The following is a 487,587-nucleotide window of genomic DNA, read 5'->3' on the forward strand; positions in this document are numbered from 1 at the left end:
ACGCCCAGCTAATTTTTGCATTTTTAGTAGAGACAGGATTTCACCATGTTTGTCAGGCTGGTCTCCATCTCCTGACCTTGTGATCCACCTGCCTCAGCCTCCCAAAGTGCTAGGATTACAGGCGTGAGCCACCGTGCCTGGAGCAAAATATTTTTAAGCTGGTGATATTTAGCGTTGGTACAGATATACAGCATCGGGAAGCCTCCCACCCTGATGATGGCAGTGTAAATTGATACAATCACTCTAGAAAACAGAATGGTAGCATTGTATAAGTTTGAAGATAAATATACTTGATCAGACAGCAATTTCTCTCCCAACAATATAACCCAGAGCAGGGTTTGTCAAGCTCAGCACTATTGACTTTATAGGTGTGTTAATTCTTTGCCATGGGTGGCTGTCCTGTGCATTGTAGATTGTTTAGCAGGACTCCAGGTTCCACCTACTAGATGCCAGTAGCACTTGCCAGTTGTTACAATAAAAAAGTCTCAAAACGTTGACCAATGTCTCCTAGGAAGCAAAATCTCCTTAGTTGAGAACCAGTCTCCTGTAGCATCATTTCTAATTGCTGATATCACAAAACAATCCAAGTGCTAATCAAAAATGAAATAAATTATTACAGTGTAGAACATACAAGCTCTAGTTACTTATATAGCAATTAAAATTTTTTAAATTAGATTCATTAACAATATAGGCCTTACAAACATTATATTGAGTGAAAAAACACCTGTGTTTTTACACAAAAGAATATACATTATTATCCCATATATATTATATATAAGAAAAAAAAAACTAAACTGTATGTTTTAGGGATCTTTACATGGGCAGGAAGTAATGGAAAGCAGGGAAATGACTACCATTAAGGTAAATCTTCCTACAGGGGTAGGCACACTTTGGGAAAAACAGGACGTTCGTATTTTCTTGGTGTTGAAATGTTCTATTCTTGATTCAGCTAGCAGTGAGATGAGTAGTATCTTTATAACTATTTTAAAACTATATATGTAAGTGTAGTACTCTTTTCAGTATGTATATTTTGAAATTTTATAAGAAATGTTTAAATAGAAATCCTGTCTTGACTCATTTCTCCAAATAGCATATCCATGCCTTTCCTCACCTTTACAGCCCTTTATTGAAAAACTCCTTCAAAAACTTGTTGAAATTCACTGTCTGTCTTCCTTCTTTTCATTCTCTTTTGAACACACTTTAATCTATAACCACTATTGCTCCATTGGAAATATTGCTATAAGATTGCTTCTCAGCAGCATTTAACACAAATGATCACTTCCTCCTTCCTGAAATATTTTCTCCACTTGGCTATCAAGACACCTCATTGTCTCGATTTTCTCCCAACCTCACTGGCTGCTCATCCTTAGACTACTTTGCTTGTCCCTCCTTATCTTTAAGAGCTTTTGTTTGTATGCTTAATAATTTTTTTGTAAAATTTATAGACAGTGATATAGTGAAATGCACAATTCTTATGTGTCCAATATGATGAAAAATGTATATAAGCATATGTCCTGTACACTTATCAACATAGACATTTCCATCACCCCTAAGAGCTCCAAAGTCCAAGACCTTTTAAAGTTAGAGTGTCCCAGAGCTCAAGTCTTGGGACCTCTTCTCTTTTCTATCTTACACTCATTTACTCATTGATGCCATCCTGGCTCTTGGCTTTAAATACTATCTATGTGCCTATGACTTCTACAGTTATATATGCATCCTGTATTTCCTCTTATTTCCTTCCCAATATTTCCTCTTAGATGTCTAACAGGCATGGCAAATCTCAAACATATCTAAACTAGGTTCCTCAGCTTCCCTCCAAACCTGCTCCTTCCACAGTTTTCTCCAAATCAATTACTGACAACTCTACTCTTCCAGTCTGTCAAGCCATAGATTCATCTCTAACTTCCCTCCTTTTCACATCCCACCCCCCAACATCTAATTTACATGCAAATTCCTTTGGCTCTTTTTTCTGTATGAATCCAGAATCTAATCGCATCTCCTAACCTTCATTGCTCCCAGCCTGGGCCAAGTCTCCATTACCTCTCACCTAGATTGCTGCCTTCTTGCTTCCAACCTCACTTTTTTTTTTTAAATTATACTTTTAAGTTCTAGGGTACATGTGCACAATGTGCAGGTTTGTTAGATATGTATACATGTGCCATGTTGGTGTGCTGCACCCATTAACTCGTCATTTACATTAGGTATATCTCCTAATGCTTTCCTTCCCCACTTCTCCCACCCCACAAGAGGCCCTGGTGTGTAATGTTCCCCTTCCTGTGTCCAAATGTTCTCATTGTTCAATTCCCACCTATGAGTGAGAACATGCAGTATTTGTTTTGTTCTTGTGATAGTTTGCTGAGAATGATGGTTTCCAGCTTCATCCATGCCCCTAAAAGGACATGAACTCATCCTTTTTTATGGCTGAGCTTCTGCACAGCAAAAGAAACTATCATCAGAGTGAACAGGCAACCTACAGAATGGGAGAAAATTTTTGCAATCTACTCATCTGACAAAGGCCTCACTCCTCTTTTTGTCTATTCTCAGTATAACCAGAGGGATTCTATGAAAGCCTAAGTCAGACCATGCCACTCTTCTGTTCAAAACCTGCCAATGACTTTGCAACTCATTCAGAATAAATCCAACCTTCTTATGGAGACACCCAGGGCCCTGTAGGGTCTGGCTCCCATTACTTTTACCTCTTCTCCTTCTAATCTAGTTCACTCTGCTCCACATATAATGACCACTGTTCCCCATTCACATCTGGCCAGCTCCCTTCTCAGGACCTTTCCATTTGCAGAGACTTCTACCTGAAATGCCCCTCCTGTGAAACCTAGGTGACTGTCTCCCTTATCTCTAATCTTTACTAGAACATCATCTTCTCAGTAAAAGCTTCCCCAATGAAAACTGTCATCCCCTCCCAACACAGTGATTTGTTTTTCTCCATTAACTTTATCATCTTCTAACATATTATATATTTTTGTTGACTTTGCTTTTTTAATTTGCTTCTTCCTACTAGAATGTGGGCTCCATGAGGGTGAAGATTTTCTTCTTCTTCTTTTTTTTTTTTTTTTTTTTTTTTTTTTGCCAGGTATTGTTCTATGAACTAACAGCAGTTGGCAGAAAACCCAACAAATATTTGCTGGATGCTGTTGAATGCAAAGTGATTAAAAACAAAAACTTAAAATACTAGGGAATAAGTTTAACAAGAAGGGATAAGACCAATAAGATATTTCATATACACAAAATATTTCACAACTTTTAAAAACCGTAACATTTATTGAAGGACAAAATAAAAGATCTGAAATAAGTTAAAAAAAAAAACCCCCACATTCTTGGATGTAAAGATGTAATGCCATTAAAACTTCAATTATTTTGATTGATACATTTATATGAAAGAGAAAATATCCCCTCAAAACCCTCCCCAAAACAGTGTTAAAACAGGATAATGTGGGAAGATTTGTTTTAATAGATATCAAAATATACTATTAAGTGATTTTAATCAAATCAATATTATATTGGTAAGGGAATGAACAAGTAGATCATTGAGAACAAAGATTCATGAAATAGATTTCAGAATATGTGAAATTTTTAATACGAGACAAGGGCATCAGCTCGATTGAGGAGGAAAACAATGACTTGTTTACTAAATGATGCTAGCTCAAGTGGTCATTCATTTGGAATTAAATTAGATTGTATTTCTATCTCATACCATATACAAAATAAATGTCAAAATAATTAAAAGGTAGAAACAAAATCTATAATACTAAAAGTGCAATCTAAGTGTAGGAAGAATCTACTCAAACAAGACAATAAGCTGGACGCTATGCAAGAAAATACACATACATTTGTATAAAAATAAAATATTGTTGGTTGATTCATTAATTTCATCAAGATTATTGAGTTTCTACCTCTGTGTTAGTTCTAGACATTAAATCAGTTACAATTTAAAGCAGGATGCTGAGCAAAGGCCTTACTAAAAAGATAGATGATCCAAAGCAAGATTTGAAGGAGGTAAGAGAGCAGGCCATGTGGAACTCACCAAGCAGAGAAGACAGTAAGTGCAAAGGCCCTGAAGTGGGAATAGGCTTAGCACATTTGAAGAACAAACAGAAGGCCAGTGTGGCAAGAGGTGAATAAGCAAGTGGGAAAGTGAAAGGGCATGAAGTTGGAGAGTAGCCAGAGGCTAGACTTCATGACTTTTTATAAGCCATGATGACACTGGATTTTACTCTGGGTAAGATGGGAACCAATGTACCTCTTAGGTTGCTTTTATCAAAAAAAGTGTTATATTAGCAAAGTTTTATTGAAATTAGCAATTTTTTTTATCCCAAACCTGTATTTTGAGAATAGACTGGTAGGCAGGAGGGTGGCAGCCAAGGAAGGCAACAGGGAGATAAGTTGTAGGCTATTGTGACTCTCCAGGCTAGAGATGATGGTGGCCTTCACCAGGATGGAAGCAACAGAGATGGCAAAAAGTAGTCAGATTCTGGCATTTTTTTGAAAGTATAATTATCAGAATTTGCTGGCAGATTGGATATGGATTGAGAGAGAACAATAACAGTGAATATTGATTCCAAGAGTTTCAGCCTAACTTAATTGGAAGGATGGAGATGCCAATAACTGAGATGGGGGTACTGCTGATGGAGGCAATGTAGGGGGAAGATCAGGAATTCCATTTTTGCCCATAGTAGCTCTGAGATTCGTATTAGACATGTAAGTGAAGATGCTGAGTTTTAAACTGGGATTTTAAAAAATCAGCTATAGACTTTCAGCTTTCATATTTTTTCCTTCCTAAAAGTGATCTACCTGGAAAACTAACTGACCCATTCATTCTGAAGCTCATATAGTTAGTCCTTTCTTTCCTCCCCTTTTACAAATATCCTCTCCACTTTACAATGCTCAGAGGACTGAACTACCACAGCAAACCACTCCAGGTATCTTTTCTCTTTGCCAAGATAAATGACAACATCCTGGATGGAAGTAACTGTATCAGTCTGGTTTCCAGAGTGGGGATAAAGTACAGCAGAGTGCCCAGGTAATCCAAGATGGCATGCTGAATGAGAAATAATTAAGCCTTGCTACTTTAAGTCACTGAAATTTGAGGATTGTTTGTTACTGCAGCACAAATTACCTATCCTGACTGATACAGAGACATGCTTCTAACCATTCTAAACTTTATTATACCATGATGCCGCTGGTATAAAAACCTCAGGGCCACCAAACAAAGAAGCAATTAGAAATATTGGTTTTTCCTTTAGTAACTGGCCAATGCACTATAACCCGAAATTCTTTTCTGTCTTGTACATATTTCTTTTAAGATAGAGACACAAGGTGCTAGGAACAGAATATTTTGGCCCACGTTGGGTTGTTGTGAATAGAAATACATTGTGCTGTGGGAAGATAGGAGAGATAACATTCATTTAGTGACCTTACCTCTTCAATCTCTCTCTTATTATCAAACAATACTTCTGGAGGAGGGGTCCCATAAGCGCAGTGCAAGGAGAAGGTTAGTAGGAAATAATTCCAAAAGGGCCTTTTCACATATATAATTGCAATAAACTCTTATCAGCCAGTCTCAAAATCCTAAAACATGCTCTTATCTAAAAAAAAAAAGAGTCTTTGAACAACTGAAACAGGACAAGTTAGTAATGCTGATTCATTTCAAAAAAATTGAAATGAATTGTGCTGAAAAAAAGATTTTCAGAAATATCTGATATTTTTAATGAACTGGATAAAATTTAAGGATGAAAATTTTATGGCTATCTTTCAGATTCAATGTATGCTATTTGGTATAAACTTAGAGTGTGCCTCTCACTACCTATGTCGGTATTTAAGATAACTCCCTGTGCCTCAGCTATAAAATAGGTTAGAGTAGCTCCCTCACAGACTTGTTATAAGAAATAGATCAGTTAATATTTGCAGAGTTTTGGGAGCACAGTAAATGCTATTTTTATTAAATAATAAATACATTAGTAAAATATTCCATGAAATACTTAAAGCACATTTATCAAATTATGAGTTATTTATAACAAATACATAATCATATAATAATAACAAATATACAAGATTATATAAGATGATCTGATACCACCTTATAATATGTTTAATTTTTTTCATTTCCCGTTAGATTGTGGTCCAATGTATTTACAGCAAATATGCCCTTTTTTTTATTAAATGGATAATGTTTGATTACAATGTCTATTAAAATTACTGAAGCTATTTCTAATTTTTATATGATTATTAATCATTTCCAAAAGTTAAACTGGAATTCAATACACACTCAAACACACACACACACACAGGGTCACACTTTCTTACCAAAAGAAATCCCATGTCCTTGCTTACCCCTTGTTCCACAAAAAGAATGTAATTTGGGGTACATAATACATTGTGTTATTTCAGATTAAGTAATGAAAAACACCATTACAGTCCTACTTTATGACTTTATAAAATGAATAATTTATATTAGAGCTATGTCGCATTTTCATCTTAACAGCTTTTATTAGTCTATTTTACAAGATATATTTTTATTTCTCATAGGATTTCTTAATATACCTTGAAATATGTATTAACACATTTATTTGAATTAAAAAATAGTTACTTTTTTTGACAGAAAGTGTAATTTGGCTGATAAGCCTGACAATGAGGACTAACTATATAAATTAAATTTCAAGTTGCCAGTTTCGATGAATCAAATTAGATAAATCTGTAGTTTTAAGATTTTAATGAAAATATCTTTACATGAGATTACACAATTTTATCAAAAATTACTTTGTTAGCAAAGCTGTACTGAAATTAAAAACATATTTATTTTCCCAAAACTTTCTGATTATATTCAGTTAAACAAGGTGCCTTTAAATAAAAGAGCAATAGGTGTAATTAACATTTTTTCCATTAAACTGCTAAACATTTTTTGGTATATTTCTAAGAAACTGGGAAAGTATCTACACTGTCTGTATAACAAAATATTTTGCAAGTCATGTCCAAATCTTTGTTACCAATATAATTGAAAGCAGACCTAATTGAGTTGTCAGCTGACAGATCATTAACATAATTTTAATGGTAATTACATTAATTTTTAACAATATAACTCATCATGAGTTCATATAATTGACATAGTTTAGCAAAATAATTCCAACCCCATCCACTTATTTATGTGAACAAGATTTCTTAGCAGCTTTGGCTACACCAATAACAAGCAGAAATAGAATTTATTTTGAACTTTCATGACTACACAACCTACAAGCATACCTTGTTTTACCACACCTTGCTTTATTGCACTTTGCAGGTATTGCATTTTTTACAAATTGAAGGTTTGTGGCAACCTTGCATCAAGTAAATCTATTGACACCATTTTTCCAGCAGCATATGTGCACTGCATCTCTGCATCATATTTTGGTAATTCTTACAATACTTCAAACTCTTTCATTGTTCTTACATCTTTTATGGTGATCTGTGATCTTTGATGTTATTGTTGTAATTGTTTTGGGGTGCCACGTGACAGCAAACTTAATCAATACACATTGTGTGTGTTCTGACTGCTTCACAAACTGGCTATTCCCTCACCTCTCTCCCTCTCCTTGGGCTTTCCTATTCCCTGAGACACAACAGTATTAAAATGAGGCCAACTAATAACCCTAAAATGGCCTCTAAGTGTTCAAGTGAAAAGAAGGCACCCATCTCTCACTTTCAAAAAAGCTAGAAATGATTAAGCTTAGTGAGGAAGACTTGTCAAAAGCCCTTTTGCACCAGTTAGCCAAGTTGTAAATGCAACAGAAAAGTTCTTGAAGGAAATTAAAAGTGCTACACCAGTGCACACATGAATGATAAGCAAACGAAACAGCCTTATTGCTGATATGGAAAAAATTTGAGTGGTCCAGATAAAAGATCAAACCAGCCACAACATTCCCTTAAACCAAATCCTAATCCAGAGCAAGGGCCTAACTCTCTTCAATTCTATGAAGGCTGAGAAGTGAGGCAGCTGCAGAAGAAGTGATTCATGAGGTTTAAGGAAACAAGCTATCTCCATAACATGAAAGTGCAAGGTGAAGCAGCAAGTGCTGCTTTAGAAGCTGCAGCAAGTAAACTGGAAGATCTTCCTAAGATAACTGACGAAGGTGGCCACACTGAACAACAGATTTTCAATGTAGATGAAACAGCTTTCAAAAAGTCCATCCCTGGCTTCGAAACTTCAAAAAACAGGCTGACTTTCTTGTTAGGGTGTGATGCAGCTAGTCACTTGAAGTTGCAACCAACGCTCATTTACCATTCCAACAACCCTAGAGCCCTTAAGAATTGTACTATATCTACTCTGTCTGGGCTTCATAAATTGAACAGCAAAGCCTGAATGGCTGCACATCTGTTTATAGCATGGTTTACTGAATAATTTTAAGCCTACTGTTGAAACCTACTGCTCAGAATGCAAAATTTCTTTCAAAATGTTACTGCTTATTGACAATGCACCTAGCCACCCAAGAGCTCTGATGGAGATATGCAAGGAGATTAATGCTATTTTCATGCCTAACACAACAGTCAGTCTGCAGCCCAGAGATTAAGGATTAATTTTGACTTTCAAGTCACATTATTTAAGAAATATATTTTGTAGGGCTATAACAGTCATAGATAGTGATTCCTCTAATGGAGCTGGGCAAAGTGATTTGAAACCTTCTGGGAAGAATTCCCATTCTAGATGCCACTAAGAAATAATATATGTGATTCATGGGAGGACGCTGAAATACCAGCATTAACAGGAGTTTGGAAGAAGTTGATTCCAACCCTCATAGATGACTGAGGGGCTCAAAACTTCAGTGGAGGAAGTAACTGCAGATGGGGTGGAAACAGCAAGAAAACTAGATTTAGAAGTGGAGCCTGAAGATGTAACTGAATTGCTATAATCTTAACAGTTGAGGAGTTACTTCTTATAGATGAGCCAAAAAGTGGTTTCTTGAGATAGAATCTACTCCTGGTGAAGATGCTGTGAACATTGTCGAAATAACAGCAAAGGATTTAGAATATTATTATACATAAAGTTAGTTGATAAAACAGCAGCAGGTTTAAAACAATTGACCCAAATTTTGAAAGAAGTTCTACTGTGGGTAAAATGCTATCAAAGAGCATTGCAAGACAGAGAAATTTTTCATAAAAGGAATAGTCAATGGATGTAGCAAACTTCATTATCCTATTTTAACAAATTGCTACAGCCACCCCATCCTTCAACAGCCACCACCCTGAAGAGTCAGCAGCCACCAACATCAAGGCAAGACCCTCTACCAGTAAAATGATTACAATTCACTGAAGATTCAGATGGTTGCTGGCATTGTTTAGCAATAAAGTATTTTAATTTAAGTATATACATTGGTTTTTAGACAGAATGCCACTGTCTAAACCTGCACTACCTCTGAGGTATGCCTGTAATTGAAAAAGAAGCTCAAACATATTTCATCAAAATATGTTTTTAATATTTAAAGTTTTAATATTTATGCTTAATACTTATCAAAATAATTATTGTCTTGCTTTGACTAATTTTATACTACTAATAATAGTGCTAATAACTCAATACAGAATAAAATGTTTTACTTCTCAGTCTTTTAATCACAGAGAAAAAATGTTTTTTAAAATTTTGATTTATAGTCTATTATGGAAAAATATGAAGATGATTGAGAAAATATTTTCATACATTAAAGGAATGCATTGGGATAAAACTCTGTGGAGTGAAATGGAAATGTGAGTGTAAGGAGAAAAAGGAACAATGTAAAGTTTGACTACTCCAATAGAGCATCTTCATGTTTCTTTATACTGATGGTGGTGCTGCCTCAATATTTGAACCATTGTATTTTAAAATATTAATATTTTAATAAACCAAAAACCATATCATTTTCTACTATTGAAATTTAAAATAAAAAATTTTTAATGTTATCTTGAAAATGTTCAAGGAGGCCAGGCACAGTGGCTCACACTTGTAATCTCAGCACTTTGGGAGGCTGAGGCAGGAGGATCAACTGACCTCACAGGAGGTCAGGAGTTCAAGACCAGCCTGGGCAACATAGCAAGACCCCATCTCTACAAAAAATGTTTTTAAAAATTAGCTGGGTGTGATGGCATGCAGCTGTAGTCCTAGCTACTTGGGAGGCTCAGGTGGGAGGATCACTTGAACCCAGGAGTTTGAGGTTGCAGTGAGCTGTGATCACACCACTGCACTCCAACCTGGGCAACATAGCAAGACCCTGTCTCTAAAATAAAATGTTTAAGGAATTACATAGTTTTTCAAGATTATTTTAGGAGATGCATAAGCAAATGAGTCACTTTACAGAAATTCTCACATATGTGTACATGAAGAAATGTAAAATAACATCATTCTAACATTGCTTGATAAAAGGAAAACTTGAGGAAAATACTCAATGTCCATCAACAGGAGAATAAGTTGGAAAAAATGTACATATATAAATGTAATATTACTATACAGGTATTAAAATGATCAGCCAGAAGTAGATGAATCAACATGAATGAATATCAGAAATATGTTAATGCAGCAGATATATTATTTGTATAAACATTTTTTTAATTTAAAACTGCTGAAATATATTGTTTAATTAGAAAACACAGAATAAAACCTTAAACCATGTGTGGAATTAATAACCATCAAACTGATGAGAAAGATGAACTCTGGAGACAGAGGGAAATAGAATTGAGAAGAAATATACAGTCTTCAACTAAATCTGTAATGTTTTCTCCTTTTAAAAAATCTGAAGCACTTATAGCAGAAAGTTAGGTTTATTAAAACTTCATAAAGCTAAGGTGCAGGCACATAAGTCATCATGTACTCATTTGTATATTTGAACTATTTCATAATAAAAATAGTATGGGATAAAATATAAAAGAAAACAGTGATACAATATATCCTAAAATGACAAAAGAAAGAATTTTAAAAATCAATCCAACAGATTATAGGGGAAAAATACAAAGAAAAAAACGGTGAATTAAAAACACAAAATAAGGTGGTGGAATATATCAATGATTAATTAGAATTAGATCTGAGTTTAAATGTTGCCTCAGACAATGGCAGTAACACATAGAATCCATTAGATGGCAGTGTTACTTTATATTTATTCTCATTTTTCAGCACAGTGGGTTCAAGACTCAATGGCATTCAACGAATTAGATTTCAGACTCAATTAGATGCCGTTTTAGGTTTGACTCAAAATCCAATAATGAGTAAATAATCATACCTATAGTAACATTTTTAATGTGCAATACAAATATAAATTTTTATTGCACAATAGTTTTTAAAATCTCTTTCTGCATATTTTCCATTAATTATTCTTTAACTTGCTAAAGCAATTTTGTGTTATTCTATAGGCCCTTCAGGAGGCAGGCAAGAACAGAAAGCATTTCCTATTGCTTTAGGAAAAAAAATAGGGTCTCTAAATTGTCTCTATACACATTTGCAATAAAGTTTGTGGCTCTTAGAAATACAGCCCTGTTACGTAAGCAATACATGGAATTAAAAGAGATCTTGAAAAACCATCTATTCTAACCCCCAGCATCTTGAAAATTGACAAATGGGGAACTAGTCTATTTTTAAAGACTTCAAGGAAGGAAATCATCAGTCAGAAAGTTCTTCTTCCCATCTAACCTAAATCCCTCCTGATGAAGTGTAATCCCATTTCCTGTAGTGTGGACTTTTCCAGTGAGGTTAAAGGACATCTGCTGTCCACAATCCTCATCTAAAGAATAACCCTTCACATCCCAGAATACATGCATATTAGGCTCTTATGAACTATAAAATGGATCTCAACAAGGCAGGTAGCTGTGAGCAACTGTCAGTAAATTACTAATAGCCCAAATGTTATCATTAAGAGACTATCTCACAAAAGCCTGTTGTAAAGAGATCCAACCTTGAAACAAACAGTTATGGAGTTATGACCTTGAAGTAAAGAGAGATGGGTTCTTATCTCCAGTAGCATTTTAGGCTACTTTAGGGGGTCCCATTAAATATAATCATGATTAAACACCTACTATGAGCAGGGTGCTTTCATTAATTCTTTTTTTTTTTTTCTTAGGTAGGATCTCACTCTGTCACCCAGGCTGGAGTGCCACTGCACAATCATGGCTCACTGCAGCCTCAACCTCCTGGACTCAAGCCATCCTCCTGCCTCAGCTTCTGGAGTAGCTGGGAACACAAGCATGCGCCGCCACACCCAGGTTGGTTTGTTTGTTTGTTTTGTACAGACGGGGTCACATTATGTTGCCCAGGCTGATCTCAAACTCCTGGGTTCAAGGGATCCTTCCACCCCACCCTCCCAAAGTGCTGGGATAACAGGGGTGAACCTGGCCAATTAATTCTTTATAATACTCAAAGTCCTGGCCAATTAATTATTTGTAATCCTCACAAAAGGCCTGCAAGTCAGGAGTTGTTATTATCATCATTACTATTATGATTGTATTTTCCAAATAAGGAAATTGAGGCTCAAGAAAGTTAATTAGTTTGCCCAAAGCAAACAGCTGGTAGGAGGCAGAGCTGGCTTTCATTCTTGCCTGACTCCAAGGCTGTACAGGTACAGTACACCACTGTTCTTCAAGTTCTTCTGGCTTTAAAGTGATAGGATAAATATATATATATATATATATATATAAAATACATATATATATTTATTTATTTATGGGGTGGTGGTGGGGGAGTTTCGTCCTCCAAGTCATTGTTCCTCCTTTAACATTAACGAGATTAACTGAAAGTTAACATTGTGTGTGATGATATGTGATGATCAGTGATTCCGTTTCTAGCCTGGGGACAGAAGTACTCAGATATAAGAAATTAATAACCTGAAGATAAAGATCAGTATACATAAAAATGTTACCAAGGGAAGTTGTGGAATTGACTACTCTGTCTTTAAAAATAAGAAATATTCACTACCTTCTCAAGGTGCAGAGATCAAATCTATGGTCCATAGACTAGAGGGATCATTCTGCCAAGCCCTGAGCAATTCAGAACATTGACGATTAGATTGTCTTTGCGTCTGCATTTCAGAGACCTGCGGTCTCCCTTCCTGTTTCCATCCTCTCCTTCCCCTCCCAGCTCTTCCTTTCCTTCCTCTCCCCTCCCCTCTCTTTCCTTCCTCCCTTCTGTTTTTTCTTCTTCCTTCCTTTTTCTTCCTTCCTTCACTTTCCTTTTCCTTCATTTCCTTTTGTCTTTTTCTTCTTTTATTTTCTTTCTTTCCTTTCTTTCTTTCTTTCTTTTTTAAAGACAGGGTCTCACTCTGTCACCTAGGCTAGAGTACGGTGGTGAGATCCCGTCTGCAGTCTCCACCTCCTTGGTTCAGGCGATCCTCCAATCTCAGCCTTCGAAGAAGTAGCTGGGACTACAGGTGCAAGCCACTCTTTTCTTTTTTAAATTACAAAACAACCACACATCCATTGAGAAGACAAATCAAACAATATAGGCATATAGAAAGCAAAAAAAAAATGAAAGTTCTCACCACCTCTCCACACCCTCTCTCCAGGTGGTAACCACTGATAAAAGTTTAATGTGTATCCTTCGGGTCATTTTCTATGCATTCACAAAGAAAAAGGAAGGAGAAAAGCAGAGAAAAAGAAGAGAGAATGGAGGAAGTTATTTCAAAACAGATAATATTGTGTGCATTTTGTTCTGCAGCCTGCTTCTTTCACACAAGACTGTCTTATAGACATCTAATATTTATATTTTCTTTTAACAGCTGCACAGTATTTGTTAGCATAGATGTTCCTTAGTTTGTTAACTCTTCCCCTGTCAGTAGACATTTAGCAGTCTCTAGTTTGCTCCTGTTCCAAGATATGCTACAGTGGAAATTTTGTCCACATTATCTTTATACATTTAATGTGAATATTTCTGTGGAACAGGTGTCAACAAGAGGGGTTGCTGGGTCAAAGGTAAGAGCAATTTGAGTTTTCACAGGCATTGCTAAATTGTCTTCCTAAGTGTCTAGGGAGTTATGCTTCTACCAGTTTTTAGTTTAGCTTTCTTTTAAACCTTTTACATAAATAGAAACTATTATTATTTTCACGAAACAGACAAATGGGAGCAATGACTAGAAAGTATACAAAGGCTTCAGGATCTTCATTTAAGAATACTTTTCACTCCCTTTTATCAATGTTTTGTGACATTGTTGCTTTTTCTCAAGGGGAAATAGTAGCATTCATGAGGTTTGTTTCTTGGCTTTGTGGGGAGGGAGGTGCTAAAATTAACATACAGTGAAGGTCACAAATCTTAAGTATACATACAAGTCAATGAGTTTTGGTAAATGTAATAGAGGATATTTCTATCACCTCAGAAAATTCCCATATACTCTCTTCAATAAATCCCAGTTTCCATGAATACCCTCCTGCACATATTTTTGTGGACATATTTTCTGTTCCTTTGGCTAAGTTTATAGGAGTAGAAATGCTGAGTGATAAGGTTGTTCTATGTTTAACTTCATAAGAAATTACCAAACAGTACCATTTTGTATATTTATCAGCACTGTACAAAATTTCTAGGGGTTCCACAGTCTCACCAACATTTGATATAAAATGATATATTATTATAGTTTTAATTTTTATGTCCCTGATGATTAATGATATTTGAGCATTTATTCTTGTACATATCTTTTGGGAAGTATCTGTCCAAGCATTTTGTCTATCTATTACACTTCTTATTTGTTTTTCCAATTGTTGACTTGTAAGAGTTATTTATGTATTCTCTATATAAATCCTTTGTAGGATATGGGTATTATAAATATTTTCTCGCAGTCTATGGCTTACTGTTTTTAATTAATGGGTCCAATATTGTCCTATGTTTTCTTTTAGTAACTTTCAAGTTTTAGGTTTTAGGTTCAGATCTGTAATAATCCGTCTGATTAATTTCTGTGTATTATGTGAGGTAGAAGATGAGGATCATTTTTACTATACGTTTACCCAATTTTTCCAGTACTGTCATAAAGACATAAGTCACCCTTATTTTATTATTTTAATGTCTATAGCAGGGGTCCCCAATCCCCAGGCCACAGACAGGTACTGGTGCTTGGCCTCTTAGAACCTGGGCCACACAGCAGAATGTGTGCAGTGAGCGAGCAAGCATTACTGCCTGAGCTCTGCCTCCTGTCAGATCAGCGGTGGTATTAAATTCTCATAGGAGCACTAACCCTATTGTGAACTGTGCATGCAAGCGATCTAGGTTGTACGCCCCTTATCGGAATTGAATACCTGATGATCTGAGGTGGAAGAGTTTCATCCCGAAACCACCCACTCCCCAGTCATTTCATGGAAAAATTGTCTTCCACAAAACTGGTCCCTGGTGCCAAAAAGGTTGGAGACTGCTGGTCTATAGGCTCTATAGTTTTATTTTATTCCTGATATTAGTAATTTCTGCTTCCATTTTTTTTCTTGAATCAGCTTTTCTGGAAGTTTATAAATTTTATTACTCTTTCCAAAGAAACAACTTGTCAGCAAACTTTCGCAAGGACAAAAAACCAAACACCACATGTTCTCACTCATAGGTGGGAATTGAACAATGAGAACACATGGACACAGGAAGGGGAACATCACACACCAGGGCCTGTTGTGGGGTGAGGGAAGCAGGGAGGGAAAGCATTAGGAGATATACCTAATGTTAAACGACGAGTTAACGGGTGCAGCACACCAACATGGCACATGTATACATACGTAACTAACCTGCACGTTGTGCACATGTACCCTAGAACTTAAAGTGTAATAAAAAAATAAAATAAAATAATAAAAAAGATATATAAGATAATATCACAAAAAAAGAAACAACTTGTGTCTTTTGTTAATTTTCTTTATTCTTTTCTATTGCATTGATTTCTACTTTTACATTTATTATTTCTATTATTTACATATATATGGTTTAACTGAGTTTGATTTGTTCTTTTTGTAGTGGCTTGAAGTGAAAATTTACATCATTGATTTTACTTGAACTAAAATAAAATTGATTTTTCTTGAACTAAAATACCAGCGGGAGTGCAGTGGTCTGGCTCTGTCTCCCAGGCTGGAGTGCAGTGGTGCGATCTGGGCTCACTGAAACCTCCACTCCCCCAGCTCAAGCAATTCTTCTGCCTCAGCCTCCTGAGCAGCTGGGATTACAGGCATGTGCCACCACACCCAAAAATAAAGTTTTGTATTTTTAGTAGAGACAGGGTTTTGCTATGTTGGCCAGGCTGGTCTCAAACTCCTGACCTCAAATGATCTGCCCACTTCAGCCTCCCAAAGTGCTGGGATTACAGGAGTGAGCCATCACGCTCCCAGCCTAACTAAAATATAAACATTTCAAAGTGTATTTCTTCTAATAACTGATGTACCTGCATTCCACAAATTTTGATATGTTATATGTTCATTATCATTCATTTTGAAAGTTTCTCATTTTTCTTGTGATTTCTTCTTTAACCTACAGTTCATTTAGCAGTCTTCAAGAGATCTTATTGTAATTAATTTCTGATTTAACTCCTCTATGGTAAGAAAATATATTTGTAAAATTCCAATCCTTTGAAATTTGAGTCTTGTTTTATGGCCCAGCATATGGTCTATCTTGATGAATGCTCTTTATGTACTTAAAAAGAACATATCTTCTGAAGTTACTGGTTACAGCATTCTGTGAATGTCAGTTAGATCAAGATGGTTCTTAGTACCAATATCTCCCATATTAATTTTTTTTTTTTTTTTTTTGAGATGAAGTCTCGCTCTGTCGCCCGGCTGCAGTGAAGTGGCGCGATCTCAGCTCACTGCAAGCTCCGCCTCCTGGGTTCACGCCATTTTCCTGCCTCAGGCTCCCTAGCTGGGACTACAGGCGCCAGCCACTACGCCCGGCTAATTTTTTTTTTTTTTTTTTTTTTTTTTTTTAGTAGAGACGGGGTTTCACCGTATTAGCCAGGATGGTCTCGATCTCCCCCTCGTGATTTGCCCGCATCGACCTCCCAAAGTGCTGGGATTACAGGAGTGAGCCACCGCTGCCAGCCTAATTTTTCACCTAGTTATTCTTTCAGTTACTGGGAGGGTGATGTTAGGTCTTTATAATTGTGGATTTGTTTGGTCCCCTCTTTAGTTCTGTCAGTTTTTGCTCCTTATATGTTGAAGTTTTATTATTAACTGCATATACATTTATAATTATTATGTCTTTCTGATGAATTGATCTTTTATCATTATGAAATGCTTCTAAGTTCTACTAATATTCCTTTGCTTGAAGTCTGCATTTCTCTAGGGTTAACACAGTCACATCACGTTTCTCTTGCTCACAGTTTGCATGGTATATATTTTTACTTTTATTTCCAACCTATCTGTATCTTTATATTTAAGGTGCATATCTGATAGACTGTTTATGGTGGAATCTTGCTTTTTTATATTATTTGGCAATATTTGTCTTTAGTGTTTAATCCATTTATGTTTAGTGCAAGTATTGATACAGTTGGATTTAGGTTTACCATTTTGTTATTTATTGTCTATTTACCCCTTCATTTTCCTTTGTTTCTCCTTTCCTACATTATTTTTGCTTACTCACATTTTTATAGTATTCATTTTAGTTTTCCCATGGATTTAACTACACATTTTTGTATTTTTAAAGTAATTACTCTAGGTATTATAACACGCATTATTGACTTACCGCAGCCTACTTAGAGTGAATATTTGACCCTCTTGAGTAAAATGTAAAAGCCCAGAAACAGTAACATTCCATTAATTCCCAGTCACATGCTATATATCAGCATATATTATAATGCCACAATGCAGTGTTTTAAATGTTGCTTTAAACAATGAGCTACGTTTTTAAAAAATGAAGAAAAAATATTGTATATTTACCTACTTTTGAGAAAACATTTTTGGTGTTCTTTATTTCTTCTGTTGATCTGAGTTGGTACTTAGTATTATTTCCTTTGGTCTGAAAATGTTCCTTTAATATACCTTTAGCAGGTCAGCCTTTATCTTCATTTTTGAAGGATATTTTAGCTGGATGTAGAACTCCAGATGGACAGGTTTTATCTTGAAGCACTTTAAAGATGTTGTTACATTGTATCTGTCTCATTGTTTCTGTTGAAAAGTAGGTGATTAATTATATCATTGATCCCTGTATGTCATATCTTTTTCCTGTGACAACTTTGGCTAAACTGTGCCTAGATGTTTGTTTTATTTTGTCGTACTTGCCTTGCTTGGGGTTTGCTGAGTTTTGTGGATTTATAATTTGATTTTTTTCCATTATTCATCTATTATTTTTTAAATGTTTTCCTTTTCCCTGTCTTCTTTTTCTGGGAAGCCAATTTCACACATATTGGATTATTTGATACTTTCCCACTGGACCTTAAAGCTCTCTTCACACACTTTTTCACGTAATTTTTCTTCTCTCTGTTCTTCAGACTGGATAGTTTTTATGGATGTCTTCTAATTCCCTAATACTTTGCTCTTAAATTCATCCAGTAAATGTTATTTCAAACATTGTACTTTTTAGCTTGAAAATTTATATTTCATTCTTTTTTAGTTTCCATTTTTCTGCTGAAATATTCCATCTGTCCACTTATTATGACTATCTTATTCTTTAATTCCTTAAACAAATATATAATAGCTAATTTTAAGTCTTTGTAACATCTGAGTCATCTTGGGTCATTTACTGTTTGGTCACGTTTCCCCATTTCTTCATATGTATGTCTAGTACTTTTTTAGTGTATACTGGACATCATAAAGAATACATTATAAACTCTAGTTTCTGTTTTTTCCCCTCAACAGTACCGAATTTTGTGGTCCATGGCATTTAAATTACTGGCAACTCACCAATGAACTTTTAGAGGCTTGATTTTATGCTTTGATGGGGTCTGTTTCCATTGTGTTATTAGTCCTAAAGCAAATCTCTGGAATCTGATAACTAGTCTTTATAACTAAAGCATGACTTTTCTAGAGTTTAAGTGGAAATCTTGAAAAACTACCAAGCCCCTCAAACTTGGCAGGACTCAAACTCTAAACTCTGTCTTGGTGCAGTGAACAAGAGCTTAAAAATTTCTGTTCTGTTCTTTCAGTCTCTCAGCTACAGTTTTTCACTGGTCACCTTGGAGTTTCCCCTTCACATGTACAGTTCAGGGTCACCAAAGATTAGAGAGGAAATTATGATCAGATTTGGGGCCTACCTAGCCCGTCTGTGATCTTTCTCTCTGGGATTTTCACCCCTCAATTTCCAGATGTTGTGATAGCTCCAGACACTATCCTTTGACTCCTCAGGTCAATAAAACTGTAGCTTTCTGCTTCAGTTGTAGCTGTCCTGCACCAAGTGGAGTATAGAGCACCTTTGGAAAAATCAATAAATACATTGATTTTATCTAATGTGGTTCCTTATTTCAAGGATCAAATTCTCTCTGGTTTTGGGCTGCTTTCTTGTCTCCCCAGTATGTTTAAATTGTTTTCTTTTTGTATTTTGTCCAGAGTTCACAATTGTTATCTGTAGGAAGGGCAGTCTGATACAAACTACTGCAGCATGACCAGAACCAGAACATATGCAGGCAACTTTTTCATTCTATTTCACTTAAATAAAAAGTTTTCCACAGGTAGCATAAATTACAGCAAATTTGAAATTTTAGGTGAATCTTTTATTTTTGAATCACAAGTTTCCATTTCTAGATCATCATTGCTTTACTAAAAGGTAGATGCTCCAAAGAGAGAAATAAATGCTTGCCTTCCTTGAGACAATCTCAAAGGAAATGCCATGTCTGTTTTTGTTTAATTTAGTATTTGTAATATAAAGAGGCTTAAAACCTCAGCCTTCTGAAAGTTTTCAACCTGAAAGATGTGAGTTTATTATTATCCATGTGGCCTCAGTTTTGCAGATAATCCCTTGAAAACCTCCCTATGGCTGACTGTTTATGTAAATAAGAGATAACTCTGTTTTAATTCATTTCACTGGGTATAGTGTACAAATTAAGGGAAGGAGAGCCAGGTATAAGAATCTAGTGAGCTGGGAAATATGGGATGTTTATTTTGTAGGATGTGGTTTAGAGATTCCTGGTTGGAATGGCCCATACCATAAGAGTTCCGGGTGGGTGCCATGCCACACAGGAAACAATTGTAGCCTGCCCCTGGGAGTAAGCCAGAGAGCTAACAAATTCAGTGTGCATTGTAATGCTTCATCAACACGCCTTCTGCAGGGCCTGCCCTCTCTGCTGGGTCACTGACCTTTATAAGTGCACAGTCATGGCCACCGCCTGACAGGCATGAAAAGGAGACAGACAATGGATGAGAAGGAGACATGCACAGAGCGGGAAAATGCACTCATTCAAGGGATTTACTAGTCAGGGATGTCATGTCCTATGTCCAGTTCCAGAATGCATGTGGTGGTTTAAGCCATGCATATTGAGCTACATAAATATAAGGAATGATTATCATCAACATATGAACATAAAAATATCCCTGAGAATCATGATTGATTTTTGTGGCAGCACAGAACAATGTAGAAAGTAGTTTTGTGCTATAAAATTTTTCACCAATTTATAAAAGCTTTAGATCATTAAAATTGATTAGAGTGTCATACAGCCTGATTTCAAAGGCATTCCAGACTCCAGAGGTGGCATCAGATAGTGATCTGCAAGCTGGGGAAAAAAACATTGAATTTGGGTCCTGAATTTGTCCTAAAGGAGCTGTGCAACCTTTGGCCATTTGTTGCAATCAGGCTCCCATTTCTTCATCTGTATACGAGTAGGTGCCATCTCAGTACAATGATACCATTTCCCCTATATTTTAGGATTTCTGTGTTTGTTACTATTCCTTTGCATCCTCAGATGATTCATATAGTTTCTTTTTCAGGAAATTTAGGAAACATGTTAACACAGTGATTTTCAAAATGAACTTCTGGAACCCTATGTATTTCCCCTGTTCGGTAAGACATACTGGTATTATTTTACATATTGGAATGCCATGTAGACTTTTATTTCTTTTTATTCCATTTTTAAAAGGAGTCTATTTCAAGTCAAAAAAAGCATTTGAAAACCAATTCTGAAGGATGTTCCTTTTACCTCTGATGGTGTATGATTCTTGTAATGAAAAGGGGATGCATAAATTTGTATCTTTTATTAATAAGCATTTTTCAAAGGCTCTTAACAGTGATATTAAATTAAATGTCTCTCCTATTGATTCTTGATCAAAATAGTGTTCTCATAGAAAAACTATGTATAGCAGATGCATCTGGAAAGGGACATGTGTTCTGAGAACCCCACTCTAGAATGGAAGCACTGTTCTAGAGTACATACACAGCCTCTACCACTACAGAGATTGTCACACAGAGTGGTATTATCACACTGGGTTTGTCAGCATTTCATGGTCTCTAATGGTCTCCTGTGCTTAAAGAGCCCAAGGGCATCTCAAAAATGGCATCTTGGCTGGCATTCCACCTCAAAGTGCCTAACAACCCATCTTGCTTCTTGAAGAACTTCTGCTGATTATCAGTGGTTCAGGAAATATAATCTAATTTTTAACACTAATCAAACCCAAACATAATTACATGCTAAATATGTAGAAAGAACAAGCATATGATGCAGTTCAAAGCCAAATAAACATGATTTCTATTTTTGATCATTGAAAAGTAATCTTTCTCACCACTGCCTTCTGTAAATACAAGGTAACGGGTGTAAGCCACATGCAAGTGGGTTCCTAAATCCCACTGTATATCTAATATTTATAGTAACTTTCACTCGAGAATCTACTCCCGTATGTGCTAGCAATCATTTTTCCATTTTGAAAGCGTGAAGAAATTATTCCCATTTTGCAAAAGTAAATAAATTTAGTCCTGGAGAGGATAACATTACAGTTCATTTTCATGTATAAATGTCCTTCCCTGCTAGAGACTGAGCATCTCTATGGGAAAAGAGTGGTGTCTGATTAAGTGTTACGGTGAAAAGTCCAGTTCATCTTCTGGAAGAAAAGAATGATATATCCTTGTTCATCCCTAAGCCTTCCGGGTTGGAATAATGATAACTGGGATTTCATGAGAACCTAGAAGAGTGATCTTGTTTAATGTATTCACTCCCAAAATACAAAGTTTCTGGACTACCCTCTAGACACTTTTATTCTGTTGTATACAAACTCATTATCATTCATACAGCCTAAAATTTCAGATAATCATTTGCTGAACACTTTGCAGTTACGCTTTTTAGATATATTTTTAGTTTGTTCTTGATTTCCCTATTTGTGTTTTTTCTTAGTTTTTTTTTCTTGCTGGGGGAGAGGGTGAGACACATTGAAATTTAATAGAGATGATTGTTCGACAGAATTTTGAAGGAAGTGAGTGTACTCACCCCACCCACTTCATCAGGAGATGCTTCCTCTGTGAGGTGGGATTTGAGTCATATTAATTTGTCCCAGACCACACCAAAATTAAGCTGTTCACGTCTGAAACATTCCATGAATTCAGTTGCGAGGGGGAATTTGTTCAGCCATGTTATGGATTCATATTTCTCTCCTCTCCCAAGAAGGTCTGGGTGTCCTTATAAGGGAGAACGCCTCTGTTTCCCACAGTGTGGAGAGCGAAATAAATACTCTCTCACAGTCAATGCAGAGGTAACTTTTTTTTAATGGATTAAAAAAAAAAAAAAAAGCAGTTCTGAGAGTCCATCACTGTTTCAGCATCCCCATTCAGAGAGGGGGCTTTTGTCTCTCTCTCAGTGGGAGCTGCCATTTTAATGGGGCCTCCAGCAGGGCCTGGTTTGATGATGTGAAGTAGGCCTGGAAGAATCGTGGAATTTTTTTTTAATTTAGATTTTGGTTAATTTAACCATACTGGCTTTCAAATGAACTGAAATGTAAAAGTGAATCCACGGTAAATGTCCCTCAGAAGCTGCTACCAGATAATTTCAGCGATTTCTCATTTCTGAAGCTCTCTCATGTGAAAACCAATCCCTTGAAGTTCTAATAGGCATTACCGGCCGTCTACCCCCAACCCCCAATCTATTTGCAAAGATGAAAATCGGGAGAATTCATTCTTAAAAATATGCATACGCATACACAGACACAGACGTGCACTCCTAAATGCTAAATGAAAACATTGCTTTTAGCTGACTGGTGATGCCAAGCCAGGATTGGGATGGCTTTGTGGTAATTCTGGGGTTTCCCTTTTGCCTGAGTCATGAACACCACGGTACATGGAATGCTCCCGACCCCAGAGCCTTGGGAGTGCCAAAGCTACTCCCCAAGCCCTCGCCCCAGAGGAGGATTCCAAAATCCCCCACAGCACACTTTCTAGATAAAACTGTTGCTCTCAGTAATGAGGCCACGGCCTGCAGAGCCAAACTGGCCCGCAGGCCGCTTTCTGCAGGCCTGGCGCCGGACCTGCTCTGCTCCCGCCCGCCCCGCAGCCCCCGCGGCCACACAGTGGCTGCGCCTGGCAGCTGCGCGCCCAGATGCCAACCGCTGGAATGTGTTTTATGTTCCCGCGTCTCTGCCTGGCTGGCCTCGGGGGAAGGCTCTTCCCTGGCCTCTCCGGCTCCGGCGCTGGGCTGCGGCAGCTGGGGAACCGATGTGCGATCATTTTACACATGAGCTAGCTGTTCACCCTTCCAGGAACTGTTTGCCTGCACTAATTCCGCGCAAGATGCACACACTGAGCCCTTTTGTAGGGCTGAAGGATGACTGTCTCTCCGGCCTAGATGGGTTTAGTAAATGACTGCATGGGCCTGAGTACCTGGGTATTCGTGTGTGTGTGTGTGTGTGTGTGTGTGTGTGTGTTGACTTAAAGGCACTCCCTCTTCGCAGAAATAAATGAATTAATGAATTTTTAAAAAGAAGGTAGAACTAACGCATTTTCGAAAAAAGCAAACATCAGGGATTGTACAGTTTGTTACAACATATCTATCCATGATTCCATTTTGGGGAAATTTATATGAAGATATCCCACAATCGGGCAATCGCCAAACAAGAAAGCATCCTTAATTGAGTTGAAACTGGGGGTAAGGGGACAGAAAAATCGCCCCCAGAAAATAATTTCAAATTCAGCCTTGTGTTTCCCAGTAATTGGGCTGTCCGAGGATGAGACTGGGAGTGGAAAAATCCAAGTCAGTCTTAGAGCTGCACTTCTCAAAAGTGACTGCAAAGGCTTTGAGGTGGTCAGTGATTTGTGTTTATTTACAACAATGCTTTAATTAATCATATTTAATAAGATTTGATATCACTTCATCGGTGGCTAAGCAAAATATTAATTATGATTTAGTTTGTTGACTTCTCACTACCAAGAACTTGGATGATGATTTTTTTTAAATCATTTTATCTCTCTATGCCTTTTCTATGCTTCAGAAGTGACAATGGCAGGTTTAAGAGTCTAGGAAACATTTGAGCCTGGGATGAAAAGTCAGATACTGAAGACCCAGTTGTACACATAATGCATTTTTAGAGAAGATACATAAAAATGGACATCCAGCCAGGTGTAGTGGATCATGCCTGTAATCTTACCACTTTGGGAGGCCAAGACAGGAGCACTGCTTGAGGGCAGGAATTTTAGACCAGCCTGGGCAGCATAGCAAGACTCCATCTCTACAAAAAAAAAAAGAGAGAGAGAAAGAGAAAAAAAATGGACATCACTTATAAAGTACACTCTCAATAGCAGATATGCTCTATCTTTAAAAAAAGTTTTGAATTATTAACGTATCGCCTTCTTGTTAAACAATACCGAAATGTTTACAATTAAAAGTAAAAATTACCTCCATTCCCACTCCCCTGGAATAATCACTTACAAATCCAACAAGTATCTTTCCAGTCTTTTTAAACACACAAACACATACACTGTGTAATATATGTATGTGTATAAAATATATGTGTGTATTGCATATTCTTGTATATATGCAATATACATTTAATGTACCTATAGAGAGAGGATCGCTTCTTTTTAATGGGATCTTGTTAAACATATTGTTCTATAACTTCCTTCTTTTTACTCAGAAATATAATCATGAATAGCCTTTAATACCAGTATCATATTATTTGTAGTGGCTCCATAATATTCCAGAATATCAGTGTATGGTGTTTTATTTAGTCTTTCCCATATTTATGGTCATTAAAGTTATCCCAAATTCATCAGTAATATCAATAATGCTGCCATAAACATCCTTGCATATATATCATAAATTTTAAATGTATATTTAAATGCAGCTGTTTTTGTTGTTTTGTTTTTTGTTTTTGTTTTTGTTTTTTGCCTCTGTGGAAACTGGAACTGTCAACTGAGAAGGGAAAGGCAGCACGAAATGAAGTATAAGTGTTGCATAAAGATTAAAGGCTCAAGTTGCAAAGCAGTGAGTTGGAGTTGGCTTATAGGAACAGAAAGCAGACTCATTAAAAATTGCATTTTGATGTATAATATATTTTTTTTCAAAGTCATGAGGCTCTATGTTCTCACAATGTCTTCTTTCAGATAACATACCTGTAGGTATGCACAACTCTGTCTCCAACTTTGTAACTGAACTGGGCATGGAGTTGGGTTCACTTTGTAACTTTGAAATGTTGATGAGCAGCACAGGAGCAGTCATGGCTTCTCTGTAGCTAAGAAGACTGCAGTAGTTGCTACAACAGTAGCTATATTTGGCTCTATTTCTCAAGCACTGAAATTGAAAATAAAGAAGTATTTTTCCTTCACTTTGATCTCCTTTCTATCTTGCTTTCTTTTATTGTATATTCTTTTTGAAAGTCACCTCACATTCTTACTGATTGGGTCTAGAGTCATTCCTTTATCCATTCACTTATTGATGTACGTTGATATACTTACTGAAATACCTCAAGTAGAGCTCATTTACCTTCATTATACCAGGAAAAAAAATCACCATTTACCATCTGGGGCCAATAAACCCTTTTAATTTTTTTAAATATTTTTTTTTTTTTTTTTTTTTTTTTTCCAACTTCCCTGAGATTTTATTTTGATACTATTAAATGGATAATTTGAGATAGCTATTTAATCAGATAAAAATGAATGTCATCCTTTCATTTATCATCTAGGTATTTAAGATTAGAATTTATTTATTGTGTAATTTCTTTTTTTTTTTTTTTTTTCTTTTATTGTAATTATTATTATTATTATTATTATTATACTTTAGGTTTTATGGTACATGTGCCCAATGTGCAGTAAGTTACATATGTATACATGTGCCATGCTGGTGCACTGCACCCACCAACTTGTCATCTAGCATTAGGTATATCTCCCAATGTTATCCCTCCCCCCTCCCCCCAACCCACAACAGTCCCTGAAGTGTGATGTTCCCCTTCCTGTGTCCATGTGTTCTCATTGTTCAATTCCCACCTATGAGTGAGAATATGCGGTGTTTGGTTTTTTGTTCTTGCGATAGTTTACTGAGAATGATGATTTCCAATTTAAATATTTTTAAAAATATTTTTAAGTCATTTTGCAAATAATTGATAGAAGTAAGAATAAGGGATAGTAAAAAAAATGTTAGAAATGTTAATAAGAATTTAAGCATAGCAAATTTAAATTTTCCATATTTTCCTGCTTTTGAAGGTATGTATACCCAAAATGGACGATGTCTTTAAAATTCAACTAACTGCCATACCTATCATGCGGGAGCCTGCAGCATATCCATAGTGTAAATATTGATTCCTGATTTCAAATAACTCTTTAATAGGTTTTAGCATATTCATGGTTCTGCTCTGTTTGGCCTTATCAAAATGTGACACATTTGAAATTTTTAACAAATCAGAATTGTGTTGGCATTGTCACAGGATTCTTAGGGTGTTGCTTCGCCAGCTGGAAATCTCTGTGGCCGGTGGTGCCTTTGCCTAAGTTTTGCTTGGGCCTGCTGGGCCCACTCGGCCTGGCAGGCTGCACTCAACTCGTGCTACTGGCCTGGATCCCATGCCTGCCAAGGGTGAGCAGAGCGGTGAGGGGTGTGTGGGTAAGTGTGGTGTCCGGCCACTGCGCACAGCCAGGCATGCTGGCAGCAGTGGGGGCAGGGAACGCCAGGAGCCAGCACAGGTGTCAGCTCCCTGCAAGGCTGCAGCTGGACCAGGCATACTGCAAGCAGCTTCCACGGCTGGCACCGAGGAATGCACTGGTGCCCAAAAACTTGGAGACAGCAGGAATTGCCGAGCCCCAAAGAAGGTGTCACAGCCCTGGCTTGGGGAGCTCCCAGGTCTGAGCTCCCCAAAGGGTCGCATTTCTTCTCTCCTTCTCTCTGCTGTCCTTCTTGTTGCCTACAATGTGGCGAGCAAGGGGCATATTTCAGCCCTGTGTTAGAGCTCTGTTAACCCTGCCATTTGGTGGGTCCCGAGTTCTTGTCTTGCATCCAGGAAGAATGAGGTACATGGACAAAGGAGGGTGAGCAAGGCAAAGCAGGTGCTTTATTGAGTGATAAAACAGCTCAGAGGAGACCCACAGTGGATAGCTCCTCTCCACAGCCAGGGTGTCCTGATGAGTGTTCAGCTGTCAGCAGAGAGGAAAGCCTAGGGTGGGTAGTTCCTCTCTGCAGCTGGTCATCCTGTCATCTTTTTTGAGTCTGGCTGAATCTGGGGGTTTTACGGACTTCAGAGGAGAGGAAGTATGTGCTGATTGGTCCATGGGTGGCCCAGAAAAAGCACTGTAAGCTCCTACCCTGGTCTGTGGGACTGGCAGCCAGGCCCCCAGGCTTCAGGCTTTCTCTGTTGAAAGTTAGGTTCCACTGGGGACCCGCCCCTTTCAGCCCAGGAGCCTGTCTGCCTCCTACTGCTGTTCATGGCGCCCAGACTGTTCATGCCGAGGGGCACCTGCACGCCAGTGCAGAGCTGCCCTCAGCAACCCCTTTGGCCTCCCTCTTGTGTTTGTTGGTGCCCAAGGTCTGGTGGGGGCCAAGGCAGCAGGGGGCTGGCATGTCAGCACTGCCCTGAGCTTATGCACACCCAGCCAGGTTGCCACAGCGCCCAGGCTGGGCCTCAACTTTGCTGCAAGATCAGACCGGCTGCCAGCAGTGGGGAGAGGCCAGGGAGCAGGAGCCTGTGGGGGAAGAGGGGCTTCCCGGGACCCTGAAAGCACAGAGATGCCAAGATCTGCAGCCATGGCTTGGGCAGCTGCAGCAGCACCTGGGAGGGTGGGGCTCCTGCCTGCTCCCAGCCCCCAAGGACACAGGGATGCCTGGGTCCACAGCCGCAGCTGCACTGCTCCCCCACTGCAGCTGGCATCATGGCAGTGGCTGTTCCAGACAGGCCACCACTGCCATCAGCATGAAGACTGACATTTTCTTTGCTCCATAAGTGCCAAAAAAATCTATTTCTGGATTTATGAACACCAGTTAAAATAATCAATCCAATTAATTTTTTATTTCTATATCTTGTATTTTCTTCCAGTAACCTTTGTAAACACACCTGCCTTCAGAACTCATTTGCTAATAAACCACATGGAATAAATTTTGAAACAATTTGAAACAATAAAAGATACTCAACATCTTTTCAGCAAAACAGAATGGTTTAAGTTCTTATTGCAAAATGTTTCCTGTTGAATGACTAACTGGATGAGAATATCATATTTTCTTTATTGAGAAATGAATTGTTCATTCATTGATTCTTAAGTATGGGAGAAAAAATTATACCCAGAATATTGTCATCTGAGGACTCATACCTGAGATTTCACTTCTCTGACCAATTTACTACCATCATTATGGCCTAGGAAGCTGATACCTGTCTCTTTGCATTCTTTTTCTGTTTCATCGAATAATACTTTCCTCTATCAACTCATTTTTCTTTGCCATTATGGGAAGAAAATGGAAATTTTTAAATCCTCAACTGTGTTTAGTCTTTAAAAAGACTGCAAAAATGTACCTCCATACTTCTCTTATTCCCTACTTTTTAAAAATGCAATACTTTGCACAACCCAAAAAGAAAACTAAAGCTTGATGCCACCATGATGATTTATTTATTTCCTTCCAGGAGGTTTCATTATTCTTCCATTTTCTTATTATTTTAATCTTTTTGGAAAAAGCAGAGTTGAAAACAATTAAACAGCAATGCTAAAATCATTCCTAGCAAGTTGAAATAGCAAAATGGAAAAAATAGGCTCATGAAGATTTCTACCATCCTATCTTGTAATTACCATGCAGCTCCATTGGATCCTGTATAAAGCTTTATACAGGCAAAACCCTGTCTCTACAAAATATTTTTTAAAAATTAGCCGGGCATGGTGGCACACACTTGTAGTCTCAGCTACTTGAGGGGCTGAAGTGGGAGATTCACTTGAGCCCTAGAGGCAGAGGTTGCAGTGAACCGAGACAGCCCACTGCACTCCAGCCTGGGCAACAGATTGAGACTCTGTTTCAAAAAAGAAAAATAAGTAAATTTTTCCTCAGTTCTTTGGAAGAATGAAAGACATCAAATATCTTTAAAAATAATTACAAATAAAAACTCAAAAATAAAACGAGATGCAACAGGTCCTGATGATATTCTGAAGGTTAAGGTAGGAGGTATTGTATGGATCACATCATAGCCTCCTTTCCAGGTCATGCAGATTCAAGGTGAGGCAACTGACTAATGAGGAAGGTACTGAACCAATGCTTCACTTCAGACTCTTAAAGAAGGAACACTAGCTAAAGATGGAAATAGTGATATTAACAATAGGTGTTCAGAAATAATTTTGAAATTTCATGTTGAATTTAATCCTCTGTATTTCAATAACCATTTAACACAAGAGAAACTGCTACGAAAGTTAAATAGCTTACCTAAGGTCAATTAAATGAAATATCCTGATCCTCAAAGCTAGGGACACTGCATGGGTTCATTCAGTAAACATTTACTGACTGTCTACAATATGAAAGAGACTGTTTCTGGATAGCATATGTAGATACCTTTCAAAATGGGTTAAATCGAAGTGAAAGTATTCCAAGAATGTACTACTTGAGAACAATGTCAGTTTTCCAAACTTTAGGTCTCTAACTTTAAAAATGGCCTTTAGAAAATTTCTCACTCACCAAAATTGTTAATTGAGCACAACTTTCACTTTCCTTGCTGATTTTACCCTTACCACCTTTTCTTTAGTCCTCACACAGTATAAGGTATAAATATATGCATTTCCCCCCTGGATTGGTAGACTTATAACTTGCTTTGTTCCATAAAGATTTCAGGGGTCATACAATAAATGCATTTATATAGCAACATAAATCAAACTAAAACAAAAAAGAAAAAGTGGTAAAGATTTGTGCAGAAACCTAACTTAAACCAACATAAGCAAAATAATAATAATAGGTGTTTTAATTTGGAGTAATCACATGACACATTGGAAAGGGCAGAGATGCAGGTCAGCCTTAAGGACAACTGTAACCAGGGCTTTAAGTAACACCCGCATCTTGCTGCAGTCTCTGTTTTGCTCTGCTTGTCAGTTTCATTCTTGTTCACCCAGACTGATTCTTTCCACGTGGCAGGAAACACAGCTATTCACAGCAACCGGGTTTTTATATCTCATTGCTTCAGCTCAACTCTCTGGGTTTCTATCTGCCTATTCCAGGAAAGGCTCTAACTGTCCTAGCTAGAGTCAGTCAGTCACCAATCTCTGATGCAAATATTAACACCTGTAGTCTCAGTCAAAGCCAGAAAAAAAGAGACTATGATTGATCCAGTTTGGATTATGTACCTGCCCATGTAGTCAAGTGCTTATCCATCTACCAATTAAATATAGCCAAGGAGCAGGATTATGTTATACAAAATGGCCATTCCCACAAAAGCCAATCAAGGCGGAATTTACCAGATAAAGTGATTGTGCTAGGAACACAATTTTGAAGCTATCTACTACAATAAAGTAGGATAAATTCATGGCAACAATGCAATTAAAGCCAGGAGTTAAGGTGGGGCACTTGCTTCACACACACAACATTTCACTAATTCAACCTGCTGTTCAAAGTGGGGATAGGGAAGAAAATTAATACAGAGAAGACTCACCTCTACACTACTTTCAACGCCTCCATGGTGGTTATGACACTAGCAACGTTGAAGGCAGAACTTCAGGACAGGCCTTCAATGGGCCTCATGTAAAACTGAGAAAAGTCAGTAATATCCACATCACTATAGAGCCAATAGATGAGCTGCCTCAGCAAAATAGATGAGTTGAATCTCTCTGACTCATACTGACCCCAAGCACTCTAAATCAGTCACTCAGCCTATAAGGCCAGCAGAGGGCTGGGATCCTTGCCCAGGTCCCATCAGCTTTCCCCAGGAAGAGCTCTCTGCAGTCACATCTGAAGCCCAAAGAAAGATCAAGGAACCTGCTTTAGCCCGTCTGTCACTCAGCCTTGCCTGTGGCTATCTCTAGATTATGATAGTTTTTGTAGTCGACTAAATTTGCTTTTTTTTTTTTTTTGAGTATTGTATATTTTATTTTCATGAAAAATTTATAATAAACCACCATGTTACTCCCTGCCTCTGTGGCTGGGCCTGCCCTGGACATTTCATAGAAATGGGATCACACACGGCATGTCCTCTGTGTCTGGCGTGTGTCATTGAGCCTGGCGTGTCACATTGAGCCTGGCGTCCTCAAGGTGCGTCCACGCCGTGGCCTCAGTCAGAGCTTCTTCCTTTTCGTGGCTGGGTTGTGTTCCAGTGCATGGAGGGCCGCACTACGTCTCCTCCTCTGCTGACGGCCATCTGGGCTGTAGCCACCGTCCGGCTGCTGGAGTCCGCGGCTGTGTTTGCGCATGGGCTTCTGCGTGGCCGTGGGTTTCCACTCCACCTGGGTACGTAGTTGGGAGTGGTCTTGCTGGGTCGGATGGGAGCTCTGTGTGTGTCTTTGAGGAGCCGCCAGGCCGTCTCCACAGTGGCTGCGCCGAGTCATCCTCCACCTGCCGCTCCCAGGGGTCTGACTCTTACACACCCACCCCAGCGCTTCTGTGAGCTTTTGTTTTTGTTTTGAGACAGGGTCTGGCTCTGTCGCCCAGGCTGGAGCACAGTGGTACGATCTCAGCTCACTGTGACTTGTCTCCCAGGCTCAAGCAATCCTCTTGCCTCAGCCTCCCGAGTAGCTGGGACCACAGGCATGGACACCCATGTCTGGCTAATTTTTTTTTTTTGTAGAGATGGGATCTTGCTATGTTGCCTAGGCTGGTCTCAAACTCCTGGGCTCAAACAATCCTCCCTCCTCGACCTCCCAAAGTGCTGGAATTATAGGTGTGAGCTGTGGTGACCCCACTTCTGTGTTTCTGGGCACAGCCATGCTGGGGGTGTGCTTTTTTTGTTGTTGTTGTTGTTGACAGAGTCTCGCTCTTTTGCCCAGGCTGGAGTGCAGTGGCACGATCTCGGCTCGCTGCAACCTCTGCCTCCCAGGTTCGTGCAATTCTCTGTTTCAGCCTCCCGAGTAGCTGGGACTACAGGCAGCCGCCACCACATCTGGCTAATTTTTGTATTTTTAGCAGACACGGGGTTTCACCATCTTGGCCAGGATGGTCTTGAACTCCTGACCCCAGGTGATCCGCCTGCCTCGGCCTCCCAAAGTGCTGGGATTACAGGTGTGGGCCACTGCACCTGGCCGGGGTGTGCTTTTAATTCGCATTTTTTGGCTGACTCCTGGTTTATTTTTGGATGCAAGTTTTCTCCACTGGACTGGGTCAGGGGTGCAGTGCCGTGTTGATGCTGGACACCAGGGAGGTGGCCGGAGACACTGATGTGGCCGAGTGGCCGTGGCTGAAGAAGGGATGGCAGTCGGTGCCCCTCACCCCTGCTTAGCGGCCAGCGGATTTCTTGAGCTACCGACACTCCTTACTGCCCAAACATCCAGAAACACCCACGCATGGCTAACCTAGTTTCTCTAAACCAGACCCATATTAAAATTTAACTCCCTTCCTGGGCGTTTTGGGGGAGGAATTTCCTCATGTGCCCTGGGAGAGGGATCTGTGAGACGTAGTCCTCCACCCCCCACCGCAGCTCATCTCTCTTCCAGCACAGGAACTGGGCGCCGTGCCACTTCGGGGGCACCCCCTACTTCCAGACAGCACCTCCATGCCTCAACACTGGGGCCCCTCCCAGGCTCCACTGTCCTGGGATCCCCCACTGAGGCCCCGCTCCTGGGACCACCCACTAGCAGGGCCTTCTGGAGAAACGGACAGCAATCGCCTGGAGTATAGGCTGCTGGGCCCTGCCTGCGAGGCTCCTTAGCATGGGCTGGAGACTCGGGGTGACGTGCGCACCCCAGCCAGGAGGGATACCTGAGGTAGCTCCACCCAACGCCTCTGTGTAGGGGAACAAGCAGCAGGTCTGACCGCTGAGCCGGGCTCAAGTCCTCCACCCGCCACGGCCAGGTTCTGGCCACAGGGACCACCCCATCCACGCCCCTCCACAGCCACGAGAGCCATGGGAACAGCCCCCTGACAGCGAGAATGCCACACCGCGACGGCCAGGGCTGGGGTCACACTGGGCTGTCCCGGTCACAGCCCGTCCATCCATCTGTCCTTCCACTGCGGCTGCCAACGGGACGGATAGGGGGACTTCCGCAGAGAACCACCATGGGGGGGTGACACATCCACAGGAGAGAAAACTGGAGCCCGGCGCCTCTCCTCTGCCCACGCCCCGCCGCACACCGGCCCACACCTGGATGAGCCACCAGCATGGGAACATTCTCCTTCTTCTGGAAACCCTCTCAGCATCCACAGGAAGGGGGCGCTGAAATGTCCGTGCCTGCATTTTGTTTTGTTTTGTTTTGTTTTGTTTTGTTTTGTGACAGAGTCTCGCTCTGTCGCCCAGGCTGGAGTGTAGTGGCGTGTAAATTTGCTTCTAAAATATGAGTATTAAGGGTGATAAACCCACATTTGGTCAAAATCCAAACAACCAGAAAGTTCAGATAATCAGAATTGGTCTTGTTGATTGTCTAAAAATGATTGACATCGCAAATTAATCTTTATTTGAAATTATCTAAGTAATATTATATTTTAAGAACATTAATTATGTGTAATTTTATATATTATAATTACTTTTATATTGAATCTATATTATTTCTTCATATATGTTACATATATTTATATATCTTTTTATATATATATGTTTTTAACTTTTAGGTTCAGGGGTACATGTGCAGGTTATATAGATAAACTAGTGTCATGAGGGTTTATTGTATAGATTATTTTGTCACCCCAGCACTAAGCCTAATACCCAATATTTATTTTTTCTGCTCTTCTCCTTCCTCTCACCCTCTACCCTCCACCCTCAAGTAGGCCCCAGTGTCTGTTGTTCCTCTCTTTGTATCCACGTGTTCTCATTATTTAACTCCCACTTATAAGTGCAAACATGTGGTATATGCTTTTCTGATCCTGCATTAGTTTGCTAAGGATACTGGCCTCCAGCTCCATCCATGTTCCTGTAAAGGACATGATCTAATCCTTTTTTATGGCCGCATATTATTCCATGGTGTATATATACACCACATTTTCATTACCCAGACTACCATTGATGGGCAATTAGGTTGATTCCATGACTTTGCTATCAAAAATAGTGCTGCAATGAGCATATACATGCATGTGTCTTTATGATAGAGCAATTTATATTCCCTTGGGTATATACCCAGTAATGGGATTGGTGGGTTGAATGGTAGTTCTTTTTTTTAGCTCTTTGAGGGATTGCCACACTGCTTTCCACAATTATTGTAAATAAATACTCCCACCAAAAGTGTAGAAGCATTCCCTTTCCCCTGCAACCTCGCCAGCATCTGTTATTTTTTGACTTTTTAGTAATAGCCATTCTGACTGGTGTGAGATGGTATCTCATTGTGGTTTTGATTTGCATTTCTCTAATGATCAGTGATATTGAGCTTTTTTTCATGTGCTTGTCGGCTGCATGTATGTCATCTTTTGGAAAGTGTCTGTTCATGTCCTCTGCCCACTTTTTAATGGTTTTTTCTTTAAGTTCCTTACAGATGCTGAATATTAGACTTTTGTCAGATCATACTTTGCAAAAATTTCCTCCCATTCTGTAGGTTGTTTACTCTGTTGATAGATCCTTTTACTCTACAGAAGCTCTTTAGTTTTCTTAGAACCTTCTTACCAATTTTTGCTTTTGTTACGATTGCTCTTGGCATCTTCGTCATGAAATCTTCGCCCATTCCTATGTCCAGAATGATGTTGCTTATGTTGTCTTCCAGGGATTTTACAGTTTTGGGTTTTACATTTAAGTCTTTAGCCCATCTTGAGATGATTTTTGTATATGGTATAAGGAAGGGGTCCAGTTTCCAGTTTGTCTTCTGGATATGGCTAGCCAGTTATCCTAGCACCATTTTTTGAATAGTGAATCCTTTCCCCATTGCTTGTTTTTGTCAGCTTTGTCAAAGATCAGATGTTTGTAGGTTTGTGGCCTTATTTCTGGGCTCTCTATTCTGTTCCATCAGTCTATGTGTCTGTTTTTTACCAGTACCATGTTGTTTCTGATCACTGTAGCCCTATAGTATAGTTTGAAGTTGGGTAGCATGATCCCTCCTGCTATTTCCTTAGGATTGCTTAGAATTTCCTTGACTATTTGGGCTCTTTCCATATGAATTTTAAAATAGTTTTTTCTGGTTCTGTGAAAAATGTCATTGGGAGTTTGATAGGAATAGCATTGAATCTGTAAATTGCTTTGGACAGTATGGTTATTTTAATGATATTGATTCTTCCTATCCATGAGCATGGGATGTTTTTCCATTTGTTTGTGTAATCTCTGATTTCTTTGAGCAGTGTTTCATAATTCTCATTGTAGAGATCTTTCAGCTCCCTGGTTAGCTGTATTCGTAGGTATTTTATTCTTTTTGTGGCAATTGTGAATGGGAAAACATTCCTGATTTGGCTTTTGTCTTGTCTGTTGTTGGTATATAAGAGTGCTAGTGATTTCTGTACTTGATTCTGTATCCTGAGACCTTGCTGAAGTTGTTTATCAGCTGAAGGAGGTTTTAGGCTAAGACTCTGGGATTTTCTAGATATAAAATCCTGTCATCAGCAAACAAAAATAGTTTGACTTCCTCTCTTCCTATTTGGATGCCCTTTATTTCTTTCTCTTGCCTGATTGCCCTGGCCAAAACTTCTAATACTATGTTGAAGAAGAGTGGTGAAAGAGGGCATCATTGTCTTCTGCCAGTTTTCAAAGGGAATGCTTCCTGATTTTGCTCATTCAGTGTGATATTGGCTAAGGGTTTGTCATAGATGGCTCTTATTATTTTGAGGTATGTTATTTTAATACCTAGTTTATTGAGAGTTTTTAACATGAGATTTTACTTTTGTTGAAAGCCTTTTCTGCATCTATTGAGATGACCATGTGGTGTTTTTCTTTATTTCTGTTTATGTGATAAATCATGTTTACTGATTTCCATATGTTGAATCAACCTTGCATTCCAGGGATAAAGCCGACTTGACCATGATGGATTACCTTTTTGATGTGCTGCTGGATTCAGTTTGCAAGTAGTTTGCTGAGGATTTTTGCTTCAGTGTTCATAAAGGATATTGGCCTGAAGTTTTGTTTTTTTGTTGTTGTGTCTCTACCAGGTTTTGGTATCAGAATAATGCTTCATAGAATGAGCTGGGGAGGAGTTCCTCCTTCTCAGTTTTTTGGAATAATTTCAGTAGGAATCGTACCAACATTTCTTTGTACATCTGGCAGAATTTGGCTGTGAATTCACCTGGTCCTGTGCCTTTTTTGTTAATAGGCTACTTATTACTGTTTCAATTTCAGTATTGGTCTGTTCAGGGATTCGATTTCTTCCTGCTTCAGCCTTGGGAGAGTGTATGTGTCCAGGAATTTATCTATTTCTTCTAGATTTTCTAGCTTATGTGCATAGAGGTGTTCATAGTAGTCTCTGATGATTATTTGTATTTCTGTGGAGTCAGTGGTAATATTCCCTTTGTTATTTCTAAGTATGTTTATTTGGATCTTCTCTTTTTTCTTCTTTATTAGTCTAGCTAGTAGTCTATCTTATTAATTTAAAAAAAACAGCTTCTGGACTCATTGATCTTTAGAATTTTTTTGTGTGTCTCAATCTCATTCAGTTCAGCTCTGAATTTGGTTATTTCTTGTCTTCTGCTAGTTTGGGGTTGGTTAGCTCTTGCTTCTCTAGTTATTTTAGTTGTGATGTTAGGTTATTAATTTAAGATATTTCTAACTTTTGATGTGGGCATTTAGTACTATAAGTTTTCTTCTTAACACTGCCTTAGCTGTGTCCTGGATATTCTAGTATGTTGTATCTTTGGTCTCGTTAGTTTCAAAAAAACTTCTTGATTTTTGCCTTAATTTCATTATTTATCCAAAAGTCATTCAGGAGCAGGTTGTTAAATTTCCATGTAATTGTATGGTCTTGAGCAATTTTCTTATTCTTAATTTCTAGTTTTATTGTGCCATTGTCCAAGAGGGTAGTTAGTATAATTTCAGTTCCTTTGCATTTGCTGAGGACTGTTTTATGTCCAATTGTGTGGTCAATTTTAGAGTATGTGCCATGTGGCAAGGAGAAGAATGTATATTCTCTTGTTTTTTGAGTACAGAGTTCTGTAGATTTCTATCAAGTCTATTTGGTCCAGTGTTGAGTTCAGGTCCTGAATATCTTTGGTAATTTTCTGCTTCTATGATCTAATACTGTCAGTAGGGTATTGAAGTCTCCCACTATTATTGTGTGGGAATCTAAGTCTCTTTGAAGGTCTCTAAGAATTTGCTTTATGAATCTGGGTGCTCCTGTGTTGGGTGCAGATATATTTAGGATAGTTAGCTTTTCTTGTTGGATTTAACCCTTTACCATTATACAATGATCTTGTCTTTTTTAAAAACTTTTTTGGTTTTAAATCCATATTTCTTCTGAAATTAAGATTGCAACCCCTGCTTTTTTCTGTTTTCCATTTGCTGTGTAGATTTTTCTTCATCCCTTGATTTTGAGCCTATGGATGTCATTGCATATGAGATGGGTTTCTTGAAGACAGCATACTATTGGGTCTTGCTTCTTTATCCAGTTTACCATGCTGTGCCTTTTAATTGGGGCATTTAGCCTGATTACATTCAAGGTTAATATTGATATGTGTGAATTTGATTCTGTCATCATGGTGTTAGGTGGTTATCCTGCCAACTTGTTTGTGTGGTTGCTTTAAAATGTCACTGGTCTGTGTAGTTAAGTGTGTTTTGGTAGTGCCTGATAATAGTCTTTCCTTTCCATTAGTGCTTCTTTGAGAAGCTCTCGTAAGGAAGATCTGGTAGTAACAAATTCCCTCAGCATTTGCTAGTCTGAAAAGGATCTTATTTCTCCTTTGCTTATGAAGCTTAGTTTAGCCAGATATGAAATTCTTGGTTGGGATGTGAATCATGAGGTCAGGAGATCGAGACCATGCTGGCTAATACGGTGAAACCCCCGTCTCTACTAAAAATACAAAAAATTAGCTGGGCGTGGTGGTGGGTACCTGTAGTTCCAGCTACTCAGGAGGCTGAGGCAGGAGAATGGCATGAACCCAGGAGGCAGAGCTTGCAGTGCGCCAAGATGGCGCCACTGCACTCCAGCCTGGGTGACAGAGCGAGACTCCATCTCACAAAAAAAAAAAAAAAAGAATCTTGAATAAAGGCACTCAATTTCTTCTGGCTTGTAAGATTTCTGCTGAGAGGTCCATTGTTAGTCTGATGGGCATCCCTTTATAAGTGACCTGCCCTTTCTCTCTAGCTGTCTTTAACATTTTTTTCTTTCATGTGACGTTGGAGAGTCTGATGATTATGTGTCTGGGGGATGCTTCTTGTGAAGTATTTTGCAACAGTTCTCTGCATTTCCTGAATTTAAATGTTGGCCTCTCAAGCTAGGTTGGAGAAGTTCTCATAAATGATATCCTAAAATATGTTTTTCAAGTTGCTTCCATTTTCTGCATCTCTTTCAGGAACACCAGTGAGTCGCAGATTTGGTCTCTTTACATAATCCCACATTTCTCAGAGGTTTTGTTCATTCCTCTTCATTCTTTTTTATTTTATCTTGTCTGACTGTTTTATTTCAGAAAGCCATTCTTCAAGTTCTGAGATTCTTTCCTCAGCTTGGTCTGTACTGCTGTTAATACTTGCAATTGCATTATGAAATTCTTGCAGTGTGTTTTTCGGCTCCATCAGGTCATTTACATTCTTTTCTATACTGACTATTTTGTCTGTCAGCTCCTGTATCATTTTATTGAGAGTCTTATCTTCCTTAGAATAGGTTTAAACGTTTTCCTTTATTTCAAATTATCTTCATTCCTTACCATATTCTAAATTCCATTTCTGTCATTTCAGCCATCTCAACCTGGTTAAGAACACTTGCTGAAGAATTAATGTGGTCATTAGAAGGAAGGAAGACACTCTGGCTTTTTGATTTGTCAGAATTCTCGTGCTGGTTATTTCTCATATTTGTGGGCTCATGTTTCTTCAATCTTTGAAGTTGCTGACCTTTAGATGGTTTTTTTTATTTTCTTTTACTTCATGACCTTGGAGGTTTGATTGTAGGTTCAGTTGACTGGCTTCATTTCTGGAAGATTTTAGGGGGGCAAGGCTCAGCAGGTGACTACTGGACTACCTGCTCTAATTCTGGGGGACTTATATAGAGCCCTGGCTTTGTTCTCTGGCTCCTGGAGGTTAGAAGCCTGCTGTACTGGAGGGCCTGAGGTATTCACAGACCACTGGGCACAACACTGCAATGAATGGTGTCAGCCAAAGCACTTCATAGGGCAGTGGCAGTGGGATTTGTCCTCATTCGTAAATAACAGCAGCAGTGGCAATGGCAGTGTGGTGAGGTACACATATATCAGCTGCAGCAGGGTGCTAGCAGGCACTGGGGTGCCAGCCTCTTTGCAGGTGTTCACAGCAACAGTGGAAGCAGTACAGCTTGGGGGGACAGGGCATCCCTTCTGGCAACTGTGCACACTTTTGCACTGGTTGTGGTGTTAGCAGGGAGGCAGGGTGCTGGTGGGAATAGGACTGTGTGTGCCCTCTGTGCATTCATGCTGGTGGTGATGGATACTCAGGTTGGGGGCAAGTCTGCTGTTTTTGTGCCTAGTTTCATGCCAGGAGCAGTGTCGGTGCAGGGATGGGGCACAGGTGGGGCTGGCAGGCTCTGTGTCTGTCAATGCTCCAATGACAATGACAGGAAGGTGATGTGTTAGTCAGGGTTCTCTAAAGAGAGAGAGAGACAGAGAGGGAGGGAGACAGACAGACAGACAGGAGTTTATTATGTATTAACTCACATGATCACAAGGTCCCACAATAGGCCATTTGCAGGCTGAGAAGCAAGGAGAGCCAGTCTGAGTGCCAAACCTGAAGAGCTTGCAGTTCAATGTTCAAGGGCAGGAAGTGTCCAGCATGGGAGAAAGATGTAGGCTGGGAGGCTAGGCCAGTCCCTTTTCTCACATTTTTCTGCCTACTTATGTTCTAGCCATGCCGGTAGCTGATTAGATGGTGCCCATCCAGATTATGGGTGGGTCTGCCTTTCCCAGCTCACTGACTCAAATGTTAATTTCCTTTGGCAACACCCTCACAGACACACCCAGGATCAATACTTTGTATCCTTCAATCCAATCAAGTTGACACTCAGTATTAACCATCCCAGGTGGGTTGAATGGGGACAGGGCACACTCACACCAGCAGCAGTGACACAGCAGGGTGCACATGGACATGTACTGGTAGAGAAGGGAAGGCAAGGTCCACCCAGGCACGCATGTGCCGGCAAAGCAATGGTGGTGGCTGGCCGTGGGTGAACGTGTTCAGGCAAAGCACCATGGGGAAGTGTGGTGGGGGTGGGCACAGGCGGGCTGGTGTGTGTCCAGTGGGCACAGCTCTGCTGGAGTACTCTGCTGGTCATGGGTGGTCCTCCAGTGCAACAGCTATGACACGGGCCCCCAGGGGGTGCCTGGGGGCTCCAATTCAAGCAGACACAGCCAAGCTTCTGGGCCCCGAAAAGGCCAGCAGGCCGAGGGGTGCTCAGGTTGGACTGGCCCCATCTCATGGGCAAGACCACCCTGTAGAATTCAGGTCCAACAGTTATCCTAAGGGCTAAAGTCTCCTATGGGAGCCAGTAGAACTGAGGGGCATGGGCATCCCTGGCTGTGCTCCACTATAGACACTCCCACACCAAACCCTCTGGGCTCTGCACTGGCTGGAGTTCTGGCCCTACCACTTCTCAAAGCAGATCTCCCCACCACCCCTTGTGGTCATCAAGAGGTCTCCTCCTGCCGGGATTCCAGAGGCCTGTGGAGAGGGCGGGTTGCTCCTTGCCTGTTCAACTCACCCTTTTGGCAGGAATCACTGGGGGCCAGGAATGACGGCCAATGCATGGTAGCCCCGTGCAGCATTTCCAGCTTCCTCCTGCTTCAGCCCAACATTTGTGTCTTCCCTCTGTCCACTCTCGATGCCTTCCCTCTGAAGATCTGCTAGGAGTGTGCCAGTCTTCCCAATGTTCTGGTCCCTCTGTGGGAGATGTTCCTCCTGGCTGCATCTAGTTGGCCATCTTAGAGCAGGAACGAGCCTTTCTTTTGACCTAATATATGTATAATACATATATTATAAAAATATATTATATATATTATTAAAATATATATATATATATTTTTTTTTTTGAGATGGAGTTTCGCTTTTGTCACCCAGGCTGGAGTGCAGTGGCGTGATCTCGGCTCACTGCAAACTCCACCTCCTGGGTTCAAGCAATTTTCTGCCTCAGCCTCCCAAGTAGCTGGGATACAGGCGCCCGCCATCACACCCAACTAATTTTTGTATTTTTAGTAGAGATGGGGTTTCACCATGTTGGCCAGGCTGATCTTGAATTTCTGACCTCATGATCCACCTGCCTCAACCTCCCAAAGTGCTGGGATGACAAGCGTGAGCCACCACGCCCAGCCGACTTAATATACGTTTTTACTACACGTTCACTTATTATAAGATTTCTGTTCTCTGATAGACTCCTTGAGGATAGAAACTATGTTTATCTTACTGATTCCTTTAGGGTAAGCTTCTAGCAAAGTGCCTGGCACATAGTAGGTGCTCAATAAGTATTAATATTAGTTTGACAGATAATTCCTTTGCAAAACCAATCATAGAATTAGTGTGTAACCAAATGTGGTCAAAGTCCACAGACATACACAATAAATTTTAAATTCATTATTAATCAATTTTTAAATTGTTTGAATTTTTGCTAAAGTGTGTATTAATTATATTTACGTAATAGAAACATTTTTTAAACTTTTTACCATTCTCTGTGTTATAAAAGTAGTTAAAAAATGAGAGTACAATAAATCCTTGGTTATATTAGGGCACTGCTTTAAAAATGTGCTCTGCTAGATATGTTAAGGTACAAAGTGACTATTTAGAAAACCTGATTATTAGAAACAATTTCTAATAGAAAGCAAAAGAGATAATGCTTCTTTGCATATAAAAACATATGCTTTCTGCCCTTTCACTCCAGATTCGTAATGATATACAGTCTCTCTCCTCCTGGTGGGTCTGCTTTCAGAAAGAGCTTGAACTCTCTTCTTCACATGCCACCTTGGTGCACCTAAAGGGCCGGGAACATCTTCAATCAGAATTCAAAAGGCTGGAGGAATTGCACAATAAATGTACAAACAAAACCCCGGCGAGCCTAGATTTGTTACAGTCTCCGCATTTCCTCCACCCCACGTAAAATTTTGTGGTTCTTGTAGACAAGCTGCCTCACCTCAACTCACTTTGTTCTTAAGCCTCCCTTATCTATCCCTCTTCCCTTTACCCACCCACACCCACATAGACACACACACTCGCACAACTTCTGATTCCCAGAAATATCAGAAACTGTTCTGCTTTGTAAGCGGTTCTTTAATGCCTGGTTCCAGCCTCATGAATAGAACTAATAGCTAAATTTCCTAAATCTTTCTACCAGGAGCCAGATCCCTTTCTAGAGACTCAGTCCCTGAAACCTCCTCCAAGAGGCAACCCCCACCAATTCCAGCTTTAGAATTGCCTCATGAACAGGACATGAGCCCTCTCATTATGGAATTGTGGTTAGGAGGCTTTCAACCTATATATTTCCTTAGATTTTCTGACCTAAATTACAGAGAAGAAATAATTTCTTTTCTTAAACTCCTGAGTGACAAGATACATTTTGTATTAGGAGATTAATCGATATTCATTTAAGAATTAATTAGCCTATAACAGCTAACATTTCTTAAAAGCTTACTGTGTACTGAATGGCTTATAAAAATTGTCATATATAACCCCCACTACATGCCTGTGTATTACTATTATCCCTATTTAGCACATTATTATTTAACAAACCTTGGCATAGGGTGATTAAGTAACTCGCCCAAGGTCACACAGCTAAGAATTGGCAAAGTTGGGATTCAAACCCAGACCTTTGGACTCTAGGGCCCATGACCCTAACCACATCCAAAAGAATGAATGAAAAGTACATTTAGCCACACTGTCCCATACTTGGATCCTCATTTCTATGACAACCTGGATTGACCTCCCATCCTCCAGAAAGATCACCTCAACTCAGCAAAGAAGTCTTTTGTGATGGAGTGTACATCCCACGTTTCTAATCCAAGGTCTAGAACTTATATCAAAGGTGAAACTGGCCTCTAACATTGTTTTCTGCGTTGGACAGAAGTGGAAAATAACAGATGACTGTCAGCATATACTTGAAAGCAAATGCCATATACTTCCAGGAAACATCCAAAAATCTTACAATGTTTAGTTGTTTTCGTCTGTGTGTGAGTCTGAATAAAAAGTATTATATTTCAGTGAGCCTCTTGCTATAGGATGTACCTGATCTCTAATGCCCACTCTCTTCCCAGCATAAATAGTCCTGATACCATCCTAATAGCATTCCTAGCATAAAAGTCCATGGACCCTGTGGGAGCCTACAATAGGCAGGTAACCAGGTCCTGAACACCCAGGCATGAGTGTCCCTCATTCATGTGGGACTTTCTCATGGGAATCCACCTCTTACTCTCTTCTCTGCACCAAAGCCTGATTATTCTTCCCTTTCCCTGTTGCCTTTTGCCCACCCTTCCTCTCCTTTTTTCTTGCAATCTAAGGGTCAGATTATTATGAGGTTTTATAGTTTTGTCATAAAAATGTGATTCAAATTTGCTTCAAGAGCTGGCTAATTGTTTTCATAAAATAACTTAATCCACATCCTTTTCAGATTCTACATCAGAAAATAAATCATAAGCCATTTTCAGATAAAAGGCAAAATCTAAGCTGCCAGGACTGTCACCCATAGAGATTTGTGTGCCGCCACTTGGTTTACTGGGAAAAGCTCAGGGCTGGAAATTCAAATACTGGTTCTCCTGCCTGCCAGTAAATGACATTAACCTTTCTAAGCCTCAGTTTCCTATGAGTAAAATGAGCATAAAAGCTACATCACAGAGTGATGTCAAGGATTAAATGGGACTGAAAGAAAAAAATCTCTTTAAGTGCTCCTATCACACAGTGCCACATAAGTACCACAGGAGAAGGTGCTGTTAGTACTTATGTGTTCTAAATTCTTTTAAAAAATTATCAGATTTGGAGAATAGTTAAACTACATATTGTACGAGATTTAGTAGCCCTTCAAAAGTTTCAAAGATTTTGTTTAATTTATAATAAAATTTTGTTTTTATATAATCTCTTCTTAGGATTTCATTTTAGGTGAAATGTGGTAGTCTCATGCAAAGCACCTAGTAAAGGTTTAAATAATTTTGTAAGCTTTTTTGTAATTATATTAGCTTTTTGTATTTTCTAACTTATTAATAGAGGGAAATAGAAGTACATTCTTTTGATTGCTGAAGAAGAGAACTTTTTTCAATAAAATTATTAAGAAAATAGCCAATTTCCTCTTTTCTAGGATATCCATTTTTATGGAATGATCCCAGTGCTTAGTCAAGCCATAAATGGATATTTTACTGAATTTGAGCCTCAGCTGCTTTAGGGAGCTAGTCTGCAATCTCGAATCTCAACCAAGAGGTCATTTGATCTTACAGCTGCTTGTGTGTGATTATTTTCAACCTATTAGAATGCTCTTTTACTTAGAAATTAAATTATCTTTTTTTATGTTTTAATCCATATTCACCATCATTCCTCCCAATCTCCTAGTTCCCCTAAAACTCTCTTATCCCCCATTCCCACCAAACTATAAAATGGAATGTAGTAATTTGTGAACATGAAGATGCCTAACGTTTACTTTCCCATCCTACACGGTTGCCAGTATTTAACATTCCACTATTAGCCTTTTTTTAATTTGTAAGATTCAAAGTTCCGAGAGTGCAGAGACAATATCAGCTTCTAATGCTACTGTACATATATGGCATGCCTACCACAGTGCTTCACACTCAGTAGGTGCTCAGTGAAGGTTTGTTGAATGAAGGGAAAGCTTTTAGCCTTCTTTCATTTAATCACACAAATACCTTCAGAAAAATAGAGGCTGCAGATCCATCACATGTACCTTAACTGACTCAAAGTATTTAAATGCCACCATGTACCACAACTGTGCTAGCTCCTTCCCATAATGCACTTAGCAACTACGATGAAATTTGTTTTTCTGATGCTTTTCTGATAGCAGGTTTCACATGCAGGGAGGGAGAGGATGTGTGTGGGACATGGGACATCTTGGGAGGGAGAACCATACAAGGGAAAACCAAGAATAAGAACAGCTTTCTTTTACCAAGTCTTAACTAGGTGGCAGAACTATCTCATTTGACATTCATGCCAGCATTTTGAGGTTATTTCCATTTGTCAGATAAGGAAACTGAGGCTTATGGATGTTAAGGAACCCTCAAGGTCATACAGCTAATAGGTGGCAAGGCTATACTTTGAAATGGTTTTCTGACCCCAGATCCTTGTCTCTGGCCACAGTGCTTCTGGCCTTTACTTCCCCCAAGGGACAAAGGGCTCCCTAGACAAGGTGAGGTGGGGGTAGAAGCACGGAAGAGTGTGAACTGCTGGTGCCATGAGACCAGAACCTCATCCACCGCATAACGCTGTTCAGAGCAGCCTCTGTTCAGGCAGAGAGGTAATTAATAGTCACAGAGTTTACTTATCCAGTTTCACTCTTTCTAACTAAAAGTCATTTGGGATCTACTGAGGATATCAGACAACATGTTCACTCTTAGGGGCTCATAACTGAACTGTGGAATTCATGCAGGAAATATCACAGGTCCTGAGATTTAGAACTATTTTGGCAAATACATATTAGCTATAATATGAGAACTATGTGACCCCCACCTTTGACGTTAACTCCGCTGCTTACTTCAGTGGTTTCCTAGTCTTCTAAGAAAGCAATGGACAAATGCTGGAATGCTATCTGTATATAGGGTAGCATGCACAAGATGTCCCATGCTGTCCACATAGGTGCTGAGGCTTTAAACCAGGCCAAAAAATGACTGCATTAAGCAGTGGACCCCAGAAGCAGAGCAGCCTTTCTGCCTAGTGAGAGGCAGACATACTGAGAGGTGAAGCCAGCTGGGCTTCTGGGTCGGGTGGGGACTTGGAGAACTTTTCTTTCTAGCTAGAGGATTGTAAACACACCAACCAGCACTCTGTGCTTGCTAAAGGTTTGTAAATGCACCAATCAGCACTCTGTAAAAATGCACCAATCAGTGCTCTGTGTCTAGCTAAAGGTTTGTAAACGCACCAATCAGCACTTCGTAAAAACGGACCAATCAGCACTCCGTAAAATGGACCAATCAGCACTCTATAAAATGGACCAATCAGCAGGATGTGGGTGGGGCCAGATAAGGGACTATACACTGGCCACCCAAGCCAACCGCGGAAACCCAGTTGGGTCCCATTCTACCTGTGGAGGCTTTGTTCTTTCGCTCTTCACAATAATTCTTGCTGCTGCTCACTCTTTGGGTCCACACTACCTTTATGAGCTGTAACACTCACTGCAAGGGTCTGAGGCTTCATTCCTGAAGTCAGCGAGACCACGAACCCACCGAGAGGAACAAACAACTCTGGACACGCCACCTTTAAGAGCCGTTAACACTCACTGCGAAGGTCTGCGGCTTCACTCCTGAAGTCAGCGAGACCACGAACCCACTGGAAGGAAGAAACTCCAGACACGTCTGAACATGTGAAGGAAAACACTCCGGACACAGCATCTTTTTTTTTTTTTTTTTTTTTCTTTTATTGTTATTATTATTATTATTATTATTATTATTATTATACTTTAGGTTTTATGGTACATGTGCCCAATGTGCAGGTAAGTTACATATGTATACATGTGCCATGCTGGTGCGCTGCACCCACCAACTCGTCATCTAGCATTAGGTATATCTCCCAATGCTATCCCTCCCCCCTCCCCCCAACCCACAACAGTCCCCGAAGTGTGATGTTCCCCTTCCTGTGTCCATGTGTTCCCATTGTTCAATTCCAACCTATGAGTGAGAATATGCGGTGTTTGGTTTTTTGTTCTTGCGATAGTTTACTGAGAATGATGATTTCCAATTTCATCCATGTCCCTACAAAGGACATGAACTCATCATTTTTTATGGCTGCATAGTATTCCATGGTGTATATGTGCCACATTTTCTTAATCCAGTCTATCATTGTTGGACATTTGGGTTGGTTCCAAGTCTTTGCTATTGTGAATAATGCGGCAATAAACATACGTGTGCATGTGTCTTTATAGCAGCATGATTTATAGTCCTTTGGGTATATACCCAGTAATGGGATGGCTGGGTCGAATGGAATTTCTAGTTCTAGATCCCTGAGGAATCGCCACACTGACTTCCACAAGGGTTGAACTAGTTTACAGTCCCACCAACAGTGTAAAAGTGTTCCTATTTCTCCACATCCTCTCCAGCACCTGTTGTTTCCTGACTTTTTAATGATCGCCATTCTAACTGGTGTGAGATGGTATCTCATTGTGGTTTTGATTTGCATTTCTCTGATGGCCAGTGATGGTGAGCATTTTTTCATGTGTTTTTTGGCTGCATAAATGTCTTCTTTTGAGAAGTGTCTGTTCATGTCCTTCGCCCACTTTTTGATGGGGTTGTTTGTTTTTTTCTTGTAAATTTGTTGGAGTTCATTGTAGATTCTGGATATTAGCCCTTTGTCAGATGAGTAGGTTGCGAAAATTTTCTCCCATTTTGTAGGTTGCCTGTTCACTCTGATGGTAGTTTCCTTTGCTGTGCAGAAGCTCTTTAGTTTAATTAGATCCCATTTGTCAATTTTGGCTTTTGTTGCCATTGCTTTTGGTGTTTTAGACATGAAGTCCTTGCCCATGCCTATGTCCTGAATGGTATTGCCTAGGTTTTCTTCTAGGGTTTTTATGGTTTCAGGTCTAACATTTAAGTCTTTAATCCATCTTGAATTAATTTTTTATAAGGTGTAAGGAAGGGATCCAGTTTCAGCTTTCTCCATATGGCTAGCCAGTTTTCCCAGCACCATTTATTAAATAGGGAATCCTTTCCCCATTTCTTGTTTTTCTCAGGTTTGTCAAAGATCAGATGGTTGTAGATATGTGGCATTATTTCTGACGGCTCTGTTCTGTTCCATTGATCTATATCTCTGTTTTGGTACCAGTACCATGCTGTTTTGGTTACTGTAGCCTTGTAGTATAGTTTGAAGTCAGGTAGCGTGATGCCTCCAGCTTTGTTCTTTTGGCTTAGGATTGACTTGGCGATGCGGGCTCTTTTTTGGTTCCATATGAACTTTAAAGTAGTTTTTTCCAATTCTGGACACAGCATCTTTAAGAACTGTAACACACACATCAAGGGTCCGTGGCTTCATTCTTGAAGTCAGCGAGACCAAGAACCCACCAGAAAGAATAAATTCCAGACACAATACCAGGCATGGTTAATGCACCAGTGGAGCTCATCCCAGGAGTTGGTTTGCATGAAGGTTTGAGTCTGAAAAACCAGAAAAAGGGAGTAGGCTTTTAGAGGAAGAGAAATAGACAGAATAACATGGTATGTGCCATGGGTTCTAGTTCTTCATCTCAGCCCCATGGATTCATTTCTGAGCTCTGTAGAGAAAGGCAGAAAGAAAGAGTTTTCCTGAGGAACTCTGTGAGACAGGAGCCACACTGGGGCCTAGAGACAAAGTGTGACAGCCAGCTGGGAGGAAGAACTGGTCTCCCCGTGTCAGGTTGGACACAGCAGCATTCTCACTTTGAGGGCTCTAGGGAAAGCCACTCTGCCCTCGCCCCCTGACGACTGGCTGCTTGAAGGGCCTTGAGGGGGCTCCATCCCAGGCAAGGGTATCGTGCCCACAGGTGGGCAGTGGCATTGGGATGATGGTACTATTCAATGCCTTCAAAGGTGGCTGAAATAAACAGAAGCTGTAACAAAATCATATGAGGCTATAGGGCATGGAGTGAGCTCCTTTTAGATCCCTTAAGACCCTCCGCAAATAAATAGGTGAGACTCCAGTGTTACTACAGATCCTGTGTTTGGAGGTAGTTGAAAGAGTTAGACACCTTGAATGATTACTCAAAATGTGAGTCACAAAGGCTTGTATTGTCAGGAAAATGAAATTTTATGCTACCAAAAATGAAATTTAAGAGTCATGAACCCATTCATGAAAAATAGTCTAGATTCTATTGCTTCTTTTTCACCTCTCTTATCAGTTCCCACTGCTTTTGTGTGGGCCTTTCTCCTTCTCTTTTTCCTGACTATCCACACTTCAGCTTTCTTTGATGATTGACGTATTGGACTTCTGCTGGTTTGACCTTTCCCTTTCTAACACAGTTGACCGTGCACTAGCCCACCCCATCTCAAGGTAAGCACCTCTCAGAAGTAGCCTCATTGCTCCACCCAGCTTTGCCTGCCTCTCAACACGTGGAGTCAGAGAGAGGAAAGCTCTCCTTGCACACAGAGGTTTAGTGAAAGCAGACAGTGAGTAACTAGACCCTCCGCATAAATATAAAAAATAGACATCTGTAGTTTACGTGATACATACTTCTAGGTTAAAGGACAGTATATTATAAACATAAATGGCACTTTTAGAGCAGCATATTGAAAATATTATAATTCCTAACATTGTAAAACAAGACTGTTCGAAGTCTCCTAAAGGGAGAACCATCTGTGGGCTTATGACATGAAGCAGATAGAACAGCATCTGAGAAGGGCTTTAAAGTTTCTCTTCCTGATATTGTCATCAATTCAATCATCACTTGAATAGTCTAAGAAGAGAAGGGTGTCTTCAAATCCTAAGGTGACCCAGCATTTAGGAGGCACCATAGAAATGATGGGGTCCCTCAAAATTCACTCCAGTGACTGACAGTCAGTTATGTTCCAGGCATGTACATCATCTCATGGGTTGTCAGATGTAACTTTATATCCCACTTAGGGTACAGTGGTTACGAGAACCAAGGTTTTTCCCTCCTACTTTCTTCCTGATGTCACTATTCCCATTACTGTTCAGTACAATATTGTTTTAAAGTATTTGTATAGTCTTCAAATGGAAAGAAATAAAATAAGCGAACAATCTCGCCCTTTTATCAAAAGAAACTTCAGCTCTGTAAAACTTAGATTGTGTGTTTTAAAGCACAACAGCCCAGTGGAACAGAACAGAGCCCTCAGAAATAATACCACACATCTACAACCATCTGATCTTTGACAAACCTGACAAAAACAAGAAATGGGGAAACGATTCCCTATTTAATAAATGGTGCTGGGAAAACTGGCTAGCCATACGTAGAAAGCTGAAACTGGATCCCTTTCTTACACCTTATACAAAAATTAATTCAAGATTGATTAAAGACTTAAATGTTAGACCTAAAACCATAAAAACCCTAGAAGAAATCCTAGGCAATACCATTCAGGACACAGGCATGGGCAAGGACTTCATGACTAAAACACTAAAAGCAATGGCAACAAAAGCCAAAATTGACAAATGAGACCTAATTAAACTAAAGAGCTTCTGCACAGCAAAAGAAACTATCATCAGAGTGAACAGGCAACCTACAGAATGGGAGAACATTTTTACAATCTACCCATCTGACAAAGGGCTAATATCCACAATCTACAAAGAACTTAAACAAATTTACAAGAAAAAAAATCAAACAACCCCAACCAAAAGTGGGTGAAGGATAGGAACAGACCCTTCTTAAAAGAAGACATTTATGCAGCCAACAGACACGTGAAAAAATGCTCATCATCACTGGCCATCAGAGAACTGTAAATCAAAACCACAGTGAGATACCGTCTCACACCAGTTAGAATGGCGATCATTAAAAAGTCAGGAAACAACAGGCGCTGGAAAGGATGTGGAGAAATAGGAACACTTTTACACTGTTGGTGGGACTATAAACTAGTACAACCATTGTGGAAGACAGTGTGGCAATTCCTCAAGGATCTAGAACTAGAAATACCATTTGACCCAGCCATCCCATTACTGGGTATATACCCAAAGGATTATAAATCATGCTGCTATAAAAACACATGCACACGTATGTTTATTGTGGCACTATTCACAATAGCAAAGACTTGGAACCAACCCAAATGTCCATCAATGATAGACTGGATTAAGAAACTGTGGCACATATAAACCATGGAATACTATGCAGCCATAAAAAAGAATGAGTTCATGTCTTTGTAGGGACATGGATGAAGCTGGAAACCATCATTCTGAGCAAACTATCACAAGGACAGAAAACCAAACACCGCGTGTTCTCATTCATAGGTGGGAATTGAACAATGAAAACACTTGGACACAGGTTGGGGAACATCACACACCGGGGCCTGTCGTGGGGTGGAGGGAGGAGGGAGGGATAGCATTAGGAGATATACCTAATGCAAATGACCAGTTAATGGGTGCAGCACACCAACATGGCACATGTATACATGTGTAACAAACCTGCATGTTGTGCACATGTACCTTAGAACTTAAAGTATTAAAAAAAAAAAAGCACAATAGCTACTAACAGCAGCATGGGCCCCTGAATGAGTCCAGAGGGGCCTTGGTATTTGCATTTTAACACACTCCACAAGTGATTCTTATCACACTGAAATTCAAGAACTGCCCCAGAATATTCTAATTTACTATTAAAATATGAGAAAATGCTCCACAAACACGATTATTATGTTCCTTGTATAATCTTGGAGGTTAAAATGAACAAATCAGGGCATTTGTTTTTTGTTTCTGGGGTTTTGTTTTTTTGTTTTACCTTGTTTTTGAAAAAGAGTGAAAGATGTGTAAATAATTCAAGAAGAAATCATATATGATAAAGATCTAAAGAAATGAGCTATACATTTTTTCCCAATTGGGGATTAATATGATAGGACTCACACATTTTCACAACTGGATTAGGCCTATTCTGTGGCATCATCCAATTAAAATGTGTGAGGGAAGGATTACTTTGTTGGAAAATCAAACCAAAACAGCTTCCAAATATATGTACTTGCCGTCAGACATAATGCACAAAACACTATTTAGGCAAATTCACCAATGGACACTGTGTACTACAACTTTTTTTTCAGTAAAGCCTCTTTGGACTAGATCAGCTCATAGCAGTTTGAAATGGAATGCCCAAACATTGGAACAGCTGTGCTATAAGTGAAATATTCTTGTTACATTTTTGTTAACCAGCCAACTATTCAGAATGTCTTGTCAGTGTGTCACACAAACATATAAAGTCCTGTAAAACTACTCAGAATCTACTAAAATCCAATAAACAGAAGTGGATACTTCCTTAAAGATGGTTCCCATTCAATCCTGAAGCACTTCCTAACATCCTTTGCTCAGTTTTGCAGAGTAAATCAGCTCTTTGTACATTTTTTGTTTTAACACTGGGCTACAGCTAGCCTCAGAAGCCTCTTGAAGCCCCCTGTGATGGCCTGGACTGTCCCTGAGTCCTACCAGATCTCCGACCTTTCATTTTTCCTCTAGAAAACAGTCTTATTGCCCCATTTCAAGTCCAAAAGATTTAGGTTGCTCTCTTAGAAGGCTCCTAGGAAGATGTATGACTACCCAGGTAACTCAGTCTAGTCGTGAGACTTCCTGGTTAAAAGACCCTGAATGTACAGTCTATTAGTCAAGCCAGATCTAGTCCCTTCTTTTCTGTCTTGAAGTAACTGTAACGCATTGCAGAAATCCCTAACAAGGGCTTTGCAGACAGGCTTCACTGATTCCATAACATGCTTGAGATTATGTGTGAAGACTTCATACAGAAGTGTATACATGCATTTCCCTAAGGAGGTTTCTACAACTTTCTACAGTTTCTCAAAGGGGCTTTTGACATTAAAGATTATGAGATTCTCATTGAAGGGGTGAATGCAATAGATTTAGAATTTCTCCCTTGTATTTATTGGCCTCCTTCATACTTTGAACATCCACTTCTTTGTGTCATGTGTACTACCTGTGTACTGAGAAAAAAGTAAGCAGCTTCCCTTTTGTGTCGTTAGGAATTGGCTTCTCCTGCTAGTAACAGAGACCCTGTCACAGTGGCTCAAACAAATGAGGAATTTATTCTTTCTTGTAAAAGAAATCTGAGAAAAGACAATTCAGAGTCTTTATGTGGCCAAGAAGATATCATTAGAGACACAGGCTTCTATCTTTTCTGCTCCGACATCCTTAGCACTTAGCTTTGTATCTTATGATGACAAGAGAGCTGCCATCTGTCTGTTTTTCCTAAAAGGAAATTTCCTGGACTTTCCACCAAATAAATTTGACTTTACATCCTATTCACCAGAACTTAACAGCAAGGAAGGTTGAGAAATAAAAACTTCAGATAGGCAACTTATGTCCCCCACCTCACCCTCCAAAAAATCAGGCTTTTTTTACTAAAGAAGAAAGAGAAAATATATTCAGTAGGCAACTAGGAATCTTGTATTTTTTAAATGAAAACAGACGTCAATGAAGTAATTTTCTGCTTAGAATTTTTTGGGCATTCTACCTGTTGCCACACACCACTCAGTGAAGAAGGGAGGACTTCCTTCCTGCCGCTGTTCTGTTTTTCTCAGTCCTTGGGAGAAAAATGATCTAAGAACCTGTCTGTCATCAAAGAATTCCTTTGCTTTTCTTCCCTCACTGTGGCTACACTCAGTCCTTCCTTGGATTTACCTTGAGCCTTCCTGGTAAGCTGAGTTCATTTTATTGAAGCTCAGCTCAGCCTCAGCTCATAGCATGGGTGGGAATCCTGAACTCTGTATGTCTTTCCATATTCTGTCTCACTATGATTTACGTGGTGTACCAGAGGGCTGCTTTCCTGTCTTTTGTGAGAAAAACACCCAGAACCCCATTTGTCTTTCTTCCCCTTGAAGGATTCTGATTTATTACCCAGAATGAGTTCTCAAGATGACATCAGCCTGTCCTTGAGAGCACGGTACATGTGTGCTCCAGTAGTCAGATGGGGCAGGACTGTCCTAAAGCCAAATATCTCTGTGTCCTCGAGCAAATCACCCTGTTCACTAAGCCACCATTTTCCCATAAGTAAAATGACAGTGATGGTATCTACTCTAACGATAGAGAGGTGAAGCTTTTGCACCTGAAAGGTAGTATTTTCTCCTAGCAGTTAATCCTCATAACTCCTTTAGCATGAAGACAGCATTCCCATTTGAGTGCAGGCAGCCTGCTGCTGTGATATTTGCACCAGAGAGTTTGACTTGCAGTGTCTGGAAGAGAGGGAGGCTTTGGGTTTCGCAGGAGAAAATGTGAAAAGGCCAGGCCCCAATCCACTGGGTAAAGGACAGACAGCATTCTGACTTCTGCGGAGAGTCTGTTGTGTCCCCCCAGCCAAGAAGCTGATGTCTGAAGGATGCACCCTGAGGCTACATGAGAGGTACAGTCAGGGGAGGAAATGGTACCCCTGGGAGTCGATGTGAACATCCTCATGACAAACCGGGGAATGGCTTCCATCCAGAACAGTTTCCCTATTTGGTTTTCTGCCTTGAGAACTATATGTATAAAAGTCATCAACAGTGCATGAAAGAGGGCTCTTTAAAAACAATCAGGCTGAAAGTCCCTAGATGCTGCAGGCCTAACAGTCTCTCTCTTCTGCCTGCCAGAGAACACAAGTCCTGTCTGACTTCCTGTGAAGCTAGTCAGGGCAGAACATCTTTTCTCCGGATCCTCTTCTCAGCAGCAGCCACAGCAGTAAATCTTCAGAGAGGCCTCATTAAGCAAGCTCCTTTTTGAACTCCCCCCACCCTCCAGACCTCTTGCAACCACCACTGCCATCCTAGCATGTTATTATTTTTCCCTCCTAAGCTAGCATTTTCCTCACACCCGGCACCCAGGCCTCCCCACACAGCTCTCGCTTTCCTTAACAGACTCTTCAGCTGGAATCTCTCCAAAGGGTGTGTTCGTGCAATCAAAAACTTCCCTTTTTGTTTTATCACATCATTGAACATATCAGATAAGGCCCAGCAAAGGGAAGGGGGAGGGAGGGAGAGAAGAAAGGAAAAACGAAGGGAGAGAAAGCCCTTTTGGGGTCGGTTGATGGAGGATGGGGGGTAGGTAAAGGGGGCACAGGAAGGAGGAAGAAGAAATCTTCACATCAGCATTTAGGACCATGTAGGCTCAGCAAACACAGACATACAGGTATCTGGTGCAGCCTCTCCCCATCTATCCCTAGCCCCTTCTCAGGAAGCTGCAGAGCATTCAGGCCTATAGCAAATGACTGTCCACAACTAGAAAAGAACATATAAAAGAAATCAGGCACAAGATGCAATGAGACACAGGACACCAGGACATTAAATAGTTAATTTTTAGCAAAACCAGATTGCATTTCCATCATGTGCAAGCAGTCAGCTGCTATTGTAGGTCACCAAGATACAACGCATTATTTCTACAGTTTGTGGAAAACATTAGGCAGCTGTAATAAAGTCAATGGTATTTCCTTCCTTACTGAAACATGACTTCAGTAAATCCCCCATTTAAATTGTTTTCCCTTTCTAAACATTTCTCTCCATCTGCACAATAAGTCAATAAAAGAAATTAAAAGTTAAAATGCCTAATGAAATTTTATCAGGCATGAAATGGTATTTAAACCAGAGTTGCCACCTGGCTTAGATGGGTGAAAACTGACCCGAACTTGAGGGGATATAAAAAGCAGGGGGAGGGTAACAGCAAATTTCAGTGGCCTTTATGTATTGCAGCCACTGGGAAAAAAAATCATTCCAAGGAGGCATTCCATAAAACCGAGACTCTCTGAACAGTTAAGATTTTTACAGGAGGTACATCATTTCTGTAAACCTCTGCATTCTTTTAGGCCACCATTCTTTTTTCTTTCTTTACTTCTTTGCACCGACATGCTTATTTTGAGATCAGCCTTCATCTGTGTACCTTTGTCATGATCCCAGGAAAAGAGGCAGGAAGAAAGCCTGAGAAGGTTTTTAAGAAGAAGAAACAGATGGGAAAGGCAGGGGACTTAATTCTTAATCTCTCTTAGAGAAAAGCATTGGATATTCCATGCAGACTCAGACAGAGTTTTAAATCAATGGGCGTGGAGAGAAAGCAATCTAGTATAAAATTGCGTATTTTAATAATTATTTTCTGCACCATCTTTGAGTCATAATGGACATATCATTTTTAAAAGGAATCTGAAAAGGAGCCATTCAACATGTATGTGGATATTTTCCAGCCTTATCAATTTAAAATGTTAAACTTCTTTAGAAACAAGTCCCAGAGTCCTCCCTCACACAGGCCATCCATGGAAATAAAGAAGCATTATGTCTAAGAAGGGACATCAGAGTCAGACCCTCTAATTGGGGGGCATATTCAGCACTTCCAGAAAACTTTCTGGTTCCGTTTGTAACCAGACGAGTGTGTTTCAAAGTGATTGGGCTTACTGATTGTCTTGCCAAGAAGGAAGTTGTTGTCAAGCCTGCTAAGCAGGAAGAGGGCCTCTGTCGTATACTGGATCTTGTTCATTTCTAATGGCTCTGGAAATCAGCATGGGAGGGTGGTTTTCCCACAGTGTGTTCTACTCCACTGTTCATTAAAAAGTCAGCTATGGGAGTGCAGATTGCAGAAGAAAGGCTTTGCCTCCATTCAGAAACTGGCCAACAAGTATACAGGAAAGTATGTTTTTAAGTTGTGGCCAGCATCAGGGAACTACAATTGCAAACAGATCTTACTAGTGCCCACCCAACCTGATGATATTAAAATTCCCTCAATTCAGTCAAAGTGATACAATTTGCAAACATTTGCACAGCTATCAGGGCCTCTCTAGGCATTTTTACATCATTAAAGAAAGCTGGGTCTGCAAATCTAGGAAATGACATGTTTACTTTTATTTTTTTAATATGACCTTCTGTAAAACAAAACAATGTGCACTAACTTTTCCAACTTTTGCCTCTTCCCATCGTAGCCCCAGAAATCTCCTAGTGTTAGAGATTCTATGACACTCAAACAGACAACGTGCTTCCAACAATGTATTTGTTGATAATATTTGGGGGGACAGATGACTGGAAAGAAAAATATGTGTAAATATTTGAAACAGGCACACACAACTCCAGGGATGAGAGGCATTTGAGATTCGCAGATACACACCAGTCTCCCATGTTTACCAGCCCATCCACAAAACCCTAAGCAAGGCTGACCATGTCCTATCTGCACCAGACCAGATGTGTGCAGAATACCTGAGCAATGACTGACTGCTATGTGATTGAAGGAAGGATTGAAAACTTAAACTGAAATTCAAGAGAGGGATAGACAAGCCTGGCATAGGGAAATTCTGATGTAGGGAAATAGTTTTTGGACAGATGCTTCATGCATTCTGTAAGTCAACACAGTAGAGTCAGAAACAAAACCAAGCTGGATAACCATTGGAAACAAAAGGATAATGTTTAGATGTGTGCCTCTTAGAAAAAAGACTGCTGCTCACAAACCAGATATTTTGATCACAGATAGAAGCCCCACTGGATACAGCTGGACAGAGCCAGGCCTTGTGGGCTGGATACTTACATAACATTGAAGCCCTTTTTAAGAAAACATTTTAAAAAATACAAATACAAAACTATGTGCCATATGCCTATAGTTCCAGCTACTCCAGGGGCTAAAGTGGGAAGACCACTTGAGCCTAGGACTCCAAGTTCAGCCTGGGTGACATAGATAGCAAGACCCTTATGTCTTAAAAAAAATTATGTATAGATGTGAAGATTTATTTAGAAGGGGCCTGTGCAAGTGAAGCACCCTGAGGTTTAAGCTTCATTAGTTTCCCAATACATTCACCACTGGTGATAATACTTTTTCCTATAAAATGAATGCTGCATGAATACAGTTTGGGTCAGTTGTGCAATGCTTAGAGTAAAAGAAAAGCTATAGCTCTACAGTGAGAAGGCTTGTTACAGTTTTACAAAGATTCATGTCACATTAGCATTTCCATATCATAAGGTTAACTCTTCATCGTGTCTTTCCAACCTGCAGGGTGGACACTTAATCTTGAGTTTGAGCCCCAACAGATGTCATAATCTCAGGATTATCTTGATTAGAAGGGCATGTAGATTTGTGCTATTGAGTGCCAGATCAGATCCTCTGAGCATACAAAGAGATAGAGATTTTGCACAGAGGCTTTCACAAGATTCTGCTATTCTTCTGTGCTCTCCCTACCTCTAATCTTTATATTGGGATTTATAGTATGATCTAAGTATTCACGTGCTACTGGTACAACTTGCTGTCAATGAGTAACGTAAGTTGGTTCAAAATCAAAATCAACTTCAAACAATTTGGAGAACTAAACTGGTCATTTTAAGCATTAAGGTACATTAAATTATTTTTAAAAGAATGTGAATGCAAAAGCCAGTCTAATAATTATTAAAAAGGATAAATTTACAGATACCATTAGAAGTAACTGATCCTTTATTGATGTAGACCTCCAACATGATTAAACAGGATGAAAAAATTTTTGAAGCAAAGCTTTGTCAAAGCAAATATCTTACTTCATGGTAGATATAGTCCAATGTTATTAGTCCTAATTTTTAAATTTATCTCAGATGAGATCTTCGGGATTTGGATCCAATATCCCTTTCTCTATTCTCAGATGTGCTGTGTTTTACTGATTGATTCCAGGAAGGAAATATAGCTAATTGCTCTTAAACCATTAAATTCCCCTTTATCTTTGTGACTGTCAATAGCATTAGCAGCAAAAGAATGTACTCCCTCTTAATCCAATAGAAGTATGAAAATCTTGATATTTCAACTGCCTTTTGATATCAGTATTCTACACGGCATTTTATTAAGTGGAAAGCGGCAAATATGCTCTTTGTTTGTTTGTTTTTGAGAAAATTAGACTAAAGGTGTTCCAGTCCCAGAGGGGCTTTGAGCTGGATGGACACAGAAACAGTGAATCATCCTTCTGCATAAAGCTGGCTGCCTGGAAGTTTAACCCCCAAAACAAGTGTGGATGGTAGTCATAACAATGCTATCAGAATACCTTTCTCTTCCAAAAGGAATTGGGGCATTGTTCTAGGGTGGACATTACACATTTCCCACATTGGCAGCAGGAATTCTAAAATTGTTGAAGTTGCTATGGTGGTCACCAATCAAGAAATACAAAATATATACAGTTTTTAATTAATTCAAACATTTATTGAAAGTTTATATAGATACAGGCATATAGAAATGCTCTTGTGGAACTTAAAATTTATATTATGTGTATATATTCATGTACTTACTTCTCACATACTTAGCACATAGACACCACACCGGACACACACACATGCATACACGATTGGTCATTTCCAGCAACTTTGACAATCTACTACAAAGCCAAGAAATTCTGAGTCATGTAGAAGGCAAACCATGTCAGAATGTTTAATGAGAAAAAATCATGAGCTCATAGACGCCTTTGGGCCTCACACAAAACTCATGTGCTCTTACTTTTCTCACAATTCCAGCAAGCTTCGATTATCTCATATCTAACAGAGCTGTTGAATAATCTCATTAGCTCATCACAAAATAAAAGGCGTACCAACAGCAGGGGAGGGGAGCTATTAAGTGAATACAGTAAGTAAAAAGCACAATAATTAGGGACTATTTAATGCAGGGGCAAACAACACTATACCCTCAGTAGTCCCTGAGTTACTAGGTGAGATTAAATTATGTTCAGCATTATCCATCACCAAGACAAGGAACTGTTAATTCATTTTGTTAAAAAGGTTAAATTTTTAAGCTGATACTTTGTTCTATTCCTTCAATAATATTGATAACAAATGAGCTGTTATTATGCAAAGATACTTGTTACTCACCATTAAACTCATATTTATCACATTTTGCCCTTTTCTAGTTTGGGGAGAGAAAATGATAGATTGGACAATAATTATAGACTGGTAAGTGTGATATAAGGCACACTTCTTCCAGTTTGAAAATACCCTAGCAAATGAACTGTTTCTGTTCAAAATATTTCTTTGGTGATAGAAAGGAGGGTCCCTGCATCCAAAAAACAAGGATAAAGCTCTGTCTTCAGCAGAAATCTCCTTGATTTGTGACTTTATAGTTTGCATGACTAACATTCTTGATTTCTCATTTTTATAGATTGAATTGGTGAAAGTGATTTTATGTTCCCTGGAATTCCCAACACTTAAAAAGTAAGCTTTTCGCATTTTAAATGCAACCTATACAACCTGTTTTGTTTCCAAAGCCTCTGAGGTGAGAAGCCAGAGTTCCAAGCATCAGGAAACCATGGGTGAGCAAGATAACTTGACAGTCAGAAAAGTCGAGCTGTTAAATAATGCTACCACTTGCCTTCCATGGAGATCTGGGATTAGTGACTTCCATGACAAATTACACACATCATGGAAATGAAGTGATCTGTTCAAGGGGTTCATTTGCAAGAGCACATGAAAGCAAGAACTTATAATGAACTCTTGGAATACTTAAAGCTTAGTAGTAACAGATATAAATTACTGCAGGAAGCAAAGGATGCTTCCAGAATATGTACAAGTGTTCAGAGTACTTTTGTGGGAAAAAGAAATATCCCTTCCTAGTATTTCCAAATTTGAACACTCTAGGAGAGTGTACTAAACGTTAGAGGTTTTTCACCATTCAATTTTAAGATTTAGTAAAAAGCTACACTAATTAAGTCAATGTGGTGTTTGCATAAGGACAAACATAGAAGAGAATCAAAAATAGACCCACGCAGTCGATTGATTTTCAACAATGATGTCAAGGTTATTAAATGAGGAAAACAGTTGTTTCAATAAATGGTATTGGACAAATGGGTATACATATGAAAAAAATGTGAACCTTTGCCACCATATTTAAAAAATTAACTCCATATGGCTCACAGAATTAAGCGTAAGTGCTAAAATGATAAAACATGTAGAAAAAAAGAAAAGGAGAAAATCTTGGTTATCTTGAGTTAGGCAAAGATTTCTTAGGACACTGAAATGATGAATCAAAAAGAAAAAAATGGTAAATTAGACTTCATTAAATTAAAAGCTTCTGCACTTTCAAAGATCTGAAAGACAATGTTAAGAAAATTAAAAAGCAAGACACAAAATGGGAAAAATATTTACAAATCACATATCTGATAAAGGGCTTGTATCCCGGATATATAAAAGAACTCTCAAAACTCATAAGAAAGCAAACCACACAATTTTTAAAAAATAGACAAAAGGTTTGAATAGACAACTTACAAAAGAAGATACACAGATGGCAAATAAGCACATGAAAAGATGCTCAATGTCATTAGTTATTAGGGAAATGCAAGTTGAAGCCATTATATAATACTATTACACACCCATCAGAGTGGCTAATTTAAAAGAATGACAATAGCAAATGTTGATTGGGATGCAGAGCACCTGAAATTCTCATACACTGCTGGTGGAAATGTAAAATGGTACTATCACATTGGGAAAAAGTTCCCAAGTTTATCACATTGGGAAAAAGTTGTTTAAGTTACACATTAAACAAAAAATTACCACACAATGTAGCAATTCCATTTCTAGGTATTTACCCACAAAAAATGAAAACATATGTCTGCACAAAAACCTATATGAAATTTTTATCTTTTATTTCTACAGATCTATTCATAGTCACCAAAAGCTGGAAACAACCTAAATGGTCAAAAAGGATGAATAGATAAACTGTGGTACATTCATACAATAGAATACTACCCAGTAACAAAAAGTAACAAACTAATGATATGCACAACTGTGGGTTAATTTCAAGAGTATTATGCTGAAAGAAAAGAGCCTTACTCAAAAGGCTTCCTAAAATGATTTCATGCTCCTCATCTTTGCCATTTTAACCCAATTATAATTGCAGCATAACACTAAGGCATATTGTAGAATACAACGCTTTTGTGTGTATTTTCTATTTGATTAATCTCACAGGGTTTTTTTTTTCTACTTAACTGAACTACTTATCAATAGAAGTTAAAGAGTTTCTCTTGAAAGTCAGCCAGAAGCTTTTTACCAACAGATGTTCAGTGCTTGAAAGATAGTTCTCAGTGACAATTGGCCAGTTCAAACAGCCTCTCCACACTTTGAAAATGCCCTGAATTCGACTTCATTACTGAGTCTAATCCCATTGAGGAAGGAGTCTAGGGACAACAGACTGGTTTGGAAGAAAAGAATTTGAGAATTGGGAAGATATGATAGCTAGTGGCAGATTGGAAATTCATAATTAAGAGCAGAAAATCTGGTATGTTATCGGTACTTTGTCACCCCACCAAATCATCAGTGAACTAACCACGTCTAGTTAACGTGTTGTGGAATTTAACTCATTTCTATAATGCATCTATGTAGTCTTTCCTTGAAATGAGAGAAGAGAAAAAATAAAGGTTGCCTTTGAGAATTGCCATGCATTGATTTCAAGAATAGTAAAACTTGCTTCTCTGAATTATTTTGAGGATTAAATAATGTATTAAACTATCCTGTACAATACTGACCATTTAATATATGTTCAGCAAATGTTGATTTCTCCTCACTTCTTTTATGCAAAGGAGAATATTTTTAGAATTGGAAAGACCTCAGAGGTTACCTGGTCTAGTGTTTTAATTTTACAAATGAGAAAACTAGGTTCGGTGAGATTAAGGGGTTGCTCAAACTTACTCAGAGTTAGAAGTCCAACTTCCAGTTCACATGAATCCTTTCCCTAAAGCACCTTCTTTCAACTGTGGTGTCTCAAGCAGCAGAGCTGGAGGGAGAACTGAGGGACCAAATAATTTTATCCTAAATAAACCATATTTAGGGATCACGGACTCTTGCTTCTGGGCTTCTTGCTCTGTGTTTATTTTAGCTATTTTCAATTATTTTTTGCTTCCAAGAATGGGAGATAATGGGAAGCCTTTCTCTTTAAGGACTAGGATTGCTAAATTTAGCAAATAAATTACAAAGTGCACAATTAGATTTGAACCTCAGATAAAAAACACTTAATTTTTTAGTTTCATGAAGTATTTCATGTCAGCATAGGAACATACCTATGCTGACAACTTCTCTGTGTTCTCTGTTAGGGAACAATCAAATATGTGGTTCTCAACCGTGACTGTTTTTTTTTTTTTTTTTTTGCTCTAAAGCAAATAAGCAGTAGCAAAATGGTCACTACCTCCATGCATGAGTCTTGGCTGCCTGGCGGTTTCTGCCCATGACCATTTTCCCTCACCTGGGATCTGGATAACTGTAATGGACAGCCTCTGTGGCGAAGTCTGTGCCTCATGGAGACGGTGATGGGGGAGGGCAAAGTGGATGATGCACTTAAGTGGCATTGGGAGGACATGTTTTGCCAAATAGAAAGTAAACAATTCTACCATCCAGCAGACCACGGTTCAAATCCCTCTCCCTCTTTCTAGCTGTATGGCTGTATGACTTTGAGCAAGTTACTTAAACTACCCCTAAACACCCACCCATCCTCAGACTCTGCTTTTTCCTTCATAAAATAGGTCTTTATTTCCTTCACAAACCTTAAGTTTTTGTGAAGATTGAATATAATGAGAAGAAAGTGCTGGTCATTGTACCTAGAATATAACTAGAGTCTTATAAATTATCATTTCTAAAATTGTACACACGTTTTACATACTTCTCTGTGTATTTGCTGTAGTTCACAATAAAAACTGTTTAAACAAAAGAGCATGGGCAAACTTGCAAGGGTCTTGAATGGCAGAATGTGGAGTTTGAAGACTAAATTTTATCCTACAGTTATGAGGGAACTGTTGGTATCCGCACAATGTTTGAGACCCAGAGTCAGACAACTTCCTCCCAAGTTTCCCCTAAAAACTACCTGGGAAATTTTGTAGAATATCATTTCCTGAAGGATCACGACACATTCACCAACACAGGATGAACTGACCTGCCTTCTCCAGGTTTCTTCCGCTAGAACCTTGACAGAGTAGGAAAGAAGTTGTGACTCTTCCCACTGATCGACTTTGTGCTGTATGAGAAATGGATAAACATTGGACATAACCAGGTAGTAATTCCTGCTCCATCACTAAGTTATTAGTAGAATGGCCTTGTACAAATTAATCAATTTTTCTGAGACTTTATACAGTAGGGATAATACCACTAAGCCAGCAGATTCTTAGAATTGGAACAGTCTAATGCAGTGCCTGGTTATAGGAGCTGCTCGATAATCTGTGTGTTTATTTCATACCTCTTTGGAACACTACACTGAAGTTTTATGAATCATAGGTCCCTAGGGTGCTCTTTTTCACACATATGAGAAAACTGAGTTCCAGTTGTGCTGATCAGCTTTGTTTGGAAAGTGGCTTACTGAAATATCTTAGACAGTTGACACCTGAATGCCTCAGATTCTTATTCAACCTTCCCCTTCATGCTCTATATGCACGTCTTAGCTTCACCAGTCACCTTGCTTATGCCTTTAGAACTTGCAGATGTGTGTTATCTGCTCCTGCTGTTTGGTCAACTTCAAGTGCTTCTAATCTTTTTATAACTAGTTCTGTTGGCTGTTATCTAGATTCCTTGTTGCACCTTGTCTATTGTAAAGTTTTAACAGATCTCCACCCACTTCCCCGGCAATTAGAAGGGTAATACAATTATTTAACAATGTGCTAGAGCCTTCTATTGGGTATGCTTCTTAATCAGACCTTTTCGCCCTTTGCCTTGTGTGTATATGAAAAATATTACCTGAAGGTTTTTCTTAAAGTTGGATTATTATACTATTTCTTGAACCAAATACCAAGTAAGGGCCCAGTGCACTCTTCTGCCACTAACCCATCCCTCCCCAACCTTACGAGATAGCTATTGTTTCCTTCAATCTAGAAAGACGAATCTGACCTATTACTTTAGTTTTGTAAGTCTGTTTTTGTCATTTTCTCATATAATTTTACCACTCTTTCTATTCTGGTCCTTATCTGTGTGGCTCTATAGTCACCGAAATCACCAGCTCTGTATTTAATCACAGGATAATGTGGGGTATTAGAAAAAGCAATGGACTTTGAATCAAGAGAGATCAGTTTTCATCTAGGCCCTGCCACTAACCAGCTATATGACCTTATCAAGACAGTTCACTTCTCTGGGTTTCAGGTTCCTCACCTGCAAAATATCTAGAGAACACACATCCCCCTTTGGTTTTGTGATCTGAGCACCTCCACCTCTGAAACACCTGTCCTTATGTCTATGGGCTTCCCATACATTCCTGACCACCTAGCAAAGAACAGCTTTTACTTTCTCTCAATATTTCACTTTTAGTTCTTGTTAAATGACCTCTCATATGCTTTCTCACTAGCCCCAAGCAATTCAGCTTAATCCCAGCTAAAGAAACCAATCATTACTGAATATTAGATATAGGTCCACTAACCTAACTAGAGTTAGACCCAGTAACTATTGTCTATGTAATTTAAAAAATGTTAGTCATGTATTTTTTTCTTAAACCATAAAAATATAATTTATAATTTAAAAATGAAATTTTACATTTCTTGGCCAACTTGTGAAGTTGTCTGGAATATTTTTTTCTTCAGAACCCAATTCATAAAAAAGTGGGATGAAGCTACTCAGGAGGCTGAGGCAGGAGAATCACTTGAACCTGGGAGGCGGAGGTTGCAGTGAGCCAAGATCATGCCATTGCACTCCAGCATGGGCAACAGGGCAAGACTCCATCTCAAAAAAAATAAATAAATAAAAAGTGGGCTTATGAGGGGGGTAATGAGGGGGGTAAGCTATAACCCATATTTATTAGCCTCATTCCATGCAGACCATATTAAAAGGTCAATAACCAGATGTATTGCATTCTTAGAAAGGCGAAAATAAATTCCAAATGAGAACTTAAAGAATCACTCAATCTTTCTTGAGACTTGCAAAGTTCTTTTCTCCTCAGAGCCCAAGACTCTCCCTGGTTGCCACTTAAGAGTAGAGCCAATTCCCTATAGCAACAGAGCTCAGGGTTTCCAGGAAACTCCCTTAGGGTCTGAGCAGGAGCCTTAAGATAGGAGCTACCTACAACTTGGGTCCAAATCCTTGTATTATCAGACACCTACAGCCAGGGTGAGGACCAGTTAACCACCGTGACATGCAGAAAGCAGCCCAGAGAATTTTACTGACCACATGCTACACCCAGCTCTGGACTAACAGTCTCCTTCCTACAGCTATGCAGTAGGAACAAAAAAAACAACACCTTCACTTGAGGATGAACCTATGTTAAAACTGAAGAGGCTAAGTGTGTCTTTTGCGATGTTTTCCTTTGAATGTAAACTCTGTAAACTAAGAGGGTGGTGCTGTAGACGCTGCTTGTTGCACATTTGCTCTCCTCTCCAGCTCCACTTTCTTGGCTGGGTTCAAGTTCCGCATCTCACTAGACCACCCCACAGTTCTTAAGTGGCCATCCTATCTTCAGCCTCACTCTACCTGCTGTCCACCTTCCATATCATGGTCAGATTACTCTTGCCAAAACTATTCTGACTGGGATTCCCCTATAGAAAGCCTTTCAGTCACTCCTGATCATCCTCAAGATACAGTCAAAGGTCTTCACCATTTCCTGCCCAATGTCCTCCATAATCTTGACTCTTCTTGTTTACCTTTGTTAAAAGGAAAACTTCGGCCAAATTACATTCAAAGGAGTTTAATTGAGCAATGAACAATTGGCAAATCGGGCAGACCCCAGAATCACAGCAGATTCAGAGACTCCAGGGATGCCTCGTGGTCAGAACAAATTTATAGATGAAAAAAAGGAAGTGACATACTGGATTGGTTACAGGCTGACGTTTGCCTTGTTTGAGCACAGTTTGAACGCTCAGCAGTCTATAAGTGGCTGAAGTATGGCCGCTGGGATCGGCCAAGACTCAGCTATTGTTACAGGCACACACTTCTAAGTTAGGTTTTAAATCTGGTCTGTGTATTAAGGTAGGTTACAGTTTGTCCACAAGGACTCAAATATAGAAGTAGGGAGTCCTTCTCAGGCCATGTTTAGTTTGCTTTAACACCTTGCTTCACTCTACACTCTTCTCCTTCTTCTTTCATTGTAAACTCCAGCAGTGCTGAACTTTTCACATATCTCTGAGCACAATGTGCTACCTCAAGCCTCTAGAGTACCCTTCTCTCAGACCCTTACCCGTTTGTCCCCTAAGTTAATTCACACTCAACCCATCCAATAGATAAATGGGTAGATAAAACTCTTATGCCACCTTCAGAACCCAATTCATAAAAAGTTAACAGGAAAAGTAGTATTTTGTTGTCATTTGTACTTGCCACATTTTATTACTAATGATATCCAAGTTTTTTATTTGAATAACTTCTTAACCTTTAGCTATTTTTAATTTTTATATAATTTTAAATAATCGATACATAAGATGTTTGCCTAAGAAGAATCATTTGTTTGTCATATATGGAGCAAAACTTTTTCTTCAGACTTACTGTCTTTTAACACCCTGTTTCAGTGAATAGACTTCCACTTCACTGTGAAGAATTTGCCTGTAGTTAAATTCTACCAAAGTTCTATTGTTGATTTTGGATGCTTTCAATTACTGATTAAGACAGTAATTAAGAATTATTTTCTACTTTTTAATAAATTTATATTCATTCATTTAACAAGAACAACAACAACAAAACCAAATTGATAAGTCACAGCCCAGAATTTAGAGCGGGTGTTCAATAAAACATTTCCAAGTGGAATGTTGTGCACCAGAATCCAAGTGATGAAGTTACAATCTTTCTATTTTCCTTTAAGTTTCTTCTTCCTTCTGACTTTAATGGTTTCAGAGGCCTCAGATACTAGATGCAAGAAAAAACAAAAAAAAGCTAAGCAGGTAGCATTTTATCATCATTCTTAGTTTCTTTCAGAAGGTGCCTGTCCCATCATAAAGTAACCCAGGAAAACCAACCAAACCCCAAGTCTTCTCCATTCCAGAAGGACACAAAAAAGAACTATTTGGAACCTTTCCTGAGCTGGCCAGGCAAATGACAGGAACAGTTTACTTGTTCTCTTGAGTGCACTTGGTCCAGAACTCCTAAAGCATTGCCTACTAACACCTGTTCCCACACCTGCTGTGATAGATCTGGCCTCTTGAGCATAAACTGGGTTAGTCTTAGGCTAATTTAGCCAGATTTTTTAGGGCCATTTCCATCCCAAGCACTACCAAGACCTTGGTCCTGCATTGGTTCATGACTGGTGCCCTGACTGGTGTGGAGAGAAGTAAAATACTGGCCACTGGCTTCAGTTTTCTGAGAGGTAATCCATACACCCTGTAATTTACCCATGTAAAGTATATAATTCAGCAGTTTTTCGTATATTTACAGAAAGATACAACTATCACCATCAATTTTATCACCTCACTATTTCTCCATCCTCCCTTTGCTACTCACCCAAAGCCCAAGCGAATATCAATTCACTTTCTGTTTCTATAGATTTCTCCATCATGGACTTTCATATAAATGGGATCATACAATATGTGGTCTTTTGTGAATTGCTTTCACTTAGTATGTTTTTGAGGTTCATCTGTGTTGTATTACAAATATGTTCTATTATGTATGAAGGAATGAATGTTCTTCATTCCTTCTTATGGCTGAATAGTATTCATTGTATGTTTATACCATAAATATCAGTTGATGAATATTTGAGTTGCTTCTACTTTTTGGCCATTATGAATAATACTGCTATGAAAATGCAGGTACAATATTTCTTGGTCTTAGCATAGATACATTTTCTAGCAAAGCAGATTGCTTCTTATGCTAAACAAAAAATCAATTTAAGATATACACTATGGGAGAGAATTATTTTGAAATATCTTTGGTGGCTATTAAATCAGACAACAAATATTTGTTAGTTGTTACCATGTGTCAAGTAGTGTTCTAGCAGGGGAGAGAACCAGATGCAGTTCCTATACTTAGGGAATTTATAGGCTTATGTGGGAACAGATAAAAAATGTGATTATGAAAGTGTAGAGTGATAAAGCTTGGGACAGTACAGTAGCACAGAGAAGGAATACTTAGGATGGGCAACAGACGTAAAATTGGAGAGGCAGAGAAATTAAAAGGTACTTTAAGAGAATATGAGGTTTAAGTGGAGTCTTCACAGACTTGGGGAGAAAGGGAAGAAGGACATTACTAGCAGAGGTAGTCATTTATGCAAAGAATTAGAAGAGAGAACAAGAATATATAAGGGAACTCCAAGAGGATCAATAACACCAAAGAAATTTTTAGTAGAAACTTAGTGTGGTAAGTAGATAGAGGCTGGATCATGGAATGCCTTGCATGCAATGCTGACAAATTTTTATTTTATTCTGAAGACCATTTTTAATGGCCATTAAAAATGAAAAAAAAGAAACAGAACAAGATTTCAGTTTTCAAAATTCACCCTTGTGACAGCTGAAACAGATTAGAAGAGGTGAAACTGGATGCCAGAAGACTATTACAGCAGCACAAGCAAGGAATTAACAAAACCAAAACCAAGGCAATGACAATAAGGATGGAGAGAAAAACAAATATTTCACAAACATTTAGAAAACACAACTCCAAAAATGGGGAGTGCAATTAAATGTGGAGTAAGTGTAAGGAATAGAGATGGTGAGTAGGCAGGTAGATATAACTGAAGATGCCACCATTTCTGGCTTCAGAAACTGAATGGTGGAGCCATTAAACCCCGAGATGGGAAATAAAGGAAGAAGAGATAGTTTGAGAGAGTGAAAAAATCATGTATGCAGAAGCCAAACTTGAGATGTCAGTGCATCAGCCAGAGATGTCTTATCAGCCACTGAATATAGCATTTTTAATCCACAATATTTTTCCAGGTTGAAGATACATATTAAGGATTAATAGTTATACACTTGAGAAGTTGGAGTCATAAATGAAAATGCATGTATCCATGAAAATTTATCAAGATTGGTAATGGGAGGGAGGAAGTTTGAGGACAGAATTTAGTAGAACATATAGCTTCTCGGCCTTTTGGCTAAGATCAAGTGAAGAATTTAATAGAACACCAACATTGACATGGTACAAGGAGAAAGGAGACTTCAAGACGGAGACTGAGAAAGAGTGTCTATCCAGAGAGGTAGGAAAGGAAAGAGTGTCAAGAAAGGCAAATGGTCAATAGTATCACACACAGCAGACAAGGTAATGGGATAAATAGGTTGGACATCCATTTTCCTTGGCGTTTTAGAGTTGACTGAGCTAGAAAACAGTCTCATGGTGAGTTGGAGGGTGATGTCAAATAACAGTACACTAAGGAGTGGGGGAGAGAAAGTACAGGTTTTTCTTTAAGAAGGTTGGCTGAGCAGGTGTAGAGGAAAGAGGGAAGAGAGATAAAGAGTGAAATTACACCAAAGGACAGTGTCTTATTTATATATAATTTTATTTTTTCATACTGGCTTGTTATGGTAAAACAAACATACAAAGCTTTTTATAGCTTTGTATGATTACAAAATTAATACATGGCAACTGGGAAAAGGTTCAAGAGATTCAGAAAGCTATAGTAAAGAAGCCTCCTAGAATGCAGAACACAGGAGATAACTATCATTAACAATAGGAAGATAAGGTAATATGTAATTGTTTTAAATATTAATCAATGTGTTTTTCATTTCTAGGAATTCCATTTTACATTCTATGTCCACCTCTGCTCTTTCCCTATTTAAACTAATTAAAGTGTCATCCATTGTTCCAGAGGAGGGCAGTTACAGCAAAAATTCTGAGAGAAAGAAAAAGTCTACTCTCAATTTTGAGATTCAAAAATCTCAAAATCCTGAGCAGATATAAATCTTGAAATTTGGAGTCCTGAACAGAGGTAAATCTTTGAGAGAAAAGTTCTGAGTCTTAGGAGTTGAGGTTTTAAAAGACCCTAGATCTGAAGTTTGCGGTTTAGTGCACTTTTTCCTACATAAACATGTATCTGGAGCTGGGGCAAAGGCTCAGAAATAGAAGGAAGCCAGAGTGATAGAGGCGGTAAATGTCCTGAGAAGGGATTGAGAACCCTTAGCCATCCTGAGCTGAGCTATCCAGGAAAGGGATAAGGAGCAACAGAGGTTCCCACCACCATCACGACTCCCCAATTTATCTCCAAACTATTTTGCTCTCATTCTCCGCTTTGTTCATTCTGCTTGGGCCAAACGGATCTCTTTGCTCTTATTCAAGCAGGTCAAGCATGCTTCATGCTTGAATAAGAGAGCAAATGTAGCTCTTTCCTCTACCTGGAATCCTCTTCCCCCACACATCTATGGCTGCTGCCCTCACCTCCTTCTGCTCTCTGCTCAAAGGTTGCCTGATCAGGATGAGTTTGCCTGATCAGCCTTGTTAAAACAGCAACATCCCTTGCCCTAGCCTCCCTGTTCCCTTTTCTTAATTTGTATCCAAAACACTTACCCGATATACTACAAACTTTACTTATTATTTTATTGTATGTCTGTACCCAATAGAAATTAAGCTTTATGAAGTCAGGATTTTCTTGCTGCTGCTGCTGTGATTTTACTGCTTTGTTCATTGCTGTATTTCTAGAAACTTAGAACAATGATTACACAATCAAAAATTGTTGATTGACGATGTGAATGAATGAACAGGCTGGCAACTGAGTATTGATATCCCCTTTCCTGGAAACTACACAAGCTCCCCTAAAAACCAAATGCTTCTCTGCAGAGAAAGGAAAGGAGACAAGATTTATATTAACTGAGAATACTCTGAATTAGTTAAATTTAACCTGAATTGACTCAGAACAGGTTTATGTCACTAGGCAGAAAGGACATGTAAGAAATTAGGTTTAGCTATAGAAAAATAAAGAAAAAAATATATTTGATTTACACATAACTTTGTGGCATTTGAGATTTGCCTGCTAAAAAGACACTAGCATTTGTATGTGTGTATTTAATTACAGTTTATAAAAACTGAATCCGTATATGTCCCTCAACTGGCCCCTTTTGCCTAAAAGTGTGTCTCTTTCTATGTCAGTGGATACAGAGATTAATCCTATTCTTTTTTACTGGACCTGTAGCATTCTATTTGTATGAAGGCATACAAATATATTTATATTTAACAAAATCTATTTAACCAAACCTCTATTGACAAACATTTAGGTTGTTTCTTATGCTTTATTCTGTCTAGAAATACTTGAACATCTTAGAGAACATCTTAGTTTCCATGCAATAAACGCAAGATAGAACTAGTCAATGAGGAATGCAAATTTAAAATATTAAACAATATTGATACATTGTAGAAAAGGGAGATTTTTCTAAGGCAAGATTTGAGTATAGTTCTATGCTCAGGAGAAAGAGGTAACAGAGATAAAGAAGATAAAGATAAGCAGGAAGGAATCAAAAATAAACAGGAAGGAATTAAAGACAGAGCAAGTCCATGTAAATAGGGAGGGACCAGGATCCAAGTTGTCCATAGAAGAGCCAAACTCTTGCATAGAAGGACAGGGAGGCAGTTGCTTTAAGACTGAAAAGGAGAAAAAGACCAAGCAGAATCAGATAAGTCTGTAGGCAGAGAATTCCATATGATAGCTTCTTTTCCCTTTGAATAAGGAGATATGGCCAGGTTGAAATTTGAATCATGAATTTTTGCTGTGTGACTTTTTTTGCAAAAATACTCCATAGTCAGATGAAAGAGAGTGAAAAGGTAAATGGCTGGATTTATCCAGGGTTGAGTATTATTAGGGCAAGAGAAGCAAAAGACATTGGAAATGAAATGAAGTCATTGACCAGAGAGGGAGTCACTGAAAAACTGAATGATGAAATCTAGGTTAATTAAAGAAAGAAGTGAAGTGGGCATGGTGGCTTATGCTTGTAATCCCAGCACTTTGGGAGGCCGAGGCGGGCAGATCGCTTGAGCCCATGAGTTTGAGAACAGTTTGGGCAACATGGCAAAACCCCTTCTCTACAAACAAAAAAAAAAAAAAGAAAGAAAAACACAAAACAAAACAAAAAAATTAGGCGGGCGTGGTGTCTGTACCTGTGGTGCCAGCTACTTGGGAGGCTGAGATGGGAGAATCACCTGAGCTCTAGAGGTCAAGGCTGCAGTGAGCTGTTCCTGTACCACTGCACTCAAGCCTGGGTGGCAAAGCAAGACCCTGTGGAAAAGAAAGGAAGGAAGGAAGGAAGGAAAAGAGAGAGAGAGATGGAGGAAGGCAAGGAGGGAGGGAGGGAGGGAAGGAGAGAGGGAGGGAGGGAAGGAAGGAAGGAAGGAAGAGAGAGAGAAGGAGGAAGGCAAGGAGGGAGGGAAGGAGGGAGGGAGGGAGGGAGGGAGGGAAGGAAGGAGGGAAGGAAGGAAGGAAAGAAGGAAGGAAGGAAGGAAGGAAGGAAGGAAGGAAGGAAGGAAGGAAAGGGGAAAAGAGAAAAAGAAAGGGAATGAATCCAAAAAGGAGCCATAAGATTGAGAGGGAAGAAAGGCACAAGGAAATGGAGGTCTTGAGATAGAGTGGAGTGAGAAAGCGTGGGAGTTGGAAAATGGGGAGTTCGAGTTAGAGGGTGGGATACTGCTGATGAAACTTTCAGATGAGGAGTGGTCCCGGACAAAGGTCAGTCCCGGGGTGTGACATTGCTGTGCCTGCCCTGCTTGGAGTCTGGTCCCACTATCTAGAAACCCACAAAGCAAAAACTTTCCTCCGAGTCCCCGTTGCTCTGCCTCAGATGGAAATCTTCCTCTTCCTTGGGTAACTGAGGGTGAGAAAATCCATTCCTTTCAAGGGAAGCTCCACCCATATCGCAGGAGTGTGGAGTGGCCCTTTGTCTCTAGGACAAAATCAGAAAACAACAGTCCAGCATGATTGTATTTCCCAGATTCTGTGTTAATCAGCTTAAAATAAACACCAGATGCCGTACACAGTTTATGTAATGGAAAAGTTCAAGTGGAGCTTCAGCAGTCCTCGGCTGACTCCTTTGTTGATCTCTCCACCATTGTGCCCTGAAGATGAAAATCCATATTTTATCTGCCATTTCCTGCATTTTCATTCCCAATCTTCAGTGAGCAACAGAGGTTGTGCATGCACACACACACACAAGCACGCACACACCCTTCCACAAGAACAAACAACGGTTTTCAAACACAGCATGGTCTAAACCAGGGATCAGCAAACTTTTTCTGTCAAAGGTCAGATACTAAGTATTTTTAACTTTGTGGGCCACATGTCTCCATTAAAACTCTGCAATTCTGTCCTTCTACAAAAGCAGCCACAGACAATATGTCAGTGAATGTGCATGGCTGTGTTCCAATACAATTTTATTTATGAACACTAAATTGAATTTCACATAGTTTTCACATGGCGTGACATATTCTTCTTTTGATTTTTTCCCAACCATTAAAAAATATAATAAACCATGCTTAGTTTGCAGGCAGTGCAAAAACAGGTGCTAGGCCAGATTTGCCCCATGCATAGTTTGCACTGGTCTAAATTTATACAGTCATGCACCACATAAAGAGCTTTCGATCAACAAAGGATTGTGTATGTGATGGTGGCTGCATAAGATTAAAATGGAGCTGAAAAATTCCTATCGCCCAGTGATATTGTAGCCATTGTAACATCATAATGCACACATCACTCACACGTTTGTGGTGATGGGTGATGCTGGGGTAAACAAACCTGCACTGTCAGTTGTATGAAAGTATAGCACATACAACTAGCTGCAATACATAATACCTGATAATAAACAACTGTTACTGGTTTATGTCCTTAATATATTATACTTTTTGTTATTTTACAGTATATCCCTTCTACTTATTTAAAAAAAATCAAATGCAAAACAACCTCAGGCAAGTCCTTCAGGAGGCATTCCCGAAGGCATTGTTATCATAGGAGACGGCAGTTCTATGCATGTTATTGGCCCTGAGACTTTCCAGTGGGACAAGGTGTGGAGGTGGAAGACAGTGATAATCATAATCCTCAGCCTGTATAAGCCTAGGTTAATGTGTCTGCGTCTTAGTTTTTAACAAAAAAAAGTGTAAAAAGCAAAAAGAAAAAGTTAAATAGAATAAAGCTTAAGGACATAAAGGAATGTTTTTGTACAGCTACACAATGTATTTGCATTTTAAGCTGAGTGTTGTTACACAAGAAAGTGTTATTACAAAGGAAAGTAAAATATTTTTATAAATTTAGTGTAACCTAAGTGTACAGTGTTTATAAAGTCTACAGTGGTGTGCAATAATGTCCCAGGCCTTCACATTCACTCACCACTCACTGATTCACCCAGAGCAACTTCCAGTCCTGCAAGCTCCATTCATGGTAAGTGTCCTATACAGGGGTAGTTTTTATCTTTTACACTATATTTCTACTGTACCATTTCTACATTTAGATCTGTTTAAATACACAAATACCATTTTGTTACAATTGTCTACAGTATTCAGTGCAGTTACCTGCTGTACAGCTTCATAGCATGGGAGCAGTAGGCTATACCATCTAGCATAGGTGTGTAGTAGTCTGTACCATCTAGGTTTGTGTAAGAACACTCTATGATGTTTGCATGATGATAAAATAGCCTGGTGACATATTTTTCAGAGGTATCTTCATCGTTAAGTGACTTATGACTATACTTAGAAAAGACAAGTGGCTGGGCGCTGTGGCTCACACCTGTAATCCTAGCACTTTGGGAGGCTGAGGCAGGAGTATCACTTGAGCCCAGAAGTTTGAGACCAGCCTGGGCAACATGGTGAAACCCAGTCTCTACAAAAATCACAAAAATTAGCCTGGTGTGGTCGTGCATGCCTATAGTTCCAGCTACTTGGGAGGCTGAGGTGGGAGGACCACCTGAGCCTGGGAAGTCAACGCTGCTGTGAGCCGGCATCATGCCACTGCACTCCAGCCTGGGTGACACAGTGAGACCCTGCAAGAAAGAAAAAAGAAAAGAAAAGAAAAGAGAGAAAAGACAGAAGAGAGAGAGAGAAAGAGAGGGAAGGGAAGGGAAGAAGGGAATGGAAAGGATTTCAGTCTAAAGGAAACACTTTCTGTAGAGATGCAATGGTTTCCTAAATAAGAAAAGTTTCATTACCTAGTTCATGCTATCTCCTTGGAGCCAAATTGTGTCAAACTTCTTCATTTTAAAGATTGCCTTTGCACTAGTTGGGAGAGGTTTCTCCAGAATAAAGTGACATTGTGCTTAAAAGATAAAACTTAAGTCTCCACCTCTAAGATATAGAAAACTGTTTGCAGTTTACAAATGGATACTTTTTTTCATTTCTTCACACAAAGGTGCAAAAAGTTGTGGAGTCTGGTCTTACTCAAGATCAGTTATCACATAGAAAGAACTTTACATTATGGGAATGCCAGTAACACAGGCTGCTCCCTGAATGGAACTCAGATCTGATTTTATGTTCTTACTGCAAGAGCCATTTAGAATCCATTTTGCACTAGAAGGAGGGCTTAGCTAAATAAAATCTAAGGTCCCTTGCCACTCTAAGAGACTAATAATACCCTGGTATAGAAGTAAGTCTTCTCCAACGTCCATCTTTTAAAAATACAAGTTTAGAACAAGTTCACATCTTTGAGTTTTTAAATTTATGACTGTCATTCTAAGGAATAATTGAATTTTAGTGATCAAAGAGACCTTATAGATGATCTTACCTGATGGTCCCCTACACTGGCTATGCATCAGTATTTTAGAATAATATAGATCCCTGGGTCCCAACCCAGAACCAGATTCCAAGGAATTTCCATTATTTAATAATGTCTTAGTATATTCTGGTTGCTATAACAAACCACCCTAGACTGGGTGGCTTATAAACAACAGAAATGTATTTCTTCCAGTTCTGGAGGGTGGGAAGTCCAAGTTCAAGGTGCTAATAGATTTGGTGTCTGCCGAGGGCCTACTTTCTCATAGATGGCCCCTTCTTATGGTGTCCTCTCAGTGAAAGGGAAGATCAGTCTCCCTGGGGCCTCCTTTATAAGGGCACTCATGCCATTCATGACGGGTCCACCCTCATGACTTAATCACTTCCCAATGGTCCCACTTTCTGGAACCATCACATTAGAGGTTAAGATTTCAACATATTAATTTTAGTGGAACACAAACATTCAGATCATAGCATTTAATAACTAGACAAAATGTACCAGTTAGGGTCCAGTCAGGAAAACAGAAACCACATTAAGCCTTTTAGCAGACGAAATTTAACACTGGGAACTGGTTACATACATGTTGGAAAACGAAAAGAGTAAAAAAAGAACACGGAAGGCGCCCAGAGATGATACTTGCAGGAAGCAGTTGCCAGGGAATTAAAGGGAAGGAGCTGGAGCTACCAGGACCTGGAAGCTCCAAGGAGGTTCCCCAATGAGTTGATGCTCAGTCCCCTGAGAAAGAGGTACTGCTTAGCTGCTACAGAGGGGCGTGAAGTAGCAGGTTCTGAAAATGCCCAGAAGTAAGCAACTCATCCCAAATTCCAGGTAACACCGTCTCCCTCCATTTTCATCAGATAGCTCAGGCTCTGTTTCAACACCAATTGTACTGGTTCGCATCATAGTCCATCTTATAAATGACCATAAATCTTTTTAAAACTGGGCAGGAAAACATACGCCGCAAAACATTTTTACACTTCACCATGCATCATATTTTTCAAGGTCCTTTGCCAAAAAGATATTTTTGAATTTCAGAATCAATCAGAGGTTACCTCTTTTCTATTCATGTTTTAAGACCTAAACCTTGCCTTCACACTTGGGCTATTGGGTGACTGGGGTATTTTCTTTTTCTTTCCTTCCTTCTTTTCCTCTCTTCCCCTCCCTTCTTTCTTGTTCTCCTTTTATTTATGGATTTTCCTTTTTGTATTTAAATCAAAACCGTGTGTGTGTGTGTGTGTGTGTGTGTGTATGTGTGTGTGTATGTGTTGGAAATAGGAAGGGGTACACTCTGTAAGGGGGTTTTAAGTATAAACTTTATAAAAAAAAACTTTAAAGTTTTTCTCTTTTAATGAAAGCCAAATGTTAGAAATAGTAATTAAAATGTTTACATTAAAGTGGATTGCTAGATCTACACTGTAGCCAAGCCTGGCAGCTTTTGATAAATTAGAATGAGCCATACAGGCTGATCTTTTTTTGCTAAAATTCCACAGTGTCCAGAAAGCAAATCTGCTCCACACACCACTCTCGTTTCAGATCTTAGGATAAACTAAGCAAACAAAATGCCGTCCAACATAGCAAAATGCCCAGTGGATCTCAAGAAACTGGAAGTTATTATCAGTGGGAGAGGATGGCTTTGGAGAGCAGGAATGTCAGAATTTTTATGTAAAGTTTGACCTGTGGGCTCCTTCATTATGGAAAACATTACTCTGTGCCATTCAGGTGAGGATTATGACACCTTGATCAGTCCCAGGCATCATGAATACATTTCAGAAAGTAAAAATGAAGGGGCGGGGACGAAGCTTTCCTAATTTTCTCTAAAACCCCTTGTTTAAAAGTTCTCACAGACCCCAAAAAGCACTTGTTTCATACCATCCCAAATGCATAAACCTTCTCTAGTCTGGAAACGTATCATTTGGAAAGTTTCCAGACCCTCTGGTGCCACAGATGTCTGGCAAAATATCTTTGGAGTCTGCATACAATCCCTCCATGCAGTAATGTAGAGTAATGCCTTCTAAATGAAATAAAGGAATTGGCAGTGAGCAAATCTTGCTGATGTTCTCCTCTATTTAAATCAGACTTTCTGACCAAGGAATAAGTCATTCCATGGTAACCCCAGAATTTGCAATATGTTTGGAAATATAAAGATTACCTGGGAAGCTTTGAAAAACACTGATGGCTCCTATCTATACCTAGAGAACTGCAAGGGGGCTGAGCATCAGTATTCATTGAGAGCATTCACATGCACTCCCTCCCAGTAATTCTAATGGACAGAGGGTTAAGAACTGCTGGCTGTTGAGGGATGTCTGGTTTTTAGACTCTGTATTTTAATTATTAAGGGATTTTCTTTATTGTAGTCCACTGACTTTAGCATCTCACTTGGCCAAATAGCCTTCCCTTTGTACAGCAGAGTCAGATGCTTGGGATTGTCATTGTTAAGTGATCTGTAGGCCTACATGTCACTGCTGTGTCTATGGAGTGTTCTGAGTTTCTCTAAGGGTAGCCAGGATTCTTCAAAAGAAAAGGTATTTAACTTGATTGCTTTGAAAATATTCAGTAAGTCTAGGTCTTAACATACAAATAGTTCTCAAGGCCCTGTTGAGCACCTTAAAAATCTATCCTCGATGTATGACAAACAAAAATAGCCAAAGACTCATTTTCAGATATTAGAGGATTACAGGGCTTTTTGTTCTTAGAGAAATTCAAGAATAGCACAGTTTCTAGTCTGGCCAGTGTGTGTGTGTGTGTGTATGTGTGTGTGTGTGTGTGTGTGTGTGTGTGTGTGTGTGTGTGTGTGTGTGATTTACATTCTTTAAAAATGAAAATGAAAAAAATTGTATCAGCAATATCTATACTTTTATAAACATGAAAGAATAAATAGCCTTATGAAGGCTTACATACATATGGTATGTAAGATTCATACAAAAATAATCTGTGTTAATGCTTCTTCTGCAGGATTTGTGGCAGATTAGCTTAAAAAAAAAGCCTGCCGATATATTAATACTCAAACTGGGAAACAATTCTCTTCTGTTCACTCCACAGCAAAAAAAAAAATCACAATCTTTTCAAATTCTACTTAAAAAGCTATAAGAGAGCAAAAACCCTAAGGAAAGTTGAGAGAAATTAAAAAAGCAATTTTTAAAATGAAATAGAAATGTTTTTCTTGTAAGACTACTACTAAACAAGAAACCCAATCAAGTTCTTACCCCCTTGTCTGTGCATGTTTATTCCTGTGCACTAAGTAAACTGGATTGTGCAATTCCAGGATAGAAAATCTTTCAACATTAAGTGACCTTTTTTCCAGGTGAGAATTGGGTTACATAATGAACAATTTTACAATAAATGTATATATTCTCTCTTATTCTGATTCGTTTACTGTCTTCTACTTGTCCAAATGCAGACGAGCTCTGGAATTGAACATAATATGGGGCGAAATCACCTTGTAATAATAATCCAGGAGGAGTTATTTTCACTGATTTACTAACAAATCAGCAATGTGTTCCCATCAACACATTAGCCCTCAGTTACCCTGTAGTAAGAGAAAAACAAAGCATGAGTGACGTGAAGCACATTGAAGTGAAGCAGTGCCAGAGGTAGAAAAGGAAAGGCAACAGTTGGCCAAGAACTTGGGAAGTTTTCTCTATGATTAGCTTTAATTTTTAATACTCAAATGTGATTGTATCTGTTTGCCATAACAGCTGTGCTTTACCCCCATAACAGGAAGAACAGCCAACACAAAACATCAACATCCACAGTAAATCTTATAACTCATATTGAAACTCAAAGTCCAGTGTTGTAGCTCATCATGAGGTTAATAGAAAATTGTTTTAACTGTATAATGAAGACTGCTATAAGTCAATATTTAATTATGATGAAAAAGAACAAATTCTGGAGCCAGAAGGATATGGGTCAATTTTGTTTTCACAAGTAACTATCTATTTTGCTCAAGTGACTTTAAGCAAATTATTTTACCCTCACGGCCCCACTTTCCTTCCCTGTAAAATGGGGACAATGGTACCCATCTTGTAGAAATAAAATGCCCTTTGAAGGATTAGAGATAATATATGTAAACATATTTATTTGCTACTGCCTAGTCCATAATAGGTGCTCAATAAATACTAGGTGCTCAGTGAATAGTGGCTACTATTTTTTATTACTCCTGTGAAGAAAAGTAGCCTGGTGCATGGCCTATGAAAGGTACTCAATGAAATTAGTTGCTTCTAAAATATCTTTGTCTAAAATATTTACTTACATCTTTTTTTGGTCTAACATTTAGACCTAAGTTAAACTCACAATTAACTGACAGTATAAACCAGATTAAAAGAAATATAAAATCATGTAAATGTACAAAAATATACAATGAGACACACTGAAGAGAACATTAAATCTGATGAAACTGAGTTTATCTGGCAGGCCGACCTTGAAGACCAGCAAAGTAGAAGCAGACTTCCTGGGCTCTGTTTTCTCTTCCCAGCTGTTCCACTTGGTCATGACATGAGACTAGGCAAAGGCAATCACCAAAACCAACACGCAGAGAAGAACTTCAATCTGGATCTAAAAGAGCCACATGAGGGAACGGCCAAAGGCTCAGTCAAGGGGTGGCCGAGAGCTGAGAACCAGGCAGAGAAATCACAGTGATTAGAAAGATGGAGAGGTTGAGATGGGGGGAGGGGAGGTGGGGGCCAAGAGAAAGAAATAGGGAGGAGGGGGACTGACTGAGGCTGCTGAAAGGCACCTTTGTCATCCTGAAGGCCGTTTTGGGTTTTTTCTGGAGATGGAGTTTTCGCTCTTGTTGCCCAGGCTGGAGTGCAGTGGTGCGATCTCAGCTCCCTGCAACCTCCCCTCCCGGATTCAAGCGATTCTCCTGCCTCAACCTCCCGAGTAGCTGGGACTACAGCTGCGTTCCACCATGCCCAGCTAATTTTTGTATTTTTGGTAGAGACAGGGTTTCACCATGTTGGCCAGGCTGGCCTTGAACTCCTGACCTCAGCTGATCCGCCCACCTCGGCCTCCCAAAGTGCTGGGATTACAAGCGTGAGCCACCGCAGCTGGCCATCCTGGAGGCCTTTTTAAAAAAAAACTTGTCATGGTAAAATAAAACAAAAAACCCACACAAACAAATTCATACCTTAATTAGTTATAAGGTGAACACCGAATAACCACCACCCAGGTCAAGAAATAAAAGTTTGTCAGCATCCCTGAAGCACCTCCATTAGCCTCATTCCAATCTCAGTGCCCTCCCTCTTCCCAGAAATAACCACAACCTAACTAGCACGGTAATCACTTCCTTCTGTTTCTTCATAGTTTTATCACCCACAGAGGCATCTTAGACTCTCTGGTTAAGACTTGCCCTTAAAAAAAAAAAAAAGGACATGTCTCTTAAGTCACCTTTATTCTAGAGACTTCTCTATCCATGTCATTTCTTTGCAATATTTGTGTTGAAGAACTCAGGGCATTTGACCTGTAGAATTTCCCTCAGTCTGGATTTTGCTGAATGCACACTCATGCTACATTTCAACATTTCCTCTGTCCTCCTTTTTTTGCAAATTGGCAACTGGATCCAGGGAATTGATCAGACTCAAATTCAATACCTTTGGCAAGTTCATAGATGGTAGTATGTTCTCTCATTGGGAGGTATGAGATGTAGCTCTTTATGTGATGTCAGTAGCCTTTGATGCTTGATGCCTAGATCCATTAATTGATTAGGGATTAAAGAACAATTATATTCTAATTGTATCATTTCTTTTACATTTACTGCCTAGAATACTTTTAAAAAGAAATACTCCTTTCATTTACTTTCGATTACCCTCATACTATAATTCACACAGAAAAGACAGGATCATTGCTTTGTCTTTCCCTTTATTTTCCAGTTTTCAAAATAATGAATTGTTTCTCTATCATCCTCTGAAGATAACCGATCAGTTTATTTTTCCATATTACTATGAACTCATTAATGTAAACATAGTTGATGGTTCTGGCTGCTTTTATCAGACTGCTCCTGTGTGCACTGAGCTACTCCTCCAGTGTTTTAAGGACAATGACTGATACCCGATGTCAGATAAGTACTTATTTCTTACCCCTTTGTTCATATGTACCAATAGAAAGTTGGAGTTGGATAGAGTTGCTAATTCCTGATAATATTGCCTTGATAAAACAGTTTTATAAACCTGGCCTTTACATTTGTGCTAAATAAAATGGCAACATTTCCAGATACTGGAAAACATAGAATATTGCAAATTCATTCTAAGTTGATTACTCTCCAAAAAGTATGCATAATTTCCAAGTTTACTGAAAACAAGTAAATAAACCTTACAGCCTGGGAGTCATGGAAAAATAAATACAAGGTATCCAACCAGCAGAGGGAGTGCAAGTTAACTGACAAATTCCATCTCCCAAGCTCTGTTTTCCTATTGGTGAGTCACTGATAATGTTTTGGAGAGAAGGAAGATACCAGGAACAAGACAGGACATATCTGTGCTACTTTGTTGTCTGTTAGAGGCAAACTACACTGAAAGAAAAATACAACAGTAAGGGAAAAGGTATTCTTTTGAATCTCATGGGAGCCGCCTTTGCTCAGAATTCAACACATTGTTGTCCACAACCTGACTGATAATCATCTTGGAAGATTAGGAAGGAAGAAAATATAATTATCTCACTTTTTACAAATTTAAAACAGAGACATCAAACAGTGACATGAATTCCCTAAAGTCACATCAGTTGAAGGGCAGAGACTCCACTTAGTGTTAAACCTCCAAATCCCATCCTGGTTTTCCACATAGGACCTTAGTCAATGACAACTTTTTAAAAGGGAGAAGAACTTACAAATGCACTTTGTAGCTTTTCTGCTTGTCTTTACTTATAATGATCCAGTCAAGGCAAAAGCAAGAGCTCAGGAATTCAGAGCATCTGAGCACATCCTGATTTCTTTGCAAATTTTCCTCCGGGGTTGGTGCTTTAATTTTCAATCAGTCTGAGTCAATAACGTATGGTTGTCAGTGCCATTGTTGACTCTCACAATTTCTTGTCTCAACCTCACAGCTCCTAGAGCTTGAGGCCCAGGGTCAGTGGCAGGGGTTTTGATTTGGGGCTTTCTATGTTAGCATAATAGGGCAGGTCAATCTCTCGTGTATCAGTGAATTCTGGACTAAACTGATCTATCAAGTGTTATAGACAAATGAAGACCTTGAAGGATGGAAAGAGGCTCTCTGGAAGTCTCTCCTGCTTTTCCATTTCATTGAATCCACAGTCTCTTACTTGCTCCCCACAGAGATCCAAATACAGCTGAATAAGAAAGAAAAGTCACATGAGAAGAATGGAATGCTCTTACAATATTTTCAGGCTTCAGTGTATACTGAATTCCATTCACACAATTCTGCAGGAGGTTTGGCCCATCTTCACAGAGCATGCCACAACTCTTGCTTATTGCAACAGATATGTATATTTCTTAAGGACTGACAATAATTACAAGAAAAAACAAACTGAGAGCTCTTTGCATAGGATCCTTGAAGCAGGCTTTCCCTTTTTCTTTTGTTGATACTGGTTTTAGAAAAATGATGATAAACCAGTGTTAGAAAGTTCAAATCTTTCCTGATTTGATGGACTTTTAATTGTGCACCTAATTCAAACCAATTTTAGAGATCATAGGGCTACTTCTAACTTTCCAAGAAGCTAATAAAAGGACTGAGAAAAGTTTTCAAACAATCCACCATTATTTTTAAAGAAATAAAATTAATATGGAGATAAATTTTTTATGAAAATAACAACCTTCCCTGGAGACACAGGCTAAATAAATGAGAGCTTCCTGGTGGAGGCCAGAAATGAATGAGTTCTGTTCTTGCTTCCATTGAGTTTATAAAGAGTACAGGTAATCACTTGGATGTTCATTTGCCTTCATTCTGTGAACCTAATCTGTCTATCCCACAACAGACAGCAAGGCCTTCTAAAGCCTGTTCTTTCCAGGCCAGGAGCCCTCAACCCAGAGGCAAGTTTTCCAAAACATTCAGATCTACTAGGTTATTTAGCTGAGTGCAGTACGGAGTGAATGAAGTCAAGGTCATTAATTCCATCTTAATCTAATCCAGCTAATCTTGTCCTCCTGTGTGTTCACTGAATATATCCCCACCAAATGGATCCCCACTGTCATTGTAAATCCATTAGTCACTAGGAGGAAAGTGTAGGTGGATATGGATGGAGACTGACTGACTGTCCTAAAATCCTGTCTCAACCACTTCATAGCTATGTAGACATCAGTAGCTTACTAAATTTTCTTGGTGCTGCCATTGTCTCACCATAAAATAGGGATAATTATAGCAACTACCTCATAGGGTTCATGTAAAGATTTAATGAAATTACCCATACAAAATGTCTAACACAATGGTAGACACATAGCAAAAATGAATTGTCAATTTTTACTTCAATTTGTTGTTGTTGGTATTATTGCTGTTATTGTTACTCTTGCTATCGAATGACATCTCAAAGCACATGCCATCTGTGGTGCTAATTTTATATAAGTCTGTGTTGTAGCTAGGATTCCTTTAGCACTGATACATATTGGCTGTAAAACTCAGATCCACAGGTGTATAGATTCAAGAGCAGTCAATACATCTTCCTGAACATGCAGCAGAGCCAGAAAACCTATCTCAAAGTCACTTCACACATCACAAACTTAAATCAGTCATATGAGCAGCAAATAATTAATTGGTGCTCCACTGTGACTTTTCATCTGCTGAGGATATCTTCTCTTCTAGTGATGAAGCCTAAACAGATATAATAACAGAGTAGGCCAGGCGTGGTGGCTCACGCCAGTAATCCCAGCACTTTGAGAGGCCGAGGCAGGTAGATCATGAGGTCAAGAGATTGGGACCATCCAACATGGTGAAACCCCATCTCTCCTAAAAGTACAAAAATTAGCTGGGCGTGGTGGTGCGTGCCTGTAGTCCCAGCTACTCAGGAGGCTGAAGCAGGGGAATCGCTTGAACCTGGAAGGCGGAGGTTGGAGTGAGCCGAGATCATGCCACTGCACTCCAGCCTGGAGACAGAGTGAGATTCCATCTCTAAATAAATAAATAAATAAATAATAACAGAGGAGCATGGTACAATTCAAGATATGAAAAAGGTGGTCTCTTTTATTTAATAAGTCCATAGTATAGCTATTTATTGATCTTTGCCTTTTGGGAGAAGAAGAGAGTTGGACTAGAAAAGTTTTGTTTTGTTTTGTTTTTAAAATAAAACACGTTCCTGGCTTTACACTGCGGAAGTAAAAAAAAAAAAAAAAAAAGATGATAAATGGTAGTTTAAAGAAATAACAATATGGGCTGGGCATGGTGGCTCACACCTGTAATTCCGGCACTTTGGGAGGCCAAGGCAGGTGGATCACTTTAGGTCCAGAGTTCAAGACCAGCCTGGCTAATATGGTGAAACCCCGTCTCTACTGAAAATACAAAAATTAGCCGGGTGTGGTGGCACACACCTGTAATCCCAGGTACTCGGGAGGCTGAGGTGGGAGAATCACTTGAATTCGGGAAGGGGAGGTTGCAGTGAGCTGAGATCACATCACTGTACTCCAGCCTGGGTGACAGAGCAAGACTCTGTCAAAAAAAAAAAAAAAAAGAGAAGAAGTATCAACATGTATTTCAGATCATCCCCATACCAAATTTCAAGTGTTTATCTATACAATCTAAATGCAATCAATAATTATTTAGCCCTCTTTAGCTTAGATATGGAACCTAGCTAAGAAGTATATCCTAATATGAACAGAAAAATAAAAGATTCCAATTACTTCTTTACATTTTAGCAAAAGCAATAACTAAAATGGAGCAGTAATTAATCTTATTTAAACCCCTGATCTCTGGACAACTCCTCTAATGATTCTGATTCAATAAGAATGAAGTAGGGCCCAGAAATCTCAGTTTTAACTCTAATTCTGATGATTCTTATGATCTAATACATCAGAGACATTGGTCATCTTGTTTTGCTTGTCCACCATCTCTTCCCTCTTCTAGTAAGAATAACTCACAGTTTTCCTTTGAGAAACCACTTTTTCCCAACTCTCAGTCCCTGAGGGTGGGTCTGGCTGATTCTACCACCAGCTTCATGAGGAGCTGCTATGATCTGAATGTTTGTGTCCTCCCAAATTCATATGTGGCCACCTAATCTCCAGTGCAATAGTGTTAAAAGCTGGGAACCTCATGAGGTGGTTAGGTCATAAGGGCTCCACCTTCATGAATAGGATTAGTGCCCTTATAAAAGAAGCCTGAGGGAGCATGTTTGTCCCTTCTTCTGCTCAAGAATACAGCAAGAAAGAGCCATCTATGAAGCAGAGAGTAAGACCTCACCAGACACGGAGTCTGCTGGTGCCTAGATCTTGATCTTCCCAGCCTCCAAGATTGTGAGCAATTTCTGTTGCTTATAAGTTTCCCAGTCTGATGTATTTTGTTATAGCAGCCCAAATGGACTAAGACCTATTGGGGGTCTTGATGCTAGATCTGTCCAGTCATTATAATTAAGCAGTCAGTATCTCTGGTCACATCGATTGATTCAGAGGTAAAAGCAAATCTCAATCCTGAGATGATTTGAAACCATCACAAAGAGGAGCTCTCTTTCCTCTGGGTTTGGAAAAAATGTGTCCACCTGGAAAAAAAAAAAAAAAAAAAAAGACAACACAGAGGGGGAAACAAATGGAGAAACGTGGAAGAGAAAAAGCAGGAAAGAATCTATATGACCTCGTTTGGAGTCTTAGATTCAAATGATTTTTTGTTTGTTTTCAGTAAAAACACAATTCCATGGTGTCAGCAACTGAAGAAACAAAATGGAAACACAACTCAAGGTTCACAAATTCAGATGGAAATGTAAAAGACTTAATTTATATAACCCCTTAATGACTACTTTCTATGAGTTTATTAAATTGGCATAGGAAACTATGGTATTCAGATATACAATATAAGAATAAATAGCCCAGCTTTTAGAGTTAACAGACTTGAACTTTAAAATTACTGTAATATATATTGAAAAAACAGATAACAAGATGAAGAACTTCCCCATAGAACTAGAACTAATAGAAAAAATAGTATATGGAAATTACAGATTGAAAAGATACAAAAATTGAAATCAAGGACACAATAGATTTAACTGCAAATTTAGTACAGCAGAAAAGAGGACTAGTGAACTGGAAGATAATCAGAAAATGTCTAGATCAGAGGGATTTAAATAAGGAAAATAGAGAAAATTGTGTAAGAAATAAGCTGAAAAGATATAATGTATGTATAATTAAAGAAGAAAAATAAAAAAGAGAGTATGAAGCAGAAGCAATATTTTAAGATAATGGCTAAATATTTTCTAAAACTGACAAGAAACATTAAGCCACAGATTCAAGAAGCACTGTAAATCCCAAGGAGGATCAATACAAAGAAACCACACTTCCTCCTTGTACCTCTGGTAGAATTCGGCTGTGAATCCATCTGGTCCTGGACTCTTTTTGGTTGGTAAGCTATTGATTATAGCCACAATTTCAGATCCTGTTATTGGTCTATGCAGAGATTCAACTTCTTCCTGGTTTAGTCTTGGGAGAGTGTATGTGTCAAGAGGTACAAGGAGGAACTGGTACCATTCCTTTTGAATCAACAGAAAAAGAGGGAATCCTCCCGAACTCATTTTATGAGGCCAGCATCATCCTGATACCAAAGCCGGGCAGAGACACAACCAAAAAAGAGAATTTTAGACCAATATCCTTGATGAACATTGATGCAAAAATCCTGAATAAAATACTGGCAAACCGAATCCAGCAGCACATCAAAAAGCTTATCCACCATGATCAAGTGGGCTTCATCCCTGGGATGCAAGGCTGGTTCAATATATGCAAATCAATAAATGTAATCCAGCATATAAACAGAACCAAAGACAAAAACCACATGATTATCTCAATAGATGCAGAAAAGGCCTTTGACAAAACTCAACAACCCTTCATGCTAAAAACTCTCAATAAATTAGGTATTGATAGGACGTATCTGAAAATAATAAGAGCTATCTATGACAAACCCACAGCCAATATCATACTGAATGGGCAAAAACTGGAAGCATTCCCTTTGAAAACTGGCACAAGACAGGGATGCCCTCTCTCACCACTCCTATTCAACACAGTGTTGGAAGTTCTGGCCAGAGCAATCAGGCAGGAGAAGAAAATAAAGGGTATTCAATTAGGAAAAGAGGAAGTCAAATTGTCCCTGTTTGCAGACGACATGATTGTATATCTAGAAAACCCCATTGTCTCAGCCCAAAATCTCCTTAAGCTAACAAGCAACTTCAGCAAAGTCTCAGGATACAAAATCAATGTACAAAAATCACAAGCATTCTTATACACCAATAACAGACAAACAGAGAGCCAAATCATGAGTGAACCCCCATTCACAATTGCTTCAAAGAAAATAAAATACTTAGGAATCCAACTTACAAGGGACGTGAAGGACCTCTTCAAGGAGAACTACAAACCACTGCTCAATGAAATAAAAGAGGATACAAACAAATGGAAGAACATTCCATGCTCATGGGTAGGAAGAATCAATATCGTGAAAATGGCCATACTGCCCAAGGTAATTTATAGATTCAATATCATCCCCATCAAGCTACCAATGACTTTCTTCACAGAATTGGAAAAAACTACTTTAAAGTTCATATGGAACTAAAAAAAAGCCCGCATCCCCAAGTCAATCCTAAGCCAAAAGAACAAAGCTGGAGGCATCACACTACCTGACTTCAAACTATACTACAAGGCTACAGTAACCAAAACAGCATGGTACTGGTACCAAAACAGAGATGTAGACCAATAGAACAGAACAGAGCCCTCAGAAATAATGCCGCATATCTACAACTATCTGATCTTTGACAAACCTGAGAGAAACAAGCAATGGGGAAAGGATTCCCTATTTAATAAATGGTGCTGGGGAAACCGGCTAGCCATATGTAGAAAGCTGAAACTGGATCCCTTCCTTACACCTTATACAAAAATTAATTCAAGATGGATTAAAGACTTAAATGTTAGACCTAAAACCATAAAAACCCTAGAAGAAAACCTAGGCACTACCATTCAGGACATAGGCATGGGCAAGGACTTCACGTCTAAAACACCAAAAGCAATGGCAACAAAAGCCAAAATTGACAAATGGGATCTAATTAAACTAAAGAGCTTCTGCACAGCAAAAGAAACTACCATCAGAGTGAACAGGCAACCTACAAAATGGGAGAAAAGCTTTGCAATCTACTCATCTGACAAAGGGCTAATATCCAGAATCTACAATGAACTCAAAGAAATTTACAAGAAAAAAACAAACAACCCCATCAAAAAGTGGGCAAAGGATATGAACAGACATTTCTCAAAAGAAGACATTTATGCAGCCAAAAGACACATGAAAAAAATGCTCATCATCACTGGCCATCAGAGAAATGCAAATCAAAACCACAATGAGATACCATCTCACACCAGTTAGAATGGCCATCATTAAAAAGTCAGGAAACAACAGGTGCTGGAGAGGATGTGGAGAAATAGGAACACTTTTACACTGTTGGTGGGACTGTAAACTAGTTCAACCATTGTGGAAGTCAGTGTGGCGATTCCTCAGGGATCTAGAACTAGAAATACCATTTGACCCAGCCATCCCATTACTGGGTATATACCCAAAGGACTATAAATCATGCTGCTATAAAGACACATGCACACATATGTTTATTGCGGCACTATTCACAATAGCAAAGACTTGGAACCATCCCAAATGTCCAACAATGATAGACTGGATTAAGAAAATGTGGCATATATACACCATGGAATGCTATGCAGCCATAAAAAATGATGAGTTCATGTCCTTTGTAGGGACATGGATGAAACTGGAAATCATCATTCTCAGTAAACTATAGCAAGGACAAAAAACCAAACACTGCATGTTCTCACTCATAGATGGGAACTGAACAATGAGAACACATGGACACAGGAAGGGGAACATCACACTCTGGGGACTGTTGTGGGGTGGGGAGAGCGGGGAGGGATAGCATTAGGAGATATACCTAATGCTAAATGACGAGTTAATGGGTGCAGCACACCAGCATGGCACATGTATACATATGTAACTAACCTGCACATTGTGCACATGTACCCTAAAACTTAAAGTATAATAATAATAAAAAAAAAAACCACACTTAAACACCTAATAGTTAAACTGATGAAAACCATAAAAACTGAGAAAATATTAAAAGCAGCTAGAGGAAAAGGACACACTACCTTCAAAGGAACAACATAAAATAACTGACTTCTCACAGAAATTATGGAAGTCAGGAGACAAGGGAAAAATGATGCCAACAAATATAAATAAAGCAGTAATAAATGAAGAGGGGCATCAACAAGAATGGTGCAGTAATGACCTATGAAAAGATGCCCTTCCATAAAGGTAATAAAAACATTGGCAAAAGTATCCAAATCAAATTTTAAGGACTCTAGAAATTAATCAAAGTCTTGCAATAATCCAATGAGGGCTTATCCAAGGAAAAATGGTTGAATCTTTGTAAGAACAGCAATATCTGTGGCATTTTAATTTGCTTAATCCCATGCCCCTCTCCCTGATTCCACAATATCCTTAAAAACCAAAATCCCCACAATTATAGTGAAATCAGAAGGCTAGCAGCCACTGATGGTAGCAGAATAGAATCTGATCTCCCCAAAAGCACCATACTCAGAGAATTGTCATTATCTATGTTGGTCTGTTTCCTGGAAATGCCATTAGGAGGTCTTGTCTTTTTTTGACCTGAAACCTCACTTAATGTGAGCATCCTTTTCCGCAACATATTTGTCAAACAATTCAGCAACAATTATTTAATATTGCAGCTGCCTGAGGCAGTGCTAACAGTTGTGGCAAAAAAAAAAAAAGAAAGAAAAAAAGGAAAAAAAGCAGCAGCTGAGAAGGAAGATAAATATATGGCAAATAAACACTTGAAAAGATACTTAACACCATTTTATTGGGAAATTCTGTATTAAAACAATAAAATGCCACTACTCATTATTTCTTAGAATAGCTAAAATTCAATAAACTGACAATACCAAATGTTAATGAGGTTGCAGATCAACAGGAATGCTCATTCATTGCTGCTGGCAATGCAAAGAGTTGCAGCTACTTTGGAAGACAGTTGGAAGTTTCTTACATCTTACCATATGATCCAATAATAGCACTCCTAGGTATTTACCCAATGATATGAAGAATTATGTCCACACTAGAACCTGCACATGAATGTTTACATCAGCTTTATTTACAATCACAAAACACTGGAAACAACCAAGATGAATAGATAAGTGAATGGATAACCATACAATAGAATGTTATTCAGCAATAAAAAATAAGCTATCACCCATGAGAAGACATGGATATTCCTAAGTGAAAGAAACCAGTCTGAAATGTCTACGTTTGTATGATTCCAATTATACAACATTCTGGAAAAGACTCAAACATAAAGACAGTTTTAAAAGTCATGGTTTCCAGGGATTTGGGGGTGGGGTGGTAAGGGATGAATAGATTAAACACAGAGAAATTTTAGGATGGGAAAACGATTCTGTATAATACTGTAATGGTGGATACATGACATGCATTTGTCAAATCCCAAGTGACTTTACAGTACAAAGAATGAGCCTTAATATATATGAATCATTTTTAAAAATCATTTAGGAGACTGGGGGAATTCCAGGAAAAAATACAAACTGTGAATAGAGAATCTAACTGTGTTACAAATGCATGACATAACCTCACTGAAGTGAGCATGCAAAAAAGGTGCTCACCTAAGTAACTTCAGAGTCTACACAACTGAAGGTAAAAGGAACTGCACATAAGCACTGTAGTCAATTAATTACAATAAAAAAAATGAAAGAAAAAATAAGAAAGAAAAAAGAGATAGAACTGGAGAAGGAGATGGCCATTGGGTGTTTAGAAAAGCTCTGACGTATTTCTCCTAATCCAGAAGGGCACACACCTGCATAGGGTTTTGTGTGTGCCCAGGAAAGAACTGAGAAGGCCTGAAGCTCTTACATCTAGCTAACCTTGAGGTTTTACACAAGCAGAAAGTGAGGCTAAAGCAGAGTTGTAGACTTCCTGCCAACACACACGCACAGAGACCCTTGAAAAAGGATTGGAAATGAATTGATTCCAATCATTTAAGAAAATGTCTATCCAATTATTATTTGATCACTAAGTGAACTAAGCAGAGACTTCAGTGATCACATAACAAAGTATCTACACGTTAAAGATTTTTTTCAGGAAAGTCACTAGACAACAAACTGTGATGATGACAACAAACTCTAGGGCAGGGGAAATCTGATTTCCAGAGTTGTCTAATTGTATTATGTAAAGCGCTTAGTTTCCAAAAAAAAAAAAAAAAAAACCTGGGAGACATACAAAGGAAAAGGCAGCTATAGTTTATACACAGGAAAAGAAGCAGCCAACAAAAACTGTCCCTAAACAATGTTGGGACATGATGTCTAGACAGCTGTTGGACTAATTAAAGATTTAAAATCAGGTATTTTGAATACATTCAAAGAATGAGAGGAAACCACGTCTAAAGAATTAAAGGAAAGTATGTGAATTACATTGCACAGAGTAGAGAATATCAGTAAATACCAGCATATGAATAACGGGATTACAAGAAGGAGGAGAGAGAGAGAGAGAAAATATTTGAAGAAATAATAGCCCAAGCTTTTTGACTTCCCAACTTTGATGTAAAACATTAATCAACATGTCTAAGAAACCTGGCAAACTCCAAGTAGGATAAACTCAAAGACAGCCACACCTAGACACAACCAACTGTTGAAATCAACAAATAAGAAGTGACTCATCACATACAAGGGGTCCTCAATAATATCTGCCACCAATTTCTAATCAGAAACCATGGAGGCCAGAATGCAGTTGGATGAAGTATACAAATTATTAAAAGAAAAAGGACATCAAAAAATAATTCTATATCTAGCAAAACTATTCTTTATAAGTAAAGAACAAATTAAGATATTCTCACATAAACTAAAAGAGAGAACTCATCACTAGCAAACATGTCTTTCAAGAAATACTGTGAAATATGGGATTACAAGAAGGACTGTGAGTCCTTCAGGTTAAAATTAAAGGACATTAGACAGTAACTCAAATCCATGTGAAGAAATAAAGAGCATTGATAAAGGTAATTATATCAATAGTGTTATGGACTAAATTGTAGCACCCCAAAATTTATGTGTTGAAGTCCTAACACCCAGTACACCTCAGAATGTAAGTATATTTGAAGATAGGGCCTTTAAAGAAGTCATTAAGGTTAAATGATCCAATCATTATGGATGAGGGGTCACCCTCATAGCTGGTGCCCTTATAAGAAGAGAGAGAGAGACACCAGGAATGTACACACATGAAGAAAAGGCCATATGAGGACATGGAGAGAAGGTAGTCATCTGCAAGCCAAAGGGGCCTCAGGAGAAACCAAACCTGCTGACACTCTGATCTTGGATTTTAGCCTCCAGAAATATGAGAAAATAATGCCTGTTGTTTAAGCCACCCAGTCTGGAGTATTTTGTTATGGCAGCCTAGCAAATAATACAGTGGATAAATATAAAAGACAGTGTAAATGTATTTTTTTCATTTTTAACTCTGTTTTCTATCTGATTTAAAAGAAAACTGTATAAAATGACCATTACAAATCTGCATAAATGGACATATAATATATAAAGAGGTCACTTGTATGACAAAAATAGCACCAAAGAAAAAGGAGAGAACAGAGCTATGTAGAAGCCAAGTTTTTGTATACTATTGAAATTAAGTTGATATTAATATGTACTAGATTAATTATTTAAGATGTTATTTGTAATCCCCAGGGCAACCACTAAGAAATAACTCCAAAAGACAGTGAAATAAAGGACAAGAGAATTAAAATGATACACTAGAAAATATCTATTTAATGCAAAATAAGGTGTTAATAGAGAAATACGAAAACAAAAAAAAGGTATATAAAAAGCAAGAGTAAACAGCAGACACAAATACCGACATTAGAAATATATTAAATTTAATAGATTAAGCACTCCAATCAAAAAGCAGAGATTGACAGGCAGGATTTTTAAAAGACATGATCTAGCTATATATTGTCTACAAGAGCTCTGGATCCAAAATCACAAATAAGTTGAAAGCAGAAGGATGGGGGAAAATATATCATACAGGTTAACCAAAAAAAGAGCTGCAGTGACTATACTAATATCAGACAAACTACAATTTAACCCAAAATTTATTATTAGAAATAAAGAAGGACATTTTATAATGATAAATTGGTCAATCCATCAAGAGGGCAATGATAAACATATATGTACATGAATTGCACCTAATAACAGGGCTTTAAAAAAACACGAAACAAAACCAGACAGAACTAGAGAGAGAAATGGACAATTCAGTAATAGTAATTGGAGAGTTCACTGTCCCACTTCAATGATATATAGAACAACTAGATGAACAAGAAAATAGAACACTTACATAATACCATAAACTAACTAGACCTAACAGAACATTTCACACAACAGAATACACATTCTTCTCAAGTGTACATGGAACATTCTCCAGGATAGGTCACATGCTAGGCCATTAAAAAGGATTGAAATAATACAAAATATGATCTCTGACCACAATGGATTGAAATTAGAAATCAGTAAAAGAAGGATATTTGGGAATTTCACAAATATGTGGAAATTAAACAACATACTCCTAAATAATGAATGCATCAAAGAAGATACCAAAAAGACAATTGGAAAATACTTTGAGGGCCAGGCCTGGTGACTCATACCTGTAATCCCAGCACTTTGAGCGGCCGAGGCAGGAGAATTACTTGAGCCCAAGAGGTTGAGACCAGCCTGGGCCACATAAGGAGATCCCATCTCTACAAAAAAAAAAAAAAAAAAAAAAATTAGCTGGGCATGGTTGTGCATGCCTAGAGTCCCAGCTATTCGAAAGGCTGAGGTAGGAGGATCATTTGAGCCTGGGAAAAGGTTGAGGCATCAGTGAGCTGTGAGCATACCACTGAGGTCCAATCTGGGTGACAGAGCAAGACCCTGTCTCAAAAAAATAAAAACAAAATAGTTTTAGATGAATTAAAATGAAAACACAACATAACAAAACTTATGAAATGCAGCTAAAGCAATGCTTAGGGAGAAATATATAGTAGTAAATGCCTATATTTAAAAAGCAGAAAAATCTCAAACCAATAACCTAACTTTCCACTCTAAGAAACTAGAAAAAGAGAAAACCAAGCCTAAAGAAAGCAGAAAGAAGGAAATAATTATTACAGCAAAAATAAATGAGACAGTGAATAAAAAATAGATAAAAACAAAGAAAGTTGATTCTTTGAAGACAACATTAGAACTGGCAAACCTCTAGCCAAGAGAAAAGACAGAAGGCTCAAATTACTAAAATGAAGAATGAAAAGAATGGCATTACTACTGATTTTACAGAAATAAGAAAGCATATAAGGGAATACTAGGAATTATTGTATGTCAACAAATTAGATAACCTGGTTAAGAAGAAAAAATGCCTGGAAGGACACAAACTACCAAAACTGACTCAAGAAGAAATAGAAAATTTGAATAGGTCTATAACAAGTAAGAGATTGAACTAGTAAGCAAAAAATGTCTCATAAAGAAAGTCCAGTCCAATGGCTTTCACTGGTCAATTTTACCAAACTTGAAGAATTAACACCAAAATTTCATGAAATCTTCCAAAAATAAAACAGCGGGAAGACTTCTCAGGTCACTCTATGAGGCCAGTATTATTCTGCTACCAAAACCAGACAAAGACATTACAAGAGAACAAAATACCAGCAAACCAAATCTAACAACATATAAAAAGAATTATATCATCACCAAGTGCAATTTATCCAAGGAATGCAAGGATGGTTCAACATATGAAAATCAGTGAAAATAATACACCATAATAGTGGAATAAAGGACAAAACCACATGATCATTACAATTGATACAGAAAAAGTATTTGTCAAAATTCAGCACACTTTCACTATAAAATTCAACAAACTAGGAATAGTAGAAAATTTCCTCAACCTAATAAAAGGGTCTATGAAAAATCCACAACATCATATTTAATAGTGAAATAATTTTGCTGGACTTTTCTCATAGAATATATTTTAAAGGCTTCAAGCACTAGAATTTTTAAGGTCATGACTCTGGATTTTATTCTGATTCTGATGAGAAGTCATTAGAGAAGTTATTAGAGGAATTAGAGGGTCATGATTTGATATTTTTTAAAAAGCACCCTGGCTACCACATATCCACTCCACTGGAATTCCATTTGGACTAGGGGGTGGGGTGGGGAACAGGAGGGAACCCTGGTATAGTTAGAAGGTTGTGAAAATAGTCCAGGCTAGAGACTACGGCAGCTTGAACTAAAAGGGCAGTGATAGGAACTGGAAAAGGTAGGTTTCAAAACACTTTTAGAGGTAGAGTCAGCAAGACTTACCAAGGCTTTAGAGGTGAGGGTAAATGAAGAAAGCAGAGGAATCAAGGTTGACTCCTAGAATTTTGGCATCAGCAATGGGTGGATGGTGTTCCCATATACTGAGGAAAAGACCAAGCAGGATTGGAGTCAAGGGTGACAATAACATTTCTATTTTGAGCACAATACAATTGAGATAGCTATTTAGTATTCATGTGGAGCTGTCAAGGAGATCTAAATATAAAATTCAGAGCTCAGAAGAGAGATCAGAGCTAAGCATATGATTTGGAAACTTTAAGTATACAAATAGTATTTAAAGTCATGGGACTGAATGAAGCTCACTGGAAAAACTGTGTAGATAGAGAAAAGAAAGGAGACCAGGACCTGGGTTGCTCCTACCTTTAGCATTCAGGCAGAGGAGGAGAAGTGCCCACGATGCAGAATAAGAAGCAGCAGCCAATAAAATAGAAGGAAACCGAAAGAGTGTGGTACCATGGTTTCCAAGAAAAGTAACTATCAGCAGGAAGTGGTGATCAACTTTGTTAAATGCTGCTGAGAGAGCAAGCAAGAGAGAAATAATGGAATGGCCATTAGTACTAAGAATAGGGACAGTGTTAATTTTGACCAGGGCAAAGTCAACGAAGTTATCACAGTCCTGGAGGCTATAAGTTGGTTTCTGGTGAGGCCTCTCTTCCTAAATTGCAGATGGCTGCCTTCTCATTGTTTCCTCACACGACCTCTTCTCTGTGTGTGTGTGTGTGTGTGTGTGTGTGTGTGTGGATAGAGACATCATCGGGTGTTTCTTCTGCTTCTCAGAAGGACACTGGTCCTGTCAGTTAGGGCCCCATCCTTATAAGGTAAAATCATCATTTTACCTTAATTGTCTCCATAAATGCCCTATCTCCAAATACAGCCACATTGGAGATTAGAGCTTCAACCTATAAATTTTGGAAGAATATAATTCAGTCCCATAACAGCAAGCAACTCTAGATAACTCTTTGAAGACAATTATTATGAAGGGGAACAGAAAAATGGGATAGAAATTCAAAAGACATGTGGACATGAGACAGAGGGGATAACTATAGAAACAAAGTCCCTGGAAAGGATTTATAATCAATAGAGGCCTTTGACCAGGTTGTCTTTTGACCTTGGCCAAGCACAGCAACCATAGAAATGAGAAGGAAGTCAAAAAAGAGGAATAATGATGTGGGCAGGGTGGTGGCTTTCACAGAGAAATATGAAGGAGTTCCTGTCTAAATGCTCCTGCTTTCCTGATGCATGTAACACAAGCTTATAGTGAGCATGAGCATGGAAGAGAGGTTGGGTAATGTAGGAGGTTCACACAGAAGGCATGACATAGTCATTAGGACATGTAAGCTGATGAAAATATTATGAAAGTTTAGTAAGATTCTGGAGATGTTGAGTGTCCATCTGAGATTTATGTCTGTAGAACTTAAAGAGAGACCAAGCAACACAGGGGTGTGTGTGTGTGTGTGTATGTGTGTGTGTGTGTGTGTGTAGGTATTTTTTCCAGCCATTTTAACTGCTCAGACATGAGCATAGGATAAGCAGACCGATAGGTTTAACCTGGTTCATGACTCTGGAGCGAAGTCCAGTCAAGAAAAAAGTAGACAGAGAATTAAAAATTTACACAAGACAGCACTTAAATGAGAAGAGATATAGATTATAGCTCAGTAAAAAGAAAATAAATAAGTGAGAAGAGACAAAAACATTGAAAATGACAATTCCAAAAATAAATTCCCTCTCTCTCTTCTGTGATACAAAGTTTCTTAAGAAAGATAGGCTAGATACTCTTTGGCCATGTTTGCAATGGAGTATATACAATTTTGGACCCATTACCACATTAATATCAAATAATGCCACTATGATTAATAGTACATTACTTTTAAATAATGATTTATGCATTCCATGTACATTTTGCATGGAAAACTCAGATAAACTTGAGATCTGGGTAGGCAAAAATCAGGTGAGTATATATTTAAGAAACTGTTTCAGAATAAAACTTAATGGTAACTATCTTTCCTCACTCATTAGATTTTTCATTTAATTTTTTATTAATATCAAATAATGCCACTATGATTAATATCAAATAATGCCACTATGATTAATAGTACATTACTTTTAAATAATGATTTATGCATTCCATGTACATTTTGCATGGAAAACTCAGATAAACTTGAGATCTGGGTAGGCAAAAATCAGGTGAGTATATATTTAAGAAACTCTTTCAGAATAAAACTTAATGGTAACTATCTTTCCTCACTCATTAGATTTTTCATTTAATTTTTTATTCCTAATACTTTTATCTTCAGAGCTTAGTATGTTTGATCTCAGACTGGTATTAATATGCATAAAAAGAAGTAGGATTTTACAGATAAACTTTTGTCTTGGAAATTAAACTACGTTCAGTCTTTCTTCCTGTCCAAATTTTGAGCTAAAATTCTGAATATGAAAACCATTTCTAGACTCCATGAATGCCCTAATCCTAAATTCTTCTTGAGTTGTGAAGTGGAAAATTAAATCGTTTTTGTTGGAAAACTCCCTGTTCAATGGGTCCAGATCAGCACTCAGATGATGTCAGCAAATGTTACATTTTTTTCCAATTATGAAATGAATTATGGGGCGCTAGCTAACCACGGTTAGTCATTAAATAAAAGTATTTTGGCTGATACATTGTTGTTCTGCCAGGAAACACAGGTGTTTTGTTTTTAAAGAATTTTTTAAAACATTGCTTTAAGAAAAGATTGCATTGACAATCCTTCAGCACAAGCAATATAGAAGCATTAACAAGAAGGTGTTATTTGTAGAGAATTTGTGTGGCAGGAGTAGAGATTGTATTTTCTCATATGAAATAAAGAATTGCTTTATGTCTAAAGAACTGAAATATTTGGGCTATGATATATGAAGACAGTGATATATGACTGCATATTTAAACACATTTATACGTGAAGTCTTAAGAGTGGAATGAAAGGCACCTTATAAACACGAAATTTTATTATCATCAAGAACAAACTTTCTTGGACTGGGATTTTTCAGAGAATGCTAGTTCATTCTTTCTATGATGATCACCAAAGATTGCAAATGCATAGTCTCAAAATGATGACATTTACATCTTTTAACATCAAACAAGCTCTATTTGTTAACAGTAGAGCTAGTGCCATACTTTCATTTGTAGGTGGCTTCTTGAAAGATGAATGAGCATAAAATGTTTTAATTGGCCCAATAGTCATAATGACACTTTTTAATCATTTTTCACTTTCAGTAATAAACTTACACTTATCTTTTTTCCTTTTCAATCTACTGTCCTCAATTTATGTATCTCTAAATCACTCCTGAATGAAGCAGCTGCTTTCAACAGATTTATCTGAGGAATTTGATTATCTCATCCAAACTCTGACATCTTGAATCATGTATTAATGGCATGCTTATGGAGTGAGCATAATGTTTCAAAATGACTTTCTGTGTGTATAAATGTCACATGTCTATAATCCTCCATACTCAAAAATTCTTACCTAGGATACAACTATGTTTAAAAAGAACAATAACGTATTGACTAGAGTACCTTAATAAACTGTTGTTGGAATATTATATATTCCAACAATAATAAATATATTTTAGAGCTTAAATATTGAAAGTGGCATTTTTAATGTATCCCAGATATCATTCCCAAGACCTGGATTGCCTAGATCTTATTTCAGAGTCCCTAAATGCTTTTGTTGAAGACGGCACTCAGCAGTATATTTCTTAGAAAATTTCTTCCTTTCTGGCCCAGCACAGTGGCTCATGCCTGTAATCCCAGCACTTTGGGAGGCCAAGGAGGCAGGCGGATCACAAGGTCAAGAGATCGAGACCATCCTGGCCAACATGGTGAAACCCGATCTCAACTAAAAATATAAAAATTAGCTGGACATGGTGGTGTGCATCTGTAGTCCCAGATACTCGGGAGACTGAGGCAGGAGAATCGCTTGAACCTGGGAGGTAGAGGTTGCAGTTTGCTGAGAGCACACCACTACACTCCAGCCTGGTGACAAAGTGAGGCTCCGACTCAAAAAAAAAAAAAAAAAAAAAAAAGAAAGAAAGAAAATTCCTTCCCTACCAAAAAGAAATATGGATATTTCATTTTTGAATGCTGATGTACACCAGGGTCATTCTTCAAATTCTCAAGAGTGTCTGAAAAACATGTTTTAACCAACAGCATATTTAGAATTTCACTATTTATTCACAAATATATGGAATCCACTTGGGGCACAAAAACTTTTTTTAAATACCAAAAAGACTTAAATTATTTATGAAATAACTACTGCTGATGTAGTTTGTATGTTTGTCCCCAGTAAAATCGTATGTTGAATTATACGCCCCAGTGCTGGAGGTGCGGCCTGGTGGGAGGTGTTTGGATCACGGGGGTGGATCCCTCAGAGCTTGATTCTGTCTTTGCGATAGTGAGTTCTTGTGAGATCTGGTCGTTTAAAAGGGTGTGGCTCCTTCCTCCGCCACCCGCAACCTCCACCCACACCCCTAGTCTCTCCTTGCTCCTGCTTTTGAAATGTGATGTGCCTGCTACTCCTTTGCCTTCTGCCATGATTGGAAGCTTCCTGAGGCCTCCCCAGAAGCAGATGCTGCTATGCTTCCTGCACAGTCTGTAGAACCATGAGCCAATTAAACCTCTTTTATTATAAATTACCCAGTCTCAGGTATTTCTTGATAGCAGTGCAAGAATGGCCAAATACAACTGCCTATACAAAAGTCAATGATTCTGCAATAATCAGAGTGAAATATGAATTAGCTATAGTCCAGCTAAATGTTAGGGACAATTTGTGAAATGAGAGGACTCAAACCAGTGACCAGATTTTCTACTATGTTGAAAGAAAATATAACATAGAAAAGTATTTCTATGTAAAAGAAAATAGATCATGAACATATAATTCTTCCATATCCTTTCATTCTTCCACAATTGAATGTGGCGAATCCTGTTGTCAAACATGATCTGGGAATGTGTTGTTCTGCTCAAAGGTTTGGGTTAAATGATTAGTTTAACAAAAAATTGTATAGATATATAATAGATATGTAACATACATATGTAACATACACACATATATGAAAACTTTCAGAGACCTTGAATGCCCAAGTGATCCTACTAAAACTTGTTTAACCACAAATGCATTAAACTCCACCATCATAGCATTCAGCACTTAGTCTCCATGTATAACAATGTTTCTAAGTGGGGGTGAGGGAAGCATATGTAATTCTCACCTGTAATGCCTAAAACTTTGTTCCCAGATGGAGAATTCTCCTGACTCCCTGTTCCACTCACCATCCCTGGCCCTAGGCAAGCAAGAGGAACTGGATTTTCATAGTTACCACCAACGATGGTAGTCTCTATGGCCTGACCAGTTGAGGAGGTGCAAGGAGGCTGAGGGTAAAATCCAGAAGGCTGAAGAACTGTGATGGAGTGACCAGACGTCTCTCTCAAAACTCAAGGGAAATCTAGTGGGGCATGGTGGCACATGCCTGTAGTCCCAGCTACTCGGCGGGCTTAGGCGTGAGGATCGCTTGAGCCCAGGAGTTCTGAGCTGTAGTGCGCTATGCCCATCGGATGTCTGCATTAAGTTCAGCATCAAGATGGTGACCTCCCGGGAGTGGGGACAACCAGGTTGCCTAAGGAAGGGTGAACAGGCCCAGGTCTGAAACGGAACAGGTCAAAACTCCCATGCTAATCAGTAGTGGGATGGTGCCTGTGAATAGCCACTGCACTCCAGCCTGGGCAATATGGCCAGACCTCATCTCAAAACAACAACAACAACAAACCCTCTAGGGAAATCTAGATGAGAGGAATGCAGAATATTTAAGAAAAGTACCTGAAGATCTGATTTGCAAACTGATACATTCAAGGATAAGATTGTTTACATAGCAGAGGGATTACAATGGGTCCTAGGGACATGAACAAACACATTTTTCAAGGATTTGCTTATAACTTTTTAAATAATAAAAAAAGAAATGAAAAGCTAAAATGTTATAAGCCGCTGGATGATTTTCAAACATGGAAGTTTCCATTTCTACTTTATTTTTAATGTTCATGTCACTGGACAAGAACAGATCAGGCTGTAAGATACAATCCCAGCGTCCTGACAAAGCAGGACATAGAACTACCTCAGTCTCACCAATCTCTCTCCTTCATGGCCCAGCCCCCACCCTCCTGCCAAATCCCACCTTACTCAAACAGCACCCAGTCATTGTCTTTTTCACACAAGCAGAAAATCAAAATGAAAGCCTCACAGGACAAATGCCCTTCATACTCTTGGGGACAGTAAGGAAGGTACATCTTTCAGCATGTATTTATGCGGGAGAACCCTCCTGACTCTTCATCACCTTTGACTCTCACCTTCCCAGTGGAGGGTTTTCTCCTTTGCTCTAACCCCACATGTCTCACCTCGTACTTGCTTTCTTTTTTTGCAAAAAGAAAAAAGGTCACCACTGATTAGACAAAGGAGCAAGAAATCATCTGCATTTCACAGAAAAACCTACATTCAGCAACTCTCTTTTTCTGATCAGGACATCTTTGATGATCATTTCCTGCAGAACAGTGCTAGGAATGGCCCTGGGAATTTATTGCCCTTGTCTTTGACCTTGTTTTATTAAAGGACTGCAAAACATGGAGCAATAAAGGTAAGGGAACTCCTGAGGCTATATAAAACATACTTATAAGTAGGCATTTCCAGACAGCATATCACAAGCTGGCAGGCTGAAGCTGGTATAAGTCTTTCTTTCCAGCACATCCACCATTCCACATAAAATCCCTGAAAAGTATTTGCTAACATGTTGCTATCAAAAAAGCACAAGAAAAGATGCTGTGTACCTCAATTACACTGATATTTTCTAAAAATATTTGCACCAAAAGAATTCCTTCGTGTGGGCAAGAATCTTTTAGAAGGGCATTTATTGGGTTTTTGTCTGCTTGTGAAAGTAACAGAAGCTCAGTTTTAGAAAAGCCCCAAAACCATGAGAAGGAAAATAAAAATCATATGTTATTCCACCTAACAGACACAACCAATATTAACATTTTGGGGTATTTCCTTTCAGCAGTGGGAGAGAAGAGAGAGTTACCACATTTGGGATCATATTATATTATATATGTATTTTTTATATCTTGTTTTCATTTAACACTACATCATTGATTTAACTTTCAACAAATATTAATGAGCTATTATAAATCAGAACCAAGCTTGTCTCTAAATATTATGAGCATTTTCCAATGATACAGCATAGGCTTCAAAACATGATTTTTAAAAGATATACAAAGTTCAAAAAGTGTGCTGTTGTATAACATAATAAAATCATGTTCCAGTTCTTGAACATACAAGTTTTTTTGTTAGTTTTATTAAAGTATAATAAACTGCACCTATTAAAAGTGTGTAGTTTCGTAGGTTTTGACCTATGAATGTAGCTGTGAAACCATCATCACAATCAAGATAATGAACACACGCATCACCCCCAGGAGTTTTCTTGTGCTTATTGGTAATCAGCCCTGCCCTGCCCTCACCCCCATCTCTAGGCGTCTGATCTGTTTTCTGTTGCTATGGATTAGTTTGAATTTTGTAGACAATTTAACAAATGGAATAATACACTACATATTCTCTTTTGTCTGGCTTGTTTCACTCACCATAATTATTTTGAGATTCATCATGCTGCTGTGCAATCAATACTTTATTCCTTTTTATTGTTAATTAGTATTCCATTGTATGGATATACCACAATTTGTTTATCCATTCATCTGTTGATGTATGTTGTTTCAATTTTTTATTATTACAAATAAAAGTGCTATGAATATTGTGTCTTTGTATACTCATATTTCTTTTTCTCTTGGGTAAAGACTTATACACAAATGTTTATGGCATCTGAAAATAGAGTGACTGGGTTATACAGCATGCATGTGTGTGCGTGCATGTGTGTGTGTGTGTGCGTGTATTTCCAAGAAATTGTCAAACTGTTTTCCAAGATGGTTGAAACATTTTCTTCCCCATCAGCAGTGTATGAGGGTTCCAGTTGCCCCACATCCTTGCCAATACCTGATATGTTTCAGTCTTATTCATTTTAGACTTTCTAATGAATACTTGGTCATATCTTATTGTGGTTTCATTTTGCATATCCCCAATGACTAATAATGTTGAGCATCTTTTCATGTCCTTAATCTGTTGGGAAGAGTTCTCAAATTCTCAATCAAATTTAACTTAAAGGGACGGCTTTCAGTCACAGAAGAGTCCTTCAAAATGTAAATTCTTAGGCATTCTTTCTTTAATGATACACTTCTGCCATTTTGTCTCATTTTTATCCAAGGAACTGAAAGTTGCAATAGAAATAAAAGATTGATCTTATTAATAGATTAACAGATTATAATCATGATGATGATGACGAAAATGGCAGTGATTTAAAAGGCTTACCTAATCAACAGTTGGACAACTCTAAAACAAATATATTTAAAGAGGAACACCATCATTGTAAGAACCCACCACCGCTTTTTAAAGAACCAAAGACCTCATGATCATGACACTTATGATATTACTTTATGCCTTTCCTCAGAAATCTCCCCACTTCTTCATGGTCAGTCCTGATTAGCAATTCTGACGTGGGTCTCTAATCATTTCTCGTTCATTTCCCCCAACCCATTTTTTCTGCAAACCTCTTACTCCATTCTATTTAACCCCATGCCCACTCTCCCTTCTCTCAGCAAATTATCTGCATTTTATATCATCCAGAAAATAATCTATCAGGTGTGATTTCTGTTCTGTTCTTTCCCACCTTTCACAAACATATCTGCTTCTTCATTCACGGTTTCCCTCACAGCCATGTGTAAGAGAAATACATATTCCTCCCCTATCTAAGGAGGAGTAGTACAGACTCTGGACTCCTCTTCCAAATCTGTAGGCAGCTGGTATCTAGTACCTGACTCTTTCCTGTATCATCAATCTTTACCTGGCCATTGATTCCTTTTTTTCAGCATCCAAGCCTGTTTAAGACTTTTGGAGCTTATGATTAAATTCTCCCTCCATTTTGTGTTCTTTCTCCAAAGCTTCCCTTCCCTTCAGAGCCACGTTTCCAGAAAGCAGAGATTACTCCATTCTTCCTCACTTTTCATTCATACCTAAATCAACACAGTGTAGTCCCACTAAACACCTTGACCTGTTTTGCTAAGGATCTCCTAATGGTCAAAACTACTGGACACTCCTCAGCCCTGATCTTACTTGGCTTCACAGCTGTTTTGAACTTAAGTAAGTGTCCCTTTATTTGATTTCTCTTCCACATTTCTTCTCTGGTTTTCCTTCTCCCACTGTAGCCACTCAGTCTCATTTGTATGGTCCTATTGTGCCTCACGCCTCTTTACATTAGTCATCTCCAGAGTTGTTCTGCCATGAATCTTCATTTGTCCTTCTACTTGCTTTCTCCAGGAAATTTCATCCACATGCATGGCTTTTTCTTTTTTTGAGACAAGGTCTCACTCTGTTGCCCAGGTTGGGGCACAGTGGCTTGATCTCAGCTCACTGCAGCCTCAACCTCCTGGGCTCAAGTTACCCCCTCACCTCAGCCTCCCAAGTAGCTGGGACTACAGGCGTGAGCCACCACACCTGGCTAATTTCTTTTTTTTTTTTTTTTTTGTAGAGACAGATTTCGCCATGTTGCCCAGGCTGGTCTCAAACTTCTGGCCTCAGGGGATTCACCTGCCTTGGCCTCCCAAAGTGCTGGGATTACAAACATGAGCCACCATCCCAGCCTCAATCTATATTTTTACTCAGGACTTTCTCTGGAGCTTCAATCCAAAACCCCAAGTGTTCATTAGACATGTCAACCTAGTATTCCCTCTATCACTTCAAATTCTATAAAACTAAACTCTCCAACATTTCCCATTTTCAATTCTTCACTCCTGCCCTCAAAATCTGCTCTTCCTCCAATGTAATTTTTATCAAGTCTAGGTTAAATCAGAACATTGGAAATCATCCTTTATCTCACTCCTATTTCCTAATGGTCTTATGGTTTTGCCTTATAAAGACTGACTGAATTGTACCATCATCACTATGGCACCCTCCTGACTACCCTACTTCAGGCCTTCCACATCAGTTTCCTAGACTTCTGCAATAGATACTACAGCAGATGAGATAGATCAGTGGGCTCAGCATCCATCTCTCTTCTTAGTGTTCATTCCTGAACAATAGAAGATAAAAAAACTAAAGAATTTATTTCCCCAAGTTCCTTGCAGTTAGAGTTCTGGAAGTGATTTAGATTCCTCCAATCAGATACACTCTTCCAAGATTTGATTTTGCTATTGAATTAAAGGGAGAGAAGGGCAAGGCACTATGACTCCATTTTGCTAAAAAGAATCTAACAGGTACAGCCTGGTTCTGAGTTGGCTTGCTTATTTTATACACAGATCAAGGCTAAGGTATGTGTTCATGAGGCCAAGAAGCAGATAGGTCCTGAAGTGTCAATTTAAGAATCATTTCTGAAGGGCCCACCGGAAGCCTGCTGTTCCACCCCTTCCCATGGGTTTGTAAGCACCATATGCCTATATTAAAACTGCTCAAAATTGCTCAAGTGGTTTCTATTATCTGTACCTGAACTCTGAGTAATCCAGCCTCTTTCTAGATTTTATACTCCTTGCACTGCCTCCCCATGCCATGCAGTCTCACACCTCCTCTCTCTGGTTCATGGTGTCACTTCTACCTGGAATGCCTTTCCCTCCTTATGTGCCCATGTGACTTGAGTGAGATGGAAAACATTGAACAGAGGGAAGGTGCTGTCAAGGAACAATTTTATATATATATGACAATCCCTGGGTTTGTAAAGCTAAAGATTTCTTCTGTAACATTTCTCCTAAGTCTTTCTCCTGTTCCCAAGGCAATTTTTAAATATATCACCTCAAAATCAGTTCATTATACATTCACAAAACTATGGCTGATTTCTGATAGTTAACTACCATCTATTACTATCTCCTCCTTTTAAAAAACAATTTACATTTTTAGATTCTATTCTTATTTTTTGTCTCAAATATCTAGAAACAAACCAAAAATAAAAGTCTCTGAGAAAATGTACCTATTCTTATTCCCCAGGAATTCATTTTCTATGGTATTCATGGAAATGTTCCATGGTCTAAGGAGAAACAGGAATGATTACAGTTTGTTCAAAAAGCACAAGATTGATTCTTTCATCCAATTCCCCAAGATCATGAACTTGAATGTTTTCTTCCTGTAGAAGCTAGATTTCTCAAGACCATGTTATTTGTTATATGTGAAATGAAAACTGACTTTTCATTAACGAGTAGAATATTAGTACTAGAAGGAATATTAGCAAACACCCCACACCATTTACAGATAAGGAGGCAAAAACCCAGAAAAAAGAAACTACATACCTGGAATGGTCTAGCATATTTATTACAGAGTTGTGTTGTGTCCCCTAATGCCAATTAAGGTATCATTTTCGTATGCCTTTCTTTTTCGACATTTCCAGTGCTGTTTAATGATCTGTGAGACCTAGTTTTTAATTTGTTAATTTTATAGTAACTGGTAAATAGGGAGTTGTACACAATGCAAGCAAGAGCAAAGGACCATATATTCAAAACCTCTAAACCAGATTAATCTTGTCAAGTAATCACTATTCTAGGCTAGGGGAAACAGGCCCTAGAGAACTAATATATGACACAGAGCAATTCAGTTCAATCTTTTCTTATATTGCTGCTGAGACTGAAAGCCTGCCGGCTTTCCAGTTACTGCTTAGAGTCAAAGCTATCTTTCATACGTACTGACACATAAGCCTATGACTTCTCTCATTTCAAGTATTATTTTGGGCTTTCCACAAGGATTTCCAAATATGTATTCTTTCTTAACTGAGTTAACATACCCATCAGTATGTGAGGGCTCTTGCTTAACCAAGTGGAAAGTAAATCTATTTCAACCAGACCTTTTTTTTTTTTTTTTTTTTTTTTTTTTTACTATTTCCACTGCCTTATTTTGGACTTTCTAACTGCCCAGCTTTCAAGACAAGATCCATAATTATTTGCGAACCTCCACAAATTAAGAACCTGGAACAGTAGCTTGGCACTGTTCCAGATGCCCATGTGCAATCTCTCACATGTGGTCTCTTACAGGGTCAAGCCTAAGTTGTCATCAAGTGCTGGTGGGCAGGCCACCATCAGACTCTAAGTCAGATAGCAGTTTTTATAGATCTAACTACTGTTGCTCCACTGGGTGTCCATGGAGACTGAAAAATTGGTTTATTGCCTAGAGAAATGGAAATAAAACCAAGTCATTTGGTTTCTATGTGGTTTCTACGAAGCTCGGGAAATTTTTTGGCAAATGATAAAACTACAGATGGCTAAATCTACATGATTCCCTTGGTCAATTCTCGATCTTATCAAAAAAAAATAAGCTCTGTGTACATTACTTGTAAAATATGAAAATATTCAAAATGAAGGTATATCAGATTCTCAGGTTATTTGATTTTTGGTTAGATTGAAACTATTATTTAAAAGAGTGACCAATATATGCAACAAAATCTAATAGGTTAAAAAGTCCTTGGATTCATTACATATGGAAAATGTTTCTCATCCACAAATTCAACAGTGTTCCAAGCATGAAAGAAAAAGCTAGTATTTAATAAGGGTGGAGGAGACTGAAACACCTATTCATTAATCCTATGGAAATATTTGTCACTCATATGTGGTTTAGGGAATTGGGTAAAAATAGCACCTTCCTAAGAATTTGTTCATCTGGGTATGGACCTTTATCTATCTGAACAAGTAAACATGATATAATAGCAGACAGGAGACTTGTACAATGGACTCCCTGATAAATAAGGATGTAGAGGTGACAGCTTGGCACGTGTTGGCATGATTTCACAGCATCTGTTGGCCTACCATCAGATAGAAAACAATGCCTGGCAGACTCCCTTTCTCAATGAATGCACAAAACTAGTCAGGCCAAGAAAGGTGGCATACATGAGTTACAACTGAGAATTGGCCTGAGCTCAGCTGTTCAGTATTTGGGATAATTAATGCTGCTTTTTAGCTTGTCTCAGAAAACTTATGAGAAATACCCATAAAAGTTTAACTTCAGAAGTGAAAAATAAAAATTGATTTTATACATGAATGCCCATAGTGGTCAAGTAGGTATGAAAATTAATGTATGGAACTAAGCATAAGTAAAGCAAGAGACTGGTGTGATGATAAATGCTACTGACACAGCGGCTCAGAGTTGGGGAAAAACTAGTAGTGACGGCTGTGGCAAAGTATAGAACACACGTCTTCTTGAAAGGGAGTAATCACAGCTCCAGTCTACCTATTTGATGAAATGTCTTCAAATATTACAAAGGAAGCTAGGTTTGGTTTGCCCACATCGTGCTGGAGTCCCTACAATGACCTATTTATCTAAGGAAAAAATAGTAAAAGGAATGTGGACAACCAACGATAACCAACTCATTAAAATAATTTTGTACGTCACAAATTTGTATAAAAAAAGTAATTTCGTACAAATGTATACACTGCCAAAAAAAAAAAACTCATGCATAAAACAACCCCACCCCCACCCGCATGACACGCACACTAAGCTTACATGACCCAGAAATAAAGGAAAGCTGACTTGGTTAATATACAGAAAACTGAAACATGGGCTATGAATCCAGCAAGGAAGGAGGAAAATGGTGTTTTCCTATTTTGTTTCTTCCATCATTCTCCCAGACTTTCTCCTATGTGTGGTTTGGCTTTGTGTTTGGGGCTTAAGTAATCAAGAGGTTACAGTGAAGGAACATGTGGAGTGATTTCTCACTTCTCCACCCTCTGCCTATAGAAGAGTCATTTTATTATAAGCCATTCCACTTCAATCATATTGTATAATTCGAAACATTCCCTGGTTTCCCAATACTTGCCAAATAAAGTCCCAATTCCTTGGTTCAGGCCCCAACAAGCTTCCCAACATGGTTTCCACTGCCACACCCACCCTCAGCTTTCAACCAACCCTCCTCACCATCCCTCCTATCCACCACCATGTTGTCCTCTTCTACCTCTTGATAGTGCTTTTTCTCTGTTCCTCTCCATCAACCTCCTATGTATCCTTCAAGATCCACTTAAAATCTCATCTCCTGTATGAATCCCTCCTAGACCAGACAAGTTGAAGGCAATTGCTCCCTCTTCTAAATTTCACATGGAATCATAATAACGATGACAATAGCCAACATGTGCCAGGCTCTCCTAGCTTCTGATTCTCTGTGAGATAGACAGCACTATTGACCCCATTTTACAGAAGACTATGCTGGGAGCTAGACATAAAAAAGAAAAGTGTATGTCTTTCCTGATAGAAAAACAACAGGGAGAGATCTCATTGGACAACTTGAATTATTTTCTTATCCCTGAACCAATTACAGTGGCCAGGCCTTGGATCACGTACTGATACTAGGGGGGTAGGATGAGCCAAACCCCAAAGCAGGCTGACTGATGTCAGAAGGGAGGGAAAGTTCCCAGAGGAAAGCTGGGGTTGCCTAATATGAGAAAGAATGCTGAGAAGTCAAAACAAAATTTCCACTCTACTTCCTTACCTGCAAAACTGTTAACTCCATTTAGCTCCTGCTCCCAAATTAACCCAGCCCCTGCTATCCTTCTTTAAGTAAAGCAAGACTTCTAGTCCATATGACACAGGGAGTTCACACTTTTACTCCCTCTGCTTTGACCACACAAAAAGGAAAGATAATAGACAACTTTTTTAAAAACTGGGTACAAAATCAAAAGAAATATTTTTGTAGACCAAAAACAATAAAAGCAGCATAAAACTCTGAGCAGAGCAGGAATTGATAGACGTATGACCATTTTAATACTTAAAGCTAAGAATAAGGTTGGCCTCTCTCCCCACCTCCAACTCCATTCTCAGTCCTGTATATGATCAGCCCCTCTCCCCATACCTGTAAAAGAAGACTGGAGAAAACTATTACTGACCAACAACTAGGGCAGTGCCTTTAGCAATGTGAAAGCCTACAGACCAAATACAGCTTCCTGATAAAGTCTCCCACTGGCTCACTAACTGGATCTGCAATACCCCCATTGTTGCCTTGAAGGTGAGTCTGCAAAATGCTGTTGCATATTCTGCATAGAGGTACATAGTGAGCCAGCTGAAGCTACCACCACATGTTTGGGTAGGGAGACATGAACACAATAAGGGGAAGGGTCTTTTTTTTTAAATTATACTTTAAGTTCTAGGGTACATGTGCACAACGTGCAGGTTTGTTACCTATGTATGCATGTGCCATGTTGGTGTGCTGCACTCATTAACTCGTCATTTACATTAGGTATATCTCCTAATGCCATCCCTCCCCTCTTCCCCCACCCCACAACAGGCTCCGGTGTGTGATGTTCCCCATCCTGTGTTCAAGTGTTCTCATTGTTCAATTCCCACCTATGAGTGAGAACATGCAGTGTTTGGTTTTCTGTCCTTGCAATACTTGGTTCTGAGAATGATAGTTTCCAGCTTCATCCATGTCCCTACAAAGGACATGAACTCATCTTTTTATGGCTGCATAGTATTCCATGGTGTATATGTGCCACATTTTCTTAATCCAGTCTATCATTGGTGGACATTTGGGTTGGTTCCAAGTCTTTGCTATTGTGAATAGTGCCACAGTAAACATACGTGTGCGTGTATCTTTATAGCAGCAAGATTTATAATCCTTTGGGTACATACCCAGTAATGGGATGGCTGGGTCAAATGGTATTTCTAGTTCTACATCCTTGAGGAATCACCACACTGTCTTCTACAATGGTTGAACTAGTTTACAGTCCCACCAACAGTGTAAAAATGTTCCTATTTCTCCACATCCTCTCCAGCACCTGTTGTTTCCTGACTTTTTAATGATCGCCATTCTAACTGGTGTGAAATGGTAGCAGACTATGGTTTTGATTTGCATTTCTCTGATGATGAGTGATGATGAGCATTTTTTCATGTGTCTGTTGGCTGCATAAATGTCTTCTGAGAAGTATCTGTTCATTTCCTTCGCCCACTTTTTGATGGGGTTGCTTGATTTTTTCTTAAATGTGTTTCAGTTCTTTGTAGATTCTGGATATTAGCCCTTTGTCAGATGGGTAGATTGTAAAAATTTTCTCCCATTCTGTAGGTTGCCTGTTCACTCTGATGATAGTTTCTTTTGCTGTGCAGATGCTCCTTAGTTTAATTAGATCCCATTTGTCAATTTTGGCTTTTGTTGCCATTGCTTTTGGTGTTTTAGTCATGAAGTCCTTGCCCATGTCTATGTCCTAAATGGTATTGCCTAGGTTTTCTTCTAGGGTTTTTATGGTTTTAGGTCTAACATTTAAGTCTTTAATCCAGCCTGAATTAATTTTTGTATAAGGTGTAAGGAAGGGATCCAGTTTCAGCTTTTTACATATGGATAGCCAGTTTTCCCAGCATCATTTATTAAATAGGGAATCATTTCCCCATTTCTTGTTTTTGTCAGGTTTGTCAAGATCAGATGGATGTAGATATGCGGCATTATTTCTGAGGGCTCTGTTCTGTTCCATTGGTCTATATCTCTGTTTTGGTACCAGTACCATGCTGTTTTGGCTACTGTAGCCTTGTAGTATAGTTTGAAGTCAGGTAGCATGATGCCTCCAGCTTTGTTCTTTTGACTTAGGATTGTCTTGGCGATGCAGGCTCTTTTTTGGTTCCACATGAACTTTACAGTAGTTTTTCCAATTCTGTGAAGAAAGTCATTGGTAGCTTGATGGGGATGGCATTGAATCTATAAATTACCTTGGGCAGTATGGCCATTTTCACAGTATTGATTCTTCCTATCCATGAGCATGGAATGTTCTTCCATTTGTGTCCTCTTTTATTTTGTTGAGCAGTAGTTTGTAGTTCTCCATGAAGAGGTCCTCCACATCCCTTGTAAGTTGGATTCCTAGGTATTTTATTCTCTTTGAAGCAATTATGAATGGGAGTTCACTCATGATTTGGCTCTCTGTCTGTTGTATAGGAATGCTTGTGATTTTTGCACATTGATTTTATATCCTGAGACTTTGCTGAAGTTACTTATCAGCTTAAGGAGATTTTGGGCTGAGATTATGGGGTTTTCTAATTATATAATCATGTCATCTGCAAACAGGGACAATTTGACTTCCTCTTTACCTAGTTGAATACCCTTTATTTCTTTCTCCTGTCTGATTGCCCTGGCCAGAACTTCCAACACTATGTAGAATAGGAGTGGTGAGAGGGGACATCCCTGTCGTGTGCCAGTTTTCAAAGAGAATGCTTCCAGTTTTTGCCCATGCAGTATGATATTGGCTGTGGGTTTGTCATAAATAACTCTTATTTTGAGATACATCCCATCAATACCTAGTTCATTGAGAGTTTTTAGCATGAAGGTCTGAATTTTCTCAAAGGCCTTTTCTGCATCTGTTGAGATAAGCATGTGGTTTTTGTCTTTGGTTCTGTTTATGTGATGGATTACATTTATCAATTTGCATATGTTGAACCAGGCTTGCATCGCAGAGATGAAACCCACTTGATCGTGGTGGATAAGTTTTTTGATGTGCTGCTGGATTTGGTTTGCCAGTATTTTATTGAGGATTTTTGCATCGATGTTCATTAGGGATATTGGTCTAAAATTCTCTTTTTCTGTTGTGTCTCTGCCGGGCTTTGGTATCAGGATGATGCTGGCCTCATAAAATGAGTTAGGGAGGATTCCTCTTTCTCTATTGATTGGAATAGTTTCAGAAGGAATGGAACCAGCTCCTCTTTGTACCTCTGGTAGAATTCGGCTGTGAAGCCCTCTGGTCCTGGGCTTTTTTTGGTTGATACGCTATTAATTATTGCCTCAATTTCAGAGCCTGTTATTGGTCCATTCAGGGATTCACCTTCTTCCTGGTTTAGTCTTGGCAGGGTGTATGTGTCCAGGAATTTATCCATTTCTTCTAGATTTTCTAGTTTATTTGCATAGAGGTGTTTATAGTATTCTCTGATGGTAGTTTGTATTTCTGTGTGATTGGTGGTGATATCCCCTTTATCATTTTTTATTGCATCTATTTGATTCTTCTGTCTTTTCTTATTAATCTTGCTAGTGGTCTATCAATTTTGTTGATCTTTTCAAAAAACCAGCTCCTGGATTCACTGATTTTTTGAAGGGTTTTTTCTGTCTCTGTCTCCTTCAGTTCTGCTCTGATCTTAGTTATTTCTTGCCTTCTGCTAGCTTTTGAATGTGTTTGCTCTTGCTTCTCTAGTTCTTTTAATTGTGATGTTTGGGTGTCAATTTTAGATCTTTCCTGCTTTCTCTTGTGGGCATTTAGTGCTATAAATTTCCCTCTACACACTGCTTTAAATGTGGCTCAGAGATTCTGGTATGTAGTGTCTATGTTCTCATTGGTTTCAAGGAATATCTTTATTTCTGCCTTCATTTCATAATGTACCCAGTAGGTCATTCAGGAGCAGGTTGTTCAGTTTCCATGTAGTTGAGTGGTTTTGAGTAAGTTTCTTAATCCTGAGTTCTAGTTTGATTGCACTGTGGTCTGAGAGACAGTTTGTCATAATTTCTGTTCTTTTACATTTGCTGAGGAGTGCTTTACTTCCAACTATGTGGTCAATTTTGGAATAAGTGGAATGTGGTGCTGAGAAGAATGTATATTCTGTTGATTTGGGATGGAGAGTTCTGTAGAAGTCTGTTAGGTCTGCTTGGTACAGAGCTGAGTTCAAGTCCTAGATATCCTTGTTAACTTTGTCTCATTGGTCTAATGTTGACAGTTGGATGTTAAAGTCTCCCATTATTATCGTGTGGGAGTCTAAGTCTCTTTGTAGATCTCTAAGGACTTGCTTTATGAATCTGGTTGTTCCGGTATTGGGTGCATATATATTTAGGATAGTTAGCTCTTCTTGTTGAATTGATCCCTTTACCATTATGTCATGGCCTTCTTTGTCTCTTTTGATGTTTGTTGGTTTAAAGTCTGTTTTATCAGAGACTAGGATTGCAACCCCTGCTTTTTTTTTGTTTTCCATTTGCTTGGTAGGTCTTCCTCCATCCCTTTATTTTGAGCCTATGTTTGTCTCTGCATGTGAGATGGGTCTCCTGAATACAGCACACTGATGGGTCTTGACTCTTTATCCAATTTGCCAGTCTGTGTCTTTTAATTGGAGCATTTAGCCCATTTACATTTAAGGTTAATATTGTTATGTGTGAATTTGATCCTGTCATTATGATGTTAGCAGGTTATTTTGCTCGTTAGTTGATGCAGTTTCTTCCTAGCTTCAGTGGTCTTTACAATGTGACATGTTTTTGCAGTGGCTGGTACTGGTTGTTCCTTTCCCTATTTACTGCTTCCCTTCAGGAGCTCTTGTAAGGCAGGCCTGGGGGTGACAAAAATCTCTCAGCGTTTGCTTGTCTGTGAAGGATTTTATTTCTCTTTCACTTACGAAGCTTAGTTTGGCTGGATATGAAATTCTGGGTTGAAAATTATTTTAAGAATGTTGAATATTGGCCCATAACAGGGAGGGTCTTAATAAAATATATCTAACTGAAAATCAGCCTACACACTGAAATTCCAAAGTGTTTGAGAAAGTGTAATACTAAGACAGACTAAGCAAATATTTGCTCCATATGAAAATAATTTATCAAAAATAGTCTGATGAAGATTTTTAAATAAGTTGAGTGTTCAAATAAAAAACAAAGAAATGATGTCCATTTTTAAAAAAGAACAACAAATGATGCAACAAACACATGCAAACAAAATTAGCACTGAGCACAGTTTAAGAGAGTTAGAATCAAAATGGGATTCCCCTTCACACCCACTAGGGTGACTTGGAAAAAAAATCAGATAGTAACAAGTGTTGGCAAGGATGTGGAGAAACTGGAGCCGTCATACACTGCTGGTGGTAAGGTAAAATGGTGCAGCACTTTGAAAAACAGTCTTGTTCTTCCTCAAAGAATTAAACATATAATTATTTGATCAAGCAATTTCACTCTTAGATATATACTTGACAGAAATGAAAACATACATTAACATAAACTTTTACATGAATGTTTTTATCATAGTCAAAAGGTGGAAACAATCTAAACATCCATCAACTGACAAATGAACAAAAGGTGGTATGTCTATACAATGGAAGATTTAGTCATAAAAAGAAATGAAATACTGATACATGCTACAGGGTGGATGAATCTTGAAGACTTTGTGCTAAGTGAAATAAGCTAGTCACAAAAGACCACATGCTATATGGTTCCATTCATATGAAAGGCCAGAACAGAGAAATCTAAAGAGGCAGAACATAAATTAGTGATGGTTTAATACTAAGGGAGAGGAGCCAGGCATGGTACCACACACCTGTAGTCCCAGCTACTTGGGAGGCTGAGGCAGGAAGATTCCTTAAACCCAGGAATTAGAGACTGTAGTGAGCTATGATCACACCACTGCACTTCAGCCTGGGAGACAGAAAACAAAAAAAGACTGGGGAAGCTGGGTGATGGAGAATAAAGGAATAGGGGGGTGATAGATAACAGGAACAGGGTTTCTTTTTGAAGTGATTAAAATGTTTTAAAATCAACTGGTGGTGGTTGCACAACTCTGAATGAACTGTTAGGTTGGTGCAAAAGTAATTACCATTGAAATTGTAATGGTAAAATTACAATTACTTTGCACCAACCTAATAAAATCATTGAACTGTATACTTTTTTTTTTTTTTTTTGAGACAGAGTCTTGCTCTTTCGCCAGGCTGGAGTGCAGTGGCGCGATCTTGGTTCACTGCAACCTCCACCTCCCAGGTTCAAGCAATTACCCTGCTTCATCCTCCCGAGTAGCTGGGATTACAGGCGCATGCCACCACACTCAGCTAATTTGTGTACTTTTAGTAGAGATGGGGTTTCACCATGTTGGCCAGGATGGTCTCAATCTCTTCACCTTGTGATCCGCCCCCCTCAGCCTCCCAAAGTGCTGGGATTACAGGTGTGAGCCACCAGGCCCAGCCTGAACTGTACACTTTAAATGGGTGAATTGTAGAGTATGTGAACTATATCCTAATAAAGCTGTTTACAAAGTTTCTCAAAATGTCAGCCCCTGTGAAGTTACCTTAGAATGTTTTAATTTGGAATTTTCACTTCAACAAAAGTTGAAAAAAGTAGTATAGACGTTTGTTGGGATTATCTTGATGACCACCAACAGATAACATTAGTGCCCATGCTTTATTTGTGTTTACAATCTCCTTCTCACCACAGGAAAAGCCAAAAGGCCTTGGGGCAAGCTGCAGACATGAGGTTGAGAGTCATTTACGTAGAAAAAAGTGATGGGAAAACCCAGCCACCACAGAGTTCATTCCAATAAAAGAAAACTAGACTCAAATTACCCACGACAGCAGTCAGACCACCTCATACTGGGAGCCCTGGGAGTGAATGTATTGTAGGTCCTGGTTTGTACAGACCAAATTGTCCCAGCTCGTTAACAATATGGGTGATAGTATACCTGTTGTGAAGTTTGTTATAAACAACTTTTAACTGCTTTTTATTATTGTTTTTGGGGTGCATTATTCAAATGACTGCTCCATCAAAACAAAGGGCCAATGTTAAAAACAAGATAATTGCTTAAGAGAAAAATTAATGATACTGATCATGATGATTATTCAAACAAATGCTCATAGTGCTCAAAATCAAAAGAATCAAGTCAACGCAAGCCTTTTTTTCTTATATTGAGCCCAAAGCTCAAACAAAACTATCCATCACATCAATCATATATGGTTCATTTAGATTACATTGTTTTGTCATTTTATTTTATTAATTACTAAATTTGCCCTTGTTTTGTTATTTTAATAGGAGCTATAAGTATCATGAGTCTGAATCCAGTTTTATCACTGTACATACATAGAAGCATGGTATTTAAAATAATTGACCTCAGCATTAGAAGTCCACGTCAATTATTTTACTGTACATTTTTTTGAGGTGAGGATTCTGTGAGATAGGTTTGTAGAATGTTTAGGCAAAAAATGCAGATTTTAGGCTTGGACAAATAACTAATGACAAAATGTTAATGGTCTGAAACCACAAAGAAGCTAGACTTAAGTGAAAAGAGGGCATAATGAATCTCAATTAACTAGAATGTTTGAGACTTGTGTGTTTTTGAATAACCAGAAATTTATTTTTAAGCTTCAATGCTCCTTGAAACTATTTTCTAAGTGTGTTGGTATGCTTTTCTCATTAAAGAAGATAATTTAATTGTTATGACCTGGAAACTCTCAGTGCTTCAAGTTCATCTTTAGTAAGTTCTTACTGTAGCTCCACAAAACAAATAAGAAAGTACTCTTAAAACTATAAGGTATAAGCATTTTTGCACAATCTCTCCCTTTTCAACAATGGAGTACATAATATTATCTAATTAATTTAGATTTCTGAGTAACTGGAGTCCAGTTAATTGAGGTTTTATTGTGTATATATTGCTACTTGGATATAGGATGGAAATGCCTAACTGTGGGGAAAGGAGAAGAGGTGAATCACTTGTCCCTAAGTGCTTAAGAACCGGGAAATTTTATATTCAATTTTATATACTTTCATTGAATGACTGCTGTGGAAAGAAACTGGGGGAGGGATGAGGAGAGACATAAAAGGACAAATGAGATATTATCACCAACCTCTCAGAAGTCTACAGTCAACAGGGAAATCAAAACTTTGTGATCCTATTGCATCAGAGGACCTCAACACACAGCTGCAGTGATCAACACACTAAGGCTGAGAGAGCATTTGAACACTTGGGGTTCCAACAACATCCACAGTGGGGATGACAGCTCTGCCTACCAGGAAGTAATTCTGTAAATCCATCTAATTAACTGGTTAATGTCAATACAAGCACCAGTTTCAGAGGGAGTGCCACGGGCTCTGGACAGAGCCATCTTGCTAATCCTGTTTTGAAAGATGAGAATAAAAAGATTTTTTTTTGCATATTTATCAGATTTCCAGTTAAAAAAAAAATGGAAAGAACAACAAACACAGGATGAGAGAATCAGGATCCAAAAAGCTGAAACATTTGGCTGAATTTAACAAAATGATTACAATGAGGAAAATGTAAGTTTCTGTACTCTAGCCCATGTTAAAAAAAAACTACATACAAGTACAGGATGGGAGAGGCATGGAACAATATGTATGAGTGTGTGCCTGTGTGTGGGGCTGCGTGTGTGTGTGTGTGTGTATTTTTAAAGACTCAGGTTTGAACTAGCTTGAACTGACAACCATATAAAGAAATAAATAATAAAACTATATGCATTATTAATCAAAGAAATTAAAACAGTAATCCCTCAACCTATCAAATTGATAAGCTACAAAGAATTGTAATTCTCAATGCTGAAAAGGGTTTGAAGAAATAGACTTTCTCATATACATCATGTGAAAGTGTGAATTGGTAAGCCCTTCAGGAACAATTTGGCCACGTGTATTGGAAATCAAACATGCAGAGCTTTCATCCTAATAATTACACTTATAGGAATTTTCTTCATTAAATAATTAAGGATGCACATAATATTTAGCTACCAGAGGGTTAATCATAACATTGTTAATAATGGAAAAACATACACATTCACAAATATGCATACAAAATATCCCCAATAGGAAAGGATTATATAAACAAAATCTATAGTCTAGTTAATGGTATTATACTAATGTCAATTTTCTGGTATTGATAATGTACTATACTTATGTAAAAGGTTGTCATTGCAGGGGAGGCTAACTGAAGGGTGCACAGGACTTCTTTGGAATAATTTTTCAAATTTTTGTAAGTCTATCATAATTTTGAAATAAAAAGAATAAATTTATTAAAATAGAAAGCTTTTTATGGAAAAAGAGCTGATACCAAATCAGAAGGTATGATTCTTTTTTTGGTAAAATATCCATGTAATTTATGTAATTATGATGATAAGAGTACCACCTACTGAAATCTTGTTTTGTGGTTCACAAATAGTATCTCATTTAGATCTCACATCAGCTAAAAGGATAGATCTAATTATTCCTATTTTACCAGTGAGGAATGGGATTAGGAGAGATTATACAATTTTTCAAGTGTTACACAACTAGCCAGTATTTGAGTACAGTTCTCTTAGGCTCCAAAGTCCATGCTGTTGGCTTTCCAAAACATTCACTACAAAATATCTCTTTTTTACAGTCTGGAAAAATATATTCTAAATTTTTAACTCTAATTATCTCTGTTTAGTGATTATTGGTGGCATTGTTTTTCTTTTTGCTTATTGAATGCATATCATTTGTGTAATTAAAATAATATTTATTGGCCGGGCGCAATGGCTCACACCTGTAATCCCAGCAGTTTGGGAGGCCAAGGTGGGTGGATCACTTGAGGCCAGGAGTTCGAGACCAGCCTGGCCAACATGGTGAAACACCATCTCTACAAAAATACAAAAATTAGCCAGGCACAGTAGTGTGCACCCGTAATCCCAGCTACTCGGGAGGCTAAGGCAGGAGAATCACTTGAACCTGGGAGGCGGAGGTTGCAGTGAGCTGAGATCGTGCCACTGCACTCCGGTCTGGGCAACAGGGTGCGTCTCTCTCTCTCTCTCTCTCTCGCTCTCTCTCTCTATATATACAGAATGTATGTGTATATATGTGTGTATATATGTGTGTGTTTATATGTGTGTGTGTGTATATATATATCTATGTGTATGCGTGTTTGTGTATATATATGTATTTATTTTAGAGATATGGTCTCACCATATTGCCCAGGCAGGTCTCAAATTCCTGGACTCAAACAATCCTCCTGCCTCAGCCTCCTGAGTAGGTGGGACTACAGGTATGTCACCACACCCAGCTAAAAAAGTAATACTTCTTTTAAAATACTTCAGTGTTTTTGTCGAAAGCAGGATTAGTGTGAGTCTACAGGACTCGTGATAGTCAACATAGCTATGTTTGGCTACATAGACAGAAGAATAGTTATTTAAAATCAAAAGGCCATACTAGTTCAACTATGCAAATCTAGAATATGGAACTCCTTCCATTTTGGGAGCCACACTTTGGTAGGGACATGAATATAGAAACTGAAGGGCATTTGGAGAGGATCCAAAAGCATATCATCATAATATTGATGGTGGAGAGAAATAGGGACATATCTACCTTGGATAGAAACAAACTCAGAGGGGAATATAACTGTCTTAAAATGTGTAGAGTCATCCTCCAGAATAATAGTCATCACTATGTGCTAAGTACATGCATTATCTCAATTAATCCTCACCACAACACTATAGAAAAGTACTGATATTATCCTCCCTTTATGAATGAGGAAATAAACTCAGAGTCAGATAACTTGTACAAAAATCACACAGGCATTAATGACAGAACTAGGATTCAAACCCAGAACCTGTCTGTTGTTACCCATCCTTCAGGGCTGTCTCACAACCCTACAGAGGAAAAGGAACTGGGTTTGTGTAGAATTGGGGAAACAGAAGAGAGATTCAGAGACACAGTTATCAGCTCAATATCAGACTTATCTCTGAAAACTCAAAGCTATCCAAATATGGAATGGGTTGCCTTAGAAGATAATAAACATTTCCCATACAGTAAATAAAGTCAATGGTGCTCCACAGTGATGTCAGAAGGGAAAGTCAATCAACAGATGGATCTCAAACTTTAGTACACACCAGAATCACCTGGGAGAGTTTCTATGACACAGATTCCTGTGTTCCACCTGAGCGATTCTGATTCAGGTGTCCTGGGATGGTGAGATCCATGAATTTGCAGTTCCATCGGGCTCCCAGGTGGTGCCAAAGCTGATGGTCCCAGGATCACACACTGGGATTCCCTCAAGTCCTAAACTTCTACTACTTTTAAAAAAATAAAAGTCAAACTGTATGGATTGGACCAATTTTGTGTCCCTCCCAACCTCTCTCATGGAATGGCAGCCATAATGCCCCTGAGCTGTACAATAGGTTGGTTTGTGTGCTTGTTTGTTTCTGTCCAAATTACTATTCAGGAGAGTGTCCTACATACTTTCAACATAGCCTTTTCTAGCTAGTTGTTTAAAAATTTCAGGATTTCCTGATACATTAGAGACAGATTTTTTTAGAAATCTACCTATATTTCTGATGAAGAAAAAATGGGTAAAAGCAAACCACATTAAATTATATAATAAGAGACTGATAAATCTTAGCATGTTCAGATTATCAGAGAGGAAATGTACTCTTCTAATTATGATTTACTCTTCAACTGTCTAGCTCAATTTGGAATAAGAAGTAGAAATGCTATTGTTTTCCAAGAAGTAAGGATTGATGGCCATATGTTATGAACGATGCTTTGTTATTCTTAACAGTGGCAAACTGAGCATGAGTAGTGTTTTTTTTTTCTCCACAATTTCCAAATTCTATTTGTGTTTAGCTTAAAGGGAGCTTTGTTTGATTTTTTTTCCCCCACTTTGGAGGCAAAGATTGCCAAGTACCTTTAAAGTGGGCAAAAATACTCCAAAATCAAATATTAAGGAAAAAATAGCTCTTTGTGGACTGCACTGTTGGCCCTCTCTTCTTGGAAGGCAGCTGATACAATGCCACAGCTGCTTCTTGACACACAGGATTGTTGCTCACTACCCTGAACAGCCAACATCCCCATATAAGAACCACAAGTGGCTTTTAAGGTGATAAGAGTTTAGCTGCCATATTTTATGACATAATTCAGCCGATGTCTCTTTACAGAGTGGCCGACTTCAAACAGCCATAAACATTTGATTATATCGTAATTTAATTTAATGATTTATTTAATCTTCAAATCACAAGAGGCTATTTCCAAAACACTTTGTTGCCATGTTGATCCTCTTTTAACCTAAAGGATTAATAATTGATGTTGAAATACAGTTGGAAAAAGTTGACAATGAACTTCTTTCTAAAGGAAAAGACACCTGGATAGAACATCAGATTTATATATTGACTGCCCCAGATAACAGAACTTTCAAGTGACCAAACTTAAAATAACAAGCATTTCAGACTGAACTCTTTCCAAAATGTCATACATGCCTTCTTGCCATTTTATTTATTTATCTATTTATTTATTTATTTTGAGACGGAGTCTCACTCTGTCATCCAGATTGGAGTCAGTGGCACAATCTCGGCTCACTGCAGCTTCCGCCTCCCGAGTTCAAGCTATTCTCCCACCTCAGCCTCCCAAGTAGCTACAGCTGGGGCTACAGGCACATGCCACCATGTCCAGCTAATTTTTTTGTATTTTTAGTAGAGATAGGGTTTCACCATGTTGGCCAGGCTGGTCTCGAACTCCTGACCTTGTGATCCGCCCGCCTCACCTCCCAAAGTGCTGGGATTACAGGCGTGAGCCACCGTGCCTGGACTGCCATCTGTTTTTTTGTTTTGTTTTGTTTTTTTGTTTTAAAGACAGTCTCACTCTGTTGCCTAGGCTGGAGTGCAGTGACATGATCACAGCTCACTACAGCCTTGACTTTCTGAGCTCAATCCTCCCACCTCAGCCTCCCTAGTAGCTGGAACTACAGGAACAAACCACCACATCTGGCAACTTTTTTTATTTTTTTGTAGAGATGGGATCTTGCTATGTTGACCAGACTGGTCTCGAATCCCTGGCCTCAAGCGATCCATCCACCTCAGCCTTCCAAAGTGAGGAACCACACCCGGCCCTTTCTTGCCATCTTAAACTGAGTAATGGTACATGCTTTAATATCTTTTGGTGAGTCAAAGATAAGCCTTTTAAATAAGTATGATTCTATGGTATAACTGAATGGTATCCTCAGAGAGAATAGTTGAGATTTGGTGGACTTTTTGCCTCTAAAATGCCTTCAGAAACTTACACCATGTTAGTCCTTTGAATTTTTATAGTTTACACTTTCTCTTTTCACTTAAATGTACCTACCACTGTTAATTTTTTCTTCCCTTTTAATTTGACATTAAATTTATCATGTATAAAATATCTAGCTCACTTAATTTACTGGAAGTGTGTGTGCAAATAAGGTTTTATAAATAATGAGTTTTTCTGAGAATTGTGTGGCTTTCAGTGTAAAGTTTGGCCATAACTTCTCAAGAAGTTTGTTTTTAATAACTCCTGTTTCTTACCTGTCTATTGTCCAGTTAACCAGGTTGCCAGATATGAAACCTCTAATTAAGAAAAGCCTAACTGTGGTCACGTAATAATCATTGATCTTCACTTATTACTAGGCTGCTCTAACCATGCTAACTCTTTGCATTCAAATCTATATTTAAAGTTATAGCAGTCACAATCGTGAATGAAATCTAGATGACTTTTCTTTTCAAAGCCTAGGCATTCTCCCATGCCTTTATCCTTTAGACCTCACAAATGAAACCAGGTTAAGAGAAGAAGACATGACTTCAGATAGGAGTTTTACAATTCATCCCTTAATACTTCAAAAATGGAAGAAAACTCCAAAATTGGAGGGTTTTGTCTCCACTAATCTCAGAGATTAAAGAAGGAACAGCAGTAGGAAAACCAGGAAAAATATGCCATTTTATCCTCCTGAAAATCATGATTCTTCAAAATTCTTTTTGAGTTGTAGGCACATAGCACCATTTGGTGCTATGAGAAAAGGCTTTCATCAAGTAAAATTTCTAAATCTGGCCCTCAAAAGCCACTAAGACATGGCTCAACCCACATTTCTCATCTCATCTTCCATTGCTTTCTTTCTGCCAAACCAAATCCTCCCTGATCCCCACATCTCTTTCATCTCTCTGCCTCTGGAGTATTTATTAGGTGCTAATAAATACTCCTCGGAAGGGGAGGGGAAGCAGGATGGGGATTCCGTGGTCAAATAAATTTGGAAAATGTTGGATTAACCAGCGTAAAATAGGTTTCCTTACTGTAGTAAGTCTCAGAATCTTTTACAATTCTAATGTTCATTTAAATCTTCAAAGGTAAAATATGGTATAGAAGTGGTATAGATAACCACTCATCTCAGTTGGCCTAGAATAGTCCCAATGTTTACCTGTCATCCCAGCATAATTACCAGTGTCCCTTTTAGCTTTTAAAAATGTCTCACATTGTACAATATGGTTTTCCTAGATACAGCACTTTCTAAATTAATTTGACCACTGTTCCCATTTTTCATATAATACCTAAGTATGTGGCAGAATACAGTTTGGGTAGCATGAACTTTCCCCCCACTTTGCCAGGTGTCAATGCCTATCCAGATCTCAAATCCCATCCAGAATAGTTTACACTGGGCGAAGGCTTTCCTCGTTATTGTCCTCCTCTACAGCTGAAAGTACCTTGTCCCTCTGCTGAGGATCTAACACCTGCTTTTTACCTTTCCCTTGTGACATTTAGCATTTTCTACCCTATTTTTGGTTCGAGGTTCAAGCCTTTCCACTGTGCCATTTATGGTAAAATCCAAGTAGTGTTTCACTTTATCTCCCTGCACAATGCCAAACTCAGTAAATGCCTTTGATTGATTACACTAGGTTGCACCTGAAGCTGTCCTTGCCTCTCTCTATAAAGAGGTAGATTCTCAAAGCAGGCCAAGACAACTTCTTTTCCTGCCTTATTGGAGACCTCATTCTGCTGACTGTCCCCTCCCTTTCATATCTCCCACAACACTTAAGCATGCTCAGGACTCCCCCATCTTAAATATGCCTGGTTTCTGTCTCTACTGCTCCACTCAAACGATTCACATCAGGGTCAACAGTCACTTTTTTTTTTTTTTTTAATGAAATCCTATTAATACTCCTCATTTGGGTTTCAGCTCAGACTCTGAAATGAGTCTGCCTCTTTGATTTATACTCCCTTTACAAGTCTCCAAAGTTTCTCAAAAAGTTAACATAGAATCATCAAAAGGCCTAGCAATTCTGCTGCTAGATATATACCCAAAGGAAAGGAAAGGACAGACTCAGATACGTGTGCACCAATGTTCATAGCAGCATTATACATGATAGTCAAAAGGTGAATATGACCCAAAACTCCAGTAATGGATAAGAAATATGGGTATATTACATACAATGGAATATTATTCAGCCTTAAGAGGAAATGAAATTCTGATACAAGCTACAATATGGATGAACTTTGAAGACATGCTGAGCAAAAGAAGCCAGACACAAAAGGGTAAATATTCTGTGATTCCACTTAAATGGGATACCTAGAATAGGCAAATTCACAGAGACAGAAAGTAAAATAGAGGTTACCAAGGGATAGGGAAAGGAGAAATGGGCAATTATTGTTTAAGGGGTACAGAGTTTCTATTTGGCATGATGAAAAAGTTCTGGAAATGGTTAGTGCTGATGGTTGTTCAACACTGTGAATATATTTAATTGCCACTGAGTTGCAACACTTAAAGATGGCTAAGGTGGTTAATTTTGCATTATGTATATATTACCACAATAAGAAACAAAAGTGTGTAAAATATTAAAATTCCTGAAATATAAAAACGTTCATAATCAACAGAGAAAAATCAGCCTCATAACTCCCTTTTGTTCAACAAGAATCTCATTCTGGGAGAACACCCGAAGTGGGGAATTCCCAACCAAGGTAGGCGTCCTCATCAAGCATATTGGAAAGAGCTTTCCACTTAAACTTATCTCTAGTCCTTCGGGTTACACAGCCACACCTCATTTTACCAGTACCAATATTTCTGTAAAGTTGTAAGCTAAATCATATCTTCCCAGGTCATAACCGAGGTTATATAGGCAGAGGGGTTTTATCTAAATGAAAATTGCTCTTCAGGTGGTGGCATTGCTCCAAGTTTTCCCTTTGGGTTTATCTCATCCTTTTCTTCCCCTACCTAACACTCCTCTACAAAGAGGATAGTGATTTCTAAACAAATAGGTAAGCAAGGAGAGAGCCAGCTATTTGTAAAGTCAGAAGGGGCATCAAAGGGAAGAGGCAACATAGTCCACTCCAGTAAGCACAGATTAACTCTTTTATTGAGCATTAACTTTGTCAATGCTCTAATTCCCTGCCTGTGGTGTATTTTATACTTGTATAATATACTGTCAGTCATGAATGACCTGCTCCCTATGCCCAGATCTTCTGTAACAGCAAGGAGCCAAATCAGTGAGGGTGATTTCTCTAACTTTTCAAATACAACACATTATTTGTTAGTACTCATTGGCGACGTCCCTATTGCCTGACAAGAAAGTCCTTATCCCAAAGCCTCACAATTTCCAAATCCCAAGTAAAGCATCTTGCTCCCTCAAAGAGTTTTCTTTAAGTCTATCATAGGAGAAAGCCTCTAGTGTTTCAAATTATGAATTTTTCATGGGGGTTGGTAGTGCTTGGGAGCACCTTGTAAAATTCTCACTCACAAGATAAGTAAGATATTCAAAATTCTGCCTAGGATAATTATTACTGTTTTGTGTTTGGTGGATTTGAGGGAGGATACATCAAAGCAATGAGGCTTTGCAGTATACCAAGTCACTAAGGCCTGAATGTGGGCTGTGGTAGCAGAAAAGGAATGATTCCAAAAGTATTAAAAACATGAGACAAGAGGACACTTGGTATCTAAAGCATTCATTACTCTGAGCATCTTTTCCTTAGCTTTTCTGAGTTACCTGATGGCATGGGAGCAAGTTTCCCATTAGAAAGCCTCTTTTGCTTTCTGTCCTTTTTTTTTTTTTTTTTTTTTTTGGCCACAGAGCTCTCTACTCCCATGGAATTTCATGGAGATCCCATGAAACTGTGCATGAATTGTGCCTTCTCAAGAGACACTCCCTCATGCACACGACACTGGCCCCGATTTTGTAACCGCGTTTATGACTGATTTACGGAACTTTTACTTGGCAGGCCCTGCTGTTACTGTTAGCTGGTTACTATGGCTCTTTCAACATGCCACTCTGGCATGTTGCATTAAAAATAACCTCCCAAGACTGTACAGAATACATAGAACAACGAGAGTACAGTCATAGCTGCAGACGCCAGGGTCTGTTCTGGTGCCTATGTGTTCACATGTGCTCCTAGGTGAAGTAACTACAGAAAAATCATTCAAACACCTTCTAAAACATCCACTTGCGTCACAATTTTTCTAAGCTTCCCCAAAGCAGAGGTTCTCAGAGATCAACAACATCCCAAACAACTGTGAACCCAAAGAATAACAAAACACAAATGATAAGTGTTTTTTAAGGGCACAGATCCAAAGTCACCGTGTCTGGGTTTGAATCCGGGCTTTCACACATAACTAGCCCCGGGATCTTGGCAAGTTATACCACAGTCACAGCTATCTCCTCTGCAAAACTGAGTGATAACATCAATCTCAAAGCGTTGTTCTGAGAATTAAGGGAGCTATCCAGGGAAAAGTTCTTGATTCGGTATTAACGCATAGAAGTTGCTCAATAAATAGATTATTCTCCTTTGAAGTTCTTTGAACAAGTATTTGCTTAATAAATATTTGTTGGCTGAAAGATTAACACCCAGCTATTCATGTACATGTCTGATCCCCTTTTCTAGATTACCTAGTTCTTTAGATAAGTTATATTTCATTCATCTTCGTATTTTCACAGCTCAATGATAGTTGCTGAATAAATATTTATTAAATTAAATGGAAAGATAAAGTCTGTTGTAAGGGACAACAGTTAGTATGTAAACCGGTAGCAAAAAAAAAAAAAAAAAAAAAAAAAACACAGGCTTTAAGTGCAAATAGAATCCAGTGCCAAGAAAACACTGACGTTCCCTGAAACTGAATGAATACAAGCTACACATGAATACAATATTTGTAATGCTAGATCTGGTTCAGTGACTCTGGTTCTAGCTGGGTACTGCAGAGAAGAGAAAAGCATTTATCTCTATCCCACCCCTGGCCTCAGCCCATGAGCCAGGCTTGCCCACAACTCAAGAGAAGAATTGCTCTCCCAGAGCCAGACACCACAGTCACCTCAAGCTAAGTAGTTTCCTTATGCCACTGAAAGCATCATTGGATTTGGTGACAACAACACAAGCAGAAGACTTCTGCTGAGGACACAGGGCCAGGATAGTATAGACTGTGCCCTGGGTTCCACTATTAGCGCTCAAATCAGCATGAACAGAGCTGTGCCCGTGCAGAGGGAGACAAGGCCATCTCCTCCTTTAGGAAAACCAGGGGCCACTCTGGATCCTAACTGGAGAAAACGCTAATAGGGTTCTGTGACTGTGACTCCTGTCTAACCCCCAGAGCCAAACTGAAAATAATAAATCTGTTAAGAGACAGAGTGTGTGTATGCATTTGTGTAGGACACTGTTTCCTTCTTTTCTGATAGGATATCAATACCTCCCGCCAAAGACTACTAAAAACACAACTGTAGTTGATTAAGTTAGGTTTATTATGCATTGCCGCATGGGATAACATTCATTATGGGGAAACCATGAGGCACCCAGTAAGATGGTGTTAGAAATAACCTATTATAAAATTTGGGCTTGAGTTTTTTGGGGAGGCTCTAGGGAAATGTAAATTCATTTTAGATTGGATTCTGTCAGAAAGTGGGGACAATTCTATGATTAGGTATCTCAATAAATCTTATCTATAGGAAGAGCAGAGTAAAGCAAAGATAAAGCTGTAATTGCCAAAGAAGTAACAGTCCATTACATTAGGCAGGAGAGGGAAAGGTTTGATAACTTGTGACTTTGTATTAGTCTGTTCTCACGCTGCTAATAAAGACATACATGAGACCAGGTAATTCATAAAAGAAAGAAGTTTAATTGACTCACAGCTCCACATGGCTGGGGAGACCTCACAATCATGATGGAAGGTGAAAGTCACGTCTTACATGGCAGCAGACAGGAGAGAGAACGAGAGTCAAGTGAAAGGGGTTTCCCTGTATAAAGCCATCAGATCTCGTGAGACTTATTGACTACCACAAGAACAGTCTGAGGGAAACCACCCCCATGATTCAATTATCTCCCACTGGGTCCCTCCCACAACACGTGGGAATTATGGGAGCTACAATTCAAGATGAGATTTGGGTGGGGACACAGCCAAACCATATCAGACTTGGACAACATTAATGTTTTGTCTGTGTTCAAACATGATTATAGAGTCATTGTCTTGATCCATCATGGTCACAGAGTGGGTCTTATTTGATGGGGCATGTTCTGTGAAATTGTTTACATCCAACAAGAGAAAACCAAGACCTAGTTGTGAACACCAGGCCACCTGGGAACACAAAGGCCTCACTGACTGTGCCTGGAATAAAGCAGGATGCCAAGAGCTGCCTTCTCTTTCTTGAGTGTCACTAAGGCAATAGAAAAGTGGTAGAACAAGTGGAAATGTATTTCAACAAATCTCCTGATAAAGTCTCTTGAGCTTGGTACAGCTACACATTTTAACTGACTGATGATGGTACCCAATGAGTACTGATTGAATATCAGGCTGAGGTCAACCTGCACCATCTACTGATATGCCACAGTGTCATCCTTGGTTCTGTCTTATCAATTTGCTTATCATTGAAGCCCTGTGTTCAAAATCTAAGAAGATAGTAACTATCTTAGTTGGCAGATTCTGAATCAAAAAATAATCTCGATAGGCGTTAATGATGGCCTGAATCAAATAAAATGAACTTTAATAACAATTCATGTAAAGCACTAAATTGGGGTTCAAAACAAATTAATACAAGGACAAAATGGAAGACATATGGCTGGGAAGCAACAGAAGGGAAAAAATTAATGGTTTAGCAGCTGGCAATGTTTTATTGCAGTCAACAGTGGCCACTAAGAAAAGTAGTGTAATTTTAGTTTGCATTAATGGGAGTATGGAATCTTTCATAAAGGAACTGACAATCCCATCTATTCTACACGGGTCTCACAATACCTAAAATTCTGTGTTCAGTTCTGAGCATTACATTTTTGAAGAATATAATGTCTCAAACAGAGAAAGTGACTGATTCTCCTTCACTTAGAAACTCAACATGGGTCACATCAAAACAAAAACACGAAATCATAAGAGGAGTGATTGATGAAGTGGTAGATATTTAGCCTGGAGCACAGGAGTCCCGGAGAAAATATGAAAACTGTCTTCAAGTATTTTAAGTACTATCATATGGGAGAGCAATTAGACCATTTTTGTTTGGTTTAAGGACCTAGGATCAGTTAAAGTTAAAGGGTGGCAAATTTTACTTTTAAGACATACACACACTCATACAATGACCCCAGAAATCATTTTTCAATTGAGAAAGCAAATTCCTCATGATTAGCATTCTGCAAGCAAAGGCGGAAGGACCAGAAGTGAAGATACTGTGGAAGAGATTCAGGCCTAGGATAATGGATTTCTAACCTCCTTGATTAGAGCTTTTAGATAGTAAATACTTATAGTATGATATTCTCTTAATATCTTTCCAGATTCTGAATCAGGTTGACATGTTTCCAGTAGAAGTTATTTTTTTCTAGGTGCATCCCATTCAGAACCTCATAGAATAATATGAATGTTTATCAAACATATATACCTCAGTAAAACTTAAGTTTGTCCTCAAACAATTTAACTGTTTTGAAGTTGGCTGATTTGATTCTATTCCACCTGCCTATCTGTATCTATTTGTATCTTAAGTTATTTGCTTTGTTTCTGAATATTAAATGCTCTGCATTACAAATTCTATTTGTTGTTTTGATAGCCACTCTCTTCTGTGCTACCTTCTACCCTCGTGTGACTAGATTTACCTTCGCAACAATGTGGTTTAGTTTCAGAGAACTTGAAAGTTGTAAACTTTTATTATGATCTCAACCTTCTTAAAACTCTTCATCCTCTCCTGACTTGACAGTGAAAGATTGGTAAATACAGAAAAGAATGCTTTCTGAAAGTACACCATCATCTGTTAATTTATAATAGACTAAACTTCTATTCTTCAAGTTTTCTTAATGTAAGTCTTGCATATTAGTATTTTTAAAGCTCAAGTAAGTGTGTATAATATTAATTTATTTTGCAGGAAGCCTCCTGTTAGTCTGAGTTTCCTAAAAAGCAGAGCCTGAGGCAGGTATTAAGTGCTGATGTTTTATTTGGGAACACAATCCTAGGTCAATAAGAGTGAGGGAGAAAGAAAATAAAACAGGAAAAGATGGAAAAACTTAAAAGGGGAAATATTTCCATGCTGGCCACTAATTTACAATGAGCCGTGAAGAGACACAACAGGTCTACTGACTGACCTTCCAGAGAAACTATGCCTCAAAGACGAGGAAGAAAAAGGGAATGTATCTGCCTAGTTGCATCTTGACTCCTGTTTTCCATTAGTCAAGTTTGAACCACAGGCAGTCTGTTTCCCAGCCCTTCCAGGTAGCTGCATTCAGCCCCTTTGGTATCCACTTAGATTCCACACATCACTGTGCAGCATTTCACTCAAATCAAAAAGTGGCAGAAGCAGCTATACAGCCCAGTCCACCCAGCAACTGGGTAGCAGCGGGTGCTGGAACCACTTGGGCTCTGTGGCTAAGACTAATGGTTCAGGAGATGTTGGTGCAGAGTAACCAGAGGAAGCACTCAAGCTGTTTCTGATACACTTTCTCTGACCTTCTAAACCTCCATCACTTTCTGCTTTTAGTGAACTCTTACCACTTCATCTACACTGTCTATGACACAGACTACTAATATCCACCCATATGTGAACATCCTCTTCCTCCTAGACACACAGGGGTCTAGTTCCTGACTCCTTGCAGTCAGGTGAGGTCATGTGACTGATTCTGGGTAACAGCCATGAGAAAAAGTGCTTTGTGTGCTTCTGGGCCAAACTGTTTAAGAGAGAGTATGAGTTCTCACACTCTCGCTTTCTCTGCTGTGGCAACTCTGGAAGCCAGGCTGAAATGGTGAAGTCACAAGATGGAAATAGACTGAATCCCAGAGACACATATGGAGAAAGGAGCTGTGTTTGTATTTCATCAATCAGACTTCTTGGCTGACAAATAATAGAAATCTGCTCTAGCTAACTGAGGCAAAATATCAAACGGAAGCTGAAGAAGCAGATTCAGAAAGCAGGTATCAGACTCCAAAACAAGAATCATAGTCAAAGTCAAGCCATAGGAACAATCTGGCTAAGATACTGCTGCTGGTCGCATCATCCCTGCCCCAGGGGACATGACTGCTGCTTGACTCTCTTTGCCACCATATAATAATTTCTAAACAATCTTTGTGTTTTTGGGTCACTGTTTTCAGGATAAAAGTACCAAAGGAGAAATGACCTCAGCTTACATCATACATTCATACCCTAGATACAAGAAGAGTAAGACAAAAGGGACATCTGCCCCATTCTGCTTCCATTTCACCAGAACCACACATTGGAGCATGTCCACAAGTAAAAAGGAGCTTGAATACTGAGCACCAAAAAAAAAAAAAAATCCTACAAACGTCCACTGCAGCCATATGCTACTTTATTTGTACTACAAAACCTGGCTCATTTCCTTTCTTGCAGTAATCAATTAATAAATATTTGTGATTAATGAAGAACTGCATAGTTTAACTTTACAGAAAATAAATGAGAAGCTACAGAATTTCAACACCTAAATAGATGCTAAATAGTCTTTTTCTGATTAGCACTAATTAGGATTTTAAAAGGGAATGAAAACCAGGAACAGAAGGTTCTAAGTCAATGGTGTCTATTATTATAGTTACTACTAGCCTTCCTTGTAGGCAGACCTTTATCATTTCTTTTCTATGTGTGTCTAGATATCTCCTTGCTTTTTCCTTCTGAAGGTCTATTTTCTGAGGAAATCAGAAGTCACCAGATCAGAGCATTTTTCTCTTCACTTCTTCTTTATTGAAATAAACACATGACCCCAATTATCACCTCTATTTCAAGCACCCCTAGCTTATGTGCCTTGGGTGACTGCTTCCCACTATCTGCAGAAAGCTTGAGATAAAACTGGGGATGGAAATCTATATCCTTTTATCTTTTGGTGCTCTTTCTACCCTACATATGTCACTGTCTGTCGCAAGGAGCCAACCCTGAGGAAAGAAAGCAATTCTAGATATATAGGTAATAGGTTACTAGAAAGTTACTAAAAATAATGGGTATTTTCATAACCTTTCGAGACTCCTCAAAAAATGTCCTTTGGTGCAGAAGCAAAATACCCCTATGGATGAATCCACAATCTGACTACATTAGTATGTCTTATATCTTAAATTCTTGAAAGTGATAATTCAATCTTGAACTCAGAGCTTGAGTAAGATTGTCCTGGTCATTTCTTTAGAATGAACTGAAACAAGGTGAGTTCAGGTAAGTGACCAGGATGCAGGCTGTGAAGATTAAAAAGAGAAAGCATAGGCCAGACACAGTGGCTCACACCTGTAATTCTAGCACTTTAGGAGGCCGAGGTAGGAGGATCACTTGAGGTCAGGAGTTCGAAACCAGCCTGGCCAACATAATGAAACCCCATCTCTACTAAAAAGAAAAAAAAAATACAAAAAGACAAAGCATAAATATAAGAAAATTCTAGTATCTGCTTAGCAGGGTTAGATGCCAAGAAGAAAATGGTACTATTCAAAGCAAGAGGGCTTCAGATAGACAAAATTTTCAGTTCCCATGTTGGCAATATATGGGCTCATCCCCAGGGTGAGTGCTAAGACAGTGATTGTTTTGGCCATAATCAGCAAAGCAACAGTCAAAGGCAAACCACCCCAGGGAAACAACCTGAAAGGTGTTTACTCCTCACTTACCATTCTTAAACCACAGGGAATGGTTTCAAATACCCTAATGAAAGGTAACCAGGGAAGAATTGCCTTTTTGCCTTTGATAATAACCATCATTGATTGAGTGGCTACCATATGAAATCCCTACGTGTTTGACATATACTGCTGTATACACTGCTTATAGAATTTTTACAGACGAGGGACTGAAGCTCAGAGATACTATAATTTTTCCATGATCGCATAGCAAATAAATGGCAGAGCTAGGAACTGAGCCTAAGGATGCTTGATTCCAAGATGCATCTTCTATTTACTGAACCACATGTTTCAAAACAAATATGCTGTTATTCACAATAGTCAAGATATGGAACAAACCTGTGTCCATCAATGCAAGAATAGAGTATGAATGTGTTTTTATACATATATACAATTATAAATATTATTCAGTCTTTAAAAAGAAGCAAATTCTGTCATTTACAAAAACGTGAATGAATCTGGAGGGCATTATGTTAAAATATACCAGGAACAGAAAAACATATACCACATGATTTCACTTATATATGGAATCCAAAAAAGTCAAACTCATAGAAATAAAGCTTAGAACGGTGATTACCAGAGGTGGGAGAAGGGGAAAGGAATGGAAAGAGGTTGACCAAAGGGTACAAAGTTTCAATTAGACAAGAGAACTAAGTTTTCAATATCTATTGCACAGCAAGGTGACCATAGCTAATGTGTTGTACAGTTCAAAATTGCTAAAAGAATAAATTTTACATGTTCTCACCACAAAAAATTATGTGAGGTGATTATCAATTTGATATAATCATTTCTCAATGTGTGTGTGTGTGTATATATATATATATATATATATCTCAAAGCATCACATTGTACCCCATAAATATATACAACTATTATTTGTTGTTTAAAATATGTTTAAATTTAAAAAATAAATATGCTGAAAAAGAAGGCACTTGACATACAATTTTTTTAAATGCTGCTGTGAATTACATTCATTGGTGATTAGAATGATATTTCCTTTGGTGGCATACTAACTCATCAACAACAAAGCAAAAAGCATTTTCATGGTAATATTGTCACATTTCTTAATAAATTTAGGGATCTTTTGTCAGTGGCACTGGGAAATTCTGGTTATAGCTCTTTGACAACCTGGCCATCCCTTATTAAGGAGATAACTTTATTTACTATGAACCTTCTGCTTGAAAAAAATCAGTTTAGAATATATTACTTATTGCATATTACTTATAACAAATAAAGGTTAATCAGACATAAATAGCCATAAACACTGCCTCCCTGAGAATGTGTTTGCTTTTACCTTTTGATGATGAGAATCATGTGACTTTGTGTTTATCTTTTGCCCTAGCTTCCAGAATCAAATCTGATGCTCAGCAACAGAAGTACATGTCAATCCATACACTTAGCATACTTGCTTCCTCTTCTTTCCCTTGATTCTCATTTTATCTAGTCATTGACTTATTCAATAACTATTTGAGTACTTAATACATGCCAGACACTTTAAGTAAAACTTGGTTCCCACCTTCAAGGACCTTATAGTCTATTAAGAAAACTTACATGAAACTAATTATAAGATCATATAATAAATGCTATCATAAAATTATGTACATGGAACAGTGGTAGAACAACATAGAAGCATCAGATTGACAATGAATTTTGAGTGGGGCCTTAAAATATGAATAGAAGTGTGATGGGTAGGTGGTTGAGTGGGAGTGAGGGATTGGGAAAGAGTATTTCAGGTAAATTTATAATCATTTTACTTTTATTAACCTTATTGGAGATAATTTTATCTATATTATCTAATTGAATATATATAATCATGTATATATTACAGATATATCTGTTAATACAATTTTATTAAAACTTATTTTAAATCCTTTTGGAAAAGAGGTGGGAGATTATTAGATAGATAAAGATGGATAGGTTGACAACAGAAATACACAGACAGACTGATTTCCATGCCAGTGGAACCTTGTGCAGTGGGTTGCAGGGGGAGAGACAGGCAGCCAAAACAACCTGATCACAGACTCAAGAAAGAAAGGTAGGCTGGGCATGGTGGCTTATGCCTGTAATTCCAGCACTTTGGGAGGCTGAGGCAGGTGGATCACCTGATGTCAGGAGTTTGAGACCAGCCTGGCCAACATGGTGAAACCCCGTCTCTACAAAAAATACAAAAATTAGCTGGGTGTGGTGGTGTGTGCCTGTAATCCCAGCTACTAAGGAGGCCGAGGCAGGAGAATCACTTGAACCCGAGAGACGGAGATTGCAACGAGCCGAGATTGTGCCACTGCACTCCAGCCTGAGTGTGCACTCCAACCTGGGAGACAGAACGAGACTCCATCTCAAAAAAAAGAAAAAACAAAACAATGGAAGGTATATTTAGTTGCAGATCCAGAGCTCTTAAATGTCCACTTCTTAAGGAATTTTGAAGCTAAGTCTGTCATCTTTCCTCATTGCTGGTTTCCTCCATGATAATACCATATCTTTCTACTCTCTGACTGTTCTCCTAGAACATTAGCATAACACTCAACAAATTTGTCTTGTTTAAATTTCCCAGCAATAACTGCAATTTAGTTCAGTCATTTCACCTACTAGCGGCGACTCTACTTTTTCTCACATAAGGAAATTTACCCCCTTAAATGCTGAGGTGGTTGCATTTAACGTTGCTGAAGGTATACAATTAGCCTGACTATGTCCTAACCCTCCTGCCTATTCCTTATTCCTTAATGTTCTCTTTGTCTGGAGGGGAGCATAGAGTAAAAAGCATGGACTTTGGAGTCATATCTAAGTTTGAATTCATGCTTATTCACTTCCCAGATGTGTCACTTTGGGTAAGTTATCTAACCTCTCTGGACCTCAGTTTCCACAAATATAAAGTAATGACACTAAAATCAGCCTTTTAGAACTGGTGAAACAATGTATACAAGGAGTCTAGCACAGATGCACTGCATCATTGCCTGGCATATGGTAGCTTCAATACCCTACAGCTGCTGCTAACATAATAATGCTTCTGCTACTAATCTTGCTATTGTCACAATCAGATTCATTTGTCTTAACCTTTTTCCCTACCCTCAAAAACTTTATTTTATTTTTTTAAGTTCTGGGATACATGTGCAGAACATGCAGGTTTGTTACATAGGTTTACATGTGCCATGGTGGTTTGCTGCACCCATCAACCTGTCATCTAGGTTTTAAGTCCCACATCCATTAGGTGTTTGTCCTAATGCTCTCCCTCCCCTTAACCCCCATCCTCAAAAACCTTTTTTAAGAACATTATACTAGGCTGGGCACAGTGGCTCATGCCTGTAATCCCAGCACTTTGGGAAGCCAAGGCAGGTGGATCACTTGAGGTCAAGCATTCAAGACCAGCCTCACCAATATGGTGAAACCTCGTTTATATTAAAAAAAAAAAAAAATTAGCCAGGTGTGGTGATGGACACCTGCAATCTCAGCTACTCGGGAGGCTGAGGCAGGAGAATTGCTTGAACCTGGGAGGCAGAGGTTGCAGTGAGCTGAGATCATGCCATTGCACTCCAGCCTGAGCAAACAGAGCAAAACTCCATCTCAAAAAAAAGAAAAAAAAGCATTATACTGATTGAACACTGTGTTTACTCTTAAAGGATGTCTTTAAAAGTCCTCTATTCCTTTCACATTCCCAGTCTCACTTTTCCATAGTCTTCAGGTTCCCTTCTCTCCTACCAAGCCAGCCTCTCCCAATCTGCCAAGTCTTCAAGATCCCACCCCTTCTGTTCTGTTTGTCTGCATTAGAACATAAACTCCCCAGGGCAGGAAACTTGTCTTTCTACATATTTGTCAAGTACCGTGTACATTTAGAGAGCTAAATAAATAACAAATATTACCCAGTCAGAATGAACTTGTTCAATAAATACCTTAGGTATTATCTCTAGGCTGTAATTACACCAAATCTATGGACATGAGATATATAAACAGAGCTGGCTAAAAAAATAATAAAATTACATTTTTGGCTTCTCTATGTCAGAAACAGGCTGTCAATGTGGGTGGATAGCTAAGTGCTTCCTATCCTCCATTCCTTGAGAGCTGAATCTCAGCTACCACTCACATCAGGCATCATACTCAAAGAGCCAGCCATAGGTCAAAGACTAGCCCAATAAAGTCATCTTTCCTCTGCAACACTGACCATAGACAAGCTGCTAAAACCTCTCAAGTGAAATTTCTCTAGTAAGTTTAGGTTGTGTTACACAAATCCCTGCCTATGCATATGTTGTTTCCTAGTTATTGTATTGGCCTGGCTCTGTATTTTTAACTGATCTCTAGACTCCCAGAAAGTGCCTTTTCCTTATTTTTTTATTCCCTCACCATATTGGGAACTTAATCTGTACTCAAGAATTACTTGTTTTGACTTGAAAAGCCACCAAATTGATGGTCTCCTCCATGTAAGAATTTGGCTAATTTCTCATTTCTTTTTTAAGTGTTTTCAAAATGCTTATATAGAATGTTTTAAACATACAGAAATGAATTTAAAAATATGATACTTATGTACCCAGTGCCTGGATTAAACATGTTAATATTTTGCCATGTTTTCATCAACTTTCTTTTTTGTGTTAAATAAAAACAGAAAATCACCTCCATTCCTTATCACTTACTCCATTCATCTCTCAAGGTAAGACATATTTCAGTTGGACTATATCATTCTCATCTAAGGTTTTTAACTACTACATATGTAATTATCTGTAAACTATGTATTTTTGTTTTATGTGTTTTAAAATTTCCATCCATGGTGTTATTGTGTGTATTTTGCAGTATCTTGATTTTCTTCCTGCAAGATTCTATTTTTGAGATTTTCCATGTTAATATTTGTAGATCCAGTTCATTCATTTTAGCTCCTAACAATAGTCCATGGGTATATCCACACATTCCCTCTTCAAGTAGCAAGTTAGGCTATTCATACCTTTTTATTGTTCTAAGTAGTGTTGCAGAGAATACTCATAATCATCACTCCTGGGACCTGCATTATTACAGGCAATATTTGGTGCTCTGGAACCTAATTCCTCCAATCTAAACCCCAGCTCTACCACAACAGTATGACTTTGGGTGTGTTTTTTAGTTTCTCTGCACCTTGGTTTCCTCATTAGTAAAATTAGGATAATGATAGAACCTCCCTGAAGAGAATAAAGCAGCAAAAACGGTCTTCCTGTATTAGTTCGTTCTCATGCTGCTAATAAAGACATACAGGAGACTGGGTAATTTATAAAGGAAAGAGGTTTAATTGACTCACAGTTCAGTATGGCTGGGGAGGCCTCAGGAGACTTACAATCACGGCAGAAAGGGAAGCAAACACATCTTTCTCCACACGGCAGCAGGAAGGAAAATGAGTGAGTATCCCACAAAGGGGGGGAAAGCCCTTTATAAAACCATCAGATCTCGTGAGAACTAACTTACTATCATGAGAACAGGATGGGAGAAACCACGTCCATGATTCAATTATCTCCACCTGGTCCCTCCCACAACACGTGGAGATTATGGGAACTACAAAACAAGATGAGATTTGGGTGGGGGCACAGCCAAACCATATCACTTGCACATAGTAAGACCTCACTTGCTAGGTGTCCGCCCTAATGATAATTGTTGTAATTGATAATTACAGGTCAGGTGCTGAGCATCTTTTTAATATCTATTGCCAAACTGATCTCCAATTGGTTTTACCAGTTTACACTCTCTCCAGCACTAGCATGAGTTTCTGCTCCACCACATCATCTCCAGGACTTGTCATTAGCAGTGTGACTTCCTACTTCTTTCACTTCTCCTAATCCTAAATTGTTTCACTTTTCCTAATCCTAAACACAAGGAGACTCAAGAAAGAAATGAGTGAACAGGAAGAAAGAGAGTTGTGCTGGTAACAAGTAATCAGCAAGATCAGGTGGCTAACAGGAAGGAAAAAAATAGTGAAATATTTGGAAAAGTGTGGAAAAGAGACCCTTTTCCCTCCCTCAGCTTTATTGAGTATAACTGACAAATGAAAATTGTATATATTTAAAGATACAACATGGTTTTGAATATAAGTATATATTGCAAAATGATTATCACAATCAAGCTCATTGACATATCAATCACAGTATTACCCTTTTTTTTTTTTTTTTTTTGACTGAGTCTCGCCCTGTCACCCAGGCTGGAGTGCAATGGCACAATCTTGGTTCACTGCAATCTCTGCCTCTCAGATTCAAGCAATTCTTCTGCCTCAGCCTCCCAAGTAGCTGGGATTACAGGCGCCCACCACCAAGCCTGGCTAATTTTTGTACTTTTAGAAGAGATGGGGTTTCACCATGTTGGCCAGGCTGGTCTTGAATTCCTGACCTCAGGTGGTCCACCTGCCTCAGCCTCCCAAAGTGCTGGGATTACAGGTGTGAGCCAATGCACCCAGTCAAGATCTTCTCTCTTAAAAAATTTCAAGTAGATATTATTGTTAACTTGAGTGACCATGCTATACATTAGGTTCCGGAAATTATTCACATTATGAATGAAAGTTTTCACTCTGATTAAATCTCCCAATTTTCCCTACCTTCCAGCCCCTGATAACCACCATTCTGCTGCTTCTACAGGTTCAACTTTTTTGGATTCCACACACACATAAGATAATGCTGTATTTGTCTTTCTATGTGGAGCATATTGAAATATAATACCACAATCTATTTTTATACTACGTATCTATTGACAAGTTATTGTAGTTCTAGTTATTTTTAATATTGTTGTATTTTAACCTTTATACTAGAGTTTAAATTGATTTACGCACCATCATTACAGTATTTGAGTATTCTGAATTTGACTATATACTTATTTTATACTTTCATATATTTTTGTATTGCTAACTAGCATTCTTTCATTTCAGTTGAAGAACTCCCTTAGCATTTCTTATAAGGCAGGTCTAGTGGTGATGAACTCCCTCAGCTTTTGTTTGTCTTTATGTCTCCTTCATTTCTGAAACAGACGTGCTGGGTAAAGTAGTGTTGATTGGCAATTTTTTCTTTCAGCACTTTTAATATATTATCTACTTTTTCCTGGCCTGCAAAATTCCTGCAGAGAAGCCCACTGATAGTTTAATGGGCATTCCCTTGTATGTGATGAGTCTCTTTTGCTGCTTTCAAAAATCTCTCCTTGACTTTGATTTTTGACAGTTTGTTTATAATGTGTCATATCCCTGGGTGTCCATATCTATCCCTAGATTAGGGAAGTTTTAAGTTATTATTTCCCTAAATGAGCTTTTCTTCTATTTTCTCTCACTCTTCTTCTTTGGGAATTCCCTTAATTCATAAAATAATTCTCTTGATGGTGTCCCATAAATCCCATAGCCTTTGTTTCTTTTCATTCTTTTTTCTTCACTTACTGGATAATTTCAAATGACCTGCATTGAGTTCATGTTTTTTTCTTTTATTTATATATTTATGTATTGATTTATTTTGGCTTGATCTAGTCTGCTCTTGATGCTTTTTGTTGCATTTTTTTATTCATTCATCCTATTCTTCAATTCCAGAATTTCTGTTTGGTTCTTTTTTATAATTTCTCTTTGTTAACTTCTCATTTTGTTTACCTGATTATGTTGAGTTGTCTATCTGTGTTGAAAAGATGCTGAACACAGCTGAGTTTCCTTAAAACAATTATTTTAAATTATTTGTTGGCAATTTGTAGATCTCCATTTCTTTAGAGTCAGTTACTGGAAAAGTATTATATTCCTCTGATAGTATCGTGTTTACTTGGTTTTTCTTGCTCCTTAAAGTAAAGACACCTGAAAAAGTAATCACCTCCTCAAATCTGTACTGACTAGCTTCAGAAGAGAAATACCATCACTAGCCAGCCTGACTAGGTATTTCTGAGGCTCTCTCAGAACTTATCTATGGATTTGCCCACTCCACATCTCTTGTTTCCTCTTGAGGAGGAATACTTAAGATCGTATGTCTTCTCTCAATCACACAAGCCATGGTAGATAAAAAAAGGCTACCATTTCTTGTTCCTAGGTCAGTGCCCTGAAATGCTCAAGTTTGTATAGCTTCTTCCTATTTTTCAGAATCAGGCTGGTTGTCTGTGCAAGCTCATAAGCCATCTGCAGAGGCTTGTACTTTCTGTTCACAGGGGCATGCACAGAGCCAGCCGCAGTCAGAGGCAGGAGTGAGGTACACAGTGTCGGGGGTGCCCATGAGCCAGCTGAAGGATTCTGCAGGCAAGCTCTCCCAAGCAGCTAATGGTCAGGTTTTCTGATGAAGTCTCCAAAGCAGTTAGTAGCATCCAAGGCCTTTGGTTGAGCTCCATGCCCTGGTTGCTGTGAGTCCCCATCTCTCTTCTCTGCTTCCAGCCTCTCCCAGCCACTCAGCTGTGCTGGGTGGGGCTAAAAACAAGTGGGCCTCTTTGGCAGCACCCCATGGCTGGGTGCTCACTTACTATACTCTCACTTTTTCCTATAGGATAAATCACAGACTAAAGGAATCTCTCTTGGTATTGAGCTATGTCACCTTAGAGGAGTGACATAGGTAAATGAAACTGTTTTTCTTACCCTCTTCAATGCATCTATTCTCAAATTTTCTTCTTCAATGGTAAGCTGGAACTTGTCCACCAGATTCCCAGACTCTCTCAAAGGTACTCTCATCCATGTGTGGTTATTAAAATTGATGCTTCTGTGGGGTGATGATGATCAAATAGTGATTCCTGCTGACATCACTCTCAATAATTTTTTAGGTGGGAAATAAAAGTCATTTAGAATCAGACTCTGCAGAAACTCTGGAGAGATACAGAAAATAAGAAGGTACGGCCGGGCGCAGTGGCTCACACCTGTAATCCCAGCACTTCGTGAGGCTGAGGCAGGTGGATCACGAGGCCAGGAGATCCAGACCATCTTGGCTAACACAGCGAAACCCCGTCTCTACTAAAAATACAAAAAATTAGCTGGGCATGGTAGCGGATGCCTGTAGTCCCAGCTAAGTGGGAGGCTGAGGCAGGAGAATGGTGTGAACCCAGGAGGTGGAGCTTGCAGTGAGCCAAGATTGTGCCACTGCACTCCAGCCTGGGCGACAGAGCGAGACTCCATCTAAAAACAAATAAATAAATAAATAAATAAATAAATAAATAAGAAAGGACATTACCAACATCTCTCACAGATTCACAGAACACAGTAATTAAGGTCTGAAAGGCTTCCCAATCAAAGAATAGGAGGCGTTCACTCTGCGTTAACTATTTAGCCAGCATCCCTTGTGAAATAGAATTGCCACTGTATCTTTTTAGATTGAGCTGATTTAATTTCCTACTGTTTGCTTCTAAGTAGGAATTAGAGCTTCCATTAGGAGTTGCTAACGGTGCCCATTCTGGACTCCCTTAGCCCAGAATGGAAGATGAGGGAAGGACTAATATAGTGTGCATGTGATTTCAGATGCAGCCAGAACCTGGTCACAGGGCTAGTTCTGCAGCAGGCAGAAATAATGAAAAAATAGTGAACCCACATGGTGTTTATATGTCTAATTTTGATACTAATCATTTATATGCTCTGAGGAAGATGTTATACTTTTACAGAACCATTAAAATGTGCTTTAAACAAAAATATGTATGTAATTCCAACAGCATGCTTAAATTTCACATCTCATTTCCTAGCAGATATTCAGTCAATACATACATGCAGTGACACCTGTAACTCACATGTATTAGTTTACTTTAGTAACAGTTTATTTGCCTTTACAATAAAACAATCACTTGAACTCAAAAGAAGGAAAGATATACATTACTAAGGAAAGATGTTAACAGGTTAATAGATGAAAGCATATAAGCTGAGTGGTGAAGAAACAGTAGACAACAGAGGTCTTTTGGAAATCTGTTGGTGACTCCTCAGAGAGAGTCTGAACCCTCTTGGGTGACGTAAGTAGGGACAAAAATACTCTGTCCCAAAATGGACAAGGGAAGAAAGAGAACAGCAAAATGTGAGGATTTGTAGAGGACCTGAGGTGAGAAGATAAAGTTTCAGGGAAAGAAGTGAATTGAAAATGTTATTTTTTTCTGGAGACAGGCAGACCAAAGTCACCTACATGACACAATGTCAGCCTCTGCAGCATCTCTTTGATTTGTTTCTCCCACTCATTTGCTGTAGCCACTGCCACCCTCCAGATCCTCATTTCCTCACACCTGTGTAGCTGCAGTGGCTTAATGGTGTGCTGAACCTGACTGGTAAGGCTGGTATTTTCATCCCCAATTTGTGAATGCAAGAACTAAAGCTCAGAAAGATCCACTAGCTTGCTCAAGATTTCACATTTTTATAATGGTGAAACCAAGACTATAGCCTAGGTATTCTGTTTCAGGATTCGGGGCTCTTTGCACCAAAAAAAAAAAAAAAAGGATAAACATCTTAAAATCTTTCGTTCTTGGACTCCAAATATTAAGAGGATCCTATTTTTCTCCCAAGACAGTTACAACTCCTCTGTTTGACTTTCAAGGCCTTCTATTAGTTGGCTTTTGTCTCTCTCTCAATCCTATTTCCCATGACATTTTAGCTACACTCCCACCTCTCCCTCTGAAGCCTGTTTGGCTGCTTTCTGAGCTAACCAAGATCATTCCCACTTCTACGCCTTTGTTTATGCCATTCCCCTCTTAAAGAGCCTTTCTCCATCATCCCTCTAGACGCTGTTCAAGTCTTATATGATCTATGATGGTGTTTTCAATGTATACTCTTTGAACTGTCCAAATTGTCTGTTTAATCGTGAAATATGACTCTTTAGTGTATTATCTTGAGTTGTTCTCAGATTGTTACCCTCTGCAACAAAATGCAAAGCAAATTGCTACACGCAGTCATTTGCTTGTTTGTATTTTCTTACCAACTACTTCATTTTATATAGTGATTTTTGAATTATCCTTAGCTTAACATTAAATATATACCGGGACCTCCATAAATATTTGATAGCTAAAGAAATACAGAACCACTCTTAAGATTTTGTCAAGGCTGGCAAGATGGCCAAATAGGAAGAGCTCTGGTCTGCAGCTCCCAGCAAGATCGACGCAGAAGGTGGGTGATTTCTGCATTTCCAACTGAGGTACCCGGTTCATCTCATTGGGAATGGTTGGACAGTGGGTGCAGCCCATGGAGGATGAGCTGAAGCAGGGTAGGGTGCTGCCTCACCTGGGAAGCATAAGGCAGCAGGGAATTTTCTCCCCTAGACAAGGGAAGCCTTGAGGGACTGAGTCTGAGGAATTCCAGCACAGATACTGCACTTGTTCCACGGTTTTCGCAACACGCAAACCAGGAGATTTCCTCCAGTGCCTACTCCACTGGGGCCCTGGTTTTCAAGCATAAAACTGGGTGGCCATTTGGGCAGACACATAACTAGCTGTGGGAATTTCTTTTTTCCATACTCCAGTGGCGCCTGGAATGCCAGTGAGACAGAACAGTTCACTCCCCTGGAAAGGGGTGCTGAAGCCAGGGAACCAAGTGGTCTGTCTCAGCGGGTCCCACCCCTACGGAGCCCAGCAAACTAAGATCCACTGGCTTGAAATTCTCGCTGCCAGCACAGCAGCAGTCTGAGATTGACCTGAGACATTTGAGCTTGGTAGGGGGAGGGGCATCTGCCATTGCTGAGGCTTGAGTAGGCGATTTTCCCCTCACAGTGTAAACAAAGCCCCTGAGAATTTTGAACTGGGCGGATCCCACTGCAGCTCAGCAAGGCTGCTGTGGCCAGACTGCCAGATTTCCCTTCTCTGGACAGGGCATCTCTGAAAAAAAGGCAGAGCCCAAGTCAGGGACTTATAGATAAAACCCCCCATCTCCCTGGGACAGAGCACCTTGGGAAAGGGGTGGCTGTGAGCACAGCTTCAGCAGAATTTAAACGTCCCTGCCTGATGGCTCTGAAGAGAGCAGCGGACCTCCCAGCACAGAGTTCAAGCTCTACTAAGGGTCCAGACTGCCTCCTCAAGTGGGTCCCTGAACCCACGTGTATCCCGACAGGGAGATAACTCTCAGCAGGGGTCGACAGATACCTCATGCAGGAGAGTTCTGGCTAGCATCTGGCAGGGGCCCCTCTGGGATGAAGCTTACAGATGAAAGATCAGGCAGCAATCTTTGCTGTTCTGCGGCCTCCAGTGGTGATACCCAGGCAAACAGGATTGGGAGTGGACCTCCAGCAAAGTCCAGCAGACCAGCACCAGAGGGGCCTGACTGTCAGAGGGAAACTAACAGAAAGGAATAGCAGTTCCACTCAAAGACCCCATCCAAAGGTCACCAACATCAAGGACCAAAGTTAGATAAATCCACAAAGATGGGGAGAAACCAGTGCAAAAAGGCTGAAAATTCCAAAAACCAGAACACCTCTTCTCCTTCAAAGGATCACAACTCCTTGACAGCAAGGGAACAAAACTGGACAGAGAATGCATTTGGCGAATTGACAGAAGCAGGCTTTAGAAGGTGGATAATAACAAAACTCCTCTGAGCTAAAGGAGCATGTTCTAACCCAATGCAAGGAAGCTAAGAACCTTGAAAAAAGGTTAGACGACTTGCTAACTAGAATAACCAGTTTAGAGAAGAACATAAATGACCTGATGGAGCTGAAAATACACAGCACGAGAACTTCATGAAGCATACACAAGTTTCAATAGCCAAATCAATCAAGCGGAAGAAAGGAAATCAGTGATTGAAAATCAACTTAATGAAATAAAGAGAAAAAACAAAATTAGAGAAAGAAGAATAAAAAGGAATGAACAAAGCCTCTAGGAAATATGGGACTATGGGGAGTTCCAAGATGGCCAAATAGGAACAGCTCCAGTCTACAGCTCCTAGCATGAGGGACACAGAAGACGGGTGATTTCTGCATTTCCAACTGAGGTACAGGGTTAATCTCATTGGGACTGGTTGGATTGTGGGTGCAGCCCACAGAGTGTTAGCTGAAGCAGGGCGGGGCATTGCCTCACCTGGGAAGCGAAAGGGGTCAGGGAATTCCCTTTCCTAGCCAAGGGAAGCCATGACAGACGGTACCAAGAAAATTGGGACACTCCTGCCCTAATACTGCGCTTTTCCAATAGTCTTAGCAAACGGCACACCAGAGATTATATCCTGTGCCTGGCTCAGCGGGTCCCACACCCACGGAGCCTTTCTCACTGCTAGCACAGCAGTCCAAGATCGAACTGCGAGGTAGCAGCGAGGCTGGGGGAGGGGCGTCTGCCTTGTTGAGGCTTGACTAGGTAAACAAAGCAGCTGGGAAGCTTGAACTCGGTGGAGCCCACAGCAGCTCAAGGAGGTGCCCTGCCTCTATAGATGCCACCTCTGAGGGCAGGGCATAGCTCAACAAAAGGCAGCAGAAACTTCTGCAGACTTAAACATCCCTGTCTGACAGCTTTGAAGAGAGCAGTGGTTCTCCCAGCATGGAGTCTGATATCTGAGAACAGACAGACTGCTTCCTCAAGTGGGTCCCTGACCCTCGAGTAGCCTAACTGGGAGACACCTCACAGTAGGGGCCGACTGACACCTCATACAGCCAGGTGACCCTCTGAGACGAAGTTTCCAGGGGAAGGATCAGGCAGCAACATTTGCTGTTCTGCAATATTTGCTGTTCTACAGCCTCCACTTGTGATACCCAGGCAAACAGGGTCTGGAGTGGACCTCCAGCAAACTCCAACAGACCTGCAGCTGAGGGTCCTGTTAGAAGGAAAACTAACAAACAGAAAGGAATAGCATCAACATCAACAAAAAGGACACCCACACCAAAACCCCATTTGTAGGTCACCATCATCAAAGACCAAAGGTAGATAAAACCACAAAGATGGGGAGAGACCAGAGCAGAAAAGCTGAAAATTCTAAAAACCAGAGCGCCTCTTCTCCTCCAAAGGATCGCAGCTCCTCGCCAGCGATGGAACAAAGTTGGACGGAGAATGACTTTGACAAGTTGACAGAAGTAGGCTTCAGAAGATTGGTAATAACTAACTTCTCCAAGCTAAAGGAGAATGTTCGAACCCATCACAAAGAAGCTAAAAACCTTGAAAAAAGACTAGAAGAATGGCTAACTAGAATAAACAACATAGAGAAGACCTCAAATGACCTGATGGAGCTGAAAACCATGGCACGAGAACTATGTGACACACGCACAAGCTTCAGTAGCAGATTCGGTCAAGTAGAAGAAAGGGTATCAGTGATTGAAGGTCAAATGAATGAAATGAAGAGAGAAGAGAAGTTTAGAGAAAAAAAGAGTAAAAAGAAATGAACAAAGCCTCCAAGAAATAAGGGACTATGTGAAAAGTCCAAATCTACATTTGATTGGTGTACCTGAAAGTGACGGGGAGAATGGAACCAAGTTGGAAAACACTCTTCAAGATATTATCCAGAAGAACTTCCCCAATCTAGCAAGGCAGGCCAACATTCAAATTCAGGAAATACAGAGAACGCCACAAAGATACTCCTCGAGAACAGCAACCCCAAAACACATAATTGTCAGATTCACCAAGGTTGAAATGAAGGAAAAAATATTAAGGACAGCCAGAGAGAAAGGTCGGGTTACCCACAAAGGGAAGCCCATCAGACTAACGGCGGATCTCTCAGCAGAAACTCTACAAGCCAGAAGAGAGTGGGGGCCAATATTCAACATTCTTAAAGAAAAGAATCTTCAACCCAGAATTTCATATCCAGCCAAATTAAGCTTCATAAGTGAAGGAGAAATAAAATCCTTTACAGACAAGGAAATGCTGAGACATTTTATCACCACCAGGCCTGCCTTACAAGAGCTCCTGAAGGAAGCACTAAACACGGAAAGGAACAACTGGTACCAGACACTGCAAAAACATGCCAAATTGTAAAGACCATCAATGCTAGGAAGAAACCACATCAACCAACAAGCAAAATAACCTGCTAACATCATAATGACCGGATCAAATTCACACATAACAATATTAACCTTAAATGAAAATGGGCTAAATGCCCCAATTAAAGGACACAGACTGGCAAATTGGATAAAGAGTCAAGACCCATCAGTGTGCTGTATTCAGGAGACCCATCTCATGTGCAGAGACACACATAGGCTCAAAATAAAGGGATGGAGGAAGATCTACCAAGCAAATGGAAAACAAAAAAAGCAGGTGTTGCAATCCAATCTCTGATAAAACAGACTTTAAGCCAACAAACATCAAAAGAGACAAAGAAGGCCATTACATAATGGTAAAGGGATCAATTAAACAAGAAGAGTTAACTGTCCTAAATATATATGCACCCAATACAGGAGCACCCAGATTCATAAAGCAAGTCCTTAGAGATCTACAAAGAGACTTAGACTCCCACACAATAATAATGGGAGACTTTAACACCCCACTGTCAACATTAGACAGATCAACGAGACAGAAAGTTAACAAGGATATCAAGGACTTGAACTCAGCTCTGCACCAAGCAGACCTAATAGACATCTACAGAACTCTCCACCCCAAATCAACAGAATATACATTTTTCTCAGCACCTCATCACACATATTCCAAAATTGGAAGTAAAGCACTCCTCAGCAAATGTAAAAGAACAGAAATTATAACAAACTGTCTCTCAGACCACAGTGCAATCAAACTAGAACTCAGGATTAAGAAACTCACCCAAAACCACTCAACTACATGGCAACTGAACAACCTGCTCCTGAATGACTACTGGATAAATAATGAAATGAAGGCAGAAATACATATGTTCTTTGAAACCAATGAGAACAAAGACACAACATACCAGAATCTCTGGGACACATTTAAAGCAGTGTGTAGAGGGAAATTTACAGCACTAAATGCCCACGAGAGAGCAGGAAAGATCTACAATCAACACCCTAACATCACAATTAAAAGAACTAGAGAAGCAAAAGCAAACATTCAAAAGCTAGCAGAAGGCAAGAAATAACTAAGATCAGAGCAGAACTGAAGGAGACAGAGACACAAAACCCCTTCAAAAAATCAATGAATCCAGGAGCTGGTTTTTTGAAAAGATCAACAAAATTGATAGACCACTAGCAAGACTAATAAAGAAGAAAAGAGAGAAGAATCAAATAGATGCAATAAAAAATGATAAAGGGGATATCACCACCAATCGCACAGAAATACAAACTACCATCAGAGAATACTATAAACACCTCTATGCAAATAAACTAGAAAACCTAGAAGAAATGGATAAATTCCTGGACACATACACCCTGCCAAGACTAAACCAGGAAGAAGTTGAATCCCTGAATGGACCAATAACAGGCTCTGAAATTGAGGCAATAATTAATAGCTTACCAACCAAAAAAATTCCAGGACCAGAGGGCTTCACAGCCAAATTCTACCAGAGGTACAAAGAGGAGCTGGTACCATTCCTTCTGAAACTATTCCAATCAATAGAAAAAGAGGGAATCCTCCCTAACTCATTTTATGAGGCCAGCATCGTCCTGATACCAAAGCCTGGCAGAGACGCAACAAAAAAAGAGAATTTTAGACTAATATCCCTGATGAACATCGATGCAAAAATCCTCAGTAAAATACTGGCAAACCAAATCCAGCAGCACATCAAAAAGCTTATCCACCATGATCAAGTGGGCTTCATCCCTGGGATGCAAGGCTGGTTCAATATATGCAAATCAATAAATGTAATCCAGCATATAAACAGAACCAAAGAAAAAACCACACGATTCTCTCAACAGATGCAGAAAAGGCCTTCAAGAAAGTTCAACAGCCCTTCATGCTAAAGCTAAAAACTCTCAATAAATTAGGTATTGATGGGATATATCTCAAAATAATAAGAGCTATTTATGACAAACCCACAGCCAATATCATACTGCATGGGCAAAAGCTGGAAGCATTCCCTTTGAAAACTGGCACAAGACAGGGATGCCCTCTCTCACCACTCCTATTTAACATAGTATTGGATGTTCTGGCCAGGGCAGTCAGGCAAGAGAAAGAAATAAAGCATACTCAAATAGGAAGAGAGGAAATCAAATTATCTCTCTTTGCAGATGACGTGATTGTATATTTAGAAAACCCCATTGTCTCAGCCCAAAATCTCCTTAAGCTGATAAGCAACTTCACCAAAGTCTCAGGATTCAAAATCAATGTGAAAAAATCACAAGCATTCCTATACAACAACAGCAGACAAAAAGACAGCCAAATTATCAGTGAACTCCCATTCACAATTGCTAGTAAGAGAATAAAATACCTAGGAATACAATTTACAAGGGATGTGAAAGAACTCTTCAAGGAGAACTACAAACCACTGCTCAAGGTAATAAGAGAGGACACAAACAAATGGAAAAACATTCCATGCTCATGGATAGGAAGAATCAATATCATGAAAATAGCCATACTGCCCAAAGTAATTTATAGATTCAATGCTATCCCCATCAAGCTACGACCGACTTTCTTCACAGAATTGGAAAAAACTACTTTAAACTTTATATGGAACCAAAAAAGAGCCCGCATAACCAAGAAAATCCTGGGCAGGAAGAACAATGCTGGAAGCATCAGGCTACCTGACTTCAAACTATACTATAATGCTACAGTAACCAAAACAGCATGGTACTGGTACCAAAACAGATATATAGACCCACGGAACAGAACAAAGGCCTCAGAAATAACATCACATATCTACAACCATCTGATCTTTGACAAACCTGACACAAACAAGCAATGGGGAAAAGATTCCCTATTTAATAAATATTGTTGGGAAAATTGGCTATCCACATGCAGAAAACTGAAACTGGACTCCTTCCTTAAATCTTATGCAAAAATCAACTCAAAATAGATCAAAGGGTCCCTCCTAGGACCATAAAAATCCTAGAAGAAATCCTGGGCAATACCATTCAGGACGTAGGCATGGGCAAAGACTTCATGACACCAAAAGCAATGGCAACAAAAGCCAGAATTGACAAATGGGATCTAATTAAACTAAGGAGCATCTGCACAGCAAAAGAAACTATCATCAGAGTGAACAGGCAACCTACAGAATGGGAGAAAATTTTTGCAATCTATCCATCTGACAAAGGGCTAATATCCAGAATCTACAAAGAACTTAAACAAATTTACAAGAAAAAAACAAACAACTCCATCAAAAAGTGGGCAAAGGATATGAACAGGCACTTATCAAAAGAAGACATTTATGCAGCCAACAGACATATGAAAAAAAGTTCATCATCACTGGTCATTAGGGAAATGCAAATCAAAACTACGAGATACCATCTCACACCTGTTAGAATGGCAATCATTAAAAAGTAAGGAAACAACAGATGATGGAGAGGATGTGGAGAAATAGGAATGCTTTTACACTGTGCTGTGAGTGTAAATTAGTTCAACCATTGTGAAAGACAGTGTGGCGATTCCTCAAGGATCTAGAACTAGAAATACCATTTGACCCAGCAATCCCATTACTGGGTATATACCCAGTAATGGTATAAATCATTCTACTATAAAGACACATGCACATATATGTTTATTATCGCACCATTCACAATAGCAAAGACTTGGAACCAACCCAAATGCCCACCAATGATAGACTGGATAAAGAAAATGTGGCACATATACACCATGGAATACTATGCAGCCATAAAAAAGAATGAGTTCATGTCCTTTGTAGGGACATGGATGAAGCTGCAAACCATCATTCTTAGCAAACTATCACAAGAACAGAAAACCAAACACCACGTGTTCTCACTCATAAGCGGGAGTTGAACAATGAGAATACATAGACATAGGGAGGGGAACATCACATACCAGGGCCTGTCAGGGGGTGGGGGGCTAGGAGAGGGATAGCATTAGGAGCAATACCTCAAGTAGTGGATGGATTAGCGGGTGCAGCAAACCACCATGGCACATGCATACCTATGTAACAAAACTGCACGTTCTGCACATGCACCCCAGAACTTAATCACAATTAATAGGAAATATGAAGTATGAAGACTTAGAAGTTATAAAATTGATGATCAAGATAAAAGTCTATTAGGTGTGATGGAAAATTTTAACGACAAACTTGTAAGACAAACTAGTTAAAAAGGGGCAGAAACAGAGTTGACCAACAGACTGAGCCATAGCTTTTTCTGTGTTTCCTTTTATCATGGCTGTGGCTTTCTGACACTCCACAAAACAAGGCAAATGACTTATTATGATTGCTTAACAGACTAACCCAAGCTCAGAAATTATCAGTATTATTTGTAAATGATGATCACATATGCGCTCATGCATCCAGAGTTGTAGCTGGCATTTTACGAAATGATACAAAAGATTCTGTGCATCTTCAATTTTCCAGATTTAATGAGTGTCTTTTCAGAACAGAGGACTGTTACAAGAATAGTGGAGAGATATCAGGAAGGTCATTCCCCTTTCTCCTGGGGAGTTTTAAGCATGTATAGTTAGGAGGAATCACTTATATCCATGCACAATTAAATAGGTCTGTTGCAGAGCAACCTGTGAACAAATGCGGGTTAAAATATCAGTATGTATATCCATGTTGAAGTGATGCTGATAAACAGGAATAAAAAGAATCAGGTGGAAGGTTTTCAAAACAGTATCAGTAAAAATGATGAACTTAATTTCATGGGGAGGAAAGGGAAAAATATTCTAGCATATGCAAAGTTATGGAAGTAGAAGCAAATGCTTCATCACAGTGTACCTCATCACAGTGGAATAGTATGTTTTATTATTATAATTGTTATTAGTATTCCTATTTGAGAATGGGAGATGGCTGAATATGTAAATTAACCTGCCCCAAGTCATATAGTGAGTTACCGGTGCAGCTAAAATAAGTGATATTTTAGGAACAGTTTACATCGTGAAACACTGAAGCTGTATATTTTTTCAATAAATGATAGTACTCTAGGTAGTTCTTAGACAACAATGAGTAGAAACTAAACTATATTTTTAAAGGGCTTACTTAAAAAATATTGCAAAAGATAGGGCAAAGAGCTTTCTTATTCCCCTAGTAAAGAAAGCCAAGGTATTTTTTTAAAGGAAGAAGAATCATTAACAGTATTTCCTGAAGGAGAATAAAGCCTTCCAGCCTGCATCAGAATTCCACATTACTACCCGAATTCTAAGATTAAGGGTGTGTTTTACCCACACCCTAGATTTTTGGGAACACAGGCTCAGCATTATGTAAGGTCTGCTGAAGAGGATAATGTGACCCTTCTCTTTATGGGAAAGCCCTCATCCTGATCTCATATATATATATATATATGATTCTATCTATCTATATAGCAATATATACATATATATTTCTATATATATAAATATATAAATTATATATATGTATATATTTCTTTTTTAAATGCACTTTATCCTTTAGCCAAATTGCCAGATCACTCAGATTGGCACACATCTATTTATCTCTACTGTCAGCTCCTGTAAATGGTAGCATTTACCCAGGACAGAAAAATCTCTTGGAATAACCAGTATACTTGTTTCAATAATCTGCAGAGCCATAAATGAGAATGATTCAGAATAGAAGAGTAGCTGGCTTCAAATACTATTTCATTTTCCTCCCAGCCCACTACTAGAGCCTAGTACACTACTGTATAGTGTGGGCCTTTGTGGAGGCTTCTATTTCCCACCTGTATTTCTTTTTCTTTTTCCAGCAACAGTCTGCCTTTGTGCCAACTCCTAAATAACCATAAATTTTGTTCTTATAAACCTTAATGAATGCTTGGCCAAGATGCTGTAACTATTGGCTTCTATATTGGAGCATAAATGGAAAGGGGGGAAAAAAGTGCACTGTGAAAAACTGGATAAAATGGAAAAAAGATCACAGCAAACCCAAAGTCGCAATTTGCCTTTAATGTGAAGGAGGCCTTGTTTTCACGGTGTGGCAGCTTTCAGGGGTTTTAATCTCAAAGTGGCTGATCAATTTAAGGTAAGTGGCAGGCATTTGGCCTGGTTCCCAGGCTTTGCTTTGCTGCTCTGAGAAAAGAAAGGATTCAGTCAGACACACAGACAACAGGCATCATCAGCGGCTCCCACATTCCAAGCATTTTAACACAGATTAGGTTGGCATGATTCTACTGTTTACTGAAATCTCCTAGGTGTTGCATTTTTCCTTTTCCTTGCTGTGGTTATCCAAGATGGTTTTCTCAGGTCAAGACCTTCATATGCCAAATAGCTTGCAGTGCTGTGAAGGGAAAAGAAGAGCAGAGGTCAAGACTTCTGATTAAAATGCTATTTCACTTGCTTGCTGCAAAATATGAGACTTCAGACAGCAGGTAATTGAGCACTGAACTTTTTGCCTAAGGCATACATTGAGACAGGAACTGTTTTACATGCATGCCTGAGGGGGAAAAAAACAAAGATAATTTCTTTAACAAGGACAAACTTAATTCAACTAGGAATGCCCAAAGGATTAACAGGGTGATCTGTAGTTATTTTTGCTTCAGATTTTATAAGCATGAGGCTTACAGATAATGTTGAACAAGATTACAACCAATATAGTCCATTTTTAAATTAATATTTTTACACCATATACTCTTTATTTTTTCAAACAGTAATATTAAATGAGTTCAAGAGACCCCTTACCACTGTCTCATCTTAGCAAAAGTTAATTTTTTAATCCGTTTGACCTATAACATAGGTTAAATAAAATATGCATTCCATCAATTAAGCCAAAAAACAAATAAATTGTCTCTCATATATTTTGGCTATATTATACCGTACAGAAAATTTGTATTTTAAAATACATTTTCACAGTTTTTAAAGATACTTTGCCTTACTTTAATATAATCAAGAACACCTTCCCATTAGTCATCTTCATGGTAGATCTCCTCATGTTTTATTTCTCTCTAAGAATTTTATCAAAATAAGAAACTACTATAGATTTTTAAAAGTAATTTTTCTAGCTATTATACTTTTCAAAAGCAATGTTGAATTATTACACTTACTATACCTAGAAATGCCTTCCTAACATTTCATACATTTACATTGACTTATTTCTTCCAAAATTAACACACTGCTGCACTTGAGTAACTTATATTAAGAATAAGTATTCTCCAAAAAAATTAGCTGGGCATGGTGGCAGGCACCTGTAGTCCCAGCTACTCAGGAGGCTGAGGCAGGAGAATGGCGTGAACCCGGGAGGCAGAGCTTGCAGTGAGCTGAGATCACGCCACTGTACTCCAGCCTGGATGACAGAGCGAGACTCCATCTCAAAAAAAAAAAGAATAAGTATTCTTGTTTGTAAGGGTTAGCTTAGAAACTAATGCAACAACTATAACCAGTTACCTTAACTTCAGTTGTTATATATGCAAGTGTGGCTTTTAAAAAATAATATATGACTTTTCATTGATTAAAGAAAAAAATAGAGCCAGAAAAGAAGCAGCTAGCAACCGTCCTTCTGCTGTTGCCACATATGTCTTATCAATCTGTGATACTTGTCAACATGTGATACTTGGAACTGCAGCAGCCATCTTGCAAACATGAAAAGAGCCAGCCTAAGAGGCTTAGCTGAAGTGCTGAGGATGGCAGACAGGAAAGATGGAAAAAGTATGGTTTTAAATTATGTCATTGAGCCATTGAACCAACAATCCTGGGTCCACTCACCTTGAGATTAATTCTTGTGTAAGATAATAGATTCCCTTTCATTCATGCAATCATATTTGTTGAGCATCTACCATGTCTCAGACCCTATTCTAGGTGTCTGAAGTAGCTCAGTGAACAAAACACAAGATCCCTACCCTTGTGGAACTCACATTCTAGCCAAGAGAGATATTATAATAAACTAAAAACGTAAGTAAGAAAATTCTATAGTATGTTAGGAGATAGTAAGCAGAAAAAAATTGATCAGAGGAGCATGGCAAAAAGAATCAAGAATGCTGGGATCAAAGGGACAGGTTTTGATGTTGAATAAAGTGAGAATTGGTTGGCTTCACTGAAGAAGTGAGATTTGAACAAACACTTGAAGGAAATGAAGGACTTATTTCTTAAGCCAGTGGAAGATAGGTTGTATTTTTCTTATTGTTGACAATCCTCTAAGTGAGAGGGAGATATGGGAAGAGAGAGAAAGACAGAGAGATTTGGGATAGTGTCTGATTCCAGCTCCTCTTTGATTCTTCTTAGTTCCAGTCAACCAAACGATTTTTTTCTTTGCTTAAGTTTCAGCTGGGTTTCTGTCACTAGTCACTTAAAGAAGATAGATTAGTAAGTTTTCTGTTGGTCACAAATAAACTATCTCTGGTTCCAGGAACAGCAAGCCCAAATAGATACTGAGCCATAATTCCATCCTCTGTATAAAGAGCTTTATTGCTCACACTGGGGGGTGTCCAGGCATCCGTAAAACATGGCCTGTGAGGTTTTCAGCTTCCCAAGTGGAGTGAGAAGATGCTCAGGACTGGGGTGGAGCTAAAAAGAGAAGCTCTATTTTGGGACTGGTAGTAAAAATTGATGGGCGTATTCTAAAAGGGTAAGTCTGCAGGAAGAAAGATAAAATAAATAAAAGGGAAAAAGAGGTGAATAACTAAAAAATGTCGACTGTATCTAGGAGATAGGAACAGAGAACACTAGCTAGAAGCAACATCTCCCACTTTTTTGTAAAATGGGTTCAATGAGAATACCTACCTCATAAGACTCTCACAGGGTTATTGTGATTAAATGACATAATGCATGTAACCACAGGGCTATGATTTGGTAACTGTTCCATAAAAATTGGCCATATACCTTTACTATATCTATTTGTATTTGGTTCTTTTTGGGAGGCATACTACTCAAGTTTATTTCAAAACATTGCTGTTGGATAAGAGATTTATGGATTCTGTGTGATTACGGATATTAACTAGAGAATCTGTGTGTGTTGTTATATATTTGGGAGTGTCTTAGTCCATTCAGACTGCTATAACAAAATACCTTACACTGGGTGCTCAAAAATACCAATAAATAAATTGCAATGCAGTGAGAGATTGTTTTTTAATGTGATGACAGTGCATAATTTCAATAGGGTCAGAGAAAACTGGATGCTCATATTGGAGGCTGACTTACAGACTTACAAAAATACACATTTATTTCTCACAGTCCCAGAGGTTGGGAAGTGCAAGATCAAGGCACCAGCAGATTCAGTGTCTGGTGAGGAATCTCTGCTTTATAGATGACACCTTGTTGCTTCATCTTCACATGGCAGTATGGGCAAGGCAGCTCCCTTCAACCTCTTTTATAAGAAGCACTAATCCCATTCATGAAGACAGAGCCCTCATAACTTTATTCCCAAAAGACTCTCACTTCTTAATACTATCATACTGGGTGCTAGATTCCAACGTATGAATTTGAGGGAGATGCCAACATTCAGACCATAACAGGGAGGATGGGGCATTGTGTATGTGTGTGTGTGTGCATGTATATATATGCATGCTAGTGCATGTTCACTTCTTGACTTCTCATGGTATTATTATGCTCTCAATTATCTTGCTTCCCCCCTCATCTTTCTTCCATGTCCAATCTGTCAATGACTCCAAGAGAGGTAGTTGAGGTATATTTAAAAATCAAAACTGGCCTTGGAATTAGAACCCCACATTAAATCTGTTATTAGTTCTGTGACACTAAGCAAATCACTTAGTCTCTCAGAGCCTCAGTTTGTCAACTTCAAATCAATGAGAAAACCACACAGGCTCCTAGCATGACACCTATCCCATGGTAGATACTCAGGATACTTTGTTGAGCCTGCATCTTCTTTCATGATGTCTCTGAAATCTATGCTTTTCTTTTGTTACCTTTGCCACCCTGGAGCAGGCCTTTATCCCCTCTCATCCAAGCCTCAGCCTCCAATCTGAACATCTAGTTTTCTCTGACCCAATTGAAGTCATGCACTGTCATCAGATTAAAAAATAATCTCTCACTGCATTGCAATTTATTTATTGTTATTTTTGAAGCAAACCACCAAAAATATCAAACTCTGATATTTTCCTTTCATACTTTTAGGTACATATGTTGTCAATATTGCCATTCTCTAGGCCTAAGAAGACCCTTACTTGCTTAACTATTCCTAAATATTCTTTGTTAACTCACTTTCTCTGTGCTGTGTGACAACTCTCTCTTCTGAAGACTATATACTACTCTAAGCCCTGTAAGATACTAAGATAAATGAGTCCAAAAAATCTTGGCTCTACCACTCACCTGCAATAATATTAATAAAAACCACTATGTATCATGCCCTTACATGGAAATATGCTACGATTTTATATGTGTTATCTCATATAATCCTCACAACAACCCTATAAGGTATTCTTATTATTATTTTATGAGAAAACTGTAGCTTGGGAATATTAAATCCATTTCCCATTATATAGATAGAAAGTGATAGGGCACAGATTTGAATCCAGATCAAAGCCTGAACTCTTAAGCTCTCAGCTACTCTGCCTGTGTTATATTCTTGGAGAAATACTAGAAATGACTGTACCATCAGACTGATTACAAAAGAGTTAACTACAACTTGCAAGTGGCATTAACTACTTATAACTACTTACAAATTACCTACTTATACATTCCTCAGAAATTTTTGCAACTCATTGTAGATATCTTAGTTAACATCTCCTAGCTTAAACTATAAAATATCAGTGATATCACCTAGTTTATAGAGTTGATAGCAGTATTATTTGAATTAGTACCTTAATGTGGTTAAAGGGCTAGTATAGCTTCTGATATAGACACCCAATATATATTAGTTCCCTTCATGTCCTATGCTCCTTCTAATCAATTTAAATATTTGCTGAAACATTTGGATTTTCATTTAATGCTCTCCATGGATAACCTCCTCACTGTCATTGATTAAAAAGCCAAAAGAACAGAGCAGGTCTTGTGAAGAAAGGAGTGCTCATTCTACAGCTGACTCAAGTGAGGCTTGATGATTTTCATCAAGTAACTGAAGGATTTTAGAGTCACTGATCATTATGTTCTCCATAAACTCAAAAGAGTGAAAAAGAAGAACAAAATAAGATAAATGTAATTCCAGAGGTATTTTGATGAGACACTAGGAAGAATTTAATGATGTCAAAAAAGGAAAAAAATGTTGGAATAAGACAGAAAAAAAAGTCTCAGAAGATCTTTGAAAGTTAAGCTATGGCCTAGGTAATTTATAAACACACCCATCTAAAGCAACAGACTGAGCCAAGTAATTGATCAACATTTCCTCTAATTCTGTTGGTCTAGAGATTTATTTTTTCTTAATTGAAGCTAAGGAAAAATACCTTTCTGTGTATCGTGGTATGTTTCTACTGTCAAAGGAGCCCAATTGTGGTCCTTGTGTTTATGAGACTATTAGGTTACTTTCTAATTTCTCCTAACTATAATTATACCTTTCATCAACCCAGCCTACCTGTAAAACTTTTGAATAGAACAGAATGAAATGTAAGAACCATCACTTGTCCCCTCTTTTTGACTCTCTCAATGTTAATATTGAGTAAAAATATTATGTGTGTGTATACACACACATAAAGATATACAGATATATAGTTGTATACACACCCATCCAGATATACAGTTGACCCTTGAACAATGCAGAGGTCGGGGTGCCAACCCCTCACACATATATGTTTTGATTCTCCAAAAACTTAACTATTAATAGCCTACCATAGTAGGCTAACAGTAGATTAACACATATTTTGTATGTTATGTATATTATATATTGTATTCTTACAATAAAATAAGCTAGAAAAAAGGAAAATGTTATTAAGAAAATAATAAGGAAGAGAAAATACATTTGCAGTACTATATTGTATTTATCAATACCATAAATTTACATGGTCTGTTTACAGGATGAATCATCTGCCTGAAAGTCAACTTTTTCTTGTAATATCATGACTATTCTATGCTTCTTGGGAGCACTTCCAGCATCACTAGTGGCACTTTGTATGGGTCCCATAATGTTATTCAAGATTTACAGTATGGCACTAAGCATAATGAAAAATACGCAAGAATCACAAGAGACCACTTTTTACTGCTATACGCAATTTACTGGAGAGGCAAACTGCTCACCCGGAGATGATTAGCATCACATAGCATTTTAAGCAGATACAATGCTTGAGCTCACTACAATAGCAACAGGAGGTGGCTATAAAATTATTATGGTACTATAATATGTACTACAATTAGTTTCGTGCAGTTCTTGTTTAAAATTGCATCTTTATGTTTGTTTACATTTCTCTCCACCACAAGTGGTGCCATATTTGGTCTATAAGTGTGTATGTAAATTTTGATAAAATTTAACTTTTTATGATAGAGTCGTGCATATTTTATGATAGTAAACAGTAAAACAGATTATTGTCTACATGTATTATGTGCATTCATAACATATCTAACTTTTTCTTAATTCACACAGTTCATCTGTTTTTTCTTTTTTTTTTTTATTATTATTATTATTATTATTATACTTTAGGTTTTATGGTACATGTGCGCAATGTGCAGGTAAGTTACATATGTATACATGTGCCATGCTGGTGCGCTGCACCCACCAACTCGTCATCTAGCATTAGGTATATCTTCCAATGCTATCCCTCCCCCCTCCCCCCACCCCACAACAGTCCCCAGAGTGTGATGTTCCCCTTCCTGTGTCCGTGTGTTCTCATTGTTCAATTCCCACCTATGAGTGAGAATATGCGGTGTTTGGTTTTTTGTTCTTGCGATAGTTTACTGAAAATGATGATTTCCAATTTCATCCATGTCCCTACAAAGGACGTGAACTCATCATTTTTTATGGCTGCATAGTATTCCATGGTGTATATGTGCCACATTTTCTTAATCCAGTCTATCATTGTTGGACATTTGGGTTGGTTCCAAGTCTTTGCTATTGTGAATAATGCCGCAATAAACATACGTGTGCATGTGTCTTTATAGCAGCATGATTTATAGTCCTTTGGGTATATACCCAGTAATGGGATGGCTGGGTCGAATGGAATTTCTAGTTCTAGATCCCTGAGGAATCGCCACACTGACTTCCACAAGGGCTGAACTAGTTTACAGTCCCACCAACAGTGTAAAAGTGTTCCTGTTTCTCCACATCCTCTCCAGCACCTGTTGTTTCCTGACTTTTTAATGATTGCCATTCTAACTGGTGTGAGATGGTATCTCATTGTGGTTTTGATTTGCATTTCTCTGATGGCCAGTGATGGTGAGCATTTTTTCATGTGTTTTTTGGCTGCATAAATGTCTTCTTTTGAGAAGTGTCTGTTCATGTCCTTCGCCCACTTTTTGATGGGGTTGTTTGTTTTTTTCTTGTAAATTTGTTGGAGTTCATTGTAGATTCTGGATATTAGCCCTTTGTCAGATGAGTAGGTTGCGAAAATTTTCTCCCATTTTGTAGGTTGCCTGTTCACTCTGATGGTAGTTTCTTTTGCTGTGCAGAAGCTCTTGAGTTTAATTAGATCCCATTTGTCAATTTTGGCTTTTGTTGCCATTGCTTTTGGTGTTTTAGACATGAAGTCCTTGCCCATGCCTATGTCCTGAATGGTAATGCCTAGGTTTTCTTCTAGGGTTTTTATGGTTTTAGGTCTAACATTTAAGTCTTTAATCCATCTTGAATTGATTTTTGTATAAGGTGTAAGGAAGGGATCCAGTTTCAGCTTTCTACATATGGCTAGCCAGTTTTCCCAGCACCATTTATTAAATAGGGAATCCTTTCCCCATTTCTTGTTTTTGTCAGGTTTGTCAAAGATCAGATACTTGTAGATATGTGGCATTATTTCTGACGGCTCTGTTCTGTTCCATTGATCTATATCTCTGTTTTGGTACCAGTACCATGCTGTTTTGGTTACTGTAGCCTTGTAGTATAGTTTGAAGTCAGGTAGTGTGATGCCTCCAGCTTTGTTCTTTTGGCTTAGGATTGACTTGGCGATGCGGGCTTTTTTTTGGTTCCATATGAACTTTAAAGTAGTTTTTTCCAATTCTGTGAAGAAAGTCATTGGTAGCTTGATGGGGATGGCATTGAATCTGTAAATTACCTTGGGAAGGATGGCCATTTTCACGATATTGATTCTTCCTACCCATGAGCATGGAATGTTCTTCCATTTGTTTGTATCCTCTTTTATTTCCTTGAGCAGTGGTTTGTAGTTCTCCTTGAAGAGGTCTTTCACATCCCTTGTAAGTTGGATTCCTAGGTATTTTATTCTCTTTGAAGCAATTGTGAATGGGAGTTCACTCATGATTTGGCTCTCTGTTTGTCTGTTATTGATGTATAAGAATGCTTGTGATTTTTGCACATTGATTTTGTATCCTGAGACTTTGCTGAAGTTGCTTATCAGCTTAAGGAGATTTTGGGCTGAGACAATGGGGTTTTCTAGATATACTATCATGTCATCTGCAAACAGGGACAATTTGACTTCCTCTTTTCCTAATTGAATACCCTTGATTTCCTTCTCCTGCCTAATTGCCCTGGCCAGAACTTCCAACACTATGTTGAATAGAAGTGGTGAGAGAGGGCATCCCTGTCTTGTGCCAGTTTTCAAAGGGAATGCTTCCAGTTTTTGCCCATTCAGTATGATATTGGCTGTGGGTTTGTCATAAATAGCTCTTATTATTTTGAGATACGTCCCATCAATTCCTAATTTATTGAGAGTTTTTAGCATGAAGGGTTGTTGAATTTTGTCAAAGGCCTTTTCTGCATCTATTGAGATAATCATGTGGTTTTTGTCTTTCGTTCTGTTTATATGCTGGATTACATTTATTGATTTGCATATATTGAACCAGCCTTGCATCCCAGGGATGAAGCCCACTTGATCATGGTGGATAAGCTTTTTGATGTGTTGCTGGATTCTGTTTGCCAGTATTTTATTGAGGATTTTTGCATCAATGTTCATCAAGGATATTGGTCTAAAATTCTCTTTTTTTGTTGTGTCTCTGCCAGGCTTTGGTATCAGGATGATGCTGGCCTCATAAAATGAGTTAGGGAGGATTCCCTCTTTTTCTATTGATTGGAATAGTTTCAGAAGGAATGGTACCAGCTCCTCCTTGTACCTCTGGTAGAATTCGGCTGTGAATCCATCTGGACCTGGACTTTTTTTGGTTGGTAAGCTATTGATTATTGCCACAATTTCAGCTCCTGTTATTGGTCTATTCAGAGATTCAACTTCTTCCTGGTTTAGTCTTGGGAGGGTGTATGTGTTGAGGAATTTATCCATTTCTTCTAGATTTTCTAGTTTATTTGCATAGAGGTGTTTGTAATATTCTCTGATGGTAGTTTGTATTTCTGTGGGATCGGTGGTGATATCCCCTTTATCATTTTTTATTGCATCTATTTGATTCTTCTCTCTTTTTTTCTTTATTAATCTTGCTAGCGGTCTATCAATTTTGTTGATCCTTTCAAAAAACCAGCTCCTGGATTCATTTATTTTTTGAAGGGTTTTTTGTGTCTCTATTTCCTTCAGTTCTGCTCTGATTTTAGTTATTTCTTGCCTTCTGCTAGCTTTTGAATGTGTTTGCTCTTGCTTTTCTAGTTCTTTTAATTGTGATGTTAGGGTGTCAATTTTGGATCTTTCCTGCTTTCTCTTGTGGGCATTTAGTGCTATAAATTTCCCTCTACACACTGCTTTGAATGCATCCCAGAGATTCTGGTATGTTGTGTCTTGGTTCAAATCTCCAAAGCATTTTCCAAAATATATATGGAGAAAAATCTGCACAGTAAGTGAAACCTGTGCAGTTGAAGCTTGTGTTGCTCAAGGGTCAACTGTATACACAAATATATATAATTATTTAAAATTATTTTATTACCCAGTGAAGTAAGTTTATGTTATCCCCAGTTTACAGATGAGGAAACTGCCTAAGATAAGATAGATAAAGGATTAGCAAACATCTGCTTAAAGGGTCAAAGAGTAAATTTTTTAGGATTTAGGCCATGACCCAACCTCTGTTACAACTACTCAGCTCTGCCATTGTAGCATAGATGTAGCCATAAAGATGTCATAAATAAATTGGCATGTCAGTGTTCCAATAAAACTTTATTTACAAAAACATGCGACTGACCAATATGCCACATTTGCCAATCCCTTGGATAGATAACTATATTTTTTTAAGTCCTGTTGATAAAGCAGTCATCAAGCTATAGTTTACTAAGAAAAACATTTACAATTAAAAAGGATTGTTGATTTTTAAAACATTTTGATGAACCATATTAATACATTTCCTAATATTAAGACATATTTGATTTCTGCAATAAACTTTATTCTTACTTTTAATATGTTTTCTGCACACAGAAGAGAAATGAAAGCCCAGACTATAAGGATCCAGCTCCAGAAGAAAAGGGAGTTACAGAGAGAAGTAAGCCCAACATTCTGCATGCAAATTTTCCTATGAAGCATTTCCTGATTTCTAAGATGAGCACATATGGGGCAAGATGGCAGAAACTAGAGAGAAAGCAGCTGCTAAGAAGCTAAAAAGCTAAGCAGATATTTAGGCAATCTCATGGTACCAAGGAAACAAAAATTGGAATTCAGGAACCACCAAGTAAAAGAGGCACTAGTAAACACTTTAGGCTTTCAATTAGGGCCCTGAAAGGGATATACCCTAGGAGTAAGAATAATGCAGAAATAGAAAAGCCTTAACCAGATTAAAGCGTTCTGCATGTACTCTACCTGCCCTCCAGGAGAAAAAAACTAAATCTTTTCTGGAAAAGCTTACATCATTCAGAGACTCTAATTTTTTCAATAAATTTCTTGTAATCAGTAAAAAATTACTAAGTATACTAGGAAACGGGGCCAAACAAACAAAAATAAAGAGAAAAAATAGACAATTAAAAACAGAACCGTAGGTGATACAGACATTGGAGTTATAAGACACCAACTTTAAAATAACTGTAACTGATATTTTGAAAAAACATAAATAGGAAGATAAAAAAAATTCACCGGGGAATTAAAACCCATTTTTAAAGTACCAAACACTACAATTAAAATTTAAGAAACCACCACTTTTTGTGTTTCATTGTAGTATCAAAGAAGAATATTCACCATTTTCTGAAAAAGACTACGAAAACATTTCCCTTTTTAATTACATATACCTGAGCCCAGATTTTCTTTATGTACTGCAATCAAAACAACATATCACAACGGATTAAAGACAGAAGCAGTAAGAGAATCCCACCGTTTTCCATTAAACTGGGCATTTTTTAAAAATTGTAAAAACAAGCTGGGCGTGGTGGCACATGCCTGTAATCCCAGCTACTTGGGAGGCTGAGGCAAGAGAATTGCTTGAACCTGGGAGGTGGAGGTTGCAGTGAGCTGAGATTGCGTCACTGCACTCCAGCCCGGGCAACAAGAGAAAAATTCCATCCAAAAAAAAAATTGTAAAAACATAAAGCAAGGTTCTTTTCCTCATTTAATATTTTTTGTTTTAGAAAATATAGCTATTTTCACTTATTTATGTATTTTAACATGTAACGGGTTTATTGTTATTTTTAAATGATTTAATAAGTATGTTTAAATTTTCTGTTTTCCATTTCATTGTGGTAACAATTAATAGATATAACCCACATAAAGAAAAGCTCTTTAGAGTTCTCAATACTTTTTAAGATTGTAAAGGGGTTGCAAGACCAAAAGGTTTGATAACACTGATCTATAGATTCAAAACATTTACAATCAAGTTCTCAGCATGTTTTTTGTTCATCTGTCTGTGTGTGTGTGGAAATTGGCAAACTGTTTCTAAGCTTTATATGGAAATGCAAAGGATCAAGAATAGCTAAGAGAATTGTGAAGATTAGCTTACAGCTATCAAAGTTTATTTTAAAGCTACAGTAACCAAAAGAGTGATATTGGCACCAGGAAAAATAAACAGACCAAGAGGATAGAATTGAGTCCAGAAATAGTCCTTATATACAGTTACCTGATTTTCAACAACACCGTTACTATGATGGAGTGGAAAAAGGATGGTCTTTTAAATAAATTATGCTGGATTGATTGTTCCACATTCTCATCAGCATTTGGTATTTCAGTGCTTTGGATTTTAACCATTCTAATAGATGTGTGGTGTTATCTTGTTGTAATTTGAAATTCTCTAATGGCATATGATGTTGGACATCTGTTGATATGCCATTTGCCATCTGTATATCTTCTTTGGTGAGGTGTTTGTTCAGGTCTTTTGCCCACTTTGTAATTGGGTTGTTTGTTTTCTTACTGTTGAGTTTTAAGAGTTCTTTGTATATTTTGGATTCAAGACCTTTATCAGGTACGTGTTTTACAAATATTTCCCCTCAGTCTGTGACTTGTTTTTTTTACTCTCTTAAGTTAATGCTTTAAAGGAAATTGAAAACAGAATCTTCTCTTATGTTATATTCTAGAACTTTAATTGATTTATCTTTCAACCCTTCTGAAATTGATTTTTATATCTGATGTGAAGTAGGAGTCAAGTTTTACATACACACACGTATACACACACAGACACACATATACATATATACGTATATAGAATATACACACACACACACACACACACACGCACACATATCCATCCAGAACTCTTATTCGTTGCTGGTAGAATTGTAAAATGGTACAGCCACTCTGGAAGACAAATGGAATTTTATGACAATGCTAAACTTTGTCTCGCCTTATGATCCAGCAATCATACTCCTATGTATTTGCCCAAATGAGTTAAAAACTTACGTCCACACAAAAATTTAACATGAATGTTTGCAGGAACTTTATTAATAATTGCCTAAAATTGAATGCAACCAAGATGTCTTTTAATAGATAAATGAATTAACAAACTGTGGTACATCCCTACAATGTAATATTAATATTATTAAGCAATAAGAAAAAATGATCCACAAACAGATATAGAGGAACTTTAAATGCATATTGCCAAGTGAAAGACGCCAGTTTGAAAGGCTACATATGTATATCTCCAACAAATGTCATTTTGGAAAAAACAAAACTATAGAGACAGTAAAAAGATTAGTGGTTGCCAAGGTGTATTAATCAGGGCTTTCCAGACAAACAGAACCAGTAGGATATTTATAAATATATAAGAAGAGATAGACTTTATGTTAATAACAATGTATCAATATCAGTTCATCAACTGTAACAAATGTATCACATCAATGCAAGACATAAATTAATAGGGAAACTGGAAGAGCAGGGAGTATATGGGAATCTCTGTCCTTCGGCTCAATTTTTCTGTAAAACTAAAATTGCATTAAAAATAAAGTCTATTAATTAAAATAAAATGCACTAACATAATAAAATTATTGATCATTTGGACTTACTAAAATTTAAAGCTTCTACTCATCAAAAGACACCATTAAGAGAATGAAAAAGCAAGATGCAAAGTGGAAGAAGATATCTGACATATTTAAATCACACAAATAATTCATATTTAGACTATGTAAATATCTCTTATAAATTTATAAAAAACACAGGCTCAATTTTTTTCTAAATGGGAAAAAAACTTGAACAGCTTTTTACAAGAGATATCCAAATGACCGATGAACATGAATAGGTACTCAACATTACTAGTTATCCAGAAAATGCAAATTGAAAACAAAATAGGATATCTCTACACACACCCCAGAATGGCTAAAATTAAAAAGATTGACACTACCAAGTACTGATGAGGATATGGAGCAACAGAAACTCATAGGATGCTTTGAGGGTGTAAATTGGTAAAAACTACTTTGGAAATTTTGTTACCAGTAAAGCTGAACATATGTGCACCGTATGATTCAGAAATTCAATCTGCAGGTATAAACCTAACTGAAATGCATACATATGTGCACAAAACGATAGTTATGAGAATGAGAATACTCCTAGCACATTATTCTCCATAGCACCAAACTAGAAGCAACCCAAATGCCCATTGTATTAATCCATTCTCACTCTGCTACAAAGACATACCTGCGACTGGGTAATTTATAAAGAAAACAGATTTAATTAGCTTTCAGTTCTGCAGGATGTATAGGCTTCTGCTCCTGGGGAGACCTCAGGAAACTTACAATCATGGTGGAAGACAAAGAGGAAGCAGGCACAGTCTTCACATGGCCAGGAGGAGAGAGAGGGAGTGAAGTGGCAGGTGCTACACACTTTCAAACAACCAGATCTTGTGAGAAATCCATCACAAGAGCAGCAAGAGGAAAGTCCGTCCCCAAGATTCAATCACCTTCCACAAGGCCCCTCCTCCAACACTGGGGATACAATTTGACATGAAATTTTGGTAGGGACACAGAGCCAAACTATATTACCCATTAACAATAGAATAGATAAATTGTGGTATATATGTATAATGGAATACAATTTAACAATGAAGAAAATTATATCTATCTATAAAAACATTAATGAATCTCAAAGGTATAACATTTAGCAACAAAAGAGTACATACTATGTAATCTCATTCAAATAAAATTCAAAAACAGGCAACATTAATTTATAGTAATAGGAATCTGTGCCGTGGTTACCTTTGGAGGAAGTAACAACAGGGACAGGAGCACGAAGTAGGCCTCGGTGGTGTTGTTAATGTTCAGTATCTTGCTTTGTGTCAAAATCAAGCTGTAAAATTAAATTTATGCCCTTACAAGTCCATAAATTAAATTTAAATTTAATAAGTGAAACAAAAGCTATATTGTTGCCTAAATCAACCAACCATAAAGTCATGAGTCATAAAAATTCCCAAATTACTTTTAATCCTATCATTCCTAACCCTAAAACAGTGAGGCCTTCCTGATAACAAGATGCACTCTCATTACAGACAGTCCAATGCTCTTCCTGTGCCCAGCACATTATTAATAATTAATAACTAATATTTTAGTGCCAGACACCACACTGACTATTTGCATGCATTAATATATTGAAATCACCCAATAACCCTTAGAGATGGCTATTATTAAGCTACTTTATAGAAGAGAAAGTAAATTTTCACAAGGTGACTATGTCAGTCAATATCTTTCGTTACATTTAAAAGAGACCAACTTTCGTTTAGGCAAGAGGGAATGTGCTTAAAAGGGCATTGCAGAACTCCCAGAGTTGCCAGGACAGCCAATGTGAGGACCCTGTAGCCATGAACAATACCCCAAATCAAGTAATGGAGCTGGTCCAATGTGAAAACGCTGTTTTATTGCCCAGCACTGGTGAGTGTGGCCCACTCTGCCACACTGCCAGACCTGGAGCCCAGACACGGGCACTGGCAAATCTGCCACTGCTCTGTGGGAGCTTGCCATAACTTGTGCCACCAGCACCACCAGCAAGAATGACTCTCAGTTCCCACTGCAGCAACCAAGTCCTGAGCACATGTTTCATGCCCTAAGGCAAAAAGGAATATATGCACTTATAAAATCCCAGGTTTGGAAGGTGGCAAGTGGGAATTTGAACCCAGCTGACTTGGTTCCAAAATCAGGGCCTCAAATTTTTGCGAGGCTGTCTACAAACGGGTGATGTTACTTTACCATTTTAAGGACCAAATGAGGCAAGCAAATCCAACAACAAGCAAACCCAACACCACCTCATGTCGCTGTGTCACTATCAGAAAGATTCAAAAATGGATTGCTTGACTAATTTATAGACAGAACAAAACTATTTATATGACAAATAGGGCTGCTGGAAATCACCAAGTGCTTTAATGAAGGCAGACAGGGAGGACCCCGTGTGACAGCTCATCCGAGAGCCAGAACTGCACCATGTGGGGCCGTGTGGCTACATGCTGACTCAGAAGAGGGGTGGGGAAGGAGGGCCGCTTCTGATTCACCAAGACCACATCCTGCCCCTCCCTCATTCTTTCCCCTGGAAGCTGCACATCAATCTTTTAGTGAAATCTCCCCGAAGCATGGGGCTCAGGTATTTTCAGCAAATGTCTGTGAATCTAAGAGTCCCATTTTCCAGGAACATTTGGCCCTGCTTCTTTTCAATGGCATTTAGGTGTGAAGTTGACTATGACTAAGCGTGAAGCTGATAGCCTGCACATGAATACTCAGGGCTTGATTTGGGTTATTTAGTTTTCACTGTGTTTTCTTGGGCACAAACCAATATCTAACATCTTATATATATATATGTCCGTTAAAAAACTGGTTTCAGCTGGTTTAAATCAGAAAGAAAATTCTTAAACACACAATACCAGTTAGGTAACAACTTGGGAGAAATGTGTTCTTTCTGACAATCGTGTAAACACATATTCATTATCATCAAAGACTAAGCAAGCATGTCATCCTGCTCTGATTCATCTTAGGAAAACATGTGGTAGGCAATTGAAAATCCTTCAAATAAAGAATAAAAAGAGGCAAGGTCAAGTTTTTTGTTAAAGGAAATTTAGTAAAATTAGTGTCTTTGTGGACTTTTTAATTTTGTTTGCAGTTTTGAAGGTCGGGGTTTTTTGGGGTTTTTTACATTTGTTTTGGGCTATCATTATTATTATTGGTTTCTACTGAAGGCAGTAGTGGGAGTTAGGATTAGAAAGGTTGTAGTAGTCAATATATGGAGGACTTTGAAAGGTTAGGGGTCTGATCTTTATTATGTAGGGAGGAAGTAATTCATAAAGGTTTTTTATCTACTTTATTTTTACAAATTTTTAGCCAAATAGAACAAAGAGAAAAGTGTGGAAATTTTAAGTAAATTTAATTTTTTAAATCACACATTATGCAATCACCATTCATGTCAAGAAATAGAAACCTACCAGCACCTCAAGAAGTTCCCTTGTGGTATTTTTAAATTTAAAAAATTATTAACTATAACCAAATAAAGTGAAAATGTAAAACATGTATCTTCTGTTTAACATGTCATTGCCATCAAGGTCAAGAAGTCTAAGATCAAAAGCACCCCAGAAATCTCCTGAGTTTAACTCCCAAATCACAACTTTCTCCCTCCGCATCTGCCATTCCCAAACCATAAGGTAATTGCTAACCAAATATTTGGAATAACCATTTCTTTGTTTTTCTTTATGTTTTTACCACCTAGGTATGCATTGCTAAATAAGATAGTTTAGTTTTGCCGTTTTTGAACTTTGTTCAGATACAATCATGCTTGATGTTTTCTTTGTTGTTTTGCTTCTTTACTCAACAGTATTTTTGAGGAGTCATCCATGCTGATTCTTGTAGTTCATAGTCACTTTCTTTATTATAAACCATCTGTTGCATGAATATATCACAAGTTATTTATCCATGCTATAGTTGTTAGACAGTTAGTGGTTTCCAGGCTGAGGCTATTCCAAATAATGTTAAGGCATTGTCTGTGTGTATGTAAGAGAAAAAGAGAGAGAAATAAGATGTATCCAGTAGTACCATGCAAGCTGAACTCAGGGAGAAGAGAATCAGGGAATTTAATTGGGAGACTCAACCATAACAATCAAACATATGAACTTAGTGATTAAAAAAGAGAGTAAGAAAGGACAGATTCCTAGCAGGAGTTCCCATTAATCTGCATTTTTGCCTGCTTTTGATGCTGTCCATAATTTTAAATGTTTGCTAAAATAATAAGGAAAAATTAGCTATTGCTTTACATTTCAGTTCCCTAATTAGTAGTGAGTTTGAGCATTCTCTTGTATTTTTTCATCAGACTATGAAAATTTGTGTGTAAATTGCCTATGTATATCCTTTGCCCATTTTTCTATCAACTGATTCTTGTCTTTCTTGCTGATTTGGGGGAACTCAGTAAGTTCTGAATATTAATCCTTTGTCTATTACCTATATTGTATAGATATTTTATTTGCATGTTGCTTATCTCTGTTCACAGTGTCTTTTGCTGCATGTAAATTTTTAATTTGTACATATGATGACTTTTTTGAGGTGTTACCTTGGCTAGGCTACAATATCTAACTATTCAATTAAACATCTAGTCTTAGTTTTCTTGTGAAGGTAGTTTGCAGATATAATTAAAGCCCTTACTCAGGTGACCTTAAATAAGGGAGATTATCTTAAATAATCTGAGTAAACCCGATTAAATCAGTTGAAAAGACTTAAAAGTGGGACTGAGGCTTCTTGCAAAGGAATATGAAGTTTCACACTATGATATTCCCTTTCTAAAGACCTTCTCTACTGATTTCAGACTTTCTTAGTAAGCCCCAACAATCACACAAGCCAATCCATATGTGTGTGTGTGTCTTTATGTGTACATACACATCTCTATCTTTCTATATATGTATCTATCTATCTGCATCTATATCTGTCTATATATATGTGTGTGTGTGTGTGTGTGTGTGTGTGTATTTAAATTTGAATTTGTATTTATAATTATTCTCCCTGCTGGTTCTGCTTCTCTGGTTGAACCCTGACTGATACAGTATAATATTTTTACATAGTCAATCTATCAATATTCTCATTTATAGCTGCTGGGTTTTGTGTCTTGCTGACGTAGTCTTCATATAAATATGTTTGTAAGTCATGATTATACAGAATTGGTAGTAATGGCTAAAGATTGAAAAGCCCCTTCACTCCTCTCTACTATTTCTTCCCCATCTAGAAGTAGCCATTGTTAATAAGTTGGACTATATTTGTCAAGCCTATTTTTTATATAAAAAAAATAGCCCGTGTGTTTGTGTGTATGTGTGTAAAAGTCTACAAAGTGAGCTGGAAGAGCACATCCCAACTTAATGACAATGATTACATGTAAGTGAGAAAAAAGTGGTAGACAGAAGTGAAAAGGGACTTTCAGCATTTTGTACTTTTGATTGTCTAAATCTTACATAATGAGAATCTATTTGTATTTAAGTGATTTTTATAATAAAAAATCTTTATAAAAATTATTAATAATGGTTCCATGATTCCAATATTTCAAATTTGGGTAAGCCAAGAGATAATGGTTCCATTGAGATAAATTAAAATGCCAAAAACAAGATGTTTACTGCAAGCATTACAAACTCCAAAGCCATGCTTAAATGCATAATAAAAGACAATAGGAAGATTGAATGTGGTGTCTAGCTAGGAGCACATGCTTGGCCTAACTTTCAAAAGTCTATGGACAAATAAAACATATCTACAGGCCAAATTTGGCTTGTGGGCCATAGCTGTGTAACCCTTCCAACCATATAGGAAAAGAAGAGGTTGATTTCAAACCAAGAACAATAGAATTTGAGCCTTAGATATGTTTTTAAAATAGTAAAAGCTAAGACTCCAGTAAAAACAACAGCATAATTTGGTAAGAATTTGTTCTTTTTGAAAGGTGTATTATAGATACACATTCATGTTGTTCAAGAATTTCATCCTATTCTGATTTAATTTTGGCTGAAGGGCTGGAGCAATACAAAATTCTCTTCATCTACTTTCAGATAAATAGGAAGAGACACATTTCTCATAAAGACAATTTAGTAAGAGCTCTATTAAGTTTAGAAAACTGAGAAATGGCAAATTTTGAATTTTACAGTGTGACATTTAATAGAAGATTCCATTAGAAATACCATACTTAATATCAAATGGTTTTTTTAAAAATGAGGGATAGCAACATGGCCAGGATTCAGCATTTATCTCACACTTGTCAAGGTATAACTGTTGAGCAGACACTGTAATGGATAACAGCCCACAAATGTTTAAGGACCAAAAACTAATCAATGTAATACATCATATCAATGCAATAAAGAACAAAACTCACATGATCATCTCAATAGAAAAGGGAAACATTTCACACAATGCAAGACTAAAATATTGTTTATAAAAAACTAGGAATGGAAGGGAACTTTCTCAACTTGACAAAGTGCATATATGAAAAACCCACAGTTAATACATGTTGAGCATCCCAAATCTGAAAGTCCAAAATCCAAAATGCCCTAAAATCCAAAGCTTTTTGAGTGCTGACATCATGCCCAAAGGAAATGTTCACTGGATCATTTCAAATTTTTGATTTTTTTATTTGGGATATTCAACTGGTAAGTACAATGCAAATATACCAAAATCCAAAAAAACAACCACCAAATCCAGAACACTTCTGGTCCCAACTAGTTCAGATAAGGTATATACAACCTGTGTAATATATAAGGGTGAAGAACTGAATGTTTTTCCCCTAAGATCAGGAACAAGACAAGAGTGATTATTCTCACTACTTCCATTTAACATTATAAAAGGTGAGCCAGTTAGGGGAGAAAATGAAATGAAAGGCAATAAAATTTGAAAGAAAGAAGTAAAATATATGTATACATGACATGATTAAGTCATCATGATTCAGAAAATCCTAGATAATCTAGCAAAAACTATTCAAACTAATAAGTTTTGCAATGTTGCAGGATACAAAATCATTATACAAAAATCAATTGTATTTCCACACACTTGCACTGAACAATCCAATGAAATAAAGAAAATAATTTCATTTCTTACAACATCAAAAATAATAAAATATTTACAAATATATTTAACAAAGGAAGTGAAAAACTTGTGTTCTGGAAAGTATAAAATATTATTGAAAGAAATTAAAGACAACCTAAATAAATGGAAAGACATACAATTTTCATAGATTAGATACCATGAATACACCCATGTTCATGGGCAATATTTCCCAAACTGATCTACAGATTCAACTCAACTATTCAAACCATTCAATGGACAAAGAACAGACGTTGTAGCAAATGGTGCTGAACCCTTGCCTCACACTATGTAGAAAACTTCACACAAAATAGATCAAAGACCTCACTGTAAGAACTACTATAGTTTCATAAAACTAGTTTACAAAATGAAAACGATAAAACTCTTAAAAGAACATATCAGCTTAAACCTTTACAACCCTGAGTAAGAGAAAAGTTTCATAGATATGACACTAAAAGTACAAGCAACAAAGAAACAGATGGATAAATTGGATTACATCAAAATTTAAAATTCTTGTGCTACAAAAGTTATCATCAAGAAAGTGAAGAGACAACCCACGAAATGGGAGAAAATATTTGCAAATCATATTTCTGATGAGAGACTTATACCTAGAATATGTATAGAAATCTTATGATTCAGAGGTGGCTGGCAAGATGGCCAAATAGGAACAGCTCCAGTATGAAGCTCCCAGTGAGATCAACACAGAAAGCAGGTGATTTCTGCATTTTCAACTGAAACAGTGGGAGCAGCCCATGGAGGGCAAGCCGAAGCATGGTGGGGTGTCACCTCCCCCAGGAAGCACAAGGGGTCAGGGAACTCCCTCACCTAGCCAAGGGAAGCCACGAGGGACCGTGCCATGAGGCATGGTGCATTCTGGCCCAGATACTACACTTTTCCCACAGTCTTCACAACCCGCAGACCAGGAGATTTCCTCAGGTGCATACACCACCAAGGCCCTGGGTTTCAAGCACAAAACTGGGTGGCCATTTGGGCAGAACTCAAGCTAGCTGCAGGAGTTTTTTTTTGTTTGTTTTTGTTTTTTTCATATCCCAGTAGTGCCTGGAACACCACCGAGACAGAACTGTTCACTCCCCTGGAAAAAGGGATGAAGCCAGGGAGCCAAGCGGTCTAGCTCAGCAGATCCCACCCACACGGAGCTCAGCAAGCTAAGATCCACTGGCTTGAAATTGTTGCTGCCAACACAGCAGTCTGAAGTCAACCTGGGATGCTGGACCTTGGTGGGGGGTGGGGCATCCACCATTACTGAGGCTTGAGTAGGAGGTTTTCCCCTCACAGTGCAGACAAAGCTGCAGGGAGTTTGAACTAGGCAGAGCCCACTGCAGCTCGGCAAAGCCGCTGTAGCCAGACTGCCTCTCTAGACTCCTACTCTCTGGGTAGGGCATCTATGAAAGAAAGGCAGCAGCCCCAGTCAGGGCCTTACAGATAAAACTCCCATCTCCCTGGGACACAACACCTGGGTGAAGGGCTGTGGGCACAGCTTCCGCAGACTTAAACATTCCTGCCTGCCAGCTCTGAAGAGAGCAGCAGATCTCCCAGCACTGTTCTTGAGCTCTGCTAAATAGCAAACTGCCACCTTAAGTGGGTCCCTTACTCCCATGCCTCCTAACTGGAATAGACCTCCCAGCAGGGGTCAACAGACATCTCATACAGGATAACTCTGGCTGGCGTCTGGCAGGGACCCCTCTGGAATGAAGCTTCCAGAGGAAGGAACAGGCAGAAATCTTTGTTGTTCTGCAGCCTCCACTGGTGATACCCAGGCAAACAGGGTCTGGAGTGGACCTCCAGCAAACTCCAGCAGACCTGCAGCAGAGGCTCCTGAAATTTAGAAGGAGAACTAACAAACAGAAAGGAATAGCATCAACATCAACAAAAAGGATGTCCACACAAAAACCCCATTGGAAGGCCACCAGCATCAAAGACAAAAGGTAGATAAATCCACAAAGATGAGAAAAAAACAGTGCAAAAAGGCTGAGAATTCCAAAAACCAGAATGCCTCTTCTCCTCCAAAGGATCACAACTCCTTGACAGCAAGGGAACAAAACTGGATGGAGAATGAGTTTGATGAATTGACAGAAGTAGGCTTTAGAAGGTGGATAATAACAAACTCCTCCGTGCTAAAGGAGCATGTTCTAACCCAATGCAAGGAAGCTAAGAACGTTGAAAAAAGGTTAGATGAACTGCTGACTAGAATAACCAGTTTAGAGAAGAACATAAATGACCTGATGGAGCTGAAAAACATAGCACAAGAACTTTATGAAGCATACACAAGTTTCAATAGTCGAATTGATCAAGCAGAAGAAAGGATATCAAAAAAAGGAAGGAGATCAGAGATTGAAGAGCAACTTGTGCAATAAAGAGAGAAGACAAGATTAGACAAAAAAGAATAAAAAGGAATGAACAAAGCCTCCAAGAAATATGAGACTATGTGAAAAGACCAAATATACGATTGATTGGTGTACCTAAAAGTGATGAGGAGAATGGAACCAAGTTGGAAAACACTCTGCAGGATATTATCCAGGAGGACTTCCCCAACCTAGCAAGACAGACCAACATTCAAATTCAAGACATAGAGAGAACACCACAAAGATACTCCTTGAGAAGAGCAACCCCAAGACACATAATCGTCAGATTCACCAAAGTTGAAATGAAGGAAAAAATGTTAACGGGAAGCCAGAGAGAAAGGTCAGGTTACCCACAAAGGGAAGCCCATCAGAATAACAGCAGATATCTCTGCAGAAACACTATAGGCCCAAAGAGAGTGGGGGCCAATATTCAACATTCTTAAAGAAAAGAATTTTCAACCCAGAATTTTATATCCAGTCAAACTAAGCTTCATAAGCAAAGGAGAAATAAAATCCTTTATATACAAGCAAATGCTGAGAGATTTTGTAACCACCAGGCCAGCCTTACAAGAGCTCCTGATGGAAGCACTAAATATGGAAAGAACAACTGGTACCAGCCACTGCAAAAACACACGAAATTTGCAAAGACCATCGACACTATGAAGAAACTGCATCAGCTAACAGGCAGAATAACCAGCTAGCATCATGACAACAGGATCAAATTCACACATAATAATATTAACCTTAAATGTAAACAGGCTAAATGCCCCAATTAAAATACACGCACTGGCAAATTGGATAAAGAGTCAAGACCCATCAGTCTGTGGTATTCAGGAGACCCATCTTACATGCAAAGACACACATAGGCTCAAAATAAAGGGATGGAGGAATATTTACCAAACAAATGGTAAGCAAAAAAAAAAAAAAAAAAAAAAAAAAAAGCAGGGGTTGCAATCCTGGACTCCAACAAAGCGGACTTTAAACCAACACTGATCAAAAGAGACAAAGAAGGGCATGACATAATGGTAAAGGGATCAATGCAGCAAGAAGAGCTAACTATCCTAAATATATATGCACCCAATACAGGAGCACTCAGATTCATAAAGCAAGTTCTTAGAGACCTACCAAGAGACTTAGACTCCGACACACTCTCTTTGGGCTTGTAGTGTTTCTTTAACACCCTACTGTCAATATTAGACAGATCAATGATACAGAAAATTAACAAAGATATTCAGGACTTGAACTCAAATCTGGACCAAGTGGACCTAATAGACATCTACAGAACTCTCCACCCCAAATCAACAGAATATACAGTCTCCTTGGAATCACATTACACTTATTCTAAAATGGACCACATAATTGGAAGTAAAACACTCCTCAGCAAATGCAAAAGAATGGAAATCATAACAAACAGTCTCTCAGACCACAGTGCAATCAAATTGGAACTCAGGATTTAGAAAATCACTCAAAACTGCACAACTACAAGGCAGCTGAACAACCTGCTCCGGAATGACTACTAGGTAAATAACAAAACTAAGGCAGAAATAAAGATGTTCTTTGAAACCGATGAGAACAAAAATACAATGTACCAGAATCTCTGGGACACAGTGAAAGCAGTGTTTAGAGGGAAATTTATAGCACTAAATGCTCACAGGAGAAAGCAGGAAAGATCTAAAAATCAACACCCTAACATCACAATTAAAAGAACTAGAGAAGCAATAGCAGACAAACTCAAAAGCTGGCAGAAGACAATAATTAAGATCAGAGCAGAACTGAAGGAGATAGCGACAAAAAAAAAAAAAAAAAAAAACCTTCAAAAAACCAATGAATCCAGGAGCTGGTGTTTTGAAAAGATTAACAAAATAGATTGACCACTAGCAAGACGAATAAAGATGAAAAGAGAGAAGAATCAAATAGATACAGTAATAAATAATAAAGGGGAGATCACCACTGATCCCACAGAAATACACACTACCATCAGAGAATACTATAAACACCTCTACACAAATAAACTAGAAAATCTAGAAGAAATGGATAAATTCCTGGACACATACACCCTCCCAAGACTAAACCAGGCAGAAGTCGAATCCCTGAATAGACCAATAACAAGTTCTGAAATTGAGGCAGTAATTAATAGCCTACCAACCAAAAACAATCCCAGGACCAGACAGATTCACAGCTGAATTATACCAGAGGTACAAAGAGTAGCTGCTACCATTCCTTCTGAAACTATTCCAATCAATAGAAAAAGAGGGACTGCTCCCTAACTCATTTTATGAGGCCAGCATCATCCTGATACAAAAACCTGGCAGAGACACAACTAAAAAAATAAAATTTCAGACCAATATCCCTGACGAATGTCAATGCGAAAATTCTCAATAAAATACTGGCAAACCAAATCCAGCAGGACATCAAAAAGCTTATCCACCACAATCAAGTCAGCTTCATCCCTGGGATGCAAGGCTGGTTCAACATACACAAATCAATAAACGTAATCCATCACATGAACACAACCAATGACAAAAAACACATGATTATCTAAATAGATGCAGAAAAGGACTTTGGTAAAATTCAACACCCCTTCATGCTAAAAACTCTTAATAAACTAGGTATTGATGGAACATATCTCAAAATAATAAGAGCCATTTATGACAAATCCACAGCCAATATCATACTGAATGGGCAAAAGCTGGAAGCATTCCCTTTGAAAACCAGCACAAGACAAGGATGCCCTCTCTCACCACTCCTATTCAACGTAGTATTGGAAATTCTGGCCAGGGCATTCAGGCAAGAGAAAGAAATGTATTCAAATAGGAAGAGAGGAAGTCAAATTGTCTATGATGCAGATGACATGATTCTATATTTAGAAAAACCCATCGTCTCAGCCTAAAATCTCCTTAAGCTGATAAGAAACTTCAGCAAAGTCTCAGGATACAGAATCAGTGTGCAAAAATCACAAGCATTCCTATACACCAATAATAGACAAACAGAGAGCAAAATCATGAGTAAACTCCCATTCGCAATTGCTACAAAGAGAATAAAATACCTAGGAATACAACTTACAAGGGATGTGAAGGACCTCGTCAACAAGAACTGCAAACCACTGCTCAATGAAATAAAAGAGGACACAAACAAATGGAAAAACATTCCATGCTCATGGATAGGAAGAATCAATATCATGAAAATGGCCATACTTCCCAAAGTAATTTATAGATTCAGTCCTATCCCCATCAAGCTACCATTGACTTTCTTCACAGAACTAGAAAAAAACTACTTTAAATTTAATATGGAACCAAAAAAGATCCCGTATAGCCAAGACAATCCTGGGCAAGAAGAGCAAAGCTGGAGGCTTCATGCTACCTGACTTCAAACTATACTACAAGGCTACAGTAACCAAAATAGCATGGTACTGGTACCAAAACAGATATATAGACCAGTGGAACAGAACAGACGCCTCAGAAATAACACCACACATCTGCAACCATCTGATCTTTGACAAACTTGACAGAAACAAGCAATGGGGAAAGGATTCTCTGCTTAATAAATGGTGCTGGGAAAACTGGCTAGCCATATGTAGAAAGTTGAAACTGGATCCCTTCCTTACACCTTATACAAAAATTAACTCCAGATGGATTAAAGACTTAAATGTAAGACCTAAAACAATAAAACCCCAGAAGAAAACCTAGGCAATACCATTCAGGACATAGACATGGGCAAAACTCCATAACTAAAACACCAAAAGCAATGGCAACAAAAGTCAAAATTGATAAATGGGATCTAATCCAACTAAAGAGTTTCTGCACAGCAAGAGAAACTACCATCAGAATGAACAGGCAACCTACAGAATGGGAGAAAAATTTTGCAATCTACTCATCTGACAAAGGGCTAATATCCAAAATCTACAAGGAACTTAAACAAATTTACAAGAAAAAAACAAACAACCCCATCAAAAAGTGGACAAAGGATATGAACAGACATTTCTCAAAAGAAGATCCTTTATGCAGCCAACAGACATATGAAAAAAAGCTCATTATCACCGGTCATTAGAGAAATGCAAATCAAAACTACAATGAGATACCACCTCATGCCAGTTAGAATGGCGATCATTAAAAAGTCAGGAAACAACAGATGCTGGAGAGGATGTGGAGAAATAGGAATGCTTTCACACTGTTGGTGGAAATGTAAATTAGTTCAGCCGTGTGGAAGACAGTGTGGTGATTCCTCAAGGATCTAGAACCAGAAATACCATTTGACCCAGCAATCCCATTGCTGGGTATATACCCAAAGGATTATAAATCATTCTACTATAAAGACACAAGCACACGTATATTTATTGCAACACTGTTCACAATAGCAAAGATTGGAACCAACCCAAATGCCCATCAATGATATACTGGGTAAAGGAAATGTGGCATGTATACACCATAGAATACTATGCAGCCATAAAAAAAGGATGTGTTCATGTCCTTTGCAGGGACATGGATGAAGCTGGAAACCATCATTCTCAGCAAACTAACATGGCAACAGAAAACCAAACACTGCCTACTCTCACTCATAAGTGGGAGTTGAACAATGAGAACACATGGACACAGGGAGGGGAACATCACACACAGTTTCCTTTTGGCAGGTGGCAGGGGCACTAGGGGAGGAATAGCATTAAGAAAAATACCTAATGTAGATGACGGGTTGATGGGTGCAGCAAACCATCATGGCATGTGTATACCTATGTAACAAACCTGCACGTTCTACACATGTATCCCAGAACTTAAGGTATAATAATTTTTTTAAAAGATTTGATAATAAAAGGACAAATATCATAGTTTTTAAATGAGCAAAGGATCTGAATAGATATTTCTGTGAAAAAGTGCATGAAAAAATGTTCAACATCATTAGACATCATGGAGTATAAATCAAAACTACAATGAGCTACCACTTTACACATACTGGGTGGCTATAATTTAAAAAAACAGATAATTACAAGTATTCATGAGAATGTAGAGATATTGGAAGCCTTATACACTGCTGATGAAGATATAAAAAGTCAATGGCAGTTTCTCAAAAAGTCCAACATAAATTTACCATGTGATCCAGCAATTCCACTGCTAGGTTTTCAGCCACAAGAAATTAAAGTATATGTCCTCACAAAAGCTTGTACAGGAAGGTTCATCACCACATTACTAATAACAGCCAACATTTGGAAAATAAACAAATGTCCATTCAACTGAGAAATAATATGTGGTATGTACATATGATGGGATGTATCAATAAAAAGAATAAAGAACTGATACATGCTTCAACACAGATGACCTTTGAAAACATAACAAATGAAAGAAGCCAATCATTAAAAAACCATGTATTATATAATTTCACTGATATTAAATGTCCAGAATAGGTAAATCTATAGAAATAGAAGGTAAATTTGTGGTTGCCTATGACTGAGGATAGGGATTGGGGAGAAATGGAGAATGACTAATGCTGGGTACAGAGTTTTTGGGGGGAATGATGAAAATGTTCTGGAATTAGTGGTATTGGTTGTCTAATGCTATGAATATAGTGAAAACCACTGAATTGTACACTTCAAATACATGGCTTGCATGAATGTGAGTTCTATCTCAATACTTCTTTTTTAATGCAATAAAATTAAGTTAAACTAAAAACTGATGACAGAAAGACAGCCCACCCATACTCCTACAGTGAATGTTATGGGGTAACTAAAATGGTGCATTCGTGTTTGATATATGGAAACTGATTAAGCCTTACATTCAAGTCTTTTCTTTTCTTCAGATTTTTATTTTTAATTGACAAATAAGTCTATAAATGCATGGAGTTCATGATGTTTTGATACATTAATACATTGTGGAATGATTATATCAAGGTAATTAACATGTCCATCACTCCATATACCCATCATTTTCTTGTAGTGAGAATATTTAAAATCTATCCTGTCAGCAATTTTGAAATATACAATACTTCATTATTAACTATGGTCACCTTGCTGTTCATTAGATATTGAAAAATTATTCCTCCTGTCTAACTTGAACTTTTGTACCCTTTGGTTACCTTCCCCCCATTTTCCATCCTCCCACAACCCCCAGCCTCTGGTAACTACCATTCTACTCTCTAGTTCTGTAAGTTTGAGTTTTTCAGATTTCACATATGAGTGAAACCATGCCATGTTTGTCTTTTTGCGACTGGCTTATTACACTTAGCATAATGTCTTCCAGGCTATTTCTTGGTGCTACAATAAAAGAATTTTATTATTTCTTAAGGAACATAACAAATACTATTCCACTGTGTGTACACCACATTCTCTTTATTTATTCATCTGCTGATGGACACTTAGGTCCAGGTCTAGGATAACTTAGGTTGATTCCACATCTTTGCTATTGTGAATAGTGCTGCAATAAACCTGGGGATGCAGGTATCGTTTTGTTATACTAATTTCCTTTCTTTTGGATAAATACCCAGTAGCAAGATTGGTGGATCATATGATAGTTCTATTTTTAGTTTTTTGAGGAATCTCCATCTTGTTTTCCATATTTGCTGCACCAATATATATTTCCATCAACAGTGTATAAGGATTCCCTTTTCTCTGCATCTTTGCCAGCATCTGTTATATTTTTTTTAATACTAGCCATTCCAACTGGGGTAAGATTATAATATCTCATTGTGGTTTTGATTTGCATTTCCCTGATGATTAGTGATGTTGAGCATTTTTATTTACTTTTTGGCCATTTGTATGTCTTCTTTTAAGTAATGTCTATTCATGTCCTTTGCCTACTTTTTCACGGGATTATTTGGCATTTTTACTGAAGAATGGCTTGAATTCTTAATGTTTTGTAGATACTAGTACCTTGTTGTATGAACAGTTTGCAAGTATTTTCCCACATTGAACAAGTCTCTTTGCTCTGTTAATTGCTTCCTTTGATGTGCAGAAGCTTTTTTGATTAATATAGACTTTTTGTCTACTTTTGTTTTACTTGTGTCTGCTTTTGGGTCTTAGCCATAAAACCTTTGCCTACACCAATGTCCTGAAGTGTTTTCCCTATGTTTCCTATTTATTAGTTTCAGGCCTTAAGTTTAAGTCATTAATACATGTTAAGTTGGTTTTTGTATGTGGTGAGAAGTAGGGGTCCAGTTTCATTCTTCTGCATGTGGGTAGACAGTTTTCCTGGCGCCATTTATTGAAGAGTGTCCTTTCCCCAATGTATGTTCTTGGCACTTTTGCTGAAAATCAGTTGGCAATAAATTTGTGGATTTATACCTGGATTCCCTAGTCTTTTCCACTGGACTCTGTGTTTTCTTTTAAACCAATACCATGCTGTTTTGGTTACCATAGCCTCATAATATACTCTGAAGTGAGGAAATGTGATGCTTCTAGCTTTGTTCTTTTTGCTCAGGATTGCTTTGACTATTTGGGCTCTTTCTTGGTTTCATATAAATTTTAGGAATGTTTTTATATTTCTGTGAAAATGACATTTGTATTTTGATAGGAATTACACTGAATCTGTAGATTGCTTTGACAATGTGGTCATTTTAATAATATTAATTTTGATCCATGATCATGGGATGTTTTTTCCATTTGTTTGTGCCCCCTTCAATTTCTTTCATCAGCATTTTGTAGTAATTCTTGTAAAGATCTTTAACCTTCTTGGTTAAATTTATACCTGCTGGGGGAGCAGCCAAGATGGCCGAATAGAAACAGCTCTGCTCTGTGGCTCCCACCAAGAAGGATGAAAATGGTGAGTGAATTCTGAATCTTCAACTTAGGTACCAAGGTTCTCTCACTGGGTCTGAGTAGGTGGTTGGTCCAACCCACGGAGAGCAAGGAAAAGCAGGGTGGAGAAAGGCCCCACCCCGGAGCTACACAGAGCCAAGGGAGGTGGTGAGGGATTATGCTACCCTTCCCTGAAAACCATGCTTTTCCCACAGATCTTTGCAACACACTGATCAGGAGGTCCCCTTGTGAGCCCATACCACCAGGGCTTTGGGTCCCAAGCATAGAGCTGTGAAGACTCACAGCTGCTGCTCAGGTGGGCACACATTTGAGCAGGCACTGAGACACAGGAGTATTTGCATACTCTAGCTCTGGGAACTCCCACGAGGCAGGAGATTCATCCACTCCCATGGGAAGGGGGGTGAAGCCAGGGAGTCAAGTGGCCTCACTCCCATGCAGCCCCACAAGCTAAAACCCACTGGCTTGGAATCCCTGCCAGCCAGCACAGCAAGCCGGAGACTGCCTAAAAAGAATGAGTTCCCAGTGGGGAGGAGCGGCCACCATCACTGCGGCTCCAATTGACCATATTCCCCCGTCACCTGTGCCAGCAAGACTGCGCAGTCTGGACCAAGACCAATTTTCTATAGTGAAGCACAGCAGCTGGATCAGTTCATGGCCAGACTGCTTCGTTGAGTAGGAACCTGGTCCACTCCTCACCAGGCAGGGCCTCCCTGTGGGAATTTCAGCATCTCGAGCCAGGGGCTTATGGACAGAATTCTGCTATCCCTGAGAGGAGCCCCTAGGAGGAGTGGTGGCTGAGGTATTGTGAATCATGGTCTTAGTATTTTCTGCCTGCTGGCTCAAGAGAGTCAGGGCAGCCCAGACTAGGGGGACTCCCCCCAGCACAGCACACCCACTCCACCAAGGGGCAGCCAGACTGCTTATTTGAGCAAGTCCCTGATCCCACTTCTCCTCACTGGGTGACACCTCCCAACAGGAGTCTCCAGACACCTCATACATAAGTTTTCTTGCTGGCATCATGTTGGTGCCCCTCTGAGACACAGCTCCCAGAGGAAGGAGTAGGCTGCCATCTTTGCTGGTCTGCAGCCTCCACTTGTGATACCTCCAAGAGCAGGAAGGACCCAGGCAAATCAGGTCTGGAGTGGACCCCCAGCAAACCTCAGCAGCCATATAAAAGAGGAACCTGATTGCTAAAAGAAAAACAAACACAGAGCAACAACAACAACAACATCAACAAAAAAGAACTCACACAAACCCAATCCAAAGGTCAGCAGCCTCAAAGATCAAAGGTAGATAAACCCATGAAGATGAGAAAGAATCAACACAAAAATGCTGAAAACTCAAAAAGCCAGAGTGCCTCTTCTCCTCCAAATGATAGCAACATGTCTCCAGCAAGGGCACAGACTGGGCTGAGACTGAGTTGGATGATTTGACAGAGGTAGGCTTCAGAAGACATGTAATAATGAACTTTGCTGAGCTAAAGGATTATGTTCTAACTCATTGCAAAGAAGCTAAGAACCATGATAAAACATTACAGGAGCTGTTAACCAGAATAACCATTTTAGAGAGGAAAATAAATGACTGAATGAAGCTGAAAAACACAACACAAGAAACTTCACAATGCAAACAAAAGTATCAACAGCTGAATCGACCAAGTGGATTGAAGTCTATCTTGATATCTTCAAGTCTATCTTGATATCTTCAAGTCAGCTTGAAGACTATCTTGCTGAAATGAGGCAGGCAGACAAGATTAGAGAAAAATGAATGAAAAAGAACCAACAAAACCTCCAAGAACTATGGAACTATATTAAAAGACCAAACCTACAATTGATAGGGGTACCTGAAAGAGATGAGTAGAATGGAACTAAGCTGGAAAACACACTTCAGGATATCATCCAGGAGAAAGTCCCCAACCTAGCCAACAGGCCATTATAAAAATTAAGGAAATCCAGAGAGAACCCCAGTAAGATAATCCATGAGAAGATCAACCCCAAGACACATAAGCATAAGATTCTCCAAGGTCACAATGAGGGAAAAAATGTTAAGGGCAGCCAGAGAGAAAGGCCAGGTCACCAACAAAGGAAAGCCCATCAGACTAACAGCAGACCTCTCAGTGGAAACCCTACAAAGAAGAAACTGGGGGACAATATTCAACATTCTTAAAAAAAGAATTACCAACTTAGAATTTCACATCTGGCCAAACTAAGCATTATAAGCAAAGGAGAATTAAAATATTTTTCAGACAAGCAAATGCTGAGGGAATTCATCACCACTAAGCCTGCCTTGGAAGAGCTCCTGAATATAGCACTAAATATGGAAAGGAAAACCTGTTACAAGCCACTACAAAAACACACTGAAGTACACAGACCAGTGACACTACAAAGCAACTACATAAACAAGTCTGCAAAATAACCAGCTAGCATCATGATGACAGGATCAAATTCACACATAAAAATATTAGCCTCAAATGTAAATAGGCTAAATGCCCCAATTAAAAGATACAGAATGGTAAGCTGGATAAAGAGTCAAGATCCATTAGTGTGCTGTATTCAAGAGCCCTATCTCACATGCAACATACACATAGACTCAAAATAAAAGGATGGAGAAAAATTTACCAAGCAAATAGAAAACAGAAAAAAGCAGGGGTTGCAATCCTAGTTTCTGACACAATACACTTTAAACCAACAAAGATTAAAAAAAAGACAAAGAAGGGCATTACATAATGGTAAACAAGTCAATTCAACAAGAAGAGCTAATTGTCCTAAATATATATGCACCCAATATAGGAGCAGGAAAAAGTTGAATCCCTGAATAGACCAAAAACAAGGTCTGAAATTGAGACTGTAATAAATAGCCTATCAACCAAAAAAAGCCCAGGACCAGATGGATTTAAAGCTGAATTCTACCAGAGATACAAAGAGGAGCTGATATCCTTTCTTCTGAAATTATTCCAAACAATTAAAAAAGTGGGACTCCTCCCTAATTCATTCTGAGGCCAGCATCTTCCTAGTACCAAAACCTGGCAGAGACAGAACCAAAAAAGAAAAACTTCATGCCAATATCCCTGATGAACATTGATGCAAAAAGTTTCAGTAAAATACTGGCAAACTGAATACAGCAGCACATCAAAAAGCTTATACACCATGATCAAGTTGGCTTCATCCCTGGGATGCAAGGCTGGTTCAACATAGGCAAATCAATAAATGTAATTCATCACATAAACAGATCTAGAGACAAAAACTACATGACTGTCTCAAGAGATGCAGAAAAGGACTTTGGTAAAATTCAACATCCCTTCATGTTAAAAACTCTCAATAAACTAGGTATTGAAGAAACTCAAAATAGTAAGAGCCATTTATGACAAACCCACAGCCAATATCATACTGAACAGGCAGAAGCTGGAAGCATTCCCCTTGAAAACCAGCACAAGACAAGGATGCCCTCTCTCACCACTCCTATTCAACATAGTATTGGAAGTTCTGGCCAGGGCAATCAGGCAGGAGAAAGAAATAAAGGGTATACAAGTAGGAAGGAGGAAGTCAGATTATCTTTGTTTGCAGATGACATGATCCTGTATCTAGAAAACCTTACTGTGTCTGCCCAAAAGCTTCTTAAGCTGATAAGCAACTTCAGCAAAGTCTCAGGTACAAAATCAATGGGCAAAAGTCACAAGCATTCCTATACACCAACAACAGACAAGCAGAGAGCCAAATCATGAATAAACTCCCAATCACAATTGCTACAAAAAGGATAAAATACCTAGGAATATAGCTAACAAGGGAAGTGAAGGGCCTCTTCAAGGAGTACTACAAACCGCTGCTCAAGAAAATCAGAGAGGACACAAACAAATGGAAAAACATTCCATGCTCATGGATATGAAGAATCAATATTGTGAAAATGGCCATACTGCCTGAAGTAATTTATAGATTCAATTAAACCACCATTGACATTCTTCACTGAATTAGAAGAAACTATTTTAAAATTCATATGGAACCAAAAAAGGGCTCATATAGCCAAGACAATCCTAAGCAAAAAGAACAAAGCTGAAGGCATCACACTACCAAACTTCAAACTATAGTCTACAATAACCAAAACACCATGGTACAGGTACAATAACAGACACATAAACCAATGGAACAGAATAGAGAACTCAGAAATAAGACCGCACATCTATAAAGATCTGATCTTTGACAAACCTTACAAAAACAATCAATGGGGAAAGGATTCCCTATTTAATAAATGGTGCTGGGAGAACTAGCTAGCCATATGTAGAAAATTGAAACTGGACCCCTTCCTTACAACTTATACAAAAATTAACTCGAGATAGATTAAAGACTTAAATATAAAGCCCAAAACTATAAAAACCCTAAAAGAAAATCCAGGCAATACCATTCGGGACATAGGCATGGGCAAAGATTTCATGATGAAATTGACAAAAGTAATTGCAACCAAAGCAAAGATTGACAGATGGGGTCTAATTAAAGAGTTTCTGCGGAGCAAAAGAAACTACCATCAGAGTGAACAGACAACCTACAAAGCGGGAGAAAATTTTTGCAATCTATCCATCTGACAAAGGTCTAATATCCAGAATCTACAAGGAACTTAGAATTTACAAAAAAAAACTATTAAAAAGTGGGCAAAGAAAATGAACAGACACTTCTCAAAAGAAGATATTCATGTGGCCAACAAACATGTGAAAAATAGCTCAACAACACTGATTATTAGAGAAATGCAAATCAAAACCACAGTGAGATATCATCTCACCCCAGTCACAATAGCAATTATTAAAAACTCCAGAAACAACAGATGCTGGTGAGGTTGTGGAGAAGTAGGAATACTTTTACACTATTGGTGGGAATGTAAATTAGTTCAACCATCATGGAAGATGGTGTGACAATTCCTCAAAGATCTAGAACGAGAAATACCACTTGACCCTGCAATCCCATTACTGAGTATATACCCAAAGGAATACAAATCATTGTATTACAAACATACATGCAGCTATGTATGCATGTATGTTCATCGCAGCTATTTTTGTCCTTCATTTTGTTGATTTGATGTATCACATTGACTGATTTGTATACATTAAACCATTGTTGCACCCTTGCGATAAATCCCACTTGATCACACTATCGTGTGTGTGTGTGTGTGTGTGTGCACGCATGTGATGTGCTGTTGAATTCAGTTTGCTAGAATTTTTTTGAGTATCTTCACATCGGTGTTCATCAGGGATATTGTCCTGTAGCTTGTAGTCCTTGTCTGGTTTTTGTATCAGAGTAATGTTAATCTCAGAATGAGTTAAAAGGAATTCCCACTTCTTCAATTTCTTGTAATTGTTTGAAGATAATTTAGTATTAATTCTTCTTTGAAAGTTTGATAGAATTCAGCAGTGGAGTCATCTGATTCTGGACTTCTCTTTTTTGGGAGACTTTTTATTACTGATTAAATCTCATTATTCATTATTGGTCTGTTCAGGCTTTCTATTTATTTCTGACTCATTCTTGGGAGGTTGTATGAGTCCAGGAATTTATCCATTTCTTATAGGTTTTCTAGTTTGTTAGTGTGTAGTTGTTCATAATAGTCTCTGGTGATATTTTGTATTTCTATAGTATCAGTTGTAATGTCTCCTTTTTCAATTGTGATTTGGTTATATAAAATCAGAAGAGTCTTCTCTCTTTTTTTCTTGGTTAGTAGAGCTAGCAGTTTATCAATTTCATTTATCTTCTCAAAGAACAAACTTTTCATTTCATTGATCCTTTGTATTGTTTTTTAAGTCTCTATTTCATTTATTTCACTTCTGATATTTATTATTTCTTTTCTTCTACCAATTTGGGGCTTGGTTTGTTCTTGCTTTTTTTTATTATTATTATTATACTTTAGGTTTTATGGTACATGTGCGCAATGTGCAGGTTAGTTACATATGTATACATGTGCCATGCTGGTGCACTGCACCCACTAACTCGTCATCTAGCATTAGGTATATCTCCCAATGCTATCCCTCCCCCCTCCCCCCACCCCACAACAGTCCCCGAAGTGTGATGTTCCCCTTCCTGTGTCCATGTGTTCTCATTGTTCAATTCCCACCTATGAGTGAGAATATGCGGTGTTGGGTTTTTTGTTCTTGCAATAGTTTACTGAAAATGATGATTTCCAATTTCATCCATGTCCCTACAAAGGACATGAACTCATCATTTTTTATGGCTGCATAGTATTCCATGGTGTATATGTGCCACATTTTCTTAATCCAGTCTATCATTGTTGGACATTTGGGTTGGTTCCAAGTCTTTGCTATTGTGAATAATGCCTCAGTAAACATACGTGTGCATGTGTCTTTATAGCAGCATGATTTATAGTCCTTTGGGTATATACCCAGTAATGGGATGGCTGGGTCAAATGGAATTTCTAGTTCTAGATCCCTGAGGAATCGCCACACTGACTTCCACAAGGGCTGAACTAGTTTACAGTCCCACTAACAGTGTAAAAGTGTTCCTATTTCTCCACATCCTCTCCTGCACCTGTTGTTTCCTGACTTTTTAATGATTGCCATTCTAACTGGTGTGAGATGGTATCTCATTGTGGTTTTGATTTGCATTTCTCTGATGGCCAGTGATGGTGAGCATTTTTTCATGTGTTTTTTGGCTGCATAAATGTCTTCTTTTGAGAAGTGTCTGTTCATGTCCTTTGCCCACTTTTTGATGGGGTTGTTTGTTTTTTTCTTGTAAATTTGTTGGAGTTCATTGTAGATTCTGGATATTAGCCCTTTGTCAGATGAGTAGGTTGCGAAAATTTTCTCCCATTTTGTAGGTTGCCTGTTCGCTCTGATGGTAGTTTCTTTTGCTGTGCAGAAGCTCTTTAGTTTAATTAGATCCCATTTGTCAATTTTGGCTGTTGTTGCCATTGCTTTTGGTGTTTTAGACATGAAGTCCTTGCCCATGCCTATGTCCTGAATGGTAATGCCTAGGTTTTCTTCTAGGGTTTTTATGGTTTTAGGTCTAATGTTTAAGTCTTTAATCCATCTTGAATTGATTTTTGTATAAGGTGTAAGGAAGGGATCCAGTTTCAGGTTTCTCCATATGGCTAGCCAGTTTTCCCAGCACCATTTATTAAATAGGGAATCCTTTCCCCATTTCTTGTTTTTCTCAGCTTTGTCAAAGATCAGATAGTTGTAGATATGTGGCGTTATTTCTGAGGGCTCTGTTCTGTTCCATTGATCTATATGTCTGTTTTGGTACCAGTACCATGCTGTTTTTGTTACTGTAGCCTTGTAGTATAGTTTGAAGTCAGGTAGTGTGATGCCTCCAGCTTTGTTCTTTTGGCTTAGGATTGACTTGGGGATACGGGCTCTTTTTTGTTTCCATATGAACTTTAAAGTAGTTTTTTCCAATTCTGTGAAGAAAGTCATTGGTAGCTTGATGGGGATGGTATTGAATCTGTAAATTACCTTAGGCAGTATGGCCATTTTCACCATATTGATTCTTCCTACCCATGAGCATGGAATGTTCTTCCATTTGTTTGTATCCTCTTTTATTTCCTTGAGCAGTGGTTTGTAGTTCTCCTTGAAGAGGTCCTTCACATCCCTTGTAAGTTGGATTCCTAGGTATTTTATTCTCTTTGAAGCAATTGTGAATGGGAGTTCACTCATGATTTGGCTCTCTGTTTGTCTCTTATTGGTGTATAAGAATCCTTGTGATTTTTGTACATTGATGTTGTATCCTGAGAATTTGCTGAAGTTGCTTATCAGCTTAAGGAGATTTTGGGCTGAGACAATGGGGTTTTCTAGATATACAATCATGTCATCTGCAAACAGGGACAATTTGACTTCCTCCTTTCCTAATTGAATACCCTTTATTTCCTTCTCCTGCCTAATTGCCCTGGCCAGAACTTCCAACACTATGTTGAATAGAAGTGGTGAGAGAGGGCATCCCTGTCTTGTGCCAGTTTTCAAAGGGAATGCTTCCAGTTTTTGCCCATTCAGTATGATATTGGCTGTGGGTTTGTCATAGACAGCTCTTATTATTTTGAGATACGTCCCATCAATACCTAATTTATTGAGAGTTTTTAGCATGAAGCGTTGTTGAATTTTGTCAAAGGCCTTTTCTGCATCTATTGAGATAATCATGTGGTTTTTGTCTTTGGTTCTGTTTATATGCTGGATTACATTTATTGATTTGCGTATATTGAACCAGGCTTGCATCCCAGGGATGAAGCCCACTTGATCATGGTGGATAAGCTTTTTGATGTGCTGCTGGATTTGGTTTGCCAGTATTTTATTGAGGATTTTTGCATCAATGTTCATCAAGGATATTGGTCTAAAATTCTCTTTTTTGGTTGTGTCTCTGCCCGGCTTTGGTATCAGGATGATGCTGGCCTCATAAAATGAGTTAGGGAGGATCCCCTCTTTCTCTATTGATTGGAATAGTTTCAGAAGGAATGGTACCAGCTCCTCCTTGTACCTCTGGTAGAATTCGGCTGTGAACCCATCTGGACCTGGACTTTTTTTGGTTGGTAAGCTATTGATTATTGCCACAATTTCAGCTCCTGTTATTGGTCTATTCAGAGATTCAATTTCTTCCTGGTTTAGTCTTGGGATGGTGTATGTGTTGAGGAATTTATCCATTTCTTCTAGATTTTCTAGTTTATTTGCGTAGAGGTGTTTGTAGTATTCTCTGATGGTAGTTTGTATTTCTGTGGGATCGGTGGTGATATCCCCTTTATCATTTTTTATTGCATCTATTTGATTCTTCTCTCTTTTTGTCTTTATTAATCTTGCTAGTGGTCTATCAATTTTGTTGATCTTTTCAAAAAACCAGCTCCTGGATTCATTAATTTTTTGAAGGGTTTTTTGTGTCTCTATTTCCTTCAGTTCTGCTCTGATTTTAGTTATTTCTTGCCTTCTGCTAGCTTTTGAATGTGTTTGCTCTTGCTTTTCTAGTTCTTTTAATTGTGATGTTAGGGTGTTAATTTTGGATCTTTCCTGCTTTCTCTTGTGGGCATTTAGTGCTATAAATTTCCCTCTACGCACTGCTTTGAATGCATCCCAGAGATTTTGGTATGTTGTATCTTGGTTCTCGTTGGTTTCAAAGAACATCTTTATTTCTGCCTTCATTTTGTTATGTACCCAGTAGTCATTCAGGAGCAGGTTGTTCAGTTTCCATGTAGTTGAGTGGTTTTGAGTGAGATTCTTAATCCTGAGTTCTAGCTTGATTGTACTGTGATCTGAGAGATAGTTTGTTATAATTTCTGTTCTTTTACATTTACTGAGGAGAGCTTTACTTCCAAGTATGTGGTCAATTTTGGAATAGGTGTGGTGTGGTGCTGAAAAAAATGTATATTCTGTTGATTTGGGGTGGAGAGTTCTGTAGATCTCTATTAGGTCCGCTTGGTGCAGAGCTGAGTTCAATTCCTGGGTATCCTTGTTGACTTTCTGTCTCATTGATCTGTCTAATGTTGACAGTGGGGTATTAAAGTCTCCCATTATTAATGTGTTGGAGTCTAAGTCTCTTTGTAGGTCACTCAGGACTTGCTTTATGAATCTGGGTGCTCCTGTATTGGGTGCATATATATTTAGGATAGTTAGCTCTTCTTGTTGAATTAATCCCTTTACCATTATGTAATGGCCTTCTTTGTCTCTTTTGATCTTTGTTGGTTTAAAGTCTGTTTTATCAGAGACTAGGATTGCAACCCCTGCCTTTTTTTGTTTTCCACTGGCTTGGTAGATCTTCCTCCATCCTTTTATTTTGAGCCTATGTGTGTCTCTGCACGTGAGATGGGTTTCCTGAATACAGCACACTGATGGGTCTTGACTCTTTATCCAATTTGCCAGTCTGTGTCTTTTAATTGGAGCATTTAGTCCATTTACATTTAAAGTTAATATTGTTATGTGTGAATTTGATCCTGTCATTATGATGTTAGCTGGTTATTTTGCTCGTTAGTTGATGCAGTCTCTTCCTAGTCTCGATGGTCTTTACATTTTGGCATGATTTTGCAGTGGCTGGTACTGGTTGTGCCTTTCCATGTTTAGCGCTTCCTTCAGGAGCTCTTTTAGGGCAGGCCTGGTGGTGACAAAATCTCTCAGCATTTGCTTGTCTGTAAAGTATTTTATTTCTCCTTCACTTATGAAGCTTAGTTTGGCTGGATATGAAATTCTTGGTTGAAAATTCTTTTCTTTAAGAATGTTGAATATTGGCCCCCACTCTCTTCTGGCTTGTAGGGTTTCTGCCGAGAGATCCGCTGTTAGTCTGATGGGCTTCCCTTTGAAGGTAACCCGACCTTTCTCTCTGGCTGCCCTTAACATTTTTTCCTTCATTTCAACTTTGGTGAATCTGACAATTATGTGTCTTGGAGTGGCTCTTCTCGAGGAGTATCTTTGTGGCATTCTCTGTATTTCCTGAATCTGAATGTTGGCCTGCCTTGCTAGATTGGGGAAGTTCTCCTGGATAATATCCTGCAGAGTGTTTTCCAACTTGGTTCCATTCTCCCCATCACTTTCAGGTACACCAATCAGACGTAGATTTGGTCTTTTCACATAGTCCCACATTTCTTGGAGGCTTTGCTCATTTCTTTTTATTCTTTTTTCTCTAAACTTCCCTTCTCGCTTCATTTCATTCATTTCAACTTCCATGGCTGATACACTTTCTTCCATTTGATCGCATCAGCTCCTGAGGCTTCTGCATTCTTCACGTAGTTCTCGAGCCTTGGTTTTCAGCTCCATCAGCTCCTTTAAGCACTTCTCTGTATTGGTTACTCTAGTTATACATTCTTCTAAATGTTTTTCAAAGTTTTCAACTTCTTTGCCTTTGGTTTGAATATCCTCCCGTAGCTCGGAGTAATTTGATCGTCTGAAGCCTTCTTCTCTCAGCTCGTCAAAGTCATTCTCCATCCAGCTTTGTTCCGTTGCTGGTGAGGAACTGCGTTCCTTTGGAGGAGGAGAGGTGCTCTGCTTTTTAGAGTTTCCAGTTTTTCTGCTCTGTTTTTTCCCCATCTTTGTGGTTTTATCTACTTTTGGTCTTTGATGATGGTGATGTACAGATGGGTTTTTGGTGTGGATGTCCTTTCTGTTAGTTTTCGTTCTAACAGACAGGACCCTCAGCTGCAGGTCTGTTGGAGTACCCGGCCGGCCGTGTGAGGTGTCAGTCTGCCCCTGCTAGGGGGTGCCTCCCAGTTAGGCTGCTCAGGGGTCAGGGGTCAGGGACCCACTTGAGGAGGCAGTCTGCCCGTTCTCAGATCTCCAGCTGTGTGCTGGGAGAATCACTGCTCTCCTCAAAGCTGTCAGACAGGGACATTTAAGTCTGCAGAGGTTACTGCTGTCTTTTTGTTTTCTGTGCCCTGCCCCCAGAGGTGGAGCCTATAGAGGCAGGCCTCCTTGAGCTGTGGTGGGCTCCACCCAGTTTAAGCTTCCCGGCTGCTTTGTTTACCTAAGCGAGCCTGGGCAATGGCGGGTGCCCCCCCACCAGCCTCGCTGCCACCTTGCTGTTTGATCTCAGACTGCTGTGCTAGCAATCAGCGAGACTCCGTGGGCGTAGGACCCTCTGAGCCAGGTGCGGGCTACAATCTCCTGGTGCACCGTTTCCTAAGCCCATCGGAAAAGCACAGTATTCGGGTGGGAGTGGCCCGATTTTCCAGGTGCCGTCTGTCACCCCTGGAAAGGGAACTCCCTGACCCCTTGCACTTCCCGAGTGAGGCAGTGCCTCGCCCCTGCTTCGGCTGGCGCACGGTGCGCTCACCCACTGACCTGCGCCCACTGTCTGGCACTCCCTAGTGAGATGAACACAGTACCTCAGATGGAAATACAGAAATCACCCGTCTTCTGCGTCGCTCACGCTGGGAGCTGTAGACCAGAGCTGTTCCTATTCGGCCATCTTGGTTCCTCCCCTGTTCTTGCTTTTTTAGTTTTTTGAGGTTCATTATTAGAGTGTGCACTTGAAACTTTTCTACTTTTTTGATGTACACATTTATTGCTAGAAACTTCACTGTTAGCACTGCTTTTGCTGTATTCCATAGGTTTTGGTATGCTATACATCGCTTTTCATTTGTTTTTGTTTTGTTTTGGTTTGGTTTTTGTTTTGTTTATTTGAGATGGAATCTCACTCTGTCACCCAGGCTGGAGTGCAGTGGTGTGATCTCAGCTAACTGCAACCCCCACCTCCCCAGTTGAAGTGATTCTCCTGCCTCAGCCTTTCAAGTAGCTGGGATTACAGGCACCTAACACCACACCTGGCTAATTTTTGTAATTTTGGTTGTGATGGGGTTTCACCACACTGGACAGGCTGGTCTCAAACTCCTGACCTCAAGTGATCCACCTGCCTCGGCCCCCCAAAGTGCTGGGGTTACAGGCATGAGCCACTACACCCAGCCTCATTTATTTCAATACACTTTTTTCATTTCCTCTTTAATTTCTTCCTTGATTCAGTGGTATTCAGGAGCATGTTGTTTAATTTCTATGTATTTGTACAGTTTCCAAAGTTCCTCTTTTTATTAATTTCTAGTTTTAGGCCATTTTGTTCTAAAAAGATACTAGGCAGGATTTCAATTTTTTAAAATTTGTTCACACTTATTTTGTGTCCAAACATCTATCTGGTCTATCCTGAAGAATATTCCATGTGCTGATGAAAGAAATGTGTATTCTGTAGCTGTTCGACCCAATGTTCTGTAAATGTCTGTTAGGTATATTTAGTCTAATGTACAGTTTAAATCCAATGTTCCTTTGTTAATTTTTTGCCTAGATGTCTGTCTGATGCTGAGAATGGGGTGTTAATGTCTCCAGCTATTGTTGTGTTGGAGTCTATCGCTCCCTTTAGATCTAATAATATTTGCTTTATATAATATATCAAGTGTTCCCATGTTCCTTCTTGTTTTGAGTTTCCAATTGCATAGAATATTTTTTCCACCTTTTGCTTTCAAGACGTGTATCTTTACAACTGAGATGAGTTTCTTGTAAGCAGCATATAGTTGGTTCATGTTTTCTTTTTTGTTGTTGTTTTTTTTTTCTAATCCATTCAACCAGTCTACATCTTTCAAGTGGAAAATTTAATCCATTTACATTCAAAGTTATTATTGATATGTGAGGACTTATTCCTGTCATTTTATTGGTTGACTTATGGTTGTTTTACATATCCTTGCTCCTTTCTTTCTTATTGTTCATCATTGTGGTCTGGTAGTATTCTGTAGTGGTAACATTTGAGTTTTTATCTGTATTTGCTTTAACAGTGTTGTTTTTTTTTAATCTTTTCATGTATTTTCATGATGGTAGTTATTGTTCTTTCCCTTCTAGGTATAGAATTCCCTTAAGTATTTCTTGTATGGCTGATCTAGTGGGGATGAATTCCCTGAGCTTTGGCTTGTCTGGGAAAGACTTTTATTTCTCCTTCATTTATGAAGGATAGCTTTGTGGGCATAATGTCCTTGGCAGCAAGTTTTTTTCTTCTGCACCTTGGAGATATTATCCCATTCTCTCCTGGCCTGTAAGGTTTCTGCCAAGATGTCTGTTGTTAGTCTGATGAGGTTCTTCTATGATACTAGACACTGTTCTCTTGCTATTTTTAGAATTTTCTTTTTCTTTGACTTTTAATAGTTTGACTATAATGTGCCATGGAGAAGACTTTGTGAAACCTATCTATTTGGGGATCTTTGAACCTCCTGTATCTGTACATCTAAATCTTTTGCTAAACTTGGGAAATTTCCATCTATTATTTTGTTAAATAGGTTTCCTAACCATTTAGTTTTCACTTAACCTTCTGGGACGTGAAGAATTTGAATATTTGTTTGTTTTATGGTGTTCCATATGTCAGATAGGCTTTGCTCAGTCTTTTTGATTATTTTTATTTTTGTCTGACTGGGTTATTTCAAAAGACCTGTCTTTAAGTTCTGAAATCTTTCTTCTCTTTGATCTAGCCTGTTATTGAAGCTTTTGAATTTTGTATTTCATTCAACCCAGTCTTCATTTCCTGAATATCTTTTTAGTTCTTTTTTACGATATCTAACTCTTTGGTAAATGTCTCATTCATATCCTGGTTTGTTTTTTCTAATCATTTCGTATTGCTTTTCAGTATTCTCTTGTATCTCATTGTGCTCCTTTAATATCATTGAATTCATTGTCCTTAATTTCATAAATTTCCTTTTGGTTGGGATATGTTGCTGGAGAATTATTGTGTTCCTTTAGAGGTGTTTTATTTTCTTGCTTTTTTATGCTTCCTGTGTCATTACATTGATATCTCCTCATCTGGTGTAACGGTTGTTTCTAATTGTTTTAATTTGCTTTCATAGGGGAGGACTTTTCATGAAGATGTATCTATGAAGTTGGTTGGGTAAGGCACTTTGGTTTTGATTCTGGATGCATGTAGTAGTGTTATTGCTGTATGATTTCTTTGGCTGTAAACAGCATCAGTTGTGTCTGTGATTTCCTCAGTGGTTTAGGATGTGGTTGTTAGTGGAGGCTTGTGGTGAAGTTTTGCTCGGACAAGGATACCAGGTAGGCTAGTCTTCAGGCCCCAGGGGTGGCAGTAGTGGGCTGAGTTTGCTAGCCTTGGGCCCCAGAGTGACGTATGCTGGCACTGGTGTTAGCATGTACAGGCCAGCCAACTCATGGGCCTATAAGTGGCCTGCTTGGGTGCCTGGAATGGCAGCAGTGGCTGGGCAGATAGGTGGGTTCTCCAGCCCCTGGGTGGTGGGCATGGCATGAGCAATGGAAGGACCAGTGGTGGGAAAACTCTCTGGGAATCAAGCAGTTCACATTGGTGTTGGTTGTGAAGGGCTGTGCAGGCCAGACCTCAGACCTGCAAGTGGCACATACAGCTGGGTGCCAGCTACAGTGGCAGAGGCAGGTTGAGTGGGCCCAACCTCATATCCTGGGAGGAATGCTGAGGTGCCAATGGTGGTGAACTGGGTTGGGCAATCCCCAGGCCCCTGGATGGCATGCTTGGGTACTGGAAGTATGCAGCTGGGTCAGGCAGACCTGCCCTCAGGACCCCCAGTGGTGCCTGCAGGTGCTAGCTGTTATAAGCAGTGGCAAGGTGATCCCAGGCCACTGACAGAATGGTCAGGTGGGGGCAGCTGTGGCTGCATTGCAGCTCTGCAATGGTCAGTGGGGGCAGCCGTAGGCAGGTAGCAGGGGGAGCGACAGCGCATACTTCACTTGTGCCTTGCTCTACAGCAGCCCCTAGTGATGGCAGTTGTGGGCAGTGGAATGTCAGTGGGACTCCAAGGATGTAGAGATGCTGGGACTGTTGAGCCCCAGGGCAGGACACAGTCTGGTAAAAGTCAGGCTCCCAAAATGCACCATGCTGCAGCTTCTTAGGACTTGGGGGTTTGTGGGACCAAGCATGAGCTCTTTCTCTGGAGTAATGCCTCACAGTCCTCAGGAAGCTCCCTATATGAAGGGGCTCTCCCATGGCTAGAATTGTAGGTGTCCATGGCAGGAAAGTAGACCACTAGGGGTCACTCACTTACCCTTTACCCACATTCGGTAGCCTCTCCAGACTCCTAGCCAATGCTAGTTGAACAGGCTGCTTCACTTCCTTCTCCCTTCTTGCTTTCAGTGCCTCCCATCACTTCTCTGTTGAATGTCAGTGAGGCACCAAGGATGTAGAGATGCAGAAACTGTTGAGCCCCAGGGCAAGACACAGTCTGGTAGAAGCCGGGCTCTCAAAATGTGCCCTGCTGCAACTGCTTAGGACTTGGGGGTTTGTGGCACCCAGCATGAGTGCTCCCTCTCTCTCTCTTTCTCTCTGTCTCTCTCTCTCTCTTTCAGTGTTCTCATTTAGATAATCTATTCAAAGTGTGATTATCTACTCATTATTTTGGTTCCTCTCCATAGAAGAAGTGAATACCAGATACATCTAATAATCCATCTTGAAGCCCCTCCTCTTTAATCAATGTTTTATTGTTTTCAGTATAGCGATTTTTCATCTCCATGGTTAAATTTATCCCTAAGTGTTTTAATTTTTGTTGTTATTGCAATGGGATTGGTTTCTTAATTTCTTTCCTGGATAGTTTATTGTTAGTGTATTGGAACACTACTGATTTTTGCACGTTGATTTTTTGTCGTGCAACTTTATTCACTTATCAGTTCTAACAGTTTTTTAGTGTAGTCTAGGATTTTCTACATATCGTGTCATTAGCAAACAATTCCAATCCTTTTTTTCCTATTAGGATGCCCTTTATTTATTTTTCTTGCCTAATAGCTCTGACTAGGACTTCCAGTAATATGTTGGAAAGACGTAGTGAGAAAGGACATGTTTGTGTTACTCCTGATCTTAGAGGAAAAGCTTTTAACTTTTCACCATTAAGTATGATGTTAACTGCAGGCTTGTCATATATGATCTTTATTGAGGTATATTCCTTCTACGCCTAATTTATTGAGAGTTTTTATCATGAAAGAGTGTTGAATTTTGTCAAATTCTTTGTCTGCATCTATTGAGATGACCATATAATTTTTGTCCTTTCTTCTGTCTATATGGCGTATCACTTTTATTGATTTGTATGTTGAATCATTCCTGAATCCAAAGAATGAATAACATTTGATCATACTAAATGATCCTTTCCAATGTGCTATTGAATTTGGTATGCTTGTATGTTGTTGAAAAATTTTGCATCTGTGTTTCTCAGGGATACAGGCCTGTAATTTTCCGTTCTTATAGTGTCCTTGTTTGGCTTTGGGATCAGGGTAACACTGGCCTCATAAAATGAGTTTGGAAGTACTCCTTCCACTTCGATTTTGTGAAAGAGTTTTGCAAGGGTTGTTATTCTTTAAATGTTTGGTAGAATTCAGGTGTAAAGCCATTAGGTCCTGGGCTTTTCTTTGATAAGAGCCTTTTTATTATTGATTCAATCTCCTTGCTTGTTATTAGTTATTTAGATTTTCTATTTCTTCATGATTCAGTCTTGATAGGTTATATGTTTCTAGGAATTTGTCCATTTCTTCTAGGTTATCCAATTTGTTGACATATAATTGTTTCTAGTAGTTTCTTGTGATCCTTTGTATTTCTGTGGTATAAGTTGGGATGTCCTCTCTTTCATTTCTGTTCTATTTATTTGAATCTTCTCTTTTTTTTGTCTAGTTAAGAGTTTGTTGATTTTGTTGATCTTTCCAAAAACCAACTCTTGGTGGTATTAATTTTTTCTATTGCTTTTATAGTCTATATGTCATTTATTTGTGCTCTGATGTTTGTTATTTCTTTCCTTTTGCTAACTTTGGGTTTAGTTTTTCTTCTTTTTCTAGTTTCTTGAGGTATAATTTTAGGTCGTTTATTTGTAATCCTTCTTATTTTTCAATATTGGTATTCATTGCTATAATTTCCTTCTTAGAACTGCTTTTGTTGTAGCTCAGAAGTTTTAATAGGTTGTGTTTCCATTTTCATTTGTCTTGAGATCATTTTTATTTCTTTTTTAATTTCTTTTACTCACAAATTGTTCTGGAGCTTGTTAATTTCCACATTTTTGTGAATTTTCCAAGATTTCTCTTATTTTCTAGTTTTATACCATTGTGTTTAGAAAGATAATTAATATCATTTCAGTCCTGTTAAATTTGTTAAGGCTGGCTTGATGGCCTAACATATGATCTACCCTGGAAACTGTTTCATGTGCACTTGAGAAGAATGTGTATTCTGCTGCTGTTGGATGGAATCTGTGTATTTGTCTGGTGGGTCCATTTGTTCTAATGTGCAATGCAAGTCCAGTGTTTTCTTATTGATTTTCGTCTGACTGATGTGTCCATTGTTGAAAGTGGGATTAGTAAAGTCCACTACCATTATCATATTACAATCTCTCTCTCCCTTCTGATCATTTAATTTTTTATTTATATATTTAGGTTCTCCAAAGTTGGGTTATGTATTTATAATTGTTATATCCTCTTGATGAACTAACTCCTTTCTCTATATATTGACCTTCTTTGTCTTATTTTACAGTTTTTGACTTAAATTCCACTTTGTCTGATTTAAGTATAGCTACTCCTGCTATCTTTTGGTTTCCATTTGCATGGAATATCTTTTTACATCCCTTTACTTTCAGTGTATGTGTGTCCTTAAGAATGAAGTAAGTCTGTTACATGCAGCATATCATTGTGTCCTTTTTTATCTATTCAGCCACTCTATATCTTTTGATTGAATAATTTAATTCATTTACATTCAAAGTAATTATTGATAGGTAAAGACTTACCACTCCAATTTTGCAATTTGTTTAAGGTTCTTTTGTAGATCCCTTGTTCCTTTCTTCCTCTCTTGCTGTTTTGCCTTGTGGTTTGATGGTTTTCTGTAGTGGTATGCTTTGAATCCTTTTTATGTTTTGTGCAGGTACTACAGGCTTTTGCTTTGTGGTTATAATGAGGCTTACATAACAATTCTTACATTTATAATGGGCTTTTACAGAGTGGTAACAACTTAACCCTGATCATATTTTAAAACTATACATTTTTACTCCTCCTCCCCTACATTTCATGATTTTGGTGTCAAAATTTACATTTTTTTTTTTTTTTGTAACTTACATCTCTTAACAAATTATTGTAGTTACAGCTGTTTTTGATAGTTTTGCCTTTTAACCCATATACTAGAGATAAAATTACGTTACACACCACTATTAAAATACTAGAGTGTTCTGAATATGACTACATATTACTTATACCATTGGGTTTTGTCACTTCATATGTTTTATTTTATTAGTTAGCAGCCTTTATTTCAGCTTAAAGAACTCCCTGTAGCAGGCCTTGTGATAAACTCCCTTAGCTTTTGTGTGTCTGGGAAAGTTTTTATTTCTTCCTCATTTTTGAAGAATAGCTTTGCTAGGTGACGTTTTCTTAGCTGGCAATTTTTTTTCCTCAGCACTTTTAATATATCATCCCACTCTTTCCTGGTCTGCAAAGTTTCTGCTAAGAAATCTGCTGATAACTGCATTGGGACTCCCTCTTATGTGATGAGTCTCCTTTCTCTCACTGCTTTCAGAATTCTTTTTTTGTCTTTTTCTTTTTGGTCTTTGATTTTTAATAATCTGGTTAGGATGTATCTTGGTGAACTCCTCTTTGGGTTGAATTTTATTGGAGTTCTCTGGGCTTGGCATCCTTCCCCAGATTTGGGAAGTTTTCAGTTGTTATTTCTTAAAATATGCTTCCTGGCCTTCTTTCTCTTCTCCTTCTGGTATTTTTGTTATGCAAAAGTCAGTTCTCTTGATAGTACTCCACAATTCCTGTAGACTTTCTTCATTCTTTCTCATTTATTTCTTTATGATTCTCTTACTATAAAATTTAAAATGTTCTGTCTTTGAGCTCACTGATTCTTTCTTCTGCTTGATTGAGTCTGCTGTTGAAGCCTTCTATTGAATTATTCTATTAAGCAATTGTCTTTTTCATTTCTATGTTTTCTATTTGGTTTTTGTTTATTTGTTTTTATTTTTGTGAAACTTTTCATTTTTTTCATGTATTGGCTTCCAAATTTTATTTAATTTTCTATCCTTATTTTTTTAAACAGGACACTGAACTTCTTTAACAGATTTATTCTGAATTCTTTGTCATTTTATAGATCTCTGTTTCTTTAGGTTCCATTGCCTTTGCTGTGAGGTTGGGTGGTACTACATTTGGGGGTTGCTGTCCAGTGAGACCATTCACTGGACTCTGCAGTCTGGCTGACCTATTGGCCAGGCACTGTGATTACCTCTAATCCAGCAGAGTCACAGGCTGTATTCCCTGGCTGTGCAGTACTACTATTTGGATTCTAGAGTTGGACAAGCCTGTGGACTGGGCTTTAAGCTTAGGCAGAGTCATTGCTTGGAATTTTCAAGACTAGAGGCTATGCTCCACAGGAATACATAGTTGAGGCTTGCCTCCTTGCCTGGGCAGAGTCTTGCGTGGGCTCTGTGACTAGGCTGAGTCACTGTTTCAACTCCCAGGTTGGGCAGGGCCAGCCCCTATGCTGTACAAAAACAAAACAAAACAAAAAAAAAACAGTGGCAGGCATTTCCCTGCTAGAGCACAATCTTGAGGTAAGCTCTGAAGTAGGGCCAAGTCACTGTTTGGGCTCCCAGGTCAGGCAGGTCCAGCCCCTATGGTCTGCAGAAATACATGGTGGCATACATTTCCCTGCCTGGGTGAACCACTGTGGTAGGCTGTGAGGTTGGTTGGAGTGGCTGGCTAGGGACTCAAGCCAGGTAGAACTTCCCACTGTATTTCTGGGAGCAATCAGCTCAGCTTTGCGGGTAGGCTATAACATTGGCCTGGTATCTTTGATCAGGTGCCACCATTGGCAGGAATACACAGCTACCACCAAGATCTGTATAGTGGTTACTATGAACCCTTCCCCCTTTTTTTGTTATTATCTGACTCCAAACACTCTAGTCCCACCATTACCCATAGTATTCCCCATAAGGCAAGATAGGAGTGGGTGTCCCATGATGCTGGGGAAGCTGGATGTCCAACCAGGCTCACTTTTCCTACTGTAGAAACCATAGGCCTGGGGAATTTCCTCTGTGTGGTACTGTGCTGACATGATTAAAGTGAGATAGTTCCTCTTACCCTTCTAATATAGTTTTTCATTTCTGTGGTCCATGTATGTATCTCAGTCTCATTTCCAAGTTTTGCAGTTTTCACAAAGGTGTTCTTGTCTGAAGAGTTGCTAGTTGGACTTTCTGTGTGGTGGACTGAAGCCTAAGACCTCCTATTCTGCCATCTTGCTGATATTACTCCCATCCCAGTGTTTATATAAAGCCCAAACATTTCCAATTTTTTCTCCTATAGCCTCCTAACCTCAAGTTGAATTCAACATAACAAATCTAATATAACCAAAGCTTTGAACCATTCTTTGGGAGATTTGAAAGACTAGAAAATGAACCAGACCATGCTGAATTTTTTAACAGAGTCATCAGACAAGCTAATGGCAAAAATGAAGTCTCAAGGGGCTTCAACTTCTGAATTGCAGCTGTATATCTGCAAGCTAAACATGGTTTCTACATTCACTTACCATAAATTTTGTTGTCCCATAGTAATTATTACATGCCTACTATATGCCATGTACTGTGCTAGATGATAAAGACATAATGACTAATGTAAGGTCTCTGTTTCTGAAGAATTTCCAGATTAAAGGGAAGCAAATAATCACACTAAAGTAATAGATAAAAATGCTATACAGTGGTCTGGACTAAGTGCTGTGGGAACAGAAGGAAACAACTGACTGTATGAGTAAAGCTGAGAAAGCTTCCTGTGAAGGTGACCTCTCAACTGGGTCTTGGAGAATGAATAGAAAATGCCTGTAATGCCCTCTAGAAATTTTTCAACACATGCAAAATTTTTGTTGTGCTATTAATCTAGTGTTTTATATGCCCCTATCTGAAAACAAAGCAGAATCAAGTAAATACCAAAAAGGCACTAAATTTGCTATAAAGCTATTTAGAAAATAATGGACATGAGTATGCAGTGTGAGAAATTTATGGGCATTCTTTATCCTGCATTTTTGACCAAAAAAAAAGATAATTAAGAAAATATTATATTGTTGACCCTAATTGATCTAGAAATAGTTATAATCTTTCTGTTATATGTTGCTCTATCAAACAACAGACTCATTCCTTCATAAATGTTGGGCTAAGCTATAAAATTATTTAATTATAGAGATATAAATTGTCCCCAATATATAGTTTGTGCATGTTGATGTTAGCCCCGGCTGGGTTTAATCACTCCTGGCTTAAAATTTTTCTTTTTTTTAAATGGTTTAGAAAGAGTTCCCACAACTTCCTTTGGTAATCTGTCTTTTGTCATCCATGGTCTTAGATGTCATCTGTTAAGCGAAGCAAAGTGGTATTTTAATGTGCAATTACTAGTAAAAACAAACTGGAAACCCAGAAGACTAGGGTAGGATTTCTTAAAAGCTTGAATTCCTCTGAAACAGCAGCTTATCAGCAAATGGCCTGTGAACCAGCTTTGGATCCCACATATTTTACTCCATCTCTGAATGAGCAAAGAGCTTTTATCTCAGCATGATTTATCAAGTGATTACAAAGACACTTATTACTTGATTTCCAGGCTGACCATAACCTGCTGTGATAAATTGAAACTTCTTCTGTCAGTTTAGTGGGAAATGGACAGAACCAAAATAACAGGAATAAAATTTCTATTTCAGGAATAAACAAGACATTCACAGAAGACAGCTTTCTACCCTTCTATCCTTGGACTTTATTGCTAGTCTTTTAGGAATCGACAAACACATTTTCCTACCTTCTACACCTGCTTACACACCAAATTAGCCAAATAGATTTATTGCTTATATTTATGGGTTCTCTGTGCTTTTGTAGAATTAACAGTGTTATATGATTTTGTTAAAATTACATTCGCTGTTCAAGAAATATTACTTTAATTTCAATTTCTCTCTATTGAGTTTCTTGATATTTAATTCTTGCTTTAATTCCTTTAAATTAGATGTTCCAATCTCCCCTCCCCCAATAGGATTGGCTTTGGTATGCTAAAAACAAAACAAAACAAAAAACACCACATATCATTAAATGCAGGATAAACTTTGAAGGTATCCAGAGGTACTTGCAAATGCTTTTTCCAGTGTAATTTGGCCACAAAAGAGGAGCAGAACCATATTGAGCTTAAATTAGTACTGAAAGTTTCCAAATCTTCTACTAGTTGCTTAGTTATCACCAGTTCACTGGACTCTCAGAGTGGCATAAAATAATTATTTTACTGGAACCAACTAAGTCACTGGTTTTATGTAAGCACTTTCCAAAGAGGCACAAAGTCAAAATCTTATTTCTTCTCATATGAAAGGTTAATTACATATGAAAGCCCAGGAATTGAGCAGAGATTTAGGATGGTGGCCCATGATAACTGACATTAGGGATTAGCAGGCCTCTGGCCCCCACTGTCTCCAACATTTGCCAGCTATAGCCTAACCACTTCCTGGGAGCCTTTGTGCCAAGAGTCTTGAAACCAGAGCCTTTCCCTGGGTCCCAGAGCATTTCCCAAAATAAATCCAGACCAAGAAATAAGTTCATCCTGGCCAACTCCTTCTAGAGAGGATAGAGGTAAACTCTTTCCTCCAAGTTTATGGTTCCTTAGAAGTGTGACAAATCCATACTTTGGTAACTCTTTTTCAACGAGAGTTCATCTGGGGCTGCTACTATTTCCAAAGCCTGTGAAAAGTTCAGAGTCTTGTGATGTCATCAAACCTGAGAAACACACCAATACAAGTCAGTTGGACCCTTACTGGGTAGTCTAAATGCACTTCCATCTATCATTCATTATTTTGGCAAATTTACAGGTAGCCAATCCCACTATGCAGAGGTGAAAATGAGCTTCAGCAGATCATGCTGGCTATAAGAAGCCCATCAGAGAGCAGCACAGCCGTGTAGCCAAGGGCTAGAGCTCTGGACCCAACTGTATGAACCTGGGCATGACATAACCTCTCTGTACCTCAGTACCTTCATCCATAAAATGGTGATAATAATAGTACTTACTTCACAGGTGGTTTTGAAGAATGAATGTGTTAATACCTGTAAAGTGCTTAGAATGCTGCCTGAAACATTGTCAGTGCCACATAAATATTTGCTACTGTTATTTTTGAGCATAGCCAACAGACTGGGGCATCTAAAACTTCCTGCAAGGGCCAGGCATGATGGCTTACGCCTATGAATCCCAGGACTTTAGGAGGCTGAGGCAGGAGAATTGCTTGAGACCATGAGTTCAGGACCAGCCTAGGCAACATAAAGAGACCCCCCAGACTCTACAGAAAAAAGAAAACAAAAACCCCTCTGTATGATATAATTAAAAACAAATAAAATTGCACCTGAATAGGCTTCAGCTTTGATTGGATTTCCTTAGGTATCTCGCTATAATATTACAGCATATCACTACACATTTCACATTTGGTTATTGTTCAAAAGCAACTATTTGAACACTTCTCAAACTGGTCTTAACAGAAGACTATTCCAGGAGTTAACTATGTGTTCCAGCAAAGATTTTTTTCCCCTGGCTTAATTGGCTTTTTGGTTTTTTTTTGACAGATTCTCATTCTGTCACCCAGGTTGGAATGCAGTGGCATGATCTCAGCTCACTGCAACCTCCACTCTCTCGGTTCAAGCGATTCTCCTGCCTTGGCTTCCTGAGTAGCTAGGATTACGGGCACGTGCCACCAGGCCCAGCTACTTTTTGTATTTTTAGTAGAGATGGGGTTTCACCATATTGGCCAGGCTGGTCTCAAACTCCTGACCTCAGGTGAATCCACCCAGCCTCAGCCTCCCAAAGTGCTGGGATTACAGGCATGAGCCGCCATGCCCAGTCTTAATTGGTTTCTTGACTCCAGGACTTACAGAGTTTTGAGCAAGAGGCAAAAATCTGAGATTTATCAGCAAATAGATAAATAAGTCCTTAACTCCAAGACTTATCTAATTACTGATAAATCTCAGATTTTTACCTCTTGCTCAAAACTCCCTTATGGCCTTCAGGCCTGTTTACCCTACTACTCACCTTCCACCTGCACATCTCACAGGTTCCTCAAACTCAACATATTCATAACGTTACTCTTCTTCTCCCCAAACCTGTGTTTTCTATTTCAGAAAATGCACCATCATCCATCCACCCAATGCTGAAATATAAGGGACTATAGCTCTTCTTTTTATTTTACCTTCCACAATGCCCAGAGCCAAAATCCCAATTTTCCTCGAGATCAGTCAAATTTACTTTCTAAACATCTCTAAAAACCTACCATTTTCTCTTTTCCTGGGCTAGTCTCTGCTCTTGTGCAAGACACCATCATCTTTTGCCTGCATAACTAGAACTCCAGGCTTGCCCCGTTGGTATTTTCTCCACTCTGCAGAGGGATCTTTCTAAAACTCAAATCTGATTACAACATCCCCAGGCCGAAAACCCTCCGGTGGCTTCCGGTACCCAACTCTTCATCATGACAGCGAGGTCCTCCACGATCTGGTGCCTGCCAGGTTCTGCAGATGGTGCTTTCACCCCTCTATACCCAACAACTCTCAGGGTCATAAAGAAGCCACACTCCCTTAAAACATGTTACTCGCTTGTCTGAAACACCTCTCCCCACCACACACATATACCATTTACCCCACACACACTTTTGCCTTGCTCATTTTTTCTCCTACTTCGGGTCTCAGCTTAGAAATCTCTTCATCTGGGAAGTTTTCCCAGATGCCTAACCTTAATAATACTGGGTTAGAAGCACCTTCTTTTTTTTTTTTTTTTTTTTTTTTTTTTGTATTTTTAGTAGAGATAGGGTTTTCCCATGTTGCCTGGACTGGTCTCAAACTCCTGGGCTCAAGCAATCCACCCACCTCATCCCTCCCAAAGTGCTGGGATTACAGGCATGAGCCACCACACCCGGCCTCCTTTTTTTTTTTTTTTGGGGGGGGGTAGGGGGGAATAAATCTTTTCTTTCTCTTTTTCTCTTTTTGGAATAAATCTTTTCTTCTCTTTTTCTCTCTTTTTTTTTTTCTTTGAGATGGAGTTTTGCTCTTGTTGCCAAGGCTGGAGTGCAATGGCACAATCTCGGCTTACCGCGACCTCTGCCTCCTGGGTTCAAGCAATTCTCCTGCCTCAGCCTCCTGAATAGCTGGGATTACAGGCACGTGCCACCATGCCCAGCTAATTTTGTGGGATTTTTTTGTTTTTTTTTTTTTTAGTAGAGACAGAGTTTCTCCATGTTGGTCAGGCTGGTCTTGAACTCCCGACCTCAGCTGATCCACCCATCTCAGCCTCCCAAAGTCTGGGATTACAGGCGTGAGCCGCTGCATTCGGCTCTCTTTTTCTCACACATGCTGTCTTTCCTCATCATAAAATTTCCCCCACAAAACAATAATTGTTTAATTGTCTGCATCTTCCACCAAATAGTAAGCTCAAGAATACATGAACTATGCTCTTAAATTAACCATTATATCCCTTGAGCCTATCACTTGGCAAGCTCATAAAAGGCACCCAACAGTATTTTGAATAAATGAATTAATGTATATGATGATTGCCTTAGATTTTAAGTATGCATAATTAGTGGATATATCTATCGACTCCCAAGAGGAAAGAGCATACTCAAAATAGGATAATTCAAGGATAGTTGACTTACAAAGAGATTATATACAAATGTGGAGTGTAAGAGAACTACTAATAATGGGATAGTAACTTAAACTGTTATCACCCTTAGGCTGGAAATATTTACAGGAAAAGGAAGGATAAAGAGTCAGGTAGAGTCAGCCACTTCAGAGGAACATTGGCCTTTGGTTAAAAGACACAGCCAGCTCAAGACCACTGTATCAGTCAAGGCTCAAACAGAAAAACAGAACTAGTAAGAGCTATATATGGCGAGATTTGTTGCAAATAATTGGCTTATGTGATTGTGGGGGCTGACAAAGCAATTCCAAAATCTGCATGGCAGGCCATCGTAAGAAAGGGCAGACTAGAACACTCAGGCACAGGGTGAAGCAACAGTCCACAGGCAGAATTAGTTCTTCTTCTTGGAAGCTTCAGTTATCTCTTACGGCCTTTCAACCAATTGAGTCAGACCCACCAGATTCAGATAATCTCTCTCCCTTACTTACAGTCAATTGGCTATGGACTTTAATCACATCTACTAAATACTTTCACAGCAATACCCAGATTTGTGTTTAACTGAATAACTGGGGACTACTGTCTAGTCATGTTGACACATAAAAATTAACCATCTCTGATATCTTGAAAAGAGGGATCCAGGGAATACACATCCTGACCTCACTCTTCTTCCTCTTTGCCTCCCTCTTATCCACTTCCAGGGCTCTCCATCAGCTGAGCCCAACCACTAGTTAGAAGGTGGAGAATTCATTGATGGAGTCCTTACAGGTTACTGGATTCCACAGATTGCCTGGAGTGTGGGGGAGGAAGCTAGAACCAAGCTCCAGACCACAGTCTGTGGGTTGGGGGGCAGAACTCTCAAAAAGGTGAATCCCCCAGTATGAGGATTCATACTGTGCCATTTTGAAGAAAGAAGCCCCTTAAAGAGGAGAGAAGCCCCAAAATTAGAAAGGAAGGTTAGAAACAGGGGTGTGTCCACCAATGCCTCCCCTATACAAAGTTTGTCTTTCATGTGTGTGTGCTTTTCTTTTGGGCATGGGAACAGATCCATGCAGGGTAGACTTTCAAATGTTGCCCCACTAAGTCAGAAATCTCATTAATCACGCCAAGAGTTCCTGATCATTTGGATTCACCTCTATGCACATGTGTGGTGTGGCATGTGGCATGTGGCATGCAGAGCCAGAGCAGTATCTAGGGATGTGGCATAGCCCACATCCTCCTTCCTGTGGATATCCACATGGGGAAGCTGCAGCCTAGTGAATCAGGGCCAGCCAAGTCACAAAGTGGGAGAAATGGCCATCAGTTAGACAACTCAGGTACTGTGGGGTAAGTTCACCTGTCAGGCTTTCCCAAGTGCAAAATAATAGAGTGACAATGGAAAAGGGTAGAGTGTCTCCTGGGTGATATCTATTTTTCGTCGTTAAGAGTTCAGACTCTGGAGTTAGACTGTTAAGGTCAAAATCCCTGCTTCAATGCTTGCAGGCTGCAGAATCTTAAACAAGTTTCTTAACCTATAAACACAGAATTAGGGTTAGTGGGAGATTAAATGAATTAATAAAGATTTCACAACAGTACTTAGCATAGAGTAAAGAAATGTCCAATCAATGCTGTCAAGCTTAATATTATTATTATTGAAAGCAAAGTGATGTTTTCAATTTCCTAAATATAACAAACAGCAAGCAGGGCCAAATCCAGTCTGTCACCTGTTTTGTAAATAAAGTTTTACTGGAACATAGGCACATCCAACCATTTACATATTGTCTGTGGCTACTTTCACTCTGCAGAGTTGAACAGCTGCCACAAAGACAGTGTGACCCACAAAAATTAAAATACATATTCCCTTAATAGAGAAAGTGTACTGACCCTTAATTTAGAAAATGGAAGTGATAATTTGAAAGATATTAAATAAAACAGCTTTATATTCACAAGAATAAATGTCTAATCACAATGAGTAAAACTTGATTTTTACCAAAGAAATCTTGTCACTTATTACCAGTATTCAGAAACAAATATATTTTCATTCATAGTCCTTTACCTGCCTTTATTTATTTATTGCCTTGACTAAAAAGTCTGGATTGACTTGAATAAAAATATTTCAAAGCTGGACTTTAAAGATGAAGAGTCAGAAAATACCCTTTCCTTAAGTTGCATATGCATAACTTTGATCCCACTCTGTCTACGGCAAATTAGTTCAATAGGTTAGAGAAGGGTGCAACTAAAGCCAAAGTCAACACTCCAACCCCTAACTGGTTTTGTTCTGTATCATGACCTTGAATACAGACCAACAGCTAATTCCAGTCAGCTCTTCCACCAAGGGATGCAGGTGCTCACAGTGATATCCCAAGAGAGACTTTGGGCTCTTCAGAATTGATCATCACTACAGGTATAATCATTCCAGAAACATAAACTTACGTGGTGGTTCAGAAACATATACTTACATGGTGGTTCAGAAACATCCTGTTAACTTATGATAGATCACTTATTTTCATGGAACGCACTACAACGTGTAATCACGGAACATGGTTTGACCAAATGGGAGTTCAACTGATAGGTGGGGTCAGTTAGAGATAAAAGAATTATTAAGCTACTTAAAACCTCTCACTAATCTACCTATCCTTCATTACAATGTTTCTCCTACCTTCCCCTAGTTTACTGATTACTACATGTTCTGACCTTGACTTGACAAGTCTGCCTTGTTTTCTAAGTCCTGACTTAAACATGGCAACCTGCTTCTGATCTCCATCTTTCCTACATTATACCCTCCATGCTTTTATACAAATTGGTAACTTGACCCTAAATCTCTGTTACTTGATAAGTACCTCCCACACACATAAAGCATCCTCCAATGAAAACAGCCTATAGCATAAATGGGATCCAATATGAAGAAGGTCAGATATTAAGTATTATATTTCCTGACTTCATATTGTAGTCAGTACCATATTTATGATTAATCTGTAATAAAATCTTAACATGAATTACATTGATAAAATGTGGACATTTGGGGAAATTCTTTATTTCTAAAACACAATGTCCTGTCTCTTAGCCAAGCACACTTATTTCACAGAGCTGGTATGCAATTAATGTATTTGGAACACATGACTGATTAAAAATAGCAGCACTGTTCAGTTCTAACTTTGTCTTTTGCCAGTTTTGAAGGTTCATGAGAGCAAAGGATTGAACAATCATAGTAACTAGATAAAACCAATGCTTAGGTATGTTTATCTGCTTTGTCTCATTGAACATGTCCACATCTATATATGTAATTCAAATCAGGTACTGCTATAGGCATACGCTCTCATTTCAGTAGATCATTTATGACACTTAACATCATCACTTAAGATTTTCTATTAATAACATATTTGACATATTAGGTTACTTTATCAAATGTGCTTATTTTAATGGAACTTGACTTGATAATAACAATAAAGCATAATCCAGAGAGTTGGTCAACAAAGTGAACCTTTATTTTTTATGGTTACTATAACTTAAAACTTATCCTTCCCAAAATTCCTTTTGAATTTTATTCTCTAGGACAGGTTTCTTTCAAGGAAAAAAAAAATCGTGATCCAGGAAAAAATATAATTTATTTTATTTGTTTGGGTTGTTTGCCTAATCTTATAAGCTATTTCTGCCTTGCCAATTCCCCAAACCAAATGTAACAAAATATTTATCTCCTTTGCTTCTAAGCTCCTATAATAGTTAAATTAAATTAAATAACTGTATTGATCGATTTAATTACAAATTTGTTGGGGACTTCATACTTGACCAAATATGGTTCAACTATCTGTAGTCAGCTCCCAGTTATTCTCCATGCCTACATTCTTTGGCTGAACTGATGATTAAACCTCCTGCTTCAGAAAAAAAATATGCTTCACTTTGCCTCCAACCAACTCTAGACCTCCATAATACCAGTTATTCTCTCTCTTCTGTTTAAATTCTCCCTCTTCACTCTCTCCCCTCAAGCTATAAACAGGCTTAAGTTTCTCTGATCCTAAAAGTTTTTTAAATGAATACATAAAATTAAAATAAAAAGTGAACCTTATTTTCTCTGTGCACTCTCTCTCAACCTACATCCCATTCTCACACTTTTTGACTGGCATGCATCTTAAAAGCATAGTCTATGGAGATTATCTCTACTGTCTACTTCAGGGAATTCTTTACTTCTGATTTCTTCTCCACCATTCTGCAGAAATTATTTTGGGTACTTTGCCTAGTTTATCTTCCTGTGGTATTTGACTCGACTGAACATTCCCCAATGTTGGGGATGAGGCACTTCCATTTTTTCTGGCTATGTATTTTCATGTGGAACAAGGATCCCTAAAGTAGCACTTTCTTTGCCCTCCACAGGGAAAGAATAAATTTTCTGATTAGTTTGAGAGAAGGAGCAGAGCTTTGCTTCTCAGTCTCTTCCTTACAGGGAAGATGCATTCTTCCTTGCTTCTGCTTGCTATAAGGCGACTTGTGGCAAATACATCAGAGACCACCCTTATAAAACTGTCTTGTTTTGTTTGCAAACCAGCTTAGCTAACAAACATAAAGGTATATGCTTTAATCTTATTAATATATAACAGAGATTGGTTTAGGGGTAGGAAGTTTCTTTAGAGTAATGCATTTTTATCTTTATTTTTTTACTTTTAAAAACATTATCAGTTTGGGAGACCGAGGCGGGTGGACCGCTTGAGGTCAGGAGTACGAGACCACCCTGGCCAGCATGGTGAAACCCCGTCTCTGCTAAAAATACAAAAATTAGCTGGGCATGGTGATGCACACCTGTAGTCCCAGCTACTCAGGAGGCTGAGGCAAGAGAATTGCTTGAACCTCAGAGTTGGAGGTTGCAGTAAGCCAAGATCACGCCACTGCACTCCAGCCTGGGCAACAGAGCAAGACTCCAACTAGAAAAAAAAAATTATTAGTTTTAATTGACAAATCATAGTTGTATACATTTATAAAGTACAGCGTAATGTTTTGATACATGTATACAAAGTGGAATGATTAAGTCAAGCTAATTAAGATATTAATCACCTCACTTACCATTTTTTGTGGCAAGACATTTGAAATTTACTCACCCATTTGTTTGAAAATACATAATACATTATTATTGTCTATAGTTACCCTGCTTTACAATAGACCTCAACATTTATTTTTCTTGTCTAATTGAAACTTGTATCCTTTGATTAACAACTCCTCATTCTTCTCCTCTTCCCTCGTGATATGGTTTGGTGGTGTCTCCACCAAATCTCATCTTGAATTGTAACTCCCACAATTCCCACACATCGTGGGAGGAAGCCAGTGGGAGGTGATTGAATTATGGGGGCGGGTCTTTCCTGTGCTGTTCTCATGATAGTGAATGAGTCTCACAGGTTTTAAAAAGGGGAGTTTCCCTGCACAAGCTCTCTTCTCGTCTGTCACCATGTGAGACATGCCTTTCACCTACCATGGTTGTGAGGCCTCCCCAGCCACGTAAAACTGTAAATCTGATAAACCTCTTTCTTTTGGCAATTTCCCAGTCTCTGGTATGTCTTTATCAACAGCATGAAAATGGACTAATTCAGTAAATTGGTACCAGTAAAGGGCGTGTTGCTGAAAAGATACCCAAAAATGGGGTGGGCATGGCGGCTCATGCCTGTAATCCCAGCACTTTGGGAGGCCGAGGTGGGTGGATCACTTGAGGTCAGGAGTTCAAGACCAGCCTGGCCAACATGGTGAAACCCTGTCTCTACTAAAAATACAAAAAAATTAGCTGGGCATGGTGGCAGGTGCCTGTAATCCCAGCTACTTCAGGAGGCTGAGGCAGGAGAATCACTTGAACCTGGGACACAGAGGTTACAGTGAGCCGAGGTTGTGCCATTGCACTCCAGCCTAGCGACAAGAGCAAAACAGTCTCAAAAAAAAAAAAAAAAGATACCCAAAAATATGGAAGCAACATTGGAACTGGGTAACAGGCAGAGGTTGGAAGAGTTTGGAGGGCTCAGAAGAAGATAGTAAAATGTGGGAAAGTTTGGAACCTCCTAGAGACTTGTTTAATGGCTTTGACAAAAATGCTGATAGTGATATGGACAATGAAATCCAGGCTGAGGTGGTCTCTGACGGAGATGAGGAAGGGAACTGGAGCAAAGGTGACTCGTTATGTTTTAGCAAAGAGACTGGCAGCATTTTGCCCCTGCCCTAGAGATTTGTGGAACTTTGAACTTGAGAGAGATGATTTAGGGTATCTGGTGGAAGAAATTTCTAAGCAGCATAGCATTCAAAAGGTGACTTGGGTGCTGTTAAAGGCATTCAGTTTTAAAAGGGAAACAGAGCATAAAAGTTTGGAAAATTTGTAGCCTGACAATGTGATAGAAAAGAAAATAACTTTTTCTGAGGTGAAATTCAAGCTGGCTGCAAAAATTTGCACAAGTAACAAGGAGCCAAATGTTAATCCCCAAGACAATGGGAAAATGTCTTCAGGACATGTCAGAGGTCTTCAAGGCAGCCCCTCCCATCACAGGCCCAGAGGCCTAGGAGGAAAACGTGGTTTTGTGGGCCAGGCCCAGGGTCCCCGTACTATGTGCAGCCTAGGGACTCAGTGCCCTGCGTCCTAGCCAGTCTAGCCATGGCTGAAAGGGGCAAACATAGAGCTCAGGCCATGGCTTAACAGGGTGCAAGCCCAAAACCTTGGCAGCTTCCACGTGGTGTTGAGCCTGTGAGTGCACAGAAGTCAAGAATTGGGGTTTGGGAACCTCCAATAGATTGCAGAAGATGTATGGCAATGCCTGGATGCCCAGGCAGAAGTTTGCTGCAGGGGCGGGGCTCTCATGGAGAACCTCTGTTAGGGCATTGTGGAAGGGAAAAGTGGGGTCAGAGCTCCCACACAGAGTACCTACTGGGGCACCACCTAGTGGAGCTGTGAGAAGAGGGCCACTGTCCTCCAGACCCTAGAATGATAGATCCACCAATAGCTTGCACCATGTGCCCGGAAAAGCCACAGACACTCAACACCAGCCCATGAAAGCAGTCAGGAGGGAGGCTGCACCCTGCAGAGCCACAAGAGCAGAGCTGCCCAAGACTGTGGGAACCCACCTCTTGCATCAGCATGACCCAGTATTTGACATGGAGTCAAAGGAGATCATTTTGGAGCTTTAAGATCTGACTGCCCTGCTGGATTTCAAACTTGCATGGAGCCTATAGCCCTTTTGTTTTGGCCAATTTCTTCCATTTGGAACAACTGTATTTATGTAATGTCAGTACCCCCACTGTATCTAGGAAGCAACTAACTTGCTTTTGATTTTACAGGCTCAGAGGGGAAGGGACTTGCCGTGTCTCAGATGACATGTTGGACTTGGACTTTTGAGTTAATGCTGAAATGAGTTAAGACTTTGGAGGACTGTTGGGAAGGCATGATTGGTTTTGAAATGTGAGGACATGAGATTTGGAGGGGCCAGGGACAGAAAGATAAGGTTTGGTTGTGTCCCTACTGAAATCTCATCTTGAATTGCAACTCCCACAATTCCCACATGTCATGGGAGGAACCTGGTGGGAAGTGATTGAATTATGGGGGTGAGTTTCCTGCACTGCTCTTGTGACAGTGAATGAGTTTCATGAGATCTGATGGTTTTAGAAAAAGGAGTTTCCCTGCACAAGCTCTCTTTCTCTTGTCTGCCGCCATGTGAGACATGCCTTTTACCTTCTACCATGATTGTGAAGCCTCTTCAGCCACATGGGACTGTAAGTCCAATAAACCTCTTTCTTTTGTAAATATCCCAATCACAGGTATGTCTTTATCAGCAGGGTGAAAATGGACTAATACACCTTGTAACCACCATTCCACTGTCTACTTCCACTAGTTGGACTCTTTTAGATTCTACATACAAGTGACAGTATGCAGTATTTGTCCTGGTAACAGTGATCAGTTGATCTTTATTTGCCCCTCTCTCAGCTGGTGCCAAAGTCCATGGGGTAGAGAGGTTTTCTTAATTGATCCCTCCTCCCAAAACTCTAAAATCCACCTCTTCAAACTCTTCCTATGTCTGTCTTCTCCTGTGTCACAGGACTGTAGGTACTATATTGTAGTACAAATTGCATTGCATTTTATGAATTTTTCTAATTATAAAACAATTCTTCTTACAGAAAACTTTTAAAATAAAATAAGTATAAATATAAATATAAAAATTTGTAAACTTAGAGCCAATCCAAAGATATACACCTTTAACATTTTGAAGGCTTTCTTAGTAATTTTTTTCCTAAGAGCATAATAAAAATTATATATACATACACACATTTTTTTCAACATTAGAATCAAACTTTACATAGTTTTAAAAAATCAAACTGTTTATTGTTGCTTTTTACCATTTGGTAGCAATTTACACACAGGCTTCAATTATCAGAATACCCTAGAGTCAGTAGAAAAACCTTTTATAAATAGTTTTATATAATAGAAACTTCCCTGTAGCCAAAAATCAGGCTGTTAAAAAACAAAAAAGCAAAATATACTTTTCTGAAAACACTTAACTTCGAACAAAGCACTGAAACACCAAAGGAGAATGAAACTATCATTTCAACTCCACAAAAAGTAGTCATGATAAAAGGTGTAAAAGTCACCTAACTTCAAAGGCCCTGCTCCCTTTTTAAACATGAGTACAAACACTAACTTGGAAAGATCTCCAAAATATATATAATGTAAAAACAGATAATTTCACAATCATATGTATATGTAGAAATATCCTATCTAGACAATAAAAGAAAAAATCACTTATGTTGGTAAATACATGTACTTATATGAGAAAAGATCAGGAGAGATATACATCAATTCTCAACAGAGGTTGCACTTATTCATGTCAAGAAATGGGTAAAGTGATACATTCACTTATTACCTTGTACTCCTAGAGAAAACCACCATTAATTTGGCTCTATTCTTCCCAACCTTTTCTACGTATATATTACTCAAATATCACCAAGCTTCACAGTTCTATGGCTTTCATTAGCTGTGAAAAACTGTGAGAAAATGTAAGAACATGGAAACAAGTTACCCTTGTGCTACCCTTTTTACTGCTAGAGTCACTCATCTTTGCAAAGTTCTGCTTAAACCTCAGGAGCCCATAACATAATCATGGCCTCAAGTTTGAGCCACAGCCCAGTGTTTCAATCAGACCACTATCTCCACCCCAATTTCATCTCTTTGGCTATGTTTAGACCACTACTCATCCTTTCTGCAAAAGTAGACAAAAACATGGCTCTTCTTCCTGGGTTGGACTATCTTAAGGAGTCCCTGTAACAGAGTGGCTTCAGCCCTAACATGTTATAGCTTTTTAGCTTTATAGAAACACATCCTTTCTTCCACCAGCGTACATCCCCATAGGGTTGTATGCTGTATCCCCAAAGGATAATCAGGTGAGTTCTTTCAAAAAACAAAAGCCACTAAAGACTCAGAATTACTTATGGAAAAATGTATTGTGCAGATATTCATGCACAGGTGAGAAATGACTTTTGTGCAAAGTTATTTATTGTAGCATTGTTTGTAAGAGCCAAAGACTGGAAACAACTAAATGTCTATCAATAGGATCTAGTTCAATAAACAATGATGTATCTATACATAGGACATTGGGAAGCTATAAAAAAAATGAGGAATCTTTCTTTATACTGATAGGAAAGAAGATATATATATTTAGATATATAATAAATCTATAATAATATATCTATACAGATATAGATATATAAACATATATTTAAAGCAAGGTGCAGAACAGTATATGCAATATACTACCTTTGTAAACAAATGAAAAATAAGAATCAATACTTGTTTTTGCTTGTATATGTTTGAATAAACTATGAAAATTTGCATAAGATATTAAGTACAGTATTTACCAATGGAAGAAGCTGCGTCAGAACAGATCAGAGGAGGACAAGGATGGTAGGGAAACTTTTATCGTATATCTTTCTGTTTTTTAAACCATATTTATGTTTTACTTATTCAACCCCTCAGATCTTCAGATTTTCTTTTTTCAAAGTCAAGTCCTTTTAATGGGCCCATGCAAGTGAAATCCTTGCAAGTTAGCCTCCTGACTCAGATACTTGGTATGGTATTTTTTCCCCCAGAAAGTTCCCCTGGGCCTTTTCATATTCAGTCAAATGAGTATGAGATGGACAGAGGACTCTTTTATATCTGATCTCTCCTTGTCTGGGATATACTCTATTTTACAAGCCCACACAGACATATGCACACATGATGACATATATCATGTTTATATAAATAAATATTCTTCAGGTTACAACTCAAACTGTTATAATGATCAGTTATTTCTCATGGACACCAAGGGCAAAAAAACACTTGAACCTCTGGAACAAACCAGAAGCAGAGGTTATTAAGCTATCAGAACTGTCTCTACTATGTACCTATTTTATTCTTCTCTCTTTGTATAGATGGCTTCCTGTACTTCTCTAATCCATATTGTGGTTTTAAAAAAAAGTTGCCAATAGCTCCTGGTGTGTGTGTGTGTGTGTGTGTGTGTGTGTGTTCTTGATACAGCCACACACACAGCGCCTGGTGTTTTTCTCCTTCTTGTACAAAGGATGGTTTCTATTCTTGCTCTTGCTATTTTCCTTCTTTTTTTTTTGGACAGAGTCTTGCTCTGTCACCAGGCTGGAGTGCAGTGGCGCGATCTCAGCTCACTGCAACCTCCACCTCCTGGGTTCAAGCAATTCCCCTGCCTCAGCCTCCCAAGTAGCTGGGACTACAGGCGCGCGCCACCACGCCCAGCTAATTTTTTTGTATTTTAGTAGAGACAGGGTTTCACCATGTTGGCCAGGATGGTCTTGATCTCCTGACCTCGTGATCTGCCCGCCTCAGCCTCCCAAGCTCTTGCTATTTTCTAAATTTCCTGGGCAATGCCATCAATTAGACCAATCAGTTGTACTTTACTAGAAAGTTACATAACAGCCCCAACTCAATTAAGTGGAAAGAGGTGGGTGAAGGGGCAATTCTGAGAAAACTTATTTGGCCAATTTGAGGTAGGTAAATGTCCATTATAATACTACAGAAGGTATTTAACCTGGGCTTCTCCTAATTTTGTTGTGATAAAAGACTTTGTAAATACATTCCTGCACATTTAGCAGATTATTTCCTTTGGTCAAACTTGTTTAAGGATTTTGACTCATGAGTAAAAAATGATTTTCCAGAATGATGGCAAGACACCACCAGCAGCAGGATGTAAGCTTGCCTATGTCACTGCTCTTTACCATGTCATACTTGACATCATAACTTTTCATTTTTTTCTAATTTGATTGTATATTTAGTTCTAACTTTAGTTATTTTGTAATTTGGGAGCTTCTTCCTTGCTGGCTCCCTGATGTCTTCAAAGTCCAATATAATTATATTATTATTAGTAAGATCCCTAAATTCTAAGTCTCTGTAATTTACAAAACGCTTCTCTGATCAAGCACTTTTGGGCTTTATGAAGCATCCTTTATATTCTTTGAAGTACAATATATACTTAGTCCTTACTCTATGACTTTCGGCTCAAGCATGTGTTTTAATCACCTCTGAATTCTTTGAAACACTTTATTCAAAGATTTTCATGTAATACATGCTCAATAAATATTTGTTGAGTATAATGTGACTATGTCTTTGTTTTGTGCTGCTACCACAGAATACCTGAAACTGGATAATTTATAAAGAGCAGAAATTTATTTCTCGTAGTTCTGGAGGCTGGACAGTTCAAGATCAAGGTGCCAGCATGTTTGGTATGAGGGCCCAGTCTCTGCTTCCAAGATGGTGCCTTGAATGCAGCATCCTTCAGGGGTAAGGAATGCTGTTCCTCACATGGCATAAGAGCTCAAGAACAAAGGAGTAAAAGGGGCCAAACCCTCTCTTTTATAAAGGCATCAATCCCACTGATGAGGGTGGAGTTCTTTTGGCCAAATAACCTCTTAAATGTCTCATCATTGCCTGTGACAATAACAGTTAAATTTCAACATGAGTTGTGGAGGAGACAAACATTCAAAGCACAGCAGATTTTAAGGAATAGAAAAATTCTGAAACCTGTTTCTAAGGTTCATTATTCTCCAAGGCCATTTCTGTAATAGCAAAGAAAGGTAAGGTGGTTTGCCAAAATCTGTGTAGTCTCTCTAATATAAACATTCCCACCAGTGTAGACAGTGCCATGTCTTCATATTATTGCTAAGTTGCAACCACTCTTTCTTTGAAATATCTCTAGTATGTATCTTTTTTTTTTTTAACACTACTCTTATTGCCATTATCCCAGTCCAGGTTCTCCTGATAACACTTGTCTTCACATAAGAAGGCAGAAAAAATTATATACCTATACATGTTACACATAAATTATATATAATATATAAAATCATAAATGTTGTAGAGTTATTTATATTAATATATGTTGTACAATTATATTTATATGTTATATATTTTTATATTTTAATATATGTGGAGGAATTACATATGGAGATATTAACCAAGTTTTTTGCTGTTGTCTTGGTGATCACTATCTCCAGAGCAAATAGTATTCACAGCCTCTGGGGAACATTTATTTGTCCCAGAGAAAGCAGGACACAAGTTATCATGGGGAAAAACAAAGAAGGCAATAGGCTTTTAAAAAATTTACAACAGAGGACTCAGTCTTGAAAGCCAATGAGCTTTTGATTTGCGATAGCCCAGTTTTTTGAAAAAGAAGTGTTTTGAGCACGAAAAGTTTGGCACTGAATACAAAAAGCCAAAACCCTGAAGAAGTTGGTCCATAAAGTTTATACCATAGAGATAAGAGTAGTATCTAACAATAAAAGGGTGAGTTTTTCTGCCTACAAGGAGAGGTCTTGGTTGCTATACCACGGGCAGATAAGAAGAGAACTAGGAAGGAGCCTTACTCCACTTCTCCCCAGGGTTCAAACCAGAATGAAGTTCCAGGGGCTAAGTGAGGTGGAGTTTAGGAATAGCCTCAAGCACCCCCAGTGTGATACCAGAGAACAACTGACAGCCACTGTACCCCAAAGAGAAGTGTATATGTGACTGAAAGGAGGCCATCAGACCCCAGAATCCTGATGGTTGGAAAAAGGAGGAGGTAGTTTATAGTCTTCATAATCAGGAATTCTGTGAGGTTGTGGTCTCCTAACATAGGCCAAAGGGATAGGGGCAGACAACCAAAAACCATATGGAATTTCTCTCTCAGCAGATGCCAGTGGAGGATCAAGGACAAATGAAGAGCAAATATCCCCTTCCTGGTTATTGCGTAATTTTAGCACAAACCTCCAGAAACTCAGATGTAACTTAAGGAAAAGTGCGCAGAAATAAATCCTGATTGAGGATTTTAAAATAAAATTGTAAAAACTAAGCTCCCTTAAAATCAACAAGATTAATTTTTTCACCATTATGTAGAATAAAGACTTAAAATAGAGGGTAAAATGAGAGGAAAGGGATACTAATTTCTATATTTATGTATAATATATAATATACTTAAGCATATAATATATTATTACATAGTATAATTATTATATAATTACTTATTATTACATAATATATTATATACATAATGCATATTATGTATAAATATAAAATATTTAAGTATATGCTTACTATATTATATACATAATGCATATTATGTTTCTAGTTATATGTAAAATATCTAAGTATATACTTACTATATTATATATATAATATGCATGTTGGGTATATACTGCCCCACATACATAATATGCATTATGTATATAATATAGTAAGTATATACTTAAATATTTTATATATTTTAATATTTGAAAATTTCCATATGTATGAAAAAATTAAGACATACATGTTCTCAATACCAAAAATTATAATTTGAGACCAAGAGACTAAATATAGTGTGATATATCTATAACACACACACACACATATGCACACACACATACTGTTGGTAGTGATTCACTTTATCCTGGGAAGATAATATTAAATAGATGGTACAGCTTACACTTGACAGTATCTTAGAATCAAGAAGCCATGGTAGTATTTTTTATCAAACTCACTGATGTGTAGACATCCTTGGAGAGGCAGAATGGCATATGATGCAGGGGTGAGACTTGAGAATCCCAACTTCACCAGTTTTGAGCTATCTAGGGCAAGTTTTGTAACCTTTCTGGAACCAATAATAAAATTCCAAACTTCTAGGGCTGATGAAAAGAGTAAATAAATTAATGCCCATAAAGAACTTAGTTATGCAACTACCTCATAGTAAGCAGAAAATAAACATTGTTATTATTATCATTTGTGAACATTTTAAAGCATAATGTTTGCTTTTCTGTGTCACGCTTCTGAATGTTATTTATAAATGTGCATGATCTAACTATTATACAACAAAGAAACTCTTGGATTTTAAAGTTAGTCTTTAATTTACACACAATCATCTCTGTGGGGTAGAAAAAATTCTAAAACAAACTCTAAACTCATTCTTAATTTTAAAATGGTTAAATACACTTAATTCAAACTGCCACGTGTAATTGAGACCAAGAGTCTGTGAAAAAGCCAAGCCAGAGAAAATAGGAGATTCCAAATGGTGCTTGATAAACATTCATTCAGTACCATAAATACTTATACAGGGGAAAAGATGAATTATTTAATTGGGCAGCAGTTATTGTTAAAGGAAAATAAAGTGGAAAAAACTGAAATATTTAGGTACCTATCAAGAAGTGATGAAAGCCAGCTGTGGAAAAATATTCTGTAAGAGAGTTTCTGTATTACAAAGGAAATAGCTGTACAATGTCAAGAAGGGAACTGGCGAGATGGAAAGCAAGGAAACCCACAACAATAGTCATAGTCACAAAAGCAGTGTCCACATATAAACTCAGCATCTTCTTACTGTGCTGTGGTTTGAAGATTTTGTTTCATCACTGTTATCACCTCTGCGAGATCAGCAGGTGGAAGCAGAAACCAGCTAGGGGTGGACTGCAAAGAGAATAGAACTAATGATTAGAATAAGTCATGTAAATGTCTTTCTTAAGAATCTGATGATGGAGAAATGTAAGGCATTAACCTAGTAAGAAAAGAAGCTGGGCTAAATAAAGAATGGTTGTTTGGATCACTTGTTTTAACTTCTGTAATGTCTTGAGCACACATACAGCCAGAAGAAAAAGGATGGGTCAAAAGCACGAGAGCAGGGGATGGCGGAGGAAGCCAGAATGTGTGGGCACAGATTGAAGGCTGAGACTTGGAAAAGGATAGAAATGTTGCCTCTGGGATAATAGGAAGTAGACAAAAATAGGTTTAAGCCTAGAAGTCTGATGATGGCAAGGGAGCTAAACTCAGGGAGTTTGTGCCTAACAATCCTTTCTTAGAGAAGCAACTGGCTAGAAAATCTCTGAAAGTGAAATGAGAGGAAATATGCTGAAAGAAAATGTTGTTAATAAATACCAGTGTTTTGTTTGCTCTTTGAAAACACTGCTTCACTTTCTGTAATGAGATAATTAAAGTCTTATCTCAAGAAATGTGGTTAAATATGACTGTGGAAAACTCATGCTATAAAAACTCAGGCTTCTAGGTAGAGTCTACCTATAGCAGGACTGATACCCTGCTTACATAGCTTTGTCTGGGGCTCAACAATTGCTTTTGATAACATTTTCTTTAAGAAACTTGGGAGTTAATAGTGGGTATTGCATTTATAATTTATTTGGAATAAAATATTCTGGTACTTCATGAATGTCCTTAAAAAAATCTAAGAAACAAGAAAATATTAGGGCCTTTCCCTAGTACGAAAAAAAAAATGTTAAGCCTAGGAAGGAATTGATGTGTCCCTCCAGCTTTATTAGAAACCCAAACCACTGATTATCAGGTCCGGTGTGTGCTGCTTGGTTGCACTGAACAAATGAGCCACGGACACAATTATAAAAGAAAGACATCAGACTAGGCAAACTATCATTTCGAAAGAATTAAGACAGCCATATTGTATGTTAACTATCAGCTCATCTACCTCCTCCCTGGTGTCACTTCTCTTCAGAGGCTACTTAATCTCATTGAGATAAGACAGCCTGCCTAATTGATACAGAAAATGAACGCTTTTTGACCTTATATCAAACAAGAGTTAGACTAAGAGAAGGATACAGCAGGCAAGATGACTGTCTTCCAAAGGAGAATTAACACTGCAGGAAGGAAAGTAGGAAAGCAGTAATATCTTACTTTGGAATTCCATAAACTAGGTTTACTTAAATAAGGATTGAAAAGTAATAAGTTCATCCCACTGAAAGGGTTTGTTTGTTCTTAGTAATAAAGCACAAAGAATACTGCAGCTGTGAAATCTTTCAAAATTATCGATTTTCAGATAAGTGTTACATTAGTGATGGAAAGCACAATAGAAGTATAATAAATGTAAGAACACCTGCCTTTTAGCACTTAACTGTAAAGGACAGGGGTTTGTCAACATCAACCTTTACTGCTGCCATACACTTCCCCTACTAAATAATTTTCTAGGAAGAGAAGAAATTTCTTGGAAGAGACTTGTGATTTAAATAGCATTCACTATGCTTTGTATAGAAATTACTTAGCTACAGGGGTGAGGAACCAGCTTTGCAACGACCAGAGTATCTGTGAATATACTAGTGTGTCTGTGAAGTTATCAGGCCATTATTTATACATCAAGAAAATCATGGAAAGGTATGTTCTCTATTCTAATGCAAAAGGTAATTTAATAATTATATCTGTTACAGTTTACATAGTTAATATAAGGGCAGTTTGGAGAACTAGTCCAAGAGTATGATTACATGAGTGAGATTAAATAAATGTTGGTATTCAGGGAGAAAATATTAGGAAGAATACAGTGTTTTCTTTTTAGATACAGATGATTTGAAAAATAACATGCTCTCTAGTTTAGTGGTTCTACCAACTGGATCACAGTCTTGATATATATGAGATATATATGAAAAACTTAGGATATCTGGTATTTGGAAAAGTATATCCTCCCACTAACTGACATTTTTTAAGGCTGGGAACTATGAAGAAATACTACAAAACAGTGCCAGAAAGGAATGAAGGCAGAATAAAATAACATCTTTTTCTTACCAGAGACAGTATCTATAATGATGAATAACCAAATCAACAACAACTAATATTGATTTAAATGAGTCTGGTAAAAAAAAAATATGGTTGTCTAGGTGCCGGAGAGGATGTGGAGAAATAGGAACACTTTTACACTCTTGGTGGGACTGTAAACTAGTTCAACTATTGTGGAAGTCAGTGTGGCGATTCCTCAGGGATCTAGAACTAGAAATACCATTGTCCCAGCCATCCCATTACTGGGTATATACCCAAAAGATTATAAATCATGCTGCTATAAAGACACATGCACACGTATGTTTATTGCGGCACTATTCACAGTAGCAAAGACTTGGAACCAACCCAAATGTCCAACAACGATAGACTGGATTAAGAAAATGTGGCACATATACACCATGGAATACTATGCAGCCATAAAAAATGATGAGTTCATGTCCTTTGTAGGGACATGGATGAAACTGGAAACCATCATTCTCAGCAAACTATCTCAAGGACAAAAAACCAAACACTGCATGTTCTCACTCATAGGTGGGAATTGAACAATGAGAACACATGGACACAGGAAGGGGAACATCACACTCCAGGGACTGTTGTGGGGTGGGGGAAGGGGGGAGGGATAGCATTAGGGGATATACCTAATGCTAAATGACGAGTTAATGGGTGCAGCACACCAACATGGCACATGTATACATATGTAACAAACCTGCACATTGTGCACATGTACCCTAAAACTTAAAGTATAATAATAATAAAATTAAAAAATATATATATGGTTGTCTGATTAGAATAGAGTATATGAGTGTCTTCAAAATAAATTCTGGCCCTCTTGGGATTTTTCTTCCAGTTATTCACAAGTCCACACTTTAAACCTTTAAACTACTCACTACCCAATTGTCCATTTCTTTCTTCTCATTTAAAATTTACACTGGTTCTTTGTTCTACCATCTTAAAGGCACCATGGCTGCTGTTTACTGATCTCCTATGAGACCCACTTCCACTTTCTAAATTAATGCAGCACCTGGCTTTTGATTTTCCTCCACACTGTCATTCTTTATCGTCACCTCTGACAACTTCAAAATTCATGCTAGGGACCCATGAGATACCTCAACTATATAATCCCATAATCTTGCTACCTGTAATCCTCCAACCCCACCCAACCTGAGTCATGCACCAGCAAGAACATTCGCTGAATTTAATTATTACCAGTGCTAAGAATATTCATTCTCCACACACAACCACGGTTCTACCACTGTACCTCTCCACCTTCCCATCTCCCTGTTTTCTGCTCACAAGTTCAATAAACACTAAAACCCTCATAGTTTAATGCATCCATTAACTTTCTATAAAATGGAAGATTCTTCTAGTTTCTTCTTTTCAGCCCTTTTTATCATCCTTTCTAACACCGAGTCTCCAGTTCTCATTACCCACCATGTCAGTGGACAAACTTACATCATACGCACTCTCTAATTTTTCTGTTTTTGCTGATGAGCATTGCTGGAGAAAACCTGGGACTGCCCTGGCTCACTATAACGTACTGACGCTAGGTTCCACTGTGCTGGAAACGCCAACAACAATCCTCCGATTCATTGCTGGGAACATTCTCCCTAACAGCTCTACAAACATCATTCTTACTCACTTACCCAAAGCCTTTTGTATCCTCCCTGTACCATTCATGCAATGACTTTGTGAAGCAATCAACTACAAACTGGTCTCATCTACCCTCCCCTCCTCTTCACCTTAATATACAGATGTCTCTTCACTTAACTCTCTCCATTTCCATATGCCTTAAAGGCACTATTACCACCATTTACCTAACCCCCAATTCTATATTTTTAGCCTTGAGATCTCTCCTGAAGTCCAATGCCACATTAAAAGTTTCTTATAACATGTCCCAGTGCTTAGTCTAGAGCTGGCACAGGGTTGATACCCAGTAGATATTTATCGAATGAATGAATAAATGAATCTATACCTGAATGTGCTGCTTTCAATACCATTCTAAAAAAAAAAAAGTAGAGTTACTGGAAAAGAAAGAAAAAGAATCATCAAAGAGAAAGAATGTTTTATTTTGGGGTGGAAAGCCGCTTTCTGCTCCTTCTACTCCAGCTGCTACTATTATCTTCAAATCTAGTATTGAAGCATTCCAGTGATTTTTTTTTAACTGAGGTTTTTAGGGTTGTTTGGAATATGGAATTGGGCATACATAAGATTAATCTAGCTGAAATAAAAACAATCTGATTGGATATGCAATATTTTAAAGGGCAATAGTTAAATACATATTACTTAAATACACAGTATATCTAACGTTATATCCTTATAAAAGCAGAAGGTGCATAAAATCACCCCCAAACCATTCTGATCATGAGCATTCTTTTTGCTACCTTTGGATTCTTATAGTCTGGTAACCACTGTGCTTTCTACATTCTTCAAATATATAGGATGTTTATGATAATGTAAAAAATGGTCACTTACCACATTGTTCTATATGCTTCCCCACATGCTGTTTCTATTATGTATACTATTTTAAATTTCTTATGATCTTGTTTAAAATATGTGTTTATACATTTAAAATTCTGTTTTTCTGATTTCTTCATCTATGATTTTTTGCCCCTCAAATGTGGATGAATTCCAGGAAGCCAAGATCTGAGCAGGGGAAGGAGAAGAATGGCAAATAAACATCTTCCAGTGTTGGGTTAGGAAGATATTTGATCTTTCAATGTGTTCAACAAATGGGTTTAATAATGCACATTTCAGTATAAGACAGTTCACAACAGAAATATTTGCTACTCAGCCCATTTATCCTGGGAATTACACAATATGGACCATTTTCAATAATTCTTTCCGTTATAATGATTTCCTCCTGCTCAAGCAAGAGAGATGTACAAACCAGTTTTGTCTAGAAATGTAATATGTTGAGATACAAATGGATTGAAGAAAAATTAAAACACAAACATTTTCATCACTTTGGTTTGGTGTTATAGTCTTTTTCAAAGTAATTTAACCTTCCTAAAACTTTCCAACAGAATATAAAGTTGCTTTTTATTCAGAATCTATACAACTAGAAAAGCAGATTTATTTTAAAGGCATAGTAAAGTACTGGTAGACCAAAACAAAAGATGAAGATATATTTTTAGGAGACCTGTTGGTTTCTTTTAATTTTGTAGCTTAAAGATCTTGAAGTGCCTTTTGAACAACAAAAAATAATACTATGTTTAATATAATTTTATATTCACTTAATTTTATAGCCTAATATAATAACCCACATAGATTCTATAGATATTAACTTTTACTTATTAAAACCATTTAATTATGTAGACTTCTTCAAACATTCTGAATGAATATAAGTATAACATCATTCATTTAATCATTCATTCATTTATTCAGCAAACAGGTATAGAATGTGTGGAGTAAATTATGAGTTAATTCTCCAAGGAGTTTTTCAAGTGATAGAAAGAATTAATATATTTACATTTCACCATAACTTATAATAATAATTGTCACAAAAGAGATGTTATAAAAATGGATAAGACTATAGAGATCTGTGATCATTATTTCATTAGTGTGACAATTCAGTGCATCGAATTGCGTGTTTTACAAGGCTGCCCAAATGAAAATCACACAAAGCACTGCCCTTATTCATGGTTTTAGGATTTGAGTTCTCAGAATTTTTTTTTCATGTTTGCCTAATTCTTGGGAAGCAAAAATTCAAGGCACATTTACTTACTGAGCATGTATTGTAAGGCACTAAGCTGGGCACTAGTCACATATATTAAAAATAAATAGAGCATGCATGGTCTCTTCACTTGAGGAATTCCTAATTTAATAGAAGAAAGAAAAAAAAAGTGTTTCCACTGAACATGTCTTTCATTCCTTCCTACATTCTCACCATCATTGGAGTTGAACTTTATTAGGCACCAAAGCAACCACATTATTTTATCAATGCCCCTTAGGAGCAGCAAGCAAGACAATTGGTTATGGTTGATTTTACGGTTAGCCCGTGATTGTTGATAAGACGAGTCAGTGTTTTCTAAAGAAACAGACATTGCTGGTACAACCCACACACGGGTTAAAAGTGCTGAGATGGCATTTCTGATCAACTTGAACAACGAGGAGTCTTTGTTAAAGAGTCTCTGAGCTCTAAAAGCAGGGGCTGCTTGAAAGAGCAAAATTCTATCTAGGAAGTGAGAACTGTGAAAGATTTGCCTATGAGGACTCTTCCTGGTGACATGACAGGTCTTTCCCCTGCAGAACTCTAACTCTGTGAATGAGAGCAGAAACAGCAGAAGGAAGAGAGAAGATAGAGAGCTAATGTAGAGCAGACTGTAGTGTATGAAAGAGGATGTATAGAAAAAAGTAAGGAAAGGCAGAACTTATGAGTGGGAGGGAGGGAGAGAAGGAAAAGAAGAAAAGGGAAAAAAGGGTGAACGGAAGGAAGGAAAAGACTACACATATAACACTAGCAGCAAGGGCTCAAAGGGTGTGGTGACTGTAACCCATTGGACTCAGAGCAATGCAGTAAATCCTGTGCCAGGTGCACAGGAACAAGGACAGTAAAACTCTAAGGAGTGACAGCTGTTTTTTCAGAAGGAATATTAGTAATAATCATAGCTAACACATACTTCCTATGTACCAATCCTGTAAATGCTTACATGGATTAACTCAATAAATCCTCAGTACATAGCTACTCCAGAGGCTGAGGAAGGAGGATTGCTTGAGCCCAGAAGTTCGAGGCTGCAGTGAACTATGATTGCACCACTGCATTCCAGCCTAGGTGACAGAACAAGACCCTGTCAAAAAAAGACAAAAAAAAAAAAAAAAAAAAAAAACACAGGAAGTCTTATCAATTATCAACTATCTTATCAACCCAGATAAAGAAACTGAGATAAAGTTAAGCAACTTACCCAAGGTCACAAAGCTAACAAGTGACAGAGCCTGGATTTGAACCAACATAGTCTGGCCCCAGTATCCCCAGTCTTAGGCACTATGCTAAGCCTCTCATCAAGCATGCAAGAAGCTGAAGCGATAAGCTGATGGATTGAGACTTGAATCTGGCCACCTCTGGCTTTCAAACTGTTTCTCACTCTCTATGAGGAAAGACAAACGTTTTAAACAAAACTCTTATCTGTTACACACACATTCCAGTGTAGGAGATAATTTCAATTACAATTAATGGAATATACTTACTCTATAGTCTTAGTAATTTTATATTTAATTTTGTCTTTGTTGTGTGAGACAAATTATCCTTAAGTAATACCTTTAAAAATCCCAGCTGAAGGCTGCTAGTAGGAAATTGGTTGAATATAAAATACCTAAATTTAAGAAGATTATACTAAGGTATATATTATAGACAGTTATTCTCAACTAGTAAACTGTAACCCAGCCAAGGACAGGCCAGTTGCAAGCCTAGGTATAAAAGGGGAGTTCATTTATTCATTCAAATATTTATTTAGTGCCCACTATATGCCAAATGCATGTTTTAGCGATACAAGAGCATATATAGCAAAGTTCTTGCTCTCCTGTAGAAAACATTCTGGTGGGTATGGTGGAGGCTGACACTAAACAAATAAATAAATAACCCTATAATGTGTCAGATGGTGACAACTGCTGAGAACAAAAAATAAAGTGAAGTTAAGATGGAGAAAGGGAAAGACTGGGGTGAATGCAATTTAGGTAGGGTGGTCAGAGAATGCCCCTCTGGTGACTTTTGAGTGAGCCCTGAAGGAAGTGAGGAAGACAGACCTGTGGGTGAAGAGTTTTCAGCCATAGGGAACAAACTGCAAAGGCTCAGAGGTGTGATGTGCTTGGTGAGTTCAGGAACGGCAAGAGAGCCAGTCTGGATGCCATAGAGAAAGCAAGAGGGAGAGTGACGAGAAGAATCAGAGTAGTGGTGGAGTAGAGTCAGATTGTGTAAGGACTTACAAACCATGGAAGGGACTTAGATTTTACTCTGAGAGAAATGAGATGTCACTGAAGGGTCTGAATACTGAAGAGGACTGATATGATCTGGCTTTGGTTTTAAAAGGATCACTTTGACTGTTGTGTGCAGAAGGCAGAGGGCCAAGGACAGAAACAGGGTGATCAGTTGGGAGCCTACTGCAACACATGCAACAGGCCAGGTGAAAGATGAAGGTGGCTGCACCAGTAGTCGAGCTGTGTCTATAAGGCTAGCAGGATTTGCTGATGGATTGCCTATAGCGTATGCAAAAAAGACAGCAGTCAAACTTGGTTGGTAAATTTTTGACTAAGTGGCCAAAGAATGCATTTCTTAATTTACTATGATGAAAAAAAATGTGGGTGAAGGAATTTGGGGAGGTCAGTTTTGGATTTGTAAGTTTCAGATGTCTGTTAGACATTTATGCAGAAACATCCAGTAGGCAGATGGATATACATTTCTGGAATTCAAAGAGGATATCCGAATGGAGATATAAATTTTGGAGTGTCAGTATGCAAACAATACATAAAGTCATGGAACTAGATGAGGTCACCCAGAGTGAGAGTGGAGAGGGGAAGATGAAGTCTGAGCACCAAGCCCCAGAATATAGCAATCTAGAGGTCAGGAAGAGGAAGATGTAACCAACAAGGGAGTGAGTAGGAGAGGCTGTGAGGGAGGAGAAGAAGCAAGAGAGTGAAGTCCTGGGGACACTGAAGGCAGCAGTTCAAGAAGGGTGAGCTTGAGAGTGCATGGGACTTTTCCCTTGATGTCTTTTATTTTCTCATTGAAATAAAAAGCAAAGGCATCATGACAATGAGGCCAGGAAGAAGGTGCTGGAGATTTGGGAAGATAGGAGAAGAAATGAAATAATCTCTGGAAAGCAGGATAGAGAATTGACTAGGGAAATACAGTAGCATTGCCTACAAGTGGTGTGCTATTAAAGAAAGCTGCTCTTTTAGCAAACACAGAAGAGGGTGGATTGGAGGCCAGGTGCGATAGCTCATGCCTGTAATCCCAGCACTGTGGGAGGCCTAGGTGGGTGGATAGCTTGAGCTCAGGAGTTTGAGACCAGCTTGGGCAACATGGTGATACCCTGTCTCTACAAAAAATACAAAAGAAAAAACAAAAATTAGCCAAGTGTAGTAATGGCATGCATGTGGTCCCAGCTACTTGGAAGACTGAGGTGGGAAGATCACTTGAGCCAAGGAGGCAGAGGTTGCAGTGAGCGGAGATCATCCCACTGTACTCCAGTCTGGGTGACAGAGCAAGACTCTGTTTCAAAAAAAAAGAAAAAAGAAAAAAGAAATGAAAAGATGGTGGGTGGGTTGGGTGGCTCTGATTTGCAAAATTCAATGTCAGACTTGCTCAGCTTCAGTGTCAGACAGAAGATTTGAAGAAGTTGTGGTGAGAACCCTAACAGAGTTAAGGCCAACCCCATGGAAGCATTGGCCTCTAGTGCCTGGTCAGAACAGGACTGTATTAGATAAAGTATTTTCCAGGGTGGCCTAAAACAACTGAATCAGAGAATGCCTGACACTCACTGGTGGTTGACTAGAAAAGCCAAAGGTGAAGGCTAACAGTGAGAAGAGGCCATAAGTTTGAAAAGAGTTATTAAGTCAGCAAGTAGGAAGCAGTGTAGGCAGGCAGGGAAAAGGAGATTGAAACAGGTCGGGTTTATGGTTAGGGTTGAGGCAATGAATACTAGAAGGCTGATGGAAACCCATTTTTATGTGCACAGCACAGGGGAAGGCTTGATAACTTCAATGGGAGTAAATGAGTTTGTAGAGGAACAATTCAACTGCTGATTGTTAAGTCTTAGAAGATACCTCCAGATGTCAGGCAGGACCAGGAGGAAAAGCTGGCAATGCAAGAAAAAAGAACACTGAATCAAGAAATGGCAGAAGTCGTGTGTCATGACAGCTAAGAGAGAAGAGAATTTTGAGAAAAGATTGAAAACCAGTGTTAGAATTGCAGAGCCTAACAACTAAGAAAACCTGCATCTGAGTGCATCAGTGATGGTGCTGGAAAGAACAATTTCATGAGAGTTGAAGGAGCAAACATCCCTTGAAGGTGAAGGAGGCTGGAAGTGTAAAATGAATGCCCACATCTGGAATGTCCACCCCAGACCTTCCACCGGGTAGGTAGCACTGGCTACATAATCTGCATGGTCCAGTCCAAAATAAAAATGTGGGACACCTAATTCAAAAATTATTAAGATGGCAAAGCAGAAATTATACCAAGTCTAGGACCTGTGCTACACTGAAGGACGCATGAAGCTGGCCCCACAGATAGGAAAGAAGAAAAGTAGAATGTCGTCTGGAAACAGCAGTGGGTTTCTCTAGGATGGTAGGTCTGGGTGTTATTTTAAGGCAGAGCTAGGCAAAGGTGAAAAGCTCTCTATTCCCTGTGCCACTAGATATTTTTATTTGTCATCTCAAATTCAAAACCTTCATCAAGTCATCTTCTTTTGCTGTCTTTCTTTTATCTCTTGTGAGCTGCACCATTTTTTTTAATACCTCAAACCCAAAACCTAATAAGGAGTTTGGTCCTCTGCTTCAGTTTCATTGTCTGCAAAATGGAGATAATTGGGTTTAAATAGGCAAATTATGTAAAGTGTTTAGAGCTATCCTGGCAGGATTCTTCTCATTATTCTGTTTGTCTTATTAACCAAATCCTGTCAAATGTTTACTTTGAATTATTTCCGGTAGACATTCTTTTTTTCCCCTCTTTCCTAGACTATCACCCGGGGTCTTTTCACCACTTGTAGGATCCTGAAGATTGGCTTCTCTGACTCCCACATCCTGCGCCTGCGACTGCCAAGTCATCTTTCTTGTGCGGCTTTTGTCCTATCACTGCTCCAAGAACTACCTTTTCTGCTGGCAGATCTTAAATCAATTGTGTTTTCTGCCTAATAATCAGGTTTAAGCTTCCCTGCCTGGAAGCTTTTTGACGTAGCTTGGACTCTTTTTGACGTAGCGTGGACCTGGGTGGGTCAGATTGATTTAGCTTCCTGAGCTTCCCATCCACCATTCTATATGCTCCTGTTGAGGGAAGCCATGATGGTGCAGTCCCAAGATGGAGACTGAGGGTGTCGGAACAATAAAAATGAAGACCTTTACCAGCCCTGCCTAAGAGTTCATCCTCAAAGGAGATAATATGGAATCCATTATAAGAAAACAGGTAAGTAAGATGTGGCCTAGAAGTGTGTACCAGGTGACTTCTGAGGTGGAAAATTATCTGATGACACCTGGACCCCTGTGTTTCTTGTGATATATCTTTCATTCAACCTGTACTTACTGTCTGAGGATGCTGGACTAGGACTCAGATATAAAGAAAGTCCTCAGTCCCTCCCACCTTTGAGTCCATCATCCTTTACAGTCCTGTGCATATAGTCCTATATACATTTTTATAGCCTCTCTTAGTAGGAGTCAGTGGAGAAGAAAAGTACAGGAACTATGTCGTCAAGGTACCAGATGGCCTATGGATAGGGATAAGAAAACTGTAAGAAAAAATGGCTGACAAGGTAACATATGCATATCGAAGGCTAAGAAGCCAAGGAACTGTGGAAATATTCATAGGAGGTTAAAAAAAGGTGAGGGGCAAGTGTGGTAGCTCCCCTTGAGTGTTTTTAGGGAGAGAGTGTGGGGTAGGAAATGCGAAGTCATGCTAAGCCAAGAAGATAAGGCAAGTGGTAGGGAAGAGATTGACAAGGTGACTGTATTAGTCCATTTTCACATTACTACAAAGATACTACCCAAGACTGGACAATTTATAAACAAAGGAATTTAACTGGCTCACAGTTCTGCATGGCTGGGAAGGCCTCAGGAAACTTACAATTACGGCGGAAGGGGAAAGAGGCACCTTCGTCGAAAGGCAGCAGGAGAGACAGCAAGCAAGAGCAGGGAAAATTGCCTTATAAAACCATCAAATCTCATGAGAACTCACTGTCACAAGAACAGCATGGGGGAAACCACCCCCAAGACCCAATCACCTCCCTCCCTTGACACATGGGGATTACAGTTTAAGATTTGGGTGGGGACACAGAGCCAAACCATATCAGTGACAAACAGGGGGACACTCAGCACTTCAACAGAAATGGGAGGGGACATAGTGACTATGGAAGAGTAACCAATGAGGGACCTTTTGCAGTTAGGCAGCAAATTATGGGGTTTTAAAGACAAATGCCAGCAAATATACGGGGTATAGATTTAAGGGACATAATGGGGTGGTCCTTGGGCCACACCAAAGCAGTAAGAAAAGGAAGAACAGAACTACATGGAACGAAAAGGGTAAGAAAAACAGCAAGGAACAGACTAAGGAGATTCAGCAGTACTGGGATAAGATCTGAAGAAGAAGGAGAGGTCTCCAATGAGAAAATCCACCCTCTCCTCCATTCCTCACATACCTAGAGTCAGCTGTGGTTTTTGTCAAGGCCCAAGATAATCTTGGGTATGTTGTTTCTTGGGTTGCTTTTCCTGCAATGAGTGGATGTTTCATTACAGTTAAAAAGAAAGACATGTCCATTAAAGGATTAGTTATCCCCCGAAAGAGAAAAAAAATGGAAAATGTGATTTTGTGAAAGGGATATTGACTGCACACAAATATTTATTAAATGTCCATTAATTCCAAAATGCATACAGCAAGCACTTATTTAATTCTCACACCAGCCTAATGTGGCAGATTATAGTATCCCTACTTTATTGATAAGGGAAATTGGTGATCTGAAAGCTTAAGAACCTAGCCCAAGGTTACACAATAAAGCCAGACTTTCAATCCATGACTATCTGGTCCTAACTACCTATATTTCCCTTCCCTGAACATCTAGAGAGGATCTTCAAACAATGCACATTGTCTGATGTGGTGGAAAATAAGAACACAGAGAGAACAGCTGTTCCTCTACTCAAATTTTAATAATGGCTTTTAATCAATAGCTCCAGAAATATGCTGGAACCTCTCAAATTCACAGTATATTGCCTTTGACCCTCCCACCCCCACCTTCCCACTTTCTCACTGGAGTCCAACTGGCACTGATGTTTTTAATAGTTTACAGATAAGCTTCATGACACCTTTGAAGAATTTCTGTGATAACCCAAGATTTCTAATCTTGGATATCCTGGTTCTATGTATACTATTGTAATTTATTTATCACATTTTTGTTAATGAGGGTTGATTAATTTATCACTTTTAGTTTTGGCCAAATAATTAAGCCTAGCTCCTCCTTCCCCATCTCTAATGAAAACACTAGTGAATTTCCCTAATGTTTTTCTAGAAGTCGTCATTTCTATTCAGTCTTAAAAACCTACAGGGTTAAGTTAGAGATAACTCAATATAATTCACATTTGAAATCCAGAAACCTCTCTAGGTTGCAGACATCAGAGTCATATCCTCTGATATTACTCTTGTTTAGGGGGTTTATAAAAACAGATCTATAATGATGGCACCTGGCATATCACGCTGCTCAGAACTACAGCATTTTCAAGCTGCAGCAGCTATAGAAATCATCCAGTCCAATCATCTCATTTATTGATGAGGACCTTAAAGCCCAGGGGTTTAGTGTGTTGCCCAAGGTCATACAGGTAGTTTGTGGCCAACTCCAGTTTAAATTTCAGGTCTTTCAATACCCAGAACAGCAACCTCCATTATATCTCCATATTTTCTCTTGTGAAGATAAAATTATTTGTTGTCTCTCTCCAGACTATTTTATAATGTCTTTCTGAATGATTAGAAAACCTGTTTAATAGGCATAGACACTGAAGGTCAGAAGAATTAAATGACTGGTCACCGAGGATGCAATGAATAGTAAGTACCGAGAGAGGAAGAACTGGGAATGAAAACACAACTCTTCTGACTTAGAAATAAAGGATTCTATCTTTTAGGACACAGTCACATAGATATTAAGGATATTGGCAAATAAAATGAGCAATCTTTCCAAACTCTGGGCTATATAGTATCTAGTTTACCTCAAAGTCTAGTATTTGCTCTTTTAAAATAAAATTTATTTAATTGGATTTTTGAGGAAACAGAGACATTTATCTAAACACATTTTCTTTCAGCCAAGATTTCAGGAATTTGCCTTTCAAACAAATGTAGAAATGTACCTAAACACATTTTCTTTCAGACAAAAATGCTTTAAATGACTAATACTGGCAACACAAGAAAAAACATACCAAATTTACCCCAAGTAGCAGGATGACCTGGCTCTTTCCTGCTTAAGCAACATGGAACACTGGTCCTCAACTTTCAAATATTATTCTAGTTATGTCACGGTGTACCAGTCTGTTCTGTGGCCGCTTGACTCAGTAACACTCCTAGAAGAGGATAAGAACCATTACTGCATTTATTGACCGCTTACTAGGGCCAGAGGACACAACAAGGAGTTGGAGGATTGTTAAAGGGAACTAAGCATGCTGGATGCTCTGGGGGGGACTCAGGGTGGCTTAGTAAGGTAGAAAGCGAATTGCCTCAAGGAGTTAGAGCAAAGGGGAATGTCTTCCAGCTGAGGGAATCTCAAAGGTTTTATGGAAGAGCTGAGCGTGCAAGGATGATAGGACTTAGAGAAGAGGGCTAAAAAGGAAAAGAACTGTAGGTAGAGAAAACACATTCCTGAGGTCCTGAAATCAGCACATAGATCCTTAAACTTTATTAAGCAGTTCCAAAGAAGAGGGTCTAAAGGATGCGAAGTCAACTTTTCTGTTGACATACATTTATTGGACATAAAATGCTTGCCAGTTACTGTGCTAGGTACTGGGGATGCAAAGATATGAGTAATTTTGAACAAATTTATAACAAGGTTTAGAAATCAAACTCTCGCTTCAATTTATGGTAAAATGTTTGATCCACAGAAATATGCTATGATATATTTTCTTCCAGGCATTCAAAGAATTCTGCAAAGAATTCCATTCTATGTTATTTTCGGGAAAAATCCAGAATAAGACAACATAAAATAGATTTACATGTGAATATGGAGTCATACAGTATACAACCTCATTTAATAAGACAGATTTAATTGCATAATAGGATAGACACAGAAGGCCATTCATCCTGAAAGAATCGGGTTGCCTGGCTACGCCATACCTATAAGCACTGAGGCTGCATCTCTCAGCCCCACGACCTCAGCATGTGCTTCCTTCACTTGTCCCTGCTGCCAGGCCATTCACAGAAGTTTCTCCCCGGGTGCCTTCTTTGTCCCTCCTCCTACCTCTGAGATCCCAGTTTATCATCGTTCACTCCCACTGTGTTATACCTCCACTGCTCCAACTGAATGGTCTATCTAAAGCATGTAAACACCTTTTAGCTCAACCAAAAGCAGCTATGGCAACACAATGTTTAGGCCATGTGTGCAGCTGAGATGCAAGTATTATCTCAGAAAAGAAATGTTAGAAACCAGTGAAAATTACAGGTCACTGTAAATAGAAAATATAGGTATTTTAACGTGATTATCACCATCTTTTGTAAGTATATTTCCATAGTTATTTTTCTGATTACCCAGAATTCTAATATAGATGATGAAAGGATCTTAAGAACATGTTTCAAACATGTCATAACAATATGCCAAGAACATACAGGTATTCACACACACACACACACACAAAGGAAAAAGAAGATATGGGTGTCTATCAAAAGGGAAAAATTTAAAAAGATGATGGCAATTATACAAATATGAACATAGTACTGACATGTTGCACAAAGAAAAATATAGAGTAGTAGAACCAATGGAAGCAGAATGTTCCAAAAGATAGTAATGTTCGTTTTTTTCCTCCTTAAATGTTATAAGCTACTACTTTATATCTATTTTTTCCCTCATGGCAGATATCAAAATCATTTCAAGTTACACTGCTCAAATGCAATGCAATAGATCACATGCAACAGTAAAAACAGAAAAACCCAGGTCATTTCCAAATTGACAGAAAGAATTTATTTAGAAGACTGAACTTTAAAAATCATTTAAAGCTCAGAATTTTACAATGAAAAAAGTTGATAATACAATTGACTTTTCCTAAGATATTTAGCAAACTTTCAATAATATAGTTCAGGGGAAAACCCAAGAAAATATCTTGGAAATGTCTGAGAAGGGAAAGAAGAATGCATTAAAATGTACTGCATTTATATTATGCTATTTCTGTTAAAATTATAGTTTCTAATGATTATTACTCAATAAAGACAACATGTACACAAACACATAAATCAGGTTAAAAAGTAGGGTAACTTGTTTCAAAGTTAAACTAGAAGTGTGTTTTAAAATAATTGTGTAGTACATTATAGTAAAATCTCATTTCTGAGTTTCTGGAAAATATATTTTATAAACTCAAATAGCCAATATAAATCAGAAATGAATTAGATTTAGGTGTACATTATATAATTATTATTTGTAACTAAATTACACATTTCCTTAACAAGTTAAAAAATATAGACCAGAATTTAAAATTTTATGTTTATTTCAGTGAAAACAAAATTGTACAGGTATTTGATATATAAATGTTCACACATGAAATACATTCCTTATGTGACATTAAGAAGTCTTTCAGTGTAAGTTACACCACCATATTTGGAAATAAGTCCATGAAATGTAATTTTTAAATACCTGTAAGATGATTTGCAGCTTTAGAATATCTGGTAGGTAGTGTGAAAATACTGGTTGGAGTCATTATTCTTGAGTTCTATATATTAATTCTCAAAAGACTCCTAAACAAAGAAGTTGGAATTTGGTTCACAGTTTAAAAACTTTGAACAAATTTTCTTATGATAACCTGTTACCCACAGCAGAAGTTATCCATAAACAAAAATAATCTGGTATTTACTAATTTTATACAATCAATTGTAAAACTGCCTTGGGTCTGAAGCTTTCACCAACTGGGATTTAATGTGAACTATAACCAGGGAGAGTGAACAATGATAAATTAACATAAAAGATAGCAGTATCAGGAAAAGAAGAGGACAGAGAGTTAACACTCAGTATTAACATATACAATTAAATAAAGTTTCATTGTTTTTTACATTGTCCAAATGATCTAGTAACCTAAATAATGGAATTTCTGATCTAGCAATGGTTGTTGTCAAATTCAGTAACTAAAAATTCAACCCAGTGTAGAAAAGACACTTCTCTGTTAATTTAATATTTGTAGCTTACTATTTTTTTAATAAATGATTTATTCAAATAAATTCTAGCCATGATGTGCTGGTTCCTATTTGCTGGCAATTATTTCTGGATTATAGAAACATGTTAATTACCAGCAAGTAAATCTTGTTTTAAAAGGCAAATGATAAGTGTGAACAATTATCAAAATGGAGGATTCCCACTTGTGTCTCTGGCTTAAAGTCTAATTAGTAACTTGTAGTGATCCAATATTTTATGTAAATATAAAATCTAATGATTTGCCTTCTTAAATTTATAAGGTCTATGAGATTATAGCTTTACAAATACAAATTTTGTTCAGAAAACTGGATCTTATTTTAGAAGACATGCTTTTAACACAAATGTATTTTATGAATTATCTTAAGCTTAAAGACATACAATTATTCACTTTTATTTTTAAAGAAAAAAGTATTATAATGCATTGCAAAATATGTGCTACTGGAAATGCACCAATTTTTATTTCCCTAGCCTTACCTCACACTATAATATAAAATCAATTTTATAGAGGCAAAAATTTGATTTACTGTGAGATTAGTAACATGGTTTTAAAGTCAAAAGATTTATAGAAGTAGTATTTCCAATTCAAACAGAATTTTGCCGGGTTTTAATTTTTCTACAAAGCACTGAGTAAATAATTTTGTGAAAAGTTTTGCTTTAAGATGTTTTAAAGGGTTTCAAGTATTCTACAGATAGAGATTTTGGGGAGAACACCAAATTCTTTCCAAAAAGACAGCTATTTCAAGTTCTCTTTTACTCCATTGTAGAAAGCTTTAAAGACTTTTTTCCTCCAAAATCTCATTTTCACCTGAAATAACTGTATTCAAGGGTTTCTCAGCAGGTAAAGTATACACTCTTACAAGGTTTCAAATTTCAGATTTCCAATAATGCATTTAAACTGAGCACTCCTCTTTTTGTGTATGTATCTACTATCTGCAGTTCTATTATTTACACTAAATTTTAGCCTTTTTAGCTCCTCTGAAATACGTTAGTGAACCCTCAGCAGTTACTAACCACTTAATAATTGTGAACCCGCCAGCCCCTTCAAGTAGATCGTTAACCATAAGAGTGCCTGACAATTTCCAAACCATATCCTCTGTCTAAAAGGAAAAGATAGGGCTTTGTGAGGCAGAAAGGAAGCGAAGGAAAACAAAACAAATGTAGCTCATGCTGAAAGTGAAAAGTGCTTGGACAGATTAGTATTTTCTTTTCTGCAAGGATCCTGCCAAACTTTTTCTTTATTTTTTTAAGAGAAGAGTTATTTTTTGGTCTGATTTTTCAGTTTCTTGGAAAGTATTGGTATTTACCACCCCCATCGGCCCCTCATAATTATTGTTGGTTGTTTTGTGTTTTTCCCATCCGTCCACGTCACACAGTGGGATACCCCCCGCTTCACCCTGTCAAAACCCCAACTCTGGGTGACCCTGGGTTTGGAAACTCCGCCGACTCCCGACGACACGTCCCACTCTCTCCCACTAATGCCGCTTATTTTAGTCGCAGGATCCCCCTACTACAGTTCCAGTGAAAGCCGGAAATTTTCATTTAACTCCCCCCCCACCCCCACCCCCAGCCCCACCCCCCCGGCGCCTTTCTAGCCCCCGACTCGTAGAAGGGAGCTAGGGAGCCCGGAGCTCGGAGCACTGCCGGGACTCGGCCGCCTCCTTTCTCTCCGGAAGGCTTTAATTTGCACACTTTCTTGCCACTGCGCCACGAGCCCCCCAGCCCCGCCGCGGGGTGGGTCTCCGACAGAGTTGGCTTCGCGGGTCCCTGCCCCCACCCCGCACGGTCGCCCCCACTGCCTCCCCGGCTGGGGCCCCCAGCGCCGGCCGGAGCCCCGCGGCCCCCGTCCGCCCCCAGCGAGCGGCGCGGGCGGCGCCCTCCGCCGTCCCTCCGCCCTCCGCCGCTGTGCCCACCCCCTCGCCGGAGAGAGTGCTGGTAACTCCTTCCCCAGAGTCTGATTACCTGCTCCGCGAGGCCGCGGACACGTGCGGAGAGCCGACTGACACTCGCAGCCCCCTAGGGAGGCCCGACGCGACTGGGCCCCTCAGGTGAGGAGCTGTGCGCTCGGGTGGGTGGGCTGCGGGGTGGGGGGTCCCGGGGGAGATCTGGGGGATTGGCCGGGGTCCGAGGCAGAACTGTGGGTGGGGTAAGGGAGGGTGGCGGGGGGTGGGGGGACCTGTGTTTCCTTGGAATCGGCTTTGGTTAACCCCTTACGAACTGAGACGGGATTGGTTATGGGGGCCAGTTTTGGGGAGCTAGAGGATTCTCCTTATCTGACGAGAGGGGGAGATCCCATTCTAGGGACACCCACGACACCGAGATCCTGCTTCCACGTATCCGTGCGCACACACACCCACACGGAACACTCCTCATCCAGTTTCTCCAAACGGAACTGGAACTCTACTCGGACACTCACATAATAATTCACATTTAGGGTTTAAAATGCACTGCCTCTAGGGACTCCATGCTGGAGAATGTGCTTGCATTTCCCCCTCGAAAACTCCCTCTCCAGCTCGCTGAGGTGTGGGTGTGGGCTCCACCTTCCCCTCCACGAGATAAATGTTAACGCAGGCTTCCTGCGGGCGTGTTATACACAGAAAAGTGCACGCAGCCGGCCAGTGCCCAGGCTTGGAGCCCCGCGAAGACGCACGTTTGCTTTAGTTTCCAAGTTTACTTTTATAATTTAAAATATTGGAGTTAAACACACGCCCCGCAGTGAGCAGCACTGGTCCCCGCAGCGCGCCCGTCCGTGTGCATATGGGCGCATCTGCGTGTGCGCACACGCGGGAGTCGCGGTCCCCGGTGTGGCCTCTTGTCGCTGTGCTGGTGGCGACCCTTGTGGTGCTTGGCAGGCTTCGGGAGAGGCGCATGAAGGATTTCATTGAGTGTGAAGACAGAGAGCAGAGACAGAAAGCAGAAGGAGGCGGCTGCAGCCTTTGTAGTCGCGGAGGAATGCGGAAATGTTGAAGCACTATGTCAAACTTTTTTTGAAATGGGGTCAAGTCACATTCAGCCAGCGTGGGAAAGCAACAACAACAACAAAAAAGAGTGGAGGAGAGGGGGGGAAAAGGCATTGCTGCTCCCGTTTCTCTCCGCCGAAGCCGACCGTCTGGGGGGCGAGTGGGGGGAGAGCCAGGGCAGTGCGGGGCCCGGCGGGGGCAGCAGGCGCAGTTCCCTGCGGGGGTGGGACGTCCCCGACGCTTCCTTCGCTGCGGAGCCCGGGGCTAGACTCGAGCGGGAGGGGGTTGGGGGGACGCAGGACAGGCGGTTTGGGCGGCCGGCGGTGGCTCCCCGGCTACCTGTGTGGCCCTCGACCTGGCTCAGACCCCCAGGCAGTGCCTGGGGGCTCTTTCCTCGGCTTTTAAGGAAAGTTCTGAATGGAGTGAGTGCCAGAAGCTCTGCTCTCGCCGCGGTCCGCTCCACCCGCTCATCGTGGGGGTCGCGCCGTTTGTTTAATTCCTGGCAAAAGGCGAGCGGGCCAGCGGTTGCGAGGCAGGTAATTCCGAGGTGCCCCAGGAATTCCGGACACGCGGCCGTCGTGGTGAAAGTCCTGCCGAGGACGCGGCGGCCGTGGAGGAGGGAGGCCCCCTAGGTCCCAGATAGCTGCTGAATGGGGAGGGAAAGTTAGGGTACCCTTCTCCGGCGCTTTGTTGTGCAGAGGGCTCCGGGGGCGTCCGGCTGCAGACTGGACCGGGCCTTTAGCCGGAGGGGGAATGGGGTAGCCACCTCTGCTACCTACAGCGGGGAGGTCCTGGGAATGGGAAAAGGTTCGCGAGTCCGGGCCCCGAGGGCAGAGACCTTCTCTCTCACCCCTGGAGGCGCAGGATTTAACCCCCCACCCCCCACCGTTTGAAAGGGAGGTTGAGTTTTGCTCAGGTCGAAATCAGTTTAAAACTTAAGGACGAGGCGCGATTATGCTATCCCCTTCCTGAAGTTATTCTTTAAGGAGACGACAAGCGAAATTGTAGCGAACACCCCTTTCTCCCACCCTTAGGATCCCGTGGGGGACGGTGTCTCCCCTCCCCCAGGACCTCTCGCTCGCCCATCCCCGATTAGCCCCAACCCTCCCCGACCAGATGGCTGGTCTTCCCAAGGTTTCCACCAGGGAGGTCCTCCCAGTCAGAGAGAGAATTCCATTTCCAACCGAGACTCCTTTACCCCAAAAAGACCATTTGTGTATGCGAGTCGTTTTTAAATGTCTCCTCGTAGAAAAACTGAAAGTAGAAAGAAAGGAAGCAATTTCTGAGCAGATGTCTGACCACCCCTTCTCCCACACTCCCAGCATCGGGTTACAGGGTCCTGGGAGCCCCCACCCACATTCTGCGGCCCCACACGGATGGACCCACAGTCCTTCCGCTCCAGCTTGTGCGCGACCCCTGAACGCCCTCCGGCACCCCTGGACTCCGTCTCCCTGCACGTCCGGGCCTCAGGAGGCGGGGAGGGTCTAGCGGCGCAACACAATGATATAGGGATAAATATTAAGCCGTGACATTGACGTGCCCGGCGCCTCCCCTCCCCCGCGCTCCCGGCACACTCTGGGCTGCTCGGCACGCCCCCTCCCGTTCCACTGCGTCCCGCGCCGCTCGCTCATCCCCGAGGGGCCCCTGCAACCTCTCCGCGCGAAGACGGCTTCAGCCCTGCAGGGAAAGAAAAGTAACTTCGCTTTTCTCGGAGGAACCAGGAAGGATTAAGCGGCTTGGGAGAGGGCAGGAGCGCGCGGAGGGTAGCGATGGAGGCTTCGTAAAGGAGGAGGAGGGGAGTCTGGAGGAACCCCGAGGAAGGCTTCTGGGCTGTCTGATTGCACTTTCTTCTTATCCTCCCGTCTCCTCCTTTAGGTGCAATGATTCTGGACTGAGACGCGCTTGGGCAGAGGCTATGTAATCGTGTCTGTCTGTGTTGAGGACTTCGCTTCGGGGAGGGAAGAGGAGGGATCGGCTCGCTCCTCCAGCGGCGGCGGCGGCGACTCTGCAGGCGGAGTTTCGCGGCGGCGGCACCAGGGTTACGCCAGCCCCGCGGGGAGGTCTCTCCATCCAGCCTGTGCAGCGGCGAAAGCCCCAGCGCCCGAGCGCCTGAGCCGGCGGGGAGCAAGTAAAGCTAGACCGATCTCCGGGGAGCCCCGGAGTAGGCGAGCGGCGGCCGCCAGCTAGTTGAGCGAACCCCCCGCCCGCCCCAGCGGCGCCGCGCCGGGCGGCGTCCAGGCGGCATGGAGAAGGACGGCCTGTGCCGCGCTGACCAGCAGTACGAATGCGTGGCGGAGATCGGGGAGGGCGCCTATGGAAAGGTGTTCAAGGCCCGCGACTTGAAGAACGGAGGCCGTTTCGTGGCGTTGAAGCGTGTGCGGGTGCAGACGGGCGAGGAGGGCATGCCGCTCTCCACCATCCGCGAGGTGGCGGTGCTGAGGCACCTGGAGACCTTCGAGCACCCCAACGTGGTCAGGTGAGCCAGGGAGCTGCGCCCTCGCCATCTGGGGCCGCGCGCGCGCGCGCGGGGAGGGTCGAGCCGGGAATCAGGCCCAGAAAGGTGCGGGGCAGAGGGCGACTGGGGAGGTCCTGCGCGACCTGTTGGTCTTACAGAGTGAGAATTAAGTTTTGTCGACAGAGCCGCGAGCCAGAGCCGGTGACCTTGCCAGACAGCGAGCCGAAAGACAAGTCAAAAAAACATGACCTGCGCAGGCTTCCCTGCAGCTGTGCAACTTAGAAGCGTTTTCTCCCTGCCCGCCCTGAAGGAGGGTCCGGGGGAGGTGGGTGCGTTTTAGGGATAGGATAAGCCAACCTGAGACATGCCCCGCTAGTCCCCGCATATTTTTCCTGGCCATGCCGCTGGGGAATTTTTGAAAGACAGAGTAGGTAAGACTGGAGAATGAGGATGCTGTGTGATAATCAGTGGGAACTTTATGGGTGGAGCCTAGTGTAAATCAGGTTAAGAAGATGCAGAAACATCATAATATTTTTGCCAGTCATACTCTCAGTTTCTCTTTATTACAGTTGCGTAATAAGAATGACTCCTGGTGGTCTGAGGAGTTTGAGTGCTGATGCCCAATCTCAAACAGCGTCATAAAAATTTCTTCCAAAACTGTTATCCCTGTGTCTGTTTTACTTTATATCTCTGGGCGGACATACTCTTTAGACTAATTCTCCAAAGGGTTAAATGTGAGTCCAAGATGTGGTATGGTTAGATCATAAATGTTCTGCCCATGCTTTTCCCAGATGGGTTGTGCGAGTGGGTGGGGAGACAGCAGTTCTTACTCTCTCCTGTGTGGTAACCAGTATTAAATGAAAATGTGTGACTTAGGATAATGGTGTTTTCTTAGTGATCCTGGAACTTCCCCATTGTGTGGTTGACATTGTTTGGTTGTGTCATCCTTTTCCTTTTTAAACAGAGATGCATAGCTTTACATTGAAAAGGAATGCCTAGAAACTTCTACAAATTGGATTGTGATTTTACCTTTCTCGATCTTAAGAAAATGTGTAGCAGAAATATCTTTTTTGTCATCCATTTAGGGCTTGTGTTCAACAAATACATGCCTACTGTGTGCGCTGAGGATGAAATGATGTAAATAAGCACAGCTAAATATTTTTGTAAAAAGTCAAACAATTTAGCATTAGTCATCAAAGTGGAGAGACCCAAGACTGACCTTTGAAATACCAAACTCTCTACAGACTCAGAGAGACCAAGTATCTACAGAATCTTCCTGGGAGGTTTTAACTTGTCTCCTCTTATACCAGGCTGGTGATTTGTGCGGTGCTTTGTTCCCAACGCAGTTTAGACTCTAGCTAGAAGGCATCAAAGAATCATAAATATATAAATAAGGCAGTAAATGGTTATAAAGTTAGGACCGCATTATACCTCTGCTTTAGCTAGTGAAGGAGAATGAGTGTTTTGGAAGATGAGATTATATATAAAAAGCTATAGATGACTTTTTTCGTGTGTATTTTCTTTGTTAAAAATAACAAAATCCCTTTTGGGGGCTCTTTGTGATATTGGAGGGAAAAGGGGAGGGTATATTTAGCCCCCTGTAACTCAGCTGTTGTCCTATAGGCATCACCTAATACATCCCGAAGGATGAATTCCACCACTACAGTTTTAAGACGGAAGTTCTTGTTTTATTTTGTCTGTTACCTATGGAGTATCCAGTTAAGGGTGATTATCATGTATATGAATGAATAATGTCCTTCCAAACGTAGAGGTACTACAAAGGCACCCCTGTATAACGCTATTGTTTACAAAGCTCACGCCATTCTTATACCAGAGGCACGCTTTCTGCCATTGTGCTTGTAGATTTTGTCTGATCCATCCTGTTCTCTTGATTTATCCTCCTGAGATTGATGTGTTTCTAGACGTTTCTAACTGACCCATGACTTGGATTCTGTACTGTGAATTTCAGGAGGATATACTTATGAACTGAAGACAAAGGCATTGTTTTCTAAAATTATTTTTACGTGTTAAGTGGTGATGATGGCACCTACCTGTTAAAGTCTTGAGAATAAAATGAGATGGTGTATGTGAAAGCACTTTGTAAATTTGAAAGTACTTCACATATCTAAAGGATTGTTTGCATTTCAGCAGATTCATGGTCTCTTGCCATGGAGCAGCTTCACAGGGAGGGGTCAATTCACCTAACCTTTTTTGTAGAACAAATCATATTCAAACCAGACATTACAGGCTCTAGAACCAAGAAGATACTTGAGGATAATTAGCCTGTAGGATGTCAGAAAAGACTCTCAGTCACAAGTCATGAAATTCAGTGATACTTGAGGAAATTATTGATAATGTCACCCTCATGAGCTACAGATCTTCATTCCCTTTTTGTTTCCTTCCTGTTTCTTCTCTTCTGCCTCTGCCTTGAAACAACCATTGGTCCCCATGACTTGCTTGGCCAGACTAAGAATTCTGGATTTTAGAGGTTGCGAATATTTGCTCAGACAGGGTCAGGAAATAAGGACAGGTGACAGCAATTCTTTTCTTTCCAAGGGAGAGTTGTCAAAGTTGAGTCCCCAAACTGTGATTTATTATTGCCCCTAGGATTAGTTTTACAGTCTTAAGCCTGGTTCTTTAATGGTTTCTTAAAAGGGCAGATGCTTTTATAAGTACCTTCAAGTCATAAGTAATTGATCATAATTATAGGCCCTCCCCACAGATAGTTAAGCTTCTAAGCTAACAGGAGCATAATAAACATATTAGATTTTCAAAAGTTTAAGATTTAATTTTGATGGATTTGCCAGAAAAGCTGACTTGTTATTGCTGGCACTGGTACTGCCTGCATGCACAGGGATAATGACTTGAAATTCTTGCTTACCTGCATTTGATGTATCCCAGGCCCTCGCTTGATCAGCCAGTCAGTGTCTGGGAAGTAAATTTACTGTTTTTTTACATTTGGTAATCCCAAATCCTGGAACCTTTGCCAGAATAGGACTTCACTGTGAACCTCTATTGGAGTTTCTGCACTGCACAAATGGATCCTGTTTTAACAGCCTGAACTAAAAACAATAGAGATAAAATTATAGCATGTTTTGTCAGCAGTCTGTTCGTTCACCAAATATTTACTGAGGGTCCACTATGTGCCAGACTCTTCTAGAAGTAGGGGATATAGCAATGAACAAGCCTGGAAAAGTCTCCGCACTTGTAGAACTTGCCTTGTAATGAGATGAGCAGTTCTTTCTTCTTTTTAAAAATTTACTCATCTTTATTTTAATTGCCTTGTTTTATTATACTTAACCTAACCAGTTTTATAGAACAACTGATATTTCTGATAATTCGGTTACCAGGAATTTCCTGATTGAGTAGGCAACATAACCAAAAGGCTAATCAGAATCAAGTGCTTTCTGAAGATTAAATTTTACCTTAGGGACATAGGGATTGATCTATATGAGATACTGACACATAGCTAATGTAAGTGAACATTTGAGCTCCATTTATTCAAAAAGGATTTAGGAAGGGCATGTGCTTTAAAAACCATGGGGCTAGGTGCTGGGAAAGATACCTGGGTAAATCATACCTGGCTACTCTCCTGAAGCTGTTCTTCCCATGTTTGAAGGAATAAGATGATCACCATAACCCTGATACATGATAGGATCATGTGCTGTAAGAAAGATACAAGCAAGTGCTTACCTGTATTGTCTCTAGGGATTATATTTATTAGTGTAACAGTAAAAGCAATTCAAATTCAAGTATTGGCTCTGGAAACTAAAAGTCATTACATATCAGTGAATAAATTTGTGATGTTTAAATATTATAATTAGAATAGTCACTGCTTTAAAAACAAAACAAAAAACCCAAAGAAAATGCTGTAAAGCTTAATGATTATTCAAGGAGAGTTTTCTAATTTTCTCTCTTTTTTAAAGATCTTAGTAATATATTGCATAAAAGGTGAGTGAAAATGTGATTTTTCTCTGGAAAACCTAATTGTTAACAGGGTAAAAGAAACATGACATATTTGATTCTGTAAAGCCAGGTCTTCAACTGGATTAGTTCATGAGAATCCTTCTGAGTAAAATTGCTATTTGTGTGGTTGAATAATACATTTACTAGGGCTTTTTTCAATAAAAGCAGGAAAAGCAGGAGTTTAATTCTCCTTTTAAATATCAGTATGTTAAAAGTATGTTTGTTCTTTCTGTCTCTGAGAGTTCCTTGAAAAGTTTCTAATTTATCAAGGTTGTTTAGTAAATAAAACATTTTCACAATGGTATTCTGCTTATTTTTCATTCCTACAGAAGAACTTGATAATGCTGAATTTTTGACATTGCAGTTATATCCCTTTTGTACAACTATTATCAACATAGAATTATTAGAATCTCTCTATGGAATCAAGGACAAAAAAGGTCTATAAGAGAAAAACTTGTATAAACTTGAATATCTTTGGGGATATTTTCCTATGTTTAAGACGTGGGTAAATGAATATCTATGCAAATAGGTTCCTATTAAAAATAAATTATTTCTTTTTTAAAAAAACAAATGCCTCACTATTAATGATTTCTTAGGAAAGTTTTTTAAGAAGGAAACACAGCATACATGCAGCCTATCATTGTAAAACCATGGATATTAGGGTTGGAAGACACTCTGGAGGTCAAGCTACTTGTCTGTCATGCCATTTTAAAGTTATTGACTTGTTCTTAAAACTAAGTAGCAATTTTTGTTTGTTTGTTTGATGGAAGCAGTTAAATCGGGTGAGTACATTTCTAGTTTGGAAAAAATGAACCGTATGTAGACAAAAGTGACAGTTTGCCAGGAATGAATGACATAACAATAAATGAATAACAATTCAGTAAATTCCTGGATTCTGCAGTATGCCATACTGAAGTATGTCTCTACAAGAGTATTATTCCAGTAAATTCTTCTTTTAAGGAAGTTGTGCTATAATTATGATAATTTAAATTAATTATAATAATTTAAAATAGCTATAGTTAAATGATGATACAGGTAAATTATATAGGTAATTCATTAATAATATTGAATTCATTTTAGACAAAGAGGAATAGACAAAAGTACATTCAGTACTTGTCTGATGAATGAAATATTACATAATGTGGCTCTGGCACATTATGTAACATTCTGGTTAATGAAATAAACATCATAATACTTAAAAATTAGATGGCATAACAACCATCAGACACATAAGCAAATATGTGTTTTCCATGCCTTCTGAGGAACTAATAACACTATTGTTCTTTCTCATGAGGTTCAGATGAGTTGCTCTGTCTTCATAGGAAGTAAATTAATTGTGAGCTTCTTGATGTAACAGAACACAGCAGAGATGAAATCTGGGTGTCAGTGAATTGTTAACAGGAGAAGTTAGTGTGTATGATGTTGGGCTTTGTCCAAGATCCAGGAGGCAGCACTGAAAACGCACCAGTGGTTGATAACAAGCATACTTACATGAAGGTCACCATTTGAGTGATGATCCATAAATGCTAGGTTTGGTGGAGCAGGCAAGCCAGCAATCAGAGAGAAGATTTTTCCAAGAGCTGCTGGGTAGTTGTCTTGAATATCACCAGTTTGCTGCCATACCTGATTTTTATTTTACCAGCTGCGCATGTAGCTGCTCTTGCCTGAGAGGTGAACCAGAGGGACTGCAAGGCATGTGGCAGGAATCTATGCAAGTGTACATTTGTAGTCTGGAAGTCCATTTGAGTCAGGATTATTATGAAACATTTTTGACCATCTCCTTTGTCTATAGTAGTTTGCCGAAATTTGGACATCTACTGGCTTTGTAATTTAAGTAGCCATTTAAATTATTCCTATTCTCTGGCCTTCCTAAAGGATTTAGTTCAGTAGAATTAGAATCACAGCATAAGGATTTTTTTAATTGGAAGAAGTCTTAGATTTAACCTAGTGCAACCCCCTTTGATCTGTTTTATAATAATAAAATTTAAGTTGTTTTATGAATGCAAAAAATTATCACTGTTAGTGAACAGTTTTATTCTGTGATTATATGCATTGTAGATATAAACTGATTGAGGATGGCTAAGATTCAGACAGAGGTTTATATTAAACATTAGCAAGACAGGATGACTGATAGTCATTGCATATACCAGAAAAAAATCTCTTGAGATGTAAAAGTATTTTCAGTTTAGTGACTTTATGTTTGCTGACTTGAGGACCAGGATTGTGTATTTTATATCCATAAATAACATGGTGTCCGTAACCATTGGTTAACCCATATATGTTTCCTGGTTGATTGAAATTTTAAACCCCTTAGATAAGCACTTTTCATCCTTTTAGAGTTGTATACCGCATTAGCAAGTATCTCTTGGACTATTGACATTGGGAGATCTGTGGGTATTAACTGTAAGGCATACACATGTGAAGACTATTTAGTAAGAGTCTTCAAATACTTATTCATATTTAAACTTTTCCTGACTATCCATTTTTTATCTTCAATATTGTACTTGCTTTGGCTTTGACAGGATATTCTCATGTTCTTCCTCTGTATTTGTTAATGTGTATCCTACAGACAAATGGACTACTCCATTTGCCCTAATGGATTTCTTGCCATCCACCTCTGTTACTTTAATTTGAACAGATCTCTGAATGTGCACTTGGTATCTCTCCTGCACCACTCTCCACCTGTTGAAATTCTACTTAGCCTTCAGGGCCAACCTCAAATGTCACTTTCTTTGTTCTGCGTTCCTTCATACCTCAATTTGGATAACATTTTTGCTTCCTTTGAGCCCTGGTAACTTTGGACCTCCTTTATGGCACTTAGCTTGGGTCTGTCCCCTTATATTATTTCTGTTATGTAAGATGGAATGTTAACTCCCATGACAGCCCTCTTCTGACTCTCTACTCTTTCACACCCTATTTGTAAGCTCTTTAAGGCAGAGAGTGTCTTGTGATCACGTTCGTTTATATCCTATATTCATTGGATATAAGGTGAATATGTAACAAGTGAGTGAAATCATTGAAAAGGGGTCCAGTTATAAAGGAAGACACCATATGAATTATTTCTATCATGTGAAATAATGTTAATACTAAGGAGTGTCAAGGAGGGAGAATGGATCTGTATATTGGATTATACTTATTGGGATTCCTGGGAAATAATTTAGGAAATACTGAAAAAAGGAAGTTTCATTTTTGTCTTACTCCAATCTACATAGTTTATATGAAAGTGAATTTTAAAGTTTAAGTATAATTCATTCGTATAGTTAACTGTGCAACCTTGGACTTAATTTATATACTGCAAAGAAGACATTAACATTAGGAAATGGGCATACATTCAGCAAAAGCTGAAAATGATTTGAACATTTCAAATGTAAGAAAGTAAGGTATTATAAATACATTTTGATCAATTGCTTGAATTCTTTTATTTTTCCCATTAATTTTAATTTCTTTGGCTTTCAATAGTGGAAAACCTGTTAGAGCAGAATTAGGTAAAACCTTCCTAATAATTTCTATAAAAGATGATGATTCTGAATTTCATTTGAGCCTTGTCTTCTACTCCTCTTCATAATTTGTATACAGAGAATTTGGATTCCATCTTAACAAACTGGTAGGTTTAATTAAGAAGTATTCTTCCAGTTTGAACTCATTCCAGTTTCTTAAGATACATATGGTTGGGGTGTGTGTGTGTGTGTGTGTGTGTGTGTGTGTGCACGCATGTGCATGCAGAACAGTGGAGTACAAGATTCTTGAAAGAAGGGACTGTGTTGTCTTGTTCCTTGCAGTATCCCAAGCATTTAGCATGATATCTGGTGTCTTGTAACCCTGAATAAGTATTTCTAAATGACAGAATATGCGCCATTTAGAAATTCAGAATTTAATTTTTTTTAGTTAGAAATGAGTAATCATGTCTGAAAATACAGGTGAGGTCTCTGGCATTCAGCAAGTATTTATGAGCATCTGTTATATTCAACGCTTTGATAAATGGGATTAAGGCAGTAGTCACAAAAAGTGCATATTGAAATGTTTACCCAAAAAATGGTATGTGGTCTGGAATTTGTTTCAAAATGGGGTAGAGATGCAATAAGAATGGACTATGAGTTGATCACTGTTGAAACTGTGGAGTTTTATTTTAGTAGTCTCTCTGCATTTATATATGTTTGAAATTTTCCATAATAATAAGTTTTTTAAATGTTCCTGCTCGTGGGCTAGGAGTCAGAAAACTGATTCTTATCCTGATTCCTCTACTTATTATTTAATAGTTGAGTGACCTAGGGTAAATTCCTCATGTCTCTTGGCTGCCATATCCCCACAATAAAATAGAAATTACTGCTGCTCTTTAGACCTTAGTGATTTACTCTGATCAAATGAAATTATGTATACAAAGATCCAATATTATACAAATATAAGGTATTATTAACAAAATGAATTCCTGCTCTCAAGTAGTTTATAATTTCCTGGAAGAAACTGACATGTACACAGATATCTGTATTACCGATTGGTAGCACTTTTCATTCCACCTCACATTGTGAAAGTATGAATGGAGCTAGGTACTTCTGAAAAGATGTGTATTGAGTTTATAGTAATTAAAGTAAAATATAATCTTTCATTTGGGTATTGGATATTGGTATCGTGTTTACCCAGTGCTCTTTCGTGTTTATTAATGGGTTTATTGTGAGAGTATCCGTGGACCAAATGCTCCTGAGAACACATTGTCAAAATTGATGGGAGCTTGATGATTTCTTCTGTATTTCACTATTCAAATTAACCCAAAGAGGAGTTGGATTCTTTGCTTGTTCTTTCTTTCTTTTATTTTTTAATTTCAAAATCTCAAACAGAATTATTCATTTTTGTCATACTTTGGAATTTCTGCTTGTTTATTTTCTGAGGCTGTTCCTATGGCATAACTGACTTATGACATTTAAAATTTTGTTCTGTGTCCTCTGTTTAAATCATTAAGAGTTCTATTCACAGCAGTGAAGCAGTTCTTTTTTAGGGGCACTAATCTTTAGTGAATTTGCTTTTTTTTTTCTTTGCTTCCTTTTATTGCAAAGTAATCTCATAATTTCAGTGGTAGGTGTTCCTAATGATCAGAAAAAAACATTCATTTATCCTAAAATACTTTTATTTTTAGAAGGTTCAAAGTATAAAGTTAGGAACATTAACTCTCACACCTCTCCAGCAGCAGAACAAGAAAAACAAAAGAAGGCCAGGCACAGTGGCTCACACCTGTAATTCTAGCACTTTGGGAGTCTAGAGCGGGAAGATTGCTTGAGCCTAGAAGTTAGAGACCAGCCTGGGCAACATAGGGAGACCCTGTCTCTACAAATAATAAAAACTTTTTCTGGAAAAAGACATCTTCGCATTTCAAGGGTAGACTTTTAAACTTTAGTTTAAAAGTTTAGTTTACTCAGACATTTTAAAGTGTCTGAGTTTACCCAGTAGATTTTAAAACTTTTTAGAAGAACCCAAGAGACTGTCTGAGTCGTTTCAAGTTGGGAGTTTTAGCTGATATAGTATACATTTCAACCATGTAGAATCACTTTAAAAAGTTATTAAATAATCTTGGGTTAAAATGGGATATTTTCTTGTTGAACCATGAGAAACCAAGAGACAGATTTGGAGATTGGGCTAGAAGGGACTCCCAGTGCTGATCATGAATGAAATACATTCAAATCATGTAAGTTCCCTTGACCTGGGAGAACATAGCTTCTTTGAAATGACACATTTTTTTTAACATATTAAGACTCAAAAGAAGAGTGGTAACATTCTGCTAATTCTTACAAATTATTTTAAGCCCATGAAACTTAATCAGTGGCTATTTAACTTCTAGCTGATTAGATGAGAACTGATGCCACTTGGGTTCTCAGCTAAAGTTTTGTGAAGGGAAGAAGTCTGTTTCACAGACATTACTCCTCAAGTATTGACTGACTCAAAGTGATGGAACTCATTTCAAGGAGAGCTGTGTGAATGTGACTGACTCGGTGGTACCAATACAATCCTAGAAAAACTAGACTTTTGAGATGAGTCAAGAGAAACAGCTTTGTTTAGGAAAGATGGTATAGGTTTGTTGTCGTTTTTTTCACTTTAGTTGATAAAAGTAAGAGGTGAATCCATCATTAGGCAAATAGAAAATGGTTTGGAGATGTATTTATGTATCTGAAAGGAAAACATGCTCATTAAAAGAAGGGAAGAAGGTGGTAGAAGATAAGCTAAGTTAAGGTAGCAGTGAGAGAGAAAATAGAAAAAACAGTAAGAGAACTTGGGATAGTGAGTAGATCTGAAGTTTCTTGATAAACTTCAAACTCTGAAACCTGGTGATCTGAAAGTAGATGAAAATTCTGCCATATTTAGAAAGCCCTCAGACCAGTGCTTATGGAACGAGTAAACTCAGATTATCATTCTTACAATTCTGCAAAAATAAAATGGCATTGCTGTCTGCTTTTTCTTGGGCACCTTATTTTAATCATTTTTGCATTGCCCAGTGTGCCTAGCACTCAATTATCTGTTGAATAGTTGTATGAATTAATGTTGAATGTCAGCTTCCCATTAGAATATAAGCTCCCTGAGGGCAAAAATTTTTGTTTTGCTCACTGCATTATCTCCAGCATCCAGAACAGTGCCTGGTAAATATCAATTGAGTAAATGACTGAGTGAATAAATAGTTAAGCCATGACTAAAGATTACTGTTTTCACAGCAACTTTATTGACAGTAAAAATGTAAATTAACACTACAATTTATTAGATATTTTATTTTTCTATTCACTCAGTATTGCATTTAAAACTCTTCAAAATTGTGTAGTCTCTAATAGGTAGTAAATTGGATTCTGACCTAGGAATTAGGAATTATTTAATAATGTAATGATTGGCAAGTAGATTGCGCACTGAGATATACCCTTTCTAAGCTAATTCTTTCACTACTGTTTTCATTAAATTATGAACATAATTTTATGCCAATAGTATTGATATTTTAGTGATATATTAAATCATCATATCAGTTTTTGCAGATTGAGTTTACATGTTTTGATGGAAATTTGTGAACATGGTTTAAGATTCTCTGGGTTTGTGATTTTTGTTTTACTGTAAAATTAGTTATATTAAAATATGACTTCTAAAGAGTCATATTTTATATTTCCCTAAAGAGCCTTATATTAATGGCCATAGCTGTCCTTACAAGTAGGGATGTCCATGTAATATGTATGTCATATTAAAATATTGACATACATTCCCCTAAAGAGCCTTGTATAAATGGCTATCGTTGCCTTTACAAGCAGTGAAGCCCAAGTGGCCAGTCCCATTATGAACCTTGTCCCACTACTCCTGTTTAGGGCTACCATTCCAAGTACCTTCCTCCTCTGCTTAGAACAGCTGATTGTGATCACATAATGGGTTGTGACATCACTGATAATACTAATATATTTTTACATAGCAATAAACTAATTATATATATAACAATTTATATAATATATATAGTAATAAAAGAATTAAGGAAAAGAAAGGGAAAGAAGGAAGGAAGAGAGGGAGCGAGTAATAGAATAGAAAAGAAAAAAAAATTGTGGTGTTCCCAGTCAATTGTCAGATATGTTGCAAGGAAGTTGTTAATAGAGTACCAAAGTTTGCAGGTGAGGAGAGTTATTTGCAGCTTTTTGTTTAAAATAATTACATTTTTCTATTAAAGCAATTTTTCTGGTTAATATTGCTATGTAGTAAATTACTCCAACATGTAGGGGCTTAAAACAACCATTATCTTATATTCATGAATTTAGCAGGTGGGGAATTCAGACAGAGCACAGTGAGAATGGCATATCTCTGTTCCAAGATGTCTGGGACATCAGCTGGAAATTACTCAAAAACTGGTAGTTTGATTATTCTAGGCGTCTTCACTTTCAAGCCTGGTGGTTCATGCAAGTAGGTGGGCGAAGGCTGGGATCTGAGCTCGGGTTTTTGAGCAGAGCACCTACACTGACCTACACCAGGTGGCCTGGGCTTCCCTTTCAGCATCAAAGCTTCAGAGTAGTTGAATGTACATGTTGGCTCATGGCTTTAAAAGTTGGTGTCCCTGAGAACAAGCAGTGTTAATTATGCCACGTTTTGTTGTTTATATTTGAGTTCAAAGCCCCAGAGATTCAAGAGGTAGAGACATACACTACCTCTTAATGGAAGGAATGTTAAAGAATTTCCACTCCCCCACCCCCAGCTTTTTTGTAATCGTGACGTTAATACTAATACTAAATAGTACAAAAGGGCTTATGATAAAAAAGGCAAAGCTCCTGCCCCAGTTATTCCTATTCCCAGTACTCAGATACAGCTTCTTTTCACTGTCTGTTTTTGGTGCTTCTGTTTATGGGCTCCATAAATTTAGATAATATGGTGTTGCTCTAGTTCTTGATATTTAAACTTCAGTAATATCTATTGACTTTCTACTCTGAAAAATGAGGACTTAGCTTGTTAATACTACTGTGTATTTCCTTCACCTTCTGTGAGATAGGGATATTTTTATTTCATATAATTTTAAATAATATCCCTAAACTTCAATTTTTTGTACTTTCACTTTGGGCAGTATCTCTTGATTCTCCATTTAGTAAGAGGAGAATATTTTATCCCCCTAACCTTTCTTCCACTTATGTTCTCCCTTTAACATCACAATTTCTATCAGCTACTTTGCTAAAATTGTTTATTTGCATTCTGTTCCGCACTGCAACAGAGGCTTCCCTGCTTTTCTAAAGGTTGACCCTTGCAAGTTGAACAGTGGTAAACAGTGCTTACATTCTTCTAACTATATAGAGAGAGTTCAGTGCTAGGCCAAATACTCAGCCTTTATGTTTCCTTCTCTCCAGGTTCAACATTATAACCCTATGATGCTGATGGAGTCCTTCTTTCTTAAAAACAGACATCTGGATTCTCTTTCCTTATTCTGCATCACTTGTTTAAAATATGCCCTATTTTCGTGTACTTTTTATTCAGGCCATGACTTTCTTGTATCATTTTGTTTTTCCTGGAGTTTCTAATTGCCTTTTTATTTTTTCTTGCCATGTTTGCCTTTATCACAATCTGTGTTCTCCAGAAATATTATGTGTTTACATATGATGGGTTTCCCACCACCATTTAATTTGCTGGGCATTCTGTGGAATCTTTCTAAGTGCAGATTTGCTTCGTTTTATTTTTTTTTTTTAATGGCTTCTTCTTCATCATTTGTTCTATTCTCTTTACAAGGTTCTTCTGTTAGTCAGATATTTGATCTTGCAGTTGGGATCTCTGTGTCTCTTAATCTGTTTTCTAATTCATCTCTTTCCTCTGGTTTTTGCTTTGTATTCTAAAGAAACCTATATTATTTTCCAAATGTCTACTGAATTTACTCTCGGTAATTAATATTTTTAACTTCAAAACATCATTTTTTGTTCTCCACTTGTTGTTGGTTTTTAAAGCATCCTCCTCTGGTTTTCTGTAATATTTCTTTGAATTACTGTGAATTTTTTTAAAGTCCTCCACATTATCTCTGTTTCTGTCAGTGTTTAGTTTTTTTGGTTAACTTTTTTGTTTTTCCTGTGGCTGGATTTTTAAAATGCCTGGTGATCTTTGACTATCCTTTGGCTTTTTTAAAGTCAAAAAAAGCTAAAGGTATAATTTTTATACAGTAAAATACACCCATTTTAAGTGTGTGCTTTTTATGAGTTTTGACAAATTTATTCACCTACTAACCACCACCACAATCAATATCTAAAATATCCCCATTATCCCATAGGGCCCTTCGCAGTAAATCTCCTCCCTCTACCAGGACCCCTGCCAACCTAATCTTCTTTCTGTCATTATAAATTTGTCCTTTCTAGAGTTTCATATACACAGTATCAAAGAGTATTATGTTCTATTATATCTGGCTTTCATTGATAGTGTTTTTGAGATTCATTTATGTTGTTGACTGTGTAGTTCATTTTCCATCATATGGATTTACCACAATTTGTTTATTCATTCACCTGCTGATGATCATTTCTGTTGTTTCCAGTTTAGGGCTGTTAGGAATAATGCTCTTGTGAATATTTGTGTACAGGTCTTTGTATTGATATGACATATGCTTCATTTGTATGGTAAATACCTACAGGTAGATTGCTAACTGGTATGGCAATTGTGTATTTAATTTTTAAGAAATTGTCAAACTTCTCCAAACTGGTTGTTCCATTTCCAGTGCTAGTGTATAAAGGTTCCATTTGATTTGCACCCTCTGAACACTTGGTACTGTCAATCTTTTTATTTTTAGTCATTCCATAGTGAGTGTGAACTAATAACACATTGTGATTTTAATTTGCATTTACTTGATGACTGATGTTGTTGAATATCTTTTCATTTGGCTATTGACCATTCTGATAACTTCTGTTGGGAAGTTTCTGTTCAAATTGACCATTTTTTAAAATTGAGTTATCTTATTGTAAGAGTTCTTGAGCAGTCTTTTGTCAGCTACATGGATTGCAAATATTTTCTTCAGGTCTTTGGCTTACCTTTTCATTTCCTTAATGCTTTTTGTCAAACAGAATATTTTAATTTAACCTAAGTCCAATTTATCATTTTTTTTCTTTGATAGCTTATGCTTTTTTATATCCTACCTAATAAATATTTGTTTACCTCCAGGACATATAGGATTTTTCCTATGTTTTCTTCTAGAATTTTATAGTTTTTGCTTTTATTTTAGATTTGTGATGCATTAAAGTCAAGTCTTTGTGTGTGGCTTGAACTAAGAGTTCAGGTTCATTTCTCCTGTTTGGATATCCAGCTATTTCCGCACCATTTATTGAAAATACTTTGCTTTCTTCATTTTGAATTACCTTGGCAGCTTTGCTAAACATTAGTTGAGCATATACATTTGGGCCTATTTTTAGACTCTTTGTTCTTTTCCATTGATCTATATATCTATCCTTTTGCCAATGTCATACTTTGATTACTATAATGTATAGGTCTTAATCAGGTAGTATACATTTTCCAACTTTGTTCTTGTTTTTCAAAATTGTTGTTGCTCTTCTTCTTTTGTATTTTCATATAAATTTTAGAGTCAGCTTGTTAGTTAACACAAAAATTCTCCTATTGGGATAGCATTTAATCTCTATTAATTAGGGCGAAGGCATAGATATTGACACTGACTTCTGATCACGAACATGGTATATCTCTTCATTTATTTAAGTCTTTAATTTCTCTCATCAGAGTTTTGTAGCTTTTAGTGTAATGCCCTTGCTTGCATTTTATTAAATTTATCTCTTTGCATTTAATGTTTTTGGATGTTATTGTAAAAGACATTGTTTTTTCTTTTTAAATGTTTATCATTGAGAGCTATAGTCTTTTTTGTATAGTGACCTTGTGTCTTGTGATCTGAAAAACTCCCTTATTAGTCTGGTAGTTTCTTTGTAAATTTTAGTTTTTTTACATACACAGACACATCATCTGAGAATAGACAGTGGTACTTTCCCCCTATATATATATGTCTTTTATTTCTTTTCCTTTCTTTTTTTTTTTTTTTGCCCTGGCTAGAACCTCTAGTATAATGTCAAATAAAAGTGGTGAGAGCAGATGTTTTTGGCTTGTTCCCAATAATAAGGAGAAAACTATTCAGACTTTTGCCCTAAAGTGTGATGTTAGCTGTAAGTTTTCCTAGGTGTCCTTTATCAGATTGATGAAGTTCCCTTATATTCCTAGTTTGCTTAGAGAGTTTTTCATGATTGGGTACTGAATTTTGTCAGTGTTTTTTCTGAAGAATTGAATTGATTATATGTTTTTTTAAAACTCTGTTATTGTGCTGTGAATTATACTGATTGAATTTTGAAAGTTAAACCAAGCTCACATTCCTGGGATAAACCCTACTTGGTCATGATGTAGCCTTTTTATATATTGCTAAAATTTTGTTAAGCATATTCATGAATGATATTGGTCTATAATTTTTTTTATAATAACTCTGATTTTTGTTTTGAGGTAATGCTGGCTTCATAAAATGAGTTGAGAAGTGTTTCTTCCTCTTCTATTTTCTGAAAAATTTTGTGTAGGATTGGCATTCTTTCTTTCTTAAACATTTAACAGAATTTACTAATGAAGCCATCTGGGCCTAGCATTTATTTTTGAGTAGGTTGTTAACTACAAATTATATCTTAATAGATATGAGACCTTATAGGTTAGATCACCTTTTATAATTTTGTATTTTTCAAGGGATTTGTTTATTCTAGGTTTTTTGTGGGGGGGTGGGTAGTTTATTGGTATAGATTCTTTATCTCCTTATCTTTTTTAATGTCTGTAGAATATGTAGTGATGTCCACTCTTTTATTCCTGATATTGGTAATTTGCATTTTCCTCTTTTTATCTTGACATACAGATAGAGTTTTGTCAGTTTTATTGATGATAACCCAGTTTTTTGTTTCATTAACTTTCACTTCTGTTTGTCTGTGGTCTCTTGATATTTATTTTGTTTTTATCTTCTTTTCCTACTTACATTGGGTTTAATTTGTTCTTAGTTTTAGCTTCTTAAAATAGAAGCTTGGATCTTCAAATATATGCATCTTCCCACAAATTTGAATATGTTGTGGCTTAATTTTCATTCAATTTGGGTTATTTTAAACCATTTTTAGTTATATATTCTTTAATCCATGGATTCTTAAATTTCCAAACATGTAAGGGATTTTTCTAATTTCTTTCTGTCTAATTCTGTTGTGATCAGAGAACAATTCTGTATGATTCTAATATTTTTTAAAGATAGTAAGACTTGCTTTGGTCCAACATATAGCTTATCTTGGTACTTGTTCCATTTGATTTTTTATTTATAGATTTCCAATTTTCTCCTCACTGTGTCCATGTTTTCCTTTAAGGCCTTGGGCATTTTTGTAGTGTTTAAAATAGTTTATTTAATTTCTTTGTCTGTTATTCCATAAGTTCTGTCATTTCTGAGTCTATTTCTATTGACTGATTTTTCTCCTGCTTATGGGTCGTGTTCTGTATGGCTGCATGTCTAATAATGTGTTACTGGATGCCAAACATTGTGAATATGACATTGTCAACTGCTGGATTTTGTTCTGTTCCTTTAAAGAGAATTGGATTTTGTTCTGGCAGGCAGTAAAGTTACGTGTGGTTCAGTTTTATACTTCCAAGGCTTATTTTTAGTTTGTCTCTTTTGTTGTTGTTGGGGAGAGGATCTAGTGTATGTAGGCTTTGCTTCCAGGCTAGTTTAGCCCTACTAAGACATTACTCTTTTGTAGTCTCTCCTCTTTGGCTGGTAAGGAGTTTGGAACATTTTCTGCCCTCTGTGAGCTCTGGAATCATTCATCTTACAACTCCTTGGTGATCTTTTCTCAGAAGCTGACCTTTCTTGACTTCATGCAGTTCCACATGTGTAGCTTAATATTCAGCCAGGGACTCAATAGACCCCATGTAGATTTCTGGAGCTCTTCTTCAGTATTGTGTCTTCCAAATTTTAGCCACTTTGGCCTCCTTGTCTTCTCAACTGTGATCTCTGCCTACCCAGCTGGGCAAGACTACGGAATTTACAGAACTCTGTTTGAGGTTCCTCCTTCCTGTGCCTGTGGTCTGGAAATTGCCTCCAAACAGAAAGCTAGGGCAATCTAGGGCTCACCTCATTTGTTTCCCCTCTCTCAGGGATCACAGTCCTCTACTACCTATAGTCCAGTATGTAAAAGCAGTTGTTTCATATGTTTATCTAGTTTCTAGTTGTTTCTGGCAGGTAAGAAGTCTGGACCTTCTTGCTCCCTTACTGCCTTGTATGTCCGTTAGTTTTTATAAAGACTGGTTAGCTAGTAAGACTATGAAATAGGATCTTTTCCTCCCTGCTAGCTCTCATTTCTGAGTAAAATTTTTGGGAGACTTGTTTGGCATAGGAATCTTGGGATGGGAGTATGCCTCACAGGCTTTACTTTTGGGTGGCTGGGAAAAATGGCCGTCAGGATGTGGAAAAACTCTCAAATGTCACAATAAGAAAGGGTTTACTCCAAGATCTTAGGTACAGGGATGGCAATGGGAATGCTAACTGGTGCAGTTATCCTATATACGGACGTTTAGTTGACTCCCCTGAATGTGGGAAGAAAATGGCTGCCCTTCTTCCTCCCTTTTTCCATTGCACCTGTTGACTCGTAGTCCAGCTTCTGCTTCCTCCACAGTGCCCTCATGGCTTGTTCTAGGGCAGTGGCCTCCCTTCTAGTAAAAATATTTGAGCATGTCACTGATATTCACTGAATTATAAAAATTATGTACATATACAGATATATTATTATATATTTAATAAAAATAATGATTTTGAAATGAAGGGGTACAAAATACCTAAAAATAGAAGATATTTTCTTAATACATCTCCTGATTATATGTTCTTCACTTTGGAGACCACTGTCTCTTTGGTGACTTCTTCCATCACCTCATTTCTGTTTATTTTCAGTCACCCAGCAAATTTACTAAATGCTCTCCTTTTTGTGTATGTGGGACGCCCTTTTGTAATTATGGGTTTCTTTCTTTTACTGAGAAAGAATGGAGGCAAATATTTGTGATAGGTCCACCATTTTGAACTGGAAGTCTGATTACACTTCTTAAAATAAATTTTTGAATAATCAAAATTTTTTTTTTTTTTTTTTTTTTGCAATTCAGTTTGCTTTCCTGGTTGGGAGCAGAAGGGTTGCAGCCCAAAAATTGCTTATTACCTGCAGGAAGTTTTTGTTACGCAGCAGTTCTTAAATTTGGGTAATGTCAAAGGGCATGTGAACCAAGGAAGTTGTCTGCTAATTTCACCAGAAGCAAAAAAGTTTCAGAACAGCTGCTCTGGAGAAATATTGGGATCACATGAGATATACTTTTCCCATATTTATTCCACATTCCTTAATTTAGAGGACAATATAACCATCTGGAGAGGATCCATAATTGAAGAAAGAACATTGTTTCATTCTTCTGTTGCTGATTGCACCTGGCTGTATAAATTCATTGTCATCTTCTAGGTTTTCATACTGTTGATATACCATCCCTGAAACCAACAGCTGATATAAATTGTAACATAGAAAAGCTAATTTGACATCATATTGGGAATGTTAGCCGATTGAGTTTTCTTAAGGGAAACAAACTGAAAAAATAAGCCCACTATGAATTAATTCTTTGCAGGAAATTCCCATGTCTGATTATTTAAAAGAATAAATTCTGCATGCAAATGAATCATTACAAGCTTAATTGAAGCTTGCGGGATACTCAAGTTTACTCACTGTGGTGTGTTTTTGATGGAGACAGGAAGTGAAAAAGCAAGGTCTATGAGACTTTTTTTTCCTGTGAAGTCTCAGCCAGTCTTTTAATGTTTCTCATTGAGAAGCTTTGGTTGGGAGGGTAAATGACTCAAGGTATCTATTGCTGCTTAGCCCTTTTTAAGGGGGCATTTCCCCCCACGTTCTTCCCCTCCCCAAAATAGCTAATTATGTACTGGAAGTTTCAATACATTGTTCACAGTTTGTGAAGTCAGCATATTTCTGGAAGCTCACTGTGAATGTAATTCTTAACTGTACAAATCCTTTTGTTTCTCCATCTCTGCAGCTAGCTCTGTACTGTAAGGACACAATTCTATCGCTATTTTTTCCCTCACATTTGATGTGGTAGTTTGCATACAGCTGCAGAGTAGACAGTTACCTTTGAAAGGAACATTTGGCTGCTCTAATTTGATTAAAGAAAACCACCTCAATCATTTCTAGACTGAGAACGTTTTCATTTTAACTTGGCAGTAGGAGTTGGGAATGTACTCATTGCACTTAGATATGTGGGGGACCAGTTAGGAAACAAAACCAACTGCTTGAATGAAGAAAGCTTTGGTGCATTTTTTTTTTAAAGCAGGCAGTATGATTCCCTTTCTGTTTCCCTCTCAAATTTTCTACAACCTTGATTTTCACCTCCATCTTCTTTTCACGGTTGTTTACTTTGTAATTCCAGTAAACGAATTCTGGCAGGAATAGACTGCTACCCTAAAGTGATTTGTGATTTAAAGGACTTTGGGGTCCTTAAAAATTATCCCATTTTACATAGAAATAAAATCCCAAATCATGAATTACTATGAATTGCATATGTTTTCTTGGCCACTGTTGGGAAAGGCAAAAAAAGTTGTTAGATCATGGGTGTACAGACCAAGGTTGGGAATTTAGTTGTGACTTACTTAGAAGAAAATTGCTCCTTGTCAGAAGGCTGCAGTCAACTCACATATATGCCCTTTGTTTCTGACATAGAAGAGGGTCTGGTCACCCAGTTAGTATGACAATTAAAAATAAATTCTGGTGATTGTGAATTGGCATCAACTTTATATATGTTATTAGAAATGATTGAGCAGTGGTTAATGTCTGTAGGGTAAACCATGAACAAATTTTTGAACCATAACTCAGTAATTCAATATATGATATTCTTGTGAAAGGTACTGTGCTGTCATCTTAAAAAGTTTGAGTGTGGGCCAGGCACAGTGGCTCATGTGTGTAATCCCAGCACCTTGGGAGGCTGAGGTGGGAGGATTGCTTGAGGCCAGGTATTTGAGACCAGCCTGGGCAACACAGTGAGACCTCGTTTCTACAAAAAATATTTCCTAAAATTTAGCCAGGTATAGTGGCACTCACCTGTGGTCCCAGCTACTCTGGAGGCTGAGGTGGGAAGATCAAGGCTTGAGCCTAGGAGTTTGAGGCTGCAGTGAGCCATGATCACACCACTTGACTCCAACCTGGGAGACAGAGCAAGACCCTGTCTCAAAAAAAAAAAAAAAAAATTGAATGAGAAAATTTAAATTAAAAGTCTGAGGCTACACATGGGCCTCAGAAATAACAAACACTATTACTTATTGATTATTGGATATTATTGATTACCTAAGAGAGGAGGTCAAATGTGGGTTCACATTCCAGTTCTACCACATGACTATGTGTCTTAACCCCATTATGTTTCCTACCTCTAAGCTTCAATTTCTTCATTTGTAAAATTAGGATACATATTAAGTGATGTCTCTGAAGTTAGGTACCTTTTAAGTGTTTTGTTTTGTTTTGTTTTGTTTTGTTTTGTTTTTTTGAGTTGGAGTCTCACTCTGTTGCTCAGGCCAGAGTGCAATGGCACCATCTTGGCTGATTGCAATCTCCACCTCCCGAGTTCAAGCAATTCTCCTGCCTCAGCCTCCTGAGTAGCTGGCATTACAGGCACGTGCCGCCATGAACAGCTAATTTTTGTATTTTTAGTAGAGACAGGGTTTCACCATGTTGGTCAGGCTGATCTCGAACTCCTGACCTCATGATCCTCCAGCCTTAGCCTCCCAAAGTGCTGGGATTACAGACATGAGCCGCTGCGCCTGGCCCTTTTAAGTGTTTGATACTTGTCAAGTACTTAGTTGCCTTACTTCTTCCTCTCCTTTAGAATATTTTGAAGGGGGCTGGTTTTGTTAATAGGGTTGGTGGCAGAACTTGACAAAATCCTCTTCAAATTCTAATATTATGTGCATCTCTCATTCTCTTGGACAAAATGATTAAGTCCATTAGGAATCTCTCAAGTCTGCCTACTTTTTCTCTGGATAAGTGTGACATTATATCAGGTAGTAGTTGCAAGGGCAAGGCATAGATACTATGGACATAGGAGCTGTTCAACAAATGGTTGCTATTAGATGGAGTTACACTGTCATCTTGAATGCCACCTTCTGCCATCTTCAAGTGCTAGAATTATTTCCACATTTAATCTCAAGACTGTTCACTTGAAGCCACCCCAGTTTGTTCTTCCTTCTGAGAGTCAAAGGCCAAGAAAGAATCTTTTCATTTTGTTTTTACACACAGTAGGGAGGGCGTAAATATTTTCAGCCACGTGTCTCAGTGTACAAGGATGGTGAAGGGACTAAAACGATGTTTGCCTAAAGTACCCTGCTACATTGGGGTTTGAGCACTCAGGATTTCTAGTAGATAACAACATTGTAACTGTAGTTGAATCCAGGCTCATTCACGATGCTTATTTATATAGCTGAAGAATGTCCAATTAGTAAAATACTGCAGAAAGCAATGCTGGAGACCTGTGGAAATTCTATGAGAAAATGCTGGGTACTGATTATTTATGTTACTTCAAATTTTCTTTCTCTCAATAAAGTATTATTTTGATATTTCTCCTATATAATTGCCTTTTTTTTTTTTTTTTTTTTTTTTTTGGCACTCTGGGGAGTCTCACTCTGTCGCCCAGGCTGGTTTGCAGTGGCGCGATCTCGGCTCACTGCAACCTCCGCCTCCTGGGTTCAAGCAATTCTCCTGCCTCAGCCTCCTGAGTAGCTGAGATTACAGGCACGCACCACCACGCCCAGCTAATTGTTGTATTTTTAGACGGGGTTTTGCCATGTTGGCTAGGATGGTCTCAATCTCTTGACCTCGTGATCTGTCCACCTCAGCCTCCCAAAGTGCTGGGATTACAGGCATGAGCCACTGCACCCAGCCTATAATTGCCTTTTTTGAAGTATATTTATATAGCCCTGTACTATTGAATTCTGCCTATCTACTTACTATTGCTGTTTATCTTCTTATGTCACTTCCAACCTGGGTGACAACTTAAACATTCAAATCCAGTAAAATTATTGTATGTTTCTAATAAAATGCATAGAAGCTAGCCTGAGACTGAAGTTTTGTTTTTTAAAAAATATGCAATGAATTCATCACTTCTTTTGTCATGACAGTTGTCTACTTCTTAAGCGCTGTTAATATAATTACGCTCACAGCAGCAGTGAGGGAGATAGGGGAGGATTGTTATTCCCGTCTTACAGATAAAGAAACAGACAACTTGCTCAAGGTCAACTGTCTGCTGGCAGAGTCAGGACTAGACCACAAGCCTTTTGACTCCAGGGTGTTATTTCCCCTATTATATAGTTTTTCTGCCTAATACTACAAGTGTTTCAGTCATGCAAAGGTCATTTGGATTTGACTGTTTTAGTAAGACCTGCTTGGCAAATTAAATGCACATAAACTGCATGCTGACAAAGGCATGCTGATTATTTGAAGAGGAAACTATCTTGGCTTACTGGAAACTAGAGGTATAATGGCTTAATTCTGACAGATAGTAAATGATATACATATACACACACATACACATGCATATATATTTTTAAACAACCTATTTTCATAGCCATATCTAGAGACCAGCATATAGAATTGACAGTGTTAAGTAGTGTTATTTGTTAGAGTTCATGCTGCTTCTCAACTTGGTGGCAGTTAGCTTTCCATGACCTACCCTGTGTTACTGAGAAAAGGATGGAAGAGTAGCAGATCAAAGGAAGTACGCATACCTTTGAATCTGGCACCAGAAGTGCTGACGAGGATGTTGCATATGCTCACGATGACTCAGCACTTCCTGGTTTCTCTTCAGCCACACTCTGGCTAATGATATCGAATGACCTTGGTTCAAACTGAGAGTTTCAGGGAACCTTTGGTTTCTTCATCATCAAAAATTTGTAGTCATTCCTTCCTTTCTGTTTTTAATTAGTTAATGGTACTAGGTATGAACCATTATATTTCACACTGGATTAGATACTTTTTGTTCTTAAGATGTTCACAATCTAAGGAAGTAGCTTTGACCCTGGACTATAAATAAATATACCCTTACCTCTCAAGTAAGAGCAGTCCTGCTATAATTCATTTGGTCTTTTATTGTTTCTGTGTAACCTAATAAGTAGGGCAGGAGTGGAAGGAAATGGAGTTCAAGCTTCAGTTGCACTGTGTTTGCAGCTTTGGTTTTAGGAAAGGCTTAGTGACCAGTGAGGCCAAGTAAGGGAAGGTAATTGTGGATCTGCCCCTTGGGTCCCTCATCACTTTCTGAATGGTCCAGAATAGGTCTACCATGAGTGAAACCAGATTGTCATTGTCAATTAGTTTTATATGTAGGATCAGCCACAATTTTTAGACTCTAAAATTATTAACATTGAGCACATTTGGAGATGAAAATTTTCAGAAAACATTGAAAGTTCCAGGAAATCTTGAAACTTTTTAAGCCTGAGTTTTCCTGGGCTATTGAGAGTTTCTCCATGTTGACAACCAATTTGTTTTACAATTTATGAAACAATTTAAAAACCATTTTATAGATTATCTAGATATATTTCTTTAGAAATATATCTTCATTATTAAAGGAAATCTTAAACCAGTGGTTTGCAGTGAAGGAAATAGCTATAGTATAGCAAAAATATGCTTATATTTAAAATACAAATATTTATTGTTAAATGTGTTTATGTGTTTTCATCTTTACAGAGGCCCCTAAATAGCCAGGATTTCTGGCCCTTTAACTGCTTCCAAATAAGCAAAAGTAAAAATTCCTACAGAAAACATAGCCCTGACCTTTTTGCACATGTAATCCAAACAAAAAGTTAGCTTTGAAGTGGAGTCTTGTTACATAATCATACTGAAAATATGCAGTAATATGTATTCCTTTGAATGTCTTTCATTCAGAAACATATTTTTGTTTATTTGACTATCCTCCCAGCTGAAAATGGGTTATGTTCTGGTTGTTCATCTAACCACCCTACCTCAAAATACTTGAGAAATCACATGAAGAATTTCATTCCAAAGCATACAATTTTCAGAAGGGCTCAGGACATTGGAAAATTGAACATTGGATTTAACTCCATTGATGATTTAAATAAATAGCAAATAATGCAAGAAGATAGATAAACAATATACAAACACAGTTTTTACTAGGCAGAATACCTGTCCAATTAATAGTGAATTATTTAAGCAGCATTTACTTTATAGAAGGCACTTTAAGTGAATCGTTTGTTTCAGACCTGTCTGTAACATTTCTACCAAACTATTTGGCCAACTATACCTTATGGTATCAAGCATTCTAAATGTGAGAATACTGGCCAATATAGGCAAAAGCAAAGAAATCTCCCTCTTTTCTTGTGTGTTCTCTCAGATGCTGCTATAGAAATCTGAGAATTGGGAGCATATGCTTGAGACTGCAGGCTTCTGATGCTGCCCCACAGCAACACAGTAACTGGCATTTTGGTTCATTTTGCATTTTACTCATCTGCTGATTTAATGAGCATTCTGTGTATTGAGCAATGGCAGGAGTTCTATTTAACTATCACTAAACATAAGGAAGAAAAATACCATATGAGGTTTCCAGTTTTTTTATTTTCTTTTTAATTTACAGGGGAGTCATCTGTTAACTTGTGTAATTGAGGAATAGAGCAGTCCAGTTAATAAGAAAGCTTAGTTATTAGAAAGTTGCTGTCTCTTCTGAGTCCCCTTTTCAAAGGGTTAGAATGTGATAAAATATACTTAACACTAAAACTCATAATTTAATCTTTGTTGAGCATTGAGAAGATACTTCAAGATATATCCTTTATTGTACCCTAATAAAATGGTAGTTATGATGAATGATGCCTATGCTTGCTACTAGAGAATTATAGTTAATAAAATTTTCACTTGGTTATATCGTTTGGCTATTCATCATGATAGATAAGAGAAGGCCTTGTGTCATGTCCAATGGAAACACAGAGTCAATTGCTGAATTATGCTTGGTTAGGTATAAAGTTTCACTTTTTAAATTTATTTATGGAGGGAAAGGTTGAGATAGTACTAGTGAAGGGGAAGCAGGAAGTTTAGGTGGAGAATAAAATAATGAGAAACCAGAAGAAAAATAATATGTATTTATATCTATACCTATTATATATATTGATATATATCTATATAGAGAGATACAGAGTTAAATACATTTTATTTTTAGATAGATATAAACTTACATATAATTATATAGATATATTTATAAGTAGATGTGTATCTATATCTAGATAAAGAGATGTATATCTGTATCTATATCTAGATATAGATACAGAAATTGAGAGATAGAGATAGACATCTCTCTATCTAGATATAGATATCTCTAGATATAGATATACATGTCTCCATATAGATACAGATCTACTCTCAGAAAGTAGAGTAAAAGATGACCAAATTAGAAGAGATCAAATTAAGAAAACAAATGATTTCTTAAAGTTTTAAAAATATCATGGAAGGGTAAAAATTCATATGGCAAAAACTTCTGGATCTAGAGGCTCTCAAGATTAGGTAGAAAGAAGAAATGAGGTTAAGGGGAACAGAGGACAGGTGGTGAACAAACCAAAAAGTTCAAGGGAGTGATACAGAATTAAAACTAGTTTAGCTCCAAAATTGGTATAAGCTACAACTTCAGTATGGCTTATCTTAAATTGTAGACCTCTTGCCCAAAACCTAAATAAATGTGTATTTGTTTGTCCTCTTCGTATTATGTCTCTTGTGGGAAACACAAAGTAAATTTTTCTTGCATTCATCTAGCTTATGGTCTTACAGTAGAAAAATATGGATAAAACAGTTGTTATCCAAACGAAGAAACGCAATGAAGCTCAGGTAAAGGCTCACAGCCTTTCTGTCTAGTGCTCTGAATGTCAAAGTGAACAAAGGAGTTGTTATACTAGGCATGCTAACAAGAGATGTCGGTCTGTTCCACATGTTGCAAAATTTCTATTGGTTTTTATTGTTGTCATTAATATACTCGATATCCTGTGCCCATCATCTGGTTACGCAGACATTTTTGTCACGTTATAACATGAACTGACTGCTTTAAATGTATAGGTAAGTAGTAATCAATTTACAAAATTAGGTTCTTCATCCCTCCCTGACATCCTCCACTCCTTCCCACCAGGGTCTGCCTCTTTGCATGTGGTCATGTGCATATCCATTTTGCACTTTATTACATCGTTTTATAAAGATACTAATAAAGTGGTAAGTAGTGTTAAAAGTAAAGGGATGGTGGGGGGAATCACTGACAAAACAAAAGATCACTTCAGAATCTACAATTGTATATGTTTTAACAGGGGCGTTTTTGATATTCCTGGATACAGGCTCAGAACACTTTACTGAATTTTGGGAGAGTTGGGAACATAATTTTATATATATTCATAAGTATAGGGAGAAAAGCCCCAACTATCTAGGTTTACCTCACGTTGAGAATTAGAAGCTTCTGTAGACGGTGTATTTCAATCATGCTTTTTTCAAGAAGATAGATTTTTTAAAAACTTATTTTATTGTGGTAAAATATACATAACATACAATTTACAGTTTTAGTCATTTTTAAATGTATAATGCGGTGACATTAAGTACATTCACATTGTTGTGCAACCATCACTGCTATCTCCAGAACATTTTCATCATCCCAAACTGAAATTTTGTACTCACTAAACAATGACTCTTCATTCCCCTTCCCCCACAAGAAGATACATTTTTAAATAACATTTTAAAATCAGAAGAGAACCATAGCCAGTAACCTTAGGGTTCAGATTTGGAAATAATAGAGACCCACTGAAACTAGCTCAAGAAAGAGGGATTGTATTGTAAGGGGGGAACAAGGTTCATGAGAATCATTACACTTCTGCTCTCCTGGAACAGGGGTTCTGGATACCAGGAGCCTCTGTGGAGTGCTTTAGGATAATTCTCAAATTGTTTCGAAGTTTTACTAAGCCTTTTGAAGCCATGTAGGTGTTACTAGACCGGTATAAAACTGCATGCCAAGACTTCACGGTAGTTTTTTTTTTTTTTGGTCATAACATCCTTTCCAATTTCAACTATAGCACATCGTCATTACACTGAGGGAGTTTATGAAGAGTAGGTTTCATGGATGAACATTATCAGTCTTGGCCATAGTGACATCTTGAGCTCACTCATTTTGGTGGGAAAATCATGCTTTCAGAGTGAAAAGTTGGAACAGCATGACGGAAAATGGATTTTTATTTTAAACCATTGAGAGGAAATGCTGTATGACTTTATGATGGCGAGGAGATACCTTACATATAATTACCTCACAAGCTGATGCTTTTACCAGCTAACCCCCAAAGCAGCATCTCTTTGATCCTGAGTGACTTGAGCCAAGGGAAGTGGCAACGTGATGGTGGTGAAGGGTGTGGAGTGGGCAGATTACATGATTCAGTCTCCGACTCATCCCAAGTCTAGCCATGCCCCTCTTAGTATGCCTACTTTAAGGGCATAGGCTATGTGGCCAATTTTCCTTCGTCAAGATTTCAAGCTCTTTGAATCAAGAGAGAAGGCAATATGTTTATTTAGAGGTTAAGAAATTATAGGCTTTCAGAGTTAATAGGTTATCTGATTTTTCTACTCATTTGTTCAGTCTTTGAACCTAGAATTATACAAACAGTACATGACCAGTATTTGTCCCCCAAGATCACATTACAGCAGTGGTCTTGAACCAGGGGTGAATTTGTCCCCCAGGGGATTTGACAGTCTTTGGACACATTTTGTTTATCACAACTGGGGCGGTAGAGGTTATAGATGTTACTAGTGCTGCGACTACTGCCGCTAGCATCTAATAGGTAAAGGTTATTGATGTTGTTAAGTATCCCGCAACACACAGGATGGCTCCCCACAACAAACAAATTTCAAAATGCTGATAGTCCTGAGATTCAGAGCTCTGCATTTCAAAAAGCACTAGTTAACAACAGTTTGTAGAAGGCAAAAAATTATAAAGGTCTGCAGCATAAATTGGAAAAAACACGTAAGTCCAACCATCTAACATTAACAAGCTCACATTCATATAATTAGCACTCCTAATATTAGTATTTTTCATTACCATCAATAGGCAAGAAGAAGAAAACCAAGAGTAAGGATAGTCTTTTCCCACAATTGTTTGATTGGGAGCAAGGTGAGATGGCTGAAATCGACGGAGTTAAAGACAACTGGAAAATGTGAGATTTCCTTAAGAGTGTGGCTCAGAACTAGAATCCACGGTGAAGGTTAAGAGGCAAAAGGTTGTTGAAATTTTTGTTGATTTGTTTTCGTTGGCTAAATTTGTGAATTAGTTGTATTTGGACCCTGCTAGGGAATCAGGGGTTTAAAAAAGGAAGCTAACTAGAATGAGGCCTAAGGAATGGGTTAGCTCAGTGACTGAGTCTTATAAGAGGGGATACATACCCTCAAGTGAAAGGGTCTAGGTAATTCCAGGCAACCAAGACCTCAAATCAGAGCTCCCTCTAAATTATGAATGCATTGCCTCATCTTTGCTCTCAGTTGTCCTAATGTATATGGTTGATATATTATGTTTTATATTTTTCTTTTCATGCCTCCATTTATAAAATGTCACTAATCTATATGAGGTGATTAAATGAAACAAACCAGTGGAGAAGTGACCCTTAAGATTAATTAAGGTAGGTAATATTGAGATCTATGAATACGGTAGATGGCTTATATAGGTTGAGGCTTTACTTCTTTTTCTACTCATCCAGACTTGAACCTTGAAGATTAATTTCTCCTACTTGTTATAGTTTGATATTAACCAAGTCTGATAGATTTTCCCTTTAAAACATTTCCTGGTGCCCATTTTTTTCCCCTTTTCATACTGTCCTGGGAGTCAATCAATATAAACCTGTATGAGTAACTTTTTTCTCTCTCTCGTTTGGATTATCTTCCAGTTCATATGATGCCTTCTTCCCACATCACACATGTGCCCCAAAATGGTATTGAATGTCTACCATCTCAAACCCAGACTTTTTGATTTGTGGTCCAAAGCTCTTCGTGAGCTGTATCCGTCTTACACGTTCATGCCCCACACTGTCCTCTAAATGGGGACTCTGCCCTCGTGGCTCTTGAACGGAGCCTGCTTGCTCTCTCCAACCAGCCTGGTTCATGTGGCTGCCCTCCATGGCTTACTTGCTCTTCTCCTTGTTACCTATGTGATATGCACTCATCTTCAAAGGTTGCACCTGGCTGTCATCAGCTCCATGGGAGCATTTCTGAAAACTTTAGTACTAACGTTCATTCCTCTGTTGTGAAGTTTATATCACCTGGTTTAGCGTTGTGTTATATCTTGTCCTACAGTGTCCTTAGTTATTCACATGTGCATGTCTTCTTTCCTCATCTATAGGGAAAGCTCCTTGTAAGCAAAACCTATGACTTATTGAAGGTTCACACACTGCTAACCATATTGCAAGTACTTAATAAGTGCTTATTATGTGGTCGATTGTGCAAGATAGCCTATTTTTTTAAAAAGTCATTGAAATGATATGTACAAATACAGTAACTATTATACAAGAAGTACTTGAAAAGATTAATTACTGCCAGTCATCTTAATATTGGGTGTACATGGGAAGGGCATACTTGAAAAACTGTAAGAACGCAGAGTGATGAATTGGCCCTCTATAGTAGTAGTTCTCAACTGAAGGCAGTTTTGCTCCTAGGGGACATTTGGCAACATTTCCAGATATTTTTGGTTGTCACAAATGGAGGGATATGATTAGTATTTAGTGAGTAGAGGCGAGGGAAGCTGCTAAACATTCTACAGTGCACAAGACACTACCCCCATAACAGTGTTATCCAGCCTCAGATATCAATAGTTCCATGGTTGAAAAACCCTAATTTACAGCATTGAGTGGGCACCATCATTAACATACTTTACCACCTAAAGGAATGAAAGCATGCAAAAAGTAGTGCATTTTTATATAGAGGAAATGATCATACATTGTAAACTCCTAAACGGTGGGAACTGCAGCTGTGTACATAAAGCAGAACAGTCGGATAGTTAAAAAGACATGTGATAGCTGCTTGTACCATAAACGAGCACTTTATGTCTTTGGCCTGGACTTTGAGAGGAGAGAATGATTGTTAAGTAGACAGAATTCTCTTAATACTGAATGCACATAGCCCATAATTTTAGAAAACTAGAGGCATTTGCTAACCCAGAAGGATGTATTGGAATTTCAGGTCAAATTTTTAATAAACTGGAATTCCTTTGCAAGGATTGATAGTTATATTAGAATATTGAATGAAATCTCCCTCCTTCCATTTTTTCAAATATTTTAGAAGCTTCCTTGAAGAATACTTGATAGTTTTTAAGGTGTAAGAATAATATTATTTCCCTAAATAATGTGTACACATGGAAGCAGAGTGTAGAATGATGGACAATGGAGACTCAGAGGTGGAGACTGGCAGAGGTCTGGATGGAGGGGTGGATGATCAGAGGTTGTTTGATGGGTGCAATATAAGTTGCATCAGTGATGGATGCACTGAAGACCCTGACTTCACCACAATGCAGTATATCAGTGTAGCAAAATTGCACTTGTTCCCCATGAATATATACAAATAAAGAGAGGAAAGGAAGGAAGGAAGGAAAGGAGGGAGGGAGGGAGGAAGGGAGGGGAAGGAAAGGAGAAGGGAAGGGGAGAGAATGGGAGGTGAGGGAAGGAGAGAAGAGGAGAAGAAAAGAGAGGAGGGGTGGCGCGGTGGCTCACACCTGTAATCTCAGCACTTTTGGAAGGCTGAGGTGGGTGGATCACTTGTGGTCAGGAGTTTGAGACCAGTCTGGGCAACATGGCAAAACCCCATCTCTACCAAATATACAAAAATTAGCCAGGCATGATGGCGCACGCCTGTGGGCCCAGCTACTCAGGAGGCTGAGGTGGGAGGATTGTTTGAGCCTGGGAAGTGGGAGTGACAGTGAGCCGATATCACACCACTGCACTCCAAAAGAAAGAAAGAGAGAAAGAGAGAAGAGAGGGAAGAAAGGGAAGAAGGAGGGAAAGAGAATATTCTTTCTCTCTTGAAATTAATTTTGGGAGGTGCTTATGTGGCCAAGAGTGATATGGTGGAGGGAGCAGTTCAGAGAGATCCTGGGCAGGACACCTTAACCATTCCCTGCCTGTTTCCTCATTTTCAAAAAGAAGGGCTAAGGCTTGATGACCTCTAGCTTTAAAATTCTATGTCCCTGTAATTTCAGATAGAGAGAGAGAGCGCGCGCGCATGTATATACAGTTATTTAAGAAAGGAACTTTGAAGGCAATTTTTCCAGTTCGTTTCTTAGAAATTTCAGAAATATTCCATTCTCTAAAAGCTTAATTCCAGTGTTTAAAGAAAGGAATTCCTGTTATAAATAAAAGTTGTTCTCTGCTCCCAAACAAAATAAAAAGAGTGAAATAAAATTTACAATTGATTCAAAAGTGTCATTATTAGCTAATTTTGAAATTTTTATCTATTTTATTTGTTTATATTTAAATATAAAGAAAATATTTTAATAATACTAACTTTTCTCGCACAATTCATGTTAGAATTTCTTGGATGGTTCCACATCTAAGAAATTTCTTGCTTGTAAAGGTAAAACACATTTGGAAGCTTTATAATGATTTTAAATCCATCATTTCGGAAGTTACTGGATATTGGACAGAATGATAAAGTGTTATTTTCTGGATGGAAAATTAAGTAGAGCCTTGATATTCACCACGCTGAGGATACATCCCAAGAAATGAGGCTTGCTTCTATGGTGTCTCTGTTCTTACGTTTCCTCAGAGTCCATTCTAGAACTTGGATAATGAGATTGCCTGAATCGAAGATGTTTTTGGGATGGGCCCAGAGATGCAAAGGATATCCAGCTACATATTAGATCTTATTCCCAGAATTAATGTTGCTACAGGGAATAGCAGTACGTGGCATAGAACATGTTCATAAATACTGCCTTAGATGACTTTTGGTTTAACAGAGGTTAATTGAGCCCCCCCTGAATGCAAGGCACCTACTATAGGGACTGCACAGAGGGTCAGATTGTGTATTCCTTAATCTCTGCTTTAAGTGAGTTTATAACCTAGTGGGGAGAGAGAAAGTGTGTATGTACCTGTGCCAATTACTGTAATACAAAGAATAAAGCTATCATGACCATTCAGAGATACAGACACAATTCTAGGCCAGTTCAGAAGACAAAATTAAGTTTAATTTGCAGGAGCAAGAAAATGAGGCTCCAAACAAGAGATTAACGATGTGAAAAGAAACAGACACATCATATACATGGAGATGAATGACATGACGTATGGCAGACGAACCTAAGGTGCTGAGTTAACCACAGTGTGAGGAGAAGAGGAGGAATGGAGATAATGCCCAATCGATAGGGTCAGAATCATAGCAGAGGGTAAACCAGCTTGAAATGGAATCTAGAGACAGGTGAACTGGTTAGAAGATTGACCATTCCTTGGAGAGAGAAAAAATAATGGTGGCCTAAATTAGGGTAGTGCCCTTGAAATGAGAGGAAAGTCTGCATCTGAGAGATAGTTAAGTCCTAGAATTGGCCAATGTGAGTAGCTAGTTAGATGTGTAGGTGAACAGAGCTGTAGGGTCAACAAGATGAGTTGTGGTTTTATTCTTGAGTGAGAGGATAGTGATGGTGATGTTACTGTTAGAAATAGCATTCACAGCAGAAGGAGCAGGTTTGGAGGGACAATGATGAATTCAGTTTTGAACATGTTGAGTTACATGTGTTTTCAGGAAATAGCCAAGGCAGAGCTATAGTCAAAGTTCCGGAAATTGAGAGCTCCATCCAGAGAGGAATCCGGAAAACCTGTGACATTCTTAAAGGGGAAGTATAGAGATCTTTTTTGAGCCCCACGTTTGGAATATCACTTTTGCATATAGTTTGTCCCACAATAAGGAGAAAATCACGAATGCCCCAGTGTGGATACTGAGCACATGACTAGGCTGTCACCAGCTAAGGGACTTGTTCACCCATGCCAACCTTCACAGCACAGGCGGTTCAAAAATGCCTCAGACACAGTTGCTGTCTGTAGTAGATCTTCAGGGTCACTGGCAAATAGGACCCTGCATATTAAATAGATGAATGAGCAAGAAATCCTGTATTTTAAGTGAAAAAAAAAAAGACTATGGAAACTTGAGACTCTGCATTTAGGATTGAAGGAGAAAAAAGGGGGCAGAGAGAAAAGCAGACACAAGAGAAGTAGAGGGAGAAGTAAAAGAAAACTCTCAGGGAAGCCATGGGAGGGGAGAGTTTCGGGGAGGAGTAGGCATCTCATTCTGGTATCTGAGGTGCGTCCAAGAGGTGGGCGAGCCTAAAGACTGCATCCAGTAGTGGGGAATTACTGCTATCCATTTGAGAGACAGAGCTCGCTGGAAGAGAAAGAGGGGAAACCTGGTAATAGATAACTAAGGAGTGAGAAAGTGTAGCACAAAGTGTAGAAACTGTAGCACAAAGTGTAGATTGTCATTCAGTAAATTGGGGGACATGAAATGTGGCTGGCAGAATGACAATCTGATAGAGATAGGCACAGTTAAACATTTTTGTTGTTATGAGGAAATAGGGAAGTGTATTAGAAGGAGCCAGGAGGGGAACACTTAAAGGGGAATTGAATGAAAGGGAATAAAAGCTGATGAATTGTGGATTTAGCACATTGTGGAGAGGCACGTTTCAGGAGGAATAGGGTTCGTCTTGAAGAGGAGGACACTTTCCTGTGAATCATGAGGGACAGAAGATCCATATAGAAGAGGACAATAGCTTTGATTTTCTATTACAAGAAAAGGACATTTGTATGGAGCAGGGAGGAATTGGGAGCCCTAAGTAAAGGCTGAGGAAGTGTCTGGAGTTAGGGAGAGAGGGCAGGAGAAGGAAGAGCTAGATGTTGAAGAGGAGGAAGCAGAGGGATTGGCTGTCCTAAGAGGGACCCAAGCCTGTGGAAGACTTTAAAGTGGTCAGCACACTTGGGTTCCCTTAGCCACGAGAGACTCTCCCTCATTCATCAATAAGAGTGGATTTATTCACTGATATGTAGACATTAAAAAATTTTTAGGGTGACATTTTATAAAAAGTAAGAACTCTCTTATGTAGCAGATCTATAAAAATTAGTGTGCTAACTGGGCTTAGCAAAAGTTGGGCAAATCCTTCCTAAAACACAGTTAATATTTGTTGAATTCCTTTTTCATCAAAATGTTAACTTAGAGTTGAAATGCAAAAGAAGAGATTTGATAAAGCATTTTGACATTTGGCATTTTAAAGTAATTTCATTAGATCATCAAGCTATGAATTATTAAACATTATTCTACTGTAAACAGTTTTTTTCCATTATCTTTCTTTGAATTAGAAACAAGTTGCATGCCATTTGCCTAGAAGAAGATAAATGTATTATGCACTAAAATATACAAAGATTTTGGCACTGTGTTTTTTCTGCTTTTTATTCATGAATGCCTTTGTTTAGTCTTACATCAGATGAATTGAACAAATTTGGGCTTTGTATGGCTAAAGCCAGGAACAAAATTCTCTAACAGTGTTGACAAAATTCACTTGAAAAGTCAAGTCATCATTCAGGACGAGTCATTTTCAATTTAATTTCCACCCTAGCACACTTGAGAAAAGAAGTAGAGTCATCTGTTATAGTGGCTCCCAGGATAGTGATTCCAGTAACTTCCAGAGGGGACAGTTTTGTTCACTGGACCACCTCCAGTGTTAACACATCAAAGGTGTCCAAGATCCCATTGTTGTCTGGCTGATTTTCCGTGGAGGGTGAGGAGGTGTTTGACAAGGCCCTGCAGGGGATTTCCCATCCCATGAGGTAATTCATAACCAAAACAATTCAGTATAAACCAATCTAAGAATTAGCCTTTTCAAAAGTGCTCATCTGTGCTGCCCAAAGAGATGATTTCTTTAGAAGTTCTTCTAACAAACCAGGGTAGTCCTGATCTTTATTCTTATAAGTTAAAAGTTGTAGGAGTTAAAGTCAAAATGCAGAAACATTATGCTACAGTGTGAAGAAAAGGTATGTCTGAGGGCCAGGGCCTTTTTAAGAGGCAGTCAGAACGATGGCTGGCTGCCCAAACATAGGGAGCCAATTCTGTGATGTGGTTGCCACGTTCCAGTATCCACCTGGCACGAAATGCCTAGAAGCCCAGTTTCATTAGTATATATAGAGGGTTTGGGAGTCCAGGGTTGACAGACTCATCCCGACCTCACAAGAAAACTGAGGTTTGAACAAAAATGTTAATGCATTCTTTTCCAGTAAAAACTGTACGTGTTAAGTATACTTGCATCTGCCAACCAAATCATTGTCTCCCTTGCATGCTTGTCTGTGGGAAAGCCAGGTTATAGTAGGATAGTTGCATTGTGGACATGGAACCTGGAGAGGGGAGTTAGCTGATGATCTTAATGTCTGATAGCCTCAAGCTCTGGTGCCAGTTGCATCCATTTTGGCTATAGGAGAGGAAGTTTCATTCACAAACTCTCACCTATGACAGGGTTGAGCCTTGCTGCCAGTTGTGTCTTTCCAGAGTTTGCTTTTCTATAGATAACATACATACTTTTTGTAAAAGTACCGTTTAGTTGTCATCACAGCCTAGTCTGTTTGATTTGGGGTGGTCGTAGTCTCTTGGGCCTTTTCTATTGGTAGCTCATCCTCATCCCCACATTTTGGTTTTCCCTGTTTTCCATCTTAGAGTTTGTCCATCAGTTTGGTTCAGGGACTACCATGTTACCCATCTCATGTCCTGCTTATGGATACTTTTCTGTCTGTTTATTGATATAACTTCTCTGACTAAAAACTAACCTCCTGGAGATAAATTTTTGGCACATGACTTGATAGTGGTATTTGAAAAAAAAGTTTAACTGGTATAAGTGGAATATTTTAAAGTGCCCTGTTATTTTATTTACCTCTATGATTAAACAGTTACTAAAATATAAATTGTACACTTTGAGGGGCTTTTTTTTTGAATTTTGATACAGAGATCATTTTCTTTTGAATAAAAAATAATATGTTTACAGTTAAGGGGAAAATATCCTACTCTTACCAACTCAGTTTTCCCTTTCAATTGTAAAAGGGAAATAGACTGTATATCTTTACAATGTAGAAAAGAGATGTGGAATATCCAAGACTGAAGAAACAATGTTTAGGATAAATAAACAATATTTATGCACGTAGCAACTTGTAAAATATTATTTTCTCTCAAATTATTCTATGAGAATTATTTAAAAGACTAAGAAGAGTCTGTCTAAACTATCTGATTTGTTATCATTTTTGTATCTTGAAACAAGTCAGTAAAAACTATGATCTCATAGAGCTACTTGTTATCTGCTAATTTGTCAATTTTGCTTTTTGCTTTTACTTGAAACAAAGAAATGCAAGCCAAGAGGGTAGTGATTAAATATCCATATGTCTATAACTTTTAAAAAATTGTATAAATATATATTTATTCCTAGGGTTATATTTTTCAAAAAATCCGTTGCTCATTACAGAAAAAAAAACTGATGCATGCTAAGTGAAATTTTTTTTTGGATGAGTTTTTTTTTGTTTTTTTCAAGTTAATTTCAGCTGCTGGTGGTGTTACCTTTGTCCTCCATTTAGATAGCATTGCCCTGTGTTTACAACTTTCCATCTTAGTTTCAGTGGATGTTCTTCAGAGAGTGATCTTATACTCAAATAACACTTAAACGTGTAGGACAAGAAGGTGGCTTTAGTAGAATGACCTCCTAGTAACAGCTAAGAAACACTAGTAAATGATGTTAACAGAGATGTACTTAATAAGCTAATGCTTAGATCAAACCTTTGTATAAACTGATTCAAAATGCATAATGTAAAAATCTATAAAATTCTGACACAAGAAAAACTGGTTAAATTAAACTATCTGGATATTAAAATCTTTGAAGGACATTTAAACACAGATAGGCTTATTGATTTAGACTTGGAAGATTTAGACTTGGAAGAAATAGCATGACTGAATGTGTGCTGTGGCACAGTTAGTTCTCTTCTATTGTTTTAATGGTGCCCTTAATCCGTATTGGGGCAGGGCTTATCTATAGGATGTGATTTAAGGTATGAAGTTACTTCTTTCAGGAAGCTTTCTTTTTTGTAATTCCTTGGAAATTTCTCAAAATGTTGGAAGAGTGAAACACATTGTCATTGTAAAACATTTTGTGACCTGGTTTTGGTCTGAGTATACTTTTTTACTGGCAAGATACCCAGAGGATTTAGACTTTACTCTGACAGCTAAATGAACTCAAATGTATACTGAATGTAAATTGCTTTGAAGGCTGTGGATCACAATTTAATAGATTCTGGACCTTGTTTTCCCTTTCATGAGCCAAACATTCCTTGGATTTAAGGGTAGGTTTAAATTAAAGAGTAGCAAATTGCTTCCCTCTTTGGAAATAAGCAAAATCACCCTTCTGATAATAAAATATTTCTTGAACATGTCAAGACAGTTACTGAAGAAAGAAAGCATGAGGGGAAAAATGACAATAACTTTTCAGAGACTTGCTCTTTAGGAAATGGAATATGTTTAATAAAAGGATAATTGCCTTATCCCATGTGACTTGAAAATAATGAGACAAAGAGAAAATGAAAACACTCCATACAAGAACTTATATGACCAAATAAATCTGGTCCCATGGGAAGCAGTCCAGTTTTTCTAGCCCTACTTTAATTGAGCTAAACAATTTCAGACTCTTTTGGAATTATCTTCAGAATTGTTTTATGGGCCAAACCAAAGAATCAACATCTTTACTTTATTATCACACCTCTTTTTGGACCCAAAAGAATATTACTCAGCCTGATCCCCCACTTAATTTATCAGACTTGGTTCAGGCTTCTTCCAAAAATACAGTACACTCTCTTATAGGACAATTGAATATTTTTATTAATTCTTATTATATATCCATTCAGCAATCATGGCTGAGCACCCCCAGTGAGTCAGGTATGTTGTGGTAGCACAGAGGAGTCCTGGCTGTGGGAGAGGCAGTGGAAGGGGAGACAGTAAGGATCATGGAGAATGTGTGAGCAGAATCTTTGAAGATGAGTAGGGAGGTCACCAGATGGACAGAGAAAAAGAGAGCTTTCTAGGCAGCAGTAACAGCTTGTGTTGAGGCACAGCACAAAAACCACGCACATTCTAGCAACTGTAAGTATTTTTAGGATCCAGTAAAAGATGAGGATGGAGTGGTGAGTGGGGCAAGATCACGAGTGACCTAATAAGCTATGGGATGGGGGTATGCAGTGGTTAAGAGTGAGGGTTCTCTTGCTTGGTTATCTGAGTACAAATCCTGGCTCTCTCATTTACAGTCTTTAGGATGCTGGGAAATTTACTAAACTTCTATACCTTAATTCTTCTCGTCTGTAAAAGAGATGAGGGTACCTATATTATAGGGTAAAGAGATTTAAATACATAAAACAAATAAAATTATTAGCATTGTGTCTGACACACAGTAAGCACTCAATAAATGTTAGCTATTTCTTCTGCTACTTTGTCCAGTGGATAAAAGACAATAGAAGGATTTTAAAGAGCAGAACACACTTCTTTATGTTATATACACCATTGACCACTTCTTCTTGAAACTGACTCTTGCCTTGATTTTTTTAAACAGCTCTATTGAGACATACTTGATATGCAAAGCAATTCACCCATTTAAAGTGCTTGATTCAGTGTTTTTACTATATTTACAGGGTTGTGCAACCATTGTTAAACAGTCTGATTTTAGAACCTTTTCATTCCCCCTCAAAGAAACCCCATATCCATTAGCAGCCATTCCCCACTTTTCGCCAACCCCCACACCCCTGGTCTTAGGCAGCCACTAATCTACCTTCTGTTCCTATAGATTTGCCTACTCTGGCCATTTCTTACAAATGAATGTACATTTTTAATTTTGATGAATCCGTAGTGATCTGTTCTTTCTAATATTGCTTATGTTTTTGGTGTTATAGTTAAGATATTGCCTAACCCAGGGTCACAAAGATTTACTCCTATTTTTTTTCTAAGAGTTTTATAGTTTTAGCTCTTACATTTAGGTTTGTGATCCATTTTAAGTTAATTTCTGTGTATATTGTGAGGTTAGGATCCAATTTCATTCTTTTGCATGTAGATATCCAGTTATCCCAGCATCATTTGTTGAAAAGATTATTCTTTCCTGAGTGAATGGTCTTGGCACATTTGTTGAAAATTCATTTAGCATAAACATGAAAGTTAATTTCTGCACCGTAAATTATATTTCATTGATCTGTTTATTTATCTTTATGCCAGTACCATACTGTCTTAAGTACTACAGCTCATGGTAAGTTTTGAAATTGAGAAGTGTGAGTCTTCGAACATTGTTTTTCTTTTTCAAGATTGTTTTTTGCTATTCTGGGTTCCTTGCATTTTCATATGAAGTTTAGGATCAGCTTGTCAATTTTTACTAAAAAGCCAGCTGGGATTTTGATATGGATTGCATTGAAGCTCTAGATCAATTTGGGAGTATTGCCTCTTAACAATATCAAGTCTTCCTGATCCATGAATACGGGTGTCCTTCCATTTATTTAGCTCCTTTATTTCTTGCAATATTGTTTTGTAGTTTTCACTGTACAGTGAACTCTTGTTAAATTTATACATATTTTGTTGTTTTTGATGATGCCATACACTGAATTTTTTTTAAGTCCCTTAATGTTTTATGATATCATTTTCTTCATCTATTTTCTTGCTCACCTCTTTAATTCATCTAGGGATGCTATTCTGCTTGTTTCATGTTTTGCCTCCAAGATTCCGTCCCATTTGGAGGCTGATAACTTCCCAGACTATTGCTTGACTTGTGTCTGGAGCTCTGAGAAGTATGTGTTTACAGTTGTTTATTGGACTTTACCACCTGAATGTCACAGACATCTCAAATTAATCTCTTCCAGACTGAGCTCATTAATTACTTCCCTCATCTTATTTTCATCTCTTCTTATGGCCTTTGGAAATAATACTATCATCTACTTTGTCTAAACCAAAATCTGAAAGTCATTTCAAACTTCTCTTTCAACTTGTACATTCTGGTAGGTTACCAGATCTTCTGGATTCCACCTCCTAGATATCACTATGGGAGTATAAATTGGTACAATCTTCTGTCAGGTGGTTTGGATCAAGAACTTTCAAAAAATGTATATATTTTGATTCAGAAAAAGTATATACCATTTTATTTTTAAAATGCCACTTCTAGGAATTTAACATAAGATAATAATGAGCCAATGTTACAAGAACAGGAAAATGGTCTAATCAATTACATATAGAATATAATTTAGTGCAACCTAAAAATGGAGATAGATTTGTGAAAGTGGTTGGTACGCTTAAACTTTTTTAATTGCAAAACATGATTCAACTTTGTTTAACAACAGTAGAAAATAAGTTCTAAGAGAGCAGGGATCTTGCCTGATGATCCTGATAGACAGCTGAAGAGTATAATGTGCTCAGTCAATATTTGTTAGTTGTATTGGTCTCTCTCTGCTGCTACTATTTCTGTAACCAATCTGTCTATATTTTTTACCTGGGCTTTTGCAGACACTTCCTACTTGTTTTCCTCACCTCCAGTTTTATTCTCCTATAATCCAACTTCCATTCTGCAACCAGAGCAGTATTTCCAAGTTTCACATCCTGCCATAGCTTTGTTCATTGTAAAAGTCCTTTGCTTTTTTCCCAGTGCCCATAAGATAATTTCCAGACTTCTTAGCCTGGATTACTAAACTCTCATAATTTCACTTCTGTGTACTTTTCCAGCTCTTCTCTTGCCATTTTCCAAGATAATCACCAAATCATGCCAGACTATCCACAATTCCCCAAATATGAATTTTTCTGTGTACCTACATACCTTTGGACATGCTGTTCCTTCTGCCAGGACCATGCCAAACTTCCTTTGTTTACCTGGCAAATTCCAGACTGTCCTATGAGACTCAGCTCCCCAGCCACTTCCCCTCGAGGTATGTTGAATGCCTCTTCTTCAGGGCCTCCAACACCATTTGAACTTTTTTACAATTCTTAATATATATACATTCCTCTAAGGCTGGAGAGTTAGCCAGGGCAAGCCTGTCTATTCCTCTGACTTCAACTCATCATCTTACTGCTGCACTGACTTCTCCTATATTCTACCTCAGGGCTTTGCGGTGTTGGTCTGAGGCCTGGTACCAATTTTCCATCATCTGTGATGCAATTAGAAAAATAGGGCCCTGTGGTAAATTTTTCAGAAAGCTAAATCTATTCACATTTGGGATATTAAAATATGCTTTATTTATGAAATGATATTGATAGTAGATAGTAGAGTATATTAATGTCTTTAGTTGGCAATGTTCTGTCAGAGCTGTAAAGTTGCTGGAAAGTTTCCAGGCCTCTGAAAACCAAAGATCTGGGAACACTGCTGTATCTCATGAGGGTGGCCCCAAGTCCCCAAAGTCAAAAGCATGTGAGTCATCCTTGGCTTCTCTTTCCCCATCCCTCCACCCCCGCCACATTTAGACACTTAGCAAGTCCTGCCAACTCAACCTCCTAAATATTTCTGGAATCTGTACTCTCCTCTCCATCCTTGCTGCCAATTCCTTAGAACAGGCCTTCTTTACTTTCCCTGTACTACTGCAGCAACAGTCTCCTTACAGGTGGTCTTACCGCACTTCCCCTTACCCATGCCATCAGATTGGGCTCTTTGAAGACCATAAAAAATAGTTGCCCACTTTCCAGGGGAACAAAGTTCTTTATAGCATACAAAGTTTCTCTCCAATGGGACTTCTTGCTGTGCTCCTGCTCACACTTTCTTTGGTTTCAAGTGCCCTTTCTTTGCCACTTGCTTGGGTAACTCTTGATACTCTGACAGTTAAATTGTCATTTCTTCTACAAAGTTTTCCTCCACATATGGATGGGTTGCTTCTTTTTATCGTTTCTTAAAATTCCATAGGTACATACATAAGAGACAGAAAGATGTGTGTGTGTGTATGTGCATGTGCGGATTTGAATAAGTATATGTGTATACACTTATGTGTATCTGTGTATACCACACACATACATACCTCAGCATTTACAGAATAGTTGACACTTTGACTACTTTTCCCACTAGACTCTGAATAACTTAAGAAATTTTATTTTACCCTTTGATTTTTCTATCCCTAGCACCTAATCTAATGCTTAGAAAATAACAAATATTTAATAAATGTTTGCTGGTTAAATGCATTTGTTCAATGCTATCGATCAGATTTTTACTGTGGAAGGCTCATTGACCAGAGTAAGGGATGAGTACAAAGAGTCTCAGGGCATTTGGGAAACAGGATAAAGGCCCTTTATAGAAAACTAGCCAAGAGTGTTGAGTGCCTGAGCCCAGGGAAGTGGCAGTGGATGAAGAAATATTTAGGTGGTGGAATTGGTGGTTGATTGAACATGTGGGGAAATGAAACAATCTACGATTATTTGAAGGTTTCTGGGTTTAGAAAATTATTTGGATGGGGGTGTGATTCACCAAGGGGAATGAACTGTGTTCTAGACATTTTGAAATTGAGATGTTCAGAGTATTGGTTGAAGTTGTCCAAGAGATAACTGGGTATGGAGTTTGGAGAAAGTACTATTTTGGAGAGACAAGTTGGAGATTTACCAACCTCTAGGTACTCTTTGAAGCTGTGACCATAAAGGAGATAACTGTCATCTGTTGCTGATTAGATTGTCATAGTGGTGGTGGTACATTGGGTAAGAAGAGAATAGGTCCAGGAGATCTTGATATTGAAGGTCCAGATCAAGAAGGAGACAGGCCTGTGAAGGTTTCTAATTTAAATCTTGGTTCTGCCTCTTGTCTCTGTTCTGTCATGCTTGAACAAATTATTCTATGAATCTTAGCTTCTTTATCTGTAAAATGAGAGTAATAGTATATACTTTATAAGGATATTGAAAGGATTCAATAAGTTTCCATATATTAAATCCCTGCCACAGTCCCAGGCTCACTGTAGGGGCTCTTAAGTGGTAAATTCAAGAAAATGTTCCTCAAGATATGAGCAGTTTCAAAACAAAGAATTTTTTAGTGATTACCCCAGAGATTACAGTTAACATCTTCAACTAATAACAATCCAGTTTGAGTTGATACTATTTCAGCTTTAATAGTATATAAAACTTTTTTCTGTACAGTTCTGTCCTTTCTCCTTCATGTTGTTATTGTCACAAATTACATGTTCATACATTGTGTGGCCATTAACGTAGACTTATAATTACTGTCATATGCATTTGTTTTTTAAATCATATTGTAAAAGTTACAAACCACTTACCTATGTAGTTAGTTACCTTTGCCAGTGTTCTTTGTTTCTTCATACGGCTCCATGTTACTGTCTAATGTCATTTTATTTCGGCCTGAAGGACTCCCTTTAGCATTTCCTGTAGGGCAGATCTATTGGCAAAAAACTCCCTCAGCTTTTGTTTATCTGAGAATGTCTTAATTTTGCCTTCATCTTTGAAGGATGATTCTGCCAGATATAGAATTCTTGGTTAACAGGTTTCTTTTTTCTTCCAGCACTTCTTTATTTATTTATTAGAAACAGAGTGTCACTCTTACATCCAGGCTAGAGTGCAGTGGTGCAGTCATAGTTCACTGTAGCCTCAAACTTCTGGGCTCAAATGATCTTTCTGTCTCAGCCTCCTGACTAGCTAGGACTACAAGCATGTGCCACCATGATCAGTTAATTTAAAAAAAAAAATCTTTTGTAGAGATGAGGGGGTTCTTTGTGTTACCCAGGCAGGTCTCAAACTCCTAGACTCAAGTGGTCCTCTTGCCTAGGCCTCCCAAAGTGTTGAGATTACGCTCATGAGCCACCATGCCTGGCTGCTTCCAGCACTTTCAAGTTGCCATCCCACTGCCTTCTGCCCTCCATAGTTGCTGATGAGAAGTAGTTGTTCATCTTATTGCAGATCCCTTGTGTGTGATGAGTTGCTTCTCTCTTGCTGCTTTCAAGATTCTCTCTTTGTCTTTGGTTTTCATAGTTTAATTACAATGTGCCTCATTGTGGATCTTTTGGTCTCATCTGCATGTACTTAGTAAACACTCAAATAAGTGATCATAATAATGGTGCAGAATTAAATGATTATAATTTAATGGTAACAGTAATGACCATGAATCATCTACCAGTTAAACGTAATATTGTGCTTAAAAAGTCAAGAAAATGTTCAATGCATGTTACCAAGAATTCCACTAAAACTTTAATTTTAAAAAATAGTTTAGGGAATTAAGATGGGTAAGAATCAATTATCTAAAATATTCACTTACATGGGACAACCAGATGACTAATAGATTATTAGTATATGAGGTGTTCCTGTGGTTCTTTGCAAAAGAAAACGTCTGCCTTGAAATAGATAAACTTGCAGTTACATTTACACATTATCTCCCACAGTTTTCATTACCATTAACACCATGAAACGTTTTCCTTATTATCTGAGATACTTCTAGAACAAAGATCAAACTCTAAAATAAAATGGACTTATAGAAATATAGCAAATCATAATTTAATTTTTATAAGTGTTTGCACCTGAACAAAACAACCCAATTTTAGATCCTTAAGTTTAGAGGTTGGTAGAAATACCAGTTCTTCCAGCTTCTCCAACTGCAGTGTGTTTTCTAATATTTTAATATAGTTTGCCATTGGTGATCTTAAAATATATTTCTAAAATTTTTCTTAGTTCTCAACACAGTGATTCCCAGAAATTTTGCTGGAATAGATCTAATTTAAAAATATAAGAAGTTATATTTTAATTTTTATAAGGATCTTTATTTTTGACCAAGCTTTATTTTGGTTGCTTGCACCTTGTTGCATTACAAAGGGTACTGAATTCTACCATGCAGGATTTTTTTTCTTGGCTTATTTAAGAAACATCAGAGTAATCTGAAGACTTTGTGAGCCATCATTGTTTCTCTTTTGTTTTGTGGTAGTCTGTAACTTTGACCTTTTTCACCAAGTATCAGAAAAATAATTTTTTCTCATATTCTTTTTTGTAGAGTCACTCCATATTGGGAGGGGATTGAAAAGCACATACTTTAATGAGGCAGTAATGCATACACATTATTTTTTCTCTTAGAACAACATTTTAAGATTTGTAGAGATTTCAGGATTCTAAGAGAACAAAACATAAACAAAAAATTTATGTTCTAAGAGGACAAACATAAACAGTTCTAAATACAAAAGAATGTGTGTTTTTTACATGTTTGATTTTTAAAACTGCATTTCAGGATTGATGATTAGGATTTCCTCATTAATTCAGAGGAACAGATTGAAGAAAAGTACATGAGTGGTAGGAGAAAAAAATCTGAATTGAAAAATAGGTTTTTATGATTATTTTTTAAATAATGTTTTTTCTTATTAAAAATTAATAGGTTCTCACAGTAGAAAGTTTAGATGAGCAAATAGCAGAAAACCACCATTCCAAAATCTCATCACCCAGAAATAACCACTGGCTACATCTTTTTTTTTTTTTTTTTTTGTGATGGAGTCTCACTTACTCTGTTGCCCAGGTTGGAGTGCGGTGGCGCAACCTCTGCTCACTGCAACCTCCGCCTCCCAGGTTCAAGTGATTCTCCTGCCTCAGCCTCCTGAGTAGCTGAGATTACAGACATAAGCCACCACACCCGGCTAATTTTTGTATTTTTTGTGGAGACAGTGTTTCACCATGTTGGCCAGCCTGGTCTTGAACTCTTGACCTCAAGTGATCCACCCCCCACTCAGCCTCCCAGAGTGCTGGGATTACAGGGGTGAGCCACTGCCCCCAGCCACGTCTTGATTTATCTTTCTACCATTATGTTTACATATGTGGAATCATACTGTACACACTTTTGAAACTTGCATTTTTAAAAATAATATATTGTGAATGTCTTTCCATTTTCAATAAAGATGTATCAGTACCATTATCTTAAGAGCCACATTATATATATATATGTATACATTATATATCATATATAATGTGTATGTGTGTGTATATATACAATATACACACACAGAGCCAGATTATTTATATATATATATATATATATATATATACACACACACACAGCCAGATTATTCTTCAGAAAGGTTTTTATCAGTTTGTGTTGCCACAGTGATGTGGGCTCATTTTTATAAACAAGTGTTGTGCAGTTTTGTCATTAAACAAGTTTGTTTTTAACCCAGTTTGAAAGGTTTAGTGTTTCACTGAGGTTTTCATTTGTGTTTCTTTAAGTTACTGAGGTTTAACATTTTCTCCTATGTTTATGATCAAAAGTTTCCTTAAAAGGAACTAACTTCAGTGGTTGTTTTATTAGATCAGTACCTAATCATAAGTACCTGAGTGAATTAGTGCTGGGATGAATTTACTCACCTATTAAGGATGTGATTATGAAAGGTTTTTGGCTTACAGTGTAGGTAAAGCTTGGTTGGCTTTCTTCTAAGACACAGCAGACAGTCTTCATTACAGGCGGCTGCCTAGTTTTGGCTGCTTAGTCATTTTTCCTCAAGAGAGGCCCAAAGCTGGAGAACAGGGCTTTCACAGGTCAGAAATGGACAGAGAACTAAATGTTGAAAGTTGTCCAGAACGTTCCACACTCTATCTGACTTAAGCCAGAGCTGTTCGCTTTGCTTTTAAAAATACACTTAACTCACTTATTTCTGAGATCAGAATCTCTTTTTCAAGCTCTGTTGGGTGAATTGAAGTGTGCCATTTTTCTAACTAGTCAAGGGAAGAATGTAAGAGGGTTTGGGATATCAGCAGTCTTCGCTTTTTGAAATTTTTCCTGTGAATTTTCTGAACTTCTTTTTTTCAGCTCACCATGTAAAGTATGTATTGGGATCTCTAAATTTACCAAAAACATTTTGGCTTTGGCATTCCCACAATGCCTGTCAGCAGGGCGTCTCATTTGTCACAGAGTCTCCCCATCACTGACCCCTGCTTTACTGCAGCTCCAAATGGTGTGCTGCATTCAGAGGCAGAATAACAGAGTGGTTAGAAAATCAGATTCTGGAGCCAGACAGTCTGATTTCAAAGCCCATCTCCACCACTTACTGTCTTTGTACTTTAGGCAAAGTATTAAACCTCTCTACCACTGTTGCTTTCCGTTTTTTGTTTTTAAGCAGCTTTATTGAGATGTAATTTACATACCATAAAATGCACCTGTGTAAGACTTCAGGTCAGTATACTTACTGAGTTGCACAACTATCACCATGATCTAAATTTAGGAAATTTTCATCACTCCCAGAAGAAACCCAGTACACGTTATCAGTCTCCATTCCTCCACACTCTCCCACCGCTCATTGTCCCAGGCAACCACAAATCCACTTTCGATTTCTATAGATCTACCTGCTCTGAATATTTCATATAAATGAAATAATGGAATACATAGCCTTTTGTGACTGGCTTCTTTCTCTTAGCATAATCTCTTTAAGGTTTATCCATGTCGTAGCCTGTATTTGTTCTTCATTTCTTTCTATTACTAAATAGTATTCCATTGTATGGATATACCACACCTTGTTTATGCATTCATCAGTTGATGGACATTTGGGTTATTTACAGTTTTGGGCTATCATGAATGATGCCGCAGTGAATATTTGTTTACCTTCACTGCATCATCATTCAGTGAACACTTATGTCTATTTCTTCGTCTCTAAAATGAGTACCATCTCATACAGTTGTTAAGATTTTTTAATTAACTAGTAAATACAATATTTTAGTGTTTGAGTCTTCATTTAACAGCAGTTACAAAATCTGGCTTACTCAGAATGCCACGCTTTCCTAATGACATCTTGAAGTATCCTCACTTTTACTTTATTTTACTTTGACTTTTTCCTAAGTTATAATTTAGAAAAATTTCATTTATTCAATAAATATTTATTGAACACCTATGTATCAGACATGGCTGTGGGTGCCATTGAGAATTGAAAGAAAAGAATAAGCAAAACACAAAGAGGCACCACTAGTTTAAGGCTATCTTTAGTTTACTACTGTGTCATCTCTGACCTGCCAGTAGGGCTTGGGACTTGAGTTCCCCTCACCCCATCCTCTCACCAAAAGCCACAGGTTTTGGGGTCTCTCAGTCCATTCACTCTTGTTAGGCCCTTATTTTGTCCATCATATTTATGTTTTTGGAGTGGCTGATTGAAGGTAACTGTTAAGGAAAGACTAAGAGTTCATCATGTCTAGGTGGAGACCTCAAGAGGTAAACAGTGCCCCATTCCTGGCCTATAGCTGAGGTTGGTGAATTGTTCTTTATACTAATCTAGACCTAATAGTTCCTAATTTTCTCCATTGGCAGGTTTCTTCTTTTTGTAGAGTTGGCTGTGTTCTCTTTGAACTTCCAAAACTATTTTGTATTGGAACTTGACTCATCAAAGTATCAACTGATTATTGTTTAGCTGCCTACAGAAAACAGCTATTGTTTAGCTGTTTTCTTTCTCTTGTCTTTGGGGAGATAATGATCCACATGGTTAGTGACTTGGAGTTCACTTAACCAAGGATTTTGCTCCTGCTACAATTCTCTTCCCTGCAAGACAACAAATCGCATTTTATGATATGCCTTCTTTGTGGCAGCTCTAAAGCAATATTTTTCTTTTTCCCATAATAGCATGTAGTTAGCATAACAGAGTGATGCTGCAGCCTTACTCTTCTCTCTGACTTTCATTCAGATGAAATGCATTAGCAGTTTGAAGAATTGTGTTTGATGACATAGAAGTGCCTGTAGTGCTTGCTGTAGGACTATGGAAAAAGTTTGAATTCTATTATTTAATGTCCAGTTCAGGAATTGTTCTGGAATGAGAAGAGGGGTACATAGGCATCCCATATACCCATTAAGCCATCCTAAATAGCTTGTTTCAGGCCCAGCTAGTAGTACATCAGTTCTGTTGCTGATCGTGTGGTAGAAATGTGTTTCCATATACATAGTTTTACTGTTTGCACTATTTTCAAATTTTACTGTAGTGCAAGAGTCACATCTTGTAAACTTGCCCAGTTTAGGGGATTCCCATTCCACATGTAAAACATTTTTTGGTTAACAGATTCAGAAGATATTAACTCATAGAGCCACAGGGCTAGGTCTATATAGATAGAAGCTGAAACTAGATTAATAGCAACTCTAAAGATGGAAAGAAGATAAACAATGAAACTTTCTTATGAATACTCTCTTAAAGGCTATAGGAATAAAATGATTTAGTAAATAAGCGATGTTAACTTTGCCTTCCCTTGTCGGATAATAGCAGCCATAAACTTAACAGTTTAAATACAAAGGATTTCTGTGCTTTAGAGTTGGTTTGACATCCCTGTCCTTTTCCACTTTTCAGCAACAGCTAGTGGGAAAGGGGTTGTTTAATTGAAGGCTTCAGGAGAACACACCTTGCACACTGGATTCAACCTTTAAATTAATTGAACCCTGTATCTTCGTATTATTTTTAAGTTCTTTTTTCTCCTTGCTTCCTCTTACCATTGAGTTCTTTTCTACTCTAAGTTTTATATTCCTATTTATGATAAACTTGTCCGTCTGTCTTCTTCCTTCTGTGCTTTCCTCCATCCAGTGTCTCTATGGTCAGACCAGGAACCTCAAGTAGGGTCTGAGAGGAAGCTGCCTGGCTCCTTGGGAAGGATGAATTGATCTGGTTCTCTGCTGTCGACTACTTTTGCCCAGTGGACATGCGAATGGAGAAGCCATTTAAGGTGAATAGATTCCCAGCCAAGTCAGAGAACTGGGACAGTCACTTTGAGGACACTGCTACTTCTTTTGTGCTTGAGCTTCACTCATTGTGTCTACTCTGTAAGACGTATTTGAGGCCAGATATTGACGTTTTTAAGTCATTTAATCATTTCAAAATATTTATAGATGTCTTAGGACAATTTTTTGTTGCAAGTAATAAAAACCCAACTCAAGCTGGATAAGCAAAACACTGACTTTAGTGACTCACATAATTAATAAATCCAGGGGTAGATCAAACACAGTGGGCCCAGGTGTGGAAATAATGTCTTCCGGAATCTCTTGCCCACTGTCCCTTGTTCTGGCCCTCTTCTGCGTCCCATAGTAGGTTCACTAAAATGGTGGCAAAGACAGCCATCAGTAGCTGCAGGCTGAGACTTTGCCAGTTTGATAATCCCAATATAGAGTTTTACTCTCCCAGAAGTTCTAGCAAAATTTCTGAGACTGATTATTATGCTCCTGTCCACCTCTGAGTCATTCATCGTCACTCAGTCCAGGGTTGTTCACATGCCATCCGTGGGCCCCTGCCGTTAAAACCAGATTGCCAGATTCTAGGACAGGAGTAGTTCCTCAACAGAAAATAAGGGTGTGGCTTCCAGGAGAGGTAAATGGATGGAAAGGCAGAGACCATCTGTGGTTTACTTAATAGGATGTAGAATGAATTTACTTTGATGTGATATATAAAGTTGTACACAGTGTTTATAGAATTTATTTGGTACTAATACATAGCCATACATCATTACCTGCATTTTTATTTGTAAGTCTTCTTTCCCACAACTAGATAGTAAAGCTTTTAAAAACAATACCTGTCATATCTATTGGAAACTCTAAAACTGAGTATAGTTTTAGAGCTGCACTGAATGGAGCTATACCATTCAGTGCTGGTTGAGAATAAGTGCACACAGAGTCCATATTTAATGAGCAAAAAAGAGAATACAGTGGCCCATATCCAGTAGTGTAGAGCTAGTGAGATGTGTGAACATAAATTTGGTGCATACAAGCCATAGCCGCAGAATATGCTTCATGCACTTAAGAGGAGGAGATTAGATATTTAAAAAAATTCTTCTCGATTCCAAATACTGGCTCTAGTTCAAGCAGAATTTTGTTGTGGCCCTTAGGTAGCTGTGCCAGACATCTCTCAGCTCTTGAACTATTTGATGTCCAAACATTGAAGAGAATGGGGGGGAAAAAAAGTGACCGGAAAAAAATCCTCATAGAACTTCCTGTGAACGGTTCAAAGTTTAATCACAGCAAATAATACAGATTTCCCTTTTATTGTAACCACAATAGAAAGGCAGGGCTTGTGTTTACAAAGCATGTTGTTTGGGAGACCTTTGTAAATTGTAATCTTTGGAAATCCCAAACCTATTGGATGTAATCCCATCCATTAGATGAAGGCAACTTGCCTTTGCAATAGTTCCAGAAGAGCAAGTTAAATTGAGAACATGAACAGGAAGTAGTCATTAAGAATTACAATGGGTAGGATGCAGAGTTAATTCACAGAGATATTTTGTTATTAGATAATTACATCACTAGGACAGCTGGAAAGCTGAGTGCTGTGCTGGACTGCAAGCCTTGTTCTCTGCCCTGCAGCTGGCGGGTCAGGACAATAGAGACAGCAAGAGAACTTACTTTGTGGGAGAGTTAGGGGCTTGGCCAACTTAATTGTGAAATGATAACGACCTATCTGCCTTTTTTGGATTGCATTTTGCACAGCTAAACTGAAGGCATAGCCTTAGTTAATGCCGATAACCCGTTTGCACTTTGACTTTTTGAACATTCACTTGGATCACATTACGTTAAGCTCTAATGGATAAATATTTAATGGTAATTTTCCTTTCCTTTAAAAGTCATCTGAGATATTTTGTTCATATTCAATACATTGTGATTACATTTTTCTTATGGAACTGCTGTCATGTAATTCTTGAAATGGTATTTTTATCAGGTTACAGATTAGCAAAAATTTTTAAAAAAAGGTTTTAGAAAGTCTTAAAATGTTGGTCAATATAAGGAATCATGCAGTTGAAGCTATTTTCCAGTTTTTTGTTTGTTTTTGTTTTTTTGTTTTTGTTGTTGTTGTTGTTGTTTGTTGTTTTTTGGTTTTTTTTTTTTTTTGAGATGGAGTCTCGCTCATTGCCCAGGCTGGAGTGCAGTGGCACGATCTCAGCTCACTGCAAGCTCCACCTCCCAGGTTCACACTATTCTCCTGCGTCAGCCTCCCAGGTAGCTGGGACTACAGGCGCCTGCCACCACGCCTGGCTAATTTTTTTGTATTTTTAATAGAGACGGGGTTTCACCGTGTTAGCCAGGTTGGTCTCAATCTCCTGACCTCGTGATCCGCCTTCCTCGGGCTCCCAAAGTGCTAGGATTACAGGCGTGAGCCACTGTGCCCAGCCTATTTTACAGTTTTTACATTCAAGTGTTCAGACCTGTCTGGCTCTTTTGTTTTGCAAGTGTAAGGGTTCTAGGTAGCCTAGCCACATTCCTTATTGATTTATATAAATATATTACAGATAGTTTACCTCTAGCCAAATACCAGGGATTTTAATTCATGCTTAGCTCAGTTGTTTTATATGAAACTCATTTGTTATATTAAAGTTTCTGGTGGGGCACAGTGGCTCACGCCTGTAATCCCAGCACTTTGGGAGGCCAAGGCAGGCGGATCACTTGAGGTCAGGAGTTCGAGGCCAGCCTGGCCAACATGGTGAAACCCATCCTTACTAAAAATACAAAAATTAGCCAGGCATGGTGGTGCATGCCTGTAGTCCCAGCTACTCAGGAGGCTGAGGCAGGAGAATCACTTGAACCCAGGAGGTTGCAGTGAGCCAAGATTGCACCACTGCACTCCAGCCTGGACGACAGAGTGAGACTCCATCTTAAAAAAAATAATAAGAATAAAAATAAAGTTTCTGTTTTCTCTTTATTGCCCACCAAAGTGACTATTATTTGATTTGGGGCAATTCCAGAGGGAGTCATTGTAGACAAAAAAAGCATCATAAATATTATATTCTAACATTTCTAAGATTAATGTTTACAACTGTTGATTCAAAATGCATTTCCTACCCATTGTGACTAATATAACTGTTAATTTTTACTACAATGTTTACTAACCGTTAATCAGACATAATTTAAGTCAGACAACATTTCATAGTTTTGTGAAGAGCGATATTTCCCCAGATGTCTTCCATGGAGTACTAGGTCTGTAGGATGTGGATGGCTAGCCAGCACTGGAGCCAAAAAAGAGAGTATCCTACAGGCACCCTTAGGACTTTGATGTCCCTTGATGCCATTTGTGAGTGTCTGAGGAGTCTCTAATATGCTCCATTTCCCGAATGAAGTTAATAATAATGGCACCTTAAAAATTAAAAAGGATTATTTCCTTGAACCTGGAGGAGTCACTTCTACCTAATACCATTTTTTAAGAATATGCAAGTATATATATTAAAATTTATGTGAAAATGTTCTGCTCTATGGACTATTACACATCTCTTTAAAATTCCATGTTTTAAAAACTACCGATTGAAATGAGTCCTTTTTCTCCAAGGTTTATCATTTCGGACAATTAGTAGTGGCTTCAGTGAGCTCACCTTTCCTATCTTGAGCATCCATTGAAACTGAGGCCTGGAGTCCAGTTGCTGCAGGTGGCATCAGTGAGTCTTAATATTTTGAAGAGAGCAGTATAACTCTGAGGAAAGCAACTTGGGTGGGTTAGATGTTATTTTTAAATTGTGTCATGCAAAGAGTGCTTGAAAACGGTTTCAGTGAGATGAAGCAACAGGGCATACGGCCAGGGTTGTTAGGTAACTTCTAAGACAACGGTCCAGGGGGCAGATGACTTTTTGTTTCAGCAATATTTTAGGATCACTTTATTCTCCAGTTATGCCCCCGTCAGAATTTTTTCTTTTGGAAATTACTATAATATCTTTTATATATATATATATATATATATATATATATATACACACACACATATATGATAAACTATAAATGCAGTAAGAACTGGAGTTACTAAAATTACTATTGATTCCAGGTAGTGGTAAGCAATGTAATTTTTTCACTAAATATATTAATTATAATGGGAAATATTTTTAAAGTAATGTTTCAGAAACACAATTGAAATGGTCATAGTATGAAACAGCTCTGTGTTTGTATTTGACTTTAGGGACATACCATTTTTGGTTCACTGCTCTTTTATTTTATTACAAAAATACAAGCAACAGATATAAAGAAAGTTGGGGATTGTGGAACTCCATTTTCTTTTTCAATAGGAAGAAAAGAATGAAGTTGTCCAAGTATGTGGATTTAATAGCAATAAGCTGGCTTAAAAAAGCCTGTGAATAATTGTAGTTATCTTGAATTATCAAGCCAAAAGAACTGTTTTGATAAATTTCCCACATATTAAATCCATGCCTGATAGCAATCATATTTTTAGAGTGTGGGACTTAATATGATTTATAGTACTATCTTTAATAAATCTGTTAGAAGTTTTTACTTTATTGGAATAATTTTCCAGAATAAGTGACATTAGGGGAAAATATTAAGTTTAGGAATGGCTATTAAAACTTAAAAACCAGAATGTTTAGAAGTAGATAAATGTGAGGAAAAAATTTTCAATGGATTCTGGTTAATTTTAATGGAGTTGTATAATTCACCCCAAACTGCCCATAATTAAAAAGAAGCTTGGATCTGGCTATGAAGCATGTGTAGTTGTTGGTGTTCTGTTTTTTGACCTGCCAGATTTAACCTAATTATAGTGGTGGGGTTTTCTTGTTATGTGTTTTTTGTTTTTGTTTTTGTTTTCGTTTCCTTTAAAATTTAGTATAGATTCACAGAGAAGTACCAAATGTGGGTTCCGTAAAGCCCAGAAATGCAGAAGGATGACATGGTGAACCAGCAAGGCATTAAAAGTTTAACAGAGGTCCTAGGAATACAACCTAAAAGGGATGTGAAGGACCTCTTTAAGGAGAACCACAAACCAGTGCTCAAGGAAATAAGAGAGGACATAAACAAATGGAAAAACATTCCATGCTCATGGACACGAAGAATCAATATTGTGAAAATGGCCATACTGCCTAAAGTAATTTATATATTCAATGCTATCCCCATCAAGCTACCATTGACTTTCTTCACAGAATTAGGAAAAAACTACTTTAAATTTCATATGGAACCAAAAAAGAGTCTGTATAGCCAAGACAATCCTAAGCAAAAAGAACAAAGCTGGAGGCATCATGCTATCTGACTTTAAACTATACTACAAGGCTACAGTAACCAAAACAGCATGGTACTGGTACCAAAACAAATATATAGACAAATGGAACAGAACAGAAGCCTCAGAAATAATGCCACATGGCTGGGCACGGTGGCTCACACCTGTAATCCCAACACTTTAGGAGGCCGAGGTGAGGAGATCACCTAAGGTCGGGAGTTTGAGACCAGTCTGACCAACATGGAGTAACCCCGTCTCTACTAAAAATATAAAATTAGCCAGGCGTGGTGACCCATGCCTGTAATCCCAGCCACTCGGGTGGGAGTAGCACTCAGCTGAGGCAGGAAAATCACTTGAACCCGGGAGGCGGAGGTTGTGGTGAGCCGAGATGTGCCATTGCACTCCAGCCTGGGCAACAAGAGCGAAACTCCTTCACAAAAAGGAAAAAAAAAAAAAAACAAGAAAGAATGACACCTATCTACAACCATCTGATCTTTGACAAACCTGACAAAAACAAGAAATGGGGAAATGATACCCTATTTAATAAATGATGTTGGAAAAACTGGCTAGCCATATGCAGAAAACTGAAACTGGACCCCTTCCTTATACCTTACACAAAAATTAATTCAAGATGGATTAAAGACTTAAACGTTAAGACCTAAAACCATAAAAACCCTAGAAGAAAACCTAGGCAGTACCATTCAGGACACAAGCATGGGCAAAGACTTCATGACTAAAACACCAAAAGCAATGGCAACAAAAGCCAAAATTGACAAATGGGATATAATTAAACTAAAGAGCTTCTGCACAGCAAAAGAAACTGTCATCAGTGAACAGGCAACCTACAGAATGGGAGAAAATTTTTGCAATCTGTCCATCTGACAAAGGGCTAATATCCAGAATCTACAGGGAACTTAAAACGAAATTACAAGAAAAAAACAACCCCATCAAAAAGTGGACAAAGGATATGAACAGACATTTCTCAAAAGAAGACATTTATGTGGCCAACAAACATGAAAAAAAAGCTCATCATCACTGTTCGTTAGATAAATGCAAATCAAAACCACGATGAGATGCCATCTCACACCAGTTAGAATGGCAATCATTAAAAAGTCAGGAAACAACAGATGCTGGAGAGGATGTGGAGAAACAAGAATGCTTTTACACTGTTGGTGGGAGTGTAAATTAGTTCAACCATTGTGGAAGACAGTGTGGCAATTCCTTAAGGATCTAGAACCAGAAATACCATTTGATCCAGTGATCCCATTACTGAGTATATACCCAAAGGATTATAAATCATTCTACTGTACACATATGTTTATTGCAGCACTGTCCACAATAGCAAAGACTTGGAACCAACCCAAATGCCCATCAGTGATAGACTGGATAAAGAAAACGTGGCACATATACACCGTGGAATACTATGCACTCATAAAAAAGGATGAGTTCATGTCCTTTGCAAGGACATGGATGAAGCTGGAAGCCATCATTCTCAGCAAACTAACACAGGAACAGAAAACCAATCACTCATGTTCTCACTCATAAGCGGGAGTTGAACAATGAGAACACATGGACACAGAGAGGGGAACATCACACACTAGGGCCTGTCGGGGGGTGGGGGGGTTAGGGGAGGGATAGCATTAGGAGAAATACCTAATGTAGATGATGGGTTGAAGGGTGCAGCAAACCACCATAGCACGTGTATACCTATGTAACAAACCTGCACATTCTGCACATATATCCCAGAACTTAAAATATAATTTAAAAAAATTAATGGAGGTAATATGTAAGCAGGATAATTGATAGTCAACCCTGTGCATTAGTTATTGGACTCTATGCACATTTATAGTTTCTTTGAAGAAGGCATTTATTCAATTTTTTTAAAAAATTAAAGTAATATGAATAGTATTTTATTCGCTTTTTCTTAGTATTTATATTACATTCTTGTTAAGAAATGTACTTACAGCTTGTTTATGGGTAGTTTAATTCTTCAAACATTTGGTGAGAATCTGTTGTGCTAAATAGTGTGCTGTGGTTGAAACTGAAGGAAATTTTGTCCTTTGGCTTGAATATTCTTTTGACTCCTGAAGGCTTAGTTTTTAAAACTTAAATTTTGTCTTATTTTAAGATTTTTATGGAAGAAACTGGATTCACCCATCCAAAACATTTGTTAATCTGTTGCTTTATTATTTAAGGGCAATACAGTTTACCAATGCAGGTCCCCCTACCCCTGAAAAAAAAATGTTTAAATTTTACAATGTTGATTAACATGGTATTGGAATTTTAAAAACTAAGAATGTATGCCCTTTTCAGGGAATGATTTGACTCAGCAGGATGAGGGCTGTCTTAGAAATAAACTAAATTTCTCCATATTCCATCATATTTGTTTTCACAGACATGGTTGTGACACCTTAAATTCCAGGAAAATCTTGATTACAACATTCAGCATCTCCAAAGGATGCTCAATTTATCTCTAGTAATTCTCAAACTGTGAGCTAAGAAGAAACATATTTTGCCTAGACATCAAGTTTTTGAAATTATCCCCATTGGCAAGTTTTATCTAAGGTCCTAACTAAGGAAACTCTCCAAGCATTCTTGTGCTCCAAGCGCGTTGCTTTCTCATTGTTACTATAGATGTTCTCATGCTTAACCGCACACTCTGAGTGCCCCTCTCCTGAACTTCATGTTATTACTAAAGTATCAGATCTCATTTGATATCTTTACATATGATCACAAGAAATGATCAACACTGGCCTTTTTTTTCTATTATGAGACCAAATTGAGCGATATGTATAAAACATACAGGTTACTTCTTTGCTTATTGCCACCTATTTAACCTCTTTGTTTTTTCTTCTAGGTTGTTTGATGTGTGCACAGTGTCACGAACAGACAGAGAAACCAAACTAACTTTAGTGTTTGAACATGTCGATCAAGACTTGACCACTTACTTGGATAAAGTTCCAGAGCCTGGAGTGCCCACTGAAACCATAAAGGTATCAAGAATCATCTTCATGTCTTATCAGGCAGTCGACTATTATAGTCTGTTAAGCAATGGCTTTCTTTCCTTATGAAAATTGCCAGAATTACAACTTTTAGAATTCGGTATATAGTTAAAAAAATCAAAGAAAATGTTCAAAGATTGGGATATATTCCAGTTCATCAACTAAGTGAGATGTTCAAAGTACAGACATATGTATTCTAGTTCATTAATTTTAGAACTAAGTAGGAAAAAAAACTTTAGTTCTAATGCATATTAAAATTATTGAAAAATACCTGGTTGTACATTGTCTTAGACCTTAGGAAACAGTTTAGTAAGTATAGCTCAGTCTTTTTCTGATGGTTCATTGTCTATGAGGGACATAATTTGAACATTATTCATGAGCACATTGTATATTATGATTGTATAATAACTCCAGGACAACCTATGCTATGTGAATCTGAAATACTACTTGTTAGGCCCTCCTTCTTTCTTCATTTTTCTTATTCATAAAATGTTTATAGGGAAGCCTAAGTAACCAGATACTATGCCAAATTCCTGGGATTCAAATATGATTGAGACATGCTTTTTACCCTTAGAGGTCAGTAAACTAGATGCAGTATATTGACTGGAAGTTCTTCCTACCTTTAAGTCTAATGGAAAATGCTGCTGATAAAGTTTTGTTGTTATTTGCATTCTGCTTAACTGAACTTCCCGGTAGATCTTTTAGATTTATACACATCTTGTGTGGGTCTTCATGAAAACCTTTTTGTCTGTGTGAATTAGGTAGCTTAAACAGACTCCTGCTTTATCATTCATTGTTTAGAAATGAGTTATAGAATTCACCATCATTCTAGATAGAAGTTAATAGCTAAAAATAGTTTATCTTCTCAACAGACTAAGAAATGTCTTTAGTGATAGCTAAATGACGTTCTCAGATACTGACTGATACATTTAGAATTTGACATATTGAATGATTTATTCCTTTTGTTTTAGATTAATATTATGTTTTTTCCCATCTGACTCTGATTAAAGAATCTGGTGCTTAACAATAGTCCCATTTCTTCCTGAGCAGTTTCAAGGACATTAAGGCCCTCCAAATGTAGGTATGCCTGATAGTTACCTGTTCTTGGCCATCTTCTGTCTGTGCACCCCGCTTTCCCTCTGGCATTCTATTCCACCCCTGAAGCTTTAGTTCTCTCCTTTATGAGTTTGTCAGAAACCCCGTGTTCAGCATGCAGAGCAGGGCATAGTCCTTTTTCTTATACAGTTTTCTAGCCAAATTGGACTGCTCATCATTCTCTTAGTATGATCTGTGATTTTCCACCTTGGTAGGCTTCCTTCTCATGCCATTTCTTTTGTTCCTTCTCACCAAGCTATCTACTTAAATTTTTCAAGTGCCGTCTCAAATGCCATTTGATCAACTCTTATAGCTGGATGTAATCTCGCATGCCTTATAACACTTGTTCTACATATCTCTACCTCTTTATCTTGTTTTCTACCTTTAATTGGGATTTTTTAATGTACATATCTCATGTATTCAATCATCCTCATGTCCTGACAGTGTCTTACACAGTGATTTATACACATAGGTACTAAGTAAATAAGACACATTGTCAAGCTTTCTTTAGATATAAGTATTTTCAAAATTATTTTTAAAATGACTTTCAAAGGCTTTAAACAGACTATCAAAAAATCATTGACATTTTCTGATACATTTCTAAGTTCAAAGTTATTTGGGGGGTATCTTTTTTTTTTAAAAAACAGACAGATGAGGCAACCATATATTTTATATCTTACATTACCACCTACATAGATCTTTTGAGCATTACATTAAATTATCCTAGTATATTGGAGGCTACATTTGCAAAGGCATCTATGCAGTTAAAATGTTGATAAGCCAGAGTGCTTTACTAGACTCAGGTTTGATCAGGCAGGAGTAGAAATGAAGTGGAATGGGGGGAATCTCAAGGGTGAGGGTGGAGGGGCAAGCAGGATAGGAAAAGGAACAGGCAGAAGGGTAGTCACCAAAGTAAGAAAGGGGAGGAGAAGACAGGGGGCAGTGGCTGAGCCAGGATGGAGCTAGAGGCATGCTAGAAGGGGGTGATTGTTGCCAGAAGCTCTTGAACAAGGTGACATTAAAAGTTAATTTTTTTTTTTTTGAGCTTTTTGTCTATCTCCAGGAAAGGGAATGTCACTTCATTCCGTGTTGAACAGGGATTGTCCTGGAGGCTGTTAAATTTCTTCAGCCATTAGGATCAGCACCCCTTGATCCAAATTGTCAGATAAGAGGTGGAGTTGGGGGCAAGGGGCTCTAGTTATTGAAGGTTTGTGGCTAGTGGTGTATTGATGTTTTCACAGTAAAATAAACCATAGTCAAATGAAATATTTCAGGCAGTTAACTTATATGTTAGTGGTTAATCGAACGTTTTTTGCTAACTTAAAAGCTAATTAGAAGACTCTTTTATCTTCATTCTTAATTTAAAAAAAAAAATCTGAACTATACTAACCTACTTTCCTTCCTTATTAAATATAAGGTTTTTTAAAAAATAATTTGAGTGTTTGTGATGCTTTAAGGTCATTGTTGAAAACTTGAATAATCATTTAAAAGCATAATAAAACCATCAAATGGATAATTTTAGGCTGAATATATAATTGATACAAAATTATTTTTAATCAACACTTGTATCTTTTGTTTCTGTGATTGACTTGTTTTTAAGAATTGGAATGCAGAATAAACAGCTGCTAAGTAGGAGAATCTGAATTCTGGTTAATTGAAATTTTAAAGCACACAACCAGAGAACAGAAATATTTTGTTGTTATATAGGCTCATTTATGGGAAGCCTTAATAACTAGATCAAGCAAATATTGTTATTCTGAACAACCTATTGGGAACACAGAAATTGATTCTTTATATAGAATGCTCTGTTGCAGTAAGAGCCTCTCTGACTATACTCGTACAGATATTTATTGAATATTCACTCTGTGCAGGGAGGATTCTGTGCTAGGCAGTTCAGGGACACAAAATTGAATTAGGCATGAGAAAGAGAGGACCTGCTCTGAAGGACCTTTAGAGTATAAGAGAAGAGATAAAATGCAAACACAAGCCTGTGGTACACATTCTGTATGGTTATTTAAGTAGTTTAGGCATATTTTCAAGTAAAGAACAGACTACTTATGTATAAGTAAGCACAATCTATATTGTGCCAAACTATTTTTTAAAATACTTAAATTTAAATTACTTTTCAAAGGATCCAAATCATAGGTATTAATATTGACATTGTCTTGCATAGATTAAAACATATCATGTTGTTAAATAATTATACATATCTAAGATATTTTTATTTTTATTTTTTGAGATGGAGTCACATATCTAAGATTTTTTTTTATTTTTTTTATTTTTTTTTTGAGACAGAGTCACATATCTAAGAGATTTTATTTTTATTTATTTATTTATTTATTTATTTTGAGACGGAGTCACCAGGCTGGAGTGCAGTGGTGCGATCTCAACTCACTGCAACCTCCGCCTCCCGGGTTCAAGCGATTCTCCTGCCTCAGCCTCCTGAGTAGCTGGGATTACAGGCATGGGCCACCAGGCCTGGCTGATTTTGTATTTTTAGTAGAGACCGGGTTTCACCATGTTGGTCAGGCTGGTCTCGAACTACTGACCTCAAGATCCGCCCACCTCTTGGCCTCCCAAAGTGCTGGGATTACAGGCATGAGCTACCATGCCTGGCCAGATATTTTAACATGAAATATATATAAAATAGAAAATCAAAACAAGACCTCATCTAAGATCATTTAAGCTCAGGGGATTTTCCTCTACCCACTTTCCTCTACCCAGTGTTGTGTTTTCTGTGGCACTGTTTACCAGTTAACAGGCCACTGAAACTCAGGATATTCTAATGCACATTCAGGACATAAATTGCATTAGTTGGGCAGTACTTGGATAAAACTAGGATGCTCCATGGTGTCTTACTAGATATCATAGGAGTAACATCATTTTGCTTATCATTTCATCAACACGTTTGTTAGAAAAGAGCCCATGATGATCTTATTTTTCTAGCTTACTTATATCACCTAACAATTTTTGAAGTGCATTTAAATGCCATTTGTTTTCGAAAAATAAAAAAGACATTAAGCCACACCATAAGCCATAAGTACTCATAAAGGTTGATAGTTGGGTAAATTTATTGGGGAAACTCTAATTATTGCACGGTGCTCATGTGGGACTTTAATAAAGTACATTAAGAGTATAGGCCTGAACTGAAAATTTTCATTGAGAAGTTCATGAGAATAAAATAAAATCATAGGTGATTCTTTCCAACATCATTAAATATGCCTTATTCTAAAAAAAAAAAGCATACATAGAAATCACATTCATACTTCATCTTGGGGTTTTCATCACATTATTTAACCTCTTTTCTTGATGTCCTTTAGGTGCGTCCATTCTTGGTTGACAATGACATTTGCATAAAGCAGCCTGTTGGCTGCTGTCCTGTGAAGTCAACAGATATTCTAATTTTCCCTCATAGACTTATTGTTGACATATCTGGCTTTCCTCTTTCTAATTCAGAATATTATCTTTGGGTGTGTTTACTTGTGGAGGAGTTCAGTGCCATCTTTATTAAATTTTTATTGGCTCATTTGAGATTTAATATTGCCTTCCTGGGTTTCCATGCTGAGATTTATGAGGCAATAATTGACACCTTAATGATTGTGTTATTTTTTCTTTTAGGGTACATGATAAATTCAGAGTATCTATGCTTATATAGCACCTTCCATTTATGGAGCTTTAAAAAAAAAAACAGCTCTCAGATTTTTATTTTTCTCTTTCATGCTTTCATCTGCCATCCTATAAGGGAGGGTCAGAAAGAACTGTAAAGAAATTTCCTCACCATTTTTCTTAGTCATTTGTAACTGCCGCCCAGAAAAAGAACTGTACACTGCAAGATATAGATGGAGAGAGACTCTTACGTAAAATATTCTCCTGTACAGGCTTTTCCAAATGTAATGCCCTCTTTTACTAAATCATTCATTTGGTATTTAGACTTGTCTGTATAATACATTAATCTTTCCTAGGATATGACCTGGCTTCTCAACTATTTTATAAACTCTTTGAAAACCTAGAATTATTCTGTGGACATTCTGTGCATGAAACATGTTTGATTAAAAAAAAGTTTGATGCAATTGTCAATATAGTTTCACAAGTTTGAGGCACTGAAAGGTCACACAAAAGAACAGCAGCCTCTAAAATAGGACAGGGTTCTTTGAGCTCAAGACCATATGGCCTCTTTTGATGATTCAATCTTGGAATAAAATTTTTTTTATTAATGTATCTTTATGATAAATGAATTCTATAGAGCTTGAGAGGGCCAGAAAAGCTCCGGGTTCATGTCTGTGTGGGTCGTTTTCTCTGTGAATTAGATTTCATTTTATCTTCAATTGAATGTTTCTTAGAGTTTTCTATTGGTTGTAATATTTTCAGTAAGAGATAACACACACTATTAGGTTTATTTTACAAAACCCAGACTTCAGAAACTGACACACACTGTTAATAGCACCTGTTTTTTGCCTCTGGGAAATATCTGTTTTCATGAATAATATCTGCTTGCAGTAAACAGTGGCTCTGATGTCAGTATGGGATGTCCAGGGCTGATTCATCTTTCTCAATTTGACATAATGCAAAGTGACTAACTGGTCCCTGTACTGCAGATGAGGAAAGTCTCTCAGATCTTCTTCTCTTCTCACTCCTAAAGGAATCAAGCCATGGCCCCTCTCAGCTCCTGGTGGTCTCCATTTTGCCTGAATTACGAGCAGGTGATTTGTCTCATCTTTGCAGGACACAGAGCAAATTAACATGAAAATATCGCTTCCCAGAAAACAAGGCAGGCTTGAATGCCCTGTCGCTGCTGGTCATTAGCCATCTGCCACCGACACTCATACTCTGTTTATCACATTTGAAATTCAGAGCAGATGTTGCATAATAAGGTGATCCCAAAAACAAGGCAAGAAATTCAAAGAACAAATACTCTACCATAATGATAAAGATCTTGGAAGGAAATTTTTTTCAATCTAATATCATAGCTGCACTAATTGAATAGACCATGTTTTTAAAAACACACACACATCTCTCCTGGTATTTGATGCAAACTACTTTTCACAGTAACAGGAAATAATTTTAAAAAGAAAGTACATTTGTGAAAGATACCTGAGAAGACTGTTCAATAAAATCTCTTTAAAGAAGCAAAGTCGAATGTTGGAATAACATAGTTCTGGTGTAAAAGACGTCATAGATCAGTGATGCCATCTTTTACTGTAAGATGGGCCTTAACCTACAGCAATTTGACGTAAAATTGTTCACTCCTCACAGTATAGTAGATCTTTCAAGGCTTTTAACTTGCCAACATGATTTCCCAGTTTGTTTTCTTTTTGGCACTCAGGACCCTGTGTTTTCTATATCCTTTCTTTTCACTGTTTACCCCTCTACAAACTCCCACCACCGCTATCAGCCTCCCACCTTTAGCATCCCTTGACTCTCCAGAACTCTGCCCCAGCTTACCCTGGCCTTAGGCTCTCTCCAACCTGAGTCCCAAGATTCTTTCATTTTTAGTTCTTCTGCCCTTCTCCATTAATGTGGCTTTTTACAGGATTGGTTATTATAATGTTTTACCTAGTTGATTTATGCACATTGTAGACCCTTATTATGCCTTATTCAAAGTATATCACTTATAGTATATTAACTATGGTGTTTAGAGACATTCTGTTTTTTAAAAAACAGGCATCCAAACTTTTACCAGGAATGTGACCTATATTCTGTGGAAGACGAGCTTTTAATATAGTCTTTTGACTCCAAAGAAATATTTTCTCCACAGAAACCACAACTTTACTGCCCCTCCCCACTCTGCACCCCTCTGCCCCCACACATACTGAGAGTTTTGAGATTTGGGATTTTTTTAAAAAGACTATACTGCTAAGCAAAAATTAAGCAGCCAGCCTGAGAGTAGACAGGGGGATAAATCAAAGCAGTGCCAGCAGCTGACCACTGAGTGGAATAGGAGAGATGATTTGAAGGACGGAAGAATAGTGAGTCAATACTGAGTATATTCCAAATTCAGGGAGAAATGTAGAGTGAGTGAGCTCTAACAACTGTGGGAGTTTATACTACTAAACTCAGAAGCCCAGATCTAAAGTGTAGGAGAAATAAAATCTTCAGTGTAACCTTTCTAATTAGTAAGATTTCAGTGTAATCTTACTAATAATTTCCATTTGTTTCCCCCTGCTCCAATCAGAAACATACATATTGTGCTTTCAAGTATCTTTCATTCCAAGGGAAAACTCAGTTAACTCAAGCAACTTCTTAAAGGAGAACATTTTTATGCAGTCTAGATTCTGAAGACTCTCAGAAACAAATCCTTTTGCAAATTCCTAACCCTTATAGTAGCTGAAAATATCAGAAGAGAAAGAGGACAGAATTATGCATGTATATGTATCCTAACAAAAAATATAACAGCTATTTAGTAGGTTTTTTAAAATCTCCAATCCTATAAAAAGCTACATTAATGTAAAAGAGCAGCAGAACTAAAAATGAAAGAATCTTGGGACTTAGGTTGGAGACAGCCTAAAGCCAGGGACTAAAAGGAAGCTGGGGCAGAGCTATGCAGAGCCAAGGGAACCTTTGGTGGGGTACAGGGGGTTGATAGTGGTGGTAGGGGGATAGGAAATATGGGTTTAAGAAAAGCTAGTTTCTTTCTAAAGGTACTGTAAGACTGACTCACTAAATAAATAATGACTCACTAAATAGGCAAATGACACTTAGATTCAGCTAATAACAGATAAGTTAGAATCTCTTTAGAAAATGCTTCCTCACCCTAGGCATTGAATCTGTTTACAAAGTCCATTAAAACTTGCAGGTAGTATATACCCATTTATATCACCATGGCAACAGATAGCAGAGTGCTCTTCTGCGTAGAAGGAAGGATATTTCTTATCTAAATTTAGCCTGTGTTAAACTCCTTGGTTGCAGTCTCTTTTTTTGGCTCTTCTTCCTCTAAACATTGGAATATCCAAGGCTTCACTGTCAGCCTTCTTCTTTTCCTTGGCTACACTTTCTAATCAAGTGATGTCATTTAGTCCAGAATCTTCAAATACCTATTCTCCAGCCTTACCTCTCCCACATGCTCTTGGTACAGATAGTCAGCTAACTATGTAAAACATTGACCAAGAATCCTCTGCCCAACTCAAGCCTTCCCTGTCTGCCAGTTGTTTGAGCCCCACGTTTAGGCATAATTCTTGATTTTTTGCTTTCCTTCACAGTCTTCATCCAATCCATCAGTAAGTGCTTTTGGTGTTATCCCCAAAAGATATCCCCAATCTGACTACTTCTCAATATCTTCATTGCTGTAGCTCTAGTTTAACCCATCAACCAGCTTCCTAACTCAACACACCACTTCTGCTCCTGCCCCTTTATGGACCATCCTCTGTATAACAACCAGAGGGACCTTATTAAAGCAGAAATAAAATTCTCTAACTCCCCTACTGAAAACTTGCTCCAGTGGTTTCTCATGACCTGTAGAATAAAATCAGAAGTCCTACATGATCTAGTGCTCCCCACCCCCCCTGCCTTTCTGATTTGCCTCCACCCTTCCTTGGGCCCACGGTTCTCCAGCCACAGTGGCCTTCTTTCTGTTCCTCCAGCTTGCTTCTAGCTCGGCATGTGTCTGTGCTGATTTTTCATCTGTTTGGAATGCTCCACACCCTCTAGCTCATGTCATGTCTTCATCATTCCTTCTCTGACCCTCTCAGCTACAACTCCACATCTAGTTATAGTTTATCACATTATACCACATTATCCTATTTTATCTTCTTCTTCATAGCACTTAGCTGAAATTATCTCATTTATTTTTTATGTTTGTTTTTTAATCTTTCCCAACTAAGTGAGACTTTAAGTCAAGACTCTAGTCCATTGCGCTAGCTCCAGGGCCAGCATACTGCCTGGAACATAGGGGATCCTCAGTAAACACGTGTTTGTAACTGTACTAGGTGTTTATCTTCTAATTAACTCAGAAATGTAGGCATCAATACCACCACTGTACAAGCCAGGAAATGGTACTTTTTCAAGGATAAAATTTTTAAATATTTATATTACAGAAAAATAAGCTGAAGGTATGTCGTATCTTGGCACATTCACTTTGCACTTGCGCATTCAGTTCTCTGTGGTGGGCCGGGATTCTGGGATTATCTATGTTGTAGCTAAGAATTTGGCTTGGTTTAGAAATAGTCTAAAACCAATAACTGATCCTACCAAAACTATAAGGTATTTTCTCCTTAAAGTAGTACTGACTAATTCCAAAAATACTAACTGAATTCCAGAAATTGTTCTTCCCCAAGGTGGGACGCTTAAATATGTTTTATACCAAGGATGGGGAACTAAGCTCAATGAAGAGACTGATGGATGTCATGAATTTTAGACCCTATTCTTGTATCTCAGGAGTATATATCTAAAAAATAATTTTGTAGTGATACATGTTTCTCATTTTAAAATTACTTTCCATATATCCCAATTGTATGCTGTCTTCCCCATTCCCATCACGAGAACTAGAAGCTTCAAAGGAATAAGTTATTTTTTTAAATCTTTAAAGTACTATACTATATTTATTCATTTGGATTTTATCATTCTTACCCAGAAATTTCAGATGCCCATATGTATTAAGTTGAAAAAAAGGACCATTCTACTAGAGCAATTGCCAACAATTTGCAATATTATCATTACGAAATTTTAAATTAGTGAAAGGCATACAAAGTAGGTATCCATCAGTTATCTGAGATAGTATCTTATTCCTCATTCCTAAGTAAGGTGGAAAAAATTAAACAATCCTTTCATTGCAGTTAAGTAAGTAATCACTGGTTCTAGTAAATATTTGTTGAATGAATATGTGCTTTCACAAGAAGTTGTATAATGAAGCCTTGCAGACCCCATAGTGCCAGTTATGAGAATCTAGTGTCTTCAGCATGTAGAATAATGTTGTAGTTACTGTCATTCTGTTCTTCCTCTTCCTCATCATCACCCTCTAAAAGCAAAATTGTCCTGAAAGATTGATTCTTACGGTAAATCAAATGAGGAGGAGAGGTTGGCCTGAATATGGATTCATATATTTAATTAAGGACTTAGCATCTGGGCACTGTGACACTTGGAGTTTAGGGAGTAAAAGAGAATTCCTTGAATGTCAGAAATGACAAAGTGGGCTGGGCGCGGTGGTGCACACCTGTTATCCCAACACTCTAGGAGACCAAGGAGGACGCATTACTTGAGCCCAGGAGTTCAACAATATGGCAAAACATGGAGAAACCCTGTCTTGACAAAAAATACAAAAATTAGCCAGGTGTTGTGGTGCATACCTATAGTCTCAGCTGCTCAGGAGACTGAGGTGGGAGGATTGCTTGGGCCTGGGAGATTCAGGTTGCAGTGAACCATGATCACACCCCTGCACAGCAGCCTGGGTGACAGAGCACAAGACCTTGCCTCAAAAAAAAAAAAAAAAAAAAAAGACAAATAAACCTTGGCTACTACCATGTAATGATTAGATTAATTGGGATGCCTGGAAAATGGACTAAACCCAACAGTTTTTTTTTAAAACACAACAGATTTTGCAAAAATGAGTAACCATCTAATAAAGGGTTGATAAAGGCTTTGTAAACACTATGCTCTGTTTCTCCAAGTGTGATCAGTGAATCACCCACCTGGGGTGCTCACTTAAAATGACAATCCTGCCCTAACTGATTCCTCATTGTCAAACATAGTCTCAGGAGAGAGTTTCTAATAAGTACCCTCTGGTGACACCAGACACTGCAGCTTAAGACATATTCCCCCCGCAGTATGTCATATGACACAAGTGGGAAATGGAAAACATCTCCCTTATATTCTGAGATGACTCAGACCTCTGGAATATTTGCTTGCCTGTGCATTGGTAACCCCAGCCAATCAGTAGGTTTAGGCAATCTAAGCCCGGGTAAAGTCAGGTGTGGTGCTTTCACTAACGTCATTGATATGTACGAAATTTGTTTAAAGGCACTGAAGTTTTATTCCTTAAAATGTTCTATTGAAAAATACTTACTCATTAATAGGAGATATAAATTAAAGGGCTGCTTAGGAATAGGAGAATTCCAACTAAAAATTTTTAAGCCACACAGAAATCTTTCCTTTAAAATGTTCATCACTCATTCATGATTTGACCTTTCAAAGTTGCTATTTGTTTCATATACACTAATGATTTCACAGTTCTCTAGGGTCTTAAATTAGTAAACCATTACCAGACTTGCAAGTGTAATGGGTCAGAATTCCTACTCCTGTTTTATTGGTAGGGAACCAAAACTATATGAAATTTAAATATATCATAGTCATAGGTTTTTAGTGCTGACAACAATGTGGCTAAACCTATAGTACTCTGAGGCTCATATATTGAAAGCCATGAGTGCTCAGAATCTAATTTTCTTCTAATTGTCATTCTAAGCCTTTAGCAAATTTAAGCTAGCAGTTTTGCTGATTTTTACATTACCGGTGTTCGCTGTTGTCACTGGCCATACTTGTTAATTTTTTCTTTCTTGGCCAAAACCAAAGAAAATATTTATCATTCTACTGTAGTATAGTCACACCACTTTTAGATTAGAATGTTAACCAAATGTAGCAAAGATTGGGGACTGCAAGGCATAAAAATAATGTTTAGGAACTGCAACATTAAAAGATAAGTTTACTATTAAGCAATCAGATTTAGATCAATCTGGAAATAGCTATCCTCAATTTAAGATGTTCTAGGCCGGGTATGGTGGCTCACGCCTGTAATCCCAGCACTTTGGGAGATTGAGGTGGGTGGATCACAAGGTCAAGAGTTCGAGACCAGCTTGGCCAGTATGATGAAACCTCGTCTCTACTAAAAATACAAAAAAAAAGTTAGCCGGGCATGGTGGCACATGCCTGTAATCTCAGCTGCTTGGGAGGCTGAGGCAGGAGAATTGCTTGAATCCGGGAGGCAGAGGTTGCAATGAGCCGAGATTGCACCACTGCACTATAGCCTGGGTGACAGAGCAAGATTCCGTCTCCAAAAAAAAAAAAAAAAAAGATGTTCTATGAATATGGTTAGTATGGAATAAACACTTGTTAAAATTTTAATTTCACTAATATATCATATGTTAATATTTAAGTACTCATAGCTGAAGACTTGAAATGTTTGTTGAGACTAAGATGGTATAAAAGCTATGAGTGAGGGCCCTGCTTCCCTCTGCTTCCTTTCTCTACCAAAATGTATTCCGGGTCGGGAGGATGGGGTTCAAGAATAGGGAAGAAATAGGTTGGTGATCACAGGAAGAGGATTGGTTGAATGAGTCACAAAAAAGAAGGAGAGATTTATTTACCATAAATAAACCAAAAAAAAAGTGCTTTTTTAAAAAGCATGTGATTATGCTAAGTGTAAGTGCCTGAAACATTACATTGCTAATTCTTGTCCCCCCCATTATGATTATTACTCTGATCATAGCAATTGATCTTGTAAACCTCAAGTCCTTTAGTATTTCAACCAGAAACTAAAGATGAGTTGACTTATATCTTTAGTACAAAACTATGTAAATCGAAATAAACACCACAGAAGGACATAAATATCAGTTTTGTCTTTGACATCATCTTTTCTTAATGTTGCCACTATACTAACAGCCCATGATATGCGTCTTATCTTTGCTGTAAAATCCTAATAAAAACACTTGGGAACTTGGAAGGAAGTAAAACACAAATTACATTAGAGTGAATTAAGAAAAAGAGTTGCATTTTGGTATCCTCCCAAGTGGGGAGATTTATGAGAGCATCACACATCAAGAGAAAGGACTTCTTTTCTATTTCAACTCCACCATCACTTTCTCCACAGTTTCACTGGACTTCTTACTTTATTTATCACCAAGTTCTATAATTAACATATGGTTCATGTTATTGATTTCTCAGGTTTCAAAGTAAAATAAATTGAGCTTTCTTCCACATTTAGAATATACAGTTTTTTTAAGGAACTCTAAACAAAGACACGCATTATTTGTAAGTTGGAGAGCAGCTGCCAGAAAACAGAAAATTAGGAATGGAGTCATGAGTGAAATAATGGAGATACTGTTCAGAGGTAACCCTTTGTACAGCAGGAAATTTTCCTTAGAAAAGAAGACAGCTGAGTTTGCTTGTAAATTTTGCTAGAAGCAGGCCTGATTTAGTAACATTTAGTGCTGGTTAGGAGGCTGAAGACAACACTTTCAGCTTTGGATACCACACGAGTGGCCTGTTTTATATTTTGTACACAGTCTAAATACTTTATAGTTTCAAAAGATATGTGTGTAGGAGAGAGCTATTATTAATTTTTTAAATGATATAATAATATGTAAACAAATATTTATCAGATCTGGGAGTAGAGTTTTCTAAGTGCAAAACAGTAGAAAATATCACAAAGGAAATGATTCATGCATTAGACTATAAAAATTTTAAACTGAAAATATTATAAATAAAACTAAAAAGCAAATGATAAAATATTTGCAAAAACTATGGCAAAGGTTTAATATCCTTAATATACAAAAAGCTCTTACAAACCACTAAGAAAAAGGAGATTACCCAATTTAGATATGGATAAGAACATGAACAAATTTGCAAAGATGTACATATATACAGAATGCTGGTAGACATGGGAAATGCTCAACCTCCCAAATAATTAGAGAAATGAACAATAAAAAAATGTACCATAGGGGATGATTAAATACATTATGAAAATTTATCTAACAAAATGAATACATCTCATAGGATGATTTTTCAAAAAATCTCATATTATTGAAGAATAATTGCCTAAAGAAATACATATATACAATATGATCCCATTTTGGGAATATATTTCAAATACATATATTAAAAAACTAGCATGAAATTACTAACAGTATATATCTCTGTCAAGGTATTATGGGTTCCTTATAATTTACTGTTTAAAATGGGCTAGTGCCATACAACATTAAAACGCTTTGACATTCCCAATAATTGACTGGTTTTGCCCTACAAAAATGACAGTTTCATATAATCCAACCCAATATTTTTATAATCCAACAGAAGGGTGTTTTAGCATACATCTTATTGGGGAATGCCCTCTATTACAGAAAAGTTGAAGTTCTCACATCTGAATCTTTATAGTCCAACATAAGAATTAACAACATAGTATCACTTCCTTTGCTCTTAGGCAACACAAGGGGACAGGTTTTGTAAAATAATCAGTGTGTATACATTAAAAACATTCAGTACATGTTTACTGATGATGATGATATTGATAAAATAGCAAACATTGAAGGACTAGGAAAAATGATAAGTTTTCTTATGAGATTTATTGACACCATTGTTATCTCCTTTAATCTTACAAACATTTTACCATTAAATAGTATAATTGGGCTATGGAGAAATTTCACTTGATTGTAAATGGAAGCAATTGCTGATGAGTAGTAAATTTTTAAATTAATGTCTGTGTATAGAATACAGTAAAGTTGCAAGCCTATTTTTACTACAATGACAGGTACTGATACAGGGATTTCTGTAACAATCTCTAGGCTTTCAATACTTTTAAAATCCTGCATTGGCAGGTACAGGGAGATTGTCCATGAATAGATAAGAGATTATGAATGCAGAATTGGTTTAATGAAGCAGTGTTAGATGTCTTTCCATTTTCAGTTTTTCTTGAAGCAAGAGACTTGAAGTGCTAACAGCAATCTTCATTGTATGTGCATGGCCATACAGCAACATGTTTGTATATAACTCCACTGTCCACTCAAGGGCAATATACATTTCTTTCAAATTAAATGGGATAAAAGGGGAAAGTGACGCCAAACAAAGGGAATTTGTGTGTATGTTTATTTTTTTTAAGCTTTCTGTTTTCTTTTTTTTTTTTTTTTTTTTTTTGCCTTAAAGTCTGTTGTTCCATCCTACTGTGGCCTTTTGAAAGTATGACGGTGAAAATAGACCAGTATGGATAACAGTAAATGAAAACTGCTGAGAACACATCACTAGCAGAAAGATAAATACCCATAGTTTTGGTAATGCCCCTGTTGGATTTAGAAAACTGGCACCACCAAACACATTTTTAAAAAAAATAGCTTTTATCCCAGACCAAATCATTTCTATAGTAGCTAAAATTGCTGTGTTCCAGACTCGTCCTGTGAGCCTATATGCCATCAAAGCAGATACACTTAAGGTGGAGGCAGCAAGCCCTGATGCTGATCTGAAACACAGGTTAAAGGAGAGTCCCATTTCACTAAGACAGAAACCACTAACCTTTTTTGCCTTCAGCCAAAATAACAAAGTGCTAGCCTTTGGTGATTGATGAGCATGTTGCCAGGGGAAATGGACTGGAAAATCATCGCCTTGTCTTTTACTTGCCACAGGAAAGCCATAACAGAGATCTCTATTCTTCTTGTTCTGATAGGAGACCTAAGGAAGCATGAAGAAGGGCTAAGAAGCCTGGGCCGTGTGTTATATTCAGCTGTTTGCTGGATTGCCTTTTAAAATATAATTCGTATTTCCCTAACTCACAAATAGAACATGTGGATAGTTGGCTAGCCTTTGACAAGCCATGCAGCTTTTTAACCACAACTTCAGCAAAGTTTTGGGATATAAAATCAGTGTACCAAAATCGTTAGCATTCCTATACACCACCAACAGCCAAGCCAAGAGCCAAATCAGGAAGGCCAGATCCCATTCACGATTGCCACAAAAAGAATAAAATACCTAGGAATACAGCTAACCAGGGAGGTGAAAAATCTCTACAATAAAAATTACAAAACACTGCTCAAAGAAATCAGAGATGACACAAACAAATGGAAAAACATCCCATGCTCATGGATAGGAAGAATCGATATCATTAAAATGGACATACTGCCCAAAACAATTTACAGAATCAGTGCTATTCCTATTAAACTACCAAAGATGTTCTTCACAGAACTAGGAGAAAAACTATTTTCAAATTCTTATGGAATCAAAACAGAGCCTGAATAGCCAAGGCAATCCTAAGCAAAAAGAACAAAGCTGGAGGCATCATGCTACTGAACTTCAACTGATACTACAGGGCTGCAGTAACCAAAGCAGCATGGTGCTGGTACAAAAACAGACACATAGACCAATGGAACAGAATAGAGAGCCCAGAAATGAGGCCACACACATATGACCATCTGCCCTTCCACAAACCTGACAAAAACAAGCAATGGGGAAAGGATTCCCTATTCAGTAAAGGATGCTGGAATAACTGGCTAGCCATATACAGAAGATTGAAACTATACCCCTTCTTTACATCATATACAAAAATCAACTCAAGAGGGATTAAAGACTTACATATAAAACCCAAAACCACAAAAACCCTGGAAGACAACCTAGGCAATACCATCCTTGACATAGGAATGGGCAAAGATTTCATGTCAAAGACACCAAAAGCAAAAATTGACAAGTGAAATCTAATTAAGTTTATGAGTTCTGCACAGCAAAAGAAACTATCAGCAGAGTAAACAGACAACACCCTACAGAATGGGAGAAAATATTTGCAAACTGTGCATCTGACAAAGGTGTAATATCCAGCATCTATAAGGAAATTAAACAAATTTATAAGATAAAAAAATTAAAAAGTGGGCAAAGGATATGAACGACACTTTTTCAAAAGATGACATACATGTGGTCAGCAAGCATATTTTAAAAAAGCTTAATATCACTGATCGTTAGAGAAATGCAGACCAAACCCACAATGAGATACCATCTCACACCAGTCAGAATGGCTGTTATTAAAAAGTCACAAAATAGCAGATGCTGGCAAGGTTGTAGAGAAAAGGGAACACTATACACTGTTGGTGGGAGTGTAAATTAGTTCAACCATTGTGGAAATCAGTGTGGCACTTCCTCAAAGAGCTAAAAGCAGAACTACCATTCGACCCAGCAATCCCTTTACTGGGTATATACCCAGAGGAATAATGAATCACATGCATGTGAATGTTCATTGCAGCACTATTCATAATAACAAAGACATGGAATCAACCTAAATGCCCATCAGTGACAGACTAGATAAAGAAAATGTGGTACATATACACCATGGAATACTATGCAGCCATAAAAATGAACAAGATCATGTATTTTGCAGGAACATGGATAGAGCTAGAGGCCATTATCCTTAGCAAACTAATGAAGGAACAGAAAACCAAATACTGCACGTCCTCACTTGTAAGTGGGAGCTAAATGGTGAGAACTTATGAACACAAAGAAGGGAACAACAGAAACTAGAGTCTACTTGAGGGTGGAAGGTAGGAGGACGGAGAGGAGCAGAAAAGATAACTGTTCAGTACTGGGCTTAATACCTTGGTGATGAAATAATCTGTACAACAAACTCCTGTGACACAAGTTTACCTATATAAAAAATCTTCACATGTACTCCCAAACCTAAAATAAAAGTTAAAAATCAATATTACAGTACTTTGTTATCAGAAAGCACAGATCCTTAAAGACTATACTGGCAGTGAACATTTTTAAAAGGCTCGGGTTGCATTATATAGTATATTTTGGAAATTTATTTGTTTAAGAGATTAGCATTTCCAATTCCATGACTTCTTCCTTTGTGTTTTTTTCCAGGACTGTGTTTCAGTTCTGGGTTAGAAACATTTTAAACCTTTCCTAAATTCAGTAGCTCTCTCACAAATTATATTTAGTGAAATAACAGCCCCACCAAAGTTATTCCCAGATCCCTTATCCAGTGGAAGTGGGTATGCATACTCCGTTTCTTCCCCCTCTGGTCTTGCGCTTCTTGCCCTATTGAAATGGAGAATTTTGTTAATTCCATTTGTTATTGGAAAGATAGACTGCCTGTCCCTTTAACAGGATAGCCAAAGAATGACCATCCTGAGCCCACCACTCTAATGTTGCATTGGAAGAGTTCCCCTGGAAGTAGAAGCGTACATCTTCCTTCTATTAATACCAACAGTGAACCTGATACAACTCTTTAAGTTATTGCAATCTCTTCTCTTTTATTCTCCAACAAATGAGAGCCCTGTCTAACCTAGATCGAAACCTACATTGTTCATTGACTGAATTCCGTGGCTTCTGTGAGGGTTCCTTATTTTCCCAGAAACTGGGTAAAGCCGATTCACATCAACTGATACACGTTAAAACTTTGAATGGAAGAAAAAGTGAATTAAATAGATTCTTGTTTTTATGAGCTTCTCCACTATTTCAGAGCAGCAAAATTTCACTACATGCCATGCCCAGCCACAAAATTGAGGAGCCTGTTCGTTGTGCCTTTTTGAAATGGCCTTAGGGCTTCCCAAATTTGTTGTAAAAATCTTACCAATGTAATTTTCCCATTACACCTTTCCCCCTTTTCTCCTTAAACTTGACTTTTGAGTTGTACACAAGATCATAGTTAGGTGAGTTTTTTGCTGGGTCTTTTTTTTTTTTTTTTTTACAATTTTACATGCCTCTATTCACTCATCTGTGCCTAAATCAGCAGGGCCTAATCTATAACAGAGCCACCTTTTTAAGTGACCACCAGCTGAGTTTGATCCCTTATTATATTAAAGGGAGAAAGTGGACTTTGCCAAGGTTGGGGCAGATTCTCCAACCTTGCAAAACGTTGTGGGCAATTAATGGGCTTGAACATGAGGTTCTTTTGTGTGTGTGTTTGTATGTGCACTTGTATGTGCAAGAAAGAGTGAAAGAGATATGCATGCATAGAATTTTTAAACCGGGCAGCTCTGTGGTAGTTAGCTAGAGGCAAGAGATACCCTGTTGGCTCCCAGACCTTCCTGGAAGCTGACTGTTGGAAAAGACTCCTTGGAGATAAATCTCATGTGGTTCCCTTTTGCCTGAATGGTATCCGCACCCCAACTTATACCTTAGGAGGCTTTGAAAGAGGAATACTTTTTATATCTAATGCACTTTGGAGATTGGAGTCCTGCAGCAATTTGCCACTCAGGAAAATAAACTAGCATATGAACTCCCAGCAAATGCCACCTCCTTGGTTTGAAGCGGTTTGTAAAGCATTTTCTTCCTGGTTTGTGCACACCACATTGTTTCAGCTCCTCTCATCACTGACCAGCTGGCTTGTTGGTGAATAGAGCTGTGGGCCTCTCGCCATGTTTCATGTGAGGTCTTGGCTGGGTGGCAAACAGGCAGCCTGTAGCCAGTGTCAGCAATTCAGGAGGAATTGGCACAGCAGTGTCCCCATTAATTTCTGCTTGTCACATACTGTCATGCAAGTTACACCAGAGAGGAAATGACCGTTAAAAAAAAAAGGTACCCTTGTGGCACTGGGTCCCCTCCAGACGTTCCCCGAGGTTAAACAAGTGGATACAATTAGCCCTACACAGACAGCTGCGGGGAAAGGAAAGCCTAGAAGTGGGCCCCACAGCAATGTGTCTTTCCTGTTAGCAAGGAGTGTCGGCTATCAACATCTGCCATATTTTAACCCTTCAAAGGGACCAGTAAATTAAGGGGAGCTATTATCCCACGCTCTGTTGATCATTATCAATCATAATGCCTTGGGAAATTACCACAGTGCTGCTGCCTTGGTGGCAGGTTTTGTCCTTTGGGGGATCGTTTTTATGTTTTTGCCGAGAGCAGAGAAGAGTGGTAGGGCCAAGAGGGTGAAAGGAAATGGACTCTCTTAATTGTTGGTAATTTACTGCCACAGGGAAGGGGACTAGAGCGGCAATAAACTCCTCCTCAGCTCAAACTGAAGTAGTTAAAATTGGTGGGCTCCAGACGGCTTCCATTTCCAGAAAGATCCATCTTGCTGACTGTCAACCCTTCTTTACCACAAGCTATGGTGACTTTTAGGGAGCACAAACAAGAAGAGACTTTGGGAAATGAGAACCAGTTATAGAGGAGAAAGGCAATCCAAGATGAGAAAAGAAACTCTAAAATACAGGCTTCCAAAAACTGTTGTTTTATTTTTTAAAGATTGGAATGATTAAGCTGCTGTTATCCAAATAGAGTCCTGACTAACCTTTGTAAGCACATACTGTGCTTTGGAGTGGCTTTGTCTAGTGAAAGTCTGATTGCCAGCACAGAGGGATGGGTGACTGAGATGGTCCTGTGTGAAATTATGTTTGTTCCAACTTACTCAATTGAACTAATCATTAAAACTGTTTACAGAAAGAATGGGGGAAAAGAATGGTTTCTTACCATGTTTTAACTTCAGCGGGTTTTGGGTTCATTTTGTGGACCTGGAACTTTCTCCTCTGAAAAGAGACCGTTTTGCTTTGGGGGCATAAAAATGACAGGAGTTCTGAAAATGATCAATACTGATGAGTACAGGAAAATGAGCTGATGTTCATCTAAATGATTGCACCAAAGACAACGCAGTGCAGGGAATAATCATTTTCTGATTTTACTGAGATGCTTCCTGAATGTTACTGAGGAAGATGCTGGCATCATTTAAAATATTTAAGTGAGGGATAGAAGCAACCATTAGGATAATTGAGTGGAAGTAACAGTGTTACTGTGTTTATTGAGACTTCATCTCTTCCTGTGTGGAAGAAGTGACAGGATCACCAAGGAGAGCCTGGAGAGATTGTCAGTGATGAATGTTAGGGCTGTTCCCATCCTATGACATTATCTAGTCTGAGACCCTCATTGTATATGTTAGAAAACAGAAATCAGAGGTTAGAGACTTGTCTATGATCTCACAGTGAAGCAGAGGTGAAACGCAAGGTTTCCATTCCCAGGTGAACTGTTTATATCATTCCATGAGCTGACTCAGCACAGGAGTTATGACCAACACTAGCAGCAACAAAGGGGTCCCCCTACCTCATTGACAGCAGGGAGTAGGAACGAACCACAAATCTGAGGTAGAGACAGCTTTCTTCAATACTTCTGCCATGATGTCAGGCAGGAAACTTGAGGCACCAGTTTTAGTTGGCCCTCTTAGAGCAAGAGATGCCAATTTCAAAAGATAGTCTTCTTACTAGCTGGGCATGGTGGTGTGCACCTGTAATCCCAGCTACTCGGGAGGCTGAGGCAGGAGAATCGCTTGAACCCAGGAGGCAGAGGTTGCAGTGAGCCGAGATTGCACCACTGCACTCCAGCCTGGGCGACAGAGCAAGACTCCATCTTAAAAATAAATAAATAAATAAGATAATCTTCTTATGCAATTTTAAGTATATCTAAATATTGAGAAATAAAAGTATTTCTCAAAATAATGTGTAGATTCTGAGAAATTTGCCTCATTCGGAATTTATAATTTTTCAAATGTTAGATCACAAAGGAAAATCAGTAAGGTACATATAAATGCGAGCCCTCATGAGAATAGGCTCAATCACTAATTATGGGATCTCTTGTCTTATAGATGGGTAGACTGTAAATGATTTTTCATCTACTCTTGTTGCTGATCTCTGATTTTAGGGGATCATCAGTAATTGAATTCTATTTGAGATTAAATCCACTTTTGAACATCAAATTGTGACATTTATTAAGTTAGTAAATCATATGCTTCAGTATTCACAGGTGAAGCATATAATTTAATAACTTAATAAGGTCACAATTTGATGTTCAGAAGTAGATTTAATCACCATAAAGTAGGTTGTTTCTTTGGTTAAATATGAAAATATAAAGAAAGTAAATAAATTAGGCTTACTTCATGTTTAAAAAGCATTATTATTTCAAAATTGTTTCTTTGGCCTAATTTCAGGATCTGTCGTATAATGTCAGGCTTCAGTTGAAGCAGTTACCTGAAGATTGTGTAGACTCTAGAGGAATACCAGAGGATTGGAAATAGGAATAGCAGAGAAAATACCAATTTAGTGAACAATGATGAGCCAGTTAGACAAAAAAACATTGGCTTGAACTTCATGGGAAGGCACCGAATCATTACTAACTCCTGTGGTATTCAGAATAATAACATCAATCATGATGAACTGCTTTGGTAGTCATGTGTCTGTATGTAATTCCATAAAAATTCTCTTAGTTTTGGCATTAATTAATAGTGACTGTATTTTATAAAATGGCATATTTCATTGAAAACACTCATGTTTAAACATGTCATCTAAGAACTTGACAATCTTTCCTAACATGCATTAAAATGATAATTACTGAGTTCTCATGGGAAAAAGTAGTTTCTCATTTTAGGTCCTAAGGTTTCAACAGCATTTGGTATAGCATTTCATTTCACTTGTGGTCCTAATGACTCACTGCATTCTTTTCATCAGAACCTATCCCGTTTACCCTCAGAGTTCTCTCTCATGTAGATACAAGCCTAGTAGTGAATCAATAACATGACTATTTTCATGAACAGTGGAATAGTTCAACCTCTGCGATGCCATTGGAAGACATTGTCTAGTCTGCAAGTTTAAGGAAACTTAACATTTCCTATACCTTTATATCTTGATTGGGTTTGGCTTTTTTTAAAAGATTAAACTCTGAGGGAAACTTCTCAAAGCTGAGCCTAGGACATTCTCATGTAGTTGGGAAGCAGCACTGTCCTTATTTTACAGATGGAGGCAGCTGGCATAAATAGCTACTTAATGATTTGCCCAAGTTCACACAAGTATAGAGCCAGGAGCTAGATTTGTGACTCTTGCACAACCCATTAGACTGTTTTCATTTCATCTAAGTCACCATAGTAGAATTAAATATAATTTTTATATCTTTGTCAGTGCTCTTTAATGAGTTAACTCCTACTTAACATAAATGTTTTAGCATTTCCATGCCCTCTGGGCCATTAAGGTAATTTATTTTTATAATTTTAATTATTATAATCCTCTTAAGTGTATAAAATAAATTCAGAAATGAAATGAAGACATATATTTAATTGTATTATTATTAAACCACATGGTATCAGTGATGGGATTCAGAAATAAAAGTTTTTCATTAGATTTTGGCCATTCATAAAATATATTGTTTTTTGCTTAACATCCCTAAAATTATTTTCAGAGTTAAGAAGAATATACTCTTATCACTGCATATTTACTTTACAACCATTGAGGAATACATACTGTGTGCTTTACAAAGATACAGCGTAATTTCTTTGCAAAAAGTTAATAAAACTGCCTATGTGATAACAATTTTTATGCTGTTTCCTCACAGATCTCTGTTAATTGTTACCTGTTTATGGTTACTTTTGCTGTGTTGTTATCATTGAGTTAGGATAGTCTCCAGTTAAATTATCTTCTCGCCAATGAAAAAATCCTGCTTAAAAAAAATCTGAGGGCATGATGTACAACTTTAACACATGATACACGAACTTTAACACAATTGTGAATTAGAGCCCAACTTAGTTCAAGACAAAAATGTATCTCAAACACTTCTTTTCTTCTTAAAATATCAGCAATAATCTAGTATCCAAAGTAGGAGACTCATCATCACCTTAAGACTTCTTAGCAGTTTTTCTTGTGTGACAAAATATTTTACACCTTTATATGAGAACAAAGGAAGATTATGAGAGACCACTAGAAATGGAATTTTAGCATTTCGAAGGAATTTTGGAATTTTTATATGACATTGTTCCTCTCGGCAATTCAGAAGGCACTCCAGGAATTTGTCTAGTTAGTGTTTTGTATATATTAGAATCTGTGTCTATTTCCTTTGTAAAAAAATAGGAAGACCTCCCAAGTCATAATTTTTATTATCAATTCTTGTAATGATCAAATATGACGTCTGTACAGGAAATAAATCTTGTAGTAGTTTAGCTGGTAATCCATGTTCTGCCTCAAAACCTAGGAATGAATGGCTTATTAGCTGTTGAAAACTCTGTCATTAAGTATCATTAAATCCTTCTTTTAAAAACTTCCTTTATGCCAGGTAAATTTTTATATTGCGAAAACTGAATTATGCCAAAGAAGGGCTTGCAAAAACCAATTCAAATCACACTGTGAATATAACAAGACATTTTCAAAACCAGCATTCCAGTTGTTCTGTCAGGTCATTCCATCAGGTCTCAAAAGGTGACTAGGATGCTGAAAAAGGTTTGCCTTCCACATTGTGACATAAATTCATTTATTTGTGTTACTTTTGTTTAGAAATGGCTTGTTACAATAAGGTTTTATCACTGTGACTCGTAGATCATGTAAAGTCAGCCCATTCCCGTTTTACTCTTTCTTGTAATTTTCAAAATATGGCATAGTGGCAACCCAAATTGAAATCTTGAGAAGCTGACAAGGTTGATCAAAGTGGGATCCACAAATTAAGATTGTAAGCAAAACTGGAGGAATCATTTTCAACCTACTCAGGAGGCCATTTTAGAGTCCTGAAGGTATCACTTATACACAAATCAATGAAATTATAACATTTTTAGAGTTGGAAAATTCCTTGGAATTTATGTAGCCCAGCCTCTCCCCACTTTATGTTTAAGGAAGTGGGTCCCAAAGAGGGTGGTGAGTTGCCCGAAGTCATGCAGTTAGTACTGTGCTAGGACTGTAACCAAGTTCCTACTATTCTAGTTCGGTGGAGTTTCCAAAAGCCATATAAATGTGTTTTTCTCACTCATGTAGAATTATTTCCTAGAATAAAGACCTATACTTAAAACATCTTATTACTGGTTTGAATGAGTTACTATACTTGCTTGTACATTGCTCTAAAAACAATGTTAGTTTGAACTTTGCCCTCATTTTGACTGACCTACCCCAGAATCAGTAATGCTCTCTTCACTAGAACTTTCATTCTTAACATTTTATTCTCCTCAACTAGAGCCTCATTCCAAGTACAGTATATATTTTTTCTCCATGAAGAATTGTAATCATTTATGTCTCCGCATTTCATTTCAGTAGTGCTCACTATGCACTATCAAAGTTATTATCCTATTTCCCTGGTAATCACTTGCGTATTTGTCAAATAAGGGTGTATGTTGAATAAACACATGGTTTTTATTCAGTTTGGTAAACATTTATTGCACACCCTCACAGGACTAAAGAAGGCTACAAATCAGTATAGCAGAGTGCCTTCAAAAACTTACAGGACACACGCACCAAGTGCTGCAGAGCAGTCAGAAGTTCCCTATGAGATATAAGTGGAAAAGAGGTTCAAAGGATCAAAAATGTACATGTGATTATAGGAATGAGAATTTGATATGAATACCCTGAAGAATTTCAGGTTTGGTTTTGGACATTGGCATCTGTTTTTTCTCAGTTGATCTTTTGTTTGTTTGGTTTTGGTTTTCAGTTTGTTTTTGTTTTTGTCAGACAGAGACATTTCCATTACTCAGGCTAGAATGCAATGGTGAGATCATAGCTCACTGCAGCCTTGAACTCCTGGGCTGAAGCAATCCTCCCAAGTAGCTGAAACTACAGGTGCACACTACCACACCAAGCTAACTTTTTAATTTTTTTGTAGAGACAGGGTCTTGCTATGTTGCCCAGGCTAATCTCAAACTCCTGGGCCTAAGCAGTTCTCCTGGCTCAGCCTCCCAAAGTGCTGGGATTTCTTTTTTTTTGAGGCAGAGTCTCGCTCTGTTGCCCACGCTGGAGTGCAGTGGTGTGATCTCAGCTCACCACAACCTGCACCTCCCGGGTTCAAGCAATTCTCCTGCCTCAGCCTCCCGAGTAGCTGGGATTACAGGCATGCGCCACCATGCCTGGCTAAGTTTTGTATTTTTAGTAGAGATAGTGTTTCACCATGTTGGTCAGGCTGGTCTCAAACTCCTGACCTTGGGATACACCCACCTCAGCCTCCCACATGCTGGGATTACAGGCGTGAGCCACCGCGCCCAGCCGTGTTGGGATTTCAGGCATGTGCCACCACCCCTGGCTCACTTGATCTTAAGTTGCAAAATCACATTCATGAATTCCATAGGTGTGGATGGGGAATGGGAGTGGGATATGCATAGTCATATATTTGCCTTCCATGGGGCCTCAGGAAGCAGTGCCTCAACTAGATTTAAGGAAGTACTGTAGTACTGAGAGGTCTTAAGGCCAAGAGACACCATCTGCTTATTTCATTTTATTTATTCGATGTTATGAAAGAGAGTCCCTAGCAACAAGACACCTGGTTACCAGCCATGTGACTTGAGCAAGTCACTTGACTTTTCTGAGCCCTAGTTTTCTTATCCATAAAACAAGGATTAAAATATGCAAGTCAAATGAGTTAAAATGTAGAAAGTATTTTGTAGACAGTTCAGCATTCTATGATATAAAGGATGGAGATTCTTGTCTTGTGTATTTTCTAGTTACGTCCATGTACTTTTCAACTGGTCATAGAACTATACCAAGGGTCTGACCAGTAATAATACTGCCATATCAAAATTGCCTAAAGTGATGTCAGCTAGATTTTGCATGGAGCCTTTAATGGCCTGCCAAAATCACTTGATCTACTTGGTGTCCCTAAAGGCCTTTCTTCCTTCTGGTTTGGTCCTTTGTTGACTATAAAATGCCTTTTTTGCATTTCCTTCTCTTTCTTGCTGATGATGTAATAGTTGCTTCTTGAAATACTATTGAAAATCTTCAGATTCTCTGGAAAGCCAAATTCTGTAACCTGTTACCTGTAAAAGTTCTGAGTATAGAACATGCAGTATGCTATTAGAACACACAATAAGTTTAGAGTGTTAATTTTAAGAATTTTCCATTGTTTATTGAAACACTTAAGAAGTAAAAGCCCTGGGAATAATATAGTGTATTACCATCTGTGCATTTTCCCTCAATTCTTTCCTGATGGTAGCTGATGAAATTGAAATGGTAATTTTTAAAATGTTCTAATATTTGATGTATTTAAAATACATCACCTTTTATTGGCCTGCTTTATATGGGAACAAGAAAGCCTACCTAGCAAAGAAATACAACCTAGTTTTATATCTTATTTATTCTGCAAGTCCTTGTGCAGCAGAATGTTAATGTGGGCACACAGCTTGTAGATAATTTAAAATCTAGAAAGGGAGAATGAGATACATAGAGAAATAGCCACCACATAAGGCAGTTTATGACAAATACAGTGTAAGTGTTACAAATGACAAAAGCCACAGGAATTCAGAGGAGGGAAAAATAAGGACTGGCTTCCTAAAGAAAGTGGCAATTTTTTTAGAATCTTGAAGCTGTTACTCTGAGGCATGAGTGACACAAGCCAGCAGAAGCCAGGGATTTGAAGTCTTGCTCAAGATTTGCTGGTTTCCACTTGAGGAAAGACACCATTAGGCTGGGTACGTCTGGAGAGATGAGTGCAAGAAGCCAGTTAAGCAGGAGAGAAGTGGACTTGATTGTGGAGGCACTGTGTTTCAAACTCAAATTAGGCAGCTCTTGGGTGGGTGGCTGATACCATCGTTGTGTTTTCAGCTGATTAATCTGGTAGCAGTGTGCTCGTTTAGGAGAAATTACAACAGGATATCAGTCAAAGAGAATGGTCCTGTGGTTTGGGAATGAAATAATCAGGGCCTATACCTGGAGTGGGGCAATGATGATTAATTGGAAGGAAATGAGAAATTGAGAAGACTTGACAGGACTTGGTTACTCATTGTCCGGAGTAAAGGAAAAGCAGAAGTATGTAAGTTAATTATCAGTTTGGGGAAGGTGATTATATAGTTTAGTCTTGTTGAATTTGGCCTGGAATAGGAAGTTATATCTCAGGACACTGCAATAACTTGTGGCTGCAACTTCTGAGCCCCACGTAACCTTTGAGGAGTCGTGGAATCTAGGAGAGGTGCCAAAATACTAGAAGTGAGAAATATTCTGTGTTTTTTTAAAGATAGGAAAAAGATGGATTCTACAAAATACAATCCAGCAAAATTGATACTGATTTTAGGTTATTAAAGTAATAAGTTGTGAGCATATAGAAAAATAACTGGTTAAGAAGTATGAAAAAATGCCCAAATCTCACTACAATAAGAGAAATGAAAAGTAAAATGATAGTAAATATTTCCCCCATCAAATTGAGACAAGCAATAAAATAAAAAGTTTTATAATGTCAGGTGTTGGTGAGACTGTTAAGAAATGGATAGTCTCATACACCAACTGTTGGGATTATAAACTGGAACAGATTGAGTATCTCTTATCTGCAATGCTTAGGACCAGAACTGTGTTTTGGATTTTGTATTTTTTCAGATTTTGGAATATTTGCATATATATAATGAGACATCTTTGGGATAGGTCTCAAGTCTAAACATAAAATTATTTTTCATTTATGCTTTATACACATAGCCTGAAGGTAATTTTATACAATATTTATACTTCTGTGCATGAAACAAAGTTTGTGTTAAGTACTTATATGTGGAATTTTCCACTTGTGACATCATGTTGGCATTCAAGAGGTTTTAGATTTTGGAGCATTTTGGATTTTGGATTTTCAGATTAGGGATGCATTGCCTTTAAAGCATTTTGGAGGTAATCTGGAAGTATCTTTCAATATTTAAAATACGTATGTTCAGTGACTGAGCCTTCTCACTTCTCAGAGAAATCCTGGTACAAGGGCAAAAGGAGGCATGAATAAGAAAATTTGCTGTAGCATTAATTATAATGGAAATAATCTAAGTTCATTAGTAGAGGGATGGCTGAATAGACTGCTATGTATAGAATACTATGTGACAATTAAAAAGAATGACATAGATCTATAAGAAATTATCTTTAAGGCACAGTGTTGAGTGGGGGGAATGCCATTTTTAGGACTGTACTGTAGGTACAGTCTGGTTGGTTCCATTTATCTGAAGTACATGTATATCTCATATAATTCACAGAACCAAACCTGGAAGAATATACAACAAACTGATAATAGGGACTACCTCTTTGGAAGAGACTAAGATTAGGGTAGGTGATAAGTTTGCCAGATTTAGCAAATAAAAATAGATAGTGCCTAGTTAAATTTTCATTCTTTTGCTGTATATTCAGTGTTTATTGGATGGCTGGATTGATAAATATAGTATGAAGCAGATTTGGGGCCCAAAGTGAAAAAGCAGCAGACTTATCAGCAACACAGGTTCCTGGAAATAGTGGCTACATTTAAATTTTTTTCATGGAAAGTTATTTTCGAACTCAAATACTCTACCCTCAACCTTATCTAATTTAATCTTTATCATATCCTGTGAAGATAAATATTATTTTATTAAAGAGGTTCAAAGAGCGAAGTACCACATTTGATCAGTTCTAAGATGCCCATTTTTTCACAAATGGGCCTTTGAAAACAGAACACATTTTGAAGTCACTGTTCGCAGGCATCAGTCCTGGTCCAGTGGTGATTGCCTGCACACGTGCCTGAAACTTGCAGAGTTACTCAATGGCAGGCATGAAAATCCTAGAGGTCATAGTAGAGTTCTACTGCTCTGTCATCAGTGCCCTTCATGGGACAGAAGACAAAATTGTGTGGAAAACACAGACATCTAACAACTCTGAGTAGAAAAGGATGTGAAAGAGCAGGACGCTGAATGTGAAGAAATTCTTGGAATACCTTCATCAAATTATTTCACTTCTAATTTAAGTTTTAATGTATGTTCAAGAATGATATAGATAAAATCCAAATATGAAGAAGTCTGCAAGAGCCCCTTTAATGGGTATAATTAAAACTTCTAAATGATAAGAAATTGTGTCATGTCATAGTTTGACAGTCATTTGTCTTTCTTAGTAGTACATTAAGATTTAGATTCAATAAAATGGACATGTTAATTAGCTTGATTTAATCATTCCACAATTTATACATTTATCAAAACATCACATTGCACCCATGAATATATATATAGTTATTATTTGTCAATTAAAAATAAAATACACAAAATTACCCAAGGTTGGCCAGCAAGAAAGGTAAGTTAGGACCATAAAGCCTATACCTTGAGTCTCTTGCAGTGTACTATAGAGTGAAAGGAAGAGGACTATACACTTTTTATCTTACTTACAAACTTTCCACTTTTCGTGTTTCAAGAAATTGAGAACTGTCCAGGGAGTTGGCAGTGATAAAAATGTTACATATTTAACATTACTTGGAGAAATTTGGATTCTTCCAAATGCTGTAAAATAGTAATATGTACATTCATATAATAGTTTTACTTTTCAAAGCAGTTACACATATGCATATTACCTGATTAATAGTGTATGCGAGAAACGTAGTATCCTCCCATTTACCAATGAGGAAACTGATATAAGTGGAAATTAGGTAAAGTACTACTAAGAAGCAGCAGCAGATCCCAAAGGAAAACTGAGGTCTCTGATATGGTTTGGCTATGTCCCCACCCAAATCTCACCTTGAATTGTAGCTCCTATAATTCCCATGTGTTGTGAGAAAGACCTGTTTGGAGTTAAGTGAATCATGGGGGCAGTTTCCCTCATAACTGTTCTAGTGGTAATGAGTAAGTCTCACGAGATCTGATGATTTTATAAGGGGAAGCCCCTTTTGCTTGGCTCTCATTCTCTCTTCCCTGCTGCCATGTAACATGTGACTTTGCTCCTCCTTTGCCTTCCGCCATGATTGTGAGGCCTCCCCAGCCATGTGGAGCTGTGAGTCCATTAAACCTCTTACTCTTTGTAAGTTACCCAGTCTCTGATATGTCTTTATTAGCAGTGTGAGAACAGACTAATACAGTCTCTGTGCCAGTCCATGAAACATCTAATGATTAGCCTGCCAGGGAGGTCCTGAATAGCATACCTGTACTGAAATAACTTCCCAGATTTGGACAAATATTGGAAAGACAAGGATTTTTTTGTTGTTGTTGTTAGTTGCAGAATAAGAGATGTAGAATAAAGTGAGTGCACTAATCTCAAGCATACAGCTTGATGATGTTTTACTAGTGTAACCATCCAGATCAAGATACAGAACATTCCAGTCTTCCTCATGCCTTCCCCAGTCTATAACTCCCTCCCCCAGATGTAATCACTACACTGACTTATTTCATATAAAAAGTATGTGCTTTTTGTGTATAGCTTCTTTTACTGAACATCTTATCTGTGAGATGAATTTTTGTTCCTCTCTCTGCCAAAATGTTTCCCAAGTGGATAGACCATTTGTGTTTCACCATCAGTGTATGTGACTGCTCTCCATCTTTGTCAACTCTTGATATAGTCAGTTTAAACCATTGTAATGGTATCTTATTGTGTTTTTAATTTTCAATTCACTGATGATTAATGAGGTTAACCTTTTTACAAGCTACTGGACTTTGGGTTTCCCCTTTTGTGAAGTGCCTGTTCACATCTTTAGCTCATTTTTAAACATTGGATTGTGTGTCTTTTTCTAATTGAGTTGATGGAGTTCTTTCTTTTTTGAGACAGAATTTTGCTCTTGTGTGTCTTTTTCTAATTGAGTTGCTGGAGTTCTTTTTTTATTATTATTATTTTTATTTTTATTTTATTTATTTTTTTTTTTTTGAGACAGAATTTCACTTTTGTCACCCAGGCTGGAGTGCAATGCCGCGATCTTGGCTCATGGCAACCTCTGCCTCCCTGGTTCAAGCGATTCTCCTGCCTCAGCCTCTTGAGTAACTGAGATTACAGGCACCTGCCACCACGCCCAGCTAATTTTTGTATTTTTAGTAGAGATGGGGTTTCACCATGTTGGCCAGGCTGGTCTCGAACTCAGAGTAGCAGGAGTTCTTTATATATTGTGAATATAAGTCCTTTGGCAGATACATGCAGTGCAAAAATCTCCCAGGATGTAGAGATTTGAATGGGATCCTTCCCCTCTCTCTTCACCTAGATAGAGCAGCAAACTAATGGTCTTATCACTTGGACCTCTCTTCTATCTGAGCACTTAAAAAAATAGAGAGAGACAAAATGTTTCCCTACTGCCTTTTAGCCTATTTTAGTAATTCATAATATGGAATGCAAACATCCCATACTTGTACATTTTAAGTCTCCAGTAAAATATTTTTAACTGCAAACTAAATATATGTTACAGATAATGAAGCCTCATAGCTAGGCTTTTAAATATTGAACACTTTCAATTTCCAGCATGCATTTTATCTTCCAAAAAAATACAAAAAGGATGTGTGTGTGTGTGTGTGTGTGTGTGTATAAATTTTATACATATAAAATTTTAACTAGTAAATTCAGAAAAAAAACAGTTTACAAACTTTAAAGAAGAAGAACAATTTGTTTAGCCTACCATTGTACTACTTTGTGAATGAAGAGTCTAACTTTGTGTGTAGAGGTTGTGTGTGTATGTGTATTTTGGGATGAGTGTAAACACTGTATTCCTCTTAGATATATAGTTAAAGTACAAAATAAAAACAAACTACATTCAAATACAAGTGTTAAAGAAACACCAGATAGCACTGGTGAGCCTGATACCTCTTGGCAAACCAGCAAGTGTCCTGTCTGACACTCTGAGATGACCCCAAAATCTGTGCTAAAAAGTTGCCTGCTTACAGCCTTAGCAGATAAAAACCTTCAGAAAACATTTTTGAAAGGTGCTGTGTGCTGATTCTGACAAACATAACAGAAGAACAGAAGCAGAGATTGGAAATATTCAAGGAAAGAAAGTACAATTTCTGTTTCAAAAGAAACTTCTTACTTAGGGTATTTACCTTGGTTATTTTGCCTTTAAACTTTTGATTAAGCTTTTCACTCTTAACCTAAGGAAAGTTCAAGTTGTTCTGAGAGGATATTATTGATTTAGTTTTCATTCTAAAATATTTTAAACAAACTGAAATAAATATTAAAAACAACCCAGTACTTATTTGTATCATTGTTTGTCTCTAAAATGGTTCATTTTATTGTCTGTCAGCACCACTTCTAGCTTTTACTTTTCCAATAATTTTATGCTTTAAATATTAAAAGCATAAAACTTATTGAGCACCGATTCTTCCCTAGAATCTGTCAGGAAGTGGCAGTTAAGAAAAACAAAACAAAAAAAATCCCTGAATAACTTGTGCTTACTATCTTCAAGTAGCTATAGTCTGTTGAGGACATAAAACAGTACTGTTTAACTATAATTTAGAAAGTTATACGCCATTACTTAGAAAACTCTGAAGTGCTATGCCGTCTGTTTCTGTGGAATATTTTTTTAATGGTCCTTAGAGGATTTATTTCACAAATTTTACCAGAGACTTACTACATTTTTTTTAAATTGATTTCTGATTACAACTAGAACTTTCCATGATTACTTGACTTAATGCCGCTTGTTGAACCTTAGACAGCAGTAATGAGAAAAATGATAAAAGTTGTTGAGAACATAAGAGATGATGCATTTAACACTCGATCTCAGTTTCTTCCTTGGGCTTGTTTCTAACACCCCCCAATGGATTGAGATTTATATCTATGGAGTAAAAATTTTACATTATTAGGCCATTATTAGTGCCATTTATAAAGGTGCATATGCTTGAGTATTGTCTGCCCTCCATATCCATAACCACAGATTGAAAATATTTTTAAAAACATACAAATTTCAAAATATAATATAACAACTATTTACATAGCATTTACATTGTGTTAGGTATTGTAAGTAATCTAGAGATGGCCTAAAGTATACGGAGGGATGTGAGTAGGTATATACAAATACTACGCTATTTTATTTCATTTTATTTTTTATTATTATTATTATTATACTTTAAGTTTTAGGGTACATGTGCACAATGTGCAAGTTAGTTACATATGTATACATGTGCCATGCTGGTGTGCTGCACCCATTAACTCGCCATTTAGCATTAGGTATATCTCCTAATGTTATCCCTCCCCCCTCCCCCCACCCCACAACAGTCCCCAGAGTGTGATGTTCCCCTTCCTGTGTCCATGTGTTCTCATTGTTCAATTCCCACCTATGAGTGAGAACATGCAGTGTTTGGTTTTTTGTCCTTGCGATAGTATACTGAGAATGATGATTTCCAATTTCATCCATGTCCCTACAAAGGACATGAACTCATCATTTTTTATGGCTGCATAGTATTCCATGGTGTATGTGTGCCACATTTTCTTAATCCATTCTATCATTGTTGGACATTTGGGTTGGTTCCAAGTCTTTGCTATTGTGAATAGTGCCGCAATAAACATACGTGTGCATGTGTCTTTATAGCAGCATGATTTATAGTCCTTTGGGTATATACCCAGTAATGGGATGGCTGGGTCAAATGGTATTTCTAGGTCTAGATCCCTGAGGAATCGCCACACTGCCTTCCACAATGGTTGAACTAGTTTACAGTCCCACCAACAGTGTAAAAGTGTTCCTATTTCTCCACATCCTCTCCAGCACCTGTTGTTTCCTGACTTTTTAATGATTGCCATTCTAACTGGTGTGAGATGGTATCTCATTGTGGTTTTGATTTGCATATCTCTGATGGCCAGTGATGATGAGCATTTTTTCATGTGTCTTTTGGCTGCATAAATGTCTTCTTTTGAGAAGTGTCTGTTCATATCCTTTGCCCACTTTTTGATGGGGTTGTTTGTTTTTTTTCTTGTAAATTTGTTTGAGTTCTTTGTAGATTCTTGATATTAGCCCTTTGTCAGATGAGTAGGTTGCAAAAATTTTCTCCCATTTTGTAGGTTGCCTGTTCACTCTGATGGTAGTAAAATACATTTTTTTATTTTCTAAAGACTGCTGGCTACTAACTTAAAAAGTAGGGTTGATTAAAAGAAACATTAATATATATGTATAATTTTAACTGGTAAATTCAGGAGAATCCAAAAACTAAATATCACCCATAATCCTACCATTTTCAACACCTGACAGAGGTAACAATCTTTAACTGTAGCTATATCTCTTTCCAAACATTTTTATATATATTCAGACTAAAGTTGCCAGATTTAGCAAATAAAATAAGGACATTCAGTTAAATTTGAATTTCGAAGAAACAACAAATGATTTTTTATTTAAATATGTCCCACATATTGCATGGGACACACTTAAACTAAAAAAGTATTTGTTGTTTATCAGAAATGCAAATTTACCTTAGTGTCCTATGTTTTATCTGGCCATCCTAATGCAAACATAGCCACACATACATAAACATGTACATATATCTCTTGTTTTGTCAGAATAGAATCAAGCTGTATATATCACTCTAAGCCTTACTCCTTTCTCTGTCGATTTATCTAGTTTACATGTTAGAATTACCCATGTTCTTTCTAATTGCTGCTTGATATGATACAGAGAGACACATCATCATTTATTTAACTATTCCTCTAATTGTGGATATTTTAGCTGTCTTCATTTTTTTACTCTTTCAAACAAAATAGCACTGAATGTCTTTGTATTAACTCATTGTAAACTTGTTGGTTTTGTAGACTGAATTCCTAGAAGTTGAATTACAAGGTTGTAGCATATTTTTAAAGCAGCATTTGGTCATTCCTTTCATACCTAGTGCCTGAGGCTGGAGACTTGAGGAATTGCAGAGGGGCCAGGTGTACCTGGGCACAAGGTGAGGAGGAGCTTAGGCTTCTGATGATATGGGCCTTGTGTGTGTTAGGCACCTTTCTGGCTTCTCAAATTCAGTTTCCCACCTTCACTGTTCGCTCCATGAGACGAGGCATCCTTATTCTCCAGCCTGCCACACAAGTTGGCTCATGATACAAATGTAGAATGAGTGAATGAATATGAATTTATTCAAGGGGTTGCTGAGAAAAATAAATGAAATAATATATGCAGAGTACCTGGGAAAAAAATAATGTATGTGAAGTGCCTAGGATGCTCCTTTATTTTTCTCATCCCACCCCCATTTCCAGTTACTTTCTTAGCATCAAGAGGCTGTAATCTAGGGAGGGTGACATTACAGTTAGAGTAAAGTAGAATAAGTTCTGTGCCAGAACTATGCTCAGAGCGTTGTGGGATTATACGAGGCGGGCACATAACCTGTGCCTGTAAGGAGAATTGCCCAGGACGTGGCCAAAAGTTACTTAAAGTAAGCCTTGAAAGACAGGTTGAAAGGAGCCAGACAGACAAGATGTGTATGTTGGAAGATGTGTGTATATCAGGGGACAGGACAATGGAGCAAGCATTCCAGGAAAAGGGAATAGCATTGCAACAGAACAAAGATATAATAGAGCATGTTACCCTCAGAGCATAGTAACAGGGATGTAGGAACAGCTGGAAATTAATCCAGAGATAGTTAGGAAGCAGACATTAAAGTGCTTTAGGTAACAATCTAAGTTTTATCTTTGTCTTATAGTGAACAGTGGGGGACCTCTACATGACTCAGATTTACCTTTTAGGAATATCACTTAGGGCTAGGCATGTTGGCTCACACCTCTAATCCCAGTGCTGTGGGAGGCCAAGACAGGAGAGTTACTTGAGCCCAGGTGTTTAGACCAGCCTGGGCAACATAGCAAGACTCTGTCTCTACAAAAATAAAAATAAAACATTAGCTGAGCATAGTGGCATGTGCCTATAGTCCAAGCTACTCAGGAGGCTGAGGAAGGAGCATTGCTTGTGCCCAGGAGTTTGAAGCTGCAGTGAGCTTCACCACTGCACTCCATCCGGCCTGGGCAACAGAGTGAGATCCTGTCTCAAAAAAATAAATAAATAAATACCACTTAGTGCAGTGGAGGAAAGATTAAAGATGCAAAAATCTAAAGACAGGAGTTCTTTGTGTCGGAACACCATTGTAGTAATCCAGGCAACAGATACTGACTACTTGGCAAGGGCCATGGAGATGGGAGAGAAGGGCTTATTTGAAAGGTAATGTAGGAACTATAATTACCATGACTTCGTGACTCATTAGATATGTGTTTGGGAGGAGAGAAAGAATCTAAAATGTCTGTCAGATTTCTGAATTGATCATTTGGGTGGATGGTGGTACCATTATACCAGATAAGAAATACAGATGGAAGGACAGGTTTTGATGGGAGTAAAGAAACCGTATTATTATTTTGGAACAGATGGAGATTACAGTTACCATGGACTATTCTAAAAAACATAGGAAGCATGTGTACATTTGCACATGCAGAAGTTTGCACATCTGGAGCTTGGGAGAGCAGCTCCAGCTGCCTTATGACTTGGGATGCCTCAGAATGTGACTAAATGAATGGGAGGTGAGGGGGTGGAGGCAGAATTGAAAATTTAAGATACTCTTGAGAAGTATAATTGCAAAGGTAATTATGGAAACACAAACAAATGGTGAATGTTTTTGGTAGCCATTACAGACAATAGCAAAGGGAGCTCACTAGAGACCCAGAGAAGGCAGTACCGAAAGCCCAGATGAAGTTAGAGACCATGATGTGTAACCACTTCAGACTTGTTATGAACATTTTCTCTCAGCAGTCTTAATTGTAAAGATGTGCAAATTGTTCTGAGATTAGGCCTTAGAGGACCAGTATAAGAAAAAGTGGAAGCCAATTTTTGGTGCCTGGAAAAAGAATAATACCAAAAGCTGACTGGGGGTTTTAGGTGGGCCAGGAAAAGTTTGAAGGCAAGAGGTGCATGTTTAAGAAAACAACTAGTTCAAGAAGTTACAGAACCCTGCATTTTAGACAGGGGTATCCCTAAACCAGAGTAGCACTGAATGCATAAATTGCATTTGCAATGCAAAAACTTGGATACCTGTACTCTATTATGCTGAACACTAAGAGTTTCCCATCTATAAGGATGCCTATGTTTCCCTGGGCAATTCCTATTGTAATACCAATTTTTTTTTTCGGAGATGGAGTTTTGCCCGTTGCCCAGGCTGGAGTGCAGTGGCACAGTCTTGGCTCACTGCAACCTCCACCTCCAGGGTTCAAGCGATTCTCCTGCCTCAGCCTCCCCAGTAGCTGGGATTACAGGCATGCACCACCACGCCCAGCTAATTTTGTGTTTTTAGTAGAGACAGGATTTTACCATGTTGGTCAGGCTAGTCTCAAACTCCTGATCTCAGATGATCTGCCTGCCACAGCCTCCCAAAGTGCTGGGATTACAGGCGTGAGCCACTGTGCTGGCCTGTGATACCAATTTTAACATTAGCTGGATAAATTCTTCTTTGTAAGAGTCATTAGATCGTTAACCCAGTTCTCAATTTTGCCTTGGTGGGTAGCTCTTCAGTTCCATTTGGCCTGAAGATCCCCCTTCCTCTGCGCCTCCATGCTTTTCCTGACTAGTTGTGACCACCCAGATCCTCTTCCTCCAGCAGATTGAAGAAGTTGTTAGTGAGGAGTACATGGTCCTCCTTCCACTGGAGATACATTGGCTACCTCTATCGTAACTGACTTCAGTTTAAAAAGTCAGTCCTTGCAACAACACAAAATAAAAAATGTTGAAGTCCCACCTCTATGGAGTCCCCATAAGCAGCTGTGCATGCAGCTCTACCCAAAACAGATAATATGCACAGATGTGTTTATGGGAAGGAAGCACAAGGACTTTCAGTGTGTTGTTTTCAGTTTCTCACCACTGCAAGGGTTTCTTTTCTTTTTCAAGGAGGTACATTGTGGTAAGCAGTGTTTTATGACCCATAATAAAAACCCTTGTAAAGACCATTTTTTGACCAAATGAAGCTAAGTGTTCTTTTCAGAGTTCTTGTTTGCTCGTCTCCCCCTCTCTGTATTGGAATGCCCACAGTTCAGCATTAATGGGTAACATAAGGAAATAATGTCACAAATTCTAGTTCTTATTTGTTAAGTTGAGAAAGCAACCAGAGTTAACTATGTAAGAAAGTTCATTTGTAATGTTTTTCCCTTTTTGGTAGTAGCTTCAGAATATATATGTTGATTAAGTAAAATGGTATATTTCATGCTTATAGTATACAGTTATTATCCTATAAAAGCACCTAAGGACAGTTTCGGGAAATCTCAATAGTCAGAGAGGCCTACAGGAAAATCTGTCCAGGTATAGGGAAAAAGCAACTTAAAACCATTTTAGCAAGTTGGATCATTTACAAAATGAAACATGTAATGCATTCAATGAATAATAACAGATGATTTCTAAGGACCTAGACTTTCAAAATTAAGAACAGACCACATAACATTTGATTTAATTAAAACAATAGATATTTTAAGGATTATAAGTTGTGTTTGTTGATCTTAATAGAGTGTTAGGGAAGGTAGAAGGCTATCCACATACTAACTGGGGAAAATTCAGTGGATCTGAACTTATAGTATTACCACAGCCTCATCTTCATTTAGTGGCACCAGTGCTGAACCCATTTCCCAAACTGGGAGGTTTACACATTGTTTACCCAAACTGGGAGGTTTACACATTATTTTTAGTTCTTGTAGCCACCCTACAAGAAAGTGTTGTCCCCATTTTACAGATGAAGAAATGAAGGTTAGATGCTAGCGGAGGGAAGATTAAATAACAGACCCAAGATCACACAGTGTGCAACCTGGAAATGTAGCAGAGCTCTCCAAAGATGGGCCATTAAAATTGAACTGTGAGAACAAATATTAACATATCACATTTGTCTCTTGAATTGCTTTTCCCCTTGCTTTTTGTTTCAATATTCTAATTTAGACCTTCTCTATCATATGTTCAGAATAGTATCATAGCCTCCTTACACCACCTCCCATCCATTATGTATGCTAAAATGTCAATAATAACATGCCATTGTTTTACACATTTTTACTGCTTACCCACTGAATATAAGATCAAACACTATAGACTCCCTGTGTCCACCAGCAATAAATCCCTTTGCAGTGTGGTCCCATTTAGCAGTGTGCCCTCTTTAGGACCCTGCCTGCTGGAGCTATAGCTGGTGTACAAACACGTAAGCACTTCCTCCTCTACTCCTCTACTAGTGTCCTCCATGACAGATGCTTCCCCACACCAAAACTAATACCAGCCTTCCTCCCAGATTGGCTTAGATGCTGCTGCCTCCTTGGTGCTTACTCAGTGCCTAGCGCTCTTGTGCCATTTGTGGTCCTTGGCACATACTGACATGAAGTATGTAGGTACATATTCTTTTCTCCCTGCTAAAGTAAGAGCTCCTTGGAACACTCTATTCAGGTGCTTCTGTGTAACATCACCTGACACAATGCCTTACACATAGTAGGGGCTTCATAGTTCTTTTGAATAAGTGGTAGCAATTTATTATGTGTATGAACTTTACAATAAATAAAGTGCTTAAGCATAATATCCTATGTCATATATATAACCATAATACGCATAATTATATATAAATATATATTACATAATCCATAATATGATATCTTGTTTAAATCTTTTTGTGGGGTCATTTTCTCAAAAATAGATGTGAAAAGCAAGGCCCACAAAAGTTGCAAGTGACTTGTCTTAGATTATCTAACTTGCAAATACAAATTTGGATCCAAAGCTTTTAGCTCAAAACCCAGTGCTCTTTCTTTTAAATCATACTGCCTTCAAAAATGGAAATTTACATCTCATGTGTAAGTGACTCACTTAGGTTTATACGTACCCAAAAGAAACTTTTTTTATACTTTTATGCCTCCACTTGGCAAGCAGTCAGTAAATTCTTAGTGAATAACCAGTAAGCCACAATGCAGGATTATGGCCTTTTTGCTAAAGAAAGACTCAGGAATCAGTTTAATCGGTGATAATGTTCTATAACTCCTGTACACAAAGCCAAGAGCAAAGGTCACTATAATTCATCTTCATGCGTATCTATAGACTATTGGGTGATTCATCCAATCAAGTAAAACCAAAAGATTTCTGTGTATAATGTGCCTTGTTGGATTCTTGGAGAATATAAAGATGCATTGCATTCCTGTTCCTCAAGGAATTTGCAATCTAGCTGAATAGCGCTTGGCAGTTTAAAAAACAAATCAAATATGTAATATAAAATAATCAAATGTCTAGGTTCTCTCCACAGTTCTATGATAGAGGCAGGGCAGGATTTATTCTGGTTTTTATAAATGAAACACTGAGGCTCCAAAACGTTGGGACTTCATAGACACTGGAGACTACTAGAGGAGTGAGGAAGAGCTGAAAAACTACCTATTGGATTCCATGCTCACTACCTGGGTGATGGAATCATTTACACCCTTAGACATACAAACGTATGAAATATACCTTTGTAACAAACCTGCGCATATACCCCGTGATTCTAAAATAAAAGTTGACAAAAGTAAAAAATGAAATAAAAAATCTGTACTATCACATAAAAAAAATAAGAAGGAAGGTGGAACTTGCTTAATCAACTGACTAGTAGCTGAGTTGAATGGAACTTAGTAACGCTGGAGTAAGAGACTGTACTTTGAGAAACTCTGATACGATCACACGAAATTAAAGTAGTATTAGGGGATTTGGCCAATAGTCCAATTCTGCATCCAAGTGAAGACTCAGGCAAAGTGATTTGATCCATGGAATACTTCTCTTAGAGATGGGAGAGGATAAGGTACTTAAGCTAGTCCTACCCCGAGCTGTGGAACAATGTGCTGAAATCCATGTCTCTTGACCCCTGGGCAAGTTGCCTCTGAAAGAGATGGTAAGATAGGAAACATCCTTCATTGTTTTTTGTTCAATGCGTCAGTGTTCATTATAGGCATGGGAGTTTTATATTTCTAAAATAATGAGCCCAAAGTCTCAACACATATGAACATGTTTTAATGGCTAGTAGGTACGAATACTGATTTATATGCCATGCCTCTTTTGTCCCTATCCCGTAATCCAAACCTGCTCTTTCTGATTCCCCTGGAGTTTTATCGCATTCCTCCTAAGAGGAGTCAGTGAGTTCTTTTTAAGCTAATGGCCTTTATAGATTTCATGGTCATTTTTAGTTTTGTTTGGGCCCTCACTTCTTTATGAAAACTCATTGAGCATTTATTGACACCCATTAGTACAATGTGGTGGGAGGCCAATAAATCTAGAGGAAGAGCGATTTAAGCAGCACCCTCCCAGGATTTGGGGCCATGGGGCAGTAAATGAGTAAAAATGGCAGAAGTCCACAGAGTACCAGGAGGCAGGGCCAGAGAGCTAGGTGGGCTTTGGCTGAGGGGGATGAAGCAGGAGAATTATCTGATAGGATGAGGTTTACACTTTTAAGGGTTCAGTCTAGACAGAGAGTACAAGATGGATTTGAGGACTGAGATCAGTGGGGAAAGGCTAGGTAATGGTACATGTGAGGAAGGAGAAGGCGGACCAGACCCGCTATAGTGGGAGCCTCAGAGGTGTAGGAATTGTATTTAAAAAGACACGACTTTACTGAGGAGCCCAGAACAAGACTTGAGTAAATGAAGAAAAGGAAAGACTCAATATTGTAAAGGTATCTGTTATCCCCAAATCCATTTATCAATTTTTTAAAATCATTGAAAATACTAAAAGGATTTTTGGAAGGTGTGGGCACTCAATAAAATGATTCTGATGTCAGTTCATAATCATAACATATAAGAATATCCAAGAATGCCAGACACGATGGTGCACACCTATAGTCCCAGCTACTTGGCAGGCTGAGGTGGGAAAATAACTTGAGGCCAGGAATTTGAGGCCAACCTGGGTAACATAGACCAGCCTCTAAAAATAAATAAATACATATTTTTATTTTCAAAAAATATTCAGGAATATTTTATAAAGAGTGGAAAGAGAAAACTTTCCCTGCAGATATTAAAATTTACTCTAAATATTTAATAATTAAAGGAGAGAGGTACTCTAAACAGAGCCAGAAACAAAAGAGCAAAAGTCCAGAAAATAACTTCAAGTAATTTAGAACATGAGAAATAGTGGCATTTAAAATTGGTGGATAATTTAATGACTGCTTAAACCCTTTTACTAATCATAGAATATAAATAAAAATAGAATAATATAGAACCATTAAAAATTAAGCTGTAGATCCACATTGCCAGTAGATCTACATGCAGATGAGTTCAGTATACAGCGTGATGTGAAAGACAGTTACAAAATTGTATGCATTCGCATTCCATTTATAAAACAGAGACTAGCCATCTGCATGAGTATTATATAGATGGCAAAAATGGGATGAGGTTAAAGAAGTCAAAGTTCTGAAGCTAATATTAGCTGGGCATCCTAGTGATGTTGGAGTCCTGCAGGAAGACGTTGAGTGTGGGGCAGACAGGATGAGCCATAGTTCCTGGGGAATATAGAGAGTTGACAGTAAATGATAGTGATGGCAAAGGCAATACTATAAACATTAATGGAAGGAGGTACACACCTCAAAGAGAAAAGGATAACCACCTGAAAGGGATAATTGCCAACAAGAAAAGAATGTTGGTACAGGCCCCATTGGGTCTGTACCTCACCCTGGGGTGAATCATGGTGGCTATAAATGAAAGATAATGTTCATAACATATTTAAGTTAATATAATTTTAATTAAGTTAGATTTGTTAGAATAATTTTCAGCTGCAAATTACAGAACACTCAATGAAAAGCGGATCCAGATAAGGGATTATTATATGCATAACTACAAGGCTGGAGGCAGGCAGCCCTAAAGTTGATGCAGCTATTCGTTGATGTCATCAAAGACCCAGACTCTTTCCCTGTTTACACTCTGGCCTTTTATGTGTACAGATGATGTTTCAAGACGGTTGCTACAGCTTGGTAGCATTCAGTATAAGACGTGGATGAGGAATGGGAGATGAGTAAGTACAGCAGAGAGCATTCTACTGTGCACCTCTTATCAAGGAGGAAAATGCTTCCTGAAACTCTCTAGCCAATTTGCCCACACAGGACTGGGTGTCATGTTCATCCCTGGATCAATTCCTAGCAAAAGGAAATGTAATTGCCTTCATTGGTCTTAACCAGGTCTTCATGGCTGACAACCAACAGTGTCTTCTATATCAGGCAAATAATTATCTGTTCTACTCTTGTGGAAAACCAGCTTCTCTAAGCATTACCTCATTTGAAGAGGAAGGAAGTACAGAGTGAGGGGAAAATTCTCAAAAGAGGGAATTGAGAGGAAGAATGTGGAAAGATAAGAAAGTATTTTGTCCAATTGCAGCTATTAGAAAGCTTATTAAAATTTCTTCTGTTTTTGAGAGCTGTCGCCCAGGCTGGGGTGTAGTGGTACAATCACGGCTCACTGCAGCCTCAACCTCCCAGGCTCAAGTGATCTTCCCACCTAGGCCTCCCGAGTAGCTGGGGCCACAGGCATGAGCCACCATGCCCAACTAATTTTTTGCTTTTTGTAGAGATAGGGTCTCCCTGTGTTGCCCAGGCTGGTCTCAAACTCCTGGGCTCAAGTGATCCTCCCACCTCAGCCACCCAAAGTGCTAGGATTACAGGTGTGGGCCACCACACCTGGCCTAGAATTTCATTATAGAAAAGTATGTGTTGAAATGGGGAAATATTCACAGCATGGTGTAAAATGTTTTTAAAAGCCTCACAAAACAATGTGTATAGAATGATAGCCTCTCGGGTCATTACCCAACAACCTAGGAACTTGGGCTTCATGTTTTCTTACTTCTTTACCCAGTGCTGATTTTTATCTCCTGCTCTGAAGAAATTATGTTTAGTATTGCATATTTGCAGTTTCAGTTCCTGATGATTTTCCACAGTGGGTTAAAAATAGCCATTATGATGAGGTAATGATTTATTCTTTCATATTGTTCATTTAAGTCATTACATTGTTCCTCAAACACCAACATTTTCAGGCTTGGTGGAAATGACTTATTATCTTTTTTTTTTTTTATTTCCAGTTAGTTGAGACTGATTCTTTACCTTCTCAGCATTATCATCACTTCCAGGAATGAATAAAAAGCGGGTTCTATTCTCATTTCAGAATACATATTTGATTATTAAAATTTACATGCAATGCCACTTTATTACACTTTTATCCAGTTGCCTAGAAGCAGTAAAAATTAGAAGCCAGTGTTTCCATTTAGGGCCCATGCCTTTGTTTCTCCTGAGGGGCCTCGAGGTGATGTGTGCCTAACTCATCATGCACAGTGGCAAAGAGACGGGCACTATGGCACTGCTGGACTGTGCTTTACTGTGGAACAAAGCTCATGTGTGACTCTTTTAGCTTGCCAGTTAATGGCTTGCTTTGAATTCACCCATTACAACTTTCCAGGTGATCTGGAAGTTTTAAGGAATCCTCTTGAACCCTCCCCTTGCTTTCTCAGAATTTGTCTTGTTCTTTGTGATTTTGAATGAAGCATTCTTTGGGTCCTCCTGAGGACCACAGTGAGAAGTAGGGGAGACCTGTTTAGAAACAGCCTTTGAAGCTCATTGTTCATTGCTCATTGCGAATTGATCAATGAAAGCACACAGGAACCCTGTCAGGTTTTGAAATAAAGTAGAAGATGTATACACACAGCAAGCTTGATGTGGGGACCTGCAGTGTAGATTCTCCCGGAATGCAGACAAAAGTGCGTGGAATCTCCAAGGAGTGAATGAAGCCACTTGGCTAACCCTCTGGGACCTTAACACGATGCTGTTAGTCACTATTTCATTGCTTAGGTAGCAATATTATACCACATTTTATGGGAGAACTATGGTTTTAAAACATTCTGGGAATAGATCCAGCAATTCCACTTCTGAGTATATATCCAAAAAAATTGAAAGCAGAGTCACAAAGAGATCATTCTACACCTGTGTTCATAGCAGCAATATTCACAGCAGCCAAAAAGTGGAAACTACTGAGGCGCCCATCTATGGATCACCAGATAAACAAAATGTCATATATACATACAGTGGAATATTATTTAGCCTTAAAGAGGAAGGAAATTATGATACACACCACAACATGAATGAACCTTAAAGGACTTATGTTAACCGAGGCGAGCCAGTCACAAAAAGACAAATCCAGTGTGATTCCACATGTATGAGGTATGTAGAGTTGTCAGATTCATAGAAACAGAAAATAGAATGGTGGCTGTCAGGGACTGAGGGGAGGGGTACATGGGGAGACATGCGAGAGAAGAAGTTATATGCAGGCTCAGGTCACCTTTCCCTCTGTTGCTATAATCATAACCCTCACCTTAATTCAACATGTTCTTATTGGTTTAGTGTTAAACCTTTGTTATATGTGATACATTTTAAGCTGTGGCCTCCTCTAACACCCTTCATAGGAAACAGACAAACCACTATGGAGAGATTTCTGTGAAAACTTGAATAACAAATTTGAAAAGACTGAGGTTTACAGAGTATAAGGAGAAAAATAGATTATCTTTGCCTACAAGTTGGATATGTCCTGTTTTTAATTTTTAAATAAACTGATGATTGTACATTTTTGGTGCTAAAACTTTAAGGATGTGAATGTATCACTAGATATATCCCTATATCCAGAATTGTCTATTTAAAGTTTGTCATTCTGTGACTTATTTTATGATGTGACTTGGGTGTTTTTAGTATCTTTTGGAAATAATCATACTTTCTTGTAATGAGAAAATAAGGCCCAGGCCAGGTGCAGTGGCTCACACCTGTAATCGCAGCACTTTGGGAGGCCAAGGCGGAAGGATTGATGGCTCAAGGCCAGGAATTCAAGACCAGCCTAGGCGAGACGTAGCAAGACCCTGTCTCTACAGAAAGTTTAAGAAGTAGCCAGGCATGCTAACACACACCTGTAGTCCCAGCTACTCAGGAGTATTGTTTGAACGTAGGAATTACAGGTTGCAGTGAGCTATGATGGCACCACTGCTCTCCAGCCTGGGTGGCAGAGCGAGACCCTGCCTCTAAAAAGAAAAGAAAAAGAAAAGAAGGCCCCATGATCAACCTTTTCCCATTAGAAAAGCCTGAAGTCATTTTTTAGTTTGCTTGTTTGTCTTGATTTTAAATAAGAAGATTAGAGCTCTGGAACACCTAAGAGAAACAATGACAAGACTTCAAGGATTTCTTGTATTCAGAAAGGTCCAGAGTCTTTTTAGGGGCATTGCCAAGATAAAGCCCTACCTAAGATCTCTCAGAGCCAGACTTCATTCCACAATGGTGTCCTGTTGAAACATGCTTGCAAGTCACATGTTTTAAAAAGATTGAGTGAGGGTTCCTAGTGACTGTTTATCGTAGGTATGATTAAATGTTCAAACTTTTTATACCAGACTGTGCCGTATAACATAAAAAGGGAAACTTTTAAACCTGCATTTAACTGAAAGAGCCTTAATTGGTAGTATCTGTAGTTTCATTGCATTGCATCACTAGGGTTACTGTGAAATATTTGAGTCATATATGGGACAGAATAATTTAGATTAAAATCTTGAGGAGCTAATTTAAGAGTATGCCTCACAATACTATAAATTGAGATTTGTAGAGAGTCCTTTGAAATGTCTTTGATCAAAACACTTCTTGTGATTCTGTAGGAAAGGTGTTTTTTCTTACCTCATTTAATGTTGTAATTTGTTTATTTATATCATCCTCTGGAATTGGGACTATATCTTATGATTATTTGGGACCAGAGTTCCTGACATAGCTGAATGTATTTCACCTTTGAAATTAGGTATTGCAATAAAGGTTGGCTAAAGACTGAGAGGGGTTCCCCAGTCATGCTTATTACAGGTTCATAATGCCCAGCAACCTAATTCGTGGTTGAATTACTGAGGGTCATGAGATGTTTGGCAAGATTTTGTGTTTTAAGTCATTAACTCTGTTCGTTGGTTCAGAATTCCAATTGTGTCTAGATATTGGAGATTTAAAAGAAAAGCCATTTGCTAAACAAAAAAAAATTTAAGTAGCCTAATAAAATCTAAAGAATGGTCATTCTTTTGTAGAACCAACTTACATCTATAAGCATCATACACATGGAATCAACATTAGTGCAGTCATGTGTATTCATACTGCCTAACCCTTGCTTTGGTATGATATTAACAAGCCCTTTTAATCTACTCTACCTTTAAACAAAGGAGAACTAGACCTGTAGTATAAGTGCCAAAGTAACACAACTAAAACTGAATAATAATAATTATGGCATATCCCAGGGTGAAAAACCATGCAGCCATTAAAAATCTCATTGTATAAAAAAAGTCATATTGCAGAATTTTATTAGTGGCAAAACGTTGATAATGAATTGTTACATGTTTTTAAAAGAGCTACAAAATGATGTGTACAGAATAATAACCACTTTTACTTAAATATACTTATACATCCAAATATAATAAAATACGTAATTTTTAAAAGACAGACTAAAAAGACACAAAAAAAGTGATATTAACCGTGAAGTTTTCTCTGTTCTCCAAGTAGTGGAATTTTGTAGTGATTTTTCTTCTTCTCTGGATTCTTAAAACATTTTATTCATTTCTGCATTAAGCATGCATGTATATATCTTAGCAATTTTATAATTAAGAAAAACATAGTATGTGTTATAACACAAATAAAAGCGATGTACATGTTTTTAAATTTGTATACTGCTAATTGGCTGCTAAAGTTGTTTGAACACTGCAGCATGAACCAAACAGATTTATTCTTTATGCTGTTTTAAATGAGTGACACTTAACTGTATGGAGGCTAAAGATGATGAGCCAACATGACATTACTTTAGGTTAGTCATGCTTTTTTAAAATTCAGTGCTTACAAGTTGTGTGCATGTGTTTCCAATAAAGACTGATTTGCCAAAATGTTCCTTGAACATTTTGTGCTAGATTTTCACACTCCTGTTTATTCATTGCAACTTATTGGACCTGCAGTGTTTCTCAAGTCTTGAAGGGCTTTTCCTCCTCAATGCAGTCTTCTCCAGGGTTTTGGGAAGCTTAGAAGGTCACCCCTGCCAGTTCAGAATATTCACTCAGGGGGATCTCAAAAATGATTCTAGATCACTGCATACCCCCTCTAAGTGCTTTGTTCACACCGACCTTGTAGCAGTGGTCATGTTTTCTTTTAGTTGTTTGTGAATCAGTCTCCCCCAGAAATCAGGACACTTATCTTGGCAATAATCATCCTAATAATGCCTGTTTGTCAAATGCTTACCATATGCCAGAAACTGCACAAGCACTTGGCATACATTACTTCATTTAGCCCCCTCAACAGTAGGAAAAGTAATCGCTACTTTCTCCACTTTATAAAAGGAAAAACTAAGGCTTTGGTTTTGAACAAGCTAAAATATAAAGACAGAACTCCGAACTCTAAAGGAAGAACCAAAACCATAAACCAGTAACCAAATATACTGTTCTCGATGGAAGGATTCAGTGGTCCGGCCAATGATAAGTGTATCCTCACAGCCCCTTCCAGCTCTGAAATCCATGATGGTGCCCAGTCATTTTTCTAACCCTTGTAATTAACAAAACAGCTCCATCCTCCTTTGTATACACCATTCTTATGATGTTTGGGTCAGCGGAGTAGGTCACTCTTAATTTCCACACATTTCAGAGGATTATGACATCATGGCCAATGTCTTAGTTCCTACTTTCAGACACTTCCTGAGTATTAAATCTTGTATATATTTGTATCGGTCCTAAAATTAGAAAAAGATCTGATATTGGTTTATATCCTGAATGATCCCCTCCTCCATACTGGTTAATAATAACAGTAATAAGGGCTGCCATTTACTGAATATTAACTATGGTGCTAAGTGCTTTACAATGATCCTATGATAAAGTGGGCTTTGTTAGTGTCCCATTTTACAGACAGGGAAACTAAGGCTTAGAGAAGTTAAATGGCTTGCCTTATTTTACATATTCATTTGTTCATTGATTTGATAAAGGAATACATTGGAGATTTGAATCGAGATTTTCCAGACCCTAGTTTAAATCAAGACTCTGTTAATATTCTAAAAGAGTTGATTAAGACTGGGCATGGTGGCTCACACCTGTAATCCCAGCACTTTGGGAGGCTGAGGCAGGAGAATAGCTTGAGCCCAAGAGTTTGAGACCAGCCTGGGCAACATAGTGAAACTGCGTCTCTACAAAAACTGAAAACATTAGCCTAGCATGGTGGCGTGCACCTGTGGTCCCAGCTACTTGGGAGGCTGAGGCAGGAGGATCTCTTGAGCCAAGGAAGTCAAGGCTGCAGGGAGTCGTGATCACAGCACTGCACTCCAGCCTGGGCAACAGAGCAAGATCCTGTCTAAAAAAAACAAACAGTTAATCAGCACTCTCTTGCTAGTATGACTTTGGGCTAATTAGTAGCCTACACCTGTGTATCAGTTTCTTGACCTGTAAAATGGTGTAATGATATTATTTACCTAAATGTTGTGATGTGGATTAAATTATTTACTAAGTGGACAACGCTTAGAATAGTGCTTGATATATAGTGAGTGTTTGGTACTAGGTGCTATAAAATAATAATCACCATTAAGAACAATATTATTATTCACTGGATTTTAATTGTTGAAATGATGCATTAAACAATAGAGAAGCAAAAAGTGTCCCCTCACGACCCCCTCCTTCCTCTCCCCAGCATGAGCCACTGAAACCAGTTTGGCAGGTATCCTTCCAGAACGTTTCCTGTTCCATCAAAAACTATTTTAAAATTGTCCTTTCATTAATAAAATACAGGTTGACAGTGAAATTTTTTGCAGTGTTCTTGAAAGTGTGGGAGTGGAAAGGCAGGAAGGGAGACAATTCACTCATTCAGCCAATACCTATCAAATGCCTGCTGCATGCCAAGCAGCCACAAAATGCTAAGGATTCGGCGTCCAGCATAGCAAATGCTCAACTTCCGTTTTGAGTGTTTATTGATTTTCTTTTTTTAATTTTATTAGGATATGATGTTTCAGCTTCTCCGAGGTCTGGACTTTCTTCATTCACACCGAGTAGTGCATCGCGATCTAAAACCACAGAACATTCTGGTGACCAGCAGCGGACAAATAAAACTCGCTGACTTCGGCCTTGCCCGCATCTATAGTTTCCAGATGGCTCTAACCTCAGTGGTGAGTGAGAGAGTGCTGTCCTTTTATTAAACTTATTTTTCCTCTTTTGAATGACAGTCTGTCCCCCTTCCATGTCTCTAATGTTACTGCTGCCCATGGCTAGTTGGTGGATAGAATGTCTTTGCCCTTTTTTATATGGCAGTGGGTAGGCAGAAAGCATTCTGCTTACAGCTACAGTCACATCCAGCCTGGGCTTGTTGTGGATAGGATCCATTGCAGAAATAGCCTGTTGCATCTTAGCCACTGGACAGGAATCAGTTACAAGTTTCCAAATGCTTTCTGCCATAACTACTGTTTTCAGAGCTGTATGCACAATGCCTAGGGAACACACAGCTCAAGGTCAGGGAAGAAAGAGCACGAGCAACGTTGACCTGTCTGCAGCATTATGGTTTGAGAAACAGAGTGCCTACAAAGATGTGTTAACGCACCCATCTGAAGCTATGGTGCCAGCTGTAAAGAAGAAATCAAATTCACAGTGAACTTGGATGATGCATGAACGTAGAGCACCGCCATGCCAGGTGAAGGCTCATATAACCCTGAATAGAAAGAGCGAACCCCAATGGCCCTGTTTTGGCAAAAAATGACAGTTATGATACCCTGTTTCTTTTTGCCATTCAGATGCAAAACCATAATAGCTATTGACATTGGTTAGCTTCTATTTCTCCATATAGTTCATTATTTCTCAGATGGATTTTTGTGAAATTCTGCACCCCAAATACAAAAAGAGCAGCCTGGAAATAGGTATTAATACCCTTCTCTTTGAAAGACCTGTTTTGCATACAGTAAATTCATGCCTTACATACAGTAAATTAAATAAATGATATATAGCAAATTAAGTCTTAAGAAAAAGAATTTTAAAAAAGAAAATATCTTTGTATATTCAAAGAAATTAAAAAGAAAAAGAATCCATATTGTCCATCTTTAGCCTCAAAGTGGTTCTCACATCAGGGACAGCATGGCCCTGTTGTTAAGGAATGATTGGCAGCATCTTTGGTCATTCTGCACAGCAAAAAATTGTTTCCCTAAATTTCAGTAATACTACAGCTGATAAGTAGAAATTCAAGAGAGGAGTTGGAAATTCTCTGAGACAGATAACTTGCCTTAGGAAAAAATCCAATTTATAAAAGTGTTCCCCACCCCCTTCCCCCAATCAAAATGGGGGTGCTACCACCTAGACACGTAAGACCAGTTACTTTTCAAACATTATAGACTTTTCCTAGGGCATCAGAACTTTTGGTGCAGAGGATTCCTTGGAAAATGTTGCCATTGTTAGAAGATAAATCCTACTCATTTCCTCTTTGCCCAGCATACACCATTGCTTTAGAGGAGAAATGGCACAAGTTGATGTTTCAAAGATAGGCCTCAGCTTTGAGCAGGGTCAGGCAAGCCCTTGTATTCTTACATAATCACACCAGAAAGGGCTGAGTCTGTGTATTTCCCCAGTGGGAAGGGTGAGGTAGGCTTCGAGTTTCCCTAGGAAGTTGTTGCGCATGTTGTTTTGGGGCCCTGGGGAGAAGCTTGAATAGGCTTTGTGATCCAGAGAGTCATCAGGGGAGTAGATGGAAGGAACTTGTCTCCTTGGGTACATTAATTGAAGGAAGGATAAGCTGTAACTGAGATGGACGCTTTTATTTTAATCCCCCCAAATGGGCACTAATAACCATAAATAAAAACAGGAAACCCAGTTGGTTTATGTTTGATTTTTTTTTCTTTTTTTTTTTTTTTTTTTTGCTTATTAAATTTGAGCTTGTGTGTAACATCAATTAACATTCCATTCTTGCTGAAAGTTGATATGTTCAAACAGGAAAATGTAGACAAATTATTTCATAGAGGAAAAGGAGAAAGGCAGTCATAAATACACAGTTTTTCAGTATCTAGTTTATACTGCATGCTTTTTATTTCCTATAGTGACATAAGTAAAACATGCTAGCAGCTGAGAAGGACACTAAAACAAATTCAGACTTTATTTGAAAGAGTGACAGTTGGAATTTAATGGCAATAATAAAGGGTACTGCATTTTAAAATTACCTCACTCTTTTGTATTTTTCTGTTTAAAGGAAATACTCATTTAATATAGTACTGCGTCGATTTATATACACATGGCGACATATAAAAACTTGGAATCATAGTTTTTTAGACTGAACTGGTATGTATTTTTAGTGTCTCTTGAAGAGAAAAAGACTACACTCCTCTTCCTGGAAATACACATTTTTTAGTGGGTTATGTCATACAGGAACTGAGAATCAACTTAATTTGTGGAATGTTAAAGGAATTACAAGTTAACTGATTCGAAACTGACATCTTAAAACTATGAGAAATGCTAGTATTTTAACTTATCTTGCAAAGCGTGACTCCAGGGGTACCCTTTCTAGTATCTCTTTCAGAAATTAATTTCTTTTTCCTCTCTGTTTCCAGAGTAATATTTTGGGTTTTTTTGTTTGTTTTTGTTTTTGAGACAGAGTTTCACTCTGTTGCCCAGGCTGGAGTGCAGTGGCCCTATCTCGGCTCACTGCAACCTCTGCCCGCCGGGTTCAAGCGATTCTCGTGTCTCAGCCTCCCAAGTAGCTGGGATTACAGGCCACCCCAGGCTAATTTTTGTATTTTTAGTAGAGGCAGGGTTTTGCCATGTTGGCCAGGCTGGTTTCGAACTCCTGACTTCAAGTAATCCATCCGCCTCAGCCTCCCGAAGTGCTGGGATTACAGGCATGAGCCACCATGCCCGGCCTATAATACTGTTTTCTGTCTTGTTTTTAGTTATTTGGGAATTTTATTTTTCAGGCCATAAGTTCCTCGAAGGCAGATGCTCATCTTATTCAGCCCTAACACACAGTGCCTTGTTTATTTTGATAGGCACTCGAAATCTTTTTCAGTGAATAAATCGACAAATGCTGACTTGCAGATATAAGCAGTTGAGTCATAACAAGAATAGAGAAGGAGCTATGTTATACATTTAATGGTCTCATTTGATGTGTGTCAATATTCCTCATAGTTACCTGGTAATATTAAGCTGAAGGACTTACTCCATATACCTTAAAATGGCTGAGTCCATTTTGCACCCTAGTCCTGATTGATTTATTGGCAGCACATATCTGTGTTCAAAATCGTGAAAGCTATTAATACATGCTGTAGCTGAATCTCAAGTTAGGGGTGAAAAGTTGACGCAAACCCAAGTTCACAGTCTGTGTGTTGTTTTTATCATAATCCTTTCTACTGCCTCATGAACAAATTACGTGTATGAATTGAACTTCCTGTCCTGAACAGAAAGCTGTAGAGATAGAGGAATGTAGCATTATTGTAATTCTACTTATTTGAAGACTTTCTTTAGCCCCTTGTGTTTTGTTATTAAAGCAAGTTTTAGAAGAGGAGTCGTATTCTTCTAAGATAATTAACATCCTCTAAATGAAAGAATGGGTGAATTACTAGACAACTTTTACTATCTATGTTAATATATATATATTTACATAATAAATGATATTTCTATTTGAACAATTATAAAAGCTTGTATTATTAGCTTCTTTCTGAAAACTTCAAAATGTTCTTACATATAGAACTTTGAGGGAGCAGTTAACAATATTTATTTTCATTTTAAGTTCATGTTCACCTGACAGATCCTGAAGTACTACTTCTCCTTAATTTCTGAGCCAGTATGCTCTATGCCAGTATTCAAGACAAGGCATCTTTGGATTAATTGAGAAATTAGTTTTTCTAGACAGGTAAGCTTTCCAGGCATCTTAAGGTATAACCCTTATATTGTGATCTTTATTATTTAATTTTTCTAGTGAAAACAAGTTTCTTGTTAAGAAACACGAGTTTCATAAGTAGAATATACTTCATATGTTGACCTTTGGTAGAAATTAATTTAGGACAGTAGCCTGGACCATAGTTGTAGGTGGTATGCAACATTGAGCCAAATGACTTATCTTGTCCTCATCTGATAAATTGAGGACTAATCAAAGAGTTAAATGTCCTTTGCCTAACTGTGCCAGGCTGCCTCCAACATGACATTCAGGTGTCTTTATGGGGTATTGGGTTCTTGCTGCTCAATATAGTGTCTTGTATGCACATGTACCCATACAGAGTATTATACCTTTTTCTTTAAAGGTGGTAGAATTAAGATGTGGATGGTAACAGTGTTTGCCTTGGTCCTAGGCAAGAGAGGCCCCTGACCTGGATCTCACGCTTTAGAGAAGCCTACACTGGCCCTACTCCAGCCTTGTCTCCCTTCATGGAGCACACAACTCAGGGTGCCAAGGAAGCATGTCCCTTGAGACCTCCACCCCCACTCCATACCGCACACAGGACATTGCAGTTCCCTGACTAAATGGGAATGGCATGGGCTCATCCTTCCTCCTAATAGGGATTTTGCCACTTGTGTGTTCACTCCTAAGCCTAGGGGCAGCTGTTTGCAGCATATGGGCAGAGCTTGGACTTGCAGACTGGAGTGTCCATAAGCATGTGTATGAGGCCCCTTGTGGTTCAAAGAAGGAGTTGGAAATGTGAAGAGAAGTGGGGCCTGTTATACTTAACACCTGGCATGGGTTATTTTTATCAGAAAAGTTTCTCTGAAACCATGAAAAATTAACTTCTCTGACCTCTATTGAACTATTACATTTGTTCTCATTGGAAAACCAACAAGAACAGGTTACAGGGAAGTTCTTTCCGTTGTACATAGCTGATAGGTAAAAATCATGACGTGAAGTTATGTAATGTCTGTGGCAAAAGTGTTTCAAGAATATACACATATTCGGTACAATGACTGTTGTGACTAGCTGAAATTATATGTAGAGTCACTCTGAAGTCAACATTTCTAAGTCCTTCTCATGTGAAATGTAGTGCATGGTGCAACTTATTTTTGTGAAGATAAGGGAAATAGAGACCAGCCGCTCAGCCAGCAATTTCAGTCCTACCTCACTGTGCACCCGGGTCTCACATGTCTTAGAGCAGAGCCAGGAACATCACCAGCAGCCCTGGTGAGGGCTCTGACAGTCATGAAGCACTGTGACCAGCAAGCTCAGGAAGGGAGCAGTCTTGTCTTCCCATTTATGATGCAAAATCTTTAATTTTTTTTCTAAACCTAATCATACAGCTTGGAGGGTGATATTGTTGCCATTGGATTTGGTGTTCTTGGAACTCTTTATCAACCATTTCATGTTGAAAAGTGGGGAAACTGCCATTCAAACAGACAGTGTGACCAGCTTAAGTCTGAATTTACCAAATAGATTGTAAATGGCTTGGAGAATTCTAATGTTTATATTCTGGCTCTGGCCCACTATCCTCACTCCTCTTTTCTCCATACCAAAAATTCAGTACCCGAGAGGGTATCAAACTGTGTTCTGTGGAACTCTCAGATTCTACAAAGGGTATTTAGAGGTTCCACAAATGTTTAGGAGTCCATTTTTTAAAAATATATTTTAAGTCTTGTTAAAATAATAAAACCAAAAACAGACAACTAGCTCATGCCACATTTTGACACAGTGAGAAACACTGGGTCATGAACTGGTGCCTCCTGGTTTTCTTTTTTTATGTAGACCTCAATAAAACTTTTGCCACGTTGTGTACCTGAATGTCTTATAAAAGTATCATTGCTTAGGAAAAATGAAGCATTCTCCTGATTCAGTCTTATCTGTGTCCTCTCCCTTAAAATCACCCAAGTCCATAATTGCAACAGCACATTCATTCTGCTGCTCTCACTGTACGTGGGAATACTGTAAGGACCACCCAAGGCGATGCCAGTATTGATGTTTTTATACCACAGGTGATTGCCAACACCCAGGCAGTTAGAGCCAGCCACTCCCCAGGACAGCTATCATAAAGCCATCCATGGGTAGAGAGAAGTGTACCCTAAAATGAGGTCATTCTTTTTGGTACCGCAGTATCTTCACCTCCTGAGATGAAGTCCAAAATTGACCTGCCTTCAATCAATTTCTTCTTTGCACTGAACAGTCTTAGAGTGGCCTGTCATTGTATTTTGGGGGCCTTTATACAATCATTTAATGCTATTCGTAAAGTTAGCATTTTTCCTTCAAATGCCTGTGCCAAACACACCCGTACAGTTTAGAGAAAAATTCCTCTTTGTACCATAATGGAAGAGTGGGAGTATGTCCCCATCTTTTTGGTGACTTAATAAAATTCTCACTAAGTGAATTATATTCTTTCTCCAAGAATCTTTTTTTTCCATATTACCTTCACTAATAAAAGATATACATGTTCTGAAAACACCCTTTATTCCATAGAAATTACAAAAAGACAACAAGTAAATGTTAAACATGAGAAGACTTTTATTCGACAGCTGTACAAAGTACAAAACTTAATTTTGGAAATTTTTTTTAAATCTGTAACTGATAAGATTCCCAATTTTTCTTTATTTGAGATCATTAACTTATTTAATACCACAACTATTACAAAAATTGCCAGGGAAAGCATCAGGAAGAATAGCTAATGAATACTGGACTTGATAACCAGGTGATGGGATGATCTGTGTAGCTGACCACCATGGCACACTTTTACCTTTGTAACAAACCTGTACATCCTGCACATGTACCCTGGAACTTAAAGTTGAAGAAAAAAAAATTACTTACATCCCCTTCTTATGCCTCTGATGATATTCCTTCCTTACTCTGACCTCAGTGTTGATAGCATTTAGTAACACTAACGGAACCTCGTGGATTCAGAAACTTATTGATAAGCCTAGGGGAGAAAATCAATGAAATGGAGTTGTGGCTTTCAGTCAACAAATAATTACTGATCACTTTCTATGTGCAGACACTGTCAGTGAAGCTGAGAGATGATGGTGAATGAAAATGGACAAGGTCGGAGAGCTTACAAGCAAGATGGAGAGATAGATCTGAATCAGATAGTCACACAAAGAAATGTCTAGTTAGAAACAGAGATAAATGCAATAAAGGAAAGGGATATGGTTTTATGAGGCCATATGATAAGGCTCAAGAACCTGCCTAGGCTAAGGGCCAGGGAAGCCCTCCCTCCTTACCCAGGTCAAAATGTGGGATGCTTAAAGAGGTCACCAGCATCCTCCTCTTGAACGCGCCTGGATGTGGGCCCTGTGAATGTGCGCGTCATGCAATTCGTGCTTGGGGTGTGTGTGTGTGTTTGGAATAACTCATTCCACGGCACCCAGTTGGCACCACCAAGTGACAAAGTGAAGCAGGACCAGAGATCGGAGAACAATGTCATCTTTTACAGGAGAAAATAAATTGTTTATGCTTGTTTCCTCTTCGTGCGTGTTGTATTTACTATGGAGACCTGGCAGGGTTTGTGCCTCGGCTTGGGCAGCCGAGTAACTCCCACAGAAGCCTCCAAAAGCTGCCAGTGCATACTGAATAAATCAAACCAAGAACATTACATGAGTATAATGGAAAAAACCCAAAGCCCCGTCGCCTCGGCACCTCAGCGAAAGTGCAGGACACACCTCTGAAGCAGGAAGGGCTCCTGTGACTCCTTCCCCGCTCAACATCTTGCCATGACACAACCAGGTCTGTTTTGTTAAAACATCCAGTTGCCAGTACATATTTCATAGCTAACAATGGAGTGTTTGTGCTGGTTTCGTTTTCACTTTCACCAGTGAGGGAAGTGGAACACAATGGGGGCAGTGCACAGAGCTGGGAACAGGACACGTTTTCTTTAGGATTCCCAGGGCTGGGTACATGGAAAATGCCAGAGCCAAAACAAACATGAAAACCCATCCAGATTCTCCACTGCGCGTTCTCAGTGGTAATAAAACACGTTTGAGTTACCATCTGATAGGTTAGCTCTGCCTCCACGGTGAAGGCAAATATCGATGACCACTGTGAGAATTTCTGCCATGTAGAAAGAGAATGTATTCCATACTGCACAGAAAGCTGCTGTTGGTGCGTGCGCATGCATGTGGCTATCTAATTGCACCAAGTGGATTTGCGAAGTGAATCAAATGACTGATTCCCTTGTTTATAAAAGATAGTTATTCATTTGACTCACCTAATTCTAGCTCCTTCGTAAGTGGTCACTGTTGCGAATTAGTTCTGGACAAAAACAGCCCAACTGCAATGCTACTGCCTGGAGGATGTTTTACTCGGAGAAAGAGCCAGAAGTTCCTTGCTTTTTTCCTACATTTGTTCAGCCAGCATCTACCAGGGTATGATACAGAGAGAGTCTGGTTGTCTTTCTTTCTTTCTTTCTTTTCTTTCTTCCTTTCCTTTCTTTCTTTTCTTTTCTTTCTTTTCTTTCTTTCTTTCTTTTTGTTTCTTTCTTCTTTCCTTTCCCTTCCTTCCTTCCCTCCCTCCCTCCCTTCCTTCCTTTTTCCTTTCCTTTCCCCTTCTCCTTCCCCTTTTGCTTTACTTTCCCCTTTCCTTTCCTTGACCAGGTCTTGCTGTGTTGTCCAGGCTAGAGTGCAATGGCACAGTTGTAGCTTACTGCAGCCTCCAACTCTTGGGCTCAAGTCATCCTCCTGCCTCAGCCTCCCAAGTAGTAGGACTACAAGTTCACACCACCATGCCCAGCTACGTTCTTTTTTTTTTTTAGAGATGGGGGTCTCATTATGTTGCCCAGGCTGATCTCAAACTCCTCAAGCAATCCTCTTGTCTCAGCCTCCCAAAGTGCTGAGATTACAGACATGAGCTACCATGCCTGGGCCTGTTTTTCATATGGACACCCTATATGATGCCATTCAAAATCTCAAAAGCCTGAGGCCAAATTGGATACAAAGACTAAGCATTGTCTTAAGATTAATGAGACCATATGCTTCAGAAAGCTTTTGCAAGTAAAGGGCTTCTCAGGGATCCAGAAGATGAAAAAACATTTTGCCTCCTACATTTAACATTTTTGGGAATATGCCTCTGTGCTAGTTTAGGGGCTTATCTGAAGAGTTCTATTTAATGAGATAATTCCATCTCCCCTAAATTTGCTTAACTCAACGCAAGTGTTATATTCATACTCAAAGGAGTATGAGACATGGTCCTTGGAATTGAATATAAAGCAACATTTCAATAACTTGGATTTTTGTGTCCTCTTTAATTCTTTGGACATGTGAGCTGCTTGTATTTTAGAGCTGTCACTGCTTCCTTGTAAGGAAAGGAGAGGTGACAATATCTTTATTTTGCTTAGGCTTTGATAATATCATAGTGTAAGTTTCTGAGTCAAGATAATATTTCTCAAATTCTATAACATTGGCCATATCCATTTTTATTCACTCAGTCCAAATAATATATTATGTATTTTAGCATTTCCCACGGTGCCTTCTTTGCATGAGGTGGGCACTTGAGTACATGGTGAATGAATGAATGAATCCTTACGATTCTCCAGTGCCTAGAGAATGAATTGAAACTCTACAGCATGGCATACACAGTTTTTTGCAGTTCATCTCCAACCTACCTTTCTGTCCTTCCAGCACTTCTACCCAAAGTGGTAAGCACATAGCATAAGCACATATTCTTTATCAGTTTTTCACTATTCTTTGAACTTAATTGCTTTCACAACTCCCTGCTTTTACAAATGAATCAATGAATTGATTTTCTACTCTGCATTCTCCATGTTGCTGCTTGTGTCATTGCATCATCAATTATAAGCATCCAAAAAAAATTTTTTTAATTTGTTTTAGACACAACTTTCAGCTAATCTTCCCAATTGCCTGCGTCACTCCTTGATAATAACTTGAGCTCTGAGGGAGTAACATTTACACTTTGAATGTGTGTCTGGGCAGCCATTCATAACCTTCAGATAATTATTGTGCTTCATCCCTCTTTATTCGAGATCACAAACCTTGCCAGATCTCCTGACTTGTGCACTTAGATGTTCTGTATGTTATGCTTTTATTTTAAAACTAAGATCCCTTGGGATCTTTGAAGAAACCATAGTGTCCCAAGAAGGGATTGAAAATGTCTGCATTGTAGTTTCCCTTAGTCATTTTATCTAGTCCATTTGGGTCCTTGAGAAGATTACATTTATGTTCCTGTTATCTGTATAGGTCTCTCCAAAAGTTGAGCTCAGACTTTTATATGATTACTTTGTAGTGCCGGATTTTCTGATGCATTTATTGACTTTATTGCTAATCTTCCCAATGCATTTCTAAATGATAGTCTTTGGCTGCTGAACCATTCCTCTTATTGCTCCTGCTTTCTGCTTTCCTCCTTTGTAGGAATTGAAACCCAGGGTGAGTGACATTGTTGCACCCAGCATCTATCTACAAGGATACTGATGATTTTTAAATCCTTCATAAATCTGAATGTTGAACTTTACTGTTGGCTGTGGAGGAATAATGTACCTTCAAATCTCAGGGAAACATCCCAAAGAGAAAAGGGGAAAGCGTAGGAGAATTTACTTTAGCGCTGCTCATATATTTATTTTGAAGGCTGGCAGAATCTAAAAATGGGGCTGTAAATTTAACAGTTCAACCATAAAAACCCCAAAATAAGGGAGAAAAAGCTCTACTACTTCAGGTTTGGATACTGATATTAAGTTACAAGATTTATTTTCCTCTTCTGTCTTAAATTCTTTTTAAAAAATTTCTAGCGCTCTCCTTCCCTTTCTTTTTTCCCATTTCTATTTTTAATAATTACTTTTTTAAATGTTACCAATGCTTTGAAATGTATGGAAGTGTTTTATAAATACATGGCTGGCATATTTCAGTTGATAGATTTCATGGTGACGTTAAATACTCTCTGCACCTTATGTAACGCTGGATGATTTCAGTGAGGTAGGGACTGCACATGGTATCAGTTCTTGTGGGAAAATATGCTTCAGTGGCTTACTGGCACTGGTTTTGGAATGTGGCATTTAAAAGTACCTTTTTACAGTGGGAAAGAATTCTGTCAAGAATAAACAGTCTGACCTTGTTAAATGGGCCAAAGTCTCTCTGTAACCTAGTTCCAGAAAACTAGCTTTTACTAGTTTAGAAAAAGCAGATTAGAAAAAGAAAAAAAAACTGTAGAACTTTTATAAAGTAAAGCATTTAAAAGTTACTATCAAGAATGTGAAATAAATTCCTAAAATGATGGTCTTCACATATATTCATGAGAATGTCCTTACCTGTCTATAAAATCCCATTTTTGCAGAATGGATGAAAGATCAAGACTACAGTTAGTCAGAAAAGGAGATTTTCTTTTTCCTGGAAAGACAAGACTGGCATGTAGAAGGGAGCTGTGGGAACAGCGATACAACATGGACCACTGTGGGAAACAAGCCCGCTTGGGGAGGTGAAGGAGTAAAAATTCCCAGTGACTCCCCATTGCCCACACACTCAAGTCTGTATACTCTGAGCTCCGGAATGCAGCAGTCAACTGTTCCTAACCTTTCTCTCCATTCTTGCTTTCCCACCCACACCAAACCCATCTCCACACACCCTATGATCTTGCCATCCAGACCTTTTTGCTCCTTCTTGAAAAATCATGCCATTAGATTTTATGCTTCCATGTCATTAAACATTCTCTCTGCTTAGATTGCCTTTCCCATTCCCAGCCTAACAATCTACTCATTCTTCAAGACTCAGATGCCACCTCTGAAGTCTGCCCAACTCCCCAGGATAAAGTTAAGTACCTACCCTCCCATGCACTTTTGATTTGCCTGTAATATAGTAGTTCTTATATGGTAGTATCCACATTTGTTTGACTTCTGTCTTCTATTTTTAAAAGATTAACATTGCAAAATAGCCATTTCAGCACTTTAGGTAACAACACACAGGCACATGGTAGCTGCTCAGTGAGTGTTTATAGAGTATATGTGGGTGGTAAAATAGAAGGTTTCTGAGTAGAGAAGGTAGAGGAGGACTGAGGTTGGGAAGAGATGCTGTTCTTTAAATATTGACTTCCCTGAAAGGTGCCATTGTGGCTTGTATCTGCATCCATCTTGAAATTTAAACACCAAGAATTAAACTTATTTTGTTAGTCACTTTCATTGCTAAAATCTTGTGTTTATATTTAGAAGATATTCTGGAAAACCAAAGTTACTGCATTTTACACAAATGCATGACTAGTCAGCTGGTTGGATGTTGTCAAGAGTGCACAAGATCTCAGTGATACTAGTTCTTTTTTTTTTTTTTTTTTTTACTTTTTTTAAATTTTGAGGACTTAAAACAAATTGACTTGGTATTTAAAGTTATATTTCTTCAGCTTTCAATACAGAGAAAAAGAGTAAATGGAAGCTTAATCAGTGATACTCGTTCTAATCATAACCACTTTTAATATTAAATGACCAATTTATCAATATTAATTTAAGTCAGGGAACATTTTTAATGGAGTTGTAATAGAAACCAAATCTTGGGTTCAAAAAACCAATATAGCTTTAATAAAACTGCATAAATGTTTTAAAAAATCAAATATGTAAAATCAAGTAATTTGTGTATGAGCTTTGGCAAAGTTTTTCAAAAGCTGCCTGTGCATTTAAAATATGATTTACTAGATTAAGATGCATTTTAAAAGACTTTACACGTTTATGTATATTATGTAAAACTACTTACACTGTCTGGCCACTGTAGTTTTTACTTGATATACATTCAAAAATATTGTATTAGGAAAAGCCACAGATTGTCCATTGTGAATTGTAAAATGTTCATGTCAACCAGGCGCAGTGGCTCACACTGTAATCCTAGCACTTTGGGAGGCTGAAGCAGGCAGATCATGAGGTCAGGAGTTCCAGAGCAGCCTGGCCAATATGGTGAAACCCCGTCTCTACTGAAAAAATACAAAAATTAGCCAGGCGTGGTCACGCATTCCTGTAGTCCCAGCTACAGGCTGGGGCAGGGAGGCTGAGGCAGGAGAATCGCTTGAACCCAGGAGGCGGAGGTTGCAGTGAGCCAAGATCACACCGCTGCACTCCAGCCTGGGCTACAGAGTGAGACTCTGTCTCAAATAAATAAATAAATAGGATTAATGTCTAGAGAAAAGAGAAACTCACATGTTCTTATACCCAAACTGTCCACTGTCATACATTTTACTGGCAAGTAGATGTTAAAAATGTAGCACAATATTTAAGATTTTGACAAGATTGAATAGTCCATTTAAAGTAAGAAAAGCTTTCAAGAGTGACCTCAGCAATTTTACACAAATTGAAATAAAATCTTGTCTTTATATTTTCTTTGTATTTATTGTTCTATCTTTATTTCTATAAGGACTTCTTGGTTTTAGGATGCGGGGCTGAAAAACTGCATTTAAAGGTCATGTTGCTGCTACTATATGCACAGTACAATTTGTATTTTCCATCAGCTTCTTTATCATTTGTAATTTTTGTACTCCTGTTTTTAAAGGCATCAAATTTTTTCAATAGTTGATTATAGTTCTCAAGTATTGTTAGTCCCATAATATTTTAGAAAAATAAGATATTCATCAATTGCTTTATTTTTAATTCACATGCATTTACTCGGTAATTTTGTTTTTAGAAATTTGGTCTCAGGAGACAATTTTTTAGACAGAAATGGCCCCATTTATAAGATAGAGTTAACCAAATCCAGTGACATTTTTTGCAGGTTCTTCCACATTCCCTTTGTAGCATTTGTATATGCGAGTCCCCACTCCCTTAAACTCTCACGGTTCTTTTTTGAGATGGAGTCTTGCTCTTTTGCCCAGGCCGGACTGCAGTGGTGCTATCTTGGCTCACTGAAAGCTCTGCCTCCCAGGTTCACGCCATTCTCCTGCGTCAGCCTCCCCAGTAGCTGGGACTACAGGCGCCCGCCACCACACCCAGCTAATTTTTTGTATTTTTAGTAGAGACGGGGTTTCACCATCTTAGCCAAGATGGTCTCGATCTCCTGACCTCGTGATCTGCCCTCCTCGGCCTCCCAAAGTGTCACAGTTCTTTCTTCAGTTTTTTTATCTGCATTCTTTGTTCATTGCTAAAATTATTTTAAAATTTGAACATTCCACCAGTGTGGTGGTTAACTCATGTAATTCCACCACTTTGAGAGGCTGAGGCGGGCGGATTGCTTGCACCCAGGAGTTTGAGACCAACCTGGGCAACATGATAAAACCTTGTCTCTACAAAAAATAAAAAAATTAGCCAGGCATGGTGGCATGTGCCTGTAGTCCCAGCTACTTGGGAGGCTGAGGTGGGAAGATTGCTTGAGCCCAGGAGGTAGAGGTTGCAGTGAGCTGAGAGATCACGCCACTGCACTCCAGCCTGGGTGACAGATAGACACTCTATCTTAAAAAAAAAAAAAAAAAAATTGAACATTCCAGGTAGGTAAAAAAATGAAAAGGGAAAATCCTCAATGATCCTTCCTTCCAGAAAAAAAGCCACTATTAACAGTTTGTTAAATGAACTTTTATACTTTTTCTACTTGTATACAACCCTCAGTATGGGTGTGCATGAGGGTGGATGTGCCTATAATAGTATACATACAGGTTTTCTGTTTGTTTGGGATTTCTTATTTACTTGTTTCCATTTATCCTAGGCATTTTGTCCATATCTAACATATATTAGCCTGTTATTCTTTTCCTTACTTTCACTGTGTAAATTTACATAATATTTTTACCCAGTCTCCCAGGATGAACACTTGGGTGGTTTCTCATTTTTTGGCTACAGTGAACATCTTTGGGCTTATGTTTTTTCACTGAAATACTAATTTTTTTTAGGATAATTATTTAAGAAATGGTACTACCAGGACAAAGGACAAAGAATGCACATTCAAAAATTTGATAATGCCAAATTGTTCTCCAAAAGGGTTTCAGCTCCCACTCCTGCACTCCTTAACTGAATGTGAGAGAGCTCACTGCTTTGTCTCCTCTGAGTGCCTCTGGCCATTGCCTTTGCTGGCGCTTTCTGCTCTTCCTGTCCTCTAATAAAGCATCCAGCATGTTCTGATTTCAGCCCTTTCTGTGTCTGACTCAGGTCCATGGCTGTAACTTTCATCTCCGTGCAGAAGTGTCCAAGTCATCCGTCTGCCCAGGTCTCCTCTGAGTATCAGCCCTCATCTGTACTTTTCCCCACCTCTCCATCTGGTGTTCCACGGCAATAGAAACAGATCATAACAAAAAGATCACTCATCAGCTTCTCCTTTCCTAGGCAATTCTGCTTTGGTCTCCTTTGTTTAACTTCATTACTGGTAATCACCAAAGCTAGAATCTTCAGATTTTCTTCTGGACCCATTTATAGCATCATATATTTAGTTACAAGTACAAAATATCCAATCAAAGTGTCTTGAATAATAATAATGTTTAAATCTGATATAAGAAGTCTGGAGATAGATAATTCTGCAATTGGTGCTGTTGCTTGATGGTCTCATCTTGGTTCCGATAACCAAATATTGGGAAAATTCCATTCCTTCTTCTTTGGTTAGTTGATTGTGTCATCCCTCAGGGCCTCAAGATGGCTGCCACAACTTCAAAAGCATTATATCACATACAACAGTATTCTAAGCAGTAGTTAAGGAAGCAGGGGCCAAAAAGGGTTTTATTGTCTCTTTAATCGGGGAAGACAATCTTTTCCAAAAGCTCTTTTCAAACTTCCACTTTAGGTTTCATCACTCATAATTGAATCCCATAGCTACCCATCGACCAATCAGTCTGTAGATAAGCATATTGCTACCCAAAAGAAAATCAGGTTATGCTAGCTAGGAAAGCAGGGGATGACTGTTGGGTGAACAACGAATGTACAGGCCCTTCATTAATCTAGAGATACACCCCCACCAAGGCAGCAGTGCCGCTGTATAGGTAGGAACATCTGCTGTTGGTTTCCTTCAGAGGCACACTGATATATTCACCAATCCCTAATAAAATGTTTTATAAAGCACAGTGCTTTTTTCCTTACGTGCTCCACGTATTTTGAAAGCAGAAAGCTTTAGAGTTTCATGGAAATGTTGATTAGACTAAGAATGATTGCTCACCACACCCACCGGGACTATGATTCCTTAGATTCCTTAATAATAACAATCAGTAAACACTTTTTGAGTATGAGCCATCTACCAGCAATCAGCAGGTAACGTTCTTCTCACGCAAATTCAGGAAGCTAAGGATTGCTTTTAAAAACAGTGAGGCAGTAAGAAAAATTATGTTAAACTAAGAACTTTTAAAAAGATGTGAATTTCATTAATATTATTTATGTAATTTATATTACTTAAATAGTATGTTTGTTCATTATTAATATATTCATATAATTAAAAGTAATGTTCAGTATTTGGATGCATAAATAAAATACATATATGTATATATGTGTATGTTCTTTTAGTTACATATATGTATATGTAAATCTGAAGTTGCCTCTACAACTCTTACCTAGTCGGATAAACCCTGGTGAATCTAGGAGACAAACATTGTTAGATCTAGGAGAGTCAGGGAAGGCTTCTCAGGGGAGCTAGTTTTTGAGGCAGGCTTACAAGTGAGGAGGAGTTTGCCTGGCAAAGCACAGGGAAAGGTGTGTTCTAGGTATGGGGTTGAGAAACATCAGCTCATGTTTACACACACAACGGCAAAGCAGCAAGAAGTATGTGGGTTGTTGAGCAGGATGCTTTAAAACCTTTTTTACCCTAAAGAAAACAGTCTACTACAATGTGATGAATGGATTGGTAGGGAGGATTTGGTGTGAATTAAGAAATTGATGGCAGGGAAACCAGCGTGGAGGCTGTTTTAAGAAAGATATGTGACGAGGGACTACGTGAGAGCAAGAATGAGATGGGACAGAAACTGGAGGCTGTTAAATGTAGATCCGGGGAAAACATGTTCATGTCAAAATCTGATATGAAATTTACTTTATGAGATAAATAAGAAGTAAAAATATATTTATTTAAATCAAATAAGTATCTCTGGTCATAATTGCCTTCATACTGTACTGTTGTGGATGTGTCCTGACACATGCTCAGAACATAGTAGCCACTACTGATGTAATCACTACTATTTTTACTGGCAGTGGTATTAAATATGTATAGTAATTTCTCCTGGTATGATTAACATTTTCATTCAAAACGGAACAAATTGTATAATGAAGAATCTCTATACGACATCTCACTAGTAGTTGTATAAATCAGAAATTTTCTAGTGGTTTAATGTTTATCCCAATTGTAATTCAGATGAATCTATCATAAAATGACTTTTTGTTTTCTTTTACAGACAGAGCCTTTTAAAAAATATATTTCTTTTTATCAGGACTTAAATGATAGATGTTTTACTTTATTGGGCCTAAAGTGCCAGTGACATGGTTATGTTCTAATTAATTAGCCACCTATCTTTCTGTTTCTCCTTTTTCCTCCACATAATTCAGATTTTGCTAAAGTTGGAAAATTGTATACCTCACTTGTGGTCATTATATGACTAAACCCTAATGAGGGTTATGTAATGTAAACAGCCACAAAATACCATAATTTACTCTTTTCCTTAGACAACAAGCACCTTGAGGGAAGAAACGGGCATCACATAGATTATGCTCACCAAATAGCAATTGGTAATGATGATGCACTTTGAAGCTGTTTATGTCTATTATAAAAGTAATATATACTCATTATAGTCAAATTTGTGTGGTCTTGGTTTATCTCCATTCTCCATTCTTGGTTCACCTCATCCATTCATTTCTCAAAAATGGTAACACAGATTAGTTTCTCAATTTCAAAAGTCAGATAATCAAACTGGGGTTTCAAAGAAAGCTGTGAATTAGTAAAGAAAAGCGTCAAATTTTTTTTCAGCCGTTTTTAGATTTTTCTCTCCTTGGGGCTAATTACCTTCATTCACCTGTCTTCACTCACTATTCCTAAAGAATAACAAGTTTAGAAATTAGATATTGGATATAATCCAGTAAGAGTCTGTTCAGTTTGAGGATTTTTTAAACAACTAAATATGCCTAAAAATTTCATCATCACCACTGTGTGTCTTCCTCCATCTGCTCTTCTGCTGCTCATAATATCATACACTTGATAATGGCTTTTTCTCTTAAGAGAATAGTGTCATGTTCTTGAGGCCAGAGATTGTTAAGTTGGAAGAGTCTGGGAAGACAGCAGAATTTAAAACATTATATACCTAGCATTCTTTCTAATACTACACTTATTTATCTTGTGAGAGAGAAAGAGACTGTGAGTGTGTGTGTGTGCGCATGCACGCACGTTTTCTATATCTCATCAGGTATTTGTGAATAAATAGTTCACACCCTTCCAAGAGAATAAGTCCTTTCTTTTCTTTAAACAGTGACTCCATTGATCTTGTTTTAGAATTTCTTCCCTTGTTTCTCACTTCCTTCTTGGCAACATTGTTTTTGACGTCTTGAATTGATTCAAGTGTTCCTGGAATATTACTTTTTCTCTCCTACCATTTTCAAATATAGGCAAAGAGATAATTTTTTTGAAAAACATTGCTTCCTTCAAAAAGCAGTATAACAGCTATTATACACAGTATAATACCACAGTACATGGTTAAAGGGACATATTCTGGAACCAGATCTTTTGTACAAAGTTATTTTGCAACTTAACAAGATGTGTGACCTTAAATAAATTCTTTAGCCTCTCTGTATCCTGGGTTTCTTCTCTGCTAAAATAGAGAAAATGACAGTACCTATCTTAATAGGATTGTTGTGGGAATTAAATGTGTTAATACGTGAAAAAGTGAAGTCCTATAATTAAATTATGTAATAGTAATACTCATCTTTGAACCTGAATATGAAGACAGGTAAAGAAATGAATATAAACAAATGAAACCATTTTATTACTGTATCAGTTACTTAGAAATCACTTTTACTAAAGTTTAGATTACTAACATCTTAGGGAGACCATTCTCTCTTTTTTCATTATTATTTCTCAAAAGAGAGAGTGTTTCTGGTATTCCTGAAATGAGTATGTTGAAGAAATCTTTCCATTATCAGTTATTTAAACAATGTTGAAATCTGGGGAAAAATAAAATATATTTTTTCCAAGGCTACACACGTATCTATTCTTCGAATACAGGAAATTGAATGCACAAATCCAGACAGTTGCAGAATTTTCACTGAGAGTCTAAGAATGAATCAGTGTGTTATTGTGAATGGACTGTATAGGCAGTATTAATTGCTTTGCTTTCAGGCACCATATCTCAGTGTGAGATCTCAGAGTCCCAGAAATCCAGTGCTGTTTCTTCAGTCTTTGTTCCTTGCTTACTTTCAACCAGTAGGCAAGTAGTTGAGGATGGCACAGAAAAATTGAGTTGTGGCCCTGGAGCACAGACCTTCATGGTTGTGCTTTTCTTCTTTACCACCCACAGGACAAATTCTACAAAGACAAGAAAATTGTTTTTCATGAAGGACATTTTGTGTATTTAATCTCTATAGAGTGGAAGGTAGATGACTGGAAAGTAACAGCTCATTAATTATGAAAGTAAATTTCTTTCCCTACTGTAGTCAAAATTAGCTTTTTTAAAAAGACAGGGTCTCACTGTTTTGTCCAAGCTGGAATGCAGTGGTACAAACACAGCTCACTGTGCAGTCTCAGCCTCCTGGGCTCAAGGCCATCCTCCCACTTTGGCCTCCCAAAGTTCTGGGATTACAGGTGTGAGCCACTACTCTGGCCAAAATGAGCATTTTAATGTTATTTCTGTACTGAGCCATTTTGTATTCCACTGATCACTTTCTCTTGGGAATAGGTGGTAGTTAATATTCAGAAAGGTTCATTTCCCAAATAGGTTAGGTTATTCTCCAGTGAATAAGTGACTCATTGTACTATGGATTAGGAATTAATGTCACAGATAACATACACTTCTTTCACATAGTCTACTTAAGATGTGTCATATAAGAACTCTTTCAGCTATTAACCTTTCAAAAAAGTTAAAAGAAATTCCTGAGGCTTTCAGCCCAGCCCTTGTATAACCTGCACTGTCTTGTTTTGTTTTACAAAGCCATGCAGGAATGCCCCCCATTCAGAAAAGGAGTTGGTACCTAGACTAATAACTGAGTAGCACATTCAACCTGCAATTCTGGAATTTTGTATTTAGCATTTCATACAATTGCTTATTCTCTAATTTAGTCTTTAAGAACATTTGTCTTAATATTGCTCTTTTCTGTCTAGTGCCCAATTCAGGATTCAGTTAAGCCACAGTACCATCTCCAAAGAAAACGTACCCCGGCTTTTTTCAGATTCAAGGTAAAGGTGTGGTTTGGCCACATAAGTAGTGTTGTGTAGAGACGTAATTCAGGAGCTTCTGCAACATGACCTGACTGGGATCCACCTTTCTTTGGATGCTTCCTGCTCTGAATGCCCACAGCACTTCTTAAGCCACCCAGTTCATCCTTTACATGAAACCTTCACTCTCTACTTAGGTTTCATGTGATTTCCAAGTTTTTTTAATGCTTCTCAAAGCTCTTTGAGACCAGGAACAATGATTTGTGTTTGCTACGCATGCCTTAGCGTGGACCCAAAACGTAGGAGAAGGTTGGTTGCTTGGTGAACAACTACTTGTTATATGCTTCCTCTCTTGGTGCCTGAAGCACATCGTAGTAAAAATACTTTGGATATTCTGGATATTTTGTTACTATTTTGTGTATATATGGAATTCTAAGTACACAGTGTACTAATGAGGTAAAGAAATTTTCATAGAAGCAAAAACCAAGAGAGTTTACCACTACCAAGAATTTTCTAAAGGATGTACTTCAAAAAGAAAGAAAATAATCTCAAAAGGAATGCCTGAGATGCAAGAAAGAATGTCGAGTACATAGATTGGTAAAAATGTCCAAATAGATTCTTAATCACAGTAAATGTAAATGGACAAAACTCACCAGTTCGATGGCAAAGAATGTTAGATTAGATTTTTAAAATCTTTCTCTAAAACCAAGTCTTTGCTTTTTCAAGAAACACCTAAAACTGATCCTCTGTTGAAGGGAACATAAAATGATACTCTACTTTAGAAAATAATTTGGTATTAACTATACAGTTTAACATGCTTATACCATGAAACCCTGCAATTCCATGCCTTAAGTTACATGCCTTAGAGAAATTCTTGCACATGTGTACCAAGAGTCATATTCAGGAATACTCTGCAGCATTGTTTGTAATACCAACACTCCAAACAACCCAAATGTTCATATACAAAAGAATGATTAAATTGACGCTGGTATATTCCCACAGTAGAATTATACAGCAGTGAAAATAAAAAAATGAATGAGCTATAGCTACAGGCAATAACGTGGATGAATATTAGCAACAATACTGAGGGGAATAAAACAAAATGAAGAAAGTTATAAAGCACATGGAATATGTATAAAGCAAAACTAAATATTATTTAGGTAGATTTATAGATAAATCTAACATTTTTTAAGGAAGGAAATGAAAAACATGAGACTTAGGATAGTGGTTGCCTGTGGGGGTAAAGAGAAGTAAAGAAGCAAGGGAATAGAATTAGAAATACAGAAGAACAAAAGAGAGAGGAGGGCTCTGAGCACCCAAGTAGCTATCACATCATTAAAGCCTTACATCTACCTCTTGAGTTCTTATTTAGATCCATACTCTTATATAAAATTTCTTCAAGTTTTGCTGTAGTTTCTGCTGGCCAGGCACTGAGCTGAGAGTGCAGAAATTAATGAGATATATAAAATCTCCCCTCATTCTTGTCAGGAAGGTGTATGATAAACAAATTAATATATTAGATAAAATCTCTGGGGCCCAGCAGTGCAATAGAGTGTGATACACCGGGAATCTATTTTAGAGGGGGAGGGTGGTCAAAGAAGGTCTTTTGTGCAGGAGATGAAGGACAGAGCATGCTAAGATTCAGGAGAGCATTCTAGTCACAGGGAGCAGTAAATTCAGAGGCCCCAAGGTAGGAGGGAGTTTGGTCTGTCCAAGGAAAGCAAGAAGGTCAGTGCAGCTGAGGCAGAGTAAGCAGGAAGGACAGAGGTCAGGGCTGAGATCAGGGAGGTAGTCTGAGGCCCCTCTATGGGGGACCTGATAAATGTGTTTGAATTCATTTTGAAGTGTAATAGGTCCATATTAGAAGCAAAAACTAGAAAAGGAGTTAGGCTGATAAACATAGGGATCATAACAGCAGGAAAAAGGCAACTGATAATAAGACATAAGCAAGAAAAAATTCAAGTGATTAAAATAATACACTTGCAGAGCTTACAGAGAGAAATGTAAGTAATCCGGGAAATCTAGTTACATCTAAGTCTTCATTCATCTTACAAGATAAGTGAAATGTTAAAATTTTAGTTGCTTGCATACATAACACACAGATATTCTTTTTATAACACGTTCATGTCATAAAACATGTGATGATTATCGAGAGAATTGAGAATACTTGTTTTGTGCTTTGATTACTTAACCGTAGGTCATATTATAATGATTAATGAGGTCATTTGAAATGTATTTTTACCCATCTTGAGATTTGCAGTATGTGTATGAAACATGTCATGTCATTAGTTATGCAGTATAAAAAGAATTTTTAAAAATATGTCATTGCTTATGACTAAAATTATGATCAGAAGTGGATTTATCTGTGTCTAATGAGTTTTAAGCTTCAGAACTCCTCACTTTCAGCCCCCATCACATACCAAGGTTATGGGAGAGGCTCTAGCAATATGGTCATCTGGTCTTTTTTTTTTTTAATTGTGGAGGTGAGCTATTTTAAATGCAGCTGATTAACCTTCTACCTCACCCATCACAGTTCTCGTGTCAGGTGGCAATGGAGTGACCATGGGCATTTTTGAGATCTGGCTAAGGGGATGTTGAGTTCATTTGGGTTTTAGAAGCTCTATATGGGGTTCACTGGTTACATATATATCAATGGTTCTCGATTAGGGATGATTTTATCCCCCAGAGGACACTCATTGATGCTTGGAGACATTTTGGGTTGTTACAATATGGGGGAGAGGGATGTTGCTACTGGCATCCAGTGGATGGAAGCCTAGGGATACCATTAAACATCCTGCAATACACAGGACAGCCCCTTGCAGTAGAGAATTACCCAGCTCCAAATGCCAAAAGTGCCCAGATTGAGAAACCCCCTAACATAGTTATGCCTAGCTACACCAGTGTAGAAATGGCCTCCAGGAATTCACTTCCACCAGTACTGTACTGACTTACCTGGGATTCAGAGGTCATTTCACAATATGACCATGTCCTATGGTCTCTGGCACCAAAGTCTGTGGGTAGTGGAGGAGAAACAAGGTTTGAAACATACTGAGCCAAAGGCTAGTCTGAGGAGAATTCTTCAAGGCAACAGACATGTACCTTGAAAGCAAATGTTTCTATTCTCATCAATGCCTAGTTAAGATGGAAGTTTTTTCATAATAAGAAAATATATTTGAGGCTGACCATGGTAGCTCATGCCTGTAATCCTAGCACATTAGGGGGCCAAGGCAGGTGGATCATCTGAGGTCAGGAGTTCAAGGCCAGCCTGGCCAACATGGCGAAATCCCGTCTCTACCAAAAATACAAAAATTAGCCGGGCATGGTGGTGCACACCTGTAATCCCAGCTACTCGGGAGGCTAAGACAGGACAATCACTTGAACCCAGGAGGCGGAGGTTGAAGTGAGCCGAGATCATGCCACTGCACTCCAGCCTGGGCGACAGAGTGAGACTCTGTCTCAAAAAAAAAAAAAAAAAAGAATATACTTGATAATGCAACATATTTAATGATAGAAATAACCATGCAATTTTTCTTCTATAAGAATCAGCCTTATAAGAATCAGCCAAAATAAATTTTATCAATATTCTATTTGATGATGGCTAAAACCTGTAGCACTACCACCAACAGTGAGCACATGTGAAGTGACATGTTTTCTGCATCACAGCTGTCAATAAAAATAATCTTTGATCAACCATGTTATCTTCCTATAGAAAATATTTCAAAAATTGCTGTCAGATGAAAGACAGTCAACTAGTATGTGCCCAAAAATAACACAGGGCAAGTGAGTTTCCTAGTGGAGGTGTCCGTTTATTAATCAAAATATTGTGATTTTATTTCTGCATTTTGTGGTATTTGTCGGCTTTTTAAAAGTGTATAAGGTGCTCGCTTCGGCAGCACATGTACTAAAATTGGAACGATACAGAGAAGATTAGCATGGCCCCTGCGCAAGGATGACACACAAATTCGTGAAGCATTCCATATTTTTTTTGGCCGGGCGTAGTGGCTCATACCTGTAATCCCAGCACTTTGGGAGGCCCAGGCAGGCGGATCACGAGGTTAGGAGATCGAGACTGTCTGGCTAACACGGTGAAATCCTGTCTCTACTAAAAATACAAAAAATTAGCCGGGTGTGGTTGCAGGCGCCTGTAGTCCCAGCTACTCGGGAGGCTGAGGCAGGAGAATGGCGTGAACCCGGGAGGTGGAGCTTGCAGTGAGTGGAGATCGCGCCACTACACTCCAGCCTAGGCGACAGGGTGAGACTCCGTCTCAAAAAAAAAAAAAAAGTGTGTAAGCTTTAGGCTTCACAAACCAGAGATTGCCCCTGTTAATGATAATATTAGGTTTGTATTTTAATCAAGTGAATAAACCTTTGAATGTGAATTCCATCAGTGCATCTCTACAACATATACTTGCAAATTAATCTATGTTTTTCTGTGCTCATCTTCACTTCTGAGTCTGTAGCCTTGGAGTCAGTGGTCTTCTAATCTCACTACCTGGGCACTTGATTCCATCCACTTTGATCCTCTCCAGATCCTGGTTCCATCATGTCTCTGCTGCCCCCATGCCTTCAAGCACAATCTGTACCCGCTGTTTTCCAAAGAAGCCTTAAAGGGGCCAGAGGTTCTGGGCAGAGTTAGAGGCAAGTGGGAAAGGCATGGTAGGCAGAGAGAGCAGCTTCAGTTGGCTCTGTCGTCTGTCTCTTTTCTTCTGTAACTAAGGACTTCACTCTGGATGTCATTAACCCTTCAATTTTGTGCAGGCAGCCTTCTGCTCCCATCATGTTACCGCAGTGGATATTCTAAAGACCTCACCTTGTTTGGCATCTTCGGTACATGTATGCTTCTCTATTAGTTATTTCATGTAAATATCCACCTTGACTTCTGTGACATCGTAGTATCCTGCTTTTCCTTCCACGTCTCTCACTCCTCTCCGCTGATTGCCCACCTCTGCCTTCCTCAAAGGTTCTGCCCTATGGCACATAGCCTGTACATGCTATCTCCTTCAACAGTCTCCTCCGCTGTGGAGGTAATCCTGGAGGCAGGGAACTCATCTGTGTCCAACTCGGTCCACTCCCTTGAGCCCCAGACCCAAATATCTTTCTGAATATCATCCTAAGTAGCAAGCCTTCCAGTCATTCCCTTCTGGGTCCCTATTCAGGCTGATGGCCTCACCATCTACCTGGCCACCCAGGCCAGAAACCTGGGACTTATCCTAGATTCAGTTAATCTTTCTTTCTCCCTCATTTGACTCATTTAAAGTTATTCTTCCTGCCTTGCCTCTCCTACTGCTGTGGTTTTATACATCTTCCTCCCAGAGCATCTGGATCATTGCAGCCTTTTCATTGAGATCCCTGCCTTCAGGATCATCTCCAATTTCAATCCTACACAGTTATCAGAATGCAAATGTAGAATAATGCATATATGACATACGTGCCCTGCATAAAACCCTTTAGTACCTCCCCTTCTCCTCAGGATAAAGTCCTAGCTCTGTCAAGTAACACTCGGGGTCCTGTTATCTGGTCCATGCAGTTTCATACTCCTCAACTTTTGCTCATGTTGCTCTCTGTACCAGTCATGCCCTTGCGCCTCCTCGCTGAAGCCTCTAACACTAGATACCCCTGTCCTGCAACCCGCCTCACCCCTGTGGAGTTGATGTGTATATAACATTTGCTGATAGCTAAAGTTTATAGAGCCAGGCACCTGCAGAGTACTTTATGTACCTTATCCATATAATTCTCCAGTTGCCCTATTAAGCAGGTACTATGATTCTCCATCTTGCAGGTGAGGAAACAGAGGCATGGAGAGGTTAAGCTATTTAGCCAAGGTGATGTAGCTCATAAAAGAGGAGACAGGATTTGAACCCAGGCTTTTAAATTATATACGTCTACCTCACACAGAGCTCATGCAATTGGTCAGTTACATGTCTGCCTCCTCTGCTCAACTGTGAGCTTTTGAGAACAGATATGATGACTTCATCATCTATGTGTCATCTTTGCAACTGAGATCCAATGCTTGTCACCTAGTAGGCACATTTGTATATGTATGAATGAATTAATTAATTGTTGATGTGACATTGTAAATGTCTCATAAATCTCGTGAGAAGTGCTAATAAGAATATGTGAGAGTAGTACAGATATATCTGTATTTCACCCACCATGTGTATTGTCCATGAGGACATGAAAGAAGTAAAAATGATGTTACTGCCTTTGAGGAGAATTTGGTTTAGTAGAAAAATTTAAATAGTTGAAAGAACTTAAATATGGAGCTTTTAAAAGCCATTCTGATTCCTGTTACCAAGGGGCATTATTAGTATTTATAGAAATCAACTTATCTTTTTAAAGGTTCATCATGTGCTAATAGCTAACAGCATCAGCAGTTTAATTATTGACTTAATCGAGGTCTAGAGTAGAAGACTTCCTAGTACTTTGGGAACTCCTGGCCACTTTTCATGTCAGCCTTGCTTTAAAAGGGATCCTAAAATGTGAAAGCTTTCTGTCTCTGATAGTGAACTAATTTATCAGTTAAAATTTATCAGCCCAGTTGAAGTTTGCAACAAGATGATTCATCTTACATAAATCAAATTCATACAAAAGAAAGATATGTTACTATTTTAAATGCAAAAATAATATGCTTAAAATATAGGTATGGGCATACTGTGGTTTCTGGAATTGTCCTCCTGGAGAATCACTGAGACATGGTCTCTGATGTTCTTTATAATAGTAGCATGCTTATTTCATAAGCCAGAGCCCATATAGGAAAAAGCCTTTTTTCTACCATGCAAAGGCTTATAACTGAATGAGAAAAAAATAAATTAATTACATGAATATTAAGAGGTTACTTATCTATTATAACATTGGGCCACAAGTTGACTAATTAAAAGGAATGCAGGTTGGAAAGCTGCCACAAATCTGCTCCTTTCATTTAGAGGGCCACAGGCTGAAGCCAGTGATTGTGCGTGACAGACTCTGGGAACAATGGTGCAGTGCACAGACCGTCCAGATGAAGCATGCTCGTCTGAATTACACCGACGACAGGGTGGCCTACAGGCAAACAAAATGGTTAAACAATACATAATCAAGTTTTTATTTGGTATTTCCTGCGAGGCTGTACCAGTTGCCAGGGAGCGTACTGTATTTTTTTCTTCGGCTGTATTAATTGTTGACCATAGCTGGCAGAGCCCCAAACAGGGACAGATAAGGGGGAAAATGGCATCTGGACATTAAAGCCTCAAGTGTACTGGGGGAAAAAAAAGCACAAAAAATTACAGCATATATCAGGAATTTTCCAACTAACGATGTGCGGATGTGGTAGCGCGAGGGAAAAAGAGCCAAACTGAGCTTGCTTTGTTCGCTAAGAGAGGCCCCCCTGTAACATTCCTTTTAGCTGTGCATATTTTGGCTTCATTTGTACAGTTTTAACTTTATACTGTGTGTGGAGGAGTTCAGTTGTAACTGGTGGTGCCTAATAATTCTATTGCAATAATTAAAGTTCATGGAGAGCTGTTAGGTTATTAGTTCATAGAAGCTGCTTCAAAAAACGGAGTCTAAGCTGAAAACTTTTTAAGTGACATGTCATTACTGTAAAAGATGGCAACAATTATTTTCTTTGATTTCACAGCAGTTTTTTTTTTTAAGACAAGATTCATTTATGGAGACAAATAAGAAACAACATCTTAAAAGCTTTGGGTAGAAGTGAGGGGCCCAGACTGGAAATGATGAGAATATGGATCCTGTAGCCTGTGAATAAAACATTTTCCAACTGGCTTGTAAAACATGAAAATTTGTGATAGCATAATTTCATCTGCTACTTTTAGATTCCATTTAAAATGTGAAATTAATACATAAATGTTAGTAAATCTATTGCAGAAACCAAGTATTACAGCTTCTCAACCTCTGATAGAAGTCATATGTGACTTTTAATTCAGTAATACGATGAAAAATCTCCAACTGAACACAGCTTCCTTCTTAAAAGATTGACATGCCTTGGAGTCCCCAATAAAATAGTAATTGCAATGTACACCAATTGGTTAGAGCTGTGAAATATGTTTCCCGGGGGCTTCTCTGCAGTGGTAGAGGGCTGTCTGCCTGCATGGTTGTCATACTCAGTGGTTACTTGCAGACTCTGGAGTTAGACCTGGGTTTGGATTGTATCTCTGACAAGTGGCTAGTTGTTGGACTACTGTAGTTATTAACATGTTTGAATATCAGTATCTTACCTAAAATATGGGTAAAAAATTATGTGCCTATCTCACAAGTTTTTATGTTTAAATAACATAAAATGTGTGAAATCTTTAGTGAAGTGCCAGGCATATGGAAGACCCTTGATAAACTTCGGCTGTTTTTCTTTGGCTGTGTCTTCTCTGTTGTGCAGCTCTGGGGTTTCTTTGAGCTTCTCAAAACATTCCTTCTAGTCAGTTTCTGCATTAGAGTAAAATATATTTACTTAATCACCATTGACTTCCACAATAGATAACAAGGAACAGGTTGTTTGGTCTGTAATGAAAGCCAGGCCGATAGTTATGATTACTATTAAGCATTCTTCGAGAAGCTGAAATGTTATTAACTGTTTTCAGAAGCACTTATTAAGAGCCAATTATTAGTCCTGAAAAACAGTTCTCTCAAATATTCCTAAGATGACTTCCAGCTACAGTATACATGTACTTTATGACATTATAGATGGCTGCCTGGTAACGTAGAGGCCAGGCTTCATCTCCAAATGTGAAGAGAAAATTCTCTCTCTCAATGCTGTCTCATATTTGATTGGATGATTTTAGTAAGACTTAATGACTTTTTTGCAAATCGGTTAAATTTTCTGGTGTGTGTTGCTTTTCATTTTCTTCTCCAGAAATCTTAACCCTCTTGAAGACAGGAAATGTGTTAGGAATTCATAGACTCTGAATATTAGAATTGCACAATTCATGACCCCAGGGTTCCATATGCCGTCCATTCAATAAAGGGGTGACAATGTCAATGATGATCAATGTTTAGATGAAAACATCTTTAAATCCACAAAATTTCTCATAGACCAAAGTGTTTGTTCTAGTCCCTGACATATCGAACCAGTTTTTTCAAAGTAAATCATTTGTTCTGGTCCCTGACATATCGAACCAGTTTTTTCAAAGTAAATCTTGTGTACTGAAAACATTTTGAGGCCTTAAATAATACCACTCTTGAATATCATCATTTGAGTAACTTAGTAAAGACTATTAAAAAAATACACATATATGGTAAGATTTTGTAGGATCTTCTTAGCATTAAGAATAAAAGATTATTAATTCTTTCCCCGTGAAACAACAACATATAATAATAAGCTAAATGTGGTCAGCTTTGATTTCATAACACGAAAACTCCCTTTTCATTTCTACAACTGGTGTTTTCTCTTCAGCTGCTTTTTAAGTTGGCCTGTTAGCAATTTAGCCTGTCTTTAATTTTAAGCACCATTCTTCTAGTCAGGAGATCCCAATAGGAAGCCCACTCTTGTAGCCTCGCCTCTCATTGGCTAGCTGGGAAAAGAGCATTTCTGCATAAATTGGATGCTTCCTTCTCCCCTGGAGACCAAATATGCTCATGTTTCACAATCCCCTGGTTTATAACCTTGAGTCCATTGCCTAAAGCTGGAAACTTTCACTTTGTAGAACAGAGCACACTCCGAAACCCAGATCCAATACCACTGACATGCCCATGGGTCTGACAGCAGATTGAATACATGCTTCTTTCTTAATCCAGTGTTTCTGAGCTGCTGCAGCTGAAATCAGAAACCGATGTGCGTGAGAGAGGTGTCCTTCAAAGAAAGGTATTTCCTTTGTGCAGCTCCAGTGCACACAGAATCCAAGGGGTTAACGTGAGAGCTGCTTTGAAAACAGAGGCGAAGGTCACTGGCGGCAACAGCAAAGACTTTTAAAGCCTGCCGTCCTGAGCCTTTCAGCCTGCCTTCCCCACCCAGGGGATTGTAAACATTGGCTCCCGGCCACCTCGTCCCAAAGCACAAAACTTCTCTGTGCTTTCAGCATACACATTTATGCTTTTTTATGGAAGTTGAAGCAGAGGCGCATTATTGCTGTGAGCCCAGAGAACATGTCTCTGTTCAATGAAAGGGGAGGAATCCTGTCCTGCCAGAATGTGAAAGCATGCAGATACGCTTATTTAGCGGGGCTTCACATGGAACTTAGCCGCTGCTCTTAGTCTGACTTTCTCAAGTCAAAAGAATGTGTAGAATGCTGTCACTTAATCAGAACCCAGAAGAGCTCTTTTATCTGCCATTTGTTCGTAACTTGCAATATTGTCCTTATCTCTTTGTCCTTTAGCTTGATCCAGTGCCCTCAGATATGAGAACTGGAAACATGAAAGCACTTATTACCTTGAGCATTGCTTCTTGATTTTTGTTGGGTTTTTTTTCTTCTTTTTTTTTTTTTACCTCAGAGTCCCTTAATCACCAACAAAGAAGCTATGAGGCTTTTTTCCCCTAATTTCTGCCTTCGTCCTAGGATCATATTTGTTTGGTAATGTTTAAAAGAAACCAAGATGATTTGTATATTTACACTGCCATTTATACCTGGTTCTTTAAAAGTCTATTATTGACATAACTTTGTATCATTATAACTTTCACTGATCATTTGCATGAAACAGAATGGAATTTCCAGAAGTATCATGTGTAGCTTAAATTTCTCCCTCCCAAACTTTTTAATATGTTGTAGGAGGTTAATATCCTTCTGTCTACAAGTAATTTCAGTCATTTGAGATCATCTTTTTCTCTTTGGTAATTTCTAAAGACACAAACCAGAGATATATTTCAATGGGTAGGAACAGAAAAATTATATCCCATGTCATTCCCTTTTGCTGTGGTCTTTTATATATATATATAATTGTCTATTTCAGAGACAGACATGTCTTCTGAAATGGCCACTCTGAGCATATTTTGTAATAAATTTGGATGCTTACCTAATGAAGCACAATCACTACACATTTCTGTTTGAACAATGATGCTTGATTCCGAAAAGAACACGAGACAGACAACAGCCTCTCCCATGTTACATGACATGCAGACATGATTGTTCTCTAGCCTGTAGCTACACTGATAAGTGATATGTGGTTTTGCCTTTTGCCACTCAGGCTAAATAACTCTTAAAGCTTCTTCACAGGCTCTTCTGGAATTCCAATTTTGCTTTATGGAATCACAAATTTTATTGGGTAATTATTAATGTTCTTTCAGTTTTCCTCTTGGTTAAAGTTTGATTCTGTAAATGTCAAGTTTCTGTGAACAGCATCACTGACCTGGATGTATTGGTACACAGTGCAATGTTCAGATGGTGACACTGAGCATGTAGAATTTATTTATTCTCAATTATAGGATTCTGGAGTTGGAAAGACTTTAGAAATAATCAAATGTGACTTCTTGATTTTGTAGTTGAGAAACTAGGGCCTAGCAATATAAAATTACTTTTTTGCAATGTAATAAATATACAAAGGTTATTTATAACTAATATCCAGAGGTATATCTGGATATAAATATTTATTTATAACTAATATCCAGAGTATATCTGGAACAAAAGCTCAGGTTTCAAAATCTCAGTCAGGGACTCTTTCCCTTAGTCCATCTAGTCACATACCCACTATACTGTATGGTGTTTACAGACGACTAAAGATGAGACTAATAAATGGCTGATATTTAGATCATCTTCAGCAAGTAGATGACCACATAAATGATTATGAACAGACGTTTTGTACACTGAGCAGGAGGCAACTTGGAGTCTTGGTCTTTACTTATTCCCAAGGGTACCTGGTAACTGACATTTCAGCCATTCAGCTTATCAACTTGCCATTCCCCAATTTCACTATAAACTTCTCACAATCTGTAAAATCCCCCTTTTCTCTTGCCTATTTAATGTGTAACAGTGACTTCACATGACAACAGTGAACTCTACATGAAAGCTGACAATATGACCAAAGCTATTCACAGAGGCTAATTCATAGCACTAACTGCTTTTATGACTGGAAAAGAAAGATTGACTGTAAATGTAAAAGCCTTCAATCCAAGTAGCACAAAAGAAAAAGAATTATTTTCAACAAGCATCGATTGTATTTACATATTACTCATTATGAAAAATTAAAACATGTTAAAGTATATAATGATGAATTAATTAGAATATACCTATATAAACTAGGATGCAGGAAAAGTTTAAAGCATAAATGAATAAATTAGAAAACAGATAATAAAATGGAAAAATAAACCTACCAGTTGGTCCTGAGAGTCACCTTCTAGATCACGCCAGCCCACTTTGCTACTAGGTAATAGAGCTTTTGAAAGAACTTGTGGCATATGAGACAGGATCACATAGGGCTGGGAGGGAGTGCCGATCAGGGTTTCTCTGTGAACTCAGCCCATATCCAGTTATTCTCAAGCCTAGGCACCCCCATTTCTTTCTCTACTTGTATCTCTTTCTCTTAACCCAGGTAAGAAAAACAAATACCTCCTATTTATACATGTTATAGGTTCACAGGTAAGCAAAAGACAGGGAAAATAGTATCCTGCAAAAAAGAGAGTTTGGGCCTGTGCAAAACAGACATTCCTATTAATAATTTTCCACTATGCAGATTATGTTTTAGTTTGTTTGGTAGGTGAACCAAATATGGTAAAAATACCAACTGAGAAGGGTACGAGAAGTACCCTGTGAAGAGCAAAGATGAAAAAATATTGTGGATGTACCAGAGATGAAAGTGAGTAAAAATGCTTGGTTTTCATTCAGAAAATTTTTCTCTCTCAATTTTTTCTTCCACACGAGGAAAATCAAAGAAAGGCTTAGTCCTGTGTAGTTCGGTTAAAAATTGAATTTATTGTAATATTCACAAGGAATTTGTGTTCCTAAGGTAGTTGTTTTTGTTTTTTGTTTTTTATTTTTGAGACACAGTCTTACTCCATAACTCAGGCTGGAGTGCAGTGGCATGATGATCACGGCTCACTACAGCCTTGACTTCACAGGCTCAGGTGATTTTCCCACCTCAGCCTCCAGAGTAGCTGGGACCACAGGCACGCACCACCACACCCAGCTAATTTTTTGTACTTTTAGTAGAGGCAGGGTTTTGCCATGTTGCCCAGGCTGGTATGGAACTCCTGGGCTCAAGCAGTCTGCCCACCTCGGCCTCCCAAAGTGCTGGATTATAGGCATGAGCCGCTGTGCCCAGCACAAGATAATTTTCATTCTCTTCATAGGTAACAGTTTCATAGCCTTAGAAATTCAGGCAGAAATGTACTGTGATTGGTGTATATGGACTTATCTTTGGAGTAAAACAGGTACTCATCAGATAGTAGCTCTTGCTAATTAGCAAATGGACTATTGAAATTCCTTCCTGTTAATGCCAATCAGTCAGATTTTGCTACGAACACGTTTTACAGAACTTTTTTTTTTTTTTTTTTTTGAGACGGACTTTCACTCTTGTTTAGGCTGGAGCGCAATGGTGCGATCTCGACTCATCACAACCTCTGCCTCCTGGGTTCAAGCAATTCTCCTGCCTCAGCCTCCCAAATAACTGGGATTACAGGCATGTGCCACCACGCCTGGCTAATTTTGTATTTTAATAGAGATGGAGTTTCCCCATGTTGGTCAGGCTGGTTTTGAACTCCTGACTTCAGATGATCCGCCCACCTCGGCCTCCCAAAGTGCTGGGATTACCAGCGTGAGCCACCGCGCCCAGCCTACAGAGCTTTCTTATTGTCACGACTTTCATATGGGAAAGTTAATACTTTTCAATCCTGTAGGTCTCATTAAAGCAGTAAGACGGCATCCTTCAGTTTACTCAGTGGTTGCTCTTGCTTTTACGCTTACATTTAATGAGTTTTAAAAGTACAGTTAAAGTACTTCCCTATATTTGACATCTGTGTCTCAGTACTCAAATTTTCTTTTTTATCAAAGGCATTCTTTACATCTGAAGTCTTACATTTCTCCATATATACTTCAGTCTTTTCTTTGAAGAGGTTTACTCCCTCTGCTGGCTCTAACTGTGAAATGAAAGCACGTGAAATCTATATAGTTCTGATTACCAATCCGAGGGATTGCTTGCATATGACGGTATTGCCTTAGACTGTTTTCTAAAATGTAAAATTAAACTTTTGTTTGGCTCCCTCTGATTCTGAATAATAAAATTGCCCAAAAATCTAAGAAATATTTTATATTCCTTTTGAGAACAATATGAAATTCTATGAAACTAATAGTGATTTGATAATTAAGAAATTCTGGCATGCACATTTACAATATATAATAGGTGCTCAATAAATATTAGTTTCTTGATTGCAGTCATATTTTTATTGTACATAGACATTGTGTGTACTTTATTGTAGGAGCAATAAATCACCCATTCTGTTTAATGAAGTCATCTGTGTTTCTGTAGCACTTTCTCAATGCCTTATTATACTTCCAGCCACACAGTATTACAGTTATTTCTTTTTACATTTGCCTAGCTTGACTATGAACTCTTCCAGGACAGACATGATATGTTATTTGTCTTCATAGTCTCAGCTTCTGTCTTGATAGGTTGATTGCCCAGTAATTATTGATGAACTTCAACATTATACTACAATAAATGTCTTCTCATTTGCTGTACAGACAGCCAGAAAGTATAAGTAATTAGAATTTGTTCTGCACTCTACTTTTATCATGAAGAAGTAATTGAAAGTAAATAAGATATTTATTCAGAAAAGCCACTACCTGAATGTGGCATATCTGAACTAATAGAAATAGTATAGTTAATACAGATATATAGCAAGATGTCCTCACCATCTACATCTGTAATAATATATAGTGGTAATTGACTCCCATAATGGTTATACCAAAGCCCTGAAGGGTTCTTAACTTTTACTTTCATTTTTAATGCAAAACCAGGTTTTCATATATTTTGCTTGCTTAAAGCAATATATACTAGCTCTTATTTTTCTTACTAAATTATGTGCATACATACATTTCAAATTTTATTTTAGATTATTTGTGCTCAATCCCATACGTTGTCATAGAGTAGTGCTTTTCAACTCGTTTTCCAAGGATCACTAATTCTGTAGAATGTTAATAGATGTTATATGAGGGGGAGAAAGTCATTCAGCTTGGTAAATGCTGAATTAAATATTTCTTTTTGAACAAAGCTGGAGGCATCATGCTACCCAACTTTAAACTATACTACAGGGCTACGGTAACCAAAACATCATGGCACTGGTACAAAAACAGACACATAGACCAATGGAACAGAATAGAGAGCCCAGAAATAAAACTGCACACCTACAACTGTCTGATTTTTAACAAACCTAACAAAAACAAACAATAAGGAAAGGATTCCCTATTCAGTGAACAGTGCTGGGATAACTGGCTAGCCATATGCAGAAGATTGAAACTGGACTCCTTCCTTATATACAAAAATTATCTCAAAGTGAATTAAAGACTTAAATGTAAAACCCAAAACTATAAAAACCCACGAAGACAACCTAGGCAATACCCTTCAGGACATAGGCACAGGCAAAGATTTCATGACAAAGACACCAAAAGCAATTGCAACAGAAGCAAAAATTGACAAACGGAAGTTAACTAAACTAAAGAGCTTCTGCACAGCAAAAGAAACTATCATGTTTCTTTTGAGTAAACAGCCTACAGAATGGGAGAAAATTTTTGCAAACTGTGCATCCAACAAAAGTCTAATATGGAGCATCTATAAGAAACATACAAATTTACAAGAAAAAAACCATAAAAAAGTGGGCAAATGACATGAACAGACACTTTTCAAAAGAAGACATACATGCAGCCAACAATCAGGAAAAAAATCTCAACATCACTGATCATTAGAGAAATGCAAATCAAAACCATAAGAGATATTATCTCACACTGTCAGATTGCTATTATTAAAAAGTCAAAAATAACAGATGCTGGTGAGGTTGTGGAGAAAAAGGAATGCTCATACATTGTTGGTGGGAGTGTAAATTAGTTCAGCCTTTGTAGAAGACAGTGTGGCAATTCCTCAAAGACCTAAAGACAGAGGTACCATTCAACCCAGCAATCCCATTACTGGGTATATACCCAAAGGAATATAAATCATTCTATTATAAAGATACATGCACGTGTATGTTCATTGCAGCACTATTCACAATAGCAAAGAATCATTTTCTTTATCATTCATGTATTTCTTTATGGGTATTTGGAATCAACCCAAATGACCATCAGTGATAGACTGGATAAAGAAAATATGGTACGTATACACCATGGAATACTATGCAGCTATAAAAGAAATGAGATCATGTCCTTTGCAGGGACATGGCTGGAGCTGGAGGCCATTACCCTTAGCAAACTAACACAGGAAAAGAAAACCAAATACTGCATGTTCTCACTTACAAGTAGGAGCTAAACAATGAGAACATGTGGACACATAGAAGGGAACAACATACACTGGGACCTATTGGAGGGTGGAGGGTGTGAAGAAGGAGAGGATCAGGAAAAATAATGGATATTAAGCTTAACACCTGAGTGATGAAATAATCAGTACAACGAACCCCTGTGATGCATGTTTACCTGTAAAGCCTGTGAGCCTTGTAAGGGCAAGAACCATACCCTAGAGTTCACTGGCACTGAGTGTTGGCCACCAAGTAGCACTCTGCAAATGTTTGTTGACTTAAAAAAAAAATTCCTACGCTAATTCAGAGTTTCTAAACTACAAGGAAAAAACGACACCATGTGTACACTGATTATTGTCCTTCAGCCTCCCTCCCCCAAAATAGTTGCTGTGGTTCCCCATTTTTAAATTCTATGCGTGGGTGAATGGGAAGACTCACAACAAATGGAAATGTGACTGCATGACCTCTTTAGAGGGAATGTGGTTTGCCCCTTAACTAAGCTACAGGGCTATAAACTGACAAATATGGTTGTATGTTTAGTGTATAATGATGTTTCAGAATTATATCCATAGAAGAAATCTAGTAAAAACTACTATCCAACAGCTTCTAAAATGTTTACATTATTAATGTTCAAACAAACATTTCAGAATACTAAGTTCAATTCTTTTTCAATGCCTAAATTGATTGTCTAAGAACTGTGTGTGTGTGTGTGTGTGTGTGTGTGTGTGTGTGTAATGTATATATAGTCTATACACCTCAAGAGGAGGACAAACAGATGCTTAAAGAGTTGGGAGTTTGCTAAGTCAGACATAGAAGGGACAAAAGTGAGAAAAAAGCCTAATATTTTACAGTTGTCTTGAACTACTGAGTCACACAATAGTTTAAGACAATTTAAAATGTTAGTCACAAATGACAGATACTATTTATTCTATCATTACCAAGAAAGTCTAGTTAGTGCTTTAATAAATCCAGATTATATTATCCTTTTAGAATACAAATTATTCAGTCAAAAGTACAGAAAGTACCACTACACACTAATTCGAATGGTTGGGAATATCAACTGTTGGCCAAGATATGGAGAAACTGTAACTCTCATACATTTCTGGTGGGAGTGTAAAATGGTTCAACCACTTGGAAAACTGGTAGTATCTACTAAACGTTTGCCTACTCTCTATATATACCCAAGAGAAATGCATGCCTGTATCCAACAAGAGACATGTACAAAAATGTTCAAAGCAGAATGTTAATTTTACTGTATCCAAAAACTAGAAATAACCATCAACAGAAAAAATCGCTAAACAAACTCTGGCATAATGATGCAATGGAATACTACACAGCAATGAAAGAGAGAAAACTATATACTGGTAACTACAACAGCATACACAGTTTTTACATATTATCTTGAGCAAAAGAAGCAAAACACATGATTCTTTTATATGAAATTCAAGAACCAGCAACATTAATCTATGGTTATATAAATAGGGGTGCAGGAATGGTATTGCTAGGAAAAATACAAGAGGACCTTCTGTGGTGATGTAAGTATTCTATATGTTGGTCTGAGTGGTGTTTATATAGGTGTGTACATGTGTAAATATACATCGAACATGTTAAGATTTGTGTACACCTCAGTATAAATAGATAAATAAATGCCTTAGGCAATTATACATGTATATGAGCCAATGCCAACAAGAGGCCAAAATTATTCTTTACAAGAAATCTTGTTTAAGCTATTATGTATAAATTTTATTCTATTGCCATAATTATTAATCTAGAACACTTTTCATACCTTCAGAATCACACAAACACATGGATTTTTTCCTCGTTTTGATTTGCTGCTTTGGGCAGAGTTCATTTTTTGGAGTTTGGGGGCAAATTTGGAAGAACTTCTTTATCAGAAAAGATACTTTTCTTGGTCATACATTTAACAAATAGTCATTGAATGCTTGCCATATGTCAGATATTGCACTAAGCATTGGGGATCCAAAGATTAGCTAGTAAACCCCAGTCCCTGCCACTGTAGCATTCAATTTTGTGGGGGTAACAGAGATGGAAGCAGATTCTTCTGGTCACACCAGATGTCAGCAAGGGCTGTAAGAGAGGTGTACTGCAGGAGTGTGGAGTAGGAATCTGCTTCCTCTCTCAGAATATTCTGGAAGGCTTTCACAGAGGGTGTCACGAGGCCCTGCTTCTATTTTTGCCATATGTCAGAGTTCTCTTTTAAGTAGCTACAATAGTGATTTAAAAGTACTTTTCTTCACAATCTATACTTCCAACAAAGGACTAATATCCAGAATCTACAAGGAACTCAAACAAAATCAGCAAGAAAAAAAACACAAACATTCCTTTGAAAAAGTGGGCTAAGGACATGAATAGACAATTCTCCAAAGAAGATATACAAATGGCCAACAAATATATGAAAAAATGTCCAACATCACTAATTATCAGGGAAATGCAAATCAAAACCACAATGCAATACTGCCTTACTCCTGCAAGAATGGCCATAATAAAAAAAAAAATAGATGTTGACACAGGTGTGGTGAAAAGGGAACACTTTTACACTGTTGGTGGGAATGTAAACTAGTACATCACTATAGAAAACAGTGTGGAGATTCCTTAAAGAACTAAAAGTAGCTCTATCATTGGATCTAGCAATCCCATTCCTGGGTGTCTACCCAAAGGAAAATAAGTTGTACGAAAAAAATACTTGCACACGCATGTTATAGCAGCACAGTTCACAGTTGCAAAAATATGGAACCAGCCCAGATGCCCATCAGTCAACAAGTGGATAAAGAAAATGTGGTGTGTATATATATATATATATAAAATGAAATACTACTCAGCCATAAAAAGAGCAAAATAGTGGCATTTGCAGCAACCTGGATGGAATTGGAGACCATTATTCTAAGTGAAGTAACTCACGAATGTTAAACCAAACATGGTATGTTCTCACTCATAAGCGATGAGGATGCAAAGGCATAAGAATGATACAGTGAACTTTGGGGACTCAGGGAAAGGGCGGGAGGTGGGTGAGAGATAAAAGACTACACATTGGGTACAGTGTACACTACTCAAGTGATGGGTGCACCAAAATCAGAAATCACCGCTAAAGAACTTACTCACGTACAAAAATAAATAAATACGTAAATGAGAAAAAAGTACTTTCAGTTACTAAAAGATAGTTAAAATATGTAATATATGTTTTTCTTAGATATCATTGTAATCACTTCTGTGATTCCAACAAATTTAGTTTAAAGATCTCAGTTGGCTTTATTGCAATTCTAGAAATGGACAACGCCACATTCTGTAAAATAGAATAAGTGTTCCAATTAGTCAAACAAAGGAGACTGGCTTTATAGACAGAAAAGGGGCAGAAGAAAGCAGAAACAAAAGAACAGAAAGCAGCTTGGTCATTTCAAAGTTATGTCCATGTAAGGGACAGGGAGACAGAACAATAGATAACTGCTTAACATCAGGTTACTTCAAGTTACTCTGTTGTAAAGATTAAAACAGAGGGAACTTCATTGTCATGCTGATTTAAGATAGAAACTGGCCTGTTTGGGAAATTAGGCTGTCTTTCTCTTTTGACTTCTCTGTCTCTCCTGATTTACCCAGTTTTGGTTTGGTGAGCATGAGTGACTCCATTTTAACTTTTAGTCCAGTCTGTTGGGGCCTAGTGCAGGAGTTTAGTGCAAAATGATGGTACACTATAATTTTTGTGGAATATTTCTTAGGCCATTTGAAAGCCCTAACAGTTTCCAGGATAAAAGAAGCTACCTGCCACAGGTTTCTAGAAAGCAGTAACATTCTTTGAAATGTTTATAAATGGAAATGTAGCGTTTCTTTGAATTAGTTCTGAGTTAGAAGCCAAGTTTTACTCAAACTCAGAGGGTTACTTTTCCTTTCAAGTAGTGTTTGCATGCAGCAACCACACTGCCCCCAACACGCGTGCAGCGTGAGTCCCAGAGTCTAGGTGAGAAGCCTTCCGCTGGTTTTTATGTTCACACATGTATCTCTCCTGACAGCGGATGTACCTAGAAATACTCTGTAAGTCCTTGGTATTAGTGTGGTTCTTCCTAGAAACTGAGACAATTTTAAGAAAAGCATTGTGGCTCATTAAGAGCAAATGAATGTATATATTCTGTAATTATTTAATCAACAGAACTATATTCCCTTTCAATGATCCTTTCTTTCATCTCTGCTCATAGAAGAGATATGAAATGAATTTTAGATTTTGAAGACATTTAAAATTCAGTAAGTACAGCAAAACTGTGTTATAAAAGAAAGAGGAAATTAAATAAAGGGCTAGGACACATATTACATATTAGACCTTTTTTTTAGCAACTTTGAAATCAGATGGTAAAATCTAGATAATGTCGTCGAGTCCATACAATTGCACTGTGTTCAAACCCAAAGAATTCTTATGTCAAGTAATATGATTTTTTTTTAATGTTGCTTAGTGACTGTGTTAGCAAATGGTGGGTGATAGTATTTAGGTTCCCTAAATTGTGTATTTTCCTTCTCTCCTATTTCCACAGCTCTAGTCTTCTGTGCATTTTGGTTTTTTGTAAACAAGAAGGCACCCTTTTTACACTACATCTGCATAAATGGGTGAGGGGTGATTTTGAGGAAGAGTCTGACATGGGCAGCTGGTGAGATGGTGATCTCATTTGCAGAGATAGAATACAAAAGGAGAAAATGTTAGGAAGGGTGATGCTTGGTCTTCAGGGAAGCGATCTAGGGAACAGCATAAACATGCCTGTGCACACAGTGCCCGACTTCTGGCTCCTGTGGAGAACATTGTGGGTAGGCAAACCTTCCCTACCCTCTATCCAGGACCCAGTCATTTGCACATCCATGACCCTGATCCCTCAACTGGCAGCCATCTTGGTGAAATCCCTTGGGGTCCCATTATCTTAGAAAAACAACTTCTTTTGTTTTTGTCAGCTTTTCTGGTAAACTGCATTACTATGGAAATGTTGACTGTTCTGGAAATACAGACTTTTTTATTGTAATTAGGCTTAAGACCAAAAAAGAAAAGACCTGAGGTCATTTAGACTCCACAGTGAGGAGAATGAACCTGAGTTCAATAAGACCTGCTTCAGATCCTGGTTCTGCCATTGGCTCTTAACTTCTGTGAGTCTCAGCTTCCTTATCTGTAAAAATAGTCATTGACACTCACCTCACACCATTAAACTGAAGATTATATAAGAGAACAGATAAAGTTAATTCAGCGCAGTGCATTACATATTCTGTGCTTTACAAATGTTTCCTTTCTCTCCTTCCGTAGCCCCCTACTTATTTATACTCAAAATAAAAATGAAAAGTTTTAGAGAAGAGAAAACATTACAAGGCCCCACAGTAATCCATTCTGATATTTAACAGTTCTTATTGTCAGAAAATACTTCCTTCTGTCTAACACAAATTCCTAATGCTGCAATCTAAGTCCTTCTCTCAGATGTGTCCTCCTTTTCTGTTTGCAGTTTTAATCTTGCTAAATGAACAGCATGAAACACCCTAATCTTCAGAAGCATATTTTCTTTATGTCTTTCCTTTAATAGCTTAAAGCACAAAATATAGTGGGACCCACCCCCCACCCCCGACAGTCCTCTGTAGACTTTAAATTCATTTCTGGTAGCCTGGATTACTGGGAAATGTTGTGGCTGGTTTTATTTTCCTGCGTGCATCTCGATGACCCATTTTAGATGAGGGTGTTTTAGGAGGAGAGCGTACTGTAGAATGAGCTGAATGAGCTATACCTTCATGACTGCTTCCACCTGACAATCTGCAAATCCTCCCCATTTAAGGAAGGCAGTGCTCATGGAATTTTAAAATGTTGAAGAATGTGTGTGCCTGAACTTGGATTTTAAAACTATGCTTCCATTTCCCTCGTCACTTGCACTAACCATATAACCTGCTAGTACTCGTTTAGTAGGTTTGCTTACAACCTGTGTCAAAAGAAGCACAGTAACCAATGAGAAAGAAGGCATGGACCTTAGAGGCATTTGACTGTTTCCATAGCAAGGAAAAACCCAATTTTTAAATTCTTTTACAAATCTGAGTAATTATGTGGCCTCGCATAGCAAGGAAAAAAAACCCAATTTTTAAATTATTTTACAAATCTGAGTAATTATGTGGCCTCTCAAAGCAAATAGATTTCCTTAAGAGTTAAAACAACTTCTAAGAGGAAATAATGAGCCCTGCAGCCTGCCATATCCTGTGTTCAGAATAATTTTCATTTCTACTTATCTGTGAAGGTTGAAGGAATGTCTACAAATATTTGCTTGGTTTCTATGGTGAAAGCAGAGGGAGATCAAATGTATGATTGTTTAGTGTCAAAATCAAAACTATACTATACTGTACTTCTACAAAGAGAATGAGTTTGTTACTTGAAACATAATAGACATTTAATAAGTGGTAACTATTTTAAGTTTCACGAGTTCAAGAGGAAATTTAAACAGTGCAGCCTGAAGGAAAACATGGGCCCTTCAGGCATTTTAAAACTTCATTTTACAAAAATAAAATGGTCCTTGCACTTTATTAAAAAGTCATCTGTTGACTAAAGATCGTGTTGGTGGACTCTCAGAATGCCTGGTGTGGACATGGGGACACAACTATGGCCTATAAAATTTATACTATAATAGAAACACTCTGTCCTGCCCTGTGTTATCCCTCCTTATCCTGTAACTCTCCATTCTGCTGTCTTCTGGCTACCCATACATTTGTTGGAACATATGTTTATTTTATGCTTGCTTTATACAACACTCTGCGAGGGACTGGGATTAAAAGTCCACTTAGAAATACTCTCTACCCTCAAAGGGCTGGCTTTGGGCCTAGTAGACCGTAAGGATACAATGATTGAGATGCAATGTGGTAAGTGCTGCAATCATTTATGCTTGGGGAGGACTAGGCAGGGCAAGGTTCACAGGAATTAAGAATGGGGTTGTGAAGAGGACATTCCAGAGAAGGGCCTATGGGAAGACCACATGAGGTATGACATAGCACACATGTTTGAAGAACCTCACAGTCTCTGACAAGTTAAAGAAAACCTTCATCTGAAGGGGGAGCCGACAATGAAGGCAGAGAGTGGGTGGGAACCAGATTATGAGAGCATTGGAGGTAAACTAGAGTTGAGCTTGACCCTGAAATCTCCAGAGAATGGATGAAGGATTTTAAGCAGGAGAGTGGTGAGCACAACTTCAGATGCAGTAAAGAAGACAGAGTGGCAGGGGGCATGTTGGCAGGAAAAGACTACAGAGGAAGCTATTTGGACCATCCAGGAGAGGACATGCTCTCGATGGAATTGTCAGGATCTGATGGTGGCTTCATTGAAAGTCAAGAGAAGTAGGGAAACTGGGTAGGTGGTGATTTTGCTTACAGAGAGAGGAAATATAGGAAAAGCAAGTTTCAGAGGAAAGACAATGCATGCATTTTGAATTTGAGATACTGGTAGCAGCACTAAGTGGTGATGTCCAGGAGAAAGTTGGATTTGTGGGTCACAGACTGCAGAGTTCTCAATACAGCATGGATTGGAGCAGGGGTGGGGACAGGCACATGGAGTGTTCCGCAAGGATTGTGCTTCATGTAAGAAAAGTGACTGCCTGAGGATGTCGCTTTAGATTAAGCAATAATTTAAAAGAGACAAAGGCAGGAGGAACACTAGGACAGGACCGTAGCATTCTGCACTTAAATTGCTACACAGACACCACCCCTCCCTCCAACCCAGTTGTACTTCAGCCAACTCATTTAACTCATTGCTTTCCTAATTTGTGACCACACTGTCCAGGACTAACGTAGTACCTCATAGAGTAGACATTCACATGATGAATTGACTGGAAGCTTACTTTGACCTAAAGGCTTGCTGTCTAGGCCTTTTTTAGGTAGATCTGCTTAGACATAGATAAAATGGGGGAGAGGTGTACGACTCAGTAAGAAATGGCAAGTGCCACTGATATCACAAAAGGTCAGAAACCTGGATCCCTGATTCTACCTTTGCTGGTCCTTCAGTGAGTCATTTTCATCCCTCCCCTGACACAAGTACACAGCCCCCCTGTTTACTGAGTGGCTCTCTTCCCCCAGGATGCCTTTCATCTCTACTTGGAGGGAACACCCATTCAGCTCATTTTCCCTGTGCCTTTCATTGCCCTGTGAGTCTTCTTACACATTCTCTGAATCTAATCAGGTTCAGCTCTTCCCTCCACAGGATCATTTCCTCTGTTAAAGGTACATGATTACTCAAAGATATTAAGTTATTATGGGACAGTATTGTCCTCATATTCTGCAGTCTAGGGGATTGCCTCTATCCATCTTTAGCACTGCCACTGGGAGTTTCCTGTGGTTCATTCATGTATCTAGCTATCAGATAATTACTGAGCACCTTCCATGCATGACACTATAAATGCATTGTGGCCAAGAAATGGAAAAGCTATAATGCAAGATAGAAAGGGTCAAGTACTATAGAAGTGCAGTGGAAGCTCAGAGAAGAGCCATTACTTCCAGCTGGGAGATCAGGAAAGGCTTTGTGGATGAAGCAATATGTGAGTGAGGCCTGAAAGATGGGTAGGATCTGGACCTGCAGAGACTCGGAGAAAGAGAATCCCAGAGAGAGAATCAGAGAACCACACCAGCAATAGCAGGTGATGGGACATCCACATATCTAAAGGGAGCCAGTGGCCCCATGTGAGCCAAGGTAGCTCTAGGTGTGAGGAAATACAGCCCTCCTGCTGGTAATGGATGCATCAGAGCAGAGGTGAGGACAAAGTTATTGGCACAGCGCTCCATGCTGTGAGACTCTCATCTTTGTATTGACCTCAGACATTTTTTTGCCATATGTCGAAACATCTCCTTCTAGCCCTTAGATTACAAATGGGTGAATTTGAGATGACTCCATTATTATTTTATGGGTATTTAATGCTTTTTTTTTTTTTTTTTTTTTTTTTGAGATGGAGTTTCACTCTTGTTGGCCCCGGCTGGAGTGCAGTGGTGTGATCTCGGCTCACTGCAACCTCCACCTCCTGAGTTCCAGCGATTCTCCTGCCTCAGCCTCCTGAATAGCTGGGATTACAGGCATGCACCACCATGCCCGACTAATTTTGTATTTTTATTAGAGACGGGGTTTCACCATTTGATCAGGCTGGTCTCGAACTCCCGACCTCAGGTCATCCGCCCTCCTCAGCCTCCCAAACTGCTGGGATTACAGCTGTGAGCCACCGCACCTGGCCAGTATTTAATTCTTAATAGTTTCCATAACCAGTTAAGGTGTTATAATGAGAAGACTGTGCTTGGCAGAATTAGAATTCCAATTCTTTATAATATTCTTCATTTAAGTATGTAATTTTAAAGAACTAAATTATGGCTGGGCACAATGGCTCACACCTGTAATCCCAGCACTTTAGGAGGCCAAGGTGGGCGGATCACTTGAAGTCAGGAGTTCGAGACCAGTCTGGGCAACATGGTGAAACCCTGTCTCTAAAAATACAAAAAATTAGCCGGGCATGGTGGCGCACGCCTGTAATCCCAAGCACTGGGGAATATGAGGCAGGAGAATCACTTGAACCCGGGAGACCGAGGTTGCTGTGAGCCGAGATCACACCACTGCACTCCAGCCTGGGCTATAGAGTGAGACTCTGTCTCGAAAAAAAAAAAGAAGTAAATTTTGCAACTCTGTGAAAAGTCGGTGAAATTATCACTAGTTTTGATTTTCACTTCACAAAACCATACTAGTTTTCTATAGGGAGAAAAACATATGTATTAGAAAGTTTTCTATTGCTCTGATGCAAATAAACAGATTAGAGCACAGTTTAGAAAACCTTCACTTTGACAAAATAAAGATTCTGAAGTATTTCAAAGATTACATTTATATTCCTTATAAACCATTATCTATGTTTGCATTTGAGGTATGTTGTTGAAGTGGGCCCGAGAAGGAGAATATCACCACACTGGAACACTCCATAAGTAATTACTAAACCAAAGGACGGCAAAGATATTTAACGATAACGTTCTTGGGTCCATAAAGTATATATGTTTTTTTAAATCTTCATTGCCATTGCTATATCATTTAGGGAGTCTTAAAATGTTAACAGAGGACACCTTATAGACTACCCAGTCCAAACATCTTCTTTAACAGATGAGAAAACTGAAACTCGGAGAAGTTGCCACCCATGCTAGTTTCTTCATCTATAAACAGGATGTATCAGCCAGGGTCCCAACAGGAAATAGATGGCACACTCAAACTCAAGTAGTTCAAGGATTTCTTGACACAGGCATGATTTACAGAGATGTGGGTTTAGGGGAACTCGGGGGATGGTGCTGTGACCTGAGTCTTACTCGCAGTCAGTTGGTTACCATTCCCAGGCCCTAGAAGAAGAGGGGAAGCAGTTACTGGAATCCAGGGGGAAGAAAGCAAGTAGAGCAGGCTTCCTGAGATGGACATTGACTTTGTGGTGGCAACACAGTCAGTTCTAGACAGCTTTGCTGGGAGGAAAATCAAAGAGTTGAGGATCCTGACCTCATGCTTCTTCTCTCTGAATTCCTGCCGAGGCTTCCCACTGGCCAAAGCCAATAAGAAACTGGAGGCATATGGCAGATATAGGTCCATTTCTAGGGCAGAGACTATCTGGGGCAACAAAAAGAAGACATCCAGCACAGTGTTCATACCATGCTTTTCTGCCATTGTGGCCATATAATGAGGATGAATCAGATAACATCTAAATTTTTCAAGACCTTGGTGAAAGGGTACATGATAAAAGATTGTTAAATATAACATCAAGTGAGAGCGGTTTACTCAGAAATGTATTTTAAGTCAGAGTTGGCCTTGGCTGTACTTTTTCTTATACTATTATTGAACAGGTTCAAAAAAATGTGAATAGAGATCAAAGCAGTTTAAACAGATACATCCACTTGTGTAAATATCCTTGAACTCCCCCCTGCCTTCCGCTCCCTGTCCTGTTGCCACATCCATTCAGCACCTCTAGAGGCTGTTAATACATGTAATGATTGTAATAAACATCGTATTTGCTTTGGTTCCAGCTGGCTCCAATCACCAAACTCTGTCCATAATTCCTATTGTCTTTGCTTACTAGACAACTGCGTTGTTACTATTAGTAGCGACTTTTGTTATGGATTTCTAAATGATGATCTTTATATATTGCACTCATTGTTTTCCTCAACATGTTTTAAAATTTAAATTTACCATTATATTTTCTTTTTAAGGATATTTAGAGTTATTAAACAGAGAGAACTTCTGGTAGAATTGATTATATTGTTGAGAACTTTCATGCGCTAAAACCTTGAAACAATTTTATTGATATTATTCATTCTTTATAAAGCTTTCAAATAAAAATAAGCATCTGCTCATGCATGACTTAAACTGGTTTTAAGTTCAGCAGTCTTCCATCAGACGTTTTTAGAGGCACAGAAGTATAATAATGTCTAAGCAAAGGGAATTTATATTTTACTGTCAGGAAAATTTGTTGCAATTTGTTCTCAAAAACTTGGATCCAGATTTAGTTGCAGTAGATATTTTAAATCCTATGAAATTACAGAAGTTGTCATAATTTGAGATAATTAAAATTACAGTGACTTAATGTAGGGACTGAAAGACTGTGGTTCAGAGATTATAGAACAGCCAAGTAAATTAACAAATTAAAACGGGGGATGCTCTCTTGATATATAGAATAATATTACATAAACCAGGAAACAACGATTAGAAAATGCTATTCTTTTATATCTATTGCAAAATATAGTAGTTCGTTTTCTTTTTTTTTTGAGACAGTCTTGCTTTTCACCCAAACTAAAGGGATACAATCTCACTGCAACCTCCACCTCCCAGGTTCAAGCAATTCTCCTGCCTCAGCCTCCCTATTAGCAGGGATTACAGGCGTGTGCCACCACACCTGGCTAATTTTTTTTTATTTTTAGTAGAGACAGGGTTTCACTATGCTGCCCAAGCTGGTCTCAAACTCCTGACCTCAAGTGATCCGCCTGCCTCAGCCTCCCAAAGTGCTGGGATTACAGGCATGAGCCACCACGCCCGGCCCAGTAGTTTGTTGTTTTTAAATGTAGGCCCAGGTCATTGATGGGGTTATTTTGTTAGAGAATTAACTAGAAATGTAAGTCTTGAACAATTTATACTTTCTTTTGGAATTGAATTCCTCAAAGATTGAACCAAAAATGATATCTCTTTAGACAGATGTTGATGGTTTAAAATAGAGTGTAATCATAAAGTTAGTCTAATTTCACTCTCACTTGGTTACAATGATTTACACAGACTAGAGCAAAATCTTATGGATAAAAATGAGATATTTAAATTTTAGCTTTCATTGAAGTTATTAAATGTGAAGTGATGAGTAGATATCATATAGAGAACTGGAAAGTAATGGAAACGCTTTTTTTTTTTTTCTTTTTTTTTTGTGACGGAGTCTCTCTGTCGCCCAGGCTCTGGAGTGCAGTGGCGCGATCTCAGCTCACTGCAAGCTCCGCCTCCCGGGTTCACCCCATTCTCCTGCCTCAGGCTCCCCAGTAGCTGGGACTACAAGCGCCCACCACCAGGCGTGGCTAATTTTTTTATATTTTTAGTAGAGACGGGGTTTCACCGTGTTAGCCAGAATGGTCTCAATCGCCTGACCTTGTGATCTGCCCGCCTTGGCCTCCCAAAGTGCTGGGATTACAGGCGTGAGCTAACGCACCCTGCCAGAAACCCTTTTTTTAAACAATGTTTAGGGAAAGCACTTAACCCTCAAGGACAGCTGAGCTTTTGAGATTTGTAAGCTGTTATAAATTTTTACATTAAGATATTTCAAATAAATTTAAAATTGTTTCCTGTTGTTTTTTTAATTACAACCTGTATCTTTGCTCCTTATTTTGTGGATGTTTGGAGTGCTGAGTTGAAGGTGCTATGTTGCAAATTGAAGAAGGGGCACAGGGTTGAAATCAGACAGTCCTGTTAAGAATCCCAGTTCTTCCAAATCTCAGCTAATGACTCTGCCCAGATTACTCAGCCTCTCTGAAATTCAATTTTCTCAGCTGTAACATATGCTTACTGACAGCAACTGACTAACTCGTGACCCTGAAATAACCATCCAGCATCTCTTTTCTTTTCCATTTTCCACCCTCCATGCTGCCATGTTTTTGTGGCAATTATCCATTTAAAGTTTGATGTCTGTGTGTCTTTACAGGCATTTTTCTATTTTCATTTTTCATACATATAATCTACCCACACAAAACCTTTTAACAGAAATTGGAATATATTTCACACAGTTCTGAAACTTATTTATTAACTTAATTTCTGTATCATGGACATCTTTTCTGTGTGAACAGGAATGAGCAAGATGGGAACTATCTTATTCTTTTTGATGACTGAATAATATTCCCCTTTGGGTAATTATTGTGGAGTAAACATCCTTGTGAATATCTTTTTGTGTACTAGTATGAATATTTCTATAAGATAAATTTCCATAAGTGGAACTCTGGGTTGGGGGTGTGTGCACTATTAATTTTATAGATACTGTCTATAAAAAGCCTTCTAAAAAGGCTGTGCCAACTTGCAGGGGTTTGGGGTTTGTTTGTGTTTTTGTTTTTTGTTAGTTTATTTACTTACTTGAGACAGAGTCTCACTCTGTTGCCCCAGCTGCAGTACAGTGGCATGATCATGGCTCACTGCGGCCTCGAACTGCCAGGCTCAAGCGATCCTCCCATGTCAGTATTGAGTAGCTGGGACTTCAGGCATGCACTACCACACTTGGCTAATTTTTAAATTTTTTTTGTAGAGACAAGGTTTTACTATGTTGCCCAGGCTGGTCTCCAACTCCTCCACTCAAGCAATTCTCCCATCTTGGCCTCCCAAGGCACTGGGATTACAGGCATGAGCCACCAAGACCAGCCTAAATTGCAATTTAAAACAGTTTTTCGATATGATGGCCAACCCTGAACAGTGTCATTCTGTTCATTCCCGCAAATCAGGCAAAAAATGATACCTCTTTATTATAATGGGTTTCTTTCTATTTCTTTCCTTCCTTCCTTTTTTATTTATTTATTTTTTGAGACGGAGTCTCACTCTGTCACCCAGGCTGGAGTGCAGTGGTGCGATCTTGGCTTACTGCAAGTTCTGCCTCCCAGGTTCACGCCATTCTCCTGCCTCAGCCTCCCGAGTAGCTGGGACTGCAGACGCCTGCCACCACGCCTGGCTAATTTTTGTATTTTTAGTAGAGACAGGGTTTCACCGTGTTAGCTAGGATGGTCTCGATCTCCTCTCGTGATCCACCCGCCTCGGCCTCCCAAAGTGCTAGGATTACAGGCGTGAGCCACCATGCCCAGCCTTCTTTCCTCCTTTCTTTAATGAGGTTATCTTTGATAGTTTTTTTCTTTGTGAATTGTCTTTTTATATCTTTCATCTATTTTTCTGTTGTATGGTTTTATTTCTTACAGATTTGTGCAAGTGCTTTGTGGAATATGGATGTTTATTCTTTGACTTTATATGTGTTTTCTCCCAGCCTTTATATATAGTGTCTTTTGCTGAAGAGGGTTTCAATTTTAAATAGCTGGATCTGTGACTCTTCATCTAAGGTTTCTAGATTTACCATCATGCTGAAAAAGTCCTTCATGTCCCAAGGTCCTCTGCTGTTTTCTTTTAGTACATTTTTCTAGTCCTACTTCATACATTTAGATGTTCCATGAATTTTTTTTATATTTTATCTGTATGAAAAAAGAAATTTTATCTACATAAAGCAGAGATCAGACTTATTGTCTTCCAAATTAATGGCCACTTGTCTTGCTTTCAATTTCAAAAAAATTTTTTTTTTTTTAGAGACAAGGGTGTCCCTATGTTGCCCAGGTTGGACTCAAACTCCTGGGCTCAAGTGATCTTATCACAGCCTCCTGAGTAGATGGGTCTAAACGCACTGGCCACCCCACCTGGCTTGCTTTCAATTATCGAAGTATATTTTTTTTTCCACTAAGCTGAAATTTGACCACCTATAAGGATTTTAAGCCCCATAAATATATCAGTCTCTTTCTGGACATTTTGTTTTCTTGATCTGTTAGCACCTACGATTTTATTTGCTACTTAACATGCCTTAGAGTATATTTTGGTATCAAAGAGACAATGCCCCTTATTCCTATTTCTCAGACTATTTTTGGCTCTTAAGCATTATCCTAACAAAGGCTCTTTATTGTCAAATTTCTCCCCAAATCATTGGACTATCCTAAATTTTTATGTTAATGCAGAGATGACTCTTATCTTTATAATATGGCCTTTTCCCATCTTAGCCATGTCTGTATCACCATTTATTTATTTTTAGTTTATGTTCTTCAACAATAGTATATCATTTTCTTAGTAGGGATCTTGTAAATTTCTTTTAATTCCTCAGTGTTTTACATTTTTTTGTTACTAGTATGAATGGGCTTCTTTTTCCATTTTATTTTGTGACTGAATTACTATGAATTGTGTATTTATTTTATGTCATATGTCTACCATAATCTCAATTTTTGTTATTTTAATAATATTTTTGTTACCGTAAATTTTATTTACCAAAAACATAAGGTCAATGTGCATAAGGCAGAAACCCTCAGAAGTACAAAGAGACACTGGGGGAGGAAAAACAGAAACTCAACTCTCTTTTAGAGATTGACAAATGAAGTATAGAAAAATGTAAGTAAGGATTTATATAAGACAAACTCTTATCAATAAAGAACTTTACAAAGAGAGTACTTCCATTACACTCCCAGAACAAAAACCAAGTATATACATCATTGTAAAGAAAACAACAATAAATCCTACCGAGTAGAAATTGTACAGATTATAGTCTCTGGTTGTAACTCAATAAAAGTAGAAATTCAACCATTCAAAGATAGCCATAAATAACCTGACCATATGGACATCTTAAAACACTTTTCTAAATTAAAGATAAATTACATAGTATTTAAAGATGAGCAAAAATGAGAAAAGTTGATCTACAAATATGTAGTTAGCATTTTATTATTAATTAAAATTGAAAAGAAATGAGCTAAATTTTAACTCAAAAAAAAAACCCAACAACAACAAAGAAATTAGGAGGAAAAATTTTAAAAGATAAAAATAGAAATCAACAAATTATAAAATAAAACAATAATCCTCCCAAAATGGAAATAAAATTATGTCAGTTTTTTTAAATAAATAATATGGCTAAACTTCTGACAAACCTGACAGATATAAAGAGAAAACAAAAACTTACAACATTAAGAAAGAGAAAATCAGTATAACCAAGGAAACAGATGAAATTAAAATGATTATGAGAAATACTATGTCAAATTTAAGTCAATACATTTTTAAATCTAGATTAAGGATGTTCGTAGGAAAATCCTTTATCATTACCAAAATTGGCTTCTAAAGAGGTTGAAAGCTGAGCAGACCAATTACCAAGAAGAAATTCAAAAGACCGTTAAGACACACTGCTAACAAAGATCCAGACAGCTCTATGAGCGAGATTGTTTGACCCTCAAGGAACTGATTATTCTTCTGTTATTTGTACTATTCCAGAATATAATAAAGATTGGAAGCTTGAATATCCCTGATAACAAAACATGAAAAATTAACTCAAAAGAGAAAACTACAGATCAGCCTCATTTATGAATATAAGTCAATATCCTAAATAGATACTAGCAAATAGAATTTCAGAGTGTCTTAAAAGAATAATACACAATCAGAAATTATTTATTCCAAGAAGGCAAGGATGCTACAATATTGAGAAATCTGTTGATGTAACTAATATGTCATTAATAAAATAAAGGCAAATGATTATATGGTCATTATTAATAGACATTTTAAAAAGCATTTGATAAAAATTCATTCTACATTTTGAGTGGTAACTAAATTTTAAAAGGAATAGAGGGAATTTCCCTAACGTATCAATATTATGATTTTGACTGTCTATACATTTATTTATCATAATAGGTATAACTGAATAAAGTATTGAAAATGAAGACAGTCAGCCTTACTAAAGTTTTTTAGGATGGGTAATCAATCAGAAACCAGTTTCTTGCTGAGCACAGTGGCTCACACCTGTAATCTCAGCATGTTGGGAGGCCGAGGTGGGCAGATCACCTGAGGCCAGGAGTTCATGACCAGCCTGGCCAACATGGTGAAACCCTATCTCTACAAAAAATACAAAAATATTAGCCAGGTGTGGTGGTGTGTGCCTGTAGTCCCAGCTACCTGGGAGGCTGAGACACAAGACTTGCTTCAGCCTGGAAGGCGGAGATTGCAGTGAGCCAAGATTGCACCACTGCATTCCAATCTGGGCAACAGAGCAAGACCCTGTCTAAAAACAAAACAGAAAGAAATAATATTTTCCTTAGAACAGCTTAAAATAAGGCTGTATTCAGATTAAACTTTTCTTTTTATGTTGCTAGACTTTATTTTGAATTGAGGTAGAAAGATAAATGTGTGCCCTCATGATATCTGTGTATTTCTGTCAACCACTCAAGTGGAACCTTACGGACAGTTTGCACCTGCAGTTTTGTTTACAGTGTGTCAGGGAAGCAAAGAAGTGTTCCTCCAGCTAGAAATATTAATAAAGCAGAAATAAGTCATGTAACTAAAACTAGACCCCAGTATTGGACACTCTTCTTAGCAAAAACAATACCTTCTCTTTTGGAAATGACAGGTCATTGAATTTTGCCCAGTTATCTTTCTAGGAAGGATTGCCTTAAAAGGATTAATTTGATAGGTGTTAAACCCTTATTGTTGTGTTTACAGTACTGTGATAGGCATTTACAGATATAAACATAGATTAAGGCAGGGCCATGTCCTCAGGAACAAACCGTATTATGAGCTATGTTACAAGGTATGATTTTCAGATAGCAGCTGGTGCTGCATCAGGGTGGTCCTGACATCTAGGCTAGGCCTTGTAGAATAGGTGAAATTTACATATGTGGAGAGGAGAAAGAAGAGTTACCCAGGCTAGGAAAATGATACAAACAAAAGCATGGAGACAAGAGCGATAGGATATGCTTGCATAATCTAGTGGTGTTCAAACATAGCCAAGGGTGAGGATTAGTTGAAGAACTTAAAACAAAAAAGAAGAAGAAAGGGCGAGGCGCAGTGGCTCACGCCTGTAATCATCACTTTGGGAGGCTGAGGCAGGCGGATTGCCTGAGCTCAGGAGTTCGAGACAAGCCTGGGCAACATGGTGAAACCCCATCTCTACTAAAATACAAAAAAAATTAGCCAGGTGTGGTGGCGTGCACCTGTAGTCCCAGCTACTCAGGAGGCTGAGGCAGGAGAATTGCTTGAACCCAGGAGGCGGAGGTTGCAGTGAGCCAAGATCGCACCACTGTACTCCAGCCTGGGCAACAGAGCAAGACTCCATCTCAAAAGGAAAAAAAAAAGGAAGGAACAAAAGAGGAAAACTCCAACCCAAAAAGTTCAGCCCACAGAAAGTCTAATTCAGTGGCACAAGATAAGACCTATACACCTAAGTTTTTCTAAAACCCCATGGGGATTTTGATAAGCAGGCAGGGTTAAAAACCAGTGGTGCAGTATAGATGTGACTAGGATATAAAGGCTATGGAAGTTCTATGGGAGGTGATGCATTGATGGAAAGTACTCTGGGAGGTGATGCATTGATAGATATGTTGGGGCCAAATGATAACTTGAGTAACATTGTTTCAATATTGTCAGTTTTGTGTTTTGTTTTGTTTTTTATTTCTATTATATCGCAACCATCCCTCCATTAGATATCAACCAGTATTACTTAAACAAAACTTGACCCATGTGTGAATTCAAAGCAAAATATGTTAGATGAGATATAGAGGGGGACCTGTCAAGAATCTTTTTCCAATTTGATGTTGCCATATAATCACCTAAAGACTTAAAATGGTCATTTTATTATCACTCATAATCTTGTCAGTTGACCGGACTCAGCTGGCAGTTCTGCTCTGTGTGACATTGTCTGGGACTGCAGTTATATGGGAGGTCAGTTGGCTTGAATGTCCAAGATGGCTCATTCTCAGGCTTTCAGCTGAGAGCTCAACTGGGGCTGTCAACCAGGGCATCTTCATGGGCTTCTCACAGCATGACAGCTGGGTTCCAAGAGGTAGCATCTCAAGAGAAAAGGCCTAGGCTCAGGCTTCTTATGACCTAACACTGGTAGTCTCAGACACTACTTCTACCATATTCTATAGGTCAAGTAAGTCACTAAGGCCAACTCAGATTCAATGGAAGATGAATAAAATCCATCCCTTGATATGAGCAACAGTGTGTGCAAATAAAGAAAGAAGGAAATTGATGGCAGCTGCCATTTATTGAGACTTGCTACTGCAGTCTTAGCACATCAAGTAATATAGCATCAAAATATATAAAGCAGAATTTTAGAAAATTTAGATAGACATCCATAGTAATACAACTAGGCAAAACAATAAGGATAAAAGGGATCTGAATAATATAAAATTCTGATATAATAGATTTATATTCTGAATTCCTTATCTGACAATAAAGAATGCGCCTCCCAGGTATCCATAGACTATCTGCACCTTCCCCCACAAAGGAATCACTTGAACCCCCCCTATGTACTCAAATCTGCAGTCTTAACATGATATGCTTTCTTCAGCCCTCAACCTGGCAGGAAAAATTGTTGTGTTTGTTTCATCTATTACTATACGCTGCTCTGTATTAAATGAGTTTCTTGTCTTTTTGGAATCCCTTCCTCTGCCTGGCTTTTTCACACATGATATGAACAATTGGGTTACACATTCTCTCTTAAGTTCTTCCCCATTTTTTACTTGTTTTCTGAAAAGAGCAGCATGGAGAGGGGTTTTACTTTGATTCCCCGAGCTGTCATGGTAAGAGCAGTTTTGACATGTCCTGGGTGTTGTGTAGACTTCAGGGACACCATCCAGCAGCTGTGGCACCATCTTCATATGTGTGTGTGTGTGTGTGTGCGTGTGTGTGTGTATATATATATATATATACAGCTTTTGGGGTACAAGTGGTTTTGGGTTACATGGATGAATGTATAGTGATGAAGTCTGAGATTTTAGTGCCCCCATCACCCAAGTAGTGTACATTTTACCCAGTATGTAGTTTTTCTCCTTCATCCCTTTCTCTACCCTCCCCCTTTCTGAGTCTCCAAAGTCCAAAGTCCATTACACCACTCTGTATACCATCATCTTCTAATTTGCCAATAATGCTGGCCTGGGGATTGAGCTGTAATTGTTGCCATCACCTGTTTTACATGTATTATTTTTTAAAGGCCCTTAAAGGGGAGAAAAAAAAAAAACAGTTTCTAAGTTTAAAAAAAATTTTTTTGGTCTTTGCTTTCTGAAACTCATGTTATTATGCCATCCTAGTTAGACATAGAGTCGGAGGTAGGAACCCAGTTTGTGGGGATGATGTAATTTCCTGGCCTGTCAGTGATGAGTCCTATTTATGTATTTCTTCTATCGCAGTGTCCTTATATGATTTATAGGAGTTCTTTCCAAACTACATCTTGTCATTAAACCACCAGGTTTAGTGAGGAGTCTAAGCCAACAGCCACCTTCGTCAGTAACACTCGGATCCGCTTGCCATTGCAGGTCGTCACGCTGTGGTACAGAGCACCCGAAGTCTTGCTCCAGTCCAGCTACGCCACCCCCGTGGATCTCTGGAGTGTTGGCTGCATATTTGCAGAAATGTTTCGTAGAAAGTAAGAAATACGTTTTGTTTCACTCTGCTTTCCTTGAAAAGAGACTGTGGATCTTTGTGAATTTAAGTGGCAGCATGGCATTTCTATCATTAGGGGTCATGACGGCCAGATCCGTCTACCCCAGGCTACCACTTGCAAGCCTGTCCTGAAACCGCCTTCTCAGTGCTTACAGTGTTGTTTTATATGACTGTAGCTTGCAGCTTCTGGAAACTCTACCTGGGAAGGAACACCCCACTGTTCTTATAATTTACGTTGTTTTACTGGTGATGATAGGACATGGTGAAAATAACACATATTTTCGCATTTTTTTAGTGAAGAAATATCCTCAAAGTGGACTTTATCCATAGGAGGAGAACCAAGGCTGTTAAGTATATGAAAACTTTTTTGATGGAATTTTGATAGTGAGAATAGTTGAAAAAAACAATATTTAGTCTGAAAAAGAATAGGCAATGGGGATGTCAGTGCTACTTCAGAGCACTTTAAATGCTGCCATATACAGGAGAGATTAGATATATTCAGGTACTATAGAGGACAGAAACAAGACCCAGGATACAGAAATTACAAAAAGAAAGATTTTTGTTAAAAGGGGTAGAAATCTAATGATTAGACAGTTATCTGAAGAGTGGATTGGGGTTTGTGAGAATAGTGAGTTTTCATTGTGTGTCTAAGAAGAGGCTGGACCTCCACACATTGGTGATGTTTCAGTAGCATTCATAGGGTTGGTGTGTACGCTAGATGCCCTCTAAGTTCCCTGTGAGAAAGCATGTGATTCGTTTGTTTGATTTTCAGGTCACAAGAAATAGCCAAATAATATAATAAAGATCTGCCAGGAAAATAATCCATACCTGGGTACTAAGTTCAGCCTAGTCTAAATTAAACAGAGAACCTAATCATAATCTAATCTTTTTTTTCTTTGCTATTTTTATTTCCATGGGAAAAGGTGAGTTAGGAAACAGTATATTCCCATTGTTTCTTTAAAATGTAGCTCCATGGTAGCTCACAAGGAAAAGAAGTGGTCAGCCATTGCTTGTTTGTTGTTTGGTTGGTTTTAATCAAGCAAAGTTTTGTGCATGTAACAAATTTTTGGAACTATTGCTAGTACTCAGCAAATTCATCTGTGGCTCATAGGATGGGAGATCATCGCAAGGAGATCAGAGTAAACAGATGTTTAATGCAGCCATACCATGTGCCAAGTATAGTGTCAAACCTCTTCTTTTATGCTACCTTTCTTAGTCCTACCAATAAGAACAAACTGAGATGGAGTGGTACATTTATTTGTCTAACATTAGGCAGCTAAGAAGTAGCAGGGGTATGAGTCCAAAGGAAGTTTGCAAGTTCTATTCTGGTGTTGCTTTTTTCCCAAGGAGGGGAGGGAAAAAGTAATATTGAAATCAGCTGCAGTGTTTGCCAAACAGGCTAAATTAGTGATTTTGAAAGTGTGGTCCCTGAACCAGGAACCTCAGCATCACCAGGCACCTTGCTGGAAATGCAAATTCTCAGGCCCCACCCCAGACCTATTGGTTCAGAAGTTCTTGGCCTGGGAGCCAGCAACCTGTGTTTTAACAAGTCTTCCGATCCTAATACAGCCTCCAGGATAAGAACCCCTGGGTTGGATGACAGTATGACCAGGGATGGGCAGTCTTTAAAAGTCTGGCTCCCAGGCCTCTCCCTTGAGATTCTGATTCATTACTGGGCTGGGGCCAGGAATTCTTATTTTTGAAAGTACCTTCAGCAATTCTTTTCATCCAACAAGTGTGGAAGACATTGGGTTAAAGGCTTATGGTTAGAACCAAGAATAATTTACTGTCAATAGAGCAGAGTAGGAGTTAAGACAGTCATTCTACTTCATCGCAGAAATAACTCGGTACAGCCAAGAGTTGATTACAGAAATGCTTATTGGAATTATCTTTATGTGCCTAGAATAGTCTCAACTGTAAAGACAGAGTCCTTCAACAATTACAGACTTGAATACTAGTCATGATTGATGCTAAAAGTCAATTTTTTTAAGATGTTAAAAGAAAGATAAAATTTAATATATGTAGAATTAAGTATTCACTACTAAGGAATTCGCTGTATAGGCAATCTCCATTTGTGGAACAAATTTTGTTTTAAAGCGCTAAAAGCATTTTCCACTGAAGTGATAAGTGGTCATTGGATTCCAAGCCTAGTTTGCAGAATCCTCTACTACCTGGAACATATACAAAACACCCATTGTGCTAATTCATCAAAATTTTTTCTTCTGTGGGAAAATTCATTCTATGTTCCAATCCAAGACAAGAGGAATACTTATCTCTCCATCTCAGCATTGGGACTGAGAAGTAGGACTCAAATATTGGAGGCTCAGGGGAGGGTTCTTTTGATGATAGTGGCAACAGTCTGCTTCAGTTTGCTGGAAAAGTGAGACATTGGGTAGAGATCCTTTGGCACTTCAGATGTGCACATAAGAAAGTACCCTTTCTCCAGAAGCCTTGCACAAAAATAGTAAGTTGAGAAATAATTGCTTGAAGGAGGAAGCAGTATCAGAAACCAGGTCCATATGCCTTTAAGGCTGAAAGGAGAGTGAATCCAGGCCAATCATACCATCCCTCCTAGGGTGGGTACCCTGTGTCCTTGGTATTTCCTATGATACCCCCCAGATATCCATGTGTCATGCTTCTTACTTATGCCAGATGAGTTCTGGGGTCCATCACCAGCTTGACCTGGTTCTGACTTGACTCCTGATTCAGTATTGACCCAGTTGAGACTTCACAAGCCATAGGCTCTTAAAGCAGACTCATTCATTGCTTTAGGCTAATCCTAAATCAGGGAATCCTAGCATTTTTTATTTTTTGTAGAGATGGGGTTCTCACTGTGCTGCCCTGGTTGTCTTGAACTTCTAAACTCTGGGTACCCACTTGATGCTAAGGCAGTAGTTACCAAATTTTGTCCTTTCTTTATCACCTTCGTTGTTTTTGCCATATTCTTATGAGACTGGTACTATTATTTACTTAGGTTTTTTTTACTACTCTCTATCAGTTTACTTTTTTATTTAGCCTCATCCTAAACAAAAGTACAGTCATGTGTTGCTTAACGACGGGGTTATGTTCTGAGAAATGCATTGTTAGACAGTTTTGTCATTTTGCGAACATTGTAGAATGTGCTTACAGAAACCTAGATGGTGTAGCCTACTACACACCTAGGTTATATGGTATAGCTTATTGCTCTTAGGCTGCCAATCTGTATGACATATTATCGTACTGACTACCGTAGGCAATTGTAACACAATGGTAAGTATTTGTGTATCTAAACATAGAAAAGATACAGTAGAAATATGGTATAAAAATAAAAAATGATATACCTATATAGAATGCTTATGATGAATAAGGCTTGCAGGACTGGAAATTGCTCTGGGTGAGTCAGTGAGTGAGTGGTGAGTGAATTGAAGGCCTAGGATGTTACTGTACACTACTGTAGACTTTATAAACACTGTACACTTAGGCTACACTAAATTTATCTAAAAATATTTTTCTTTCTTCAACAATAACAACCTTGGCTTACTGTAACAGTTTTACTTTATAAACTTTTTAAATTTTTTGGCCGGGTGCAGTGGCTCACGCCTGTAATCCCAGCACTTTGGGAGGCTGAAGCAGGTGGATTGCTTGAGCTCTGGAGTTCGAGACCAGCCTGGGTAACATGGCAAAACCCTGTCTCTACAAAAAAGACAAAAATTAACCAGACATGGTGGTGCGTGCCTGTAGTTCCAGTTACTTGGAAGACTGAGTTGGGAGGATCGCTGGAGCCCAAGAGAGGCAGAGGTTTCAGTGAGCCAAGATCACACCACTGCACTCCAGCCTGGGCAACAGAAGAAGGCCCTATCTCAAAAAAAAAAAAAACTTTTTAAATTTTTTAACTTTTTGATTCTTTTGTAATAACACATCTTAAAACACAAGCAAGCCAGCTGCAGTGGCTCACTGTAACCCAACACTTTGGGAAACCAAGGCAGGAGGATCACTTGAGTTTAGAAGTTCAAGACCAACCAGGGCAGTATAGTGAGACCCCCATCTCTGCAAAAAATAAAAAATTAGCTGAGCATAGTAGCACACATCTGTAGTACTAGCTACTCAGGAGGCTGAGGTGGGAGGATCACTGGAGCCCAGGAGTTCAAGATTACAGTGAGCTAGGATCATGCCACTACACCCTAACCTAGATAACCTTGTGTCTAAAAAAAATAAATAAATAAACACAAACACATTGTACATCTATACAAAATATTTTCTTTATATCCTCATTTGATAAGCTTTTTTATTTTTAAATTTTTTATTTTTTTACTTTTTAAACTTTTTTGTTAAAAACTAAGAAACACACAGATTAGCCCAAACCTACACAGAATCAGGATGGTCAATATCACTATCTTGCCCGTCCACTTCTTGTCCCACTGGGAGGGCTTCAGGGGCAATAACATGCATGGAACTGTCATCCCCTGTGATAACAATGCCTTCTTCTAGGATACCTCGTGAAGGGCCTGGCTGAGACTGTGTACAGTTAACTCTCTTTTTATAAGTAGTAGTACACTCTTAAATAATGATAAAAATATAATATAGTAAATACATAAACCAGTAACATAGTCTTGTATTAGCAAATATTATGTACTGTATATAATTATATGTGCTATACTTCAATATGACTGGCAGTGCAATAGGTTTGTTTACACCAGCATCACCACAGACATGTGAGGTGAGTAATGCGCTGCACTACAATAACGTTAAGATGGCTAGGAGATAGCAATCATTCACCTTCATTATAATCTTTTAGGACCACCCTCACATATGTGGTTCATTCATTGTTGACCAAAACGTTATTATGAGGGTCATGGCTGTGTATAAAAATCAGAGATTTGACCAGTTATTTATTTGTCTGATACACATTAGAATAAATATATAACCATTAAAATTATTAAGAAAGTTCATGCATGTTTATCACCTAAATCATCTCACATGTCACCAACAGTAATATGTCACATGTTGGAAACCCTATAACAAGTGTTCCATTCAGTCTACAATTAACTTATGGAGTGACTGTTGTATACCAGGCCCACTTCTAGAGGGGTGACTTAAATCCTAGTAGAGAAAAAATTCATTGCCTGCACAATTAGTTAATTAACCAGAGCTGGGATAAATGCTGTGAAGAAGTGTAGAGTACTGTGAGTGGGTATAATGACAAGTCTGTTTTTGGAGAGGGAAGATTTCTCAGTGGAAGGCCAGCAGTTGAGATCAACCTTCTTTAGAGGTCACATCCTAGTTGTTCATTTATAATCTTTGAGGAATAGTCATTTATGTGTCAGCCAGGCTCACCATCCTCCATAACCTAGGGAGAAGAAAAGAAGCAAAGGGAGTTACCGTTTGTCATGTGACAGGCCCATGCCTTGGCGGTTGGGGGTTATGCACCTTCATGTGCATTATCTGCTTAAACCCCTATTCTGAAGACTTCTTTCCAGAGCTTACAGATAATGAACTAGAGCCTTCCACAGGGAGGGTGAATAACTTGCCCATGGGTATACAACAATCAAATGACAGAGCCAAGACCCCATGTCTGCCTGACTCCATTGCCTTTGATTTTTCTACTCTGCTGGGTTTCTGCCATTGCTGTTGTTTGACCTACTAGGCCATATTTTTTTCTGGAATGATTTGTGTATTACTGTGATATAGTAGCAATGATATTTTAGAGGGGTCAAGAAGCAAATCATACATGTATTTAATAGCTTTGATTTAGAATCTGTCCTGTATTGGAAAGATTGGCCAATTCTCTGTCATATTATTAAGAGGTGCATGTCTTCTATTCAAAAATGAAATACCTAGGAAATATAAACTCAGTAAAGAGAGTCATAGGGCAGATGGTTGACAAAGAGCCAGAGAGTTTAAATATCATCTGTCACTGTTATCTGGGTTTAATAACTGCCCACACTGGCCCACAGAAGTATTCTACAAAATGGGTAAGAGCTACATTTTTTTGTCTTTCTCCTTTAATTCTTCATCCAGAGTAACCCATCCTTACTCCACATTGAATTGTATTTTAATACTAAAAAAAAAAATTGTTATAAATTTGGTTAGTGGCTAATTAGTCAGCTTAACGGGTGAGATTGGATGGATGGATGGATGGATGGATGGGTGGATGGATGATTGGGTGGTTGTGATAGATTGATTTTTAACTATACAGCAAAATAAATTCACAGTATTAACTCCCCAGGTATCTATTGGTTGCCTTGTGATCCTAGTTAGAACTATTGTCTGTAGTTTGAAAGTTATGGGGTTTTCCAGGTTACAGCAAAGTCACATAAAATGCAAATTTAGAAAATAAAACATGCGGCCAGGCACGGTGACTCACGCATGTAATCCCAGCACTTTGGGAGCCCAAGGTGGGCAGATCACGAGGTCAGGAGATCAAGACCATCCTGGCTAATACAGTGAAAACCCATTTCTATTAAAAATACAAAAAATTAGCTGAGCGTGGTGGCATGCTCTTGTAGTCCCACCTACTCGGGAGGCTGAGGCAGAAGAATCGCTTGAACCCAGGAGTTGGAGGTTGCAGTGAGCTGAGATTGTGCCACTGCACTCCAGCCTGGGCGACAGAGTGAGACTCAGTCTCAAAAAAAAAAGAAAGAAAAAAGAAAAGAAAACATGATTCTTTGAATACGATTGTGGCAAGCAGATAGTAATTCTTAGAAGTTCTGAGTTGCCAGCTCTGCCAATCCCTAGCTAAGAAATGCCAAATGCCACCAGGAAGAATATAACAAATAGAGTCACTGTTAGAAGGAAACAAACAAGGTTTCATGATTGGTCATATATTGCCTGTTGTCTGGTGGCCTCTCTAGGCTTGTCGTCATTGATTTCTATGAATTAAACACCAGTAGCTGAGAAACTGACAGTGAAACTGTCCTTTGTGGGTCAGTGGTCAGTGAGCAAATGTCTTTAAAATGTCACTGACTGCCTTGCCAATTTTCCCATTGGTTACTGTGTTGGTGCCTCCCCATAGTTGAGCACCCTCCCTAGTGACATCCAGGAAATGAGGTCCTTCACAAGCTGACCTGAACACCAAGGTGCCAGAAGGCACGCCCTAGCCTGTGAGAAGAAACCCATCATTTCAGGTTAGGTCAAAACACGTGCATGGAAACCAGGGCACTTTAGACTTTCAGATTTCTTACCTTTTGTTGGATATTTTCATAGACTCTCTTTTTTTTTTTTTTTCTTCCTTTAAAGAACCAGCCAAATGGGAAGATCTCTTTTTTTTATTATTTTTTTTTTGAGACCAGAGTCTTGCTCTGTCGCCCAGGCTGGAGTGCAGTGGCGCAATCTCGGCTCACTGCAAGTTCCGCCTCCCGGGTTCACACCATTCTCCTGCCTCAGCCTCCTGAGTAGCTGGGACTACAGGCGCCCACCCCCTCACCCAGCTAATTTTTTGTATTTTTAGTAGAGACAGGGTTTCACCGTGGTCTTGATCTCCTGACCTCGTGATCCGCCCACCTCGGTCTCCCAAAGTGTTGGGATTACAGGCGTGAGCCACCGCGCCCAGCTGGGAAGATCTCTTTAAAAAGCATTTTTATGAGTGAGGAAATATCCAAGATGGTACCCAGGAAAAGGTCCAATTTTGGTTGAGTAATGCAAACAAGGTAGTTCTAAGTAAGAACAAATTAATACTTTTGTAATGTTATTAATATTAATTTTTTAAATTCTTTTTTTTTTTTTGGAGACAGAGCCTCGCTCTGTTGCCCAGGCTGAAGTGCAGTGGCGCAATCTCAGCTCACTGCAACCTCCGCCTCCTGGGTTCAAGCAATTCTCCTGCCTCAGCCCCCTGAGTAGCTGGGACTACAGGCACACGCCGCCACCCCCAGCTTATTTTTTGTATTTTAGTAGATACGGATTTTCACTGTTGTTGCCTAGGCTGGTCTCGAACTCCTGAGCTCAGGCAGTCCGCCCGCCTTGGCTTCCCGAAGTACTAAGCTTACAGGCGTGAGGCACCGTGCCTGGCCTGATGTTTTAAATTCTTGATGTGTATTTTAACATGAATTTGAAAAATATATTTGTTTTCATCACATATATTGAGAAGCCACCACCAGACCTGGCCTTTCCCTTTGGGGGCATCTCTTGGTCCTCCACCTTCCCACTCCAGGGCACCTCCATTCTCATATCCTAGGTCTGCCTGTTCTGTGGTCTTTACCACAAACCAGATTTTATCTGCTTAGTCTTCTTCTAACCGTTCTATCACATATCATATACCACTCTACCATTCTTCCCTCTTACTTCCCAAGCCATTGCTTCCCTCTTACTTACAACTGCTGGTTTATTACTTCCTCCCACGTTCCCATCCCTGTTCTTAGCCTCCAATACCTCCCCTCGCTGACTCTCTACTTCTGTTACTCCTTTCAAATCTGACTCTTGGAATCCTTGTCACATAGGAAGAAGTTGCTTTCTTCCCCAAACTTTTACTCACAATCTTCTTCAAGGTAACTAAAACCAGGCCTTTTTCTGTAGGTGCTCTATCCCCTCAAGAAGGGAATTGCAGTGTTTTTAGCTATCTGCTTCTTGGGGGCACAATTCTGCCAAAGCCTCCCAACTTCTCTTTGCAATCCTCTTATACTCCTGTCTCCCCAGTCCTAATGGCATGACCTGGAGATTTTCAGGACCCATGATTTTCAAGCAAAGAGTCACTACAGAGTAAGAGTAAATGTTACTGATGGAAGTGTTTTGCACATACGTGGAGACAGAGCAGTTTGAGGGTCTTGATTGACTCAGCAGCTGCATCACTCAGCTTGCACTCTCCCTGTCCCCCAGCCTATACACAAGCATTTAGTGACCCCCGTGAGAATTAATGTTTTCTTCTCCCTTCTCACGACACTGTACATTAGGGACTTCATCATCCAAATGTTCCACCACTGAAAAGAAAGCTCTACTTAGAGACAGAAATAAGAGCAACTAGAGCACACGTGCTTGTTTAACACTTGCATCTAGGCTTTTGGTGGGCATGTTTCCTCCCCTCCAGCTCCCCTCCTTTGGTCTGAGACCCACTTCCGTGCTAGGATTCCCTTCTCTTCCCATCCCCACCATCCTTAAGCCCCAAACTACTTCCACACCCCAACCCAACATTCAGCTCCATCTCCAGTTAATTAAGATGAATGAAGCCCTCAAAGTGAGTTCCTTTTCTCTTTCAGTTCAAAAATCTCTCTTTATCTTCACCTTCTCCTTCCTTCCCTCCAGTTTCTGAGAAGGATGCATTCTCCCTGCTTACAAGGCAAATCTCCCTCAACCCTTGCTCTTGTTCCTACGCTGCTTCTAGGTTCTCACTTCATCCATCATCCCTTTCTGACTTGCCTCGTAAGAGTCAAATCATGCCCTTGTCTCTCCATTCTGGAAAAGATTCTCATTCCTCTTTGTATTCCCCCAGTCTTTCTCCTTCCCTTCATGTCCAGACTTCTTGAAAGAATAGTGTCTCTACATGTAGCCTCCACTTCTTCACTTGCTCATTTCTTCATCCCTTCCTATCATAAAAATAATAGGTAACATTTATTGCACACTTACTGTGAGCCACGCTCTGTACAGTTGACCCTTGAACAACATAGGTTTGAACTACACAGGTCCACTTATATACAGATTATTTTCAATAAAAGTTACAGCAAGTGTGCCTGCCTCTCCTATCTCCCTTTCCACCACCTCCACCTCTTCCACCTCTGCCACCCATGAGACAACAAGACCCACCCCTCTTCTTCCCCTTTACCCTCAGCCTATTCAATGTGAAGATGAGGAAGATGAAGACCCTTATGATGATCCACTTCCACTTAATGAGTATAAAATATATTTTCTCATTCTCATGATTTTCTTAATAACATTTCCTTTCTCTGGCTTACTTTATTATAAGAATACAGGGTATAATACATACAACATACCAAATATGTGTTAATCAGCTGTTTGCTATTGGTAAGGTTTCCAGTCAATAGTAGGCCATTAGTAGTTAAGTCTTAGGGGAGTCAAAAGTTATACATGGACTTTTGACTGCACAGGGGGTCAGCACCTTTAACCCCCATGTTGTTCGAGGGTCAGCTATATTTGGTGCTTTAAAATACACAATTTCATTTTAATCTCAGAATAACTTTATAAGGGGCACTGTTGTTATCCCCATTTGACAGGTGAGAAAACTGAGGCCCAAGAAGAGGCTTTGAACCAGGATTATTTGACTTCAGAGTCCTCTTGACACTTAAGCTGCTGTATTAGAGGTTGATGGTGACCTCCTCATCATTGCTTCCAGGGGCCTCCTCTCCATTCTCATTTCACTTGATGTCTGCAGCATTTGAATCTTGTGGCCACTCACTCCATGAAAGCCTCCCTGTCCTCGCTGTTGGTAAAAAGCACACCTCTGGGTGCCTCTGCCCATATCCCCTTTGCTGGCTCTTCATCTCCCTTCTCCCAAACCTAGGTGTTTACAAAGAGTTCTATCTAGATAAGATATAGATGACCCTCAGATGGGCTCCAGGGCCAAACTACAGTTTCTTAATGGACTGACTCTTCCACCAACCACCTCACAGATACCCTTTCTTCACTGAACCCATCAAACCAGCTTCTCTTACCTTCCCTTTTTCTGTTAATGGAACCCTCATCTCACAGCCCCCCAGCTGGGTCCTCAGAGTCACCCTGTAATCATCTTCATCCTTCTGTATCCAAGTCCTGTGGATTCTGTCTGCATGGGGCCCCTCCAGTCTGGCCCATTTCCATCATGACCTGCATCTCATTAATTGAGGCTGCCTTTAACAGTCACCCAGTAACCTGCCAATCTGTCTCCCTCTTTCCTGCCCATTTGTGTATTTATGATAAATTAATATTCTTATTATCACCGTTTTTTCAAAATCTTGCTAAGACTGGTGTAGGATCCTTGGCTCTCAAGACCTTTTGAAAGAAGGCTCCAACTCTATTCTGGCCATTGCATATATTATTCTCCAAGATGTCACTATTAGTGAAAGAGACCTACCTTTTGGCCCCAAAACATGCCTCAAGGTTTTTCTCCTTAGAACCCTTGCTCTTCTCTTGTCCTGGGTGCCCAGCTGCCTCTGTCATCTTTCAAAGGGAAATCTAGAAGCTGCTTCTTTAATGAAGAGGCCTGAAACACTGTACTGTGTTTACAGTAGCCCCATAGCATTGTGTCTGTACCTATGTCAGAGCACTTTCCTGAGCCACTATCTCTCCATGCACACAAGTTGTCCACCATAGCTGCAGCAATGATGTCATGCAGAGCACGGTGTTGTTTCTTAGGAACCAGACATCTAAGAACGGGTTCCAGCCCTACCCCTACCAGCTTTGCCACTGAAGGCAAACCATCAACCTCTGGAGCTTAGCGTCTTTACCTGTAAAATGGAGAGGCTGAAATACCACATCCATGGAATTCAAACTATGCTTCAGAGTTCTTAGATCCCCTTCCTATGCATAGTCCAGAGAGTTCTCGGCCCTTCTTGTTCCCACACTCAGCTTTAATCAGAGTATCTTGCTTTCATCTTTTTTCTATATTGGGCTTCTGAGATTTAAAAGGACCCTAAAACACTGGAATGGATAATGCCCAAGATTCACTCCAACTCTGATATTCTTTGAGAAAGCCATATCTTGGTCATTTCTGAAACTCTTACTATGTCTAATATGACTAATGTTAATATGGAAGTATAAAATGTGAATATCATCTTTCCCGTACTCCCCTCCAAACTCCCAAAGATATCCCCCTGGATATACTTCCACTTCTTCCTTATTACGAATTCAAAAGTGTGTGTGTGTGTGTGTCTGTGTGTGTCATGCCTACTTCTCTACCCTGCTGTTCCTTTTTCTGAACATTTGCATTGCCATGTGGAATATCTATAAAAGTATAAACCAACTCTGTCTGGGAGAAATGTAATGAGAGCTGCAAATGTATTTTTGAATTTTCTAGTAGCTACATTTTAAGAGGTAGAAAGAAACAAGTCGAATTACTTTTAATAATATATTTTATTTACCACAGTACATCCAAAATGTTATCATTTCAATGTGTAATGAATATAAATATATGGATGAATGAGATATTTTTACATCCTTTCTTTTTACTAACTGTTCAAACTCCAATGTGTATTTTACACTTACAGCACATCTCAGTTCAGACTTCTTTCTTCAGCACATTTCAAGTGCTCAGTAGCCACATGTACTGATTGGACAATGCAGGTCTAAGTCATCAAATAAAAGGATAAATTAAAGAAGAAACAGAGACGACTTGCCATTTATTGGGAAGAGGGGAGAAAATAAGTCAGTGCCCTTCTCATTGAAGTCTCATTCTTCTGTGTCCCACATTGTCTTCTTTTCTGGTTGCGTAGGGGCTATAGACGTTGGGGCCCTTGCGTGTAAAACCAGCCAAGCTGATATTGTTGCAGCTGCCTGGCCTTCTTCTCCTGAATTAATGGTGCTTGAGCTCAAACTTGCAAGTATAAAGTGTTTATCGACACTAGTGGATCATCCTCAATATGTCCTTACTTTAAAAAATGCTTGCACCTGGGGAGCCTCATTGTCTCTGTGATCTTTCACTCCACGTGACACTTTAAGAAACAAAAATTGCTGTAAGAAGGATCAAAGTAGGAGATTTCCATGCCTGTTAGTTTTATTAATTGAAAAAAATTTAAACGAAAAAGTAAAATAACATAGTCTGGTTGTAAAAACACCTAATGTTAATAAAATGTGAAGTATAAAATGTGAACATTGTCTTTCCTGTACTCCCCTCTAAAACTCCCATCCCCTCAATATACTTCCAGATCTTCCTTGTTACAAATGACAGAGAGAGAGAGAGAGAGAAAGAGTTTATAAATGCATAAAATACATAGGTACACATGTACATCTGTAAATTTCTTTCACAGAAGTGGGCTTAACCGATACTCTTCTATACATTGCTTATTCGCTTTATTTTATTATAATATGTCAGTACCTAGAGATTTAACTCATTTTTAAACAGATTAATAACTGTCAGTTCATTTATTTCATATTTTAACTAGTTTCTTCTTGATGGACATTGAGGGTTTTTTTTGTCAAAAAATACAAACAATATTTACTGCAAACAGTGTTGCAGTAAAATCTTTGTGCTTATTTTATGGAGCATTCGTCCAGGTATTTCTGTACAGTAAATTCCAGAAGTGAAATTACAGGGTCAAATGACATGCAAATTTTTAAAATTGTGCTAGCTAAACCAAATTACCCTGCAAAAAGTTTCAGCTAAACTCTGTTTTTAGCTTGAGGGGGAGGTAGGATTGAGATTCTCAAAGATGAAGAAAGGTTATCAAGAGTAAAATGAGACAAGAACTCTTATGTAAGCCTTGCTACCTTTTCTCCCACTACATTAAAATAATATCAAGTGGAGGTTGGACATGGTGCCTTACATCTGTAATCCCAGCACTTTGGAAGGCCAAAACAGGAGAATCACTTGAGCTCAAGAGTTCGAGACCAGTCTGGGCAATGTGGTAAGACCCTGTCTGTACGAAAAATAAAATTAAAAAAATCAGCTGGGCATAGTGATGTGCTCCTGTACTCCCAACTACTCAAGAGGCTGAAGAAGGAGGATCACTTGAGCCTGGGAGATGGGGACTGCAGTGAGCTATGATTACACAACTGCACTCCAGGCTGGGCAACAGAGTGAGACTGTGTCAAAAATAATAAGTGGAAAACATAACTGAATATGGTAATTTTATAAAACTTTTGTTAAGCTTGGTTTGATGCATAAGAGACGTCTTTCAACTGTAAAATTCACTGTGGGTTTCCTTTTTATCAGTTGGGTAGCGATAGGGAAGGAATCAACCTCATTTTGTCAGTTAAAAAAAAATTATCTCAGATCACATCCCAAGCAGTTTTTCAGACCAGTTTTTTTCCAGTGCACAGGCAATTCAAAGATTATTCTACCGAATTTCATAAGTGCCTAGGCTTGAAGAATAATGTATATTGAGTTATGATATTCCTTCCAGGTAGAATTTGGGTCCTTCATGTCATTTTTCCTTCTTAGTCACCAGTGCTCATACATCATTACTTTGGATGCCTTCTAGGTCTACTCCTTGAAATAACTCTAGAAGCTTTTCCGTCAGCTGCTTACAATAGGAAAATAATCAAACTAGTAGTTTCAAATCTACCTGGTCATAAAGTCTCAGGTCTACCTGGTCACATCTTTCAGCCATCGAGTCAGATGAAAATATTCAGCTTGAGGTCCAGAAGCCACCCACTTTTGATTATAAAACACAGAGACAGTCGCTATTTTATACATTGAAAGCCAATTCTTTTTTTTTAAGAGAAAAACATACAAATTTATTTAATATGTTTTATGTGACATGGGAGCCTTCACAAATGAAGACCCAAAGAAACAGAGACAACTGTGCATTTTTATGGACAGTCATGCAGAAGTATGGCCAGAAGACCAAGGGCATGATCTAATGGTAATAAACTGGGGGAAACCTGGCAAGGCCTGCTTGTTCAGGTGCATTCTGTGTCCCCGGGTCTTCAGAGATAAGAATACTCCTTTCCTCCAGGTGTAGGGTGGGCACCTCTGGAATGAAAGTTTTATGGCCAACTCTAAAGGAAAATTAGAGAATCCTTTTGTGTCCTGGATGGAAAGTCAGTTCTTACCAGTCTAATCTTTAGTCAGTGGCAAACTTACCATCTCAGTTTTCTCATGAGCAGGAGGTACTTCATAGCCCTACAAAATAAAAAGAACCACACCTGCACAAAATTATTCTAGCTGGGGCTTGGGCCTCCAATCTGAGTTGAGTCTGGCCTTGGTAACTCCTTTAAAGTGTGGTGTAACATTTACATTTGTTTTATTGTGTTTATGCAAATTTACTAGACAATAATAAATATAGTAAATAATTTCAGGTAAATGTAGATTGCTAGGATTTTATTGTATGCCTACATAATTTCCCACCAAACACAAGCAAGGCGCTAAATTACAACAAATAGTAAGATGTATCAAAAGATTCTACTAGATCTTGTACTAAAATGATAGGTGGTAGTGACAATCCAGGTAACTCCATACGGCCCCTTGCTGTGGAGTGGTCTGTGGCAGTCTGATACCCTTGCTCTTTTGTTTTGCACTGAGCATCTACCTCCCATCTGGTGTTCCTATGGTGGCTGAAGGAGCTGGTGTCTGATAAGACCCAGCACTTGGTTTAACTGAGAAACATTGGGTGTATTCTTATGGAAATAAAAGATATTACCTAGTTTCTTTTATCCCCTCCCTTCATCTTCTTTCTCTTCTTCCCTCCCTCCACACTACTGTTCTCCTCCTTCTCTTCCTTCTCTTTCCCTCTCTCCCTCTCTCCTTCTCTTCCTTCTCTTTCCCTCTCTCCCTTTGTCCTTCTCTTCCTTCTCTTTCCCTCTCTCCCTTTGTCCTTCTCTTCCTCCCACTTTAACAGTAGGAAATATAGAGCATTCAGCATGGTCTTTCACTTTTAACCTTCTCTGGAAATACATGATAGAATTGGGTTTGTGATTTATTGCTCCAGTTTTACTTGCCAAATTAAATTTACAGGTATTGGAATTTAGTCATAGAAAGGATTGTTTAAGAGTTGGTGGCTGCTTAGGAGCGTGTGTGTATGTGCACATGCGCATACATGCACTTTTATAACAGGAAAAAGAAAGGTGTGACAGACAGCTGCAGACATATGGATTGTACTTACTTGCTAGTTGAAACATTGCAAGGGACAATTCAAGATGGCAGATTTCTAGTGGAAATTAGATTTTACTATGAACTGGACTGGATACTACCAGCTCTTCTCTTATCACTGGCACAGAGTTTGCTGGACATTCCCAGTCTAAAACTTGGGAGGAGATCCAATACTTTGAAAGTCGGGCAACAAGAGCATGCCAAATGTGTTTGCACTGTGTTGCCCAACCATTTAATTGTAATAATTTGACATGCTAATATTTCAATATTCAGAAGTAATTTAGAAGCCAATTGCTTTACCTGTTTTGCTTATCAGAGTCATATTGAATTCTCTAGGCATCAGCATGCAATAAATTTGTTTTCTAAGGCACTCTGTTAGGTGGCATACAGCCCTGATTAAAAACAGCACTGAACTTAGACAAGTTTCATTTTTTTCTCTAACCTAGTACCTTTTTTACAGATTGCATATTAACAGCTTATTTTTGCATTTACCTCTGTAAACCCTCAATCAAAATTTATTTAAAATATTGGGAGCTTTTAGTTTAAAGTGATACCTACTGGCCCCTCAAAACATCCAGCATTAAAAAACTAAGACTGGCAGTGAAATAATTATCAAAATTATAGGAAGAATTTTCATTTAGCCAGAACTGGATTGAAAAATCCATTTGGTGGCCAGGTGCAATGGCTCACACCTATAATCCCAGCACTTTGAGAGACCAAGGTGGACAGATCGCTTGAGTCCAGGAGTTTGAGACCAACCTAGACAACATAGGGAGACTCTGTCTCTACAAAAAAAAAAAAAAAAAAATGATCCAGGCATGGTGGCACGTGCCTGTAGTCCCACCTCCTTGGGAGGCTGAGGTGGGAGAATCGCTTGAGCCTGGGAGATTGAGGCTGCAGTGAGCCATGATTGTGCCATTGCAATCCAGCCTGGGTGAACAGGCTTTTTTCTGTCTCAGAAAAATATACATATATATATATCCATTTGGTGACACAGGTTTGTTATGTGCACCTGGAAATAGGTAGATCTTTATTCCCCTCCCTCAAGTCCCCTTGTTTCAGAAACACAAGGTTGACTTCAGTTCAGACAATGGCCAGCTCTTCCCACTACCCTTCCTGTTGAGAGCTCCATAGTGCTGTTGTCTTACCTACTCCACAGTATTACATCTTTTGCTCTCTCGGGTAAGAGGCTTCAAATACCAGAAAGCACATACATGCAAAAAGGAACTAGGGGTCTGGAGGTGAGAAGAATAGGATATTTAGTAAGTGGGGACAGAGACATAAGAGTAATATTAGAAGAAACATGCTAGATATTAACATCTAAGCTACTCAGAGACCATTAAATATTTACAGAATAAGTTCAAAGGAATGTCTACATTGCATTGACTACAAATTGTCTGGTTAGATTGCTCCTCTTAGAAAATGAAAAACAACTATCTAGAAGAAAAAAATGATGTAACTTTTGAAAAAATACTACTAGACAGGGTAAAGTAACATTATCCAAAAGACTCAAAAAACCAAAGATAAAAATTCTGAAAATGATTAGCTAAATCAGAAGAAAATTTCTAAAAGTCAGTAGACTAAGAAGAATGCTAGAAGACATTCTCTCTAAAACAGAAAAAAAAAAAGTCACAAGAATTGAACACTCTAAAATGTGAAAACAGCAATCTGAGATGGAAAGAGAGACGAATGATAAGTGGAATTGTAAGGAAACTGAGTACATAGCACAGTTAAAATCTGATAGGAAGCAGTAAAACGTAGAATTAATACTGTAGGAAATGGAACCATTGACATAAAGGATGATATTGGAAGTTCTCACAAAATACTGAGAAAAAAGAACAAAAGATTTATAAAATGGTGAGAAACTGACAAACATGAAGGATAAAGAATAGAAATCTGGCCTAAGAAATTGATGATCTTGAGGCCGGGTGCGGTGGCTTACACCTGTGATCCCAGCATTTTGGAGGTCAAGGCAGGGGGGTTGCTTAAGCCCAGGAGTTTGTAACCAGCCTGGACAACACAGTGAGACCCTGTCTCTAAATAAGAAAAGAGAAAGGAAATTGATGGTCTTAAAATGCAGTAATAAAAGCCATAATTAAAGAAACATGTTCCTAAACTGAGGAAAAACTTGAGTACACAAATTAAAAGATCTTGTAATATTTGGGGGAAAATCATTAAAAAGAGACATTAGTAGTTGAGATGCTCAGGGCTGTGAATACAGAAAACTCATTCTGGATCCACTAAAGAATAAAAAACTTGTTGACTCACATAAACGGTGATTCCAGAGATAGGTGAGCGTCAGGGTTGGCTTAATCCAGATGCTGCAGCTCCATTTCTCTAAGATTCCCTTGTCTGTGTCTTGGCATCTTCAAAGGCTGTTTTCACTCATGGCAAAGCGGTTACAGTAGTTCCAGGTTTCACATCTGCCCTGCAGGATACTCAGATAAAGAGTACATTCTTCTGTGTCAGGATTTCAAACAGGAGCCCTGAGATGCATTCTTAGGGCTGCTTGTGATGTGGGCCTACAGTGGAACCAGTGACTGAGACTGGAACAAAGGAATTTGCTTATCAGATAGATGGTAGATTGAAGAACATCAGTGTTGTGCTACAAGGTGAAAGGGGAGACAACCCATGGAATTCACTCCAAAGATTGACATGGAGCACATTTGGAAAAATGTTTGAATTGCAGGGAGAAAGAAAAGAGCCTACAAGGATCAAATACGTTTATTTTAAAGCTATACACAAAGGAAAGAAAATCAAGCTGGCCTCGGACTTCTCTCTTGTTGAACCGAAGCCAGAGGAGAATAGAGAAAATTCTACAGCTTTGTTGGGGGCTAAGTCTATAACCCAAGAACTTTATTTTCAGCTAAGTTGTCTTAATGTGTGAAGGCAACACAAAGTTTAGTGATGCAAGGATTCAGTTTCTATTTGTATATTTGGTAAATACCCATTGGGCATTTACCTGAGCTGAGAAGGATATCAAAATCCATACATCAAGAACAGGATGCCATACTATGAAAGGACTGGTATGAAAGGGTTGCCCTGTAGTGATACTGTCACAGAACCAACATCCAACTCTTCACAGAAGCTCTGAGAACTATGACTTCAGCAGACCTCACCTGTTTGTACTGGCCATGTTAATGACCCTATAGGAATGTGGTTGGGTTAGTATATTTTTCACAACAGCGTCTGGATGAGGTTTAAAAGCAAATAATTTCATTATGAATTATTAGTTCTTATTATGAGACTAACCCTGTAATTGGACCTCAGAAATTCCCCCCTGAAAAGCTTCAGGCAGAGTGTACCATCAGATTTAAAAGTCTAATTAAGTATGACTAAAATTATGTTTCATTTTACCCTACCTTTGACTAGAAAGAAATGGTCTCTAAAGACCTAAAAAGTAAATATATGAAAGGCTATTCAAAGTGAAAAACCAAAGATGAAATGGAAAGGGAGATGAATGAGATAAGAAAGAATTATAAAGACATAAAATGGAGTAGCTAAATTACAGTCCCCTTAAGGCAGACAGCAAATAACAAAATTGACACTTTAGGAGAATTGAGAAAGTGATGCAAAGGCAAATTGGGTTAAACTCTCAGGTGGGTGATGTGTTCCTTCTGATATCATGTCTTGCATTTTTCCCAGTTTTCTTAACACTGCATTTCTCTACTTGAAGATGATCTATATTAATGCAAAAAGTGAAATTAATCAAAATGTTCAGTATTTGTGGAACTGCTTAATAAATAACAATCTGTCAATACGTTATGAAATGTTGAAACTCAAAAGTATTTGTGCTGTAGTGTTCCTCCCTATAAGTGAGTGTGTTGACTCTCATTCATGTTATTGGATTACATTTCCAATATTTAGTATTACAAATATTACTGCATCCCTTACCCATTGTTAAAATATTGATGTGCTTCCAGACCCATTGGTAAAGAGCCCCTCCTTGGAGTGCCCCAGCTCCCTGGATGCCCCTGCCTCTCTCCAAGATCCCAGGGCCTCCCTAAGATTCCACCACTAGAGAGTTAACAGCTGACACCAGTGTTCCTCCATGTCAAAAAAAAAAAAATTTTTTTTAGTATTATTTCAGGTTATAGAAATGCATTCCTGGGAGTAGACATTTGCTGTTACTCCTGTATTCTCTTTAAGCCCCCGAAGTCACTCTGTTTCTGGCAGTGGTTTCTTCCAGCTACTACTTGCACAAATGCTGGTCTAGAGCAATTCATTATGCTCCTTATAATATCAAAGACCTTCTACTACTAGTCCCTAACTCACTTCTGATCTTCATCCTGTTTCTTAGACCTTAAAGGCTTCTGGAAATGGGTAAAATTTAGAATTTAATGTCTGTGAAGTTCTTCTTTTGGTTTTGTTGTTGTTGTTGTTTGTTGTTTTGGGGCAGATTTAGCATTATCATTCACCACTGTTAGCCATCTTGGCACAGAAATGTTCACCTGAAGTGGTACCCAGAATGGTCCCCTAATATATCTACACCCTAAACACTATGAATTTGTTACATTACATAGCAGAAGGGATTTTGCAGATGTAATTAAGGTTATGAACCTTACCATAGGGAGATTATTCTGGATTATCTGAGGGGGCCCAACCTAATCACATGAGCCCTTTAAAAACAGAGAACTGGCCCGGCACCGTGGCTTACACCTGTAATCCCAGCACTTTGGGAGGCCAAGGCGGGAGGATTCCCTGAAGTCAGGAGATCGAGACCAGCCTGGCCAACATGGTAAAACCCCATCTCTACTAAAAATACAAAAATTGGCTGGGCGTGGTGGCGCATGCCTGTAGTCCCAGCTACTCAGGAGGCTGAGGCAGGAGAATCACTTGAACCTGGGAGGCAGAGGTTGCAGTGAGCCGAGATTGCACCATTGCACTCCAGCCTGGCAACAGAGCGAGACTGTCTGAAAAAAAAAAAAAAGAGAATTTTCTCAGGCTAGAAGCAAAAGAGATGTGAGAGAGAGAGACTCCAAGTATGAGAAGGATCAAACATGCTTTGCTGGCTCTGAGACATAGCAGCCACATTAGGACCCAGAGAGAGACCTCTGAGAACCATGGGCAGCCCCTAGCTGTCAGCTGGCAAGGAGACAGGGACCTCAGTCTTACAACCACATCAGACTGAATTCAGCCAACAATCATGTATGAGATTGGAAGCAGATTTAGCCCCAGAACTTCCAGAATGGAACACAGCTCTGCCAACACCTTGATGTCAGCTTTGTAACAACTCTTAACAGAGAACCAGCTAAGCCATGCCATACTTGACCTACAGAACTGTGAGATGATACATGAGTGTTCTTTTTTTTAAGCCACTAAATTGGTGGTAATTTGTTACAACAGCAATAGAAAATTAATATACCAACATGTAAAATAACAGCAACAACAACAACAAAAAACAACAAAAGGTTGTAGAATAAACACTAAACATTGCAGAAAACACAGTTCTGAATGCCTGTTGTCGCGCTCTGGCTGAGAATGTCTACACAGTAATGAGCACCAAATCTGAAGGCCAAAAGCACTCAGTGGGAGCTTTGTTCTCTGCACTCCACTCACAACATACAAAAAGGATTGGGGTTTTAGGGGGAAACATGAGTATGTATGTATCTGTGTATCATTTTTGGTAAGAAAAATATTTTAGAGATGAACCATTTTAACAAAGTGGCCTTGTTGTAGTGCTGTAATTAAAAGAGGGTGGGTGTATTGTTTGTAGCTTCTTGTTTGTTTACTTAAAGTCAGTATTGCATATAGTAACAAATTGGTGAGAAGAAGAAACTATACAAAGGGGAGATTGTTTTGGCAATGGTACATGCTGTCCTATTTGTATTTTACTTCTTCTGGTACAATTGTAAAGCTTAGACAAGCTTTTCAAGATGTGTTAGCACAGGTCTGGGTGTTATCTAGGTAAGCTCTGAAGGCTACTTACCTGGGCTCAACCCAACTAGAAGGTAAAGTGAATTGCTTTGTGGTACGAATTACACTGGTAATGTGGAAGTTTGCTAACATATGCTGTAATTCCAAAGGTAGTTGAGCACAGGACTTGATGTTGGAACCAGACTGTCTGGGTTTAAATCCTTGCTCTTCCACTTACTAGCTGTATAGCCTTGACCAAGTGACGGAACCACCTGTGCCTCAGTTTCCTTTTCTGTGAAAATGGATAATAAAACTACCTCTCTCATGGTTTATTGTGAGAATTTTAGAATATAAAGTGCTCAAAATGGCATTGTAGCACATCAATTGGAAGCAATAAATGTTAGCTATAACTATGATTGTTATCCTTTCCTTAAACATGAAAATATTCATGAAATTGGGGCATTCGGGCTCCTTGGACACAAGAAACAATCCCAAGGATCCCCCCAAGTGAAGATGGCCCAACCACCTGTATGAGAGAAGCAAACCAGGACATCCAGTCACCTATCAGGCCCTTCTGTCCCCACTTCACTGGTGTTTTTAACTTCAAATTAGTGAGGCTTTATAGATAATGTTGGCATTATAGCAGTTCTTGCCATAAAAATCTTCATTTTTTAACAATTGACAAATGTATTTCTCAGTCTGCTGTTTCATGGAATAGTGTTTCATGAGTTAATAATGGGCATACTGTGAAATGATTGGTCAATACTAAAAATTTGGGAAACACGAGCTTAAAGGTTTCTGTGACTCAGGACTTATCAGAACCCTCATCATTAATGTAAATTTGGATTTCCAAAGATATATACATATAGTGCATAGCTCCTCAAATATATTTGACCGTGAGACCTTTTTTTTCAAGATATGCCTCTTAAAATTTCCTGAAAGTGTTCTTCACATCCAGCTTGGGAAACAACTGCCCTAAAATAGGAGCATATTTTACCATTATTATTTAACATTTATGAATTAATATTATTATGAATTGTAGCTTGTTGTAAAGGAGATTTTTATACTTACATATCCCGAATGTATACGTTTATGTATGTGTATCCATAGTAAAAACTAAAATTAGATAAAGCAGTAAAGAGTCTATTTCTCATTTTGTAGATTAAAAATGGTCCTTGTTAGGTCAAATTAATGATTTTTTCCCAGTAGTTCTTCTCTGACACAGATACTGAGATCATCTTGTAGATGGTCACTTGGCAAACACTCGGTCATCCAATATGTATTGAACTGGGCATTCTAGATTTGTCATCCATCACTTTAGTGAGGCCTTTTATAAAATAATTTGTAGTTTCAGCCAGCACCATTTATTGAGATGGTAAGTTCTATAAGGTTAGTATCCTGTATGTGAAGAAATTCCTTTCTATTGACCTAAACTTACCTCTCTCAGACGTCAGGGATTCATCCCTTCACTTGATATTCAAGACTGGTGAATACAACCAAGTTTACTTTTGTTGATTTTATATACTTCAGCCTTATCCTCCACCCCTTTGGTCTTTGTCTTTCTCAACTAAAAAGTCCCCATTTTTTGGTTTGTCACTTGACTCATGTCAAGACCTGTGAAGGATGTGAGATTTTCCCCCTATTTGCAGGTTAACAAATTAGTCTACCACAGTTTCATGAATGCTGGCAAAAGACACAAGACTCTTGGGTTAGAGACAAAGCCCAGTTTATTACTCACAGCAATAGCAGTAGCTACAGTATCAGCATTTGCACCAGATTCCCAATTCCCATAGGAAAATAAGAAGGGGGGGCAGATGACACCTGCAAGCATGCAAGAACACACACACACACACACACACACATACCCACACACACACTCGGGTTGTGTTACAAAAACGAATCCCCAACATGAATCTTTTATAATGGTCAGTAAGTCGGCCTTACCTTTGCCCCAGCAGAAGCTATTATTATGTTTAAGAGCAAACAAACCTGCTCATGCTCTAGAGGGAGACACTATCATCTTCCAAAGCAGTTTACTTGAAAATCTAATCCAGCACAAATGCAGTTAGTGTCTCTACTTGCAAGATGTGCAGAAATACAAACGGCCCATGCAGAATTGTCTCCCAACAGGGAACAGCTGTCCCCTACGTCCACTACACCACTGTTCCTTCCTCTGAGACATTTCAAGTTTCATTATACACACATCAAGGTCTGTGGCCAAACCTGCAATATTTAGATGAAAATATGTTGGTGCATTTATTTCTTACTATAGAACTTAAACTCCACAGGGCAAGGATCTTTGCTTTGTTTACTTGGATATCCCAGAGGCAGAGAACTATATCCAGCACATAGTCGGCATTCAATAAAGATTCGTTGAATGAGTATATGAATTTCCTATATTCTTCTTATTTGGATCCATAAGTTTATTGGCTTTGCTGTGCAGAAGCAGCAGTTATATCAGTGCCTTCAAGAAACTGCCTGCAGAGATTCCTGGCGTCATCTGCCTGGAGCATTGCCCACTCACCCCCTCAACTCACCTCCTGGCTGCTCCATGTCATTCTTCCAATCTCATCTTAAATGTTATTTCCTCAAAGAAACCTTTCCTGATCCAGAGTAAAATCAGTACCTTCGGGTATTCACTCTCAGAACACCTTGACTTTTTTCCTTCATAGCACTTAGCACAGTTTGCACTTACATTTATTTTAGTGTTTTCTGGCTTAAAACCTGTTTGCCCTATCACTCATGAAACTATAAACCAGACCCTCTCTATTTTACTCACCACTGTATAACTAGTACCTAACAGAGCATGGCATAAAGTGGCTACTAAGTAAATGAATAATGAATAAATGAATGAACATAGTGCAGCCTGTAGGTCAGAGCCCATCACTCTGTGAGTAGCTCTGGAATAAAATGGGCCAAATGCATTGTTTGCTCCTTGCCTTTTTCAAAACAGTTTTCCCATGTTTCTCTTCAGTCACATAGTCTCAAGATTTTTCTTCAGTAGAGTTTAGTCATTTTTTTATTTTATATTCCCAGAAAGCACTTAATTTTAAATTCAGAGGTTTTATGTCATTTTACTAATCAAAACAGTATAAACATATTAAATCAATACTGGTCCTAGCATTATTCCTTTGGTAATTCTAATGTTTACACTTATATATTTAACTCAGTTGCATAATAAGGAAATGAAACTTACAGAAGAATCCCATGGGATTCTTCTCTCAATTAATGAATGAGCAAATATTCTTTGAAAACCTACCAGGTGCTGGCCAGGCGCGGTGGCTCACGCCTGTAATCCTAGCACTTTGGGAGACCAAGGTGGGCAGATTAACTGAGATTGGGTGTTTAAGACCAGCCTGGCCAACATGGTGAAACTCTATCTCTACTAAAAACACAAAAATTTGCCAGATGTGATGGCAGGCACCTGTAATCCCAGCTACTCGGGAGGCTGAGGGAGGAGAATCGCTTGAACCTGGGAGGCAGAGGTTGCAGTGAGCCGAGATCGCGCCATTGCACTCTGGCCTGGGCGACACAGCAAGACTCCATCTCAAAAAAAAAAAGAAAAAGAAAAAGAAAAAGAAAGAAGAAAACCTACCAGGTGCTTACAATCATTCTGGGCACTGTGGAAGATAGCAAAAACCTGAAGACCGAGCCTCAAGGAGGTTATAACTTACATGAGCAAATAAAAATGTGCATGATGTGTTAGCATGTAATAATTAGCAAACAGTATCAGACCATGCATATGTAAGTGCTGAGCCACATGGTACAGATTTTTAAAACTGTTGAGAGCTTAGAAAAGTTAGATATTACCCTGAACTAGAATAATAGGGGCTTTCTGAAGTTAGTCCTGAGCTGGATTTTGGAGATGTTTGATTGGATATTTAACAAGAACTTCATTAGGCAAGCCACAAAAATAGCAGGCATTCATTCTCAGAAAAGCAAGACCTGGCTGTACTGGAAGGTATAAGTTGGGAAATAGTGTCGTGTATGCACAATCACCGTTGGACTATATGAATCACACACAGTCTTTATGACCCCTTTTCCATTCAATTCAATACCATACAGAGATAAAGCCACACCTTTGGACAAATACAGCCAGGGTGAGAGCCGCCAAAAGATGGAGCCTTGCTAAGGAGTATCCATGAAGTAAATAAACTCTGAAGGAAAGACTTGGAAGGTCATCCAACATACTCATAAATTCCAGCTATTACTAAAGATGAAAGGGAAGTGAGAGCCATGAGGAACAATAGGAAGGAGTGCCCCTGCCCCCTCTTAACTGCTTGTTTACAGGAGGGGAGGAGCAGCAGTGCTGCCCAGATGGCAGAGCCAAAGTTAGAATGAAGCTTCCTCGCCCTAAGACCTCTTTGGGAAATCCTGTTTGTGACGGTGGCTTCACTGTGAAGTCATCAGGAGCCCCCCTCCCCGGGTTGCAGGAGCACACTTCTGGATTGAACCATGGTTTCTAATGCTGATTTGAAATCTTATTATCATGTGCACTCAGCAAGATAGAAACTGCATATCAGGTGAAGCTTAGGTCAGACTTTATTTTGCAAGCATTTACTTATCTTTCTTGTACGATGGAAATGCTGGCAACACAATAGCTTAAAAACAAGATAAGCCTCATCTTTTTTCCTGTATGGGTATGTTAGGGAATGATGGTTTTGATGGCCTTTAAAAAGCAGGAAAGGGCAAAGCCCTGTGATGCCATTTCTTTGGCATTTCATTACTTCATTAAGAGAATTATCCTAAAAGCCTGGGAGCTGTAATACGGCTTAAAAACCGATGAGAGCTGAGTGAAAACACCATAGACTCCAAACCAAATTAACCAGAAGGTTCATCCCAAAGAGACCCACTTTTATATTCGCACCTGGGGTGTGTACTTTTCCTTCTGCCACTCAAGTGCTTTTGCGTGTGGGGGTGAACAATTTGCTTTCCATGCCAAACCCGATGAAATGGGATTTGTCTTCCCTCTCAGACAGGTGGCCAAGCTGTGACAGAGAGGGCTCTGCCTGGCTGCTTGCCTCTTTGGACATGCAGCACTGTGTCAGTGCAGCGCCAGGCCCCGTATCTGACCCTGTGGCCTCACAATCTGGAGGCCCACATTGGCAGCCTGGGATGGTGACAGCTTCGGTCAGTTGGTGTGGAGTTCCACTGGCAGACAAAGAAGAGTAGGCGAGTGTGCTGATCCAGGTTCCTTCTGTATGATAGAAGAAACCTCTAAGGTCCTGGTAATGTGTGAACCAGTGGAATACCTGCTCCAATAATTAAAGTATGAGCTTTCCTTCCTCTTTTTCAGGGTGGACCAGGCCTTGGGAAAGGAATTTTGGCCTTCCCAGACTGTACACATTACTTAATGTGTCCTTCTACACTTATTACATGCATCAGGAGCAGATTTCACAAGCCTTCTTCCTATGAGACTAGGTTAGTCACTAGGGTTAATTATTCAGTAGTTAAAGGAAATATTGTGATGGAGGGAAAAATAGATTTCCGGAAGCCAGGGAGTAGAGGGCCTCAGAACGTCAAATTGCTCCATGAAGAGAGTACACAGCCATTTTTATTTCAGTCTTTGAACATGAGATAGTAATCATGATTTGAATTCTCTAAACCTCAAAAATATTCCCTTCTTAGCTGTAAATAGCCACTTGTCCCAACCCCATATATCCATGGGGAGCTTCTGTTCTCCCAGAGAAAATGCGGTTAATTAGAGCAAAGAAAGGGACCCTAGGTCTCCCCCTCCTGCCTTAAGAGGAATCTCCAGTATCTCTACTCATGAGATAATAAAATGTATCATTTTCAGAAATTTGAAGAAGGTAGGTCAGGACTCACTAGTGCTGTTTCAAAAGCCTTTTGGTTGTGAGTGCCACATCTGACCACTGCACAGATAGCACTGAGAAAGAAAATTGGACCCAGTTCTCTGCTTTTGCCTTCCATTCCCCCCGTAAGGGTCCACGTGAACAGCAAGCTTGGCCTGGTTTCCTTAGGTCCCTCTGGGCCCATTTCTTTTCTTTCATCATCTTTCCTAAAGCTGATATGGCAATTCCATGGGGAAGAAACAAATAGTACACTTGGATGAACTTTGCGAAACACAAAGACCTTTCCTCTTATCCCTGATTCTAAAGGGATTTTTCTGTATTTAATAAATAAATAAATGAGAACAGTTTTAGACTGAATAGTAAGTGTCCCATTTATATCACATTTGTGATGTTTTGAACAGGGTGAAGGAAACCATTCATGATAAAGCACATGGATTAAAAATCGTGGTTGACTTGTTTAACAGAACCCAAGTCATAAAGCACCCTTGAAGAGTACTCAAAAATTCTAGCTACAACCAAAGATGAAAAGAAAGTGAATAGACCTCAGCAGCCCTGCCTCCTCTGTTTCATCCTTTAGGTTGAATGTCACCTCCTTAAAGAGGCTTTTTCTATTATTCTCCACCAGCATATCTTATTTTCTTCATAACACTTACCACTTATTTAATGATTTTCTTTCTCCCTAAACTGTAAGCCTCCCAAGGGCAGGGACCACGTCAGTCTTATTTCTGTGTTCCCTACACTCAGCATAGTGATAAGTACATCACAGACTCCAAATGTGCTGAATGAGTGAATGAGCTGCTGAAGCATGCTATAATGGCAGACCTGTTCCAAGTTCTTCATGGACTTACAGCCTCCTCGGGATCACCTCTCTCTTTTCTTAGAACCAACTGAAGAATACTACTTGGTCTCAACATCAGGCTTACCAGTGTTATTCCCATCCGTTCATTTGTATTTTTAAAAACCTGGGATTTGGCCGGGCGTGGTGGCTCAAGCATGTAATCCCAACACTTTGGGAGGCCAAGGCAAGCAGATCACTTGAGTCCAGGAGTTCGAGACCATCCTGGGCAACATGGCCAAACCCTGTCTCTACAAAAAATTAATCAGGTGTGGTGGTGCATGCCTATAGTCCCAGCTACCTTAGAGGCTGAAGTGGGAGGATCACCTGAGCCCAGGAGGTCAAGGCTGCATTGAGCTGTGATCACACAACTGCATTCCAGCTTTGGTGACAGAGGTAGACCCTGTCTCAAAAAAAAAAAAAAAAAAAAAAAAAAAAAAAAAGCTTTTTTCAGCCTGAGTCTCAAGTCCACTAGCAGTTCTGTAGTCATAGCCAAATGATGCGATGTAGTGAAGTGGTCATGAGAGCCGGCTTTGGAGCATCTAGTTGTCTCTATCACTTCTTAGCTCAATGATGATGAGTTATTATTAACCATCCCTCAACCTCAATTTCCTCAACTGTAAAATGAGGATATTAATATATATCCCCCACATAGCATTGATCTGAGATTAAACAGTATGTATAAAGCACTTCACTTTTGTCTTTTGCCTTGTACATGTTCAGTGAAACTTAGCCACTGAACTTCCTGTTCATAATGTTAAATTACCTCGGTGTATCATTTTTCTAGAACAGGATAAAGGATGGCTTCTTGTCAGAGGTAACAGAAGACATTAGAAGAATTCAGAGTCAAAAAAGGCCAAGGACCTGGAGTACTGGGATTCTAGACAGAGCCTCAAGCCTGGGGTACATAGCATGAACTGAGGTCACAGCGGGCTGGGTGGCATGGCCAAATGACTCAATAGTGAAGTGATGACTAATCATTGTAGTGCTCCTTATATCTCTCCCCCTATATCCCACCACAGTCACCACAAAGGCCAGAGCTGGTCCTAGAGTCTGGCAAAAGGCTGAGCATGCAAGTGAGTTTAAGGGAACCCATCTAATAAGATTAAAGAAACTAGGCAGGGCTCTGGGGTCAAGGCGTGGGATCAGCTGACTCCTCCACAAGGAGGAGGTGGGGGCTTCTACTTGGTCTTCCCTTGTTTTCCATAGTTCCTCACAGAATCCAGGGGGCAGTCCCCAAGGCTCTCAGAGTCTTACTCTGAGCCACAGGAAGAAGTACCTTACGCCAGCTCATAGGGGAACTCCAAACAGTCAGCAGGAAGAAACTCAATCACTCAGATGAAAATGATGGTGTCTCACCATTCTTCTATGCAGTTTTCTAAGGGGCGAGACAGAGACATTTGGCTGTGAGACATTAATTAATCGAACAGAATGTACTTTAACTGCTACCTTTCTTATCTAAGGCTGTGTGTCTGGCTCACTGGTTTTAATTAAGTAAAGAGCAATGACTTATGCATTTAATGATCTTACTAGACATAATTTCCTTTCATATTGGTTTGTAAGACAGGTGCTATCCTCTCCCATCTCAGGTGGAACTCAAAAGGCCCATTTGTTTTAATATTCCTGAACCATGTAGGATCAGAAATCTGGACTCTTTTTTAAAAATCTTATAAAAATCTGTATGATGTATGCATCTTATGTAACATTATTTTTTAAATAGTATGTATTATGTTCTTTCATTTAACAAAAGTATACATGGTTGTTGTAGAGCTTTTAAAATACGAGTAAAGAGTGTAAGTCTATAGTATCTTGTTATACCAGAAAGTAAGAAAATGCTCAAAAAATATGGGAACATATCAAAAAGGCACAGAATTTACCTTGAAGGAGCCACTGGACAAATATAATACAATTTGGGCATCAAAATACATAATTATAGTAAAGGATTATAATCTCCTGAATAAAATTAAAATCCATAAGTCCATGCTGATATAAATAAAGTGGGAGAAAAGAGAGCTTTGTCTTACAGTAGACTGACAATCAATAATAACAGAGTGAATGATGGAGTTAGAAAATCATCAGTGGATGATGCTAAAACTACTGAGTGGAAATTTCATCAGGAGATTTACATAGTGTCAAAATGGCTCTTTACAAGATACTTACTATAAAAATAAAAATAAGAAAAGAAAGAGGAAAGAAAAATAAACCATACACCAGTGACAAAGAGATGACCATTACTAATGGTTTAATAGTTATCTTTCTACTGTTTTTCCTATGCATTATAACATTTTAATTTTCTTGTAAAATTAGATCATGCTTTTTTGTAATCTGCTTTTCTTATATAAAAATATATCTGGATCTTATTTATTTGTATTTAAATATTCCCTGGCACATAGTAGGCATGTAGTAAATATTGGTTGAGTGAATGAAATTTGTAAGACTTTAAGGAAAGCTGTGATGCATGCACATTCGTATAAGTAGTTTTCTTCATTCTCATGATTATTCCTTTAGGACTAACTCCCGGAAGTGGAATAGTGATACAAAGCATATTCAAAACCCTGAGCCCTTTGATACATGGAGCCAAATTGCCCTCCAGAAAGGTTTTTCTACTTTATTTTCCCTCCAGGGGTGTATTAAATGAATGTCATTCAATACATTTTTAAGGAGGAAGATTGGGATTAAATGTGTGTGAAATACCCAGAGTAAGACCCAGAAGTCATCAGTCAGAAAGTAATAGTCATCCAGATTCTTTTGTCTGTATCCGTAGGTTAGATTCTGTCAGGACCAAAAGCTGGGATTAGTAAGAGTTTTCAAAGCCTTCAGTCATAGAAAATGGAGTTTTCATTGATACGGGAAGCTCCAAGTTGGGATAGACTCTTATTTTCATTAAGCCAGTCATATACCATATAATGTGCTATACCATCCTTCTTTTATAGCTGTTGAAAAATCCTATCAGCTGCACTGGACTTGAAGTCTACTATGTCAAAGTAAATGATAAAGAGAAAAACCTGGTTCCTGTTTGTGATAGGCTAGCATTGAACTTCACTGTTACCAACACAGAACCTCCATGAGGGCCCACTTCCATTTGCACTTTGATGCTGGCTACTTAGCACACTTAACACCAGCTGTTTCCAGTGCCGTTTCCAAAGGTGGGCAGAGCAAGGTGCAGGATACATATACGTTCCATGGGCAGCTGAGCAGCGTGCTCTCTTGTGCTAGCCAGTGCCTGTGGCAACCCTTCCCTCCTGACTTCAACCTCCCTGCGCTAGTTGCAGCCAGGTGATGATATATTATCTCCTGATCTATACATTAAACATATTACTAAGGAGAACCCAGAAGAAGATATTTAGAGAGATAGATACCCTTGGATTCAAAAGATAAGCAGTCAGAAAAATTATACCATAATTTGAATTTGCTTATATTTTCCTTTTTGGCTTTCACTGGCTAGCATGTTCTCAAGTGATGACAGTTGGGCTGATTGAGAGCCGTTAGTCAAATCCAGTAACAGTATTAATCTGTGGTTGGAAATGACTGTTAAAGTAAGTGCCAGGCTATTCAGTTGTGGTTTTTCTTCCAGCTTCCAATGGTGCCAGGCTTCCAGCAGGAGGAATAGAGGCTGTGGTAAAGGAAACCGTTGGTAAACGAAAGAAACCAGAAACTGTCACTACCCATAACAACGAAACAACAAAAAAATTTACAGAAAAGGAAGGGGAGACAAAGGAAATTGTTTAAAGTGGTTGAAGCCTGTACAGACTGATGTGATCATTAGGCGTGAGGGTGCCGCAGCATGGTGGTGCCTAAGACACTGACTCCAATTTTCCAGTGAGAACAGGAAGGCTTTAAGCACCAAAGCCATGCTGGTAATACTGCTGAGCAAGAAAGCTTTTCTTGAAGGAAGAGAATAGCGTTTAATTGAGACTATTTTTGTCAGTCTCCTAACATGCTCCTCAGACCACTAATATGCAAAAGAACCTAAGGATCTGGTCACCAAGTTACGTCAAAAGAGTTTACCCCGTAGTCCTTTTTACTGCCTTTTGCAGAACAAATGTTTAATAATGTCACTATTGTTCATTGGTTATCAAGAAATAACTCATTGTAACTGAGAAGTGCTTAGCAAAGAATCTATCTCATGTGTACGTTTTTTATTTCAAGAACTTTAAGGAGGCAGGTTTTCTACGTGTGTTCACCAAAGCTCCAAGATTGTTTTTTAGTATTTTGAGAAAATATTTTCAGTAAATCTGTATTCATTGAATGAAAGATTAAGTGGATCCATAAAGAAGCAGATGATATAAGTCCCAGGGTAACATCAGGAGAATCTGAATACGGTGTAGCTGAAGCATTTCATCACCCCTCAACAAGAAAATTGCTATTTTGCCAACTATTCTACCACATTGCAGTGTTTCTAAGATCTACATTTTTTTCACATTTATTTCTAAAAATCAAAATGTGAATTGCAGTCAATTGATGACATCTTAGATCTGATGAGATATGGTGGTTCTCCTAGAAAAGCAAAAGTTAGTAATTTTCAGCATATCATTGGCATCCAACGTTTAACTCTGGGGGGGTCAAAAGACATCTTCAAGCACTAGTGAAGAAGACATATTTAATTTGTGGACATTTTTATTATAATGTGGTAGGTAAGTGATGTTCCTTCAAGGCATTCAAGGAACCCACTCTGGAATAGACTAAAGAGACTCTGAGTCAGTTAGTGTTGCCCACGAGGGTCACAGCCGGTCAATGGCAGACCTGGACTGAGGTTCATGCCCAGTCTGGAGGGTCAACACAGGGTGTGTTGTCCTGCTGCCTGTCAGAGCAGGCACAAAGCAAGACTCAGTGAGGCAGACCCCAATTTGCTCTGAAGCATCCTTCTATCTGGGCATTGGCAGAACTCCCAAATGAGTGGGTAAAGGTACCAAAAAAGTTCAGCCTCAAATGAGTGGGTCAGTAAGACATGAGACAGTAAAACGTTGTTCAGTTGTGGGACATGGGATTGGCTTGGCAGAGTCACTCTGCTCCATGCTCAGCCTGCAGCCTCCTCCCTGGTATCAAGGCCTTCCTACTTCCAGGTTCATCTTTTGAAATACATCATTTATTTTCAAAATATACTGATGTTAATAAAAATAATGCCAAAGATATACTAAAAGTTTATTTTCTATATCTTTTGGCAAATTTATAAATTTCCATATAAAGAAAATGAAAATGTCTTTTAAATTTTTTAGCATGCAAAACCACAGTAATCCAAAGTATACATTTGTTATGAGCTAAAATTATACCATCTGAAGGTGCATTTTATGAGCAATGCATACAATGTCTACTAACAAATTATACCAACATGTAATTTGTAATATGTTAAATACTTTTACTCATAATGCTTTGTAAGCTTTAAAGGGCCCTACTTAATTAGATGAGATAAATGAACACAGTACAAACTTCATTTTTTTTAATGCCTTTCAGCAAGTGATCAAATTTTGAAATTTATCTCAGCGTTCTCTTTTTTTCTGCTTCCCCAAAACATGGTAATCACCTTGTATGTATACCATTGGCCTTGTCGTTGGCTGTTATTGCATAGTAGATGTTAGAGTTTTTAAGTTTGATATTTGATCTTGACTTAACCTAAGTCTCAGTTTCTTCCTTTGAAATGAGGATAATGATATTTACCTAGCAGAGTGTTATTAGTAGTAAATGAGACAACATATGTAAAACAACGCAAAGCAGCCCCTTTCCTGTAATAAGTGTTCAGTAAATTGAATTTATTATTATTATTGGCTGTTGATGTTGCAGAAAAGTTATTTACTCAACACTTTTTAGGTCACACTGGTTTTTATCTACTTAATTTCTTAAAAATAAGGATCTTAAGGTGAAATTCTCTTACATATTTCCTTAAAATTCATTCAGGATTTTTATCTAGCCAAAAGTGGTTCAGAAGTTATTTTATAGTTTGAAAGAATCTAAATTTCATTTTCAAGGAAAATGTGTCCCTCAGTTATAATGCCAAGACTACGAGTGATGATCAAGAAGTCTAACTGGTCAGTAATTAAACTTTATATTGGAAGTAGACATTTATTTGCTTAATATTCCAAAATCTGACTAAATTGTTTTCTAAATTCAAAAGGAGTTTTTGAGTAAAACAGTCAGTTGCTATTTAACCCGTAGGTCTGTAAAACCTGACAGCCCTCTGTGGCCACATAGTCTTAAGTACAGTATAGAAGAAATACCTCCCGAGGCTTTTGTTTTATGTCTACATATTCATCTCTTTCTAAAACCGTAAGTGTAGCAACATATGGCTGCATTTTTAACAACTTTTATTGTACTTTCATATTAAAAAGTAATATACTAGCAAAATTTTTGAAGTTTTCATTTAGGAAAATACAAACAATCGGGCTGGGTGCAGTGGCTCACACACCTAAATCCCAGCACTTTGGGAGGCCGAGGTGGGCAGATCACCTGAGGTCAGGAGTTCAAGACCAGCCTGGCTAACATGGTAATACCCCATCTCTACTAAAAATACAAAAATTAGCATGGTAGCGCATGCCTGTAATCCCAGCTACTTGGGAGGCTGAGGCAGGAGAATCGCTTGAACCCAGGAGGCAGAAGTTGCAGTGAGCCAAGATTGCGCCACTGCAGTCCAGCGTGAGCACTCCGTCTCAGGGGGAAAAAAAACATATTTCATAAATATTTTATCTTTTTTAACATATATTTTTACCAAAATGTAATTATTTCTTCCTGTACATGCTGTTTTTTGTCAAATGCTGTTTCATTTCTTATGAGTGACATAAAACTTTTGCCAGTGATATTTTTCTCTTATAGTTATAAAATCAAAAATATGAGAGAGTTGTACCTCTCTAGAGAATGTATAATGCAAATGGATCTTACATATAATCATATCCCCTCAGCCTTCTCATGCTTGTGAGTTCATTTGCTTCATAAATAAACTAAATAGTTTGTACTGAAACCAGAAGTTGACCTTAATATTTGTGTTGGCTGGGCACAGTGGCGCACGCCTGTAATCCCAGCACTTTGCGAGGCTAAGGCAGCGGATCGCTTGAGCTCAGGGGTTCGAAACCAGCCTGAGCAACATGGCAAAACCCTGTCTCTACAAAACAAAAAATACAAAAATTAGCCTGGTGTGGTGGCACGCCCCTGTGGTCCCAGCTACTCAGGAGGCTGAGGTGAGTGAATGATTGACCCAGAAAATGAAGGCTTCAGCAAGCTGAGATCACTTCACTGCACCCCAGCCTGGGCAACAGAATGAGATCTTGTCTCAAAAAATAATAATAATAACAAATTTAAAAATATTTGTTATAACTTTTTTTAAATGTGCTATGGATAGATTGCATTTAAATACTTGATAAAATAGTATTGTTTAGAAATCATGATTAGCAAAACTGATTACAGCTCCTGCTCTTATCACGTCCCTGACTATGTCTAAGTTACAGAATCTTCTCAGCCATAGTCCTCACCTAAATAAGGAAACGCATTTATCCCCTTATTTGTCATTTTCCTAACTTCATCATCTTTAAAGTTTTCTTAGTGATCTTTTTCAATAGCACAGCAGGGTATCATGGGTAAATTAGATCTAGAGATTTGGGCCAAAGATAGGACCAAAATAACAGCATTGAATTTTCCTTGTATATTTAGTCATAATGAAACAAGGAAAAGAAACCACAGGACAGAGAAAAAGGAGAAGGTAATACAGTATTAAGCAAAAATAAATAACTTTGGAATGAGTAAGAGTTCATTCTATTTGTTATTGATTGGTAGCCTTACTTTTACTGAGCAGGTTAATTTTATTTCTCAGCAGTTCTAACTGCTTCATTCACATGGTTTATTATTTTGTGTTATTTTCTTCCATGATATGGAGTACGACAGAAGCTGTGATATCTGTTTTTTTACAGATGAGCAGAGATTAAGTGGCCTGCCTGCACTCTGGGATTTATTTGTTAATCAGTTACAGAGCCAGCACTAAGCTGGATCTTCTGTCTCCTGGTCTGTACTCCTTTCCATAACATGTGGTAAAGTGCTTCTCCCTTGTTCTAAAGAAATCTCTACGGGGAACCTAACACTGCCCTGATCTAGAAACAACATTGTTACCTGACAGGCTGGTTTGCCAGGATGACCATTCTTCAGTGTTTTAGGGAGCTAGGATTAATCTTTTTTTCCCAAGAGGAAGTAGCAATAAACTGTGCACCAAAAATAACGCTTTAGCTGCTAAATTCTGCTTAGTAGGTGGTTTCCCAAGGATGATCCAATGCAATGAGTCATCCCTCTGAGCACTTACTGCACATTATTTCTTTTTACTAATCCTCGGTGCTTTTGGTTGCATGTTTTCTAACCTTTAGAGCCCTCCTTGGAGGTTGAGAGTCTTCTCACTATGAATATAAAACAGACTCTACTACATCCCCCCACATGTCCCTCTTGTCCTTTACTTCCTACACTTTTCAAATCTAAGATAATCCATCACTTAGGAGAACAGTCAGGATCATGTCCAAAGATAAAAGATCAGCAGTAAGTTTCTCCAGAGTTAGCAGCAGCTCCATCTCATTCCCAGTATAAAAATCAAAAATGTAGATGGATGTAAGTCAATGTGTGGAACCTGTATCAAGAAAATTATAAAACTTGATTGAGATACATAAAAATGACTTTCCTAGATATAGAGAATATTTGATTATTAGAAAGATATTAAATATTCCATTTTCCTGAACAAGAAGATTGAATAGTTGTAAGGATATAAAAGGTTTCCAAATTAATTCATAGGTTTATGCAACTCCAGTCAGAATTCCAGTGGGATTTCCTGAAATGCATTTGGAAGAGTTAAACTGGTGAAAATAGCCAAGAATTTTTTGTTACAAAAAAAAAAAAAGTTATGAAGAGAAACTCCTGCTACCAAACACTAAAATACATTATGCAACTACAATAATAAAAATAATGTGGTACCAGCAGAAGTGACAGACATTAATGGAACAGAATAGAGAATGAGACTTGAAACCCTAATTTAGGAAGCGATGCAATTTATCATAAATCACAAATCTGGGAGGACAGAACAGCATATGCAACAAATGAGAATAGGGTAATTGGTCAATTTCATGGGGGAAAAATGGTAACCTGATTAGATTCTCACTATTCCTCACCACAGAGCAAATGACAGATGGCTTAAAGAATTACATATTAAAAGTGAAACCACAAAAGAATAAAGAAACTATAAGAAGTATTTGTGACCCTAGAATGGAGATATATTTTCAAAGCATTAAGAAGTCACAAACAAAAATACTAATATATTTGATTATATAAAAATTGAAAACTTTTGTTCATCAGAAAATAAAAACACTGCCAAGTTAAAAAGCATGTGATAATCTTGGAGAAAATGAATGAATATGACAAAGGTGTAATATCCTTAATGAATAAAAGAGCTCTTAAAATTAATTGGGAAGCCACTAGCATACCCCACTGTAGCTACACTGCATTCCTATCACACTGTGTACATATCACAGTGCTAAATCATTTGATACTCATAATACAGTTCAGATGACACAAGACAGTATTAGAAATTCAGATCTTATTTTCCATTCACATATTCTTTGTCCAAAGGCAGTTTAAGGAAACTAACACATTACATTATGCTATAAATACTTCAGAACAGTTTGTCCACATTGACACTTCCATTTCCTAAAATGAAACCCTCGCTGGCCCACAGAGGGAAAAAAAAAAGGCTAGCTTTGTTAACCAGCTTTATTTCAACAAGCACATCCACATGGTAAGAACTTCCTCTGATGAGTCATCCACAGTTGTCAAACACCAACTTTCCTTTGTTTGGCCCATGCAGAAATCAGGTCTGTGGAAGCACAGTTCAAGAGTCTGAATCATTTAATTGTGTTTTATTCATATCTGAATTTGCATCTGTCACAAACCCAATGTGTCCACCGTGAAAAATTGCATCCTTCAAATATTACTGAACAAAAAACCCTATTCAAATAGGTCTGTTCCGTCTAGATTGTCTGTGAAATTTCTGAGGAATGTTGTGGGCTCTGTTTCCTGTACCAAATTGTTGAGTTATCACACGTCATTGGATTCTACCCAAAGTGTGCTGGATAGGCATATTATATTCAGACAGGATACCAGTTGTCTTTACCATTCATAAAGGAAAAAGAAAAGATTACTCCTGCTCCCTGCCATAAGATATAAACTAAGAAGTAGGTGAAAATACGTGTACCCATAGTTTTTTTAATGTGTCCCTGATTTCTTTTCTTCACCAAGGTTTGAGTTTTATTCAGTCATAGCTTTGTTATGCACTTTCTTGTCACCCTGTACTTGTTCAAAACTAAGGACTATAGTCAAGACTCAGATCCTGCCCTGGGACTGGTGCCATCTTATCTTGTTTGGAAAAAAAAAAAAAGATCTTTAGAGATACCGTCATATCCATTTGTATATAAAAAGAGAAAAGAATGGAAGTGATGCTGTGTAATTTATTTTCATTTATTTACTCTATTTTCCAAATTTTCTACAATGCATATATATTTTATAATCAAGATAATCTGTTACTTTTTAAATTTTTTATTTTTAATTTTTGTGGATACATAGTAGATATATATGGGGTACTTGAGATGTTTTGATATAGGCATGCAATAATTTGTTATTTTTAACAGTACCCATGATGAATCATTCAAAATATAAATTCAGTAAATAAGCTTTTTGAAAAAGTTAAACTTGCTGTTGGGCCAGTAAAATTTTATTCTGATAAAATAAATGCTAGCTTTTGTTAATTAATCACCACACTAAACTCACAATACTAGACACTGGTAGACAACATCACTGCCATTCAAGGGCCAGAGCCCTTATTTATATGTTGAGCACATTATAATTTTTTATGGAAAAAATGAGAAAATCAGTCTTTCAGTATTTGGACTATTTTTAACCAGTGATTGAATCCAATTTGAGAATATTTTTAGATCATTTGTAATGCTCTATGACTGATACTTTTGGTTCCATTTTGAGCAAAGCTTCTTTTTTTTTTTTTAAAGAAGCCACTTCAGCCAACAGACACTTCCATTTCAGAAAATGTCTAGTGATTATTTTCCCCCAAAGGCAACATGAAAACCTTCAGCCTCAGAAAGATGTCATTTTGCTGACATCCGGCTGATGTCAATATTAGAGTTTTTGCAAGAGAAAGGTGTGTGAGCATAGAGGTGATGATAATTACATACTCAAAGACACACCCACAGCAGAGCCCATAAGACTCCCTTTGGCAAAAAAATGTTGTATTGAAGACAAAACCAGTGGATTCAGAGGTTAAAAGTAAGAAGTGGTGTTGAGAGCCACATTTTAGTTACCGTAATGTATGTAGTATTTGCTGTTGAAATGTCTCTATTAGACAGACTTACTTTTGTATTCTCTAATTTTTATTCCTTGTATCAATATCGCTTTGAAGTCAGCCTATCATGAGAGAAAACTTGACTCACTTAGCTAGTTCATTTTCAGAGGTGTGTGTTACTGATTAATATAGCACTCTCTCTTGCTCCACCTACATAGCACTTCAGAATCATTCTCAACCCAGCTTACAGCCTATCGCTACCAACCAGACTGGATGAAATCTCCTTGTCATCCTATATGTGTAGGTAGCTCCACCCCAGTGACCCCCTAGTTGTGGTTGCCTCCTTAGATCCAGCACTTCCTGCAGACTATTAATTTAACCATGTGGACCTAACCATAGGCAATGCTCTTTCCCTGCAAAAGAGGCAAGATGCGTATAGTTTTACAAAGTCATTTACTGAAAGAGAGAAATAACATCTTGAATTGTGGTATGAGGGGGGGACTCCCCTCTGGTCTAGTCCCTTATTACACAGTAGCAGTGAGTTATTAGGAAAAAAGAGAATAAAACCTGTCTGTCTGGACCACTTTCGTTCTGATTGTTTTTGAGGTATGCTCATTTGATTTTTTTAAACAGCCTGCCCCACTGAAATAACAAAGAACTTAATTTTTTTTTTAAATTCTGTCTTCTATAGCCTCTTGCTCTGAGTCTCCTGGATAGGGTAACCAACCATCCCAGTTTGCCTGGGACAGAGAAGTTTCCCAGGACACAGCATTTTCAGTACTGAAACTGGGACAATCGCGGGCAAACTGGGCTCGTTGGTTACCCTATTCCTGGGCCCTCTCCTACCCAAATGACCAGGTATTGAAGAACAACAGTGCTAAGGTTCCTACTCATGAACGAATTCCCTGGTAAAACTTTTCCTTCTCTCCCAGGAAGGCACAGTATAAAGCAAGACTGGGAGTTGTGAGACAGAATAAGTTTATTATGTGGTATGGTGAGGTTCTAATTTGGTCGAGTGATATCTCTAGTTCAGAGTTCTGCTGCAGAGTGAAGGCAATTGATAAGCCCTGAGCCCAGTTAATAATCAGAGCCTCACTAATTAATCAGTGGCACTCATTTTGCCAGGTGTCCCTGATCGTCTCTAATCATCTATTCGTCTCCACACCACACCATCACCCTTGCTCCAAATGACCTTCCAGCATGTTGTCATTAAAGTTTTTCAATGCTAAGCCCAATTTGAACTATAGTGAGTATTAAAGCTAGAATTTCCCCAAGGGAGCAGAAGGGTTATCCAAGCTCTGTGGTTATTTGAAGAGACAGAAGACAGTATTCCCCGGAGTGTTGAGCCTGCAATATCTGACTATTAAAGAAGCCCATGGTGACAGGGGTGATTCCATGGGGGTACCATATCCTTGACTTACCTCCAGTTTTTTAATAATACTAATATGAAGTCTTTACCCTTGTGAATTACAGCTTCCTAAGTTTGACTCAGATTTATTTTCCTGGTTCTAAAACTTTCTTTCTGTTGCAAAGTTATTCAGTACTTTCTAGTCGCCTAACTTCATGGTTAGAGTGAGAATTAAAATGCAATAATGCATTAGGAACCCAGCCCTTAGAAAGTGCTAAATACATCATCGTTTCTTTCCCAGCCTTAAGAATCCCCCTGAACAGTGTGATTGGAGAGCAAGAGATAAGGGGGGCTTTGGAAGGGAAATAAATAAATAAATGAATGAATAAATAAATAAATAAATAAATCATGTAATTTGGCAAGAAAAACATATCAAAAAGTATATAAAATGAAGAGTTGGATCCTAGTCACAGAAAGACAAATCACATTTGTTGCTGCTATAGTGGACAAGAATGTGCCAGCCCAGCTTTTTAATTTTAAAATTTTGGAAGATATATTATATTCATTAATATGAAGAAGGACGTGTTACTGACTGAATGTTTGTGTCCCTCCTGAAATTCTTACATTGAAGCCCTAACCCCCAATGTGATGCTATTTGGAGATGGGGCTTTTGGGAGATTATTAGGGTTAAATGAGGTCATGAGGATGGGGCTCCCATGATTGGATTAGTGCCATTATAAGAAGAGACACCAAAGAGCATACCCTCTCTCTAGCCACGTGAGTACATAGCAAGAAGGCAGGTACAAGCCAGGAAAAGGGATCTTACCAGAACCCTAAATTGTTAAGTTACCATGCTGGCACCCTGATCTCAGGCTTTCCACCTTCCAGAACCACAAGAAAATTAATTTCTGTTGTTTAAGCCACCCAGTTTGCAGTACTCTGTTATTGCAGCCTGAGCAGACTAAGGCAGGGAGAGATGACACTGGGAGAATAGAAATGAAATTACTTGAATATTTAAGAGAAATAACTATTTCTTGGAAATGGGAGATACCCATTCAATTTTTGTCATAGTGATTAGAAATGACTTTTTCATCTCAATGACCACTTAGTCTTATTTTAGTCATATGTAAAATTGACTCAGTAAATATATTAATTTATGAGTTTTGTAATGTTTCAGAAGTCTGAAGTAATTTGGTGAGTTCTAGTTTAATTTTAATCCTCAATTTTGAGTTGAAAAATGGTAGGGTTTGTCTCTCTGCTCTCCCTCTCTTTCTCTCCGTCTCTCTCTCTAGAGGAAGTTACTCATAGTCCAGTAAATATGAGCCCTCTGTGGATAAATAAATTATTCACATCTGGTAACAAGGAAAAATTAATTCAGCTATTTATTTTTAAGGAAATTACCAGACTCATAGTCCCTCCTATGGACAGTGATGCCAGCACACTCTCTAACTTGTGTTAGAGACACAAGTCTTTCCGCTTAAGTGGCACCTCCCTTCCCTGGCAGAGGTTTTTTCCTATCAGTCTCGGTCTCTGTGACGGAACTTCGTCTCAGATTCTTCTTTCTGCCAGGTCTTTCCTTCTCATTACTTGGGCTTTAAATTGTTTTTTTCCGTGCTCTTTCCCACCAGCCCTTCTCCCTTTCTGGACTGGTTTTACTTCAAGTGCGTCTTTCCCCTCCCCACTCTCCTTAATACTATACTGTTTTGCCTTTGCTACACTTTTTCTCAACACTTCTCTTTCTTTGTCTTCCAAGGAGACCATCCCTAGCCTGCATACCTGGCTGAAGCAAGCACTGGAGGGCAAAGTTCCTATCCTGCTTGCCTCTTGCTGCTTCTGTGAAGGTTTTTGCAAGGTTTTGGATATAGGAGAATAATTGTCAGCCAGCCCCAGTTTTTAAATACACATTATTTGCAGGCAGATGTTGTCTGGTGCCACAGGCAGATTAAAGCATAAACAGATACAACAATATAAATCGGATTTGGAGTTGGCTCTTGGTGTGTATACATCTAATCATATATGCATATCTCTGCAGATACACCTGCTTACACTTGAATTACCCAGAGATGAACCAAGGAAGTGAATTTTGAGACAGGAGGAGCTGAAGTTGATGGAAAGAAGGGACAGAAAGCCTTCTTGCAGGGGGGAGCAATAACCACTCAGCATGTATTAATTGAGTTCCAATTATAGCCAAACTGGGCAGTAAATTAAGTACTCTGAATACAGAATCAAGTCAAGGTTGGCCCTGTCCTCAGAGAACTTCCAGTTTGTGTGTAGAAATCAACAGATAAATGAATATAATAGAGTGCCTTAGTATTAAAGTAGGGAATGAAGAGGTGAGGTGAACAGATCGTATACGTGCAGTATATGGCAAGAGGCAATGTTGTTGGGTTTTTTTCCTTCTGATTTAAAACTAACACTCATAAAACGCAGTATAGAAAAGTAGAAAAATGCAGAAAACAAATCATTCATCATCTCGCCATCCAAAGTGAAGCATAAGATAATAGTTTCATACCAGTGCCTTTTTTTTGCATGCATAGACATTTTTGGTTTATTATTTAACCCTAATCTGATAAATCAGGTGTTTGGAAAGATTCAGATCATAACAATAGATTATCAAAACTTGTGGAGCACATGTCTCCAGACAAGTACTTGATTGAATATATGGTAAAATGTTCGTCACTATACTTTAATACCATGTGCTTAAAGCCTTTCATATGTGTAGACCTAACAGTTTTCCTAGCAGGTTTTTTTTTATTTATTTTTGTGTGTATGTGGATGGGTTCCAAATTCTTAGCAATTTTTTTACCCTCCTCCTGAATCTGTAATGTCTGCTTGGAAATATAATTTCTTAACCACCTTTTTTAACAGCTCTATCAAAATATAATTGATATAACCACACAATTCATCAATATAAATAGTACAATTCAGTGTTCTTTTCAGTTTAGTGTATTCACAGAGTTGTACCGCTATCACCACAATCGATTTTAGAACATTTTTATCTCCCCAAAAAGAAACGCCATACCCATTAGCAGTCTGTCTTAGTCAGCTTGGGCTGCTAACAAAATACCATGAACTGGATTGGCTTATAAACAACAAAAAGTTCTTCCTCACAGTTCTGGAGGCTGGGAAGTCCAAGGTCAGAGCCAGTATCTGGAGAGGGTTCATTTCCTCATTCATTGACGATCGTCATCTTGCTGTGTCTTCATATGGTGAAAGGGACAAGGGAGCCTTCCAGGGTCTCCCTTATAAGGGCACTAATCCCTTTTATGACATAATTACCTCCCAAAGGCCCCAGTTCCTAATGCCATCACCTTAGGGATTAGGATTTCAACACAGGAAATTTTCAGGGGCACAGACCTTCAGTCTGTATACAGTCAGTTCCCTCAAATCCCCTAGTCCCAGGCAACCACCAGTCTACTTTCTGATCCTATAAATTTACATTGTCTATATAAATGGAATCATATTATGTGTGGTCGTTTGTGACTGGCTTCTTTTACTGAGCATAATGGTTTCAAGGGTCCTCCATGTTGTTTCAGTATATCATTCTTTTTATGACTCAATGATATTCCATTGTAAGTCCGTACCACATTCTGTTTATCCATTTATCAGTTGATGGATGTTAGGATTGTTTCCACTTTTTGGCTATTATGAATAATGCTGCTATGAACATTATTCATGTACAAGTTTTTATGTGGACCTGTATGTTAATGCTTTGGGGTATATACATAGGTATGCCTAACTACCTTTTTTGCATATTATTCATTCTCAAATTTCAGTGAAATGTTTTATATAATTTTATTATACAAGGAAAATATTTAAAACTAAATCAGTTACCTTCTAATCTCCTCTCCCTACCACCTCCATCTATCTCATTCTGCCAGACTTTGCTAATAATATAATACAAACTTAAAATCATGCTTCTCCTTTCAAGTCATGTTCAGATTTCCATCAAGTTCTGATCATCTTCTTCTAAATGTCTTTGCATCTCTAGCCATTTCCTTGTCCCGTCTAGTTGAGGCCCTTGTCATCTTACTTGTACACTGACTTCCCAGTTGACCTCCTTGGCTTGGTTTCCATCCCTTCTTATTGACTCAGTAAACCGCTGCCAAATTAGTCTTTCTAAAACACTTTTTCTATATTGCTGTTCATTGAAGTCAGACAGATCAGCTTAGCCACTTACTCATCTGTGTTTCCTTAGATGTTACTTTACTTCCCATCTGTAAAAGTAAGTTAATCAAACCACTTCCTAACATTCTATTAAGATGAAATGATTACCGCGACTTCTGTCTCCCACTGGTAAAATGAGGTAAACTTCTATTCGGTGATTCTGCATTTGTATATCTTGTCTCCTTGTCTCCTATTATTAATGTATAAATACATATTATATGTATATCATATGACTATTACATTATATGTATATTACATACATTATAATTATATACTTTAAAATATAATTCGTATTTTTTATATATGTATTTTTTAGTATTTCCCAGCACCAATTACAGCCATATGTACTTAGTGGGTAATCAGTCAATTAGTGTGTACTAAGTAGATCAGTTAATTGATTTTCTGCTTAATCCAGTTATTTGAATAGGTGGTAATTGTAAGGTGATAAGTTAACAATTTTAACTTAACTGATAACAACTCTAGAATAGAATGTGGTAATGAGTATAAAATAAAGATATTCTCCAGTAATTTTTTTTTGAAAGATCACTTTATGAACATGGAGAATTATTCCACTAATCAAGAAAAATAGCCGTCAAAGCATAGCTGCAGGTCAAATACAGGTTACAAAGGTGTTCTATAGGTTAACCCATGACTTCCTTGTCTTTTGAGTACAATGGAAGTATGGTAACTAAATGAAATCTTTCATCCTCTGTTATGCATGAATCATTTCCTTTCTATAACAGACATACCAGTATACACTTCTCATCTGTTAAAAAACATATCCAACTTCTAAATGTTGTTTGCCACTGTTACTGAGATTACAAATGATATCTATGCATTTTTGAGTTGTTTTTTTAAAAAGGCATATAATCTGAAACTTAGTCCCCTTGGTAATTTGACCTGAGAAAATTTATCTCACTGATAGACTTAAATACTTGGTGAGTTTTTTTTTTTGCAAAACTGCATACAGGAAGTGATATTGCCAATTCAGAATTAATTAATCCTTATTGAAAAATGTGGCATTCATCCTTTAGAAAATTCTTTTCTTGATAAAGTTGTAAGAGCTGTAACATGTAAGCAATATTTAGTGACCCCAGAGGAAAGACTGTTAGACTTAAATGTGACTTGGACCTCACCACATGGTGGCAAATGGTTCCTTCCTTTCTAGTTCACTATGTGAAATACTTTATGTGATTATCTGGGTATAATATTAGCCAGGAATAAGAGAGATGTCTTTGTGTGTGTGTGTGTGTGTGTGTGTGTGTGTGTGTGTGTGTTTAGTTACCACTTAATTGTACCTCTGCTATAAGCTGGGCATTCTAGTAGATGAGATATATTCATAATCTCACTTAGTTGATCCTATGAGGTAAGTATCATTATTTCCATTTTACAAATGAAGCAACTAAGTCAAAGAAATTAAGAGACTTTCCTAAGATCATATAGGGAGAAACAGCTAAATAGAGATTCACTCCCAGGACAGTCCATCGCCAAACAGACCCTTTCCCCGGTCAAAAAAAAATCTTGAAAAATCAACACGTTAACTAAAAAGAAATAAAAGGAGAGGGGAATATTGTGCCCTTAATTAAGTCATGTAACATCTCCAGTACTCAGTTTCCTCATCTGAAAATAGGGATGATTATACTACTACATTTCTCCTGGAATTTTTGTGAGAATCAAGTGAGATTATGTTTGGGGCACTTGGCACTAGGCCAGATACAACATTCATGCTCAATAAATTATAGTTGTTAAGATTCCATTTTTTGCCTTTTTTTTGGAAGTTTTAGAAAAAACTTCTCACCTTGTCGTCTTTTAAGACCTGTCAAGATGTCGTTTAGAGCCCAATTTTGTGATTCTGTATGAATTTGGCTGCATTAGTGATATGCAGGTGGCTTATATTAGTTTTATAGGACTGCCACAACAAAATACCAGACTGGATTGCTTAAACAACAAAAGCTTATTTTCTCACAGTTCTGGAGGCTGGAAGTCCAAGATGAAGGTGTCAGCAGGTTTGGTTTCTTCTGAGGGCTCTCTTTTAGGCTTACCTTCTCATGGTTCTCACATGTTTATTTCTCTGTGTGCATGTGCACCCCTGATGTCTCTTTGTGTCCAAATGACTTCTTCTTATAAGGAAAACAGTCAGATTTGATTAGGGCCCACCCTATCTTATCTTATTTTAATTACTTGTTTAAAGGCTCTATCTCCAAATACAGTTAAATTCAGAGATCTTGGGAGTTGCGCTTCAACATGAATTTGGGGGAAAAAAATTCAGCCCATCACCTTGCCATAAGTAAATTCTTTTCCACTGCATTTGGAAATAATTATTTTCAGGAATAGTAACATGAATAGAAAGTATGGTTGAGAAACGTTAAGGTGTGTTCTAACCACTGAAATGCTAAGACTGCAGGATTCTCCATATATGGCCATATATAGTGAGTTCATTTATTGTGCACAGAAAATATTTAAGAGGTCAAGTTTAAGGCTCTATAATTTGATATATAATATAAGAAGAGATATGATATCTGATAATAGACTACAAATATTTTAATACATTAATGTTGAAAATTACCTGTTTATGGCGTTTGTTGAGGAAGGAATCAGGGGACGTTTACTTGTATACCATAGGTGTATGCAAAATCAAATAAAATGTTTAGTAACTGCATCTGTCAGAGTAAAGCTCTATGGCAGGGATTTATAGGGAAACCTAGAGAAGTCTCCTCCCTCAAGGGGCTACTTGATCTTCTTGGGGAAATGCCAGAAATGTCACAAAATGACCTTTTTTAATTGCCAGTTAAATGCTCAACGTAGACAAGGAAGGCTGTGTGTTCGAAGCAGACACAATTGCCTCTAAAGCCTAGAGTTAAGATTTAGAATTTGTAATGGTTAGCTGCCATAATATTGGGAGGAAGAAAAGTGGTATAATTAGAAAAATAGACCCAGAGGTGGTTCACTGCAGCATTGAGGACAAATGAAAGGAGAGAGACCCATGAGGAAGTACTCTGATAGCAGAGTAGTATGGAAAAAGTGCTCTGAGAAATATCAAAGAATCCCACCTATTCATGGTTCGAGACTAAGATGGTGGTATGTTCCACCTTATCACGAATTAAGCAGATCTTTGAAACCTGGAACTGAATTTGACAGTAGCACTGTTGTTAGAATGACTGCAAACAGAATGCCCCTGATTGTAAAACATGGAATTCATCTACCACCAGGTATTCATGAGAGATCCTAACCCATACGTGAAATGCAGGGAAAACCTTCACTTACCAAAGAAAAAATGTCTCCGTTTTTTTACTTCTTCCCAACCCATAAGGAATATTTTGCTTCCTGTGAAACAATGATAATGGCAAATATGATTGAAATGTAATCTGAGAACATTTCTTATTTAAAATGTGTCTTTATTCTTTTAGGCCTCTTTTTCGTGGAAGTTCAGATGTTGATCAACTAGGAAAAATCTTGGAGTAAGTAATAACTATAATTTTACACCAGTGTCCATAGCATTAAAACATTTACAGTGACTTTCCTCTGACATGCATATCATGTGTTTATCTCTTGTCTTTCTTACTTCAAGCAGCTGCTGCAGACAGTGTTACTATTTGTGTGGTGAGTGGAGACATGGTAGAAGTGCTGTTTTATGCAGAGCCCTAACTGCTCTGCTCTGGAAGCTTGTATGTTGCTTGTGTGGATCTTTTTGCTCCTCCTCTTTCTTCATGTGGCTGAGCTCCAGTTCTTTAGTTCAAATACATTTTCTGCTTGTGGTCATTTCAAAAGCACCCACCATCAGAGATGGGACGCCTGGTGACCAAGTACCCATCCTTGTCCAGTGAGCTTCCTGTCCCCATTGAGTATCCTTGGTCACCCAGGTTGGTTCTGCATTGTTTTGTTTTGTTTTCCTGGGCAAAGGATGGTATGCTACACATCTCATTTTTCTTTGGAGCACCAAAATAGAAAATGAGAACCCTAAGTCTTTGGCAAAATAACTCTGCAACTTTAAGAAAGTCATTTAAAACACCTCGTGAAGGGCTTACACAGTGCCTGGCACATAGTAAGCGCTTTAAAAAGTTATCTATTACTGTTATTATTAGAGTTCATCATTAATTATTTAAACTTTTAGTTCCTTAACTTCATCTGAGAAATGAAACTCTGACTTAAATTCTCTATAAGATCCTTTCTTGTGCTCAAATTCTTTGGTTTCAGTTACATCGCTCCTTGATGATTTACATAGTTTCATTCATGTCTGCATGTTCATGCATGTATGCATTCATGTTTCTAGAATGTAACTGGGGCACTTCTTCTCACAAAGCATGCAGTGTGGCATCCTTTTTTGGGTTTTTGGGTTTGAAAGGCCCATCCGAATTGGAGTGGAGTAGGAAAAAAGTGGGAGTTCTAGACCAGAAATAGCCCTGATCTTTGGTCTGTGGCATTTTACAGGAATCCCAGTGATTTTTATGAAATTCGAAGTCTGTAAGACTGCAAAAAAAAAAAAAAAAAAAACCCTAAAGAACAGATTTTCATATCAGCACTGTCTACTCAAGCATGACTACTTGAAACAGTTAATAAAACTGGAACCTGATTTTGTTCTTTTAGTGACTAGAAGCAGCTAGACTTCTGTTAATGCCAGTGCTACTGCTGAGTCAGAACATAGTAGCTTTAAGGCCTGAATAACATTTGCTAGTTTTTTATGCCGGGGGGCTTCCTGGGTCCAGGGCAGCTGATGCTACTGCTCCTACTACTGACCACTCTGTACAGTGGATAAATTCAACACAAAGCCTTCATGTTACCCCTGCTTCTGAATGGCAAGTTCTTTAATCACTCAATGATGAACTCCCATCCATTTTTCCCCATGACTGTTGAATATATTTTGTGTGCATGCGATCATAAAGAGGAAACTAGGGAAAGCAGACATACTGATGACCTTCTGTTAAAAGGAAAGAGAATCTTGACTGAAGTCAGCTTGCCAGGACTTGAAGGCCATCACCTTCTTTCCCTTATTTATACTACCTGACAGTTGTGTCTACCTCCAGCACTGATGTCTGCAATCTTGTTAACATTGTTAGTGCCCCCTTAGTACATGAGGCCAGTGAAATGGACCAGAAGGAACATTTGACCGGCATGTTTGACCTGCTTCCAAAGAAAAGTCAGTTCTACTTTTGGCAAAGTCCTGACAATCGTAGGTTGCCAACAGCAAAGAAGCTGTAGAGTTCTATGGTTTGTGCCTTTAGATTTTACTTTGTGGTTTCTGGCATTGTTTCATCAAAATTATGTTCTGTTCCCTCTGAATGCATTACCTTGCCAGAGAAGAGGGACAATGCTGCACCCTAGTGTCACTGCTGAAGTACTTGAAAAAATATTTCTGTCTCCGCCATCACTGCCATTTATAGATTTTGTGCCCTGTTGGGCTTGCCAGTATAAATGTCAACTTTTAAGGCTTATATTCAGCTGTCCAAATAGTGGAATTAAATGCAAGCATTTTTTTAATGGACGTATCAGAATTTCACAACACATATATGGACCATAAAAGTTCATTCTGGACATGAAACCACATTTTTTTTAAGGAAAGCCATTTTCACATACTGTTTTTTATTTTTTTCTTTGGAGACAAGGTCTTGCCCTGTTGTCCAGGCTGGAGTACAGTGGTGCGATCTTGGCTCACTGAAGCCTTGGCCTCCCGAGCTCAAGTAATCCTCCTATCTAAGCCTCCCAAGTAGCTGGGACTACAGGCACAGGACACCACAACCAGCTAATTTTTATATTTTTTATAGAGATGGAGTTTCACCATGTTACCCAGGCTGGTCTTGAACTCCTGGGGTCAAGTGGTCCGCTTGCCTCGGCCTTCCAAACTGCTGGGATTACAGCCACCCCACCTGGCCCATGTTCACATACTCTTAAAGGGAAAAACATTTCTGTATTTAGGAAGATTTAAGCCCTCAAGTAATAGCAAGTATTAAAAGTGAAACAATAGTTTTAGCCTATGACATCTTAGAGCATTTTTAAGAATGATGTCATAGCTAAATGGAAATAAAATATTGGAATAGAGAGAACGGAACTCACTCTGGACTCTGTGACTGAGCTCGCTATCTGTGACTTTGGCAGTTCATTTTATTCCTCATTCTCAATTTCCCCATCTATAAAATGAGACTAATAACACCTGACTTATATGTCTTAGGAAATTGTTACAGGAATCAGAGGAGGTGATAGACTTAAAGTTTTATATATATAAATTGTTATGTGTTTGTTTAAAATTTTATATAAAATTATATATAGTTATTTGTATATGTACACACATACAAACAGAGATGTGCTGTTTCTCTGAAGGCTTTTGGCATTCAGTTGATCATATACTTGCAAGATGTAATTAGATGTAGATACATTCAAAGCCACAAATACAAAGATTTTAGATATTTCTAGGAGTTATTAATATAATCAATTTCTAGCTGACTGGTGAATATACACAAAAATATTGACACACATAGACCTGAAAACTAAAAAGGAATGAAAGGAAATTTTTAAAGCTCTCTGACAAGCATTCTTCGTTCCCTCCTCTGCCCTGTCCCATTGTATCCAGACACTTACACGTGCATTTCTTTTCATAATTAATAGTGGTATTTTTGATTTTTTTTTTTACTTCTATTGTAGGCTGTACTATTGAACAAATCTATATATTGCTCATTGTCATTTCTATTTATTGCTTCTAGTAAATATGTCCATGAATCTGTCTTTGCCTCAATAATGTAGCTCTCTCAGTATGCCTGATAGAGGCAGAATTACAGTGTCTTCCCCAGACACCCAGGCAGAGCAGCCATGATGACAGGGGTATCTTCCCAGCTGAAGTCTATGGCCTGGGCTCTGTGTAGGTGAGGGAAGGGGAAATAAAGTGCTACAGATCTTGAGACCTGTACCACATCTTCCTGAAATCTGAAAGTACATTCATAAGGACACCTCTTCCTGGGCCTTAGTCCCAACAAGTATAGGCCAAGCAGAAGACCCTAATGTGGGCCAGCACAATTTCTAACTATAGTTAAAATTATTTGTTCCAGTATTTGAATAGCTATGTACCCCGTCCACTAAACTATGATTTTATTTTTGGTTCAGAGTTATACAGTCTGTGTGAGAAAGAAGTCCCTGCATCCTCTGATTTTCTCTGTTCAAACCTACTTACGACCTATATGTAAACTATAAATAATATCTATACAATGTATAAGTTATGTAAGTCCATTGGCCCATTAATTTTTTAAAGAATCTTAAGTTATACATAGATATAAGCAGTTCATATTTTAAGTGTGGTAGTGATGTATTTCCTGTGCATCTTGGACTAATAACATTTTCTAATTATAATAATAGTTGGCAATGTATTGATTGATATTGACTGTGTGTGATGTATATCAGGTGCTGTGCTATGTACTTTAAATTATAAATTTATATATTACTATAAATTTAAATAAAGTATAACTGATCCTCATTACAACTGTAAGTTATCATCATTGTATACATAAAGACACTAAGGGTCATAGATGTTAAGTAATTTGTCCTTACCTGCCAGTAAGTGGCAGGTGCAGGATTTGAACCCAAATCTGCCTATTTCCAAAGCCTGTGCTTATTATCAGTTGCTGTTCTTTCCACATTTCTGATCCCAGAATGGTTTTCAGGGGAAATATAAATAACAGTCTTTTAATTTACTGTTTGCTCACCTTGGAATACCACAGACTTCCTTTTATAAAATCATGTTTGTATAATGCAGGACTAACACATGTTTTAGCCTCATTTTTCCTTCTGATTCTAACGTATATATTTAATATTTAGGGAATTACTCTTTAACCAAAAATGCAACCAAATTGGTATGTTAATAAACCATGTTGGATGAGCATCATAAAATCATGTTAATACTGGGGTGTTCAATCAAAACACAAAAAGCATTCTTGGACATAAAGGAAGATATATACCAGTATGGGTCTCCTCTGAATACAATAAGTCCTGCTTTGTCACTAAGTCAGAGCTTACTGCCTGGTAATATATTTTCTATTTCTACATCATCCCTTACATTTAGTGTCTGCTACCAGAGCAATCTCTTATCTCCTCCCACTGAATTTTACAATTCTTCTGTGAGATTACCCTCTCCCCCATGACCACCATATTGCGGTAGGACAGAGATAAACAGAGACCCTGCCAGTCATAAAATGAAGGTCTCCTGGGACTCTGTCCCCCATGTCTCCCCCTTAGATTTTGCCTTTCTCTGGAAATTGATGAGAAAACAGCTTCTGCATAGTAGCTAATGCTTATGTCCATGTATGGTTCTTTTGTAGCGTAATTGGACTCCCAGGAGAAGAAGACTGGCCTAGAGATGTTGCCCTTCCCAGACAGGCTTTTCATTCAAAATCTGCCCAACCAATTGAGAAGTTTGTAACAGATATCGATGAACTAGGCAAAGACCTACTTCTGGTAAGCTTTCTGATGTCAAGCTCGTCTGCACTGTCCCAGTGAGACACCTGCCCTACCCAGACTGGGTGGTGGGCACAAACATCAGTTCAGTAGCTGCTATAGGCATCACATGCCACAGCCACATGGGGCAGGAGGCAACAGTCCCTCCAGAGGTTTCATTTTCACACTTGTAGCAGCTGGTGGCTTTTGATTCTGGAATGTCTTTCTGATCCACATTTTTTTAAATCTGCCATCTTTGAATGTTTATTTCAATGCAGGTTTAGAAGCCTCTCAATTCACTTTGACATATGTTTCTTTAGAAGTAAATATTATGTTTCCTTTCTTACAGTTTCATGCTACTTTAAGTAATTTGTTTGTTATTTTAATGTGCCTTTTCTTAAACATTCACAACTTTGGGGAGATGTTTTTCCAAAAGAACTATATAGCAATACTTCTTCTAGTTGCTGATTTATTTAATAAGTATTTAGTGTGCCAGGGGACATATAAAATACCTCACTGAAAATAAGGACTTCTGTGCTCTGAGACTCATAATACTCGGCCATATACATAATTTCCTATACTTGGAGGCCAGAACAATAGGTAGAAAAGTGTACCTGTTGGGCTGTTCTTGATGTCTGAAACCCAATGAGTAATGAGTGTCTCCTTTACCTCCTGAATTAACAGCCTTTGATATCTGCTTCTGCCCGTGGGTGAAGCACAGGTCTTCTCCATGTGTCTCATGCTGGGGCCCATGCCAGAGAGGCAGCAGCTCCCTGGGGCATGTTTTTCTCATGATAGAAGGTATCGATGCTCCAGAAGGGCAAGCAGAAATATACAATGCCCCTGAAGGTCCATACTTGGAAGAAGTACCCGCCACTCTGCCTATGTTCCATTGGCCAAAGCAAGTTCCATGCGTAAGACCAACTTGAATGGAGGAAAGAATGCTCCCCCTATGGTGAGAGGGGAGAGAAAAGAGGGAATATGTACTAAAAGTTATCCAATCTACCATAGTATCCAACTCTTGACTAAGTTGTGATTCCAAAAGCTCATTTTATAAGTAAACTATTTGGCAATTAAATTTTCTTGCAGAAACAATATTATTAACACAAGGTTTTTTAATTAACCCTCAACCTGGCAACCTTGTTCCTGAAGTAGAGCAATAATAGAACTTAAACACCTTTTTTTAACCTTATTTCTATAGGACAAAATGTATTAAGACTTCCAACTTGAGATTCTCCCGCACCCCCACATTTGGCTAAGGCGTTCTCCTTCTCTCCGCCCTCTTCCCAGCTTTAAGCCGTCAGTGTAGCTGTGAGGAAAGGGCTTCCTCTCACATAATCCTCTAGAGACATGTCTCTGTATCGTGAATGCATTCCCACAGCTCTTTTCTCTTCTTTCCTATGTCCTGGAGATTAAATGCCACTACCTAATTTTCTCCTTCTTGGACTCTGGGAAGAGAGAACTCAGGCTCAGGAATTTTGCCCCTGCTTTCTGGTCCTTTGGGAATTCAGCCCTTGCAAAGCTTTTCTAGAGATGTTTCTTGCTGTTAGAGACAGTTGGAACCTTTCTACAGACAAGCTCTTTCTTCCACTTGCCCTTTAGCTCTTGATGTTCAGAAGATCCTATAGGGAGGCTAGCAACCATGGACTGATGGGGATCTCAGGATAAGTCAGATTTCAGAGGACCCAAGAATTTGCCTGAAATTACACATAGAACTTTCTGTTTGTATTTGTTTTTCTAGGTCAGTAGCTTTCGGTAGAATATTAGAGAGGTCCCTAATCCAGTTGGAACCTGACTAGGACTGTGAGCAGGAGTCCTATTAATATCATGGTTATGCAGACCTCTTAAGTGGAAGAGGTCTTCCATTAACCATGATAATGTAAAGTCTGTAAATTACATAGAAGACTGGAATGCATAGACATTTCATATACCCAGTTCACTTTAGGATGGAGAAGCCAGTGTGGCTTCCCTGCTCCTTGTGAGCTCCTGTGGCAATGAGGAGGTCTTACTCACCACTAATTAGTGCTTGCCACCTGCTAGGCACCCAGCAGGAGGCATTGATGGAAGGAGAGGAGGAGGATTTGAGTAACAAGATTACCTGAGATAGGGATGGAAATGAGACTGAAATTAGGGACACATTCTAACTAATTTAGGTATGGACAGTTTGGGAATAGAGATTGCTGCTACTGCAAAGGTTTGCCTTTCCCTCCTTTCACCTTCTACCTCAGTAGCTCAGCCAAACTGCCCAAACCACTTGACTAGGACCAGCAGCTTCTTAAGCGCAGGCACCAGCTCATTCACCTTGGTAGCCCTACACTTGAGCTGTCAGCCTGGAATAGAGTTTAGTGACTTGAACTGAATCTAATGGTCCCCTGAGAGACCTACTGCTAGCCATGTGGCAACTTGGTATTAATTAGAAGGAAGATAGCCCTGCCTCTAAGTGGTGTAGCCTTGAGGCAGGATAAGAAGTTACGGTGAAGTCTCCGACTGTAGCACTAAGTTTGCTAGCACTGGAAGAATTACTAAATAAAGTTATATGCATACTTTAATGGCTTAGTGAGAAATCCTGGACAGGAAACAGTCCATAGGCACCCAAAAGGGTCTTCTCCTGAGGGGCATTTTATACATTAGGGATATATATGAGTACTGTCTCTGTATTATTTAGTGTCCCTTTAAATAAATACTCATTCCCACTCTAGATGCGCTTAACATATGACAGTGAATAAAGGGATAACTCTGTAAGTACATTATTTACTTTGATGTGTTGTGTATCAACCAATTATTTTTTTCTTTATTACAGAAGTGTTTGACATTTAACCCAGCCAAAAGAATATCTGCCTACAGTGCCCTGTCTCACCCATACTTCCAGGACCTGGAAAGGTGCAAAGAAAACCTGGATTCCCACCTGCCGCCCAGCCAGAACACCTCGGAGCTGAATACAGCCTGAGGCCTCAGCAGCTGCCTTAAGCTGATCCTGCGGAGAACACTCTTGGTGGCTTATGGGTCCCCCTGAGCAAGCCCTACAGAGCTGTGGAGGATTGCTATCTGGAGGCCTTCCAGCTGCTGTCTTCTGGACAGGCTCTGCTTCTCCAAGGAAACCGCCTAGTTTACTGTTTTGAAATCAATGCAAGAGTGATTGCAGCTTTATGTTCATTTGTTTGTTTGTTTGTCTGTTTGTTTCAAGAACCTGGAAAAATTCCAGAAGAAGAGAAGCTGCTGACCAATTGTGCTGCCATTTGATTTTTCTAACCTTGAATGCTGCCAGTGTGGAGTGGGTAATCCAGGCACAGCTGAGTTATGATGTAATCTCTCTGCAGCTGCCGGGCCTGATTTGGTACTTTTGAGTGTGTGTGCGCCTGTGTGTGTGTGTGTGTGTATGTGAGAGATTCTGTGATCCTTTAAAGTGTTACTTTTTGTAAACGACAAGAATAATTCAATTTTAAAGACTCAAGGTGGTCAGTAAATAACAGGCATTTGTTCACTGAAGGTGATTCATCAAAATAGTCTTCTCAAATTAGAAAGTTAACCCCATGTCCTCAGCATTTCTTTTCTGGCCAAAAGCAGTAAATTTGCTAGCAGTAAAAGATGAAGTTTTATACACACAGCAAAAAGGAGAAAAAATTCTAGTATATTTTAAGAGATGTGCATGCATTCTATTTAGTCTTCAAAATGCTGAATTTACTTGTTGTAAGTCTATTTTAACCTTCTGTATGATATCATGCTTTATCATTTCTTTTGGAAAATAGCCTGTAAGCTTTTTATTACTTGCTATAGATTTAGGGAGTGTACCTCAGATAGATTTAAAAAAAAAAATAGAAAGCCTTTATTTCCTGGTTTGAAATTCCTTTCTTCCCTTTTTTTTTTTTTTTTGGTTGTTTTTGTTGTTTGTTGTTGTTATTTTGTTTTTGTTTTTAGGAATTTGTCAGAAACTCTTTCCTGTTTTGGTTTGGAGAGTAGTTCTCTCTAACTAGAGACAGGAGTGGCCTTGAAATTTTCGTCATCTATTACACTGTACTTTCTGCCACACACTGCCTTGCTGGCAAAGTATCCATCTTGTCTATCTCCCAGCACTTCTGAAATATATTGCTACCATTGTATAACTAATAACAGATTGCTTAAGCTGTTCCCATGCACCACCTGTTTGCTTGCTTTCAATGAACCTTTCATAAATTCGCAGTCTCAGATTATGGTTTATGGCCTTAATTCTGCAAACCTAACAGGGTCACATATGTTCTCTAATGCAGTCCTTCTACCTGGTGTTCACTTTTGTTACCTAAATAATGAGTAGGATCTTGTTTTGTTTTATCACCAGCACACAGATTGCTATAAATTGTTACTTTGTGAATTACATTTTTATAGAAGATATTTTCAGTGTCTTTACCTGAGGGTATGTCTTTATCTATGTTTTAGGGCCATACATTTACTCTATCAAATGATCTTTTCTCCATCCCCCAGGCTGTGCTTGTTTCTAGTGCCTTGTGCTCACTCCTGCTCTCTACAGAGCCAGCCTGGCCTGGGCATTGTAAACAGCTTTTCCTTTTTCTCATACTGTTTTCTCTACAGTCCTTTATATTTCATACCATCTCTGCCTTATAAGTGGTTTAGTGCTCAGTTGGCTCTAGTAACCGGAGGACACAAAGTATCTTTTGGAAAGTTTAGCCACCTGTGCTTTCTAACTCAAAGTGCATGCAACAGTTAGATCATGCAACAGTTAGATCATGTTTAGAGTTAGGATTTTCAAAGAATGGAGGTTGCTGCACTCAGAAAATAATTCAGATGATGTTTATGCATTATTAAGTTGTACTGAATTCTTTGCAGCTTAATGTGATATATGACTATCTTGAACAAGAGAAAAAACTAGGAGATGTTTCTCCTGAAGAGCTTTTGGGGTTGGGAACTATTCTTTTTTAATTGCTATACTACTTAACATTGTTCTAATTCAGTAGCTTGAAGAACAGGAACATTGTTTTCTAGAGCAAGATAATAAAGGAGATGGGCCATACAAATGTTTTCTACTTTCGTTGTGACAACATTGATTGGGTGTTGTCAGTACTATAAATGCTTGAGATATAATGAATCCACAGCATTCAAGGTCAGATCTACTCAAAGTCTCACATGGCAAAGTGAGTTCTGCCTTTCCTTTGATAGAGGGTCAAAATACAAAGACATTTTTGCTAGGGCCTAGAAACTGAATTTAAAAACTCACTGCACTGATTGATCTGAGCTTTTTGGTTAGTATTCATGGCTAGAGTGAACATAGCTTTAGTTTTTGCTGTTGTAAAAGTGTTTTCATAAGTTCACTCAAGAAAAATGCAGCTGTTCTGAACTGGAATTTTTCAGCATTCTTTAGAATTTTAAATGAGTAGAGAGCTCAACTTTTATTCCTAGCATCTGCTTTTGACTCATTTCTAGGCAGTGCTTATAAAGAAAAATTAAAGCACAAACATTCTGGCATTCAATCATTGGCAAATTATCTTCTGATGACACAGAATGAAAGGGCATCTCAGACTCTCTGAACTTTGTAAAAATCTGTCCCCAGTTCTTCCATCGGTGTAGTTGTTGCATTTGAGTGAATACTCTCTTGATTTATGTATTTTATGTCCAGATTCGCCATTTCTGAAATCCAGATCCAACACAAGCAGTCTTGCCGTTAGGGCATTTTGAAGCAGATAGTAGAGTAAGAAGTTAGTGACTACAGCTTATTCTTCTGTAACATATGGTTTCAAACATCTTTGCCAAAAGCTAAGCAGTGGTGAACTGAAAAGGGCATATTGCCCCAAGGTTACACTGAAGCAGCTCATAGCAAGTTAAAATATTGTGACAGATTTGAAATCATGTTTGAATTTCATAGTAGGACCAGTACAAGAATGTCCCTGCTAGTTTCTGTTTGATGTTTAGTTCTGGCGGCTCAGGCATTTTGGGAACTGTTGCACAGGGTGGAGTCAAAACAACCTACATATAAAAAGAGAAAAAGAGAAACTTGTCCATTTAGCTTTCATAAGAAATCCCATGGCAAAGGGTAATAAAAAGGACCTAATCTTAAAAATACAATTTCTAAGCACTTGTAAGAACCCAGTGGGTTGGAGCCTCCCACTTTGTCCCTCCTTTGAAGTGGATGGGAACTCAAGGTGCAAAGAACCTGTTTTGGAAGAAAGCTTGGGGCCATTTCAGCCCCCTGTATTCTCATGATTTTCTCTCAGGAAGCACACACTGTGAATAGCAGACTTTTCATTTAGCCCCAGGTGACTTACTAAAAATAGTTGAAAATTATTCACCTAAGAATAGAATCTCAGCATTGTGTTAAATAAAAATGAAAGCTTTAGAAGGCGCAAGATGTTCCTATCTTAAATAAAGCATGTTTCTTTTCTATAGAGAAATGTATAGTTTGACTCTCCAGTATGTACTATCCATCTTGATGAGAAAACTCTTAAATAGTACCAAACATTTTGAACTTTAAATTATGTATTTAAAGTGAGTGTTTAAGAAACTGTAGCTGCTTCTTTTAAAAGTGGTGCCTATTAAAGTCAGTAATGGCCATTATTGTTCCATTGTGGAAATTAAATTATGTAAGCTTCCTAATATCATAAACATAAGAAAATTCTTCTGTCTAAAATATTGCTTTTCTTTTAAGTGACAATTTGACTATTCTTATAATAAGCACATGAGAGTGTGTTACATTTTCCAAAAGCAGGCTTTAATTGCATAGTTGAGTCTAGGAAAAAATAATGTTAAAAGTTAATATGCCACCATAATTACTTAATTATGTTAGTATAGAAACTACAGAATATTTACCTTGGAAAGAAAATATTGGAATGTTATTATAAACTCTTAGATATTTATATAATTCAAAAGAATGCACGTTTCACATTGTGACAGATAAAGATGTATGATTTCTAAGGCTTTAAAAATTATTCATAAAACAGTGGGCAATAGATAAAGGAAATTCTGGAGAAAATGAAGGTATTTAAAGGGTAGTTTCAAAGCTATATATGTTTTGAAGGATATATTCTTTATGAACAAATATATTGTAAGAATTTATACTAAGGTCATCTGGCAACTGTGGGATTAATATGGTCAAAAACAAATGTTATGGAGAAGCTGTCCCAAGCAAACTAAATTATCTGTACTTTTTTTCTCATTTCAAGGGGAGAGGCAACCACCTGAAGCAATACTTCTTACACATGCCTAAGAATGTTCCTTGAAAAAATAAAAATAAATTTTTAAAAGGCATGTGTTTCCTATGCCACCAATACTTTTGAAAAATTGTGAACCTTACCCAAAACCATTTATCATGTCCATTAAGTATATTTGGGTATATAATTAGGAAGATATTTACATGTTCCTTCTCCACAGTGGAAAAACTTATTGAGGCTACCAAAGTGTGCCAAGAAATGTAAGTCCTTAGAGTAATTAGAAATGCTGTTTTCCTCAAAAGCATGAGAAACTACCATTTTCATTTCTTATTTACTCCTTTTCTATATCAATGCAATTCACATCCCAATTTTAATACATCCCTGTATCTCAAGCATTTCTATCTTGTACTTTTTCAGAAAATAAACCAAAAATAATCCTTTGGCCTCTCTATCTTCTGACCTTTGTAAGCAACAGAAATGTAAAAACAGAAGAGGTCCAATTTTTACATGTTTTTTCTCAAGTAGCCTTTCTGGGGATTTTTGTTTTCTTAATGAAGTACCAATCAGCTTTTCAAAATGTTTTCTATTTCTTAGCATTTCCAGGAAGTGATAACGTTTAGATAAATGAGTAGAAGTGGACTTCCTTCAACATATTGTTACCTTGTCTAGCCTTAGGAAGAAAACAAGAGCCACCTGAAAATAAATATAGGCTCTTTTCGAGCATCTGCTGAAATACTATTAAAGCAATTTGAAGTTAATATGGTAGGAAAGGAAGGTGACTTTTCTTGCAAAAGTCTTTCTAAACATTCACACTGTCCTAAGAGATGAGCTTTCTTGTTTTATTCCAGTATATTCCACAAGGTGGCACTTTTAGAGAAAAACAAATCTGATGAAGACTAAAGAGGTACTTCTAAAAGAGATATCATTCTAACTTTATTTTTCTGCGCATATTTAACTCTTTCCTAGCACTTGTTTTTTGGGATGATTAATAGTCTTTATAATGTTCTGTAACTTCAATATTTTACTTGTTACCTAGGTTCTGAACAATTGTCTGCAAATAAATTGTGCTTAAGGATGGATAATACACCCATTTTGATCATTTAAGTAAAGAAAGCCTAGTCATTCATTTAGTCAAGAAAAAATTTTTGAAGTACCCAATTACCTTACTTTTCTAGATTAAAACAGGCTTATTTACTAAAAAGGCAGTCCTCATCTGTGAACAGGATAGTTTCATTAGAAGTATAAAACTCCTTTAGTGGCCCCAGTTAAAACACTCATACCCTCTCTGCTGCTTTCAAATTCCCTAGCATGGTGGCCTTTCAACATTGATTAAATTTTAAAATCCTAATTTAAAGATCAGGTGAGCAAAATGAGTAGCACATCAGTAATTCAGTAGACAAAACTTTTGTCTGAAAAATTGCTATATTGAAACAGAGCCCTAAAATACCAAAAGACCAGGTAATTTTAACATTTGTGGAATCACAAATGTAAATTCATAAGAAGCTCTAATTTAAAAAAAAAAAAAAGTCTTAAATATATGAGCATAACAACTTAGGAGTGTATCTACATACTTAACTTTTGAAGTTTTTTGGCAACTTTATATTTTTTAAATTCACAAGTCTACTTAAAGACTTCTTATACCCCAAATTATTAAGTTAATTTTAGAGGTCACCTTCCTCACAACAGTGTCACTTGAAATTTAGTAGGGAAGGATATTGCAGTATTTTTCAGTTTCCTTAGCACAGCACCACAGAAAGCAGCTTATTCCTTTTGAGTGGCAGACACTCGACGGTGCCTGCCCAACTTTGCTCCTGAGTGGCAAGCAGATGAGTCTCAGTAATTCATACTGAACCAAAATGCCACATACACTAGGGGCAGTCAGAAACTGGCTGAGAAATCCCCCGCCTCATTCGCCCCTCTGCTCCCAGGAACTAGAGTCCAGTTAAAGCCCCTATGCGAAAGGCCGAATTCCACCCCAGGGTTTGTTATCACAGTGGCCAGTCTGAACCCTATTTGCTCGTGCTCAAAACTTGACTCCCACTTGAAAGCCTTCCGGGTTCGCTGCCTCGTTGCCCCGCCCCTTTGGCAGGAGAGTGGCAGTGGGCGTGGCCTGGCTGGGGCCCCGCCTCCCGCTCACCTGCAGGTGCCTGAAATTATGTGCGGCCCCGCGGGCTGCTTTCCGAGGTCAGAGTGCCCTGCTGCTGTCTCAGAGGCATCTGTTCTGCAAATCTTAGGAAGAAAAATGTCCCTAGAAGCAAACGGGTGTCTTCTGTGCATGAATAAGTACAACACAATTCTCCGAAAGTTCGGGTAAAAAGAGATGCGGTAGCAGCTGCCCTGTGTGAAGCTGTCTACCCCGCATCTCTCAGGCGCTAAGCTCAGTTTTTGTTTTTGTTTTTGTTTTTGTTTTTTTAAAGAAAAGATGTATAATTGCAGGAAATTTTTTTTTATTTTTTTATTTTCCATCATTCTACATATGTGATGGTGAAAGATATGCCTGGAAAAGTTTTGTTTTGAAAAGTTTATTTTCTGCTTCGTCTTCAGTTGGCAAAAGCTCCCAATTCTTAACTTCCAATTTCTTTTCTCTCTTTTTCTTTGTTAGGTAATTAAAGGTATGTAAACAAATTATCTCATGTAGCAGGGGAGTTTCATGTTGAGAGGAATCTTCTGTGTGAGTTGTTTGGTCACACAAATAACCCTTTCTCAATTTTAGGAGTTTGGATTGTCAAATGTAGGTTTTTCTCAAAGGCGGCATATAGCTACATATTGACTGCCAAGAACTATGACTGTAGCACTAATCAGCAAACATAGAGCCACACAATTATTTAATTTCTAACTCTCTGTGGTTCCTATAAAAGTTCCGTTGATGTGCTTAGGTTAAAGTTCTGAAGATACCCGTTGTACCCTTACTTGAAAGTTTCTAATCTTAAGTTTTATGAAATGCAATAATATGTATCAGCTAGCAATATTTCTGTGATCACCAACAACTCTCAGTTTGACCTTAAAGTCTGAATAATAAAACAAATCCCAGCAGTAATACATTTCTTGAACCTCCCAGTGCATGATATATCTTTCATTCTGATCCTGTGTTTGCAAAAATATACACATGTATATCAGTTCCTCATTTTTTATTCATTTGTTTTCCTATTACCTGTAGTAAATATATTAGTTAGTACATGGAATTTATAGCATCAGCTACCCCCAGGAACAGCACCTGACAGGCGGGGAATTTTTTTTCAAGTTGTTCTACATTTGCATAAATTATTTCTATTATTATTCATGTATATTATTTATTTCTGAATCACACTAGTCCTGTGAAAGTACAGCTGAAGGCAGAAAGTGTTAGGACTTTGCATCTAATGTTCATTATCATGGTATTGATGGACCTAAGAAAATAAAGATTAGACTAAGCCCCCAAATCAGCTGCATGCATTTGTAACATGATTAGTAGATTTGAATATATAGATGTAGTATTTTGGGTATCTAGGTGTTTTATCATTATGTAAAGGAATTAAAGTAAAGGACTTTGTAGTTGTTTTTATTAAATATGCATATAGTAGAGTGCGAAAATATAGCAAAAATAAAAACTAAAGGTAGAAAAGCATTTTAGATATGCCTTAATTTAGGAACTGTGCCAGGTGGCCCTCGAAATAGATGCCAGGCAGAGACCGGTGCCTGGGTGGTGCCTCCTCTTGTCTGCCCTCATGAAGAAGCTTCCCTCACGTGATGTAGTGCCCTCGTAGGTGTCATGTGGAGTAGTGGGAACAGGCAGTACTGTTGAGAGGAGAGCAGTGTGAGAGTTTTTCTGTAGAAGCAGAACTGTCAGCTTGTGCCTTGAGGCTTCCAGAACGTGTCAGATGGAGAAGTCCAAGTTTCCATGCTTCAGGCAACTTGGCTGTGTACAGAAGCAATCCAGTGTGGTAATAAAAAGCAAGGATTGCCTGTATAATTTATTATAAAATTAAAGGGATTTTAACAACCAACAATTCCCAACACCTCAAAAGCTTGTTGCATTTTTTGGTATTTGAGGTTTTTATCTGAAGGTTAAAGGGCAAGTGTTTGGTATAGAAGAGCAGTATGTGTTAAGAAAAGAAAAATATTGGTTCCCATAGAGTGCAAATTAGAACTAGAGCGTTTTATAGGATTATCATTTTGAGATGTGTTAAAGTAGGTTTTCACTGTAAAATGTATTAGTGTTTCTGCATTGCCATAGGGCCTGGTTAAAACTTTCTCTTAGGTTTCAGGAAGACTGTCACACACAGTAAGCTTTTTTCCTTCTGACTTATAATAGAAAATGTTTTGAAACTAAAAAAAAAAAAAATCTAATTTGGAAATTTGACTTGTTAGTTTCTGTGTTTGAAATCATGGTTCTAGAAATGTAGAAATTGTGTATATCAGATACTCATCTAGGCTGTGTGAACCAGCCCAAGATGACCAACATCCCCACACCTCTACATCTCTGTCCCCTGTATCTCTTCCTCTCTACCACTAAAGTGTTCCCTGCTACCATCCTGGCTTGTCCACATGGTGCTCTCCATCCTCCTCCACATCATGGACCATAGGTGTGCCTGTCTAGGCCTGGCCACCACTCCCAACTTGACCTAGCCACATTCATCTAGAGATGGTTCCTGATGCTGGGCACAGACTGTGCTCATGGCACCCATTAGAAATGCCTCTAGCATCTTTGTATGCATCTTGATTTTTAAACCAAGTCATTGTACAGAGCATTCAGTTTTGGCTGTGGTACCAAGAGAAAAACTAATCAAGAATATAAACCACATTCCAGGCTGCTGTTTTCTCTCCATCTACAGGCCACACTTTTACTGTATTTCTTCATACTTGAAATTCATTCTGCTATTTTCATATCAGGGTACAGACTTATAAGGGTGCATGTTCCTTAAAGGTGCATAATTATTCTCATTCCGTTTGCTTATATTGCTACAGAATGCTCTGTTTTTGGTGCTTTGAGTTCTGCAGACCCAAGAAGCAGTGTGGAAATTCACTGCCTGGGACACAGTCTTATAAGAATGTTGGCAGGTGACTTGGTATCAGATATTGCTTCTTCTCTTTTCTCTGTACACAAGATTGAGAGTTACCACACTGGCCTGTCAGGTCCACCCTGTGGGTGCAGCACAGCTCTCTGAAAGCAAGAACCTTCCTACCTATTCTAACGTTTTTGCCCTCTAAGAAAAATAGCCTCAGGTATGGTATAGACTTAGCAAGAGGGGAAGGGCTGTCTCACTCTAGCAACCATCCCTCCATTCCACACAGAAAGCCCTCTTGAAGCAAAAGAAGAAGAAAGAAAGAAAGCTTATCTCTAAGGCTACTGTCTTCAGAATGCTCTGAGCTGAATGCTCTTCCTCCCTTCCCAAGAGGCAGATGAAAATACAGGCCTAATCTAGACCCTTCCTATCTGAGGAGAAGAATAGAAAAGTAGGGTAAATATGTAATGTAAAATATGTCATTCAAGGACCACCAAAACTTTCATTAAGTACCCTATCATTAAAAATCTGGTTTTAAAAGTAGCTCAAGTAAGGGATGCTTTGTGACCCAGGGTTACTGAAGTCAGATAGCCATTCTTGCCTGCCCCTTACTCTGACTTATTGGGAAAGGGAGAACTGCAGTGGTGTTTCTGTTGCAGTGGCAGAGGTAACATGTCAGAAAATTCAGAGGGTTGCCTACCAATAATCCTTTGGAAACTGGATGTCTTACTGGGTGCTAGAATGAAAATGTAGGTATTTATTGTCAGAAGATGAAGTTCATTGTTTTTTTCAAAATTGGTGTTGCAATATCACTGTCCAATGTGTTCACTTATGTGAAAGCTAAATTGAATGAAGCAAAAAGAGAAAATAGTTTGTATATTTGTCATACCTTTTGTATTTCTTACAATAAAAATATTGGTAGCAAATAAAAATAATAAAAACAATAACTTTAAACTGCTTTCTGGAGATGAATTACTCTCCTGGCTATTTTCTTTTTTACTTTAATGTAAAATGAGTATAACTGTAGTGAGTAAAATTCATTAAATTCCAAGTTTTAGCAGAATGTGTTTTGTTCTTTTTTTTTTTTTTTTTTTTTTTTTTTTTTTTTTTTGGTGCTTCTTATTTGCAACCTGGCCATGTGGTAGAAAGAATGTGTTTTAAAGTTTTACTTTAAAATATTCCTTTTCAGGCTTCTAGTGTTTAAAAAGTAAATAACAGCTAAGTGAGCTTAGAACTCATTCAACAATTGGCCGGGCACGGTGGCTCATGCCTTTAATCCCAGTACTTTGGGAGGCCGAGGCAGGCAGATCACCAGAGGTCAGGAGTTCAAGACTAGACTGGCCAACATGGTGAAACCCTGTCTCTACTAAAAATACATGAAAACTAGCTGGGCATGGTGGCACGCGCCTGTAATCCCAGCTACTCAGGAGGCTGAGGCAGGAGAATCGCTTGAACCTGGGAAGTGGAGGTTGCAGTGAGCTGAGATCGCGCCACTGCACTCCTGCCTAAGCAACAGAGCAAGACCCCATCTCAAAAAAAAAACAACTCATTCAACAATCATGCGTTGCTTAATGACTGAGCTACAGTCTGAGAGATACGTTGTTAGGGGATTTCATCATTGTAAGAACATCATAGAGTGTACTTACACAAATACACACCTAGACTAGATGGTGTAGCCTAAGCCTCCTAGGCTACAAACCTGTATAGTATTGAATACTGTAGGCAATTGTAACACATTGGTAAGTATTCATGTATCTAAACATAGAAAATGTACAGTCAAAATATGGTATAAAAGATAAAAAATGGTACACCTGCAAAGGGCACTTACTATGAATGGAGCTTTCAGGACTGGAAGTTTCTCAGGATAAGTCAGTGAGTGGTGAGTGAATGTGAAGGCCTAGGACATTACACTACTGTAGACTTTACTGTACACTTAGGTCACACTAAATTTATTTTAAATTTTTTCTTCAATAATAAATTAACCTTGGCTTACTGTAAATTTCTTAGTTTATAAACTTTAATTTTTTTAACTTTTTGACTTTTTTTTTTTTTTTTTGAGACAGGGTCTCACTCTGTCACCTAGGCTGGAGTGCAGTGGCACAATCATGGCTCACTGCAGCCTCCACCTCCCAGGCTCAACCTATCCTCCCACTTCAGTCCCCTACCCCCAAGTAGCTGGGATTTCAGGGGCATGATTGACTCTTTTATAATAACACTATTTTTAAACACAAACACATTGCACAGCTATACAAAAATATTTTCTTTATAAGATTTTTTCTATTTTTAATTTTTTTTTTTTTTTTTGCTTTTTAAACTGTTTCATTAAAAACTAACATGCAAACACACATATTAGCCTAGGCCTACGCAGGGTCAGGGTTATCAATATTGTCTTCTACCTCCATATCTTGTCCCACGGGAAGGACTTCAGGGTCAATAACACACATGGAGCTGTCATCTCCTGTGATAGTGCCTTCTGAAATACTTCCTGAAGGACATGCCTCGGGCTATTTTACAGTTAACTTTTTTTATAAGTAGGCGTACACTCTGTAGCAACGATTAAAAGTATAGTATAGTAAATACATAAATCAGTAACAGCCATTTATCATTATCACAAATGTGAGTAATGTGTTACACTGTGACATCACTAGGCAATAGGAATTTTTCAGCTCCATTATAATCTTACCAGACCACCATTATATATTCAGTTCATCATTATGCAGTGCATGACTGTATTTATTGAACCCTCATTAGTTGACTATGCTAAGCACTGAAGTTACAAAAATGAGTAAGGCAATGGACAGTCCTTTGAGGAGCTTACAGGAAAGAGAAGGGGCTGTGAAAAAGGTCTGTGTAACTAATTGCTAATCACCTGGAGATGAGCAAATGTTTCACATTGGAAATCATGCTTGAGGGGACTCAAAAACAAAGAGCAATGATTTCCAGTTTCATGAGGAGAAATACTTTGCCCGTGTAGAGGCCTGTAGTTTTATGAAAGAGCAGGCAGGGATGGTGAGGAGGCTGGTGAGACTGTGCCTGGGACAGTGGCCTTCAAATATCTGGATCATAACCTAGAGAAAGAAATAGAATCTGACAGCATGAGCTGGTACACACATGCATACACATACACACATACATATATGCTGGATCATCTTCTTTGAAGCTGTGTACAAACAGCTCCTTTGGTTATCTCTGGTATTTGGTACTCACTTAGGACCACATTGCATTAAAAAAGCCTAGTAGCCTTTTGCCATTGATTTTACCCTCTGGAGTGTCATCCCAATTTACATTTCCTGTTGTCTAGGGAAGAACTCCTTATGTGGATGGCTCCCAGAAGGCCATATTTGTTCAAACTTACATTTTACAAAATGATGCTGTGGTCCACACGTTCTCTTTTCTGTTTTGTTATCTACTACTCTGAAAATAACTAGTGACTAAAGCTGATTTCACAATCACATGAATAGGCCATGACTTACAGTTTGAAAATTAGTGATAAAAGAGGTGGGTATGTGAAGGAGAGTCAGGAGCTAAGGTCGTATAGGCCATGTAAAGGAGCTTGGAACCACAGAAGGACTTTAAAGAAGGAGATTATTTCTGCTAATTTTTGTTCAACTATGTATGTACTGGAGGCAGAGGGAGGAAGAGATCAAGCAGCTCCTGAGATACTACACAATAAACCAAAAGGGGGATCATCGTCACTGATACATCTATTCCTCTCTTCGTATATAATATCAGGTATACTGTATTTAAATTGGACTTCCAGAATTCCCTAAAAGCTCCCATTAGGACTTGCCTTTATTTTTTTATAGGTCCTAAATTGCATTTAAATTTTATTTATTTATTTATTTTTGAGGCAGGATCTTACTCTGCATGTAGGCTAAAGTGCAATGGCCCAATCTCGCCCCCCAAGTATCTGGGACTACAGGCATGCACCACCACTCCTGGCTAATTATTATTATTATTATTTGTAGAGACAGGGTCTCACTATGTTGCCTAGGCTGGTCTCAAACTCTTGGGCTCAGGTGATCCTCCTGCCCTGGCCTCCCAAAGTGCTAGCATGAGCTACCATGCCCAGGAGGCTGGTGAGACTGTGCCTGGGACAGTGGCCCTCAAATATCTGGATCATAACCATTTAGATTTTTAAACTTTAAATTTAAAATTTTAAAACTCTTTAAAAAATATTCATGAGGTAATATAAAGGGTCAAGAATTTGATCTTTATTAAGATACCGAAAACTTGTGGTTTATAAAGGGGTCAGTCATAATGATACATGTTTCCACAAACCATAGGCATCTACAACCAGGTTTGATTGGACCATTTTCTTTATTTTTTATTTTATTTATTTATTTATTTATTTTTGAGATGGAATTTTGCTCTTATTGCTTAGGCTGGAGTGAAGTGGCGTGATCTCAGCTCACTGCAACTTCCGCCTCCCAGGTACAAATAATTCTCCTGTCTCAGCCTCCCAAGTAGCTCGGATTACAGGCCTGCACCACCACACCCGGCTAATTTTTTGTGTATTTAGTAGAGATTGGGTTTCACCATGTTAGTCAGGCTGGTTGCAAACTCCTAACCTCAGGTAATCCACTCCCCTCAGCCTCCCAAAGTGCTGGGATTACAGGCTTGCGGCACCGCGCCCGGCCTACTGGACCATTTTTTTTTTTTTTTTTTTTTTTGAAGCTATGTATGAACAGCTCCTTCAGTTATCTCTGTATTACTCTCAGAACCTACTATACATTACATTAAGAACCTAGTAGCTGTTTGCCGCTGATTTTGCCCTTTGGAAGGTGAGCCCAATTTGCACCTCCTGTTCTGTAGGGAAACACTCTTAATGGTAGGGATGGGTCCCAGGAGGCCATGTTCGCTCTGCAATGTGGTGAAACCCAGTCTCTACTAAAAATACAAAAATTAGCCAGGCATGGTGGTGCATGTTTGTAATCTCAGCTGCTAGGGAGATTGAGGCAGGAGGATCACTTCAACCCGGGGGCAGAGGCTGCAGTGAGCTGAGATCACAGCACTGTATTCCAGCCTGGGCGACAGAGTGAGACTGTGGAATAGAATGCAAAATTCAGATTCTTAAGGCAATTTATTTCTACTTTTACAGATTTATTTTTAAATAAACCCATTTTTATAAAAATGAAAAAAATACAGATAACTTCAAAGATATTATTTGACTTTAATAACTGCATTGGAGGATACCACTAGATGCCCCTTGATACAATTCCCTCTCCTGTGGAAAATTTTGAGAAGCACCACAGCAGCCAAGAGAACACATTGGCACTTGTTTGGAATGGAGTCTATTGTTCTAAATGCTGTACCTCCTCTGGTCTCCAGGATTCTTCATTTGAAAATGACATCTATTCTGTGATAAAGAAAGTCAAGTTTACCCATATTCACTGGATGTCTACAACTGGTCTCAGCTTTCAAAGAGCACCCTACACAAGGAGGCAGAAGCATCAAGAGGCACCCAGTAGTTCATTGGTTCAACAGTGATGGTTTGTAATAATAGACGCTCCCTCCTGCTATTGTGTATCACAATGCTCCTGGATTGCATTGTGATACAGTGTTATTTAACTGTGGGTGCAGCAAAAATAGTGCCCTGGAGGAGAAGGGAAGCAATTGACATCCAGTGAACTCCCCAAGTGCCAATTTGGTACATGCCATACAAACTATCTTATTTCATGAAGTCATTCTTACCTCCAAAGTGAGAATAAGTAGATGGTGTGGTCAGCCCCAAAAAGTTCTGAAATAAAGTTGTACATAAACACATAGGAAAGAAATACCAGTGCATGCTCTAGGGTCTAGTGGTGCCTAAACAGAGTAGAGGTTCAATAGTATTGAATGGATTAGTGATGAAT

General features: G+C 38.4%; 1 protein-coding gene, 2 long non-coding RNA genes and 1 other non-coding gene across 10 annotated transcripts; 2 read left to right on the forward strand and 2 right to left on the reverse strand.

The window, feature by feature from the left end:
• Positions 1 to 156,414: 156,414 nt before the first annotated feature.
• Positions 156,415 to 247,620, reverse strand: LOC134761775 (uncharacterized). Its single transcript, XR_010140883.1, has 3 exons — positions 246,956 to 247,620; positions 170,995 to 171,085; positions 156,415 to 156,765 (listed from the first exon to the last, which is right to left on the reverse strand). It is a non-coding gene; the product is annotated as an uncharacterized LOC134761775 (long non-coding RNA).
• CDK6 (cyclin dependent kinase 6) lies at positions 246,604 to 482,783 on the forward strand. 6 transcript variants are annotated; one of them, XM_002818213.4, is made up of 8 exons: positions 246,604 to 247,041; positions 249,829 to 250,429; positions 308,641 to 308,776; positions 359,059 to 359,226; positions 416,112 to 416,221; positions 464,613 to 464,663; positions 469,503 to 469,638; positions 472,418 to 482,783. In XM_002818213.4, exons 2-8 carry the CDS (start codon positions 250,197 to 250,199, stop codon positions 472,562 to 472,564), a joined length of 981 nt encoding a protein of 326 aa, XP_002818259.1. In that variant the 5' UTR covers positions 246,604 to 247,041; positions 249,829 to 250,196; the 3' UTR covers positions 472,565 to 482,783. The 6 variants fall into 6 exon arrangements, 5 of the variants coding, with proteins under 5 accessions (XP_002818259.1, XP_063582152.1, XP_009241292.1 ...); XM_063726082.1 differs by lacking the exon at positions 246,604 to 247,041 and adding an exon at positions 247,579 to 248,489; XM_054559484.2 differs by lacking the exon at positions 246,604 to 247,041 and adding an exon at positions 249,529 to 249,646.
• Positions 383,088 to 383,194, forward strand: LOC112134548 (U6 spliceosomal RNA). Its single transcript, XR_002915949.1, has one exon. It is a non-coding gene; the product is annotated as a U6 spliceosomal RNA (small nuclear RNA).
• On the reverse strand, positions 436,395 to 460,281 carry LOC129060410 (uncharacterized). Of its 2 annotated transcripts, XR_008527106.1 has the most exons (5): positions 460,150 to 460,281; positions 445,668 to 445,766; positions 444,690 to 444,791; positions 439,730 to 439,963; positions 436,395 to 436,797 (listed from the first exon to the last, which is right to left on the reverse strand). It is a non-coding gene; the product is annotated as an uncharacterized LOC129060410 (long non-coding RNA). The 2 variants fall into 2 exon arrangements; XR_008527107.1 differs by lacking the exons at positions 436,395 to 436,797; positions 444,690 to 444,791 and having other exon boundaries at positions 439,452 to 439,963.
• Positions 482,784 to 487,587: the final 4,804 nt, after the last annotated feature.

The sequence above is a fragment of the Pongo abelii genome, chromosome 6 (assembly GCF_028885655.2).
Source record: "Pongo abelii isolate AG06213 chromosome 6, NHGRI_mPonAbe1-v2.0_pri, whole genome shotgun sequence".
NCBI lineage: Eukaryota > Metazoa > Chordata > Mammalia > Primates > Hominidae > Pongo > Pongo abelii.

What these genes read in the sequence shown, in the direction of transcription:
- CDK6 (XM_002818213.4), top strand. Translation starts at nt 250,197, where the DNA reads ATGGAGAAGGACGGCCTGTGCCGCGCTGACCAGCAGTACGAATGCGTG. An exon ending in AGATGGCTCTAACCTCAGTG is followed by an intron (nt 359,227 to 416,111) that starts GTGAGTGAGAGA and finishes TTGCCATTGCAG; the next exon opens with GTCGTCACGCTGTGGTACAG. An exon ending in CAACTAGGAAAAATCTTGGA is followed by an intron (nt 464,664 to 469,502) that starts GTAAGTAATAAC and finishes GTTCTTTTGTAG; the next exon opens with CGTAATTGGACTCCCAGGAG.